Source organism: Hyperoodon ampullatus (genome assembly GCF_949752795.1).
Source record: "Hyperoodon ampullatus genome assembly, chromosome: 1".
Taxonomy (NCBI): Eukaryota; Metazoa; Chordata; class Mammalia; order Artiodactyla; family Ziphiidae; genus Hyperoodon; species Hyperoodon ampullatus.
Genome location: NC_136914.1, coordinates 20,144,505 through 20,721,220, shown reverse-complemented (window position 1 = coordinate 20,721,220; position 576,716 = coordinate 20,144,505). Strand labels below are relative to the sequence as shown.

General features: G+C 38.3%; 2 protein-coding genes and 1 pseudogene across 4 annotated transcripts; 2 read left to right on the top strand and 1 right to left on the bottom strand.

Moving 5' to 3' along the window:
• Window positions 1-18,076: 18,076 nt before the first annotated feature.
• Window positions 18,077-132,075, top strand: BMPR1B (bone morphogenetic protein receptor type 1B; the record flags this gene model as incomplete). The annotated part of the gene is made up of 11 exons (XM_079713971.1): window positions 18,077-18,149; window positions 68,737-68,896; window positions 86,611-86,713; window positions 87,241-87,343; window positions 98,149-98,245; window positions 99,298-99,436; window positions 106,348-106,540; window positions 107,313-107,610; window positions 126,092-126,267; window positions 130,325-130,455; window positions 131,950-132,075. The coding sequence occupies 11 exons, from the start codon at window positions 18,077-18,079 to the stop codon at window positions 132,073-132,075; spliced, it is 1,599 nt and encodes a 532-aa protein (XP_079570097.1).
• A 20,193-nt stretch (window positions 132,076-152,268) lies between these two features.
• Window positions 152,269-557,792, bottom strand: UNC5C (unc-5 netrin receptor C; the record flags this gene model as incomplete). Of its 2 annotated transcripts, XM_079712610.1 has the most annotated exons (17): window positions 152,269-152,434; window positions 153,198-153,376; window positions 158,953-159,117; window positions 161,081-161,230; window positions 175,077-175,310; window positions 179,442-179,610; window positions 190,080-190,167; window positions 193,220-193,564; window positions 194,581-194,772; window positions 196,766-196,822; window positions 212,449-212,613; window positions 215,560-215,727; window positions 221,097-221,277; window positions 266,509-266,612; window positions 291,144-291,287; window positions 318,484-318,705; window positions 557,669-557,792. In XM_079712610.1, the coding sequence occupies 17 exons, from the start codon at window positions 557,790-557,792 to the stop codon at window positions 152,269-152,271; spliced, it is 2,853 nt and encodes a 950-aa protein (XP_079568736.1). The 2 variants fall into 2 exon arrangements, with proteins under 2 accessions (XP_079568736.1, XP_079568737.1); XM_079712611.1 differs by lacking the exon at window positions 196,766-196,822.
• On the top strand, window positions 454,634-456,291 carry LOC307067707 (ubiquitin-conjugating enzyme E2 A-like; annotated as a pseudogene). Its single transcript has 3 exons — window positions 454,634-454,756; window positions 455,491-455,607; window positions 455,901-456,291. The product of its transcript is annotated as a ubiquitin-conjugating enzyme E2 A-like (transcript).
• Window positions 557,793-576,716: the final 18,924 nt, after the last annotated feature.

Sequence of the window (576,716 nt, the reverse complement as noted above, 5' to 3'; positions counted from 1 at the left end):
TATGAACACAGATAATAGAGCTTACTCCATTCATTCCACAACTGTTACTAGTCAGTTGTGCTAGTTGTGTGCCAGGCGCAGTTATAGATGCTTTGGATATTGTAGCGACCATGACAAAGTACCTGCCTCCAAAGTGCTGATGCTTAGGAGGAAACGGGCAATAAATTCAAAAACAAAGATTATCAAACCAGAAATGATCTGAAGAAAATAAAATGAGTTAGAAAAGTTGGTGGTTACTTTTCTTACGATGTTCATGGAACTGAAATCTAAATAATGAGAATAAGAGGAAGAAGTGAAGGGACTGTGAGAGAAAATTAGTGTGGTGTGTTTGAGGGGTAAAGAGAAAACCAGCATTCATGGAACATTTTGGGCAAAGGGGAAAGCGATAGGAGATGAGGTCAAAGAAGCAGGCAGAGGCCAAATCATGTAGGCCACAGTAGCAAGTGTGGTTTTGTTTGTACTGGAAGTTTTAAGCAGGAAAATGATATGTGATTTACACTTTGTGGATGTTTCTTTGGTTGCCGAGTGGAGAACTCCGTCTGTTGCGGGACATATGGAATCAGTATAGGAAAGAGGAAGCTGTTTCACAAGTTTCTGCAAGATCTTAACTTGGTCTAGAGTTTTTGCAGTGGAAGTGCTGAGAAGTGGTTCAGTTTGGGATATATTTTGGATATAGTGCTACCAGGTCTTGATATAATGTATTGGATATGAGACCTGAGAGAAAGAGAGAAGTTAAGAGAGATCTAATGATTTGTGAACAGAAAATATCCCTTGTGAAGGGTTAAAATGGTAACAACTTGGCTGGCTGGCCTGTTTGCATTCATTCATTCATTCATTGTTGTGGAAGTGTGAAGTATCTTGATAGATCAGCGTTTTGCACCTGAATTGTTTCTTAGAAGTTGCTACTTCAGTTGGTTCAAATACACTTATTAGCCAGAAGAAGAGAAAATGAACAGGATAAATTTTGGAGTCCACTCTTAAATTTCTAAGTGATTTTCAGAAACATCATCTTCATTAGGAATCATTTTTGAATACCTGTTTGTAGAACTGTGATCAAAGTGTCAGTTTACTGGAATGGTTTTCTAACATCTCTGATGACCATAGTTTTATTTACCAAGAGAAAGTAAAGAACATTGCTCAGATTTATGCTGTGAATTTGAAAGACTTGATCTGGTACTGATAACCTATTTTAAGATAGCAAATATAATTGTTAAACATTTGTTTAGGTTTTATCATGACTAGCAATAGATTTATGGTTGCATTTTCATGTGTCACAAGTACACTTGACTATATACATCAGGGCCCCTTGTATAATCACTGTGTATAGTACATCTTTGCTCATTTTATAGAACATAATTTTATTATATGGAGGTTGATATTTGAGTCTTTTAATTTATAGCATTTTCATCATACACATCTTCTATTGGATTCTGTAATCTTAGTGAAGAGTTCAACCTCAAATGATAATGTGAGGAACAATTCTAATATTACACAAAGGTATAGACTTCAGAACATTCTTGTAAAGCTGTACCTTCGTAAAGTTATCAAATAACTTTGTGTCCATACTGACTCCATTCACTTTAAGCATGATTTCTCACCATTTCTTATGTCAGGTACTTTATATTTTATGTTCTCCGTTTTGTTACTAGTTTTTTTCATTTTTTGGAAAAAAATTTAATGTTCCTATCATTTCTAGATAACATTAAAAGTTTTCCCCATAATGTCTATATTATTTTAGATAAAAATAATAATTATCAGATTATTCTGGATCTCATTTTTAAAAATATGTGGTGAAGGGAGCTGTAGTTTTATATATATAAATAAAGTCTGTACTTTAAAAAATGAAAGGCAGATTTTTCTTAACTAAGTGCTTAAAGTTATCTATAGTCCAGGTTATTGCTTCTTTCTCTGTGGCCAATTAAAAAAGGAACAGTACTCTTTTAGGGTCAGAAGACCCCTTAGCTTGGTTTGTAAAACAAAATGAAAAGAAATATTTGTTTCCAAACCTAGACAACCTATTTCTCAGTTAACTTATTTTTTTCTCATGTGTTTCACTTTATTAAAAAACCAAAAATAAAATTAGAAGTAGCAATACTAGTTGATTTGTAGATTAATCTCTTGAGGTCTGAAATGTTCAACCAGTTACCTGAAGTTATCTGATTAAAAACATGGAAGGGGGGAAAACCAAAATTTCTCCATTTCTCATGACCAGATCCTACATGCTTTTCCCTCAGTATGTTGTTCTGAGAGGGAAACCCAGCTTGCTTTATTATTCATCTTTCCTTTTGAACTGGATGATAAATGCTGAGCCATCATGTCAAGCCTACTCTGAAGATGTCCACAGTAACAATAAACCCTTTGTGATGAAAAGAGCACAGGGTAGCTATTTACCAAGTTAAAAATCATGAACTTACTACTTATTATCTATATTGCAATGTGCTTTGCACATCAGCAGCCTTCAGCTTATTGACTGGGAAAATATAAGTTAAAATGGATGATCTTAAATAGAATATAATGTTTTTCATTTTCAGTCTTGTACTTTAATCTCCAAATCACTCAGATAATTAAGTTGGTAGATGAGATGCCTACTTTTATGCACATGTCCACATATATTGTCTTATATGTTCTATACTTTTTCTTAAGCGTGCTAATAATTAATGATCTTTTATCTGTGTGTTACTTTCTACTTGGTGATACTTTTTGCTGTTGTCAGATTGTCTTGCAGAAGTAAACTTACCACAGTGGAGGAGCCACCAGAGTAGAGGAAAGCACACTATTACTCAGATGAATTAACTTAATGAAGATGATTTCTTCAGTGAAGGCAGGGCCAGAAGCATTTACCCCAGGAGGTTATATATAGGATGACTGGAGACATTCCTAAAGACAATGAGGCACTGGCATTTGTTTAAGAGAGAGGCTATTTCACTCAGAGGGCTCACGTGGGAATTAACTGGTGACATTTTGAAGGAGGGTTTTGCTAATTGGCATCTCCCAATTGTGTATAATGCCAACACCTTTCTGTATTAATGATTTCCCCTAAGTGTAGCAGTAAAACAGAACTCTTTGCAAATTTATAAAGGTTTAAGAGGAGCTGTTGCAATTTCATTCGTTTCCAAAAGCCCTATGTGAACTGTAACAGTTGGTTGGTATTATTCGTATAATGTTTTGTTGTTTGAAGTTGGAAGCATTATGTTCATGTATTGTGGTGATGGCCTGCTGAGTAATTGCAGGGTTCATTATACTACCAAGACTGTCAAGGGGCATTTATGGATATTCATGTGCAGTGAACCCTTGAACTTGAACTGGTCATTCTTGTCTCCCATGGCTGAAATTGTGTTTACTCTAAATGACAGGAGAAACTTTAATTATGAAACCAGTAAAGAGGCAAAATTACCTAAGTTTAAAGTGATAAATGGGCTATTAAGAAAGGTACCTGCAGTTTTTCCTTCTTACTATAAAAATGTTATAGTGTTGACACATAATTACATGTTAATAAATATATATATTCATATATATTTATACACACACCTCTTGAGTTTTGCTTTTTAAATTTCATATTAATATTTTCAAATTTTTTATTAATTTTGGTTTATACATGGAATTCCTACAGTAAAAATAATGGATTCCTAATTTTTTTTACATTGAAACACACACTTTTGGCACACATTTGCTACCAACAGTGTATCTTTAAAACATTTTATAGCTCAGAATTATGATGAGTTTCCTTGAGAGTATAGATAACCTTTTCACAGTAGAAGGGATATCTTTTTTTTTTTTTTCTTTTTTTGCGGTACGCGGGCCTCTCACTGTTGTGGCCTCTCCCGTTGTGGAGCACAGGCTCCGGACACGCAGGCTCAGCGGCCATGGCTCATGGGCCCAGCCGCTCTGCGGCATGCGGGATCTTCCCGGACCGGGGCACGAACCCGTGTCCGCTGCATCGGCAGGCGGACTCTCAACCACTGCGCCACCAGGGAAGCCCCATAGAAGGGATATCTTTATGAGTGTCCCTCCACTAGACTTTTAAGGTCTTGAGAATAGAAACATTCTATAAATTAATCTATGTGTTCTATCTCCCAATGCTCAATGCATAGTGCATGTTCAATGAAATCTTGTTGAACTTAATTGAAGGGAGCTGAGAGAGAAGTGGGCATATAAGAGAAGATTGCAGTTGGAAATACAGTTACAGCTGGAACATGGAGTACATGGAGATTGGTGGGAATATATGGAATTGGAGAATGAGGCAGGGCAGATGCTTCTGTCTGCAGGTGCTTGGATCACACAGAGAGGATATTACGAAGCCACTGCAGGATTTTAAGCGGCTGATCACTCTTGACAGCATTGTAGAGGATGGGAATGACGCAGGAGTAGGAAATCAACTCTCTGAATCACCCTGGCTGGGATACAGTATCCTGGAAGCCTGGGTTGAACAAAGTTTGTTTTGTTTGCTTGTTTTTTCTCTTAAAAAGAAAAACCTTAAAAAATTAATTCTGGTAAAATACACATGCCATAAAATTTACTATCTTAATCATTTTTACATGTTACAATTCAGTAGTGTTAAGTATGCTTCACATTGTTGGGCAACCAATCTCTAGAACTCTTTTCATCTTTGCAAAGTTGAAACTCAGTAACATAATACATTATACTGAGTGACTTAAACGATCATGGACAATTGTTTTTCACAGTTTTGGAGGCCAGAAAGTCTAAGATCATGATGCCAGAACGTTCAGTTCCTGGTGAGGACCCCCTTCCTGGTGTGTAGATTGCTGTCTTCTTGCTGTCTCCTTACATGGCAGAGAGAGAGAGAGAACACAATGGAGCTAGCTCAGGTCTCTCTTCCTCTTCTTATAAAGACACTAATCCCATTATGGGGGCCTTACCTTTATGACCTCCTCTAATTATTTCCAAAAGGCCCCACCTTCAAATACCATCACATTGAGGGTTATGGCTTCAACATATGAATATAACAGTATTTATCTTTTTGTGACTGGTTTATTTCACTTAGCATAGTGTCTTTAAGGTTCATCCATACTGTAGCATGTGTCAGATTTTCCTTCCTTTTTAAGGCTGAATAATATTTCATCATATGAATATACCACATTTTGCTTATCCATTCATCTACTGTAGAGTTGCTTCTGCCTTTTGTCTGTTGTGAATAATGTTGCTATGCACATGGGTGTTTAAATATCTTCTCAAAATTGTGCTCTCAGTTCATTTGGGTATATATCCAGAAGTAGAATTGTTGGATCATAAAGTAATTCTATTTACAATTTTTTGAGGAGTTATCATATTGTTGTCCATACCAGCTGCACCATTTTACATTCCCATCACCAGTGCACAAGGATTTCAATTTCTTCGCATCCTCCCCAATACTTATTTTGTTTTTTTGATAGTAGCTATCCTGTTGGGTATGAGATGGTATCTCATTGTGGTTTTAATTTACATTTCCTTTGTGATTAGTGATGTTGAGCATCTTTTCCTGTGCTTGTTGGCCATTTATATATCTTCTTTGAAGAAATGTCTATGTAAGTTCTTCACCCATTTTTTAATTGGGTTGTTTGTTGTTGTTGAGTTCTAGTCATTCTTATATATTTCTGGATAATATCCCTTTATCAGATATATGATTTGCATGTCTTCTTCCGTTTCATAGGTTGCCTTTTCATGCTATTGATTGTATGCTTTGATGCACAGAGGTTTTAAATTTTGATGTCCAATTTATCTAGTTTTTAAATTATCTGTTCTTTTGAATCATATCCAAGAAATCATTGCCCAATGCAGTAACGTGAAACTTTTCCCATATGTTTTCTTCTGAGAGTTTTATAGTTTTAGTTCTTATGTTTAGTTCTTTGATGCATTTTGAGTTAGTTTTTGTATATGGTATAAGGTAGGGGTCCAGCTTTACTTTTTGCATGTGGCTATTCAGTTTTCCCAACACCATTCGTTTAAAAGACTGTCCTTTCCCCTTGAATGGTCTTGGAAACCTTGTTGATGCTCTGTGTATACTGCTGGAGCAGAGGGTAAAAAGGGCCTTTAGCACATGGAAATGAGGTAAGGACCTAAGAGACAGAATCTTGGGGAGGCACCAGAGACTTACTAAATAAGTTAATCTTGAAGGTAATTCCAAGAATGGAATGGTGGAACCTTGTCAGATCAGCAACACAGAAAGGAGAGACTTAGGGCAACTTCCTGAGGCAGAAAGACTGTACAAACAATGTTTTGTTTGTTTTTGACAAGGAGGAAGTGTAAAAGGATAAAGATGAATGACAAGCACCTCACCCTAAGGAAATATAAAGTGTTGTGAGGAAGAGAGTAGGCATAAATAGTTATAACACAGGGTAAAACAATAAGATAAATGTCATAGAAGTGATGCCAGTAAAGTGCTATGGAAGTTTGCAAGATGAAACAATTACTTCTACTGAGGGAATCAATTGGGTCTTGCTGGGTATATTCATCAAAATTTCTCAGTTGAAAGCCACAGAAACCAACTATGATTAATTTGCACAGAAAACAAAGTTGTTAAGAGGATATTTGCTAGTTCATAGATTCTCCAGGAGGAAATGAGAACCAGGTTTGGAAGAGACCAAGCCTAGAACAGGACTTAAAATTCCAGCCCAGCATTTATCTTGTAATAAGGACACCATTGTCACCACGGTTTGGCATAGACCCTCCCACTTACCCTGCTCTCATCATCAGTGTGCGATCCAGATGCTGCCCCTAGACCTGGTGCTGCTGCAGCCTGTGGGGAATGAACATAGCTGCTGCTCCCACCAGCACTGGTCAGAATGGATGCCCTGAGGTCTTTGCTAGCTTCGTGTAAAGTCTGGGAGAGGTACATCTGATGTGGAAGATTTCAGTCATGTAGTCATGTCCTACCTGCTGGAGAGGTGGAGAAAGTGAGTCTGTGACTTTTTTTTTTTTTTTTTAACCTTCTGTTTTGGCAGAGTTCTGTCTCAAACAAATGGAAAAGGCCCAAAACATAGGAAGTGAGAAGGACTCTTAAAGCCAGGTGGCTGCAAAGTAGGGTAACATCCACAGAGCTGGGAGAGGTAGAATTTGGAATGCTGTAGGCATAGTAGTAATACTTAGTTGTGCCGTGGTAGTTGGAAATAGCGGGGTGGCGGTTTAGAAAAAAGATTTAGCCTGGTAGTCGAAATGATATTAGCTAAAGCCTGGGCGTTACAAAGGAACACATTTGAGAGAAGAGATCATTGGGAAAGAATCATGCTTATCTATGTTTATATGAACATGAGAGGAAGAAACTTGGATGGGTAAGCCCTCATTATGAAAACCAAAGGAAGAGCTTCTAGCAAGTATTGTATTTGTTCAATTTACTTTTAAATGAATGAGCCTTCTAAAAAGGGACGTAGAGGCAGTGCCTCATGTTGCCCAGGGATGGAAAGGATAAAGACTAAGAAAAATTCGTTGGATTTGTTGAATTTTGAAAGAATTTCATTAAAATGGTGCAGGTAGAATCCAGGGGGCAAGTAGAGATTTATAAGGAAAAAAGTAATTGGGATGAGAGTAAGGCGGCAGTAAGGGTCAGGTACTTTAGGAAGAGAGAGATAAGACTTGTCAAAGGAAATACTTGCAAAAAAAGATATATCGAGCGCCTACTACATAGTCACTGTTTTAAGTGCTTGCAGTATCCAAGCGAACACAATGGACAAAGATCAGTGCCCGTGGGGTCCTTACATTCTGGAGGGGTGAGGGAAGTCAGTTAACAATAAATATAGTAAGTTAATTTAGAGTGGTTAGAGGTGATAAGTAGGGAAAACAAGTAAAGCAGCATAAGAAGAATTTATTGGATTTGTTGACCTTTGAAAGAAGAATTTCATTAGAATGCTGGGAATGGAGGTCCAGTAGGGAGAAGTAGAGATTTGGGGATGGGGGTGGTTGTAGTGATACGAGGAGTGGTAGGATAGGCTTCATCAAAGTGAGAATGGAGCCAAGACTGGAAGGAAGTGATGGAGGAAGCTAAGTAAGTATCTAAGGGAAGAGTGTTTTAGGCAGAGGAAGAGGAGACACAAAGCTCTGAGCTGGAGCACGCAAGGTGCGTTTGGGGAACAGGATGAGGAACAGGGAGAATAGGAGGAGAGGGTGCCCAGTGAGATATTTGGAAGCCACCTCTTATGTGACCTTGTAAACCACCATGAGGACTCATAAGGACATCATAAGCATCTACTCTAGGACTGACAGCTCTTTGATATTTTTTTGTAGCCCACTATGGGGTTAAACTAAAACTTCTTGTACAATTCAAGACTTCAAGCTTGCTTTTCTTTGGCTATTTTTATTTGTAACAACTTCCAGAAAGAGATAATATAAAAACCAATACAGAGAGATAATGTTATGTAACAGATGCAAAGTGAGGCAAGATTCTTTACTGAAGAGGCAGAAGGTAAACTATGATGAATAATTTATATGGTTTTTTTTGCCTTAGAGTGAAGTAAACATTTTCTTGTTCAATTGTCAATTTCTGATTATATACATATCATTTTAATGAAAAATCGAACATCCTTTTTAAACAAGCGTTTCGAAAAGAGCAGCTATTGCTTTTTTTTTTTTTCTTTTTTGTGGTACGCGGGCCTCTCACTGTTGTGGCCTCTCCCGTTGCTGAGCACAGGCTCTGGACGCGCAGGCTCAGCGGCCATGGCTCACGGGCCCAGCCGTTCCGCGGCATGTGGGATCCTCCCGGACCGGGGCACGAACCCGTGTCCCCTGCATCGGCAGGCGGACTCTCAACCACTGCACCACCAGGGAAGCCCCAGCTATTGCGTTTGAACTTCCTCTCTTTCCCTTTTTTCTTTACACATCCTTCAGTGGAGGTGCTAATGAGATATATTGAAGACTCAGAGTGGAGATTTTGGCAACTGTTTAAATCAGATTGGTCATCTTAATGGGCCTTAAATCATCTGGATAAATGCAGGTTTTACTCGTGTTGGTTAAGGTTGAATTTGAATGTTTCATTTGGCATAATCATTAAGATAACTCCCTGCTTGACTAAATTTTTCATTTTTCAGCTGGGTGTTTGATAGTAGTAGACATGACCACACAGAGTGCTGACTAACTATAATAAGCGTAGAGAAAGGTGAACAGGTAAATTAATGCCTATGTAACTAAGGGTTTTGTATTAGAAAAGAGTGGTATTACAATTTCATAGATTTTCATTGGACTAGTAGGGATTTTGTGTCTAAATACGTCACTGGTTTTATCTGATATCGTGATCAGTGAAGCTTGTCCTTTTTACCTCCATAATTTCATGTACATTTCACTGTCATTTCATGTACATTTAGTATCCTCTGATTTTGCTGTAATGCTCTAGATAGAGCACGGAAAGGGTTTCACTGTACTGTGATGAAGTCTGATTTCACTGTACTGTGATGTACTCTGATTGAATAAGGTCTATATGTGGGGTTTCTTTTTATTTATTTTTTACAAACTAATTGTCTAAACATTCAAACCAACCCTCAATCTTGTGAAAATTCTCTATATATAGAGTCTGTTCAAAAGGCTTTAATGAGATTATTAGAAAATGTTACTTTTCATAAAAAAATTCAAAACACTAAGCAGTTGTGCTTTATATCTGGGGACAGGTGAAGGAAGATAAGGGAATTGTGTGTGTGTGTGTGTGTGTGTGTGTGTGTGTGTTTATATGAGATACAATATATTTCAGGCATCCTTTTGGTATCAACCATCTGTCATTAGGAAAATATTTCAGTATACACAGTTGACTTCTGGCTGGTAGAAGACATGAAAAGGTTTAGCTTGAATCTGAACTGAAAATCATGACATCATTACTTCTTCTATTTGAAAATATTTTTGCATGCACATAGATTTTGTGTCACCTTAAATCAAACGTTAGCTTTCTGTAATCTTTGTATTTCTTCTAACATCAATTTTTAAAAGACTACTAAGAGCTAAATCCGTTAAGAAATGTGGAAATCATATACTGGCAGCACTGTTGTTGAAAAAATACTATGGAAAAGCTATTGTATGCTAAATACAAACAAAACTTTTCTCTGTTATGAATATCTTCTCTTTTACTTTAAGCAACTTTTTGTCATGTAATTCCTTAATACATGCTTAGGTATTTTCCAAAGAGTGGAAAACAGATTTTCTAGGAGCTGTCTCCATATAGTGTGTGAACTTAAGCATGGACTCCAAATGTTTAAATAAGGGCTATACTTTAACTCCTTCTACATTTCTTTTATATGTAAACTAAGCTGCACCGTCCTTACTTCTAAATTATGTTCAGAGGGATTTACAAGGAAACATACAAGATAACATTTTATTGATATAATTTAAATATAAATTTAAAATTTCAATTTAATATCAGTTCAAGTTGGATTTGCATGAAATTAATGCACAATTGACTCTAGGACGAAATAAGAATAGAGTGATATTAACCCTCTTTACAAATTGATTTTTAATTTTTTTAAAATAAATTTATTTATTACTTATTTTTGGCTGTGTTGGGTCTTTGTTGCTGTGTGTGGGCTTTCTCTAGTTGCAGTGAGTGGGGGCTACTCTTCGATGTGGTTCCCAGGCTTCTCATTGTGGTGGCTTCTCTTGTTGAGGAGCACGGGCTCTAGGCGCACGGGCTTCAGTAGTTGTGGCTCGTGGGCTCAGTAGTTGTGGCGCACGGGCTTAGTTGCTCTGCGGCATGTGGGATCTTCCCGGCCCAGGGCTCGAACCCGTGTCCCCTGCACTGGCAGGCAGACTCTTAACCACTGTGCCACCAGGGAAGTCCAAGAATTGATTTTTAATGGAAACTGTGTTCAGGTTTTTATAATGGCTAGCAAGAGATGCAGAGAAGTACTAGAGGTTTTGATTTTCTGCTTAGGGGTGCTTTAGCACTAATTTGATAAAGAAGATAATATCCTTTGGAATAGAGCTTCAGGTAAGACAAGTTAGTGGCTTCTGTGGTTCATTATTTTACCTAGTGCATAACTTGAATACTGAAGAGTCCGGGGCCAAAGTATTAAACAACAAAAGCCCTTTTCTCACACAGTTCCTTGTAAGTGGGGCAAAGTAGATCTTCTCAGCAGCCTTCTCATGGTGTGAAGAAGACAGCCTCTTTTGTTAAAACACCCTCAGACTCATCTGGTGGAGAGAGGACTGTGTTACATAGTTCTGGTGACTTCGCTCATCTACTTTTTCTTTCTACTGAGTCCGCAGAGTTGCCTCACTATACCTGCTAAAGCACAGGCCAACTCAAGGGAAACAACTCTTCCCTGAATTCTGAGGCGCTTCACTCACCTTAGTCACTTCACTGGTTGATAATACCTGCATTGAAGGGCTGCTGGAAAGTTTAAAAGATATATACAAGACACTGCTTTAAATGAATGACAATATATATTTTTAAATTATTATTAATGTCCTTTTTTTTTTTTTCCTGCGGTACGTGGGCCTCTCACTGTTGTGGCCTCTCCCGTCGCGGAGCACAGGCTCCAGATGTGCAGGCTCAGCGGCCATGGCTCAGTGGCCATGGCTCACGGGCCCAGCCGCTCCGCGGCATATGGGATCTTCCCGGACCGGGGCACGAACCCATGTCCCCTGCATCGGCAGGCGGACTCTCAACCACTGCGCCACCAGGGAAGCCCTAATATACTTTTTATAAACAACTAATACATGCTAGAGGAAAGTTGCATCTCTTACTGCATCTGAAACCCCTGACCTCTGAATTCACTGCTGTGGCTCCCAGAGTGTCTGTTGTCCCTGTCAGTTGTCCCCCTCCTCTGAATTGACAGGTTTGGGATTGAGGGTATCTCACCCCTCGTTTGCTCCAGCCTCTAGCATTTCTGGCAGTCATGTTCCCTGAGTGAAGCTCATCAGCCCCAGTGTCTCTGAGTGAGTCCTCCGTCTACTGAATGGCTTGTTTCTGCCCCAGTTACTTCTTGCAAAGCAGAAACATATGGGTCCCTAGCTAATGAAGTACTGGTGTCTGATCTTACCTACCCATAACTAGTTCCAGGCCTCCTTGGCTCAGGCATACTCAGTATTCTCATCTGTAAATGGGAATGATACTGCTTGCTGCACATGAGGCAGTGCGGATCCGTGAGGCAGTTTATGTTAGTACACAGCATAGTGCCTACACACCGAAACCAGGTATTACCTGAACAGAATTATGCCTGTATGGGGTTTAGGAGTCCTGGCGCAGTCTGGCAGTTTGTTTTGTTTTGTTTTTCTTTTAACTCTAGAGCTTATCTTAGTAAATGCACTGTTAATTTTCATTGGTAGTTTGTGTAAGTTGCCTTTAATTCTCTTCTACCCTTAGTTGCTTTTTGTGTCTGGTCTTCTTATCTTGTATGCAGTCTATACACATCCTTGTTATGTTCACGGGCTGACATGAGCTTTAAAAAAGAACTCTGCAATCTCTAGGTAAATGATACTGTCTTAGATTTAAGATATTCTGTTAGAAAATTCCATGAAACATCTTGCTCTAATGGGTTTGATTGTGCTGATGATCAGATTATGCGCTCTAAGTACACAGTGTTGCGGCGTTTCAGGAGAATAAAGTTTGGGCTTATTTGTTCTCTCTCAGAAGCTGTCTCAAGTACCTTTAATGAGTTGTGGGGAGTAGCAGTGATAAAAGACCAACATTGAAAGCGTGTATCAGAAGATATTATCATGTCTATTTCATAATATTGGGGCTGTAGCCTATTAATAATAATCATATTTGTATTAGGTAAGAATGGTTTATGCAGTTGATTGGTGTTTAATTTACATTAAGATACGTTCAGAGTACTTCATAACAAATACTCTACTACTTTTACAAATGCCTCAAAAAGGTGATGACGGTTGTTATAAAAATTCATATTTTTAATTTTTTATATATATCCTTATTGAACAGTTATTTGAAAAAAATCAATCTGCTAAAGTCATTACTTTATAAGTAAAGGTTTTGAAATTTTAAAGCTGAAGTGAAATCTGGTCGTCTCTTTTTATTTGTGTGTGAATTTTTTTTGTTGCTAGTGGTAACTATAGAGAATTTTTTTTTCAAATAGCACCCTTTTAATAACAATGGTCTCCCCAAATATACTGTGGCATAGCTTTAAACTTTATTAAGTCTGTCTTGGACTCCCCCTTCCCCTCCCTGAGTAAATGGAAGAAAAGTTTGGCAGGCTCCATGCTGTGCAGTTGATTGATGTCCAGAACATCTGAAGGACTTTTGTGTCCTGCCTGCTCTCTGTGAGTGCATAATGTGTGAATACTTAAAGAAGGTCAGCCCTTATCACATGTAATCTAGGCCTGAGAGCAGATCAACAGTGACAATCATATCCCGTAAGTAAGAACACAAATCATCCTCTACACACTTTAGACAAGTTGTGGGATATTTTTTCTCTCTTTTTACCCCTTCCCACTCATGGGGGACCTTGGCAGAGCAACGAAAGCAGAGAGAAGACGTGCTCAGAATAATGTGTCACTCCTTGGAGGGAGGAAGGGATTGTTTATTTGTAATGATGTGATGGTCTTTCACTGTGCAGCTGAAGGGAGCTTGGGCTGTTAATGACTAGTGATGTGGAAGATTGCAGATGAGAACGGGATGGGGAGGCAGGAGGCAGCCCGAAGCGGCCTGAAGTTGTGGCATTTGTAAACTCCAAGTCAGGAATAAAGCTTTTTGTACACTTGAGTTCTGTTGTTTATTTTTTCTCCGGTAATGGAGTAACTTTTTATATCGTTATGTAAGTGTATAGCTGAAAATGAGAACAACAAAATGGATTAACCTGTACAGTTCTGAACACACTTTTCCTTTGCACAACTAGTATGAAAGTTTGAAAACGATTTTACTGCAAAACTCTATAGGATGGTAGGGACCTAAAATGCTACATATAGCTTCTAATAGGAACAAGGAAATAACAGTTGTTTTTATGTGCCTGTGTTTGAACAGAAGTTTAATTTAAAAGCAAATGTTGCTGCAAACAATATTAGCAGACATCTTCAAGTATTAGAGAAAATAGCACTCACCTTATTTTTCTCATGAAGACTTTTAAGGATATTGTTGCATTTTCTTATATAAAAGGAAGATATTCTTCACCTTATCTCAAAAACTTGACTAGTTTCTTTTGACATGTAATCAGCTTCAAGAAGTCGTTGCAGTCATTTCACACAATGGAAACTGTGCAGACGCCCCCTCCAGAAACCAAGGCATGGCTTCCCATGTATGTAGGATAAAACCCAAATCAAATTAAGAGCTGTAAGGCCCTTCCTTCTCAACGTCTCCCAGTCTGCTTTTCCAACCCAGTTTCTCTGCTCTCCAGGCATATCCGGTATCTCATGTTCTCTGCAAACATTGCTCTTTTTCTTGCTCATAAATGTCTGCACTGTCTGTTCTCTTTGCTCGGGATTCCTTTGCCCTCTCTTCACCCAGTGAATTCCTACTTATCTTTGAAGAGCGAGTTCAAATGCCTCTTCCCCACAAGTCCAGTTCCCATCCCCGGCCAGAATGAATCTTTGTTTATGCCCTGTACTTTCCACATTCCCTCAGCATAGCAGGCCGTCACTGTATTGCCTTGTCATTATTTGATTATATGTTTGTCTTCACCCATTACAGGGTAGGTTTTGTCCTAAAGGCAGGTACTGTTTAATGTTCTTGTATCCCATTCACTAGACACAGTCCCCCAAATACAGTTTAAAAAGCTGTCTATATACATAAAATCATATATGTATGTATAGATGGAGGGTTCTGTGTGGAAATAAGTCACAAATCGAAGTTGTTCAAAAGGTAGTCTCCTACTTTAAAACTGTTTCATATATTTCTGCTTCAATTATATGATAATTTAATCAATGAAATAAAAATAAAGTTATTAAATACATATTTGTCTTTCCGGGTATAATATGAATTTTAAAAATGTGTCCTTGTTTTAGTGATCACATTATTTAGGACAGGAACAATTTAGCAAATGTTACATTAAAGAAGATTATTGTTAATAAGGGTCTTTTGGTCAAGAGGCAGAAGAGTGGTTAGTGAGAGTCGTCAGGAAATTGACCATTTTCTCACGTCCTCCTGTGTTCTGGGCACTGTAGTCAGTAGTTTTCGTTCATTTACTTGTCTAATCCGTGTAACAATTTTAACAGTTAAGTAATGAGCGGATTATAGACCAGAGAGTTTAAATAATTTGCTCAAGATTATACAGATAGCACAAAGAGTCTCTCTCTACTCTGCAGCATGGACTCCGTAAACCTAGAATAAGTGGGTCTGTGTAAGGATTCTACAAATGATATATAGCAATGGCATGTCATACTCATATTGGTAGTACTATCTGTAGTCTTTCTTTTCTCTTTCCTTGCCCCTCTCACGTGTATATGTTCAAATTGAGACCTTTCTTTTAATACTCTCTCAGAGCTTTCTTTGAAGCCTCATTTGGTGTGGACTTTAAGGTGAGTGCGCTAAATCATACGCAAATCTGGATTTTCTTTCTTTTTTTTTTTTGGCTAAGTCAGATTTCTGATCTACATTATAAGATTTTTTTAAAGATCTTTTGAGCCTATTTGTCTGGAATCTAATTATGCATTTTATAGAACATCTCCTTCATTGTTGGCACCCAGCATATGTTAAAGGGAATTAATAGGGTTACCTCTTGAATTTCGTAGTAGTATAAGTGAGAAAAAGAAATGTGTATTACCAAAAAGTTTGACTAAGTGGAAACCTCTCCTCACACTTCTATCAATAATTTTGACTTCTACTCACATAGTTGGAAGTTTAGATTCAGAGACTCATCCTATATTCTGAAATCTTAAACCTTTTTTGAAAAAAAATTCATTAAGCCAGTCCATGCTCAAAAGCCTTTTAGTTATTTATATAATATAGCCTAAACGTTGTAACCTGCATTCGGAGTCTGGCACAATCTGGTTCCACTCCGTCTAGCTTTCTCTCCAGCCATTTACTAATAGGTGCTGTCTGCTCCAGTCAGATCTTTCTTCTCATGCTGTTGCACAAATGAAATACTTAATCCTACCTCTAGTCCTTGCTCACATAATTTCCTCTCTTTTCATCTCCTCTATCTCTGTATAAATTCAGTTCATATTTTAGCATTCAGCTCTGCCTCCAATTTTTGGCCCAGTCTAATCCATCCCTTACTCCGATTTTCTATCTTTATTCCATTTGAAGACACTTCATCTTAAAATAGGTTATGTTTTTTTACTTAGTTCTCTATTACGTATATATTACTTTTTCTGTGGTATTGTAAACTTCTTGAGTGCATTTACTTCAGCTAGCACATGTACAAAATTAGAAATAGTTGCTGATATGAATTGCTTTGAACTGAATTAGGATTCTGGGGAGAGAGAAACTATTCTCTCTTTATGCTGTGAACCATTTATGGATGCCCATATTGGGGAAGTATGAGCAATGAGAGCTGTCCACATTTCAGCTGTCCACATTTCAGCCGTTCACTATTCGCCCTGGAGCTCAAGGCCAGGTTCCAGATCCGGCAGTGGAGCCATGTTGTGATGTGGCCCTGAGCCGAATATAGAAGGTTTGAACAAGAGGTTCAAGCAACAGAGCTTGATTTTTGTCTGCGGTTCACTTCTGTTGCCCCTCTTCTCCTGGTCACTCTTACTCATTTTAGTATGCCTCAGTTTCCCTTCTTAGCTAAAGACTACCTCACTTAGCACCCCCAACTTATATTTTCCTGACAAGTAAGTTTCATGGATTCTGTGAAATGCAAAACGTGTAGTTTAAACTGAGGAGATTCCAAAATTTTCTGTGTGATTAAAAATACTCTATTTCTGTTAAATTCCATCTCATGAAACTGAGTTGAGGGTGTTGGATTGATAGTAGTATTGGTTAAATCCTAAAAAGCAATTGTTGAACTACTCTAAGCTGGAGAATAGATTTGAATGCCACCTACTAGGGTAGTGCTGCGAGGTGCTGGTGTGTGTGTGTGGGGTAGGCGTGTCTCTTAAAAAGGAGAAGAGAGCAGAGATTTTTTTTCCAAGAAAATAATTCTTAAAATTTCAAGTAAACACATTCTCATGCTACCTTAGATATAACCACTGAACTGTGTCTCTGCTCTCATACTCATAAATCCTTTATCATGCAAATGGATTAGGTTTAATAAGTACTTCTGTTTGTATCTGTCTGTGGTGATAGTGTAGTTTCTACACACACTGCCAATTCATTTATATTTCTTGCTGTTCTTTTATTATCGTTAGTTCCCAGAGTAAAACAAATAGCCCTTTAAAATGTTCTTTAGTACTGGAAACAGTCACTCAAAATCTCATGGAAAATTAAAATATTACAAAATGTTCATAGTTTACATTGAGGCACAATTATAATTAACATCTAAAAAATTGAATAACTTACCTTGGTTTTATTCACATAATAAAATTGGTTCAGTTCACAGTACTTTTTTTTCTATATAGGAAACTTCAAACTATAGTCATTTCAAATTAATTAATTTAAGTGAGTAGCCTAACTGAAATATTTCAACTTGAAATATTCATTAAGGATGGCTTTTACAAGTGACCCTTTTTTGTATCTGTGCATTTGATTCAAAGGCATTTGCCTCATTATTTAAATGTTGAGGTCATGTGAGAAAATGCCATAACACTTGGATGTGTTGCAATATTTCTATCATTTTATCAAAGAAAAAAAATTTATTTCTCCTTGTCTGTCTACAATTCCCACGGAATTACAATCCTTAGCAGAGAAAAAAAAACCTTAGCAGAAGAAATAAGTAATTGCATGTCGGCAAAGCATAGGTGTGTGTCGCTCTGGAATCTCTCCACAGCTGCCCGGGAGGTGCGGGGACTTTGGCGTGGCCAGTACAGAGCAAAGTCCCGCCTGTGCTGGCCCTTGTGTGGGCAGCTGGGTTCAGGCTCCTTTCTTAAGAAAACAGTCTGGCTTGGGGTCCTCACCGCCCTTTGTTGTCCTCCCCACGAGGTGATCAGTTGAAGTCTCCGTGGTGACAGAACCAGTTTGTAACAGGCTTGTCTTTCACGGTCCTGTCTAGGGCTTGCTGCAGGCTTGCCGGAAGCTCCGACAAGAGGGGCAGCAGAGGAGTCTCAGTTGAAAGAAGGAAAGGCAAGAAACAGGAGGCTTAAACAGGCGGGTCACATTGACGACTCTCCCGCTGCAATGGGTTGGCTGGACGAACTAAACCGGCAGCTTCACATTGCCTTGCTCCTTCTTCTGTCTATGCACACGAGGGGTAAGAAGACCAGCGCCCCACAGTGCAGTGCTGACAGGGGGCTCCGTTAATGGCTGGTTTCGTGGTTTTTATCACAGAAGGGAAAGTTCAGGGCAGAAGTTCAGTGGCTAAACATTTCCAACCCCCCATCCTCCAACTGCTCTGTAATTTTACTACTTTCTGTATCATGGCAACGCTTTCTCGACAGTGTGTTAGAATAGTTTTAAAAGGGATGCAAAGTTTCTGTGTTCTCTAGCAATTAAGAATTAAGTGCATTCTCGTTTGGAACTTTGAGTATGAAGTTGATTGTCAACATACGGTGACAGTTTATATGTGAAGAATTTAAGAACACAAAAATGCTAATAAACTTGTTTTGATCATTTTAATTTGAATACTGTTAGATTTTTTATGCGTTAGCTAATTAACTTTGAAGTCCATTGTCATTTTTATATGGATGCATTGAGTAAACCTGTAGTTTTATAATGGCAATAATTGTAATTTGTGAATATGTCAGATGTTTATCCATATTTAAGAACAGGGGCTTGCTTAGTGATCATTTTGTCCAGAGGAATTATTCTTGTATAAAGTTGACTAAAGGATGGCAATTTAAAAAAATTATTTTAACTCTAAGAGTAATTATAAAAGTAGGTAAACTATTTTCAAGTTAGAAGAAAGATAACTTAATGAATAGGAAACACTTATCTGTGATAGTGATTTGCAACAAGGGAGTCACAAGGTTGGAAATAAGGAAATAGCGGCTTTATAAAATTAAGCCAGGTGACAAGGGAATATGTGATCAAAATGCATTTACAGTTCACCCTCATATACCTGTGAATGCATTTTATAGAACCAATTTGGCAATACTATTTAATTGGAAGCATGTATTACCAACTGGCATGTATTTTGATTGGCACTTAAAGATGAATGTTTTCATAATCTCAGAGTATTCCATGACACTATTTAGGTATTATATTTTGTGGCTTGGCTCCATGAAAAGTGCTTTTAATTTCTGGTATAGATAAGTGTAACTCAAAAGGAGTTTTGTGTATTGATGTGAAGGAACAACATGTAGTTCATTTACTTGGTTTGCTAGTTTGTTTTCCAAAAATTGTTATAATCTGGTACCTTCTAGAAGAGATAGAAGGACCTCAGGGAAACTTTCTTAAGAATATTCCAGGAAACTCAAACATGATATATATGAGGTGAAATTCTTATTCCTCTGCTCATGCTACTGCTATTTCTTGATTTCCTAAGGGTAATTTTTGATTCTCTTTTAGCATTTTCCTTGAAACATATGAATACCTGAATTAATTATTGAGTTATGTCAGTCAAAAGTGAAAAGGCTGTATGTTACAGACTGAATCTTTGAATCATAAATGGTAGGATTAGATTACACCTTAAAATAGTATTGTGTAGTTGGTTTACTTTTCCAGAGAGAAGGTTGAAGCCCAGAGACAGTCCCCGCTTTCTTCGACCAAGCGTAACCTTTTTAACTCCCTGTCCAGAGCCCTTTCACGTGAGTGCCTGTGTGCGTCTGTGTGTGTCTTACCAGTTTATTCTGTAGCATAGTGGTTAAGGGTATGAACTCCAGACCCAGAATGCCTGAGTCTGAATCTTAGCTCTGCCACTTATTAGATGTGTAAATTCAAATGAGGTGTCTTATAGGTGCCTTGATTTTCTCAACTGTGAAATAGGAATAATAATAATAACTAACCATAGGAATGATTTGATTATTAAATGAGTAAATACACATAAAGCATTTAGAATAGTAACTGGTGCATAGTATTGTCTGAGGTTTTGCTATTAGTATCATTAGTAATAATGTTAATCTCTGCAGGAATAGGAGACAATCAATCTGGAAAGGTAAACTGAGACAAGATTTTAAAAGAATCTCATAGCTCATCTTAGTGTGATTAACATGCTGAATCCCAATTTATATTCCCAGCTTTGTCACTAGTGAAATTTTAACTTTTTTTTTTTTGAGGAATTTCTCTACCTGTAGCCTTATAAAAAATAAGTTTCATGTTTGTTTGTTTTTTATTTTGCCTGGATGAAAACAGAATGTGCTGTAGACAGGGACTGTTAGCTCAACCAAGACTAAGCAACTTTGACTAGAGAAGTTAAATACTCATTGACAACTTGTAATGCTTTATGAATATTAATTCTGCATGTACTTCAGTGAGAATGATTATCACAAAGATAGGTAAATATGAAGCACAGACAAAGGAAGTGGTCATGACTTCTTAAGTGAATGGCAAAGCCAAGATTAATGTACTGAGACCTTAAATACTCATTTAAAGTAAATGTGTTTCAAAATGACAGCTTGAGACATTTGGAGAGTCTGTGCTTCAGGCTAATACAAATATTTAGTTATTTAGGTATATGGGAACCTAAAAGTTCTATATGGAAGGAATATGTACAATATTCCAATTCTACTTTAAATGGTACAAAGCTCTGCAAAGTCACAATAAGTGGAAAGGAGAATGCTTCACACGTGGAACAGAGTAGCTGGGGTGGCCTGTGGCGGGGGTGGGGGGGTGATTCATCAGCCTAAATCTTATCATTGCTTGTATCTTATCTTCATTGTTTTACTTGAAAAGACACAGGCTTAGAAAAAGGGAAGCAAGGGTACATCTTGTTAGGTTTTGAACTTTGTGTTTTTTATATTGGCACATTGTGGTTGCTTCAGGAATGCATTTTTTAAAACTCGGGATCCTGAAGTGTGGAATTGCCTCCTTCTAAAACTGAAAACATGACCTGTAATGGTGAAAATATGTAGTGTTCATTTCTACTTGACATGTAGTATTTTAAAGATTGAGCTATTGATACTACCTTGCCCCTATATTCTCAAAACACAGTGGAGAATTACAGGCAATACTAATGAATATAGTGCAATGTGTAAACAGTATTGAGGCATCATTCTGGTCACTACCATTCTTCTTAAGTTCTGCCAAAGGAATTTAGTGAGGTTATAAAGGTGATAGACTGACAGACCTAAAAACTAAAGGACTCTTTCTGTTTGTTGTTCTAACACATTGGTGGCAACAGTGTGCCCTTCCTGACATGGATGGGCCTCATGCTCTGCCATTTAAAAAGGTGAGATTTTATTTAGCTTCTTGTTAAATGTATGTGTGAAAATTTCCACAGCACCCTGCCCTACTGTAAAATCAAGGTAATAGATTATTAGAGCAATTAGAGTAAAATAAAATTGGCAGGCAACTTTTGTTCTTTAGAAGTAATTCTATATCAACGAAGAGTTCCCGGAAAAAAAGGCGAGATAGGAAGTAGGAATTAGCTCTTTTGAAATACAGGAAAATCCCTAAACCCAGTGAACAAAAGCAGGTCCCAGTCTCCGTGGCCCCTGCAGTTTTATGTAACCCAGATTTTATATCCTGCTTCTTCATTGCTAGGTCATATTCCATAGGTTTCCTATTGTAATATTTGTGTTTGATCTGGTTGACACTAATTTAAAATTTTTTAAAAATCTGTTATTAAGTTTTTTCACTAGAATTAAGGCAGATAGGAAATGCAGTAACAGGAGAATAATCAACATGGCTGTGAATGTGTAGTTTCAAAATTAAAATGGTGATATTGCTCTAGGGTGTCAATTTTTGGTAATTTTTTTTAAAAAAATTATTTATTATATTTATTTTTGGCTGCGTTGGGTCTTCGTTGCCGCGCGCGGGCTTTCTCTAGTTGCGGCGATCGGGGGCTACTCTTTGTGGTGCACGGGTTTCTCATTGTGGTGACTTCTCTTGTTGCGGAGCACAGGCTCTAGGTGTGCAGGCTTCGGTAGTTGTGGCTCGCAGGCTCAGTAGTTGTGGGTCACGGGCTCTAGAGCGCAGGCTCAGTAGTTGTGGCGCGCAGGCTTAGTTGCTCTGCGGCATGTGGGATCTTCCCGGACCAGGGCTCGAACCTGTGTCCCCTGCATTGGCAGGTGGCTTCTTAACCACTGCGCCACCAGGGAAAAGCTTTGGTAATATTTTTAAATGGAAAATGATCCTCATTACCGTATGGCAAAATATAGTGAAAATCTGAACTGTTAGACCGACACAGCTGTTAAATGCATAAATGTGGTTCTGTGTTTAAAATGTTTTCTACTGCAGTTATTATGTGACACTTCCAACAGTTAATCTCTGGCTGTTAATTGGCAGTAACTGTGCATTGTGGTGAGCATCACAGATGTAAGAAATTTGATCTGTGGTAATTTACCTGGAAGGAAACTGACTAAATTATAGCTCTCAACTTAAATTCTGCAGAGTAGATTGGATAACAGACCTTCACGTAACTGTTGAGTGCAAACTCACATTATTTGGTTTTACCTTTTGTTATGAGAAGTTATCCTCTTTTTTTTTTTTTTTTTTTTTTTTTTTTTTGCAGTACGCGGGGCCTCTCACTGTTGTGGCCTCTCCCGTTGCGGAGCACAGGCTCCGGACGCGCAGGCTCAGCAGCCATGGCTCACGGGCCCAGCCGCTCCGCGGCATGTGGGATCCTCCCAGACCGGGGCACGAACCTGTGTCCCCTGCATCGGCAGGCGGACTCTCAACCACTGCGCCACCAGGGAAGCCCCGAGAAGTTATCCTCTTTAAATATGTAGTGGTGGCAACCATGTATGTAAGGCATACGTATCTCTCAATATCTGTGCATAGATAATTTAATCTTTAAATTACAAATACCTGAAGGCTTCTGGAAGAATCATAGTATTAGAAAGATCAGAGTAATTCACATTCATTTTTATTTTTGTTTTTTTTTTGGTCTATGAGTCAATTGCATCTGAAATAACATTTTACAACTCTTCTATTGACTTAGAACTGCCAGGAACAAATTTGTGAATATGTTTTTTCCCCTAACTTTCCAAATGTGGATTTATTTTTAGAACTCATACAGGACATTGGGCAAATCTTTAAGTAAGACAAAGTACTGACAAGTAAAATCAGCTAAATTGTCTATCAAGCTTTCTTATGCTACATTTTAGGTTTAGATGGACCCTTTTGGTCTTGATTATTATACTCTCTTCCATCTGTAAAATAGTCACTCTGCCCATTGTAATCGATGTGTGTGTGCTTGTATGTGTGTGTGTGTGTGTGGAACTATTCATATTAAAATATCTACCTACGATTTTGTGACTATGAGCTCAGAATAACCTTGTTCTTATTTCTAGGCCCCAGCACTTTTCCTGTAACACTGGAGAATCTGGGGCTTTCGGATTAACTGATTTCTTGCTTGATGTCATCTCTGTTGCATTCCTTCCATAATTAGTTAACTTCCATATTAATTCATAATGTGTATAAAATCACATTGTTAGTATTGATATTTTTGGCAAAAGAACAGAAACTTAAGTAGAGGAAGAAGTCGAATGAAGACATAAAGAAAAGCTAAAGGAAACACAGGCCTCGTGGGACCCAGAGGACATTCCCTTCTTCTTCCCTCTGGGTGTCTTTTCCCTTTTCTGTTTAAAGGTCTTTAGCAGACACTCCTTGCATTGTAAAATCCAGACCTTTCTACGGCCTTCCAGGCTTGGCATCAGCGAGGCCCTGGCTCACCTCACTGCTCAGCGGTTATCGAGCCTTTCCTGTCCAGAATGATCCAAACTCCTCTCTCCTCAGGTGTTTCACACATGCTGTTTCCACAGCCTGGAAAGTTCTTTGCTTTCCTACTCGCTTATCCATTTGCTTAAACGTCACTAAGTTAACTTTTCCTTAACAATCCAGATTAAATGAGATCCCCTTCATATAATCCCTCATTGTAAGTTTTATTTCTCTTGTATGGTACATATCATGATGTATCATTATACGTGTCACTCTCCTGCTGGAAGCTCACCTTCTTAGAGGAAAGACCACGTCCATTTTATTTGTTGCTGAATCCCCAGTGCATAGTACAATACTTGGCTATAGAGGAGTCTACCTCCTTAGACATACTCGTTATTTTGCACACGACCCAAAGTAGTGTCTGCATTTCCTGATATTCCAAGACCTTTTTTGCTTAGCTCTCCAGAGTTAACTGATAAATGTTTCACTGTTTCTTATTTTTAACTTTCTGGAGAGAGAATTTGATTGACTGCTGACCCTAACAATGATGGAATGTAACCCAGGTGGGATGTGTAGTCACTCAATACCAAGATGGCCACCAGACAATAACAGATACCGTGGGCAGTGGAAGTTTTTTCTAGAAGAGGTTTTGGGTTAGGTTGATAATCAAAAACGTCTAATATAGCTGCTACTGTCATTAATAATAGCAATATGAATACTTCTAGTATTCCTTTGTTTATAATGAATTCCTGTTGGCTACTAAGTGACTTATTAGCTATATGTGTAGAAAAATTATAAAAAACGCTTAATTTTTACGTGAACTTTGGTATCCAGGAAATGTTACTACCAAAGTTATGGTAATATATTTCTGTAGTTTCTATAGAATTATTTTAATAGTAAATGAAGGGGTATGATTTTTTTGTTGTTGTTCTTTAAAAAAAAGATGCTGAAGAAATTCAAGATATCAAGGTGGTGGCAAAAAATAACATGAAACAAGTAGTGTACTCTCTTGGCAGACTTAATTTTGTCATATTGTTACATACAACTTTTACTCCTTTATTGAAACAGTAGTTGCAAACCTTATGTCTCACAAAGAACATCTCATGAATTTTGCATTATGATCCCTAAAAGGCCACAAGTTTGTGGCTAGCAGTATACATCTTTCATTTGATCAAATTCTGGGAACTTGAGTGTCTGAAACTATGCTTTTGATCCCTTCTGGAGTCCAGAGGAGAATGAATGTACATATCGAATTCACTTTTTAGAAACCTCTTGAGTACACACAGAAAACTGGCTTTGGTGCATAGGTTTTTACTGCCTGACAGTATCCTGTGGTCATAATGTGGGAACATAATGTCCCCATATTTGACTTGGTATCTTCACAATTTTAATGGGAGTTTTACAGGTAAGGAATCAGTTTTGCATCAATTTGGAACTTTTGTGATATGAGAACTGCATTGATAAGATATCAGCCAGGTGTGAGACAATTTAATATAATAAAGCATCTTAATATTTTTAATGGTTATTTCTGTTTTCCTTTAACTATAAACTATGCCAAGGCCAATAGTATACAGCGTCAGAAAATGTGAGGCCAGGTTTGTTTTATAAACTTTGTATGAAATTATCTGGTAAAGACAGTTCATCAATTAACATGTTATTATGTTTGTAGAAATATTCATGATCAAACTGTCTTCGCTAAAATGTTTACCTTTATTTTTATTTCTCTAAAAGAAAACTGAGACAGTATTTTTCAAATCCGAAAAAATAATAACCTGCCAATTGTAATCGTGTGTACTTGAAATGGTGATGCACTTTTTTATGGAGCTAAATCTCAACTGGATGTTTGTCTTGGTTAGAGTTAATATGCTCAGTTGCTTATTGCTTTTGAATTCCATTATGCTTTTCATGTTTCTGTTTTGAAAACAGAAAAAGGTTAATGTCATAAGAGTAACATGCTATATTTGCCCATTAACTATTAGCTCATTTAAGTCAGGGAATGTGCAGGAGTTCATTGGAGGAATATTTGAGTGGCTCTGAGTTTAATTTAGGCTCTGAAATCAGTTGAGTTATTGAGAACTGTGCAGTGACCTGGAAAACAACAGAAAAAGTGTTTCATTGGGCCATGGTAACAGAAGGGTAGATGCCACTTAATTGAGGTTCCTAAACAAATTGCCTTTTTACTTCCATACTTCCTTGTACATATGATACATATCCACACACATGTTTTTTATATGTATGTTTTCATAGGATTATGACAGTTTGTTGAAACTGGAGAATATCACTAAATATTTCCTACTTAATTTCCTACGCCCTGGGTGAAAACATGTTCAAATTGGGGAATGGGTTTAAATGAAAAGGACCCTCATGCTAAATCACATGATTTTACAGACATAAGACATTCTTGGGCATTTTTGGAGATTGTTTTTGGACTGGATTTTAAAAATATACACTAAACAGTTTATTCATAACATGCATTTTAATAGCTATTATGAATATTGTTAATCCACCCTACTTAACCTCTTATAGTGAAAAATATAAAAATTTTCTGTCTTTTTTTGTTAAATAGACTTAATGACAAACATCTTGCAAATTAGATTTTCATATATTTCATCTCTTTCTTATGCTCAATTTAATCTATCAAAGCCACACATTGTAGAAGACATCTGGTATTGAGCTTAAGCAGCTGGGTTTCATTTGTAAAGGTTTTGAGCAAATTTTGGTGCTTGCCAACAATAATATAGCCGTTGGCCAATGTGTTTTCTTTGTGGCAGCTTGGTGCACTGTGGCAGGAGAGACCAGAATTCAGGATCAGTTGATTTTCCGCCTCTTTCTGGCTTGACTAGAGGGACTTGAGGATTTTATGCAGATGTTCCTGTGAGCTAAGTGAGGGTTTGCTGCATTGGCTATTGAATGGGAATCAATGGACGAGCAGTGTGTAATCAGCACTGATCCATCTGAGAAACAAGGAGTCTGCAGTTTTCCCCACAGCATGGTTCAATGTATTTCCTACATCACAGTCACCATAGGTCATTTTAAAGATGCAGTTCCCTATACCCCATCCCAAATCTACTAAACCAAGTATTGGGCAGCTGAGCCCAGAAAGCTGCAGTTGATTAAGCTACCCCAAGGGATTTGGTACACACGGGATTAGAGTTAATAAATTTCAGTTCATTCTTTACCTGCAGACAGAACCTCTAACCCCCTTTTTCTGACCAAAAGAAGAACCCATTTTATTAATGGTATTTAAAAGGAATTGTCAGAAGTTTTTTCTAAAGTAACTTACCCACGTATCTGGTTTGGATGTTCTTTCATAAAATATTACATTAGTATGACCTGTTGTTTAATGAAACAGTTGTCCTAGCATTATTAAAATATTGCCACTAATGATAAAGAAGGGATCGTAAGTCTTAATTTACTTGGAACAATCCAAACCTGGAGGGAAGGGTTTCTTGCAGAGTGAAACAAGAATGTGAATCCCAAATTTCCCAACTCTTTCTCAGGTACATTAATTAAGTAATTTCTGTATCCAGCTTGTCATTGGACACCTGGTAGGCTCTTGGAACTCTTTTCAGAGTTTGGCTCTATCAGCTACCCTCAGAAAGCACCATACTCCTGAGCCCTGCACCCACCTCCAATTATATTCAACATGTTATTCCCAATGCAAGTAGTTTGTCTTTGTAGCTATATAGGCAGTTTTGGTGACTGTTCTGAAATAAACCAAGTCATAACTCTCTTCTTTGCTTCTGCTGGAAAAGTTCTATGCCAGAATTCTTACCTAGTTTGGTATTCTTGTTTTACTGGTTCTGAGTCCAGAACTGAGTTTTCCAGACAAACACTTAATGAGTTCCAGGGGCAATATGGAAACATACCCAGGGAATGTGTGGTTTGAAGTGAGGATTGCCTCTTTGGAAGTTAATAGGGTAGTGACTGTCTGTTGTTGAAATGTCATTAAATGGAAATGTACTTTTTACCTTATCTTGCTTTGGAAATTAGCACTCAAGATAGTCACTTCTTTAGAAAGTTCCTGCATTCCCTCAGGAACTTGATTTAAAATACACACACACACACACACACACACACACACACACACATACACACAGTACTTAATGTAAGCAGGCAACAACCCCAGAAAATATAACATTAAAAGAGGGTAAGAGAAGGAGCAGTCTAAGTGCTTGAGATTGTCTTGTTTCATGATCCATGTCATGCATGGACTACATCTGAAGTTTTTTAAAGTTTCTGGAGGAAGCTCAGCAATGCAGCTGTCTCTAATGTACTGTGAACCTTGAAAAGGAATTTCCTTTCAAGTAAGAGCGGAAGTAGTTTGTGTGTGGGATGATGCAGCGGAGGGTTTTCTTCAACAGAAAATAAAGTGCCATTATATAAACAAACATCTGCACAACCTAAAGTATGCCCAGTAAAAATAAATGCTAGAGGCACCTACACTCCTATTTGAGCAAGACCCAGTTAATTCTAATGATCTGCTTGTGTTTTCTCATTTTCACAAGGGAGGAAACAGGGGCACACAGTTGTTAGGTGACTTATCTAAAGGCTCACTGTTACTTCTAGTGGCAGAACCAGAACTTGGGATTCCAGAGTTTTTGTTCTTGTTCTTTGAAGAATTACATTTAAATTTGACTTGAGGATTGCTATAATATTTAGGCAGAATGTTTGGAAAGCCAGAGTCTTTGCCACATGAACATTTTATTTAAGAGACAGATTACAAAAACACACTACCACCACCACCAGAAATAAGTATTCCAGTGTATGAATAAGCTCAGAGCTGATAACTTTGCTTCGATTTTCCCATTTACTATAATACGTACTGGTTTGTAAAAAAGTACTGTATATTCAACCACATTTAGGCTGTCATAATTTAGTGCTCACGGGAATGCCACTTATATGCAGTTTCTTCTGAGCCACAGTACCTCACCATCTGAGGTGAGGAGAAGGCAAAATCAGGAACACAATTGAGTTATTTTCTAGGGAAAAAAATTACATCTTGCCTTGAGGAATGGAGCATCCTTCCAGTTTTTTCCTCTTCCTGATTTCCTGCAAATGTTAATCTAAAGAGATTACTTGTAAAATATCCTGAGTAGCTATGACTGCAAATGAGAAATGTGATACGCAGCTTTACACCTTGAGAGTGAGTGCTCACACCTCTCCAGATTTATTTCTTAATGTTAAAATTACAAGGTCATTGTTCTTCCCATTGTAGGATATCACTTGTACAGTGATGAATCTAAATCCTTTAGATTTACACATTGTGTTTTATGGTTTTGAGAAGTTGCTGCAGAATATTTTAGAATAATTGATGAACTGTCTTTACCAGGTAAAATTTCTGTGGTGTTTATCCTAATTTTTCTACCTCTCCATTGACTATTTTTTCAGTAACTGTGAATCCATGCTGTGATTTTGCAAACTGAGTGTGAGAATACTTGGTCCTTTGTTTTGGGGCTTTGTTTTGATTTTTGTATTTGCTTTTTAAGGAGTTTGAAATTTCTGCTGAGGATTTCATATCCCCTATTTGTACTTACAAGATAAATGAGCAAAATTACCCATCCCCCCAAAAAAGTTCTATAAGGTTTTACTTCTTAGTCTAGACTTTTTGTTTATTATTCCTGTGGCTTTCAGTGAATCATCACCTTATTATTTACAAAATAATCAAAATAGTCTAGGGGTTAAAAAGAAAGCAGCATTCTTATAGTTACATGAAATACTAGTCATCTAATAGACAATAACGGACGTATTTTGTTTGTGATTTTCTAATTCACAAATCCAAGGATACAAATGTCAGCATTGTTATCCTTTCACTTGTAAATGCCTGCATTTATAGATGTTCAGCACAGAACAAGTTAGGTATACTTGCTCTTCTAGGTATAAAAGCTTACTATGGTTTTACAGTTTAATAGCTATAGTAATTAAAATAGTGTGGTATGGCCTAGGGTAGCTATAGACTTATATGGAACATGGTAGAGAATCATATATATAAGGAAATAATGTGTCAGAGGGGACATTGGAGATCAGTGGGGAAAAGTGGACTGTTTGAAAACCTCACTTCATACCATGTATAAAAATCATCTCCAAGTATATCAGAAAGCTAAAGGTAAAATTCAAAAAGTGAAAGTGTTTAGAGGAAAATAATAATAGCTAATGTTCCATGTATTGTTCTAAACACTTTACTAATTCATTTAAATGCCACACAGCATGAGATAGGTGCTTTTATTCCCCCTATACTATAAATGAGGGAGCAGGTTCAGAGAAGTTAAATAATTTGTTTCAGATTACAAAGTAAAACACGGTAAAATCTAGATTCAAATCAAGACAGCTTGGTTCTTGTATCCCTTCCATTAGTAGCTATATGATACCACATCTCTTAGATTGAATGTTTGTATAGCTTAAAGTTAAAAAATGTTGCAAAAAACACAGATCATAAAGAAATTATTGTAGAATTTCTTAACAGTAAAGTTAATAATAGTTCAACAAAGCAAATAACAAACAAGCAAAAGGATAGCCCACATGCTTGTAAAGCATGTTACAAGACATGTGACTGAGAAATGTTTAATATCAATTATATATAAAGAATGTCTTCAATAATGAGAAAAATACAAAATGTCAGAATACATGAATAGGCCGTTAACAGAGAAGATGGAAATATAGGAAAAGAAACTAAATAAATAGAGAAATGCAAGTTAAAGTAATATGAGCTACCAAGTTATAGTCAAGAAATAGGCAGAATAACTCTGAGGTTATCAAGTCTAGGCAGGGATGTGGAGAAATGGGAACCCTTAACCACTGTTAGTTGGAACCTAAGTTGTTTCTACCATATGAAAATTCATATATGATTTTTACATCTAAATAGTAATTATATAGAAATATTCATAAGGTTAAGCAATAGTTTCTTAGATATGATGCCAAAAGCACAAGCAACAAAATAATAAATAATAAAATGGATCATCAAATAAAAATACATCATCAAGAAAGTGAAAAAAGAGCCCACACAATGGGAGAATACATTTGCAAGTCATATATCCGATAATGGACTTGAATCCAGTTATATAAAGAACTCTTAAAAATCAATAATAAAAAGATAACCCCTTTTAAAAATGGGCAAGCATTTGGACAGACATTTCTCCAAAGAGTATATACAGGTGACCAGTGACCGTACGAAAAGGTGCTCAACATCATTAGCTATCAGTAAAATTCAAATCTAAACCACGAGATACTAGTTCACCCACTAGAATGGCTACAATCAAAAAGATATTAACCAGTGTTGGTAAGGATGTGGGGGAATTGAAACCCTCATACACTACTTCTGGAAATAAGTATAATAATATAATAATATATAAAATAAAATATATATAAAAATAAGCTTCTGGTGTAGCCACTTTGGAAAACAGTCTGGCAGTTCCTAACACTGTCAAGCGTTCAGTTACCATACGCCCCAGAAGTTTCACTCCTGGGTGTCTACCCAAGAGAAATGAGAACCTAATGTCCCCAAAACACTTGCACACACATAGCATTACTCATAATAGCCAATAAGTGGAAAAAACCCAAATGTCCACCAGCTGATGAATGGATAAACAAAATGTTGTATATCTATATAATAGAACATTCTTTGGCAATAAAAAGGAATGAAGGACTGATACTTGCTATAACATGAGAAAACTTTGAAAGCAGTATGCTTCATGAAAGAAGCCAGATGCAAAGACCACATGTCTTATTCCATTTATGTGAAAAGTCTGGAAGGTAAAACTATACAGACAGAAAGCAGATCAGTAGCCCCAAGTTGCCAGGGGTGGGAGGCTGTGGGCAGGAATGGGGAGTGACTACTAGGGTTATGGGGCTTGTTTGGGGGGTTATGAAAATGTTCTGAAATTTCATTATGATATGATTGCAAAACTCTGTACATATACTAAAAAGGATTGAAGTGAACACGTTAAATGGGTCAATTTCATGGCATGTGAATTATATTTCTATAAAGCTCCTAAAATATTAAGAGGAGTAGATAAGTAGCCCATTTAGGAGAGTGGGGAATATGGGAGGAGAAGGGATTGGTCCTCATTTGGCTTCATTCTATAATATTTTGTTCCTTAATGATAAGAAAAAATCCCTTAAGGTTTTATAAAAGAGTTGTGAGAACCTAGTATTCTCTTTTTTTGGTATATTTGTAGAATTGTATATAATACAAGATATAACCCAAAACAAAATTGAGTACATATCCACACCCCTACCCCCCTTTCAGCTAGAAAGCATTATGGGTTTTCCTCTCCTCTAATAATTGAAGACTTTGATTCCAGAAAACATTCTCTACAAATGAAATACTGAATTTGGGCTCCTGTATTGACTGTTACTTGCTTTTTCTGCTATCAACTATAATAGTATTTTACTTCTGAAGTCAGAATTTTAGTGAGGCAGCTTTGTTATTTTATTAGTTGGTTTATGAGAAAAATTCCTTGTGATTAAGGGTTACCACTAGTTCTGGTTAAAGTCAGATCATTTTTCCTTTGTTAAAAATTTAGCAGAGTAGCCCACCTGCAACCCTGCTTGTTCAATTAAAGGGAAAAGATATCTTCTTGGGACAGCTGCTGTCATAATTCTGCATCTGGGCCTTGTGAGAATCTGTTAATTTGCCTATGGATCTTTATCATGAACTCTCCCTACACCGATTAAAAGCTTTTCTTGGGGACAGAGAGCATGGCTACAGGCTAGGAAGGCTCTTTCCTGAATCAGAGGCACCCACTGCTTTTCTACTTGTTATTATAGCAGAAATGCCTTTCCTGTAGAGCAGTTGGGAAATTGCCCGCACTGACAAGCCCTTGTCAGATAGAAGAAGCTCATAGTCATAATAAAAACATTTTTTCCCCAGAATATTGTTCCGTGCTTCTCCCACTCAGGGCCATGGCCATCATCAGGATGGAAAAATGACCCCAGGGCCTTGAGATTTGTACACCAGAGTATGAGTAACAAGTGATGCTAAAGCTGATTCAGGGTCAGCTGGACTGTGGTTGTGACAGCATTCAAATACAGTTGCCCCACAGAGTACAGGTTAAGTAAGAGTTCTTTCATTTAACTCTAGAACCTATAAACATAAAGTGATTGGAGTAGTTCACACAAAATCAGAGGATGAGAAAATGTGTAGAGCCAGAAATTGGTGTGGGGAGCTGAATGGCCCCCCAATGCTAGATTGTTACTAGATAGTGGTTTTCAAATTGTGGTCCTGCATCAGCATGACATGGGAACCTGTTGGAAATATACATTCTTGTGTCCCAACCCAGATCTACTGAATCAAAAACTCCAGGGAGTGAGTCCAGAAAACTGTGTTTTAACAAGCCCTCCAGGTGATACTGGTGTGCGGCTAAAGTTTGAGAACTCTGGACTAAATTACGTTGCTTCGTGAGTAAGTTTGAACTTTATCCCACAGGCACTGGAAATTCATGGAAGATTCATGAGCAGAGTTATGGAATGATTAGTGTTTTAGTTAGATAGTGGAGTCTTCTGCCATATTTTTCTGGTTAAGGAATTTTAGTTTAGGAAAATATAAAAACGCCACCACTTCTAGCTATATGATTTAATCCAGACGTTTCGGAAGTGTATAATAGTTTGTAGTTTCTTATAATTAAATATGAGTTGTTTAAGGACTTAATAGAAATTTGGAAGCTTCAAACTTAAGAGGTTTTTATTCACTATAAATGATAAAATGATGCTTTATTTTGTATGCCATTTTGTTCCCTAAACTTAAAACATTTTGCAATTTTAATAGGACCTAGGTGTACTCCTAAATCCTGAAAATGTTCTCCAAATAATGTTAGAAAATGTCTGAGGGCATTTCCCAGGTCACTTTACTGTGTAACTTTTTCCCCAAGTATGTTTTGCATTTTAAATGTTTTCATTTTTCCTCTTAATCTTGTTATGCATCAGTAACACATGATGTGTTGGCATCTTCTGTAATAGCACATTTGTTCCAAGTGAAAAGGACTAGATTCAGAAAATCTAGTCGGCCAAAAAGTTTACCCGACGGAAACCTATATTGAATCTAAAACTAATGCACTCACATTTTCCATCAGAATTAAAATGGAATGAAGCCAGGAAAGCCCTATGAGAAGTTTGCTGGTCTCTGCCCTGCATGAACAGCATTAACCACCATTTAGTCCTGTAACTAATAGACAACATGTTGAAAAGATCTTTTACTTGTAAGTGTGACATGGGGCTGACTGCACAAATCTGATTATATCACCCCTCTCCTTAAGAGTCTTTTTAAGATTTAGGATTCACTACAATGATTTTACTTCCAGATGGTCTTAGTTTTATGTTAAATGGAATGTTGGTATTAAAATGCAGTAAGATGGGAAGGGGGAAGCAAGGGGGAGGGATAAATTTTAGGATTCACATACACACTACTAATATATAAAACAGATAAACAATACAGACCTACTCTATAGCACAGGGAACTATGTTCAGTATCTTGTAATAACCTATAATGGAAAAGAATCTGAAAAAAGATATATATATATATATGTATGTATGTATGTATATAAAATGAATCACTTTGCTATACACCTGAAACATTGTAAATCAACTATACTTCAGTAAAAAAAAGAAAATGCAGTAAGCATTTTTACTCTTTAATGACCTAATTCTATAAATATCCTAGAGCATATTATACTCAGATCTTGTCCAAGAGTTAACTGTTTGGGAAAAGGCAGGAGCCTTTTCTGATGGGTATCAAAATAATTGAATTTTAATTGTTGCCCTGCCACTAAATACTTATGTGACTTTGGACATAATCGTCAGTGTCTCAGAGGATGAGGTGACATATTGAAATAGTTCGTATGAGAAGTTGGTTTGGGGCACAGATACTGTATTTTTAAAACAAACAGAATGACTTGGAGAAACCATTCATTTATTCCTTAATTTAACATACTTTAATTATACACCTACTACCTTCCAGTGTTGTAATATGCCCTAAGGGTTCACGGAAAATACTCCCTGGTCACATCCTGGGAAGGAGACAGACAAATACAAAGAATACTTTGGGAATAGGTAGGTGTGTATCTGACTTAAAAGGAGGTATCTATTTCTGCTTTGTAAATAAGATGGTCTATACCAGCTTTGTCATTTTCCACATATATGCGTTAATATACGAAATTGGTATAGACCATCTTATTTACAAAGCAGAAATAGAGACACAGACGTAGAGATCAAAGGTATGGATACCAAGGGGAAAGAGGGGGTGGTGGGATGAATTGGGAGATTGGGATTGACATATATACGCTATTGATACTGTGTATAAAATAGATAACTAAGGAGAACCTGCTGTATAGCACAGGGAACTCTCTCTACTCAGTGCTCTGTGGTGACCTAAATGGGAAGGAAATCCAAAAAAGAGGGGATATATGTATACATATAGCTGATTCACTTTGCTGTACAGTAGAAATTAACACAACATTGTAAAGCAACTACGCCGCTAAAAATTTTTTAAAAAGGAGGTGTCAACTGAGTTGGCAATTAAAGGCTGATAAGGAATTATCTGGGCAAATAAACTAGATAGGTCGAGAGACCAACCTGAGAGAGTGTGGTGTAGCCAGAGGACTGAGTTTAGTATAACTGCGGAGTTGGAGGTGAGGGGTAGTGAGTGGCTAATTTGAGATTGTAAGCAGGGGACAGAAGATAACGTTATGTGTGGACCCAGGATGCAGAGATCCATGACTGGCTTTTGGAAGTCACATAATCATATTTCCCACGGTGTTCCCTTTTGGTTAATGGCAGCTCCATCCTTGTACTTGATTAGGACAAAACCCTTGGCATTATCCTTATCTCTTCTTTACCTCTCACGTAGTACATATAGTCCATTAGAGAATTATTCCAACACTGTCTATATTGGGCCCCCATGGACTCCACTTCAGAATCCTCATGGAACCACCCCTCACTGCTGTCACAGGTGCAGCAAACAGTTCCATGAAGACATTGCCCCGCTTTGCGTAGATGGAACTGGATACTCTCTTACCTCTTGGCCTCTTGCCTTGCGGCCTCTTTGATGCATCATGTGGAGCTCTGGCAGGAAGTCTACTCACACACAACTTGCAAGGAAGGGCTAGACATGACCAGTACGGGTTAGGAGCTGAGCCAGGATGGATATCCTGAGGCTCAGGTCATGATACCTCTAGTGGAGTGAGGTAGGTAACTCATTCCTCAAATTGCCACTTTTTTTCTTCCCTGTTTCACAGCCCTGGTCATGTACTCCTGATTCCTGGGATGACATTCCCAGGAAACTACCTGTTTGCAAGCAGTTGTCTTAGGCTCTACTTTCCTGGAAATTCAGGCTATGACAGTCAGTACCTTCAAAACCCATCTTGAATCTGACCACTTCTCGTCACCTCCTCACTGCCCGCCACGTTCCAGCCACAGTCAGTGCCTGCCTCAGTTACCGTAACCATCTGCTAACTGCTCTCTGCTTTTATTTTTGTCCTTTATAGTCTATGCTTGGCACAGCGACCAGAGGAGAAGTTCCCACGAGGCCCTCTGGGATCTGCCCCTCTTTCTTCTCCAACCTCGCCTCCTACCACTGTCCTCTTGCTGGACAAACTGGTGCCTGTTGCTCATCAAGGCCTCCAGGTACACTTTCACCTCAGGACTCCTGCCTGCTCTTTCTTCTGTCTGAACACTTCCATCCCATAGCTCACTCTCTTCACCTTCCCCTTCCCAGAAATGACTTCCGCAGTGAGGGAATTCTGACCTCCTCTTTAAAATAACAGCCACTCCCAACATCTTCTGTCTCCCTTCCTTGTGCTTTATTTCTCTCTATTGCACTTAACATAATTAATATGCTTCCATGTTTATTTTGCTTCTTGTCTCTTTTCTCCAGTAACTGTAAGCTTTGTCAGGCAGGGAATTGTGTCTTTTTCTTTCCACTGCTACATCCTTGGACCTACAACAGGGCCTGGTACCTGGTAGGTGCTCCCAAATAATTTTTTTTTTTTTTTTTTTTTTTTTTGTGGTAAGCGGGCCTCTCGCCGTTGTGGCCTCTCCAGGCTCCGGACGCGCAGGTTCAGTGGCCACGGCTCACGGGCCCAGCCGCTCTGCGGCATGTGGGATCTTCCCGGACCGGGGCACGAACCTGTGTCCCCTGAATCGGCAGGCAGACTCTCAACCACTGTGCCACCAGGGAAGCCCCCAAATAATTTTTGAGTTAAGCAGGTAAATGAACGTGTATTTTAGAAAATGTAATTATGGGTATAGTAAAAGATGGTTGGAGGAAGGTAGGGCTAGAGAGCAGAGATTAGGAGCTTATTGCAGACAACCAGGTAAGAAATGATGAGGGCTACATTTAGCATCTTTTAACAGTATCAGTAGAGAGTTAAGGAATGATTACAGAAAAATCTAGAAGATTAAAATGATTGTGTTGTTGATGGATTGAGTATAATGGATATGAGAGAGGGAGACATCTAGGAAGATTCTCAGGTTTCTCTTTGGCAGCTGGGTAGATGGTGGGTATGTTCATTAGAGAGACACTGAAGACAGGCCAGGTGTAGAAAGAACACAGATAGGCTGGGGAGTCTTCAGGAAGGAGGAGGGAAAACTTCATATTTAAATATGTTGAGTTTGGTGTATCAGCAAGACCTCTTAGCATAAATTGATAGAGACCCCATAGTTAGTTGAATATAGAGGACTAGAGCTCAGAAAAGGGTACTTGGGGGTTGACTAGTGCCTGGTAAGGGAATTGTGCCCTGAAGTAGGCCTTACAAATATCAAACAAGGAAAAATCCATGTATTACTCCATGTTCCCATAGGACCATAGTGATTCTTAACTGTTGCCACTCTTTCTTTCCTGACTCTTTTTTAAAAGTTTGAAAGAGAAAACCTTGAAAAAGAGAAAAGAAAAAACAGTCTGATTCATTTTTGTTGGTACATTTTGAAAGAATGAAAAAGGCATTTATCTTAGGATGAAGTGTCTAAGTACCTCTAGAGTACAAAGAATTTACCTTTAGCTTGCCCTGGCTAGCCTCAAACTCTACATTTTACTTTCACAGCCATCTTCTTTTATTGAAAACATGTTGAAGTACATTTTTTTTCCTTAGTCACCAGAAATGAGTATGTTCTTTAGTAAAACATCCGGAATGCATACAATGAAAAATGTCTCTCTCTATATATATCTGTTTAGTAATATAAATTTTAAGTGATTGTGTTCTCTAGCAACATATTTTTCATGTATTTTGAAGCTTAGATTTTTGCCAATAGCTTTCATACCTCTGGTGATTTTTATTACCTTATTTACTAGAGGAGAATTGAGCATCTTGAACTGGTCTTCAACCTAGACATTTATTTAACAATTTGATTTCTCAAGGGGCAACACTGTTGGAAGAGATTACTATGTACAGATCTCTGAGCCAATAGAGGATAGAGATGGGAAAGACACTGCCAAGGAAATTTATAGAAGCAAAATGAAAATCACTCTTTCTGAGCTGTGATCATCTTGTAGTTGGTGAGTGCACCTTAGCTTTGGATGAAATCTTTGACTTGTTATTTGAATTCAGTCCTTGCTGTTTGATCTCATGTTGGCACTTTACATTTCACTAAGACTATGAATGATCTCATAGTCTTAGCTTGCATTGAGCACAGAGACATTAGGGGCTACACTGCCTGAATTGCCATCAATAGAGCATGGATTCTGAATACATACATGAGATCTAAACTATATTGCTGACGATGAAACTATAACTTTTTATTAGATGGAAGAAATTCTAAAAGCCACAATTCAAGAGCCCAAGATAATTCAGATTTAATTAAAAGAACCTTTTATATTTACTTAAAAGAAGCTTAGGTATTTTAGGCAACTTTGAAAAACGAAGAATAACTGAATTAGGGTTCTCCATAGAAATAGAAGCAATAGGAAATATATGTACACATATCTGTTTTTCATAAGGAACTGGCTCACCTGATTAAGGAGGCTGACAAGTCCTTAGACCTGCAGTCAGCAAGCTGGAGACTCAGTAGAGCGAATGGTGTAGTTCCAGTCCAGAGGTCGGCGGGTTCAAGACCCTGGAAGAGCTGATGTTTCAGTTGGAGTCTGAAGGCAAGAAAAATGTAATGTCCCAGCTTGAAGACATCAGGCAGGAGGAATCCCCTCTTATTTGGGGGAGAGTCAGCCTTTTAGTCCTGTTCAGACCTTCAACTGATTAGATGGGTCCATTTGCATTGGGGAGGGCAGTCTGCTTTATGCAGTCCATCAACAGAAATGCTAAACTCATCCCAGACACCCTCACAGAAATACCAGAATGATGTTTCACCAAATATGTGGGTACCCACAAACCAGTCAAGTTGGCACATAAAATTAATCATCACAATTTTAAAATCAATTCAAATTCACTCAGTTAATAAGCATTTTAGGCATAGCTCTATAGATTTAGCAGAGAGTAAGGCATTTTGAGTATCTAAAGAGGTAGAGAACAGATGTCAGGTAATGCTTAATAAGACCAAAATAAAGTAATATAAAATCAAGAAAAGGGCTTCCCTGGTGGCGCAGTGGTTGAGAGTCCGCCTGCCGATGCAGGGGACACGGGTTCGTGCCCCGATCCAGGAGGATCCCACGTGCCGCGGAGCGGCTGGGCCCGTGAGCCATGGCCGCTGGGCCTGTGCGTCCGGAGCCTGTGCTCCGCAGGGGGAGAGGCCACAGCAGTGAGAGGCCTGCGTACCACAAAAAAAAAAAAAAAAGAAAAAAGAAAAAAATCAAGAAAAAAATACAAGTTTTTAGTGTTTACATCCTTCACCAAGACATTTTTCATGTATATTGTTGCTAGCTACATGGGACTAAAAACTGAGTTTTTTATTCTGAACTTTAAATTATTAAACAGACATTTAGAAAACCATATACTTACTTTTTCATTTTTATTCTTTTTTTAATTTGTTTATATCACAATACATATTCATCTGGAAGGTGGTAGCATAATCATACTGAACCAATAACAACTTAGTCTGTTAAAAAAAATTACTAACAGTATATCTAGTGGATACCACAGGGGAAAATGTTCTTGAGCATTTTTTGCCCCCAAGTTGTATTATTCTATTCCTGCATCATATTTGTGGCCCACTGTTTTGTGTCACGTGTTTCTGAATTCAGGTAGTATAAAATGTTTCTGGGCTTACTGGACATTGGAGGTAAACACAGTTTTGATTTTATTTTTTAATTTGAAAAGAATGAGAGTATTTCTAAACATAGTATATAATTCTTTAGCCACAAAGCACAGCTTATTAAATAGTCATTACAGATGCGTCCCCTCTCCCCGCCTCCCCTGCCCCCCAGTTCAATCCAAACTTTAGGACATGAAAAATACAAAGTACCCGTGGAAAAGGTTTTAAGAATTTAGTAACTATTTGAATTATTTACATATTTTATAGTCAAATACAAAACAAAAATTATCTGATGATTTTTAAATAAAATTTAAAAAAAACATTTAAATGAATTAGGATTCTGTGTTTGGCTCATTTGGGAATTGTTAGAACTAGGGACTCCATTAAATAAGTATATTCGTTTTCTCAATATTTATGTCTCATTTTCTCCAAGTTTAACTGATGTATCTTTTGTTTCTGGTTATGTGATAATGACAAGTTGGTTACTTTCACAGTTGAGAGACTTTTGGGAGGTGTCTTTATAGAACCTTAATACATCTATCTCTCTTGGTTGAAGGGACAAAAGTTTTAAGAGAAAAGGGAAGAAAATCATTGCTGAACATCTGAAAAGAGCAAACATTTTCCCCTGTCTTACAGTTACCTTTCTTCAGACTGATTCAGTTAATCAGATGCGGTGGGTTTTGGAGAGATTTGTTCTCATGGAGTTAATGTTTGACTTGCCAGGCGGTTTGCATTTCCTAGGCTGACCTTGGGAACACCGGCATGGCCATGATATCTTGTGAGCATCTCCCACCTTTGGGCAACAAGGAAATATTTGAGGCTGTGGCTTGGTCAGGAGAAGTCAATCTGTATGATAATATTCCCTGAGAGCTGTGTAGGATAGATGTAAAATGCAATACTTTGGGATTGCTTTCTTTGAAGACTCAAATCCAGTGTGAAAACTTTTTTTTTTTATGAAAAAGGTTTGTGGCACTTTCGTAATAGCTGGGCCTGCCCTGTTAATTTAGATCAAAATCACTTCCTCTCAACATCATAACCATTTTACTGTTCAGTGGTGCAGAAGGCATCATAAAGAGTTAGTGAAATGTTTTGGATCATTTAGAAGTGGATGAGTGATAAAAATGAAAATATCTCCAACAGAGGTGGTACTGTGGAGGACTTCTCATAAAGGCAAAAAGAAAAGTATCTCCGCATTAAGAATTTTCTTAAGTGTTCTAATGATATGAACCATTTGGATAAACATCTAATACAATACTGAACCTTTACAATTCCACTTAGACTTTCATCATGCCTACTCTCCTTTGGAGTCTTAATAACTGTTTTCTCTTTCAGCTTTTAGGGAAAGGAAACACAACTTCTCTTAATGTTTAATGAATATTTATGAAGTCCTTTGACAATTAAGGGCTCATTAAAATTCACTTCAAAAGAAAAGAGATTCAAAACACTTGGAAGCCCCAAGCAGAAAGTGGTGACAAGTAGAAACTCACATCTTTCTCCTTCCTTGTAAGTCAGAAACACTCTGCAAGTGAACTAAGAGTCTTCTAAAAATGATTCCAGGTAGCAGTTTCAATATAATAGATGTATTTGATTATTACATGGTGACTTTAACTTTGCATTGACTGTTGTCTCTGTGAGTGCTTTTTTCTGTAGATACTAGGAAATCCTGCTTTTATATGGCATCCTTGAATGGGAAGGAGATCGGGTGTTGTTTGGAGTCAGACATTGTTTAAATCTCAGTTTCAACTCTGTCTTGTTCTATGACCTTGAGCAAGTTCTCAGTGCCTCAGTTTCTGTATTGTAATATGGGGGGAAATAACACTCTAGGACTCATAAGTTTGTTGGAAGAAGCAACTGAGTTATTGCATGAAAAACACGGAGAAGGGTGCCTGGCACACTGCTTTTCTGTTTTGAGAAATCTTTCCTTTCAGTTTGGAAAGATCTTTGTTTTCCCCTGGCTGAGGTGCTGCAAAGGAACAGTCAGTGACTATGGGTAGCATTTTAGCTCCCCTTTTCATTTCAGTTTCTCTCCAGTCTTTCTCCCCAGGGCCCCAGACCCCTGTGCCCTGCCACTTACAGCTACTTTTGACTGCAGCTGTCTCTTGGTCCAAATATGTCACACAGAATATAGGGATGCATAAATATATATTCAGTCACTTTCAAAAGCTCAGTCTTTTATGAATGAGAAATTGTCAGAGTTAACAAGGTATTTTGAAATGAGAGCAGTTATACCATTGTTGCTGTTATTTCATGTAAATCCTTGTTATTTGGTAATGGAAATAAAGAAATACTTGGACATGAAATCAGATAATGGCCCAGAAAGTTACATGCCTACTCATCATTATTTTTAAATTTGAAATAGAAGTATGTATTGGGATGAGCAGAAAAGTACTAAAGCATCCATCCACATATTTCTCGATCAGTACAAGACTTAACATTTGCAGAAGTAAGCACTGACCTGGAAACCAAAAATTTGTATTCTATTGATAAATGTGTTTGTCTAAAGAACATCTCATTTATTTGTAAGTAATCTACCATCCTGCTTTACCACTATAGGTCCTAAGATTAAATTTGTCTTTGTAAAGTGCTGAGTTGCTGTTATTTAACTCAGACCTTATCTTTAAGACAAGCCTCATAAATTGAATAATAATTAGTCATAGTTTCCATTGGAATTTTTACTGCTTTCACCATCTGCTCTTCTTAGTCTATGAGAAGACCTGTGCAAGATGTTGGATCGATCTTACAGTAACTGAGTAGACTTTCACTTGTAATAATTATTTTCTATTGGAAAAGTGATTGCTATGTTTATGATGTTTGAGAAGTGAAACTGCCAGATTTGGTTGTTGTTAAGTTTGCCTCTATAGTTCTTAGCCATCCAGTCCTCATTTTGGAGTGGAAACTCTCTAAAGAACACACTAAATATTTTTGCTTTTTCCAGATAGGCACTCTGTACGTTACTACTGCTCAATCTGCTTCTCGGTGCATGCTATAATAAGGCTGCTGTCTCCCAGCTCAGTGTGGTCTATAGCTTCCTTCTCCCATAAAGTCACTATTACAACCCTGAGGTAGATGCCAAGAGCTAAGGGATCAAAGTTGTAAAGTTGTCTGATGCAAAGAGAGAAAGAAGAGGAGACCCAGATGTTGAACTGTGAATGTCCTATAACTGTAAAACAGGCTTAATTTTTTTGTATGATTGGCAGAATGTTTAGAAAGCATGCAGAAAAAGAGATCCCAAATTGTATGGAGAAATGGTAAAGTCCCGTGAATAATCTTGCCTCTTCCCAAGAGTCCCACATGGATTTATAACCTTCATTTCACTGTATGTGTAGTAAAATTTCAGGATGAACTGGTGCTTTGCTTGGAGGGATGAGCTTATTTTGTGCTCTGCAGGAATCCATTATGATCATGTGTGTATATTTGCCCTTGTAAAACTACTTAGAAAAGTTATACAATCGTGTTTTTTAAAAAAAATGTTTTTATACTTAAAAACTTAAATGTCTTTCCTTCAAAAATTTACAAATGCTAAAATCAGAGTTGGATGAGGATGTGAGCTAGTTAATATCAAACAATGAATATCTTTGGTCACAAATTTCAGCTATTAATAGTATACAAGTTGTTCACACTTATACGGGGAAAACTCCTTAAGTTACTGCTCTAAATATTTTATACATATGAATGGATAAATCCCGTCGTCCTCCTTTTACAGATGAGGAAATTGAGGTTCATGGGGGCTAAGTAAATTGTCTGAGGTCACACAGCTAATTATTCAAATTAATAGTCAGTTGGGTGACTCACAGGTAAAAAAAACTGTACTACTTGCAATCAGGAGGTGATAGTTGATAGGCCGGAATATGTGTGCAACTAACTGTTCTTCAAGGTAGAGTAAAATGTATAACATGGCAAAGTTTCATGAGAAATCAAAAAAGATGCATATATTTCTGATTGAGAAGTGTAACATAGATGGTAGAAATGGAGGCTGTTATAGGCTGAAAGAATATTATGAGCAAAGGCATGGGAATATGAAAAAAACATGATACGTATGATAAGTATGGACCCAGAGCAGACCATGGTAGGAGATGAAGCTGGAAAAGTAGGTTGGGTCAATTGATGACGTACCTTGAATGCCTTCCTAAGAACTTTAGAATTAGAACTTTTTGTTTATTTTGCTTCAGCTTTTTGGTTTTGCAAGTTTATGCATGTGTGTTGTTATTTTTAGAAGGCACCAGTGAAAATAAAGGATCACAGATGTGGGAGAAAGATCATAGATTTAATTAAAGCAGTTATATGGAGTAGCGAATATCTCAACTCAGTCTTAAGACCTTATACCTGAGCCTCGATCATTTATAAAAATGGGAATAATTGTACCTTCCTTGCTGGCTGTGGTAAGAATTATATGAAAACGTGTGAGAGCTCTTAGAACAGTGTTTCGCCTGTAGTAAGTACTCCGTAGTTTTATTTCATTTGTGGATCATTTCAGCAATTGTTATTTACTTCCCTGAAGCATACAAATCACATTGTGATAGCCTTTGTATACAGTAAAGGGTTAATTGACAAGCCACTTTCTATATGCAATTTTTAGATTGTCTACATACCTTTTAAAATGAGTGGCCATGTTACCTCTATATTCTCTTTTTTTTTTTTTTTTGCAGTACGCCGGCCTCTCACTGTTGTGGTGTCTCCCATTGTGGAGCACAGGCTCCGGACGCGCAGGCCCAGCGGCCATGGCTCACGGGCCCAGCCGCTCCGCGGCATGTGGGATCTTCCCGGACCGGGGCACGAACCCGCGTCCCCTGCCTCGGCAGGCGGACCCTCAGCCACTGCGCCACCAGGGAAGCCCTCTATATTCTCTTAATTGTCTTCTTGTTAAAAACATAAGACATTAGAATCTGGTGAAGTTATATAACTGGCTATATATGATTATATCAGTAGAAGAGCTGAGGTACATGATAAATGTAGGCCAGTTTAAAAATTTCATTAACACTTTATGTGGATGTTATAGAATGCATATGTGTATAATTTCTGAATCTGTTTAACACACACATATATGTTCATATAGCTTGCAAAGTGTAAGATGCCCTGAAGACATAAAATATTGTTACGAAGTAGTAGCTAATGCTATATAGCAGTTGGTAACAACTTTACAGTGAATTGAATATGGCATACAAGGCTTGCTATTTTTAAGATACACTTATGTAGGGCTTCCCTGGTGGCGCAGTGGTTGGGAGTCTGCCTGCCGATGCAGGGGACACGGGTTCGTGCCCCAGTCCGGGAGGATCCCGCGTGCCGTGGAGTGGCTGGGCCCGTGGGCCATGGCCGCTGAGCCTGCGCGTCCGGAGCCTGTGGTCCACAACGGGAGAGACCACAGCAGTGAGAGGCCCGCATACCGCAAAAAAAAAAAAAAAGATACACTTATGTAGAGTGCTCTGAAGGCAAAGTTGATAGGACATAATAAACAACTCTAAATATGAGTAAGTAATATTGGTATACTTCATGTGATGCATAATATTCTGTAGTTTTGTTTCTTTGAACAATGCCACATTTATTTATCAGCACTAGCAGGAGCCATGATAATGGAAATTCCACATGTTTTCTTCCAAATAGTGACATCAGTTTAAAAAACAAATTAGAAAGTGGTTAAAATTGATTGAAAATAGGAAATATGAATTAGTTCCAGTAAGTAGGGAATGCCAGTGATAAATCATAGAAAACAGATGTGTGTGTACATTTTTTCCTTGTCATTCTTTTTCTTTTTTATACATTTTTAAAGGTTACTTTCCATTTACAGTTATTACAAAATATTGGCTATATTCACTGTGTTGTACCTCCTTGAGCCTATCTTATACCCAGTAATTTGTACCTCTCACTCCCCGACCCCTATATTGCCCCTCCCTCCCCTCCCCACTGGTAACCATTGGTTTGTTCTCTGTATCTGTGAGTCTGCTTCGTTTTTGTTATATTCACTAGTTCTGTTTTTTAGATTCCACATATAAGTGATATCATATAGTGTTTGTCTTTCTCTGTGTGACTTATTTCCCTTAGCATAATGCCCCCCAAGTCCATCCATGTTGCTCCAAATGGCAAAATTTTGTTCTTTTTTATGGTTGAGTAGTATTCCATTGCATGTATTATCACATCTTCTTTATCCATTCATCTCTTGATGGACACTTAGGTTGCTTCCATATCTTGGCAATTGTAAATAGTGCTGCTGTGAACATTAGGGTGAATGTATCTTTTCAAATTACTGTTTTTGTTTTTGTTTTTTGGATATATACCCAGGAGTGGAATTGCTGGGTCATGTGATCATTCTATTTTTTAGTTTTTTGAGAAACCTCCATACTGTTCTCCACAGTGACTACACCCATTTACTTTCTCACCGACGGTGTACAAGGGTTCCCTTTTTTCCATATCTTAGCCAACATTTGTTATTTGTGTTCTTTTTGATAGCCATTCTGACAGGTGTGAGGTGATACCTCATTGTGGTTTTGATTTGCATTTCCTTGCTGAGCATCTTTTCACCTGTTGGCCATCTGCATTTCGTCTTTGGAAAAAGGTCTATTCAATTCTTCTGCCCATTTTTTAATTGAATTTTTTTTTTGATGTTGAGTTGTATGAGTTGTTTATGTATGTTGGATATTAATCCCTTATCGGTTATATCATTTGGAAATATTTTCTCCCATTCAGTAAGTTGTCTTTTCGTATTGTCAGTGGTTTCCTTTGCTGTGCAGAAGCTTTTAAGTTTAATTAGGTCCCATTTGTTTATTTTTGCTTTGATTTCCTTTAGGAAACGGATTCAAAAAGTTATTGCCGTGAATTATGTCAAAGAGTGTTTTGCCTATGTTTTCCTCTAGGAGTTTTACAGTATGAGGTCTTACATTTAGGTCTTTAATACATTTAACTGCTCTATATCTTTCAATTGGTTCTGGATTCTGGTAGTCACTTATATAGTTGGAGTGAAAGATGTATCCTTTTGTCTCTTACAAACCTCACAGTCTTTACAATCAAGTTTTAATCCATAGATTTCTGAAAGATGAAGGGAACTAACATTTATTGGGCATTAACTCTATCTCCGTCACAGGGTCTTTGTTAAGTTCTTCATGTAGTACTTCATTTAATCTTAGCAATAACCATGAGACAAGTAGACATGATTATTCTTATTTTCAAAATGGAGAAATGGAAGTTTAGAGAAATGAATGGGTTTTTCCAAAGGCATACAGCTAATTAGCCAAGCAGGTCATGATCTCTAGCCCTGTGCTCCCTTCTGTAAATGCTGTCCAGGTTACATTGGCATTTGAGACAATGTTCAGAACCTTCCTTTTACACCCATGTTGCAATGTTTCAGTCCTTAGTAACCTAAAACATAATTTAATTGAATTGGCTCTGTCAAAGTGGGGTCAAAGTCTATCTATCTTGAGTTTGAAAATTATATGTATAGGGGACAGAAGGAGTGTGAGAAAAATCGAGCTGCGTCTTTGCATTTTGTTTTCAATTTTAAAAAGTGGAGATTTTACCAAATAGCAATCATAGTAGAGCACAGACACACACTCCCGTTTCTGAAATAACATCATAAATCATAGATATATGTGAGATAACATTGTTTGTACCTTCTCTCACATTAGATGATCCTTGAAACCTTCATAATAGGGAAGTTGTTCCACATACCAAATCAACAATTTATGTATGTCTGCCAAGTGCCAGACACTATCCTAGATGCTGAGGTTTGTCATGGTTAACTAAAGAGATATAACTCTTTTTTTTTTTTTTTTTTGCGGTACACAGGCCTCTCACTGCCGTGGCCTCTCCCGTTGCGGAGCACAGGCTCCGGACGCGCAGGCCCAGCGGCCATGGCTCACGGGCCCAGCCGCTCCGCGGCATGTGGGATCCTCCCAGACCGGGGCACGAACCCGTGTCCCCTGCATCGGCAGGCGGACTCTCAACCACTGCGCCACCAGGGAAGCCCAAGAGATACAACAATCTCATGCAGTTTATCCTCTAAATATTCTACATATTTCACCTGAGTGTGAAATAATAGCACATTTAAGACCTCACGTGAGAAAGATGCTCTGCGCTTCCCCATATAATATTTTTGGTGGGAAAAAAGATCTCAGTGTATCCCTTGTTTACAACCCTTGGATGATATAAAATCTGACTTTTCTTAATTCAGAATTGGCTGTTTTCTGTAGCATGAAGGAAAAAGTGCCCTGTGTTTGGAAATCAAGAGACTTAAACTATGTTTAAATCAAGACATAAACATAGTTAAAGTTAGAGAAAAGCTTGTCTCATTATGATCAACCTTTCAGTGCTCAACGTGAAAAAGAAAAAAAAAAAACATAATCATGCAGAAGAAGCAGAAAATATTGCCTATGATAGTTTACAACCAAAATTCAAAGCAAAGCAGACAAAACTCAACCAGGACTAATTAGTACCATATTTAGCAAATTCTTTCTCTTTTTAATTACTTTTCTGAGAATGTGAACTTTGTGTACCTGTTTTACTTTCCTATTAATGAATCATTTCTTCTTTTCTCAAGTGCTTATCAACATTTCATAACTGGCAGCGTCTAAGTGAGTGGTGCTTGCTTAATTAAGGTTTGGTACTTTAATTGTGTCATTTAAAGACCAATTAAAAGCATTAAAACATAAATGTACATTAATAATTGCTTTCACATGTATTTGGCGCAATAATACTTTTGTGGGCAATCTAGTGTTTCTAACTGAAAATCTCTCCTTATATCCCAAAAGGGTTCAATAATATATACATTTTAATCATCTTCCCTTTTTAAAATTATCCCTTATACTCATTCCCTTCTCTTCCACTATTGTTAAAATTTCTTAGCTTATCTTAAAATATACATAAATTTTATATCTCTAGTGACCAGTAGTTGGTCATCTAGTGTGGCAGTTCTCGAAATATGATTCACAAGCATAATCATATGATGTATTATTAACATTTGCACTTATGGTACAAAAAAGAAATAGTGGTTAGAACTGTTGGTAGCACCTGAGCGCAAATCAAGACAGGGTACCAAACCGTACTTGTATTCTTCACTGCCATCACAGTAAAAACAAACCATCAAACAAGCCAACTGACCAAACATCAAACCAGCTAACCAAACACCCACCTACCCAACACCAAACAAAAAGCTACCTTCATTTAATAATATCATGAATGAAACTGTAAAAATTATTGTTTATTAAATTCCAACCTCTGAGTAAATTTCTTTTTAATATTCTGTGTGACAAAATGTTAAGTATACAGAATGAATTTCTTCAGCATATTGAAAATTAATGGTTACCATGAGACTTTTCATGAAAGGCAATTTTTACTAGAAAGAATGACTGACAGACAAACTGTGGTTATTCAGGCATGGGTATTTGCAGACATATTCTCAAAAATGAACAAAGTGAGCCTGTCACTTCAGGGAAAACAACTGACAGTATTTATTGCTAATGATCAAATTCAAACTTTCAAACAAAAATTAGGATTTTGTATCCACAGGATTGATCTGCATAACTGAGTGAACCAAGATTTTTTTCTCCAAATAATCAATCAGTGCCCATTGTTTCATATTCATGCCTGTGTAAAAATCCACTCAAAGTACATGATAGACAGTAGATTTTAATTGATCAGAATATGAAAATTTCATTGATAGGGTTTCACATTCAACATTGCATCTAACTTTGAAGAGACTTCTACTTCTCCAGTGTTCGTGTATCAAATAACCACTATTATGAAAAATGTCTACTAAAATATAGCTCCTTTTCCAACTACATAGTGTGTGACCCTATATTTTTCATATATGTCGAACACAATATATTGCAGTAGATTTAATTCAGAGGCAAATACCCAATTTCTTCTATTAAGTTAGGCCTTAAAGAGATTTGCAAAAATGTAAAACAGTACCACTTTTTTCATTTTTTTTTGACAACATGTTAAAATGGGTTCATTATTATTTGTAAATGAATTATACATACTTAAAAACTGTTCAGTTTTAATTCCTAATATAGTAAATATTGATAGCTGTAATCCACATAACTAAAAAATTTGGTGCCCTTAATAATTTTTAATAATGAAAAGGGATCTTGAGAACAAAACCTTTGCAAACTGCTAGCTAGAGGAATCATTGCTTTTAAAAGTCACAGAGACCAGAGCTTGCCTCCCACTCTTGCCTGCTGCTCACTTGTTTGTTCTCAGGAAAATAACCTCTCCCAGCCCTAGTCCCCTCTTGTATAAAATGAGTATTTTCAGGATTACATTATATGAGATTTCTAAACACATAATTGCAGATAGATAAATGATTTCCTCTTGTTCCTTGAAGACTCCTTGAAATGGAAGTATTGTTACTATGAAGTGTTTCAGGTAAAAAAAAATTAAGAACTGGCCTAAGGTCACACAACTAATAAACAACAGAACTGGGATTCTTACATTTTATTGATATAGTAGTATTCAGTACCCTCTTTTTAGGCTATAGGTACAAAAAAAGAATGTGTATCAGCAAAGTGGAAGTTATGTAGAACCGTAATGTATCTGAAGTAGGAGGGCGGTTAGAGAACATGTTTTCCTACCATCTCCTTTTTACTGATAAGGTACTTCAGGGCACACAAACATACTGTTGTGACCCCTGAATTGCTTTGAATTGGGCAGCATTTTTAACATAACTGTTCTCATCCTTTCTTTGCCTCCCATTTTTCTCTGCTTGGCCAGACGAAAAGAACTCCATTATCTTTGGCAACAACTATACGTACCCGTCCCAACAGATGCCAATGAAAGCAAAAGCACATGAAAACAAATGAGAAAGAGGACAAAACCGTTGTGATAAATAGACATAACCTTCTGTGACTACTGGCTGATTTTATTTTATTTTTTATTTTTATCATAATTTTGATTTTTTTCAAACCTTAGGAATTCAGTACTTGTTGGAAATTTAGCCAAAGTAATTTAAGAAGGGGGTGTTTGGGGAGATGTAACGCTGTCATAAAAAGACAAAAGGGAGTGGCAGTGTTTGGAACAGGAGAGTGCCTATGACAGTCAGGATCAGACACCCCGTCTCCTCAGAGCAGGCTGATAACATGCCTGGATAACACTCTTGGGGTCATTTCTAGAGAGGAGGGCATAGTTCTCTAGTACGCATGATGCTGCTTCCTCTCTTCACCCACAGCCCATGGATACCTTATGGATGATGGGATTAAGCCTTGGTTCCACCACACTATTATGTTTATTCTTTTTTTGTTTCTTCATGATTTGTTCCCATTTTACGATTACTGCATAGAATTAAAAACATGAACTTCGTCAGTTGAGTTAATATGTTGTATCAGAGTAAAATTCGACCTTTATTTAAACATAGATTGTGTAAATAATCAGCTCTAAGGGAAATGAAAGATATTTCCAGGTTACTCTATATGTCAGTTTAATTTTGGAAATTCCCAACTGCTGTTCATTTTTGGCTGTTTGTCCTGTCATTTTTCCCCTTTCTCTAATATAATACAGTCTCTCCTTTCAGCCTATTCAAATTCCTTTTTCTGTAAACCTCATTAATGCAAACCCATGAGCATACATAATTTAATATGTATGTAATATTCCCTAAATATGTAAATACAACATCAGCCTTAAAAATCTGCCTGAAATTAGGCGGGTGAAGTCAGGGATATCCATAGATACATCCATATCTAAGATATAAAGATATGTGTACTTAGTTATGGATGATTCTCTGCGCTTGTAATCAGACAAGCGTGGGTTGATTTTTATCCCTCCTGTCCATCACTAGTTATGATCTCAGGCAGTGGGATGTTAGATGTCCTTTTTCCAAATTGTTTACTGGGTAAGGGTAGAGTTGGAAGTAGTTAGATAGAACATGTTGTAGTGTTTTGGAATATTTGGGTTACCAGGGCAGCCACCACTTCTTTCTGCACAGATTCTCTTCTTTAGAAACACCCACTGGGCTTCCCTTGTGGCGCAGTGGTTGAGAGTCCGCCTGCCGATGCAGGGGACACGGGTTTGTGCCCCGGTCCGGGAGGATCCCACATGCCGCGGAGCGGCTGGGCCCGTGAGCCATGGCCGCTGAGCCTGCGCGTCCGGTGCCTGTGCTCCGCAACGGGAGAGGCCACAGCAGTGACAGGCCCGCGTACTGCAAAAAAAATAAAAAAATAAACAAACAAAAAATAGAAACACCCACTGTCACTGGGAATGTGGTCATGCGAAAAGCAGTCACCGTGTGGCACTGCTGTGTTACAGTGTTGACTCAGGGTCATTTCCTTCACACCGAGTTTCTAATCTAGATAGGTACGTTTGGCTGAGTCTTTTCTAGTGATACAATTCATTCATTGGTATCCCTTCCAAAACATATTCTGAGAACCTATGTTTACTGCCTATGCCTTATCTGGTAAATCATCACCGTGCTGGTTTTCCAATCAAAGTATTCTGGACATTCTGGAGATTTCCAAGTCGGTAGCAGGGCTAGGGCCAGAAATCATGATTCCTACACCTGTTTGGAATCTAATTATCCTGTTCTGCATGTGACTTGGCCTATTGTAAGAGATGGTGCTTGGTTACATGTTTTGTATATAAGTTACTATATTTTGATATAATGGCACAAGCGTAAGCATCTCAAGTTTTCCTTTCAGGGCTCCTTTGCCCTTTCTTCCCAATACACTCATTTTCTCTTTGTCCTAAAATCCTCCTTCAGCTGGGCTGACCTAACCTGGGAAAACTGGTCTTTGTTCATAACCTAGGAAGGAACGTATGAAAGCAAACCATCCTCTGTGAGAAACTGTAGTCTTGGCTGTGCATCCGGGTGTGTGAGAAGAGACGGGGTCCAGCAGACAAGTGACAGGGTAGTTCCCCTGAGAGGGCAAGCGAGGCTGAAAGCTCCCGGTTAGGAGGTGTGTGCCGAGTGGAGGGGGTCAAACAGAGACATTTCACACCTGGTGTTTCCTGTCTTCTCAGTGGGATTGGGAGGGAAGAAAGGAGACATCTGGATCTTCAATAATATTGAAGTTTTTGAGAAACCATTGGGGGTTGGGAGATAAGAAATGAGGAAGGAAGGCAGAAAAGAGTCTCAGATTAAAAAAAAAAAAAGTCCTATTCTGCACATGTACTCGAATAGAGGGCCCCTGCCCTTGTTTTCCCGATGCGTTGTAGAATATTAGTAATGAAGAGCTCAGGGTTTGCTGCTACTGAGAAGAAAAGTAGAGCTGAGAAACTTGACTTGTGTAGATATGAAATATAAAAGCACATTTATGAGCCACTGCCAATATAGCTGCAGAAGAAGTGAGAGTGCCCTGGGCATCCGGCTCTGAGCATCAGCTTGTGTTCTGACACGAGCATTCAGGCACTGGATGATGGACTGAGAAAGAGAAAAAGAAAAATGCTTTAAAAGTTTCAGTTTTTTATTATTACCTGGGGGGGTGGTGTTGTTCAGTAGTGAGACATTTTTGGAGGTTTGGAAAATACTAAGAACATTTGGCAAGAAGAGACAAGTTTGCGGTAATGATTTGTTACTTGCAGGTCCTCATTGTGGACATACTTGTGGGATGTGTGTGTGTGTGTGAGCAGAGGAAGGGTTATATAAATACTAAATCTTTTGAATGAATGTTTATGTGGTTGAAATGATTTTTTAAAGTCTGAATTGATGTGTTTACTTCTAGGTCTTAGTAAACAATCAGAAATCTATGACTATTAGGTCATTTTGCTGGTAGGCAGCATTTTTCTGATCTTGATTGGGAACCTAGTCATTTAATGGCAAGAATTTCCTTCCAGTCACTATTTTTAAAAAATTAAGAACATGTCACATTTAAGTTGCTGTTTGTGCTTAATATAGGTTTTGTAACCAAGTACGGTTTTTTAGCATAAGCACTGGTAATTTCAGAATTGAAATACTACTGTCATCTTTCTGTCTTAGGCTTGGTTTCCTCAATAACAAGTGGCCATTAATGTGAACCAGTTTCTCTTAAGCATTTGTTACTGACATCCTAACACTTGATTTTTTGTGGGTTGTCATAGTTTTCATGATGTGACAAAAACTTATGCATGTTGATATCGAATATTTTATTGTTGTTCAACCTGTTGTATTGTCAATGAAGAAGAACGGTAAAGGTGATATTGAAGAAAGCATTAAAGGTTTGCTAAGAGGTGGCAATGAGTGTGGTGTTACTAGCAGAGATGCTTTTGAACGATACTGCTAGGGAATAGGTCTAATGAGATTTGGGATGTTTTTTTAAAATTAGTCAGCATTAGTGTAATGTTCCTTCAGGGAGCGTTCGTAATGCCTGCAAGAATGTGTCAGTAGAGTGATCAGATTCCAGGCTACCCTTCAGTTGCTTTCAGTAGTTGACATAAAACACACCTGTGTGTTCTCTTCTCTGACATCAAAATTGTTTTGAAAAGCTTTTGACATCTGGAAGTGTGAAAAAGAGCAGATTTTGATTTATTTTCTGACAAGTAGGAAAAATAAATTCTAAATGTAATATATTTTACCTGTATATGGTACTAGCAGGAAGGGCCTTGTTTATCTCATATTCTTCTAATCAACTGTGGAATAAAACCTCTGAGGTTGCATGATAGATTAGTATTTTTCTTGTAGCATTTTAACATGCTAGAGATGGAAATATGTATATATATTTACATAATAAACATAAATATCATTCATTTATGATACAGTTGCACTCAGGTTGTATTTCTTTTTCTTGGAGTCATTTAGAAATTCTCAAAACAGTTAAATTGTTTGTGAATAGGAATAGTGCTGATGAAGAAAACTGACCCAATTCAATTTTACTTTTTACATAGTGATAGGTAAAGCTTTCCTTGATAACATACATTTGCTCAACATCAGTATTACTGTAAATGCTGTCACTTAAGAGAAAATATGTATCAAGTATCAATAAATTTACTTTGAACTCGAGCTAGTCTGCAATAACTTTGGTAACTGAATCAGTTGGCCTTTTAAAAATATATGTTCTATGTTTTATATATTATATTATAAAATAAAGTGTTTAAGGATTTTATGTGCCAGAATCCCTGGAATCCTAGGTGGATTTTTATTCACAGATTTTTCTTTTCAAAATTAAGCTTCACTTGGTTTGGCATCAGCAGCTTATTCTTTGCAATCCGTTTAATTGAGTAGGTTCTGCTGTTTATCCTAAAGTGCAGATAAATGGCTTTCAGCACACTGTTTATAGTTTAATAGTTCCTGAAGTGAGTCAACATTATCTGCTAACGTCTACATGTCATAACTAATGATCTCTCTGCTTATACTTCTTGCTAGTGAGGAGACACTGAACTCTACAAAGCGAAGAGCCCTGAACACTTGGGGGTGGGGGGATTATTTGGGATGATGCCTGTTGGACGAGGCTTGTTTTCCCCTCATTGGTATGAAATGGGAAGAGAAATTTGTCCTTTACTATGATTTCAGCATGCACAAAAGCTGTCACAAAGTGCCGTAGTCTAAGGACTGGGGTGAAAATTTGGGGGGAAATAGCTATTAGAGAGGTTTGTTTTATTCCAGATTCTCTCTCTAATTAATAATTAGCACAGGTTTGATACTTTTCTGGTCAGGCTATTCGTCTTGGTAGTAGAAAAGGGGAGGCACCAGGAAATTTTCATATTACCACCAAATAGTTACTGTGGTTTCAACGATGAAAGCAAATATTTTTTTGTCTGCTGAGAAAGATGAAAAGAAAATAAATAACTTTCCTAGTTAACTAATCATATATCATGAGTGGGGCCTATTCATTCTAAAAGATCCGCATGCTCTTCCCTTAAGGATAAAACAAAAGTCTGTGAGACTTCATTCCTCGTGAGAATCAGCAGGCCTGACTGTAAGAGTTAAAGCTGACAAGTTTTGCCAATCTCTGATTCACTAAATAATGAGTTCTTGCCTCCCACACTGAAGTTTTGGGTTTTTAGGTAGAGATTAGGACATTCTGTAGGTGAACATAGAGAATGGTTTCTTAATAGCTGAAGTACAGACTCTTAAATTCTGGTAAAATATTTGGTTTGATCTCATATATTCTTTGTCAAAGTGGAAAACTTTCTAACTGAAGTGACCATTTAAGGTGTAGCCACTGTCCTTTCCTCCCATATTAATATTATTGTTTGGGAGTACTTTGGTCATTTAAATAGAACATGAGTAAGTATATATTTCATACCTTCTTACTCTGATACTGAAATTTAAAATCATAGCCCCAATTTATCAAAATGTTTCAGGGTGAAAAAACATAACGCACAGGGATATGTCCGCCTTATGTTGGTATGGTTGAAAATAAAGAACCATATGAAGAAAGGGCTTATGAGAGGTAGTTATTTTTCAAGTAGCCTCTTAGCTTCAGGGTTTTTGTTGTTCTTTTTTTTGGTTGTTTCTCATGAGATACCATGTTGATAATTATTTTAAAAAGGAGGAAGGAAATATTTTTACCTTAGAATATAATATGTGGGCAAAAATATTTTTGGCATAAATGAGGAGATACGAATTGAATAAAGAAATATAAAGAAGGAAAATTCAAAGGTAAGATCAGGCTTTTCAAAGGCTGGACCACTGAGTCTACTAGGCTTTATACAATTAAAATTTTTAAAAAATAAGATTGCTTTTGAAGAATGTTTTGAAAACTGAAGCCATTTGTTTATTGAAAGAGGGACAGCTTGAGCAACATCAGGCCAGAATGTTCCAATGTGTGCCATACACAGATTTAAGATAACACAATCATTACAATAACATAGTCTCAATTTGGATCTTTTCTCGGTGTTTCTGCCCAAATGTCAACAAGACTTTTGCCTTTGGCAAATCTTATTCCAATAAATCAAACAAAGGGGGTGGTGGTTCAGAATCTCAGCACTATTTTAATGGCCAGTTAAGTATAATTTCAGAAAAAAATTTTTTTTGTCTAAAAAAATATCAGGGGTCTATATTTTTGCTAGTCATATACGTACCCAGGACCCAATTCAGCCGTCTTATTTTACTTTGGATGCACAGACCAGAGTATAGGAATCGTTAAAATATTAATATAACATTTTGTGGCGTACTGCCTAAATCTTGGTCCTCCTCCAGTTAGCCTCAGAGTGTTATTTGGAACTTTAAATGCAGTATTATCTTTAACACTAATGTCTAAATATAAAGGAAAGCTCTGAGACTTGTCAAATTCTGATGAGGGAGAATGCTTTTATGGACATAAGAATTTCTTTTTACCCTCTTGCTCCTAATATATATCATATGGAATTTTTCTATTTTTTTTAATATACTGCTTTGCTTAGCAGCTAATTAGTATCTAATCAATGAAAACAAAAAATAACTTGAAATTTTAAACATTTTAAAATATATACCTTACATATGTACATTTTGAAATTGATATATTTTCTTCATTTCAGCTCTTTTGGTATATATAATTGAATTTTTTGTTTTTGTTCTTTAACCATCTGCTATTAGGAAAGGGTGTCTGGTTTGGGGGTAAGGTTTTAAATTATTTAAAATGGAATGGATACTGGCCTGGGGGACAGATGGTTTTGTGTTTATATAGAGTGTAAAAGGAAAAAGAGTGAAAGTTTTGGTATGAGTGAATGGTCAGCAGCCCTTTTATGACAAAAGATCAACAATAACAGAAAAAGTAACTTTTATTTACTCTCCCCCATTAGATTTTAAGGTTTGTGAGCATAGTGGAGGTTTCTTCTTCATCTCTGTGAAACCAACATGCTTTGTAGACAGCTTTGTGTATAATAAATATTTCTTAAATCAGTTTGGAGTTGCTAGCAATTTTATGCTGGTTAAAATAAATATTTTATGCTGGCTTAAGCCATATATGATGAATAGGATAGTTGTGTCTCAAATATAAATATTATATCACATATTTTAATGAGTCAAGTCCAATAATATGGTTGACTTAATAAAAAGATAAAATTAATGGTAATCATTTGGTTTCAGTTTTCCCAACATTATAAAAGGAGTTTGATATCTATAATAGGTAAACCTCTTTAAAGAAAGATTTTTAAATGTTTATGTAGCTGATCAATTTGTGAAGTTGTGCTGATTTTAAAATAAACCAAAGAATTGCATGTTGAACTACCATTCTAAAAGTCAAAAGGATAATATCAAAAAATAGATTTCTAGGTACTTAAATGTTGTATATTTTTCTGCCTGTGTATAATCAGAGGCAGCTTTGAACCATCTGGAATTGTTACATAATACACTGTGGTCAGTGACTTTTTTTTCTTTTCTTTTTACTTACTTTTTTTTGATTCTAAGGTTTCCTTTCTCTTTCACCTTTCCACTGTCATATGCCATGTATCTTGAACATAGCTCAGTGCTTGACCAGAATAATCTCTCTTGCCAGCTTATAATCAAAGGGAGTACTGAGAAAAACAGCTGAGCTGTATTAGGCAACCACCGTCTGGACTGCATTTCTTAACTGGTGAATAACACATCACAGGTGCAGGATTAGTGTTGCCTACGGTGCTGTGCTTTTTAGTGGACACCCTTAGCAATTCTGTGTGTCCTCCTCATGTCTCGTCCCAAGGAACCTGGAAACGATCTATCAAGCGTACAGAAATCAAAAGTGAGTAGTGGGAGAAGCTTTATATCTTACAGAGGCTGTTTTTTCCCTCCAGAAATGTAAGCAAGATCAGTTAAGCCAATTCTGGTACACACAAAAGAGATGATAGAACTTAGTCTTTCTTGGCATAGAGGGTTGGGAATAGAACAATTCAGGGGTTCAAAAATTTCGCGCACAGAAATTACACGGCAAGAAAATGCAGTTTAGCTTAAACGTCCCAGCAATGTATAATTACTTTTAAACTACTACAAATGTTGCATATATCATTTTACCTTCTGTGTTGTCTGTGTGTTGGAGTGGGTATGTGTGTTTGCCCCTACACGTTTTCCAATACTGTCATGGTTAAAACCAAGTGTTGTGGCTGTGTAACGTCCTGTGGTAGAGTTTGTAGTTTTTGATATTGTAAATTCTTCTGCTGTCTATGACATATAAGTCTCAATTCATAGATTATAAGTAAAAGTTTCTTTCTTGCAAATATGGTTTGTAAAAAATGCAAAAATATTTTAAAGTATTTTAAATTAATGATTTAAACATTAGAAGAAATGAATGTTTTGAAAATTCAGTTTCTAAGTCATTTAATTTGATCAGGAAGGTTATAAATTGTTTTAAGATAAAGTATACAGTCAGAGAAGCTAAGGCAAGTGTATTTTAGTCATTCATGTCATTTTTGGTATCTAAGAAAACTTTCCTATGAAGCATGACATAACTGTAAACAAAGCTATGTAGATAGCACTGTAGGTTTTGTACAGTTGTTTCTTCAGATTTTATATTTTTTCTCTTAAAACTCTATAATGGCTTTCTAATATTCAGATCATTTTAATTCATTTTGCTGCTGGTTATCATTATTCCATGTTGTTTCATCATAGACCTTTAAACTCATTGGTGATGATAGTAGTTGATAATAGTGCATTGTAAGTTAAGTTTTTAAATATATATATTCGATATATTTTATGCCTCAAATATTTGAACATTTGTAATAGCAATATATTTACATTTTCAAGATCAGTATCCTTTAACAATTATCCAATTAGAGGATCCAGAAAGGATTAGAAACAGAGAGATCCTAAATGCTTTCCAGGTTTTTTCTTTGGGGGAAAAAGAATAGCATGAACCTGGCGATTTGGTTTCTGATGTCTGGCTTCATTGTCACTTCTCTTCTTTACATAGATGTCTGTTCAAAGTAGTTTTACACTTCAAGCTGTCTTGGGAGTGCTTTGCAAAGCTGCGGAGTAAGTTTTGGTGTGGTGGCTAGTTGAACATCCGCTTTGATTAGCTTTAGAACTCTCTGAAGCAGAGCATTGATAGAAAGTCACTGAATAAACCATAGCTCCTGGCTTGGCAGTCTGCCATGTCCTGGTTGATTCTTTGACATTATTGTCAAAGAGGCTGTGGTTCAGTTTCTTTTCCAACAAAGAAAAGAACAGACATATTAAGTATTTTAAAATGCAGAGGTTTTTTTAACTTTTAAAATCATCCTATTAGCTGTGATTATGCTATTTTATGGATATAGATTCAGTTTGATGTTACGCTATGTTTAAACATGGTGGTTACTTGCTTGTAAAGTTTATTATTTCTTATGTTGATACTTTTATTAAGATACTTGTTATCATGTCATGTTTTAGAGTATTTTCAAATATTTTTAATTTATATGAACGTTTTGGTTGAGTTTCTCCAAATGCGAAAGCATATTAAAACCTGTGGGAAAGCTAGCTACTGTTTTACCTTTAAAGAGTATAAATGTGATGTCCAAAGAACTATAAATCATGTTATAATCAATTAAGGTGCTTACTCAGGCTCATAGCTCTGTATTAGTTACCTATAAAACAAACAAATATGAATATATATGTTGTATGTTCACATTTATGTAATATTTCACCTTTTTATGATTTGTTCAACTCGTAATCTAGCATCCCAGAATATAAAACACTTGAATTATTGAAGCTTTCACTTTTTATCCAGGTGTTTTTGGGTCTCTGGGCAGAACTTTTATGATATAAAATGTTGAAAACATGATTATCATACAGAAACTGAGTGATATGGTAATGTGGATGTGTAAGTATGGTAAAAAGAGAAACAATTGCTGGCAAATGGAAACATGTAAAATATTTTATTATAAAAGCTCTGGTTTCTGTAGAGATCCAGCAACTCTTTAACACTGTAAAACTAATGTGTTTTTCTTACCCTATTCAGTAGTGTCAACAATGAACCACTGAAATGAAAAACTGTCAGTATCCCTGGTGCTTATGTTTTCCATAAAATTTATTGGTTGATTACTGTCACCCCTAGTAATCTTCCCTCCTGTGCCTCCTACCTAGGACTTACTTAACATTTGACAATTAGATGTGGCATTATGACTTCTATTTTATTATTTTCAAATACTGTTTTTGGTTTTCCATATGTAGCTGATTTGTCTCACTGTGTTCCACATGCAGTTGATTTGTCTCACCAGCAAGATTGTTATATTACTGAAGGTACTTCAAGTGCTCTGGGCCATTGTGTTACGTAGATGGAATGGATTTAATGATTATTTGCTAAATAAATGAATAATGAATAACAATGTATTATTCAGCTGTGAACAAAGTGTCAATGTTTCATAAACCAAAAAGCTCAATACTTTTATAGACTTTCTGTGCACAGTGATGAACCCAGAAAGACAAAGTTAATGGAAGTAACATGAAGCAAAAGAAAGGGGAATTGAAGAGGAAGAGAGAATCAGGATGAGAGAAAGAGGATGGGGAAAGAAGAAAAGGAAGAGAAGCAGAAACATTTAGGAGATGAAGGAGTAGAGAAAAGGAACAAAAACAACTGAGGGAGGGAAAGAGAAAAATCTGAAGAATGAAAACAAAAAAATTGAATAGTACGCTTCAGCAGCACAGAAAACAACAGTTTACTGTTATTCACTCTTAGTATGTGCAAGGAACTGTGATAGGTGCTTTACTTGGAGTCTCCCATCCAGTTCTCATAGCAAGCCAGTGTGTGCTGCCACTTTCCACATCCTCTGTTAGAGAGGTAAGTGACTTGCTAAGGCAACAGACCATGGCAGTAGCTAAGCTGGGGTTTGAACTGTTTTGTCCGTTTTACGTTATATCCTGGTCAAGTCTGAGTCTACTGCTTGGTGACCACACCTGGTGTTGCTTTCTCACCTGGCATTTCATCCCCCTCTGTAGCATGCTAGCCCCGGAACTTGCCACCTACAGCCTTCCTTGTCCCTCCTCTGACTTCTGAGACTCTTGAAGGAGAAAGAAACTCCTGTGCAGTTCACTTCACTATTAATAATTGAAAGTCTACTCTTTCTTTGTAATGCATGTGATTTTGCTTTGATATTTTTGAATCTAAGTTGTATTTATATATTGTTTTCAAAAGAGTTTAGGCACGTATTTCAACTTTTTATTAACGATTGCGTTTCATGCTGTTTATATATTTTTTTCTAAGTTCTTGTTGCAAACAACATAGAAAAATTGTTTGAAAATGTCTTAGCATAATGAAAGAGGGTTAGGCAATGAAAACTGAGGTCAGGACTTTGGAATTGAATATGCTTATTAGACAGCAAATTAAATTATTAAATTGAATTAAATGATTCAAGGCTTAAGTGATGAAAATAAAAGTTAGTTATCTATTTAAACCCACCATTCAGGATCACTGAAAGTTAGCTTGAAAATTAATATTGTTTTCAAGCTCTGATTCAAGTTTTATTCCTGTGTATTATAGGTTTTGGTTTTTAACCAGTGTACTCTTTAAACCAGTTTTGGTTGAGAAAGGAAATGAGCATTGATTCACATTATTTATTATCATAACAACATGGATAGTGTTAGACTGGATCATTCCCAAAGCATTGCTGGACAGTTCAGTAGTACTTTCAAATTTTCTTCCACTAATCTTTTTACCCAAGATACTTGACGTACAAACTTGTGTGATATGAATTTCAATTTCTCTTCTTGGTCCGGCCTGCCCTCTTGTGAAGATGAGGTAGAACAGAGAAGACACTCAAAATTTTGTTAATGTTTGAGATATTTAGAGAGCTAAAAAGTAAAAAATAAAATGAAGAAAGGAATATAGATTACTAGTAGATCGTGTGGCACAAAATACCAAAAAAAGAGGTGGGGAGTTAGGGGAGGGGGAAGGTAGGAGGGAGGAAGGAAACTGAAAATGGACTGAACTAAAGAGGGTGTAGTATTTATTCCTAAGACATTTCCGGACAGTCTGACTTTCCTCAGTTTTTTTTTCCCTCTTACATTTTTCTGTCAGATTTATTTATAATTCTATTACTAAATATTAAAAAAGCCTTAACAGTCTGGAAAGCTACTGGGAAGAAATAATCAATTTTGTTGAAATTCTTTTCAACCTAAGTAGAAACCATTCACTATTTAGCTTTCCTTGGTGGAAAAAAATTCCTTTTAATTTGCTGATTTAGAAAATATAATGTACTAAATTGTATCGAATGTTTCTTTCATAATTAGTAATCTTGCCATTGTTTTTAATGATTATCTTCTTTTATATAAATTTATCAGAAAGTCAGGCTAAATTCATGCTTTTATGAGATGATTATTAATTTTATATACATGTAATTGCCTTTTTTATGCCTTAGCTGATGTGTTCAATCTTGTTTTTGATCCAAATGCCTAAGCTTGCCTATATGAGGCTGGCTAGATTTGGCGTAAATTCAGAATGACTTTATATGAAAGTGATCCTTTTATAAATCCCTTTTCATAATTATAACAGTAGATAAAACAGTTCAGTTTCTCATTGACCCTTTATTTCAAATGTGGACTAGCTATTAGGAAGATCTTAAGGAAATTGAACCAATAATTTAAAACCTCCCAACAAACAAAGTCTAGTTCCAGATGGCTTTACTGGTCAATTCTATCAAACATTCAAAGAAGAATTAATACCAATCCTTCTCAAACTCTTCCAAAAATAGAAGAGGAAACACTTCCAAAATCATGTTATGAGGCCAGCATTTCCTTGATATCAAAACCAGACAAGGACACCATAAGAAAAGAAAATTACAGACCAATATCCCTGATGAACATATCTAAAAATCCTCAACAAAATATTAACAAACCAAATTCAACAATATATTAAAAGGATCAGGGGCTTCCCTGGTGGCGCAGTGGTTGAGAGTTCGCCTGCCGATGCAGGGGACACGGGTTCGTGCCCTGGTCTGGGAGGATCCCACATGCCGCGGAGCGGCTGGGCCCGTGAGCCGTGGCCGCTGAGCCTGCGTGTCCGGAGCCTGTGTTCCACAATGGGAGAGGCCACAACAGTGAGAGGCCCGCGTACCGAAAAAAAAAAAAAAAAAGGATCATACACCGTGATCAAATGGGATTTATTCCAGGGATGTAAGGGTGTTACAACATCCACAAATCAATCAGTGTGATTTACCACATGAACAAAATGAAGGATGAAAATCTTATCATCTAAATAAATGCAGAAAAAGCATTTGACAAAATTCAGCATCCATTTATGATAAAAACAACAACAACAACAACTCTCAAAACAGGTATAGAAAGAATGTGCTTCAACACAGGAAAGGCTATATATATGACAAGCCCACAGCTAACATCATACTCAACAGTGAAAAGCTGAAAGCTTTTCCTTTAAGATTAGAACCAAGACCAGGATGCTCACTCTGGCCATTTTTATTCAACATAGTATTGGAAATGCTAGCCAGAACAATTAGGCAAAAAAAAAGAATAAAAGGCATCTAAATTGGAAAGGAAGAAGTAAAACTGTCACTATTGGCAGATGACATGATGTTACATATAGAAAACCCTTAAAACTCCACCAAAAACTGTTGGAACTAATAAATCAATTCAGTAAAATTGCAGGATATAAAAGCAGTATAGAGAAATCTGTTGCATTTCTATACACTAATAATGAATGAACTATCAGAAAGAGAAATTAAGAAAACGATTTCCATTTACAATTGCATCAAAAAGAATAGAATACCTAGGAATAAATTTAACCAAGGAGGTGAAAGACCTGTGCACTAAAAACTATCAGACATTGATGAAACAAATTGAAGAAGACAAAAACAAATGGAAAGCTAATCCATGCTCACAGACTGGGAGAATTAATATTGTTAAAATGTCCATATTACCCAAAATAGTCTACAGATTCAATACAATCCCTATCAAAATTCCAACGGCATTTTTCACAGTAATAGAACAAACAACTCTAAAATTTGTATAGAACCACAAAAGACCCTGAATAGCCAAAGCAATCTTGAGAAAGAAGAACAAAGCTCGAGGCATCATGCGTCCAGCTTGCAAACTATATTACAAAGCTGTAGTCACCAAAACAGTATGGTATTGGCAGAAAAACAGACACATAGATCAATGGAATAGAATAGAGAGCCCAGAAATAAACCCACACTCTTATGGTCAGTTAATCTATGACAGAGGAGCCAAGAATATACAATGGTAAAATGATAGTCTCTTCAATAAATGGTGTTGGGAAAACTGGATAGCTACATGCAGTAGAATGAAACTGGACCATTATCTTACACCATACACAAAAAGTAACTCAAAATGTATTAAAGACTTGAATGTAAGAACTGAAAGCATGTAAGTCATCAAAGAAAACGTAGGTTGTAAGCTCTTTGACATAGGTCTTGGTGTTGTTATTTTGGATTTGACACCAGAAATGGGCAGAGGATCTGAATAATATTCATTTTTCCAAAGAAGAAATTTTTCGAAAGAAGACATACAGATGGCCAACAGGTACATGAAAAAATGCTTAACATCACTAATCAATAGGGAAATATGTATCAAAACCTCAGTGAGATATCACCTCACACCTGTTAGAATGGCTGTTCTCAAAAAGACAAGTGGTAACAAATGCTGGTGAGGATGTGGAGAAAAGGAAACCCTTGTACATTGTTGGTGGAAATGTAAATGGGTGCAGCCACTATGGAAAACAGTATGCAGCTCCCTCAAAAAATTAAAAATAGAACTACCATGAGATCCAGCAATTCCAATTCTGGGTATTTATCCAAGGAAACAAAAACACTAACTTGAAAAGATATATGCACCTCTATGTTCATTGCAGCATTATTTACAATGGCCAAGATATGGAACAACCGAAGTGTCCAGCAAGGGATGGATAAAGAAGATGTGGTACATTGTTGTACACCTGAAACTAATATTGTATGGCAACTATACCTCAATTTAGATATCATAATCTTTCTTTTAAACTGTGTGCTTAGCTTTTAAGTTGAGTCTAATCATATTTATTCGTTCTGTTGCTACTGCTTCTCTTCTCCCTTGTCTTCTCTTTTTAGCCTCCAAATTATCACTTAATTATTTTAGTTTAATCTTGTGATTGGAAATGTGAATCATGTGATAATGATTTTCATTTCATAAGGAATTAAACACATATAGATTAATTGACTCCTTAGTAGCAATTACATACTTTTATGGATTACTCCCTTGATTATTTTGGCAAAAGCAAATAAAGAACTCTCCACCTGTCTCAGATTTGCATTTAATTATCCATGTATTTAATGTTAATTAAAAGCAATCATTTATCATCTCACTACTTTTACTTGTTTGGGTCATATTGTATGAAGGCAGCCTTATATGTTCATTCAGTATGTTGTCTGTTAACTCAGTTTATAGAAATGGTGTCTATTATGAGCTAGCTATACTTATCTTTTTGTTCTTATGAATGTGTTTTTGGTAAAATATCATGTATTCTGACTGCATGTTAAAGTGTTAAACATTTTAGAAAGATTATGCAGCAATATTTCATCTTCACAATCTCTATAGAAAGGATGATTTTTACCTTCTGATTACCAAGTTTTTATTGCTAGTGTCTCCTCTGGACCTCTTTTATATTGTTGGGTTTTTTGTTTGTTTTAGCCCCTTTTCTTGTTCATATAGTGGGATTTTGTAATTAAAATGCTCTGTAAACTGCCCTTTTCAACAAAAATTACATTTTAACAGTCTTCCTTGTCAGTAAATATACTTTCACATCTACATTTAATGACTACATAGGAATCTCTTTTAAGAGACCTGACTTATCCCTTCTTGTTGTAAACACGGATTGTTAATCGTAAAGAATCTCCTTCTAACTAAATTTTATATCATTATTTTATTTAAATACATTTAAAATATGAGAAAATCATGAATCCTGTATTAAAATGTTTTTTACAAAATGACATCTTATTTCTAATAGTATAAAGATGTTTCTTTTTATACTGTAGACCATTCTGTGTGAATATTCCATTTAACAACTTTTCCCACCAGGTGGAAAATTCTGTGTATGTTTAGTTCATCCTACTTACCTAGGCTGTGTCTGGAACAAGGTAGGCACCCAGTATGTGTTTGCTAAGTAGACATATGCATAATAAATGAATTTTTATTATTTTGTTTTAAAAACTTCAAAGAGCAGGGGCCTGGTATGGAAGAAAGCAGGATGTAATAAGTTTTAAATATCTTACCTTCATCACTTTGAGTTACTTTGAGGTAATTTAGGTCATAAAGTTAGTAAGACTGAGAACCAGATTTAAAAAGAAGGAAACCAGTATGGCAGGGTGATATATAGGCATACCAATACCCACTGCACCTGGATAGCAAGCGGTGCTAGGGCATTTATGCAGGCTTTAAATACAAGATACTAACATGAACTGTGTTTAACTTCACTTTATTTTGGAATTTAACTTAAGGATGAGCACTGATTTTATAGAAATAATAAACACCTATTGGGATTAATTTTGTGGTTGGATTAAATAAATATTTACTTAATCTAGTCCTAGTTTTCTCAAAGTGGAGTCTGCACATCATCTGTCTCAGTCACCTGGGGTCTTGTGGAATAATGCCTTTCCCTTGGCTCACCTGAGACCTGTGGAATCAGAATCACTGTGGGTGGCCCAGGATTCTGAATATAACAGACTCTTCATATATTACAATTGATATGTCCTCTGCAGAGTAAAATATAAGGAACTGTTTGAGAAAGTTAGGTGCACATCTTACATAAATTTGAAAAATCTAATGAAATATTAGAATTAATGATTGGGGGAAATTCTGGTAAATGGATCTAACATACTTTATTCTTTTTTCCTTTAATTACTACTTTCTAAAAATTCAACTAATTAGCATAACATAGAGAAAGTCAGGATAAATCGTCACAGACCTTTTTCTAAACTCTTCATTCTCTGATATAACCAGTGGTTGGAGGCACTAATTTGTAGTTAAAAAAAAAAACAAAAACAAATGTACACTGTACATATCTATTGTGTATACTGTACTTCTGGTCTAGAATTTCAATTTTTTAACCCAGTATCTTTTAGATAATATTTTTGTTGAAATTGTATTTAACTGTAGGCAAACTGGATGTGTTGTTAGATTTTAGATCAAACATTGCTCAGGGTGACAGTTTATACAGTGACATAGCATGTAGGAGAGCTCTTGCCACAATGCCTGAAACCTGGTGTCAATTAATCTATGCCTCCTTCTGAAGCATCCTTTCTTTCCAAAAGTGGTGGTAAAGAAGAAAACATGAAAACTGTCTCAGTGATATGTCACCCTAGGTTGTGCAACATTGTCTTACTATTTAAAAGGTAAAAAAATTAGGTTTCTCCAATAACATTAGCTAACATTTATCAAGCAATACTATGTAACATACCCACTCTAAGCTCTTGACATGAGGTAGGTGCTTATAATTATCTCCATTTTGATGATAAGAAAATGAAGCACAGTGGGATTATTAGTAAAGCTATTCAATGTCAACTAACTGGTAAACAGTAAAGCCTACTTTAGAACCAGAAAAATCTGTCTCTAAACATCATGTCTACTATCGTATCTTCCATTGAAGATGTAGAATCATTGCTACTGTAATAGGTCGTCACTTTCGCTTGTATATCTTGATAATTAAATTTTTATCTTCCTAATGAATGTTGCAGATTAAATATGTTTAATGATTTCTTTAAAAAATACATGATATACCTAAAGTGAAGAGAACCCTAGAGTAAAGAGACCGGTAGAAAGTTTTAGGGCCCAGATAATCTGGGTGTAAATGCTGGCTTCCTGACTTATTAGCAGGGTGCAGATCACTGAAACTTTGAGTCTTAATTTTCTCATCTGAAAATGGGAATGGTTGTGTTTACTCACAGCATTACCATACAGAGTAGAGATAATCTATATAATAGTGGGTCATTGAACTGCTTGCACTCAATCAAATACAACTATTATAACTTAATGTAGAAACTGCTATTCTGAAAGGATTATGAGAATTTCTAATGAGACATATATATCATATAGAAAGTATAATTTTTAGTGTCAAAACATCAGAATATGTTTTTGGTTTAAATGTTTAACTGTTATGAATACTTCATATTTTGTTTAATATCATCATTCTTTGGACAGAAGACTGTGGCTGGGCTATCCCAAAGATGCTTAAACTCTTACTGTTTCTTCTTTTCAGCAAACTTCCTTGATAACATGCTTTTGCGAAGTTCAGGAAAATTGAACGTGGGCACCAAGAAAGAGGATGGTGAGAGTACAGCCCTCACCCCTCGCCCAAAGATCTTGCGATGTAAATGCCACCACCATTGTCCAGAAGACTCAGTCAACAATATTTGCAGGTTGGTCATATAAATTATTTAACTCTAGTTTTAATAGAAAGCCATCCTTTTTTGACTATAGAATTGTAGGCTAGTGTTTCCAAGAACACATTTTGGGGAATAGGTCCTAAACCCATTAACTCTCAGAGCTGTGCCTGTATGTAGAGAAGTACTGAATCGCACTTTGCCCTGAAATGTTGTTCTGAGGTCATTCTTCCTGCAAACATCACATGTGCACATAAACAGAGAGCACAGATCCCAGGGTCCCTGTCAAGGAGCAAGAACCAATTATTTTCTTTCAAAAGACCTCAGCCCCCAAAATAAATGCAATAGCAGTGGTGTCAAATGTGTTTTTTTGTTTGTTTGTTTGTTCTAACATTTATTATGGTGATGGTGTTAGTAGTTTGGAAAGAACACCTAAACTGTTAGGAATATTTATAAACTGCCTCTGGGAAACAGCGTAGTAATAGAGTTTATGTGAGTCCACCAGAAGTTCAGATTAAGACGCTAAGTACTAGAGAATAAACTCCTTAGTAGCTAATCATGTTTGTATAAATACTTTCTAATATTTGAAACTGGACTGTTTGCCTCTTTCTTCCTTACACATCTTTATGCAGCCACGTCCATTTTTTTGGTCACTGTCCCTGCATTGACGCCCCAGGGTGAGGACAACAGTAAATAAAGAGGCCAGAGTGTGTCCAGGGTGAAGTGGCTGAGATAACAAGACAAGTGTGGGTCTCAGGAGTTAAAATGTCAGAGAAGCAGAGTCTCCCTCAAGGAGGATAATGGACCCAAATAGGAAGATGGGCTGCTGGGTTTGAACTCTGGGCAGAATATCTGGGCATCCATTTGGAACCTCATTCCCCAGGAAGGAGCATGAAGCTGAGTTGAATGCTTTTCTTTTTCATGCTGAGACCTTTTTTTTTTTTTTTTTTTAAGTTTCCTATGAAGTGGGATCTATCTAATATAAGCTCACCAGTGTATCCTGAAATATGTAGCTCAAGAAATATGTATTAACTGAATGACACAAGGAGGAAATTTGGGTGTATTCATAAACATATGTCTCATTTAATCAGCACAACAACTCAGCATGGTAGGGAATGCTTCTTTCTTACCTTTAGACCTAAGGAATTCAGGGCCCAGAGAGGTCTAGTAACTTGGCCCTTCTATGATAGAACAAGGTTGCAATCTCTGAGCCCTTATGCCAAGATGAAATGTCTCCAAAGCTCAGACAGTGTTTCCTGGGAACACTACCTTTTTGCAGTAAACAGAAAAAGTATCAGGAAAATTACAAAGTTTTCTGAAGAAGAGAAAATTAGCAGGATGAAGCATATTAGGGAGATATTTTACTATTTTGTGTGAGTCAGTAGTAATTAAGAGTGAATCTGGGGGCTTCCCTGGTGGCGCAGTGGTTGAGAGTCCGCCTGCCGATGCAGGGGACACGGGTTCGTGCCCCGGTCCGGGAAGATTCCACATGCCGCGGAGTGGCTGAGCCCGTGAGCTGTGGCCGCTGAGCCTGCGCGTCCGGAGCCTGTGCTCCACAACGGGAGAGGCCACAGCGGTGAGAGGCCCGCGTACCGCAAAAAAAAGAGTGAATCCGTGTGTGCCCTTTGAGCTGTAGTTTGGGTGATCGTACGTTCAGGTTTTCCAAAATTACCCCAATTTCAAATATTTTGTACTATTTTCCTCATAAGCCATTGAAGTGTCCTAAGTTGATTTGGAAGAAGGTGTTGAGGCATGGTTAACTGCAATGCAAGTTCTTTGTGGTGGGAAGGAGAAGCTTGGCACGTAGGAGACGTGGTGGGATGTGAGCCTGGAGACAGGGGAAGTTTGTCTGTGTTCTAAAGGGGATGTTTAAGCAGGAGTGGCAGTGGAGATTGATGTGATTTGATTTGCTTTTTAGAAAAACTTTCTCCACTGCAGAGTATTGAGTGTATTAGAGGGAGACAAAAGTAAGTCCAAGAACCACAGCAGCCAAGTAAGAGAAATTGAAAAGTAGATTCAGGAAGGACAGTTTACGTGAGAGAAGATGTTCTCAGATGAGGGTGATACTGGTGCAGGAGAGAGCTGGATGTGTTGGAGAAATATTTAGAAGGAAAGTTTTATGTTGACGCCACGAAGATGAGATGGGACCAAGAGGAGCTTCACAAGTTGGCAGGTGTACACTTAGGTGCATATTGCAGCCTTTTTTTTTGTTTTTTTTTGTGGTACGTGGGCCTCTCACTGTTGTGGCCTCTCCCGTTGTGGAGCACAGGCTCCGGACGCGCAGGTTCAACGGCCATGGCTCACGGGCCCAGCCTCTCCGCGGCATGTGGGATCATCCAGGACCGGGGCACAAACCCGTGTCCCCTGCATCAGCAGGTGGACTCTCAACCACTGCGCCACCAGGGAAGCCCCATATTGTAGCCTTTTGATGAAAGACGACAGAGGAAAATAATCGAGTTTCAATCTAGATATACTAAGTTTAAGGTTTCTGACACATCCAAGTAGAGATCTCTGAGAGTAGGCCTAACAATAGAATATGGATTTGGAGCTCAGATAAGAGATTGGGGAGAGAGTAGAGTAAGTAGAACATTAGTCAGTTTTTTTGTTTTTGTTTTCAATCTCCCAATTCATCACACCACCACCACCCCGCTGCCGCTTTCCCCCCTTGGTGTCCATACGTTTGTTCTCTACATCTGTGTCTCAATTTCTGCTCTGCAAACCGGTTCATCTGTACCATTTTCTAGGTTCCACATATATGCGTTAATATGTAATATTTGTTTTTCTCTTTCTGACTTGCTTCACACTGTATGACAGTCTCTAGATCCATCCACATCTCTACAAATGACCCAATTTCGTTCCTTTTTCTGGCTGAGTAATATTCCATTCTATATATGTACCACATCTTCTTTATCCAGTCATCTGTCGATGGAAAATTAGGTTGCTTCCATGACCTGGCTATTGTAAATAGTGCTGCAATGAACATTGGGGTGCATGTGTCTTTTTGAATTATGGTTTTCTCTGGGTATATGCCTAGTAGTGGGATTGCTGGGTCATGTGGTAGTTCTATTTTTATTTTTTTAAGGAACCTCCACACTGTTCTCCATAGTGGCTGTATCAATTTACATTCCCACCAACAGTGCAAGAGGGTTCCCTTTTCTCCACACCCTCTCCAACATTTGTTGTTTGTAGATTTTCTGATGATGCCCATTCTAACTGGTGTGAGGTGATACCTCATTGTAGTTTTGATTTGTGTTCTCTAATAATTAGTGATGTTGAGCAGCTTTTCATGTGCTTCTTGGCCATCTGTATGTCTTCTGTGGAGAAATGTCTATTTAGGTCTTCTGCCCATTTTTGGATTGGGTTGGTTGTTTTTTTAATATTGAGCTGCATGTGCTGTTTATATATTTTGGAGATTAATCCTTTGTCCGATGATTCATTTGCAAATATTTTCTCCCATTCTGAGTGTTGTCTTATGTCTTATTTATGGTTTCCTTTGCTGTGCAAAAGCTTTGAAGTTTCATTAGGTCCCATTTGTTTATTTTTGTTTTTGTTTCCATTACTCTAGGAGGTGGATCTAAAAAGCTCTTGCTGTGATTTATGTCAAAGAGTGTTCTTCCTATGTTTTCCACTAAGAGTTTTATAGTGCCTGGTCTTACATTTAGGTCTCAAATCCATTTTGAGTTTATTTTTGTGTATGGTGTTAGGGAGTGTTCTAATTTGATTCTTTTACATGTAGCTGTCCAGTTTTCCCAGCACCACTTATTGAAGAGACTGTGCTTTCTCCATTGTATATCCTTCCCTCCTTTGTCATAGAGTAGTTCACCATAGGTACATAGGTTTATCTCTGGGCTTTCTATCCTTTTCCATTGACCTGTATTTCTGTTTTTGTGCCAGTACCATACTGTCTTGATTACTGTAGCTTTGTAGTATAGTCTGAAGTCAGGGAGTCTGATTCCTCCAGCTCTGTTCTTTTCCCCTCAAGACTGCTTTGGCTATTCGGGGTCTTTTATGTCTACATACTAATTTTTAAGATGATTTGTTCTAGTTCTGTAAAAAATGCCATTGGTAATTTGATAGGGATTGCATTGAATCTGTAGATTGCTTTGGGTAGTATAGTCATTTTCACAATATTGATTCTTCCAGTCCAAGAACATGGTATATCTCTTCATCTGTTGGTATCATCTTTAATTTCTTTCATCAGTGTCTTATAGTTTTCTGCATATAGGTCTTTTGTTTCCCTAGGTAGGTTTATTCCTAGGTATTTTATTCTTTTGTTACAATGGTAAATGGGAGTTTCCTTAATTTCTGTTTCAGATGTTTCATCATTAGTGTGTAGGAATGCAGGAGATTTCTGTGCATTAATTTTTTTCCTGCAACTTTACCAAATTCATTGATTAGCTCTAGTAGTTTTCTGGTGGCGTCTTTAAGATTCTCTATGTATAGTATCGTGTCATTGGCAAACAGTGACTGTTTTACTTCTTCTTTTCCAATTTGTATCCCTTTTATTTCTTTTTCTTTTCTGATTGCCATGGCTAGGACTTCCAAACTATGTTGAATAATAGTGGTGAGAGTGGACATCCTTGTCTTGTTCCTGATCTTAGAAGAAATACTTTCAGTGTTTCACCATTGAGAGTGGACATCCTTGTCTTGTTCCTGATTTTAGAGGAAATGCTTTCAGTTTTTCACCATTGAGAATGATGTTTGCTGTGGGTTTGTCATATATGGCCTTTATTATATTGAAGTAGTTTCTCTCTATGACCACTTTCTGGAGAGTTTTTATCATAAATGGGTGTTGAATTTTGTCAGAAGCTTTTTCTGCATCTGTTGAGATGATCATATGGTTTTTATTCTTCAGTTTGTTAATATGATGTATCACATTGATTGATTTGCGTATACTGAAGAATCCTTGCATCTGTGGGATAAATCCCACTTGATCATGGTGTATGATCCTTTTAATGTATTGTTGGATTGTGTTTGCTAGTATTTAGTTGAGGATTTTTGCATCAATGTTCATCAGTGATATTGGTCTGTAATTTTCTTTTTTTGTAGTATCTTTGTCTGGTTTTGGTATCAGGGTGATGGTGGCCTCGTAGAATGAGTTTTGGAGTGTCCCTTCCTCTGCAATTTTTTGGAAGAGTTTGAGAAGAATGGGTGTTAGCTCTTCTCTAAATGTTTGATAGAATTCACCTGTGAAGCCATCTGGTCCTAGACTTTTGTTTGTTGGAACATTTTTAATCAGAGTTTCAATTTAATTACTTGTCATAGGTCTGTTCATATTTTCTATTTCTTCCTGTTTCAGTCTTGGAAGGTTATACCTTTCCAAGAATTTTTCCATTTCTTCCAGGTTGTCCATTTTTTTGGCATAGAGTTGCTTGTAGTAGTCTCTTAGGATACCTTGTATTTCTGCTGTATCTGTTGTAACTTCTCCTTTTTCATTTCTGATTTTATTTGAGTCCTCTCCCTCTTTTTCTTGATGAGTCTGGCTAATGGTTTATCAATTTTGTTTATCTGCTCCAAGAACCAGCTTTTAGTTTTATTGATTTTTGCTATTGTTTTCTTTGTTTGTATTTCAGTAATTTCTTCTCTGATCTTTATGATTTCCTTCCTTCTGCTAACTTTGGGTTTTGTTTGTTCTTTCTGTAGGTCTTTTAGGTGTAACGTTAGATTGTTTATTTGAGATTTTTCTTGTTTCTTGAGGTAGGCTTGTATAGCTATAAACTTCCCTCTTAGAACTGCTTTTGCTGCATCCCATAGGTTTTGGATTGTTGTGTTTCCATTGTCATTCGTCTCTAGGTATTTTTTTGATTTCCTCTTTGATTTCTTCAGTGATCTCTTGGTTATTTAGTAACATACTGTTTAGCCTCCATGTGCTTGTGTTTTTTCCCTATAATTGATTTCTAATCTCATAGCGTTGTGGTCAGAAAAGATGCTTGATATGATTTCAGTTTTCTTAAATTTACTGAGGCTTGATTTGTGACCCAAGATGTGATCTATCCTGGAGTACGTTCTGTGCGCACTTGAGAAGAAAGTGTAATCTGCTGTTTTTGGATGGAATGTCCTATAAATATCAATTAAATCTATCTGGTCTATTGTATCATTTAAAGCTTGTGTTTCCTTATTAGTTTTCTCTTTGGATGATCTGTCCATTGGTGTAAGTGAGGTGTTAAAGTCCCCCACTATTATTTTGTTACTGTCAATTTCCTCTTTTATAGCTGTTAGCAGTTGCCTTCTGTATCGAGGTGCTCCTATGTTGGGTGCATATATATTTATAATTGTTATATCTTCTTCTTGGATTGATCTGTTGATCATTACATAGTGTCCTTCCTTGTCTCTTGTAACATTATTTCAAAGTCGATTTTATCTGATATGAGTATTGCTACTCCAGCTTTCTTTTGATTTCCATTTGCATGGAATATTTTTTTTCATCCCCTCACTTTCAGTCTGTATCTGTCCCTAGGTCTGAAGTGGGTCTCTTGTAGACAGCATATATATGGGTCTTGTTTTTGTATCCATTCAGCAAGCCTGTGTCTTTTGGTTGGAGCATTTAATTCATTTATGTTTAAGGTAATTATTGATATGTATGTTCCTGTGACCATTTTCTTAATTGTTTTGGGTTTGTTTTTGTAGGTCCTTTTCTTCTCTTGTGTTTCCCACTTAGAGAAGTTCCTTTAGCATTTGTTGTAGAGCTGGTTTGGTGGTGCTGAATTCTCTTAGCTCTTGCTTATGTGTAAAGCTTTTGATTTCTCCATCAAATCTGAATGAGATCCTTGCCGGGTAGAGTAATCTTGGTTGTAGGTTCTTCCCTTTCATCACTTTAAGTATATCATGCCACTCCCTTCTGGCTTGTAGAGTTTCTGCTGAGAAATCTGCTGTTAACCTTACAGGAGTTCCCTTGTATATTATTTGTCATTTTCCCCTTGCTGCCTTCAGTAATTTTTCTTTGTCTTTAATTTTTGCCAGTTTGATTATTATGTGTCTCGGCATGTTTCTCCTTTGGTTTATCCTGTATGGGACTCTCTATGCTTCCTGGACCTGGGTTGCTATTTCCTCTCCCATGTTAGGGAAGTTTTCGACTATAATCTCTTCAAATATTTTCTCAGGTCCTTTCTCTCTCTCTTCTCCTTCTGGAACCCCTATAATGCGAATGTTGTTGCATTTATTTAATGTTGTTCCAGAGGTCTCATAGGCTGTCTTCATTTCTTTTCATTCTTTTTTCTTTATTCTGTTCCACAGCAGTGAATTCCACCAATCTGTCTTCCAGGTCACTTATCCGTTCTTCTGCCTCAGTTATTCTGCTATTGGTTCCTTCTAGTGTAGTTTCCATTTCAGTTATTATATTGTTCATCTCTGTTTGTTTGTTCTTTAATCCTTCTAGGTCTTTGTTAAACATTTCTTGAATCTTCTTGATCTTTGCCTCCATTCTTTTTCCGAGGTCCTGGATCATCTTCACTATCATTATTCTGAAATATTTTTCTGGAAGATTGCCTATCTCCATTTCATTTAGTTGTTTTTCTCGGGTTTTACCTTGTTCCCTCATCTGGTACATAGCCCTCTGCCTTTTCATCTTGTCTGTCTTTCTGTGAATGTGGTTTTTGTTCCACAGGCTGCTGGATTGTATTTCTTCTTGTTTCTGCTGTCTGCCCTCTGGTGGATGAGGCTATCTAAGAGGCTTGTGGAAGTTTCCTGCTGGGAGGGACTGGTGGTGGGTGGAGCTGGCTGTTGCTCAGGTGGGCAGAGCTCAGTAAAACTGTAATCTGCTTGTCTGCTTATGGGTGGGGCTGGGTTCCCTCCCTGTTGGTTGTTTGGCCTGAGGAGACCCAACAGTGGAGCCTACCTGGGCTCTTTGCTGGGGCTAATGGCAGACTCTGGGAGGGCTCACGCCAAGGAGTACTTCCCAGAACTTCTGCTGCCATTGTCCTTGTCCCTTTGTGAGCCACAGCCACCCCCCATCTCTGCAGGAGACCCTCCAACACTAGCAGGTAGGTGTGGTTCAGTCTCCTATGGGGTCACTGCTCCTTCCCCTGGGTCCCGATGCGCACACTACTTTGTGTGTTCCCTCCAAGAGTGGAGTCTCTGTTTCCCCCAGTCCTTTTGAAGTCCTGGCAGTCACATTCCGCTAGCCTTCAAAGTCTGATTCTCTAGGAATTCCTCCTCACATTGCCAGACCCCCCAGGTTGGGAAGCCTGACGTGGGGCTCAGAACCTTCACTCCAGTGGGTGGACTTCTGTGGTATAAGTGTCCTCCAGTTTGTGAGTCACCCACCCAGCAGTTATGGGATTTGATTTTACTGTGATTGCGCCCCTCCTACCATCTCATTGTGGATTCTCCTTTGTCTTTGGATGTGGGGTGTCTTTTTTGGTGAGTTCCAGTGTCTTCCTGTCGATGATTTTTCAGCAGTTAGTTGTGATTCCTGTGTTCTCGAAAGAGGGAGTGAGAGCATGTCCTTCTACTCCGCCATCTTGAACCAGTCTCCGTTAGTTAGTTTTTTGCTGTGAAATAAGCATCCTTAAAATCACAGTGATTCTTACCACTGAAGACATTTATTATTTCATTCCTGTGTCTTCCTGTGGGTTGCAACTGTGCTGGGCTCTGCTGGCCTGGGTGGGCTTGGCTTCCGGCCTGCTTCCAACGTTTCTTCATTCTTCTTGGACTGGCAGCTACCAAGTGCATATTGTTTGTTTGTTTTAATAAACAAAAAATTAATTAATTAATTTATGGCTGCATTGGTTCTTTGTTGCTGCACACAGGCTTTCTCTAGTTGCAGTGATTGGCAGCTATTCTTGGTTGCGGTGCACAGGCTTCTCATTGCAGTGGCTTCTCTTATTGCAGAGCATGGGCTCTAGGCACGCGGGCTTCAGTAGGTGTGGCTCGTGGGTTCTAGAGTGCAGGCTCAGTAGTTATGGTGCATGGGCTTAGTTGCTCTGCAGCATGTGGGATCTTCCCGGACCAGGGATCAAACCCGTGTCCCCCGCATTGGCAGGCAGATTCTTAACCACTGCACCACTAGGGAAGCCCCAGAATTCTTTCTCAAATGAGTTTGAGGGAGGAACCTCTTAAAGCTTCTGCTTGTGTCATGTCCTCTAACATTCCATTTACCAAATCAAGTGACATCCTCAAGCTCAAAGTCAAAGGGAAGCCATGGTTAGAGTGTGGCATGAAGAATTGAGAACAATAGTAGAACAATCTAATCTACCAGAGTACAACTGAGCCTTGAGAGTTTAATGCTTCGGTAAAGGAGGCTCTCCCCAGGAAACTCAGAATTAGCAGTGAAGCAGTGAATATAGTGTCACTGAGGCCAAGTTTACTGAGGGAGAAAGAAGGTCAGCCATATTCGATGCTGTTAGGAGAAGAACTGAAATCCAGCCATCAGATTTATTGACCTTGATAACTGCAGTTTAGAAATATTTAATGTGGAAGTAGATATGGAGGGCAGATTGGAATGGGTTGTGAATTGTATGGTTTCCAACCTTTGATTTATAATAGCAAAGAAGAAGAAAACAAAAATACAACAAAGCCAGCAATCAGTAACAATGGAACCCCTCAAAAAACGTTGGTATACCATGATAGAATGCATCAGTTAACTTGTAGAAGTCAACAGAAAACTAATATTTATTGAGCTTTTTTATTACTAGCATGCTTACTTTCACCTATCTTTTTTTTTTGCGGTACACGGGCCTCTCTCTGCTGTGGCTCTCCTGTCACGGAGCACAGGCTCAGGACGCCCAGGCTCAGTGGCCATGGCTCACGGGCCCAGCCGCTCCACGGCATGTGGGATCCTCCTAGACCAGGGCACGAACCCGTGTCCCCTGCATCGGCAGGCGGACTCTCAACCACTGCGCCACCAGGGAAGCCCCACTTTCACCTATCTTTAATCATCACAGCAGTCCTCTAAAGAATGTAGCATTATCTGTACTTCCCAGGTGAGAAATCTGAGGCTCTGAGAGGTTAAGTAATTTTTAGTAGGTCACTCAGTGTTCATGACCAAATGAGTGAAAAGAAATTGTGGCCAAGTTTACAAAGTACTGAATTTTTGACCAACAGCTAACCCCTGACTCTCAAAGGAGCAAAAATATTCACTCTTGAGTAAACTGTACATACATTTGAGGTATTGATTCCAGTTGAGTCTCCTGTGAGCTGAGGTCAGTCATGTCTGAATCACAGGGCTGTTTTTTGTTCCTGTGCCCCTAGACCTAAATAGGTCCAGGCCTTTCTGCCTCCATTCCTATAAGCACTCCAAATCAGCACTCCTCAAGCTATCTTTGGTCAAAGTTTTTTTCCCCAATAAGTTGTGCACTGATACTTTCTAAACTACAATAAAAATGAATTACTAGGGGGGCTTCCCTGGTGGCGCAGTGGTTGAGAGTCCACCTGCCGATGCAGGGGACACAGGTTCGTGACCCCGTCCAGGAAGATCCTGCATGCCGCAGAGCGGCTGGGCCCATGAGCCATGGCCGCTGGGCCTGCGCATCTGGAGCCTGTGCTCTGCAATGGGAGAGGCCACAACAGTGAGAGGCCTGTGTACCGCAAAAAAAAAAAAAAAAAAAGAATTACTAGGATAATTAATTTTAAAATACCTACAAATTTCATGCTTCATTTTTCTATTGTCTTTTAATTAAATTCAACAGAGCTAAATTTATTGCAGTATATACAAGTTTCAATTTCTGTATTAACGTACTCACAGACCAGTAACAAGTAGTTTGTAAGGGAAAACACTTTGAGTAATACTGCACTAAATCTTGCACTTCTAGGTAAAAGAGTTCTAAAGACAATGGTGTGCTTGCTTGGGGCTTAGATAAGGGCTGGTACCAGGCAGATTGTAGCCAAGCTGGATGTCCTAGGTAGATCTCATGCTCATTACCACCCCCACTTTCCTGGAGAGAATAATCCAAAAAGTGGCCCAAATCAAAATTGCATCATACTTAAGAGAGATTCTGAAATCCCACATGATTATTCAGAGAACATATACAAAGTTTAGAGGGTTTTGGTTTTTTTTTAAAAAGCACTTATTTATTTGGTTGTGCCAGGTCTTAGTGGCAGCAGGCAGGCTACTTAATTGCTGCATGCATGTGGGATCTAGTTCCCTGACCAGGAATCGAACCCAGGCCCCCTGCATTGGGAGCACAGAGTCTTACCCACTGCACCACCAGGGAAGTCCCTTTGTTTTTTTTTTTAAACTCTTCATGAGGACCATCAGTCACTTTACCAGCCAGCATTCTTATTGGAATGTTGATCATGTCATTCTTGTCCTTGCTTCCTATCAGGTGCAGATGTGTCTGCTTCCAATATCCATGCCATTTACATTGCCTAATGGCATGCGTATTAGAGGCTGTAGTACAAATCTATCATGCTGAATACAGTATTAGAACCATTTTTTAATATCCATAATTCAAAATAAGAGGCGAAGCCATTGTTCAGTCTCCCTCATTATAATATCTATCTTCTAAATATTTACCTTTCTAGGTGTTACGTTTCATGGTTTATCCTTCTTATTCCATTTCCAGATTCTGTTCCTAGGACCTCAGACTATCACTGCGTGCCTTGAAAGCTGCATAGTCTCCTTAATAATTCTTTGTGTGTGACTTTCAACATGCCAGTGTTTTGTCTTGTTTTCCTGTCGTAACAGGCGTAATCTCAGCCTTGATGATTCTTTTCTGTATAGAATTTTGTCCTACTTTATGTATCCTTCCTTGGTTTACCTGATGTTGTCTGTGACAGTCATTTTTGTCCCTTTCTCACCACCTCCCTCAAGTTCTTCTCTCTCATACAAGTCTATCCAGTTCTAAAAATTTTTTTTACTCTTTTTCAAGGTAATTTTTAAAACTTCCTCATTTATCTTATTGGGTTCTGACCAAAAATTCTCCTACCTGGGTAGTTTTCAGGGTTTGTAGGTGTAATAAATCACATTGGATGATTGCGTGAAGGATGTGCACATGACAGCAGGTGCCTAAATGAGAAAGTTGATAAGTCTCCAACTGTATCCTGAAGAGTCAAAGGCGGCAGAAGGGAAGGCTGAGGGGCTTAATAGGAAGTGAACAATATACGGCTCTTTACAACTATACATAGAGAACCATTGAAGGTTTCTGAACAGGAAGGAAAATGTAAGATTTATCAGGCAATGCTGTACAGAGCCCGCCTACAAAGTTTGTATTAACCCAGAGCTTCTAAACCTCCCGAATGCGGTGGTGTGTGCTTTTCGAGAGGTGCTTCTGACCCAGGTCTCAGAGTGTTTAAAGTGAGCGTTCTTCTCATTTGTTTGTACATCTTCTATTCATCTAGTTTATTCCACGGTTGCCCAGGCCACCTGAACATTGAGCTTTATGATCGTTTTCTTTTTTTCCAGTGGAAGATGTTGAGTTAAAATCATTTCATTTATGAGAATGGTGGGTCCTTCTTTAGAACTTAGAATTCAGTTGGATGAGGATATGGTTTCAAACTCACTTATGAAGTCTTTTATAAGGAATAACTCTGCTTTTGTGGCTCGCAGTTATAAGTGATACTTCAATGGGTCCATTTGCTGTTGGACTTAATAGGAAGTGAACATTGTAGGGCTCTGTACAGTCATACCTAGAGAACCATTGAAGATATTTGAGCAGGAAGGAAAATAAGATTTATCAGGCAGTGCTGTGTGGAATGGGCTAGAGTCTTGAGAGAGAAGAGGGGGCTTCCTGCCTGAAGGCTCTCCGAGCAGTCTAGGTGAGAGGTAGGGAGGCTCTGCACGGGGTGGTGGAGGTGAGAATATGCAAATGCTTGCTTAACATAAAAAGTGAGACAAGTTCAAAAAATCTTGTACCTCCTACGAAAAATGAACAAAAATGAACAAAACGCTCAGTCACTTGGTGTGGCTGCCAGAGAAGGATATATGATAGTTACACTTTCTTGAGGATGAAGTAAAAAGGCCTCTCTCACATTGGAACCTCATCGTTCATGTAGCAACTTCACCTTCCCCCCAGTGCTATGACCTCTCAGAGGAAAAACCAGAGAAGGGAGCAGTGGTAGTCATATCTATTTTACCCTCTTTCCCTCTGTTACTATGGGAACCCACGCACCTAAGATAGGGAAAAAAAAACAAATATAAACCTTAGGGTTCTGTTCCTCTGGTCATTACCTTTGCGTAACATTCTTCTTTGCCTTTTCCCCCCAGTCAGTAGAAAGCACTTGATTAGCTGGTGATTTCGGTCCCTCCTCCTTGAAGTTGAACCACTTTGTTTTTCCTAGGATTGGTTCATAGATGTTGAGCTCCTCGAAAGCAAAGGCTGCATCGTCCCCCACCCTTGCTTCTCACCAGCCAACTCAGTCTGAGGCATAGTATGCTTAATAAATGTTTGTAAAATTACCTATTGTTAACAAAGCTCTAAGCAGCTTTCAGCCGTTTTAGTTAACTAAAATCTACATGATTTAAATAGCAACTCTAAAAGTTGTATGTGTCTTGCAATTTACCTGTGACAGAAACTTTGAAAACTTTGTTTATCCCCTTCAATGTGAAATAGATATTTTAGAAGACAATGTTCTCAAGGACCTATTTATAACTGACCTAAAACAAGCAGCCTTTCAAATAGATTCTGACTGAAACCTAAAAGAAATTTACGAATTCTAGTATTTCTTAACATACTGGAAAAAAAAGTGGAATAAATAATTTGATTCAGTTTGATCGGAATAAATAAGTTGATTGGTATAGAGAACAATTAATCCCTGTGTGCAGATGCACTTGAGCAAGTATCCATTTATTTAATGAGTTTTTGTCAAGAGCAAAATTTTAAACTATTTAATAATTAATAATTTTGGGTTATTTAATAATTTTTAGATTATTTTATTAGTGCTCTAAAATTTCCTATCACCCTGATTGGGTAGATCAGATAAACTCTTTTTAACTAATAGTTTAAAAAATTATTTTATAGTTAAAATAATCTTTATAAAGATCAGAACTAGTTAGAAGAAAACTTCTACAACAGTCCCTTCTCAACTGTGGTGGTTATTGTTTCTGGACAATCCTGGGGTTTACAATAGAGAAGCATAAGATCTTAGTGGAAAAATAGAGTTAAAGGGACCAAAACTTGGGTAAACTTTATAAACCCTGTACTCACTCTACAGTGAATGAGTTGGGGTCCAGAAGGCTGTTTATAAATCCATTTGACCCCAGATGAAAACAGGCAAAACTTTCAGGCTCTGGATGCATGTCCACCTAGAGAGTATTATTTGGTTCCTCAAAGCTTTAAACTAAGTATATCCCTTTCTTACTTGCTAGTAAATGTTCACTTGGGCACACTGAAGATCTCTTGAGGCAGTTTATCCCTGATGATCTCTCAGGATGTTCCAGGCACTCCTTTGCCTTTGGAATATTGGGCAGATTCAAGGAGTCATGAAACTGTAGACCAATCCAAGGGTTGTAACAGAAGTTTTATTATCACTACTTTGACCTCATATGACCTTTTCATTTTCAAATGCTTTGCTTTTTCATGGATTAACATTATGTTGAGAGGCATTCAGTACTGATGACTGGTCATGTTCGTATGCAACTGTTCTGTTTTGTCAATTACTTTTCTTTACCTATAACACGGGGGCAGAATTTTTGAAATTTACATTGTCTTCTTTTTTATTGAAGTATAGTTGATTTACAATATTAGTTTTATGTGTACCACATAATGATTCAATATTCTTATAGATTATACTCCATTTAAAGTTATTAAAAAATAATGGCTAAATTTCCCTGTGCTGTACAATATATCCTTGTGGATTATTTATTTTATACATGGTAGTTTGTACCTCTTATTCGCCTACCCCTATCTTGCCTCTCCCCCCTTGTCAATTGTCTTCTTTTAAAATTCATAATCATTACTGTAATCAAATGGTTCATCATGCATTCATGTATACATCTCACTACTTTCAATTTTGTTTAAAATTATTTCAACTTGTGTTTCCTTCATAATTCTTCATCTCTTCTTGTTACCACTTTCAACACTCTGGGGATGTTGGGGTAATAATCTATATAAAACATTGAAAAACTAAGCTTAAATATGGCAACCAGCAACAGAATGTTCAAATAAGCCCATGGTTAAGAGTTGAATGTCTCTTAGTGATGGGTGACGTTGATCAGCTTCGACTCCAGAGCATAGTTGTGTTTATATTTGTGTTTGCTTGAGAGTTGAAAGTTCTCAAGTAATTTTTAAGCTTCTGTAATTGTACTGCAGGTTTCCAGTTAATGTCCCTTAGTAGCTAGCAATTTCAGTAAGAAGCTTATAAATTATTTTTGCTTTCTTGTCAGTAATATGCACTTGAAATGGTTCTCTCACCTTCTTGCTTGTCCTCCAACTAAATATTTGAGTTCCTATCCAAATTTATGACTTATGGGACACCGACTCTTCTTTCCAGGGTCTCTCTCCCTCTCCATCCCCTCTTTTTTAAATTTATTTTTTATTGAAGTAACATTGGTTTATAACATTATATAAGTTTCATGTGTGCAACATTTTATTTCAACTTCTGTGTACATTACAGCGTACTCGCCACCAAAAATGTAGTTTCCATCCTCTCTTTTTATTTTTAGCTCCCCCCCTCTTCACAGACAAGGGAGTGCCTTTTGTGTGTGTGTGTGTGTGTGTGGTACACGGGCCTCTCACTATTGTGGCCTCTCCCGTTGCAGAGCACAGGCTCCGGACGCACAGGCTCAGCGGCCATGGCTCACGGGCCCAGCCGCTCTGCGGCATGTGGGATATTCCCGGACCGGGGCACGAACCCGCGTCCCCTGCATCAGCAAGCGGACTCTCAACCACTGCGCCACCAGGGAAGCCCAGAGGGAGTGCATTTTTAAAGCTTGAATTTACTCTTCCTGATGTTTCTTTATATTTCCCAGGACATTGTAACAGTGACCTGCCAACAGCTTTACCAGCTTTCTCTCTTCTTTCTTGATTCTTAAAGTGGCCTAACAGTACATTTCTGTATTCTCAGATTTTGATTTAAGGAGGCCTCCTGATTAAGGAGAAATTAGTCTTTTTAGATTTAACATATTGTATCAAACTTTTCTAGCTGCTCTATGATTTCCTAGTGTCAGAAACTTAAACTGACTTTATTCCTAACTCCTGAATTTTACTTTTGATGAGAAGTGTAAGTTACACATATAGTCTAAATGTATAGGAATGGGATAAAAAAAATCACATGGGTATTGTTTGCTTATATTGTTTAAAGTAAATTTCTAAGGGACAGGTCTTTTATTTATTGCCTTTGGCGTTTACATGCTTTAGATTTTCATAGCGATTTCAGTAGATTGGCTAAAAGGCCCCAAAGAATTTAGAGCATGGGCTGTTCCAAGGCAGTCTTTCTCCTACAGCAATATTCATGCATTTGACCTTAGTCTAACAAAGAGATTTATTATCATTGGCCGTTCCTAGCCATTCATTAGTATGTTTGAACTTTGCTGTGCTAGTTCTTATAAACTGAGGCATTTTGGATCGCTTGAGGCTTATAAACAATTCTAAGGGTGTTGATGATAACTGACGCGCTAATGTATGGCAGAATGCCGCTACCACTAACATAAAATAGACCAACACACAAATCACGGCTAACACCATGCTCAGAGCTTTCTTCCCATGACCTTTTAGGACTATGTTGTCACATCTATGTTGGGTTCTGAGCATGCATATATATGAGAGAAAGATAGATATATACTTTAGTACTTTATTTCTTAGACATGCAGTAGTGGTTTATGACTCATATTGGGAGTCTACGGGCGTTTATCACCCGAGCTTGTGAAGACAGTAGTGTCTGTTTATAAATAGTTCTATATATAATAGTCCTTGTTTTTCATTTTTAATCCCTGTGGAAATGAAGCAAGAAGTCCTTGATTCAAGGCTTGATTCTGTAACTGTTTTGTTTTGTGACCTTGTAGAAGTTTGTTAGACTCTCATAAATTTAATTTACCCATTTGTAAAATGGAAATAATATCACTTCTCATTGTTGTTGAGAGGATTAAATGAGATAGAGTAAGTGAAAGTTCTTTTCAATGTAGAAAACCAGACAGAAATGAAAAGTATTGTTTCTTTGGCTTCCATGATCTTGTTAAAAACCCTTCTTTCTGTTGTCCATCCTTACCCCACACCCAAACAAGACAACCACAAAACCTGATGTTTTCATATGCCTGCCCGGAAGCAGAGGGTACCACATGGCAGAATCTTACTCACTTCACTTAGGCTGTGCTGATCCCAACTCCTACCTCTCCTTAGTCTGTGTGCCTCAGTAAGAGAGAAATTTATTTCAGTACCTCAGAGCAAGTAGAACCAGAATAAATGTTCACCTGCACGGGTTCAAACCCCTGCTGTGCCTCTCACTAGCTGTACAGCCTTTGAGAATTACTCAAGGTCTCTGAGCCTCAGTTTCCTCATATAGAAAGTAAGCATAGTACTGCCTTCTTCTTAGAGTGGATTTCTGAAGGTGATACCTGTGAAGGACCAAAATAAGGGTTTAGCGTTTAGTATATATGGTTAGTAATTTATACGTTATATGGAAATTTTGGATCCTTCTTTCTTGCAAGTTTCTGGACAGAGGAGATATTACTAAATATTTTATGACAACTAAGTCAACTTTCATAAAAGGAAGTTTGGGGATTCTTTAAATAGATAGTGACCTGTAATGATAATTGACTTTCTTCTTGTTTGTAATGAAACAAGTGATAAACACCTTCATTTCCTTTACCGTAGACAGACACACACACACACACACACACACACACACACACACACTTACTTTGCCTGTTTGGTCTTTAGCACAGATGGATATTGTTTCACAATGATAGAAGAAGATGATTCTGGGATGCCTGTGGTCACTTCTGGATGTCTAGGACTAGAAGGCTCAGATTTTCAGTGTCGGGTAAGGAAGATAATTTGATTCTACTTTGTAACCTTTCATTGGCTAGATTTCAAACAGCCAAATTTCAAACAAGATATAACAATTGTTTGGGTTTTTTTTTTTTACTATCTTGTTTTCAGTAATTTGGAAAATAATTTGAAAATTCGCATTGGGTCAATTCTTCCTTCATTTAGAAATCAAATATTCATTTTATTTTTGCTATTAACTTCTGGTTTAGTGACTCATTAGATCATCTTGCTCAAATTCCAGTTTGGTTAATTGCATTAAGCCAAACCTTCTTCCTCAGTTTATGCTACACACGTTGGTTATTACAAATAGAGTAGTAATTTTGTTGAAATGCAAAAGTTGCAGTAAGATAGTACATGATGATTTGAAAGAAATTACCTCATACAATACATCAGTTTCACCATGTTTGAATAGAACTATCAGACTTTTAAGTGACTTCTCTAACTAGTGTTAATTTACTAGTTTTGGATGATTTGAAATTTAGGGGAAACCTATTAATAGCCGTTTGGGTTCAATTTTAGGACACTCCCATTCCTCATCAAAGAAGATCAATTGAATGCTGCACAGAACGGAATGAATGTAATAAAGATCTACACCCTACACTGCCTCCACTAAAAAACAGAGGTAAGAGGAGGAAGGCTTCCAGGCTGGAAAATTTTTAGACATAAAGTAAAAACTTGAATTATTCTCTTTTCTAAATGCATCTACCTGCACCATTTTCCACTTCTGGGGCAGAGGACTGAGGCAAGATGACATCATGAAATGGTCATTCAGAGACATGTGCAAGTTCTCAGGAACATAGTTGCATGTGCCTTCACTCTTCAGATTCTTACTTCTTTAACCTGTCCTCATTTCCTTCAGAAAACTACGGTGTCTATAGCTTGGAGTGGGTTTCAGGAGGATAGAGGAGGGAGATAGTGTCTTACATTTACCCCTAAATGTTATTCAGAAGTTACACTTCACTCAAAAACTGCTATTTGGCTACATGCGTTTTAAAAATAAGGACCTTTAAAAGGACTAATTCAGATTATTTGCTGGATGGCATTTCCTTTTATTTATGCTAGAGTAACTACTTTTTAGTCAATTCATATGTATTGGTAAAATGGAGAAAATATCTAGAAAGTTTAATTCTAAGACTATACATTTAGTGTTGCTCATTAAAAAAGACACGTACTGCATCCCCAAAAACTCCTGGTTAAAAACAGCTCCGCTGTTTCCTTTCTTCTTGTTCTCACCATAAAATAAATGATTTGTAATGGTCATAGAGTCCTAAGTCTTATATAAGTAGCTTAAAATGATTTGTCATGATTGATTTTTATTTCTTGAGAGAGAAAATCTTCCCAACAAAATACAATGACATTTCTGGGTTTTGATGATAATATTTTATAACATTTGTTCATACTGTAGCCTAGAAAACTCTGTAAGATTGATTCATAATAATTCACATCAAAAATTCACAGACAGATTTTAATTTTGCCAGTCAACATGCTAGGTGTTATGGGTAACAGAAATGGATGAAGAAAATTCTTGCTCTCAACACATGCACTCTAGGTTATGAGGGAGAAACATGGAAATAATTAAATTATACTCAGGCAGGAAAATCTCAGTAGAGTTAGATTATAAAGTGTATTAAGGACACAGAAGAGTGAGTGGCTCACTTTGGGGTGGGAGGATGTCAAAATAGCTTCATAGAAGTGATACCTGAGCAGACTTTAAGGCGGAACAGAAGTTTGCCAAGTGGATAAGGCAGGAATAAAAAATTTAAAAATGAAAGTGGCTAACATAAGCCAAGAATTATGCTAATAACTGTTACATTAATTCACGCATTTGAGCCTCACAACAGTCCTGTGGGGTACTTAGGCTTATTATTCCCCACTTAAAGGTGAGGAAATTGCAGCACAGAGAGGTTCATTAACTTTCCCAAGGTTGCACACAGCCTGTGAGTAGCCTGTGACTCTAAACAGAGGCAATCTAGTAAGTGCAGAGGTTTAGTTTGTAATATTTGAGAAAGATTTGCAAAATACAGGCATATGAAACAGCATGGCTTGTTGAAGAAAGTCCCCTAATTCAGTTGTCTGAAGCCTCACAGTTCAAAGTGGGCCTGTGGGTCAGCATCGCTTGGAGCTCATTAGAAATGCAGACTCTCAGGCCCCACCCCAGACTACTAAGCCTGCATTTTTAATGAGATTCCCCAAGTGATTTGCATGCACATTAAAGTTTGGGCAACACTTTTGGTAGAAAAAGACCTATACGTGGATATAGCTAGTGCCACCGTGTATCAGCACGTGAGTTCGACAACACCTTGTTCAAACACAATTCCACTGATGTCAGGTTGCTGTAAAATTCTAAATGCTTACTTTCAGTTTTTTGTAGTTATTGCCTTGTGAATCAGTTGCAAAAAGTAGGTGATCTGTAGACAACATTTTGAATAGCATCTGTAGACAACACTAATGTGTTGGGAGTGGGGCAGGAGGTGGGTGAGGAGTGCTGGAAATGAAGGTAGTTGTGCCAGAATCGCTTCGCTCAAGGAGAAAAAGGTTTTATTACCTGTAAGTGGAAGAGATGCGTCTTAGCAGTAGCGGTAGGGTTTAGGAAAACTGACTCAAATGCTGCAGTGCACATACTTTCCTGCAGATGGAGCCAGATTCTACTTAGGACCTGGCAGGCAGGGGAGTATTCTCTGAAGAGGTTGAGTGCTAGGGACTTTTAAAAGCAGAGTAAGTCTCTAGAGAACTCAGTGAAAAGGCTTTGAAAAGAATGGTAGTAGTATTGGGAAGACAAGTCCTTGGTCAGGGCAGTCAGGGAAAGAGGATGTTACTGTGGCTGGTGGATTATGTTGAGGATTATACAAGGTGACGGACTTGGGGGGAGTTTAGTGGCTGTAGGGTTTACCATTTTGAACTCTGAGGATCCCAGGTAGTGCCTGGGTGAGGTCTCTGCAGATTCCACCTCACCATTTTAGGGTCCAGTAAAAGTCACTGCAGGCTGTGGTCTGGGAGCACTGGTCTTTCTTACACAAATATACCACAGAGCTGCTGCCTTTCTTGTTTTTGTCTCTACCATATACACATGGGCAGCAGTTTTTTTGGAAGTGGACTATACATGTTTACTGAATATCAGTAATGCATTGGTCAGAAGCATTTGCGTTGCAGCCATATTGGATATATGTCTTTATATAGTCATATTGGAGATAGGTATATTTATGTTTTGGTATAAAACCCAAAATAAAGAACAGGGATGTTAAAGAGACATGGAACCGTCGTATTTTGATATTTTTAACTTTAGCTGTTGTTTTTATACTTACAACCAACCCTAACTTTTGTGGAGCCGGGGCAGTAGTATAAATGGAAGTCCACATACCATTTACCTAATTATTTAAAACTCATAAACCAATGTAGAAGACTGGTAAATAAACTACTTTCTGTTAACCAAACTTAACAAGAATATTTTCATAGTGATGGGGAACACTCGCTTGGCATTCAGAATGCTTGAACTACTTAGACTTATTCATTCCAGTGTGGGAATGGGAGTGATGGGGAACCCCATTCTTGGTTCTGTCTGGCCCTGGGAGAGGTCTCTCATGCATGCAGCTGGACACCTGTTTTGTGTCTGTCTCAGCCTGTTGGCAGTGATACTGTCGGCTAGGAAAGTCTGAATCACTTACCTGGGTCCATACCACTGTGGCAGCCCCCATAGACATTTCTCTGACTGGAGCTAATGTTGTGGCTAGACTGACCCGTGTGGTTCTTATTATCTAAAATGCACCTCAGTGGCCACTGTCAGAGAAATCTGAAAGAAAAGGTGTATTATTTGCAAGAACCAGAGGGTACACAGCACACCTGAGGTCCACACAGCAAGGTCACAGGTATGGGGTGGGTGGGGACCTGGGGTTCTCCCTTTACTGGGGGCAAAGGTGGGGTGCCTAGGGTTTCACAGTTTCTCTCTTTATTGGCAAATTAATTAACTTTGAAAGTTGAGTTGTGACTGACATATAACATTATATTAGTTTAGGGTGTATAACGTAATGACTTGATATTTGTATATGTTGCAGAAATCATCACCACAGTAAGTCTAGCTAACATTTGTCACCATACATGGTTAAAAAATATTGGCAAGTTTAAAACATAAGAGTGGGAATTAGGGCACGGGAAGGGAAAAACAGAATTATTCAAGCGGTCAGTTATCCAGGGAACTTCACGGACAGGGTGACCTGCTTTCTTATCTAGTTGTTTTACTAGTAGTTGTGTCATACAGCTGGCAATGTGTTTATTTGAGACAGATGTCTTTGAAACAGATGCCTCAGTAATCAGAAGCTTAATGTCAGGCACCCACATTACAACACCCCAGCCCTCTGGTCTATGCTCTGCCCACATGTCTTGCCCCAGACACCCCTTGGCCACTGCTTGGTCACCCCTCAGGCCTTTGGGTAAGTCCACCAGCTCCTTGGTCCGCCCTCAGGGAGACAGGGGGCTTCATAGTTTCCAGACACAGGCCTGGGGCCATTTAGGTAGAATTCCAGACTTTGGGGCAATGGCCAGTGTTTTTAAATGGAGAGCAGGATGGGACAAATTCTGAGTGGACACATGGCCTGTGTTCTGCAGACCCACTGCTCAGTGGGAAGGGGCCCAGTTAAAGGGAGCCAGAGCAGGACCCTCTAAAGCTCAGAGCCTAGGTAACTGTGATATTTGCCAATGTGAATGGAGTGCTTACTTACCGTGGCTCTTTTCTAAGTACTTTTACATATACTGACTCATTTAATCCTCATAACAGCTCAGTGGGGAAAGCACCATTAGCATCACCCCAATTTCTCAGACACGCAGCTAAGGTCAAGTACTGTGTGAAGGTTACACAGCTAAAGTAAGTACTGGAGATGGGAAATCGGCCTATGACCTCATCTCCCTGAATCATCTATAAAAAGCCTTAAATGACGTTCTCAAAAAAAAGAAAAGAGCTTTTATGTATCTAAGAGTTAGAAAACTCTAAGTAAGTAGTGGTTAGCCATGTCACAAAATAATCAATAAACAAGATGATTACTTTGAAGCCTCCTGTTTATTATGTTTGCTTTGCACAATTAGCATTTTCTCCATTCTTAGAATCTGCTGTTAGAGGGTTGTTCCCTCTCTCTCTTGCACACACACTCTCTCTCCGCTCCTCCTCTCTCGTCCTCTTCCTTCTAATTTATCATTTATTAAGGCCCACTTACGTATTAATACCAGGCTAGTGGTTTTCAAACTTAGGTGCATCAGAATCACCTGGGGAGCTTATTAAAACACGGATTCCTGGCCCCCACCTAGAGTTTCTGATTTAGTAGATCTGAGTGGACCCCAATAATTTGCCTTTCTAAGGAGTTTCCAGGTGATGCTGATGATATTGGTGCAGAGACCACACTTTGAGACCCCTGGGCTAGGCGTTGCCTCATAGATTGTTACATATTATTATAGTAGGCTTCCTACAAACCTATGTGTCAAACTAGTATAAAGCAGACACTGTATTATTAAAAGATGAGAGGGTTAAAAAATCCAGCTCACCATTTTTTTGTTGTTGTTCTTTTTTTCTTAATAATCGCTTTTCTAAAAAAGTTAAATGATTAACTTAATTAAAAGTTAAATGATTATCTCAAAACATCTGTATTACTAGGTGCTAAATAATAACGGGCTTAGGTGAGGTTCTGTTATTAGACATCAGAGAAGTACTAAGCGCAGGGGTAAATACCTACAAATAAATTGTCTTATTAAAAAATAAACAAGAAAACCTTTCCTACCGATCCAGAGTTTTTTCACTTCTTTTTTTCCAACTTAGATGCATTTAGCAGGAAATTAGAGATACAAAATCACATCCAACAAATATTTATCAATGTATATTTAGGTCCTTGAAATTTTATTTGTCATCTTCTGTTTCAAAAAAGATGATGAAAGGTGACCAGAAAGCAGTGGAAATTCTTTTATGAATATTAGTTTTCCTTTTGCTTTGCTTGTTCCATTTCAGCACCAGCAAAGCAGAATACCCTGGGACAATATTCTTTCTCCTGAAGGAAGAAATACGAAAAGTAATTAGATCAAATGCAGCACCTTCATTATAAACAATAAAATATGATTCGGGAAGCCCAGTCACACTGCAGCTGGTGCAAAGAGGAGGGAGACATGTCTGTTTTGATGGAGAGGCTTGTAGGGAGAAGTCGTGGTGCCCTGGTGTCTGGCTTCCTGCCTGCAGAATTAGTGACGAAGGGGCACTGAGATGCTGGAAGGGATGATGTATGGTTCCAGCGTCACATGGTTTGACCAAGACATTGTGAGTTAAACGTTCTCTTGAAATGGTGTGTAGGCAAGAGAATTTGATGAGGTTTTTTTCCTCCTCCCAAATTACTTATTATCACTTATTTTTGTTTAATTTTTTTTTTTCAAATGAGCACTTAAAGAAGTGAAAGACTGGTGTTGAAATGAACAGAAGCCCTTGCTTTATTAAATGGGATCCTTAAATTTGGCTTTTACAAGAGCAAATAAAGTTCATATAATTTTTTGGCATAGGTGTAGTTTGTGTGTTTAAATATGGGAATTACTAATATACGCTACATGTATACTTCATGGAAAATGTATCAGAAACAACTGTTTCTGTTTTGAAATAGGGTAATTTCAATGTAGTTTAAGTAAAATTATAATACAGGATTTCCAAAGCTAAACTTTACCTTATTATTTCTTTTCTTACTCAACTAAAAAATATATTCTGAGCAGTTTACAGATTTGTTTAAAAATGCCATTGCTTAGCTTCGGGTAATGCCAATTACAAATTAAACTCAATAGGTAACAGGTATTTAATCAGTGAAACCGTCTCCCGTATTCTCTATAACACAGATAGGTTGAATATATGATAGCATCTAGAATGCAAAGGTCAGTTGCAGAATTTTCCTTCTGACACATATATTATGCTTGTGGCAGTATAAACCGGTACATGAGTCTGAGCTGAATTCTTTGCCAGGGAATAGCTCTTAACATTTCTGGAAATGTGCAGCTTCGGTTAACTTTGTATTTGGGATCGGTGAAAGAAATTTATAAATAATTACACTTTTTCTTTCTCACTGAACACAGTAATCTGGATATAACAATTCTGTCTTAACTTCCTTTGTTACCAGAATATATAATGCTAAATCTTTTTTTCTGCAGGAAAATAAGTAGAATATTATGTCTTTGTTCTTATAGTGAATTTATTTCTAGATGTTACTGTAAGATGACATCCCAGTATATGATGAAGGTAAATTACTTTACAGTATTGTTTGTTGACTAAAATCCTCTGACAAGAATATGCTTTTCAGGCACTTTGTGCTCTATTAATAGAAAGATGTCTCCAATTTATCTGTGGTTATAACATTGAGAGCACATATAAAGATGTCTTTGGGCCATCATATTTCCAAGATTCTTTCTAGTGATATGGTTTTTTATTTCTTATTGCAATTATGAGCTATCTTCTAGCGTTATAGAAACAGTCCTGGCATTTTAAGCAGTTGCAGACCAGTTAATTATCAGAGAGGAGACAAGTAATGACAGAATGCTGTTTTGTTAGGAAACCATTGGTGATTCTTACTTGCCTCAGAGTGAACCAGGCTTCCCTAGAGAGTTCTCCATTCTACTCCCCTGAGCAGTTGGAGTGACAGCCAGGTAGAAATCTGCTGGCCTAGAGAGAACTGTGGGCTCTGTTCTTTTCCTGATATGTATCTGGACGTGTTCGCTTTCCAAGACTCTGGCAGTGACTTGAATGTTTACATTGTTAATGCTCTGAGCACAGGTAATGGCAGATTAAAACATGACAGGCACCACCGAAAGAAACAAAAGGCATATTGATAAGGCTCACTATTTATGACAAAAGACAAGGAGGCAGTAGGGGATAGGTTGATTGGGGCAAAGAAAAGGAAAGTGGGAAGGTAATGCTAGCCTTTCAAAAAAGTGCTTGATGGTAAGGAAACAATCCCTTAGATTCTTTCTGGTCTCATTGCTCTCATAAATCAGAAATCTAATATGATGAGTAATAAATACACTGTTCTTACGGTTCAGAGTGTTCTTCATTTACATGGAAAAGTGAAAGTCGATGAGGCTGATAGTTTTTAGTAAAATTATATCACTTGAACGAAAAAGTATTCTGTATTTGTATACTGAAAATATGTTGTGCATATGTAGTTAGTTACTCTAGTTTTGATAGAGTATCCAGCGTTCTCTCTGATTTTCTGCAAAATCGGGCTTTTTTGCTTTTGTTGTCCTTAAAATTGGAAATAGATTTAAAGCTGTTTGCAGCGACATTATGTGCACCATGGTATTTGTATACATGCATGTGTACAAACGTTGCTAATTGCTCTCTCACTGGCGGAGGTATTGTGCTCATTTTGGGTTATTGTTGACTTTGCCTATAACCCAGAGGAGCGGGCGAGGTATGGAGGGGAATTTTACTAAGAAAATTCATTGTGTAAAATCATAGCCCACGTAATTTTAAGAGCTTACAAATTACTTTCAAGATTTCCTAAGCAACGTTTTTTGGACAACACGTGTGGTGATTATATATGATTCCTGTTGTTGTTAAAGGCTGAATGGCTCTTTGAATGTGTAGATCATGGTCCTGAACTCTTTCTCTGCTCAACTGGCAATGTTTCTGAATTTAATATAAAACTGCTTTTTAGAAAATGGTCTCTCATTTAGTCTTTTCAGATGCAGACAGACTACTTCCATTAATATTTTACAAGTAGTGTAGATCATAAATAGTTATTAAACATATGTTTTAGACTGATGAGTAAAGCATAACATTAACCATCATAAGATTTGGATGAGAAATTAGTATAAAAATCTGTGGATTTTAGTTTATAATAAATAATCCAAACTTTCTTTGATATATTTCACAGTAAGATTTATTTTCATTTCGTATGTTCGTGTTACTTTCCTGATTTTGGTAATTGCATTACCATTTGGTAAGACAATGTCCTTGTTCTTAGGAAGTTCACTCTGAAGTGTTTATGGGTGGAGACATTATGTCTGTAACTTCATATGATCCACAGAGTATACATACATATAAATAAATAAATATGAGTACAAACATGTACATATACATATCTTTATATATAGAGAGGGAGATAGGCACACACATACATACTGAGAGAGCAAGAGAATTATAAAGTAAATATGGTAAAATTTTTAAAATGAAAACTCTCTAAAGGACATATTGGAGTCCTTTATCCTTACAGGTTTTCTATAAGACTGAGATTATTTCGGAATAATTAAGACGTGTTCGCATTGATGGTAAAAAAGAAACTTGTAATCTTTTTTAAAGGGTACTTTGACAACATGTATGAAAAACCTTAAAATATATATCCTTCAAACTAATAATTCTTCTTCAAATCTAGATTAAGAAAATAATCACTGACATGTGCAATGATGTATGTGTAAGAATGTTCATCACAGAATTTTATGTATCACAGCAAAGATGTATTGTAGCAAAATCTTTGCAATCTCCTAAATACACATCATCAGAAGACTGACTTTCTAATTAGGATGTGTCTGTATATGTACTGTGTAATCGTTGAAACTCATTTTGCAGAAAAATGTTTATTGTTTTGGAAAATGTTTACAATATTATAAATGAAAACAATCTAGTTACAAGGCAATTCTAATGATGTTTTTCCCAAATTTTTTATTTGTCGTGAAATATACATAACATAAAGTTTATCATCTTAATCACTTTCAAGTGTACAGTTCAGTGATATTAAATATATTTATAATGTTATACAGCCATAACCACCATCCATCTCTATAGTTCTGTTAATCTTGTAGAACTGAAACTCTTAGCCATTAAATATTAACTTCCCCCATCTCTCCTCCCCCCAACCCCTGGCAACTACCATTCTTCTTTTTGTCTTTATCATTTTGACTTCTCTAAGTATCTCATATAAGTGGAGTGTTTGTCTTTTTGTGACTGCCTTATTTCACTTAGCACAATGTCCTTAAGGTTCATTCATGTTGTAATATATGTCAGAATCTCTTTCCTTTTAAGGCTAAACCACGTCCTATGTATATACCACATTTTGTTTATCCATTCATATGTCAGTGGACACTTGGGTTTATTCCATGTTTTAGCTGTTGTGAATAATACAGCTATGGGCATGTGTGTATACAATGCCTTTTTGTGAACTATTTTGTTCATGAACTTTTTTTGTTCATTGAAATGGTACTGGAAAGGCATACACTAAAACGTTAGCAGTAACTTTTGTAAATAGTGAGGTGGTGGCAATTTTATTTTAGTTAGTTGGTGCTTTTCAGTTTTTCTTCAGGGAACATATAATACTTTTGAATGAAAAAAAGAAATTTACATTTAGTGGGGTAAGGTCCCCAGCCAAAATGTTTAGGTAGCCGTACCATTAAAAGTATACAGCACAGTTGGAAAACATCTTGTTTGTAGGTAACCAAAATCATAAATTACAATACCTTTTAAAATTAAATAGCAGTAATTACTCTCCAAAGGATGTATGGTGCCCTTAATAAGAACGGTGCTAGTTCTATTACTAGGTAAGTGCACCAGGTTTTCAGTCAGTTTCCTCAAAATACGTTCCAGAGACTACCTGCATATAAATCACTTGGGATGGTTGTAAAAAAGAAAATATATACTTTGAATAAAAATCTCTGGGGTTGAAGTCAGTAAATATGCATCTGTATAAAGCTCTCCAGGTTATTCTTATTTTTACAACGTTTGAAAAATCATGCCGTAGTATTATAAATCTTATTTGTCAGGAACTGGAGTTAAAACAGCGTGAATACTGTTTAATAATTTGTTCTTTAAAAGAATCACACAGTAATTCTTTGAGTGGAACATACCCATTCTTTTAAAATAAGATGCCATTTATGAAAAATTAAGCTATGTATTTTTGAAGGGCATCTTTGCTTAAAGTAACGCAAATCATGTATTCTATTTATTTGGCAATATTTGAGGAATTCTGATCCTTTGTATCCATCATAGGATTACTTTGGTTTTTATGTACAATGAATATAGATTTGTTTTTTAATCCAAATTCATGATATAGAGTGCTCCAGAAACCACATGAGAAAAATCTGTAAACACATCAGCTGGATCTGAAATAAAGATGAACAACCTGCTTATATTTTAGGGGTATTGATCCATTTACATTTATTTATATCCTGTGCTTTTATCCTATGTCAAACCTATTCCTTCCAGAGAAGAAGAAATACATGCTCTTGAAGTGAGTGGCTAGATGAATTCATGTTACTCAGACTTATTTAATTTAGAGAGTATATATAGATTTCTTATCAATTAGCAGATTAAAAGAACCTCTCAAATCTTGCACATGGAGCTTAGCAAGCACTTTTAGGAAAGAGTTGCTTCCTAAATTTTAAATGAAAATAATCTCTGTATCATGGTTCTTTTTACTTTCTTTTTAATTTCAGATTTTGTTGATGGACCTGTACACCACAAGGCCTTACTTATATCTGTGACTGTCTGTAGTTTGCTCTTGGTCCTTATCATTTTATTCTGTTACTTCAGGTAAGTTTCTAACATGTAGATATAGAATTTTGAGTTTATAATATCGTTCTCATACTCTTCTCCCTGTTGACATTTTTTACCACAGCTTTCCTTGACCTAATTCGATCTTAGATTTCACTGATAATATGAGTTACTATTGATAAATATTTGTCCTAATGAAGCTATTAATAGATACCTATCTCATTTCTGCTTCAGATATCAAAACCACCCAGAAAAAATTTCATCCCTAGGAAATTTATGGTAGCTAGGAAATTCAGCAACTAGTTGCTACTGAGGTTTGATTCAAAGCAGAGAAATGACCACGGGGAACTTAGAATTGCTTTAGTAATTCCTTATTTTGTGAGTTAACAATATCCCCTTAGCACTGAAAGATTTTAAAGATAATTTATAGATCAATTATTAAAATAAAATATGTTCAGTTATTAAATTACAGTATGGTCATTACAAATTATTTTCAGTCACCTAAGAACTCATTTTCTAGTTTGTGAAATATCAAGGACCTTTAAATTCTTATCATTGGCTTTTTGTAATAGTAATTTAGGTTACTTTTCTATAAGTAGGAGTTAATTCAAATAACATCATTTCTAATTGAAGACATAATTATTGACAAAAGTTTTTAAACTTTCAGTTTATCTCATTTATCTATACATTGCCTTGGATGAGAAAATTGTAATGTCTTTTGTAAACCAAAAATTTGCATCTGTAGTTGATCAGGGACCTTATAAGAAAAGATTTTAGGGAATGAATATTGGAACTGTATAGAAACGTTAATGGAATGTAGCCTGCTTGGATATATGTATTTGATAGGAATAGAGAAGAAAAATCATATGTGGTTGTGAGTGAGTAAAAACATGTAGTTTACTCTAAAAAATAGGTTAGAAGAATAATTATGATTTTGTTCTGGAAATCATAACTAAGGGTAATAAATACTGAGCATCTAATCTTGTATTATGTGCAAAGATAAAACCTGCTGTGGTTACTGTTTTATCTGCATGTTTGCCCCTATCATTGCAATCCAGTGTCTAACATTATCTTTCTCTGTGCATCTTCAGGTATAAAAGACAAGAAACCAGACCCCGGTACAGCATTGGATTAGAACAGGATGAAACTTACATTCCTCCTGGAGAATCCCTGAGAGACTTAATTGAGCAGTCTCAGAGCTCAGGAAGTGGATCAGGCCTCCCTCTGCTGGTATGAGAAGAACATACCTTGAATTTAAAGGAAATGTATTCTGAGAGGAAATGTCAATAACTGCTGGGTTTCATTTTACTGAAACAGATAGGGCAGTGGACAAAGAGAAAGCACTCTGCAGTCAGTCAGACATCAGATCTCAGATACAGGGTTTCCTGATAACATTTTGACATATTGGGGGTGAGGTCATTGTTCTTTAATGTAAGTGTATGGTTGCAATCCAGACCCTCAGATGTTCTGATAAAGAGCAGATTAGAAAACATTCAGCATGGGACCATCTTCCCTCTGTTTTCAGTAAGGATAACATTACTGCACTTTGGCCTGGCTTTTGAAGGCAAAAGTATTACAACCAAATGGGATCTGAGTACTTCTACAAGAGAAGAAGGCTGCATCTCAGCTGGAGGGTTTATGTTTCAGGGTGAAGCTCTGGCTTTTCCATTCAGGAGAGTTTTAATTTTCTGATGGTCAACACTGCCAACTTGGAAGAAAATATATACTGAACCCAAGGCACTTGCTTTAATGAGAAAAGCATTTGGTTACTTTATGGACCACGCAAAAAGATTGTTGGGACTTGGAATGGAAATAACAATTTTAATGAGAAATATTTTCCTTTATAAACTCTTAAGACTGATTTTCCTAATCTTTATTGCCTGGTTCTGACTTTGGATATCTTGTTTACTTGATTCTTTTGGTGACCTTTTATTTAGTACTAAAAAGTAACTGAAAAAAAAATCTCAAGCCAAGAATTTATTTTATAACTCTTTATTTTTAACATCCAAAAAGCTTCTACATTTATAACTTGAAGAGTTTGGAGGTGAGTACACATCTGTGAAGCCATCACCACAATCTAGGCCATGAACATATCCATCACCTCCAAAAGTTTCCTCCTGCCCATTCATTCATTTTTTATTATTATTATTATTATTATTATTATTATTATTATTATTATTATTTTATGATAAGAACACAACATAAGGGACTTCCCTGGTGGTGCAGTGGTTAAGAATCCACCTGCCAATGCAGGGGACATGGGTTTGAGCCCTGGTCCGGGAAGATCCCACATGCCGCGGAGCAACTAAGCCCGTGCGTCACAACTACTGAGCCTGCGCTCTAGAGCCCATGCACCACAACTACTGAAGCCCGTGTGCCTAGAGCCCGTGCTCTGCAACAAGAGAAGCCACCACAATGAGAAGCCCACGCACCACAACGAAGAGTAGCCCCCGCTCACTGCAGCTAGAGAAAGCCCACTCAGCAACGAAGACCCAACGTGGCCAAAAAATAAATAAATAAATTTATTTTAAAAAAACCTCACACAACATAAGATCTAATCTCTTAGCTCTTAGCAAAATTTAAAAAATACATTACACCCATAATAGAGGTGTTAGCTAACACTACTGTGATAATCATATCACAATATATAAATATATCAAATCAACACATTGTATACCTTAAACTTACAAAATGTTATATGTCAATTGTATCTAACTAAAAATAAAGTTAGTGTCAGCTTTTAGCTCTGAACTAGGAAGAAGAGTATACAATACAGTATTGTTAACTGTAGATACTGTGCTGTACAGTAGATCTCTAGGACTTATTCATCTTGCATAACTGAAACTCTGTACTCTTCGACTAATACCTCCCCTGGAGGTAATAAACCAGACAGAAAACCACTTGTGAAGTAGTCACTATGACCAAACCGATGCTACTTAGGATGTAAGTTTTTTTTTTTTAAACTTACATGTAAAAGTTCTTATCAAATTGCTTGCGTTTTCATTCTTAGAATTTAACTCATATATAGCAAATACCATTCTTATATTTAAAAATGTTTTATTACACTTCTTTTTCAAGTACAGATAGTAAAATCCCTTTTGATATTAATCAGTCAGATACGCTGTTAGAATTGAAGACTACCTGTTTTCCTCCTTCTAGCCCATCTTTCTCATTCCTGTGGAGTTCTTTCTCAAATCTTTGACCTTATTAACTCTTTTTTTTTTGCAGTACGCGGGCCTCTCACTGTTGTGGCCTCTCCCGTTGCGGAGCACAGGCTCCGGACGCGCAGGCTCAGCGGCCATGGCTCAAGGGCCCAGCCGCTCCGCGACATGTGGGATCTTCCCAGACTGGAGCACGAACCCGTGTCCCCTGCATCGGCAGGCGGACTCTCAACCACTGCGCCACCAGGGAAGCCCCCTATTAACTCTTTTACTTCCCTGGATAACACATTGTAATATCTAGTAGTGGTTATGGGTCTTCTTTCTTAGCTTGGTGAACACGACATCCCTCTCCTCCCACCTCTTACCCACCTGCTTCTTGAGCTCTAGCATCAGCCTTGAGTAATTGTTTCGAAAATACAATGTGTTTTTAAAATCCATGTCTTTGCAAATGTAATGTCTTTCTGGAGAGTTCCTCAGACTGTGGCTCAAGGCCTACCCCATGTTTTATCCCTGTGACAGATTAGCCCAGACTGAGCCAGTCTATTGAACTTCTGTCCTAACAGTTGGCTTATTGTACCAGTATAACAGTTTAAAATAACACTGTAATTGGTGTTAGTGTACCCGTGTCTTTAGGTAGACTCTCATCTCTTTGGGGTGGAGACTACATTTTTTCACTTTGTATCCTTAGTAGCATACCTGAGTGATTAAAGAGGCTGCTCAATAATTTGTTTTTTCCGCTCCAACTTTTAATATCTGTGAAAATACTATAATATCTTACTTCTGTAATCTAGACACCAAAAAACCCCAGCATTTGACTATTAACTGGTCCAGTCCTGGCCAGACTCTCATCTAACCCTCATAGCAGCTGTGAGGTAGTACTAGAAATGTATCCCTGTGTCACACAGCAGAGCCATAGGCCCCTGACTTGGGCCAACTGGTTAATATGTGGAGAAGCCAGGATTCAAACCCAGATGATCTGCCTCTAGAATCTGTGCTTTTCACGTTTGTGAACCAAATATTAAATAAAACAAAGAATTGTATTTGATAGCAACAGGATGGGAAGAAGGATCCTGTCAAACTCAGTTTAGTGAGGGAAAATTCTCAGTATTACAGATTTAAGATCCTGTTTTAAGATTTAGTTTTTAAGATAAACAATGCAGGGCTTCCCTGGTGGCGCAGTGGTTGAGAGTCTGCCTGCCCATGCAGGGGACATGGGTTCGCGCCCCGGTCTCGGAGGATCCCACGTGCCGCAGAGCGGCTGGGCCCGTGAGCCATGGCCACTGAGCCTGCGCGTCCGGAGCCTGTGCTCCGCAACGGGAGAGGCCACAACAGTGAGAGGCCCGCGTACTGCAAAAAAAAAAAAAAAAAAAGATAAACAATGCAGAAATGCACAATAGTCTCTCTGCATATTCCGATTTGTGGTTTATTTCATTAACGTAAAGGGAAAGTTCATGCCATGTGTATAAACACATACTTGGACCTAATATTTGCCAAGTGACTTTGTATGTAAATCCTTTAAGGGAGGAATATCACAGGGTGGTTGTAAGAATTAAGATAGTTTGCCTGCTATATATATATATAGATAGATAGATAAATAAATATACAGATATATAAATAAACATTTATAAATAAATATACATACACACATATATAAATATACATATATAAACATACATATACATAAATAAACATACATATACATATATAAATAGACATATATATAAATAGACATATATATAAATAAATATACATATAAACATGCCTGGCACATTTAATACATACATAGTATGCACTCAGTAAATAGTAACACTATTATTATTTATTTATACTCTATTTATCTGACCTTGTAAAGGAACAAAAGGTGAAGTAAATTGTCTAACTGAACATCAAACCTCTTAGTTGAGAAATCTTTTGTGAAAAATATTTCCAATATGTATCATTAACACAGCCTTACTAAGCAAAGTATTTTAAACAGTATATTTGTGTGTAGGGGTGTTTGTTTTGTTAATTCAGGGACATGTAGAGAGCACAGAGCATTACTTACAACTACATGGTTTTTAGTGTCCATCGTGTACACGGGCTTAAGGGTTAGACACTATCAGATAGCTGATCACTAGATAAGAGGACATTTCTGAAATAGTGATAACTCCTTATAATCCTTATACAGCTAGTTGTACCCATTTTGCATGAGATAATTCTTCTCTTTTGGGAATCACAATTATAGTGATTATTTTTTATTTATACAATCTGACTTTCAAAATTGATATCTAAGAATGTAATACAGAAGGAAAGTTTAAGTACAGAAAGACCTGAAACATTAACTAAATTAAATAAAAACTCAAATAACATAGTTAAAACATTTTTCAAATTATATTTTCAGGTCCATAGATGTTATAATAAATCTCAAAATATAAGTATATTTTAAATTTCTGAATATAATTTAGTGAGACTTTTTATCTTTGAGATAAGCTGTTCCTATTCTTGTGAGCATTGCCAATTCCAACTATGCTTTCATTAAATTAATTATATATGTTATCATTAGAAAAGAAGTGGATATAAAGCTGTTTGTTAGGAAATGTTCTGTAGATTTACGTAAGTACTGCTTTGTAACATCTATAAATTAGTAATATTTCTTTAATAAATGTAGGAAGTCTCCTCAAGTCAATAATTTAACTACTTACGGATTTGGCTCTCAACTGCTTAGTGCCCTTGATGCTTCTGTTCCCTTATTTAGGAATGGAAATGTGCTGAAGTTTTCCTCACAGATCCTTTTTGACTCCTAAAGGGAGGAAGGCTGCTCTTTATACATACTTGATTCCTCATTTCCTTCAGGCTGAGTGGCTAAATGGCATGTCAGTAATGCTTTTTATTTTTTAATTCTTCTTTCACAGGAAAAGAAAAAAGGACTTTGTCTTGTCCCCAAAAGCTTTCAGTCTGATATTAGTGCTGGTAATGGTTCTGGCAATGGATAGCATTACCTCTTGAATTGATAAAATCATCCATTATGCAAAAACAGAACACATCCCAGCTGATAGACATCTGTGGTAGGCAGAATACTAGCCCCCCCAAAATGTCCATGTCCTAATCCCAGAATCTGTTATTTTACATGGTAAAGGGGAATGAAGCTTGCTCATCAGCTGTCCTTGAAGTGAGATTATTCTGGATTATCTAGGTGGACTCAGTATAATTACATGGCCCTTAAAAGTGCAAACACAGAAAGAAACACTTTGGGTTTAACTGGATGCAAAGCATGTCTCTGTGAAGAGTACATCCCAATTTTCTGACCAGGTCTTATGAGAGTTCTCTGTTAGATTCTTTATATATGTCTCCCAAATTATGTAAATGGTCACCAGTACTTAGCCCCTTCAGTCATGGAGTTCTTAAAACATTTAAGCAGAGGTAGAATGAAGATCATGTATAAAGAGACTTATAACCTTTATGCCGTTTAACCCTCATATTTTCCTCCTCTTTGTCTCTGCTGCACTCTATAATTCTTCAGAGCTCCCTCACAGTTCAACTTTCTCCCCAGCTCTAATCGGCCGTTTTACGTCTCCATTTTACATTTCTTGTTATGACAACTCGTCCACCTCAAAGTATAATTTTCAATAATTTCTTACTGCTTCCTTGTATTTTATTCTGTCTCCTATTTCTTCACACATCTCATGTAGTGTTCTTGGCATTTTGTATCTGAAAATTCCAGTAGCTGTAATCTGAAGGGGTTAAATCTGCTTGGGTTGTTTCTCCTGCCTCTCATTTGCAGTGGCTGTTTCCTTTTGTTTTAAGGTGTTTACTCTGTGGGATCTTCTCTTTCTCTTTCCTTTCTTTCTCTCCCTCCATTTTCTTTTCTTCCTTCTCTCCTTCTCCCCCCAACCCCACCTTGGGGATTTCCTTTATTTCCTTGTGAGCCCAACATGCGTTAACAGTTTTCTGATTCTTATATTTTATCCACGATCTAGGGGGCAAGAGCTCCTTTAGAGCATCTAGTATCTCACCATAGTGGTGGAGTGAAACGTATTCTGCAAATGAGTTCCTCAGGAGAGGATTTGCATTTGCTTTTGCCGGGAGCCATGGTGATGGTGTGCTACCGACCTAGGGAAAATTTGGTACCATTCAGTGGTTCCAGCTTAATGCTAAAGCCCAGGGTTCAGTTTCTCTCATTTTAAAGGGGTCAAAGTTCATATTCTAGATCTCAGTGCTGGTATTATTCTTTGCCCAGACAGCAACCTGGCTATTGAATATGCTGCTGAATGCTTATCTATCCCTGCTCTGGTCTTAACTCTGCCCTTCCTCTTTTCCTCCCTCCCTCCATTCCTCCCTGCTCAGAGATTTCCTTTATTTCTATGTGTGCCCAACAGTGCATTACATTTTTGCTTGGTTGTATTTTTTTTTCTTTTGCGGTACGCGGGCCTCTCACTGTTGTGGGCTCTCCCGTTGCGGAGCACAGGCTCCGGACGCGCAGGCTCAGCGGCCATGGCTCACGGGCCCAGCCACTCCGCGGCATGTGGGATCTTCCAGGACCGGGGCATGAACCCGTGTCCCCTGCATCGGCAGGCGGACTCTCAACCACTGCTCCACCAGGGAAGCCCTGTTTGGTTGTATTTTATCCAAGCATATAGTGACATGATTCCCTTTAGAGTATCTAGTATCCCACTATAGTGGTAGAAGTGAAAAGTATTCTATTCTGCCAATTACTGTGAACCCATTCAGGTTTTTTCTCTGTGAAAATAATAATAGGTAGAATAAAATACTTAATAATTTGGAAGCAATACTTCAAACACTCAAAATCCACATTCAATTTCAAATACATTTAAAAGAGCACAGCATAAATTAATTAATAAATACAAATAAGTTGTCTATGTAAAGAAAAACTACTGGCTAAATATATTTTACATGTGTTTCTTCTCCAGAGGGGAAAAAAAAAAGATTAAACAAATCTGTTGTGCTGTGAATACACTAACAATGTGTTTTGGGATTTAACAGGTCCAGAGGACTATAGCTAAGCAGATTCAGATGGTGAAACAGATTGGAAAAGGGCGCTATGGGGAAGTTTGGATGGGAAAGTGGCGTGGCGAAAAGGTAGCTGTGAAAGTGTTCTTCACCACAGAGGAAGCCAGCTGGTTCCGAGAGACAGAAATATATCAGACAGTGTTGATGAGGCATGAAAACATTTTGGGTGAGTAAAAGTTTGTATAGCAATGTTCAGGGTTTCCTAGCTTTCCTCTCTTTTTCTGTTAGCATCTGCATATTAACTCATCTGTGTAGACCTGTTATGAACTATATAGACATTTTCTTCTTGGCATGAGCCCAAGAACGTCATACGCTTCTACTGGGAGACCTCGCAGGAGGAATGACTAAGGCACTTCTATGAGTGAACGGTGGGCTGGAAATGGAACATGTTCAAAAAGTTTTTTCTTCCGGGACAGGAAATGCAAATGCAATACCAGAGAAGGAGCACATTTTTGTCTAAGTGCTGTGAAAAGTTATGGGAATTTTATCTGCAGGGTTTATTTATATCCAGAGTTTATATTGATAATTGATTTCCTTTTTATTTTCTCAAGTTAGAAATGATCTAGCTGGATCATTCAAGTAGAAAGAGTATAAGCTAATCATGGAGTGTGTGCCTGTTTTGTAAACAGTGTCTTATGTGTAACTCTAATACCAGGAACTATTTACTGTTAACTTCAAGATCATTTAAATATCAACTGCTGATTAGAAAGGGATCCTGTTTTCAGATACAAACTCTTAGTGTTTCTCCACTCCTGCTGTTTTGATGGCCTCTGATTGGTATTAATGATTTAATACTGTCATAGGCACAAGCAGAAAACTGAATGAAATGCCAAACAAAAGACACCTATGACAAAGAGTGATAGCTGAAAAAAAATAATTATCCTGATAATATTCAGAAAACACATAGCTCCAACCCTTTTTGTCTTTTTTCCTTGTAGGGTTCATTGCTGCAGATATCAAAGGGACGGGGTCCTGGACCCAGTTGTACCTAATCACAGATTATCATGAAAATGGTTCCCTCTATGATTACCTGAAGTCCACCACCCTAGATACTAAATCGATGCTGAAGTTAGCCTATTCTTCTGTCAGTGGCCTATGTCACTTACACACCGAAATCTTTAGTACTCAAGGCAAACCAGCAATTGCCCATCGAGATCTGAAAAGTAAGAACATCCTGGTGAAGAAAAATGGAACTTGCTGTATAGCCGATCTGGGCTTGGCTGTTAAATTTATTAGGTTAGTATCAAATGTGAACAACAAATATACTTTTTATGGTTCTTTTCTATCACTTTTTTTAGATGATACATTTTGTAGCTCAGGGCTTTTAGGGTATTTAGTGGAGGAGAAATTTTATTAATTTTGACTTTTCTGTGGAGGGAAGAAGAAGAAACATTTTCTTTACAACAAATAAACAGTGTTTGGGTCAGTCCTGCTGTTTCTAAGCTCATCAGTGACCTGGCTTCAAGACAGTGTTCACATAGGTTTGAGCTGTCATGAAGCTATTTAGAAAAGAGGTAGCTGATGTCCGGGATTGTGTGGTCAGAATTCTGCATAACATTTGTAAGTAGGAAAAGGTTTCAGGAAAGAGCTCCAGATTATATAGTGATAAAGGTGATTTTTATATGATATAAGAAAGATAACTTGGATAGATATTCTATGAGAAATGTTAAAAACTAATAAGCAACACACTGCCAGTGTTCAGCATTATTTTACAATAGCTTCTCTGGGCTGGGGAGGAATGCCCCATGGTTGAGGCTCTATTTTGCTTACCTTTGCTCTATTCATAGCAGCTCCTTTGATCTTGTAGATGATGTAATTAGAAGAAATGGTTCTTCTGCTTTGAAAACAAAACAAAATGAGTTTGCAAACCACAAGGATAGAGGGATCATCATATAACTACCTTTTTAAAATGTCAGTTTAGACTTAGCCTTTATTAAATTGTTGGACCCTCTTATGGCTTTTTTTTCCAAACGACTCTGTAGAATATAGAGAAGGGTTCAAAGGAAACGCCATGGCAAAGAATAAAACTCACAAGAAAGGACTAATGGATTGGTATTTTCACCCAGAATTGAAGACTGAGGAGTGATCAAAATAATAGGTCCCAACTATTTGAAGGTCTTCACCATTTAGAGGATGGCAAATTGAAGTTCTCAGTCTTTAAAAGCAAAGCAGGAGGAAATGCTTCAGACTGTAGATTTAAGTTAGAAATATGAATTGCCTGCCAATAAAGATGATTAAGTTCTCTCTCTTCTGAATTATTTTTTCTGACCTTTTTCAAGTCTCCTCTACCAAAAAAACTTCCCATGATGCTTCTCAAATTACCAGCCTTTCTCCTTTCCTCCCTTGTTAAATTTCTCAAGAGTTCCAAAGAGTAATCTACTTTCACAATCTAGTACTTCATGATATTTTGCAATTTGCCTTCTGCTCTGTTTTCTCCCAAAGCTCCTTTGCTGAGGGACAACCTTGGTTTTGTCACCAGAAGCCTTTCTTCCTGTCATCCCACTCCCCGCAGTACCCATACCTTTCTTCCTCCTGTGTTCCTGATGTACCTTTACTCCAGGTTCTCCTCCTTTCTCTCTATGGGTTCTGCTCTCTGTCTGTTTCTTGACTATTTTCCCCCTTCTCGATGTCCTGCTGCAGATGCTTTTCCTTCCTAGTTCCCAGTTTTGGTCAATCCATCCTAAAATGTGAGGCACCTGGCATTTCCTTTGTTCCCTAAGTTTGTGATGTGCTCAGTTGCATGAATTCTGTGTCCATGATATTCTCACTGGAACTGGGCCAGTTTGGGTCCTCCCAACCATTTTTATAGATTCTGGAGTAGAACATTTTGTAGTTATTTCCGCTTTCCAATTATTTTCTACATGCTGCTGCCAGATTTATTTTCCTGAATCATAATTTTGGACGTCATCATAATTTCATAGTTTCCTATGGCTTTGGGTTAAAATGTAGTTTCTGTTCTGAACACTTTATACTTTCTCACACCTTCAGGTGTTTTTTTTTAACATACTTTTATCTTATTCTGAATACCCAACACCCCCTCTTCTATGTCAATAACTACTGCTTATCTTCAGTTTCTTCCTTTGGGACCCCTATTCTTCTTCCCTTGCAAGCCTGATTTTCAGTGACTTTTCTTATACCTTCTGTGTGACCCTGGCATGCTGTCATGACATTTCTCACACTATTGTATGGTCATCATCGGCTGCTTATGTGTCATTCCTAGTGGAGACTAAGTTCCTTGGAGGTAGATACCGTGTTTTTCTCAAATTAACATGCTTTGTGCCTTTCCTTGGTGCCCATTATTTAGGGGTTGCTTCAGAATTTTGTATAAAGGATAAATGAATGATTCCATATGGACTATAGGATGAAGGGAAAAAGCATTTTTTTCGTAGCTCCAGAGATCTAGCGCTCTCTGGATTAAATCTACCTTTCTAGTTTTATAGCGCACAGATTCTCCAATTGGTATGCTTTCTTTTGCAAGACTGAACCTATTTGTGTTTTCTCCATATATATTCCACGTTTGCTACTGCCTTGCTTTTGACTGAACAGCATCTAGCTTGGAATGCCCTTGCTTCTCCATGTAATGTAATCCAGTCTCAGAGTTGCGTTTATGTCACTTTACTCATCCCCCCAGGTAGGAATAATGACATCATCTATTCTACTCCTGTAGTAATTTCCTGGCCCTTGTCTGCCTGATATTATAATTATTTTAGTACATGCCTCGTCTTGCCCTCCTAGTCCTTGGGCATCTTGAGAGCAGGATCCATGCCACATTAATTAACGTATTTCCCATTTGACATGACATAGTGAGTTACCCATTCTAGGTATTCCAGCATTGTTTTGAATCAATACATGTTGGTAATATCAAAGTAATTAAGAGCTCATGTTCTTTATAGACCCAAAAACAAACAAGGAAAGTATCTGTTATATTTCTGAAACTTCGTTCTGCTTAATGTAACAGGAATGAACTAAATGAACTCTCAAATTTCATGCAAACCCTGATTTAGGAAGTGGAAGGAAGTGCTTTAAGAAATAAATCAGGGATTTATTTGGCGTATACTGACTAATTCATCAAGAGAGGAAGGCTATGAGGATACTGCCTCAGATGTATACCTGCACCTGTCGGGTGCACAGACCTCATATGGCTAAAGAGCAGCTGTGGGACCAGTTGCAATCCTGGGCCTCAGGTTCCTCTACATTAAATGGAGGTTGCATTTGATAATTTGAGGTCCTTTTCCTGTTTTTATTTTATATGTTTCAATAGAACTTTGGTCTTCTCATCTTTTGAGCCTCACTTTTAAACCTTGCTCTATACATTTCTTTGGTTTTCACTCTTTTCCTGACTTCCCTGTTTTGGGGTGTGGTGCATGTGCTCACACAGATATTTACAGCATTTTATTATAAGTGGGGTCAAAGCTAACCCAGTGTTGAGTGCTCAGACTTCATATGTGAACTTCCTGTGAGAACTTAATCTTTACCCTGGTCTCTATGTGGTAAGTGTTCTCTCAGGCTTTTAAATCGTTTCTGGGAGGTTCCCAGGGAAGTTGAGAGCCACAGAGAAAGAAGACTGTGCATTAGAAATTTCCTGCTCATTTAATATTTTTTTATGCTGTATTGGTTTCTTCATGCATGCTCTTGTAAATGATGTAAGTGCTGATGCATTTCCTGCCCACAGAGGTTTAATCCGGGTGATGCCGTGGCAGACATTACCGTTACCCCAAATCTCTCTTGGGAGGAGAAAACAATAACGTGTGAAATCCCTTGAAGGAACTTACAGAGCTTTTCACTTTTCCCTCTGGAGGCTCAAGCAACCCCTCTGGTACTTCAGTGACAGAATGATATATTTTCTTAGGGGGGAAGTAAATCCTGGCTTAGGGCCTCTCAGGTATTAAATTTTAAATAGAAAACCTACAATGAAGACTGGGCTGTAACACACATCTCCCAATTGATGATTATCGAATTGTCCAAGTGCAGAGGACAAGAGGGTACTGAATGTTTTCAGTCTTTCAACGTCATTATTTTTACCACTGCTTCTGGTTTTTATACTTAGTGGTTTTTTTAAAAAGTGACATGGTTAAATCACTGGCCAAAGTCATAGACCAAGCAGTAGTGGCAGAGTCCGCACTCCCAGTCAGGGTTTCTGCTGCCTCATCTATCTTCTGCTGAAGAGTTTTTATGTCAGGGTTCTGTTGCTAAGAAACCCTGAGATTTCTCAGGATTTAGTCATAGGAGTAATGAGTTCTGTTGCAAATTGCTGTAGACAACTCTCCTCCTTGGTTAACATCTGACCGGGCAGAGCTCAGTTCAGCAAATCAGTTCCATGGCTGTTTGCAAGATGCTTCAGGAAACACAAAGGATGTGCACAGCCCCTTCTGAAGGCTCGTGAGAATATTTCATGCTCTGGGAGGTCATCTTAGTCTCTCTAAGAGATAATTCAGTATTCGTTATGTTTCATGTGTAGTTAATTTCAAACATCAGTTGTGAGCCACGAGCAAACCAATGGCCTCCTTCACGTCTGCTGCCTCCTGCCCCCTTTTTTTTTTTTTTTTTTTTGCGGTACGCGGGCCTCTCACTGTTGTGGCTTCTCCCGTTGCGGAGCACAGGCTCCGGATGCGCAGGCTCAGCGGCCATGGCCCAGCCACTCCGCAGCATGTGGGATCTTCCCGGACCGGGGCACGAACCCGTGTCCCCTGCATCGGCAGGTGGACTCTCAACCACTGCGCCACCAGGGAAGCCCCCTCCTGCCCTTTTTTCATTGTTCTTTAAAGTTCAGTTCATAGTTTTTAAAAAGCTTTTTATATTATTAAAGGTGTGCGATGTTTGCTTCTCCTCTTTCTCTGTTACCTTTTTATCTCCCTTCTCCCTCTCTCCCTTTCTCCTCTGTGTAAGGCATCAACAACGTCCAGCAGAAGACCACCCACACGTGCCCAAAGGCTCAGTAAGGTAGAGCCACCTTGCTGGAGCTAACAGCTCGATTCCCGAGCTGGCCTCTGGCCACAGTGGGCTCTGCCTGTGATTCCATGAAACTCCCCCTTCAGTTGATGGGACGCAGGGAGTGTGCACCGTGCTGACACATGCTGTGGCTTTTTCCTCTACGTAACACTTCTTGCAAGAATTCCTGCTATGGATTTATAATTAAAAGCTTAATTAGCATAAAAGTATTTAATATAAAGTAAGGTTAAGATAGATACTATATTTTTAAATATCCCCTTTATCTCCTGCCACCAAAATAATAATCTTCTTCTTGCCCTTCCTCCAGCACATGACAGCCAAGAGTGTAGGGCACACCCTGCTCCCACCGGGTTGTATGGGTGCTCAGATTCATTCTCCGGTCCCCTCAGGATCCTGGTGGGAGGCCCCACTTTCAGCCTTCTGCACCCACGGGAGCTCTTTGATTCTTTCCCTCAGTTACGCTAATGCCTGCAGTGCACACGCTGCTGTAGACACCAGTGCTGGACCGAGGGGGGGACACTACAGGCAGCCGCCTGGGTACGAGCAGTAAGTTTTAGACAATAAAACCAATTAACATTATCACCATGTGCAAAGTTCTAAACAGTGTCAGTGACAAAGTGACATCTCCAGTAGCGTGCATTTCTTCTACTGTCTTCTCCTTAGTATGCCCCTCCCTTGCACCTTCAGAAGAGAAGAGGAAAATCTTAGTTTTGTATCTTTTTATTTTCTCTCTCTCTCTCTCTCTCTGTCTCTCTCTCTCTCTCTCTCTCTCACACACACACACACACACACGCACACACACACAGTATCAAAGTCATCTTTGCTTTCCTTCCCCATTTGGAGCCGTTGCCTTAGGATCGCTCACTTACTTGGTGGCCCCAGGTGAGAGGAGCCACTCAAAGTGTGTGTCCACGTAGGGGGCCCTTTGTCATCAGTGTGGACCTCTTCCTTCACCACGCTGGCATTTTTTTTTTATCCTGCCACTGTCAGTCAAGTGACGTTGGTCAGAAATAGGAACTTGGTTGTCATGACTCTTTATGGAACCCCAGCTGAGGGCACCCTAGGTTTTGAGATTCAAATAAAATTAGGCTTTATTGTCCCTATTCCTCCCTAGTGCAGCAGGGAACTCAGTGTCATTCACAGCACATCTGTGGATCCTAAGGAGCTTGTTTCCCTCTTTGTCACGTCAGCCTGACACCTCTGATACATGTTGTACCTTTTCTACATGATGTAGCTGCTGATTCTTTTCTTCGCCAGACACTGTCAGCTCAAGATTGAACACATCTTTACTGGGGTGTGTTGTAGGGTATTGCATGAAATTTAGTTATTAAAATTCACACTACCAGAACGTTTTTCCCTTTTTTTTTTTCCTACAGGACCTTAGTGTTTTGTCATAACTCTGGGCCTGGGAGAGAACCCCTCTTCTCTCCAGCTGGCTTGCTCCTCACCCCCAACCTCCCAAGTTACCCTCCCTCCCTCCTTTCCTTCCTTCCCTCTATTTATTCATTTATTTATTTATTTACATCTTTATTGAAGTATATAATTGCTTTACAATGCTGTGTTAGTTTCTGCTGTATAACAAAGTGAATCAGCTATACATATACATATAACCCCATATCTTCTCCCTCTTGCATCTCCCTCCTACCCTCCGTATCCCACCCCTCTAGGTGGTCACAAAGCACTGAGCTGATCTCCCTGTGCTATGCGGCTGTTTCCACTAGCTATCTATTTTACGTTTGGTAGTGTATATATGTCCATGCCACTCTCTCACTTCATTGCAGCTTTCCCTTCCCACCCTGTGCCCTCAAGTCTGGTCTCTACATCTGTGTTTTTATTCCTGCCCTGCCATTAGGTTCATCAGTATCATTTTTTTAGATTCCATATATGTGTGTTAGCATACGGTATTTGTCTTTCTCTTTCTGACTTACTTCACTCTGTATGACAGACTCTAGGTCCATCCACCTCGCTACAAATAACTCAATTTCGTTTCTTTTTATCACTGAGTAATATTCCATTGTATATATGTGCCACATCTTCTTTATCCATTCATCTGTTGATGGACACTTAGGTTGCTTCCATCTCCTGGCTATTGTAAATAGAGCTGCAGTGAACATTTTGGTACATGACTCTTTTTGATTATGGTTTTCTCTGGGTATATGCCCAGTAGTGGGATTGATGGGTCATATGGTAGTTCTATTTTTAGTTTTTTAAGGAACCTCCATATTCTCCATAGTGGCTGTATCAATTTACATTCCCACCAACAGTGCAAGAGGGTTCCTTTTTCTCCACACCCTCTCCAGCATTTACAGTTTGTAGATTTTTTGATGATGGCCATTCTGACCAGTGTGAGGTGATACCTCATTGTAGTTTTTTTTTGGTTTTTTTTTTTTCGGTATGTGGGCCTCTCACTGTTGTGGCCTCTTCCGTTGCAGAGCACAGGCTCCGGATGCACAGGCCCAGTGGCCATGGCTCACGGGCCTAGCCGTTCCACGGCATGTGGGATCTTCCCAGACCGGGGCACGAACCCGTTTCCCCTGCATCGGCAGGCGGACTCTCAACCACTGCGCCACCAGGGAAGCCCTTATTGTAGTTTTGATTTGCATTTCTCTAATGATTTGTGATGTTGAGCATTCTTTCATGTGTTTGTTGGCAGTCTGTATATCTTCTTTGGATAAATGTCTATTTAGGTCTTCTGCCCATTTTTGGATTGGTTTGTTTGTTTTTTTGATATTGAGCTGCATGAGCTGCTTGTAAAATTTTGCAGATTAATCCTTTGTCAGTTGCTTCATTTGCAAATATTTTCTTCAATTCTGAGGGTTGTCTTTTTGTCTTGTTTATGTTTTCCTTTGCTGTGCAAAAGCTTTTAAGTTTCATTAGGTCCCAGTTGTTCATTTTTGTTTTTATTTCCACTTCTCTAGGAGGTGGGTCAAAAAGGATCTTGCTGTGATTTGTGTCAGGAAGTGTTCTGCCTATGTTTTCCTCTAAGAGTTTTATAGTGTCTGGCCTTACATTTAGGTCTTTAATCCATTTTGAGTTTATTTTTGTGTATGGTGTTAGGGAGTGTTCTAATTACATTCTTTTACATGTAGCTGTCCAGTTTTCCCAACACCATTTATTGAAGAGGCTGTCTTTTCTCTATTATATATTCTTGCCTCCTTTATCAAAAATAAGGTGACCATATGTGCGTGAGTTTATCTCTGGGCTTTCTGTCCTGTTCCATCGATCTATATTTCTGTTTTTGTGCCAGTACCATACTGTCTTAATTACTGTAGGCTTGTAGTATAGTCTGAAGTCAGGGAGCCTGATTCCTCCAGCTCCGTTTTTCTTTCTCAAGATTGCTTTGGCTCCTCAGGGTCTTTTGTGTTTCCATACCAATTGTGAATTTTTTTGTTCTAGTTCTGTGAAAATTGCCATTGGAAGTTTGATACACATTGCACTGAATCTGTAGATTGCTTTGGGTAGTATAGTCTATTTCACAATGTTGATTCTTCCAATCCAAGAACATGGTATATCTCTCCATTTGTTTGTATCATCTTTAATTTCTTTCATCAGTGTCTTACAGTACTCTGCTTACAGGTCTTTTGTCTCCTTAGGTAGGTTTATTCCTAGATATTTTATTCTTTTTGTTGCAGTGGTAAATGGGAGTGTTTCCTTAATTTCTCTTTCATTTTTCATCATTAGTGTATAGGAATGCAAGACATTTCTGTGCATTAATTCTGTATCCTGCTACATAACCAAATTCTTTGATTAGCTCTAGTAGTTTTCTGATAGCTTCTTTAGGATTCTCTATAGTATCATTTCATCTGCAAACAGTGACAGCTTTGCTTCTTCTTTTCCAATTTAGATTCCTTTTATTTCTTTTTCTTCTCTGATTGCTGTGGCTAAAAGTTCCAGAACTGTGTTGAATAATAGTGGTGAGAGTGGGCAACCTTGTCTTGTTCCTGATCTTAGTGGAAATGGTTTCACTTTTTCACCATTGAGAACGATGCTGGCTGTGTATTTGACATATATGGCCTTTAGTATGTTGAGGTAAGTTCCCTCTGTGCCTACTTTCAGGAGGGTTTTTATCATAAATGGGTGTTGAATTTTGTCAAAAGCTTTTTCTGCATCTATTGAGATGATCATATAGTTTTTCTCCTTTAATTTGTTAATATGGTGTAACACATTGATTGATTTGCATATACTGAAGAATCCTTGCATTCCTGGAATAAACCCCACTTGATCATGGTGTATGATCCTGTAAATGTGCTGTTGGATTCTGTTTGCTAGTATTTAGTTGAGGATTTTTGCATCTATGTTCATAGTGATATTGGCGTGTAGTTTTCTTTTTTTGTGACATCTTTGGTTTTGCTATCAGGGTGATGGTGGCCTTGTTGAAGGAGTTTGGAAGTGTTCCTCCCTCTGCTATATTTTGGAAGAGGTTGAGAAGAATAGATGTTAATGCTTCTCTATGTTTGATAGAATTTGACTGTGAAGCCATCTGGTCCTAGGTTTTTGTTTGTTGAAAGATTTTTAATCACAGTCTCAATTTCATTTCTTGTGGTTGGTCTATTTATATTTTCTATTTCTTCCTTGTTCAGTCTTGGAAGGTTGTGCTTTTGTAAGAATTTGTCCATTTCTTCCAGGTTGTCCATTTTATTGGTATATAGTTGCTTGTAGTAATCTCTCATGATCCTTTGTATTTCTGCAGTGTCAGTTTCTTCTCCTTTTTCATTTCTAATTCTATTGATTTGAGTCTTCTCCCTTTTTTTCTTGATGAGTCTGGCTAATGGTTTATCAATTTTGTTTATCTTCTCAAAGAAGCAGCTCTTAGTTTTATTGATCTTTGCTATCGTTTCCTTCATTTCTTTTTCATTTATTTCTGATCTGATCTTTATGATTTCTTTCCTTCTGCTAACTTTGGAGGTTTTCTGTTCTTCTTTCTCTAATGGCTTTAGGTGTAAGGTTAGGTTGTTTATTTGAGATGTTTCTTGTTTCTTGAGGTAGGATTGTACTGCTATAAACTTCCCTCTTAGAACTGCTTTTGCTGCATCCCATAGGTTTGGGGTCATCGTGTTTTCATTGTCATTTGTTTCTAGATATTTTTTGATTTCCTCTTTGATTTCTTCAGTGATCTGTTATTAAGTAGTGTATTGTTTAGTCTCCATGTGTTTGTATCTTTTACAGATTTTTTCCCTGTAATTGATATATCTAGCCTCATAGAGTTGTGGTTGGAAAAGATACTTGATACAATTTCAATTTTCTTAAATTTACCGAGGCTTGATTTGTGACCCAAGGTATTATCTATCCTGGAGAATGTTCCATGAGCACTTGAGAAGAAAGTATTCTGTTGTTTATGGATAGAATGTCCTATAAATATAAATTAAGTGCATCTTGCTTAATGTGTCATTTAAAGCTTGTGTTTCCTTATTTATTTTCAGTTTGGATGATCTGTCCATTGGTGAAAGTGGGGTGTTAAAGTCCCCTACTACGATTGTGTTACTGTTGATTTCCCCTTTTATGGCTGTTAGCATTTGCCTTATGTATTGAGGTGCTCCTATGTTGGGTGCATAAATATTTACAATTTTTATATCTTCTTCTTGGATTGATCCCTTGATCCTTATGTAGTGTCCTTCTTGGTCTCTTGTAATACTCTTTGTTTTAAAGTCTGTTTTGTGTGATAAGAGAATTGCTACTTCAGCTTTCTTTTTTTTTGTTTTGGCGATACGCGGGCCTCCCACCGCTGCGGCCCCTCCCACTCCGGAGCACAGGCTCTGGATGCACAGGCTCAGCGGCCGTGGCCCACGGGCCCAGCTGCTCCGTGGCATGAGGGATCCTCCCAGACCAGGGCATGTACCCGCATCACCCCATCGGCAGGCAGACCCCGAACCACTGCGCCACCAGGGAAGCCCCAGCTTTCTTTTGATTTCCATTTGCACGGAATATCTTTTTCCATCCCCTCACTTTCAGTCTGTATGTGTCCCTAGGTCTGAAGTGGGTCTCTTGTAGGCAGCATATATACAGGTCTCATTGTTGTATCCATTCAGCCAGTCTATTTCTTTTGGTTGGAGCATTTAATGCATTTACATTTAAGGTAATTATCTATATGTATTTTCCTATTACCATATTCTTAATCGTTTTGGTTTGTTATTGTAAGTCTTTTCCTTCTCTTCTGTTTCCTGCCTAGAGAAGTTCCTTTAGCATTTGTTGTAAAGCTGGTTTGGTGGTGGTGAATCCTCTTAGCTTTCGTTTGTCTGTAAAGGTTTAATTTCTCCATTGAATCTGAATGAGATCCTTGCTGGGTAGAGTAATCTTGGTTGTAGGTTTTTCCCTTTCATCACTTTAAATATGTCCTGCCACTCCCTTCTGGCTTGCAGAGTTTCTGCTGAAAGATCAGCTTTTAACCTTATGGGGATTCCCTTGTATATTATTTGTTGTTTTTTGCTTGCTGATTTTAATACCTTTTCTTTGTATTTAATTTTTTTTTTTTAATAAATTTATTTATTTATTTATGGCTGCGTTGGGTCTTCATCGCTGCAGGCTTTCTCTAGTTGCGGCGAGTGGGAGCTACTCTTCTCACTGGGTGGCTTCTCTTGTTGCGGAGCACAGGCTCTAGGCACGCAGGGTTCAGTAGTTGTGGCTCACGGGCTCTAGAGCACAGACTCTGTAGTTGTGGCTCATAGGCTTAGTTGCTCCGCGGCATGTGGGATCTTCCCGGACCAGGGCTCGAACCCGTCTGTTTCGCCTTCATTGGCAGACGGATTCTTAACCACTGCGCCACCAGGGAAGTCCCTGTATTTAATTTTTGATAGTTTGATTAATATGTGTCTTGGCATGTTTCTCCTTGGATTTATCCTGTATGGGAGTCTCTGTGCTTCCTGGACTTGATTAACTATTTCCTTTCCCATATTAGGGAAGTTTTGAACTGTAATCTCTTCAAATATTTTCTCAGTCCCTTTCTTTTTCTCTTCTTCTTTTGGGACCCCTATAATTCGAATGTTGGTGCATTTAATGTTGTCTCAGAGGTCTCTGAGACTGTCTTCAATTCTTTTCATTCTTTTTTCTTTATTCTGCTCTGCAGTAGTTATTTCCACTATTTTATCTTCCAGGTCTCTTATCGGTTCTTTTCTGCTATTGATTCTTTCTAGAGAATTTTTAATTTAACTTATTGTGTTGTTCATCATTGTTTGCTCTTCAGTTCTTCTAGGTCCTTGTTAAATGTTTCTTGTATTTTCTGCATTCTATTTCCAGGATTTTGGACCATCTTTACTGACATTACTCTGAATTCTTTTTCAGGTAGACTGCCTGTTTCCTCTTCATTTGTTTGGTCTGGTAGGTTTTTACCTTGCTCCTTCATCTGCTGTGTTTCTCTGTCTTCTCGTTTTGCGTAACTTACTGTGTTTGGGGTCTCCTTTTTGCAGGCTGCAGGTTCGTAGTTCCTGTTGTTTTTGGTGTCTGCCCCCAGTTGCTAAGGTTGGTTCAGTGGGTTGTGTAGGCTTCCTGGTGGATGTGAGTAGTGCCTCTGTTCTGGTGGGTGAGGCTGGATCTTGTCTTTCTGACGGGCAGGACCACATCTGGTTGTGTGTTTTGGGGTGCCTGTGACCTTATTATGATTTTATGCAGCCTCTCTGCTAATGGGTGGGTTTGTGTTCCTGTCTTGCTAGTTGTTTGGCATGGGGTGTCCAGCACTGGAGCTTGCTGGTCTTTGAGTGGAGCTGGGTCTTAGCACTGAGATGGAGATCTCTGGGAGAGCTCTTGCTGTTTGATATTATGTGGAGCTGGGAGGTCTCTGGTGGACCAGTGTCCTGAACTCGGGTCTCCCACCTCAGAGGCACAGGCCTGACACCCGGTCAGAGCACCAAGACCCTGTCAGACACATGGCTCAGAAGAAAAGGGAGGAAAAAAAGTAGAAAGGAATAAAGGAATAAAGAAAGAAAGAAAGGAAGGAAGAAGGGAAAGAAAGAAAGAAAGGGAAGAAGGAAGGAAGGAAGGAAGAAAAAGAAAGAAAAAATAAAGTTATTAAAATTAAAAATAATTTAAAAAATTAGAAAGTAATAAAAAAATAAAGAGCAACCAAACCAAAAAACAAATCCATCTATGATAACAAGCACTAAAAACTATACTAAAAAAAGAAAGCAGACAGACAGAACCCTAGGACAAATGGTAAAAGCAAAGCTATACAGACAAAATCACACACAGAAGCATACACATACACACTCACAAAAAGAGAAAAAGGAAAAAAAAAATATCGTTGCTTCCTAAGTTCACTGCCTCAATTTGGGATGATTCGTTGTCTATATTCAGTTATTCCACAAACGCAGGGTACATCAGGTTGACTATGGAGATTTAATCCGCTGCTCCTGAGGCTGCTGGGAGAGATTTCCCTTTCTCTTCTTTGTTCACACAGCTCCCAGGGCTCAGCTTTAGATTTGGACCCGCCTCTGTGTGTAGGTCGCCTGAGGGTGTCTGTTCTGTGCTCAGACAGGACGGGGTTAAAGGAGCAGCTGATTCGGGGGCTCTGGCTCACTGAGGCCGGGGGGAGGGAGGGGCACGTCTGCGGGGCGAGCCTGCGGCGGCAGAGGCCAGCGTGATGTTGCACCAGCCCGAGGCGCGCCGTGCGTTCTCCCGGGGAAGTTGTCCCAGGACCCTGGCAGTGGCGGGCTGCACAGGCTCCCCGGAAGGGATGTGTGGAGAGTGACCTGTGCTCGCACACAGGCTTCTTAGTGGCGCAGCAGCAGCCTTAGCGTCTCATGCCTGTCTCTGGGGTCCGTGCGTGTTAGCTGCGGCTCGCGCCTGTCTCTGGAGCTCCTTTAAGCGGCACTCTTAATCCCCTCTCCTCGCACACCAGGAAACAAAGAGGCAAGAAAAGGTCTCTTGCCTCTTCGGCAGCTCCAGACTTTTTCCCGGACTCCCTCCCGCGTAGCCGTGGCACACTAACCCCCTGCAGGCTGTGTTCACGCCACCAACCCCAGTCCTCTCCCTGCGCTCCGACCGAAGCCTGAGGCTCAGCCCCCAGCCCCGCCCGCCCCGGCGGCCGAGCAGACAAGCCTCTCGGGCTGGTAAGCGCTGGTCAGCACTGATTCTCTGTGCGGGAATCTCTCCGCTTTGCCCTCCGCACCCCTGTTGCTGTGCTCTCCTCAGCAGCTCCAAAGCTTCCCCCCTCCGCCACCCGCAGTCTCCACCTGCGAAGGGGCTCCTAGTGTGTGGAAACCTTTCCTCCTTCACGGCTCCCTCCCACTGGCGAAGGCCCATCCCTATCCTTTTGTCTCTGTTTATTCTTTTTTCTTTTGCCCTACCCAGGTACGTGGGGAGTTTCTTGCCTTTTGGGAGGTCTGAGGTCTTCTGCCAGCGTTCAGTAGGTGTTCTGTAGGAGTTGTTCCACGTGTAGATGTATTTCTGATGTATCTGTGGGAGGGAAGGTGATCTCCGCGTCTTGCTCTTCTGCCATCTTGAAGGTCTCTGACTGTTCATCTCTTACTCAGAAAATTTTAGGTATTTTTATTTTATCCTGTCCCAGCCCTGCTGTCTCTAAAGTTCATAAGAAAAGTACCCATTAAAGTATGATTCTAGCGCAAGGTTTTTTCCTGGAGAGCAATTTACTTGACATCCCTTAATTTATTTTATTCAAATTTTACTTTTTTTTCCTTCCAGTTCCACTTAAATCTGTATCTTAGTGGTACTCACATTAACAGGGACAAAAGCCTTGCTAGATCTAGTAGAAGTATTAATTGTAAAAACATGATTGGGTAACAGTGACCCTGTAATTCTCTAAACCCAGTTCTTTAATCATGACCCTTTTGTGCAAATATTTCCATCCCTTCTCTATGGGAAGGGAAAAGAGAGATCGTGTTTCCTCTACAGTGAGTGCAGCACCCACATTTTGATGGTAGAAATGTATCTTTTCTGTACTTTTGTCCAGTTTATTTAGAGGACTTTTGATCTTCAGAGCCTTGTGCCTCTAACCTGTGCCTTAATCCTTGACATGTATACTCTTCTTGGTCCTCATCCTGCTGAGTTCTTTTTATTTATAAATTTTAAACATACAGAAAATACAAAAAATAATGAGTCACTCATGTAATAATTTAAGAATGATATTAAGAATTTGCCTTATTTTTGTCTGTTCTTTTTAAAAAAAAAAAAGAAATCCAGCGTTAACGAACCCTTTTGTATTCTCCTCCCTGTTTTAGCCTCCCTTTTCCCCCCAGAAGTGACCAGTATCCTGGTTGGCATTTATATTTCCTGTATGTGATTTGACAATTCACACACATATGTGTGCGTGTAGCCACTGCAGCACATGGAACTATGTTGTGGGTTTGGAGTTCTTCTCCGACTCGGCCCCCTTGTGCTCTATCCATCTTTTCTTGCCAACATCGGCTCTCAGCCCTCCCGGCCTCCATGGAAAAGGAAGGCAAGGAAAGCTGAAGGCACCCTGGCCTTTTCTTCTTCCTTCCTTCTGCTTGGCCCTTTCCTTCAGCGACTCCGTACCTCGCCTTAAGGCTCTGCACTGTCTGACTCTCCGTCTCTTTTTCTTCTTTTACTCTTGCTGCCCGAGTGTTAAATCACTCTAATTTCTCTTTTTTGGTCTTGAAGATGAATACAAGTGCCATTTTTCTCTGCCCTTATTTGAAGACAGGTAAGATGATGTGACTGTAGACCTGGGAGAGAAATACAGTATAATCACTTTCAAGTAGAGAAGCCCTCCCGAGGGAAGAAGGGATAGAGCTGTGTGTCTTGGAGGATCTGATACTTTGTAATGTCACATGGGAATTACTTACAGTTAGTATGTTTGTTCTTTACATATAGTGCTAAAGGCATGTGCCATTGGGTTAATGTCACCTGTTAGAAAATTAATTTGCTTAACAAAATTCAGTTTATCTTCCTATATACCTGTAATGTCTCCTTTTATGGTCTACAGAGATTTTTACATATCTCTTTAAATCACCCACAGTGAAGTTTACTATAAAAAGGCCTTTTCCGGGCTTCCCTGGTGGCGCAGTGGTTGAGAGTCCGCCTGCCGATGCAGGGGACACGGGTTCGTGCTCCGATCCGGGAAGATCCCACATGCTGCGGAGCGGCTGGGCCCGTGAGCCATGGCCGCTGAGCCTGCGCGTCCGGAGCCTGTGCTCCGCAACGGGAGAGGCCACAACAGTGAGAGGCCCGCGTACCTCAAAAAAAAAAAAAAAGGCCTTTTCCTTCTTTCATTTAAAGTACATTCTTTATCTGCCGTGTGCGAGGCACACTGTGAATGGAGACGAAGGGTGCTGTGCTCTTTAGGGAAATAGCAAATGATTATGACAGTTATTCAGAGCTCAGAGGAGTTTACTGTCTTAGGGTGGAAGATGGATATTTACTGAGATACTACAAGGGAGAATATTTATTCAGATTCTTCTAGGGGAAGATATTTACTCAGGTACTCCCAGGGGAGATGTTTATTCAGATACTAGTGGGGAAGCCCCTAGGATGGGGAGAGAAAGGTTGAAGAGGCACAGCAGTGCCGAGCACACGTGGCCTGTGTAAGGGACTGGTTTGGGGGCCTTTGATGGGCAAGCAACATCCTTGACTATATGTTTTTTCAGTGTTTGAGGGAATGAGAGTTTAGAGAACTATGTATAGTCTGCCCGTCACAAATCTTAATTCCGTTATCATCGAAACCAGTTACCTCTTAGTTTTCCAGTAGATGTCTTATCATCGAATACCAATTACATCTTAGTTTTCCAATAGATGTCTCCATGTCACAAATTCCATCAGCCCTTCCTGGCCTCCCGAATCCAAATAAAACATTAAGGACCTAAGTGTCAGAATGGAAAGGAATTGCCTAAAATCTTAATCACCTGCGGTCAGAGTATGTCTTTGGCTTAAATGCGCTCCTGTAGGGCCCATGCTAGGACTGTTCTTGGTTGCCTTTCCCAGGACATGTTCTGGAATGTAATTTAGGCCCCTTACTGTCTTCTTTCCATCTGCAAACCCCCATGTTCGTTTCTCTGCATAGAACCCAGAATCCTCTATCCAATCCCAGCACTGTCTTTCTCTAATGATTCAAAATTATAAATTATAACACACACATATAACATATGAATGAAATATCCACCGTGTGTACATGAGAGGTGTCAGTGGGCAGAAGAGGAGAGAAATTGCTTTATACTTGAAGATGGAGCCTTTGTGGCATCTTTTAAATCTAATGGTTATCATTAAGCCTCTTCTCTGCTCAGCGTTCCTTCCTTACTCTGTACTATTTAGGTACACAGGTGACATTTTTCTATTGTATCCTGCTGGTAAATACTCTGATTCACGTTTTAAACTCTTTCTAGTCTTAGAAAAGAGCCCAGAGCACTAAGACCTACGTTTACAGATGTAAGGAGTACCAGCTCGTTAGTTTTTTTTTCATTTTAAAAAATTTCCACTTTAACTTTTATTTTAGGAAAAGAGGCTCCTTCAGAGTTGTTGCTTTTAGAAGATCCCAAGGGGCCTAATGAGTATCCTAGTGACACGTCTGATGAACTAGCTTTAGCTTAAGGATTTTAGCTGGAAGTGAATTTTAAACAGTCGTAAGAATGAAGCTTTATATTTATAAGTGTTAGTAAATGTAAACAGTGTTGAGATATACAGAGTTTTAGAAGACAGAGATTGAGGCGATAAGATCAGGCCCAGAGGTTTTTTCCCAAAAGCCACTAGTGTTTTGCTAAGTTTGCAGTTGTCTGTGACACAGCATGATAAATGTGATATTTGACTTATGCAACTGTTTTCCACGTTGAGGAAAAAGAGCATATACATGCTTGAGAGTCAGTGGAGTGTGATGAAAAGAAAAAGAAAAACTCTTTCTTGAGAATCAGGAGAGAGGAAGGTTTATCCAAGATTTTCCACAAACTTCAGTTTAATTGTGAGTTTTTGTACAAGACCTTTTCTGTCTCGTAGTTTCGTCATCCGTCTAAATGGGGGCTCATCGCTCCTCAGTCCCAGTAATTTCTATTGAGCTGTGGGACTTGTTAGACTTGTGATGTGTGCTCGGTGCTGCACTGGCAGCGATGTTACACGTATCCTCTCATGTAATGGTCAGCCTCTCAAGTCATCATAGTTCAGCAGCTTTGCAACATGGGTTCATAGCTCCGGCTCCAGCTTGCTGTACTGAGGCCATGGTTCCCATGTGCCAGCCTCTAGATTGGTGTTCTTCCATCAGGAATTTCTTCCCCATCTATGGGGAATAATAATGAATGGATCATGTTGTGAAATTTTCCTAAAGCTAAAGATATTATATTCAATTATTTCCTTTTGTTATTAAAAATACATGTTATTCAGTTTATGAGATAATAGTGATAGTAGAAAGCTATTTTATAGGTCTCTGCTTATCAAAGTAAAACATATGCAAATCTTTGTTGGTCCTCTCTTCCCGTCCCTTTTTACTTGTTTGTAGCTATAAAAGCCTCCCAACACTTGGCTTAAGAAATACTGTCTCAAACCAAATTGGCATGTGCACCTGCCAATTTTAAGAGCAAAGCTACTAAAATATGAAGGGAAGGATGATATTTTTTAGATATTTGGCAATAATTTAGAGCTTACATTTGATCTAGTGGCAATGCTATCCTATATTTGGCAGCTTCATTCTGATTGAATATCATCTACATTGGGTTTTTACCTGTGAATATTTAACTTTTGGCAAGAAATATTTTTTAAGGAACCCTGAAAGGATATCCTTTCCCACCTTTCACTAAAGCCCCGGGTCAGGAATCACCTTGACTTGTCATTTGTTGGTCCTCTTCAGTGCTGATAGTGCCTTGCTTTACTTTTTCCTTAGTGATACGAATGAAGTTGACATACCACCCAACACTCGAGTTGGCACCAAACGCTATATGCCTCCAGAAGTGTTGGATGAGAGCTTGAATAGAAATCACTTTCAGTCTTACATCATGGCGGACATGTACAGTTTTGGACTCATCCTGTGGGAGGTTGCTAGGAGATGTGTATCAGGAGGTAAGTGACAGCGATACTGTTGGAGCTACTACAAATCCTTTCTTTCTGATCAGAAATCAGAGTTATCTTGTTTACAGAATCAGGTTTGATTTGATTTTCCCCTTTATTTCTGTTGATGCACTCACAGTCCTCCCAGGAAACAGTATTTAACCTCTTAGAATGATCTTTGACTGCCTCCTTCCCTTCGCCTGCTACTGATGAGTCTCTTCCAGAGTTCCCTCTTGCCTTTTCAGAGATCACCCCCTTCCACCATATGTGTTTTCTCCTTTCTCTCTTGAGCTCTTCCTCCAGCAGTTGCTCCATCAAGTCAGACCCCCCGCTCCTGCCCCTTCCAGCTTCTTCCTACCAACCTCCTGGCTCCACCCCCAACGTCAGTGACGCTTTCCCTGTGGCTTCCTGTGCACAGATGAGGGGAGACACAGAAGTGTAGGGCGGGGCACCCATTGTGGAACCCCTCTACTTCTTGACTTTCTGTAATACTTCCTCATAAAGCAGTTTGAAAACATCAGTTTGTAGCAAAAGGAAGTTAAAGCATAAGAATATCATTATTGTTCATGATAACTTTTCTACAAACGTAAGGATTCCCTAGTAAGACTAAGAAGACATTCTTAAATATTCAGAGGTAATATTGTTGCTTGTAGTATTTTGCTTACTGCTGCATAATCTGTTTTTGAGTAGGTGAGGTGCTGAGTTGCAGGCTCTTCAGTATCAAGCGCCCTGTTTATGCCTCTACTCATAGTCGTGCTCGTTCAGAAACCTTGACACTGCTGCCTTTTCTCATGACGGCTAGTTCCTCCCGTTCTCAAAAACGTGAGCTTGTTCAAGAGTGTGAAAGTGCAGCATGCACTTAACTAGCAGGGGAATTCTTTTTCTTGGACCTGCCCTTTATTATTTGTGAACCTTTGACAGGTTACTAAATTTTTCTTTGTTTCAGTTTTTTTTAATTGTCAGAAAGAGGTGAATTATTGGATCTACCTCAGATGGTTGTGAGGTTTCAATGAGTGTAGAAAGAATTAAAACTGCCTGGCGTATAACTAGCACTCAATACATGTTAGCTGTTATTTTGAATTTTCATTTTGGTTGGCAGAGACTTAACTTATATTTAGATTAATATTTAAATATGAAGGAGAAACAGTAAATCAACAGGCATTCACACTTTTTTAGAAAGATCATCTTCAATGATGTCGTGCCTTCTAATCACTCTGGGAATTCTGTGCCTCTTATGCACATTTTAAAATAGAACACATTCCCTCTAAAGTAAGAGAAGTCTTCAGTCCAAAAGGAAAGTTAATGTATGTAGGAAAATTTTCCTAACTAGATATTCTATAAATCTCCCATCATAATTATGATCTCATGCTTTATTAAGAATAAATGAGCCTATTTTTGAATAATATGCCTACACTTATTTTATTGATAGGTTTATAGAAGTTAAAAGAGTAGTAAAGCACAAGATTACTTTTCTAATTATGTTTTCCTAAACATCTAAAGCGAATAGGGCTACAGGAAGCCTATATTTGAAAACCTGAGGAGGACCGGAATAAAGGAGAAATGATTCTCTGCTTAAAAAAAAAGCCAGCCTTATGTAAACAGCAGGATATTAATTGCCTTGCTAGGGCTGTCTTTGCCTGTGGAGGTTCAAGAGGTACTAAAAAGTTACCTTATCTCTGTATGAGATTGATGTATATTTGTCAGAGATTCCCAGCTCTACCTCATACCAACTGTATGGCCTTGGGCAAGTTACTTAATCCTTCGAAGCCAACTTTCCTCATCTGTAGAGTGTGTATAATAATGCTATCTCATAAATGTGTTTGTGAGAATTTAATAAGATAAATTATATAACATACCTACCTCCATGCCTGGTGGATAGTAGACTTGCAATAAATGAGTTTCTTTTCTCTTCCAGGGAGGCAAAGCACACAAATTCTATTCTCTAACACTTTCCTTTATGAAGATATTGCAAGTTTGGGGGCTCATCTTTCTAGTCCAGGTACTTTTGGGTAAAGTAGACACATCCAGCTGTAGGCCTTTCAAACTTTGGCAGCAAAAGAAAGTTTTGAAGGCAGCAGACATGGAAAATTTTGATAACTTAATTGCATGGTAAAGAGAAAGGAGTAAGGCCTAGAGTTCAATGACAGACTTAGATTAGTTGATAATTTTATGTGGTTGGCTCTGTATCTGTTTTCATATATGCATCTACCCCACCATCCATACATTAGTCCATCCAGATAATGGCACCAACATTAGGCACTGAGGGAAATTTGAGATAAATTAGATTGACATCATCCTTTCTCTCAAGATGTTTCCTGAGCCATTGTCTTGAGAATTAGAAAAGGAGGAAGAAGGGGAATGAAGTGAGCATCTCCTATCCATTAGACCTTGTGCTTTCATGATCTTATATAGAGATGACACACAGTGGAAGGACATAGTAACATAGATAATACATATAATTATGCTCTGTGATCTCAGCAGGGGACAGAATAAATGGTGAGTTGGAATGGTCTGAAAAAACTTTCAAACCTTCTGGTCCTTTATGATTATAAATGGGTTTGAGTTTACAAGAAAGGACATAATACAGACTCCAGATTTTTTTTAGAGTAAACCCTCAGTGAATTTTATGATGTAGTGTATTATCTTCCAACCTAGTGGTATCTGTCGTGGTCCAAACGCAGGTTGGAAAAGAATTTCCAGACACAAGGCAGAATGTAAAGAATATAACATTTCTTAGAGGGAAGGGTCGCTGCCAGAACAGCGCGCTGACTTCCTAGTAGTCTGGGAGAGTCGAGCCTGAACATGTGCTATTGATCAGTTTTTATAGCCAGAAAACAAAGGAATGGTCCGAGGTGAAAATTTCATTTACTGACTGGTAGAGACACATGCACCTTCCCTCTATAGGGTGGGAGTGGGACAGGGCATATGCCTTTCCTTATTTGGGACAGGTCCTCTTGCCCAGGTGGGCTCAGGAATTTTGTAACCATGGCAACATGGTGGGGAGGGCGATTAAGAGTCTGGTAGGGGGTGTAACGCTGAAACTTTTTCAGGCAGGGTTGTCCTTTGTCCTTGAAGCACCATTGTCTTTGGAGCACCACAGTATCATCTTGTTCAGATAAAAAGCAATGAAATTTCTATAAAAGATGATTTAGAATAGGGAGAAAGGGTTCTCCAGAAAGATTGTTCAGAGCAGCATCCTCTGAGGACAGAGGCTGCTTATAATTACTGTGAGGAATTACTCAAATAAGGTCAGAAAGAAGACAGAGGTAGCCTGCTTTTTTAAAGGACAAGAGGAAAAAAGGTAGAAGTTAGGTACTAGGGAAATGAAATGAGATAGAATTTAGCATGATAAGTACCTTTCCTTAAAGATGACATTCTTTTGTATTTCTTAACCGTTCTTTCAGCACTACATATTTTTTTTTCTAATAGTGATATATTTCTTGTAGACAGTTCCGATAGATGCAGGAAATTTAAAGAAGAAAAATCAGACAGTCATTGCACCTAAAAATCATGGTTAATATTTTTAGGTGTGTATAGTTTTCCAAATTTTAAATGTGCAAAAATGCATTCTTATGATTAAGCAGAAAAAATGTAAATCTGACATTTTGTTCAAGTAGGATATACTGCCAAATTTATTATGAGGCTCATAAGCGCATGCTGCAGTAGTAGAAATAGTTACATGTTGTGCAGTATGCATTTGAGGTGTGTCTGGCAAATTTGCAACAAGATTTAATATAGATTTTAAAACGTTTGGCGCACAGTACAAGAGCCTTTATAAAATCAGAAGTAAACTTGAGATGCTTGTTTACTTAGCTTTTGGAAGTTAGAAGAAAGGCTTGAAGGCATATAATATGTTTCATTATGCTTTCTTTTCATTTTTAAAAATTAGATCGTATCATTTGGGCACATTTTTTTCAAGGTTGGTGCTGTTTTTATTTTTGTTTTTGCTGTTTTTCAACCTGAACTTGTCTTTGGTACCGATAGAACTTTCCTTAGAGAATAGTTTATTTGTTAGACTTTTATTTCCTCTTCACAGAAAATAATAACATTAATGAAACCATATTTTCAGGTATAGTGGAAGAATATCAGCTTCCCTATCATGATCTAGTGCCCAGCGACCCCTCTTATGAGGACATGAGAGAGATCGTGTGTATCAAGAAGCTGCGTCCCTCCTTCCCCAACCGGTGGAGCAGTGATGAGGTGAGGCTGTAGGTCACCATGTGGATGTGAACAGTGTCAAAACAGACTTTTCTCCTTTTGCCAAAATTCCAAATATTTATCACAGGAATTCTTTTTCTTTGCTGTGATGGTAAGGGTGCCTCATGGCAGTAATTTATATGGAGCTAAGTGCAGTGTGTTAAATTATCTGTTCCTTTCTCCTGTTTGATTTTGCCACTTCCAAAATACATTGAATGGGTCAGCATTTAGCCTGCATAATCGATAACATTATTTCATTTGTTGGTGATGTCCTGACACTTGCGTAAAGGCCGTTAAATAACTGCACATGTGTTTGTAAAGCATCGTGAATTTTCTCCATGACAAACTCACGTACAGCATTCTCCCGTTTTGATGAGAGAAAAGTACAGCATCTGAAGAATTCGGTTTTCTGTACATGGAAGTGGTACAAGTTGACTTAGTTGAGATGCCCGACTGTGCTGTGGATCTTCGTCAGTAAGGATGGCGCAATGCTGTGGGAAAAATCCACATTTGGCCTGGCTCTGAGCCCGTCCTGGTGAAACCTAACCAGATCTAACAAGGAGCTGCCCAGAGGAAGAAGTGAGCCGGCCAGCCTTGCCTTTCCTGCCCCACCTGCCCTCTGAGCCTCTAAACCTGCCCAGGCCTGGAGAGTCTGGCAGCATTCAGAGGGCTGGAACGTTCAAAGAGGAGGTTGAAGCATCCCCCCAAAAAATGTACCAAAGCCAGTGCAGACAAATGGACAGAACACTGTTTATAAACTAGTTCTTCACTGTTAAATGCATTTAAAAATAACCTTTGGTTCATTGGTTTTGTGGCCAGTTACTGAAATGCTAAATAATACATACATTTTCCAGTGAGCTGTGCAGAAAGCTTTATGAAATGCTGGAGTTTATATTATTTTGAAGGTGGTTATGGGCATTGGTATTACTCAAAATCCCTTCACTGAGGATTTCTAATGAAGTGAAATTATGCTTTTCAGCAGGAAGGCCAATAATTGATGTACCACAGGAGAACACAGGAGAAAGTTGTAGTGAGGCTGTGCACAGGTCATTAATCTTGTTAAATGGTACAGTGTGATGCTATTACTGTAGCAGACAGCTGTGATTTAGGAATAACCATGTTTGTTGGAATAGTATGGAATTAGATAAAAGATTGGAGCTCACCGAGTGTTAGAAACAATCTGGGCGTGTGCAGTGGAATACAGACTCCCTGGGTATTTTTGTACGTGTTTAATCTGACTTCAGAGGCGCTCTTGTACAATCAGCAAAACCACCTGCTTGCTCCTTTCACAAGGAAGCCATGAAAATCTTTTTTCATCACTTAAGTTTTGCATGATGAGAGAAGAATTTTTATGGAATTTTAAGCCTACATGGTTTTAAGAGTATCTTTAAAAAATATATTCAAACTTCAGAAATCCAAAACTAAAAGCCAATACCAAGTGCCAACCTTACAGATAATACATTTCTCTAACTCCAGTTTTCCTTTTCCTTCCCGCAGTGTCTAAGGCAGATGGGGAAACTCATGACAGAATGCTGGGCTCACAATCCTGCTTCAAGACTGACAGCGCTGCGGGTTAAGAAAACACTTGCCAAAATGTCAGAGTCCCAGGACATTAAACTCTGAATTGAGGGCAAAAATAAGCATCTCTGGAGAAAGCCAGTAGATACTCTTCTGTTTGTGGGCAGAGCAAAAGATGTTCCAGAAGCATCCACAGTACAAGCCGTGAACATCATCCTGCTTCCCAGTAAGTTTAGCCCCACCTCTCAGGGAGCAGCTTGGACAAAGAGAAGTTCCCAGAAACACGGATTCATCGTGTCTGTTTGTAGGAGGGAGAAACTGCTTGGGTAACTTGTTCAAGATATGATGCATGTTGCTTTCTAAGAAAGCCCTGTATTTTGGGATTGCCTTTTTTTTTTTTCAAAAGATGCTTTAATTTTGCCAAAATAAAACAAATAATGTAGATGTTTTAGGGTTTATACTATTATAGTTTAAATAATAACAGCAAAGTTCTTCCCAGAAACTCTCCTGGAAGGTAAATTAAAATACGTGTTTCCATTGGTAAAATTTTGTTGCACTCTACCAACCAACAGTCGGTGAAGTTGGAGAACAGAATGGAACTCATCTTCAGAGCCCCTGCGCCCTGTGCCTCTTCAGACCACTGCACTGGGGCGGCCGCAGCAATGTGAATGCACCCGGGTACAAGCACCACCTGTCTGGGACCACGTTTGGGGATTCCTGCAGGTGACCTTTTGCAGCTTTATAGGATAGGGAACAAATGAAGGTTTTATGTGACTCTGTTAGAAGTAAATGTTGACACTGTTCTTCAGAACCGCTTTGTGTTTCTGATTCTGGTAGGCTTTTTCTTTCACGGTAAAGTCCCTTCCTTTTCATTAAACACAAAAAAGCTTTTTTTTTATGGGCAGAGAATTGACCCGTACATGCTTTTGATCTCTCAAATGAAGGATCAATATTAAGTATAAAATTGCCATCAGTTGTGTTGAAGACAAGGCGCTTTAAAATAGAGATACTTTGCTCTTGTGCTGCGAGAAGATCATGTCAGAAAGTCAGGGGATGAGGGTACAGGTGCACATGGCTTGTTTCTTCTGTACGTGGAAGAGCCCTTCACAGAAGCGCAAGGGGAAATGTATGCACAACTTATTATGTACAGACAAAGATGGTTTCTTTTTGTTATTATCTGCCTTTTTCTGTGTCTGAGTTAAGGGAAGGAGAGGAAACATGTGTTAGGTTAATTTAACTAATTTTAATTTTAAAATAGATAAATATAACCTCCAAATGGGACAGCAGAGGAATGCTAGTGGAGGCCACAGAATATTATGGCTGCTGTGATTTATTATTCTAGAATAGATATGGATCGAATATGTATATCTTAATATCTTATGTGATAGCTTCACATCTTAGGAATGCTGACTCAGTTTATTTTATTCTCATAACGTTCAATTCACTTTTTAATTTATTATTTTTTCTTCTCTGTGGCACTTGTGCAAAACATCTTTTCACCTATTCAATTATGTGGTGTTTTAACTTTTGAGCAACATGAGTCAAATCATTGACAGGGCCAGTATTCCTTAGCAACAGGAACCTAATAAAGGTTAAAATTGTACACATCCCTCTCAACTTTATTCATTTACTTCCTGACTGTGCTTTTCTTTTGCTTCTTAGAAATTCTATAGTGTTTAGTAAAGAACTGGAAAGTACCCCCCTGCCCAGCCCTTTAAAAAAAAAAAAAAAAAAAAGATGTTCCTTCCAGAATACTCCAGGGGGCAGTGTTTTATAACACATTTTCATTTCACCACTTGGTGGCTGAAGGATGGAGGGCTTTGAAAATGTGACAGCTGCATTAAAAATGAGAAAACATTTTCCTCACTTCTGAAGTGGGCTTGCACTGGTGACTTGTTCCTCCAGAAAAGCATCCTAGAGCAGAGACCAGCTGTGAGCTGTGCTTACGGTTTGGGAGAAGCATAAGGAGAAACAGTGTTCTGTATTCAGCATTCACTCCCCAGTGCTTCCTAACCACATCTCCTTTGTAACGAAGAAAGAATATTTCCTTAATCCTTGAATATGAAAAAGGTTTCTGCTTTTTTCAAAGATTAAAAACAGTTGGTTCCAAATATAATCAGAATGCTGCTTTTATTGATATTAAGATAACCTCAATAGCAGTGTAAAGGTTCCTTTCTCTTGTGTCAAATCGTATTCTTTGTGATAGCTTAGAAGGAGTCTGTGGCTAGAGCTAAGTGTGATAGTCATCTCAGCCTAGGAGGGAAACTTCAGTGCCTCTCATCAGATTGTCTACGAAACAAATAAGTAAACATTTATGTCAGTTAAGTGGGGACGTGTTCGTGTTTCTTGATTTTCCCTAAATTTAAGCGATGCTGGGCTTATCTCTTAGGTAAAAATGTGTTTTCTTTTAGGTAAGTTCTTATACATGGATAACTTCAAATCAGAATATATTGTGGAGAGGTGGTGATTTCAAAGTAAACTAGATTTCTAGGGAGGTGTTGGTTTCTGTGAAGAATGGGAAGAAAGTAAAATAGTATCCAGATTTCTTCTCTATTATTTGTTTGGTTGCTTTGGAAAAATGAGTAGCTTACTTTCTAATCCCCAACCTGATTTACTCACTATGAACATTTAAAAATTATTCCAGAGATACTTAAAAAGACCCATGTAGTTACCATAGTCTCTCAATGAAACAAGAATTTATTTATGAATAGAGTTTTCTTTGTATCTTACCAAAATCCACCTCGCTTAGGGAATATTAAATTGTTCTTAAAGAGACTCCCTACTCACTTCCAGATAATTCATTTCGATTTTTAAATTTCTGGTAGCTCAGAAGTGAATTTTATTTTTTCGTTTTGTCTTTCAACAGAAGAGTGGGAACCTGGAAATAATGTCGTTGATGCTTACTTTTAGGACTATTTCAAAGCCTAAAATTTTCTTCTAATCTTTTCCCTGCAAAGGAATCCTAAAATACTACTTGTTGGCTAATATAAGTTTTGTATGCTAAGATGTTTGGTTTTATAGTTTATGTATGTTTGTATATATTATATAAATATATATGTATATATAAATACTATGTTCAGTTTGGAGTCTGGCACAACTCCATTATGTGGATTAGAGCATAAAATATTATAGAGGATAAAGTACTAAATGAAACGTAATATTTATTTATAAAAGGTGTAGACTGTTAAATCACAGGCGGCAGTGCTATATGAACGTTGTGTGTGTGAGCAGACCGGCCTTGGACTCCCTGGAAAGCACAGCTCAGAAGTCACTAGTGACCATTCTTTTTATTCTCAAAACAAAGCTTCTCAGAAAACACGCTAAGATTTTATTTACAGGGAATTCTCTGACACATTTCAGTCGCTGTGTAGTCAGGTAGAGCAGGTCCTGAGTAATGACCGCCTTTCACGTTTCTGCAGTCATGCCTATTCATTGGAAGTTAGCGTTTTATGTTGTTGGTCTGTTGTGGTTCTTCTTTGTAGGTGAAAGGCCCTGAAAGAAGTACAGTTTTTGAAAACTTGAATCATTCTGTAGTTATATCTCCTTAGAAAACTTAGTCACACAGCCATGGAAGTGAAAGAAGGCACCAGAAGTGACTCAATTTAGCGGTTATCATTCCTTTTGTAAAACAAAACAAAAAACAATGCCATATTTTTTGGAGAAAAGTTAGAATATATAAGGGATTTTGTTGTCTGTCTGTTTCAAAAGAAGACTCATTTGTGTTCTTTTGGGGAACCAGTGCCTTATTGAATTTGTATATACTGTAATTATTCAGGACTAGGGAACAAACAATTGTATTGTATTTGTTACAAATTGTATATGGCTTTGTTTTAACATTCCCCCGGAATAAAATGGTTTCATTCTCCCCTCGGAAAGAACATGTCTGTTATCTTATAGTTGTGCCTTTTTTCCTCTTTAAAAATTTCACATTGTAGCAGGCGGGAAAGGCAGCCATGGAGAGCGTTGCAGGTAAGTGTGTGCATCTGGTGGCGGGAGAGCAAGATGAATGGTCTGATGTCTCCTGTTTTCTCTACAATTAGGAGGCACGGTCATCTGTTGAGAGTGAGAGGAAAGGTAGAAAAGTTGGTGACAAGGTCTAAAATTGCATCGTAGGATATCACAGCCGGATGGCCACAGGCAACGCCGAGGGCCCTGTTAAGATGGATGATGCTCACTGTGGCTTAATAGCCAAGGTGTGGCCCCTGGACCACCATACAGCCTGCACGTGAACCCAGGCTCCCTCATTCTCTCCACTCTGTGACGGTAGGCATGTTGTGCCCTCTCGAAGACTCAGTTTCTTCCCCTTGAAGGTGGGCATAATATTAATCTCTACTGCATGAAGTGGTTCTGAAGATGAAATGAAATAATCCATGCACCAAGCATGAGGTAAGCCTTCAACTAACACTCAATTACTAACTATTAGCTATTATTACAAGTTCCTTGTGCTACTCTTCTCTGTAATGTTATGATTTTATTTTTCTATCAGCAACCCAATGTAGGCATGGAGACTGCGGCCACTGGATTCATTCAGAGTTACCAGGCATATGCAGCAATGAGTCATGGAAAATCAGAATTATCATCATCAAGGTGACAGCTGATGTGGTCCAGAGGAAGGCAGGGGATTAAAGAGGAGGCGGCTGATAGGCCCAAAGAAACAAGGTCAGAGGACAGGGAACCATGCTGGGGTCGAGATGGTGCAATAGCGGTTACTGAGAAAGGGTCTGTGTTCAGAGAGGGAGCAACAAGATCAAGGACAGGCTGAAGGTGTGATCACAGGGGTGGGCAGATTTATTAGTGGATACGATTATTGGTGATGAAAGAGGAACCCAAAAGCCAGGCCATTGGATCTGTCTCTGGGGATTTTGAAGCCTCCCAGGATGGTGGCAGTCTAGTGACATGAAGACTGTGAGGCAGGGTTCTCCGGGGCTGCAGGGGAACGGGGGGCAGTCAGTGAGGGGCAGAGAGTGGAGACAGAGGCTGGTGGGACCTGATGGCCTGACACACACAGGAGTGGGGTTCCATGCAACGGCAGCAGCCTGGAAGGAGCACAAACCACCGTAGGAGAAAGACTCCATCCTTCTTCCCAACAGTGAGGTACGTGGGGTGTGGAACAACCCAGTTGTTGCTGTTGTTTCTGAGTCAGTGTCCCCTGGAGAGGAGAAAACCCTCTGCAGAGGAAGAGGGGACTCGCTAGGTTGTTTGTCCATGGACTGGGAATCCTGGAGGGCAGAGAGCAAAGTTTGGTTTTGAGGGCATCCCTTGGAGACTGGATTAGGAGAGAGGAAATCCAGAGTTGTTTGGGTGCAGAGACTACAGGCGGGCTTGCATCTCAGTTACCAGGGACACTAAAGTTTTTGTGTGATTGGCTGTGTTTAGCCAGCTGCACTTAGGCCAAGAGAATTCATCCCAGCATTGGGATTCAGATCGATTTTACTGCCATCCCATGGTTTCCACAATCTCAGTTCTGTGGAAGAACATAGTCTGAGCCCCCATCTTCTCCCGTGTAAATTGGGACAAAATTCCCACCTCACAGAGCTCTTAGGAGGAACAAGTGAGGTGAACGTGTGAAGAATGTGATGGCCCCGCACCAGCCGCACAGCAGGTGCTCATAAATACTGCTTTTCCTCGCTGACATTAGTTTTACAGGATGTAAAGATGGCAACGTTTAAAACAAGCCAGAGTTTGCAGAGGTGGGAGTGGGGTGACACCTCTCCCACCCTCTCTGCACCCCACTTCTCTATGCTGTGGGCTTTCCCGGCAATCAAAGGCAGAGAGATAGTAAATCCCAGCTGAGGCGAACAGCATCTTCTCTTGCTCTGCTGCTCACTTTTAAGTTGCAAGCTTGGTGGTTCCCTCTTGTCACAGCAGCAAAGTACAGGTGACCCTGCTCTCAGAAGGACTTCTCTTCCTGCAGAGTAACTTCCACCCCCCACCCCCCCAGGTGGTGGTTGTAACCGGCTACAGGGAGCTCTGGGGCTGATGGGGGTTCTTTGCCCTGGCCGCCCTCCTGAACTCTCCAGTGACTCTACCCCCGAGAGGGGATCGGGCAGCCTCCCACCCGCGACGTGACTTGGAAAATGTGCGCGTGCGTTCTTGAGTGCGGTCTTCCCAACAGGAATGCCGGCCACCAAAGCTCCAGAGCAAGGTTCGAGGGATGGTGGTGGGCTGAGTCTCTGCTGCCATGTGCTTTCTGTGCGCAGTACCGTTTTGTTCTCTACTGAGTTTCCATTCTTTTAATGGAGTTAAATTCTCAGCCACAGGACCCACTTCTCCCTTCTGTTTTAAATTGGTTCCAGTGTACACATCGCCACCACTTGCTCAGCCCTGACCCACAGCTGGTTTTGCGACCCCAGTCTTGGATCAGTCTTAAGTCAGGGGGGCTGTGCCTCAGGGCTGCTCCGGTTGCTCACAAGCTCTTTGGCTCAAGCCTGAGGGATGGGATGGGAGGGAGCCTCCCATCAGAGGCGCTTCTCAGCTCAGCTCCTTCATTAGGAAAGGGCTGCCTCAGAGTTGTCCCCGCACATCCGAGTCTCTCGCTTGCTCATCACCCTGAGGCAGTGGCTGGCTGTGCTCCAGCAGGTTGAGCGGCTCTGCCTGGCATTCGCTGTAGCTCTGGGCATCCTCCCCTTTCATTTCCTACCTACTAGTGCTGCTGTTGGCAGACTTCATTTACTTATCTTTTTAGATTTTATTGAAGTACAGTTGATTGACAATGGTGTGTGAATTTCTGCTGTACAGCAAAGTGACTCAGTTATACATATATTTTTTCATATTCTTTTCCATTATGGTTTATCACAGGGTATATATTTTTTAACATCTTTATTGGAGTATAATTGCTTTACAGTGCTCTGTTAGTTTCTGCTTTATAGCAAAGTGAATCAGCTATACATATACATATATCCCCATATCACCTCCCTCTTGTGTTTCCCTCCCACCCTCCCTATCCCACCCCTCTAGGTGGTCACAAAGCACCAAGCTGATCTCCCTGCGCTATGCTGCTGCTTCCCACTAGCTAACTGTTTTACATTTGGTAGTGTATATATGTCCATGCCACTCTCTCACTTCGTCCCAGCTTACCCTTCCCCCTCCCTGTGTCCTTAAGTTCATTCTCTACATCTGCATATTGATTCCTGTCCTGCCCCTAGGTTCATCAGAACCTTTTTTTTTTGATTCCATATATATGTGTTAGCATGCAGTACTTGTTTTTCTCTTTCTGACTTACTTCACTCTGTATGACAGACCGTAGGTCCATCCACCTCACTACAAATAACTCAATTTCGTTTCTCTTTATGGCTGAGTAATATTCCATTGTATATATGTGCCACATCTTCTTTATCCATTCATCTGTTGATGGACACTTAGGTTGCTTCCATGTCCTGGCTATTGTAAATAGAGCTGCAATGAACATTGTGGTACATGACTCTTTTTGAATTATGGTTTTCTCAGGGTATATGCCCAGTAGTGGGATTGCTGTGTCATATGGCACTTCTATTTGTAGTTTTTAAAGGAACCTCCATACTGTTCTCCATAGTGGAGAACATGTATCAATTTACATTCCCACCAACAGTGCAAGAGGGTTCCCTTTTCTCCACACCCTCCACAGCATTTATTGTTTGTAGACTTTTTTTGTGTGTGTGGTATGCGGGCCTCTCACTGTTGTGGCCTCTCCCGTTGCGGAGCACAGGCTCCGGATGCGCAGGCTCAGTGGCCATGGCTCACGGGCCCAGCCGCTCCACGGCATGTGGGATCCTCCGGGACCGGGGCACGAACCCGTGTCCCCTGCATCGGCAGGCGGACTCTCAACCACTGTGCCACCAGGGAAGCCCGTTTGTAGACTTTCTGATGATGGCCATTCTGACCGGTGTGAGGTGGTACCTCATTGTAGTTTTGATTTGCATTTCTCTAATGATTAGTGATTTGAGCATCCTTTCATGTGTTTGTTGGCAGTCTGTATATCTTCTTTGGAAAAATGTCTGTTTAGGTCTTCTGCCCATACTTGGATTGGGTTGTTTGTTTTTTTGATATTGAGCTGCGTGAGCTGCTTGTAAATTTTGGAAATTAATCCTTTGTCAGTTGCTTCATCAGCAAATATCTTCTCCCATTCTGAGGGTTGTCTTTTCATCTTGCTTATGTTTTCCTTTGCTGTGCAAAAGCTTTTAAGTTTAATTAGGTCCCGTTTGTTTATTTTTGTTTTTATTTCCATTTCTCTAGGAGGTGGGTCAAAAGGGATCTTGCTGTGATTTATGTCATACACTGTTCTACCTATGTTTTCCTCTAAGAGTTTTATAGTGTCTGGCCTTACATTTAGGTCTTTAACCCATTTTGAGTTTATTTTTGTGTATGGTGTTAGGGAGTGTTCTAATTTCATTCTTTTACATGTAGCTGTCCACTTTTGCCAGCACCGCTTATTGAAGAGGCTGTCTTTTCTCCATTGTATATTCTTGCATCCTTTATCAAAGATAAGATGACCAAATGTGTGTGGGTTTATCTCTGGGCTTTCTATCCTGTTCCATTGATGTATATTTCTGTTTTTGTGCCAGTACCATACTGTCTTGATTACTGTAGCTTTGTAATATAGTCTGAAGTCAGGGAGCCTGATTCCTCCAGCTCCGTTTCTTTCCCTCAAGAATGCTTTGGCTATTCGGGGTCTTTTGTGTTTCCATACAAATTGTGAAATTTTTTGTTCTACTTCTGTGAAAAATGCCAGTGGTAGTTTGATAGGGATTGCATTGAATCTGTAGATTGCTTTGGGGAGTATAGTCTTTTCACAATGTTGATTCTTCTAATCCAAGAACATGGTATATCTCTCCATCTGTTTGTATCATCTTTACTTTCTTTCATGAGTGTCCTATAGCTTTCTGCATACAGGTCTTTTGTCTCCCTAGGTAGGTTTATTCCTAGGTATTTTATTCTTTTTGTTGCAATGGTAAATGGGAGTGATTCCTTAATTTCTCTTTCAGATGTTTCATCATTAGTGTATAGGAATGCTAGATATTTCTGTGCATTAATTTTGTATCCTGCTACTTTACTAAATTCATTGATTAGCTCTAGTAGTTTTCTGGTAGCATCTTTAGGATTCTCTATGTATAGTATCATGTCACCTGTAAACAGTGACAGTTTTACTTCTTCTTTTCCAATTTGGATTCCTTTTATTTGTTTGTCTTCTCTGATTGCTGTGGCTAAAACTTCCAAAACTATGTTGAATAAGAGTGGTAAGAGTGGGCAACCTTGTCTTGTTCCTGATCTTAGTGGAAATGGTTTGAGTTTTTCACCATTGAGAATGATGTTGGCTGTATGTTTGTCATGACTCTGCCTACTTTCTGGAGGGTTTTTATCATAAATGGGTGTTGAATTTTGTCAAAAGCTTTTTTGCATCTATTGAGATGATCATATGGTTATTCTCCTTCAGTTTGTTAATATGGTGTATCACATTGATTGATTTGCATGTACTGAAGAATCCTTGCATTCCTGGGATAAACCCCACTTGATCATGGTGTATGATCCTTTTAATGTGCTGTTGGTTTCTGTTTGCTAGTATTTTGTTGAGGATTTTTGTATCTATGTTCGTCAGTGATATTGGCCTGTAGTTTTCTTTTTTCTCTGACATCTTTGTCTGGTTTTGGTATCAGGGTGATGGTGGCCTCATAGAATGAGTTTGGGCGTGTTCTTCCCTCTGCTATATTTTGGAAGAGTTTGAGAAGGATAGGTGTTAGCTCTTCTGTAAATGTTTGATAGAATTCGCCTGTGAAGCTATCTGGTCTTGGGCTTTCGTTTGTTGGAAGTTTTTAAATCACAATTTCAATTTCACTGCTTGTGATTTGTCTGTTTATATTTTCTATTTCTTCCTGATTCAATCTCAGAACGTTGTGCTTTTCTAAGAATTTGTCCATTTCTTATAGGCTGTCCATTTTATTGGCATATAGTTGCTTGTAGTAATCTCTCATGATCCTTTGTATTGCTGTAGTGTCAGTTGTTACTTCTCCTTTTTCTTTTCTAATTCTACTGATTTGAGTCTTCTCCCTTTTTTTCTTGATGAGTCCAGCTAATGGTTTATCAATTTCGTTTATCTTCTCAAAGAACCAGCTTTTAGTGTTACTGACTTTGCTATCGTTTCCTTCTTTTCTTTTTCGTTTATTTCTGATCTGATCTTTCTTTCCTTCTGCTAACTTTGGGGGGTGTTGTTCTTCTTTCTCTAATGGCTTTAGGTGTAAGTTTAGGTTGTTTGAGATGTTCTTGTTTCTTGAGGTAGGATTGTATTGCTATAAACTTCCCTCTTAGAACTGCTTTTGCTGCATCCCATAGGTTTTGGGTCGTCATGTTTTCATTGTCATTCATTTCTAGGTATTTTTTAATTTCCTTTTTGATTTCTTTAGTGATCTCTTGGTTATTTAGTAGCATATTGTTTAGCCTCCATGTGTTTGTATTTTTTAGTTTTTTTCCTGTAATTGCTGTCTAGTCCCATAGCGTTGTTGTCGGAAAAGATACTTGATACGATTTCAATTTTCTTAAATTTACCGAGGCTTGGTTTGTGACCTATGATATGATCTATCCTGGAGAATGTTCCATGAGCACTTGAGAAGAAAGTGTATTCTGTTGTTTTTGGATGGAATGTCCTACAAATACCAATTAAGTCCATCTTGTTTAGTGTATCATTTAAAGCTTGTGTTGCCTTATGTATTTTTATTTTGAATGATCTGTCCATTGGTGAAAGTGGGTTGTTAAAGTTGCCTACTATTATTGTGTTACTGTTGATTTCCCCCTTATGGCTGTTAACATTTGCCTTATATATTGAGGTGCTCCTATTTTGGGTGGCTAAATTGTTATATCTTCTTCTTGGATTGATCCCTTGATCCTTATGTAGTGTCCTCTTTGTCTCCTGTAACAATCTCTGTTTTAAAGTCTATTTTGTCTGATAGGAGAATTGCTACTCCAGTTTTCTTTTGATTTCTATTTCCATGGAATATCTTTTTCTATCCCCTTACTTTCAGTTTGTATGTGTCCCTAGGTCTGAAGAGGGTCTCTTGTAGACAGCATATATATGGGTCTTGTTTTTGTATCCATTCATGCAGTCTATGTCTTTTGGTTGGAGCATTTGATCCATTTACATTTAAGGTAGTTATCTATATGTGTGTTCCTATTACCATTTTCTTAACACTTTTGGGTTTGTTATTGTAGGTCTTTTCCTTCTCTTGTGTTTCCTGCCTGGAGAAGTTCCTTTAGCATTTGTTGTAAAGCTGGTTTGGTGGTGCTGAATTCTCTTAGATTTTGCTTGTCTGTAAAGGTTTTAATTTCTCTGTCGAAACTGAATGAGATCCTTGCTGGGTAGAGTAATCTTGGTTGTAGGTTTTTGCCTTTTATCACTTTAAATATGTCCTGCCACACCCTTCTGACTTGCAGAGTTTCTGCTGAAAGATCAGCTGTTAACCTTATGGGGATTCCCTAGTGTGTTATCTGTTGCTTTTCCCTTGCTGATTTTAATATTTTTTCTTTGTATTTAATTTTTGATAGTTAGATTAATATGTGTCTTGGCGTTTTTCTCCTTGGATTTATCCTGTATGGGACTCTCTGGGTTCCTGGACTTGATTTCCTTTCCCATGTTAGGGAAGTTTTCAACTATAATCTCTTCAAATACTTTCTCAGTCCTTTTCTTTTTCTCTTCTGGTTCTGGGACCTCTAATTCGAATGTTGGTGCATTTAATGTTGTCCCAGAGGTCTCTTAGGCTGTCCTCAATTCTTTTCATTCTTTTTCTTTATTCTGCTTTGTGGTAGTTATTTCCAACCTTGTATCTTCCAGGTCACTTATCCGTTCTTCTGCCTCAGTTACTCTGCTATTGATTCCATCTAGAGAATTTTTATTTCATTTATTGTGTTGTTTATCATTGTTTGTTTGCTGTTTAGTTCTTCCAGGTCCTTGTTATAAACGTTTCTTGTATTTTCTCCATTCTATTTCCAAGATTTGGATCATCTTTACTATCACTACTCCAAATTCTTTTTCAGGTAGACTGCCTATTTCCTCTTCATTTGTTTGGTCTGGTGGGTTTTTACCTTGGTCCTCCATCTGCTGTGTGTTTCTTTTCTCATTTTGCTTAACTTACTGTGTTTGAGGTCTCCTTTTCACAGGCTGCAAGTTCGTAGTTCCCTTTGTTTTAGGTATCTTCCCCCATTAGGTAAGGTTGGTTCAGTGTGTTGTGTAGGCTTCCTGGTTGAGGGGACTGGTGCCTGTGTTCTGGTGGATGAGGCTGGATCTTATCTTTCTGGTGGCCAGGACCACGTCTGGTGGTGTTTTTTGGGGTGTCTGTGAACTTAGTATGATTTTAGGCAGCCTCTCTGCTAGTGGGTGGGGTTGTGTTCCTGTCTTGCTAGTTGTTTGGCATGGGGTGTCTAGCACTGGAGCTTGTTGGTTGTTGAGTGGAGCTGGGTCTTAGTGTTGAGAAGGAGATCTCTTGTCCGTTGATACTATGAGGGTTCGGGAGGTCTGTGGCAGGCTGCACAGGCTCCCGGGAGGGGAGGTGTGGATAGTGACCTGTGCTTGCACACAGGCTTCTTGGTGCTGGCAGCAGCAGCCTTAGCGTCTCGTGCCTGTCTCTGGGGTCCGCGCTGATCGCCGCGGCTCATGTCTGTCTCTGGAGCTCATTTAGGTGGTGCTCTGAATCCCCTCTCCTCGCACACCCCGAAACAATGGTCTCTTGCCTCTTCGGCAGCTCCAGACTTTTTCCCAGACTCCCTCCTGGCTAGCTGTGGCGCACTAGCCCCCTTCAGGCTGGGATGTGTTCACGCCACCAACCCCAGTCCTCTCCCTGGGATCTGACCTCCGAAGCCCGAGCCTCAGCTCCCAGCCCCGCCCGCCCCGGCAGGTGAGCAGACAAGCCTCTGGGGCTGGTGAGTGTAGGTCGGCACCGATCCTCTGTGCGGGAATCTCTCCGCTTTGCCCTCCGCACCCCTGTTGCTGCGCTCTCCTCCGTGGCTCCGAAGCTTTCCCCCTCCGCCACCCGCAGTCTCCGCCTGTGAAGGGGCTTCCTAGTGTGTGGAAACTTTTCCTCCTTCACGGCTCCCTCCCAGAGGTTCAGATCCCGTCCCTATTCTTTTGTCTCTGTTTATTCTTCTTTCTTTTGCCCTACCCAGGTACGTGGGGAGTTTCTTGCCTTTTGGGAGGTCTGAGGTCTTCTGCCAGCGTTCAGTAGGTGTTCTGTAGGAGTTGTCCCACGTGTAGATGTATTTCTGATGTATTTGTGGGGAGGAAGGTGATCTCCACATCTTCCTCTGCCATCCTGAAGGTCCTCCCCATCACGGGATGTTGGATGCAGTCCCCCCTGTGCTATACAGTAGGACCTTGCTGTTTCTCCATCCTGTATAGTGTACCGCTCTGCATCTGCTGATCCCAAACCCCCAGTCCATCCCTCCCCCTCTGCCCCTCCCCCGTGGCAACCACAAGTCCATTTTCTCTGTGCAGACTTCATTTAAAATTGAGTCTCTGAGGGTCTGGCCTCCCACTTGCTTTCTTCCCAACTCCCCAGCGCCTCTGACAGCAGTCCCCAGACCCGGTCCCCCCATAACCGCTAACCTGGGGGCTTAAAACACTCCCAACACCCAGGCCACACCCCAGACCCACGAAGTCAGGTTCTCTGAGGGCGAGATCCAGGCAGTTGTGTTTGGTAAAGCTCCTCCCGTGACTCAAGTGTGTGGAGATGCTTGAGAAGCGCCGTTCTAGAACCTCATACTGGCCCGAGGGACGTTGGGATTACTATCTGTGCAGAATCCAAGAGCTTTTCTGTCCTACTAAGGAAACACCATGTGACTCTTCACACAGAGGGCTTTGCTGTGAAGAAACAAGGGAGGTGGCACTCTCTTGCTTATAAATATAATTTATTACCTGTTTAAAAATTCTTTTACATTTTGTACATGTTGGCTGACAGGATAAATGCAGGCAAATTTACAAACCGAGGGACTGCAGGAAAATGGGGAGAGGCAGCCAGGGAAAGAGGAGAGACGCAGCCAGAGCCGGCATCCCTCGCTTCCAGCACACGGGCAACACGGACAGGACCCCAGAGAGCAAGCCTCCGCAGGGGTTTTCTAGAAAAGGAATTGCATAGAAGATACAGCAAGAGGGAACTCCACAACAACAAAAGGAGTGTTCCGTATCTGAAAAGCCCAAATTGTGTCGTGTTTAAAAAAAAAGAAAGACAACAAAGCACAAAACCTTAATGTGACATTTCTGCAGTTGAACCGTTCGGCAGGGAGTAGCAGGTGGATGACACGGCACTTCACCACAGATTGCTGGGGAGTTTTCTCTGACAAACATTGGTTGTCTTCTTTAGAAAGAGTGAAGAGGAAGGTCACCAGCTTGCGACAGGTCAACATTAAACTCAGTGAACACATACAACACCTTGACACACAACACACACACACACACAGGGATGCCAGTCCCTGCAACTGGGCTAAACGCATCCCATCGGGAAGGTGAGGGTCCCACTACCAACGGGAGGCCTGGGAAAGAGCAAAGGGGAGAATGCAAATCGCACATTCAGCTTGTTCCGATCGCTGTCCAGCATTTTCCACTGGCTGTGGATTTCTTGCTCTTTTATGCTGCCCTAAACAGGTTTAGCATTTAGGACATAGTTCAGGTCATGATTCTTGGATGTTACCTCACGGTAGTGCTGATGTTCAGAGGTCAAGGGCTCATCAATTCTTAGGCTGCCGATCAGCAAAAATTGCCTACGATTCACATTCTGAACTCAATACTGAGGGTTTTTCCACCCTGGGTAGGTGCCATCAGGTTCAGCAGTGGCTGTCATAGTGCCAAGTCCAGTAGACTTCTGGAATTGAAGGTTGGCACGTAGGATTTGAGCATGTTTGTTAAATGAAAGACCCTGAAGTGTTATGGCCTCAGCAACTTAGAATTTTGCTGAGGCACAATCTGAAATGGCATGTTTAGAGGCTGGCATACGGTAGCAAATGCTTTGCCTGGTGGGCAGCTGACCTTATCTCAGGGCCCCTTCCTTGTTTCCTACTCCATAGCTGGTAGGCCAAGACTCTCCTGACGTTCTGCAGGGATACCGGAAGATGTCTGGACAGTTCTCTGCAATACGCAAAAGTGTAAGTATACAGGGGGCTGGGAAGTAGCCTCTTACACCTGCTTGGTTTTGTGTGCTAGTGCATTTGTGGAGTTCCTGTCTGTCCTGGCAACACCGCCCTCGACCATGCTAAAATAGGGCTGGGGGTGTACATTACGTTTTGTTTCATGAGCCCATAAGTATCCTACCTGTGGATCAGTACAGGGAGGTGACAGGGCCACTGAAATAGCTGGGCGCCATGAACTGTCCTGAAGACAGATTTTTAGAGCAGGATTTCCCAAAATGGGAGCAATCACAAGGCTTATAAGACTACAGGATCAGGAAGTTAATTGTTAGTCTGTATCAGAAACCCACCCAGTGACATACAAGGCCATCTCCCTACTTTTCAAAAATAGGAGGTTTCAGGCATGAATTCTGGAGATATTTATGACTCCATTTGGCTTACTTGACCTGTATGAACACAGCCTTAAACGAACAATGCTTACAATGTATGTATTCCCCTCACGCCTATTCCATGGGGGGGAAAAATCATTTGAGAGGCAAAGGAACTATTTCAAAGTCATCATTACAGCCAGAGATTATACAAATAGACTTCTTAACAGAGGCAAAGTTCTAAAGATTTCAGTCAATGTTAGCTCAGTAAGGTTAAAAAAAAAATACAAAAAAAAGAAAAAGCAAAGTGTAACGGTGCTATGAGGCACTCGAAAGGTGAAACAATGTTTGATTACCTTGAGATAATCAATAATAAAAATACTTTCCTTATTGGATCCATAAAATCTAATGCTCATTGACCAGTATCATCTTTACAGGTAATTGGCTTTGAGCAGTGGCATTCTGACTCACAAGAGCTCGCCTGTTCTCAGAGAGGATGGATAAAACCCAATTTCACTTTGGCTGTTTCCAGTCATCCTTGCTTTCCTCGGCCGCGGACCTGGACTGAGGACTGAGGCCTCTGTGCGAGACGGATACCTTGACCAGAGCAACTGCTCAGCGACAGCCAATGCTCCCATTCGACCTGCAGACTGAGAATTCCACAGCTAAACGTTTTCTACCTACTTTACACTCTCTTGCAGGTCAGTATTTTTATTCGCTTGACCTCATGGGGGCAGACCTTGTAGTGGCAAAGGCTGTGAATTCTGAGGAGACAGTGAGCATCTACTGCTCCCTTCCTCAAACATAAGTGACAGAGACAGCGGAGTAAGTGGACCAGGAACACAGCTGCTGTGTCTCCGACAGAGACACACTTACGGACACATAAGCAAGAGCCTTGTCTGCTCTTCTCCAGAAGTTAAAAAAAAAAAAAGAAAGCTCGAGTATACTATTGGAATGTTTAAGATATCCTTCTTACAGGAGAAATACCTCTAAAAAATTATTACTGTGTAGTTTCTCGAGTGTCCTGAACTCAGTCTCCATGACTTCTTCCTAAACAGTGGTTCTACTATTTGAAAGTTGGGAGATTAAAATCTACAAAATAATAGTATATATAAAAATGGCTAATGGTTATGCAGTTTAACAACGGACATCTCACCCCAAATATTGCCCTGCCTTGGAAGAGCTTACATTGCTCGACAATATAGGGGATTTTTCTGGGTAGCTGAGTATCCACACTGGTGTTCATGCTGTTTATGAAAAGGCTACTGGCTGTGAGCATCTCAGTGTTACATGTTTGGCATCACGTTGTGCCCAGTTATCAATTCTGAATCTAACTTCTGTTCCTTCCAGATCACTTAAAGGAAAATTTGAATGGGTCTGGTGAGAGGAAAATGAAAACAGGAGGAAACCTCTGCCTTTAGATCCCCAAATTCAGGAGGCTAATTTCTCCTCCTTGGTTATCAACCCCAGTTTCCACTTCATTAGATGCACTATTTTCATTTGCATATATAAAACTTATTTCTAAGTGGATGCTTCTTACCCCCTCAATAAATACTAGAGAATTAAAAGATTTAAAACATATAAAGCCCAATGAAAAATATAAATATTAAAAATGACAACTCTTCAAAAACTGTTTTGTACAGATTTTTATGTACTTCTATTATTCCTGTAACCAAAACCCAACTTGAGACGTGTCGTGTATGAACTAGTAACAAACGTACTAGGCTCATAAGGACATGTAATTTTTGGTATGGCTAATTTAAGTGAAAAACAATGTGAGGATAAGAAAACTATACTTGAAGTGAATATTTCCCCACGTCTGTTTGTCATAAAGATCCTGCAGACGCTATAGGTATCCATTCCCTTGGTCAAACAACTTTTCCCATTTTCCTATGAGACTCAGGGTAGATTGTGTTATCCGCCACTAGATGGCACCATGCACAAGTGATCAATTTGTTTCCCTTCTGGATGAAGTAAACTGGTCTTTGCTCACAACCTACATAGAAGCCCCTAGGAGTGACAGGCAGGACATGTCACAGGATGGCTGAGAAGGCGGCTCCCTACGTCTGGATCTTCTGAGTTTGGGAGCAGTCTAACAGCGATTACTTCACTCCCCCCAAAGAAGGAAATCAGAATCCGCAGGGAAAATCATTTGATATAAATGTAGATGCTGTGCTGTACATATGGAAGTTGCCATTCACCTGACAGGGCACATAATAGGGTCTAATGACAGACGAATACCTCACTTATAGGGAATCAACCACTCTTCCCGTTTCTGGTGCTGAGGTGTAGAACCGAAAACCACGAAGCACCCGAAGTGAACCCCAAGGGCCCCCCCACTGGGGACCTCAAAAATACAGTTCCTGCTGTGTTCTATAGTTCTGTGTTGATGACTTTTTTTTAGTCAGTTTTGGAATTGATTTATCTGAATACTACATATTTGCTCCTTTCTATTTTTCCTTAGGTATCAGATTTCTAATTCTTGACTTCCATAGATGACAGTCCCCCAAACCAGTAATGGTGAGTAACCTTGAGAAGTTATTTTAAGATGCAGCAGTGGACAACAGCTCTCTTTCCTCCTCCTCCTTTTTAAAAATTATCAAATTTTTTTTATGTAGAATATAATTTTACTATCTTTTGGTCAAAGATGCATTGGTATAAGCATTATCCACTGAACTTGTTAGTGCAATCTTTCCCTTTCACAATAAGTGTAACATATTCTTATATATGGTACAGGGGGTGGTCTGAGAGAGATTATGGACTATGTATCTAAAACAGAAGATAAGAAATAAAAGGCAGGAAAGAAGAGGCTCCCTACAACAGTGTCTCGATGATGAGCATGGAGGAACCTGGGAATATCAAAAAGTTACCGAAATAGTCAGGAGAGGAAATATATGTGGAAAGAAGAGGAAAAGGGTATAAAATTATTTCTAATTCAAATCCAGTCAGCAACCTGGATACCTCCAGCCCAAAAGTTAACCACAGCCATGTTTTGAAAGTTCTGATTCATACGCACGGGTGCTGGTTGCTCAATCTTGGTTTGGCTCCTGGGCTGTTGACTCTTTATTCCCCACCTGCTGAATGAATTGAGTCCCTGTGTTAAAACAAAGAGCCTGTGATGGTCCTAAGGAAATATCATAGTTTACACAAAGTAGTCTGTTGACTGACTATTTTTCAGTTAAAAATTTTTTTAATTAAAAAAATTTTGACCAAGACAATAATAGAACATAATTTGCAACTAGTCAGGAAGGCAACTGGTCCCAAGAGAGGAAAGAAAGTGATAATAAAGGGATGCCATCTCTGGGTGAACAGCATGATGCAATGACACAAAGACAAGACTTGAAAGCATAACAAATATGTTACAGGTTAGAATAATTATCTTCCAAGTCGGAACTATTTGAAAGGCATAATGTAGCCTGGGCGAAAGGCTAGTTGAATCTTTTAAGTGATCCAGGTCAGCGTCCATTGTGGTCTTCATACTGATGAAGGAGACTGGGGGCATCACAGTGGAAGTCGAGCATTTTAGAACCTTGAGCTGATCTAATCCCATCCCTTCAGTTTACAGGTGAGGAAGCTGAGGTCCAGTGAGGGTAAATGACTCTCCCAAGGTAGCACAGCTAGACAGTGACAAACCCAGAATGAGAACCGGTTTCCAGCTCAGAGGCTGTTCCTTCAACCACATTGCCTCCAAGGTAGGCAGAGGACCCACGAGAGGCGTGTGGGGCTGTGTGACCACAATGCTGAGTAAGCCTGAATCAGGACACTTGAAGAACACTTCTCATGACGAGACTCAGAGGACAAAGCCCCTGCCGGAGCAAGCTCAGGGACCAGACTGACAAAGGCAGTAAGCATTTACCTCCTTTCCAGGCTGAATGATGGAAGGAAGATAAAAGGTCAAGGAAGCAATGCCTGTTTAATTAAACTGGTGACCACGCCCACCTTGTTATGAGAAGGTGCCCGGGTCAGGTCAGTACCTAAATACTAACAGTACTGCTAACAAAAACAAGTTAAAAGAAAATCCTTTTACTAGAATACTTGTAAATACTCATCAATAATATGATAATAATAATACCTTTTTTTAAAAAAACCACTTCAAGTTGCATATTACAAACACACATGTTGTGGAAAAAAATGGTTGTTTGTGTGGTTGAACATGAATCCCTGTCTTCCCTGCCACGCTCTAGCTTTATTCCCCAAGGGCATGAGGTGGGTGCCCTCAAGGAATAAGGAAGTCTTAGCTCTCTCTCCTTTATACTTAGATTCTCCACTTCCCTGATACAAACAGTAACACTGGTTCTACAAGTTCTAGAAACAGAACACTGATGGGAGGATTATCTCTGAGACACTTGATGCACATGATTTGTAGGAAAAGTCTGTGATTTCTCTGTAAATTACTAATCTGAGAGAGACACAGCAAACCGTCCACAGCTTCAACTTCAAATGATTTAAACAAAAATAGAACAAGCCATGGACAGTGTCTGCATCCCTGTCCAATTTGATGTAAACAACGTTTGTAGAAACTGGGTTTGTTAAGAAAGTTTATCCATATATCTGGATAGCAATAAAAAGCGTTTCCTAGGAAACTGTAAGATCCTGTACCACACAGCATACAGCCCAACTAAGAGGAAAATTAGGTTGATTTCTAAATTCAAGATACACATTTGTACAATTGTTCTTAACTCCTGTGACGATGTCCAAGTGGAGTGGGCGTGTGTATTGGCAGTTGTGTCTGTTTTCCCTCTCTCTCCCGCTGCAGTCTTGCCTGTGGAGCTCACTGGTCTAGACTGGGTTTCCTCCTCAGCTCTGAGCCCCTGGACGTCCACAGACTCCCTGTGACTCTCAGCCCCAGCCTGGGTCAATACTGCCCTTCTGCTGCTAACGACACTACTGTTTCATGTCTTCCCATTTCCTCCAAGACAGCTGCCAGCACGCTCAGGTTTCCATCTGGGAAGTTCTGCGCTTCCCAGAGATCCAGGATGACGCCAGTTGGACTTGATTTGGTGGCAAAGTAATTCAAGTACCTGTAATTGGTAATGGGAAAATGTGCTGAATGGTGTGATTTACGGATCTATTTTCCTTTCAGTTTTTACTAAAACCTTTTCGTTACTGCATTTCTGTCAGTATAACTGGACCCACTTGGGATACCGTGGCTTGCAGGGAGCCGTTCTGAACGACTAGCCCATACTTAATTAGGTCAGCCCCAGACAGGAGATGCGATGCCTTAACTTTAACCTCAACTCTGAGTAAGATAATTTAAGAGACAAGATGTCTGCGGGTCATATCCTAAACAGGAAACCAAGAGACTTATGTTTTCTTTCCAGCCCAGGCTCTGATCGTCTTTGACAGGTTATGCCATGCTTTTTGTTTGGTAGTGATGGCAACCTTCTACAAAGAAGAGGCTCCTGAGGTCTCTTCATAACTTCCTAGCAGCGCTGTGTTTAGCATGGTCATTACCCATCCAGCATCAGGTCCTGCTGAACAGGAGGTGAGGAACAATTAGTGAATGGATATATCATTTAAGGGGATTTAGCCTGTCAGCTTTGCGAAGTGGATCACAAAACCTGATATTTACAAGTGTCAGATAAGCCCAGGATGTCTCTCAACAAGGTGTTTGCAAGACCATGGTGCAAGATACAAGGTAGGAGGCTTAATATATGTTGTCATAATGAAAAGTGAGTAAATGTACAGATGGGGAAAAACAATGAATGTTGCCCTAAGTCAGCTGTATCAGTCCTGGAGCCTGATGTCTAACAGGAACTAGTTCTGAAGCCTGGCCATACCCACCTGTCCAGGTTTAGCTTATGGGCCAGCATCCTCCAGTCATGACCCCTCGTCTGTGGGGCATCCAGGCTGCTACAGAGCTTCTGCCGGATAGGGGGTGGGATGCTGAAAGCACTGGGTCCCGTCATGGTGGTGATGGTGCCCGCTGGATCCAGCAGAGGCAGCTCGATGCCAGTAGGTTCCTGTAGTTCAGGCACGGGAACAACACAGCATTATTTCTGAAGACAAAAGCAATCCTTATTGAGCCAATTAACATAATGCCCTGCTTTGAACGGTAAGAAGAGAATGAATGTTATTATATTCTCAGTGAGAATGGCTTCTTTCTGGCTGAGAGTTGTGATTCTCTGTAACCTGGCTGAGAGGAAGAGGTACATTTTGAGCTGATTTTTGCAGAGCCTTGGATTTATGGATCTTCTGTAAGGACTGGGCTAGCTGGAAAGCTCGGGTGTAATTCAGTTACAGCTTTTCTAATGGGATTCTCCAGGATGAGCAAGGGAATATCAATACTCCTAAAGGTTTAGATTTCATGGGTGGGGAGAAATGTTCAAAAGGGCAGCTCTTTGAGACTGAACTGATCTGGAGAGCTGAGATTCTAGAGACTGTCTGACCCTGAGGGGAAGCCCTGGGCAAACGCTTGAGTAAATTCTCCCTCTAACCTCTGTAGAAGATGGCTCGGGTCCTGCTTTTGTTGAATGAAATGGAACACAGCTCTCCTCTAAATGACATCAAATTAAGACTATTTAAAAGAAAATGGCAAACACAGTACCTGGCTTTAGGGAAAGCTGCTAACAGAATCCTCCAATTGCTGTACACCCTTATTTGTTTTTAAATCTAATTTTAGTAGAGAAAACCACAGATTGGCTCTTGAGATCGTTTCAGCTCATAAAACAGCACAATTGCAAAACCTGAAATTCATCTGCAGGAGAAACTCTAATCATTTTCTGATCACTTCTGCTGGTTGGAAAAGCAAAAGCAAATGTTGCCTGGGGACTATTAAAGCAATAAAAGAAAATCCACTTAATCTACTTTAAATGTCATCTCTTTTTCAGAGCAGGTAACTCCGTGGTGAACATAATTAGCTGCTGGAGGATAAAACAGCCACACGTAGGTCCAGCTATCAGGAAGTCTCGGGGTCTGTTGGAGGGCTCCGCTCAGATGTCAGTGCCCCCGCCCTCCAGAGCCTCCAGACCCTGCTGTTCCTGCACCTGGGGGCCACTGTCTGTGTTCCACGATCAGCAGCTCAGGCCCACTGCGAGGCTTGTGCAGTCACATGGCACAGGGTCCGTCCGGGGGCTCTGGAGGGCACGTTAGAGCAAAACAAATGTTTTTGCCATAGAACATCAAGTGGTGTTGGCTGTGATCACAAGCCCAAAGCTCAGCAAACGGAGCCTCCGAGGATTCCAGTGGCTCCTTTACGTTAACTCCAGCACACAGCAGGGCTGAAAAGACTGGTATGAAATACGTTGGAGTCCCTGAATCCCAAAGCGCTTTCCCTGCACTGAGCATAGAGCTCTTTTCAAGGGACCACGAGGACAGAGGTCTCCTGACCTCACGGGCATAGGGCTTAAACAAAGGGCACCAGAAGAGAGGACTGAAGGCACATGTTCGTGTTTTTTCAAGAGATTTACGTTGGGAACGTCTGCACCCAAGTGGCCAACACGTCTCTTAGGTATAAAATTGGGAGGGGGGCGGGCAGAGGCATAGAGAAATCACACCTCAATCCACAGCTTAGCGCTACGGCCCACTTGCAAGTCCCGCTTGCTTCTTGTCTGGACCATAACAATGGGGCCTAGAAGGAAACCCATCCTGCCCATCCCTGGCCTGCAGTGGAGGCGGAGTCTGCACGGGGTTGGGGGGTGGTCTGCTTGGTGTAGCGCTGCCTCGTGGCCTCACCAGCTCCCTGCTGCTTCCCTGCGGTCTATCCCTTATGCCAGACTCATCTTCGTAAAGCCCAGCACTGACGTTTCTCCTGCCTTCTCTTAGTAAGTGTTAAATGGCTCTCCCACCACATGAATTCCCAGCTCCTCATCAGGCCATGAGGATCATCTGCAGGACCTGCCTGGTGGGCTGGCCTGAAGCCCCAGGGATGCCTGTAACCTGCAGAGCCAGGCCTGCCATGGAGGAGGGGGTCCCATGCGTTCCCTCCACCTGACAGCCTGGCTCCTGCCTTTCTCAGGCTGCACTGGCATGACTGGACCATGCACTGTTCCTCGCGCCTTCCTTAAGGATGTACCTTTGAGAGTTCTTCCGCCCTTTCCCTTAACCTCTGTCTGGCAAACACCTCAAAATGTGGGCTGAAAAGCATGTTCCCTGAGCAAAGCCGCGCAAAGCCCTCCGCCTGGAGCCCTCCTACAGCTCCTGCCCCCCTCCTACGTCTGCTCTATGCACGCTGGTTGTACTTACGGACGACTTCCTCTGACTTCCCAAAGTTCTTGGAGATGAGTGTATTTTTGCCATCCTCAGAACTTCTGTGACCCTCAGGGCAGTGCCCTGAATGTGGAAGCTACTCCGTTCATATTTGTTGAAAAGAGGAAGGTATGTTTTCTGGTAGGAAGAGGAGGAAGCCAGTTCCTAGCAGAAGCCCACCTCGCAGAGCTGCCTTCCAACTAAATGTGGCTAAAGGGAAGGCTCTCCTCACTGTTCAGTCCTGAAGGTAAAGGCAGGCAGGACTCTCAGGAAGGTCCGCTCACACATACACGCTGTCCCCCTTTTCTTGGTGAATAAAGAACTGTCAGCACTTTACGTGGGCCTTCAAGGCCTGAGTCTCCAACCTCGGCTCTTGTGCCTGTTTATTTCCTTGTGCATGAAACAAGCCCAAAAGGGCATGATTTCTTGTCTCTCCTATCAGATGGCTGACAGCAGCCTTGGCGGTGAAAGAAAAATACATGTATACATTTACATTCAAATTTCATCTAGTAATGTCTGTTGCTGTTAGTTCTTCTTTTACTTCCAGGTATACTCTCACAGAGCACTTATTATAATAATTGTTTACGATATTGGTACCATCTGTCTTTGATGTTATGATTCCCTTGGTTAAACATATGATTTTTCACCATTAACCAAACAGCTGCTATGGCACACATTTTCAACACTCCACAGGAGAAAGGACTTTCCTTTCCTGTATTCTGACTCTTCCTGAAGTCACTTAGAAAAACTAGATTTTCCCAAGGGTCCTTTTTGAACAGGTTATAGAAAACAGAGGAGGTGAATAGACAGGGTGGCTATAGCAGAGTGAGGCTTTGTACACTTTTAATATTGTTCTTTGCGTGCACGGAAGTGCTGTGCATCAATAGTTAACAGGGTTATAACGTCTTTGTCTACACTGTAGTTAAAACTAAAAGTCCTAATGAGACTGAAGGTTCTCTGTCTTCTCTACTTTTTTTCCCTCTTGCTGGTGACGGGCAGCTTCTCCTTTATTACCTCCCCTGTCCCTCTAAGGAAAAACCTTTTATCATCATTTATCCTCGTACTTTTAACTCTTCTAGGCATTTTCATTCTTAAACTTCATCTCTGCGAGACTAAAGGCTTTATCTCTAGGTGAGGAATCTCTGGCCGAGGCACCTAGAGAGGAACAATTGTCCAGCTCTTGACATCACCTCGGTCTATGTCAAGCACAGCCTAGTCTCCCTGGGGGGCAGCAGGCCCTGCGCCTGAACTGCAGAGGCCAAGGGCCGAGGAGCTTTAGAAAGGAGCACTGGTGATGCCTTGAGCAGTGGGTGGCAGGGGGCGGGGGGGAAGCGGCGCATTCCTGGCAAGTCAGCTCATTTTCAGGAGATGGGACGTTGGAACTGCAACCCTGGGCCACCTGCCAGCCTGCTGTGTGACCCCAGGGAGGAGCCCTGTCCAGAAGACAGACACCACCAATGGAGCCTTTTCTCTGGTTGGTTATGGCTTGTCAGCCATGGGGAACCCCTCCTGGAGCTTTTGATGCGGGTCCAGGTCCCGGGGCTCTCCAGAGCCAATTGTTCCCCAGCACACAGCCTGGCTCCCGACATCAGTACCAGCCCAACTCTGCCCGCTCTGCGGGCCACATGCACCGCATTCAAATGCTAACAGCAACGGTGGGACTCGGTGACCCAGAAGGGAAAGCAGCAGAGTGGCCCCTAATCCCCAGAGTCGTCTGACTCGGGTCATTTCTGCCTCCCCCTCCTCCCGTTAAGTGTGCTTGTCTGTCACAGGCCTCTGAGGAGACTAAAGGGTCGGCCTCCCTGAGCTGACTGCCACCAGGCTGCAACAGAAATCATCTTTCCCCTGTGCTGGCACACGAAAGAAAGTCCTTAAACCAACCACTCTATGACGCGACACTGTCTCCTCGGTGATGGGTTGGGGGGGCCCCTGCCCAGCGCGCTTTCACTCGCGGCCACAGCTCATCTGCCTTTTCATCACATCGCTCATGCTGAACAGAAAGCAAGCATCAAAGGAGCAGACCTCCTCGCCCCCCCTCCAAAATTCCGCAGCCTTTGTTGTGGCTGGAGCTGGGTGGGTATTGAGCTTTGCAGACCTGCTGGGCCTGGAAAGTGAAAACACCCCCCGGAGCCAGCAGGGGTGGTGCTGCGGGCCCGGGAGATGGGCCCGTGCACAGAAAGGCCCGGCGGTTGCCATGGCGCCCTGACACCAAGATCATGCCTTATGAATGTCACCGAGGCCTGTGACTAAAGTTGTTTATGAGTCAAAAGTCTCATGAAACGGAGGGAGGAAATGATGACCGCAGCTCGCCAGGCTGTGGGAAAGGAGGAGGTGGCAGCATCAAGGCTGACGTGCTCCCCCCTCGGTTTGCTAAGGAAGACGCTCTTTAAATACGACATGGGGAGTGAGACTCGCCGAACGGTGACGTTTCGTTCGTCACTGTGCATGAGACAGCGAGGAAGGAGGAGTCTTTTAAATCATATACCGTCCGGCTGTAGTTCTAAAATACGACAGTTCTGTGCTGTGGCTCAAAAAGCAGCACCACGCTCAGCTCCACAGGCCCCGGACGCTGCTGCCCGCTTGCTTTCACCCTGTCCTTTGCCTTTGGTCCCTCCAGCCTGAAGCGTTTCCATGGTTCTAACTCCCAGCCCTGGGGTAACCAGTAAGGTCATGAGCACCCCCTCTTTCCACCCAGAGAATGTGAAATAGCAGTGATGACTCTGTATGTCTCTATCTCAGAAATGACACAGTCCCACCTGAAGGAAGTGAGGGTCACAGCGAGGACGGGCGCCGGTGCGGGGGGGAAATGCGTAGATTTTACTTCTAGTTCTGGACTGTCTCTCCTACCTCGGGGAGAAGGGCTTCTCTTCTATTTGGAGGATGATGTGTAAGAGAGCGACGAGACCAAGAGGCTTCTCCGTTCGACATGGAGATGAAAGGGAAGGAGGGGGCAGGGAGTGCACGATCAGGCAAAGGCAGGTGAGTTCCGAGGACAGAACCAGAACAGGAGCAGCGGCGGCGGATGCAAGGAACAGGGGACAGCAGGGATGCTTTGGGAAAGTTCCTCTATGTGTGCGGTATTTAAATTGAACCTTATACTTGAAGTTCAAAAGTTAGGGCAAGATCCTTAAGTTCATGTCACAAAACAGAAAAGTCCTGTTTTTTGAAAAGGATCCTCTATTACACTTTCATATAATTTTAGCTCCCTGTGTTCATTAAATACACTATTCTGTGAACCAGCAGGCCCTCCAGAGAGCTTTTCAGGACTTCCCACACAGAGATCCTTTATGCCCCGCTGGCCCTCCCGGAGGTCGGTCCCTCCTCTGCTCTGAGACCGGTGAGCGCCTCTTACCTCGGACACGGTGCAGTTTAGCTGGAAGATCTGTCCTTCTCCCTCCACCTGCCGCACACAGAGTTTGCAGACCAGCTCCGCTGTGTTCAGGCTGAATCGTTCCAGAGTGAATGTGCAGTGGAGGTTTCTCTGAGACCCACTCCAGATGTGGTAGAAAGGAATCTCCTGAAGCATAGAAAAGGGTGAACCACAAATGAGGGACTAACGCTCAAGGAAGCTATCAGACAGCACGCTGCCGAGTACTCATCTCAGTACTGCACATGTTAATGACCTTATTTAATCCTCAAGATGGGTCCATGCACAAGCACATCCCAACCTCCTTTTCAGGTGAAAAAAAACTGAGGCCCAGAGATGTTAGAGAACTCACCCAAAGTCCCACAGCTAGAAAGTGGCAGAGTTGAGGTCTGAACCCAGGGAATCAGCCCCAGAATCCTTATACCTTACCAGCCTGCCACTTCTCAGTCACTTACAAAAAAACCCCCAAAAAACATCGTAAGTGATTTTTTTTTAAGGTTTAGACAGTTTTCCAAATAAAACCTACACACTCCAGTCATTGCCCATTAAAAGGAATTCCTGCCATGGTACCCTGGAGAAAAGCAAAGTCTAAAGGATGATGCACTGACCCAGTTCCCTTTCATGCCTACGCCCTCCCTCTGCACAGGATGGGGAAAGCCAAAACTCACTACAAGTTGGAAACCGGAGGCTTGATTAGCTGCCACAGAAAAGTTCTTGGCCTAAAAAGCACCAAGCCTCTAACAGACACAATTGTCTATGAGTCTAGATCACCTCACAGAGCCCAAGAATCTTTTTTTCAATAAAGGAAAAAGAAGGATTGATACAAAATGGTAGACCATGTTGGTTAAGAAGAGAGGCTCTGGAGCCAAATCCAGTACAAATAGGATGCCTTCCCCTTGCTTACTTGGTGATTTGGGGCAAGTTACTTAACCTTTCCTCAGTTTCTTCACCTGTGAAAGACTGTACCTAAGCAAGAGAGTACCTGAATGGAGGGGGTTAAATGAGATTAATCAAAGTACAGAGTCTGGCAGATGGTGAGAACTCAGCCAGGCTTAGCTTAAACTAACATCAGGTTGTCATTATTATAAAAACAACTTTCCATTATGGTTGCACAAAAAGAATTGTTCATAAAAGGGGAAGATCTGTGGACTTTTATGGCAGTTGAAAAATCAGAGAAAGAAGAAAGCAAAGGAGGAGATTTAATGAGAAAGTTAAAGCCGATCTTTCAATCAAGTGCTGAGCAGGCACCCCCATCAAAGCTCGAGACTGTAAGCAAACTAGTAAGTTTGTTTCCCACAATTTCTGTGTAAGTACCAGACATCTGAGAGTAAGAATGCAGCTGAAACTCTTCCCTTCATCCCTTCTAGTATGTTCACTGACTTATTACATCAGGAAATCACAACCAGTGCAGCTACAGTGCAGGGTGTGGGATTGGATTTGCATGTGTGTAGACAAGGATTCACTGCTGATCCTAAGGGTGTCGGGCGACTCCTAGGATGGGCCTGAGGCTCGGGATCCCATCACACAGTCTCCTGAGAGCTTGGGCTGGCTGATGGAGGAGGAGGTGAACACCTCTGGAGGGTCTTGTTTTTCCCACACACAGCTACATACAGTGGGACTTGGGACCAGTATTTTTATGCTGTTATTTAATAAAATCCTGACCAGGTTTTATTTTTACTTGCTATCCCAGCTTCCAAACTGAGGTTCCTTCTAAGTCTTCAATGTAAAGGCACTCTCCTAGCCAGGCTGAAGCCTAATTTGTGTCATGTGGGATAACAATGTTCCCTTTCTCCTATGAATGCATTTGAGGCTGGTTTTTACCAATTCAATGTTAACATTACTCTGAGAATGCACAGACATGATGGACCTGGAAATCTTATTTACTAAAAATAAAACATTGATAGTAAAGTTATCTGAAAGAGAATTCAGAAAAAAGCATTTATTCTAGTATGTCTAGAGTATGTTTCAAAAAATCCTAAATATCCCCCAACTACTTTGGACAAACGAGTACTAAGATAGGATTTCTTTCAAGGAAGGGAGTATCTTCTGTGTAAATCATTCTAGTCCTCTTGGAGATTGTCTCCAAGCCTTTAGTTCAGCTTGGGAACCTTACCTGATATTTGGCCAGCAGTTTGCTCTTCCAGAGGGAATGGGCGACATCATGAATGGACAGGCGCAGGTTGTGGGTGCTGCCTTTAAAATGAAGAGCCTTAGGTTCTTCTAGGAGCTGTCCTCCCATCTGTCTTTCGAGCTGCAAGACTTCCTGCGACGACATGTCCCAAACCAAAAGCAAATATGAATGACTGGCATCACTTCCACTGTATGCTCCCTCACTCTGCGCCCAGCCCCAAAACCTAACTGTGCGGCACGTGACCTCCATCCTGCAGCCCCGAGACCCTCCAACTGAGGCCCCGGCCAGTCTGCACGTGACTGGGCCCTACTGGCCATGGACTGTGTCAGCAAGCCACACGACACTGTTGTGCGGTACATTCAGTACAGTCTACACTTCCTGACGAACAAGTGGGGTATTTAATCAAATACAGGGCAACGACCATCAGAACCCAAAATGGGGAGAATCCCCCAAAAAAGAAAAAATCGGTAGAAACGTAGAGAAACAGATACCTAAGTCGATTTTCAATGAACTTTTAGGGAAAGGGGCAAACAGCTAGAAAATGAACCAGATCTTAGATTGGAAACACTAGCGAACAAACGAAAATCTGGAATGTGTTTTGGGCACTTTGTCTATTTTTTTTAGTTTCTTTACCTACAGAAATAAAATGTTTGCTTAAAATTATCCGCTGCACGATTCCCAACTATCAACAAATTAAAATATGCTCATTAAATATTCTAACAGAGCAAAGTACACTGATACAGATTAGGAGGATTTTTCAGCACCAACTATTGATCTAAATAGTCAGAATAAATTTTTTTAAAAACCACCTCATTTTTCAAGAACCATGGCTGATTAAATTTGCTATGTAACTTTACTTATGCTATAAAGATATAACATGAAGATAAATTCTATATCTACTTCCACTCCTCAAGCTAGTTAATGGGAGTTAATGAAGCATTTCCAACTACAGCTGCAATTATCCAAACATCAGCAAACCATAAGTTATCAATGAACAAATATCCTGAGTCTCCTCTGCTGTCTGAACCATCCTTGTGCACTTTGTTCCTCTCGTGTTTTAAAAGTTTTAGTGATAAAACTATGCAGACAGCCTGTGACCTTTTTTCCCAAAGGGGTTCAGGAAAATAACGGATTTTATAACAATATAAAAACAAAATACGATTTTCTTCTTTGGTGAGATTTCAGTCGGAAGCATGGGGTTCAATAACACAGGTGATCACTCAGGCCATTCCACAGGCGTGTACAGGGAACCTACTCCTGCACAGATAGATGGTCACAGTGCAGGACTGTAGTCCAGTAAGTGCAGAGCTTACCAGCATCACTGATTAGATGGAAACAACTCATTTCAAACTGCTCCTTTACTGGTTCTTAGCATCCTCCATCTTTGAGTCGGGCCACTATCCTGCACAACGCAAGCTGCCGTAAGGTCCTATAAGGTGTAGGGAATATGAGGGTAATGTGGTCTCAGGCAGGGACTCCTCTAGTTAGTGTGTAATCAGGCAGGGACTCCTCTAGTTAGTGTGTAATGGAAGAGATGAGGCAGTAGCACACTGATAGAGAGATGGGAGTGGTCCAGCTGCGTGAGAGCACTGACGTTGACAATATTCAACCTCACTGGCTGGTGAGCGGCTGTCACCTGTGACAGGAGACTGAGCACTCAGCCACCCCGACACAGACGTTGTGTCACTGTGCCCTGGCTCTGCTGTGCCCGCAGCTCAGCAGGCTCCCAGGGTTCCCATAGGCCTCTAGATGTACCCAGCACAGAGCCCTCCACGTTCCTCATGAAACTCCCTCCCACAACACTTCACACTCCAGTCCTAGAGGAGAATCTGGCCGTGCGGGAATAAAGACGAATGAGAAAAGCGAGGGTTAATTGCAGTTTCTTCTGCTTCAGCAGGAAGGCGTAATGAGCTTATGTTGATCACGTTCTGTGTCTAGTTAGCATAATAGAGAAAGCTGATGTTCCCCGTGAACCTGGCACCTGACAAATTCTAAAGCTAAAATGATGTTTGTTTATAAGCCATTAGAAGAAAAGAAACATAATTAGAAATCTTTGAGATTACAGTCATGCCAATCAATCAGTTCTAGCTTCTCTCCAGTACACCCTAATTACCTCATCAAGACATCTAAAGAGCAATCGATAGTAATTATCTGATTACTATAGATCTTCATTATGTCCAAATTATCTCCCTGGGATGTCTAAAAGAAGACGCATTGTATTCCGGGAGGTAACTATACCCAACAATGAATAATCCACACCCCATTCCTACAATCAACACGGATTGCCAGAGGAGATGGAGGACATGATCAGTTTTCTTGGCAGGGATGACCACTGAAAAAACCCTAAACTGCCTATTGGCCATGACCTTGAGGTCAAGATAATACAGTACCACATTTTGAGTGCAAAGTCTGCACTCAAAGGCAGCCCAAGAATAAGGCTCAGTCCTTGGCTTCTTCGGCATTGACCTCCAAAAGTCATGGTAAAGAGTTCTCCCGGTGAGGAAGGAAACTGGGTTGGCTCAAGCCCGTTTTTTAGAGAAGGTACCAAGTAAAGTGCCATTTTAAAGAACATGGTGCCGGAGAACACACACTCTCCATATTCTTAATTTCTCCATCTCTCCACTAACCAGGAGTGACACAAAGCTGCTGCACACAGCTGGGAGGAACCTGACTTCTCTGTCCTGTTCAGTTGGACAGGAACCCTGGTGAGAGATGAACTGTCCACCAGGACGCATCCATGCTTGAGCAAGGTCTCTAAACATATCTGACTGCACACGCCATCAATCAAAAAAAAAGTCAAGCCTGCATTTTGTTTCTGTTTCTTTATAAGTTATATACCTACATTAACACATCAATATGTTAATGTTATAAAATATACCTAAGGTTAAAAGTATGCGCTAAGATGAATAGACACAGAAGTCCTTAATAGTGTCTATTTTTACCCCCCAAATCTCATTGGCCTGGGGGTTGTGAAATCCATTTTGGAGACTGCTGGTTGGGGCAGCTGTCCCTCCACTAGGACTTTGGGAGAAATCAGCCAGGAGTAAATGATTCAGTAAGAAGAATCCTTACCACATTTAAACTTAACATTTTTTTTTCTGAAAAGCAGCAACTGGTATCATCGCACCCAGGATGTTCAACTTCAAGGGAACACAACAAAATAAAGGAGAAGACAGTAACCAAAGCACAAATTAAAAACACTGAAGTGTGAATTAAAGATACTACGATCAAAAAATAAAACAACTCCTTGGAAACTAAAATCACCTAGAGCCACACGAGAGGGAGATGACCTGCCACATACAGCAAATCCCATATATAAATTTTACGTCAGAAAACAGAAGAGGCAAGCCCACTTGATAGGCTACTCAGGGTTTTGTTCTATACTGTTATGGTTTAAGTATCATAATTTCAGATATTTTATAGCTGATCCCACTTAAAATTAATGTAACATTTAAAAAAGCTTGATTCTCTGAATTCCTTCTGCATGAAATCATTTTGGTTATTACACATGATACAGAAAACATAAAAATAACAGAAGTGTGGGCTTCCCTGGTGGCGCAGTGGTTGACAGTCCACCTGCCGATGCAGGGGACACGGGTTCGTGCCCCGGTCTGGGAAGATCCCACATGCCGCGGAGCGGCTGGGCCCATGAGCCATGGCCGCTGAGCCTGTGCATCCGGAGCCTGTGCTCCGCAGCGGGAGAGGCCACAGCAGTGAGAGGCCTGCGTACCGCAAAAAAACAAACAAACAAACAGATGGTGAATCAACAAAATATAGCTTTAGAGTTACATGCTTTCCTCCCCTTAATCTTCCTGGGAGCATTCATTCAACACACCCGCCAGGAACCACATCGGGTTCTGGGACGCACAGACAAGTCAGCCTCTGTCCCAGCCTCAAACCACACTCACAAACCTCAGCTGTGGGGAGACCAACATATAAACACGTAACCCCAACACAGTGTGCTCAGCTCTGAGACAGCTGCTTTTGGGTCCCAGAGGTTGGGATATTTCACACGCCTTACGAGAGGACAGGAACAAAATATATTTAAGGTCAAAAGAGTTAGGAAGACTTAAGAAAAATACCGTGACCTTGGAAAGAAATGCCATAACAGGAATTAGGACCATCTAGGCTCTCTGTTCTCAGAAATATAAATGTCGCCTTCCTCTGCAAAGGCTGTCCTCCCTGCTGGAAGCACCCCTGCCTCGGTGCCTTGTTCGGGCTCTGCTTCTAGAGAAGGGGTCCCCTTCTGCCTGCCTTGGTCAGTTCTATCTCCACCCCTCCAGCGTAACTTTGGAAGACTCTTGCAGGGGTCAGTTATCAACAGAAATGTCTCCAGCCCATCCTTCCATGGGAACACACACGTGAACCCCATGCCGCAGGGCGCAGGCCTGTGCATCAGAGCCAGAGCCCGCCGGGATCTGGGCAACCCCGTGGGACGGCCGCTTCCCAGTGTGGTGGCTGCTCGGAGGACGCAGGCTTCCCGGTGGCCCTGAGCACGGGCTGTATGGATTCAAGGAGCCTGTGAGGGACTGTTCGAAAGGCAGGGACGAGGGACTCCACAGGACAAACAAGGAGCATTCACAATAACCAATTAAGCCAAGACATTATCCATGCCAAGCCATTAGCCCTGGTCACTTAAGAGCCACAATAAATGCAAGCTGTTTTAAACGACCGCGCGTACAAAGGGCGCACCTCCGGCCTGTACCCAGCCCTGCCCCCCGGGCACCGCGAAGACAGGATCTGCCCTCATTACGGCGCGCGGGAAGAGCCCTGCGACTCCTTCCCTCCGGCCCCCTAAGCCCACGGCTCTTCACTCCGCGTTACTGCCGGGCCAGCCCCCGCCTGCCTCCGCTGCCACCCCCGTGTTCCTCCACCTCCTCCGGGCCCTTCCCAGCCCGGCCAGGTGTCAGCCTCACAGCTAGCGCACATGAGTGGCCAGGGTGGCGGGGCTGCCTACACTGAGATGCCTGAAGCTCATGTTCAGAACGTGACGAGTCTCCGCCTGGGTGCAAAGCACTGGCTGTGTCCCAGGGCCTGCGTGAGGCGCCGGGCCCCGGCTTTGCCTCTGCACTCCGTGCAAACCCTCGTCCTCCGTCGCCCTCGCCCTGCGCTCGGACCCCCCGGCCCTGCTCGAGGACGCGCCTCCCCTCTCGCACCGTTGCTCCCAGCTGTGCCTTCTTCCTTGAAGGCACTTTTTTTTTTTTTTTTTGCGGTACGCGGGCCTCTCACTGCTGTGGCTTCTCCCGTTGCGGAGCACAGGCTCCGGACGCGCAGGCTCAGCGGCCATGGCTCACGGGCCCAGCCGCTCCGCGGCATGTGGGATCTTCCCAGACCGGGGCACGAACCCGTGTCCCCTGCATCGGCAGGCGGACTCTCAACCACTGCGCCACCAGGGAAGCCCGAAGGCACTTTTTTTAACATCTGGTTTCTCAGGAATACAACCCAATTTGTGGGTTCAACAGCTTTTAGCTTCTCCCTCTCTCTCTGTTTCTCTCGTTTTCCCTCCAACGACTCCTACCGGCTACAGAAAGGAAGACACAAATAATGAAACTTAAATCCCGTATGACACATTCAAATCGCTTCTGGAAGAGAAGGGTGGTGGAGGTGAAGCCAGGGCTTTGCTCCGTTTTCTCTCACTCCTTTCTCGGTGCTGTCTGGACCTGTCCTCGCATTCTTTCCTCTGGACAGAAGCTCAGAGCCCTGGATCGGCTGCATTCACCGCTGCCAGGGAGCCTGGGGGCAGCGCCTGGAGCCTGGGCAGGTGGACGCAGCTCTCGTGGGGACGCCGCTAAGATTTCCCACAGGGCAAGATCACCAAGGGTAGCGAATGGAGCAGCATTGCCCGCCAGGGGTGTTCGCTTTGGTTTGGCCGTGTGGCTCCAGGGGGCGGAGCCCTCACTCCATGCTTGCGCAGGGCAGGCCCTGGACCAAGCACAGAAGGCCAAGTCGTGCGCTTGGAGACTCACGCCCACCTCCACCAAGCCTCTGCCATATGGACTCAGGGCTCTCCAGGCACAAAGAACACACCGGCAGACGCTCAGCATGCCACACAGGTCAGACCTCAAAAGACCAACCCTCAAGGCCTGTGCTGCCTGTTTTAAAAAAAAAAAATCACACCTCCTACCATCAGATTTTATGGAACCTGCTTTGCTCCTGTTCACTCTTTAAACCTGTGTTGGAACCTGCCCTTGACATCTGGGGATGAGGAATGTCTCTCTTTGCCAGAGGCTATCTTATCTCTGCTGTCACTATCACAGCCGTGGGCCGTCCTCTTCCAAAGCAGAGGCCAAAGAGGCAGGGCCACCCTCTCTCCTGCCCCCTGCCAGCTCCCAGCAACACCAAGCTCAGCTCCCTGGGGCTGCACGGCCAGCTGCGGCAACATCTGACCGTCAGCCGGCCTCTTCCACCTGCTTGGGTCATCGTCACAGGCGCCCAGCCTCGCCACGCTTTCTCTTTCCGGGCTCATGCTGGGGTGCTCCGCTCTCCCCCCGAGTTTGTCTACCGTACTCCGTTCCTAATAATAACAAGGGTGGACTTGGGTGACCACATACAAACGTTTCCCATCAAGCCACCTCATGTCTAGGGCTCTGCCTGCTGTTCCCACAGCTGCTGTCACCATGGATGCTTGGTCTGAGCTGCCGCTTCCAGCTGCCCAGTCAGGTCGGTTTGTGACACTTTTAAAGCAAAATGCTGAAGGGTAGCACCCAGGGAAGTGGCCGTGTGGCTTGTCCGTCTCTGGGCTTACTTCTAAGGAAAAGATGGTCTCACACATCTGTGTATTAGGAATAAGACTTTTTAGATTGTTCTAGAAGTTCTGGAGTCACTCTTGTATTCCTTTTCACCCTTGAACATTCATTTTTTAACTTCTATATTAGTTTCCTGTTTCTGCAGTAAGAAATTACCATTAAGTGGGCTTCCCTGGTGGTGCAGTGCTTGAGAATCTGCCTGCCAATGCAGGGGACACAGGTTCGAGCCCTGGTCTGGGAGGATCCCACATGCCACGGAGCAACTAGGCCCGTGAGCCACAACTACTGAGCCTGCGCGTCTGGAGCCTGTGCTCCGCAACAAGAGAGGCCGCGATAGTGAGAGGCCCACGAACCACGATGAAGAGTGGCCCCCGCTTGCCACAACTGGAGAAAGCCCTCACACAGAAACGAAGACCCAACACAGCCATAAATAAATAAATAAATAATTTTTTAAAAAAAGAAATTACCATAAGCTTAAGTGACTTAAATAACACACATTTGTTTCTTGACAGTTCTGTGGGCCAAAAGTCTGACGCAGGTCCCATTGGGCTAAAATCAAGTGGTAGTAAGTCTGCCTTCCTTTCGGGAGGCTCTATGGAAGAATTTGCTTTTTTGTCTTTTCCACCTTCCAGAGTCGCTGACATTCCTTGGCTTATGGTCCCCTTCCTCCCTCTTCAGAGCCAGCAATGGCACATCTCGGATCCTTCTTCCATGGTCATATTTCCCTCTGACCATAGCTGGGAAAGGTTCCCCATTTTTAAGCACAAAGTAATTAGACCCATTCTGACCATCCAGGATAATCTCTCCATCTCAAGGTCTATACTCTCACGTTGGTAAAGTCTCCTTTGCCATGTGAGGTAGCATCTGTGTGCAGGTATCTTTGGGGACTCATTATTTCATCTACCAAAACTTCTATCTCCTCTTCTCTCTTTCCTCCCTCTCTCTCAAAACATGAATTCAGCACTGCAGATCATTTCGAAAATATATGATGGGGCCAGAGCCAAGTCTCATGAGAAGATGATAAAGATGGAGTAAATTTAGAGGCACCAAAAATAACCCTGTCCCTAAATAGCTGACCAACCAGCCTGCTACGGAACCTGACACTCACCCCACAATTAGATCACAATTAGAGTTAAATCTTCACTGAGCCATTATCTGCAAAATGCCATTATAATCTAAATGCCCACCTAGGCACAATTAACATTATGTAGTGACTGTTTTATGCCAGGAAATTTAATAACTTTACTCTCTTTGAATCTTTTAAGGGTCCTGATTCAGGCCAAATGAAGTCCCTAAGAGGTCAAGTTCAATGACCAGGGCCACAGAGCTGATGAGGGGCGGAAGCAATCAAGTCAGCCAGCCTGACTCAGGCTTTCCTTTGACACCACACTTCCTTCCATACACTGAGCAGGGAAAACACACTTGTCACCTTTAACACATTTGTTGTTGTTGCTATCTAATGCATGTGTTACATGTATGAATATATTAATATAATTCCAGAGACCAGGATCCTAAAAATATGAAACATAGGTTATGCTAGTTTTGAGGTGCTTTGAGGGAAGTGAAAGAAAAGATATGGTTAATGGGGCCAATCCAATGGAGGGCCAGCCTTTGTTGGCCCAGAAGAGGCAGGCGTGAGGTGTTCTTGGTTCAGCAGGGTCACAGCTGGCCATGGAGGAGACATCAGAAGGACACGGGTGAGGAAGCACCAGGTTTCAGGATGAAATAGAACTTGTAATGGGCTACCCGTGACTACCTACGACTGTGGCCCAAGAAACTGAGTATCATACAATTCTCAACTAGGATTCCTATTTTCATTTTCAGTGTCTCTTTCATTTTTTTCTTATCTTTTCTCCTAATAACGATTTTTCACAGAGTTACTATGTTACAGCCTAGATTAGGGTATGTGAAAAATGAAGGAATCCAAAGATGACTCTCTCCCATGCCAAGTGACTACATAAAGAAAGCTAGTACACGTCATTTGGTTTGTATCACATATACATTTGTCAGAAATTCAATTAACAACATTGAATGTTAGGATATGTGAGACTGCTCATATTTTATGCAAATCACTCCTCTTTTACGTTCAGAGTTTAGTATAAAACCCTTTATTAGGAAAGGAGAATCTTATAATTGTACCCCTAAGATAGTGGGACAGAAATTACTTATATCAATGCTGATGTATATTTCTCCCTGAAGTGTTTTTAAACTTACCCCAAATATAACCTTGCTCTCTATTAATTTCTGGTCTATTTATATTAGGATTTAAGTCTTTGCAAACAGCAAAAGGAAAAAAACAATACTACTTTAATCACCTGAAGGGGAGGTAACAACGAGAAAAGCTGTGACATACACAACTCAATCTTTTCAATAGACGTGATCTCTTTGAGAATGGAACTGACTCTAAGGTGTTCTCACAATTCACGGCACCTTTATCTCTTTACACGAACTCAACTCACACACTGCTCTCACTGGTCCTTCTAGCACATGCACGGAAAAAAACAAAACAAACAAACAACACCTGAAAGGTATGTAAAAGAATTCCACTGTCTCCTGGCAGCCTTGACTTTTACTCCAGCAGTCACTGCCAGCATTCTAATTCAGCACTAATGCTTCCACGTTGCTAAATACAGCTTTTAAGTTTCAGATGACCATTTTTGCTTCCAGGTTTAACAAAACTCAGGGAAATTGTTACAAAAGCTACCAAACTCAAAGAGGTGGGTGGGAAGATGAAAGAATGCATCAGGGTTGCTGAGACTGACTGATGTGGTATCTTTTTTTTTCCCATCCACATGGACAGTATGATAATAAGTGGGAATTAATATTATCAATATGTTCAGATCCAGACACTGGCCAGTCTTTTTTCTAATAGCTCTCCAGACTGTGTAGTTCTGACCCCCGAGAATGAGTGCTGCACTGAGCTTCCCTTTCTGCCCTCGTCCAACCTTCTGTGAGGGTTTCTGCAATTCAGAAAGAATCCCCAGTCCGCAGCAGTAACTCTAAGCAAACATCAAGTCTGGGAAGGCCCACTTGCAGGCATCACTTGCTAGCTGGAGACAGAGGTGGTGGAGGAGTTAGTTATAAAGCTCAAACAAGGAAGTCGAGCTCCTTTTCATCAGAGCCCAGACTAGGTGAGAAGAGGCTGAAATAAAAGGTTTGAAAGGTAAAGGACAGCAGCTGAGGGAGTGTCCCTTGAGTGGTACCATAGGTGTTAGATCATTGCAACACATGAAGGGGCTGCGGTACCATCAGGGATTTGGGGAGAGTGGGAGAGGCTCGGAAGAAGTGCTGTGTGAAATCTCGTGAGTCAAGGAGAAATACATAAAAGGACTGTGGAGAAGCAGGAGAACCACAGCTTAGGGCAGATGTCTTGAGAGTATATGGACTCAATCAGGAATTTATGATTTTTTTAGAGAAGCTCAACAGGCCGCAAGTAGACATAGAGGGCTTGTTCAGTGGAGGTCATACGTAGCTATGGAAATTAGAAAAGCCTGCAGCAGCTTTAGATGGCAAGAGATTTGTGAGTGGAAGTGAGTTCCCTGTAGATACAGGTAAGAGCAGATGAAGGTCTGTGGACCATGAGACCAGGGACAGTTGATGGAGGTCTTCCTTAAAAAGAAAGAGCATCTTATGTGCACCTTGTGGGAGAGAGATGGAAGGTCAGATGCTTTCACAGGTAGAGACCTTGGCTGGTGGAGATCTTGGTGCAGTTCCTACTGAGGATGCAGTCCATCTACACTAGCGGGTAGATAATGAAGAATGATGTGAAGGTTACTAGAATACATCTGGGCAAAGGAACTGTGAATAAGAGGTGACTTTGAATTTGAGAGGATGAGGGGAATAAAAGGAGGGGCAAGAAAGACCACGAGGCAGGTACTGCTAGGGTGGAGGTTTGTACTAAGGGGACTCTGTGCTGAGGAACTGAAGTGGGTAATGGATCACAGAGTAACAGAATAAAGAAAAACAAACCAAAAGGCCAGCCCAGAAGTAGAGCGATGCCCCAGAAGTGGTCAGGGATGTGAGAAGTATTGGAACTTTTCCTCTTGGCCTTGTGGCTGGTTAGGGGTGTGGTCCTCACTGCAGGGACTGTAAGTGATACATGATAGTTGGGAGATCCAGCTGCAGTTAATGTGAGCAGGTGAAGGAATGGGTGAGAAAATGGTTTGAGGATACAGGAAAGTTTGTCCTAAGTAGGATTAAAGTTCCAAAAAGACCCCTGAAATTGTTTAGTATAATAGATCTTAACCTCGGTTGCACAGCAGAATAACCCAGGCAGTGCTCAAACAAACAAAAAACCAAACCCGATACCTATACCGATCAGATCAGAACCTTTGGGTTGGGACCCTCAAACAAGGCTCTTTTTAAAGCTTCCCAACTGACTCCTATGTGCGCTGGATAGAGAATTATTATTTAGGATTTAGGATGCGCATAAGTGAGGAGTGGGGTGGGCCTGAAGGAGGAGGTATTTGGAGAAGAGACACAAAAGACAGTATTTATGGGTAAATTAGAGGAGCAGGGTGATGGGAGAGAGGCTGGCAGGAACATTAGCAGGCGAGGTGCCAAGAAGGCAGACTTTAGGTATCGAAGGGCCTTTCTGAGTTAATCGGCCCCAAAGTTCCAATTCAAGCGTGGGCATGAGGCAGTTTTGGCTGGACTGAGCTGTCTCTTCGGTATGTTGGTTTACCTATAACTAGGAGTTTGGTATTTCTGCATTATTAAACGATCAGGAGGTACAAGAAAGCCTTATCCATTATTCATGTTTCTTTCAGGCTAAGTGCTGGATCCCCAGATGCTGAGAATTTATATATGTCTATTTGGAAAGCATTGACCATGATCTAAACTGCTCTTGGGTTGTTTTTACTTCTTAAACCTGTTTGTCAGTCTTTCTCATCTCTTTTCACTAACTAACATAATCAAAATTATTTTATGAAATATTACTTTTTTTGCATGGATTGTATGTTGAGAAGAAAGGTCGAGAGCGACTGAGTATAAGAACTATTTGTGTGAATATAAAATGTGTATCAGATATTTCAAATATGATGTAGATCTTCCACAGATGCTTTTTGCAATGATTTTTCTTTGAATTATTAAAAAGATTTGCCTTAATCAGACCCCATGGCTCGCCTACAAATACAGTTTTTCCTAAGAAGGATTTAAGCCTACGATGATTTCTATCCAGACGGTGCCTTAAAAGTATCGCATTTGCAAGGAATACAAAAGAAATAACCTTAAGCTTTACACTAGAGCTGTGTGTTCACATCATTTATTTGACATCAGAAACTCCTACAGGCTCATCCATCAGAAATATACCCAGGGGCCGAATATCATCTCCTCCATGGACACAACCTGCAACACTCAGTTTTCATGACCTAGAACTATTCTCGGGATGGAAACTCCAGAAGGAAATACCCTGAATTTCAGAAAAAAAAAAAATTCTTCTCTTGGCTTCCTAGATGTATCTTTCTCCTACTTCTCCCCTTCCTCCTCTGGGTACTCCTCTTTCTGTAGCTCTCTTGCTGGCTGCCCACCTCCTCCCTTGCAATGGCAGGGCTCCCCTGGTCCCTGTGCTCTAGGGTGTGGCTCTCTGAGCAGCCCACTTTTGGAGCAGAGTCCAGACTGCAGCCAGCTGCCCGGGGAATGAAGCCTGCTTTCTCCACTCAGCAGCTGTGTGGCCTAGAGCAACTTACTTAACCTTTCTGTGCCTTGCACATCTGTAAAATAGGGAGAATGGTGTCCTACAGGTTGTCGTAAAGATTCAATGAGTTAAGAAAAGATACTTAGAATCTTGCCCGGCACAAAAGAAATTCTCGGTGATGTTTATTAGCTTTACTATTATTTTCTCCCTCTACTCTCCCTTGATATTCTCCTCAATCACCACGGAGGACAAATATCAATATTATATAGTTGGTGCCTGAGTCTCTGTCTCAGGAACTGCTCTCTGTTCAAAGAGCCACCCCTATATTTCTAACTGTCCATGGGGCACCTTTGTCCTGATGTCTAATCCATACCTCTAATTCAATATTCCAAAGGCAAAGTCACCATATCCACAGTCCAGAGCTACCTGCCCCTGAGTTTGCTACTGTTACTTAGAGGCAGACTTGATATTCTGCTCCACCCATTCAGGGTTAGTCACCGGGGCCTGCAAGAGTTACTTAATAGGGCCTTTCGTACCTACTCCCTTCCTCTGACTCCTCTGTCTTCACTCCAGCTCTACCATGCTTTTCTTGACTCGAGTCTATCTTTTCACGGACAGCAGACTAGTATTTCTAACGTGTATTTCCAGTCATGTCTATCTTCTAGTTACATCTCTCTAGTGGTTCTCCATTAACTCAAGAAACTGAATCTCCACTCCTCTCTCTGGTTGTCAAGGTCCATCCCAAAAAACCCCCTATCAATCATTCTAGGCTTTCTGGAAATAACATGCCACGTAGAATCTGTATTTACTGTTCCCTTTGCACTTCTTCATGCTGTTCCCTTCACCCAGAAATCCTGTATTTTTTTCCCCATTATTGTTGGTCAAACCCTGCCTTCCTTTAAGGTCAATCTCAAATGTTAGCTCCTTTTCAGATTTTCTCAAAATAATATGATGCCTCCTTCTCCTGAATTCCCACAGAGCTCTGCATTCACCTACGGCATGTATCACACTCTGACTTGCTTCGTAATCCTTTGCATACTTCTTTTATTCCTCTTTCCAGATCATAACTTCTTCAGAGGCACTTACTATCTCCTTTAAAGCTTCAAATGGAAGAAAATGAATGGCAATAATAGCACCAAGAATTAAGCCTATTTATTCTGTAAAGCAGCAGCCTGTTGTCAAATGCTAACCCTCTTCCTCACGGTCCTCATAAAAAGAATGGGAAAGCATATAAGGAAGTTGCACACAAGAGGAACATAGAGTGTGAGCAATTATGCCAGTTCCTTTTATAGGAAGAACACAGCTGAGATAAACAAGGAAGCAGATTACTTACCATCCACAGGTCTCATTGCCAAATTCTTCCACTTCTAAATTTTTCATTAAAAGAAATCAAGGAGGGTAAACAAAAGTAGCCCTTGGGAGGAATCAGCATAATGGAAACAGCTTATTTATCAGCATGGCTTCAAGAAATGTCTAATTGGTTTTTGTAACTGCCATGTTTTGGGGCCAGACGCTTGTGTTCATGCACTTGGGTGCACGTACATAACGCATATCATCTCTAGGTGTGAGGTGGGCGGGTCAGGCTGGAGTCACTTACCTTCAGGGCATCCTGAGTGTCATCCAGACAGTAGACTCGGAGGCTGTACTCCAGAGAGGAGCAGCAGAGTGGCCCGAAGATGGCCAGCTTCAGGCGCTTTGCGGCTGCTTTGGTGATGGACTGCCCAACCAGGGCGTAGGTGCCAAGGCTCTCGGAGAGGAGGTGGCAGGCCTCTGCATCCAGCTGAATGTAGCAGGGGGTGGTGAAGTTTTCCTCTCCGACCACCACCACATCCTGTGGGACGAGAAGGAAGGGGCAGTGACTGAGTCTCCTGGCTGCCATGACGGTGGCCAACAGGGATGCACAGATCAGGACTTCTTCTCCCGAGTTCTGATTATTCCTTTTCCTGCTCTTTTTTTCTTTCTCTGACTTTATTATACTTCTATCAATATTTCCATTCTTAATCATTCTCTTCCTTACTTCCCTTGCCTTTATGCTGATAACATGCTTTATTTAGAAGATCTTCATTTAGTCTTTTTTGATCTTCTAAGAATCTATATGGCTGGAATCTACCTAAAATTCCAAAAGAAATGTATAAGTTATCCTTTTAACTTCAGCATATTTGAATTGATTATCTGATAATATATTCTGATAATTTGCTTTAATCTCTAAATTGCTAATTTCATCCAAAAGTACTATCTTATTTCAATGTTATTTTAGCATAGTATTTTCCCCTGAAAATCTAGGGGTTTGAAAAGAATTTTTAAAAAAGAATTAGGGAAATTAAAGAATTATGCAATACCATTCTACTAAGTTCTTCCAAACTCACCCATCAATTACTTTCCAAAGCAATACACTGCTTTTCCTCATAATCTGGGCTCTTGGACTTTGCTAAAAAGCACAGTATGGCAAACTCTATGCATTTGACACATTATTTTTCTGTTTATTTTTCATGTAAGCCTTTAAGCAGTCTCATGTTTTAGATTGTTAACATTCAGCAAGAAATAAAAATAAGTGAAACTGATGAGTTTTATAAAAATAGTTACTAACTTAACTACGTTTTGATTTAACCAAATGACTCAGGCCACAGAAGAAATCATCTGAAAGACCAAGCACAGAATCCATAAAACAAGGGTCACAATTCCACATGCCTCCCAGGGCAGAAAGGTAGCAGGAATGTGTGAAGCAGGTAGGGCAGAAGATAATAAGGAGTGGTGGAGACTGTGGTGAAGCAGAGTACAAGCCTGTCTAAAGAGCTCAGTCTCCGCTTGGCTTCAGCCATTGCGGCCATGCAGGGATGGGCTCTCAGTACTTTAACTGTAAGCATCTTTGCCGTAGGCATTTTTGCCACATAACTGATTGGCTGTAAAGCAATATTGCTGTAAAAGATGAAACAGCAAAAAATAAAAGAGGGACATTAACAAAAATAATAAAAGATGAAAAATGAATAACAAAAGTAAAAAGACTTTATTATGAACTACAAAATATTTTAAAACATTTGAAATGTGTGTAGATTCATGGCAGTACTGTGCCAACAAATGATTTTATTTTGTGGGTTGTACCTAAGCACTTGTCTTCAAACTCTTTCATTTGTAGTATTATACATATTTTTGCTTGTTGATTCAGCTCATTTGGCATTCCACTTTTCTTTTTTGCTAAAATTTCTTCTTCATTAAGAGAGGTATCAGTTTCCACATACTGGGATGTACATTTATAACTGAGCTTTGTATTATGGTGTGAAAGCCTCTACACTGTTGTTTGTTCTTGGCACATATTGTTACATGTCCCTTGACAGATGTTCCAAAGTTCTATGGGACATGTGGGCTCGACTCTGTGCCTTTTTGGCCGTTGGCCTCTTTCAGATTTATGTAGTATAAAAATGGTAGTACCGTGTCAGTGGAGAGATGAAACCAAGCTGTCAACCAGTTGAAACCAAACTGTCCACCAGTTATTTTATCTTTTACAGCAAAATTGCCTTAAGGCCAGTTATGTGGCAAAAATGCTTGTGGTAAAGATGTCTATGGCGAAGATGCTTACAGTAAAAGTACCAGGCACGGCAGGAATGCAGGACCAGTGAGGACACAGCCTTTAATTTTTCAAGAGAAGCTGTAGGGCTTCCCTGGTGGCGCAGTGGTTGAGAGTCCGCCTGCCGATGCAGGGGACATGGGTTCGTGCCCCGGTCCGGGAGGATCCCACATGCCGTGGAGCGGCTAGGCCCATGAGCCATGGCCGCTGAGCCTGCGCATCCGTAGCCGTTGCTCCGCAATGGGAGAGGCCCACGTACCACAAAAAAAAAAAAAAAAGAGAAGCTGTAAGTTCAGATTATTATGTGAAATCTTCCAACTTTTAACTAATTCAAATTTAAAAGAAAATTTCATTTGGGAGAAATAAAACCCATGTGTGGGCATGACTCAGCCTCTGTATTAGGCTACTTAATCTCTGCAGAGGCAGCAACCATAGCTTCTTTGCTTCATACTGTATCTCAGTGGGCCTGGATCATGATGAACAAATGGTTATTTGTCAAAAACATGAACAAATGTTTCATCATAAATTGAGTCCCTGGGGCTGGACAAAGCTATGAAAGGAGCCACCTCAGGTAGCTGTTTGTTAGTTAGGCCATGCAACATCATCCAAGCTAAAGTAAGGACTGTGTTTTAATAGCATCCATGAAATCATTTCTTCAGCTAAACCTGTACCCAAAGATAAAGCTTAAACTGAACTGGAAAGGAGAAAAAGGAGCTCAGCACCTCCACGTTTATTCCAGCCCCAGAAGGACACCTGGAGAGAGGCTGCTTTCTCCAGCAGGGCAAGGGCAAGGCTCGAGTGTCATTTCCTGATGGCATGTTACAAAAAATCTCCTAGAAGAAATGGTGGAGAATAAAGATGCTCCATGTCCCTGTCACAAATAGAAGAGTGTTTTCATAAGGACTTCCTTCTTCTACTTTTCACATCTTTTTTTTCTTTTCCTCTTATTATTGTTGTTATTGTTGTTATTACTCAAATCCAGAAATAGGGTATTAGAGTAATAGGCAGAGAATTGTGCAAACAATTTAGGATCCCTTGAGATAAAGACTTTGGGATGTTTTTGAGATAAGTCATTTAAACATAAATGGAATTGAAGTTAGATCTGGTAAAGTCCACTCTTAACAAAATGTATAGCCCTAGACTTCAATCCAGGACCTCTGGCAATGAGTGACCCTTCACCTTCATGTGGCCACGAGGAGAGCACATCCATATAGAGAGGATACTCCAGGTAATCCCAGGTATGCCCTGCTATGCTTCTACCTCTACTACTCCTTTTTCCTAAAATATTAGGGGTTTGAGTCTTCATGCATATTTTTTTTTCCTAAAAGAAAAATACTGAGGGACTTCCCTGGTGGCACAGTGGTTAAGAATCCGCCTGCCAATGCGGGGGACATGGGTTCAAGCTCTGGTCCGGGAAGACCCCACATGCCACGGAGCAACTAAGCACATGGGCCACAACTACTGAGCCTGAGCTCTAGAGCCCGCGAGCCACAACTACTGAAGCCCGTGCTCGGCAACAAGAGAAGCCACAGCAATGAGAAGCCTGTGCACCACAACCAAGAGTAGCCCCCACTCTCCGTAACTAGAGAAAGCCCGCATGCAGCGATGAAGACCCAATGCAGCCAAAATAAATAAATAAATAAATAAATTTTAAAAAAGAGAAAAATACTGTAAGTAATCACAAAATATATCTAACATGCATATGGGATAATTCTCTTTATAATGACTACACAAATCATTTTTTTTTAGGTATTAGGTATAAAATCTCCATGGTAAATATAACAAATCCTTTTGCACTTAATTTCAGGTGCTAACTGCAGGGTTCTGATGTAAAGAACAGGATCTGTTTAAGGCACTGTCCTTAAGAAGTTCTGATGGCCGCAGTTACAGAGAGTCAAGTTGCCAAAGACATTCTTCATTGTACTGGAGCTTAGGATACACCCTTCCTGTTTTGCCAGGTTAAGTTCAGACCTATATTCTTGGGACCTGTTAGCAAGTAAGTGCCTAACATTTTCTGACCCAGGTGCAATGTTTCTCTATCTGAAAATTAAAATAATAATAATAAAATATATATATATATAGTTTCCCTTCCCAAGACAGTATGTATATTCAAATAGGTCTTATGTAAGACTCTTAAGTACACTTTCCCTATGAGTTAGCTAATGCTTGACCATCTTTTTCTTTGTGCCTCTCAGTCAGTAGATAAAACACTCAGGAACCAGTGTCTGTCTCTCTCCCGCTCTTCCCTCTTTGTCTTCCTCTCTGTGTTCCTCTCTCTTTCGAGTAGAAGCTAAAATTCCACTCATGTTTTGCTTTAAAAATAAAAGCCTTCCCATAATTGCCCTTGCTTATCTGCATGGGTTGCTCCTGGGTTCTATCTTTATCCCAACAGAAGCTCACCTCCCACTGTCCCTGTGCTGCCTGGTTCTTGAGCTGTATCTTCCAGTCCTCGGTATTGGGATCTGCGCAGTGATGCATAGTGAGGATGACAGGGCGGGTCAGCAGAGCTCCTGGAGGCCCACAGCTCACCACAGGGGTCAAGAGCGTCTGAGAGTCCTCCATGGGTGGCCTAGGAGGAGAGCAGAGATCTGCGTCATGAAAGTTCCATAGTATTTATGTACTACGTACTCACTGAGATTTCAGATCTAAAGTTGCACGAATAGCTTCTTCCTGGAGGTTTTTTTTTTTTCTTTTTTTTCTTTTTTGTCGGGGGCAGGGGGCGGTGGTGGGGTTGAGGCAGAATTAAATGGGAAGACATGCACTTTATACCAAGACTTTGATCTTGCAAGACTTGAGGTCTTTCTAATAATAGTGAATCTGCCTGCTTATCTTTGATCCCTCCCTTCAGACACAGGTCTGCCTTTGCTAATTTCCTCTGAATTCATGTACTGATACTTTCAGGATGGAATGAGAAGGAACAGGGTCCTTATGAACTTACATAAGCATCTGTTCTGATAACACTTGCCAGTTGCTTCAGAGTTTTCCATACTTTCGTGTTTTTAGGACCTAACTTGAAAAACACTTCAAAAACGTCACTTTAGAATAAGGACACCCTAGAGCTAAACTTCTTCCAAATGACTTTCAGGAATAATTCAGGCTAGTATAGCAGATTCATTTTTTTCAAACATGACCAAGAAAGAATGTAGAACTGTATTTCTATAGCAATTTAAAATGATGTTTCTCTATATGTATACTTCATACTCTGAGAATTTGGGTGGAACGAACTTCAAAGATCCAAATTCTTTATTTTTACATGTTTTTTTTAATTGCCTTATTTTTTCCCCCAATAAGATTGTAACCAACAGCCAATGAATAAATTAACCCAAGCTGTCAGTTGATATGTGAGGAAGTAGCCCCAAAGTGTTGAGTGGATTGCCCCAAGTCTCACAACTAACAAGCACTGGTGCTGGGACTAAAACCAATGCCTTTGCAAAAACAATACAACTATGTTGTCAGAATAGTATGAGTTAAGAAATCCTGGACTCACAAAATTTTAGAGGAGGAAAGGCCCTCAGGGCCAACAAGCACAGAGCTTCTCTACAAGATGCTGACATGTGGTTAGTGCTTTAAACTCATCCAAAATTGCAGTCCACTACTACAGAGGGGTCAACTCATCTATTATCAACTCAATACTTAGAATGAATACAATCTGTCTTCCTGACACTTCTCTCCACATATCCTGACCGGCTTTCTCTCCACTTTGGCATGAAAGAGCCTCTCAAGCACTTAAGAGATTATTATGGTATCTCTAAAATGTCATCTTCTTCCAGATGAAAGCTCCTCAATTTTTGCAATTTCAACTAGAAAAGCATGGTTTCTTGATCTCTCCCTATAATTCTATCTTTATTTTCACAGAGATGTCTGTCAGTGTTTCACTGTCTTCCCTAGAGTGAGGCATCTTGAAATGAGTGTAAGACAGTCACCCTTTAGTATCCACATTAGATTGGTTCCAAGGACCCCCCAGCAGACACCAAAATCCCTGGAGGTTCAAGTTCCCTATATAAAAGGGCACAGTATTATATAAAACGGCATACAACCATTATATAAAAATTATATAACCATTATAAAATTTTTATAACCATTTATAACCAAAAAATTATATAACCATTATATAAAATGGAATATAATCTATGCACATCCTCCCACATACTTTAAATCATCTCTAGATTACTTATGATACCTAATACAATGTAAATGCTATGTAAATAGTTGCCAGTGTGCTGCAAATTCAAGTTCTGGTTTTTGGAACTTCCTGGAAAAAACTGTTTTTTCCAAATATTATTGATCCAAGGTTGGTTGAATCTGCAGATATAGAACTCACAGATACAGAAGGCTGACTGTTCTCAGGTATACAGTATAGGGGGACTACTGTTTTCTCTGCTTTGGGATATGTAGTTATACCCATGCCTCACAAAATTGTTGCCTTAGGTTATTCTCAATTATTTAAAAATATTATTTAGCAGAAGTGAGTTAGATGGGAAGATAAGAGATAACATGGTTAAACATGTCCTTTATAAAAGGAGGCAATGAAGCCCCAAGAAGGTTAAGTAATTTGTTAAAGCTAACCACTATGTATTCCTAACATGAAAGGCTCTTAGTCTCTCTTTATAGGTCTGTGGTTGCAATGATGGCTTTTGAACCTATATAGAGAAATTTATATTTAGCCATCTAATTTCACTTTAATTGTTTTAGGAAATTTTTCAGGTCACCTATTGCTTAATGCTATGTCTTTCCTCCACATATTGGCTACCTCTTCTAGTCTTTTATCTTCCATAAATTTGATATGTCTGCCATTTATGTTCTCATTCCAATCACTGATAACACTGTAATACAAGAACAGGGCAGAGACAGAGACCTTTTCAAGGACACTACTTGAAACCTCTCTCTAGTCTGACATCAATACTTTGAGTTTAGTTCAGTCAAACATAAACCCATTAAAATGTACACTGTCCAGTGCATATCTTTCCATTTCATTCACATGGATATTGCAAAGGTCATATCAAATTCCTTTACAATCGCCACAGTCACTTGAAATAGATTTTCCTCTAGTCTTTATCTATGGTTAATATATAAATACTACATAATCTAGAAGTTAGCTTCTATCTATGGCTTACCCTCACTTAACACTCAATGAATGATAGAAGCTGTTATTATTTTTTTAATATTGTTGGAAAACTGTTCTCCACGGATCTCTCATGTTTCTGCATGGTCCCGACTGTCTTTTCAAGACAACTGTATAGCAATCTCCTTGGAAGATAAAAATAGTACTTACCTCTGGAGCAAATGGCAGACATGTCTACTTCCCATTATAAAACCCTCAGGTTCCCTAAACTCAATGGTATATTCCTGGAATGGAACCACTGAGTGTGTAGATGTCCTCTGTCTTTACATCACCCTTTCAGAACTTGGGAAACTGGCACAAAAATGGAAATACTTTGGATAGTGCTATTGCTGTGAGCAATCAAGTATCCTTTGTCTCTGACTCAGGAGTCTTGTGTCATTTATCAGCATCTATAAAACTGTGGCAGCCAACTTGGTAGGTCACAAGTAAGGTCAAATCTTAGAAATTCCTAAGTTCTTGGTGATTATTATCATCAGTTCTAAGAACTCAGTTAAAATTTGGCATATTTTCCCCTTAGTAAAACTTGGCTGTCAGTGCTTCTTCTTTTATTCTAAAATTTCACTAGAATCTCCCAACCTGTGACTTCCTTTTCCTCCTATCTAGAAAAAAAATTTTTTTTAATTATCTCTTTTTAGTCTTTTAATATCATCTCCACTCTCACTGAAGAATAACATAGTTTTATGAAACCTAAAGTTATCAAAGTACTTGGAAGTGTACTTATATGTGGAACTATAAGGTGAGTGGCAGCTTGAGAACCCGTCACTGTCCCCTTTTGGTTTTCATGTTCCCTTAACGCAATTTGTCCTACTTGGTTCCAGTCTGAAATTCATTCTCTTAGAATCTGAGTGACGTCTTGCTTTCACTGTGCCATAGTTGATAGTACACTATCTGCCTTCAACAGTAACTGTACTTTTGTTTAATTCTACTTTTCCTACTGGGGCAAAAAAAGCAATGGCTGCATTTTCCTGAGCGCTACCCTTACCTTTTAGTTACAAGTGTACCTTGAGAGCAAGCATTAAACTTTTAAAGAAAGAGACTAAAGTGGAATACATTTCAAGTGGCCCTTGCAATAGAGTTGGGGATTGGAAACATCTGTCTCTCAGTCTGCTGTGAGCAGCCGGTGCTTGAGGCCAGAGGAGGAGGGATTCTTCTCATCACTGAGTTGGAACAGAAGGGAGAAGACTCCCTGCTGTGCTGGGGTGCTGTCAGACCTGCGCTCCCCTGGCATGCAATATTGATGGGCACCATTCTTGGAGGAGGGTTAGCAAGGGGCAGTAGGTGTCAAAAGAATTTATTAACCCAGTGAGGTGCAAGAATGTAATGAATAGGGAATTGGTGATGTGGAATTCATAACAGGGAATGGAAAACAAAGAAGTAATCATGGTAAGAATCTTTTTGGGTTTTCAAGATGAAAGAAGTAGCACTGAAATTGGAAACATTTCCAAGCATATATGGAAGGAGCCACCTAGGGAAGGTTAAGATTTAACTATGTGAAATCAAAAATCCACATTTCCTTTATTTACATAAAGGGAGGATATTAAAATACATAAAACAAAAATAGTATAAAATAAATATAAAAAATCTGTTTTATGTTTTTGCAGAGAAGGGCTTTACTTCATTATGTCTCACATGTTTTCTAAGATATTTAAGCAAGCATTCTGTAAATATTAATTGCAGATGATATGGAAATAAACTCAAAGCAAAAATTAGCTGCAGGAACAGCAATTAAGTAGAAATCCAGTAATGAACAATGATTAGTTTTAAAGGCTTTTCAAAGTCCAACAAGAATAATATCATGGTAAATGTAGGATGGGTTCTGAGGACTCTAGGACAAAGCCCTCGGAGGGGAGTTTTAGTTTCCTGTCAGATTTTCTTATCCTTTGCTTGCTGTCATCAGCGAGGACAACTCCTCCTACACATAAGTGCACAATTCACAAAACTTTCATAAGAGCTATTGCATTTGCTGCCCAAGGCACACCTGTTAAGGTAGTCAAGATAAGTATTTATATTACGGTTTTTTTTCCCAAAAGAGGAAACTGAAAGCTAGAGAAATTAACACACTTGCCCAAAGCCACAAAGCCAGTCATAGGCAAAGCTAGGATCCAAAAACAAGTCATTTGGTTTCTTTCACACAGTGGTATATTCTGGGTTGCTTATCTAGACTTATGGCCTTGAGAAATTTCTGTGATCTGTTTGCTAGAGCAAGCTCAAAACTGCTTCCTGAAAAGAATCTTTCTCCATCTACCTCTGTGTAGAGATGAGATGATGCCTTCTATTAACACACATGTCTTTTGTCAGGTCCCTCAGGATGACAATCCCACCCTAGGCTCAGCTGCCTTTTAAAGCACACAGTTTCATGTATAACCGGCAACTTGAAATACTTGCACTCTAGGTATCTGACAAGGAATATCTAACTCACTTGCTATCAAAAGATCAATTGAGCAAAAGAAAATATTTATGGAAGCCACTCTGAAGGGCATGCCCCCATTTCCCCAGACAGACCAAAATGTGTCCCTGGATTAAGCTTGAACAGCTTAAATATTGTGCCCTGGACTGAACTGCTGAATCCTTGTGGAATTATTTTACTGAATTTATCCCTGGGCTTTATATTATCTACTCACACTGAGGGATACTAACAGAAGTAGCCCTATGAAGCTCACTGCTATTTTGATCTTTTAAATGTTGTTCACTGTATTAAAAAAAAATTTTTTTTTTCTTTATGAGGAACCGAAGGAGAAATAATTGAGCTTCCTCCAGGCATATTTTTTCCCTTTTGGACACATGGATCTTAAAACCTACCATGTTTCCCTATTGAAAGCTTTGAAATAGTAAATTCATGACCTATTAATAAGAAATATGCTGGGAATTCCACCAAATATTTTATATTCTAACTGCTCACCTGAATTTATCTTATCTTTCTAATCTTATTTTTTCTATTTTCTCATTTTTTAATCCACTTATTTAAAAACAATTTTCCTCCCATTGAAAAGAATCACCTTGAATCATTTCTTTAGAAGTAGGACTTCAATAAATAAACACTGTGGAGAACAGTGAGAGAATAAGATTTAAATATACCTGGATTCCACACCCTTCCGCCCTCTACCTTCAGTCTTTTTATAGCTGTTACTTCAAACAAGAAATTCAGGACTCTACCTAAAAGGATAATATCACTGAGTTTCACTGAGAAATAATAATGTCACCTACTATTATACAAAGTTCCAAACAACACATTAAAATAAATGAAAAGTTTCTGCTATATGATTACATACAAAAGACATTTTGGCCCACTATCCTAACATTTTACTTTATTATTTATATTCAGTAAATATGATGATAGTCTTCATTGCCTCACCACTAACTAACACCTTAAACGCTTCCTACTGGGATTTCATCCTTAAAAAAAAAAATCCTAAAGGCAACCAATGTCCTAAAGTTGACGAATCCAATAATTTTTAAATTATCATTCTCCTTCTTTACAGTTTAGTTTTAGGAATACCTCTGTCAATTACTCCTCCATCTTGAAAGTCTTTTTACCTTTGATTTTTTCCTATTATGATGACAATCATTCAGTCTTTCATTCAAAAATATTCATTGAGAAGCAACTATGTATTAATAAGCACCTCGCGAGATGCCAACTCTATTTATCTGCCTTATCCTTTCATGTTCTATTTAGTTTTGCCCATCGTACCCAAAGCTTAAATAAGAATATTTCCCAAAGGTGTTTCCCCAGTCCTCTTCTTTCTGCCTCTGAACTTTTCCCCTGGAAGATCCACTCACTGGTGACTTCCCATCTGCATCTCCAGCAAGAATCCTACGTCCCCTTTCGCGCACACTGTGCACAGCTAAATCAGAATTTGTCCTTACTCTCCTTGAACCAGTTACTGCTTCTGACCCCTTCGTATTGCTCTCACAATTTTCTCAGTGCCCAGGGCTTGATTCCTAAATACATTCTTTGTGTTTTGCCACACTTCTAATCAGTTGTGAAACACTTTTTCTTCTGAAACATATTTTTCTTTCCATTCTCCAGACTCAGGCCTGGCTCCTTCCCTCTACCCCTCACACCTTGATTATTGCCATGGGCCAACCAGGGGCCCCAGCCTTTGGGGGGGTGTCTTTCTGTTTCCTCTACCAATTCATCCTGCACACCATCACCACATCAATCTTTTAAAAGCACTGTTATTCCTGCAGCACTTGACTGCTCAAAGACCTTGCATGGTTCCCCACAGTTTATATTTGGAATGTCTAAATTGATTTTTTGGCCTTTTGAGAAAACTGCTAGGCAAGTACAGAATACAGAGAAAGAAAAAATTAACGTTCATAACTTCAATTCATTTTTCAATAAGAAATGATGAAAGGCCAAATTTCAGTCTGAGTCAGATTCATTTTTTTAAACTGCTGCTGGAAACAAGGCAAAAAGGTCCATGTTAGTGCTGTTAATTGTGGGAACTTTATCCATGGGGGGGGGCGGTCGGGGGGAGACTTTGCAGCCCTTCCAGGGATGTGTAAAGCAGAAGAAGTAGAAATTACGAGCGCAGCCTCACAGCTCAGATCCCTTTTGGTCAGAGACAGCCTGTCCCGTTTCTGCAGCTCATTCAGGCTGCTCATCTGCCATCCCGTGCTTTCTCTTAGAGCATATTCCCTAATGATAAGGCCCCCTCTTGTCACATTCACTTGCCACATGCAATTAAGTTCACACCTCCCTTTAGACAGTTCACAACACCAGATGACTAGCTGGATACCATCCAGCTGGAAAAACACCCAGTTTTGGATGCAATAAAGGCAATCAGAGAGAGGGAAAATGGAGGAAAACAATAAGAATTTTCCTATAAATGCCTTGAAGTAACATATCTCCTGTTGTCCTCACAGTGTCTTCTCTGAAAGAAGTTCTAAGATCAGGTGAGGCTAGAAAGGGTCTTTGGTGAGCAATGAAAAGAAACTGTGTCCCACAATGCACTGTAATAAGAAGGCAGAGGCTCTGTTTGTGTACTGGGTGCTATGGAGGAGGGATGGCATGTCAGCAGAAGAGCTTTTCGAGGAGATAACCTGGGTGTGAATTCTGCCTTCCCTCAGTTGCTAACTGTGAAACCTTGGCTATGTGACAATTTCCCTGAGCCCTAGTCTTTTCATCTTTAAAGGTGGAGCTCATCATAACTTGCAGAGTTGTAGTGAGGAATAAATGAAATTAAAGTTTATTGTTTTGTTGACTTCCTAGACTTAAGAAAATGTTAACGCAGTTAAAAGTACATTGTGTGTGTAGATGTACATTGTAAATAGCACCAAAAAATTGAGGCAAAGCATATTCTTCCTGTATTCGAAAACTATCATCAGACTATCCAAAGAATTCACTCATGTCATTGACAAACAAGTGAAGTTCCAAGGTATATCTTTTTTGTTTCACTTTGGTCTTAAATGTAAAAGAAAATAACAATGAACATGCAGGTCAGAACTGCCTTTGTTCATCAATAACATAAGAAATTCTTTGCTAAATCAGATAGTAATAAAGCATTTATTCATAGCCTGATTTTGTCAAATTGTGGCTGAATTATACCCATAAAAGAGTTTGGCAAAACTCAGTGAAAGCCTTCTGGGAGAATCAATTGACTATACGAAATTTATAATAAAAAAGTATTGTATATTTTATCATCATTTGTCAAAAAAAAAGTATGCTGACTATATGGTAGCTATGTTTTGTATTATTACTATACCCTAAGACAACATTCTTGTCATTGTGTTTTTATAAGAAAAACGTATCTAGTTCACAACAGAAAATTAGTGGAGAGGACTTTCTGATTTATTTGAGACAATTGTCTTTTGTTTGTTCCTTGTTTCATGGTCTTCTGTGCGTATTTTCTTTTTTTTTTTTTTTTTGCTGTACGCGGGCCTCTCGCTGTTGTGGCCTCTCCCGTTGCGGAGCACAGGCTCCGGACGCGCAGGCTCAGCGGCCATGGCTCATGGGCCCAGCCGCTCCGCGGCATGTGGGATCTTCCCGGATCGGGGCACGAACCCGTGTCTCCTGCATCGGCAGGCGGACTCTCAACCACTGCGCCACCAGGGAAGCCCTGTGCGTATTTTCTTTTGAGATCTTGAGGTTCCTCTAGCTTCATTTTTATAAACAGAACTTCTTTGATGCATACCAAATTTAATAGAGTAATTCTCTCTGCACCTAACTTCAGGTGGTAGGCATAGCAAGAGTGATTTATAGTTTCCTTTTCTTTAAAGTCAAAGGCAGAGGAAACTAAAAGCAGAAGTGTCTGGCTTTATCAATTTCCTGTTTTCTCCCTCCTTCATCCAAAGTGTAAAATTATCCTGGTCAGGGTGCTGACTAAATTGTGGGAAGAAAAATCATATGAGGCACCTGAGTGCCCATGTCTTTCAGTTTCAGCATGCCCTGCAGCAGCCCCTTAAGGCTTGATCTTCAGCTAAAGATAATGGTGATCAGATGAAAAATAAGAGACCATGAACACCTCACTACGTCTCAGCATAAAGCACAAGCCAATACTCATTTCCGCTTAAACAAAATGTCCATGTTGGCAAAAGGCCTTGAGGGATGGATGTACTTAGTTTAGTGCTAACCTTGACTCTGGACAAAAGAAAGAAGTAAACAAAAATATAAAGGGATCTTGGAGTCTGCTAATCTTCATTTCTCCTGCTGCAAAAGAAGGGCACTCTGAGGGCCTGTGAATGTTACTTTGCATTGAGAATGGAAAAATGAATATTTGATGTGAGCAAATATAAGCCTTTTTGTGATTTTCTGTTGCTCAAATTTAAGGCCCATGAATAATGCTCAAGGAATTTTTATTATTTTCTCAGACAGGCTAGCGTTTGTGTAGGTGAAAGTACACCACCTGAAGAAAACAATGTTCTGGCTCCTACAGATTATAAATACCAGCATCTCCACCTGAGAGCACAATGGAAGAGCTTTTCAGCTACTGAAGAACAAGACTAAAAAGAGATGTTTTTCTGAGGATGACAGAGGGGAAGAGAAAAGGTATAATGCCTTACAATGATAACTTAGCTCTACATTTGTCACTCATGCTTTGCATTCAGAGCTCAGGGCAGAGGAACCAATGCCTTTCCCCTTAGGAAAAGTAATGATAATTACATGTAAGGATCTTCATGTCAACATCATCTCTTATTTTAAGATCTCAGGGCACTTTAGAAGCATTCATCAGTCAGGCCTATAAAGCACTATTTAACACACACACTTTATGTGAGAACTAATCAAGAAAGACCAGAAACAATTTGTTAGAAGCCAAACTGAAAATTGAATGTAGGACTCTGAAACTCCTCTTGTTATTTTTACTTAAAGTAACTTCATCTTTACGATTATGACACATTCAAAATAGCCCTTAGATTCAATCTAGTTTTAAACAACCCTAGATCCATTTAGAAATATAGATTTTATACGTGCTAAACATCAGAAGGAGGTCGATAACACTTCAAAGCTAGAAGACAGTCCCAAAAAGAAGAATCTGCAGGTGAGAATAAAGTGCTAGGCTGAGGTGGGGATGGCAAATCAGGGATTAAGGGGTTGTCTAATTCTCTGTGGCCTTTAACCCTATAATGGCAACAGGATGGATTCCTGAACCAGGCCACGTGAAGCTGATGTCTCTTTGCATCTCTTGCACAATCTATGGATCACATTTCTGGCCATTTTTTTTCAGTTAATATGGCCACATTTCCACTTGGGAAAAGATCTCTGGCCTTCTGCCCATATTTAAGATCTACAAAAGTGTCTGGAGCTTCAAAGATAAAGAGAAGTAAAAACTGACCTTTCACAGGGTCTCGGTGAAAAAGGACATGCCAGAAGCAGGGCAATAAAGACAAAAATATGTTGGGTTTATTCTTTCTAATGTACAATTCTCCTCCAAGTCAGACATTGGTAAAGTCAAGTGCACCAGAAAAAGGATATTTACCTCGTATTTTCCTTCCTGTGTACAGTCACATACATTTCGTAGACTCTCCCTTGGGGAATGGCCCCAGCGGGAATCAGCAAGCTTACTCCTGAAGAGCAAAAGAGAAAAGCAGTCACATAAGACCTATGAATCCAAAGGGAACTTCACAGAATGCCTTTGAAGCAAGTGAAAAGGAATGAGGAGATTCTGCAGCCACATAGCCATAATCCTGCTGCTTTTTCTCTAAAGACATGTAAATATTCGTACCTGCCCTGCTTTCCTTCCTTATTGGCCTTATTTGTTACCACAGCCCCCTCTGAACTGTTATGGAATTACTTAAAGGAATGATGTAATTTTTAAACTCCTGTTTTATTTAAGGAATAGACAGATGGTTTCACTGTTGTTTTCCTTGTAAAAGGAGGGGAAAACCAACTGCTCTTAAAATCTCAAACAGCTGTAATGATGTAGCCTTTCTAATTAAAAAAGAAAATCCCCACAAGATTCAAAGTCAGGGAAATGCTAACCTCAACAGTATCAAAAAATGTTTATTTCTGAAGTATCTAGTTAGCATCCATGTTTTCCTGCAACAGAATAATAATTGGTGAAGAACTGCTTTCATCATACATAACTCTAGAGAGTGAACACAACTGCTAGTTTTAGTCACAGCAGGTCGAGCAAGTTTTTACTTAGTTGCTAATTGGTGCATTTTGTAGGACTATTGGATTGAGCTCTAAGTTAACTGTGCTGATAGCAGTGGTTTGCAACTTGGGCTTGCAGCAAAATCACCTGCGGGTTTTGCTAAAGCACAGATTACTGGATCCTACGCCCAGAGTTTCTATTCAGAAGGTCTGGGGAAACTGTAGTTCTAACAAATCACCAGGTGATGGCAATGATGGTGGTCGGTAGACCACACTGTAGGAACCATGGGCTTGCACCGCGGCGGTGTCATCAGAGAGTAATTCACGGTGGGCAGCAACTTGAAGATACTTAGCTCCATGATTTTATTCTAATAAATGCAGTTAATTTCAACTCAATAAAACTTTACAGACATGACTGTGAGGACAGTATTTTGCATGCTGTGAATGCCAAGAAGTAAAAGACAGCATTCTTGTCTTTGAGTAGCTTATTTAATTAGCAAGGCAATGGAATACGCCATATGAGCACAAGACAACAAGGAACCTGCCCAACCACGTTGCAAAGTCTCAAGAGTAAAGGACAGAGAGTTAAAGAGGTATAATTATTCAAAGCCTTTGTATATCTGGTGGAAAGTGTTGAGGCATGGCCTTCTTGAGAAGGAAAGTGACATGAGCCTTGTGGTGCTGTGGGAAGTGGAATGTCACACTCGTGTCAGGATGGTTTGGTGAGGCACAGAGTGGAAGCAGGGAGACCACACATGAGGCACCCAAGCCTCAGTATTTTTATTTTTTCCAATGGGAACAATGAAATGTACCTTTATGTTTGTTACAGGGATGAAACAGACTATGGATGTAAAGTAACAAGAATAAGGCCTGACACATATTAGGTAACTACTGTTACTGTATTAAATAAAATAGTGCATGCAGATCACCGATGCCCAGAACATATTTAAAACATGCTAGCTCCCTCCTTTCCACTTAAGAACCTTTATAATAATTCATATGTGCAAAAGTGACAGATGTAGAAATGCAAAGGAGAGGTAGAATCCAGTGGATATCATGAAAAAATAAAACTGTCTTGGGAATAATATAATGTTTAAACAATGAAAGAACAATAGAGTATATTTTGATCTATTCATTTGGTAGCCTATTAAAAATATATTTAAAATCATGATTTTAAAAGGCATGCAATAGCATGAGAATGAGAAAATTTTGAATAAAAGCACTTTATGTAATGTGTGATCTCAGCTATGTAAAATATATTTTAAAAAAGGAAAAATGGGGGCTTCCCTAGTGGTGCAGTGGTTGAGAGTCCGCCTGCCGATGCAGGGGACACAGGTTCGTGCCCCAGTCCAGGAGGATCCCACATGCCGCGGAGCAGCTGGGCCCGTGAGCCATGGCTGCTGAGCCTGCGCATCTGGAGCCTGTGCTCCACAACAGGAGAGGCCACAGCAGTGAGGGGCCCGCATACCGCAAAAAAAAAAAAAGGAAAAATGATATTCCATTAAATATTTCAATTTATTAAAATATACTTTTAAAGATATGGGGTGAAAAATTGCCAAGGTGCTGAAGTGGGGGATTGAATGAGAGGAAGAGTCAAAGACAAGTTCATATTCAGATGTGAAGACCAACTGGTTCTGTATATTACTTGGCTCTATGGCTGTTTACAAATTATATTCTCTTCTTATGCTACATATAAACCTTAGTTCAAATTGTTTCTTTTTACTGTGTTCACAAAATAATCTGTCTGATCCAAAAGAGCTACTGTACATTTACAAAGGAATCCATTAAACCCTCTCATAACTGATAGTTCCCAGCCCATTGCTACTACTGATTAATGAATACCAAACTTTAATCAAACATTATGAGTCACTAACTTCAGTTCACTATTTAAGAGCATTATGGGGCTTATGCTCTAGAAGCAGATAACTAAACAAACTGAAAGCTGAATAATACTACAAAAAGACAGGTGATGAAGCTGTGATTCTCGGTAGATATATCAGAGGTTGGAGTGAGTACCTTATAAATACTTTGAGCCTGAAGACTGTGTAATAAAGAGTTAAGTTAACAAATGAAGATCTGATGTCTATTATCATGTCCTCTGATCATCTAAAAATTCGTATTCTGAAGTACTGCTTCCTGTAGGAAATTGGAACTGAATCAACTGATATGTTTTCTAATTAATTTGTCCCTTTAAAGTGTGATGACAACAGTGAGGGCTTCTGGCTTAATGTTGCCTTCTGAAGCGCTATTAAAAAGAAGGTCAATGACAGTTCTAAATTATGCCTCAGCAGAAAGCTGTGAGTGTAATATTTCTAGAGGAAGTGTTTTCAGAGTTGGATGGAGAAAGATAAACGGTTTTGCTGATTTTGACTGAGGTAATGTTTGGTTTACACTGAAAGTAGATTTGTGTTAGACAGGATACATTTAACTTTTCAGGCCTCATGAAAACGAGTAATAAAGATTTTGGCACAAGAATAAGTTTTCAAGCTCTGTCTCTGCAATGTAAAGACCTTTAAGAAGTACCTGAATTGGGAATGATAAGGTGACCGCCGAGGGAGTTGAAGGTGCCAAAAGCAGTGCAGGATGGGTCCGTCTGCCTTGCTAGACTCTGATTCTTCAGGTTGAGGGCCTCATTCTCCAACAAGGATTGGGTCATCTGAGGGGACAGCTTTGATGCAAACTCAGAGAGGTCATCTTGGGGTGTGACAGCACCTGAGGTATTGTACACTTTGATTTTCAGGTTAGGCAGTGGATCCAGAATTGGAGAGTTGGTCATTGGGATTTTGTCCGAAACATCATGCAAGGCATAAACGGGTCCTCTGTACATGGCTGCAGCTGACGTGAGGTCTGGGGGTACTGCCAGGAGATCTGAGTCAGAAGGAGAAGGAACGTCCATTTGCATTCTTCATTCAGGCAACCTACACTAGCCAGACGACCCCGACACTTTCTGAGCCAACAGCAAAGCAAGTCAACAAATATTAGCACTGGATAGACTCTAAAATTCTGCTGAGAACAGGGCAATTAGATAACTAGGATCTGTTTTATTATTGGCTACAAATAAACAGACAAGTTCATTCTGTATTTCACCTTGAAGTCTCCTTATTGTGTCTATGGTACTTAGTTATTTCAACAAATTGGATTTGTGATCCTCACTAGCTGACTAGGTAATAGTTTCTCTTGTCTATCCTGGATTTGGGTTCATCTGTAGACCACTGTATTCATAGCAATACAAGATGTCTTGTCAAAAGGAAAAAAAAGGAAACTCAAGAAATCAATCAACCAATCTGTGTACTCTTCAAATAAAAGTTAAAAAGTATGACAGAGAGGGCTTCCCTGGTGGCGCAGTGGTTAAGAATCTGCCTGCAAATGCAGGGGACGCAGGTTCAAGCCCTGGGCCGGGAAGATTCCACATGCCGCAAAGCAACTAAGCCCGTGCACCACAACTACTGAGCCTGCGCTTTAGAGCCCATGAGCCACAACTACTGAAGCCTGCACGCCTAGAGTCAATGCTCCGCAACAAGAGAAGCCACTGTAACGAGAAGCCCGTGCACCGCAAGGAAGAGTAGCCCCCACTCGTCGCAACTAGAGGAAGCCTGCGTGCAGCAACGAAGACCCAATGTGGCCAAAAATAAAATAAAAAAATATATTAAAAAAAAAAAGTATGATAGAGCAACCTGTTAGAGAAGGGAAAAAAAAAGATCTGTGCACCTTGTCAACTCTAATTTGTTATAATCAACAAAACAGACGAAAATCTCTGTCTTCATGGAGTTTACATTCCAGCTGATGTGACTGCATTCCAACCTGGTGATTTCACTGATTTTGAAGACACACAGGGAGGTTGCTTACATGCATAAGTCCAAGTGTGAAGTGCAATGTCAACTGACCTTGCCTTGCTGCCTTGATGTTCACAGGCTGAAAGCCTCCATTGAGTGCAGAAGAGTCAATAATATCAGACTCAAAGTCACGATGATTCTTCCGATACACAAAGAGGGCCACAACTACCGAAATGGCCAGGCAAACTATCACAGCTATCACAATGCCAACATACAGAGCAACATCATCTGAATCAGGAGCAGCTAAAGGGGAGAAGGAAACATTGAATTAAATGGTTAGAGAAATTTCCCACAGTACACATACGTATTGCTATAATTTTTTTAGACATTTATTGCCTTTTTTATAGGTTAATTTCAAAGCTCTATAAAACTGTGGTCTTTCAGGGGGAAATTATCTCTGATTTCTTTCTCTTTCTTTCTCACTCTGCATCTATCCACTCACTAATCTATCTTAAATTGGGCAACATAACAGACCATTTATTACAAGGCGTAAAAAGAAACTGGAGCTAAAACCCTCTCAACCCACAGGAAAAAAAAGTGTATTACTAATTTCAGGTGGAAAAGTTTAGAAGGCAGCTTTGAATTCTCTTATAGTTCTTTATAAACATAAACACTCTATTAGAAACATCTGGCATGTTCTGAATCTGTATATTTATTGAACCAGAATATTTTTCTAAGTATCATTCCAAGTCACAAATTACTTTCCACAGCACTCTTCTCACTTTCCCCTAAATCAATGAAGGGGTGGGTGGGAACCGTGGAACTAAGCAAAGCAAACACTGGGAGCAAACATGTTGGGTTTGAAAGGTGTGCTTTCAGAAGACCCAGATCTGGGGAGCAGAGGTTAATGCTGTTAACTCCAGGCTTTTGCTACAGATTCAGTATTACCTCTGAGAACCCTGAGCTTCTCACGGTTTCTTGTCAGAGATTTACATTTGAGCTACTCATTACTGGAATAAAATACAGCTCTATGGTGTACCCAGTAAGATAAAGGCCTGGTTCAGCGATCAGAAAGGTCAGCCTACTCCCCAAAAAGGCAATTAAGCATTTGATTAACATGGTGTGAGGTCAGCTGGGAGGTCTGTCTCTGGGTAAAGCAAGAAGAAAATCCTATAAATGTTGCATGTTGCCTTAGTGGCATTAGAACATGCTCTGATCCAATGGCAAATGGTGATAAAAGCTGATAATTTAAAGACAACAACCCGATAAAATAAAACCTTTCCTGAATCCCTCAGACATCTTTAAGTCTCTATTTTTAGTTTTCTGTGACCCACAAAAACTGTCAGCAAAATTAACCAAAGCTGTTCCCGTCACTGTGAAAGGTGATTAAACTGGTACTTCAGATGGTCAAGAACCACCTTTTTATGCTCAATTTTATACATGTGCATTTTGCAGGAAGAGGATTTTCAGGTTTGTAGGTCCCATGGCTTCCTAAAAGTCACGGAACCACTACTCTCTCCTAAGACTCACAGCCACGTGGTTTATGCGGTGAAATGACTCCTCATTTTGATTGCCAGCGGCCCACGTGATCACCCACACTCTCATGTCATGTATCTTCAACACACTAACAGTAAAAAAGAATTCCCTATGGGAAATCGCCCCCTCTCTTGTAGGATTTTGTGTTTAAATGTACTGTATGTAAAAGAATCCATTCTGTTTAAACAACTTTCTTTCCCAAAGTTTCTATAATACCTGCTCAAGCATCAATCAAGTCAATATTGACGAATCTTTTCAGGAAACCAGTGACATACCAAGCCCTCCTGGTTGTGTGAGCTGACTTCACTTTGCTGCTGGGTTTTATCTGAGGCCCTACAGCAGCATTCTGAACTCTGGTCAGAAAGTGTATCTAAATCCTTAATGTTTGACTTTACCAGGCTGTAATTACTTATTCAATATTCATGATTTCTAAATCAACAGATGTGCATTTTCTCAACCCTTTTCTTTTTAGCATTCGAACCCTGCCCTTTATTTAGATCCACATATTTCATGATATGGTTTGTCAGCTACTGGGACTTAAGCTTTGAATGGTAGACTGATAGATTTTAAAGCTGGCAGAGGCTTGAAATGACCCTTTCTTCTTTTCAGCAGTGAAAATCTAATTTGTTTTTCATGTTAGAATATATTAGGCGCCTATTTCCTGTGTGCACATCTGTGATCCAAAGAAAGGTAAACTTGAACTGGGGGCAATAACGTCAAACGATTATTCAGCAACACAAAAACCAAACATCAAACTTACAAGAAAATCCATATTCATTCTGGGTTCTCTGCTCAGTTGAAATAGGATAAATGAAACCTTGAAAAGAAACAAAAAAATGAAACAAAAATGGGAACAAAATCAAATTAATGAGGGAAACAAAATGAGAAGCATGAAAAATGGTTTAATTAAAATAAAAGGAGAAGGAACCTGGGTCCTTTAAAATTCTGGTTCAGTACAGAATTATGATTTTGCATCTCCTGTCTGCTCTGGAGCCTCACTAAGAATTACTAAGTAGGCAGATTGAATTTCAGAGCCAAAACTGGTCTCGAGTCACTAACTTTGGAGTGCTTAAAGTCTTCCTTTTATTGAGCATAAACTCTAATGGATCTAATTTATTTCAGACATCAAGGGTCATTAGCATAAGGAAAATCTTTTTTCCTTATCCCTGCCATATGCCTTAATTCCCAGGACATATTCAGTAAAGGTCTAAACAGTTTTTTCCTCTTTTATTTAATCATAACAGCTTGCTCTCGGTCTAATAGAACTAAGGAAGGCCTGTCGTCATTGGTCAAAGGTTAAATACCCATTTACAGAGCTGAGCAAGACCACCTCTCCTCCTTCCATCTCAAATCTACCTTTTGGGTTTTCAGTTGTTTCTTGCCCCTCCATTTAATAGGAATCCAATAGGTTTTGCCCAGGGACTGAGCAGTTTGTCAATGCAATGGAAACTGGATGCTTTTTACTTGAAATCATTCAAAAATCAATAGGGCCTAGAGGTTATAAGTCTGTTTATTTTAGGGCTTCAGAGGAATAGTGTAAATTGGGCAAAATAAAAACCTCATCCCAACAGTAAATGCAGAAATAACACTAGCAGTTTCATTCTTCTTTCTTTTTAGTGTATTCCAAGGAGGAAACTGATGATGATGATGATGACTGATGATAATAACAATAGATAATAGCAATAATGTGAAGTAGAAGATGGGGAGAAAACATTTTTAAAATGCGGAACATAAACTTTTTGAAATGAAAATCTGTGGAAAAATTTAAAGTATCACATAGCTGGCACCCAGAGTTTCCTAATATTTAACATTCTGTAACATATGAATTAATCAAATGACATAGCACCATTTGGATTAATGGAATGAAGATGAATACGAACCATGTGAATTAAACTTTCTGAGTAATACTCAAGGGCAAAAAATGTAAAGAAACTGCAAGAATCACAATTAATTGGTTCAAAATTAAAGGCCTCTAATGCTTTAACACTAAAGGTAACTCTAAATCGTGCCTTATGTAGAGCTTCCGTAATTTGCTGAACACGCAGTTCTTACAAGCTATTTACCTATTTTGGGGAACTAATTCAGGAGAAACATGCAGTGCTACCTTAATGAAAGAGAGGTTTGCTGTAGCACAGACAGGTTTGCTCTCAATTAATTTTTAATGCTTTATTTTAGAGCAATGATTGCAACCTCCTATCAGTTTTATAAATATTATATTCCTTATTCCAGTTGTCTGAGTCCATGTATTAGGTTTGATTTTCATTTTTAAACACTTCTGTCTGGTAATAACCTTTTTCCATCTGTATTCTGTGAACTCAATAAAAGGACATCTGGGACATACACAGGCACAAGGAAAAAGGTTATTTTTGAAACCCAAAGACTTAAGACAATATAATTTCACTGTTAGTACAGGGGACCAGATAAGTGATGTCATTGTTGTAGGGGTGATTTTAAGTGGAAGGATGTCAAAAGATTTTTCTTCTTTTTTTTTTTCTTTGCACGTGAGAGGGCCCAAAAACAAGCGTAAAATAGGGTATTTGGGGATGGTCTGATGTTCACCCTGAAATGTTTGATAAGAATCAGGGTGGGCCTGCTGGAGTAAGCAGAAGAGCTGTATCTTGTAAAACCAGAAGCCTATCTCCAGAGAGATGGGTCTGAAATTTCACCCTGTGAAGCAGTTTTTGGTTTTCCTTGGCTTTCATCTCTACTTCCCAACAGAATCCCTGTTCTTGACAGGCAGACCAAGGAATAATAAAAAGGAAATTTATAATCTCTACTTTCCCATGTTTCTGTAGATCTGGACTGCTCAATAAAAACTTTTGTGCCTTGTGGTACTTTATCTGAGACTTCTATTTCCAGGCACAGAACTGGAATCTATTCATTCATTCATTATTTCACCTAACAAATACTCTTGAACCCTATTACTATATGCTGGGTTCGATTTTAGGCATAGGGGTACAATGACAAACAAGATGGGAAAAGTCACTGCTTTCATTCTTGTTTAACAGAAAATAAACAAGTAAACAAAATTATCAAGGTCATTTCAAATGCCAAAAAAGTCCTCTTGGAAAATAAAAAAAAATGTAATGTGATTGGAGATAAAAGAATGACCAACTTAGGGAATCAGGGAAGAATTTTCGGTTGAAATGAAATTTAAACTGAAGCTTGCACAAGGAGAAAGAATCAGCCAAGTAAAGATCTGGAGGGAACAATGTTCCACGAAGAGGGACAGTGGATGCGAAATTCCTGACACAAAAACGAAGCAGGGCTTCCCTGTAGCTCAGTGGTTGAGAGTCCGCCTGCCGATGCAGGGGACACGGGTTCGTGCCCCGGTCCGGGAAGATCCCACATGCCGCGGAGCGGCTGGGCCGTGAGCCATGGCCGCTGAGCCTGCGCTCCGCAGCGGGAGAGGCCACAACAGTGAGAGGCCCGCGTACCGCAAAAACAACAACAACAACCAAAAAAAAACGAAGCAGTCAGATGGTAGTGAGTGAAAGGAAAGAGGGAGGGGCTAGGCTCAGAGTGGGTAGCAGCCAGATCTTGTAGGCCTGGTGGTCCACCATGAGGAGTTCCAATTTTATTCTAACTGAAATGCAAATCCTGTCATCAGATGTAATGCTGCAAAGATCACTTTGGGCAGCGAAGTGACAGAATTTTATGGATGGTTTCTACAAAACTTGGCCTGGGAGATGTCTATCAATGGGTGTATCAATATATTTAATGAAGTGTCTACATGTGAGGTTCCTCTAAAATTTAAAAAAAAAAAAAGTCTATTAGTTATTTCTCAGAGCTAATAGTGACCAATCTAGCCACACTGTTATTTTCCTACATGGGAAAATTTAAAACAGACAAGCATTAAGTACACTCACCAGTGGTTCCACACCCCAGTTTACTCTGTTAAAGAAACACTGATGAAGAGCTTTGGAAGAGGCAACTCTGGAAAACGTTTTCCATCCTTTTCAAAACCCTTCTGCAACTACACAACTAAAACATCACTTAAGAAGCTGGGCATCAGAATAGAAGGGGATTACTGTTCTATCCCCCAAATGAGGGCAATATAGAATCACTTTCTAGAGTTTGCTTTTATGCTTCTCCATCTGATCCGTCTTTCATGGAACAAAAGGGAACATCTTCTTCAGTTAATGAGGTGATCCTGTTGAGAGCAGTCCTAGCAATAATGAAAACTCGCATCTCTGGCAGAACACAGTGCAAAATAATTGTTTTTAGTGTCACTATCAACACTCTGGTTCATAAGTTAGGGATTTCAGTTAACTTTCCTACTACTTGAAAGGCAGGTCAATTGAAAAAGCACCTCAGTGGTTGGCCAAGGCAGTGAAACTGAGTTTTTCAATCTCATGGACTTCAGGTTTGAATCCTAGCCCTGTCAGTTCCTTAACTATGAGAGCTTGGTCAAACTAAATACTTCATTTCTCTAAGCATCAGTTTTCTAATCTGTGTAAGGGATTATGAATATGCACTTCCATGAAGTTGTGGAAAGGATAAATGAGATTTATAAAGTGCTGGTACATTGAAAGCAATCAATAAGTGACAACCATATCAATATCCTTATGATGCACATTATAAGTACACTAAGACAATGGCTCTTAAGAGCAGTAGAGTTGACACAGCCTATTATTCAATAAAACGAGTAGGAAATTTGTTTGAATTTCAGGATTCCTAGTTATGACAGAGACAAGGAGCCCAGTTTTTTTTTTTTTTTTTTTTTTTTTGTGGTACGCGGGCCTCCCACTGCTGTGGCCTCTCCCGTTGCGGAGCACAGGCTCTGGACGCGCAGGCCCAGCGGCCATGGCTCACGGGCCCAGCTGCTCCGCGGCACGTGGGATCTTCCTGGACCGGGGCACGAACCTGCGTCCCCTGCATCGGCAGGCAGACTCTCAACCACTGCGCCACCAGGGAAGCCCTCACCCTCTCCTTTTAAAGAGGTTTATTCCTGGCCTTTGTGGCTTCTGGCAAAGATACAAGGGCATGTTTCAGAAGCAAATTTCCAAGGCCAGAGAGCAATTTGATACTAAAATGATTTCTCAACCAGAGGTGGTGCCACATCTAAATGGGGTGTTTGGAAATAGGGCAGAAGAGGTGTTTTTGCTTCTCATAATGATTAGGGGGTTGTTTGAGGCATGTGGTGAGTGAGGGCCAAGGGTACTAAATGTCCTGCAATGGGAGGAACAGTCTTGCCATGGAAGAATTGTCTGGAACAAGAGGTACCTCCATGGATAACAACTTTGAAAATCACCTCCCACGGACTGACAGAAGGAGCACAGAGCAACAGTGGGCTGTTCTTAAATAGTTAGTGAAATGCTTCTTATGCTAAGCCATGTCATAAGCGCTCAAAACATCCGTTTAAGAGATTATCTAGTTCAACTGTTTTTCAGACAAGGAGAATCAGTCCCCAAAACGGGAAGTGATATTTTAAAGTTAAGGAAAGTGTTGAGACTCAAATATGGTTTCCGTCCTCCTGTGAGTAAAGCTGGCAATGTGCAGGTTTTGCACTGTCCAGCTCTGGGAGGCCCTGTTCACCGTTGTGTTGACTGTGGATCTGGATTGTTAATGTAACAATGTTGCGGCTGATGGTAGTTAAATGACTTGAGGAAGGAATGACTTTCCTAATTTTCACAAAGTCATCCTTTAGACTAGAGATGGGGTTTGCGCATATTTTCCAGCTGATGTTCAACTGTTATAAAAGATGAGAGCCCATCCCAAGCATCTTAAAAAGGAAAGTGAGCCTTCCTTGGTTTTATACAGCAGCAAGTAATATCAAGTTATCCTTAAGTAAGTACATGGCTCTTAATTGTGTAATGTCTGAATATAGCCTGTTTGGTGGGTTTATATTTGGGAAATCTCAGGAACAACACCAGGAGCTATATGCAAATCTTCATTTCCCTAATAAACACCAACTAGATATTTCTAGTCTTTTAAATTTTCTTTTCATGCAATTCGAATAATGGACAATAATAAAAATAATGATTTTATGACTAAATTTTTAAAAGATAATGCGAACTGTTTTTATGCCATAAGTAGTTTTTTGTTTGTTTTTTTGTGGTACGCGGGCCTCTCACTGTCGTGGCCTCTCCTGTTGCGGAGCACAGGCTCTGGACGCGCAGGATCAGTGGCCATGGCTCACGGGCCCAGCCGCTCCATAAGTAGTGTTTTAATAGAAAAGTTATCAAGCAAATATGCCGATGTGAGAAACATTAGAACTTCCGAGCATCACTAGCCAGGTTTAAATTCCTCAAAACCAAGTCTATGCCCTTACTAACTCGCAAACCCCCAGGGTGTTAGAGTTAAAATAGATCATTTTTAGAATTCCCTCTTCTAACGCCTCTGTACCTGCTGACGGAGGAGCCAGAGCACAGAGCAATGAAGGGACTTGCCTCACATCACAAAGCTGGTGAAACAGCAAAGCGAGGGGCAGCTCCCAGCTCTTAGGCTACAGCCCCGTCATTTTTATACGTATTGTCTAATGAATAGATTTAAATGAGGAGAGACAAGGAAATAATAGAAAAGGGCTTGATATATTCATGGCTTAATTTGCAATTCAGCTATTGAATGAGGTAATGCTAATTATTTAGACTAGAAAATAACCTCTCCATGTGAAATGCTATCATTGATACCCATGAGAAAGTTAAAACAGAGATTTTCGCCCTTAAATAAAACAGCTTCTAAATAGTGTCTTCTGTTGCAAGTGTGGGGTAAGCAAAGAGGTGCACCATATTTGGGCATCTCTACTCTAATGTAATTGACGAGCCATGCTAGAATGATGTAGTTGTTAATGTATGATAATCACTTTGTATTTGGCACAGAACCTACCATAAATGTAAATATTTAAAAGGGAAACATTGTTTCCCTCAAAAATGATGCCAACAGGAAAAAAGGAATAAACATCAAAAATTGCAGGGACACTACACATAAGAAGAAAATCACATTTTAAAGCAATGAAAGCTGATCACCACTTGCTTTCAGCCTCCAAGAGCCCACATGGAAAAAGGCTTATTTCAAAATGAGACAGATGTGGGTTCATATACTGGCTCTTATACTAACTTGTGGATGCTGGTGGGCTCTTTCAATTTTATGCCTCGGTTCCTTCCTTACCAAGACAGAGCTATTATTAGTGGGATATCAAAAGTTCTGTTTGTAAGATTATTTTTTGTACCTTTTGAGTTTTATTAAGTTGAACTCAGGTCAATTTTGTTTCAGTTTCGCCACGTCTAACATAGTAGATTGGAGTTAGAAGCAATTAATGCCAGGGCCTTAAGTCATTATATTAGGTGGAAAGTGAATAAAATTAAAATTACATCTGCAATTCCTTTAAACTAAAATATATATATGATACAGTAATTTTTACACTCTCTAGAGTTTGAGAACCATTGAGCCAGATTTAAGAGAGACATAAAAGGAAAGTCTTTATGTAGCTGTCTTGGAATTAACTGTGTCTTTAGATTAGCTATCAAGTTTGTAGCCAAAAGGAAGATGGGTGGATTTTTTTACGGTGTTCCTGCTTGCCTTCAAGGTTACTCATTATATTTCAATATGGAGCTGTGTCTATGGCCTTAATACATGTAAACAGATTTTATGATATTGTGAGGATTAAATAAAATAGATGATGAATTCATATCTCATATGGGGAGTAGTATATAAATTATGAATATGACATAACTCAATTCTAATTTATAAAAGCATTACGTGTGTTCTGTAAAAGTCCATGTTTTGAAATCATCAAGCTTCTGGTTAGTTTTAGAATATTTATCTATCTGAAGTACAATAGGCCACTTCAGAAGATCTGTCCTCACTTTTATGACCCTAGCATTAGAAGAATCTCTCTTCTCCATGGATTTTCTTCTCTCCTTGACCTGGTTGCTTGGTCTTTCTTTTTGCCGGTGACCTTACACCAAGCCAACATATGTGACTTTTCTCATTCCAATTACATTTCTTCTGATGCAAATGTTCTCATTAAAAACCTCAAGGGCCATTCAAAATAAACATGACCAGATTTTGTTTTTTTTTTTTTTTTTCTTTAAGGTTGGTTCTTATCTAACCAGCCCATCAGGACTGCACTAATGATGTCAAAGGTCAGGTCTATCAAAGACCCTCACAGTCATTTATTATAATTTACCACTCTTCTGAGGGTTTATTTATTGACAAGGGCTTAAGGAACTCCAAATAAATGAATACATAAATCCTAGGACATGACAACAAAAATTGAAAAGAACATTTGCTTATCACTGATGTCAGATATCTAAATTGCCACGGTAATTTGTGCTCCAGCCTTCACAGGACAGTGGGCCATGCTTCACTAACTGACCTACAGCCCTGTTCCTAACATTGACAACCACACCCTTCTGAAAATGAACAGCAGGGAATGGACATCTCAAATATAAAACCCTTATCTTGTGACCCACAGAAGGTGACGAATAAATGTCTGAAATTTAATCCAACAGTTGAGTAAAATCAAACCCACAGATCAGCTGCCCAAGCATTTTCAGTGCAGTATTTTCTATTCTCATCAACACTCCTTCAGAAAAAGGATAAATTATTAAATCCAAAGGCAGTGATAAATAAATCCATAGTATTAAAGACAGCTGATAGAAAAAGTAAAGTGATGAAAAGTCCTGAAGTAAAGAGGCCAATTCCTAGCATACATCACCCTATCTGCTGGGTTTTTAGGCAAAAAGAAAACAAGCAAAAGCGCTGGCCCTGTCCCTATGTGATTTTTTTTTAAAGGTTAAAAAAATATAGCAAATAACTTTAATAAGTAGCATATCAAATTAAGATATTCTTCAACTCTGCCTTATGATTTTTTCAAAAAGGAAGGAGACAGGAGATGAATGAATCTATCTGAAACGGCATAAATGCAAAAATGGGACTAGAAGTTAGCTACAATCAAACGACTTTTATTTGATGTATGCTGGGGCCTAGTACGCATTACACAGTTTCAGACTCAACAATAATAGGGTCTATATAACATCAGATACATTCTTTTTCTTTTGTCTCACTTAGAAGCTAAGTTTGGCCCTATGTGATCTTGAAGGAGTCCTAGCTTTGCTGCAGTTGTGAAAGGTGGTACCTTCCTTAATCCCCTCGGAGTTTACTTTGCATCCTGGAAGCTGAAGACTTTGCATTTGTCCTCTCACACCCATCTGTTTGGGGCTCCCTTAGGTGTTCAGCAGGTTTCTGTGGGCTAAAGTTCCTAACCACATCCCTGCTTTCAAAATCGGGAAAATGTTTTACCAGAAAGGAAGAAATGAACAAGTAAACCACACTCATTATACCGGAGACAGCATAGCACTGTGTTGGGCAGCCAGTCCACGGACAGAATATTTATTTGCCAGCTGGGACACTACGCATATCAAGGACTCTACAAACACAGCTATGACATCAACTTCTTCCAAACTATAGATACAAGCACTCACTGTCTGACACTCACAATTATGCTCTCCTATCAAACTGCTGTGTTGACAAGAATTTCACTGGAAACTGACTAGCGCCTTCTCAAATGCCTACCATGGCGGTGATAAACATATCATGCTCAAGTGAAGAGCAGCCTATTTGTAAAGTAAATTATTTCCTCACATTAAATGCACCTGGGATTCTGGGGGGCCCTGGTATGCAGTGTGTCCCACTACAATTCACACACAGAGTTCTGCCACTTCCTCTGTAAGTGAGAATGAATGGAAGAGCAGGGTGACATGTAAATTTTTTAATGAGTAAAAAGTGCTAAATTTGCAGACTGCATAACATTTTAATTTCCCAAAGTCAGGAAGTTCACTGATGCAGACACAATTCTAGGCAGTTCTTGTTTGTAAATTGCAATTTCTAATTTGTCTACTGTGGCATAAACCCTCTTCAGCAAGGAGTAATTCTAAATTCAGATTTGAACTCTTACATATCTCTATGTGAGACTCCAATCTTCAAATGGGATTAGAAACCAAAGTCTGTAGGAATAGCTGCGGTAACGTAATAATCTACCTGAGGGTATTCATAAGTATATATAATGTACCATTTCTGGACCAAACCACATACATAGTCCTTAGGTTGCTATTTTCAAAAGGAAGAGGTAAGCATGGATTAAACCATTATATGCCAACCATAACAGAGCAGATCTTACTACAAATTCATTATAAAGATTATAAAAGTTAAAAGTTATCAGGTCTTGGTAATACAATCGTATTTCAACATAAATGGTAAATACGCTTATTGGCTTAGCATTTTTGGGGATTGTCTTAAGTGTTTTTTTATTCTCTTGTACCTTTTTCTCTGTCTAGTGTGTCCGCTCTCTTTCTCCCCAAAACCATTTTATGCAAATCCTATTTCAAAACCATATGGCAGGGCTTCCCTGGTGGCGCAGTGGTTGAGAGTCCGCCTGCCGATGCAGGGGACACGGGTTCGTGCCCTGGTCCGGAAAGATCCCACATGCCACGGAGCGGCTGGGCCCGTGAGCCATGGCCGCTAAGCCTGCACGTCTGGAGCCTGTGCTCCGCAACGGGAGAGGCCACAACAGGGAGAGGCCCGTGTACCGCAAAAAAAACACAAAAAAGCCAAAAAACCATATGGCAAGACTTGGAGCTACTTTCATATAATCTTAGAGACGATATAAAGAAACCTAAATGGGTACACAGCACAAGAGACCTTCCGTTACTGCCTTCTGAATAAGATACAGTATTCTATAGTATTGTTAAGTAAAAAACGGTCTTATCTATTATTTTTTTTTTTTTTTTTTTTTTTTTTTTTTTTTGTGGTATGCGGGCCTCTCACTGTTGTGGCCTCTCCCGTTGCGGAGCACAGGCTCCGGATGCGCAGGCTCAGCAGCCATGGCTCACGGGCCCAGCCGCTCCGCGGCATATGGGATCCTCCCAGACCGGGGCACGAACCCGTATCCCCTGCATCGGCAGGCGGACTCTCAACCACTGCGCCACCAGGGAGGCCCAAGAAAGGAGGGACTTTTTCATTTTTTTTTTTTTTTTTTTTTTTTTTTTTTTTTTTTTTTTTTTTTTTTTTTTTTTTTTGCATTACGTGGGCTTCTCACTGCTGTGGCCTCTCCCGTTGCAGAGCACAGGCTCTGGACGCGCAGGCCCAGTAGCCATGGCTCACGGGCCTAGCCGCTCCGCGGCATGTGGGATCCTTCCAGACCGGGGCACGAACCCGCGTCCCCTGCATCGGCAGGCGGACTCTCAACCACTGCGCCACCAGGGAAGCCCTTATCTATTATTAATGTTAACTTTCTCGTATCCGAGATATGAGACATGTGGGCTTATTTTCAGTAGTGGAAAACACTCCAAGTCATCTACCCTTTCTTCTTCAATGCAATCCGTATCTCTTAGCATACCTAAGAACTCCAATATTAAATTTTGTTTTCTAATTAACAATGTGCTTATAAACCAATAATGCCCAACTTCTTTCTGGTATATTAAGTGACTCTTAACAGTTTTGAATGATCCTTTAATAATGCATTCTAGTGAAATTACACCAATTCCTGGAAGTTCTTAATTTGAAAGTGGTGTCTCCAGTGTAAGAACTACTTTTCCAGACCACTGAGGATATACCCAGTGTAATATATACATGATATATGTTATACTTCAATAACTAATGTGTTTGGACAGCTTAAAAATTTAGTGGAGCTTCTGAAATTGCTTAAAGACCATGACCTTTTTTCACAAATGAAATTATATAGCATCACATAATGAATCCAATTTACTGAAGAGTTTAAGTATGGTTGCAAGGACAGAGTGATATGTATATGATAAGCAACTGGGAAATAATGCAAAACTGTAATTCAGCTCCAAATCCCCATGTCTTCACAATCCTTTTGTATATGTACTTGGTTTACTGGCTATAAGTAACTCTTGCCGCCAAGGATTTTATACTAGGATTTTATACAAGTATTTTATGCAAATACTTTTTATGTAACCTAATCTAAATCTAATCTAATTTGAATCAATGTGACCAAATTCCCAGGACAGATCAGTGATATTGCTACATCTCAAATAACGAAATGAGACTCCTGTTTCCAAGATCATGCAGTTGTTCTAGCCAATCCTCAACACTCCTTTTTAAAAAGTCATTTACAATTATAAGTATAATGAAATACTAAATATAAAGAATATTGAGAATAGAAAGCATATTGAAAAAGAAAAAAATTACCTGTAATCTCACTAGCGTAAATAAATAAATTTCATTCATCTTTTTCCTAAGCTTGCTTTTATATAGTTATGACTGAATACATACATAAATCCATATTCTGCTTTTCCATGTTAAACCACCATAAATATTTTAGTGGCTATATGATATTCCACCTTATGGAAATAGCATTTACTACTTAATCATTGCTCTAGTATTGGACTTTTGTGTTTTACATTTTTTACAATAAACTACAAAGAATATGAATGTATTTGGCACATATATTTTAGGTATTCATATGAATTACTTAAAACTTATTCACTGATATAGGATTTCTGGATCAAAGGAGAGGAATAATTTTAAAGCTCTTAACTCATATTGTCAAACTGCTTCCCCAAATAATCATAAAAATTTCTGTTCCCATTTGCAAAATACAAGAGATTCTACTTTAGTGCACATGTGCTAACATTTAGCATTACTGTATCTTTAAAATATTGAATAATTTTGTAAATAAATAACCTCGAAGTCTTTTGGTTAAAAACTTCAGTTGGCATTGAGGAAATATCTGTATTTTTAAGATGTCTTTACACAAAAAATTTGGTAAACAATTTAGAAAACTTTTAATTATCCAACAAAAAATTAAACATTCTAAAAACTATAAAGTCTAAGAAAAAAAGTATCTAAATTAAAACTATGAGCAAAACCAATCTCTAATATGTGTTACTTAGGCAAAATGGGAAATGGAATTTAGAATGGCCCAATTAGATAGTCAAAGCCATTAACTGGACATTTTAAAATAAAGATAGAACTACATTGTAAGTTCCATTTCTTAACTTTCAATCTTTCTCTATAATTGTGATTTAAGTATGTCTCTCATAAACAATATAAAACTGGATTTTTCCTGTAATTTTGAATTTCCTTTAACAGATAAATTTAATCATTTACATCATTATCCTTGATATATGATAATCCCTAATATATACCATCTTATTTGTTTTCATTTAACTATACTTTTTCTTTTTTGCTCCTTTTCTGCCCTTAAAAATCTTATTTTGAATTTATATATTCAACCTTTATGTGTGTAGTCAGTCTTAACATTTTAATTGGAACACCTGAATCAGTAAAACTTAACACAAGTAGTATTACTGTTCTTTTCCTGAACACACAAAAATTAGAACATTTTAACTTAGATTACACCTTCCCATATTCTGTGTTAATGCTGTCTACAGTTTAGTCCCATTTTATTTTTAACTGCCCCTTAACTGGTCCCTCAATTTTTTAAAGAATCGATTTTCATATTTTTAGTAGTTTATTCATTGAGAGTTTGTGAGTAGTAAGCTCTATCTTGATTATCTCAAAAACTTTAAATTTTGTTCTCGTGAATAATAAATGTGGGACTTTTTCATTCTATCTTCCATGTGTTTTAACCTACCTTTTATATAATCACTCATTTTATCTTTCCTCCTTGTATTCTGAAAAGTTTCATGAGATCTACATTCCAGTTTACCAATTTTCTCTTCAGCTTTATCTAAAGCTGTCTCTGACCTGATCTGATGTTTAATTTTCCATTGAGTTCTAACTTTCAATGGACCACATTCCATTTAAGTTTAAACATTTTATCCAATATTTCTACATATTTTGAGTCAAAGATATTTATAATGAGAGAAATGGCTAAGGAAGAAATATGTCTGAATATTATTTTGAACAAATTAGTGAATAAACACGGACAGTAATATTTTCTATATATTTCACATTGTATTGTTCTTAAGTACCAATCTGACTTTTAAAAATATACTACACTGTGTTATCTAGGTAACTCTGAATTCTACTGACATCCATTATGAACTCCAAATTTCTCCTTCCTAGCAGTATATCTACATTTATATCCAAATCATTTGTAGACAATTTTGAGTAGATTCAGAGGTTGTACTGCCTCCCTAGTTCAATGGTAAGTAGGCTAGCTTTACTTTGAGATAAATAGCTCTTTATCAGTATTGCAATATTATCAGTGCATTGAAGACACTAATTTTCCTAAAGTACATAAACATTAAATGATAACTCCTAATTGTCAACTGCAAGTTTCTAGCAGTCTTTTCTACTCCCATTCTTTTTCTTAATGCAGACCATGTCCCTCTTATAAGCTTGGCCCTTACACTATCAGAAAGCCTTTTGTTTTCCAAAATAAGGACCAAGAACATTATCATTTCTTTGCAAAACTTTGTCAGCAATACTATGCCAGAAACACCCAGCTTACTGGTAAACAGAAACTATAGCTTTCACTGTAAAATACTATAATTATTCAGCGCAACAGTATCTGAGATTTTTATCACCGAGGAAATCAATAATAGCACAAACTACAGTTCTCTTTTGCACTAGAGTAGATACAGCAGGGCAGATGAAAGAGTTTATTGACGTAGTAGAGACTGTTACTACAGCAAATCAGAATTATGAAAGGAAACAGCTTTTTAACTAATTAATTCAAACACCCAAATGTTCCAGGCTAATAGGAGACTTGATAAAGAAATAAACAAACAACAAATAACACCTCTTATAGCCTCATTTCCCTTCCTCACACACACACCTCATGCCATCATTATTGGTAAACATCCAATCATTAGAAAAAATTCTATTAATGCTGTAAGAAATCAGCTAGATGCTAAGGGGATGCTATGTCATGAAAGTCTTAACTTGAATATTTCATGCTTGTATTTGACAAATGTCATAATTTATAATGTGTCATTTGTGTAACTAATAAAAGGCCCAATGTTCCATCCTGGAGCATTGTACTCCTTGTTAAATATGTTGCTTTAGGAATTTAAAAATATGCACAATAGAAACAGTAGGCATTAAATCACCCAAAGTTGAAAAGTATAATATTGAGAAAGGGAGTGAGAGAAACTTCAAATATTGCTACTTTCAATCACATGAATCAATTTGCTCAGCACTAAAAGAATACTAAATTATAAAAATGTTAAAAAATAACTTGTGTGTGGTACGTTTTCATTTGAATCCTCAACTCAGACTAACACCAAGAGGAACAAACCCTGGATCTCTGGATAAATGGTTAGTAAAAGAGCTGTATTCTTTTCATTCTGTGTTTCTGATACAAACTTAGAGGCACAGCAGTCGTTCCCAAATCACAACCAGAAGCTATGCTTTACACCCAGCTGCAGTCTGTTCGCAAAGAATACCATGTACAGTGGACAGAAAAATAAGAGGTCCACTGGCTTTTTATTCTGTGTCAGCAATGTAATTACCTATTTGTATGTTAAGTAAGGTTTCTTTTTAAAGGTCCCTGTGTGTATAGACTCTGGAAAGTAAACAGAATTTCATAAATGTGCTGAAAATAAAATATCTGATTCTTAAATGACAAACACAAATACTTCCATACAAATACACTTGGTAGCTTATATTCCACAAGCAATCTGTAATGTGTTACAAGAAACGTCAACAATTGGCTGCCATTGGTTAAGATCCAAAGACAGCACACTGCTTGATCCATTCATCCGTTATAGGTGGGATTTCAGAACAATTCTTAGGACCTTAATGCATGGTCATAAAAGGGATGGTAAATTTTGTACATCTAAGGGCTCCTCAAGAGAGGAGTGAGAGTCTGCAAATATGGAAATCAAACCACCATCTCATTAAGAAAATCTAAGGAAAAAAGCCATGAAAAATGTGGAATACTTAGCTTATAGCACCTATTATATTCCTGAGCCAATCTTCTACACCCATTTTTAAAAATTTGTTTTATAAACATTAGTCCCTTTAGATAAATGTTATAATTTCTAATACAAACCCAGCATTTTCAAGGTGTTGTGAAGATGTTCGCACTGAACACTTGTAAACTAGTAAATCTACTTGCAGAAATGTTTCCTGTCCTTATACATGTATTTTAAATTTCGTGGACACTGGTTCAGTAACAGCCATGAATTAGAAATAAATAGCTTACTTTTTGGAAGTCATGTGACTCTGTGAGGCGTTTAGGGTGCCCTTTTGTGCACTATAATAAAACTGAGTAGCACTTCCCCGCCCTGAAAAGAATGACAGCCCCTCCATGGAAACAACCAAATCCCTTTTTGCTCATGCGAAAGCAATACTGTGTGTGTCATTTGTTAACTGGATACAGTTATTTTTCATTCTGGGTTCTGGGAGATTCATTTTTTTCAATTTTGACAGAGACCCATGATATTGGTATAGTATTGCATTTTTGTTTAAGAAGTTTTTATTTTTTGATATTTCCCTTAAAGAAATCCAAATGGTTAAACCTCAGACCTCCCCAGTGTCTGTCGTTTGCTCAAATAGACTTACTCTGCATGCAGAGACCATCCGTGCAGTTCTTGGATTGCAAGACGAGGCCGTCGCAGTCCTTGCCTCCGTTCTTGGGGGCTGGTGCCGTGCACTCCCTCCTGCGCCAGTGCGTGCACTCGGTCCCACAAGTCGACCACTTGCTCCATGAGGTCCACCTGCCATCCACTGCCACACAAAAACCAGCATAGGGTCAAAGGGAGAAGGAACTTTGTGAGGGCAGAGAGGAGGAGAGCACAAGCAGAAACAAAACACCACCAAACACTGAAGAAAATGCCCCGCCAAAGAACACTGCATTCATTTTAACTGCTGAAGTAGTGCATGCTCTACATACATTGCGTGGGCTCTTCGAACTTCCCTTACGAGGTGTGTGACTATTTCTTCACTGACCAAGCAAACGGAAGCTTAATGGGACACACAGAACCCAAAGCTGTCACCAGGAGCTGCATAAAAGTAAATCCTGGTAGTGACCCTTTTTCTATTAAAGGGGAAACGTCTGGATTTTGGATTGAAAATTAGGGAACCTCTTTTTGGATCCAAGATTCCTTCCTGCATAATGTAATGTGGGTAGTGCAAGTAAACCTCTGTGGGGTTCAGAAGAGGCTGGTAGAGTGTGGAAGAAATCCATCCATCCATCCATCCGTCCATCTACCCACCTACCTGCACCCTTCATCTACATCCTATACACTTTTTATTTTTTCATCCATGCTGCTTGATTCTAATATCTTCTGCAATGACTTCTTGAAAAGACTATATTATTTTCCATTTATTATTTGATGATTTCATTCCATTATTTGATGATATATGTTGCTATTTTTATTTTAAAAATAATATTTAAGCACATTCCTAATTTTTTCCTGTGATTCAGTCATTTAGAATAGATTCACTTTCTTAATTTTTGTGCTTGACTTGTTAGTAAACTTTAGTGATAAAGAGCTAAGATATCTCTATCTTAAAAACACACACTGTAAATACTCTAGTACATTCTTTAAAGGTTCTTACATATATAAGAGGAAAATATTAAAATAAGAGTTAAATTTTTAAAAATTTCCCTGAAATACATAAATAATCATCTAGGATTCAATGTAAGACAATCGCAAACATCATTTACTGAACATGCAATGTACACGTGTTATACCTACATATTGACAGAAATTAGATCAATTTAAATAATCTACATAGTTTGGGAAATCTGTGTGATTTCATATTCAAATTATTGTGTAACTATATGTATTAATGTATAATATGTATAGAGATATAAATATGCCCACATGAAAAAATGATAAAAGTATTAATATTTCAATTGTACAGTTAGCTATATAAGCAACTCCCAGCTACCTGAAGAAAAGACATTTGCTTTGACCTAGACCATCCCAAAGTACACACACAAACACACATTTCTATTTCAACTAAATGCTCAGTGCATTTCTAATTGTGGGAGTCAGTATGCAGACAAAATATAGGAACATACAAGAGAAAATACTGAAATTCTTAGCCTAGCTAAATGTCAAAGTTTGTTCCATAAATAAAAGCTCTCAAAGGGTTCAGTGTGGGATACTGTTTTGATATTCGGAAATGAAAACAGGAATATAAAATTTATATTATGGTTTTCTCTCCAGTTCACTTCTCCAATCCATCTCTGAGAAAGTTCTACTAAAAGGATGAACCTGACAAAAGTTAGGCACAATAAAGGGAAGTAAGTAGTCTTTGTATCTAAATAATGAAAGTGACAATATAATAGCGACCCCAATGGAATACAATAAATTTATGGGTTATTTCAAAATAATGTTAGCTTAATTTTTTTAATATATATATGTATATATATATATATATATATATTTTTTTTTTTTGCGGTACGCGGGCCTCTCACTGTTGTGGCCTCTCCCGTTGCGGAGCACAGGCTCCGGACGCGCAGACTCAGCGGCCATGGCTCACGGGCCCAGCCGCTCCGTGGCATGTGGGATCTTCCGGACCAGGGCACGAACCTGTGTCCCCTGCATTGGCAGGCGGACTCTCAACCACTGCGCCACCAGGGAAGCCCCTCATATATTGTATAATTGGACATTTTAGTGGGTTTTGGTTTTGGCAAATATTAACTTCAATTTACCAAAGGATAAGAGCTTGGGACAACATGAGATAGCACAGAAAGATGTTCAGAGGCAAAGGGATGCAATCTTGCTATAGGTACCACTTCAAATAACTCAAAAATAGGTGACCAACATGTACAGATAATAGATGACTGCACTGTATTTTCAAAATCCATTAGCTCATGTGTCACAAAGCTTAGACTTCCTTTTAATTCATTCCAGATGTTTTATTTGCCTTTGCCCAGAAACTGACACCAAATACCAAGTACTTCACCTAAAACATTTTCTAAATTTCAGTTCCAATTAATTTCCATGGCTTTCTGGAGATCAAGATTGTTATCCTAAATGTGTGGCTTTCAATGCTGCTCAAATGCCTTGAATTACAGGTCCTGCAATCTTGGTTCCAACCGTTTTGTTGAGTAACAGAGAGGGATTATGTTCATGTGTGTTTAATCTCTTGTTTTATACTATTTTGTATGTTAGGGTAATAAAGTTAAGTACTCTTTTGGGGGAAAAGACTTGAGATCCCAGCAATGTAAGCAATGAATGGGATGATGGATTTAAATAATGTTTACCACACACTCCTGTGAAGAATAAGGCTCTGTGGGACTTCCCTGGTGGCGCAGTGATTAAGAATCCGCTTGCCAGTGCAGGGGACATGGGTTCGATCCCTGGTCCGGGAAGATCCCACATGCCGTGGAACAACTAAGCCCGTGCACCACAACTACTGAGCCTGGGCTCTAGAGCCCGTGAGCCACAACTACTGAGCCCGTGTGCTGCAACTACTGAAGCCCGCATGCCTAGAGCCTGTGCTCTGCAACAAGAGAAGCCACCGCAATGAGAAGCCTGTGCACCGCAATGAAGAGTAGCCCCCACTCGTTGCAACTAGAAAAAGCCCGTGAGCAGCAACGAGGACCCAACACAGCCAAAAAAAAAAAAAAAAAAGAATAAAGATTTGTATATATACCCTAAAACTTATTTCTAGAACGGGAGGAGACATTTGGGATGGGAGCGCTGGTTTGTTTACCTGGGCATAACGTGGTGCAGGCTATTTTCTGCACACTCTGCCCTTCACAGAAGGCACCACCATTGAGTGGGGCTGGGTTGGTGCAGGTCCTTGTGCGCTTCTGATACCCTCGTCCACAGCGGCTATTACACACAGACCACTCTGTCCAGGTAGACCAGCCACCATTTACTGGAAAGAGATAAAAAATAAAATGTGAATTAAACATATGTGCATACACACAGAGACACACAAACCACACACAGTACATTATAGTTGTATCCCAAGTGACCATAAAAAAATCGAAAACTTCAAAGCTATAAGAGACCCTGGATATCATTTCACACGTATATACAATGGAATATTACTCAGGCATAAAAAGAAATGAAATTCAGTTATTTGTAGTGAGGTGGATGGACCTAGAGTCTGTCATACAGAGTGAAGTAAGTCAGCAAGAGAAAAACAAATACCATATGCTAACACATATATATGGAATCTAAAAAAAAAAAAAAAAAAGAAAAAGTTCTGAAGAACCTCGGGGCAGGACAGGAATAAAGACTCAGACGTAGAGAATGGACTTGAGGACATGGGGAGCGGGAAGGGTAAGCTGGGACAAAGTGAGAGAGTGGCATGGACAAATATACACTACCAAATGTAAAACAGATAGCTAGTGGGAAGCAGCCACATAGGACAGGGAGATCAGCTCGGTGCTTTGTGTCCCCCTAGAGGGGTGGGATAGGGAGGGTGGGAGGGAGACGCAAGACGGAGGAGATATGGAGATATATGTATATGTATAGCTGGTTCACTTTGTTATAAAGCAGAAACTAACACACCATTGTAAAGCAATTATACTCCAATAAAGATGTTAAAAAAATAAAATTGCATTGCAGAGCTGAAGAATCTAAGCACAGAGATAAATAAAATGAATTATAACATCTATTTACCTATTCAGAAAATAGGACTGTGTTCTCCTCTCCTTAGTCAGTGTTGTTTTAAAAAAAAATCCTCTTACCTAGTAAAGCTCCAAAAATTACTTTTGGCAACTTATCTCAAATAACATATGTTTACATCCTTATATCAAGGCTGTGAGTGACTATGAAGCATGGGAACTGATAAAATCATTTAGCCTTTTCTTTTTTTTTTTTTTTTTTTTTTTTTTTTGTGGTACGCGGGCCTCTCACTGTTGTGGCCTCTCCCGTTGCGGAGCACAGGCTCCGGATGCGCAGGCTCAGCAGCCATGGCTCACGGGCCCAGCCGCTCCGCGGCATATGGGATCCTCCCAGACCGGGGCACGAACCCGTATCCCCTGCATTGGCAGGCGGACTCTCAACCACTGCGCCACCAGGGAGGCCCTAGCCTTTTCTTAATAACAGATGACTGATTATTTTTCTTTAGCATATGTAAACTTTATAACCTTTTAAGGACTTTTAGTTAGTTTCATTAATAAGTGAATCTAGTTTTTAAAGAATTCTTGATAGCTGGATTTTTAACTAATTGAGTATCTATTTGAATGAATTAGCGATTAGTTGATGTAACTGAAATGGACACCTATTTTGTGTATAAAGGGTATTTACAGTGTTTGGTGGAGCTGTCAGTATAGGTGCGATGATAAAATCTACTCCCTGGGACTCCCCTGGTGGCGCAGTGGTTAAGAATCCGCCTGCCAATGCAGGGGACACAGGTTCAAGCCCTGGTCCAGGAAGATCCCACATGCCATGGAGCAACTAAGCCTGTGTGCCGCAACTACTGAGCCTGCGCTCTGGAGTCCGCGAGCCACAACTACTGAAGATTGTGGGCCTAGAGCCGGTGCTCTGCAACAAGAGAAGCCACCGCAATGAGAAGCCCATGCACCACAATGAAGAGTAGCCCCTGCTCGCCAGAGCTAGAGGAAGCCCGCGCATAGCAACGAAGACACAACACAGCCAATAAATAAATAAGTAAATAAATATATTAAACAAAAAAAAACAACCTACTCCCTAACACTATGTTCACTACCTCTGTAGATCTTGCTCTAGAAAATACTCTGACATACTTTTGTATCTCAATATACGAGTCTGTGAAATCATTTTAATTAAGCAATTTCTAACAAAAATTATTTGCTGGTGGTTAAAACACGGCACAACTAGTATATGTATCTGCTTCCTGATGGTAAAGAAGAGTGTTACTCAGATAACACAAACCTTACATGTGAACATCATATGCCCATCATCTCCTTCTCTAGAAACTTATGCAATAGGCAATAATCATGAATGTGTTATACATACAGACATAGACTTCTTCACTGGAGAGTTATTTTTTTATATAAAGATAAACTGAAATCAATTGTGATGTTCAATAATAGGAACATGGTAAACATGTATGTTCGTGAGATTGACTCCTAGGCAGCTATTGAAAATGACTCAGTATACATGCACCCTATGTTCACAGCAGCACTATTCACAATAGCCAAGACATGGAAACAACCTAAATGTCAATCGACAGGTGAATGGATAAAGAAGACATACAGGGACTTCCCTGGTTGTCCAGTGGTACAGAATCCGCCTTCCAAGGCAGGGGACGTGGGTTCGATCCCTTGTGGGGGAACTAAGACCTCACACACCATGGGACAGATAAGTCTGTGTGCTACAACTACTGAGCTCGTGCACCTCAACAAGAGAGCCCACGTGTTGCAAACTACAGAGCGCACATGCTCTGGAGCCCGCACACAACTAGAGAGAGAAAAACCCACATGCCACAACTAGAGAGAAGCCTGCGCGCCACAATGAAGAGCCTGCGTGCCACAACAAAAGATCCCGCATGCCTCAACAAAGATCCCGTGTGCTGCAGCTGAGACCCGATGCAACCAAAAAATAAATAAATAAAGGGGAAAAAAGGGCTAGCCATCACAGCTTTATTTAAAAAAAGATGTGGTACATATACACAATGGAATACTACTTAGCCATAAAAAGGACAAAATAATGTCATGTGCAGCAACATGGATGTACCTAGAGATCATCATACTAAGTGAAATGAGTCAGAAAGAGAAAGATAAATACAATATTACTTATAGGTGGAATCTAAAATATGACACAAATGAACCTATCTATGAAACAGAAACAGAATGAGGGATATAGAGAAGAGACTTATGGTCGCCAAGGGGGAGGGGCGTGGGGGAGGGAGGGATTGGGAGTTTGGGATTAACAGATGCAAACTATTATATAGAGAATGGATAAACCACATGGTTCTACTGTATAGAACAGGGAACTATATTCAATATCCTGTGATAAACCATATGGAAAAGAATATGAAAAAGAATGTGTGTGTATATATATATATGTATGTATAACTGAGTCACTTTGCTGTACAGCAGTAATTAACACAACATTGTAATTTAATTATACTTCAATTAAAAAATAAATTTTAAAAAAATGATGCTGTAGAAGTCTGTTTAATAATACATGGATATTGCAACATTATGTTTTAAGTAAAAAAATATATTTAGAATCCTTATTTTAAAATCCTATTTATGCTAAGAAAATTCCAGTAGTATACATGTCAATCTTTTTTAAAGCTACATCTGGATGACAAAATGACAGGATTATAGGTATTTTTTTCTTTGAACGTTTTTCTGTGTTTCCCAAATTTTCTATAATGAATATATATTTGCAATCTAAAAATGATGCTAACAAAATTAAATATATACAACAGACTCTAAAATGAAATACTGGTTACATATATATGTTTTTCTGTGGACTATTAGTGAGTCCAACCTATGAGCCTTGGACAACTTATTTTACGAGGCCATGAAAAGAAGGACAAGCCGATGTTTGACAGGTAGAGTTGCATTTAGCATTCCAAAAAGCAATTTAAGCCACTCAGCTTCACAAAACTCCAAATGTCATGGAATTGTCAGTATAAATTGCTTACCAACACACTGGCAAGGCAATATCATAAACTTTTAGAGAAAAGACAGGTCTTGAAGATCCTAGGCTTATTCCCTCATTTTACAGAGAAGGAGATACGGGCTCCGAGCATTCTGTTTAAGGGACCAACTGAAAGTCAGCTGGTGATAGACCTAGGCCTAGAACATAAGACTCCTGACCCCTAGTCCCACGATGTTTTCTAAACTCAAAATGCTTTAGTTACTTGTGTTTGATTCTTCCTAAAGACAATGTTCAGCTTGTGCTTATGGATACTGAAAGCATGCCATACACAGGAAGAGAGATCTGCATGTACATGAAACATCCATGTAATACATCTATTTAGAGTCTGCCTTCATTAGTTATTTATGACTGGTACAAGCTATGACGTGCCCCACTTCTCTTTTCCATTTCCAATGCTGTTAATTAAGTCGTTCAGAGAGTTTAGAAAAAGACAAAGTGGGAAACGTTTCACTGTGACTTAAGGAAATTTCACTTCAGAGTATTCAGAGGATTTAAAAAAAATATTAAGCATCTGTCCTGTAATGAAAATGACAGTTTTTAAGCATCACTACATTCAGCCTTTCGAACACATCACAGTGGTTTCTGTTCTCATAACACCCTATAGCATGAGGACACATCCAGCCAAATGGTACTACTTGCAGTAAGCAAGGGCCACGAGCCACATACTCGTGGCTGTCCTTTCTTCGTAGTCATTTAGACAAATCTCCTGGAGTGTCATTTAACACTGAAGCGGCCATGAAAAGCTTCCTTACATTCTAAGTGGTAGCCATGTCATTCCGGAGGTGGCAGAACCTCAAAATATTTCTCAGGGTCATTCAGTTTCCTCTGAGACAATAACTCATCAGGAATATGAAGACCTACTATGTATCTAACACTGTGAGAAATACATAAATGTATAGGGCTGTTCTCTTAGTCTACCAAGGAGCTTAAAAGCTTAGCTGGGGAGATGGAACTACTAGTGAAATGATGAGAAAACCACTGAGTGCTAAAGCAGACAGGCAGATAAAAGCATCACATGCTGCAGCAAAACTGGGGTCAGAATCATTTAGTACTTCTGGAGAAATGATAGGCTTAGAGATGAGATGGATTAGAATAGGGCCAGAGAGTGGAAGAGAAGCTTTCTGAAGAAGTCATCATGTTGAAACTGGCTACAGGGTTACGATTGAGCCCTTGTCTTCACTCTGGATGCCCCTGGTGGAGTGTAAAGCAAGTTCTAGGGAGTTAAAGTTGCTCTGATGTGTTCGGAGAACAGGTCGGCTCCAGTTTACCTGAGGTTTTGCAATCACTCTCCTGAGGCCCACAGAAAGAGCAGCAGGCTGCTTGCAGCATCTTCATCTTGCAACTCCCTCTAGATCTTTGTAGTCCAGGCTATGGAGAGCGGGAGAGACTAGGGAAGCAGGGAACCGTCCTGGTACTTAGGTAGGTTTCCTTCATTTTCCTATAAACTGACTGACAAAGGACCAGGGATTTCTAAGTCTAGTTTTTCTATAAGTATCTAAACCTCACTGTCCATGTGAGAAGCTGGAAGAGAGCCGCAGTGGGGATAGAAAAGGGGCCTCTTCACTTGGTATTTTAAGATTAAAATGAGAAACTGCAGTTTGACCTCAACTAGATTTGAGACCCCAAAAGCTCACTCACCATAGACTATGACAGTTGCGGTTGTGCTTTTCCTCTTGGCGACAATGTTTTTGGCAACACAAGTATAGTTTGCGGTATCTGAGAGGCGGGCCTGCTTGATGATGAGGTTGTGATCAATGGTAATATAGAAATTCCGATCTTCAACGGGATCAATGATGTCTTCATTTTTCAACCATTCCACCTAAAGATGCACGAGAGAAACAGATAAATTCCCAGTATGGATCCCTTGATGGCTGTCTGTCCTAACTTTTGTTTTGCAGTGTGAATAACATTTTCCACGCCATGAACTTCTGCAAACTGGAGAAAGTAACTTTCTGAGGTCACATTAAGTATCACTCACCTGCCAAACATGCTGATTCTGTCTGTACTACATTATTCTCAAATGTCAATGACCCAACTGGGAAATACAGTGTTCAAATTGTTTTCACTTTGCCCTCCAGGCAGGAATTGGGGATGTGCATTGCCAAGTTCAGAACCCAATCAAAAATAATAGGCTAAGCATTTCAAACTGAACTCAAACCTTTTGCTATTTTATTTGTTTACTCTTGGCAACCTACCTGCTGCTTTTCAGTAGAGAATATAAGGACTATTAAAAAAGCTCAAAAGGCATCTTAGACATCGTGTAGCTCTAATAAAACAACATTTGGATGATTTATGTGTAACATATGGATTAAATTCCCCTAAAAGTGCACTTACTTTAAAATATAGCAAACACATATTTAGAGATGTATCTAAGCCAAAATCTTGGGAGGAAAAAAAAAAAGGTTTTCTACTAACTCTCAATATAACCTTTTAGCATATAAATCATAGTCAAATCTCTCTTTTTGTCTATCTCTGGCATCAAATCTTTGGCTCATGGTTTGCTTCTGGAGAACCTGACCTAAGACATGACTGTTCAAAACTATTGAACTATTTTTCCTGTGCAAATATCAGTTTAGCAACAGCAATGTTATCCTTACAGAATGAAAGGAGGGAAATATATCTGTATAAGATGTCCTGATGAAGGATAAACTATTTCTTGTTCCATAAATTGCTTTTTTCCCCTACGCACAGGTTTTTCCATAAAGCAAAACAACATTGATATTTACCACACTTAAACTTTCCTTTTACATTAGTGTGGATACCCATATAAGAAACCTTTAGTGGTAGGGTGTCAATAGTATTGCCATTTTCAAAATCTTAAGGAGCTTCCCTTGCACCACAAGAGGTCTGGAAATTAATCTCTAAATCTGTCAGTGGGCTGGATGTTACACAGCTCTAAATTACATCTAACACAGGGACTCTAAAACAATGCTTCCCTAATCCTTAGAAGAGAGGACAAAATTTAAAGGGAAAAATAAAATACAATCATCTTGAAATAAACATAGGAGGATGTAGACAAGAGTAACAATTTGTAATGACGTAAATTCTGAAATAGCTTAACAGTGTTGATATTTACACTAATGGAAGTGAGAAAGCGTGAAATCCATCTAAAATAGTGGAGCTTTAAAACATGCATTTTGTTTTCAATAAAGACAGCACATTCAGTCCTGTGCTTGGATATATTTGATGAGAGATGCACACTCACTTGACCTGGATTTTCTCAAACTTCGGCCCTACATGTGTGGTAATATGATCTTGCTACAAGTGCAAGAGGAAAGGGAGCAAGATTCAGACTATTAGAAAACTGCTTGATGATCATTGAAAGCTGATGTTAATATCTTCTGAAGCTAATCTTTACACAGATTATCTTTGCCGTTTGAAAGAAAGCTTTCCACTTACAGAAGGTCCTGTTGGGCTCCCCTGATTTGTTCTTAGATCCCTCGTGTGTGTGTGTGTGGGGGGGGCAGGCACGTGCACGTGCAATTTTCTTTCAAGGACCCATACCTTCTACTTTGCTTTGAAGGATGGCCCTCAGGCTCCTAGATGTTCTGCTTCGAAGTACCTAGGGGTTCACAGCTCCCCCACCAACTTTCTCCTTTGCTGTGACCTCACAGGTGTGGAAACAAGCCCTGTGTCCAATCAGGTTGGAACCTGAGTTGCTACTCTCCAGAGCTGCCCTGCAGGGTGCGCGCTGAAGCTACCTCCTTGAGACATCTCCTAAATGTATACTTTCTGGGCTCCTTTTTTTCTCTTTTCCTTCCTGCTTGCTCCACCCACTTACAGGACTCTTCTGGGAGCACTTCTATAACCAACCATTTGCATTCAAACCTCTGCCTCGTGGTTTACTTCTGGAGAACCTGATCTAAGTCAGGACTGTTCGAAACTATGGTTTCTTCTATGTACATAACAGTTAACAACAGTAATGCTATACTGATCGTAAATGATACAAAGATCCCAAGGGATACTGAAAACCACCTGTTTATTTGAAAAGTTTATTACGTGGAAGAAAAAAAGGATTCTGCACTGCTGGCAAAACATTTAAAAAGACTTGCATGATTACTGGGTATATGATCTCTACTTTCTCATACGCGACTCTGTTATTTTCCTCAGGTGTCTCTCGTCTCTCGCTGAGGCAGTAACCCTGGACCCTGTCAGGGACATGGCCCTCCTCCCCTAATTCTGGCTTTCACCCAGGGAAACTCTGCTTCGATTTATTCTCTACACTGGGCTTGCCTGTATGCCTTTGTTTGAAGAAACAATGACATCTACAGAGAGAAAAGAGCTGTAGGAATGAAGAAAGGACCCAAGGACTCGGGCTTTTAGCAAGATGCCCCCCCCTTCCCAGTTCCCTATGCCCCAGAACTCCCAGTCTTGTCACCAAGTCCTGTTTTGAGACCTGATCTCCAGGAGAAGCTCAGGTCTGGACCACAGGTCATCACTCACCTCCTGCACTAGAATCACCATCTTGCTCAGCATGTCTCCATCACCCACCCTCCAAAACTTTTCTTTTTTTGTGGTACGCGGGCCTCTCACTGTTGTGGCCTCTCCCGTTGCGGAGCACAGGCTCCGGACGCGCAGGTTCAGCGGCCACGGCTCACGGGCCCAGCCGCTCCGCAGCATGTGGGATCTTCCCGGACCGGGGCACGAACCCGTGTCCCCTGCATCAGCAGGCGGACTCTCAACCACTGCGCCACCAGGGAAGCCCCCTCCAAAACTTTTGGAACCCTTCCTCACTACCTTGGAACACGGCACCAACATCTTCCAAAATTTCAACCTCTGTTCAGATTGTTTTCTTCGCTTTTCTCTAACTAAATCCTAGCTCTTCATGATGCTGCTGTTTCTTCTAGAGTCCTCTCAAGTGGGGATGTCTGATTTCCCAAACCCAACGTACCACGAGGCCTGGGGATTCAGTAAGCGTCCTCCTTGATCCACACTGTCTGCTCTACCTTCGCATCCTTGCAGTGAAACGTGGCTGTGCAAAGCCATGTTGAGTGGTGTAATCTTACGTTCATGATGACAGAACTCAAGGGGGCCCTAAGTTCTGCCAAAAGATGGTACGATATTTTCATCGTCTGTTCACTGTCCCACACTCCTAGACAGCTATTTCACACCTTCTCCTCTCTGCTTAAACACTACCTCCCCCGCTATCCTCACTTTCGGCCAATGACCAAGATTTCCATGTCACGGAGAAAACTGACAATCACCAGACATCTCCCGAAGCTCCCACTACCCACCTACCACCCCTGTTCTGCACCCTCCCTCTTGTTACTAGGCAGCTCTCTGCTCCTAGGTGTCACCTCTCACTTGGAGTCTGCATCCCATTCCTGTTCTCTTAGTCAAGGGCAAGCCCCAGGAATTCTCCTCTCTTACATCATGAATTTCCCACTACACAGAATCATTTCCACCAGCATACAGACACGTGGTTACTCTTCACAACTTAAAAGAAAATCCCTCCCCACTCATTTCTGCCTTTAGTCGCCCCCACGTTCCTTTGCTCACCTTAAAAGACGCCTTGGAATACCTGTTTGTACTTTCTCTCCAGTTCCTGTCCTCTTCATCTCTACTGAATCCACTCTAATTCACACTGACCTCCATCCACTGTTAGAACTGCTCTCTTTCCAAGGTACCAATTACTTTCACTTTGTTACATGGACTGGTGAGGTTTTAGTACTTGACTTACTTGACTCAGCAGCAGCATTTGACCCCATCGGTTTCTCCCTCCTCCTCGCCTGCTTTCTCCAGACGGGGCACTTTCTTAGTTTTTGTCCCATCTCCCCCCATTCCCCCACAGCTTCCTTGGGTTTAGGTCTGTTCTCCCTGGGTAGCTCTGTCCTTGGACCTCTTCTTTTTTCTATTTTCCATCCATATTCACTTTCTTGGTGAGCTCATCCAGTCTCATGCGGATGACTCCTAAATTTATCTCCAGTCTAGACCCTATCCTTGAACTTCAGACTCATATATCCAACTGCCTTCTTGCAACTCCACTGGGTTGTCTAATAATGATCTCCCGAACTGCCCTCCAAAGCTGTTCCTCCCACAACCTTACCTGTCTCAGTTAAGGCCAACTCCATCCTTCTGGTAACTTAGACAGAAACCTCAGGCTTGGCCTTGACTACTCTCTTCCTCTCCACTCTGCTGATTTGATGTCAGAGCAGCATATCAGAATCTAACCACTTCTTGTCCCCTCAGCACCACTCCCTTCCCCGAGCAGGTCACCATCATTTCTCTCCTGGATTATTGCAACAACTTTCTGTCTATATCTTTACTTTTCCCCTTGGTCCTAACATCTATTCTCAACACAACAGAGCGATCCTTAAAGCCTAAGTCCGATCATGCTATAGCTCATCTCCAAGCCTCCAGTGGCCCCCTATGTTGTTCAGTGTCAACCCCAAAATCCTCACAAGGACCCACAAGGTCCTGCACCACCAGGAACCCTGACCTCTCTGAGATCACCTAGTTTACTCTCTCCCTTTCTCTCATCTTTTTAGATGCTGACTCCTTTGCCGGTTCTTACACACATCAGGGGCGCTCCTGCCTTGGGGATGCTGAGTCTACTGGTGCACCTGCCTGGAATAATCTTTCCCCCAATAAGTCTGCTCTCTTCTCTCCTTCAGGTCTTTACTCAGATGTCACCGTCTCAGTGAGTCACTTCCTAATCAACCTTTAAAACTGCAACATCTCCCTCTGAGTATGCTTGCAATCCCTCACTCTCTTTTATTTTCTTCATCTCACATAGACTGTATTTTACTTGTTAGTTGTCTCCTCTACCAGAATGTAAGCTCCACGGATTTGGGTCTATTTTTTGATCACTGTTATAGTCCCGTGGCCTGGAACTGGCAGATAGTAGGTGCTTAATTAGTATTTGCTAAATGTATGGACAAAACAACACATGTAGTAGGGTCAAGTCTGTTATACATATTTTTAGATCTCCCTAAAGTTGGTGCTTTAACTGTCAAATTTAATAATGAATATATATGGTGAGAGCAATTTTAAACATCCCTTCTAGCTAAGTTCTGCAGGAGATTAAGAACACAAATCTCCACTGCCTAAGGTCAAATCCTACAGAGCTGGCCTGGCCTCCAAGTGGACTCATTGGAGAAATCATGACATAGAAGAGGGCCTCTGGAATGATGCTAGGAGACCTCCAGTGTTTCACTGCCATTTAGAAGTATGAGTCTGAAGTGTCCAGTGGCCAACATGTTTTAACTAAGGCATCTTTGAAAATGGAACTCTCTCTAGCCCACATTATACCTGTATGTCTGCTGCAGAATTTTAAGGTGTTTGAGTAACTATGGTGGAATTTCATCTAGTAAGCACAGAATCTAGGTGATCCCAGGAAACCTGAGACTGTAACACAGCTTCCCAAGAACTTTCAACTTCAATAAACAAAGATGCACCTTGTTATTTCAATTCCATTCCGCAAACACTGAGTATGTACTATGTGTCAAGTGTTGGGGAATAAAGGGAAAAATCAGATAAGTGCTTCCCTTATGCTTATGTAGCATTCGCTACGTAAGAAGACAAACCTATAAACTAGCAATTACAATCTGACAGAGAAACAACACACATGTGCAAGGATGGAAGCAAATCGGGGTTCAAATTACGTGAGGCGAGGACATCTGAACCAGTTTCTCAAGGATGGAGTTAAGCTTGTTGGGAAGGCAAAGGGAAGCATGGGGTGAAGGATGAAGAGGATATTTCAGGAAGAGGAAGCAGCAGGTGCTTCCCACAGGCCTGAATCCTCTTGGGGAGTCTGAGCACTGGACAGTGGTCTTAGCTGCACAGCCAGGGCAAGCAGAACAAGGATGGAGAAGCTGCTTTCAGGAAATCACTGAGGGACTCCCATGCTGTGATCCATTGAAGGGTTTAAAGAGAAGAGGCATTACGATGCTTTGCTTTAAGAATGACTATTTTAGGGGGCAGTGTGGATTACTAGGGAGGCACAGTGGAAGCTGGAAACCAGTTAAAAAGGCTACTGTCGTAGTCCTGGTGAAAGACGATGAAGACTGAATGAAGGAAGGACCAAGGGGACTAGGGAGAAAAGAATGGATACAGAACGTAATCTGAAGGGGCGAGGGATATGGCAGAAGAGTTGCCTGCATGTGGAAAGGAGGGGGCAAGACGAAACCATCTCGTTTCCGGCCTGGGGACCTGTGTGTAGATCAGGGATAAAGGAGGCAGACAAGAGTTAAGGGCTGAAAGGATAATGAGTTGATTTGGCTGATCTTACAAGGAATCCAGATGGTACAGCATGATTCTCTACAATAGCTAAATTGCTCAAAATTCTCCAGTTATTTCCATGAAAAGGGTGATTTTTTTTCCCCTAAAGTTTTGAAATACAAAAAAACCAACAATAAGACCCTCATTAGTTCTGCTTCTCTTAGATCACAGCACTAAGAACAGAACATAGATATTGATTAAAAGGATAAAGCAACATTTATTCCCATTTTGGTTAATTAAAAACTCAGGAGAGGATGTATGGGAGGGAAAACAATGTGTGAGAATAATTCTGTTTATCGTGTAAAGGGTGGTCTGAATCGGCAAGATAAATCAATATAAAAGCCTTACAGATATATTCTTTTATTAAAAATATATATCCTGGGCTTCCCTGGTGACGCAGTGGTTGAGAGTCCGCCTGCCGATGCAGGGGACACGGGTTCGTGCCCCAGTCCGGGAAGATCCCACATGCGGCGGAGCGGTTAGGCCCGTGAGCCATGGCCACTGAGCCTGCGCATCTGGAGCTTGTGCTCCGTAACGGGAGAGGCCACAACAGTGAGAGGCCCGCGTACTGCAAAAAAAAAAATAAATAAAAATAAAATAAATAAATAATATATATATATATATATATATATATATATATATATATATATATATATATATATCCTTTTCATGCAGTATCTCCAGCACTCAACACCATCAAATAAAGTGACACTCTTCCATTTGAAGTAATTTTACAGTGAGTCTCCTTACATAAACTGTATGTAAAATCCCAAGAAACAATACAGTATCTTTTGTAGCACTAGAAATTAATTGTATTGAGTATTTAAGTATTTAATTATACTTTTGCAATGCTACTTATTTGTATGCTAATCTTGGTTAATCAGGAGTCAGTACTTGGGTCTGGCCTCTGAATTCTGTTCATATTTTGTTCATTTCAGTGCTGCTTGTTGACTTTACCCTGAGACTTGGCTTCTTCTCACCCCTCCCATTTAGCAAACCATTTGATTTATACAAGGGAGAAGTCTTTCTGAGCTAGAAGTTATTTTTAGCTATGTATAAAACATTCAGAAAGAGAGAAAAATAGGTTGAAGTTCAGAAAACAATAAAAGGCTTTGCCCATAAACCAGGGTTGTCAGGGTTGCAGTGAGGCAAAGCACCGTTTCTGTCCTTGTGGCTCAGTAACTGCGGTCTTTTCAATAATTTGGAGCATATCTGAAGTAATTTACTGAAGTGTTTATGAAGACATAGGATTCTGTTAACAGGTAATAAAAATAATTATGAGGAAATGTTAGGACATCCTGTTTGCATATTTGATTGCTGTTTGGTATTGATTATCCCATTGTGTGCCACTGAGAATCTTACTGTAAGGAGCAGTTCCTCCTGTACCAGATAAGAGGGCTGCTCTCAGGCCAGACTGCCTGGGGTCAAAACCCATTTCTGTGCCTCTCTTGGGCAAATTTCTTTTCTTCTATGTGCCCCAGAGTCCTTATTTATAACAGGAGGATAATTATAAAATTGATTCCATAAGGTTTTTCAGGATTAAATGAGTTAATACACAAATTACTTAGTGTTTGGCATATAGTCAATATTCTTAAATTATTATTAGTATTACATTAAGAATATTCTAAAGGAGCTGGGACAAAATCCAAACAACTCTACAAAAAAAGAGAGAAGTGGCATTCATCTAAAAACAAAAAGGAAGGGAGAGATCAAAATGGTAGAGTAGGAGCATGTGGAGTTCACCTCCCCCCATGAACACATCAAAAACATATCTACATGTGGAGCAATTCTCACTGAAAACAAACTGGAGACTGGCAGGAAGACTCTTGTGCCGCCAAGGCTATTAGAAAGATCCTCACAGAATCGAGTAAGAGGGGAAGAGAAGCACGATCGGGTCAGGATCTGTGCCCCTGGAAGGGGACATAGAGAAAAAGGAGATTACAAGGAGAAAGATCTGCCCTAGGGAGTGGGCAGTTCAAGCCACATATTGGGTGCCCCAGCCCTAGGGTCCAACAGTGGGAAGACAAGTCCCCTTAGCTGGTTTGAAAATAAGTGGGACAAGCAGGAGGGCTGTAAGGAACCTAAACTCTGCTTGTGAAGACTGTGCACATGCTTCCTTACCCCCAGAAACAAGGCAGAAGAAGCGGGTTGAAACTGCCGGGGCCTTGGCCAGTGTCCTGTGACTGCCCCAGCACATGCCGAAGCCTGAGCCAAGCACCTGCTCTGGCCCCTCCTGCTCCACAGCACAGCTCCACGCTAGGAGGAGGGCCGCAGTGGCCGAGGGGAGCACACACCTATGAAACACAGAGCGGACTGGGACCCAGAACACATCCGAATGGGGCGAGGGCAGCCACTGCTGGTGTTTGCGGAGGCAGCGCATGGGGAGTGGTCCTGGACCCTGCATGGGGCCGGAGCCACCACAGCCTGTGCCCCAACCACACCAAGTACCTACTTCTCTAGTTCCAGCACTGCTCCCCAATGGGGTGAGGGTGCAGGTGCTGGGAGGGGAGAGAGCAAACACTTAGAGGAAATGGAACCAGCTTGGAACTGACCCTCAAGGTTTCTGCTCCAGCAACGTGGGACCTGCCTCTGCCCCTAATAGGGTGGTGTTGGCCACTGAGCAGAGGAGAAACCCCAGCTCACACTTGGCTCTGGCTCTAGCACCTCCATCTCAGCCCCACCTCCTACAAAGGTGAAAGCTGCCATACCCTCAGGGAAGATGTGAGTCATAATCATGTCAGATCCAGCTCTTCCACCAAAGCCACTGGGCACACACATATTGTATAGGGATGCTCCCATACAAGAACACTACTTCAAAACCAGAATAGGTAATTGTTTCACCTAATACCATAGAGACAGAGAAAGTTAAGCAAAATGAGAAGACAGAGAAATTTGTTTCAAATGAAAGAATAAGAGAAAAACCCTGGAAAAGCAAGCAATGAAAACAAATAAATAATTCATCCGATAAAGAGTTCAAAGATTGGTAATGAGAATGTTAACGGAATTAGGGAAAATAACAGATGAACACAATGAGAATTTTAACAAAGAACTAGAAAATAAAGAACCAGTCAGAACGTAAGAATACAATAACTGAAATGAAAAACACACTACAAGGAATTAACAGCAGACTATGTGATACAGAAGAATGCATAAGTGATCTAGAAGACAGAATGGAAATCACCCAATCAGAACAGAAAAAAATTTTTTTAATGAAAGTAATTTAACAGACTTTTGAGACAACAGTGTACCAATACAAGAATCATAGGGGGCCCAGAAGGTGAGGAGAGAGAGAAAAGGACTGAAAATGCATTTGAGGAAATTATTGCTGAACACTTCCTGAACCTGAAGGAAACAGATATTTAGATACAGACAAACCCAAACAGACCCACACCAAGACATGTCATAATTAAAATGGCAAGAGTTAAAGAGAGTTCAAAAGGCAGCAAGACAAAAAAAAGAATCATATACAAGGGAACCTCCACAAGGCTATTAGCTGACTCTCCTGCAGAAACATTGCAGGCCAAAAGGGTGTGGTGTGATATATTTAAAGCGCTGAAAGAGAAAAACCTCCAACTCAGGATACACTATCCAACAAGATTATAATTCAGAATTGAAGGAGAGGTAAAGAACTTCTCAGAAAGCAAGAACTAAGGAGTTCATCAGTGCTAAACCTACCCTAAAAGAAATGTTAAAGGGTCAGTGAAAAGACTAAGACAATTAGTAAGAATCTAAAGGAAAAGAAAAATCCCACGAGTAAAGGCAAACATATAGTAAAGGCTATGGATCAACCACTTAAATAAGCTAGTACAAAGACTAAAAGAAAAAAAAATTTTAAATCAAGTATAACTGCAACAGACACTGAACAGACAAACATAAAGATGTAAAATATGACATCAAAAACATGACATGTGAGAGAGAGGAATAAAAAATGTAGATATTTTGGAATGGTTTTGAACTTAAATGACTACTATTTTAAAACAAGTAGATATAGTTATAGGTCAACATATATGGACCACATGGTTACCACAAATCAAAACCTACAACAAATACACAAAAGCCAGAGAGAAAGGAACACTAGCATACCAATAAAGAAAATCATCAAACCACAAGAGAAGAAACTAAAAGAGAAGAACAGAGAAGAACTACAAAAACAACCAGAAAAGAAGTAACAAGGGTACAGAGACAAAACGGTGGAGTAGAAGGACATGAGCTCCCCTCTTCTTACAAAAACACCAAAATTACAACTAACTGCTGAAAAATCATTGACAAAAAAATGCTGGAAGCTACCAAAAACGATGCCTTACATCCAAAGAAAAGAAGAAGACAGTAGGAGGGGCACAATCGTGATAAAATCAAATCCGATACCTACTGAGTGGGTGACCAACAAACTGGAAGATAATTATACCACAGAAATTCTCCCACAGGAGTGAAAGTTCTGAGCTCCACATCAGGTTCCCCAGCCTTGGGGTCTGGTAACAGGAAGAGGAGTCCCCAGAGAATCTGGCTTTGAGGTTACCAGGGTTTCATCACAGAAATTCCACAGGACTGGGGGAAACGGAAACTCCACTACTGGAGGCCGCAAATAAGGTCTCGTGTGCACCAGGACTCAGGGTAAAAAGCAGTGACCACTGAGACTGGGCCAGACCTACCTGCTAGTATTGGAGGGTCTCCTGTGGACACAGGGGGCGACTATGGCTCACTGAGGGGACAAAGACACAGGCGGTGGTAGTTCTGGGATGTACTCATTGGCGTGAGCCCTCCTGGAGGCTGCCATTTTCTCGCCAGGACCAGACCCCACTCAACAGCATGTGGGCTCCAGTGCTGGGATGCCTCAGGCCAAATGGCTGAAAGGTTGGGAATACATTCCCACCTATCAGCAGGTGGGCTGCTTCGAGTCTTCCTGAGCACACAGATGTCCCCTAAACTACCCCTCACCCCTCAACATGGCCCAACACACCAGAGGGACAAGACCCAGCTCCACCCACAACTGGGGAGGAAACAGTCCTTCCCACCAGGAAACCTGCACAAGCCTCTTGAACAGCCTCATTCACCAGAGGGCAGACAGAAGAAACAAGAACAACTACAACCATGCAGCCTGTGGAACGGAAACCACAATCACAGAAAGTTAGACAAAATGAGATAGCAGAGGATTACGTGCCAGATGAAGGAACAAGATAAAACCCCAGAAGAACAACTAAGTGAAGTGGAGATAGGCAATCTACCTGAAAAAGAATTCAGAGTAATGATAGTTAAGGTGATCCAAGATCTCAGAAAAAGAATGGAGACACAGATCAGGAAGATACAAGAAATGTTTAACAAAGACCTAGAAGAACTAAAGAACAAACATAGATGAACTATACAATAACTGAAATGAAAAATACACTGGAAGGAATCAATAGCAAAATAACTGAGGAAGGATAAGTGAGCTGGAAGACAGAAGAGTAGAAATCACTGCCACAGAACAGAATAAAGAAAAAAGAATGAAAAGAAATGATGACAATCTAAGAGACCTCTGGGACAAAAATAAATGCACCAACATTCAAATATGGGGGTCCCATAAGGAGAAGAGAGAGAGGAAGGACCTAAGAAAATATTTGAAGAGATAATAACCTGAAAACTTCCCTAACATGGGAAAGGAAACAATCACCAAAGCCCAGGAAGCACAGAGTCCCAGGTAGGATAAACCCAAGGAGGAACACACCGAGACACACAGTAATTAAATTGATAAAAAATAAAGACAAAGAAAAAAATTAAAAGCAACAAGGAAAAAGCAACAAATAACATACAAGGGAACTTCCATAAGGTTATCAGCTGACTTCTCAGTAGAAATCTGCAGGCCAGAAAGGAGTGGCATGATATATTTACAGTGATGAAAGGGAAGAACCTACAACCAAGAATAATCTACCTATCAAGGCTCTCATTCAGATTCGACAGATAAATCAAAAACCTTACAGACAAGCAAAAGCTAAGAGAATTCAGCACCACCAGACCAGCTTTGCAACAAATGCTAAAGGAACTTCTCTAGGAGGAATAGAAAAGGCCCCATCTAGAAACAAGAAAATTACGAATGGAAAAGCTCACCAGTAAAGACAAACAGTAAAGGTAGGAAATCATCCACACACAAATATGATATCAAAACAAGCAATTGTGAAGAAGAGGGCACAAATGCAGGATACTGGAAATGCATTTGAAATTAAAAGAACAGCAACTTAAAACAGTCTTATTTATATACACACTGCTATATCATAACCTAATGGTAACCACAAACCAAAAATCTACAATAGATACACACACACAAAAGAAAAAGTAATCCAAACACAACACTAAAGTCATCAAATCACAAGAGAACAAAAGAGGAAAGAAAGAAAAAACTTACAAAAACAAATCCAAAACAATTAACAAAATAGCAATAAGAACATATATATCAATAACTACTTCAAATATAAATGGATTAAATGCTCCAACCAAAAGACATAGATTGACTGAATGGATACAAAAATAAGACCCATATACATGATGTCTACAAGAGACCCACTTCGGACCTAGGGACACATACAGACTGAAAATGAGGGGATGGAAAAAGATATTCCATGCAAATGGAAATCAGAAGAAAGCTGGAGCAGAGATACTCATATCACAAAATAGACTAGAAAATAAAGACTGTTACAAGAGATCAAGAAAGACACTACATAATAATCAAGGGATCAATCTAAGAAGATGTAACAATTGTAAACATATATGCACCCAACATAGGAGCACCTCAATATATAAGGCAAATACAAACAGCCATAAAAGAAGAAATCGAAAGTAACACAGTAATAGTTGAGACTTTAACACCCTACTTTAATCAATGGATAGATCATCCAGACAGAAAATCAATATGAAAACATAGGCCTTAAAGGACAAATTAGACCAGACAGACTTAGGTGATACTTATAGAGCATCCCATCCAAAAGCAGCAGAATACACATTCTTCTCAAGTACATGGGACATCCTCCAGGATGATCACATGCTGGGCCATGAAGTGAGCCTTGGTAAATTTAAGATAATTGAAATCATACCAAGCATCTTTTCCAAGCACAACACTATGAGATTAGAAATCACCTACAAGAAAAAAAAAAAAACTGTAAAACACACAAACACACGGAGACTACAAAATATGCTACTGAACAACCAATGGATCACTGAAGAAATCAAAGAGGAAATCAAAAAATACCTAGAGACAAATGAAAACGAAAGCACAATGATCAAAAACCTATGGGACACGGCAAAAGCGTTCTAAGAGAGAAGTTTAAAGCAATACAATCTTACTTCTAATACAATGTTGGTGCATAGAGACAAATGAAAACGAAAGCACAATGATCCAAAACCTATGGGACATGGCAAAAGCAGTTCTAAGAGAGAAGTTTATAGCAATACAATCTTACTTCAGGAAACAAGAAAAATCACAAAGAACCTATCCTTACACCTAAAGCAACTAGAGAAAGAAGAACAAACAAAACCCAAAGTTAGTAGAAGGAATGAAAGCATAAAAATCAGAGCAGAAATAAATGGAAATAGAAATGAAGAAAACAATAGAAAAGATCAATGAATCTAAAAACTGGTTCTTTGAAAAGATAAAATTGAAAAACCTTTAGCCAGACTCATCAAGAAAAAAAGGAAGAGGACTCAGATCAATAAAATTAGAAATGAAAACAGAGAAGCTACAATGGACACCACAGAAATACAAAGGATCATAAGAGACTACCACAAGTAACTATATACCAATTAAATGGACAAATTGGAAGAAACAGACAAATTCTTAGATAGGTACAATCTCCCAAGCCTGAACCAGGAACAAACAGAAAATACAAACAGACCTATGACAAATACTGAAATTGAAACTGTGATTAAAAAACTTCCAACAAACACAAGTCCAGAACCAGATAGCTTCACAGGTGAACTCTATCAAACATTTTGAGAAGAGTTAACACCTATCCTTCTGAAACTATTCCAGAAAATCGCAGACAAAGGAACACTCCCAAACTCATTCTATGAGACTACAATCACCTTGATACCAAAACCAGACAAAGATATCACACACAAAAAAGAAAATTACAGGCCAATATCACTGACCAACATAGACACAAAAATCCTCAACAAAATACTAGCAATCCAAATCCAATAATACTTTAAAAGGATCATACACCATGATCAAGCGGGATTTATCCCAGGGATGCAAGGAGTTTTCATTATCCCCAAATCAATCAATGTGACACAACACATCAACAAACTGAAGAATGAAAACCATATGATCACCTCATAGGAGAAAACACTTTTGACAAAACCCAACACCCAATTATGATAAAAATTGTCTAGAAAGTGGGCACAGAGAACATACCTCAACATAATAAAGGCTATATATGACAAACCTACAGCTAACATCATACTCAATGGTGAAAATGTAAAAGCATTTCCTCTAAGATCAAGAACAAAACAAGGATGTCCACTCTTGCCACTTTTATTCAACATAGTATTGGACGTTCTAGCCACAGCAATCAGAAAAGAAAAAGAAATAAAAGGAATCCAAACTAGAAAAGAAGAAAAACTCACTGTTTGCAGATGACATAATATTACACATAAAAGTCCTAAAGACACTACCAGAAAACTACTAGAGCTCATCAATTTGGTAAAGTTGCAGGTTACAAAATTAATACACAGAAATCTGTTGCATTTCTATACACTAACAACGAAAGATCAGAAAGAGAAATTCAAGAAACTATCCCATTTACCATCACATCAAAAAGAATAAAATACTTAGGAATCAACTTACCTCATGAGACAACCTGTACTCCGAAAACTATAGGACACTGATGAGAGAAATCGAAGACAACACAAAAAAAATGGAAAGATATACCATGTTCTTGGATTGGAAGAATCAATATTGTCTAAATGATTATACTGCCCAAGGCAATCTAGAGATTTAATGCAATCCCTATCAACTTACCAATGACATTCTTCACAGAACTAGAACCAAAAAAATCTTAAAACTTGGATGAAGACACAAAAGACCCCAAATAGCCAAAGCAATCCTGAGAAAGAAAAATGGAGCTGGAGGAATCAGGCTCCCTGACTTCAGACTATATATACTACAAAGTTACAGTCATCAAAATAGTATGGTACTACCACAAAAACAGAAATATAGATCAATGGAACAGGATAGAAAGCCCAGAAATAAACCCATGCACGTATGCTCAATTAATCTATGACAAAGCAGGCAAAACTATATAATGGAGGAAAGACATACTCTTCAACAAATGATGCTGGGAAAACTGGACACCTGCATGTAACAAAAAAGGAAATTAGAAAACTCTTAAACACCATACATAAAAATAAACTCAAAATGGATTAAAGACCTAAATGTAAGACTGGATACTAAAAAAACTCTTAGAGGAAAACATAGGCAGAACACTTTCTGACATAAATCCCAGAAAGATCTTTTTAGGTACATCTCCTGGAGCAATGGAAATAAAACCAAAAATAAACAAATGGGACCTAATTAAACTGAAAACCTTTTGCACAGCAAAGAAAAACATAAACAAAACAAAAAGACAACCCACAGAATGAACTACAACAAATAATCCTAAATGTTTTATGGAACCACAAAAGGCTCCGAATAGCCAAAGCAATCTTGAGAAAAAAGAACAAACCTGAAGGTATCATGCTCCCTGACTTCAGACTATACAACAAAGCTACAGTAATCAAAACAGTATGGACAAACAATATATGCTGGAGAGGGTGTGGAGAGAAGGGAATCCTCCTATACTGTTGGTGGGAATGTAAATTGGTACAGCCATTATGGAGAACAGTATGGAGGTTACTTAAGAAACTAAAAACAGAGCTACCATATGACCCAACAATCCCACTCCTGGGCATATATCTGGAGAAAAGCATGGTTTGAAAGGATACATGCACCCCAGTGTTCACTGCAGCACTGTTTACAGCAGCCAAGGCATGGAAGCAATCTAAATGTCCATCGAGAGATGAGTGGATAAAGAAGATGTGGTACATATCTGCAATGGAATATTACTCAGCCATAAAAAAGAACAAAATAATGCCATTTGCAGCAACATGGTTTGACCTAGAGATTGTCATACTGTGTGAAGTGAGACAAAGAAAAATATCATATGATACTGCTTTCATGTAGAATCTAAAAAGAGACTACAAGTGAACTTATCTACAAAACTGAAATGGAGTTACAGATGTAGAAAATAAACTTACGGCTACCTGGGGGGGGCTAAAAATTGGAAGACTGGTATTGACACATACACATTACTATATGTAAAACAGATAATTAAGAAAGACCTAGTGTATAGCACAAGGAACTCTACTCAGTACTCTGTAATGGCCTATATGGGGAAAGAATCTAAAATAAGTGTGGATATATGTATTTGTATAACAGAGTCACTTTTCTGTACACCTGAAACTAACAGAACATTGTTAATCAACTATACTCCAATATAAAATAAAAATTAAAAAAAGAAAAGTAACAAAATGGCAATAAGAACATACCTATCAGTAATCACTTTAAATGTCAATGGACCAAAGGCTCCAATCAAAAGACGTAGGGTGGCTGACTGTATATAAAAAACAAGAACCACCGATATGCTATTTAAAAGACACTTCAGAGCTTATCACACACAGATTGAAAGTGAGGGGATGGAAAAAGATATTTCATGCAAATGGAAACAAGAAAGTAGGGGCGGCAATACTCATATCAGGCTACACAGACCTTAAACCAAAGTCTATAACAAAAGTCATAGGCTACTGTATAATGAAAAGGGGATCAATGCAAGAAGAGGATATTATACTCATCATCATATATGCATGTAAGATAGGAGCATGAAAATATACAAAGCAAATATTAACAAACATAAAGGGAGAAACTGACAATAAAACAGTAATTCCCTAAAATTCCCTAAAACAGTAATTGTAGGGAACTTTAACACCCCACCTATATCAATGGACAGATCATCCAGACAGAAAGTCAATAAGGAAACAGCCATCTTAAATGACACAACAGACCAGGTGGACTTAATATGTATCTATGGGATATTCCATACAAAAACAGCAGAATACACATTTTCAAGTGCATGCAGAACATTCTCCAGGAAAGATCACATTGTAGGCCATAAAACAAGTCCCACCAAATTTAAGAGGATAGAAGTTATATCAAGCATTTTTCTGACTACAACAATATGAAACTAGAAATCAACTACAGTAACTACAATGGGAAAAACACAAAAATGTGGAGACTAAACAAAATGCTACTACAAAACCAGTGGGTCAATGAATAAATCACAGAGGAAAACAGAAAATACCTGAGACAAATGAAAACAAAACTTACCAAAACAACTTTCCAAAATCTACAGGATGCAGCAAACACAGTTCTAAAAAGGAAGTTTATAATAATTAAGGCCTTCCTCAAAAAACAAGAAAAACCTCAAATAAACAACCTAATTTACCATCTAAGGAATTAGAAAAAGAACAAATAAAGCCCAAAGTGAGCAGAAAGATATAATAAAGATTAAAGAGGAAATTTTTTTAAATATTGATTAAAAAAAGATAGAAAAGATCAATGAAACCACGAGCTGTTTTTTTCCAAAAGATAAACAAAACTGATAAACCTTTAACCAGGCTCATCAAGAAGGAGTGGGAGGACCCAAACAAAATAAGAAATGAAAAAGGAGAAATAACAACCAATACAACAGAGATACAAAAAGAGTCATAAAAGAACACTATAAACGGTTATATGTCAACACACTGGACAACCCAGAAGTAACAGATAAATTCTAAAAATATACAGTCTTCCAAAACTGAACCAGGAAGAAACAATCTGAACAGATCAATCACTAGCAGTAAAAATGAATTTGTAAAAACAAAACAAAAAAACCTCCCAGCAAACAAAAGTCCAGGACCAGATGCCTTCATAGGGGAATTCTTCCAAACATATAAAGAAGAGCTAATACCTACCCTTCTCAAAGTAGTCCAAAAATCTGAAGAGGTGGAAACACTCCCAAATTCACTGTATGAGGCCACTATGACCCTAATACCAAAACCAGACAAAGACACTACAAGAAATTACAATACCGCTGAGATTATAGATGCAAAAATTCTCAACAAAATATTAGCAAACTGAATTCAACAATATATATAAAGAATCATACACCATGATGAAGAGGGATTTATTCCAGTGATGTAAGGATGATTCAGTACCTGCAAATCAATGTGACACACCACATTAGCAAGAGGAAGGATAAAAATCACATGATCATCTCAACAGACACATAAAAAGCATTTCACAAATTTCAACATCCATTCATGATAAAAACTATCATCAAAATTGGTATGGAAGAAATATATCCCAATATAATAAAGACCATTTATGACAAACCCACAACTAACATCATGCTCAACAGTGAAAACTTGAAAGCTTTTCCTCTAAAATCAGGAACAAGACAAGGATGCCCAACTCTTGACACTTGTACTTAACACAGTATTACAAGTCCTAGCCACAGGAATGAGACACAAAAAAGAAAATGCATCCCAACTGGAGGGGAAGAAGTATTTGCGGATAACATGATACTATATATAGAAAACCCTAAAGTCTCCACCAAAAAACTATTAGGATAAATGAATTCAGTAAAGTTGCAGGAGCCAAGATAATATACAAAAATTTGTTGCTTTTGTATATGCTAATAGTTAACTATCAAAAATAGAAAGCAAGAAAACAATGCCATTTAAAATCACATCGAAAAGAGTAAAATACATAGGAATAAATTTAACCAAGGAGGTGAAAGACCTATACTCTGAAAACTATAAGACACTGATGAAGGAAACTGAAGATGATACAAATAAATGGAACGATATCCCATTTTCATGGAAGGAAGAATTAATATTGCTAAAATGTCCATACTACCCAAGACAAACTACAGATTTAATGCAATTCCAATCAAAACACCCATGACATTTTTTCACAGAACTAGAACAAATAATCCTAAATGTTTTATGGGGCCACAAAAGGCCCTGAAGAGCCAAAGCAGTCTTGAGAAAGAAGAACAAACCTGGAGGTATCATGCTTCCTGACTTCAGACTAGACAACAAATCTACAGTAATCAAAACAGTATGGGCAAACAATATATGCTGGAGAGGGTGTGGAGAGAAGGGAATCCTCCTCCACTGTTGGGGGAATGTAAACTGGTACAGCCATTATGGAGAACAGTATGGAGGTTCCTTAAGAAACTAAAAGAAGAGCTATCATATGATCCAGCAATTCCACTCCTGGGCATATATCTGGAGAAAAACATGGTTCAAAAGGATACTCCAATGTTCACTGCAGTGCTGTTTACAAGAGCCAAGACACGGAAGCAACCTAAATGTCCATCAACAGATGAATGGATAAAGAAGACGTACGTATATATAATGGGATATTACTCAGCCATTAAAAAGCATGAAATAATGCCATTTGCAGCGACATGGATAGATCTGAAGATTATCATCCTACTTGAAGTAAATCTAACAGAGAAAGAAAAATATCATATGATATCGCTTATATGTGGAATCTAAAAAAAAATGATACAAATGAACTTATTTACAAAACAGAAACAGACTCACAGACTTAGAGAATGAATTTATGGCTACCGGGGGGAAGGATGGGGAGGACGGAAAGACTGGGAGCTTGGGATTGACATATACACACTTTTATATTTAAACAGATAACCAAGAAGGATCTACTGTATAGCAGAGGGAACTCTGCTCAATACTCTGCAATAACCTAAATGGGGTGAAAAAAAATGAAATAGAGTAGATACATGTATATGTACAACTGAATCACTTTGCTGTACACCTGAAGCTAACACAACATTGTTAATCAACTGTACTCCAATATAAAATAAAAAAAATTTTTTAATGTAAAAAAACTGGTATGGGAATGGCACAAAAACAGACATATGGATAAATGGAACAGGATAATGACCCTACAAATAAACCCACACACCTATGGTCAATTAATCTATGACAACAATATACAATGGAGTAAAGACAATATCTTCAGTAAGTGGTGCTGGGGAAAATGTACAGCTACATGTAAAACAATCAAATTGGAACATCTTACATTATATACAAAAATATACTCAAAATGGATTAAAAACCGAAATGTAAGACTGGCACCCATAAAATACTAGAAAAAAACGTAGGCAGAACACTCTCAGACATAAATCATAGCAATATTTTTTGGATTTGTCTCCTAAGGCAAAGGAAAAGGATAGCAAAAGTCAACAAATGGGGCAAGTAGGGGTTCAACCTGGAGGTGGAGAAGGCACCCTCTAGTCTCTAATGCGAATCATGACTGTTGGGGGAGGTAATCAAGAGGACGGGCCCACAGCTTGACCTTTGAGCTGGACCTGGGCTACTGGAGGTCCTTCACCCCCTCCTGTTCTTGGAATGTATGCTCCGCTTGCCTTTCTCACACTAGAAGCTGCCCAAGGATGTAGCTTTGAGACAGTAATGTGATGTTGAGACCATCTGGATGGTATACATGACAGAACCCAGTTTAGGCCTCTATATTAATTTTTAAGATTCTGGTGTGCAGTTGTGGAGATCTCATACTGGGGCCATCCAAGACAAGCCTTGTATGTAGGTTTCCTTGCTTATTAAACCTGCCACATACCGATCTAGAGTGACCTCTTTCTTGGGTCTCTTCCTGACCTCCCCCTATGGGGGCCAGTTTCGAATTTCACCCAGGAAGCTCCTGAGCACGTTGCAAACTAATAGTGACCTGGTTGAAGGAGAGTTCAAAAGCAAAGTATTTTCCCTGTGCTATAATTTAGAGAACAGAAAGGGGTGAGAGGGATGGAGCATGTTGGCCTTGAGTGAAAAGGAGGAAAACAGCACTTTGGGGGCATTTCAGGCACCTAGCAGGGTACTCTGTGTACATAACAACCTCTGTTCCTCACAAGAGCTCTGTGAGGCAGGTATTTATACACCTATTTTTCAGGTAAGAAAAATGATGCTCACAGAGAAAAACTTGCACGGGCTTACAAAGCTTGTAAAGCAGTATAGATCTGAATTAAGGACTGACTTGTGCTCTGGGCTCTTTTTTGTCTACTAAGCAAAGAACTCAGAGGAGGCAACTCTAGTGCCACAGACCTCAGCACTGACAGAGTGTGCTCCAGATCATGTGATGGTGGCTGGAAGAAGCTGGGACACCAAAAAACACCTTAGCTACTCCAGGACATGGGCTTGGGCTAGCCTCTGGCTGATGTTCTTCAGGGAGGCAGTGAGAGCCAGTGGAAAGAGACAGAGAATCCACCCTCTGTTATCACCACTACCCTGGCCTGTCTTCAAGGACCAACTGAGACTTACTTTCAGAGCTAACAGTAGGACTAGGTGTACTTCAGGGGTAGCAGGAAAACCTCCTTGCTCTCCAAAACTGTCCCCCGAATTTTTGGCAGTGACTTGGAATGTATTTAAGGGGAGCTGGTTTTTAATTCCACCATTAGAAGGTCCTCTTCACGTGCAAATGACCTGAAGAAATAACATGTTAAACCATATGAAATATTATAAAACATAGTATATAAACAACTAAGGGAAAACCGTTTTCAACTTAAAGAAGAGTTTGAAGGTATGAGGATTTCAAACTGGGATTCAAGTACCCAGCAGCATTCAAGATTTTCTGAGGGTTACATGAGCAAAAATGTATTTAAGGGAATTAATATTAATATTTTTGAACACCCATATGCATCCTAAAACTAACTGCCTTGAGAAGCTGCTCTCTACTTTTCAAAATAAAGGCACTTCTTGTGTATCGCAATCTTACCATGGTGCATAGTGAGGGTGTAAAGAACCCCAGGGTGGCCAAACGAGGAAATAATTAGAAATATTAGCATGGTAGTTGAGAGAGTAAGGGACTATAATGACAGGGAAACAAGCCCTTTTAAAAATCAGTGGTCGGGCTTTCCTGGTGGTGTAGTGATTGAGAGTCCGTCTGCTGATGCAGGGGACATGGGTTCGTGCCCCAGTCCGGGAAGATCCCACATGCCACGGAGCGGCTGGGCCTGTGAGCCATGGCTGCTGAGCCTGCGCGTCCGGAGCCTGTGCTCCGCACCGGGAGAGGCCACGGCAGTGAGAGGCCCACGTACCGCAAAAAAAAAAAAAAAAAAAAAAAAAAAAAAAATCAGTGGTCTACACTTCTTTTGTTTTCATCAAAATTGAAGGAGGACCTAATATGCCAGCAAGTGGGTCACTGAACATAAATTCTGATGATAGATCACTAAGATTTTTGGTGTATAATTCAGAAAATGTGCAAAAAGTTGGGGGACATTGTTACAATATAACTCCATGTATTCTTATTTACTTATTTATGGATGAAAAGAATCTCAGTATTTGAATCAATGACAGAAATAAAATTGATGTTATCCAGTCTCATTTCAGTGGAAAGTAACATTCAAACATGGCTAAATGAGCTAAATGGGGAGGATGACAACCTCATTGCTCCTACTTAAAGATGTAATTCCAATAAAAATTCAGTCTCTGCACTAAATAATTATTTATCAAAATTTGCAATATATTTGAGTTCTTTAGACAAATCATGCACCAATTATAAAAAATGTACTGACAACTTAATCCAAAAGAAATTTAACACTTAGATCTCTATGGTCATAAGAAACAAAATTTATACGCATATTTTTATTATAGAGAAGTATGGAGGAGGACTCAAGATGGCGGAGTAGGAAGATGCGGAGTTCGTGTCTCCTCACAACTAGTGCACCTACCAGTCACTGGTGGGGAACCTCAGACACCTAAGGGATGAGAGAAATCCCCAAGTGGCCGGTCCGGTGGTCGGGCCTGAGCTCCTGTGGTAGGAGCACCGAGTCCAAACCACTGGACTAAGAGAACCTCAGACCACAGGGAATATTAATCAGTGTGAGGTCTCCCGGATATCCTCATTTCAGCACCAAGACCCGGCTCTACCTAACTGCCTGCAAACTCCAGTACTGGATGCCTCAGGACAAACAACCAATAGGACAGGAACACAGACCCAACAATCAGGGGAGAAAAAAAAAAAGAGAGATGGCAAAAAAATACATTACAGATGAAGGAGCAAGGTAGAAACCTACAAGACCAAATAAATGAAGAGGAAATATGCAACCTACCTGAAAAAGAATTCAGAGTAATGATAGTAAAGATGATCCAAAATCTCAAACAGAATGGAGGCATGGATCAAGAAAATACAAGAAATGTTTAACAAGGACCTAAAAGAACTAAGGAACAAACAAACACTGATGAACAACACAATAACTGAAATGAAAAATACACTAGAAGGAATCAATAGCAGAATAACTGAAGCAGAAAAACAAATGAGTGAGTTCAAAGACAGAATTGTGGAAATAACTGTTGAGAACAATGAAGAAAAAAGAATGAAAAGAAACAACGACAGTCTCACAGACCTCTGGGACAACATTAAATGAACCAACATATGAATTGTAGTGATCCCAGAAGAAAAGAGAAAAAGAAAGGGCCTGAGAAAATATTTGAAGAGATTATAGTTGAAAACTTCACTAATACAGGAAAGGAAATAGCCACCCACATCCACGAAGTGCAAAGGGTCCCATACAGGATAAATTCTAGCAGAAACACACCAAGACACATATTAATCAAACTAACAAAACTTAAATTCAAAGAAAAAATATTAAAAGCAGCAAGGGAAAAGCAACAATACACAAGGGAATCCCCATAAGGTTACCATCTGATTTTTCAGCAGATAATCTGAAGGCCAGAAAGGAGTGGCAGGATATATTTAAAGTGATGAGAGCGAAAAACCTACAACCAAGATTATTCTACCCAGCAAGGTTCTCATTCAGATTCAACAGAGAAATCAAAAGCTTTACAGACAAGCAAAAGCTAAGAGAATTCAGCACCAACAAACCAGCTTTACAACAAATGCTAAAGGAACTTCTCTAGGAGGGTAACACAAGAGAGGAAAAAGACCCACAAAAACAAACCCAAAACAATGAAGAAAATGGTAATAGGAACATACATATCGATAACTACCTTAAATGTAAATGGACAAAATGCTCCAACCAAAGACACAGACAGGCTGAATGGATACAAAAACAAGACCCATATATATGCCGCCCACAAGAGACCCATTTCAGACCTAGCAACACATACAGACTGAAAGTGAGGGGATAGAAAAAGATATACCATGCAAATGGAAATCTAAAGAAAGCTGGAGTAGCAATACTCATATCAGATAAAACAGACTTTAAAACATAGACTGTTGGGCTTCCCTGGTGGCGCAGTGGTTGAGAGTCTGCCTGTCAACACAGGGGACACAGGTTAGTGCCCTGGTCCGGGAAGATCCGACATGCTGCGGAGCGGCTAGGCCCATGAGCCATGGCTGCTGAGCCTGTGCGTCCGGAGCCTGTGCTCTGCAACGGGAGAGGCCACAACAGTGAGAGGCCCGCGTACTGCACACACACACACAAATAATAAATAAATAAAATAAAATTTAAAAAAATAGACTGTTACAAGAGATAAGAAAGGGCACTACATACCGATCAAGGATCAATCCAAGAAGAAGATATAATAATTATAAATATTTATGCACCCAACATAGGAGCACCTCAATACAAGGGGCAAATGCTAACAGCCATAAAAAGGGAAATCGACAGTCACACAATCACAGTAGGTGAGTTTAACACCTCACTTACACTAATGGACAGATCATCCACACAGAAAATAAATAAGGAAACACAAGCTTTAAATGACACATTATACAAGATGGATTCAATTGATATTTATAGGACATTCCATCCAAACGCAGCAGAATACTTTTTCTTCTCAAGCGCACATGGAACATTCTCCTAGATAGATCACATCTTGGGTCACAAATCAAGCCTTGGAAAATTTAACAAAATTGAAATCATATCAAGCATCTTTTCTGACCACAACACTGTGAAATTAGAAATCACCTACAAGAAAAAAAAAAACTGTAAAAAAAACCAAACACATGGAGGCTAAACAATACGTTACCAAATAACCAAGAGATGACTGAAAAAAATAAAAGAGGAAATCAAAAAATACCTAGAGACAAATGACAACAAAAACACGACAACCTGTTGGAAGCAGCAAAATCAGTTCTAAGAGGGAAGTTCATAGCAATTCAATCTCACCTCAGGAAACAAAAAAAAAATCTCAAATAAACAATCTAACCTTATACCTAAAAGCAACTAGAGAAAGAAAACCAAAACAATAACAACAACAACAAACCACCCGAAGTTAGTAGAAGGAATGAAATCAAAAAGATCAGAGCAGGAATAAATGAAACTGAAATGAAGAAAACAAGAGCAAAGATCAATAAAACTAAAAGTTGGTTCTTTGAGAAGATAAATAAAATTGATAAACCTTTTGCCAGATTTATCAAGAAAAAAAGGAGATGATTCAAGGAAATTAGAAATGAAAAAGGAGAAATTATAACTGATACCGCAGAAATACAAAGGATCATAAAAGACTACCATAGGCAACTATATGCCAATAAAATGGACAACCTGGCAGAAATAGACAAATTCTTGAAAGGTACAACTTTCCAAGATTGAACCAGGAAGAATTAGAAAATATAAACAGACCAATCACAAGGAATGAGATTGAAACAGTAATTTAAAATCTTCGAGGAAAAAAAGCCCAGGACCAGATGGCTTCACAGGCAAATTCTATCAACATTTAGAGAAGAGCTAACACCCATCCTTCTCAAACTCTTCCAAAATTTCAGAGGGAGGAGCACTCCCAAACTCATTCTATGAGGCCACCATCAAGCTGATCCAAAACCAAAGATATCACAAAAAAAGAAAATTACAGACCAGTATCACTGATGAACATAGAGGCAAAAATCCTCAACAAAATACTAGCAAACAGAATCCAGCAGCACATTAAAAGGATAATACACCAGGATCAAGTGGGATTTACCCCAGGGATGCAAGGATTCTTCAATATATGCAAATCAATCAATGTGATACACCATATTAACAAACTGAAGGAGAAAAACCATATGATCATCTCAATAGACGCAGAAAAAGTTTTTGATAAAATTCAACACCCATTTATGATAAAAACTCTCCAGAAAGTGGGCATACAGGGAACCTACCTCAACCTAATAAAGGCCATATATGACAAACCCACAGCAAACATCATTCTCAATAGTGAAAAACTGAAAGCATTTCCTCTAAGATCAGATCGAATCTCACCACTATTATTCAACATAGTTTTGAAAGTTCTAGCCACAGCAATCAGAAAAGAAATAAAAAGAATACAAATTGGAAAAGAAGAAATAAAACTGTCACTGTTTGCAGATGACATGATACTACACATAGAAAATCCTAAAGATGCCACCAGAAAACTACTAGAGCTAATCAATGAATCTGGTAAAGTTGCTGGATACAAAATTAATGTACAGAAACCTCTTGCAATCATATACACTAACAACCAAAGATCAGAAAGAGAAATTAAGGTAACAATCCCATTTGCCATCACAACAAAAAGAATAAAATAGCCAGGAATAAACCTACCTAAGGAGGCAAAAGAGCTGTATTCAGAAAACTATACAACACTGATGAAAAAATGAGATGATACAAACAGATAGAGAGATATACCATGTTCTTGGATTGGAAGAATCAATATTGTGAAAATGACTATACTACCCAAAGCAATCTACAGATTCAATGTGATCCCTAACAAATTACCAGTGGCATTTTTCACAGAATTAGAACAAAAAATTTTACAATTTGTATGGAAACACAAAAGACCCTGAATAGCCAAAGCAATATTGAGAAAGAAAAACAGAGCTGGAGGAATCAGGCTCCCCAACTTCAGACGATACCACAGTATAGTACTGGCACAAAAAACAGAAATACAAATCAATGGTACAAGATAGGAAGCCCAGAGATAAACCCACGCACATATGGGCACCTAATCTATGACAAAGGAGTCAAGAATATACAATGGAGAAAAGACAGTCTCTTCAATAAGTGGTGCTGGGAAAACTGGACAGCTACATGTAAAAGAATGAAATGAGAACACTACCTAACACCATACACAAAAATAAACTCAAAACTGATTAAAGACCTAAATGTAAGCCGGACACTATCAAACTCTTAAAGGAAAACACTGGAAAAACACTCTTTGACATAAATCACAGCAAGATCTTTTTTGACCTACCTCCTAGAGTAATAGAAATAAAACCAAAAATAAACAAGTGGGACCTAATTAAATTTAAAAACTTTTGCACAGCAAAGAAAACCATAAACAAGATGAAAAGACAATCCTCAGAATGGGAGAAAATACTTGTAAATGAAGCAACTGACAAAGGATTCACCTCCAAAATATACAAATAGCTCATGCAGCTCAATATCAAAAAAAATAAACAACCCACTCAAAAAATGGACAGAAGACCTAAATAGACATTTCTCCAAGAAGACATACAGATTGCCAAGAGGCACATGAAAAGCTGCTCAACATCACTAATTATTAGAGAAATGCAAATCAAAACTACAATGAGGTATCACCTCACACCAGTAAGAATGGCCATCATCAAAAAATCTACAAACAATAAATGCTGGAGAGGGTGTGGAGAAAAGGAAACCCTCTTGCACTGTTGGTGGGAATGTAAATTGATACAACCACTATGGAGAACAGTATGGATGTTCATCAAAAAACTAAAAACAGAACTATCATATGACCCAGCAATCACACTACTGGTCATTTACCCTGAGAAAACCATAATTCAAAAAGAGTAATGTACCACAATGTTCACTGCAGCACTATTTACAATAGCCAGGACATAGAAGCAACCTAAGTGTCCATCGACAGATGAATGGATAAAGAAGATGTGGCACATATATACAATGGAATATTACTCAGCCATAAAAAGGAATGAAACTGGGTCATTTGTAGAGATGTGGATGGACCTAGAGTGTGTCATACAGAGTGAAGTAAGTCAGAAAGAAAAAAACAAATATTGTATATTAACGCAGTGGAATCTAGAAAAATGGTACAGATGAACCTATTTGCAGGGCGGGAACAGACACACAGACGTAGTGAATGGACATGTGGACACAGGGTGGGAAGGGGAGTGTGGGACAAATTGGGAGATTAGGATCGACATGTATACACTTCCATGTGTAAAACAGATAGCTAGTTCAAACCTGCTGTATAGCACAGGGAGCTCAGCTCAGTGCCCTGTGATGACCTAGATGGGTGGGATGGTGGGGGGGAGTGGGAGGGAGCTCCAAGAGGGTGGGGATATATATACACACATATAGCTGATTCACTTGGTTGTACAGTAGAAACTAACAACACTGTAAAGCAACTATACTCCAATAAAAAGATAAATAAATAAATAAATCAGATATACTAAAAAAAAGAGAGAAGTATGGAGTTGTGATTAACAAAAACTTTTATGCATCAAATTATTATCTTAGGGTAAAAAATAATCCGTGGAGGAAGTGGCGTAGAAATAGAAGTTACGATAGAAAAAGGAACACTGTAAATATCTCCTTCTATTAAAGAAGAACTTGTTCTCATATTTTGCCAATGGATGATTTTGGATAAAAAATCATTATGGTGTTTGGTGTGTGCATTTCATTGTATCATCTTAAGTCATCTAACCACTGTATTTAAAGATGCCAAATATTTATAATATACCCAGATATAATCTTTTCCTACTATTTAATTTTATGATGAATATTTCAGATATCAACTTAAAAATGTTAGGGAGATATATAGATACATATTATCTATCCGTCTACTTTTATGCAAGTCTTTTAGAAATATGCTAAAAAAAATTTGAACATCACTACATTAGGGCATGCAAGGATGGTGATTCTGTCATCAAGAAAGGAACTGTACCAGGGGACAATGAACGAGGCTGACAAGCAAGAGGACCAAAGAACAGGATAATAGGAGTGGGAGTTGGGGACCAGTGAACAGAACCCTCTGCGTATTTCTCCTGGGTACTTCTACAGTTATGTATATTGCTTCTCATTTACCTAAGGCCAAGGAGATCTTACCAAAAGATGAACTTGAACTTTAGTTTCAAGTTCGAAGGGCTAGAGTTAAGACCCAGCTATCCCATCCACTAATTGTCTGACTTTAGGCAAGTCACTTAACATCATTAATCTTATTTTTCTATCTCGACATATTAATATCTGTCCTGACTCCTTCATAAAGGTCCTGTGAGATATAAAAAACATAATATATATGAAACTTACCGCTATACAACTTTAAGCTGGTGTTAATATTCCTCTTCTACAGAGTAAATAATCTACTTCTGTTAAAATTAAGTTATAACTTAACTTTTAGTGTCTTTACTAGTTTAAATGACTTTCATAAATTAAGATTTAAGCTTAGTAAACAGGGAACAATAATACCTAATGCAAAATATTTTATTTTATTTTATTATTTTTTTTTGAGGTACGCGGGTCTCTCACTGTTGTGGCCTCTCCCGTTGCGGAGCACAGACTCCGGACGCGCAGGCTCAACGGCCATAGCTCACGGGCCCAGCCGCTCCGCGGCATGTGGGATCCTCCCGGACCGGGGAACAAACCTGTGTCCCCTGCATCGGCAGGCAGACTCTCAACCACTGCGCCACCAGGGAAGCCCTAAAATATTTTTAACGGTCATATTTTTTTACCTAACAGCATTCCACTGAATTGTCCTAAAGACACCTTCTATTTGCACCTATCCAGATTCACCTACATTAAATTTAACTTAATACTCTCTCGTATGTTATTTTCTTAGGCAACGTGGTACATGGCAAGGATGCTGAGCAATGTGATACAGATCTTCACATCGTGAGACAGATCTTCACATTGTGAGACCTTGTTAACATTCAGTCAAGGAAAGACAAATGTAAACAAGATCATCTTAACCTAGCTGAAAAGGAAAAAGATTCAGCTCCGCCTTGCTGAATCTTGCATTCAGATTTGCACTCACTAGTCACTTCCTCCACCTCTTAGGCTTTTTCAGGCCCCAGTCATCAGTGAATTACTCAATATTGTTGTGATCTTCCTTAATCACAGCAGATGATGTATGTGTTTAAAAAACACAAACTCGGGTCTTCCCTGGTGGCGCAGTGGTTGGGAGTCCACCTGCCGATGCAGGGGACACGGGTTCGTGCCCCGGTCTGGGAAGATCCCACGTGCCACGGAGCGGCTGGGCCTGTGAGCCATGCCCGCTGAGCCTGCACGTCCGGAGCCTGTGCTCCGCGGCGGGAGAGGCCACAGCAGTGAGAGGGCCTCGTACCGCAAAAAAAAAAAAAGACACCAACTCCTCTCAAAGTTATTCTTTTCTTCTGTCAGGTCACCCACAAACATGTACATCTCCTCCAGCCCCAAAACAAACCACCAACAAAACTACCCACAACAAGCCCACCCCTTCTCATTTATGCTTCTGCATTCTCCTTCCCTTAGTGGCCGAACTGCTTGAAAGAGAATATTCAGCCTCCAGCTATTCCCCTGCCCATTCACTCTGCTGTCTGGATTCACACTCACCAAACTTCACTTTCAGAGGTGACCAGAGACCTACCCAACTGCCCAGTCCAAAAGCATTTTCTCTCCCTCTGCTGTATTCTTGCCACCTATCTGTTCTTTCTCAAACCTCTTTCACTGGTCCCTTCATTTCATCCACCATTTTTCACATAGTCCTCCCTAGGGATCTCTCTTTGATTTTCTCTCCTTTTAATTTTATAGTAGTGGTTCTCAACTTTGTTGAGAATCCCCAGAATCACATGGGGAGCTGTGAAGACCTGCCCATGCTTGGGCCCACCTGCAGAGGGTCTGATTTAATTGGTCTGACAAAGGGCCCAGGCATCAGTGTTTTTAAAGCTCCTCAGGTGATGATAACGTACAGCCAGTTTTTCAAACAACCAGCCTCTATGCACTGGCTGAGTGATTCCCTCTCATGGCTTCTAACCCTAAACCATTAACTTCAGTCCCAAATTTTGTTAAACTACATTCACATTTCCAATTACTTTCTAGATACTTCCATCTGAACGCTCAACAAATATGAAAAGCCTGAGGCACTAAACTGAATTGGTCTCAGCATCTCCTCACACTGGTCCTCTCCCTATAACCTTGGTCTTCTTAATTCGGTCATTATCCTCCCATTTCTAAACTCAAAGCTTCTAGCAATCCTCACAGCTCTCTTCAAAATCATTCCATTAAGTTATAGGTTCTACTGGAACTTAGCAGAACCCTACAGAGCAGCAGTCCACAACGTTTTGGCACCAGGGACTGGTTTTGTGGAAGACAGTATTTCCACGGACGGCAGGGAGGGGAAGGTTTCAGGATGATTCAAGCACATTATATTTATTGTGCACTTCATTACTATTATTATTACATTGTAATATATAATGAAATAATTATACAACTCAACATAATGCAGAATCAATGGGAGCCCTGAGCTTGTTTTTACTTGCCACCCAGTGACAGGGTTTTGATATGAGTCTGCAAGCAATTGACTTATTATGGTCTCTGTGCAGTCAAACCTCTCTGCTAATGACAATCTGTATTTGTAGCTGCTCCCCAGTAGAGTCAGTGTTTTCCTTTCATGAGCAGCTCTAGCACTCTCTTAAAACCACTTATCATATTGTACTGTAATAATTTATGTAGTTTGTGGACTCCTACCATAAAAGCTCCTGAGAGCACAATTTTACATATATGTATATTATATTTAAAATATGTATTTATAATATATACCTTGTATATGTATATATCATACATACAATATGATACATTTTGAACAATATATTTTGTATGCACACAATCAAGCATAATGCCCTAGCAGAGATGTTCAAAAATGTATTGTTTATCTAATGCATATTTGTTGAACATCTACAATGTGGTCTCACTATTTCTGGTACCTGGGATGCATAAATAAACCAAACAAAGACTGTTCTCAAAGTGATCCTCAAGAGGAAAAAACCAATGTATAAACAAATAAACAATGTATAAACAAATAAACATACTGGATAATTTCAGTGGTCTTAAGGTCTAGAAAAAAATAAATCAGCATTATAGAGTGCTTTAGATCAGGAGTCAGAAAACTTTTTCTGTAAAGGACTATATATATTTAATATTTTAGGCTTTGTGGGCCACATGGTCTCTGAACAAAAACCACAGACAATATGTAAATGAATGAGCATGGTTGTATTCCAATAAATATTTGCTTACAAAAATAGGAAGTGGGCCATATTTGGCGTGTAGACTGTGGTTTGCTAACCTCTGCTTTAGATAACAGGCATGGCTTCTCTGAAGAGGTGACTACACACTAGGACATGAATACCTAGAAAGAGCCAATCCTCACCCAGAATGTTCCAGGTACAGGGAACAGCACTTGCAAAAGCTGTTGTTTGAGAAGCAGAAACAAAGCCTTCATGATGAAGTGTGGTGAAAGAAAGGATGGATGAATATATAAACAGAGGTATGAGTGAATTTTATCCATAAGGAAAATAAAAACTATTATCCTAAGCAATAAATAAGCATTCCCGCAGTTGAGATATGTTGCCACATTCAAAGAGAAGAAACAAAGACATGACTGCACAGGAAAATAAAAGTCAGTAGGATCTACTCAAAATTAGTTTACTCTGAATATCTATGCACCAAGCACTACCGCAGGTGCCAGAAATTAGGCAAAATGTTTAATAATTATGACTTCTAAAGGTTTAGACAATTACAATGCTGGATTCCATTAATTCTTAGCTATATATATATATATTTTGATTTCTAGAAGCTGAAATATTCAGATGACTTCTATGTACTAAGAAGTACTATTTTTTCTTAGTACTATTTATCACAAAACTAAAAGCAGTACTATGACAGACAAAAAAAAAAGTGACCTGTGAACCTATAGTACATACCAACTAATTTCATTTTAGAAAAATATTTTGGAAAAATTCTTGAACATCAAATATGTTTAAAAATCACCGAGATATTCTTTATTAACGGACCTGAAGTTGAGTTTAATTTCTCTTTTACATTGTAAAATTCTAATTATTTTAAGAAGTGTGTGTAAATAGTAACAGTTCAAATAAATGTGAGTACTCCACTTTTGGAAAATCGATGAGATGATATAACACTTTTAAAATAAAGAACTTTTCCCAAAAGATATCTTTGGATATTATATGATTTAATTTATGAAAACTGATCAAATAAGGCGACACACAATTTGTGTCATTTTAATGAACTAAATTTCAAAAACATACAGTCAATAAAACATTTTTTGTTGCAGGGTAAAACATGGGCTTTGGAGTTGGCTAGACCTGGCTCTGTATTCTGGCTCCCCCACCTGCTGAGTCTGCAGCCTTGTAGGCTCTAAGTTCCTAGAATCACAATCCTGACCTGTGCAAAGGGAGAGACCATCCCTCCCAGGGTTGTAGGAGGATTTAATATGGAAGGTAAAGCACTTAGAATTAGGAGACAGTCAATAAATTTAATTTAATTGCCTCTTCCCTAAGTTAATCCCAAACAGAGCTATATCTGCATGAAATGTATTTTAAATGTTGATGATTCAGTGTTCCTCAGTCCTTATTAAGAAGTACATACCTCTATATTCATAATACCAATCAGGAAAAAAAAAACAACTGGGAGAAATCTTTCAATTTTCTACATAGGACTACTGGTATGGGTTTATGAGGCTTCATTCACAAACTTCTCTTGGTGAGGAACGTTCCTCTTTATTTACAAGCTCAATCCCTCCTAGTGTATGTACCAGAAGAGATGTCATATTTCTAGCCATCCTATAAGAGGACTGCTTCCCAGCTCTTATACTGTAAGGACAGTAAGAGGAAAAACTGTTTAGAAATTCCTCCAACAGTGAGGTCTTTCAGTCCTACGGATGCCTTCAGCCTGGCACAGAGTTCTGAAAACCCCAATATGATTTTTTTTAAATTTTTATTGGAGTATAGTTGATTTACAATGTTGTGCCCAATATGATTTTATTAATGAAGATGAGTGAGTCCCAATTTCATTATAAGTTTTAGGACTAGAGTATACTGACCCCATATTGTGTGTTCCCAGAAAAGGTGTGTAAAACTGCCATCCCACCCTGTGTGTGGTGTGATTTAAGGATCAACTTTTTTTTATGGCTCTTACATGCATGGTTTTATAGTTTTACTGTTACTGATATTTTATAAAATTCAGAACTATTGGCTACATAAGGGCTGTCAGGGGAAGAGAAGTTTTGCAGAAAAACATGGAGATCATTTTTCAATGGCTCAGGCTTGCATAATCTCTTCTGAGCAGCTCCTTGAGCATTCAACAACATTCATGTTTCAAAATTTCTATCATCTTTTCCCTGAATACTTTGTTGTTCATTTTAAATTTAATTTTTGATTTATATCATCAGCAAACACAGAGAAAAGTAGATTAACATTCCAGATGGGGTAAATAATCCCCACATTTAATCTTGACTTCCTATACTCACTTTCTCACCTTTATTCACTTTCCTCCTCTCTTTCTGATTAAACATCATAAAACTAGGCTACCTAAAACAGATTCCAAAACTCCCAATGTTAAGAGTACGTAAAGTGGGGGACCCATTTACACAAGACAATTATTTTCCAAAAATTACTTATATCCAGAATTTATTTCTTGGCTTACTACTAAAATTGTTTAAAAGCTACCTCTGTTCATGTTTTACTATTCAAAAATAAAAAACAAATATTGGGGGCAGCATGATGTAATAAAAATAAATCAACAACCACATCCACTTCCTTGTTGCCTCATCCCTTCCAACCCCCTGGGCAAAAGGAACATATCACAGGATGATTCATGTATTAGGGGCTTTCTAGAAATGTCTGGCACTAGTATTAGCAAGCACAACTATTTCCAAATATATTAAATGTCTGCTCAGTTGTTCCTTTGTTTTAAGTGTCACAGTAAGAAAAAAGAATTTATAATCTGAAATTCATTCTTCTTTTCTGGCCAACTGTTTATAAAAAGAACAATAGTGACAATATATTTGGAACCACAATAATATAGACATTATAAAAACAATGATAATATTTTACTTTTAGATGACAAAAGTATATAATTTAATATTATCAAACATTAGAAATGTAAACCATATTTGCTAGAGTGCATATACTTTAAATTCTAAACTAAACAAAAAGCTTTATCCGAAAAGTGGTTAGGATACGTTTTGACTACCTTCAAGAAGGCTAATGTGTTGGTTTCATAAGTCTCTTCTCCACACTGCCAGAGTCAACACAAGAGTACAGGCTTTACTCACATTATGAAATAATTTAGCTACAACTACTTCTCTCTAAACCCCTGCCAAGTATGAACCGCAAATACCAATGGAACAAAAGAAGCAAAATCAATTTTTTTCCATTAATCAGAAAGCTCCAAAGTTAAGACACAGGGAGACATATAAGCAGAAACTGTAAGAAATTATAAATCCAATGGTGATTTACACATGTTTACAATACCTTTGATGTAATCCTATAGGCTCAATTTTGTGATTTCTTTCAGTGTGATCTTTCATATCAATTAAGCTGAATTCTTTTTGAAAGGTGTAAATACTTCTTAAGACCTTGTTTCTTTCTGTAGTTCAAGGTAAATGACAAACCTGCATTTTACTGATGAGGAAATGTAAATTTATTTAAAAAAAAAAAAGGAGAGACAGACCACTTAAATTCTTTGCAGAGATCCCTCAGAGATAGTCAGACTTCCGTCAGGAAATTGCTAACAAGGAGAGGTGCTCAGACCCCCAAGTAGCTACTGTCACCCTTTGCCCTTTTGATACATGAACTTGTTAATCATGTGACTGGCTAAGGAATCTAATCATATATGTCAATAATAAAGAGCAAAGCACCTTGCAGTTTTCTATTCTACTCCCCTGTGAAAGACAGATGTGTTGCATCTAATTATTAACTGATTGGTATCTGGAGAAACATTAACATAATTGGCACATTTGTTCTAATTAACAAAGGGAAATTGCCACATACCACGCAATATGAAAAGTGAGTGCAGCAAGCATTAGCTAGAAAAATCCATGTCAATCAGAAAGGTTACTCTGCTAAACTCAAACTGGAGTCCCTCAAGTCCCAACACTGAGGTTGAAAATGACACAACAGAGTTGAGAAGCACGTGTACACCTAAGAGAATAGAGATTCAGCCTAGAATTGTTGTATGCAGGTACCTTAATCAAATAAATGGGAAAAACAATTATGGGGCAATTATCAAATGCACACTCAGCCAAGCCAAGATTCTAGGAGAAGCATTAGCTAGAAGCTGGGAGTCGGCCAAGTTTTACTGGATGGTTTAGAAGTCACAAGTTTGAAGCTTTTCCTGTATTCGTTTGTTTTAACCTTGCCCTTTAGACCGGTGTTTCTCAAACTTTGTTGCAGTTTAGAATCACCTGCGGAGCTATTAAAAACCTATTAAAAATAGTGATAACACAGGCTGCATAAAATCCTATTAAATCAGTATCTTTAGCGTGGGCTATAAGCATCAGTATTTTCTAATGATTCCCAGGTGATCCCAATGTGCATCCTAGTTTGAACACCGTATTGCAGACTGGTTCTGATAATTTTGCTGAAATGCAGATTCTGATTAAGTGCCCTGGATGGGGCTTGAGATTCTACCTTTCTAAGAAGCTCCCAGGTCAAGTCAGTACAGATAATCTATGCATCGCACCTTGAATAGTAAAGCCTTCACAATGCTAAAAGATACCTCTAGCTAATAAGCCTTCTGTAGACTTTCACCAGGTAGGATTTAGCTCCATTGTTTCAGAGTTCGAAATCACAAAATCATTTTCTGCTGGTGTCTCACACTGACAACAGGTGTCTCAAATGACCAACCAAGAAACTCTTCATTATAGAATGCAAATGAATGTTATTTACCCATTAAACTTGTGGGTGAAAAGTATCTTAAAAGACAAGAATCAAAACGCCATTAAAAAAAAAAGAAAAGTGTACAAAGAAACTCTCCCCGATCCCAGGTCTATTGTGGAGACACTGCTCTAGATGCTGTCTCTTGTCAAGAATAGAAGGCTACTTTGTTTATGCAGCTATTTGCTTCTCAGATTGGCAACAGCCGTAAGACACTCATTCACTTCTGCATTGACCACTGTCCAATATATTTTGTGCCTTTCAGTAGCTTTGTGAAAGTATTTGTATTTTTATACTGTAAAAATTGGACTTCAAGCAAGTTGAAATTATATCTTAAGTCAACTGTACCCCCCCCAAAAAATAGCCAAAGGATAAAAAAAAAAAAAGCAAGTAAAAATGAAACCATGTCCCACAGACTTAACAGAAGCTGATAACTAATAGAAATTCTTGAGCTTATCTTACAGAACCGCAGATACGGCAACAGCTTGTCCAAACCCCTTTGCTTGTAAACTCCTTCACTGATTAAGCCCGTTTTAGTATTTCTTTCTTTTTTCACTTCTTTAATCACATACCTCCCCAGCTTCCACTCAGTCCAGCTGTTCCACAGGAACTTGAAGTCAGCTCTTGACCAGTGCGAGCGGCTAAGGCTGCTTGGGACCCCTGACCCTAAAGCTGGGCCTGAGGCCAGTTTTTCAGGCGATGAGTGTCCTGTAGACTTCAGAAGCCTGGAAACGTACCCTTGGCTCGCGCTGGGAGCCTCCATTGCGAACGGGCAGCAGCGGCGCACGGCGATGCGCCTGCGCAATACACCCATTTCCTCCTCTCTTCCCACCTCCAATCAGCTTTCCCCAGCCTAAGACCGCCTTGGTTATCCCATAAGTATCCCAACCCCCCTGACGTCGGGGAGGCGGAGCTAAGACTTGTTCTCCATCTTCTTAATTGGCTGCCTTGTGAGGAAGCTCTTCTCAGCTGCAAACCTCAGCGTCTCAGAAATTGGTTCACTGCAAGTCTGGCATAGGGACGTGGTTAGTAACCTAACAGAAACTGGAGTGACATTTTGCTCAGTTGTTGCAACTTTTGCAAAGGGAAGGAATTTTTTTAACAAAGGGATGTTGTTTTCCTGCTGGGGAAACACCTCCTTAATTGCACGTATGTCTGGCTCATTGCTTTTGAGAGTTGAATGTGTGCAGACCACGCTGTAGAGGTGAACTTGTATTGAAATCTGAAAACTTAAGATTTCTAAAGCCTTAAATTCAACTATGAGGAGATGAAAGCACGTTGATAAGTGAATTAATAGTGACAACCACCAAAAGAGCCCAAAGTAGAATGACTCAATCTGATAATATCTTACAAGGGAGAAAAATGGCACTGAAATATCCTTAAAATGCTAAATTTTCCAGGGCAAAAGGACTATAAATTGATTAGTCCTGAGATAGTTCCTAACTGGTCTTTACTATAAACTTGTCTTTCAGGTTAAGTAACTCTCAGCATTTCCTCATATTTAGCAATTAAGGGTGTTGGGACTCTTGCTAAATCTGACCGCCTTTACAAAACACTGGCTTTTTGCTCTTTTTGTTATGACTGTCATTTTTCATCCACAATCAGTTTACAATAAATAGTGCCTCTAGGCATATGAAGAATCATTGAAATAAATTTCAAAAGCAAAGAACTTACCCAAGAAAAAAACTTTTTTTTCATGAAATAAAGGCTGTGGAAATAAAAGACCCTCCTGCCCTGCAATTATGTACTCAGGCTAGGTAACTGCCTGTTGCTGAAGCATCACTGAGAGAGAAAGAATGTATCTGAAAACAGTTGAAGTCTATTGACCACTGATTTTAGGCCATCTAAGAAAAGCTCACTACTGGGTTTGCTGACCGTTAGCATGGAAGATTTCACTTTCTTCTGAAGGACCAAATATTTTCTAGATTTTATTCATTTAATAAAATCAGATGTAAAATCCAAGTTCAGAACTTTCTGTTCCCACAGGAATTAAAATATATCCTTTATTTCTCCACCTTCCTCTCTCTCTTCTACTTCTACCCTAAGACCATCAACTATCTTCTCTTTCTTGAAGTAAGGCAAGATCTCCTCAATGGTGTCTCTGTTTCCATTTTTACACTTCTAAAATCTATACTCCCTAGAGCAGCAAGAATGATCTTTGAAATAAATATATATCAGGTCATGACAATTCCTTACTTAAAATCTCCAATGACTCTGCGTATATTCAGAAACAATTCCAAATCCCTTACCATTACCACGTGTTAGTCCCCAAGCTCATCCTAGCCCTTTGACTGAAGGGCTTCCTGCCCTCCTGATGACTCACTGTGTCTCAGAGACACTGGCCTCCTTTTTAAACCATAACCACATTCTGAGGTATTCTGCTCCCCTACCTGGAGCTTCCTGACCTAGATCTTTTCAAGTCTGGCTGTTTCCTGTCATTCAGATCTCAGCTCAAATGTTATTTCTTCAGATATAGATTCTCCTTAAACTTTAAAGTGACTCCTGATCACCAACAACCGTCAACCTCTCAGACATGACCTTGTCTTATTTCTTTTAACTTGCAATTATCTGACAATATCTTGCTCTTTTATTTCTATTCTTGTTTATGGCTTTGTTACCCTTTAGGGACTTTGACTAACATGTATCTCCTTCAACTAGAAGAGTATCCAGCACACGGTGAGTGGACAGTTAATACTCCTTGAATAAATGAATTCATGATTAAAAATAAAAATGGGGGGCTTCCCTGGTGGTGCAGTGGTTGAGAGTCCACCTGCCGATGCAGGGGACGTGGGTTCGTGCCCCGGTCCGGGAGGATCCCACATGCCGCGGTGCGGCTGGGCCTGTGAGCCATGGCCGCTGAGCCTGCACGTCCGGAGCCTGTGCTCCGCAACGGGAGAGGCCACAACAGTGAGAGGCCCGCATACCGCAAAAAATAAAAATAAAAATAAAAACGGGATTTTGTACTGTAGGCTCAAAGGAACCACTGTGTATATGCAGAAGTCAAGCCACAAATCTATTATAAATCAGAGGTTTATTATTTATTCCTGTTTAATTTTATTATAATTTTTAACTTGGTTCACAAAGTTATCTGTGCTTGTGGTGCTCTCTGTGCATAACTATTAGAGGCATATTATTTACATTGGCAGAAAAACATATCAAGTGACCAAAATACAGAGATGACGTTGGCAAATATTGACTGGACCAATGCAAAGCTTGCAAGCTGACTACCAGTCAGGGAACCTGATACTTGTGGCAAACCTGTTTGTAAGGCTGATACTCATCTCATAAGCAAAACCCCTTCTTGTTGCTACACACATGGTAGGAGAAAATTCCAGCAGATATCACCGGGCACTGAAAGCAAGGTCTCCCTCCAAATTAGTATTCAAACTCTTCTTTTCTCTGTAAACCTTTTTTGTCTGCAAGGAATATAAAGCACAGCTTGGGAGAAAATGCACCTGCACGGAAATGCATCGACATGAAGTTCCAGTTATGAGGGAAGGGCCGCAAAACATGCACTCCTCTCATGAAACAAAATGTTCACTGGCCATATTAATAATCAGTTAGATGGAGAGCTACCTGATGCTGTACATCTGGTGAGGCTTCCAGCTGCCAGCAGCTTTTTCCCCTGATAAAGCTGATGCTGCTTTAAAAAAATCTCTTTCCTGTTTAGCAAGACTAAACTCAGCAAAATCATCTATTCTTTTGCACTTCACCCCATATTTTCCCACTGGCTAATTAGAGATGCAAGTGTGGATAAGTAAGATGACGGTTTTTAAGCACAACTGGGTCAATATGTTGAACACTGTGCCCTGTTCCTCCAATTAGACTCCTATGAGAAATAGTTCGATTATAATTAGAGGAGCAATTATCCCCTTGTTTAAGGTGAAACAAATCACAGGTTTGTTTTAGTGAAAAATTCAGCTTTGCTCCTCCTGCGATGCCAACAAATCTTGTATCCACTGATGTTCTGATACCAGCACTCTCCAAAAGAGATAATCTGATGAAATAAAGCATCTCTGAGTATATTTCTGGCTCACCATATGACAGCAACATTTTCCAGGCATAAACTAAAATGAGCAAAGAGGGGTTCATTTCATAGAATGCTGCTGTTATGCCACTGGAGCAACCCAGCACCCATGCACGGGCATATTAATTTTTCTGGCTTCTTTGGGGAGATGGTGGGTCTCTGCCAAAAGGCAGGCAAATGCCTCTCCAGACATGGGAGCAAAGCATTGTATTTTTGGCTTGATCCTAGCAAAAGAGGTATTAAAAATACTGATCAGGGCTTCCCTGGTGGCGCAGTGGTTGAGAGTCTGCCTGCCGATGCAGGGGACGCGGGTTCGTGCCCCGGTCCGGGAAGATCCCACATGCCGCGGAGCAGCTGGGCTCGTGAGCCATGGCCGCTGAGCCTGCGCGTCCGGAGCCTGTGCTCCTCAACGGGAGAGGCCACAACAGTGAGGGGCCCGCATACCGCAAAAAAAAAAAAAGAAAAAAAAATACTGAGCAATACCGTTTTAGAGTATTTCTGGGATTTATTATTCTTTCTTTCACGTAGTCTACTTTTCATTTAAATATAATTATTATTAACCTGTCCTACAGTCCTTGAACTAAAGTAACTCTCAATGGCCTTTTATTCCCATCTAGTGGGTCAGAAGCACTAGACTGATAGATTCCCTTACTCCACCCTCACTGAGTTCTCTCAGTATGAGTCTTCAGAGGTGACAAACATCCTTTCTCTGAGAAGTTCCATTTCCTGAGGGGTGGAGCCTCTGTGTCACATCCAACAGGGACTCTTTATTTCATTTAGTTAAATATACTTAGAGAATCTACTACGCAACCTACAGTCTGCTGGTGTTAGAGAGAAACATGAACAAAAATCCCGTTTTGTTCCTTATTTCATCCCAGTCTAATCAGGTACGACAGTAGTAAACAGATACATTTCAACACAGATAATAGTTGGAGCTGTAAAAAATCAGGGTACCTAGGGGCTGATGTTCAGGCAGTTATACTGGTTCTTTCATACCAGATGTCAAATACTGAATAGTTCTGCATCCGCTACTTAATAACTGACATATTTTTTTTCTTAACCAATGAGTCCTGAGAGTTTTTAGTCAACACTGCTACCACCTGGAGAGATAGCATGTAAGGAATCCTGGGTTGGCCTCTTCCTCCTCTGACACTTTCTTTGTCCCTCTCTTTCCTTTGGCTTGGAAAAGGAGAACTACCAACAGTAGCCCCAGCCCAAATTTCCTCTTTGGGAGAAAATATGAAGTCTGGTCCAATGTCTTGGGTCCATTATGACTAAACGGACAACTTGAAAATTCTGCGTAAGGACAGCAGCACATCAGGACTTGCTGTAGATATTCCCGTTAACAAGTCCTTTGTAAAGTAAATATGTTACATAAATAAGAGAATTTCCTGGTTTTAAAGCTCAAACGTTATCTTCATTTATAGCATTTATGGACTCTAACCAAAGTAACTGGCTAGAAAACACAGGAGGGCATCTTTGTGATTCTTCACAGGGCAGAAGCTTCATCTCTGCATACCCCACAGCGCCCAACAGAGCTGCACTGTGCTCAGTGACCACTCGGAATTCAAGAGGTCGAACTGAGTTTTCTGTGAATCAATAGGTGATATAATAATAGCACTAATAATGCTAGTGAGTGCTTCTACATGGTCTAAGTGATTTGCATATATCTCATTTAACCTTCAGCTACATTCTGGAGAGACACCATTCATTATTATCTCCATTTTGTAATTTAATTGAGGAAACTTAGATACTGAGAGCTGAAATACCTTGCTTAAAGTCCAAGACTTAAAAATGGGGACACTTGAGTTTAAACTTAGAGTTCTGTAAGGAAATTAGTTTAACTTTCTGTAGCAGAAATTAAAGCCAAAATAGGGGAGAAAATTAAATGTTATTTATTACCTCAGATATGCCTGTGCCATTATTTGCACCAAAGGTGATGCTTCTGTAACTTAAGATTAGTAGAACTCTTTGGAAACCTACTGACTTTTATGGGAAGGAAATTATTGTCTCCTGATATTCTGCAAAGAATGAACTTGACTACTTATTCAATGATGCTAGATATATACTTATTAAACAAAGATAAATTGAATCAGTCAACTGTGTATTTGTTGAGCGTTTACTGAGTTTTTCAGATTCATTTGCCTTGCATACAAAAGCATAAATCCTTGTCAGCATGGCCTGATGTCTTAAGGACTGATTTTGTTTATAGTAAAACATGAGAGTTTTACCTGCTGGTTTCCTTTTAAGATCAATATTCCATTTTATGCTATTTTCATGCTTTTAAATTCCTCAAATAAATAAATAAAATATTAAATGATGACTATATATATCATTAAATTAAAATAATCTTATAATCCCTTAACTCACCACGTTACATTTCATCCCTTTCTTCTTTAATTTATCTGCCCCTCTTGAGCAAATGACAGTTGTAACATGTCACGTTAAGGTATTCATTAGGTTTCTGATCTTGGTGATTCTAAGGGTGCTGAAAATAATCAACACAGGAGTTTATTAGCCTGCTCTCAAGCATGTGTGTTTGATCTCTCTCTTGACTTCAAAAAAAAGAAAAAATATTCACATTATAGTTCTGTGCATGTCAAATGTGTATATGATTTTTGAGCTTGCCAAGTGTTAATTGGTCTCTTCCCCAGTGATGATACAGATAAAATTCACAGCCAATTAGTTTGCATTCTTGAATCTTTACTCCTTGACAAAGTGAACCACTTTGCTGAGGAGACCAAAAAAATGAAGAAGTTACAGAATCTCCTCACTGAAAATCTCTGCAGGGATTTGCTCTCTTTAAGAAACATCAAGTCAAGAAGAGTCTATGGATACCTATGTTACTCAGGATATGTTTTGGTCTTCAAGGTAGTTTAATGGTGGAGGTTTGCATTAGAATTTTAGAAATACAGTTAAGGAGACAGATGCACTTATTGTCCTAAGTGAAAGGAAATATTGAATAGAGAAGAGCTGCCTACTTTATAATCATAATAAATCACATTGTGTGTCAGTGTTGGAAGATAAGGTTTTGGAGTGGCTGGATAAAACAGCAATAATCATACAAAGTCTCTGATACAGTGCTAGAAAGTGCCATGGGATGCCAGGAACAAGGCAAAAAACGGCTCTCTTCTTCCAAAGAAAAAAGGAAATTTCATTAAGACTGCCACTTAGAGTCTTTGCATTGATACATTGGAGATATTGATGACCCTGACAGAAAAATGGGCATTTTATTGTTTGGTGCTAATAAAAAGTCATGGTATAAATCTGATTTGTAATATTTCATTAACTATCAATACGCTTTGTTTCACCAAAAACAGAAAATGAAAATAAAGAGCTAATGGAAAGCTTACAGGATGAAACTAACTGACATTCCTCAAACATGTTTTTATTCATGGTGTGTGGCTATGGCTTTTAGGTATGTCCATAAATATATCACAGAGCAGGAAATATATACGTGGAGTGCACAGGCTCACATACACACATACACACACACACACACACACACACACGCCTTTCTTACATTTTTTGCATAGTATCAAGAAAAATAATAAAATTGATGGCACATTATTAAGTCATACCACCTTTCTCAATGATTAGTGCCAGATAAAATAAAACAGTGTTTCTGATTTCTTACAAGACAATGACAAAATTAAACCACGCTGCCTGTGGCTTTGTCCAGTGGGGCATTCTAATTGACTCCAAGTCATTAATCAGTTCCCAATCAATCTATTTTGCCAGTAGCAAGCAGTTAGGACTCCATTACCAACCATTCATCATGCCATACCCTAATTCACTGCACCATTAGCCATGGACTAGGCCTCTGTTAGAATAACTTAAGTGCCAATTGCTAAATGTGAAGAATTTTTGCTACTCACTTCAGCCACTGGGATCCCTTCTGGTGGTCGACACTGGAGCAAGACTTCCTGTTCCAAGGATACTTCCTTTCCCAGGGGTTCCTGCTCAAATGTCTTCCGCAGATCTGGAAAGCACCAGTAATAAAATATAAGAAAAAACTAATTAACATTTATTCATTTATTGGAAGTACAATAAACATTCTGCAGCTTCTTATTTTATGTTTCTTTGTATTTTTTAATCATGTTAGTACTGTACCATAATGTGGGTGATTATATTCTGTGTACTGGAAATTATGAAACTTGGAGGCTATTAACTGTTCCTACTTTAATCTTCACTGGGATGTTTTGGAGATCCTCATTCTAACAATTAGTGAAACTCGTTCGTTGCATTTCCTTACTATTTCTTAATAATCAACTATAGTGATCACATTTTTAATCAAGAGAATCCCATTGTCATGATGCTTATTCATAAAGTCCCTTAGATATATTCTTATTTTTTCTTTCTTCCCAATAGATAACTATTGAAGTTGTAATAACTCTGAGATCTTTTGATAAATAACTCAAAAGCAAGTTTCTGTTCAGAGTGAAAAACAGAATGCTGGAGCCCTGAAAGAATGCATAGAGCTTCTTGAGGTGTCTCAAACACAAGACAGGGAAAAGAGTAACTATTGGGATGAGTCCAGAAATATCTCAATATGTAATTATGTGGCCATTCTGCAATTAGAAGATTAAACAGTCATTTCTGCTCAAATATACCAAGAATCTAATTATGTATTTATATCAGCGGTCCCCAACCTTTTTGGCACCAGGGACCGGTTTCGTGGAAGACAGTTTTTCTACGGACCAGGGTCGGGGGAGGGTTGGCGGGGGAGGGACGGTTCAGGCGGTACTGCAAGCGATGGGGAGCCGCGGATGAAGCTTTGCTCACTCGCTGCCCACCTCCGGCTCTGCGGCCTGGTTCCTAACAGGCCACGGATCAGGGGTTGGCGACCCCTAATTTATATAGTTATAGTTGCTACAGCAATATGCAGTACAATTTTAAAAACTGCTATTGATGGACACGAAAATGTTAGAAACCAGTTTGTCATTTTAAACACCAAAGCTAAAAAGTACATGAGTCAGTCACAGAGCTTTGAAGCAGCATTTTTTTAAAGCAAAGCAAAAAAATTATTTCATATATATACTCTTCAGCTCCTTCCCATTAAAAGTTATTGGAATTTTACCCAGTTGATTTTAGTAAAAAGTTAATGCCTCTTTCCTTTCATCCCATGTCCCCAGCAACGACTTCAGAATCTAAAAGCACCATTTCAGCCTACTGAACTAATGAGTGGAAATCTGAAGACTCTGGAGGTGTGCCTCTAATGTTTTTCAAGGAGCTATTAGAAAGCACCACTTGGAAAATGCAGTGAGAAAAAAATTCATTGTCATATATTTGCCATTTGGTTTAATTTCTTGGCAGAAGAAAACCTTCAAGAGCTTAGGGGTTGTGAAAAGATAACTGGATCTATGTGGGTCTGAAGTAAGACAAGAGACTCTACAAATGGTGACACAATTTCTGTCAGAAGGGCATTTCTAATTTGATTATCAAGAAATTGAGTATGTTGCAGGAATGAACACTTAAAATCCACAGTTATTAGAACTTGAAAGTTATCTAAACCAGGTCCTTATTCTACATATGAGAAACACATTTCTCAAATTACTCAAAGCCTTACAGCAAAATAACTGATGCTGCGTTAGAACCTGCTGATTTAATACATATTTTTCTATCCCACACATCCCTTCACATCTCTTTTGGTTGATTTGTATCCTTTCAACAGAAAGATTAAAACTTCTTCTACTCTTTCTTTTCTCATATAGTAGCTTCTCTTTGTTTTTAATCTGCATTAAGATGAAATTTTGGCAAAACACCAAATATTAATAAAAGCAATAGCAGCAGTGAATAACTTTAATGGGATAAAATGTTCTTGACAGGGTATATCTTGTTGGTGAAAAATGATTCTAAAAAACTCCCATCTGATGCAGGGTAGGGTGAAGACTTAAAGACTGGAATTAGTTCTCAAACCAAATAACATATGACTCTCAGTTAAACTAACCAGCATATCACAAAATAAGGACTGAGAATTAGAAAGAGTGAGGCACATATATATCCAAAGAGTCAAAACAAATTCCTTTAACATTTGTAAATTATCTCCTTAAGGTAGACCCTTTATTAGGTACTTAGGATGAATATATGTAAGATTCAGAATCAAGACTAGAACGGTAAGCTGAGATCTATTTATGAAAAGCCTTCCTGCCATGCTAAGGAATGGCAAACCCTCAAAGGCTTTTAAGCAGAGGAGGGAGATAGGATGTCATATTGCCCTCGGTGTGATTGAGGTGGTGGTGAAGAAGCAGAAGGTAGTTAGGAACCCATTTGAATAGATCAGGAGGGCTGACGGGGTCCTGAACTCAGCTAGTGACAGTGGACAGGAAGGGGAGAAAGCAGATTCTAGTAATAAATAGATCATACGTTGAGGAAGGCCTAGGTATTTGGAGAGTGAGGAGAAGATAATACTATATTCTTAGCTACTGCAGTTGTTAAGTTGATACCATCATTAAATGAAATAATACCAAATTGGGCAGGAAAGTGGTGAGAAAGATAGCAAATTTATCTTGGTACATGTTCAGTTTGGTGCAGCTGTAGGCTATTCAAGTGGAAAAGTCCAGTAGGTCCATATCATGATTTCTCAACCTCAGCACGACTGACATTTGGGACTGGATAATTCTGTTGTGAGGTTGCCCTGTGCACAGTAAGTTGCTTAGCAGCATCCTTGGGCTCTACCCAGCAGATACCAGTAGCACCCTTCCAAGCCATGGCAAAACAAATGCCTTCAGATAATGCCAGATGTCTCCTGACATGAAAAATCACCTCAAGTAGAGAACCACTGGTCTAGAGTTTGGAATGACCATCAGGAGAACTCCTACTCTTCTGCAAGATTTTATGGTGACGGAAGTCAGCAGCACCATTAAGGGAAGATGGGCTCGAATGGAGCAGGCTATAATTCTTCTTAGGATGTGGTACAGTTTTGGGCACAGTTTTCAAACTCCTGCCACATGAAGGCACACCTTTTGAGAATCCTCATTTCCTAACTGAGAATGGTGACCACACATCGGAGTCATGTACTTCAAAAGACAGGTTTAACTGAACCATCACTGAATACCATATAATTCTGTTGTTTTGATGTGATTTAATTTTAAAATCTATGTAAAGTTTATCTAATTTCTAAAATGATTCACATTTAACCCCCCACAAAGGAGTACTTCTTCCTGAAAAATCCTTTTCATTCCTGCCCAAAACCTCTTCTCTAGCTTTCAGCTTATGTAAAGAGCACAGAATATATTGTGCTGTCCAGCATGGCAGCTGCTCCTTTCATATGCCTCCACGGTACTCTGTAAGGGGGTGAGGAGCATTGTAAGCATATCCTTTATCATTCGGAGAGATGTGATAGAAGGCAGGCTGGATGACTTGCAGGCAGAGAGAACCCGAGGGTGACGAATGGATAAGCATGAAAAACGGACACTTGTCAGCTAGGAATTAGATGTAAAACAGAATGTTTTAGAATAATGTGGGCATTCCTGTCAGGAAAAAGATGAATTTTTTGCCCTTGGAAGACCTTTAGGATTCTACATTTCTGTTTTCTTTCCATTAGTTCTAAGGCTGCTACTAAAATAAGTATAAAGTCCTTTCATTATAACCTAGATTACTTTTGCAAAGTAAACTTGGCTTACCTCTGATTTAGTTATTGACTCCATCAATTAAAAGAAAAATCAGCTTTGTCATATGCATGCATTCAGAGAGATGTTTACTTAAGAACATGAATATTGGCTTACTAAATCCATACAGAGAAATCCAATTAGCAGATGTAGAATCAGACCTGAAACTATATGGACTTCTATTTACCATTTACACAGTAATCAAAGAAAGCCTTTTAGAATACACACGTGTGGTGTACATGGCATCTCATTTTTTATGGTAGAATTTTGATGCTGTCAATGAATTTTTTTGCACAATAATACTGTGGTTACAAATTATGTATGATGTGAAACCCACTAATTTCATGGCATTCTACAAACATGGACTCTGCTTTTTGACAATGTGGTCGGCAGAAAAGAAGGCTACCTGGGAGTTTGAAGACTCTGTGGCCTCACCTTCCTCATTTGTAAAATGAAAGTAAATGACGGGATGCTTTTAAAGGTCTCTTTTGTCATAAGGGCCTATGCCTGAGTAGACTAACATTTTAAATATGCATTTTAGGGGAAAACAGCCTATCCTTTGTGAAATAAGATAAGATCTTTAAGGATTTATACCAATTATCAAAGAGAAATAATAGAAGAAATTATTTTTCAATAATCTAGGAGATGAGATGCATCTTTGAAAAGAGCAGCTTATATATTTTCCTCTTATGACAATCTTCATGCAACTTTCGTACAATTCAATATACAGGTATGGGTAAGAGTTAGAAAAATGGGATGATGGACGGATTCCAGAAGATTCCATATTAAAAATATCGGAAAATTATTTGTACAAATCCAAGGGAGCAATATAATATACATCACAAAAGCAGATGAATATTAAAGCTTTGATGAATATCAATGCATTGAGAATTACTTTGACAAAACTAATTTTCTCTATGGAGAGATGGGAAGGAAATGCCTAAACAAAATAGCATGCAAGAAAGCCTGTCACACCAAAGCGCATATTTATGAAAGGGGCCCAAAATCAAGTTTCCTCCACAGTGACCTCCCTCGAGCATCTTTGCCTGACACCATCTGAAAAGGGTGAAAGTGGCCTACAATGGGAAAGTCGAGGCTGGACAGGTGGGAGCTTTGAAGCCCCTGTGAGCCCTGCTGATTAGGGAAGGAAACCAGGAGAAACTACCAGCAAAAGATCTCCCTATGGTGTCTAAGCAGGCAGGTTGCTGATACTATTGTCTTTGAAAAAGAAAATAAACAGGTTCTCACTCCAAGTTAAAAAAAAACAACTTACATTTGTTAAAAATGTTTATTCCCTTAGCAATGCTACTTCATTATGCAGAAAGATTAGAATAAAATATTTTTTAAAAGACAAAATCTAGACAATGTGATAAACTGATATTATGAAGTTAAGAGTTCGCTGATGGGTATACTTCAATAGATTATTCTAATGGAAGTTAAAGTCCTTAAATTCCATTGAGTAATAAGATATAAATGACATAGTATTACCTTATTAAGGTTGGGTGCTTTTTGTTTTAGATCTGATAGGGTTTTGTGAATATTAGATCTCATAGAGTTTTGTGAATATTAAAAGAGATATTGAATCTGAAAAGGTTTTGGAAGATTATGAAGCACAAAACACATGTAATAAATCATTACAACTATTTCTATTACTATTAGAGAGTGCTGGCATGAAAGATGATTACTCATCTGAGTAAATTTCAACATGTCATTCTCTTTCACACTTGGGCCATTTGGTCTATAAACTATAGGATCTAATATTCCTTACTATTCTTATGGAATTTAAGGTTTATTGTTGAGTTTTTCAAACTGTGTGTCATGACCCCTTAGAGGATTATGGATTCAATTTAGGGGATTAAAAACCAGCATTAAAAATATGAAATGGAATAAATAGAAAATGTCAAGTGATCATATATAGTAGTATTATGTATGTTTATATGTACACATACACACCTCTGTGTATTTGTATGTATGAAGAGATGGGTATATGTTTATTTAGTGGATCATGACATAAACATATTTTTTATTATAGGTCACTGTGAAAGAGGTCTGAAAGCTCCTGCAAAGCAAGATAACATTGCAGCCAAGAGCAAGATCTTCAGCATGGACAAACTTGGGTTCCGGTTCTGACTTTACCCCTTGACTAGCTGTGTGCCCTTGAGCACACTGCTTAACCTCTTCTTACTTTAGTTTCTTCAGCTAAGAAATGGGTATGATAATAGTAACTATTTTACAGGGTTTTATAGGAAGAAGCACCTATAAAACTCTAGCATCATGCCTTAAATATAATATGTACTCAAAAGATAGTAATCCCCACACCATTTCCCCCCCCCCAGTATTAGTGAATTTTAGTATGCTATCCAAACATTAGGCATTATCATTGTTAGTCAGAATAATCATAAACAAGTGCGACAAAGTAATTACGAGCATGGGAGACTAATGATTGCAAGTGATGTGTCACAAAGAAAAACTTAGGGATTACCATGCTGTGCTTGAAAAAATGCAGATTTCATAATCAGATTTGGCTCCAGGAATCCACAGTTTTTATTGGCCCCCAAGTGTGTTTCACACAGAGCACTAAAATCTGAGAACTACCGATTGATTGATTGATTATTTATGGAACACCCATGATATGCATGGCACTGTGCTAGACTCTGTAGGCAGAGGGAGAGAGAGGCCTGGGAGGCCGTGAGAACCAAGAAGACCTGCTTCTACACTGTGGCTCTTAAGACAGTGAGTCCTTGTTGGTGTTTCCCCAGTGTCAGTACTTACTTTTGTGCAGGTTGATGGCTGACATTGTCTAACACAGACACTGAAATTTCATATGTGTCTAGCGGACAGGCAGGTAACTTAAATGAAAGAGAGTTAGGCACAAGAATTATTTTTTTCTTAAAACATAGCACCAACCTGAGCTGTCTTAGGTTTTCCAAATTTTAATAGAGACATGGGTACAAAACCAATTCACTTAACTTTTTACTTGCTACTCAGCTCTATGCTGCCATATAGGAATGCAGGTTTGGTGGGCCACAGACCCCATATTTGACAGAAACTAGTAATCAATTCTTTTCATGCTCAATGAACAGAGGTAGTAAAAACATTTTTTAGTTTTTAAAATTCTGTTTTACTGTACTTTCAAAGTGTTCCTCTAGCAAATAAAATAATTCTATGGTCACATATAGTAACAATACTTGTGTTCTTAGAGGGAAAAAATGTGCCTTTCTTCCAATAATGATAAAAGGGGATAATTATGTTGTCATCGTAGAGTATAACTTATGCTTAAATCACCAAATCTGGCTGTTAACAGGAAATAACTGCCATGAACCACCCAGTATAGCATATTTTGGGAAAACTAGATTAGACTTCTGAGCTTTGAGCATTTATTAAAAGTGAAAAAGTCCTGACAATGCTATAGAACCCTAAAAAGTTTGCCATGGTATTCTTTTCCAGGAATAGAGTATCCTTGCTGGAATTAAAAAAAAAAAAAAATCATGAAAAAAAATGTTATATTCAGCAACTCCTAATGTGGTTTTTGAAAGGAAGGGACACAGTATATAAAAAATGTTGGAAGCAGTTTTCTTTTTAACTTGCTTTTTCTTCTCAAATATTGTAAAAGATAAAACAAAACAAAACAAAAATCCACGAACCAACCAACAAAAACATGAAGTTTCCACTATGGTTAGATTGCAAAGTGAACTATCACATTTCTGCAAACCTGTACAATGAATTGGACTGTAAAAAGAAAAGTTTAAAACTCAGATTTACCATTTCCTAAACAAGTGACTAGGGTAAGTTATCTAATATTTCGTTTCCATGCTTCTGTTTCGTTATTTGCAAAATAAGGATAATAACAGATTCTACCGAAAGGATTGCTGGAGGCATCACAAAAGTTAACATGCACAGGGGCTTATAGAATTAGGCATACAGTAAGCATGCCATAAATGTTGGTTACTAGGACACAGGGTTTTTTAAAGACAAAAGAATGAAGATGAAAGATTTTTATTTTGTTCCTATTATTGTTTTGCAACCTCTTTTTACGTTTTAAAAAACTAATGTTTTTGACCAATCTTATGAATTACCACAAACACTTTCATAATATCACAGTTATGGGCAGAGGTTAGAATAATTTGAGCAAATCAGCAGAAAGATTATCTGGCAATGGCTTTAGTTTTGCCAAGGCATGGCTATCCCTTACTGCACCGGGTCATTTAAACAGAAATCCTGAGTAAGCAAAGTCCCTGCAAAGGGAAGTACAATTTCAGCCATTCTTCTTTATTTCTTGGCTTTGGGGCATTTATAGGACAAATATATTGTATTCAGATAGTTTTGCTAAAAGTTTTTTTAAAAAATAAATATTTTACAGCTAGAAATCCAAAGACATCCATTACAGAGAAGAGGAAGAAAAAAAAACATATAAGCTACTCTTCTATTCACATTGCATCTTTATTTTCAGAAAAAATGATTATATGTCATCAAAATATTTTTTAATGTATGTCTTAGGGGTAAATAATAAGAAACATGCCAACTTTATGGATGAGGAACCCGATATGTCAAAAAGTTAAAGCTCTTTTCTCAGAGTACAAAAAAAGAACACAATGATTGCAGACAAGCTTTTTTGCAAATAAGCAGTTTAGCCATAAACTTCCCATTTCATACAGCATAAAACATTACTTTACTGACATATTTTAGTCCAGTGGGTTACCAGCCCTTCCTATAGCACATAGATGGATGATTTTTCCCAAACTATAACTTATGAGACAGTATTTTATCAATTAGATGGCTACCTCTCAGAACAAATATGAGCTATAAATGCCTATGGATTTGTGGAGCCTCCATGAATCTTGAGAACTTCTGTCTAAACACAAAAGCAAATAAGTTTGGAAAAATACAGACTGATGCAATCAAGTATGTGCTATGGTTTTTATTTATTTATTTATTTATTTATGGCTGTGTTGGGTCTTCGTTTCTGCGCGAGGGCTTTCTCTAGTTGCGGCAAGTGGGGGCCACTCTTCATCGCGATGCGCGGGCCTCTCACTATCGCGGCCTCTCTTGTTGCAGAACACAGGCTCCAGACGCGCAGGCTCAGTAGTTATGGCTCACGGGCCTAGTTGCTCCGCGGCATGTGGGATCCTCCCAGACCAGGGCTCGAACCCGTGTCCCCTGCATTAGCAGGCAGATTCTCAACCACTGCGCCACCAGGGAAGCCCCTGTGCTATGGTTTTTAATTTTGAAATAGGAACCACATGATGGACTAATTAACATAACGGTTGAGATTTATACGAAACAAGGAGACATTTATTGTTAAGAATTTTGTCTTGTTATCTAAAAATGTCTAAATTGTGCAATTAATTTCATCTAATTCAAAAACTGGCCTCTGTAACTTAGAGTGGGTTTACTGGGGACTTAAATGGTCATACAGGGGATCAAACCACAGCTCAGAAGTGTACGTTAGTAAACAGGCCATTTATTCTGGTGTGGTGGCAAGCTTGCTGAGCTCTACCAAGACACTGGTGTTAGGCTGCCAGATCCTGTCATGGTATAACCTAAGTCTTTCAGAACACCTGGTTAACGCAGAACACCTGCATTATTTGGTTAAACTGTATTTTTAATTTTGATTATGGCGAGTAGACAGGTAGGAAATGGAAAAGTAACATACAAGGCCACAAATAATGACCTCTGTATATATAAACCAACACAATAATCGACAAGATCACATATATATTTAACTGGAGATACTACTACCCCTGCTATAGAAATATTAGTTCATCCGTTCCTTTAAGATATTTATTGAGTTCCTACACAGTAGGAACTCAGGCATCACTGTAGGCATTCTGAATTCATGAGTGAACAAACCAAACAAGAATCTTTGCCCATGTGGATCTTACTTTCTAAGGGTCTGGGGGAAACAGACCACTAGTCATGAACATAATAAATAAGTATATAGTAGGTTCGAAGTTGATAAGTGCTATGGAGGAAATAAATAAGACAAAAGTGTAATGGGAATTTGAAGTGGGGGGGACACAGGGGCAATCAGTTCAGTCTATCTGATGCCCTCAAATTCCTTGGGTGGTAAAACATTTTTACTGAAACAACAAATCATTGGCATGAAATAGCAGCGTCACTTTGCCTTATTATATGCTGACAATTTAATTCAGTTTCATTCCATTGACTTATGTCTTCAGTTACTTAGCACCAGCCACATCCAAGGCACTGTTTCTAGGCACTGGGGATATAATGATGAAGAAAATAAAGTGCCTGCTCTAGTGAAGCTTATATTCCAGTGGTGGAGCTAGTCAGCCTAAAAGATCATGAATAACGATGAAGCGAAATGCTCTCAAGAAAAATAAAGCAGGCTTGGGGTTAGAAGAGTGAGAGAGTTGGCGACAGTGGGTGTTAGGTAAATTGGTCAGGGTTAATCCCTCTGAAGAGCTGATGTCTCAGCAGAAATCTGAATGAAAGAAGGAGGTGAGCCACTGGTAGAGTTGGGGAAGAATGTTCCAGGTGGGAGGGAAGAGTTATTGCAAATAGCCTGTATCTGGAATGAGTGTATTAAACATTCTAAAAACAAGCTGGTATAGTTGGAGCAGACCAAGCAACAGGAGAGAGGCAGGAGCCCAAGGTTTTCTTTCACTTCTGCATTGTACATAATAGTGAGCCTATATCATTACGCATGTGGAAAATAAGATGTTTTTGTGAACTGCCACCTGACACAAAATCATGGTCACCTCCTCTCTTATTTGTATCCAGTGTGTTGGTTAAAAGCATGGACTCCTTTGCTGGTCTGACCTACTTCTCCATACATGAGCTTTGAACTCAGGCAGCTTTTTAATCTCCCTGTGTCCTCCATTTCCTCATTTGTAAAATGAGGATAATAACACCTGTCACACAGAATTGTTGCAAGTACTGAATGAGCTAATTCATGTAAGTGTTGGTCAAAGCGTACCAACTTTCAGGTACAAGAGGAATAAGTTCTGGGGATATTTTTGTACAGCATGGTTATTATAGTTAGTCATACTGTATTGCATAGTTAAAATTTGCTAAGAGTGTAGAGCCTAAGTCTTTTCACCACACACACACACACACACACACACACAGACACGGTAACTATATGAGGTGAAAAAGTGACTGAAACAGTGTATCTATTATTATTATTCTATAGCCCATCTGTCCAATATGAGCCACACGTGGCTATGGAGCAGTTGACATGTGGCTAGTCTCAACTGAGAAGTACTGCAGTGTAAACACACCAGATCTCAAAGATTATTGGTTATTTTATTGAAGTGATAGTTTAAGTATAGTAGACTAAGTAACATATTATTAAAATTAATTCTGCCCCTTTCTTTTTACTTTTTTAAGAGTGGCTACTAGAAAAGTTGAAATAACGTGTGGCTGGCATTATATTTCCTCGTACACTGTTGTTCTGGACAGCATGCTAGACACTACAGACTCAAAGATGTAAACATGGCTTGGTGCAAACCTACACATGGCTCACAAGGTGGCTCTGATCTCAGGGAAAAGGATGAGTGAGCTATGAGAGGAGGGCAGAGAGGGCCACTCTGATCCTCCTTAATTCCTCCCAGAAACTATCCTATTCCAATCTGTAGTCAGTGGCCTTTGCACACATAAGAAAGAGAAACTCCTTAGGAACTATCCTGACATTCCCAGGAAGATGGATTGTCCGTGCACATAAATCCATTGTAACTACTGAACTGAGGAGAAGGGTGACCGTATACAGGGCTCCTCTAGCCTCAGGCTTAGGGACAAAATTACAGTCTAATTATACTTGAATGGGCAGAGAACTTCAACCTCTAGGACTGACAGCCCAGGCCTGGTACAGGAAGAGGTGAAAGAAGGAAAAACTTTTTAGTTTTTAAAGTTAACTTAGTATTGATAAGCTTCAACATGCACAAATAAAGTTGTATGAATCATTATCTCTGTTGTTATGACATTATTATCATACACTGAGCATTTGCTTTGTGTCTGGCACTATGCCATATGCTTTACAAGTTTATTCTAGTTTAATCTTAAAATAACCCTATCATTTTCATTTCATGGTTGATGGAACTAAGTCTCAGAGGGGTTAAGTCGCTTGACAAAGGTCACACTAGTAAGTGATGGATCCAGGGTTTGGATACATAAGTCCACCTGGACCCAAACGTGTGCTCTAACTACTCCACTCTGCTACTCTTTTCCCATTATACCCACCATCCCCTGACAAAAGCAACCATGAACAGCATCATCAACAATCACAGCCAACATCAGCAATAGCAGCCAAGACATTTCCTGAAGGAAGACAGTGTTTGCTGACATTTTGCCTGAATTACGTTCTCCTACCTTAACACTCAGAATTCTCCCATTGGCCTATAACAAGGGACATTGGAAGAAACAACCCAATGAAACTGGTGGCTGCGTCACCATAAGGGTTCTACTTTGGACAGTCATTATAGTGTCCACTTGAGTCCCCTCAGAAGGAACTCCTCTCTCTGCAATGGAAGCTGCAGCACCCACTAAGGACACCTGACACTGCCCTCTGCTAAATGTGTTCAGTTCTAGAGCAGGCACATCATGTTCTCAGCTCATACCTGGCCGAATCCTAACGTTTTCCGGTTTCCTGTTTTCCCTCCACCCCGATTGTCTCACAAACTTATTTTTGTATTTTGTGTAGTTTGAATGTATAAAATATAAGAAAACTTAAATGAGTGAATAGCTAATATTCATTTCTGCTTTAGAAACTTCTGAAAATAGAGCTTTTTCATGAAAGAACTATGGACCCCTCCACAGAACACATAATGAGTATAGATCGAATTAGGTGAGAGGTAATTGCACTTATTTAACTTTAGCATCATGGTTACCTTTACCTGAGAAAAATTTAAACTTTAATTGCAGTTGATGTGACAGCCATTGGTCAGATATTACTGAGCAAAGCACCACAGCTCACTTGAAACAGAGCAAAACAGAAAATCTGCAACCTTCCTGCAACATTAGCAAGGACTCACTTGGTAGGGATCAGCCCTGATAGAGAGAATTTGAAATTTAACTTTTTTTTCATCATGATGTAAATCTATATGAGTAAATCTTTATATATTGGATGTTGTTCCTTGGCCACACACATATGAGTTCAGTTACTTATGGAAGTACAAGCAAACTTCTCTTCAGTCTTTTTTTTTTTTTTTAATTTTTTTATTTTTTATTAGTTTCTGCTTTATAACAAAGTGAATCAGTCATACATACACATCTGTTCCCACATCCCTTCCCTATTGCGCCTCCCTCCCTCCCACCCTCCCTATCCCACCCCTCCAGGCGGTCACAAAGCACCGAGCTGATCTCCCTGTGCTCTGTGGCTGCTTCCCACTATCTATCTACCTTACGTTTGGTAGTGTATATATGTCCATGCCTCTCTTTCGCTTTGTCACAGCTTACCCTTCACCCTCCCCATATCCTCAAGTCCGTTCTCAAGTAGGTCTGTGTCTTTATTCCAGTTTTACCCCTAGGTTCTTCATGACATTTTTTTTTTTTTTAAATTCCATATATATGTGTTAGCATACGGTATTTGTCTTTCTCTTTCTGACTTACTTCACTCTGTATGACAGACTCTAGGTCTATCCACCTCATTACAAATAGCTCAGTTTCGTTCCTTTTTATGGCTGAGTAATATTCCATTGTATATATGTGCCACATCTTCTTTATCCATTCATCCGATGATGGACACTTAGGTTGTTTCCAGCTCCGGGCTATTGTGAATAGAGCTGCAATGAACATTTTGGTACATGCCTCTTTTTGAATTATGGTTTTCTCAGGGTATATGCCTAGTAGTGGGATTGCTGGGTCATATGGTAGTTCTATTTTTAGTTTTTTAAGGAACCTCCATACTGTTCTCCATAGTGGCTGTACCAATTCACATTCCCACCAGCAGTGCAAGAGTGTTCCCTTTTCTCCACACCCTCTCCAGCATTTATTGTTTCTAGATTTCTTGATGATGGCCATTCTGACTGGTGTGAGATGATATCTCATTGTAGTTTTGATTTGCATTTCTCTAATGATTAATGATGTTGAGCATTCTTTCATGTGTTTGTTGGCAGTCTGTATATCTTCTTTGGAGAAATGCCTATTTAAGTCTTCTGCCCATTTTTGGATTGGGTTGTTTGTTTTTTTGCTATTGAGCTGCCTGAGCTGTTTATCAATTTTGGAGATTAATCCTTTGTCAGTTGCTTCATTTGCAAATATTTTCTCCCATTCTGAGGGTTGTCTTTTGGTCTTGTTTATGGTTTCCTTTGCTGTGCAAAAGCTTTGAAGTTTCATTAGGTCCCATTTGTTTATCTTTGTTTTTAGTTCCATTTCTCTAGGAGGTGGGTCCAAAAGGATCTTGCTGTGATTTATGTCATAGAGTGTTCTACCTATGTTTTCCTCTAAGAGTTTGATAGTTTCTGGCCTTACATTTAGGTCTTTAATCCATTTTGAGCTTATTTTTGTGTATGGTGTTAGGGAATGATCTAATCTCATACTTTTACATGTCCCTGTCCAGTTTTCCCAGCACCACTTATTGAAGAGGCTGTCCTTTCTCCACTGTACATTCCTGCCTCCTTTATCAAAGATAAGTTGGCCATATGTGCGTGGGTTTATCTCTGGGCTTTCTATCCTGATCCACTGATCTATCTTTCTGTTTTTATGCCAGTACCACACTGTCTTAATTACTGTAGCTTTGTAGTATAGTCTGAAGTCAGGCAGCCTGATTCCTCCAGCTCCGTTTTTCGTTCTCAAGATTGCTTTGGCTATTCGGGGTCTTTTGTTTTTCCAAACAAATTTTAAAATTTTTTGTTCTACTTCTGTGAAAAATGCCAGTGGTAGTTTGATAGGGATTGCATTGAATCTGTAGATTGCTTTGGGTAGTAGAGTCATTTTCACAATATTGATTCTTCCAATCCAGGAGCATGGTATATCTCTCCATCTATTTGTATCCTCTTTAATTTCTTTCATCAGTGTCTTATAATTTTCTGCATACAGGTCTTTTGTCTCCTTAGGTAGGTTTATTCCTAGATATTTTATTCTTTTTGTTGCAATGGTAAATGGGAGTGTTTTCTTGATTTCATTTTCAGATTTTTCATCATTAGTGTACAGGAATGCCAGAGATTTCTGTGCATTAATTTTGTATCCTGCTACTTTACCAAATTCATTGATTAGCTCTAGTAGTTTTTCGGTAGCATCTTTAGGATTCTCTATGTATAGTATCATGTCATCTGCAAACAGTGACAGCTTTACTTCTTCTTTTGCAATTTGGATTCCTTTTATTTCCTTTTCTTCTCTGATTGCTGTGGCTAAAACTTCCAAAACTAGGTTGAATAAGAGTGGTGAGAGTGGGCAGCCTTGTCTTGTTCCTGATCTTAGTGGAAATGGTTTCAGTTTTTCACCATTGAGGACAATGTTGGCTGTGGGTTTGTCATATATGGCCTTTATTATGTTGAGGAAAGTTCCCTCTATGCCTACTTTCTGCAGGGTTTTTATCATAAATGGGTGTTGAATTTTGTCGAAAGCTTTCTCTGCATCTATTGAGATGATCATATGGTTTTTCTCCTTCAACTTGTTAATATGGTGTATCACATTGATTGATTTGCGTATACTGAAGAATCCTTGCATTCCTGGAATAAACCCCACTTGATCATGGTGTATGATCCTTTTAATGTGCTGTTGGATTCTGTTTGCTAGTATTTTGTTGAGGATTTTTGCATCTATGTTCATCAGTGATATTGGCCTGTAGTTTTCTTTCTTTGTGACATCCTTGCCTGGTTTTGGTATCAAGGTGATGGTGGCCTCGTAGAATGAGTTTGGGAGTGTTCCTTCCTCTGATATTGTTTGGAAGAGTTTGAGAAGGATGGGTGTTAGCTCTTCTCTAAATGTTTGATAGAATTCGCCTGTGAAGCCATCTGGTCCTGGGCTTTTGTTTGATGGAAGATTTTTAATCACAGTTTCAATTTCAGTGCTTGTGATTGGTCTGTTCATATTTTCTATTTCTTCCTGAGTCAGTCTTGGTAGGTTGTGCATTTCTAAGAATTTGTCCATTTCTTCCAGGTTGTCCATTTTATTGGCATAGAGTTGCTTATAGTAATCTCTCATGATCTTTTGTATTTCTGCAGTGTCAGTTGTTACTTCTCCTTTTTCATTTCTAATTCTATTGATTTGAGTCTTCTCCCTTCTTTTCTTGATGAGTCTGGCTAATGGTTTGTCAATTTTGTTTATCTTCTCAAAGAACCAGCTTTTAGTTTTATTGATCTTTGCTATTGTTTCCTTCATTTCTTTTTCATTTATTTCTGATCTGATCTTTATGATTTCTTTCCTTCTGCTAACTTTGGGGGTTTTTTGTTCTTCTTTCTCTAATTGCTTTACGTGCAGCGTCAGGTTGTTTACTCGAAATGATTCCTGTTTCTTAAGGTGGGATTGTATTGCTATAAACTTCCCCCTTAGAACTGCTTTTGCTGCGTCCCATAGGTTTTGGGTCGTCGTGTCTCCATTGTCATTTGTTTCTAGGTATTTTTTAATTTCCTCTTTGATTTCTTCAGTGATCACTTCGCTATTGAGTAGTGTATTGTTTAGCCTCCATGTGTTTGTATTTTTTACAGATCTTTTCCTGTAATTGATGTCTAGTCTCATAGCATTGTGGTCGGAAAAGATACTTGATACAATTTCAATTTTCTTAAATTTACCAAGGCTTGATTTGTGACCCAAGATATGATCTATCCTGGAGAATGTTCCATGAGCACTTGAGAAAAATGTGTATTCTGTTGTTTTTGGATGGAATGTCCTATAAATATCAACTAAGTCCATCTTGTTTAATGTATCATTTAAAGCTTGTGTTTCCTTATTTATTTTCATTTTGGATGATCTGTCCATAGGTGAAAGTGGGGTGTTAAAGTCCCCTACTATGATTGTGTTACTGTCGATTTCCCCTTTTATGGCTGTTAGTATTTGCCTTATGTATTGAGGTGCTCCTATGTTGGGTGCATAAATATTTACAATTGTTATATCTTCTTCTTGGATCGATCCCTTTATCGTTATGTAGTGTCCTTCTTTGTCTCTTCTAATAGTCTTTATTTTAAAGTCTATTTTGTCTGATATAAGAATTGCTACTCCAGCTTTCTTTTGATTTCCATTTGCATGGAATATCTTTTTCCATCCCCTTACTTTCAATCTGTATGTGTCTCTAGGTCTGAAGTGGGTCTCTTGTAGACAGCATATATATGGGTCTTGTTTTTGTATCCATTCAGCCACTCTGTGTCTTTTGGTGGGAGCATTTAGTCCATTTACATTTAAGGTAATTATTGATATGTATGTTTCTATTCCCATTTCCTTAATGGCTTTGGGTTCGTTATTGTAGGTATATTCCTTCTGTTGTGTTTCTTGCCTAGAGAAGTTCCTTTAGCATTTGTTGTAAAGCTGGTTTGGTGGTGCTGAACTCTCTCAGCTTTTGCTTGTCTGTAAAGGTTTTAATTTCTCCATCAAATCTGAATGAGATCCTTGCTGGGTAGAGTAATCTTGGTTGCAGGTTTCTCTCCTTCATCACTTTAATTATGTCCTGCCACTCCCTTCTGGCTTGTAGAGTTTCTGCTGAGAGATCAGCTGTTAACCTGATGGAGATTCCCTTGTGTGTTATTTGTTGTTTTTCCCTTGCTGCTTTTAATATGATTTCTTTGTGTTTAATTTTTGACAGTTTGATTAATATGTGTCTTGGCGTATTTCTCCTTGGATTTATTCTGTATGGGACTCTCTGTGCCTCCTGGACTTGATTAACTATTTCCTTTCCCATATTAGGGAAGTTTTCAACTATAATCTCTTCAAATATTTTCTCAGTCCCTTTCTTTTTCTCTTTTTCTTCTGGAACCCCTATAATTCGAATGTTGGTGCGTTTAATGTTGTCCCAGAGGTCTCTGAGACTGTCCTCTATTCTTTTCATTCTTTTTTCTTTATTTTGCTCTGCATCAGTTATTTCCACTATTTTATCTTCCACCTCACTTATCCGTTCTTCTGCCTCAGTTATTCTGCTATTGATCCCATCTAGAGTATTTTTCATTTCATTTATTGTGTTTTTAATCGATGCTTGATTCATCTTTAGTTCTTCTAGGTCCTTGTTAACTGTTTCTTGCATATTGTCTATTCTATTTCCAAGATTTTGGATCTGGGAAATAGAATCTTGGATCAGCTTTACTATCATTATTCTGAATTCTTTTTCAGGTAGACTGCCTATTACCTCTTCGTTAGGTCTGGTAGGTTTTTATCTTGCTCCTTCACCTGCTGTGTGTTTTTCTGCTTTCTCATTTTGCTTATGTTACTGTGTTTGGGGTCTCCTTTTTGCAGGCTGCAGATTCGTAGTTCCCGTTGTTTTTGGTGTCTGTCCCCCGTGGCTAAGGTTGTTTCAGTAGGTTGTGTAGGCTTCCTGGTGGGGGGGACTAATGCCTGTGCTCTGGTGGTTGAGGCTCGATCTTGTCTTTCTGGTGGACAGGTCCACGTCTGGTGGTGTGTTTTGGGGTGCCTGTGGCCTTATTATGTTTTTAGGTAGCCTCTCTGCTAATGGGTGGGGTTGTGTTCCTGCCTTGCTAGTTGCTTGGCATAGGGTGACCAGCACTGTAGCTTGCTGGTCGTTGAGTGAAGCTGGGTGCTGGTGTTGAGATGGAGATCCCTAGGAGATTTTCACTGCTTGATATTATGTGGAGCTGGGAGGTCTCTTGTGGACCCATGTCCTGAGGTTGGCTCTCCCACTTCAGAGGCACAGCACTGACTCCTGGCTGCAGCACAAAGAGCCTTTCATCCACCCGGCTCAGAATAACAGTGAGAAAAATTAGAAAGAAAGAATTAGTAGAAGAAAGAAAGAGAGAGGGAAAGAAAGGAAGAAGGGAAGAAAGGAAGGAAGGAAGGAAAAAAGAAAGAAAGGAGGGAGGGAGGGAGGATGGAAAGAAAGAAGGAAAGAAAGGAGGGAGGGAGGGAGGAATGAAAGCAAAAGGAAGAGTGAATGGAAGAAGGGAGGGAGGGAGGGAGGGAGGAAGGAAAGAAAGAAAGAAAGACAGGAGGGAGGGAGGGAGGAAGGAAATAAAAAGAAAGTGGAAAGAAGAAGGGTGGGAGGGAGGGAGGGAGGAAAGAAAAAGAAAGAAGGAAAGGAGGAGCGGAGGGAGGGAGGGAGGAAGGGAAGGTAGGAAAAAAAGAAAGAGCAGGTAAAGTAAAATAGAATAAAGTATGAAATATAGTAGCGTTATTAAAATTAAAAAGTAATTATTGAAAAAAAAAACACGGACCGATAGAACCCTGGGACATATGGTGGAAGCAAAGCTATACAGAGAGAATCTTACTCAGAAGATTACAAACACACATTCACAAAAAGAGAGCAGGGGGAAAAATCAAAAATCTTGCTCTCCAAGTCCACCTCCTCGATTTGGGATAATTCGTTGTAAAAAGAGGAAAAGGGCGAGAAGTCTGAAATCTTGCTAAGTCCACCTCCTTAATTTGGGATAATTCGTTGTAAAAAGGGGGGAAAGTCTTAAATCTTGTCCTCAAAGTCCACTTCCTCAATTTGGGATGATTCGCTGTCCATTCATACACTCCACAGACGCAGGGCACATCAAATGGACCGTGGAGCTTTAATCCACTGCCTCCGAGGCTGCCCAGAGAGATTTCCCTGTCTCTGCTCTCACAACTCCCGGGTCTCAGCCTTGGACCTGGCCCCGCCTCTGCGCGTAGGTCGCCGGAGGGCGTCCGTTCTTCGCTCAGACAGGACGGGTTTAAAGGAGCCGCTGATTCGGGGGCTCTGGCTCACTCAGGCAGAGGGGAGGGAGGGGAATGCCCTCTCCTCGCGCACCAGGCAACAAAAGGGAAAAAAGTCTCTTGCCTCTCCAGTAGCTCCAGACCCTTTCCCCGGACTCCCTCCGGGCTAGCACTAACCCCTTCAGGCTCTCTTCCTGCCGCCAGCCCCAGTCCTCTCCCTGCGCTCCGACTGAAAGCCGATACTGAAAGCCGATACCCGAGCCTCAGCTCCCAGCCCCGCCCGCCCCGGTGGCCGAGCAGACAAGCCTCTCGGGCTGGTGTGTGCCTGAGGGCACCGATCCTCTGTGCCAAAATCTCTCCGCTTTGCCCTCCGCACCCCTGTTGCTGTGCTCTCCTCCGCTACTCCGAAGCTTTCCCCCTCCGCCACCTGCAGTCTCCGCCCACGAAGGGGCTTGTAGTGTGTAGAAACCTTCCCTCCTTCACGGCTCCCTCCCACTGGTGTAGGTCCCGTCCATATCCTATTGTCTCTGTTTATTCTTTTTTTCTTTTGACCTACCCAGGTATGTGGGGAGTTTCTTGCCTTTTGGGGGGTCTGAGGTCTTCTGTCAGCGTTCAGTAGGTGTTCTGTTGGAGTTGTTCCACGTGTAGATGAATTTCTGATGTATCTGTCGGGAGGAAGGTGATCTCCGCGTCTTACTCTTCCGCCATCTTCCTCCGGCTCCTTTTTTTTTTTTTTTTAACAGTCCCTGCCATTGTCTGCCTTTATTTATTTTTTATTTTTTATTTTTATTTTTTACAACTTTATTGGAGTATAATTGCTTCACAATGGTGTATTAGTTTCTGCTTTATAACAAAGTGAATCAGTTATACATATACATCTGTTCCCATATCCCTTCCCTCTTACGTCTCCCTCCCTCCCACCCTCCCTATCCCACCCTTCTCTTCAGTCTTAATACATGAAGACGAAAATGTGCTATGGGCAAATTAATGTCTTACTAGAAGAAGAGTTTGTCTTATTATTTGAAAATGTCAAACTACATATAAAAACTGTGAAGTAAATAGCAAAGTTTATGTAATATGTTGCAAGGAAAGATGAGGTTCTTATGTTTTTAATTTTTAATGTGGTGAATAGGGTTATATAAAGATAATATTATATATGCTATTTTATTAAATACAATATATTGTTTATGTATACATATATAAAATTGGCACCACACAAGAGTCATCATTTGTAACTATGAAGCCCTTAAACTTCAGCTTTTAGGCAAGCCAATTTAGTATAGCGTGTAGATTGGCAATTTTAAATATTCATTATACTTGATACTAATGACCACATAGTAATGCAAGATATAGTTTTATATCATTGTGCCTCTTTTGATTATAAGTAGAAACTAATTTTGAATTCATTTAATTATCTGACCAAAACAGTATGTTTTTTGTTTCTTTTTAAAATGTTTGAAAGTATGTTCAAGATACTTTCATAACATGAAACACAAAATAAAATTAATAACATAAAATCTTCAAGATTCATGGTAGACAACTGTAGTGGATTACATACGTTTTCAGGACTGATCCCACCTGTTGGGAGTGTTGAAGGTGAAGGCTCCCAGCCTCTCCCTCCTGGACTTGCCCTCAGTTGAGAAGAGCTGACTTGACCTAGGTCATACAAGTTGGTGAGGGTGAGGAGAAAAGGATGGGCCCACATCCATTGACTAGTCAATGTTGGGGAGAAAGGTCTGCTCCCCTCCTGTGCCTCAAGGTGGGACAACTCTGAAGGGCCGTCCTAGCTCCAGAGGTCCCTTTGGGGTCATCTTTTGTTGTACCTGTACGGCAGTTCAATTTCTCCCTCTGCCCATTTCTATTCCTCCACAGACGTTTTTCCGGAGAGCCCTCGCTAATACATTGCCCGCGTGCGTGTCTCCATCTCAGAGACTATTTCATGGAGAATCCACATAAGACAAAGAGAAAAATCCCTTTAGACATGCTCAGAGAGGAATGATTAATATAGAGCAAGTCTTTATAATTTTTTTTTTATAAATTTATTTTATTTATTTATTTTTGCCTGCACTGGGTCTTCATTGCTGCTTGCAGGCTTTCTCTAGTTGCAGCAGCGCAGGCCACTCTTCATTGTGGTGCGCAGGCCTCTCATTGCGGTGGCTTCTCTTGTTGCGGAGCATGGGTTCTAGGCACACAGGCTTCTGTAGTTGTGGCACGTGGGCTCAGTAGTTGTGGCTTGCAGGCTCCAGAGTGCAGGCTCAGCAGCTGTGGCGCATGGGCCCAGCTGCTCCGCGGCATGTGGGATCTTCCCGGACCAGGGCTCGAACCAATGTTCCCAGCATTGGCAGGTGGACTCTCAATCACTGAGCCACCAGGGAAGCCCTTTATAATGGTTTTAATTCAACAAAATTTATTAAACATCTTTGATGTTCTAGGTGTTGTGCTAAGTACTGAAGATATACAGTTAAGCAAATCTGAATTAAGCAAAACTGAGCTCAGAGAACTCGCTGGCATGAAACACAGACATTACGACAAGTGAATATAACTCACAGGAGACAAGCCTGTATTAAGAGGATGGACGAACTGCTCTGAAAGGTTTGAGAAAGGAACACCTATCATTCTGGAGACTGATGAGGCAGGAATGACTTCACTAAGGACAACTGAAAGAAATCCTTCCACAGGCTCAGGCCTTTTGAATCATTCTCTCCTTTCTTTGTCTCACATCCCACATCTAACCTCTCAAAGAAAAGCTACTACCTCTGCCTTTAAATATATCTAGAATCCAGGTCTCACTGCGCCACAGCTTCTAATCTATGTACCCTAACATCTCCCACATCCACAGCCTCGTAACTGGTCTCCCTGCTTCTACTCTTGCTTCTCATGGTCTATTCTCAACACAGCATCAGGTGTTCTGCTAAAATGGAAGTCGTGTCATGAATTCCTCTGCTGAAAACATTCCGAAGTTCTCATTTCATACTGTGGACCAAAGGTGGTACACCCACAGGGCCTAGGCCATCTCCACACTGCCCTCCTGTCCATACCTTTCTCAGCTCACCTAGGGGTCTAATCTTGCTCACTCTCTTCCAGCCACTCTGGCTAATTCGATCTTCTTGGTACCCGTCAGCACATTCCTGCCTCAGGGCATCTGTACTTATGCCACTTGCTGTCCCCTCTGCCTGACTTCCTCTCTCCCTTCTTTCAGGTTTCTTCAACTGTCAACTTCTTCTGGAGGCCTTCCCTGACCACCCTCCCCAGCACAACATACCCCCTTTTCCCACTTATCTTTCTTCATAGCACTTAACGTCTGCTCTGTCTCTGTTTATTTATTTCGTATAGAGTGTGCCCTTGCTCACCAGACATAAGCCTCCTGAGGGGAGGGATCATTATATGTTTTGATTCTGGCTCCATACCCAATACCTACAACTGTCCCAAGAACAGAGTAAATGCTTACTAAATATTTGTTGAATAAATGAGTTTTTACAAATAATGAAAGGAAGTAAGAGAAAGGTGAAGCCCCTCAGTATGAACAATAGCTGGAAAGTATAGAAATGGAAGTATTTCTAATCTAGTGTGACTGGATTGGAGACATTCTTTGTGGTCAGAGCTGGAAATTTAGGTTACCTTATGTAAACAATGAAATATGGTTGTTATGGGCTGAAATGTGTACCCCCCACCAAAATTCACATGTTGAAATCCTAGCCCTTAGTACCTCAGAATGTGACTTTATTTGGAGATATGGCCTTTAATAGGTGATTAAGTTAAAATGAGGCCATTAAGGCCATACTGGTAGCCTTAAACAATATGACTGGCATCCTTATGAGAAGAGAGATTTGGATGTGGACAGTTACAGAAGGAAGACAGTATGAAGACATGGAGAAGATGACCATGTACAAGCCAAGGAGAGAGGCCTCAGAAGAAGCCAATACTTCCAGCACCTTGATCTTGGACTTCTAGCTTCCAGAACTGTGAGAAAATAAATTTCTGTTGTTTAAGCCACCAGTCGGTGGAATTTTGTTATGGCAGCCCTAGCAAACTAATACAGTGATATGTACCATTGTTAGAAATTTTGACTTTATCTCACGAGCCACTATAAAAATTTACCAGAGATGGAGGTGAGCTGAGCTGAGACCTGAGTTTTAGGAATCTTCTGAAATCTTGCATTTGTGGTAATATGGAGGAAGGATTAGAAAAGGGAAAAGACTCGAGTCGTGGAGACTAACTGGGAAGTGTTTGCAACGGTTGGGATCTAGATCAAGCAGAAGGGAAGGAAGAGGCGAGAATAGAATTGGGGGAAGCACCAGAGCCAAAATTGTTGGGACTTAGTGACATATTACAGGTAAGGGACATTGACATCAATGCAAATTGAAATTTAGTAAAATACAGACATGCAAAGGAATTCAGATAATAAAATTTACATGGGTTTCAGTGGTCTCATACTTGAGAAAATTTCTCAGTATGGAACCTAAAGACAGATTAAAGCAGCATTCATGCCGCTCAAGGTGTGAATAGTACTCGTTGAGAAAAGGGTCTGCAGAAAGAGCTGCAGACTACATTTCCTCCTTGGGGATAATATGCACATTAGCATATTAAGGAATCTGGAAAGTTTTGCAATGAAGAAACCTCTTTAACTTTGTCCAAAAAAAAAAAGGTATTTCCCACATTTATTGATTAGGGAACCTTTTGTGTGTGTGTGAGGCACCTTTTAACCTCTCCCTCAACACAAATACTCTAGAAATTAACACAGTTTGGAAAATAGTGGTGTATTCTGATGCACTAGAACAGTTCTAAAATAAACAGAGAAACTCTGTCTGGGTAATTTCTATTTCTAATAGCAAAACTAGTCAACACTGTCCTAACAAATTGGCAGAATAAACTCATGAAAGGAATATAGTTGGTTTTCCCATAGCCTAATTACTACCAGATTAAAAAAGAAAATTCAATCTTTTGAAAGTAGCACGAATTCTTTCACACCCATAAAGGAAAATTACTCAGTGCTTGAAACAAAATAAAATGATATTCTGGTGACCTAAAGGGAAAGTGTAGCTCAAATTCAGAAATCTGGGAGCAATTTTTAACCAGGGTTCTTTGACACTAGAGCACTTATGGTCTAAATTTTCCCATTTTCCATCAGTTTCTGGAATCCACAGTGTCCCTGCACTATGACTCACATGCAATGCGCACGTAGGCCTTCCGGCTCTTGGTGGTACCCGCCGAGCTCCAGGCTACACACTGGCACCAGTAATCTTCAGGCCCAAAGAGTTCTTCCACTTGCTGGCGTGAAATCTCAATGCTTACTTCCCGGACAATGAGACCTGCCAAGGCAAAGGAAGATTTAAGTCAGGAGAAGACTTGTATTAACAAAATACAAAACACCATACATATATTTTTCCTCCAGTGATCCTTCTTGATGCCATAGACCAACATCCTAGATATTGCCTCTTATCTCCTCTGATTTTCCTCTGGATCCAGTTACTTGTCCACACTTTTTTCATTCTCTTATTTGCTATTTCAAATCTTCTGGATTCACCAGATAATGAAAGTGGAGTTGGTCTATCACTCCACAGAATTACACCTTTCCCATTACAGCATAACACTGACCCTCCACCAAGGTATCTTCCTCTGTGTATTGAAACAGTAACTTGAATTTAACATCTTCTAAGGATTCTATCTTAATTATACAGGTTGTGAGTAAGATACCCATATGCTGTACACAGCTTTACAGTAACTAAGTCTACCTAAATCTTTACATGAAATGAGAGAATGACCTGAAACTATAATCATAAGTATATAAATTGTCAATATTTATATTTATATGCACAAATATGTGTATCAGTTTTTATTACATGACCTAGTACTTTATAAATATGTGGTGATTTTTTAAAACTAAGTAATTTTAAACAGCTTTGTTTATTATTAAGGCACATTGTTTTTCTTAAAAGAAATACTAGCCTTAGTTAACAAACCTCTGCTGTTCTATCCAAAGAATGTATGACTTTAAGGTTTTCATGAGTAATGTTTTGAAAGCCCAACTGTTTCTCTATAAAACAATGTAACCAAATCCTGTTAAAAATAAAGTGGCTTCTAGTTAAAATGCTCAAATAATTGGAATTTATTTCACAGTATTATGTAATACTAAAATAACAAAAATTGAACTAAGAATCTGGGATTATCATTTTAGGGGTATTCATCCTGCAATATGCCTCTCTGAACAAGCAAGAAGGATTATCTGAACAATATATGTGGGCAACTGCCAGTTCTCTTGCACATACTTCCAGCATGGAGTGTCTATTGAGAGAACTGGCAGGGGCACCATTTAGGGAGTAGGAGAATTTGCTCTGGGTCAAGTATGAGCACAGTAAGAAAAGTTAAATGTATTACTCTGTACTGTTTATTCATTCATTCATCCATTCACCAAGTATCTACTGAGTATCAATTATGTAGAACATATTGCACTAGGTACTTGTGAAACTCTGATGAGTAAAATAGTCATTGCCCTCCATGAACTTTTATTTTTGTGAGGAGGATACATAAAAGGCTCCAACATGAGTCAGGTTGATTAAATCCTATGGGGAGAGGGACAGGGCACATGGGAAGAAGTAGGAAAGGGAAGGAGGAGACTGAGAACCCAGGAGAAGACAACTGAGCACTGGACACAGAGAATACTAGCATGAGATGAAACTAGAGACAAGAAAGGGACCACTTTATATACATTCTTGTAAACCCGCAGTTCTCAAAGTATGGCCCACAAAACAGCTTTATCAACATCACTTAGGAACTTGTTGAAAATGCAAATTCCTGGGCTCCACTCCAGACTCAGTGAACAAGAAAAATTGAGAGTTTGGCCCAGCAATATTTTAACAAGCCCTCCAAGAATTCTGATGCATGCTACAGTTTGAGAACCACTGTTGTACACCATGTTTAGGATCTGGGATTTCTTTCTGAGAACCAAGTGTTTTAAGCAAGAAGATGACATAATCAGATGAGAATTTTAAAATATACATATATAAATATATATACTATATATATGATATAATGATATGTACAAGACATAAAGTTTAACTAGTTCCTAAAAGTTATGATATTTTAAAATGTTTGATCACAACTTCTTGGTATAAGTAACATGAAAGAGGTGTCATCTGGAGAGCCTAAAAAGGGGTATTCCAGTACTTACCCTCAAATCTAGGACATGTTCATATGGGTAAAAGCACTCAGGGAAATTAACAACCACCCAACAATAGTAGGTGCTGACCCATTGGGGGATAAACAATTCTTCCTATCACAAGCTGATGGGAGTTGAGTCACAGAACAACTAAGTCCTTAGGTCCACTTGTGAGTCCCTGAACTGGAATGAAGCCCAGGAAAGTGGGTTTGATAAGCCCAAGGCACGGCAAAATCCTGATGGGGCGACTCTATTTACAAAAGTTTATTAAGTATTATTTTAACATTTTGGAAATTAGTAACGTTTTTATGCTTATAGAATGATCAGTTTAAAAAGAATTTTCAAGTAACTGGCATATCCCAATCCCTCACCCTTCTATGAAAAGATTACTATATTATTTTAGCCAATGTCCAACCAATAAAACAAGTCTCCACAGTAAAAAACCAACTTATTAACAAATAACACTAATTTCCTTCCTTTTTCCTGGTCCTTGCTTGGGCCTTTCATTTTCCTGTCTCATTGTAATTGTTCTCGTTTTTCTGATATCTAGAAATCTGTGCAAAGGTGGGGCAGAGCCTTCCCTCCGCTCCTGCCTCCTTTCTTTTTACTCCACTCTCTGGTGTTTAATACTTTTGTCTGTTTTCCTTGTTTATACCTTCTCTGTTCATGCAGAAAGTCAGTTACTGGAAACGAAACTCTTCCTCTAAAGGTTGCTGCAGCCACCAAAGGGCGGATAAACCTGCAGTATTTCCTTAGCACTATAATGGTTCTTTCCGAAACAGCAGCAATAGCAGCAACAAACGGGCTCAGGGTAGTAAAACCGCATACAAATATTTTGTGTCCCAAGATGATAACTTCAGGTTTCATTCCCCGCCCCCCCACCCCCCGCCACCTTTTACTTAAAGCAATTACAGGAAACCTAATTAAATGCTAGGAGAACTTCATGAGGGCCTCTGTATCCTTTTGCCCTAAGAGGCTCATGGATGTTTCTACTGAGCACAAATCTAAATCCTTTTAAGAAGCCACAGACCCACTTGCTACAGGGATTATTCATCGTCTGAATGTTCTGAATTGTGTGGCCCAGGCTCCCCATGGGCACAGGAGTCAAGCACACATGGATTTTTGTCCTCAGCTTCACAGATGCCCCATCCAGGAGGAGATGGATTAATTACAGCTCTGTACACTGGACATGCCACATGCCCAAAGTTTACACTCCAATGTGTGGTCAACATCACCAGAACCAGAAAAAACTGGAGCATGAAGTTATCTAAACACTTACATTTTAGAATTCTCTAGACTTAGCTGCGTTATTCAGACTCTGAGTTACTCGGTTACATATCATCTTTTCATTACCATAGGTAAGTTCGTTATCTGTGACATTTTGTTCATCAAACCAGAGGCTAGTGGTTTGGCTAAAAGTAGGTAATATCCTTTTTCTTTGAAAGTGCAATTTCCAATCTGCTTGAAGTCTTGAGATGGAAAAAGCAACCTGCCTTGAAATTTGAAATGTCATCAGCATTACTTCCAAGCAGGTTGCTTTGAAGAGCATTTGGGAACTTGAAATTGGTTTCAGGGTATTTAAGGGTGGGGGGAAATGCTTCGGTCTACAGGATTTACTCAAATACAAATGTGTATTTTCCATCCTGTCTGATAACGTCAAAGATTTCCCATCACTGTTCTTCCTTTAAGAGCGGCATCTCAAGGATGCATGCTGTTTGAAGTTTATAGTGATTTGCTTTTATAATAGGAATCGTTGTGGTTTGGGATCCAGAGTGCAGCAAAGTAATTAGCATACTTTACCAAGAAGTCTTATAATGAGCATGAACATGTACTTGTTAATAGGGAGTTTCACATGATTTTAGAAATTCAGATGCAAATGCCACCTTCTGATTGGATCTTTGTGAGGCTATACATGAATTTGGCAATAAAATCTGGTAATTGACATTTATTCCTTATCTTTAGCATAAATTTAACTTCATAATAGTCAAGCACCACAAATAGTGTCTTTCTAGAGATTATTATAATGTGATCAAAAATCCATGATTAATCCTGTTGCATAATTATTTAAAACAATATCCACATTCCCCCAGAAATGTAATCTGCAGTGCTGTCAACAAATATTAGAAGTCCACTAATGTCAAAAATTATGTTGTTCCAGAAATGTAAAGATGTATAAAATATCACATCCAGCCTTGTGCTATTTATTTATCATGTTTATTAGGTGATACTCAAAAATCATGCATTATCTTAAAGATTTTTTAAATATGTTCATCAAATCTGCATCTTCTAATACCCCATGTATGTTTCACTAAAAAGCATCTTCACCTCATGTTAGACTTAAGTATTATGTGTACCTGAGTTTCATTTCTCATTCCTCCCAATTACTTTATCTTTCATACACAAAGGGAAGTTTTGAGACACCATGTTGTGCAGACCTGGCAATTCTATTTCTTCCAGCACTCTCCCTATTGGAAGAAGAGCTGCAAAGGTGACTCTACCAAATCTCATTACAGTATATTCAAAGTTAGTACACAGATTGGTGGGAAATGCACAGAGCTGCAGGGAAGGATGTTCTGGAATATATTACATTTTATTGAATTAGTGTGGTCTCTTTTTCATGCTTTTTTCCAGAACTTAACCCTATTAGTTTTCACTAATATCTAAAATATGAAACATATCAGCTCAAGATGTCTTAATATAAATTTAACCACACAAAATGCTATCATTGTTTAAAAGGATGTCATACCATAAAAAACCTGATTGTTAGTTTAGCAACTTATAACTCTTACTAAGATAATCAAAATATGAAAACTCAAAAGGTAGAACTTTATAATTAAGACATTGTTTTATGTTACATGAAGTCATTTGACAATCTTTAAAGTACATCAGGAAAAGAAGACACTGTAAACGCAAAATTTACCAACTTCTCTCTGAAATGTTTTCCTTGAATTTTTAATATTTAATATATAAACAGTCCATCTAATTAACTAAAATTATTTTGTGTAATTGGGAATTGCAACTTACCAGTGTATTTGATTTATTATGAGTATAATTTTGTTAAAGTTACATTTACTATCTTTGTGATCAAGATGAATTTACCTAAAAGTCAAGGAATAACATGGCTGGGACTGAGTGGTTCAAGAGATTTGCTTGGAAGCATTTCATACCTAGGCCATTGACTTGATTACCTTTTATGTGATAGTTTCTAGTCACTTGGTTCTGGTTTGGCATTCTGTGTCCAATGGGGATTTGTGTTTTGTTTTGTTATATTTTTGTTTTGTCTAGAGCTGAGAAAAAATTATTCATTGGATTATGTATCTGGAGTGGGGAGACATCTAGTGCTTCTAGAAAGCTATATGACAACCATAGATAAATGCAGTCTTCCCCCCTGAAACTTGAAAATTTAATTGCAAGATGATATTAAAATAGAATGACAAATGATACTTACCCTGACAATGCTAACACTGTTTTTCCCTTTTCTTTTTAGGAGTGTCAGGTTTTAGATGTTACAGGAGAACCAGTGCTCCTACTTTTGATTTGACGTTCTAACCCCATCAAACCTAGGGTTGTAAGTATGAAGGATAATTGGAGTGGTGGGTATACGAAATATTTTCTCTTACTTATAGAGTTGTATGAATGAGTTGACAGAAATTAATCTTCCCAGCTTTGGTCCATCATGTAATTCCAATTCTTGACTTTGGTGATGAAAAACCTATTGAATCTCTGTTCCAAGAAGCCTTTCTGAGACCAAAATGGGAACTAAAATGCTTTCTGTAATTAATCTCTTCTCATATGTCAATGTTCTTTAGAATATAAAGAAGCTATTCTGTGAAAACATGATGATGGCAATGTGTTCAGTCTGGAAGGACACAAAGCACATTCCACTGAGAAAGCAAACATATTACTCATCTAAATATTTTTCCTAAAACATCAAACATTATATATATTTGAATGTATATTCCAACATTTCTCTTTAAAAGTATAATTCTTAATCATTATTTAAATCTAACTACATGCATTCCTTTCTGTCCCTATTTCAAGTAATTTGTTAGTAATTTCAATAGAAGTAATTTTAACAAAATTTTTAAAAAAGATTCTTGTCAATAAGGGTGAGGAATAATAACACGTTATTGTAGATTAGTTAACTGTGGACTTATGAATTATAGACCTTACTATTACTTTTGTCCAGTCATTCATTCAATAGGTATTTGTTGAGACTCTACTATGTGCCCCGTACTCTTCTATGTGCTGAGGACACAGTGGTAAAGAAGATAGATAAGGATTCTATCCTCCTATGGGTTACATTCTATTGTGGAGCTTGTTCTTGAGCAACTGTTTCAGGCATAGTAGTTTCCAAGGTGGGCATAGAGATGAAATGCTTATGGATCCCTTTTTCAGAAGTTTACTGTCTGATACTAGAGATAAAAATAGTAGCTTACTGAGTAAAGGGGCTCTGTCATATGCACTGTATATCCATCAGTATAGTAATTGGCACAAATATTTGTCTAGTTAATGTAAGTTAAATGAATGAATGATTTGTTTGTTAGAGCTATAATACAAAGTAGTGTTAAATCCAAGCTACAGGTAAATTTAATTGTAACTCAGAACAGTAAAGGTAACCAGTATTTATTGAACATCTACCATGGGTCTCAGTTAATCTGCATAATAATCCTTGGGATTAATATTGTTACACCTCTAATATAGGTAAGGCGTTGAGGTCAGAATTTAAACAGTTGTTCACACAGCTAATAACTACTGAAATCAGGATTTAGATCCACATTTGTCTGAATCCAGTGTTCCTATTCCTTTCACTACACCAATATTCCTTAAACTGTATCTTTAAAAAGTGGTTTTTGCTCAAATAAGTTCGGGGATTTCTGCTTAATACAACTTTCTCTTAGAAACTCAGAGTGCCCATAATTATACTGAAGGCATTGGTCATAAGTTCTGACATAAAGAAGTAGGTTTAATTCGGACTGCCACCATTCCCCCCAAATTTATTAAACCATAGAACCCTACAGACAACATAAACACAGAGCCCATTTCATCATGGCTTTCAATGTGGTTTTGTTTAGCATTCACCAGATGTTGATCTATTGAATAAAAGTAATCCATTGTTTGGAAAATTCTGAAAACCCCATAAAGAAAGCTATAGTGAAATTGCTTTAGAAGGAGAGATCACGGGAAACCTGGGGAATGGAATATTTGAGTTTTAAGCTGAAGCATGGTTTGGGTTTATAAAAATTTAGAGAGGAATCAAAGACACTTGAGGAGAAGAGAACAGCAAGAAGCCAAAGGGCAGAGATGAAAAAGCATGGTGACCACTGTGCAGAGTAGTTTACATGAATTAAGTAAAGAAATAAGACCATGGAATTAGAAGAGAGGTTCCTGGAGAGCCTTGTATGCAAGTGACAGAAGACTGCATTGTGGAGAAGGGAGCCTGTGAACACTGTACAGTGGTGAAATGACATTTTAAAAAATGACATATCCTTTGGGAAGATTAATATGACTTTACTAGTAAGCAAGACTAATCTGATTTACTTAAATTGAATTTTACTAATTTTAATTTTAATTATCATTATAAATTTCTTTTCAGATCAATGATCTTACAACAAGTCATTAATCATAAGTGTTAAGAGCAATATTCTTGGTGACCCTCTGAAAACAGTCTGATAATAAAAATCAGGTACATATATTCAGAATAATAATTACTCATACTGTCAGGCTTTTATTTTTTTCTTATCCCAAATGATTTAGAAACAAGCATTAAGAGCCATCACTTCTGAAGTGACTGCCACTTACAACAGTTCATATGTAGGACATTGGGGACAGTTACTTGTTTATCTTAAAAGCAATACATTTCATATTCTTTAAAAAATTTTTAAGTCAAACTATAAATGCTCATTTTTAAAAAATTCAAATCATCCAGACAATTATTATGACAACTGAGGGACTAGACAAATACTTGTCTAATACATAGCAACCCACTGATTTATTTAGATAAGAGAATAAATTCCTGCTTTGTATATACTATCTGACTTCTGGAAAGTCTTAAATCCATCAAGCCGTGGTTTCCCACCTTGTAAAATAAAGTTAAGAATTTGTTCGTTCCATTGGTTTGTGAGGAAAGAAATGGAATAACAGCTACAAAAGTTCTTGAAATCTATAAAATTCCTTTTAAATATCCTATAAAATAGTAATTGAGAATAAAACTATATTCTGTTAACAAAATTACCATTGGAGGCACTAACATAGTTTTAAGGGAGGGCAAGTGGGGGAAGAACACCCTGACTGGAAATTGTATTAGTCACATACCCAGATGAGAAAGACATGGCTGGTTTGGGAAATTTTCAACAGAGTTGGGAGAGTTCAGTCTGGGTGGGGACGTGAACTGTCCAGGGCAATGCAGATGTGGCTATGATATTTAGAAATGAAATCTGAACAGCAGGAATAAGTTCTAGTGATTTGCCTTTAAGTTTCCTGTCCTTCAGCCAAATCACCCAGGACTTTACTCATCCCCTACGTCCCTACTATATTAAAGCACAGATAAAGTAAAGCTACCCTGATGGGATGAGTGAAGAGTCTACTGATTTCAGTAAGGAAGAAGCTTGCACAGCTCACCCATTAGGAATTTCTTACATCCCTATCCCAGTTCCCAGGTGAGGCAGGGACACTAAGCAACTGAATAGAAATAACTAACTAGGGTAGTTCTGACTAATTTGGAGCAGAATAAGCAAACTTCCATCGTTTAGAGAAGGTTTAAAATAGATAAACACAATCACGTTTTCTAGAGTCTTTCTTCACTTTCCAACTAGGATGTGAGCTCCATCAGGGTAGAAATTTTTGTGTGTTACCTGATGTTGCAGTGGCCTAGAATAATACCTGGTACATATTGTAGGCATACAATAAATATTTGTTGAATAAATGAAAGAATATTTCCCCCAGGACACTATGAGATACTTATTTAAAAGATATGTGATTGTGTTCCCTTAGATTTTAGAGGAAAGGAACTTTCAGTCATGATGGAAGTTGTACCTCCTATCCTAGCCAGAAAGACATAATCAAACACAGCTCTGATTTAAATTTTGAACATGTTTGGTATTCGCACTAAGAACAGGGAACAAAAAGTGGAGTTATTGTAATGCTTTTTAGAGCCTCCAAAATTGTTGGGCCTCCAGTAATAGCTGAGTGAAAAGAGATCAAATATCACTGAGAAGATCCTTTTTTCTTATCCTTTTAAAAGAGAATTCTAGTATACGAGAATGACTCAATTTACAAGAAGGAAAAAAATTTAACTTGTGAAATTCTAAGTAGAGATGAAAAATATTAGCATTTCATATTTTCAAGCCAGGAGTATGTACTGAACTCCTGCTGAAACAACAATTTTCAATTTTAACTTCATAGAGACTGAGAAATAACTATTTGTTCTGATATTTCCAAAATATTTTATATATTCTGAGATCCCCGCCTCAAATCTTTCTTTTATTATTCCAAAGGGAAAGATGATGTAATAAAATAATGCCAATGAGTATAATGCACTTAAACTTTTTTCCTTTTTTTAAATGCAGAGAATGTCTCTTTGACCTTCTGCCGACTCTAAGTTACATATACTTAGTTTTTGATAAACATAAGGCTTTAGGTAGAATTCCAGAAGACAATACTGCAACATTATTTGCCAGTAAAACCTTATGTTTAATTCATCCTTGGCAATTAACTTGAGAGTATGATCTTTGGAGAAGGACTTGGTTCAAATTCTAGTTCCTCAAATGACTAGATGTATGACCTTGGGAAACTTCCTCGACCTCACTAAATAGCACTTTCCTCAACAAGAAAATAGGAATTAAAATTCCTAACTCAATGGGTTATTTTAAGGATTAAATGAGGTGATACATGTAAAACTCTTAGCAGAATAAGCCCTTAATACGATACTAACTAGCCTAACTAATGTGATTTCAGAAGCTAAAATAGTTTACGCCATGCTGTGTACTACACAATACCCTTCATTTCAGAGCTTTACAAAATTAAAGTCTATGTTTCCATCACAGAAGTCTTCAGGGCAGCTATTTTGTATGAGCTTTCTTAGTAATTCAGGCTACATCTATCTTCAACCTACATCTTCTCAACCATGGCTACCAGGGTCTCCAAGCAAGGAGAAGAGAGCACAGAGAGCTCACACCTGCTCTTAAAAGGCTTGGCTCTGAAGTTCAACATAGCTCACTCATAGCCCATGGGCTAGAAGTAATCACTTGGCCAAGCTGCACAGCAAGGAAGTGGGACTTGTAATATTCCTGTGTGCCCAGGAAGGAGAGAATACGACATAAATATTAGATGGCCTTCTACAATATAATTCAGTTTTCAAATATCCGAACGTGTGATTTTAATATTATGTCCCAAATGCTATAAAACAGTATAATTGGCTTATCATGTAAGAAAAAGATTTTCAAATAGTGCGCTTGCAGTTTTTCAAAATACTATTTCTAAAATAAATGTTGAAGAAATTGATGTGAAAATCTAGGTTATAATGTTTAGTTACTATTATAATTTTCTTTACAGTCCAACATCTTATTTTGATGTTTTCACAAGAGATAGGAAAACTAAAACTTGAAATAATGTAAGAGTGATGCCTGATTCTGAATGTCGTGTGTAACTTGTAATGTCTTCATGTCCATTCTGCACTAGCACCACAAAGAAAAATAAAGAAGGAAAAATGATTGTCTCCCACCATGAGCTCCGATTTCCTAGATATTTGTGTAACTGTATAATACTGCCAACTGAACAAACAGCTTCAATCATGTGTCTGTTCATATCTCCAGGTAAAGTTTTGTTCTTTTCCTTTCTTTTATACATGTATTCCCTTCAAAGGATACATACCCTAGTGGATAAACAATCTCTACGGGAGAACAGGAAAGCTAGCTATTTAATATGTGCAGTTCAGTGTCATAAGGTGTGGAATCACAATAATTAATATTTTGTGATGATACACTAATAAAGATGACACTTGCATGATTAGCCGGGTTTTTAGAAAAAATTAGTAAAATGAAATTAATGGATAGGACTATTCAGTCTGAAGGATAGATACAACATACTGACAAAAAAAACCGGGTTTCAGCATAAAGTGGGTATGTTATATAGGCAGTATACATATGCACCAAATAATACTATGTATATTTACATGCATATCATTCATCTAGTATTTTCTTTTTACTTCCAAGTTGGAATGCATTTACTTCTTACCCTACAAGCCCATTTAGTCACATTTCTGTCAGATCCCACTTGCATATGCAGTGTTGAATAAATCCGTGGTTAATAAATGTCCTTGGAGGACTTCCCTGGTGGGGCAGTGGACACTGCAGGGGACACGGGTTCGAGCCCTGGTCCGGGAAGATCTCACATGCCGGGGAGCAACTAAGCCTGTGTGCCACAACTACTGAGCCCGCGCTCTAGAGCCCGTGAGCCACAACTACGGAAGCCCGCAGGCCTAGAGCCCGTGCTCCGCAACAAGAGAAGCCACTGCAATGAGAAGCCCGTGCACCGCAACGCAGAGTAGCCCCTGCTTGCCGCAACTAGAGAAAGCCCGCGCACAGCAACGAAGACCCAACGCTGCCAGAAATAAAATTAATTAATTAATTAATTAAAATAAATAAATGTCCTTGGAAATATGTTTAGAGATAAATAGTAAACTGCTGTATCTCATCTTAAATGTATATTTTTACTCTCAGAATCTTAAAAGAAAGCTAGCCTGAGTTATTACATACATATATGGAAAAAGGGAAATAATTACAGAACAATCATGTAAAAAGAGCCTGGTTTAATACTCTTGAATGGATATTCTATAGACAAACAAGTAAAATGTTCTCATAACTGTTCACAAAATTTTGCTGCAAAGGAAATACTGAATGAGGATGGAGATTTGTCACGACTCCACGGGCTTAGGGCCCCAGCCCAGCCCCACAGCAGGCAGACCTGCAGGACACTCAGGATTCCAGCCCTCCTAGGCCCGCTCTCCCACAGGTACTGCTCTAGCTGACCACATGCAGGCTTCTAATTTGCAGCGAGATAGTCTGACAAGCAGGCTGGGAGGATAGCAGAGATGGAAACACAGATCAAGTACAGATAAAATGATGTTCACCTTGAAAAACACAAATAAGACTTTTAGGTAATAATGTACAGGGATGTATCTATTGAAAAATGAGAACACAACCACCTCTTTCTCATTAATAATTTTCACTATCCTCTTCTGATTCTACCCCAACGTCTCTCCATAATCCAGTATCGGTACACTTCCTACATCTATACTTAAATAATATAGATTTATGTCCCCTGCACATATCTCATATATCCCCACCCATCCCCCCAAAGCTGGTTTCAGGTTTGTTTTAAAAATATATCATGTGGGTGATCCCTTAGCAATACTTTGAAGTTCCATCCCCGTTAAAAGTGAAGAGGGCTCCAGTGTCCTAAGAAGAGAAATAATGACAGTGCATGGCTGTTATTTCATATGCTTCTGACTGTGAAATAAATATGTGTTTAAAAAAATGAGAACACGTAAGCCAAAGTCAGGCAAAACTACAGTTGAGAAGGTAAAAAGAAACACCTAAAATCTTGCCAAAGGTTCATGTTTTACGTAAAGCTGCGGCTGGGACTTCACAAAGGAAATCTCTGCACTTTTTATTTCTGGTTCAGAGGATTTACATGTTCTTTCTAATGATCTGGGCCTTCAGCACTGGGTAATGTCTCCCAGTCCCCAGCTTAGCACTCATGCAAAATTGAAGCACTTTGGAGGCAGTTTAGTAGCTGCAGATGAATCTCAATGTGCAGGAAAAGGCATAATGGTTGTTTAGCACTTACTAGGAGAAGCTGAGGAAATCAGGGGGAAAAATCTATTGAACTTAAGCCATCTGGGAAGCCAACTGAGAGCAACTGCATTAACAATGTGTTTACATTCCCATTGTGTTGCTAGGCCAAGCAAAAAAGTGTGTGTGTGTGTGTAGAAGAAATTATGAAATGCAGCTCTTTTGGTTGTATTGGCTATTTCGACTTGGTTTTGGCAACTCTGTGGGGCAAGAATTTTCATGAGAAACGTAGCTGTGAGAATTTTTAGGTTTCCATGAGACAGGACAACTGTTAGAGCACGGAGGCTGGCAAGGATGCCGTGGCATGAGAAAAGTGAGTGATATAAGAGCCTGGCTGCGCAGCTCTTTCCCTGCATCTGGCCCACAGTACAATGCAACAGATTGGGAGTGGCTTCAGAAAACTGGTAAAGAACACGAGGAAATGCTTTCATTGCCAGCTACATGTATAGTTAACTTAGAAATACTGACTAAACGAGGAGAAATAGCCAGGTAAGTGCCTTCTCTTTCAGCCCCCAGCAGCCCTACTCATGCCTCCACTATCATGGCCTTTTCTGGTCCTGGTATTTAATAGACTACTACTATTTTTTAGAGCAGTTTTAGGTTCCCAGCAAAATTGAGAGACACGTACAGAAATTTCCCATATACCTACTGCTCCCACACATGCATGGCCTTCCCTATTGTCAACATCTCCCACCAGAGTGGTACATTTTTTTTTAATAATTGATGAGCCTACATTGACACATCATCACCCAAAGTCCATAGTTCACATTAAGGTTCACTCTGGGTATTGTATGTTCTATGGATTTGGACATATGTAATGACACGTATCCACCATTAAGTATGATACAGAGTAGTTTCACTACCCTAAAAATCCTCGTGCTCCACCTGTTCATCCTTCCCTTCCTTGGCAATCACTGATTTTTTTTACTGTCTCCATAGTTTTCCCTTTACCCAAATGTCAAATAGTTGAAATCATACAGTATGTAGCCTTTTCAGATTGATTTCTTTCACTTAGTAATATGCATTTAAGATTCCTCTCTATCTTTCCATGACATGACATTTATTTATTTTTTTTTTTAGCACTGAATAATATTCCCTTGTCTGGATGGACTAAAGCTTATTTATCCATTCACCTACTGAAGGACATCTTGGTTGCTTCCAAGTCTTGGCAATTATGAATAAAGTTGCTATAAACATCCATGTTTTTGTGTGAACATAAGTTTTCAGTTCCTTTGGGTAAATACCAAGGAGTGCAATGGTTGTGTCATATGGTAAGTGTATGTTTTGTTTTGTAAAAAAACGCTAAACTGCCTTCCAAGTGGCTGTACCATTTTGCTTTCCAACCAGAAATAAATGAGAGTTCATGTTGTTCTACATTCTTGCCAGCACTGGTGTTGTCAGTGCTCTGAATTTTGGCCATTTGAATAGATTTGTAGTGGTATTTCATTGTTTCAATTTGCATTTCCCTGATATATGATGTGGAGTATCTTTTCATATGTTTACTTGCCACCTATTTGTCCCCTTGGTGTGGTGTCTGTTAAGGTTTGTTGCCCTTTTGAACTGTCATATTAAGTGACTTCCTCTTGACAGATGTTTGGTGACTATAGTGGGCTAAATGGTGGTCCCTAACAAGATTATGTTCACATATTAATCCCCAGAACAGGTGAATGTTACCTTATTTGGTAAACAGGTTTTGCAGATATAGTTAAATTAAGGATTTTGAGATCTTGAATTATCAAGATGGGCCCTAAATCCAGTGATAAGTGTCTTTATAAGAGACATACAGATAAGACAGACAAAGAAGAGAAAGTGATGTGAAGACAGAGGCAGAGATTGAAGTGATGGGGCCACAAGCCCAGGAATGCCAGGACCCCCACCAGAAGCTAGAAGAGACAAGGAACAGATTTTCCTCCACAGTGCCCAGAAGGAGTGTGACTCTGCTGGATTTCAGACTTCTAGTCTCCAAAACTGTAAGAGAATAAATTTCTGTTGTTTTAAGCTACGAATTTCATAGTAATTTATTGTGGCAGCCCTCAGAAACTAATACAGTGACTAAGGGCATTTACTCTCTGTCTGTACATTCTAAGAGTAGACTCAAGAATCTGACAGAGCAAAAAGGTGAGGAAAAGCTGTCTGCCACGCAGTGTTTTTCTGGTTTCACAAATGCCCCATGGAATGGGTGTGGGGAGGTAGCCTTTTAGTCACTAACGTCATTTCAAACAGAGGGCATCATTGTCTAGAATCATCAGGGCTGTAGCTATAAAAAGAGGCATGTCATTCATTCCCTGCCATTCCTGGAACTGCCTTGTACAGAACATTCCCCTGGGTTTTTCCAGCTAAATTTTAATTCACTCAAGCCCTGGAGTTCCCCCCTCTTCCGTCAGGAGGCTGCTATCTCTCAGCCTGAGAAGTTTAATAGGCAGAGACAGGCGAAAGGATATTGAAGAAAGCAGGGGCTCTCTACCATGTAACTCTATACCATGAAAACATCAAGGGGTTTCACAAATTTATTCTCATAATGAAAGGAGAACCCAAGCAAACAGTAAAGCATACTCTTTTCCACTCTCTCTTTTCCCTCCTCTATTTTGCCCTCTCTAGACTGTTATCTCCTTAAGTGCATCAGGTCTTAGTTTTATCTCTACTTACAGCACCAAGTAAAGTATCTGGGTCATGGTTTTTGAATAGAAAGTCTATGTACTTCCTCTATGCTGCATTTTCACAACAGTGTCTCAACAGTTTTCAAGCCTGGTTGTACCTTAGCATTACTGGTGGGCTTAAAACAAGCAGACAGACAAAGAAAAAGCTATGTCCTGTTCCCAATTAAACCATTCTCTCTGGGGGTGAGGCCAGGACATATGTATTTTCAAAAATCTCCCACTGATGACTGTCAAATGCAGCCAGGGTTGACAGCAAATGCCTTAATATTTCCTTGTTGCTCTTGCTTTCATGTTCTTGGAGATTTCTTCCAAAACAGATTTTAAAAATCAGGTTAAACCCTCAATGAAATTAGGAATGAGTCTAAGACTTCCCTAATCTGAATTGTTTTCCATTGTTAGATATTATACTTCCTACATGCTGTGCTTGCTTTTTTGCCAGACCTTGATATTTTGCTAATTGTAGTTCTCATGTTTTATATGCTGGTTTTGTATCTCCAAATAGTGCTTTTCAGAGGAATTAGCAAGACTGGTTATTTCAACAGGCACCCCTAAGAGGGCTCTGAAAATCCCTAGCTAAGGGATGATTCTGGATTGATGATATTTGGGGGAGAAGACTAAAGAATCCAGAGCAAGTAAAGGCTTCACCCCTCAAGTTTCAGCATTATTCACTGATTGCAATATTTTTTTAACTAAAAATTTATCTGTTCCGTTTTTTAAGATGCCTCAAAAATGTGGGGTGAGGAGAGAAAATTTTGAGCCAAGTATTGGGAGAATATTGAATAGGAAGATTTAGTGATAGATACAGAACCTCAAACAGAATGGGTAACAATTCCTGACATCACAAAATAAGAAGGACAACAACCTGGGTCGTTATTGCATAATTATCAACCAGGTTTATTTATATTTAGCATAATAGATACAGACACCAAAAAAGAACATTTAAATTTGGAGAGAAATCCATGCTCTTTAGGAAGCTAACCTTCTTTTTTTTTTTTTTTTTTTTTTTTTTTGCGGTATGTGGGCCTCTCACTGTTGTGGCCTCTCCCATTGCAGAGCACAGGCTCCGGACGCGCAGGCTCAGCGGCCATGGCTCACGGGCCCAGCCGCTCCACGGCATGTGGGATCTTCCCAGACCGGGGCATGAACCCGTGTCCCCTGCATTGGCAGGTGGACTCTCAACCACTGCACCACCAGGGAAGCCCCTAACCCTCTTTTTTAAGCTGAAATTGTTCTCAAACTTCCTTAAATAAGATGATAAATCCATTTCATATTATAATCTGGAACTCTGTTAAGTATGTTCCTTCCCATGAAAATAAAGAACTCTCTTTAAAACACTTACATATTTTAGCCAAACATTAGATTAAAAATACATTATGGCTTTTAACACTTGTGCTATTCTCACTTTGAAGTGGGCATATTAAAACTCTAAGCCACGGCATATGCATGGTGCTGGGCACATGGCAAAATTGCTATAGCAACACAATCACTAGTTGTGCTCCTGAAATGCCCTATTTGGGTAGCAAGTAATCTAGTGAAGAATGGTTCTTGGACTCCTGTTTTTTATTGTAGTCTGTATGAGCCTAGGGGTGGGTAGCATTTGATCTTCTCTTCTCAAAATTTAGAAAGGCACACACACAAACACACTCACACAAATATACATATGTATGTACTTACATATCAACTTATATGCATATCCTTGATTACACTGTATTAATCAATGCTTTCATCTTAACTGTAGGAAGAAAAAGGAGTAATGCGTTACAAGTAACCTTGCCCTAAGTGTTAACTGGCAGGGGAGAATTCCTTTGTGTTCATTACATTAAAAACTCTCACTGTATATAATTTTAGAAAATTTCTGTTTTCCTCTAATGAAACATAGCTAGCTAAAACTGCATTGAAAGATGTGAGGTGTTCTTGCCTTTACAATCATGTTCTTACTCTACAATCATGTTTAATACAATCATGTATTAAAAAATACATGGTGTTACATTTTTCTATACAGTATGTAATTTAAATCTTAAAAATCTTCCCAATGGGAAAAAGCTGAATTAAAATTATATAGCTCTGTAAATACGGTGTAGTCAGAGTGTTTTTCATTATGTACAGAATCTATAATATTGATGTTTGCAAATATTGGAATTATAAAACACACAACAACAACAATAAAAACTTCATGACAATGACATATTAGAAACAAAAGGAATCCAAATGTGTAGCCCCAAATTTTTCAAGTACTCACTTCTGTTTGTAAGTTAGGAAAAGAATGGAAACAAAAACCAGCTTTATATACAGTGAGAGCCCAAATCACTCAGCTAGACAAGACTATTTTCACGCTAGAATGGAATGAAAGCAACTAAAATCCAAGTTCTGGAACTCCAATCCAACCAACTTTTGTAATTGCAGCTGGGATTATGTTGGCCATGTGAACCCAGGTGTTTAAAGAAAACATCGATGTGAAATTAGGATAAATCAATTGTGAGCACTAAAAAATGAAGAATATGAAAAAGTATATATTTCGGGATAATTAATATTCTGTTATCAGTAACTGGTAACTACTTTCTTTCTTTTTTTTTTTTTTTTGTGGTACGCGGGCCTCTCACTGTTGTGGCCTCTCCCGTTGCGGAAAACAGGCTCCGGACGCGCAGGCTCAGCGGCCATGGCTCACGGGCCCAGCCGCTCCTTGGCATGTGGGATCTCCCTGGACCGGGGCACGAACCCATGTCCCCTGCATCGGCCGGCGGACTCTCAACCACTGCGCCACCAGGGAAGCCCGGTAACTACTTTCTTGACAAGTTACCTGATTAACTCAGTGGAAAAGCCTTAATGTACTACATAGATCCTTGCCAGTTTTCTATTTTTATTTTGGGGCTAGCCTCATACCAAAAAGAAAAATTGTTAGTTTCTAGAATTGAAAGAAGGACCTTTGAGAAGGAAATCAAATAAATAATTGATTTATATTCCAGAATCATTTATCTTCATTGGCAGACAAACATATTACAAATATAAGGCTCTATTCTTGCAAAGGCAATACTCCCACTGAATTACATAACAAAATATGGAACAAAGTTCAAATAGGGCTTCCAAATTTTATGCATCATTTACTAAAATTTAAACAAAGCCCACCTAACTTCCTTTTGAAAATATTAACTCTATTAATGAGAACTAAGTTTACAGTAATTATTTTGCATGGAGAATAACAACTGGTCTGAAAATTGTGTGTATTTAATGTGTAAATAACTACTCTTATAGAAGATTATGCTTTGTTTGTGCATTTCTCAAATTACCTATTCATGAAGTATTCCAAATAAAAACATCATTAGTATGTATCACTACATTTCAGTTACCCAAATTTAGTAGGATGAATGGCTACAATCTCACAAACTTTTATTCATCATCTCTTGTGCTTAATGCCATATGTTATAAACTACAAAAGACAAAGCTTTACAAAACACAGGCCCTACCATACCATTCCAATCTAGTTGAAGAGACAGAGATTTTATATATATCATAAATAACATATCATATTGAATTACAAGACACTGCCATTTTTGTACCTCAAAAATTACTGAATATTGATAACTTCTTATGTATAATACACATATACATTTCACATTTATGAGTATAATGAAAATGGAAGCACAAATAAGTGAAAAGCAGACATGTTTATGCTGTGACTTGGGGTTTTATAGAAGGATTCACCTATGATATTGCTTTTGAGATACTTCTTTAAGAATGAGTAGGATTTTTGGGGCTTCCCTGGTGGCGCAGTGGTTGAGAGTCCGCCTGCCGATGCAGGGGACACGGGTTCGTGCCCCGGTCTGGGAAGATCCCACATGCAGCGGAGCCGCTAGGCCCGTGATCCATGGCCGCTGAGCCTGCGCGTCCGGAGCCTGTGCTCCACAACGGGAAAGGCCACAACAGTGAGAGGTCCGCGTACCGCAAAAAAAGAATGAGTAGGATTTTAACAGAGGTAGGATGGAGGAAAGTATGGTATAAAGAAACATTATTTCATACAACACACGTTTACTGAGCACCTACTAAGAACCCAACACCAGGTTAAGCACGGAACTAGAATAGCAAAAAAGATAGACATAATCCCTGAATTCATGGAGCTTACTCTTCAGCTCATAGTATTTAGACTGAAGAGGAGAGAGAACTTGGGAAAGGAGAAGTGATAACTGTCCCTTTCAAATAACTAAAATTAGGAATAGGCCAGGAGATGACCAGACCTATTTCCTAAAGTTCCATATGACAAAAGTAGCACCATTAAGTCATGATAACAGAAAACTGAGGGCTTCCCTGGTGGCGCAGTGGTTGAGAGTCCACCTGCTGATGCAGGGGACACGGGTTCGTGCCCCGGTCCGGGAAGATCCCACATGCCGTGGAGCGGCTGGGCCCGTGAGCCATGGCTGCTGAGCCTGCGCATCCCGAGCCTGTGCTCCGTGACGGGAGGGGCCACAGCAGTGAGAGGCCCGCGTACCGCAAAAAAAAAAAAAAAAAAAAACAACTGATTATGCTCACTTTAATATAATTTAATGAGAGGCAGGCCAATAATTCATAGAGTTTAAATGACTGTTTCAGTCTCACAGCTTAAACCTTCTAGGATCCTAAGACACAAAAGTGTAGAGTGTTTGCATTCATTTTAATAAAATTTAAACAAATCTTACATAATTTCCCTTTGAAAATGTATGAGCAGCATTTTCTAAATCATGTCTTGGTGTGACATTAAGTTCTCATGATATTTTAACAGAGGTTCTGAGAGAAAGAGTTCAGCTACCAAACAATATGAGGTTAAAAAATATTTTTCCACTTCAGCGCTTTCCTGGGACTTCTACATGCAAATATACTTTATACTTTCTCCAAAAGGGGAATATAATTATTGCAGTGTTTCCAAAATTATTTGACCGCAAAGCTTTTTGTTTGTTTCCTTTTTGTTTTTTTCCCAAATAGCACTTATAAGACACTGGTGGTTCACTGAACACAGTTTAAGAGGAAAAACCAAACTGGCCTAGCATACAGAGAATGCGGTGGGGGGGAAACTATTAAAATAAGGCTAGAAAGTTTGATTAAGAACAGACTGTACTGAAGCTTTTGAATATATGACCAAGGAGGATATGCTTTATTCCATGGACAAAGGAAAGACATATATTTTAAGAAATGGAATGATATAAACACTCGGGTCTGTTCTTTAGGCCTATAACTACCTGGAGAATTAATTGCTGAGGAGAAAGGCTGACACCAAGAAAGTGTAGGAGGCTATTTAAATAATCTAAGAGGTATATAATTAAGGCCTATACTAGGGGAGTAGCAGGAAGAATTAAAAACAGAAGGATGGGGCTTCCCTGGTGGAGCAGTGGTTGAGAGTCCGCCTGCCAATGCAGGGGACACGGGTTCGTGCCCCGGTCCAGGAAGATCCCACATGCCGCGGAGCAGCTGGGCCCGTGAGCCATGGCCGCTGAGCCTGTGCGTCTGGAGCCTGTGCTCCGCAACGGGAGAGGCCACAACAGTGAGAGGCCCGTGTAACGCAAAAAAAAAAAAAAAAAAAAAAAAACAGAAGGATGTTTTATGGGAGAATTCTGAGAAGGAATTAGTAGTATTTGATGATCACTTTGGCTACTGAAAGAAGGGATAAAACTGAGATTTCTGTTTTTGCTGATGGAATGGAATAAAGAGGAATAAAATAAAGAGAATAAAGAGGTAAAACAGGCAGACGAGGACAAAGAATTTCAACTGTGACACCCTTGTAACAAATGGGGATCTGAGTGAGCACAATATATTTTTTAAAAGCTCTGTCTTGAGTAAAGGCAATTTACTTTAATTTGTATCCAAGTATAGTTTCTCTTCATCAATTTCTTTTTTTCTGTTAAGGCTCACCTTTTGCTCACCAATTGAAATTCTTTCCAATTTTGCTATTTGTCCAAATGTTAAATACCTTCACAAATAAAAATAATCAAATCCTAATAAGCACTATCTTAATTATTAAAGAACCACAAAGGGTAACATATGAAAAACTTGACACAAGGCAAGAAGGGAGATGAATAGCATGAAAGATAAATGTTTAGCTGACATTTAGAACCAGATTTTCTTTCCTGAGAAAACGGATAATTGTATTACATAGCTCTTTTTTTAGCTCAATTTAGTTCTGTGTTCAAAGTTATGGCAGAATTTAGGGAGACACTGACTACAGGGCCAAGAGCAGAGGCTTTGGAATCAGAGAACCCTGGGTTCACATCTTGACTCTGTCACCTCCTAGCTATGCAACTGGGGCAAATTAGTTTCTTTATTCTGCTGAGCCTCAGTTTTCTCATTTGCAAAAGGAGAATCCCAAAATTATCTCATAAGATTGCTGTGATGACTAAATGTCATAATACATGACATTCAGTATAAAGCTTGGAACTCTCTGTGTTGTTGTCATGTTGGTCCTATTGATAATATTCTGCTATTGTGAGCAAACAAGATGAAAAGGAAAAACCTAGGGTTTAGTAAAATTTCAAGCCAACGGAGGTTTTCTAAACTCCCTTGCTTCTCCACAGAGGGGAAATATTTACTTTTCAATGGTGAATCTTAGGTACCATGGAAACAAGGGTTGAAAAGGCTTCAAGTAAATAGAAAGCAAGCAACCAAGCCTGAGCTTTTCGTAAAAATGTAACCATAAAATTTTGAGTAGATCTAGATTTCTTTGGAATTCTGAAAGGAACATGGGTACTTATTACTATATTATCAAATCAAGAGCTTCTCAACATTGAAAATTTCTAAACTATCTAATATATGCTGCTTTCCACTTTTCTGTTTCTTAATATTACATGTTTGCAAGAAGTGCAAATGTGATTTAAATGATGGAAAAGCAAACAGTAACAGTAATGAATGATCTTTAATCAGTATATTTTATGATCAATGGAATAGCTTTGCTCAGTGAATATAAATAATCATTTACTTAATACTTCAGAGCAAGAGAGCATATAAAAGGTAAGAATTTTGTGAATTGGAGAGAAACTTTTGTTCTTTTTTGTTTTGTTATTTTGTAGTTTTTTAATTAAAATGTACTTCTGATGGAGATTTTACTGAATGCGGTTGATTTTTCTTAGTTGCAAGGCAATGTACCTGATTGCCACATGCTTCCTGATGTCATTATTCTAAGGTAGAGGGACCTATAAAAACAAACTTGTTTGCAATGACTTCTCTCTGTCCTATCATCTGAGAACCAATTTGATTTTTAAAATGCCAAGAAAATTTCTCTAATTTGTAATATATTTCAAGACAATGTATCCTAACATTTCTTGATATTAAGAATCTCTAAGGCCCATAACAAAACAATACTCAGACTATATTAAATGAAGAGTTGAGCACCAAAGTTGCAGGTGAATCTAACTTCAGAGGAAAAAACCCCCAAACTGAGCAGTTCAATTCTATTCACAGTGTTCTGATCTCACAGGAAAGCAAAGAGCTCTAATATGAGGCCTACAAATCTCCCCACTTCCAGTAGTTGTACAGATTGGAGATTTATGATAACAGGCAAAGAGACGCAATAAAGTAGTTTGGGGCTTTTAAAATTCAGGTTTCATTATCTATCAAGAAAATAAAACATTCACAGGATTGAACAAAAATCAAACAATAAAAGAAGTATCTTACTGCCCCAGATTCTGAGCTGTCAGCTGCTTGTATGTTTCTCAAAAAAATCCCAATGCATAGACAAATACATGTGCATTCTCTTTTTTCCATAATAAGGACATATTGCACACAATGTTCTGTACTTCGGTTTTCATTTCATATTTTATCTGAGAGATTTTTCTACAGCTTCACATATGGAGAAACCTCACTGTTTTACAAAGCAGCACAGTATTCCATCCTAGAGTTGAACAGCCCTTCATATGCTAAGTGCAACAAGGGTGCAATGGACCACCTTTCATACAAGTCTTTGTGCTCATTAGGAATTTTATTCATTCATTCATTCATTCATTCATTTATTTATTTATTTAGCGTTATGCGGGCCTCTCACTGTTGCGGCCTCTCCCGTTGCGGAGCACAGGCTCTGGACGCGCAGGCCTAGCGGCCACGGCCCATGGGCCCAGCTGCTCCGCGGCATGCGGGATCCTCCCGGACGGGGGCATGAACCCGCATCCCCTGCATCGGCAGGTGGACTCTCAACCACTGCGCCACCAGGGAAGCCCAGGAATTTTATTTTTAGATAGTTCCTAAACTTGTAGTTACTGAGTGAAAGAGTGTATACATTTAAGCATTGATAGGTATTTTCAAATTGATCTTCAAAAAGACAACATCAATTTGCAACCTCATCAACAAAGTATGAAATACACCTATCCCACTCCTTCATCAACACTGTATACTAAGAACTGTTCTGATCTTGACAACATTTTCTTAGATGCGTATTTATCATTTACATTTCTTTTCCTATATCTCCATTTCCAAACTCTGCTCAATTTTTTATACTGGGTTGCAGATCTTTTTCTTAAACATATTTTAAGAGCTAGTAATATATTAATTAAATTAGCCCTTTGATAGTATATATCTGTCCCTTGGTTTCTGTAGTTTTCTTGCTTTATTTAAATTTAATAATGCATTTTTTAAAAATAATGTTTTCTTATAAAGCTTCTGGATTTTGTCTTCATTAAAAAAGCTTTGATCACCATTGAAACCAAACAACCAACCAACAAATTGCCAAAATGTTCTCCTAGTGATGATGGTGATGACTACCAATGACAACAATGATGACAGTGACGATGATAATGATGATGATGTTAAGCCCTAACATCTAGAATTTATTTTATTCTAAAGAATGATCTAGAACTCAAGCTTTATTTATTTATTACTTTTCCAACTGCCTACGTTGTGGGTTTAAAAATCATCTTCAACATATTGTAAAATGCCTTACATTTTATTTCCTGGTTTCTATTTTGGTCCATTAATCTGTGTATCTTATTCTTTGCTATGATCAAACTTCTTTAGCCTTATAATACACTTATAAAAAGCTGATATTTCTTTATTATGCTACTATTTTATAATTCTTCCAGCTATTTTCACAAATTATTTTTCATACAATGTTGGTGACTTTATGGATTCATTTACAAATAGCAAACATTTAAAAATATTGTCTTTCTATCTAAGAACAAGATATGTCTTTCTATTTATTCAAGTCATTCTATTTTTTTTGGTCTCTGAGTAGATTTTTATATTCTTCTAAAATTCTACAAATTTCTTGATAGCTTTGTATCTATGTTTTTTACATTGTTATTGTAAATTAGATATTTTATTCCATTATAATTTGAATCAACTGTACTTAGAAAAGTTGATGGGTTATGTATATCTTTTATCAGCCACTTTTCTATATTCTCTTAATGTTTTTTCAATTTTTTCCTATAAAACTGCATAAGTTTTCCAGACCTACAAAATCATATTTGTCCAAATGATAGTTTTCAACTTGCTTTATAATTTTTATGTTTTTCAATTATTTGTCTTGTCTAATTGCATTGGCTAGTGTGTTAAGAACAATACCAAATAATACTAGTATCTGTGGGTATCTCTGTCTTTTTTCTAAATCTAAAGGTAATCATTCTCCTGGAAGCTCACTATCTTGTACAGTTTTGGATCAAAACAAAAGACAACAAAAAAATATGTTGTGTTCCACTCCAAATATGAATACTATGCAAGTATTAGGGCTGATAAATCTTTCCTTAGCTCTAATCTATTCCCTTCTGAGTTTAAAACATGCCATATATTTTCATTTATAGTTGCTTTAAGAAGTATTTTTAATCATGGGTATATGCAATAGTAATTAATTTTATGTGGAAATAGTAAAAAATATAATGCTTTATGGAGAGGAAATGTCTTTTAAAAAGAAAATAAAAATAGAGCTTCCCTGGTGGCGCAGTGGTTGAGAGTCCGCCTGCTGATGCAGGGGACAAGGGTTCGTGCCCCGGTCTGGGAAGATCCCACATGCTGCGGAGTGGCTGGGCCCGTGAGCCATGGCCGCTGAGCCTGTGCATCCGGAGCCTGTGCTCCGCAATGGAGAGGCCACAACAGTGAGAGGCCCGTGTACCGCAAAAAGAAAAGAAAAATACACACACACACAAACACACACACACACACACACACATTACCAAGATAGCATAAAGCTGCTAGAGGTGCTCCATATCAGAGCACTTTTGTCTTTATTTACCATCTTCCTATAAAAGCTCTTTCATTAATCTAGTAAAGACAAGCCTAAGTATGTTTATGACTCTCATTTTAGTTTTGTGATTTCTTTCTTTTCCTCTTACTATTAAAACGTGTGTGTTTGAAACCTTTACAAATAAATGAGCTGAAACAAATAAAACTCAATTCATGAGATTTTGAAGACATCTGGTGGAGTTATTTACTGAGTAATTAGACCAAGAGGTGTAATAGACCAATTCCCTGAAGGAAGAGACCATACAGTTAGATACCCAGTTTTTTCTATAGTCATCAGCTTGCATGCAGTGAGCATACTGATTCACAAATTGACAATTATGTAGAGCTGCCACCTGATTTTCTAAGACCATTTGTGTTACATAAGTATATGTCTCACATGCTTTTTTTTTTTTAAAGATGCCTCTTCTCAGGCCTCTCACAGTCTGTTCTATTTATGCTCCATCACCTAAGAGCTCTTTATTATTAGAGACACTGAAAGCAGATTTCCTTCAAATGCTGGTCACTGCTTGCCCCTCATTAACCAACATTTGGATACAAATATGAATTAATTACAATTGAATTTTGAAAACATGTATCCATTTTGGTACGTAGAGATATTTATGAAAGAAAATGAAGATATTTAAATGCTTTCACTTTTATCATATTTGTCACTATTTAGCTTGGACATATTGATCAATAAAGTCTTAATTTTTAAAATACATGTCAATGTAAAATCACAGACCTAGAAGGGATGTGAAAGTTCAAATTGTGATTCTCCCTACTGGAGACCAAAAACTGCTGAATCACTATAGAAAGATATATATCTTTTAAGTTTAAAATAACTCTAGGGGTTTCCAGAACTATCTTAACTTATCCATTGTGGAATAAAGATTTCCTACCAAGAAAGTTTCCTTTATAGCCAGTGTAAATCCCACCGTTTATTAAGATCTACTTCATCCTCTTTGCCTTTAGTATTTTACTATTAAGAATGATGTTTACAGAGCAATAAAGCCAGGAGTTTTAACAATGCCAGAAGCAAAGATACTCTGATGAAGGCCCACCCAGATGGAGTCTACACCCACAACTTCTCTTTGTGGATCCCACAATATCACTATTCTCAATCACTCTTGATTTAACTTTAGCCAAGAATTAGGTAATTAGGATTCATTTTTAGATGTAAGTTAAAGGTACAGAATATTTTGAGTCTACAATGTTTAAAAATTGTTTAAAAATATATAAGGGGAAACTATGCATGGAAATTAACATTTGACAGTCATGTAAACATCTACCATTTATCCTTAATTGAACATGTTCCTCAATCTCAGGATATTTAGACCTGACACCAGACTTGACGCACAAGTGAAATTCAAGGTCATCTTCTACTGGGGTACTTATTTACCATAATTCAGTCTATTCACTCTCATTATTTATCTTCTTAAGCATGAACCATGCCTTAATTCTATGCAGTCTAACAGGAATCAAGTCAAGATTTATTCATCACATTTTACTTTGCAATGCATGGAAAGAGATCACCAAATCTTAACCAAACTGATTTAAAACGTTTTACCAAAGGATAATAATTCTACTTTCAATTTCAATAACTGAAAGAACAATATGACAACATGCCAAAGTAGTAAGTGAATCCTAAACAGCAGTCAAAATGCAATGGAAAACTCACCAGAGGTTTCGTCTACCCTTTCATCTACTATGTGGTCCTTCTGATGAACCCATTCACTATTGCACTTGAAGTAGATCTGGGTGGCGGGACTGGCTTTACAATACAGGTTCACAGGCTTATTCTTCACAATATAAGCTTCTTCAGGCTCAATAAGGAAATGTGGCAGAGGCTCAGGTGGATCAGATGGAAAGGTTTCTGGGAGTTCATGAAAAAAGTCGTCCTCTGGTAAAACAAGAAGAAAGTGAAAAATGTTCAAAACATTGTAGCCATTTTCCTTTCACTTGCTACTCTTTCAAAAATAATGAAACTGTGGGTAATCATTAGTCAAATCCATTTCACCTGCCTTCATTAATCAAGGTCTACAAGACTTGCATGTCCTCCAAGAGCACCTCGCCTAAACAATAAGATGTTTGCCTGAGTCATTTCCCAGGAACTTGCAGTTAGCTGTGTCTACTCTGCGCTGAGCTGGTTAAAACTGGATAGGACCACTGACCCTTCAACTGGGCACACGTGAGTGTACACTGGGTGATCTTTTGACATCAGAGGGCTGAAAACTCCACCCTCAGATCTTGCAAAGGGCCTTCATTTTTGAGTGAACAGAAGCCTGTGGATGAGTTACACCTGTGTGGAACAACAATTACTGCACCTTTTTCCAATCACCTTTCCCCAGGCTCCCCATGCCGTAGACCACCCTGCTTCTTTATTTTTCCTCATAAATACACCCAAGCCCTTGCCTTTGTGGAGGTGGTTCTGAGACTTGTTCCTCATTACTTGGCTGCCTTGTGAATAAACCCTCTCTTTCCTGCAAACCTAGGCATCTCTGCATTTTGACTTGCTGCGTATTGGGCAAACAAACCTGGTTGGATAACAATAATGATTCATAAATCATCTAGTTACGTAATCTCAGTGCCTGCTATGAACCAGGCAGTATGTTAGGTCTATTGACTGCTTGTTCAATGAAGGATTTAGATGATTATTCTCATTTTTACACATGGCACAACTCAACATCCAGGAGGATACCTGATCCCAGTTCTGCTATTTACTGCCTGAAAACACAGGTGGTAAATAGCTAAACTGGGATCAGAACCCAATTTTGTCTCCCTCGAAAACTGTGATCTTCCCAACATAGCACTGCACCTCCCACTACACCGTGTTAGCCTTGAGAGCTGACAAAAGCAACAGGAACTTCATTAGAAAAATTTATTTGAAAAGGGTAAGGCTCGACCTTCAACATGGCAGAAGAGTAAGACATGAAGATCACCTTCCTCCCCACAGATACATCAGAAATACATCTACACGTGGAACAACTCCTACAGACCACCTACTGAACGCTGGCAGAAGACCTCAGACCTCCCAAAAGGCAAGAAACTCCCCACGTACCTGGGTAGGGCAAGAAAAAAACAGAGACAAAAGGATAGGGACGGGACCTGCGCCAGTGGGAGGGAGCCGTGAAGGAGAAAAGGTTTCCACACACTATGAAGGCCCTTCGCGGGCGGAGACTGCGGGTGGCGGAGGCGGGAAGCTTCGGAGCCCCAGAGGAGAGCGCAGCAACAGGGGTGCGGAGGGCAAAGCGGAGAGATTCCCGCACAGAGGATCGGTGCCGACCTGCACTCACCGGCCCAAGAGGCTTGTCTGTTCACCCGCCAGGGCGGGCGGGGCTGGGAGCTGAGGCTCGGGCTTCGGTCGGGCTTCGGTCGGAGAGCAGGGAGAGGACTGGGGTTGGCTGCGTGAACACAGCCTGAAGGAGTTACTGCACCACGGCTAGCCGGGAGGGAGCCCGGGAAAAAGGGGAAAAAGTCTGGAGCTGCCGAAGAGGCAAGAGACTTTTTCTTCCCTGTTTGTTTCCTGGTGTGCGAGGAGAGGGGATTAAGAGCGCCGCTTAAAGGAGCTCCAGAGACGGGCGCGAGCCGCGGCTAACAGCGCGGACCCCAGAGACGGGCATGAGACGATAAGCCTGCAGCTGCCGCCACCAAGAAGCCTGTGTGCGAGCACAGGTCACTCTCCACACCTCCCCTCCCGGGAGCCTGTGCAGCCCGCCACCGCCAGGGTCCCGTGATCCAGGGACAACTTCCCCGGGAGAAGGCACGGTGCGCCTCGGGCTGGTGCAACGTCACGCCGGTCTCTGCCGCCGCAGGCTTGCCCCGCCTCCGTGCCCCTCCCTCCCTCCCGGCCGGAGTGAGCCAGAGCCCCCGAAGCAGCTGCTACTTTAACCACGTCCTGTCTGAGCGAAGAACAGACGCCCTCAGGCGACCTACCCGCAGAGGCGGGTTCAGATCCAAAGCTGAATCCCAGGAACTGTGTAAACACAGAAGAGAAAGGGAAATCTCTCCCAGCAGCCTCAGGAGCAACGGATTAAATCTCCACAATCAACTTGATGTACCCTGCATCTGTGGAATACCTGAATAGACAACGAATCATCCCAAAATTGAGGCAGTGGACTTGGGGAGCAACACAATATATATATTTTTTTCCTTTTTGTCTTTTTGTGAGTGTGTATGTGTATGCTTCTTTGTGTGATTTGGTCTGTATAGCTCTGTCCTTTTTTTTTTTTTTTTGGTTTGTTTTTGGTTTTGTTTTAGTATATATAGCTTTTAGCACTTGTTACCATGGTGGATTTGGTTTTTGGTTTCATTGCTCTCTTCTTTCTTTCTGTTTTTTCTTTTTTTAAATTACTTAAAAAAATTTTTTTACTTTTAATAACTTTATTTTACTTTGTTTCTTTCTTTCTTTCTTTCTTCCTTTTCTTTTGAGCTGTGTGGCTGACAGGGTCTTGGTGCTCTGGCCGGATGTCACGCCTGTGCCTCTGAGGTGGCAGAGGCAAGTTCAGGACACTGGTCCACCAGATACCTCCCGGCTCCCATGGAATATCAAATGGCGAAAGCTCTCCGAGAGATCTCCATCTCAATTCTAAGACCCAGCTCCATTCAACGACCAGAAAGCTGCAGTGCTGGACACCCCATGCCAAACAACTAGCAAGACAGGAACACAACACCACCCATTAGCAGAGAGGCTGCCTAAAAGCATAATTAGGTCACAGACACCCCAAAACACACCACCGGACGCAGTCCTGTCCACCAGAAAGACAAGATCAAGCCTCATCCACCAGAACACAGGCACTAGTACCCTGCACGACGAAGCCTACAAAACCCATTAACCCAACCATAGCCACTGGGGGCAGACACAAAAAACTACAGGAACTACAAACCTGCAGCCTGTGAAAAGGAGACCCCAAACACAGTAAGTTAAGTAAAATGAGAAGACAGAGAAACACATAGCAGTTGAATAAGCAAGGTAAAAACCCACCAGACTAAACAAATGAAGAGGAAATAGGCAGTCTACCTGAAAAATAATTCAGAGTAGTGATAGTAAAGATGATCCAAAATTCTGGAAATAGAATGGAGAAAATACAAGAAACGTTTAACAAGGACCAAGAAGAACTAATGAGCAAACCATGATGAACAACACAATAAATAAATAAAAAATCCTCTAGAAGGAAACAATAGCAGAAGAACGGATAAGTGACCTGTTAGATAAAATAGTGGAAACGACTACTGCAGAGCAGAATAAAGAAAATAAAGAATTGAGGACAGTTTCAGAGACATCTGGGACAACATTAAATGCACCAACAGTTGAATTATAGGGGTCCCAGAAAAAGAAGACAAAAAGAAAGGGACTGAGAAAATATTTGAAGAGATCATAGTTGAAAACTTCCCTAATATGAGAAAGGAAATAGTCACTCAACTCCAGGAAGCACAGAGAGTCCCATACAGGATAAATCCAAGGAGGAAACACGCTAAGACACTTATTAATCAAACTATCAAAAATTAAATACACAGAAAAAATGTTAAAAGCGGCAAGGGAAAAACAACAAATGACATACAAGGGAATCTCCATAAGGTTAACAGTTGATCTTTCAGCAGAAACGATTCAAGCCAGAAGGGAGTGGCAGGACATATTTAAAGTGATGAAAGAGAAAAACCTAAAACCAAGATCACTCTATGCAGCAGGATCTCACTCAGATTCGACGGAGAAATTAAAACCTTTAGAGAGAAGCAAAAGCTACGAGAATTAAGCACCACCAAACCAGCTTTACACCAAATGCTAAAGTAACTTCTCTAGGCAGGAAACACAAGAGAAGGAAAAGACCTACAATAACAAACCCAAAAACAATTAAGAAAATGGTCATAGGAATATACATATAGATAATTACCTTAAATGTAAATGGATTAAATGCTCCAACCAAAAGACATACACTGGCTGAATGGATACAAAAATAAGACCCGTATATATGCTGTTACAAGAGACCCACTTCAGATCTAGGGACACATACAGATGGAAAATGAGGGGATGGAAAAAGATATTCCATGGAAATGGAAATTAAAAGAACACTGGAGTAGCAATTCTCTATCAGATAAAACAGATTTTAAAATAAAGACTATTACAAGAGACAAAGAAGGACACTACATAATGATCAAGGGATCAATTCAAGAAGAAGATATAACAATTGTAAATATGTAGGCACCCAACATACGAGCACCTCAATACATAAGGCAAATGCTAACAGCCATAAAAGGGGAGATCGACAGTAACACAATCATAGTAGGGGACTTTAACACCCCACTTTCACTACTGGATAGATCATCCAAAATGAAAAGAAATAAGGAAATACAAGCTTTAAATGACACATTAAAAAAGATGGACTTAATTGAGATTTATAGGATATTCCATCCAAAAATAACAGAATACACTTCTTCTCAAGTGTTCATGGAACGTTTTCCAGGATAGACCATATCTTGGGTCACAAATCAAGCCTTGGTAAATTTAAGAAAATTGAAATCATATCAAGTATCCTTTCCGACCACAATGCTATGAGACTAGATACCAATTACAGGAAAAAACCTGTAAAAAATACAAACACACAGAGGTTAAACGATACACTACTTAATAACCAAGAGATCACTGAAGAAATCAAAGAGGAAAAAAAAAGTACCTAGGAACAACTGACAATGAAAACAAGATGATCCAAAATCTATGGGATGCAACAAAAGCAGTTCTAAGGGGGAAGTCTATAGCAATACAATCCTACCTCAAGAAACAAGAAACACCTCAAATAAACAACCTAAACTTAAACCTAAAGCAATTAGAGAAAGAAGAACAAAAAACCCCCAAAGTTAGCAGAAGGAAAGAAATCATGAAGATCAGTTAAGAAATAAATGAAAAAGAACTGAAGGAAACAGCAGCAAAGATCAATAAAACTAAAAGCTGGTTCTTTGAGAAGATAAACAAAATTGATAAACCATTAGCCAGACTTATCAAGAAAAAAAGGGAGAAGACTCAAATCAATAGAATTATAAATGAAAAAGAAGTAACAACTGATACTGCAAAAATACAAAGGATCATAAGAGATTACTACAAGCAACTATAGGCCAATAAAATGGACAACCTGGAAGAAATGGACAAATTCTTAGAAAAGCACAACCTTCCAAGACTGAACCAGGAAGAAATAGAAAATATAAACAGACCAATCACAAGCACTGAAATTGAGACCGATGGCTTCACAGGCGAATTTTCTCAAACATTTAGAGAAGAGGTAACACCTACACTTCTCAAACTCTTCTAAAATATAGCAGAGGGAGGAACACTCCCAAACTCATTCAATGAGGCCACCATCACCCTGTTACCAAAACCAGAAAAAGATGTCACAAAGAAAGAAAACTACATGCCAATATCACTGATGAACATAGATGCAAATATCCTCAACAAAGTACTAGCATTCAGAATCCGACAGCACATTAAAAGGATCATACGCCATGATCAAGTGGGGTTTATCCCAGGAATGCAAGGATTCTTCAATATACGCAAATCAAGCAATTTGATACACCATATTAACAAATTGAAGGAGAAAAACCATATGATTATCTCAACAGATGAAAAAACAAACTTTTGACAAAATTCAATGCGCATTTATGATAAAAAACCCTCCAGAAAGTAGGCATAGAGGGAACTTACCTCAACATAATAAAGGCCATATATGACAAAGCCACAGCCAACGTTGCTCTCAATGGTGAAAAACTGAAACCATTTCCACTAAGATCAGGAACAAGACAAGGCTGCCCAATCTCACCATTATTATTCAACATAGTTTTGGAAGTTTTAGCCACAGCAATCAGAGAAGAAAAAGAAATAAAAGGAACACAAACTGGAAAACAAGAAGTAAAGCTGTCACTTTTTGCAGATGACATGATACTATACATAGAGAATCCTAACGATGCTACCAGAAAACTACTAGAGCTAATCCATGAATTCGGTAAAGTAGCAGGATACAAAATTAATGCACAGAAATCTCTTGCATTTCCATACACTAATGATGAAAAATCTGAAAGAGAAATTAAGGGAACACTCCCATTTACCACTGCAACAAAAAAAATAAAATACCTAGGAATAAACCTACCTAAGGAGACAAATGACCTGCGTGCAGAGAACTATAAGACACTGGTGAAAGAAATTAAAGATGACACAAACAGATGTAGACATATACCATGTTCTTGGATTGGAAGAATCAACATTGTGAAAATGACTATACTACCCAAAGCAATCTACAGATTCAATGAAATCCTTATCAAACTACCAATGGCAATTTTTACATAACTAGAACAAAAAATTTCACAATTTGTATGGAAACACAAAAGACCCCGAATAGCCAAAGCATTCTTGAGAAAGAAAAACGGAGCTGGAAGAATCAGGCTCCCTGACTTCAGACTATACTACAAAGCTATAGTAATCGAGACAGTACGGTACTGGCACAAAAACAGATATATTGATCAATGGAACAGGATAGAGAGCCCAGAGATAAACCCACGCACATATGGTCAACTTATTTTTGATAAAGGAAGCAAGAATATAAAATGGAGAAAAGACAGCCTCTTCAATAAGTGGTGGTGGGAAAACTGGACAGCTACAAGTAAAAGAATGAAATTAGAACACTCCCTAACACCATACAAAAAAATAAGCTCAAAATCGATTAAAGACCTAAATGTAAGGTCTGACACTATAAAACTCTTAGAGGAAAACATAGGCAGAACACTCTATGACATAAATCACAGCAAGAATCCTTTTTGACCCACCTCCTAGGGAAATGGAAATAAAAAGAAAAATAAACAAATGGGACCTAATTAATCTTAAAAGCTTTTGCACAGCAAAGAAAATCATAAACAAGTTGAAAAGACAACCCTCAGAATGGGAGAAAATATTTCTAAATGAAGCAACTGACAAAGGATTAATCTCCAAAATTTATAAGCAGCTCATGCAGTTCAATATCAATAAAACAAACAGCCCAATCCAAAAATGGGCAGAAGACCTAAATAGACATTTCTCTAAAGAAGATATACAGATTGCCAACAAACACGTGAAAGAATGCTCAACATCACTAATCATTAGAGAAATGCTAATCAAAACTACAATAAGGTATCACCTCACACCAGTCAGAATGGCCATCATCAAAAAATCTACAAACCATAAATGCTGGAAAGGATGTGGAGAAAAGGGAACCCTGTTGCACTGTTGGTGGGAATGTAAATTGATACAACCACTATGGAGAACAGTATGGAACTTCCTTAAAAAAGTAAAAATAGAACTACCATATGACCCAACATTCCCACTACTGGGCATATACCCTGAGAAAACGATAATTCAAAAAGAGTCATGTACCACAATGTTCATTGCAGCTCTATGTACAACAGCCAGGACATGGAAGCAACCTAAGTGTCCATCAACAGATGAATGGATAAGAAGATGTGGCACATATATACAATGGAATATTACTCAGCCATAGAAGAAAAACAAAATTGAGCTATTTGTAGTGAGGTGGATGGACCTACAGTCTGTGATACAGAGTGAAGTGAGTCAGAAAGAGAAAAACAAATACTGTATGCTAACACATATATATGGAATCTAAAGAAAACAAAAAATTAAAATTAAAAAAATGGTTATGAAGAACCTAGGGGCAGGACAGGAATAAAGACTCAGACGCAGAGAATGGACTTGAGGAGGGGTGGGGGATGGGTAAGCTGGGACGAAGTAAGAGAGTGGCATGGACATATATACACTACCAAATGGAAGAAAGATAGCCTGTGGGAAGCAGTTGCATAGCACAGGGAGATCAGCTTGGTGCTTTGTGACCACCTAGAGGGGTGGGATAGGGATGGTGGGAAGGAGAGGCAAGAGGGAAGAGATATGGGAACATATGTATATGTATAGCTGATTCACTTTGTTATAAAAGCAGAAACTAACACACCACTGTAAAGCAATTACACTCCAATAAAGATGTTAAAAAAAAAAAAGTATAAGGCTCTTAGGTAACCTTGAATCCTACGCAAGGAGCTGAAAAGAAATACAGAAATATTAATTAAAAATCTTTAAGCTCAGACTCAAATCTGTCGTTATTTTCAAAAGATGCCACTTCACGACATATTCATTCATTCAACCAAACATATTTATTAAGCTCGGAATTATTCTCAACACTGGAAATATAGATGACAGAATCAAGTCAACCATTATTAGTTCCACAGTAGAGCCTAGAGTCTAGAAATGCTGTTTAGTCTTATTTGGAAACTATATCTCAAATTCCATATGTGTTATATGACTAGTCACACCTATTCTCATTAGAATATTAATAATATTAGAGTAATAACATGAAGAACAAAAGTCTCATTTTTTATAGCACTGAAATTTATTAAACATATTTCTCCCACCCTGCTGTCCCAACACCACAGAATAAACAAAATCCCAAAACCATCAGAGATATTTGCCCGCTTTGAGGTATGTTTTCCTGTAACTTGGGTTCTGCATGATTCCAAATAAAAAACAGAAAATAATAAAAGTGCCTTTAAAAACCCTATTATTATATTTCACAAAAGTCAACGGAGTCTAATACACTATACTTAAGTTAGGCCTGATATTTTTCTTCCTATGAGAGAGAGATAGTGGAGAACAAAACTACTATTAATTCCCCAAGTTGATTAAGTACCCTGGGCTAATATATAAGGTCAAAACTCTGAGGCCAAAATTAAAAGTTTCTACAAGTTCTTTAAAAGCACATAGATTCAGCAGCAAATTCAGTTTATGGTGTTGGTAGTTGAAGACTGGTTGCTAAGATGTTATCTTGGAACTCATTGCATTGCTCATTCAGTTGTTGCCCTGCTTGGAGAGATGGCCATTGGTAAAGGGGGCATTTGCTCATGAAGAATCCTGGCCTGGGACCTTTTTCATCTAGGTCACGTGACAGCTGTCAAACAGTAATGACATCTGGTCTCTACCAATCTGTTTTGCAGTCAAAACTGGCTTCACTTGCATCACTGACAGAACTAACTTTCAAAACTGCTCCACAATTATAAATTACTGACCCTACAGTGTAAATGATGTTTCCTGTCCCTAACTTGCTTTCTCACTTTACTTCCTTAATTTACTTTCTTCTGGCAAGGCATCATTTCTGGTTTTTCAATTGTTGAACATCAAGGACCCAAATTGTCAGCTTACTAAAGGATAACCTCATTTCCATCAATTTCAGCTTCTTTAGTCAATATGCAAAGACACTTAAGACTGCTTAAATAAACATAGTTCAGAAAGGCAAAGGAATGGGGAACTGAGGTATTGACAAATCCATCAGCGTGAAGCTGATGTCTTGAAGGCCTTATTCCATTTTTTCTTGTTTTTCTCTTCCAAAGCGCTTACTGTTATATGTAATGACGGACAGTGCTGATAATCAATAAAGTGCCACAAAATATCAGACTCAAATCCTGTAAAACGTTACTGTTGTTTTTAATTTTTATTACTCATGAAGGCAGAGGGTCAACTTGATTTTTTTTTTACTATTGGTGTATATTTATACATACAACAACATGTATGTATTTCATAACAATATGTTTATTCAGGTATGTAAAATATAAAAAGCCTTTCTTTCAGTTATTGTTTTAGAAGGGGAGACTTGTTCCTTTAGAAGGAAGGATGATTGTAAGACACCTTGTTCCTTTAGCAGGAAAGATGATTGTCTACCATCTTACCTTATTCAGTAATGTAGCAAAAGTACTTATATATTCACATCCTATAGAAAGATAGAGAAGCACTAAAAATTGATTACCCTGCCAGGCCAATGCATATATCTCTTCATACTTCACTTCATCCCTGACTTCAGGGAAGTTCAAATGTGGATAAAATGATATGAACTGCTTTCAAAAAAATTTCTTCTGATTATTTTATTGTAAACTATTGGGAAGACTAATGGACGTTGAGAAAAAGTCACACGTGTGTTTTCAAGTCAAACAGGGTTCTGTTAAGTGCTGGGGAAAAAAACAGTAATGATCTGATATATTTAGAAAATGTATAGATAAACTAATTTTGCATTTCCTTAATTTGGAATTTTAAAACAAGAGGATCACTCTAAGGAAAGAGAAGTAATTCTATGTCTTGGTTTGAGACTTCATAAAGTATTGATTTTTCAAGGTATTTGTTAAATGACACTTAATATGTAACTTATTAAGAAAGATTTCTATCATTTGGAATGTTTTCATCATGTCATAAATCCTGTGTTTTGTCAATGTATCATCCTAGTCTCTGTATGAACCCCATCTCTTAAATTTGATCTACAGAGATGCCTTAACCAGCCACAGGATATTAGTTTATTAATATTTCTTGTAATACATATACAGTATATTTAAGTCTATGCCCTAGATTAACTCACATCAGGCAATATGGTATATCACTTCTAGTACTCAAGTCAGATGTAAGAATGACTTTTATAAAGATAATTTTCAAGACCCTGAGTCAGTAAAATATACATAGTGAAACTGACATGACAAAATGCGAATGAACTGATTACCAGTGGGCTCACAGGCTGTTGTGAAATTCTTCCCTTCTTCATTTGCAACAGATGGCCTGGGTACTATGCTCAACCATGGAAACTGGCCCAGATAACAACTCCCCCACCATCATGTTAAGCATGCTAAGAGAATACTTTCTTTGCTCTGGACAAAAAATGGTAAGTGTCAGCATTAATTTCCAGATATAGTGGTATTTCATAAATTTCCTTTTTTTGAAATTTCATCTTCTATTTTTTTCTGAAGTAATTTTTAAAAATCAAACAAGCAAGTCAATTCTCTTCAACCAAAATCTATAAAGGAAAATGGCTGAGTATTTAAGTCTCCAGTATGGTTACATCTACATGTATTTAACAAGGAAAAAGTGATCATCTCCAAGTATGTCTATTTAATAAGGAAAAAATTATTATCTGCAAATGATTACCTACAAATGAACATTTAGCTGTTTTGCACTATAAATTTGCCTCTCACATATGGAGAAATCTACTTTTCAGTTTTGGAAACCAGAGTAATGCAACTCTTCCTGATTTTCAAAAGCCAGAAATACATAACAAATGCTTAACTCTAGTATGAAAGTTCTTTGAAGGCAGGGACTGCTGAGTTTTCATTTTTATTTTCCATAAGTCTAGTATAGTGTCAGGCACTTACAGATCAATAAAATGCTTACACTAAGGGTAACGTTGATCATGCTTAACAGATCCACAAGATATTTTAGAGTTTATAGTGCTTCAAATTCATTTACAAATATAGGGTGTCATAACAATAGTAATATCTACAAACTGGACTGGCTATGAAATTTGTGTAGCCCCGTGCAGAATGACAATTTGGGGATCCTTGTATAAAAATGTATTAAGAATTCTGAGATGGTGAAGATGGCAGTGTGGGAAGACACTGAGTTAGCATCTCCTCACAACTAGGGTGCCTGCCAACCACTGGTGGGGTACCCTGATGCCCAAGGAGATGGGAAGAACCCCCAAGTGAACCGGTAGGACATGGGGGGACTAAAGGGGGAGGAGAATTGGAGGGCAGACAGGATCGGCGCCCCTGAGGACGGGGAGATGAGGAGAGGCAGGCGGGAGGGACGCTCTGGGAAGAGCGGGAAAAGAGCAGAGGGCGATTGCCTGGCCCACTGGGACCGGGCAGCCTGCTGAGCTCTCAGTCAGTCCCCTGCCCTCCAAAGCCCCATGCCAGCTGTGTGGGTCCTGGGGGGCATAGGAGGGAGGCTGGAGAGATCAGGAGAGGCAGGCGGAAGGGGCCCTTTAGGATGGGAGGGGCAGGAGAGGAGAGGAGGGCATTTGCCCTGGCCATTTGAGCCCAGGAAGCTTGCTGGGCTCCCAGGTGAGGTCCCCTGCCCTCTGAGACCAGGGCTGGGGGGAACACCTGGGCCCCTTCTGTTCCTTGAGCCTAAGCCCCACCCCCGACGGCCCCCAGGGCCTTTTCCAGCCCTGTGGGTCCTGAGCATTGGCCCCGCCCACCACCCAAACCTCACCCTGGCTTAGGCCCCGCCCTCCACAGCCAAGGCTTTCCCCACCCCTTTTTTTTCCATTCCTTTTTTCTTTTTTTCTTTTCCCTCCTCCTCTTTTTTTACTATTGTGGCACTGCGGTATCTTCCGGTTGTTGATTTATCTATATTTTTATTTTTATATTCTTTCTAAAATATCTGTTAGTTTCCAAGTCTAATTTTATTATTTACTTTGTTATTGTTTTTTTTGTTTTTTGTTTTTTTTTTTGCCATGCCACATAGCTTGCAGGATCTTGCTTCACAAGCTGGGGGTCGGGCTGAAGCTCCTGCAGTGGGAGCTCTGAGTCCAAACCACTGGACTAACAGAGAAACTCACACCCCAGGGAATATTCATCTGAGTGAGGTGTCATGGAGGTCCTCATCTCAGCACCAAGACCCAGCTCTACCCAACAGCCTACAAACTGCACTGTGGGAAGCCTCAGGACAAACAACCAGTAAGACAGGAACACAGTCTCACTCATTAAAAAAAAAAAAAAAAAGAGACAGCAAAAAAATATGTCACAGATGAAGGAGCAAGGTAAAAACCTACAAGACCAAATAAATGAAGAGGAAATAGGCAATCTGCCTGAAAAAGAATTCAGAGTAATGATAGTAAAGACGATCCAGAATCTCGGAAATAGAATGGAGGCTCAGATTGAGAAAATACAAGTAATGTTAAACAAAGATCTAGAAGAACTAAAGAACAAACAAACAGAGGTGAACAACACAATAACTGAAAAGAAAAATACACTAAAAGGAATCAATAACAGAATAACTGAGGCAGAAGAACAAATAATTGAGCTGGAAGACAAAATGGTGGAAATAACCGCCAAGGAGCAGAATAAAGAAAAAAGAATGAACTCAAGTCAATCTCAGAAACCTCTAGGACAACACTAAATGGACCAACATTCTAATTATAGGGGTCCCAAGAAGAAGAAGAGAAAAAGAAAGGGTCTGAGAAAATATTTGAAGAGATTATAGTGGAAAACTTCTCTAACATGGGAAAGGAAAGAGTCACCGAAGTCCAGGAAGCAGGATAAATCCTAGGAGAAACACACCAAGACACATATTAATCAAACTAACAAAAATTAAAATCAAAGAAAAAATAGTAAGAGCAGCAAGGGAAAAACAAAGAATAACATACAAAGGAATCCCCATAATGTTATCAGCTGATTTTTCAGCAGAAACTCTGCAGGCCAGAAGGGAGTGGCAGGATACACATAAAGTGATGAAAGAGAAAAACCTACAACCAAGATTACTCTACCAGGCAAGGATCTCATTCAGATTTGAGGGAGAAATCAAAGTTTTTCAGGAAAAGCAAAAGCTAAGAGAATTCAGCAACACCAAACCACCTTTAAAACAAATGCTCCATAAACTTCTCTAGGCTGGAAAAACAAGAGAAGAAAAAGACCAACAAAAACAAAAACAAAACAATTAAGAAAATGGTAATAGGAAAATACATATCAATAATAACCTTGAATGTAAATGGATTAAATGCCCCAACCAAAAGACACAGACTGGCTGAATGGATACAAAAACAAGATCCATATATATGCTGTCTACAAGAGACCCACTTCAGACCTTGGGACACATACAGACTGAAAGTGAAGGGATGGAAAAAGATATTCCATTCAGATGGAAATCAAAAGAAAGCTGGAGTAGCAATACTCATATCAGATAAAAAAGACTTTAAAATAAGGACTGTTACAAGAGATAAGGAGGGACACTACATAATGATCAAAGAATCATTCCAAGAAGAAGATATAACAATTATAAATGTTTATGCATGCAACATAGGAGCACCTCAATACATAAGGCAAATGCTAACAACCATGAAAGGGGAAATTGACAGTAACACAATAATAGTAAGAGACTTTAACATGCCACTTACACAAATGGACAGATCATCCCAAAAATAAATAAATAAGGAAACACAAGCTTTAACACAACAGACCAGATAGATTTAATTGACATTTATAGAACATTCCACCTGAAACTGGCAGAATACACTTTCTTCTCAAGTGCACATGGAACATTCTCCAGAATAGACCACATCTTGGGTCATAAATCAAGCCTCGGAAAATTTAAGAAAATTGAAATCGTATCAAGCATCTTTTCTGACCACAACGCTATGAGATTGGAAATCAATTACAGGGGAAAAAATGTAAAAAACATAAACACATGGAGGCTAAACAGTGCGCTACAAAATAACCAAGAGATCACTGAAGAAATCAAAGAAGAAATAAAAAATAATAGAAACAAATGACAATGAAAACACGATGACCCAAAACCTATGGTACGCAGCAAAAGCAGTTCTAAGAGGGAAGTTTATAGCAATTCAATCTCACTTCAAGAAACAAGAAAAATCTCAAATAAACAATCTAACCCTACACTTAAAACAACTAGAGAAAGAAGAGCAAAGAAAACTCAAAGTCAGTAGAAGGAAAGAAATCATGAAGATCAGAGCAGAAATAAATGAAATGGAAATAAATAAAACAATAGCAAAGATTAATAAAACTAAAAGCTGGTTCTCTGAGAAGATAAACAAAATTGATAAACCATTAGCCAGACTCATCAAGAAAAAAAGGGACAGTATGCAAATCAATAAAATTAGAAATGAAAAAGGAGAAATCACAACTGACACTACAGAAATACAAAAGGTTATAAGAGACTACTACAAACAACTATACGGCAATAAAATGGACAACCAAGAAGAAATGGCCAAATTCTTGGAAAGGTACAATTTTCCAAGACTGAACCAGGAAGAATTAGAAAATATAAACAGACTTATCACAAGTAATGAAATTGAAACCATAATTAAAAATCTTCCAACAAACAAAAAGTCCAGGACCAGATGGCTTCACAGGCAAATTCTATCAAACATTTAGAGAAGAGCTAACACCGATACTTCTCAAACTCTTCCAAAATACTGGAGAGGGAGAAACACTCCCAAATTCATTCTAGAAAGCCACCATCACCCTGATACCAAAACCAGAAAAAGACAGCACACAAAAAGAAAACTATAGACCACTATCACTGATTAACATAGATCAATAATCCTGAACAAAATACTAGCAAACAGAATCCCACAGCACATTAAAACGATCATACACCATGATCAAGTGGGATTTATCCCAGGGATGCAAGGATTCTTTCAATACCTGCAAATCAATCAATGTGAAACACCACATTAACAAAATAAGGAATAAAAACCATATGATCATCTCAATAGATGCAGAAAAAGCTTTTGACAAAGTTCAACACCCATTTATGATAAAAATTCTCCAGAAAATGGGCAAAGAGGGAAACTACCTCAACATAATAAAGGCCATATATGGCAAACCCACAGCAAGCATCATACTCAATGGTGTAAAACTGAAAGCATTTCCACTAAGATGAGGAACAAGACAAGGATGTCCACTCTCACCACTATTTTTTTTTTTTTTTTTTTTTTTTTGCAGTACGCGGGCCTCTCACTGTTGTGGCCTCTCCCGTTGTGGAGCACAGGCTCTGGACGCGCAGGCTCAGCAGCCATGGCTCACAGGCCCAGCTGCTCCGCGGCATGTGAGATCTTCCCAGACCGGGGCACGAACCCGTATCCCCTGCATCAGCAGATGGACTCTCAACCACTGCGCCACCAGGGAAGCCCTCACCACTCTTATTCAACATAGTTTTGCAAGTCCTAGCCATGGCAATCAGAGAAGAAAAAGAAATTAAGGGAATACAAATTGGAAAAGAAGAAGTAAAACTGTCACTGTTTGCAGATGACATGAGACTATACATAGAAGATCCTAGAGATGCCACCAGGAAACTACTAGAACTAACCAATGAATTTGGTAAGGTTGCAGGATACAAAATTAATGCACAGAAATCTCTGGCATTCCTATACACCAACAATGAAAAATCAGAAAGAGAAATTAAGGAAACACTTCCATTTATAATTGCAACAAAAAGAATAAAATACCTAGGAATAAACCTGCCTAAGGAGGAGAAAGACTTGTACTCAGAAAACTATAAAACACTGATGAAAGAAATCAAAGATGACATAAACAGATGGAGAAATATACCATGTTCTTGGATTGGAAGAATCAATATTGTGAAAATGACTATATTCCCCAAAGTAATCTACAGATTCAATACAATCCCTATCAAACTACCAATGTCATCTTTCACAGAATTAGAACAAAATATTTTACAATCTGTATGGAAACACAAAAGACCCTGAATAGCCAAAGCAATCTTGAGAAAGAAAAAAGGAGCTGGAGGAATCAGGTTCCCTGACTTCAAAGTATACCACAAAGCTACAGTAATCAAGACAGTATGGTACTGGCACAGGAACAGAAATATAGATCAATGGTACAGAGTAGAATGCACAGAGATAAACCCAAGCACATATGGGCACCTAATTTACGACAATGAGGCAAGAACATACAATGGAGAAAAGACAGCCTCTTCAATAAGTGGTGCTGGGAAAACTGGACAGCTACATGTAAAAGAATGAAATTAGAACACTCCCTAACACCATACACAAAAATAAACTCAAAATGTTTAAAGACCTAAATGTAAGGCCAGACACTATAAAACTCTTAGAGGAAAACATAGGAAGAACACTCTTTGACATAAACCACAGCAAGATCTTTGCTGACCCACCTCCTAGAGTAATGGAAATAAAAGCAAAAATAAACAAATGGGACTTAATTAAACTTAAAAGCTTTTGCACAGCAAAGGAAACCCTAAACAAGCAAAAAGACAATCCTCAGAATGGGAGAAAATATTTGCAAATGAAACAACAGACAAGGGATTAATCTGCAAAATATACAAGCAGCTCATGGAGCTCAAAATAAAAAAACCAAACAATCCACTTAAAAAATGGGCAGAAGGGGCTTCCCTGGTGGCACAGTGGTTGAGAGTCTGCCTGCCGATACAGGGGACACGGGTTCGTGCCCCGGTCTGGGAAAGATCCCACATGCCACGGAGCGGCTGGGCCTGTGAGCCATGGCTGCTGAGCCTGCGCTTCCGGAGCCTGTGCTCCGCAACGGGAGAGTCCACAACAGTGAGAGGCCCGCGTACCGCAAAAAAAAAAAAAAAAGGGGGGCTGAGACCTAAATTGATATTTCACCAAAGAAGAGATACAGATGGCTAAGAGGCACATAAAAAGATGCTCAACATCACTAATTATCAGAGAAATGCAAATCAAAACTACAATGAGGTATCACCTCACACCAGTCAGAATGGCCATTATCAAAAAATCTAGAAACAATAAATGCTGGAAAGGGTGTGGTAAAAAGGGAACCCTCCTGCACTGTTGGTGGGTATGTAAATTGATACAACCACTATGGAGAACAGTATGGAGGTTCCTTAAAAACTAAAAATAGAATTGCCATAGGACCCAGCAATCCCACTACTGGGCATATACCCTGAGAAACCATAATTCAAAAAGAGTCATGTACCACAATGTTCACTGCAGCACTATTTACAATAGCCAGGACATGGAAGCAACCTAATTGTCCATCGACAGATGAATGGATAAAGAAGATGTGGCACATATATACAGTGGGATATTACTCAGCCATAAGAAGAAACAAAATTGAGTTATTTGTAGTGGGATGGACCTACAGTCTGTCATAGAGAGTGAAGTAAGTTAGAAAGAGCAAAACAAATACCATATGCTCATGCATATATATGAAATCTAAAAAAAAAAATGGTATGATGAACCCAGTTGCAGGGCAGCAATAAAGATGTAGACATAGAGCATGGACTTGAGGACAAGGGCTGGGAAAGGGAAACTGAGGCGAAGTGCGAGTAGCATCGACATACATACACTGCCAAATGTAAAATAGATAGCTAGTGGGAAGCAGCCGCAGAGCACAGGGAGATCAGCTCAGTTTTTTGTGACCACCTAGAGGGGTGGGATAGGGAGGGTGGGAGGGAGGCTCAAGAGGAAAGGGATATGTGTATGCATATGGCTGATTCACTTTGTTGTACAAGAGAAACTAACACAGTATTGTGGAGCAATTATACTCCAATAAAGATCTATTAAAAAAAAATTTGAGATGAGACAGCAGAGTATTTAACCAAGCACAGGTCCTGTGTGACAGCACAGGTCACATACCACGAAGCTGGCCCTGTATACAAATGTCATTTAGTTGATTGTCCCACTTCATGTGAAGTCTGAGAACTAATTACATCTTAGTGGATATCCGTTTTAAAACTTGTTTAGTATTTTCTGGCTTCGTACAATGATCAGATGTTTTCTAGAAGATGAAATGGCTTTTCAGACTGAGAGACTCAGCTGCCAATCAATTCTCTAAGCAAGTGTGTTTGCAATGGTGTACAAGGGAAAGGTGTGATTTTATCTGTTCCTGGCTTTCCCTTTGGATATACTCCAGTGCCCATCCAAGGGCCTGATTCAAAACAAGTAAAATTCCTGTCACATGGAAGTTAACTTCTTTAGGGCACTAGAGGGCTGTTTAGTACATAAGAATAATAAAGAAGGTTTGAGATTCTACCTTGAACTGGTGGACTGTTTACTGAGATCATTTCCTACCATGCAATTCATTTTACTACACAAATAAACTAGCTTTTTGATACTATTAAGGTCAAGCTGCAAAACTTGAAGCTATAAAAGAACAATTTGATTTTCCAGCAAGGGAGACCAGTGAGTGCATCCTCTTACACTTTATTTCTTAATATAAATATCCAAATAGCCTCCTGAAGTCTTCGGGGAGATGATAGGAACCCGATTTGTGAATAGCCACTTCAGACTGTGAAGTTATTTCTGACAATGTGCCACAGCTATCCTAAGTTATTACATGTTGTATAAAGGCACATTCCAGATGCTGATATTGCCTGCATTATGCTACTTGGGCAAATTGACTTGATTAATTAAATTGCTAAACAATTTTTCTACATGTAGTTCATTCAAATTAACAAACTAAAAATTCCATAGTTGGTTTTATTCTGTACATTGAATTCAGTATCAACTTAAAGCTACACTGCCTTTTTGATTTAGATGCAACATTGTTATTCATTTGACCCTCCCCTAACACTTGACTTAATTTTCTACTTTTTAGCATTACTCAGTAATGCTATTGCCATTTTTATCTTAATATCAGGTAAATCTGAGCATTTCCTCTTCCGTTATCTCATATAGACTTTTGTTTTTTCATTACATACAAGAAGAGGAAGCTTTGTACCATGTATTATTTTTATAGACTTTCGTTCCACCTAATTCTTGACAGGAAAATATTATGCCATGAACAGACATCTATGAAGCTTTAGGTTTCTGGTTTTATTGCTATATATAAAGCCTTAATTTTCATCAACTTAATACATGTTTCTATATTTCTAAATCATAAGACAAACTATTATTGCTTATATCATAAAATATAGGACTATTATCTCTTTGTCTGAGACCTGAAGCATATTCTTCTGAAATGGAGTTTACTTCCAAATAATTCAAGAGCAATTTAAAATGAATGACTGCAAAGCTAATTTTATCTGCATTTGGCTGCCCATCCATCAGAGAGATAATTCATGATATATTACAACAAAAGGCAACCAGAATTAACTATCTGAATGAGACTCCAGCTTAGTTTTAATATTTTGATTAAAATATCCTTTGAAAGACAAAGACTATGGCTTATATTTCAAGTAACATATTAATGGATTCATCATTTAAATTTAAGTAGCTGAAGATATAACGCCTTAAATGTACTGCACAATTTGAAGGTACTGCATGATTTCTAACTCCAAACGAAAAAACTTTTTTTCTGCTTTTAAAGAAATAATCTCCAAATAATGCCCATACATTAATAGTGACATGAAGTCAGCATGCTATTTGACATGCACTTAGCTGTGAAACAGAGGCACCTCCTTCTGTCCCAGTTTAAGCCTTTATTATTTCTGACTTTTGCTAACATAAAATCCTCCTAAGTGTTTTCCTGCCTGCAATGTCTACTTTTGCCATGTGGTCTATACACCATGCTCCCAGAAAAATTTTTCAAAAATACATTTGCTCCCTTTTTCAAACAATTTAATAAATGCAGTGTAAAGCAAGATAGTAACTTTCTTTTTGTTTATCAGATTCGCTAAAAAAATACTGAATGACTGATGAGGTGTTGAGGAAATGTGCATTTGCATATACTGACTGTAGTATAAATTGGTATCACAGTAGAGAATATTTGACAATAGAAGTAAAAATTAAATCTATGCAAACCTCCAAATAGGTTATCCCACTTCTTGGAATCCATGTTACAGACATATGGCATCAAAATGTAAATGTATACAAAGATGTTCACTGCAGCATTGTTTATTTAAAAAAATAAATGATATACTGCAACAAAAGGCAGCTGTAATTAACTATTTAAATGAGTCTGAGAACAACTTAACAGCAAACTGAGGAATGATTAGATAATTATTTACGATACATCCGTTCAAGAGAACACTTTCACCAATAAAAATAAGGAGACAGATTTGTATGTATTAAACTAGAAGGGCATCCATTATTCAGTAGGCAAATAAAACAAGGTTTCGGTCAATCTGTATAGAGTGATGTTGCTTTTTGTTAAAGAAGAAAGAAAAGGAAAAAAAGGAGGGAGAGAGGGGAGAAAGAAGTGTGTGTGTGTGTGTGTGTGTGTGTGTGTAGATGGCTGCATCAATAAATCACAAGAAGCATAAGGCAAAGCCTAGAACCCAAAGCTCAAAAATAGTAACAGTAATTACTCCTGGGGAGAAGAATTGAAGAGCTTTAGGGAGAACTTTCATCCTCTATTTGGAGTGGGTTTTTCAAATGCTAGATTATGGATGATTTCTATTTTTTAATGTGTTTTTTGAGTTTTTATTTAAATTAAGAGATGGAGACTTTAAATAATCCCATGTGCAACTTATTACTTCAGCCTAGAATAACCACTACAGGTTTCTGCACTAAACTAAACCTTACCGAATCAATGATCCTGACTCCATAAAGCCTTATGTGATGTCTCCACTACAACTTGTGTTCAAAGGCCATATTACTTGTAGCTGTACAGCATTTATTTCATTCTGCCTAGTTTCATATCATTTTTCTCTTATATTCCATTGTTGTAATTTCCTCATCTCTGTGATCTCTGACTTTGAACTAGACTAGTTTACTATCTTTCTCAAAATTCGTTCAAAAATAAATATTGATGGATCATCTTCTATATGCTAGGACTGTCCTAACTGTCATAGCCAAGCTGAACTTTATCTCTCATCCTTTTCTCTTATAAAATGAAATAATGAAATAAAAGATACTAAATTTATGAAAATCCAAATTTATAATAAAAATTGGCCTATTAGTCTGGTTATGTAAGTAACATGTTTATAATTCATTAGTACTTGACTTTCACTTTAAAGTGCTTAATTTTAAGTTTTCAGAAAGGTTTGCTAACACGTATAGAGACTGACACAGTGAATTAAGGAAAAGGTCTACTGTTTTCTTACTCTCTATTAATGGTTAGAGTTACAAATCCTGTACTATTATTTTGAACTTCAGGAATCTAAAGAATAAAACAAGATCACTCAGAAGAATATTAAAGAAATTAAACAATTATTAATAGATAAATAAGACAGCATAAATTTAAAGTTAACCCTTACTTGTTAACTAAAAGAATGATTTATAGTTTAAAAGAATCCAATAAAGATTTGAAAATTCAACACTACATTCACATAGCACATGCTTATCTCTTCCCTGGAAAACTCTTTGTGATGGTCAATTTTTTACGTCAAGTTGCTAGGAATACATTCTTATTCAATCAAACACTAATCTAGATGCTGCTGTGAAAGTATTTTCTGGATGTGATTAAGTACAAAATTAGTTTCCTTGAGTAAGAGAAATTATCCTAGATAATGTGTGTGCCTGATTCCATCAGTTGAAAGGCCTAGTAAGCAGAGCTAAGGCTTCCCTGAGCAGCACCTAGATTAATGTTTGGTTGAATCATGGGGACTGTAGCCTAGCTAAGCTGACACATGAAGCTGGACATCACACTTCCCACAACTTCATCACCAACTGTTTTGTAACTCTTAGTCATTCTTCAGACATCAAACACCCCTTCTTCTGAAGGCCTCCCCAATTCAAAGCCTGGACATAAACCCCTGAGATCATCTCCCATTGCTCTCTACTCTTCTTGTTTATATTTCTTCCCCACTAGAAGGCAAGTTCAAGAGTTAGGAACAGTGTTTATCTCACTCATTTCTGCATAACTGACATCTAGTCCAGTGCCTGGCATGAACTTCAGGGTTATTTTTTCTTTTCCATTTGAATTGTCATTCCTAAAGAAGTTCTATAGGATAGAAGTATATAGGAATTACTCTATTAATAGAAAGCATGAGAAGAAATCCTTGCATGAAATACACCAGGAATATACATATTTGAAAGGTGGTCCTTTAGTGTTTATAAGTACGGATCCAGTTCCTGTATAAAAAATTATATCTATGCTCTAAGCAAGTGTAAGTGTCATATATCATGAGGTGTGCACAGCTTTCGACTAAATACATTCCCTCACTAATCAAAGTTGAATTTAAAACATTTTGTGAGTGAGAAATAATACCATACCTCTGATGACAGTGCCTCTTCAACCTCTTGGCCTCATTTGACACTTGACTTCATTGCACCACTCCGGCCTTTTTGAAACTTCCTCCTCTCTTGGGGATTGTGCATTAGCACTAGATTGCTTCTCATCCTATCTCTTTGACCTCTCTCTTCTTTGCTGCTCGAATAGAGTGAGATACTTAGCAAGTTTCTCTCCTTTAGTCCCTCCCTTGGGCATCTCATCCACAGCTCTGGCTACAATTATCAGATCATGTCACACACACAACCTTCCATTCCATCCCCCGCCCCTGCTTCTTAAAATAAAATCCTTCAATGCCTTTGCATTGACTGAGAATGAAATCAGATTCTTTACCAAGGCCAAGAAGGACCCACATGACCTGATTGCTGCCAGCCTCTATGTCTCCTTTCCAACCCTCCTGTCCTTTCCTCACCATGCTCGAGACAGACAGGCTGGTATTTATATCTCTGAGCACACCAAACTCAGTCCCACCTGAGGTCATTTGCACTTGCACTTGCACCTCATTTCTCTAGGAAAGATCTTCCCTCTCCTTCTTGCCACTTAAGTTTTAGCTCAAGATGCCTTCTGGATAAAGAGATATTCTTGACCCCCCCAATCTCAATCTCTTGATGTCTCTCTCCAAGAACACATCATTCTATTTGATTTCTTCTTATGGTTACTGAGTCCAAGCTCATACTGCTCACCGCACAACAGGACAATAAATCGAGAGATGAGTTGTTGAGGCAAAGAATAGTGACTTTATTTGGAACGCAGGCAGACTGAGAAGATGGTGAAGTCATGTCCCAAAGAACCATCTTGCCTGAGTTAGAATTCAGGCTTCTTTCATACTAAAAGTAGAGGGAGTAAGTCAAACATTTCCTGATTCTGGTCAGCCCCTGGAGGGTATGTGTTAATTTCTTCCTTCCAGCAGTCATTCACAGGTGGGCCTGGTCAGGATGTTTCCTGTGAGCTGAACAAAGGCATTTTACTTTAATGCTCATTACCTGGGAGGCAGGGTTCCTGGAGATGGGCCATTATGTATAATTTAAGCTTATAGGCAACATCCCTTTAGTGATTAACTTGTAATAGAATACAAATGTTCTTCCCTATTACACTATCAGCAATCACTATCTCACATTAGCTTGTTTGCCAAGTTAGTTGTGTATTTTCTTTTCCCCTCCCAGAAAACTCCAAGCTTTGTGAGATCAGAAATTTTACTCATTTTGTTTAACACTCTAGCCTCAGCATCAACCTCAGATAAACTTATCTTCCCTCTAAAACTAGCTTCTTCTTTTGACTCAACTCCTTATTTCTGACTATAATATCCTCAAGTCAAAAGCCTGGAGTCCCATCTCTCCATCAAGTTGAACTCACCTACATGTACAGTGCATAAAATCTGCTCTAAATTGTCTCTCTCACAATCAACTCTTATTCTCCTTTTTCTTCACCAGAACTCAAGCTGAGGTCCTCCCATCTTCACTGAGATTATTACAAGACCCTTGTAACTGATTTGGCTTGCTTCTGACTTTCCTTTCTCAATCCCATCTATATCACATCATTATATTAGCATTTCTAAACAGAAAATGGAATCATAACAGCTTTTACTGGAAACTTTCAGTATTCAACAAAACATGGCCCCAAATTAATTTAATTTTCAGCTTATTTACCACCACTTCACCAAAGCTAAATTTGGTAATTCTGTTTTCCATAAACATAGCTTTAAAATTTTTTCTCACTTCCATACATTTGCTCTGCACATAGTGCCTTATTCCCTATTGACTCTTCAATGCCTATCTCAATACCACCCAAAAATCTATTCTTAATGCTCCAGAGAAAACCATTCTTTGCTGTTCAATTGTAAAAATCCTTTAATGCAATTTGAGAGTCCCAATCATTTTTGTATTCCTTACTGCAGCCTGGCTCAAACATACATCCAGTAGACTCTAAAACTGTTTCTCAATTGAGGTGAACATATCTAAAATTAATTACTTGTTTCAAGAATTATGAAGAAAATTAATGTCATTTCCATAGATAATATATTAGTATAATTCAAATTATCAGAATATAATCTATATCTATCTACTGATCAAAATCTGTATATATTTTTAACTATGATGGAAAATTTCAAGTCTATGCAAAATTATAGAAAAGAACCTCAATTATCCATAGCCTAATTTCAAAGAATTTCAACAGTGTGCTAATTTTGTTTTATATACACACACAAAATTTTTTTAAGCATTTAGAATTCATAAATAAGGGAAACAACATATCAGAGTACTAGGCTGAGATGATGAAGGAGAAATATCACCAAATTAAGAATAAGAATTAAATTCATAATATCAGAAACTATGAAAATAAAATTTATGGTAATACATGGAAAATAAGAATACTTGGTTTATGGGTACAGTGTTCATCCATAAACTAAAGACCTAAAAATAATAATGATCAATGATAGACCACATAGGTTAAAGTATATTTGACAAGACATAACCATTAAAAAACGCTTATCTGAGATTTCCCACACAAATTAGAGACCCTGTTTAGTGACTTTAAGTGAAGAAATTATCCCTTAAATTTAATGAAATAATTAATAATATAGCTGAACAATATAGTAGTCCATAAGTCAATGATGAAGTTCATGAGTATAGGAAACTTCACAATTATGAACTCTCAGTCTTTCCCAAGCCAGAAATCTAAAGAATTGTCATTGAGTCTTTCCTCTCCCTCACTTCCAACATAAAAACAATCAAGTCCTATTAATTTTTCCACCTACATGCTTCTTGAATCTGCTTTTCTCCATTTCTGATTCCACTGCCATCACCATTTCTTGTCAGAACACTTTCACAGCCTCGTAAGTGGTATCCTTTGTTTCCTGTCTATACTTACTTCTCTATTTAAAATCCTAAAGCTCCTCATTTCCTATGAGATAAATCCAAGCTCATCTGCATGGTATGCAAACCCCTTCCTAATCTGAAGCATGACTACCACTGTACCTTCTTCTCTCACCACTCCCTGCCTTGGCCTCTGCATTCCAACAATACGGACCGTCTACCCTGCTCTGGACACAATATGCAGTTTCTACCCTTTCTGTCTTCAGTGACACTCCTCTCCTATTTTACCTGCTCTTCCTCGTCCTCTAAGCCTCAGCTCAGGCATCATTTTTTCCAGGAAGTTTTCTTTGCTTTCCTCACCTCTGCCAGCTTAGAACCTACCTTTCCCCACCCCTACCTTCAACTTTGGTAGGAACATATACTTTTTTTTTTTTTTTTTTTTGCGGTACGCGGGCCTCTCACTGTTGTGGCCTCTCCCGTTGCGGAGCACAGGCTCCGGACGCGCAGGCTCAGTGGCCATGGCTCACGGGCCCAGCTGCTCCGTGGCATGTGGGATCTTCCCGGACCGGGGCACGAACCCATGTCCCCTGCATCGGCAGGCGGACTCTCAACCACCGCACCACCAGGGAAGCCCCACGTATACATATTTTTAGCACTGCATCTTATAATTAACTTTGTACCTAACTAACTGGCTCTTATTCACCTTTGTATACTTGGTGCTTATTATAGTCTTCGGAGCTGAATATACATTTTCTGAATACATGGTTGCAGGGCTGTCTGTATCTAGGGAAGAACCCACAGACTTTGGGTTCTCATAGACTATGAATTGTGTAATTGCCACAAAAATAGAAGCCCCTATTGGGACCCCACAGACTTGGGTTTGAATCTCTGCACCTCTATTTACTATATATGTATGACTTTCGGGGTTTCACCCAATCTCAGCTTACATGGCTATAAAATGGGTAGGTATAGCAATGTGGTGATGGGTGCAGGTTCCATAAAATAAGGTAATAGGAATGACTGAGCATAGAGCTGACTACAGATAAAATCTTCATATCTGGTAACTATTTGTATTATTTTCTTGCTGTAATTGCTACTGTGGATACTAAGCTTCTCTCATTTTCCTAAACACACTTTAGTGCTAGTATTTCTTTAATCCGTTTTCCTGAAATGCCCTTTTCCTCCTGTGCCTAATAAACTCTTCTTTCCAAGTTTACCTTAAGCTTTCTCTCCTCCAGGAAGTCATTCTAGACCCTTCCAGCATGCGTTTGTTGCCCTCCCTCTCTGCCACCAAGGTACAACATGCACTATTATATTGTTGCACTCCTCACACAGTAATATGTCATACTGACCTCTTCTGTTCCCCCACTGCACAGAGGGCTTCTCTGAACAAGATTATGTGTATTTCATTTAAGAAGTTGTAGTACCCAGCCATGTTTGGCACACAGCAGAACCAAAATATAAATAAAAGCTTATGTTTATTGAATGAATTGATGAAGAGATACAGAAATTACTGAAACTATAAGTTATACATTTTTTAAAACGTTAAAGTCAATACTCTTCATTTTTCTACTTTGTAACAAATGAGACTAGATTTTGTGTTATCACTTTCTTAAGAGTCCTTCTTTATTGTGGGTATGTAAAATAGTTTTGTCTTGCCTTAATTCTCTCTTTCAGAAATTTGGACATAATTTATAAATAAAATTTTTGGATTTGCTTTCTCATAATAGTCTCCATACATACAAACTTCAGTTACCATATCACTTCCCAAAATATGTTTATTTTGCTGCTTTGGAGGAGCCAGCAGGAGGTGGTAAAAGAAACACTGTACTGTAAGTTGGGAACCTGGTGCTGGTCCCAGTCACTTCCCAAAGATTTATTGCTTTTTGTAAGTGTGGTTAGGTAGGTTGATAGGAAGGTTTGTACCATGAGAACTAAAATCCAATTCGTGAGAATACCATACATGCAAATAGCAGAGCTTCCAAAAAGTGAGAGTACTCTAGAAGTCCTCTAGTCTAGAAGCCTGTGCTTCCATCACAACTGTGTGTCAGGACTATGTGAGGGAGGCCAGGGTTACAATGGTGGGAGAAAGATGCTAAGGGGATTTTCTCATTTCCTTGTGCCCTATCTCAATGGCTAGGTGGCTGTCACTGAACTGTGGGGTGGAGAAAACATGATGAGTGCTGCTTGCAGTTGTAGAGAAGTAACTTGCTGCATAATTCAATATCTACATAAAATTTCAGAGTAGGCCCATTTTATAGAAGAGGAAACTGAGGCCCAGCACTTTGAGTGCTTTGTCTGAGATTGCTACTAAGTAGCAGAAACAGACCTCCCAGGGCAATATTGAAATTTCACGGCTCTAGTATGTATTTTCTGATTATGTAAACTCTGTGGCACTGTCTCAACACTGCCTTCTAATTCACCTGACAGTTTATTTGCTGTCTTCTTATTTTTGATTTACTCCCTGGACATTGCTTATTTATGCTGTTATTTTTCTTTACTAAAAAGTTATAATACATATAGATTTTAGTTGCTAAAATTCTACAACAAATAACAAAAATGGAAAGTCACTCCTCGAGCTCCATTCCACTCCCCACACCTACCTGCTGTTAACACTAGTGAGTTTTGTTCCAGAACTTTCTCTATTCAGTTATGTGTGTTAATTTGTGTGCCATATATATATATATATGGGTGTGTTATGCCGGTTATGTGTGTTAATTTGTGTGCCATATATATAGATATATATAAATATATATCTATATATATGGCATTAAGGAAATACAAATGGGATCATGCTATACGTGTTGCTCTGTGTTGACTACTGCTTTTTATAGTAGATTCTCTGCCTCACTTGATCCATCACTTGCCAAAGTGAGTGCTATGATATGCCTAATATGTGCCAACCGTTATCCTACTATGTTTAGTATAAGCTAACACCCAGTGTGAAAAAAAACTGTCCATTTAAGGCTTTGGAAGTATTTGCGTGACACCAAAATTTCTGCAGATATTTTATAACAAAAACAAACAAGCATTTATTAATGTCATTGTTATCTTTAGATTTGATAGTTGAATTCTGGATCCATATGTGTCTTTTATTAAAATCATAGTTTCCATGTGGCATGTGATATAAATTCATATTTTATGGATTCTGCTTATTAAGTGAGGGTATTGATTATGTACCAATACATACATTTTTATCCTTTTTGATGGAGCAAATGACATTCTTCCAAAGTTTATTGTTTCGAAAGATAATATACCCAGCATACTAAAGAAGATGGTAAGGGTACGAATCACCACCAGCAGGATACAGGGTTGGTTAATTTTTCACGTTTTCACCTGTTCTGCCACTGGAAATCACAACACTTGACACTAGGTCACAAAATTATTAAACCTTAAAGCAGCAACACTTCCTTCTCTATGTGAGACCTTACTTCTCCTTGACACTTTACTCCTGAAATCCCTTTAGGCTCCTGGCCTTTTCTCCCTGCTTTTAACTCCCATAACTAATTAAATCTGGACAAGTCTTTGGTGAAAATAGTTTTCCTTCAAAGTTATTCAGTCAAAGTTTCCCTTAAGGCATTCTTTGTCACTTTAGCCTAGCCTGCCATCTTTACATGAAGGTGAAAGAGGTGATCTATTTTTATAAAATAAAAAATCTTTCAAAATCAAAATCTACCTTGATGTTTCAGATAAAGAGTATATTTTGATACATGACAAACGCTTCAGCATTTCTAGAAGTTTACAAGTAAACAAAAAGTTCCAAAGACTATGGTCTCACGTAAAAACAGTTAAACTTTTTAAAATGTTTTATTATATTTATAAGGAGTTTAATTGGGGTCTATAATTAAATTCTTCAACAAAAACACAAAAAGATTAACCAACCAGGATAGCTGAACTCACTCCTGATAAGTTTGTTTTGGAAATCATATTGGACTGAAGAATTAAGCAGCACTTTTATTGTTGTTATCTATTTAGAAGACAAAAGTGAAGATCAAATAAAATAAGGGATTAAGATTGATAATATGGCACTGCTTAAGTATTTTCTCTGCTGAGATAAAATTAAAACTTGCCAAGTTGCCAATTACTTTAAATGTATTCCTACGTTTTATAAATAAACAGAAAATATTACTTTAATTTCGTTTTACAACGTAAAGATCAGGCATGTACCATCTGTTGTTGATCCAGGATACTCAGCTCCAGGGCAAAAGATTGAATGAGATTTAATGATGGCTCCACTATCACTTGCTTAAAGCCAGAAACTTTCTAAGAAGAGGTGAAGTTTTCTTCAAGAAACCAATTGTTTCCTATATTATGTAATAACATTATATTGCTGTTTAATTTTTAGCTACCCTATGGGATGTGGCTTTTTAGAATGAGCTCCCTATGTTCTTCTCAGATGAAAACTTGGATTTTGAAATTTTGAATATGTTTCCTAAGATTATCCATCCATTTAATGGAAGAGCTAGGAAAGGAATCCAGGTACTCTTGGCTTGGTAAGCCTGTGTGCTTTATGTGCGATGCTGCCTCCCACAATGTGAAAACTTGTAACTTAGCAAATCACTGACCCCAATTCTCTTACAGTACTACTGTTAACAACAACATAGAAACTATGAAAAACTAACAAATACTTTTAAAGCATTTACAAAATGCCAGGTGGCCCACTAAGTGCTTTAGACTTATACCCTCACTTAATTCACACAACAGCACCATAGGTAATAATAGTTATCTTCACTGTAAAGATGAAAAAACAGAGGCACAGAGAATGAACCTGCCCTAGGTCCACATAGCTAATAAGTAGCAGAAATTTCCTTTGACTGACACTCAACTCACAGACTTAGGGAATCACGTGATGAATAATCAGCTCTGTGGAGTTTCTCACAGAGGTACCAACATCTATTTATTAGTTATAGGTCAAAATGAGATATATAGATGCTACTGTTTCAATACATAATTTTATACCTACTTATCTGCTAGTGTCTTCAGAGATCACAATGATGTGTTCTTATTGCTCTCTTATTTTGTTTACTTTCTAATTTATTCAAACACATTTATAATAATTGCTTTAAATTATCTGTAAAAACTATTGGGTTGGCCAAAAGGTTCATTTGGTTTTTTTCCGTAAGATGGCTCTAGTAGCACTTTGTTGTCTTTAACTTCATTTGAAACAATTTTGTTAGATTGTATATGACAGCTGTCATATCAACATGCATTAAAAAAAGACATCAAAATTGGTGAATTTTTGTGTAGCCACTTTAATATTGAAGATGGAAGAAAAAAAGCATCATTTTTGGCATATTATGCTTTATTATTTCAAAAAAGGCAAAAACACAACTGAAAGGCAAAAAAAGATTTGTGCAGTGTATGGAGAAGTTGCTGTGACTGATCGAATGTGTCAAAAGCGGTTTGTGAATTTTCGTGCTGGAGATTTCTCACTGGACAATGCACCATGGTTGGGTAGACCAGTTGAAGTTGATAGCAATCAAATTGAGCCATTAATTGAGAACAATCAATGTTATACCAGCGGGAGACAGCTGACATACTCGAAATATCCAAATCAAGTGTTGAAAATCATTTGCACCAGCTTGGTTATGTTAATTGCTTTGATGTTTGGGTTCCACATAAGTTAAATGAAAAAAACCTTCTTGACCATATTTCCACACACGATTCTCTACTGAAAGGTAATGAAAATGTTCTGTTTTTAAAACAAATTTTGACGAGTGAAGAAAAGTGGATACTGTACAATAATGTGGAATGGACGAGATCGTGGGGCAAGTGAAATGAACCACCACCAACCACACCAAAGGCCTGTCTTCATCCAAAGAAGGTGATGTTGTGTGTATAGTGAGACTGGAAGGGAGTCCTCTATTATGAGCTCCTTCCAGAAACCAAACGATTAATTCCAACAACTACTGCTCCCAATTAGACCAACTGAAAGTACCACTTGAGGAAAAGCATCCAGAATTAGTCAATAGAAAAAGCATAATCTTCCCAGGATAACGCAAGCCTGCATGTTTCTTTGATGACCAACTTGGCTGGGAAGTTCTGATTCATCTGTAGTATTCACCAGACATTGTACCTTCGGATTTCCATTTATTTTGTTCTTTACAAAATTCTCTTAATGGAAAAAATTTCAATTCCCTGGAAGACTGTAAAAAGCACCTAGAACAATTCTTTGCTCAAAAAGATAAAAAGTTTTGGGAAGATGGAATTATGAAGTTGCCTGAAAAATGGCAGAAGGTAGTGGAACAAAAGGGTGAATACAGTGTTCAATAAAGTTCTTGGTGAAAATGAAAAATGTGTCTTTTATTTTTACTTAAAAACCGAAGGAACATTTTGGCCAATCCAATATAATCTAATTTAAAGGAAAAAAACTTAACAAATCATTGTCCACAATACAGAGAGGAACAATAAAACATAGTGGCACATAATATGTGTAAGAAATTTGAAAATTGTTAACTATTCCTCAGAATAAGGTATTAGCACTGTTAAAATTATTGTCAAACAAGTAATAGCAAGCTAAGATAATTTGCAAAAAGAATATAAGGAAAATATTCTAAGACATGTGGTACAACTCAAATGAAAAATTTGACAACTTTTAGCTGTTATTCTTGAGCCAGAAATCTTAACTTGCATTTTATCCATCTACAAAGTGCCTCTTCAGAATATCTATAATATAAATAATGACTATGAACGCATGTAAATGAGGAAGAGGAGGGAGATTTGTGGAAAGACGGGGCACTGAGGAAACACCTCTGACCTCTTCTGTTACAGGAGGTAGATTTCCTTGAACGGCATCCATTTTCCTTTCACCAAGGCCTCTGTTTTATCAAACCTCCAAAAGAGAAATAGGAGTTGACAATCTTTACAAATATAAAGGAGGCAAACGATTTGTGGAGAGGAAGAATAACAAGGTTACCTCATGCTAAAGAGGTATTTTATCGGAAATGCATTCATGCCTAGAAAATCCAGGTCTTGGAGCACATGTGGTTATTTTCAGGAAGGCTCTGTCTTCCACTTCAGTAAACTCGGGGAGTGAAAAACCATTCTGTGAATGCAGCTAGTTCATTGACATTAGTGGCATATCATTTTCCCAGAGTTTGAGAAAGCAGTGGATTGATTTCAGGGTTCACAGAGGGGCAGGGCAAGACAGCACGGCTCACATGGCTTTCGGAAACAATATAAATTCATAGAGCTATTTCAAGGTTTCAGGAAGATGTGATAAACTACTGGATCGGGTTACATGTTTCCTCCTGCAGGGACTATTTTATCCACTCCTCCTAGATAAGTCAAGCTGATTTGTTGTTTTCATGCTCTGTTTTCCTTCAAATCTACTTAAATAAGCAGGTTGATTTCAGGGCAGACCTCCCGCCCCCAACTCCCTCTTCCTCTGTATGGGTTCAACTCAAGTTCTTGTGAAATCATTATCCTCTTCCTACCTTCCAGACTGACTGCTGCAAGAAGTGAATTAGGAAGTCAACAAAACTAAACTGAAATAAAATGTGGTTATCCAGGATGTGCAGCTCTGTGCAAACGTGGATGCAGAATCATGCAGAATTTATGAAGATGTCTGCTATGCAGTGGGAGCTGCAGACAGCTCGAATGTCTGTGACTCTTTAAAACACACGCAAGTTCCTCAGCCAAAGTGCCACTTCACTCTCACCCAAACCAGAACCACATCCAAAGCAAAGCAAATAAAATCCTTTCAATAGTCAGGAGAGCAGAGAAAGAAAGAAGCTATCCGAACTTGTTTCTGTTGAAATCACTGCCAGTACTTCAGGGACAGCTTTCACTTGTATGATCTGTCAGGAAAATCAAGGTGCCTTTTTCCATAAACTGGGAAATCAGGTTGAATCCTACTGAACCAAAGACTCAAAAAATATTCTCACGTCTCCTATTGTCAATTTACCCAGGCACTACTTCTGATTCTTCAGTATCTCGGAGTACCATGTTGCAGGTCTAAAAAAGTCCTTGCTGTAAATTACCTACAAACATGAATCTTCACAGGAATGACTGAATGAAAGAGAGAAAATGCACAAAACATACTGGACTCAGTGTCAGAAGACCTACACTGTCAAGACACCTATCCTCTCTGAGCCTTAGTTTCATCACCTGTTAATGGAAGATACTGTAGTGGAAACATATTGTTTTTCTTTGCCCATCATCCATTTCCTCTTTTTTTTTTTCTTTGCGACAGAAATGTCTCCTACACTCTCAGGCCATGTGATTCAGTTTCCCATTCACTTCTCCTCCAGCCCATCACAGCATTCCAGTCCTGTGATCACAATTACTGGTGCAAGGTGAGCATGTGACCCAAGGTAGTGTCATCAAAATGAAATCTGGGATTTTGTTGTCATGGAAAGAAAATGATTGCTGAAAGGACTGGCTATTAGTGGCCATCTTGATGTGGGACAGAAAGAGCCAGGTTGAATGGAGCCAACGCAGAGAAAGGCAGAGCTGAAAGCTGTAGGGAGAATGTGTTGAGATCATCACTTGGGTCAATGGACTTGGCTGCAGCTGAAGTCAGATGGGTCCAGTTCTGGGATTTTCTGTTATGTGAACCCCTATATTCATTTTCTTGTTTTGACTTAGACTTGTTTGATTTAGTCTTCTTTCACTTGCATCCTAAAGATTCCTAACTATTACAGTGTGAAGGCTGAGCTGATATACAAATACGAAAAATGTTTTTGCTTAAACACAAAAGTTAAAATCCCTGGCTTTATAAAATATATTTGCACTTTTGTTCAATTAAATGTATAAGCTTTTTAAAAAGTTCCTTATGCCATAGGGACTCTGCCACGGCTTGGCAATATTAAGAATAAAACAAAATTAATCCTGAAGGAGTTTATAGGCAAGTAGGGACACAAATGTGTTAAATAATTACAGGATACTGTTAAAACAGTAAAAACCATGGACAATATAAAATGTAGAACTACCATATTACACAACTCTAGGGGGCACCATTCACACCATAGCTTATGTAAGGGTCATCCCCTGGAGTCATACATAGAAACCCAACTCAACTATACCTCTCTCAGCTGGTAGACTGGGCCAGCCAAACACTTGTACAAGCAAGTATCTTCAATCTCCATAATAGTTCTTGGCTGTTGCATGTTTTAATGAACTATTTATTGCCCACTATATTTGAGTTTTTAAAGAGAGTTTCTGGCAGGCAGCTGGCACCCACAGGTTTACAATTACACAAACGAGACACAAATCTCACTGGTCTTCCTTGGCTGTGCTATCATTTGTTAGTGATCAGCTAGCAGAAGCACCACTAAATCAAGCATCTGCAAACATAAAATGTTGCATCTCAGGATTACAGAGGTCTTTGGGCAGCAGGAGATTCATTGAACATCAGATTAATTATTTGGCAAAACAAGTGGAGCTTTTATGACTCAAAGGTCATTTACAACAACATACTTTCACACTGTTGCCTCAGCAATAGTACTTCATTTTAAGTGGCAAAATCAAACTATAAGTAAATTAGTACCCAAATTAATCCAACAGCTGTGTTTTGATAGTGATTAATGTGCACTGTATAAAAGAGGCTTTGCTTCTCTCTTGTTCTCAGCCACAAAAGAGAGAGAGAGAAAAGAAGTTCTTTGATATAATGCCTCTTCTGAAGCAGTGCCAAGGTAGTTCATTGTTTATTTACAAAAAAATACTCTGAGACCTTCAGGGCGATGCTGCTGCTTTTCTTCTCTGGTGGATTAACAGCCGCAGCTCCCCTGGTAACCTGGGTGAGCCTGCCTGATGCCTCACTCCTGGAGTCAAACTCAGACTAGGCCACCTCTAGTTCACAGGACAAGACAGCTCCAGCCCCTGGGCTTGGATGGTTGCTTTACTTAGATGGTGAATCTAACTCTTTTGGAGGAAGCAATTGTAACCCAGCATTTCAACCATGCTGGCCAAGTTCTTTGGATAAAGTACTGGGATGGCAAATCCATATACATTCACATCTGTATTTATCAACATAGTAAGCTTTGCCACTAGTTTGGCTGCATGTTCAAAATTACCCATTTCCATCATTCCTAGTCCAACCTGCTGCCGTCCTTACCCAGGATGTGAAATTTTCTAAAATACCTTCTGGCCTGCATGCCACAAAATACCACTGGTCTGGAGGCTGCAAGATTTGACTCAGCTGAGCTAGCAAAATACAACTGTGCTCAGCTGGCTTGGACTAATATGCTGCTGTTTAGAGGTATGGATATTTTCAAGAGCTATGTCCCATTATTGATATGGGGCCATAATTTGACTCTTGATATGATTCAATACATGGTGCAGTGAGGTAGTTTCAAATACATCTATAACGTGTTATGACTTTTAATTCCCCGGGATGATTGACATAGTATTCCTATTGACACTATGATTATATTTGCAGTTTTGGTTTAGCTGCTAAAAGTCTTAGAGCCAAATCTGTGGTACCCTGTGGGTAAACCGCATGCTGGGTTTACAGAGAAGGCAGCGGAGCTCAGTGACCCAGAGCCCAGGCTCAAAGGCCAGGTGGCAAGTTTCCAACGTGGGTTCTGCCTCTTTAACTCTGTGGCTTAGAACATGCATCTTAATGTCTCTTCTTCATCTGTAAGATGTTTGACCAGCTAAGGTTACTGTGAGGATTAAATGAGTTTCTACATGAAAAGTGTTCACAACAGGGCCTGGCCTTCAGTACACACGGAATAAACATGTCATCATCATCATAAATTCATTATCATCATAGCCTTGATGATTTTCCTGCCTTACCAACTTCCTCTATGATTTACCTTATTCATTGTGGTTTATGTATTTTTCTAAGCATTGCCAAATTCTTTACTGAGCACAGTTCAGTACAAACAAAATAAAACAACATAATTTATTCTTTCAATTTTCTAACAGAAATAGTACTCCACTTTGCAAGCACATCCTCGTTGAAAATTTTATTTCATAATAAAATTTGAAGATTCTATTTCATAATGCTACTTCTAATGGCTCATACCATATTTAAAACTGGTCTTCTCAACACCCAAATATGTGCTGAAGTGTCAAGTGGTCTTTTCAAACACAGATCAATTTCTAATATTCATAAAATTAAAACTACACATGCTTTAAATGCCAATGCATATGAAAAACTATTGAAAGTAAATAACATAAAAGGTAAGTGAAATAACAGGACCCGGGTTTTCTGAGATGACTTGTCATTTCTAGAGATCTGAGCTCTGGCAGTGGCACTCATCTACAGGGTAGTATCTTCCTTCTAATCCAGGATTTAACTGTTATGTACCAAGTAGCTTTTCCCCCCAGGATTTCTTCACTCTAAGGAATTTCCTGAGAAGTAGTTTTTTTCATATCCAAATTATAAGCAATAATCTATGTCTTTCTTCTATTTGAAGAAAAATTAAATTTGGTTCTGTAGAATATCATGGAGCAAAGATAATGCAAACCCACTGTCTGATCCTGTCAATGAAAGGGCATGGAATTACCTACTTTTCAAAAGAGAAAGGTACAAGCTTACGTTTTTTAAGAAATGAAGTCAAGGTAAGCATTAATTTTATATTAATAAAATACATGTGATGTTGAAAACACTAATCAACTTACAAATTATATTTCACTACAAATTAAGAAATGGATAAGTCACTATATCCTTTTATCTTAAACTTCTTGAGAAATCTAAACTGCCTGGAGTGTTCAACAATAAGAGAGGCAACAGTTAAAACCCCAGTCTTCTTCCTGGATTTTTCTAAGTCTTGAGAAATTGCTTCAGAGTCTAAAATTCCTCATTTAAATAAAAAATTAAATACTAAACTAGACATACAGTTCATTATAAAATGTAACAAGAAGCTATTACTGGTAGGACCTTTGTTAAAGTAAAATGCTAGCTGGAAACCTGATTGTAAAATAATTTGTAAAGTACAGCTGACCCCTGAACAACAGCGGTTTGAACTGTGCAAGTCCACTTACATGCAGATTTTCAAAAGTAAATACTGCAGTATTGCACGATCTGCAGTAGGTTGAATCCATGGATCAGAGGAACCTCAGATACAGAGGACCGATTATAAATTCTCCTCAGATTTTCTACTGTGTGGAGGGCTGACACCCCTCACCCCCATGTTGTTCAAGGGCCAACTATAGTTCCATATTAAAACCTTCTGTGATCTTCTGATTATGTCCAGTCAAACCTAACTTTGTATGTTTTAATTGTTAAACTTATTTTGGTCACACTTGACAGCAGAGCTGAACACTGTTTGTTATTTTAAAATAACTTTTCTTTGTGAGGCAGTTTATGCCAAAACATTTCTATTTGTGCCCAAGTATAATTTGCAATGATATCAGGTCTACAAGCAGCTGAAGAAAGCAGAGGAATATTATAAACCTTTAAAGGAATTTAAGAAGTTAGATAGGTAATAATATCTTGCATTTGATTAGTCATTTAAAGTTCAGAAAGAACCCTTCAAAAACCTACCTCATTTTATCTTCAGTGAGAGCCTGTAAGATCAGGCAGGGAAGTGTTTATTAACCCCCATTTTAATGTAATGATACTGAGGCTCAGAAAGCTTACTAACAAATCCCTAAGTCATACTTCTGATCAATGGTAGGTCAGAACTCAAATCTGGATCTTCTCACTTCTTCTCCAGTACTTTTTAATATTATGTCTTGTGCCACTTTACTTGAATTTAGATATTAGATATTCTAAACATTCTACATATTAAATATCTATACTTATCCTCTAAAATTTTGATCTTCTCTCCTCATAAATCTCATGGTTACTCCAAGAAAACTGGACTATTCTAAGATTGATGATGTTTTCCTTATTATATCCAAATTTTGAACATTACTATATATTATACTAATATTATCTTTCTTTGTTCTCATGTTTAAACTTTTCACATAGATTAATTTGAATGATTCACATAGATTTTAGTTGTTTCAAGGAAATGGTTAGATGGCCTACCATACTTAGCTCATAGCAGGTGTTTAAGAAATTCTTTTTTAATTGACCAGCTTCTATCTAAGGACACGATTATAGATTGTGTTAGCAATGGAATACGTGTTAGCAATAGAACATTCAGAAAATTATTTTGTATTATCTTCCCTAGAAATGGCTGACAAATTCATTCTGATGAAAGACAGATACGGTGCACTGAATAGATGCTTTCACAGAAGCATTGGAGCCCATGAAAATAACCCAGACAGTCTAAATTAGCCTCTGGTGTGCTGACAGCCTGTTCAGCCTCGTGTATGAATACCCCTTTCATGATTTAAAAACATTTTGACATCTAAAATAACATTAAATCTAGTTATCTCTGATGTATGAAATTATAATACATCATAACTGAGCAGTTCGACTGAACACTGAGGTATTTGGCAAAGCAAATTCAATAGCATAATAAGTCTATATTTTTTCCCTCTACCCATAGAATTTAAGTAAAAACTTGTGTTATTATAGTAGCTTTTTTTTGACTGTTAATTTCAAAACACTTTAACAAAATATAGACTTATTACTATATTTCAGGTTGCTTTATGGAATTGGTAAGAATTATTAATTGACTTTAAAAATACGAATACATAAAAAAACCCAGAAACAAAAGACGCAAGAACATTTCACAGAGCAGTATGTTGAAAGCTAGGCCAGCTCTGTTGACTGCTAATGTTTATTTATAATGCACTTCATTAAACCCTTTGACTTTTTCAAGGGGCCACCTATAAACCAGTTATGATTTGTAAATTTCAGGAATGTGTTCTACTCTTAGCCATTATGCTTCAAACCAAGTGTTTGAGACTTTCCCAAAGCTCAGCTAAGTATCAGAACCTAAGCCAGAGCTACCCAATACAAATATAATGCAAACCACATAGGCAAGTTAACATTTTTCAGCAGTCATATTACAAAAAAGTAAAAAGAAACAAATGAAGTTAGTTTTAATAATATTTTACTTAACCTAATATATCAAAAATATTGTCACTGTAGTATACACTCAACATAAAAATTTATTGACATTTTACATTCTTTTCCTTGCACTAAGTCTATGCAATCCAGTGTGTATTATATTTGTAATTCTAGCAATCTTAATTTGAGAGCTAAATTTTCACTAGAAATTTGGTTCTTGTAAAATTTATAGTTCAATTACTATAGTAGATTCACATACACAAAATATTCCAAACGTACTTAAATATTACTAACAATTGACTCCAGTAACAGTTTTAAATTTAAATTAATGAAAATTAAATAAAATGAATTCAATTCCTGTCATATTAGCAACACTTTAAGTCCTCAATCATTCAGTGTAGCTAGGGTTATGTATTAGACAGCACAAACTAAAAAAATTAAACAGAAGTTTCAAGTGGATCAGTATGTAAAATAGGACAAAATATGAAGGATGGCATTCTAGAGGAAGAAAAAAAAATTAGAAATGGTAAATATGGATAAAGCTACCTTTCGTAAGCCAAATTAAAAAAAAAAAAAAACCTGTTTCTAGGATTATTCTAGCATTTTGTGGTTTCCAGGATAATTTTGCCATCTGTCTATGTGCCATCCAGAAGAAAATACAGAACACAGTTTTAAGATTAGAATGGAGCTAATGAGCATCCATTTCAAAACCATTTTATCAATAAGAAAAATTTAGTCTACAGTTGAATTGTCCAATACATTGGCCACTAACCACATGTGGCTACTGCGCACTTGAAACATGGCTAGTCCAAACTGAGAAGTGATGTAAGTATAAAATACACAATGGATTTCAAAGACTTATCACACACCACACAAAAAGGTAAAATGTCTTATTAATAGTGTTTTAAGATGGAATACATGCTAAAATAATCATAGTTTGGATATATTAGACTATATAATTATATTATTAAAGTTAATTTTACTGATTTCTTTTTATTTTTTAACACAGCTACTAGAAATTTAAAGTTTCATATGTGGTCATATTATATTTTTACTGGACAGCACTGTCTAGAGAGAGAGCTTGCATTTGCTTGCATCAGAGAGTTGACTCCTGAGGCTGCATTGCTTGGCTTTTGGTTTACTCTGGGCATGTGTTTTCTGACATTCCCAGAACTCTTCTTTACCAGTATGCTGCCAAGAAAAGGATGCATATTCTAGGCCACAGTGGGGCTTTATGACCTGGTTTCCTGTTGCTGGCTTTCTCAAGCAAAGTAAGGGTGGACTCCAGGGCCTACATGAAAAGGAAGGTTTATCTGTACTCATTTTCAACTAATTGCTGTTTTGTTCTGTTAACCTTCTTTTGCTCACTTATGTTTGGCAGCTTGATGTGTGCTTTTCATCCTTTAGGAGTTGCAAAAGTAACAAACTGCACCACCCATTGTAGGTGACGCCATGCAATTATTGCATGCAGTTTTACATTTTTATCACTGTAGGACAAAGGCATCATAAGAAAAGCACTATGTGAATGATTAGATGAATGAAATGAAATAATGAAAAATCAGGTTTTTCAGAAGAGCATGTAATTAAAAAGAATATGCAGTTCAAAGTGGTCATGCATGCCTTAACAGGCAGGCAGTCTAGAAGGAAAGCTATAGTTTTCTTTAAGCCTCAGTCTTTCCACTGCCTATCTGGTTATCAGATGATCTTTGTAGCATGGTCCTGAGGCTGTCAGGAGAGCTGAAAGGACTTCTCCTGTTGCCCACTCTACTACACCCTCGATGGTCGGGAAGGAGGGGAAAATAGCTTCAACAGTATTATACCAAGGTGCTTAGTGATTGTTTCAGTCTGTGTTGCTTACGTTGTTTATACACAGACTGAAGAAGTGGCCTCTGGGAACTTCAGTTTGGAAAATCTCTAAAAGTGGCCTTTTCACAGCAGGTTTTTGGGCCTTCTTTGATAAGTGATTCAATCACATGTGGCCTCAGCACTCTGTCTTAGCACAGGGCACTGTCACCGATTCCTCAGTGCAAAATGACACAGAGGGTGCTTGCTGATTTTGCTGAGTTGCCAACACCACACCTGATGCTCATTCACCCTTTATGATGTTTCCTGGCACCTATCACGAACATAGATAGAAAGTTTGCTTCCACACCACAGACTCTCTGCATTTGGCCCTAGAAAGGAATTTTGACTGTAGCTCTGGGGTTCTAATACAACACACTCTTGCATGGCCCAGGTAATAAGGAGCAGATCTCTCCCTGCCCTGTAATACTGTGGTGATGTGCCTCTAAGGATCCCATGACGGGGTGCCCTTAGAATATGAAACAGTCAAACCTCGTTAAAAATATACCATTTAACAGCACCATTTACAAGCACAGACTTTCAACAGGAAACATAAACGGACAGAGTCATACAGAATGCCCACTGGAGGTCCATCAACTTCAGTACTTCCTTTTAAAGGGTTGATGAGGTTTTGTGTATGACTGAAACGGAAAATAGCTAATGTAATTCACCTTTTTAAAGGTTAATCTTGCTGGAAGACAAGAAGCTGAAAGGCAGTTTATATAAACACTGACTTTAGCGCCCCATGTGGGTACCTATGTGTATTTCAAATGCATATAACAACACACTCTCTAGTTTTAAGAAATAATTATGTTTCTAATTACTAATTCCAGTGAATTTCTAGAAGAGTCAAGCTGGCATATTAATTACATAATATCTGCCTTTTTCTCTCATAATTATTTACCCGAAATCTCACTTATAAACAGAAGAGGCATATCCTTGGGAACAGAATGTGAAAGGCATGGGATTTTAATACATTTGTGTTTCTAATAAAAATGTAACAAGTGTTGGTAGAGATGGACAAGAAAAGAAGGAATACATTCGGGACCACGCCTAACATTTGTCAATTAATTTATGGCTTGAATAATATATAGCTGACATCATTAAACAGTTTGATATTCTTTCTTTGTTGTTATAGCCACATTTAATTGGGCCTACTTTCTCAGAGAGAATTTCCAAGATTTTGAATTAAATAATATTACATTTGTTGAGAGCCTCCTGTATGCAGGCACAGTACCTGGCACTTAAGTACCTGGCTTTCTTAATCCTTACAACAATCAGCTCAAATATGAGCTTCATGTATAGATGAGGAAACCAAGGGTAAGTGAGAGCAGTTTCTCCAAGGCCACATAACTTGTATGTACAGAATGCAGACAGGATGCCGGTGTGCCTGACTGTAGAGCCTGGGGCTTTCCATTAAGCTACACTGCTACCACGAAAGGAATTATGCAATGATAAATATGAAATTTTAGAGATATGTTACTATTTGTTATCATCAGACAGAGTATTAATCTAGGCTGCAGAGGCCCTCAAGCAGTTGTTCCCTGGTAATAGAAAATAATGTCAAATCTCTCTGGTGATAGACAGAAGTATGTTTCTCAGTTTTCCTTCCCAGAATCGGCAAGATGAAGAATCAAAAATATGATTCCAAGGCTTGAAGCTTGTAATGTCCTTACTTCTATCACTCAACTCAAAGTTATGATTTCTATCACCCATTTCTACTGAGCCAACAGACTGGCTCTTTATGTTGAAAAAATGCACCTGAGATAAAGTTGGGTGACTATTACCTACTAGTATTACTGTAGCAATTATTCAAAAGTGAGTACTGAGGTTGCTTTTTCAAGCTTCGTGATACTATGATTTTTTTTTAATTGCTTGAAATAGCATGTTGATTAAGCTTAGGATTGATTTTAGTGAGCTAATAAAATTTTTGGATTGAATAATGTTCACAGTAACTTTATCAATAAACAGAAGTCACTAATCTCTAAGTCCTTGGCATTACCCTTTGCTTACATAATGTTCTAAATACTGTAGAGATAAATAAAAAATGAACCTATAAAGAAACTACCACATGCTTTTAGTCATATAGAGCACAATATGTCCATATTTTAGTGACACTTAACAAAGCTACAAAATTTTTTGCTCATAACTCACTCTCTAACCCTTAACACTAATTTTAAGCAATTCACATATAGGTTATTCTAGTTATGAAACAGAACAATCTTTAAATCAGTCAGGCAAGAAACAGCACATGGCTGACATTAACCATGGGATCCCTTCAGTCTTTGGTCTGATAACAAATTGAAAGACTGTTCAGTGCATAACCTCCTATCAAATGCTGAATTGTCCAAGTTTATGGCCTTCTAAAGGAAATGTCATAACTCTCCTAGTAATTCATAATTCTATATGTACATGTCTCTATGTATATATGAATTTTTCTGTTACACTCTTCAGGTAGCATGAGGGCATTAAAGGAAAATAAGCCAGCTTTGTTTAAGATTATTAAGTTAAAGTAAGGCAAAGAGTAAACTTAGGTGTTTTGTTTTCTCTGACTCAATTGTTAATTTGAGCCAATCCTGGATGATCTGGAAAAAAAGAAATAAAAAAGTTTTATAATGGAAGCATGTTAAATGCTCAGAACTGTGGAAGGGATACTAGGTGGATAATTTATGATTTTACATATATTTGATAACATAGTACAAACTGTATATTATAGAGTTACCAAGGAAAACTGTTGGAAAGGTTGGTAGGAAAACTTCTTTAATCAAATCAAAGGCTTGAAATTTGAGTTAACGTTTCAATTCTTGCGATTGGCTGAAGATTGTTCTGTTCCTTAAAGTTGACTTCTTTCCCTCTTCTTTCCCTGCATGCTCTTAATTCCCTTCCTTGACTTTCGTTCATAACTCATAAACTATGTCTCTAAACCTCTATGGGTCAAGTGCAAGTTGCCATCTTATTGGACACCTTTACATAAATATGCAACTCACATCGCCAAATCCAACCTGTCCAAGGTAGAGAGAAGGGAGGGTGTAAAAACAACCACGAACGAGGTAATTAATATTTACACAAGTTTTATATGATGTCCCCCAGTCTGATTCTCTTCCTGTGTTCCTTAGCTCAAATCTAGTTAAATTAAAAATACCTTTTCTCTTAAGTCAACAAAGTTAGAAACATGGGAATCAAGTTTTTTTTTTTTTTTTTTTTTTTTTTTGTGGTATGCGGGCCTCTCACTGTTGTGGCCTCTCCCGTTGCGGAGCACAGGCTCCGGATGCGCAGGCTCAGCGGCCATGGCTCACGGGCCCAGCCGCTCCGCGGCATATGGGATCCTCCCAGACCGGGGCACGAACCCGTATCCCCTGCATCGGCAGGCGGACTCTCAACCACTGCGCCACCAGGGAGGCCCCGGGAATCAAGTTTAATTCTTCCCTCTCCCTACTCCTCACAATCACTCCATTTTCAAGTCCTGTCCATTGTACACCTGACAGGTTTCCACATTTCACACCCATTTTCCTTTGCCACCAACTTTTAGTTGGATCCTCCCGGGCTTCACCTGAATGAATTACTACCAGAACCGCCTATCTGTTCTTCTTGCCTTAATGGAAACACCACACTGCCTGTGGTTTTTTGTTTGTTTTTCTAATGCAATCTAATCATATTACTAACTTTCTCCAAAATCCTTTTATGTTCCCTTTTATCTCTGGCATTAAAGTCAAACATATTGTATTTACCTTCAAAGTATTTTATAATACGGCTCTGGTTCACTTTTCAAGCCTCATCTGACACCACCCCACCCTACTTTGGTCTTATAGGACTTTTATTCTTGGCCTTAATCTAAATCCTGGCCTTAATCTTTAATTCTTGGCCTCTAATGTTTATTTTCAATCTTCGTTTAACTTATTATCATTACAACTCTTGTCCCCTATCTAGCACTCTTAATTCCTCTTACTCTGCTCCATCCTTTCCTCCTACAACATCTATCACCTTCTAACCTATCAATGTTTTACTTATTTCTCTATTATTTACTGTTCATTTTTATCTCACTAGAATTCAGGCCTCACTAAAACAGGGATTTTTGTCTGTTTTGCTTACCTATATACTTATCATTGCAAATGACTAGAACAGTATCTAAAATACAGTGAGTATTCAATACATATCTGTTGAATGAATAAATAAATTCCCTGAATGACACTGTTCCTTGCATCTTCTGTTTCCAAGGCACCCTCATCCCTTGCCTAGTTCCCCATCCTTTAGCTGGCAAAAATCTCCCCTATCCTTAAACTCATAAATCTAACATTGCCTTATTTTTGAGGTTTTCCTTGATTCCTTTGGTGTAATTAATCAATACTTATCCTAGGCCTCCATAGCACTTAACCCAGTCTACCTTGGGCTATGCTCCATTATCAAACTGAGCAATGTATCTTCCCATCTGTCCAGGCTTACACACAGTAGGAGCTTAATACATGTTCAGTAAATTGACTTTAAACAGAGGTCTAGATGGGAAATAAACTGAGGAAAATACGACATGGGTTTATCAAATGGAATCATGGTAAGGCTACTATTTTGGTTGAGAAACAGCAAGGACAAAGGGAGACAAGCTGTCATTTCCTAAATCTGTATTCACTCTGCAGGGAGAAAGGACTAGATCGAATGACCTGTATTCAGCCAATAACAGGATATTTGGAGACTCATCATCATTTAATACTTTTAGAACAGCTGATACTAATTTTGGATATACTTAACAGGACAAATGCTATCTATGAAAGCAAGATTTCTAGAGCATTAAAATAGTCCTTAGTGTTTTTGCAACTACCTTTATCTATCACAGGTTAGCTTAAGTGATCTAACAATATCACAGCAATGGAATTTGCTTCAGGCCACTAGTCAATTCTGTGTGCTCTAAGTCTCTACATGGTAAGTCAAATGTTAATTAGACAATGAAATAAACCAGAGTTGGCATTAGAAAATAGGCAAGCATTGATTTTCTTTTCACTTTTTTATTAAAATGTTAAAAAGGAAACAGATAAACTTTCCTGGCTCAGTTTTTATGATCAAAAAGGGAAAAATGCCCTGAGAGACAGACTGTAAAAGAAAGAAACCCCAATAAAGGTGGAGGCCTAAGCTCTCTTTGAACTCCTGTCTTCTGCCTGAGAACATCCGGGTGATTTTCCACGTGGCCCTGCATGGCATACCCTGTTGCACCTCTTCTCTAGTACCTCTGTGTGGCTGACAGGGTCTTGATGCTCTGGCGGGGTGTCAGGCCTGAGACTTTGAGTCAAGAGAGCTGAGTTCAGGACACTGGACCACTAGAAGCCTCCCGGCTCCACGTAATATCAATCGGTGAGAGCTCTCCCAAAGATCTCCATCTCAGCGCTAAGACCCAGTTCCACTCAACGACCAGCAAGCTCCAGTGCTGGACACAACATGCCAAACAACTAGCAAGACAAAAACACAACACCACCCATTAGCAGAGAGGCTGCCTAAAATCATAATAAGTTCACAGACACCCGAAAACACACCATCAGATGAGGTCCTGCCCACCCAAAAGACAAGATCCAGCCTCATCCACCAGAACACAGGCACAAGTCCCCTTCACCAGGAAGCCTACACAACCCACTGAACCAACCTTAGCCACTGGAGGAAGACACCAAAAACAACAGGAATTACAAACATGCAGCCTGCGAAAAGGAGACCCCCAAACACAGTAAGTTAAGCAAAATGAGAAGACAGAAAAATACACAGCAGATGAAGGACCAAAGTAAAAACCCACCAGACCAAACAAATGAAGACGAAATAGGCAGTCTACCTGAAAAAGAACTCAAAGTAATGAGAGTAAGATAATCCAAAATCTTGGAAATAGAATGGAGAAAATACAAGAAACGTTTAAACAGGACCTAGAAGAACTAAAGAGCAGACAAACAATATGAACAACACAATAACTGGAATGAAAATACTCTAGAAGGAATCAATAGCAGAATAACTGAGGCAGAAGAACAGATAAGTGACCTGTCAGATAAATTAATGGAAATAACTACCACAGAGCAGAATAAAGATAAAAGAATGAAAAGAATTGAGGACAGTCTCAGAGACCTCTGGGACAACTTTAAATGCACCAACATTCGAATTATCTTCTTCCCAGAAGAAGAAGATTTAAAAAAAGGGACTGAGAAAATATTTGAAGAGATTATAGTTGAAAGTTTCCCTAATATGGGAAAGGAAATAGTCAATTAAGTCCAGGAAGTGCAGAGAGTCCCATACAGGATATATCAAGGAGAAACACACCAAGACACATATTAATCGAACTACCAAAAATTAAATACAAAGAAAGAATATTAAAAGCAGTAAGGGAAAAGCAAGAAATAACATACAAGGGAATCCCTGTATGGTTAACAGCTGATCTTTCAGCAGAAACTCTGCAGGCCAGAAGGGAGCGGCAGGATATACTTAAAGTGATGAAAGGGAAGAACCTACAATCAACATTACTCTTCCCAACAAGGATCTCATTCAGATTTGACGGAGAAATTAAAACCTTTACAGACAGGCAAAAGCTAAGAGAATTCAGTAGCACCAAACCAGCTTTACAACAAATGCTAAAGGAATGTCTCTAGGCAGGAAAAATAAGAAAAGGAAAAGACCTACAAAAACAAACTCAAAACAATTAAGAAAATGATAATAGGAAAATACATATCGATAATTACCTTAAATATAAATGGATTAAATGCTCCAACCAAAAGACACAGACTGGCTGAATGGAGAGAAAAACAAGACCGGTATATATGCTGTCTACAAGAGACCCACTTCAGACCTAGGGACATGTAGAGACTGAAAGTGAAGAGATGGAAAAAGATAGTCTAGGCAAACGGAAATCAAAAGAAAGCTGGAGTAGCAATTCTCATATCTGACAAACTAGACTTTAAAATAAAGACTATTACAAGAGACAAAGAAGGATACTACATAATGATCAAGGGATCAATCCAAGAAGAAGATATAACAATTGTAAATATTTATGCATCCAACGTAGGAGCACCTCAATACATAAGGCAAATGTTAACAGCCATAAAAGGGGAAACCAACAGTAACACAATCATAGTAGGGGACTTTGACACCCCACTTTCACCAATGGACAGATCATCCAAAATGAAAATAAATAAAGAAACACAAGCTTTAAATGACACATTAAACAAGAAGGACTTAATTGATATTTATATGTCATTCCATCCAAAAACAACAGAATACACTTTCTTCTCAAGTGCTCATGGAACATTCTCTAGGATAGATCATATCTTGGGTCACAAATCAAGCCTTGGTAAATTTAAGAAAAGTGAAACTGTATCAAGTATCTTTCTGACCACAATGCTATGAGACTAGATATGAATTACAGGAAAAAAACTGTAAACAACACAAACACATGGAGGCTAAATATGCTACTAAATAACCAAGAGATCACTGAAGAAATCAAAGAGGAAATCTAAAAATACCTAGAAACAAATGACAATGAAAACACAATGACCCAAAACCTATGGCATGCAGCAAAAGCAGTTCTAAGAGGGAAGTTTACAGCAATACAATCCTACCACAAGAGTTCTCAAATAAATAACCTAACATTACACCTAAAGCAATTAGAGGAAGAAAAACAAAAAAAACCCCCAAAGTTAGCAGAAGCAAAGAAATCATAAAGATCAGATCAGAAATAAATGAAAAAGAAATGAAGGAAACGATAGCAAAGATCAATAAAACTAAAAGCTGGTTCTTTGAGAAGATAAACAAAATTGACAAACCATTAGCCAGAATCATCAAGAAAAAACGGGAGAAGACTCAAATCAACAGAATTAGAAATGAAAAAGGAGAAGTAACAATTGACACTGCAGAAATACAAAAGATCATGAGAGATTACTACAAGCAACTATATGCCAATAAAATGGACAACCTGGAGGAAATGGACAAATTCTTAGAAAAGCACAACCTTCCAAGGCTGAACCAAGAAGAAATAGAAAATATAAACAGAACAATCACAAATACTGAATTTGAATCTGTGATTAAAAATCTTCCAACAAACAAAAGCCCAGGACCAGATGGCTTCATAGGCGAATTCTATCAAACATTTAGAGAAGCGCTAACACCCATCCTTATCAAACTCTTCCAAAATACAGCAGAGGGGGGAACACTCCCAAACTCATTCTATGAGGCCACCATCACCCTTTTTTCCACCCATTTTCCACCAAGGAAAATGGAGCTGGAGGAATCAGGCTCCTGGACTTTAGACTATACTACAAAGCTACAGTAATCAAGACAGTATGGTACTGGCACAAAAACAGAAATATAGATCAATGGAACAGGATAGAAAGCCCAGAGATAAACCAACGCATATATGGTCACCATATCTTTGATAAAGGAGGCAAGAATATACAATGGAGCAAAGACAGTCTCTTCAATAAGTGGTGGTGGGAAAACTGGACAGCTACATGTAAAAGAATGAAATTAGAACACTCCCTAACACCAGACACAAAAATAAACTCAAAATGGATTAAAAAGACCTAAATGAAAGGGCAGACACTATAAAACCCTTAGAGGAAAACATAGGAAAAACACTCTATGACATAAGGAAAAACACTCTATGACATAAATCACAGCAAGATCCTTTTTGACCCACCTCCTAGAGAAAGGGAAACAAAACCAAAAATAAACAAATGGGACCTAATTAAACTTAAAAGCTTTTGCACAGCAAAGGAAACCAGAAACAAGGCAAAAAGACAACCCTCAGAATGGGAGAAAATATTTGCAAATGAAGCAAGTGACAAAGGATTAATCTCCAAAATATACAAGCAGCTCATGTAGCTCAATATCAAAAAAACAAACAACCCAATCCAAAAATGGGCAGAACACCTAAATAGACATGTCTCCAAAGAAGATATCCAGATTGCCAACAAACACATGAAAGGATGCTCAACATCACTAATGATTAGAGAAATGCAAATCAAAACTACAATGAGGTACCATCTCACACCGGTCGGAATGGCCATCATCAAAAAATCTACAAACAATAAATGCTGGAGAAGCTGTGGAGAAAAGGGAACCCTTTTTCACTGCTGGTGGGAATGTAAATTGATACAACCACTATGGAGAACATTATGGAGATTCCTTAAAAAACTAAAAGTAGAACTACCATACAACCCAGCTATCCCAGTACTGGGCATATACCCTGAGAAAACCATAATTCAAAAAGAGTCATGTACCACAATGTTCATTGCAGCACTATTTACAATAGCCAGGACATGGGAAGCAACCTTAATGTCTATCGACAGATGAATGGATAAAGAAGATGTGGCACATATATACAATGGAATATTACTCAGCCATAAAAAGAAATGAAATTGAGTTATTTGTAGTGAGATGGATGGACCTAGAGTCTGTCCTACAGAGTGAAGTAAGTCAGAAAGAGAAAAACAAATACCGTTTGAAAACAGATATATATGGATCTAAAAAAAAGGTTCTGAAGAACCTAGGGACAGGATAGGAATAAAGATGCAGACATAGAGAATAGACTTGAGGACACGGGGAGGGGGAAGGGTAAGCTGGGACGAAGTGAGAGTGGCATTGACATATATACACTACCAAATATAAAATAGATAACTAGTGGGAAGCAGCCGCATAGCACAGGGAGATGAGCTCGGTGCCTTGTGACCACCTAGAGGAGTGGGACAGGGTGGGTGGGAGGGAGATGCAAGAGGGAGGGGATATGGACATATATGTATACATATAGCTGATTCACTTTGTTATACAGCAGAAACTAACACAACATTGTAAAGCAAGCATACTCCAATAAAGATGTTAAAAAAATATTTATGACCTATCTTCCTCTTTTAACTGTGTCTTCATAAAAGCAAGTGTCTTCATAGGCCAATTGAAAGCCTGTCTGTTTTCAAGAATGCTTCGGTTAAGCAGCTTTTTCCCAGCTACAACAGGCTCCTCACCATAGTGCCACTTGGTGGATTATTTTTTCATGGGTTTTATCTTGCAGAAATAGTGTCATAAAATAAGTAAGAAATACAAAAGATAAGAAAATCCAGACTGCTTTTTAAACTGATGCAAACACACTTTGCACAAGGTAGATTTGCCGTTGTGCTTCAGCATTTGCTGAGCTTATAGTTATGACAAGAAAGAAAATAAAAACACTTAAGAGTTTTGTTGTTGTTGCTTTTGGTGAAAGCAGATGGAATTGAGATTAGAATTGGAAAAGATCAAACCCTTTGGTTCCTCTAAAGCATAAGGAAGATGGCAGCATAGTCTGTCTGTTAAGAGCCATGTCTCTGCATGTACATTGCCTGAGCTCACCATCTAATACCTGTGTGAATTTGGGCAAGTTAACTAACCTCTCTGTTCCACATTTTTTCATTTGAGAAATAGGGATAATTTTATTACCAATTTCAAAGCATTGTTATATGGATTAAATGAGTTAATGTGTAAAAGCACTGGGAACACAAGAACTCTGTCAGTGTTTGTTAAGCAAACAGCTTTTCATAGAAGGAAGCAAGCTCAAAACCTTACAGCATATGGCATACATGAGAAGCAATACATCAAAATGGTATTTATTTCCAACTTTATCCAGTATAACATATGTTCCATCCAAATAAAACATTAAAAAGCAATAACCCTTACTAAACTTTGGCAATTTACTTATAAAAACCGTGTTCTACATTTCTTAGTAAAGGTTTTCAAGCTATCTGTCTCCCTGGTTTCTAGATTATAATGCAACTAGCACCAGAGCCCAGAAAATTACAATTACCTATCAGTTACCTCTTCAATGCAATGACTCCTGAAGCCATTTCCTAAAACATGTAACAATCCTATCAAATAATTGTGTAACACCCAAGACACCCATGCTTGTTGTTTAATGCTAATTTCCTTGAGCTTCCTAAGAGGAATTGCTGTTGATGACTTTCATTAGGAAACGACTGACCCTTCTTCAGTGGAGCATCCTGAAAAGAAATTCACTAAATATGCCCATATTTCATCTTTTGAATATCAAGGTGCAACAGGCATGGTTAAGGATATGGTTTATTTAATCCAAAATTAAAATTTTATAGGCTACATTACCTAAGGTAAATTGCTTAATATATTTAGAAGAACAGCTGCTTTCTAAGTGTTTGGCATTCATGTATGTTATTTGAGGCCCAAATTAGATGAACTCAGAGGCACAAGTGCAGACAAAATGGTCTCCACGGTATTTCAGATTCTGTATCTAGTCCTCCCTCCCCAGCCACATACACAAAACTAATTTTCAAACAGGAAGTATTTGCTCTAACAGGCACCACTGATTCCAAAGAGATTTCTTAATCCTTCCTCTTACTTTCTTAGTCTACAAAATTGAGAAATAGTGAAAAACATTTTACGAGGTAAAGCATCCTGATTTTCAATTTCTTCAGCCTCTTTTGGGTAATACTACATTTTTATTAAAAATCAGTGTTCATTCCACATTCAAAAATAGATATACAACATAGGACCTAACGCTGGAACTAATGTGCATTTGCTGGTTTGTGAACACAGAGGAGACTCTCTTGCTCTGCTTCTAAGTAAAGTACCCCAAAATCCTTCTATCACACTCAGAGGATGCAAATATAACAAAAGAGTATGGTCTAGATTTCTGTACAGTTGCGTGTAAGAGATAGTATCAGACTCTAGGCCCTCAGGAAGCTATACTACCACATGAGAGAGAAGAGTGAAAAAAAAAAGAAAGAAAGGTAGCAGGATTCTGCCAACACTCCTTGCAGCTAGAATTAAGAGCTGACTTCTGCAAACCAGATATCCTCAAATTCATTTCTTGCAGCATCCTCTGCTACCAGCAGAGTACAGGCCACCATGATCTTTTGTCTTGTAACTACTATAGGAGCCTCCTTCAGCTCTCCCTACTTTGACGTCAAACTACGAAACACCACTATCTCCCAACAACAAAGTGATATTCTTAAAACATAAATGAACACATGGCACTTAAGACCCCTGATGGCTTCATTTCACCAGGCCTTTGAATGCCCTATATCTACACAACTTGTTACTAGCTTCCCATCCTTTCTACTACTCTCTCCCTCCTCAACTCAGTTCCAGCCACTGGGCTTTTCTGGTGTTCCTCTGACAATTGCCAAACAATCTCCTGCCTCAGGGTTGTTTGTGGTTCTGTCGGTTGGGACATGTCTCCTTCCACTCTGCTCTCTCAACTCATAGAGGATCCCCTTCCCCTTCTCACTTACCCAGAGAAAGCTTCCCTGACTCTTCTCTGTCTCCTTATCTGCTACTTCATTCTTCTTCATGGCCTTATTCTTCACCCAACATTATGACATATGTTGATTTGTTAATATGATTTTCATCTAGTTCCTCCTCTCAAATGTCCTAAAAGTATTTGTTTCACTGCTGTCTCCTCAGCACCAGCACAGAGTCTGGCACATAGTAGATACCAACAGAAGACCATAAGTAAGTGAACCGATCTCCAGTTTACAGGAAATAAATGGCTTAGCTGTTGGACTATGGGATAGAGACTGAAAGACACTGACTCTTTCTACAAATGTGGGAAGATGAGGGAATACATCCATTAACTCCCCTTTGTTCCCTGAAATATGCTAAGCTTCAAGATAAAAGGCAAGAGTAAATACATTGTTTCATCTTGGTTTGAGAAGCAATTCTAAATATAACTGAGTCCTTTTGATGACAATCTCTAATCAAATCACCAGAGATGAGACCAGCTCTCTAGTTGGCCCCCAACTGTCATCTCTCCTTAAGTCTGAAGAATGGGTCTGAGTCAGCCCTTCACTTGTATTGTAAGCTGGTCTGCATCCCAATGCAAACTCGGGAAGTGTGCAGTTTGATGTTAAGAAAAGAGGAAAGTGATGTCAAAGCAACCTCCCTCAGTACAGATGTCAACGAATTAAGAAAATAACCAAGAAAACAAAGGAAAGTAATATTTCAACACAAACTTGTCGCCAACATTTGCAGGACTCAGGACAAGAATACAAATGGAAGCCTGCATACCATATGTCTAAACAGTTTAAAGTTATAAATGAAGCTAACAAACTAATAATAAAATATGTGGTATCTCTGATCTTGACAAATATACCTTCCAGGGATTTACTATATGGCTAAATTCTAAATTATCATTCTTTAAGTGCTCTGATTTCCATGGTGAGTTCCATGGGGCATGGGTAGAAATGATTATTCTCTTTCCACCTGCACATCCCCTGTTGCCATAAGTGGCCTTGCCTTACATGGCCATCCTTGAAATCAAGCTAGAGCCATTTGAGCAAGGAATTCTGGAGTCCTGGGTGCCCACAGCATAATCTAGAAGAGGAGGTGGGTAAGGAGAGGCATAGCTAGAGGAGGACTAGAATGGAGACCCTCTAGAGTGGGAGGCACAGGGCTGCAAGGCCCTCTCATCCAGGCCTGAAGGTGTACGGTCCAGCACCAGTCAAAAGCTTTCTGTACAATAAGGAAAGATGGAAGCAGAAAAGTATGGAAATCAAACACAGTACATAGGTCATATAAAGTAAACACAAAGTTTAGAATCAGATTTTTAATTATAAGGAAGTTTAAAACATCATGGAAGCTAAATTACAATGATATAATAGGTTGAATTGTAATACTGAATATTTAAATCAGCACCTCAAGTATTAAATAATAGAATTGACATGGAAAACAACATAGATTGGAGTAATATACACCAAAAATACTTAACAGAAACTGGGAAGTGAGCATTTTATCCTATTTGTCTTTCCTTCATCTACCTTGTGTAGTGGCTTGTCACAGCTGATTTTCAATTAACATTTGGGTAAGAAGTGGATAAACAAATAGAAAGTTATTAAGAAAAAGGTGAGAGAAGATGACAGACAGAAAGAGTAAATAATCAGGATTCTAAATCAATATAAAGATGAATTAGAACTGGTTATTAAGGACATAATTGAAGAAAATATTTTAAAACTTAGTTTAAATTAACAAGAAAAAAAATTATCAAAACACCTTCCCTTAAGATTTTGTAACTTCAAAGAAAAATAAATTTTCCACATTCCCAAACAGGGTGAAAAAAACAACAATGGATTATTTTAACAGACACCATTATCAAGAAATGTGTAGATATTCTTTCTGCAGTGAAGAAGAAACAACAGTAGAAATGCAAAGGTGATTATTATAAAGAAAATGTGTTAATGTAACATGCTAATTAAACAGCAACCAAAATATCATATAATTAACTAAAGCCAAAAAAGTATTTGATAACTTTTAACACTTATCCCTAATAAAACCACTGAAAATAAGATTAGAAGGACAATTTTCTAAGACCAAAGTGTCTATTTTAAAATTAAAAGCAATATTCTCAATGGCAAAATTCTTAAGAAAGTCCCTTTAAATGCAGGAATGAAATATGACGGCTCACTATTTAACATTATTTTATATTATATTAATTTAAACTACATAATTAGAATATATTATTTAATATTTCTTATACAAAATGCTTTTAAAATAAAGAGAATAAACAAAAATAATATTTGATCCACTAATTCATTTTTTTAATGCCCTTGATATATAAATATATATGTATTTAAAAATTTTTTCCCTTGACATATAGATATATCTCATATACATGTATACAAACACATACATTTTTCAGTGAAATATGCTAGCTCTATATCATGTATTATTGAGCTATAAGGTGATTCACAGTTTCTACTCTAAGAAGCAGGATATATATTAACAAACAGAAGGAAATAGGTTGTTTTTAAATATTAAGATTGTTCCCATTTCTATAAAACAAGTAGATATGAGATGACAGAGAAATATGTCACAGATAATGCAGCAAGGTAAAATCCTACATGACCAAAAAATGAAGAGGAAATAGGTAACTTACCTGAAAAAGAATTCACAGTAATGATAGTAAAGATGATGCAGAATCTCAGAAATAGAATGGAGGCACAGATTGAGAAGATACAAGAAATGTTTAACAAAGATCTAGAAGAACTAAAGAACAAGCAAACAGAGATGAACAACACAATAATTGAAATGAAAAATACACTAGAAGGAATCAATAACAGAATAATGGAGGCAGAAGAACGAATAAGTGAGTTGGAAAACAAAATGGTGGAAATAACTGCTGAGGAGCAGAATAAAGAAAAAAGAATGAAAAGAATTGAAGACAATCTCAGAGACCTCTGGGACAACATTAAACGTACCAACATTCAAATTATAGGGGCCCCAGAAGAAGAAGAGAAAAAGAAAGGGTCTGAGAAAATATCTAAAGAGATTACAGTGGAAAACTTCCCTAACATGGGAAAGGAAATAGTCATCCAAGTCCAGGAAGCATAGAGAGTCCCATACAGGATAAACCATAGGAGAAACACACCAAGACACAAACTCATCAAACTAACAAAAATTAAATTCAAAGAAAAAATATTAAAAGCAGCAAGGGAAAAACAAAAAATCACATACAAAGGAATACCCATAATGTTATCAGCTGATATTTCAGCAGAAACTACAGGCCAGAAGGGAGGGGCAGGATATAATTAAAGTGATGAAAGAGAAAAACCTATAACCAAGATTAATCTACCCAGCAAGGATCTCATTCTGATTCTACAGAGAGATCAAAAGCTTTTCAGACAAGCAAAAGCTAAGAGAATTCAGCACCACCAAACCAGCTCTACAACAAATGCTAAAAGAACTCTTCTAAGTGGGAAACACAAGAGAAGAAAACGACCTACAAAAACAAATCTATAACAAATAAGAAAATGGTAATAGGAACATACATATCGATAATTACCTTACACATAAATGGATTAAATGCTCCAACCAAAAGACACAGGTTCACTAATTGGATACAAAAACAAGACCCATATATATACTGTCTACAAGAGACCCACTTCAGACCTAGGGACACATACTGAAAGTGAAGGGACGGAAAAGGATATTCCATGCAAATGGAAATCAAAAGAAAGCTGGAGTAGCAATACTCATATCTGATAAAATAGACTTTAAAATAAAGAATGTTACAAGAGACAAGGAAGGACACTACACAATGAAAAAGGGATCAATCCAAGAAGATCTAACATTATAAATATTTATGCACCCAACACAGGAGCACCTCAATACATAAGGCAAATGTTAACAACCATGAAACGGGAAATCAACAGTAACACAATAATAGTAGGGGACTTTAACACCCCCCTTACATCAATAGACAGACCATCCAAACAGAAAATAAATAAGGAAACATAAACTTTTAATGACACAACAGACCAGAGAGATTTAATTGATATTTATAGAACATTCCACCCGAAAGTGGCAGAATACACTTTCTTCTCAAGTGCACACAGAACATTCTCCAGGGTAGATCACATCTTGGGTCACAAATCAAGCCTTGGAAAATTTAAGAAAATTGAAATCGTATCAAGCACCTTTTCTGACCACAATGCTGTGAGATTGGAAATCAATTACAGGAAAAAAACTGTAAAAAACACAAATACATGGAGGCTAGACAGTGTGCTACTAAATAACCAAGAGATCACTGAAAAAATCAAAGAAGAAATAAAAAATAAATAGAAACAATTGACAATGAAAACACGATGACCCAAAACCTATAGTACGCAGCAAAAGCAGTTCTAAGAGGGAAGTTTATAGCAATTCAATCTCACCTCAAGCAACAGGAAAAATCTCAAATAAACAATCTAACCCTAAGCCTAAAGAAACTAGAGAAAGAAGAACAAAGAAAACCCAAAGTCAGTGGAAGGAAAGAAGTCATAAAAATCAGAGCAGAAATAAATGAAATAGAAATGAAGAAAACAATAGCAAAGATCAATAAAACTAAAAGCTGATTCTTTGAGAAGATCAACAAAATGTATAAACCCTTAGCCAGACTAATCAAGAAAAAAAGGGAGATACGCAAATTAATGAAATTAGAAATGAAAAAGGAGAAATTACAACTGACACCACAGAAATACAAAGGATTATAAGAGACTACTACAAACAACTATATGCCAATAAAATGGACAACCTGGAAGAAATGGACAAATTCTTAGAAAAGCACAACCTTCCAAGGCTGAACCAGGAAAAAATAGAAAATATAAACAGACCTATCACAAGTAATGAAATTGAAACTGTGATTAAAAGTCTTCCAACAAACACAAGCCCAGGATCAGATGGCTTCACAGTCGAATTCTATCAGACATTTAGAGAAGAGCTAAAACACCTATCCTTCTCAAACTCTTCCAAAATAAAGCAGAGGGAGGAACATTCCGAAACTCATTCTACGAGGCCACCATCACCCTGATACCAAAACCAGACAAAGATGTCACAAAAAAACAAAACTAGAGGCCAATACCACTGATGAACATAGATGCAAAAATCCTGAGCAAAATAGTAGCAAACAGAATCCAACAACACATTAAAAGGATCATATACCATGATTAAGCAGGATTTATGCCAGGGATGCAAGGATTCTTCAATATATGCAAATCAATCAATGTGATACACCATATTAATGAACTAAAGAATAAAAACCATATGATCATCTCAATAGATGCATGAAAAGCTTCTGACAAAATTCAACACCCATTTATGATAAAAACTCTCCAGAAAATGGGCATAGAGGGAGCCTACCTCAACATAATAAAGGCCATAAATGACAAACCCACAGCAAGCATTATACTCAATGGTGAAAAACTGAAAGCATTTCCTCTAAGATCAGGAAAAAGACAAGGATGTCCACTCTCGCCACTCTTATTCAACACAGTTTTGGAAGTCCTAGCCGTGGCAATCAGAGAAGAAAAAGAAATTAAAGGAATACAAATTGGAAAAGAAGTAAAACTCACTGTTTGCAGTTGACATGAGACTATACATAGAAAATCCTAGAGATGCCACCTGAAAACTACTAGAACTAATCAGTGGATTTGGTAAGGTTGCAGGATACAAAATTAATGCACAGAAATCTCTGGCATTCTTATACACCCATAATGAAAAATCAGAAAGAGAAATTAAGGAAACACCCCCATTTACCATTGCAAGAAAAAGAATAAAATACCTAGGAATAAACCTGCCTAAGGAGGCGAAAGACTTGTACTCAGAAAACTATAAAACACCGATGAAAGAAATCAAAGATGACATAAACAGATGAAGAAATATACCATGTTCTTGGATTGGAAGAATCAATATTGCGAACATGACTATACTCCCCAAAGCAATCTACAGATTCTATGCAATCCCTATCGACTACCAATGGCATTCTTCACAGAATTAGTACAAAAAATTTTACAATTCGTATGGAAACACAAAAGACCCTGAATAACCAAAGCAATCTTGAGAAAGAAAAGTGGAGCTGGAGGAATCAGGCTCCCTGACTTCAAAGTATACCACAAAGCTACAGTAATCAAGACAGTATGGTACTGGCACAAAAACAGAAATATAGATCAATGGTACAGGATATAATGCCCAGAGATAAATCCATACACATATGGGCACCTAATTTACAATAAAGGAGGCAAGAACATATAATGGAGAAAAGACAGCCTCTTCAATAAGTGGTGCTGGGAAAACTGGACAGCTACATGTAAAAGAATGAAATTAGAACACTCCCTAACACCATACACAAAAATAAACTCAAATGGATTAAAGACCTAAGTGTAAGACCAGACACTAAAAAATTCTTAGGGGAAAACATAGGAAAAACACTCTTTGACATAAACCACAGCAAGATCTTTTTTGACCCACCTCCTAGAATAATGGAAATAAAAACAAAAATAAACCAATGGGACCTAATGAAACTTAAAAGCTTTTGCACAGCAAAGGAAACCATAAACAAGGCAAAAAGACAACCCTCAGTATAGGAGAAAATATTTGCAGATGAAACAACAGACAAAGGGTTAGTCTCCAAAATAGACAAACACCTTGTGGAGCTCAATATCAAAAAAACAAATAACCCAGTCAAAAAATCGGTGGAAGACCTAAATAGACATTCCTCCAAGAAGACATTCAGATGGTCAAGGGACACATGAAAAGATGCTCACATCACTAATTATTTGAGAAATGCAAATCAAAACTACAATGAGGTATCACCTCACACCTGTCAGAATGGCCATTCTCAAAAAATCTAGAAACAAATGCTGGAGAGGGTGTGGTGAAAAGGGAACCCTCTTGCACTGTTGGTGGGAATGTAAATTGATACAGCCACTATGGAGAGCAGTATGGAGGTTCCTTAAAAAACTAAAAACAGAACTACCATATGACCCAGCAATCCCACTACTTGGCGTATACCCTGAGAAAACTATAATTCAAAAAGAGACATGTACCACAATGTTCATTGCAGCACTATTTACAACAGCCAGGACATGGAAGCAACCTAAGTGTCCATCGACAGATGAATGGATAAAGAAGATGTGGAACATATATACAATGGAATATTACTCAGCCATAAAAAGAAACGAAATTGAGTTATTTGTAGTGAGGTGGATGGACATAGAGTCTGTCACACAGAATGAAGTTAGTCAGAAAGAGAAAAACAAATACCGTATACTAACACATATATATGGAATCTAAAAAAAAAAAAAAAAAAAGGCACTGATGAACTTAGTCGCAGCAAAGGAATAAAGACGTAGACATAGAGAATGGACTTGAGGACGCGTGGGGAGGTGGAAGCTGGGGTGAAGTGAGAGTAGCAGTGACAAATATACACTAGCAAGTGTAAAACAGTTAGCTAGTGGGAAGCAGCTGAACAGCACAGGGAGATCAGCTTGGTGCTTTGCAGACGTGACCTAGAGGGGTGGGATAGGGAAGGTGGGAGGGAGGCTCAAGCGGGATGGGATATGGGGATATATGTATACATAGGGCTGATTCACTTTGTTGTACAACAGAAACTAACACAGTATTGTAAAGCAATTATACTCCAATAAAGATCTATAAATAAATAAATAAACAAACAAATAAATAAACAAATAAATAAAAGCAGGTTATATATTAAAAACTAGAAGGAAATAGGTTGTTTTTAAATATTAAGATTGTTCCCATGTTCTATATGAACAAGTAGATATGCTGTTGTATCAATATTTATGTTGGTTTAAAACAGGGTCAGCTTAAGAATTAGCTATCATGTATACCTTTAGAAGTTTCCTCTTTTTTTAAATACAATATGTTTTTAAAGTTTTTTAGTATGATAACTGAGTTATGAGCTTATTATCCTAAGTCAAATTACAGTCTTTGACATTAGATTAAACTTAACATGAAAAAAGTGTAGGCTGCAATAACATAGGGTTTTCCTTGATTAAGTATTTTCAAACTATTTCAAGACAACGTAATGTTATTGTCCATAACACACCATACATCCATTATTTTATTGTTAAAAATTCAAATTTGACCATTTAAGATGTATGAATTTTTCTTGAAAATATTGTTTCTTCCTACAAATTGAGCTGAGAGTAAGCATAGCCCAAAGGTATCCCCAGAGCCCCTAGACAACAGTTTTGGTTGCCTGCCTTTTCTCTGGTATTTTAAACCCAGTGAAGTGCTAATATCATTCTCTACTCATAGCCCTCAACTCTACAGAATTAGTTAACATTAGACACACTTTGTATAAGCAAATCACTATTCAGTAATATTCAGAGAATGTAATTACTTGCTTGATTATATTTTGGAATGTAATAACACTGAGGGAAAAGAAAATCAAACAGCTATGACAAAAGGAGCAGGTAGGAAGGTTTTATTGTGAGGGGAAAGTTATATTTTAATATTATTATTTTAAAATCACACTTTTCAATTTTCTGCTTTATAAGGAACTACAGCCAATTACTTCCCATCAACACTGATAAAAAGAGCTGTCTAACTGTTCAACATTTGCTCTACTAATTGAATGATCAATTATTGAAATAAATGATTCTCCCTATCAAGCTCCAGGAAAGTCCTGGTCGTTGTTCCAGCCTCCGATATAAAACACAGGGTGGAGCAACAAAGAGACCAAATCCAGATAGAATTCTAAATTGCTAAGAGAAAAATCCCTCTAATTGGGCTAAGATTTATGGCTACCAGAAAGTGCTTTGGCCTCTCATGGATTCTGATCTTTTCTGAGACTGTTAATCTCACCTTCTCACAGTCTATTTTGCTGATTAATTCATTGGCAAGTATCACTGTATTCCTTAAGAACACGCACTTTGTTAGGTAATGGATTTTAATGATTAGTCTAAATGCACTCTTTCCTTGCCAGCCAGGAAAGACCTCTCCCTAAGTTATCTCAGCCCCAAGAGGTTGTGGGGAGTAGAGGCTGAGGTAGTGGCAGGGGAGTTCTCAGCTGACAGATGGCAGATGTGTTCTGCATTCACGTCCTATATTTAGATGGATTAATAGTAGCTGAAGGTCATTCTGTGAATTTGCTCTTTTAAAGTCAAAATAACTTTTAGAAGACTCAGACTGCACGTGTAAGGAGATACTATCCAATCGAATTCAGGATTCCTTCTAAGTAAGTGACAGGCTTTAAATATATCCACACGTATCCACAGCAGGAAGCTCTCACATCAGTGGGGCAGGTTTTTTCCCCATAATTATTTTCACACACAGAGTCTGGACAGAAGTGTTCTGAATGATTTTCCTACATTTTTTCTGTCATTTCTCTGTCTACATCTCAAAGCCACCTAGTTAGACTCAAGATTTAGTAGTTTATGTAGATGATGGCCTAACTTTCATTGGCAGTTCATGCTCTTCCCCAAATTAAGAATATGCTGATGAAAATGAAAATTATAGCTTTTAGAATAGAGATTATTTTGCAAATGAATCATCCATGTCAAAAGAATACAGTAAATGGAAAACATAACCCACTTTCAGAATAGGGACTAAAACTCAGATACCCAGATAGAGATATAATCTATTAATGGAAGGAACATTTTATTAAACTGGCAGAATTTTATCACAAATCAGGTTAAAGTACTGATAAAAACCTACATAACTCTAACAATTTTTATGATACTCTAAGGCTATTATGGTGAATGATCATTTCAGAAGCAAAAAGAAAGTCAAACTTTTTGCATGTTACAAACATGACTTTTATAAATTCCAGTTAGTAATAGCCTCTGGTACCAAGCTTATGAGGAATCACTAGAACATCATTATAATAGTAGGAGACCTTGTTCTACTTTCTATCAGTGCCTGGAACATCAGGTCTCTGTAGATATTTCTTGAATGAATGAACGAATGACTCCAGGTAGCTATGACTATTTTAAACTGTATTTAATTATTCTTTCATAGTAAATTTGAGGGTAAGCATCTAATTTTTAAAATCTTCATTAGATTATATCCCACAATTTCTCTAATTTTGCATTAGGAACTTCCTGTAAATACAAAACACAGTAATTTAGGGTTATTTAAGGTTACTTAAAAGTAGTTGACTTACTTTGTGTTATATTTCTAGAGAAAACACTAAAATTTCTTGGTAAAACTTAGAAGCTACACCTAACATTTTACTAGTATTTTTGTTTTAAGACTTAACCCAATTGGTCACAGGATAATGTTCTTGCTTTGAAAACTTTAGAAATTATTACTTGTTTTGAAAGTAGGAAGTAAATAAATAGTCTTACTGAGGATAACGTATTGGTTCTGGTACACATAATTGAAAAGCTACTGGTGAATAGGGGAAGGAGGATAACTGGGGCCAGGAGAAGAGAGACAATAAAGAAATAGTCTGATCAATAATAAATAGGACACCAAGAAACACCCCAGAGACTCCACGCCTCCAAGTTCACTTAAGTCCTAACATACTTTACATTTCAAATCATATCTTACAGAACTAGTGATAGGATTACACGGCTAAATCCATAAGCATTGATTTTTGTCTCAGTCACAGATGCATGCTGTGCACTATCGGAACATTTGCTAAAATAGGTTTATGCCATACAGTGACTAACACGTAGCAAGCACTGTATCTATAAACTCGATGAAATCTTTAATGAGCAATTATCTAAACTTTAGAAAACATAAACAACATTAAATTATGCAAACATCTCTCTGAACATGCTCATGCATCTTTCCCGTTTCTACCGTTTTTCATTGTTGCAGAGGCTTTCCTATTCCCCAAGCAGAGCATCCTGCTTTCTAAAAAATCACAGCACACATGTGTGAGCTTTCAAAGTGTTTTTAGGAAATATCCCCAGTGGACTCTGGAGAGCTTGCCTTCCGGTCAGAGAAAGAAGAAGCACTCAAATGGGCTATTGTTTTCACTGATAGGTTGACCCCATTCCTTGTGGAATTTTGGATTTAGTTTCACATGATTTAGTTTCACATGGCGGTAGATCAGTGCTCAGCAGCCAACAGAGTAACAAGGACCTGGCACTTCTGAGGCGTGATAAGGAACCTCAGGGAGCATAGGCAGAAGATAAGGAGGTGACAAAATGGCAGCCTTGCCTCCTGTCTTTGTTAGTTCTGTCAACTACTCCTAGGAGAGGGTCCTTAGATGGGGCCAGTAGATGGATAGGAGCCATGAGTAGTCCCTGAAAGACTTGTGGCTTGATGACCAAAAAATATGTATTATTATAGCATTCGTTGCATTTATCACTCTGCTCCTCCTCCATTAGGAAGCTTTCTGAAATATCCTCTTTAAAGTTTCTGATCTGACGATTCTCTTTGTTCCTTACTTTATTTTCGCGCCCTCCATGTTGACTTAACTCTCTTCAATGAAAAGCAATCATATTTTGTCCCATTTTCTCATGCACGAATTTTCATTTGAGCTATAGTTGCATATCTAGTTTCTTTCCAAGTATTTTTAAAGTATTTTTTAAATTACTTTGTTTTTAATAATTAAAACAATATAAAACATTTAAATTTATTTAAAACAAAATCAAAGTTATCAATTTGTATTTTATGGCTCATTAATATGGTCAAATTTGGGCAGAATATAAATAATACATTATAAAGAACACTCAAAATCACTAATATAATTATGATTACAAATTACTTTGTTTCCTGATGTCTAAGACCTTTATATTCCTTATGTAACCATCTTTAAGATAACTTTTTTAAAGTAGCCATTAAGGGGCTTCCCTGGTGGCGCAGTGGTTGAGAGTCTGCCTGCCGATGCAGGGGACACAGGTTCGTGCCCTGGTCCGGGAGGATTCCACGTGCCGTGGAGCGGCTGGGCCTGTGAGCCATGGCCACTGGGCCTGCGCGTCCGGAGCCTGTGCTCCGCAACAGGAGAGGCCACAGCAGTGAGAGGCCCACGTACAGCAAAAAAAAAAAAAGTAGCCATTAAAAAGAAACCCCTGCAAACTAAAGCTCTAGATTTGCTGTGAAGCTATTTTTCTCACCTTTCTTTCTATGTGACAAATGACTCTCTTTTGTGAATATACTGGAGTAAAACCACACTATTTATTCAGAATTCATTAAATGATCATTTCTAATTTCTATGATTAAGCACTTAGCTTCAGATTTTGCATGTAGCTAATAGCACTGAGCCCACTTTAACTAATTTAACCTCATTAAAGAAAGGATCTCTTTCCCAGGGACCATGTGACAAGTGAAATGTAAAAGTTCATATTTTGTTCAATTTTACCAGGCCAATTTTAAATCTTCATTGTTAAATCTTCATACAAATATTTGTTATGTATATAATTTACATGAGAGAGGATTTAACTCAGTACACAAGAAGACTGAAAAACAAGACACTTAGGATTTCAACATCTTTAAATGCTAATATGTAATACCATTATTGCTTATAAATAGATTCTTAATGAGCTTTTAATTTTAGAATCATATGTTTTTTAAAAATTTTACTGCACTATCCTCTAACAAGGCACAACTTGAATTTCTCATAGGCACAGAATGAGATGCATGCTTTGCCTCTGAATATGAACACTCATCATTATTGAGCATAATAGTGCTGCTAAGCGAGTCACTTTGAAGAGCTACATCATGGAGCTGATGTGTCAATTGTATATTTCTGTGAAATTATTCATGAAGGTGCTGAATGGCTTGAAGTTCATAGCAGATCAGCTGTAAAAGGAAAATATGCCTGTGTGGGTGCCATGTTGCTAGAAGAAAATGGAGGTGGAAGGAGTAACTATTCCTATTCTTATGTCTTCTTATTTTATCTTATTTCAAATAAATATGCCTTTCTTAACTTCCCCTCCACCAAAAAAACCAAACAGATAAACACCACACCGCCACCACTATATATCCACACCGCCACCACTATATATCCCCGTCTGTGAGACAGTAACCTTAGTTAGCATTAACTTTAACAAAAAGTAATAAAATTTTGAAGAATACGTCTAAAGCTCAGATATTAGAATATCAAATTAAATTGTACAACTTAATTATTTGATACTTTACGTCTTAATTTTAAGTATGTTACTGTCAATAATGAAGACTTGGAAAATTGTGAAAAATCCTGCATATACACTTACCAACTACCTATATGGCAGCATATGTGCCTAGATATTAAAAAAACCTAAAAAAACCAAAAAAACACCCAAATCCTGCTAAAGCATTAAATGAAAACTATAAATTTACAAAACTATTAAGATATTCAGACATGCTAGTATAGGGTCTTCTCATGATAGTATGCTATCAGTTTAATAGTGATTGGCTGTTAACACAACCCTGAATATAAGTATGAATGTATGTGTGCGGGGTGGGTAGGGGCAGCTGGTCTGTAAGACAGTGTTACTAGAAGAAAAGAGCAAAGCCCACACTCTAGGGCTGCTAAAGCATCCACCCAGAAGCTCAGGAGCTGGAGACAAAGCTGGGTGAGAATCTGGTCTCTAGGTTTCCCAGCCAATCCGGAATTGATGCCAATGAGTGGGTTCAGGTCAACAGTGGCCTATTTCAATGTCCTGTGTCAGCACTTTTTACCAGGATCATCACCTCAGACCTGCAGGAATATGTCCAGGTTTTGTGGCACCTAAGCTTTAAAAGTTTGGGAGGCCCCATTAAGAAGGAGAATCCAGGGCTTCCCTGGTGGCACAGTGGTTGAGAATCCGCCTGCCAGTGCAGGGGACGCGGGTTCGAGCCCTGGTCCGGGAAGATCCCATATGCTGCAGAGCGACTAGGCCCGTGCTCCACAGCTGCTGGGCCTGCACTCTGGGGCCTGCGAGCCACAACTACTGAAGCCCGCGCACCTAGAGCCTGTGCTCCGCAACAAGAGAGGCCACCGCAGTGAGAGGCCCGCGCACTGCAACGAGGATTGGCCCCCGCTCGCCGCAACTAGAGAGGGCCCGCGTGCAGCAGCGAAGACCCAACACAGCCAAATAAACAAATTAAAAAAAAAGAAGAAGAATCCAGAATCATGTATATACATTTACATACAAATTGGATATTTTATTTAGAATGAGAGAAGAAATAATAACAAATTAAAAATCTGAAAAAAATGACATTTTTTTCCTTTTAAGTAACTGTGTATCACACTTCTATAATACTTTTTTTTTTTTTTTTTTTTTTTTGCGGTACGCGAGCCTCTCACTGTTGTGGCCTCTCCCGCTGCGGAGCACAGGCTCCGGACGCGCAGGCCCAGCGGCCATGGCTCACGGGCCCAGCCACTCCGCGGCATGTGGGATCTTCCCGGACCGGGGCACGAACCCGTGTCCCCTGCATCGGCAGGCGGACTCTCAACCACTGCGCCACCAGGGAAGCCCTATAATACTTTTTATTCTTGCTTTTTCTTTTTTTTAACCTGCTCTTTGATGGCTTTTCCATGTAACAAAGGTTTTGTGTTTAGTATATATCAATGTAAGGTCTCCTTTCCTTGGGTTATAATTTCAAGCTTGAAGTCCATTTTCATGTTGGTCTTTGAAACGTTTTTCAATGCTACTTCCTTTTAGCTTCTTATTCCTAAACACACATACTTGGTTCTACTTTTTTTTAAATAACATTTTTATTTAACCAAATAAATCTAAACATTATTATTCAAAATGTAGTCTACATCAGAATGAAGAACAAGGTATATTACATCCTTTTGTTCTTTCTGAGCCTGAAATACACTGTTCTTCGATTATAGCACATCTCAGTTCAAAAGTTAAATTTGATCAGTTATATTTGATTTGTATAAGGATTTCATAAGGTCTACAGTTGTAAGAGAAGATTTTTTTCTTTTTAATTTCTCTAAACATCTTTTTTTTTGTTGTTGTTCTACTTTTGATGGCAGGAGGTCATTGGCCTGGTTAGTACACCTACTTCAGTGAATCACTCTTCTCAGTTACACTGCCCGGCAGATGTGACAATGGGTTTGGTTTCACTGCCACCACTGGCTTTCTCCCTGTGACAGCTTTGCTCTCCCTCCTGACTCCACTGTGACTGGTATCTCTGGCCTTTCCTTATAGCAAGTTGGGATACAGAGTGGGGAACCTGAACCTGAAATCTTTCTTTAAGCAGAAAAGAATAGATGATAACTCTGTGTACTTTGCTTAGTATGATAAAACATAAAAGCTCACATTCAAAGAAGTGCTCTCCCAAATTTGGGAATTGGAAGCATCTTTATTTGCTTTAAATATTTTAACAGTTTTTGGCCCACTATATAAGATAAACTTCCATATAGAAACATAATGTACATATTCTCCAAAGATCTCTTTTCTTTGAAGTCACAAACATCATCTTGCTTATTTGATTACTTCTAGTACACTTGCATGAGAGACAACTCAGAACTATCCTGTGTCATTTTGCATAAGTCAACCTTTTGGGAACAGAAAATAGCTTAGCTTTTAATCGTGCTTATTAATATATGATCAAACTGGCATTCAAAAGGAATTCATAAGGCATAGGTGACCCACCTTCTAATTTGGGTAAGTACATGGTATAGAGTCCCCAGGCAGAGTAATCTACTTAATCTGCTTGTGTCTCCTTTTGGCAATGGGATAAGTAGCCTTGCCATCATTTGCTTCTAAATTGATTCTCCTATTAGCCACTGCTTTATCAATGCTTGGCTGAATGTAAAACTAGAAGTGAGCAACTTCCTCAGGGTGCACTGCTTTTGATGAGTTAGCTGTCAAATGCTCCATTGTCCAAATTACACTGGTACTGTAGATTTCCTGCTAAGAAACAATTTACTGTAGCATTTGGCTATCAGTCTTGTGGGCTGTGTTAGTTTGTGGGTATCTAAATCTGATTAACTTACTGCAGATACACAGCAGTTCCTACTGTTGCTTTTCCCAAATTTCCATTTACTGTATTGTTAGCAGGATACGATAACAGAGGCTCTATACAGGAAGCATCCCTAGAATAAACAGTAAACAATGCTGCCAAAGCTTAATGCAATATCAAAGCTGAAGATAAGTGTGAAAATAACAAATCAAAAGAAGAGGATGAAGAAAAAAAGCTAAATCATCACCACATTCTCATTTTTTCTTCTTCCAAAAAAAGACAAGCAAATTATCTGTGAGATATATATATTTACCTTTAGTTAGACATCTTTTTCAAACTGATAAACAGTTATAAAAGGATAAGTACTATAAACTCTATGAGTATGGATTTTCCTTATTGTTGTTGTTAAATGCATAAAAGTAATGGGATGTTAAATCTCTTTGGGTGATTTAATGTTTTCTCCTTTTAAAAACTATATCCATAATAGTCATCCTCAAGATTTCTGTTTTGGATGTTAAGACTCAGTTATCACTTTACTGATTCAACACAACAACTTAATGATGAGTCTATTTACCTTTTTCTAACTGCTTATTTATATAAATACTAAACAACAGCACACCAGAGAGATTTCTGTGATAAGGAAAACAAGCTGTTTACTCCTTATTCAATATGAGGCAGTTGAGTACTAGACTTAATCACTCATTGCATTCAAGTTAGGACTAAACATCAGTTCTAATATTGCATTTGTGATAATACTGACATTCATGTTTGCTAACTTAATTGAAGCATGACAACTAGCTTTAATATAAACTTCCCAATTTTTAACAAGCTGAGACATGGACATTCTCATTACACTGGCAAATAACTGTACACATAACCTTTTCATCTTAATTCTCAATAAGACCACAGGTTTCCTCTTCACGTCAGGATACTCTAATTTATCTCTTTCATCTTTCATTTTAATAAGAGCACTAGATTCTTTCCAAACATTATTTTACTTTAGTATATTATACACTTTTGTAAATAGCATTAACTAATTTACTTCATAAAGTGTCACTTATTACCAGTAGAGTGTTGAAAAAAAATAATTTACTCTAAAATAAAGTACTAACTAAAACAGTATATTTCAAACCCAAATATTTTACTGTATATAACTATAACTAATTATATATATATCCCAAATACAGATGTAATATATATAGGTATATATGGATATATACTTTTTTTTTCCAATAAGCTTTATATGAAAGCTTATCAAAGGTAAGTTTAAGAACAGAACTGAATATTTTCCCACATCAAGCCCATCTATGGTTACTTTCTTAAATCAACTCATGAGGGAGTTTATTTATATTTATTGAGTAACTATTATGTACCAGGTCCTGTGCTTGGGCTCATATATACAATGTGCTTATGGAAAGTCTTTAAAGAATTCACAGTAAAATGGAAGGAGAGATTGAAAAATAATTAACATTACAGGAATAATAGATAGAAGTATAAAACAAAAGGAAAAAATTGTGCCTACAAGGGAGGAGGTCAGAGGAGATTATGTTTTAGCAGAATCTTGAAAGATGACCTGGTTAGGTCAGCAAGTGGGTAAAGGGCACTCTACACACTTGCCATGTTACAGAAGTAGGGCCAAACAGAGCCATTGTGAAGCAGCACAGGAAATCTGGCAGAGCTGGAACACAGGCCTCATGTGTATGAGTTTGGGTAAAGGCTAGAGAATAGATAAGGGCCTGGCAGGTGGAACCAAGAAACTTGAATGACATTCTGGCAAGAGACCAATAAAGAATTTTCCAGAGGAGAGCGACAGGTTCATATTTCCATTTAAAAATAATTACTCTGGAAGCTGTGTGGAGGAGGGACTGAAAGGGGTGGAAGAGAGAAACAGGGATGAGTAGGCAGGATATTGCAAATCTGGTGAGAGATTATGGAGGCCCCTACCAAAACAGTGGCTTTGAAGAAGATGAGGAAGAAAATTTAAAAGATCCATAAAGGCTGAACTGAGGTGGTTAGATATTCGATTGAATATGGATACTGGAGAAGAGAGATGAAGTGTCCGACTTGGCCCAATAGTGCTACCAATAAATTAGAGAAAGAATGTAAGAAGAACAGAGTTTAAAGAGGGGAGAAGGGAGATGAGTTCCCTCACATTGCATTCATGCCCAGAGGGAGGTCTGGAACCCATTTGGAAGTGGCAGTAGGAGCTCTCCCAGAGTGAAGTGAAATGTCTTCAATCACTAGAAAGATTATGGGTCCCTGTTTATATCATTCATTCACTCAGTGCTTTGTAGACTCTGAATTAAAGAAAGAAAAACTTTTCATGCACATAAAGACTTCATTTTATTTCACACATGCTCTGAAAACAAACTGTGCTGCTCATTCCCTATTGTGTAGATATGTTGAATTGCTCATACTTAGAGAAAGTTGTAGATTACCATTTGCAGGAAGATAGAAGAATATATAATGTTGTACTGCTCAATTTCATTTTGTTCTTATAAAAAATTTATATTTTCATTAAAATTCATTTTTATCATCACTAAACAAGTAAGAACTAAAGCCAAATGATTTTCAGTGATACTTCATAGAACTACAGAACATAGAAAGAGGAATTTTAATAGTATAGTGTATTATTCCAGGGTTCTGCAATTAAAAGTGTCAGAAGTTTCTATTGCTATCAAGTAGACAGTTTTTACATGAAAAAGAAGAGACAAAAAAGTGCTTATAAACTTGCAAATACTTATATTCTTACAACAAAATTATTACTTTTTGCTAATGGCTATACAAACTTTATCTCCAGAGCTGCAGGTCTAGTCCCGTGATAACAAACAACTCCAGTAGGTAACCTACCTGGATGTCCTCCTGGGACCTCAAATTACACATATTTAAGAAATACACCATGTCAGTCTTGTTTTTTATTTAATATCCTTTTGCGCTCTGATATGTCCAGAATTCTTTTCTTTGCCTATATTTTAGTAGTGACCTGAGAAAAATCAGGCTCTATTAGGATGACAATTGTTGCATAATCCCAAGCCAAAAAGTTGGTCAAGGGCTGAATCAGATTTATACAAAGCTGAAACATCAAAAAGCCTCAATTCTCTTCAAAAGACATTTAACATTCTCTACATAAAGAGTCTGTTAATGGTGCCACTGTTACTGCTGGTACCCATTTTGAAACTCATCTTGACTCATTTTAATCATCCATTCATAACTTGCAATGTCTCTCCCTGCAATTTTTCTAATGCTTCTTCCATCTGTTTCTTCTTTCCCCCAGCTTACTCTTGTATTATTACATCCAATTTCTAACTGGTCTCTCTGACACTACCATTATGCCCAGATACTCTGTTTGCATGTACTGCTGGTCAAGCATTCATGTCTCCAGATTTTTTCAGTCTTATCTCCTTCCTCACTATAGCACTCATCTTTTGATGCACTCAAATATTTCTTTCTTCTGAGCACATTTAGCACAGCTGCATAATTTGGACATGAATGCCTTTGATCATTCTGCTGTTCCTCTCTGAAGCCCTCTGTCCTCTATCTAATGCCTGTTTATACTTTGAGATGCAGACGATCTCTCAGTCTCCCTGGTGATGATGTTCTCTTTTAAAAAAATGGACAAACTCTGCAGGGCTGTGACTTGCTAGTCGCTCTTGGGGACAAGAATGTTGATAGCAGGAGACACCATGACCATGCCCTTGCCTTGTTGGGAATGGCAAATGCTGGAGCTGTTCTCACTTCCCACCAAAAATGTCCTTATCTTATGCTCCTCTTATACTTAATTTAATGTAGTATTTTTTTTTCTCTCCATGAAAATCTTCTTGTGGATCTTAATGGACATTCATATGGGTTATAATCCAAGATTAGAAACCTATACAAGATGTCAATGAAATACAAGGTATATTACCAAGGCTTGGACATTTATGATAATATTTAATCTAAACTCTGGTCTTCTAGATACACTCACTTCTCTTTCACTCCTCACACAAATAAAATGTCAAATCTAAAGAATATTAATTCAAATACAGAAGAAAAAACATGTATTCTAACTCAAAGAAATAATATTTAAAAAAATGTGTTCATGTTTTATGCGACTCTGTGCTCTATTTGTTCGAACTCAGTATCTTTTAGGATAAACAGCCATACGTTGAATTAAGTATCCTGACATTTCTAATTTTGTGCATCTTTCTGACTTAGTTCTACTTTTAAAATGTAAAAAAAAAAGTGTTCTGAAGCTCCATCCACATACAAAGCTAACAACTCAATATTTTAAAAATCATGCTGAATAAATTCTAAAACCCTGTTTCTTCCTTTGCTGACCTGACTATGAACTTTTGTAACTAACCCTGTCAAAGAGTGAAGTAAGATTTTTTTTCTGCCCATGATAATGCATCTTAAACATTGGTTCAGTGTAGGTTTTCACTTTAGCTGACAAGGACCCCCTTCCTAAAATATTTTTACTTGTAATAACCTGATTATCTCAAGGATTTTGCTGTTTAGTGGAAAATGCTTAAAATGATTGACTCCTCTCCAAAAGCATGGGAATGATTTCCAAGCTATGTTTTCAAGGCAGTTAGGTAGATAAGCAAAGCCCGTAAGAATTCCGTTCAGCAGATGGATGGTTCTACATTTGTTCCAGGATATTTTTCATAGTCAGTGAGTAAGCAAACTTGTTTTAAACATTGAAAACTACCTAACAGAGATGATCTATTTTTATGCAAACACTATAAACAAAACACATGCCTCATTAATAATAATAATAATACTACTACAGAAAAGAGTTCTGAGACATAGGAGCTGAGGAACATGAAGAATGATGTAAATTAAAACACAACCAACAACAACAATAATAGGACAGCAAAAAAGTACAGTAATTTACCAGTCTGGCACTACATAAAACTAGCAAATGTACTTCATGATGTTTATCTTTGCTATAATTTTCAGAATGTAAAACCATACGTTGATTAAAAGTCTGATCTATTATTCATAGAATCATTTTTGAGAAGTTGTTTATAAAGTCTTGTTTCAAAACAGATGCAAACTAGTCATCTTGGAACAGGTAGGAAAAGCAAAATTTTCACAGTAAAAGTGATGAACAATTCCTTTTGTGTCTTGGGAGAAAGAACTTGCACCCTAATTCAAAAGAAAAACAACAAAAAAAGAAATTGGAGACTCTCCACTTTGACACTCCACTCTTCAGGGTTTATACCCTTTGACTTTCCTTCACCATGGCCATGTATAGCATGTGCTGTTCCTCTTTTTATCCTTTGGAGATGGGTTTAAAGTGTGACAATGCCTATAGTTGTAGCAGTTTTGTAGAGTAATAATTCATATTCTGAGCACTTATTCTGTGCCAGGCAGAGGGCTGAAGATATATTCTCATTTGATTCTCTAACAACCCCGTTAAGTAGATCCAATTCCTGTCTCCATTCTAGAATGAGAAAACTAAGCTTGGAAAGGTGAAGTAACTTTGCACAAATTCATATAATTTATAAGTAGTGGAATCATGATACAAACACAGTCAGCCTGACTCATGAACCATGCTCTTAATTCCTTTGTTATACCATCTCTATACACGGCCCCAGAACACTAATTTTTAAGAAGGTAATGGTAACTCATAAGCCTATATATTATATTAAAAAGTATTTTCTAGAATCTGCCAGTTAAGAAACATTTTTTCTAAAATGATTTGCCAGGTACAGGAAATGCTACAAAAAGCTGCCCTAAAGCATATTCCATGGATCTCCCAGTTGGCAATTTGATAGGTCTGTTATTATTCCAAAACATTTGTCCTTAACCATACTAGAGCAATCAAGTGAAACAAAGCAGGTTACATTGAAAGTACTTATAAAGCAGGGCACACAGTTATACAAACCCACAAAGCATTCAAAGCTGTGGGAGAGGAAATCTGGTCAATTCAAGTACTAACAATCACAGTTAAGGCAATTTCCCAACATTTAGCTTCCCATCAGTTCTTATAATGGATGTTTTACTAGTCAGTATGAAAAGGAAAATCTAAGTATTTACTACAGAAGGTATGGAGAAAGTGTCTGCATAACAAAATAAAGCAATAGTCAATGAAATAAAGTAGATGGATAGATGGATTTTTGACTCTTTTCTTCTCTCACATAAATAGGAATATGCTAAAATAAGAGCATTGCACAGGCTTCTGAAATTTTGCTATCCTATATGGTAGCCACTAGGTACATGTGGCTATTGAGCACTGAAAATCTGGCTAATATAACTGGCAAACTGAATTGATATTTAATTCAGTAATAGGGTTTTTTTTTAAGTATCTTTGGAACAGCTGGAATGTGCAAAGTTATTTTTTTCAAATGCAAATTTTATGAAATCAAATACAGATCAGGCCCTTCCAATGAAAATTTAGCATCTGAATTAAGATGTGTTGTGGATTTCAAAGACATTTAAAAAAGAGAATGTAAAGTATCTCATTGTTTTAAAATGCTGATTACATGTTAAGATGATATTTTAGATATATTGAGTTAAAAATGTTAAAATTAATTTTAACACTGCTTCCTTTTACTTTTTTAGTGTGACTAAAAGAAAATTTTAAATTACATATTCAGTGTGCATTCTAGTTCTACTAGATAGAGCTGTCCTAGAAGGTAAAGTTAAAAGTTCATTGCTTGAACTCCTTAATACCCTTAATACAGTTCTTAATAACCCCAATGGCGTTCTATCTTTTGGGCTACATTCTAAAAGTAGATATAATCAAACAAAACAAATAAACACACAAGTAAACAAATGAGATGGCTCAGTGTATCAACAGGTCTAAATTGAGGTCCAAGTTCAGTGTGCCATGGAGCAAAGATCACTACCGCACTGGCCTGTTCTCTGATTTCCCAAATGGAGACCGGGAGGCTCATTATCTCCAAAGGCTCGTTATAGCTCTTAAAGTGGGTGATTCTGAACGGATTCTAAAAAGCTAACTCTTACAGAATGCTTTCCATTTTTCATAGCACCTTCCATGTTTAATTCACAACAACCTGGTGACAGGCTTTTTAACCCCCTTTTACAGAGGTGAAATCTGAGATGCAAAGTGGCTAAATGTCCTCCAAACTGACACATTTTTAGAAACTAGGGAGCCTGGGACAACAACTAATCTCAATCACTTTCTAGTATATTATACTGATTGTCATTCTCTGACAATTGCATAAATTATGATGAACAGTTACCATATATTAAATTATTTACAAGAGATGAGCTAGACAGTCAGATCTCTGTCATTTCTTTCTCTCAAATATATCTTCCACGCTTTCTTTTTCTTTCACTGTCAACACCACTTATTTTACACGTAAACTATTAGAACTCAGTGAGAATATCTATTAAATATGGATAAAAACTATTTGGTAGACAGTATCATAACTATCTTAATGATGACAAATCTCTTAACTTTTTCAACTACCATGTTACACAAACTATGGTGTGAGCCATGTTCTTTACATGAGGAAAAGCAGTACTTTGTAATAGGCACTCATAATATTTTTTAATGTAGGTTGAAAAATAAATGATTTTTTTTTTACAGAATTATATCTTTGAGACCTAGAAGAACTAAATTGCTTAAAAATTTACCCAATTTTCAACCAAGAACCTCCTCCCCCCAGAAACCAGGTTCATTAATGAGTAATTATACAGTTACTTCTAACATTTTCTGTGAGTCAGTAGAAAATAATTATATAACTGATACCATTTTTAGGCAGGGAGAAAGCATTCCAGTAAATGATTAGTCATTAATTAGTCTAAAACTGGTATAAATTTTGGTAAAATTTAAACAATTGGCAAAGCTGTTTTTAAAAGAGTTTGAATTATCTAAACACTTTTCCAATAAACTATTTTACCATAAAAATCTTATCACTGAAAAGTGATTAAAAGTGTCACAAGACAGAAAATAAGAAAATTTCAATTTATCAGATGTTTTATAAACCAATTCAGCTAAATGTACATTACTTGTTCGGAAGGACTGAGGCCATATTGACTTAATTGTGACTATCTAAAAGTAAAAGTCTCCCAGGAGACTATAAATAAGATATATACATCTCACATTCCCTGGGGAAATTCCTTCAGATCAACATTCATGGTATTAGATGTTCACAAATGCACCCTTTAACCTGGAAACAAAAGAGAAAAGAAACAGAAGGGATCTCCACCCTTGGGGAAACATAGTAATAGTCACAGGCTTAGATTTATTATACTGCTCTTCTATTATGTGTCACTTCATGATGAAATGCAAGGTGGGAGTAGGACAGATGGAGGAATTAGATGGTTCAGAAGGAATCTAACAGTCATGCCTGTTGACTGCAATGTTAACTCCCCCACACCAATATATTAGGAGTTACTATTTTAAGAAGGTCAAAGGATAAAACAAAATATTGAGTGAATGTAAGTAATTTGAATTTTCCAAGATGGAACTTTTGTGACCTGATCCTCCTCCCTGGCTGTAGAACACTGTTGGAGGAATCAAGGGGGGAATATCAAGAAAGGAAGCAGGGACTTCCCTCGTGGCACAGTGGTTAAGAATCCACACTTCCAATGCAGGGGGCTCAGGTTCGATCCCTGCTCAGGGAACTAGATCTCACATGTATGCCGCTACTAAGAGTTCGCATGCCGCAACTAAGGAGCCTGCTTGCTGCAAGTAAGAGACCCAGCATAACCAAATAAATAAATAAGTAAACAAATAAAAGAGAGACACCTAATTCTCTTAAAAAAAAAAAAAGGAAGCAAAAGATTCTTCCTTTAAAATGCTTATAGCAACTATGTGGACTGAAGTGATAACCCCATAGGACACTTCTTATATCTTGGGGTTCTCCTGGAGTATTTTCTAAATTACAGTAACTCCAACTGACATTCTGGACTTGATTAGGAAGTTTCACTAGGCACCATTAACATTTCCAAATATTTAATTTTTTGTTGCTTCTAAATATATATATATATTTTTCTTTGCGGTACGCGGTCCTCTCACTGTTGTGGCCTCTCCTGTTGCGGAGCACAGGCTCCGGACGCGCAGGCTCAGTGGCCATGGCTCACAGGCCCAGCCGCTCCGTGGCATGTGGGATCTTCCCGGACCGGGGCACGAACCCATGTCCCCTACATTGGCAGGCGGACTCTCAACCACTGCGCCACCAGGGAAGCCTGCTTCTAAATATTGAATGAGAATATTATTTCTGTGGTCTAACTGTCCACCTCCCTGAAATATGGACATGAGTGTCATTTTACCATGTTTATGTGGAGAACATTTAGCATGCTGATATTTTCTTCCCATGATTACTTATTCACTTGAAATTAAAAACCTAAAATGGTCATTTTTCTGATGTTTTATTATAATGAGCTATTCCATAAATTATAGATGCTTTAAAAAATAGGATTCAAGAAGCAATTCCTATATGATCTTCTTTTTTAAAGACAGCTTACTATATATGTCTCTTCTGTAGGCATCAACCCTGGGGGACAGTTTTGAATGTAAATAAGATTAAACATGATAATGGCACTCACTTTTGAAAACCTATTATCTGATAGTTTTATTAAGAAATAGAAAAATAAATGAAGATGTATGGCTGAGTGGCTAAGGACATCTTATCTGCAAACCTGTACCAAGTACTGTTAATGCTTTGCCCTTAGTGGTGCTTTGATGGACCGAAGCTCATACTGATACAGTGAAACAAATCCGCTATTCTCTGCAGTATTGCTACTCCATTTGTTTTATTTTAAGAGTTAGCTAAGCTTGACTTCTGTACCCAGCTGCTTTCTAACCATCTAACTGAGACTTCTGTCAACTCCTGAAGCTTTATAAATAATTTGTGAAGGTACCTTCAATCCTACTAACGCAATTTTTGAAAGGCGGTAATGAAATCTCACAAACCAGGAGGAGCTAACTGTGCAGTCAGTCCCTGCTGTACTATGAATAAAATGTTTCTAATTGGAAAATTCCTGTTGGTAAAACAAGGTTTGACCTTTACTTACTCTGACTGCCAAAGGATGAAAACTGGAGTAAATAAACCTTAACAGCAAAAAATATAATGTAATATTTTCCCATTGATTTCCAGAGATAGGCTATGAGTTGGGCTGGAAAAGTTCAGTACTGGGACAAGTACCTCCCAACAGATTTCTCTACATAAATCAGAAGTGATGACAAAAATACACAGTTATAATTCCAAAAAGGTATTTACTATATAAATTTTTCTCATCTGTCCTTATTTGGGGTTATTTTTATCCTTTGTTAGTATTATCCAGCTGTTTTCTAGAAAATACGCTCTACAGAAAGAAGCTGGTTCAAAGCAATTCGACAGCACAAACAGCACTAGAAAAACTGATGAAAAAATGGAGTAAGAACCGAAAAAATAACCTTACTCTCTTCTATTGCTGACACCTAAAACAACAGGCAGTGAAAATGGTTTCATTAAAAAATAACAAGTCCAGGCTCACCAGGGGATAGATCAGGGCAAACTGAATCAAAAAGTCCTCAATCATTGCTCAAGTAGGTCAACTAGAATTAATTCAAAGGGCAAAGATTCACAGTGAGCCCCCCATTTCCCACCAGTTTGCTTCTTCAGCCCTCCTCTCTGCCCAGGAGCTAAATGGTTTGGAGGAGCCCTCCACGGTGGGCAGGTCATTTGGCCAAGTCTCTCTTTACATCAGTGTAAAAGTGGCCCCTTGTACTGTAGACTATTAGTTTGAGCTCTGTGAGTGGTCTACATTGAAAAGCTAACCGACTGCTAACTGGATCCAAAGTTATTTGCCTTTCAGCAATGTACTTCTGTGATTTTTCTTTAGTTACTGCCTTACTTTTCCAATAGAGTCGCTAATTCAGTTGTATGGTTAAATGCTGATCATCACAGTAAAGCAATTTTTCTTCTGCATAGGTTCTAATAAAGCACTATTAACTTTATTCTTATATGTAAAACTATATTCATTATTTTAAAAAATCGGAACAAAGTCCCTTTTTTTTTTTTTTTTTTTTTGCGGTACGCGGGCCTCTCACTGCTGTGGCCTCTCCCGTCGTGGAGCACAGGCTCCGGATGCGCAGGCTCAGCGGCCATGGCTCACGGGCCCAGCCGCTCCGCGGCATGTGGGATCTTCCCGGACCGGGGCAGGAACCCGTGTCCCCTGCATCGGCAGGCAGACTCTCAACCACTGCGCCACAGGGGAAGCCCCAAAGTCCCTTTAAATAGAGTTCGAGAGGAATTAGTCCAGGTTAAATCTATAGAGTTCTAAGTCTTAGTTTCCTCCATGACCTGTCAAAGGGTACAGCTGTCACAGAGCAGGTTTCTTCCTCCTTAGCTGCCATATCAAAGCTAAAGAATCCTCTTTTGAAATAAAATGCAGCATGCTGCTTTAACGAAAATACATTTCTTATCTATAGTACTAATTGAGGGGTTTAATAGTCCTGAGTTTTGCATCTTAGTTCCTTCCATGCAGAGCAGATCTAAAGTTTCCTGAGTACCAAGGGATTTACCACAAAGATCTGCTACTTCATCAGAGGACTGGGCAAATAATTTGTAGGCCAAGAGATCATGAAAATGTGGTATTCCTTACTTGAAAAATACTACAAATTTCAAGATAGCAACGGCAGAGCATTAAATTAATCTTGGGACCCTTTTAAGGGCCACAACCCTTCCAGTGGCACACTCAAGAAGCTGGCCCTGTCTCTGTGTCTCACTGACCTGGCATGAGGATGTGGGCAGCTTTCAGAGCAGCATAGTTTCTCTGACTTCATCCCAAAGCAATTTCTTTATTTTTCTGAATCAGAAAAATATGGTACTTTTATGGTAAGATACCTAGGAAATAACCTGCAGACTATTATAAACAGGTAACTGATAAATAGGGAAAGGAGTTTCAGCTTGAGATAAACTCACAGGATATGACCCTGAGGGTTTGTGCCTTTAGGACGCTGGGAAGCTACAAAGAAAGGAAGAGATTCTGATGAGTAGAAAACATGTGCTGACCCTATAGATATCAGAACACTTGGGTTCAGGATCTGGTGCTCATTAACTAGCTATGTGATCTTGTAAAGATATTCCAGCTCTCTGGAGCTCCTTTTTCTCACTTATAAGGTACAAGTGTCAGATACGTGATTCCAAGGGTCCCTGGAATATTTGCTAAATCTGTGAGATGAGGAAAAAAAGAGAGATGACCTGTATTCACTTTTCTCAAAGAGGGAAACACCTCTACTTTTTTTTTGGGGGGGGGAAATTATAACATTTTGTACAGTATTTTGGTCCACTCTTGGCTTCTTTTTTTCATCCTTTTTTTCCCAATTTTTTTATGTGAAATTCACATCACATAAAATTAATCATTTTAAAGCGAACAATTCAGTAGTATTTTAGTACATTCATAATGTTGTACAACCACTACCTTTATCTAGTTCCAAAACATTTTTATCACCCCAGAAGGAAACCCTGTACTCATTAAGCAGTTCCTCCCCTTTTCTCCTCATCCCTCGACCCCAGCAACCACCATTCTGCTTTCTATCCCTGTGGATTTACCTATTCTGGATATTTCATATAAATGGAATCATATATGACCTTTTATGTCTGGCTTCTTTCACTCAGCATAATGTTTTGAGGTTCATCCATGTTGTGAATCACGTCTTCATCCCTTTTTATGGCTGAATAGTATCCCATTGTATGTATAGACCACAATTTGTTTATCCACGGATGGACCTTTGGGCTGTTTCCACCTTTTGGCTGTTGTCAATAGTGATACTATGAACATGCATGTACATGTATTTGTTTGAATACATGTTTTCAATTCTTTGGGGTATATCCCTAGGAGTGGAATTTCTGGGTGATATGAATATTCTATGTTTAACTTTTTGAGGAGCAGCTCAACCATTTTCCACAATGGCTGAACCATTTTACATTCCTGCCAACAATGTACAAGCATTCCAATTTCTCTACAACTTCACCAACACTTTTTATTTTTCATTATAGCCATCCTAGTGGAACACCTCTACTTTTTTTTTTTTTTTTACATCTTTATTGGAGTATAATTGCTTTACAATGTTGTCTTAGTTTCTGCTTTATAACAAAATGAATCAGCTATACATATACATATATCCCCATATCTCCTCCCTCTTGCGTCTCCCTCCCACCCTCCCTATCCCACCCCTCTAGGTGGACACAAAGCACTGAGCTGATCTCCCTGTGCTATGCGGCTGCTTCCCACTAGCTATCTAGTTTACATTTGGTAGTGTATATACGTCCATGCCACTTTCTCACGTCGTCCCAGCTCACCCTTCCCCCTCCACACACCCCCCACCTCCACCCTGGGTCCTCAAATCCATTCTCTACGTCTGCGTATTTATTCCTGTCCTGCCCCTAGGTTCATCAGAACCATTTTTTCTTTTTTAGATTCCATATATATAACACCTCTACTTTTAATGGGCATTTATGTTTGTAGAAGGGTAATGATGATGATGATAATACTATGTGCCAAGCTTTGTTTAAGTGCTTCACATGTTACATTTAACTAATTTAGTTTATATTTAGCTCATCTAATCTTCATAGATACTTGGCGAGGTAAGTACTATAATTATGCCTGTTTTACAGATAAGGGAGTTGAGGCCCAAAGAGCTTAAAGACCCTGACATTCACCTCCTACGTACTGTGTGCTAGGATTTATGGCAGAGCCCATGGGTTCAGTGCATTCAGAAAGGGAAGCCAGGAGGCTGGGTGCCAGAGAAGCGAGGGGAAGAAGAGGAAAGGTGAGAAATCTACCTGTGCTGTCTGGGTGCCCTGGGGAAGAGCAGAGCACAGAAGGAAAAAGTAGGGGTTTGACAAGTGGGAAGAAAGAATTTTCCCAATGAATATAAAATAAATTTCACTTATGATTCTGAGAAACCCAAGTGCTTTACAAAAAGTAAGAATGTCTACCAAATTCCGAGGTTAATAAATTGATGTATTTATATCTTTGCCAATCAGTATTATTTTCAACTAAACAACCATGGACATGAGAACTCACATTTGTTTTTCTGTTAATCTCATTCCATTAATGATTTTTAAACAGTAACATTAAAGAAAAGTTAGTAAGAAAACACTTAGGCATCTAAAGGATTTACGTAATTATGGTCTCGACAAAGAAACTGATATCTTTATATCCCTCCTGGTTTTTCATTAGACATTACACTAACAATTAGTTTTCAAATAAACACCAAATATAGTCTGCCAAAATAGAAAAAAGTACACTGTACAGGATACACTACAAGTAGAAACTTAAGTAGCTCTTTTGATGGCTTTTGTTTATCTATATCATCCGATGCCTAGGACATGAATGTACACAATGTGCCCAGTAAATTCCTTAAAATTCAGTTCTTTGGACAAATGTCCATCTACTGAAGAAACAATGTATGTGTTTCTACTGTCCTTCAAATTTTTAGACATGGACTTCAGGGAATAAAGCACATTTAAATTAGCTGTGCAAGGCAGAGAGCAGAGATCATCTGATCACACAACATTGAGACAACAATCAAAAACACTTCTTGGAAACTCTCATCTATATTTTAGAGCAGTAGTATTATTAATTGTCTGCATTTTGCTCCATCTTCATAATTCAGTGTGTCTAGTTCTACAGTCTGTTCATAAAATTGGCATCTTTATTGCACCCTTGGGACACAATTTCCCAAGAAGGACTAGCCAAATGTAGCTTTTTTTGCTTCCTATGTAAGATGCTACAGTGGATAATATACATCCCTGCTCCCAAAGGGCAGGAAGAAAATTTATATTTCTAACCATATGCAAATTGAAATAAAGGATTCCATGGTTATAATCAAAACCGTTTACTTGGGACATCAAAATGACTTGGGTAATCAGAAGAAATTATCTCTCCAGAATTTTAATGAAAGGTATTCTGTACTGCTGAGTAATTGAATCTGTTCTGCATTTTACCAAAGTTGCAACCAAGATCACCCCCAATTGTGATACCAGTCCTGCCCAATTTTGGTTGCCAGATTCTGTAAACTGTCTACCAAATTAGTGAGAATAATAGCTGCAAGTCAGAAGTCTAATTTCATTCAACCACTCATTATTCATTCATTCAACAGTTATTTGAGTGTCAGCCTAGGCACAAGGTAGTAAGTGAAATTCTACCATAGCAGAGGATTCTCCCCACTGAGTGTTTATATCATTCTAAACCATTGTTGATTTGCTAAAACTGTCCATCTGAAAATAAAAACTTGCATTTTAATTACTAGTTTAGACAAAGCAATGAATACATACCTCCTATTTCTTGTTTCTGTTGCAAATTATGTATTTCTAGAAGACAATAGGGCATTGATTTTCAGCCGCAAGTAAGCAAGGCATCTGGACTTTGTCTTAATGAGATAAAGTTTAGTCTGTGCTTTCTCAGTGGGATGGTTTTTGCTATTTAATTGGTAGCAAAAAAAACTTCAGCAGCATGTCCTTTTTCTGCCAATGGTGAATTCTATGTGGGAATGAGGTTGCTGCAGAAGGCTTTCAGATATAAATGCAGCTCTGGAATTAATTAGGTAAAAATCACAGGAAAAATACTGTTAATTACTTGAGAGGAAACTAAAAACATTATTTTACTCCATGAATTCCCTGAATAATACTGGAAAAATATAGAACTTAGGTTCTGTGTTTCTCCACTGAAATCTTAGTAAATAAGGTCAATTTACTTTAAACATGCTATCTATATCACAGCTGTTTCTGACATCTTCAACATAATTAGGATAACAGATATGAATAGAAGTATTTCACCTGCAATGCTATGCCCCTAAAATAAAAATGCAATCAGAAGAAAATAAGAAAAAACCCTAGACACAGAAATTATCATGCCAAAAAAGTATTCTAAAAATGTTAAATGAGACATGATTAAGTAGCAATTACTTTAAGTAGGGCCTTCCCTAGAGACTACCGGGGAAACCTTGTCAACAACTTCACAAAAAGACATTGTATTGCATACAACAGGCAAGAATCATTAAGTTATTGAGGATTAAAAAAACATGCAAAATATTTTTTTCCCCATTAGTGTTTTCAAATTGAATCATGTCACTTGCCAGCTGAAAACCCCTTCAGTGGATTCCACCTGCACTCAGGATAAATGTAAAATCCTCATCAAGGACCACAGCCCCTTTTTACCTCCCTATCTTCATCTATATCCACAGTGCGTCTCCTCTAGTTACACTGATCTTTTTCAGTCTCTCAGAGGGGCTTAGTCTTTTCTGCCTCAAGGCCTTTGCACAACTGTTCTTCCAACTTAAAGTTCCCTTTCCTTCCTCTTGAATAACTTCTAGGCATTCTTTAGGTGGTCAGATGACATTTCTTTAAGGAAGCATGCCATGATCACCAAATCCAGAGTACTTTTTGCTTTTTATTCTCTCATAACACCCAAGTGGGTTTCCTTCATTAATCTTCTTCTGAGAACCTTGCTATTTTCCTTCTGAGCACTTACTAGGAACTATAATTATATATGTGAGTAGGATTTTTTGTTTGTCTTTAATATTAGTCTTCCCCATTAGAGTATATGCTCCTCAACTGTAGGGACTGTCTTTATTGTTTACCCTAACCTAGCACAGTGCTTGCATATATTCACTTATATATTTCTTTTTTAAAAAATTTTATTTTGTTTATTTCAGCACATTCTTATTAGTTACATATTTTATACATATTAGTGTATATATGTCAATCAAAATCTCCCAATTCATCACATCACCACCACCTCCCCCCCACGGCTTTTGCCCCTTGGTGTCCATACTTTTGTTCTCTACATCTATGTCTGTATTTCTGCCCAGCAAACTGGTTCATCTGTACCATTTTTCTAGGTTCCACATATATGCGTTAATATACGATATTTGTTTTTCTTTTTCTGACTTAGTTCACTCTGTATGACAGTCTCTAGATCCATCCACGTATCTACAAATGACCCAAATTCGTTCCTTTTTATGGCTGAGTAATATTCCATTGTATATATATATATTCTTCTTAATACATTCATCTGTCGATGCGCATTTAGGTTGCTTCCATGATCTGGCTATTATAAACAATGCTGCAATGAATATTGGGGTGCACGTGTCTTTTTGAATTATGGTTTTCTCTGGGTATATGTCCAGTAGTGGGATTGCTGGGTTGTATGGTAATTCTATTTTTAGTTTTTTAAGGAACCTCCATACTGTTCTCCATAGTGGCTATATCAATTTACATTCCCACCAACAGTGCAAGAGGGTTCCCTTTTCTCCACAACCTCTCCAGCATTTGTTGTTTGTAGATTTCCTGATGATGCCCATTCTAACTGCTGTGAGATGATACCTCATTTTAGTTTTGATTTGCATTTCTCTAATAATTAGTGATGCTGTTCAGCTTTTCATGTGCCTCTTGGCAATCCGTATGTCTTCTTTGGAGAAATGTCTATTTAGGTCTTCTGCCCATTTTTTGACTGTTTGTTTGTTTTTTTAATATTGAGCTGCATGAGCTGTTTATATATTTTGGAGAGTAATTCTTTGTCCATTGATTTGTTTGTGAATATTTTCTCCCATTCTGAGGGTTCTCTTTTCATCTTGTTTCTAGCTTCCTTTGCTTTGCAAAAGCTTTTAAGTTTCATTAGGTCCCTTGTTTTATTTTTGTTTTTATTTCCATTACTCTAGGAGGTGGATCAAAAAAAATCTTGCTGTGATTTATGTCATAGAGTGTTCTTCCTATGTTTTCCTCTAAGAGTTTTATAGTGTCTGGTCTTACATTTAGGTCTCTAATCCATTTTGAGTTTATTTTTGTGTATGGTGTTAGGGAGTGTTCTAATTTCGTTCTTTTACATGTAGCTGTCCAGTTTTCCCAGCACCACTTATTGAAGAGACTGTCTTTTCTCCATTGTATATCCTTGCTTCCTTTATCATAGATTAGTTGACCATAGGTGTGTGGGTTTACCTCTGGGCTTTCTATCCTGTTCCATTGATCTATATTTCTGTTTCTGTGCCAGTACCATATTGTCTTGATTACTGTAGCTTTGTAGTATAGTCTGAAGTCAGGGAGTCTGATTCCTCCAGCTCCGTTTTTTTCTCTCAAGACTGCTTTGGTGATTCAGGGTCTTTTATGTCTCCATACAAATTTTAAGACTTTTTTTCTAGTTCTGTAAAAATGCCACAGGTAATTTGATAGGGATTGCACTGAATCTGTAGATTGCTTTGGGTAGTATAGTCATTTTCACAATATTGATTCTTCCAATCCAAGAACATGGTATATCTCTCCATCTGTTTGTGTCATCTTTGATTTCTTTCAACAGTGTCTTACAGTTTTCTGAGTACAGGTCTTTTACTTCCTTAGGTAGGTTTATTCCTAGATATTTTATTCTTTTTGTTGCAATGGTGAATGGGATTGTTTCCATAATTTCTCTTTCAGATTTTTCATCATTAGTGTATAGGAATGCAAGAGATTCCTGTGCATTAATTCTGTATCCTGCAACTTTACCAAATTCATTGATTAGCTCTAGTAGTTTTCTGGTGGCATCTTTAGGATTCTCTATGTATAGTATCATGTCATTTGCAAACAGTGACAGCTTTACTTCTTCTTTTCCAATTTGTATTCCTTTTATTTCTTTTTCTTGTCTGATTGCTGTGGCTAAAACTTCCAAAACCATGTTGAATAATAGTGGAGAGAGTGGACATCCTTGTCTTTTTCCTGATCTTCGAGGAAATGCTTTCAGTTTTTCAAAACTGAGAACAATGTTTGCTGTGGGTTTGTCGTATATGGCCTTTATTATGTTGGTGTAGTTTCCCTCTATGCCCACTTTCTGGAGAGTTTTTATCATAAATGGGTGTTGAATTTTGTTAAAAGCTTTTGCTGCATCTATTGAGATGATCATATGGTTTTTCTCCTTCAATATGTTAATATGGTGTATCACATTGATTGATTTGTGTATATTGAAGAATCCCTGCATCCCTGGGATATATTCCACTTGATCATGGTGTATGATCCTTTTAATGTCCTGTTGGATTCTGTTTGCTAGTATTTTGTTGAGGATATTTGCATCTATGTTCATCAGTGATACTGGCCTATAGTTTTCTTTCTTTGTGACATCTTTGTCTTGTTTTGGTATCAGGGTGATGGTGGCCTCATAGAATGAGTTTGGGAGTGTTCTTTCCTCTGCAATGTTTTGAAGAATTTGAGAAGGATGGGTGTTAGGTCTTCTCTAAATGTTTGATAGAATTCATCTGTGAAGCCATTTGGTCCTGAACTTTTGTTTGTTGGAAGATTTTTAATCACACTTTCAATTTCATTACTTGTGATTGGTCTGTTAATATTCTCTATTTCTTCCTGGTTCAGTCTTGGAAGGTTATACCTTTCTAAGAGTTTGTCCATTTCTTCCAGGTTGTCCATTTTATTGTATAGAGTTACTTGTAGTAGTCTCTTATGATGCTTTGTATTTCTGCGGTGTCCATTGTAACTTATCCTTTTTCATTTCTAATTCTATTGATTTGAGTTTTCTCCCTCTTTTTCTTGATGAGTCTGGCTAAAGCTTTATCAATTTTGTTCATCTTCTCAAGGAACCAGCTTTTAGTTTTATTGATCTTTGCTATTGTTATCTTTGTTTTTATTTCACTTATTTCTGCTCTGATATTTATGATTTCTTTCCTTCTACTAATTCTGGGTTTTCTTTGTTCTTCCTTCTCTAGTTCCTTTAAGTGTAAGGTTACAGTTTGTCCTTGAGATTTTTCTTGTTTCTTGAGCTATGCTTGTGTTGCTATAAACTTCCCTCCTAGAACTGCTTTTGCTGCATCCCATAGGTTTTGGATCATTGTGTTTTCATTGTAATTTGACTCTACGTATTTTTTTTATTTCCTCTTTGATTTCTTCAGTGATCTCTTGGTTATTTAGTAACATACTGTTTAGCCTCCATGTGTTTGTATACTTTCTTTTCCCCTGTAATTGATTTCTAATCTCATAGCATTGTGGTCAGAAAAGATGCTTGATATGATTTCAATTTTCTTAAATTTACCAAGGCTTGATTTGTGATACAAGATGTGATCTATCCTGGAGAATGTTCAGTGTGCACTTGAGAAGAAAGTGTAATCTGCTGTTTTTGAATGGAATGTCCTATAAATATCAATTAAATCTATCTGGTCTATTGTGTCATTTAAAGCTTGTGTTTCCTTATTAATTTTGTTTGGATGATCTGTCTATTGGTGTAAGTGAAGTGTTAAAGTCTCCCACTATTAACGTGTTACTGTCTATTTCCTCTTTTATAGTTGTTAGCAGTTGCCTTATGTATTGAAGTGCTCCTATGTTGGGTGCATATATATTTATAATTGTTATATCTTCTTCTTGGATTGATCCCTTGATCATTATGTAGTGCCCTTCCTTGTCTCTTGTAACATTCTTTATTTTAAAGTCTATTTTATCTGATATGAGTATTGCTACTCTAGATTTCTTTTGATTTTCATTGGCATTGAATATCTTTTTCCATCCCCTCACTTTCAGTCTGTATGTCTCTGTAGGTTTGAAGTGGGTCTCCTGTAGACAGCATATATATGGGTCTTGTTTTTATAACCATTTAGCGAGCCTGTGTCTTTTGGTTGGAGCTTTTAATCCATTCATGTTTCAGGTAATTATCGATATGTATGTTACTATGACCATTTTTTAAATTGTAATGGGTTTGTTTTTGTAGGTCCTTTTCTTTTCTTGTGTTTCCCACTTAGAGAAGTTCCTTTAGCATTTGTGTAGAGCTGGTTTGGTGGTGCTGAATTCTCTTAGCTTTTGCTTGTCTGTAAAACTTTTGATTTCTCCGCTGAATCTGAATGAGATCCTTGCCAGGTAGAGTAATCTTGGTTGTAGGTTCTTCCCTTTCATCATTTTAAATATATCATGCCACTCCCTTCTGGCTTGTAGAGTTTCTGCTGAGAAATCAGCTGTTAACCTTGGTACTTCCCTTGTATGTTATTTGTCATTTTTCCCTTGTTGCTTTCAATAATTTTTCTTTGTTTTTAATTTTTGTCAGTTTGATTACTATGTGTCTCAGCGTGTTTCTCCTTGGGTTTATCCTGCCTGGGACTCTCTGCACTTCCTGGACTTGGGTGGCTATTTCCTTTCCCATGTTAGGGAAGTTTTCAACTATAATCTCTTCAATCTCTTTCTCTCTCTCTTCTCCTTCTGGGACCCCTATAATGTGAATGTTGGTGTGTTTAATGTTGTCCCAGAGATCTCTTAGGCTGTCTTCATTTCTTTTCATTCTTTTTTCTTTATTCTGTTCCGCGGCAGTGAATTCCACAATTCTGTCTTCCAGGTCACTTATCCGTTCTTCTGCCTCAGTTATTCTGCTATTGATTCCTTCTAGTGTATTTTTCATTTCAGTTATTGTATTGTTCATCCCTGTTTGTTTGTTCTTTAATTCTTCTAGGTCTTTGTTAAACGTTTCTTGCATCTTCTCGATCCTTGCCTCCATTCTTTTCCCGAGGTCCTGGATCATCTTCAGTATCATTATTCTGAATTCTTTTTCTGGAAGTTTGCCTATCTCCACTTCATTTAGTTGTTTTTCTGGGATTTTATCTTGTTCCTTCATCTGGTACAAAGTACTCTGCCTTTTCATTTTGTCTATCTTTCTGTGAATGTGGTTTTCCTTCCACAGGCTGCAGAACTGCAGTTCTTCTTGCTTCTGCTGTCTGCGTATATTTCTTGAAATAATGGTTAACTTCTCAATCATTGGATTTGGTTCCTAAAATTGCTATAGAAAAAGGTAACCAATTTTTGAAATACACACATACACACACACACACACTCTAGTGGACAAAACTCTTGTAGTGGACATATCCTAAACTAATTCCAGTGACTTACATCCTTGTATAATCCCCTTTCCTTGAGTGCAGGAGAAACCTGTGACTTGTTTCTGACCAGCAGAATATAGCAAAGGTGATGGAATGCCTCTCTTATGATTAGGTTACATTATAAAAGATTCTGTCTTAGCAGGTAGAGACTCCTTGTGTTGGTTTTGAAGAAGTAGGCTGCCATGGTCTGAGAGAGGTGGGTGGCAAAGTGCTGTGGGCAGGTGGTAGGAGCTGAGAGCAGACCTCACCAACAGTCAGCAAAGAAATATGGCCCTCAGTCTGATAGCCATAAGGAAAGGAATTATTCCAACAACCTATGGGAGCTGAGAAGTGGACCTTTCTCCCACCCCATGGAGCCTCTGATAAAAACTCCCTTCTGGGGCTTCCCTGGTGGCGCAGAGGTTGAGAGTCCGCCTGCCGATGCAGGGGACGCGGGTTCGTGCCCCGGTCTGGGAGGATCCCACGTGCCGCGGAGCTGCTGGGCCCGTGAGCTATGGCCGCTGAGCCTGCGCGTCCGGAGCCTGTGCTCCGCAACGGGAAAGGCCACGACAGTGAGAGGCCCACATACCACAGAAAAAAAAAAAAAAAAAAAAAAACTCCCTTCTGGCTGACAACTGTGCTATAGTTTGGTAGACACTGAGCAGAGAACCGAGGTAGCCATGCCTAGACTCCTTACCTGCAGACAGTGTGAGACAGAAGATGGGTGCTATTTTAAGCTGCTACTTTTGTGGTATTTTTTTCTGTAGCAGGAAACTAATATAACTGCTAAATTTCATCACCTCCATAGCCAAATAACCATCAACTGTGTTCTTTTTTATTCTGACTTTATCAACTGAGTTTTGGATGGTAGGGCATTTTCCTTTTTTATTTTTTAAGAGAGGATTTTCTCACTAAAAGAAATATTTTTTTTCCTTAAGATATAATCTTAGACGTATTTTTCTTCTCAATATATTTTCTGATTGGGGGGCTTTAACTTGTTAATAATTGAGTGCACTACAGGATGCATAAGTTAGAGTGCACTCTTTTGGGGGGGAGTATTGAAGCTGCTGGAGAAAACACATAATTCAATAATATAAAACAGACTAGAGAGTAATACAAAGAACTCAATCATATATATTTAGTGCCTCTTCATGATATTTTTATTCTAGTCCTCATCCATAAGAGGCTGGGGTGGAGCCCCTGCTGGTATTTGGGGCAGAACAAGTGGTCAAGGGCCTGAGAGATGTGGGGCTAATTAGACCTCAGCATGCAGAACTGTCTGATATGAGTCCTTCTCATATGAGGCCAGGAACGATTTTTTTTTCCACTTGTGTATTCTCCAGATGAGTGTTTGATATTCAGGAAGTACTGATTTTTAACTGAAAGTCTGAGAGATATCAGAGAATGATGGAGCACATCAAGGATAGCATCTTGAAAGTGGTGTCCTAGTTGGTTTTTGAAGATGTGGACAGCAGTTATTAATAGAGAGATTTGAGAAATAGCTCTTCTCCTGTCTTTATGTAATTTCAGGTTATAATTATCTAGTTTTTCCCTAAGAGCTGTTTCTAAAAATGTATCATTTGTAGTTTTATTCATTTGGTGAAATGTAATACTATTAATGCAATATCTTCACTTAATTCCACCTCTACCTCCTGGTAATTTTTTTCAGAATGCTTTCTGATCAATGCTATTATGCAACTTAAAGATATTATCTATGTTTCACTCTGCTGGATATAATTTTTAAATGACTCCTACCCCCTGTGTAGCATCCATCAGCTATGCATTTCCATGTTTCTCTCTTCTGCCTGGGCCTGCTGTCCTGGCACACAGAGACCTTGATGTGGAAGAAAGAGCTCTGGGCATGGACAAAGAAGACCTATGTTTAAATCTAGGCTCTGTGATCAAGCACACTTCTCTCAGGGACTTATTTTGTATAATAGGCATAATCTTTCTCCATTTGTTTATTTCTTGAAGAACTGCTTAGCCTTGAGGGAATAAAAATGCACACAAATGCTTCTCCCTGTTTCTGATGATGTAAGACCAATAGGGGAGAGGAATAAACAGATAATCTCAGATGGCCTTAAAGGGTTATAGTACCTAAGTGTTAACAGGGTGGTATTGAGGACAAAGACAATATATACACAAAAATAATTTACAAACTACAAAAACCCTCTATCACTATATAAATATACTATAACAAGTATTTACTATCTATTTCATGGTTGTACCCTATACTTTCCTCCTCTCCACTTCAGTTCAGGCTAGTTCTTTCAAAACCTATTTGAAATCTTGATTCCTTGGCAGCAATTTCTCTAGAGTCCCTTAGTCTAAATAGATTGCTCCTTTTTTTCTAATGTTATTAAATAATCTAAAGTCTCCTTGGGACATTTCTTCTGTGCTCCTAAGAGTGATCTAAACTCTGAGTTATTTACTTTTTCATGTATTAAATAGCAATTCTTTAAAATACATTGTAAGGTATTTAAGATATCTTTTCAACTTCAGGAGTATAAATTACTTCTATGCTCAGGAGGTCAAGAACTTCACAATCTTAGAGGCAGAGAGAAAGAATTAGACAAGGGCACCAATATTTAATAAGTGGAATGCAAGAGTAAATGCAGTAGGCATTAAAAATAAAAAAGGAGCAATAGATTGCATCTGGTTGGGAGAATCAGGTAAGGCTTCTCAGAGCAAGGTCTTTAAATAAGCCTGTCAGTATTAATGACATTTCAAAAGTAAGAGACAAGGAGTCAGCTGGGAAGAGAACATTTAAGGAAACAGCCTGAGAAAAAATGTGTTGGTAGAGCAACTGAGAGCATGTTCTTGAACATGTCAGTGTGGCTGGGACTCACACTTGGGAAGACGCTCAGTGTGGAGCTGAAAAGAAGGTGTTTAATTTGACAGACAGTGGGAAGCCACTGAAAGCTTCTACTCAGGAAGTCAACAGTGCTCAATAAATATTTCTTAATATTTTTGTTTTATTTCTACTAACTTTCAATGCCTTGCTCCCCCTCAGGAGTCACTGTAAACATTTTAAATATAATACTTTCATTGTTGAAATAAAATAAATATATATATTTCCATACTCATTGTCAGCTGCAGATCAATCTCTATTTCACAAGTTCTTTTCTTCTGGCTGAAGTCCATCTCTTTCCATTTTCCTCAGTGTCTGTGTCACTGCACTGCTCTATGGATCTTTTACAATTACTTGTTTCAAGGATTTCCTTTAGGTCATAATTAAAGAAGGAAACACTGGTATGCTTCCTCAGTAGTGTTTCTTGAGTCATCTTTTAAAGTTCTTTCTTGTAATCAATAGGGGCATATTTCCAAAATAGCCAGTGTGGCTCACAGATGGATCGCTTTCTAGCAATAGAAAGCTACCTTGGGGGAAGGAAACTACTTAGCCTCCTGTGTGGCAAGTACATTAGACATATATAACGCAATAATTAAATTGATGAAGAGTCAATAGACTCTAACAGACTGGCAGGAAAAAATAAAAAAGCACATAAACATTCCCCTCCTCTATTTTTCCTTAAAAGTAACTTATTTTATGTTACTACAAAAACAATGTCATTTTGTCAATATGTCAACTATGAAAACAAATTAATAATGCAACTGTTTACAATTCTGAAGTAATTTACAATGTCTGATAATCTTTCTATGTTCTCCTGGAAGGAGGTCTGATTATACCTGCTCATATTTCATTTATATCTAACCACTGAAGGGAAATGGAACATTTTTGAACAAAACTACCCAAAGGTATGTTAGATAAAAATTAGTAGTCTTGAGTTATTTTTATTAGCTGCTGGTACTGATGAAGCAAATCACATGATTCTTCAAGTGCCTACTTGGCTGAGCCTTGTTTCACTTCTGATTGTGTTGGATGTAAAAAAAATCAGCATCCTGGCATGATCCACACTAAGTTCGACAAGTTTGAGAAAATCATATCACAAGGCCATAACAATATCATATGGAGAGGATCAAAGTGGGCCCAAGGTTCTAGGCCAAAGTCAAGGATCCAAGGAGTTTTTTTGCCTCTAACTGCTAAGCTGTATGATAACGAGCTTCGTTAAGTTTTCTGAGATACTTTAGTTTTCCCATTTATTAAATCAGTATTGACCGGGGAAGTTAGTCTTTATGTTCGCTAAGGGTGCTACCAGCTCTAAAGTTCTATGAAACGAAGTCAGTTTGTTCTTCTATAATTCCTCTGTTCCTTAGTGCAATGCTGTTGATAGTTATCACCAGCTTCTTCATAACTTTTCACTCCTCCCCAGATGCATCAAACTAAAAACAACCTATACGTATATTAAGTGTCAGAAAAAAATCTTTTAAATCACAAAATTTAAGAAATATGACGGGTTTAAAAATAAGAAATCTGGGCCTCCCTGGTGGCGCAGTGGTTGAGAGTCCGCCTGCCGATGCAGGGGACACGGGTTCATGCCCCGGTTCGGGAAGATCCTACATGCCGCGGAGCGGCTGGGCCTGTGAGCCATGGCCGCTGAGCCTGCACGTCCGGAGCCTGTGCTCCACAACGGAAGAGGCCACAACAGTGAGAGGCCCGCGTACTGCAAAAAAAAAAAAAAAAAAAAAAAGAAAAGAAATCTGGTCTGACGCCTCATTTTAGATGGAGAAGTTAGATGGCCTGCCCATGCCATACATTTGCTATGGACAGAACCAAAGTCCAGGCCTCCCATCCTCTCGTCCTGCATTCTAAACCTTAGCTCCATGTTCACAGTTTCTGATATATTTGCTTGTCTTAAACTATTATTTGTGATTTTTGTTTATTGAAATCAATTCATGTTTTTACTTCAGCATATTTATTACAAGAGGATTCTGTATATCATCATTATTAAATGGAAATAGTATCAACTGCCATCAACAGAAGGTTACCATAATATGTAAAATGAACACGAAATAATGCTTCATCATTTAGTAAAATACTTTTGTTTGCCATAAGCCTGGGGCCTATGGCAGACTCTTTTGGTTAAAACCAGAAATTAGCAAATGTTAGGAGATGTCAGCCAAGGAGCAAAAAAGAGAAACTCTTGTCTTAATGAGTTCTGAGAAACAGAAACAACTCTACTTACATGTTAGATCAAGGTATGGTTCCAAGATTACTTGACTTCCCAATATCTTGATTTCTGACTCTACTCCCACATCAATCATTTACTAGTTCTATTTCCCATTTCACTGCTTTCCAATGTTCTGCCCACCTGTAGGAATACATCATCTATATCAATGTTAAGTTGGGTGAGAAGTTGCCTGCCCTCCAGTTAATAGGCTGCAATATATAGCATGAGCTTCTTGGAGACAATGCCATAATCTGCAGGTACTGTGGCAGGCTTTTCAAAGACCTTGAAATCCTCTGAAAAGTTACTGTTTGATTCCATTAGGGCCAGGCCTGATCTCATTTCTCTAAAATGAAACCTGACAACTGTGACTTAGGCATGGCTTATATGTGATGTAACTAGGGCAGACTTGATTCGTAGTCCAAATTTATCAGAATGTGGCAAAAAAATAGGTTATGTAACAAAAAATAGGTCACAACCTTGACTTCTTTTACTCTTAGTCCTTTAAGCCACTCTACTTCATTAACAAAGTATATTCATTCCTTATTTCCAAGTTTAAATTTCTGAGTATAATTTATAAAGCAATTCAAACAATGAGAAATATAGTGATATACTCCTGGAGAATGAAAGTGACATTTAAATCTTAGTGGTTAAAATTGTTAACTAAAAATAATTTTTATATTTTTCAAAAGCTGGTTCACTCCCAACTATATTTTCAGCAATTTAATTATTTAAAAAATATGTCCATTCAAAATTTCAAACATTTGCTTTTAAAATTAAAATAATTCAATGGTTATTGATGGTAAATTCAACAAATATGATGTTAAATGGGCATATTTTAGGGGTTTCATGAAGGAGGAACGACTTATTGATTATAAGTGGATGGTTACACCTCACTACTGAAACTCCTAATTCTAATGAAAAGCTACAAGCATACTAGAAAAAAAGAGAATGGGGAATAGGCCATAGTAGGTGTTGGTTGTAAGAAAAAAAAAAGTAATATGGAAATAAGATGATGAATTATTAAAAGGTAAGGTTTTAGATAATAAACTTCTTATCTAGAAATCTATATACAGCTCAGTACCAACTGACTATCGGAAGAGAATAAAGATGTTTTCATATATACCAAGGACACTGAAATTTAATCTTTCTCATCTTTTTTTTTTTTTTTTTTTGCAGTACGCGGGCCTCTCACTGTTGTGGCCTCTCCCGCTGCGGAGCACAGGCTCCGGACGCGCAGGCTCAGCGGCCATGGCTCACGGGCCCAGCCGCTCCGCGGCATGTGGGATCTTCCCGGACCTGGGCACGAACCCGTGTCCCCTGCATCGGCAGGCGGACTCTCAACCACTGCGCCACCAGGGAAGCCCCTCATCTTTATCTTTTACACATTTACTCTCAGGAAGATGCTAAAGGGTGTATTTCACCAACACTAGAGAGTAAACCAGACAAGAAGAAGTGAGGTATTTCAAGAGGCAGACTGTCCAGTAAAAGCAGAGGGTATTTCTGGGGCAACAGGCAAGGGAATCTTAGGTAGACGGCTGTGTAGCAAGCCTGGAGGGGCACCAAGAACACTGGAGCCGGGACAGAGGGCAGTGGGCTCCAAAACAATTGTTTCCAAGAGACAATAGACAGATTACACGATGCATCTGGCCTTGCTGGGAGGAATTTTAGAATTTGGTGGAAGGCTTTGGGGATACATTAATGTTAGTACTTAGAAATCTAAAGTGAGGGGGTAACAAACAAAGACAGGGAGACAGAGAGAGAGAGAGAGAAATAGAGAGAGAGGTGGAGAGAGAGGCAATTATTATTTCAATAAAAACAAAAAGTTGGACAAGAAAATAAATAAATTAACATGATGATATATACACAATCATGAGGCTGTAAGCAATACTAATTTAACCAAAAAGTGTTTTATAACTAGATGGGGGAGATAAGTGGGCATGTGGGGTGGAAAAGGGAGCTATAATAGAGCTGAACTGCAGTTTGCAATAGTTGAAAGTCAATCACGGATGGCTAAAAATGCTAAGAAATAATAGAACCAACAGTTTATTTAGGAATAAATATGTAAAAACCAGAAGAAACAATTGAAAGTGTCCAAAGTGGTTGGCTCAGAGGTTTGAAAGGGAAAGGTAAGGAATAATTTGACTTCTGAAAATGTTACCTTTCACTATTATTATAAAAATATATTACACATTTATTAATATGTAAATTAAAATAAATGTCTCTGCCTTGTTAAATGTATTGTTAAATACATTTATTGCTAAATACATTGTTAATTTCTATAAATATCTATCCACCTATATATATATAGAAAGAGAGAAAGAGACATTTCTAGCTACTTCAAATATGCCACTTCTTCTGCAGCATTTAAGTAGCCTACATAGTATAACCTCCCCAAAGATTGGAGAGTTGAAGATAATAATCCATCTACTCTTTTGAGCCCATGATCTGACCCACATTCACATCATTAGAGAAACGGACACAGGCTAAAGCAGCTGATGCCAGTATAGTTTCTTGGGACCCTAATCCAAGAAGAGGCAGGTAACGTAGGTAGTTTGACAAATTAGCTTTTTTAACGTTTGAACTGCATTCTAGATTATTAGAATTTCTTATTTCAAGCCACTGCTAATATCTTCATATAATTTGAAATTCTTTGTAAGAACTTTCCTATCTGTCAGATTAGTTCAACTTCACACAGTCATTAGGAGGTTAAATGACAGATGTTATTATCCTCATTCCAATAATGAGGAAACAGACTCAAAAAAGTTAACTGGCTCCTTTGCTCTTTGTTTAGTTTTCGAAAAAGCAGAAAATAGGGCTCAGGTATCCTATCTTCTCCACCCAAATCTTTTTTCACACTGTCAGTGATTTCCAACATACTGTCCTCAAACAAGCCAAGAGACTCAGACTAATTTTAGTGTTCAAATCCTCAGGTCCAAGTGCAATCCTGGCATTACCTTCAGAAGAACCAATAACATATCCTACACACATGTGTACTTTTACTTTTCAAATATACATTGATGTTGCTCTGATGAATAAAATATACATTTGTGCAAAAGTTTTTACTCAATTCACAATAGCCTTTTATCTCTGTGTATTCTCAAATCAATGAAAATTGAAAGTACCACTAATTCTATGGAGGTGGTCACAGTTTTGGATGTTGAAAGGGATGCTATATGAATAAAGTTGGGGAACTTTACACCGTGCTCTCAGAGAGGCCCACCTTGACCAGCCAAACTAAAGTAAGCACCCACTCCATGCACTGTTCTCTAGCTTAGCCCCTTTTTCTCTTCACAGCATTCACCACACTCACAAGCATTCCTTTTACCTTCTGACTTGTTCTGGAGTCCACTTGGATCCATCTCTCACCTGCCACAAAAGGGTGTGATCCATGAGGGCAGAGTCGGTGTTGTGTGCACCCAGGATTGGCCTGGGGCAAAGGATGGGCTTCACCAAGCTCTGCAGACTTCATATGGAAGGAATGTTGCCACACCCATTCTCCCAGCTGGCTCCAGGTTCTATCCTCTTAGAGAGCTGATGATCACAGCGTAAGTAGTAAAACAACTGTGCCAATGAAAATGGTGACTGCTGATAGTTTTGGGGTGCTTAGCACATCGTGTTAGTACCTTACATATGTATTGTATTTGCTTCCTCGTCTGTAAGATGGGTATTACTACCTCTACTTTACAGATGACAAACTGATTCTCAGAGGAGTTAGACACCATACCCTGGACCACACCAGGAAGAGGTACTAATGCACCTCTTAACAACCTCTGCATGTTCCTAAAAACTGTCCTAACCCACTGGGTTATATTGTCCCTGGTACCACTCCAAATACATGGCATCCCACACTAGGTCACAGCCTTTTAATAAAAAAGAGAAGACCAACAGATTCCATTCAAGGGGCTACCTGTCCTCTCCTACTTTTGTGCATTCATTACAAACTCGACTCCTTTAGAATTCAACAGATGTTTCAGCATTAACTAAAATCCCCTATTATTTTTTCAATTCCTGGAGGAGGGGAGAGAAGAGGGAAGAGAGGCAGGATGCTCACAAAGGGAAGTCTGTGATGTTGAATCAGCCTCAGAGTTGAAGCACAGGCAGAGGATGCAGCTACCGCCCAGAGCAAATGAAAGAGGCACTTTGTTAGTAATGGGGGAGAGGGTTAGGGGACACAACATTTAGCTAGAAGAAAGTCAAGCCTCAGGCAGAAATCAGGGCAATTATTGAACAAATCTGGGGCATCGCATTCACTCTGAACACTAAAGAGATGATGGCCTTCTGCTCAAAGGCAAATGACAGCATTCAAATGTGTGTTCCCCCCAAACTCAGCCCCTGCCCCCTTCACCACTGTAAAGAATCAAAGGGAGTTCAGCCTGGCTCTGCCTCAGGGTTGACAAATGTGAGATCGGCCCCTCCTCGTCACCACCTGATCCCCTCTGGACCTTCTAATGGTTCAGAGGGCAAAGGAATAATGCAATTTGTCAGGAAAGGGACGAATGCCGCAATAACAATGTCCACGTAAACTGAGCAAATGCTTAGTTTAATTGTCTCTACAAGTCAACCTCGCAGGAGTTAAGCTGGAAAGCTGATGATCCAAAAGAAATTATTTTCTTATCTTTTATTGAAAATTTCAAGGAAAACACATGTCACAGCCCCTCAGGACAAACCAGAGAATGGCCAGGACAAGGAAGATGGATGTCTTCCAATGTCTTGACACATCTAACTTTAAGATATTGAGGATACTATCATAACTTTCTGCCTTACATGTCCCTATTAGAGAAATAAGATTTATGTTTCTGGTCTAGGGGGCAAAAGAAACTTGGACGTCCATAAAGCGTCCTGTGTCACTCACTCAGCCTACCTGCTTAGGGGCACAGAGGGCAGGATTTTAAAGAGAAAGTTATCTTCCTTTGGGTGGCCAGGTTTCTCTTCCTTGCAATTTGCTTTTATACATTCCCTTGACCTTTCTGGCACATTATATTACTTTTTGGTTTCTGTTAGAAGTTCCTGCAGGAAACAGTAACTCTCTAGTTTCCCGATTTTCAAAAATGAATGTACGCATGTGTTTAACATCAGGCTCCCTCACACCTACTCATAAATCTGCACACGAGAGGAAAAGCACATATATTTTAAATAATTCACATAACACAATATGAGCTTGTATTACACTGAAGGAAATTAGGCAAATGAAAAAGCTGCAATTAAATCGGATCTCTGTCTTTTCTCTTTATTCATAAGTTTTAAATCCTCATAGTTGGCTAAGTGATGTCTAGGAGAATATAGCTGGTTATTAACTTGGAGCTTTTCTGCTGGCTTTCAGCAGAGGCAATCATGGATCCTAAACGAGTCATTATTTTCCCCCAGCAGGTCCCCTCCTGCCTGTGTCCTTATCCTTATCTCATGTTTGACTCAGGCCAAATGACTTGCAATGTGATACGCTCTTGAAGTCTTTTTATGTTCATACATACGTCTCCCCCTTCTCAAGACGCCCCCTCCTCAATTCTGTTCCTTGGGTTCATATCACTACACAAAATTCAGCTCGGATATTACCTTTTCCATGAAGCCTTCTCTGAACACATTCTGTGTGGTGCAACTGTCCCACTGGGGGTTCCCACTGGATCTGCTTTTCTTTTCTCACACTTTATTATAATTTTATGGTAGCCTTTTCCCCCTTTTCTGGACTGTGAGCTCCCTGAAGGAACCAACCTTTATCTTATAGCTGTTTTTCAAGTACCAAAAGTTGTGCCTGATATATATTAGTAGACACTTGATAATGTTTGCTGGATAAATGAATATATTAAGAGTATATTGAGTTGATTGGGTTTCCCTGGTGGCGCAGTGGTTGAGTCCGCCTCCGATGCAGGGGACACGGGTTCGTGCCCCGGTCCGGGAAGATCCCACATGCCACGGAGCGGCTGGGCCCGTGAGCCATGGCCGCTGAGCCTGCACATCCGGAGCCTGTGCTCCGCAACGGGAGAGGCCACAACAGTGAGAGGCCCGCGTACCGCAAAAAAAAAAAAAAAAAAAAGTATATTGAGTTGAAATTCACTGTATTTGGTATAAAATGAGCAGTGAAAAGTCAAATGTCTCCCCCCAAAGTTATACTGATGCCTGAAAATCTATCATTCATGATTTACTCCGTAAATGATTTATTGCCTTTTTCCTGGAAGAGTATGAAAGTGTAAACACTCGTGTGAGAGTTAGCAAAGAAAGTCACCAACTCCTGACCTTGAGTAGTTTTAGGCTCCCACAGTCACCAGAGAGAACTGAGAACATAAGACAGGAGATAAAAGAAAGGGCAGAAAGAGTGAGGCTAAACTGCACACGGAGCAGAGGAGAAGAGGTAAAGTCTTCAGCTTCAGAATTTTCCCCGGCATCAGCTCTTGCTTTCCATCTACAAAGCCAGGATTCTCCCTGACTTCTTTCACTTATGGGAATTGAACAAAAGTGAACAGGGCAATTTTTTTTTGAAGGTACAACAAATCTTGGTAAACAAAGAATGGAGAATCCCATGTGAACCTCTGATAAACCCACCTTCCCTCTTCACCAAACTCAATTCCCCAAACTCATATCCCAATGCCCTTGCCATGCTCCAGCCTCCTGGTCTTACACTTCATTGACTTTTTTGGAGCTACTACTTTAATATACCTGAGGCATATCCTGTTCAATTTTTGGTATGGCCCCTCCTCTGCTTCCAGCATCTCTCATAACATCACTAATGGAAGCCAAGTGGGCTTTTTCTTGTGCTCTCTAGAGATGCCGGCTAGAGACAGCACTGACCCATATTTCCTTGCCTACCTCCTCAGCCCTGCCTTCTCAAGGCCACCCATGGTGGAGCCTGGCCTCCAACATTTTCCCACAGGTTACACTGCTTTCCAGAATTGCCATTCATCTGCCTCATCATTCATTGGGATCTAACATCTAATTATTCTGATTATACCACATTTGTGTGGAGGATCTTATTACCTTCGTACTTTATTGAAGACAATGCAATTCAGAATAATCAACTGAATTCACTCTCCCAGTGGTGGGAATGAAGGTTTTAAAGCTACACAGATTGGAGAAGGTGTTTTGCAGCTCTGTCATATACCTCATTTTTGTTCTTATCACAATAATAATTTCTGCATGTAAAAACATGTTGCTTCCAAAGAGTTGAAAACCTTTCCTCATAATCTATTTGTAAGTCTGTGCAACAGCCAAGGAATCAGAAGATCATACATTTCTCATTCCTGCATTATTAGACTACACAGCTCCCCACGGCAAACCCTGCAAATGTATAGTGTTCAATTAGGTGCAGAATGGTTCCCTGGTTTTTCTTTTAGAACAAGACACACAGCCTGCAAATGGGAAGGATGAGTCCTCACCTTCAGAGAAAAGCTGCTTCTTAATTTGCACTGAGGCCCAAAGACACTGTAAAACTTCTCTGGATCTTATTAAATAGTGGAGGCACAAAGACAAATATGGATTTTTTTTTTACAATCAGATCGAAGTATCACCTTAAATAGCACATGAAGTTAACTTATTGAATCACTCATATGGTTGGTAAAAATTCCGAAATTAAGGAGAGAGTCTTCATTAGTTCTTTATAAACTCTCAAATTTCCTGTTTCAGTTTCCATTTCTTTTTCTTTCCAGAAAGTTACCACCTCTCCAAGAAAAAAGGGCAGATGAAATGAAAATGTAGAAGGTCATACCAACAAAGAAATTAGGCATGCATCTAAAGGTCTACCCTGCCTGCAAAGCTGACTCTGTGCTCCCAGCACCTCCATGATTGCTTATGAGTTTCTCAAGACACAAGCTGAGTGTGGAACTCAATTGGCTTTACTATGAAGATTGTCAGCAATGATCTGAATTCTGTCAGGCAATGGGTGGTATTACCTGAACTTACTGGCACATGATGGCAAAATGCAGAGTATAAAGAAAATACTTAGCAACGAAGGTGCTTAGACACAACTGTTTTGCATTTTGTAATTAGGCAGGTAGAAACTCATAACTTAATATTTTAAGGTAATTTTTTTAGGTTCAGTAATATGCCTTTGAACTTAAACACGTTTTCTTCAAGGAGGTTATATAGTGCAGTGAAGGAGAAAAAATGATCTGGATAATTATGCTGAAAATATAAAGAAAAGAATTTTGGAGATTATTGTGACCTTTCTTTTACAAGTGGGAAATAAAGTCCAAATCTTCAGTACAATAATATTTACTCATCATATTAAATTCATACAACCTTAAGCCTCCTCCTTGATTATAAATCCATCGGAGCCCTGGCCACCACAACTAAAGATTTATTTCTTTCCTTATCTTTTTGATACTCTAGCCTGAGCTGTCACAGACCCTTTTAACTCTTAAAGGGAGTACCAGAAAAATAAATGTGAAAGTACCACATAAATAATTTTTTTAAATACTAGGCATACAAAAGGTTCATTAGCCACTAATACTTGTCTCAACCTAGCCTATTTTTACTTACACCCTACTTCCTTCTTCTAGTCACAACTTCTCAGTTCAAGTTTACAAATACATTAGGACAATGATCCTCAAATGACTTGGCAAAAGGAATCACTGGAATTGTTTCCGTGATTATAGCTTCCTAGCCCTAATTTGACTTTCTGAAACCAAATCTCAGGTGGGGCTGGGGATACAGATGATTCATAGCAAACACCTGGAGTTTGCTCCCAGAACACAGGTTTCTAAGAAAAACAACAAATAAAAAAGCAAATCAATGAAAAATAGAACGAATATGTTAAAATGATTGTTCACTGATTGAGTTGATATTTATTGAGGTTCTTTTATGTGTCAGTTCTTTTCTAGTCCCTGGGCACTATTTACACATTATTCATTAGATTAATTGTCTGGTTTTAACAAGTTCAATGTCTCATTTTCATGAAAGCAATGATGATTTTTAAAATAAGCCTTATTACATGTATCAGAATTCATTTCCTAAATAACCTTGATGATTAACAACCTTGAAAAGTGTCCATGATGAGTCAGTAGAAAGTACAGGATAAACAGGGTGAACTTATTGAGTTCAGGAAATGTAGGTGTTTAAAAGGCAACCTGAACTGTGAACCCATCATTCTGAAAAAAGGCACTTGCTTTAAGACCAGTTTTCAAGTGTTTTGAAAATCGCTTAAAATTGTTGTTTTTTACTCTGGCAATAACTGAAAGATAATAATGTCCCTATGTCCCTCAACCCCAACTTAAAACTTCATCAGATGATGTAAAAACATTGATGGCTGGGCATGTTAAGATTAAAACAGCAGAGAATAAGGGGGAGAAAGGGGGTTTTGTAATAAATTTATTTATGAACGCCCAGAGGTCAGAAATAGAATGGAAGTTAGAAAAAGAATGGTGAATGGAATTTAGAAAGATTTAAGTCAATGTAAGGAAGAACGTTTAAGCACTTATTTCATGGATGGGCTGGCATGTCAGCAGAAACAAGGGTACCATCTCCCAGTGTTTCTGTGGGCACTCGGACTAAGGGTTTTGAAAGATTACTGGCTAAATAAATATGAGTTTTTAGAGTAAGGAAGCACCTGAAACGGTGGTGTGCACTGCAGCTTCCCTAGAGAATTAGAAAGTTTAATTTAAGGAAAGTTCACTCTTCAGTGCATCCTTAAGAATCAAGTGGAACACCAAATAACTAGAGACTATCCTGGGGACAGTGATTGAAACATCAACAAAAAAATGGGGCAATAAAGGGTGTGGATATGATACAAAATCTCTGCTGTCATGTATAAGTGCTACCTTGATTCCCTGGCTCTAGGGGATAGAAAGAAAATTAATGTGTGAAAATTAAGAAGAGATACAATTTGATTCAAGAGAAATTGGATTTGTCGGGCAATTAGAAGTTAGGTCCAGTTCGCTTAAATATATTTTTATCAGCATTACAGAAATATGCTTTCACTTCCAAAACTTCTATGACATCATTATCAAAATGTCTACATACCACTTGCAAGTCACTGGGCAGCAGAACAAAATATATGACATAATTAAATAGCTTGTGCTTCTCAGAAAAATAAGCATTTATAGTATTTAATAAATAGTATTTAAAGCTGTTTGAAAGGACCCAGAAGAATGCCTATCCTGCACAAGGTAAATACTCCATAAAGATGTATGGAATGCATATAGTAGAACTAGATGAGTGCTTGTGATAGCTCAAACTTCTGTTCTAGGAATTCAAGGGGTGTTAAATCTATTCTCTCATTTATTTCTTTAAATAGCCCTATGAGGTAGATTCTATGAAACTCTCCTATTGGTGACAAACTGAGGCCAAGGAGCTTGCCCAAGGTAAGTTAAGTGCTAGAAAGAAGAACTGAACCCAAGTCTGTTCAATAGCCCAAACCACATGCTTACCCACTTGTAAGTCTGGGCTGAGTGATCTTCAGACTCCTCTTGCCCTAGCATATTTTATTTTTATATATTTCAGAAGGAGCCCCATCAGGCCCTCTGTAAGTCTGAGAAACTATAGCTCTAATGGCACACAGAAAAATGAACTGTGTATGAAGATGATTTTGCCAGGTAGAGATTTAATACATCGTTTTACATAACTTAGCACTGTAAGTCCTAAATGTGCATTAAGTTTAATCATTTGTTTTAAACGTGCCTCCCTCCACGACAGAACTCTTTGACCTGTATTTTCATTATTAATAAACTCCAGTGTTTGACATCGTGCACTTGTTGCATAGTGATTTTCACATTTAGTGAGCAGGAAAAATCATCCTCTTGATGACCATTTTGTAATTCTCCTTGAAAATGTGTCCTTGGGATGTTGTTTAGATTGATTAAAACTAATTTAGAGGAGAAAGGAGGCAAGCATCTTCAGTTCCTAAGCTGATTAGCCTAATATAAAGTCTCTGGAATTGACATAACATTTCATAGTTGTATTCCATCATTCATACGGTGATTATTCATGAAGTAGAGCCAAGGCAGGAAGGAAATGAGGGCAGGCACAAAGGGAATGAATAAGTGAACGTGCATGCCGAGGACTGAGGGTATGCCTCTGGCACTATACCAAGTCTGAATAAACACGTCATTGTTACCTGTTGTTCTATCAGAGCCACACCAGTCATTTCCTCTCCCCTGACCTGGTACCAAGCACATTTAAAACTATATACGAAATGCAAAGCACAAGAGAGTCCTTAAAAATCCAAGAATGCTCTGTCAATTTTATGCAAAGAATTTGGATATAATGGAGCTTTGAGATAAGCAATACCTGTTTTCTCTCCCATAATATCAATGGCAAGAGATTAGTGACACACACCCAAGCACTCCCTAAATAAATAAGTACGGTTCATCCAAGGCATTAGCTAAATGCTTTATGAGTCTATTTATATTTTTAGTTTTACTTCTCAAGACGCCTACTTCTCAAAATTGCCTAGGGAAGCCCTAGGCAATTTTTAGAATAAACTTGGTTAGGAATTTTAAGAAACACAAAATTAAGAAAGAATAAAAAGAAAATGTATTGGGCTTCCCTGGTGGCGCAGTGGTTGAGAGTCTGCCTGCCGATGCAGGGGACACGGGTTTGTGCCCCGGTCCAGGAGGATCCCACATGCCACGGAGCGGCTGGGCCCGTGGGCCATGGCTGCTGAGCCTGCGCATCCAGAGCCTGTGCTCTGCAACGGGAGAGGCCACAACAGTGAGAGGCCCGCGTACCAGAAAAAAAAAAAAAAAAGAAAAGAAAAAAAAAAAGAAAATGTATTACAAGTAATCATGCTGCGATCTCAGTCCATCTGCATAGGGATGCCAGCTGGGGATGGAGAGTATGTGCACAACTGTCTTCTGCTACATTAACATGAATATCGTTTATTGAACAAGCACCAGATGCCCATGGCTCTGACTCCTGAGCATTTATACAGAGAAAAGGTAAAACTTGGGACAGTGAGAGGCCAACACCAGGCAAATATCTCAGACTAACTCCACTCCTCCCTAAACCACCGCCCTCCCCACAGGCCAGCCTTCCTGGACTTCAGAATGTTTTTCTGCTGCTCACTTTCTGTGTCATTGACTTGAGTTTGTTTTGGGAGCATCCATTTTCATTAGGTGAGACATAATAATCTTTGATATTTTTGACATCCCTTAATTTTTTTCTCATAGATACTTGGAATTGAGATAATGTAAACAAAAACATAGACTTCCTTAAAGTCAGTATTCTGCCAGCTGAAACATTAGGATACCAAGTTTGTGATAAATGATTGATGGAGATGGAGTAAACTACATCCATGCGGTTTTTTCGTTGGTTTCTAAATATTCCCTCTAGCTCACCTGGTTTTATATCAGGGAAATTCAGATGACAAAATAACCTTGCTATTATGTAAACATATATAAAGTAATTCTTAATTTCCTAAGATGATGAAAACCACAAAAAACTCAAATAATTATCTGAAAACCCAGTACTTTACTCCATTTGCCTTTTTGCCCATAGATTCTTTATGATAATATGAACTCTGTTTTCTAGTAAACCATTTACTAGTGATCAGAATGAAATCATAATTGATCTTTCAACTTGAGTCTTCCCTTTGAGCAGAGGTGAACACTAAAAAGAGGTTGTGTTCCCTCCAACTACAGGGACAATATTCTATGGTTCTCTGCAGCCTAATGCAGCTGGCTGCCAGCAAAGGATTTCTGGTAAATGCTATTTATGCCCACTCAATTAAAGTAAACGGATATTTATTGAGCTGTACAGAAGACAGAATGTTGCAGTAATGTGGTAATGCAGTCACCACCTTCCCACCCTAAAGACCCTCAACTTTTCTTCTTTCAGAGCTCGGCACCCAGGGAATTCATTCCTGGAGTGGTTTTCTGGTACATGTTGAACATTTATAAAATACTAATTACTCCTGATGCTATAATGGATATACTAGATAATAAAAATATGCAAAACAAAGGATTCTTGCCCCATAGGATTCTTGCCTTCTAAAATATAAGCCCAGAATAATTCCATAGTTCTTTTAGAAATGGGTAGCATGATCTTGGTTACAAGATAAATAAAAAGAACTTGATATGCAACACAATATTTCCATAATTTTGATGGTGTTTTTATGAAGAAATGGCATTTTCAACATTTCCACTTGAGAGGGCCTGAGAATAAATACAAAGAATCAAATATAAAAACAAAGCGTTAGTAAACATTTAGAATTTGTTAGTTTATTCTGCACTTACTGTGTGTCTGAAAAAAAGATGGATCAGGTTAAATTAGTCTTATTTGAAAAGTATTACAAATGTCTACCCTCTAAAATATGATGAAAACTCACTGAACAAGTACCAAGTCAGTATCTTTAGGTTCCAATTCCAGCTCTTCTTCCTTGTTACATTCATTGGGGATGTCTGACATAAAATTCAGGCAGATTTAGTCTATTTTGTAAGCAATTTCATTGAGAATGTCAGATATATTTGTATCAAAGAGAACACATAACCAAAAAATTCAATATTTTCATAAGTCTAGAGATTCAACAAATTTAATTTGTTTTAGCTACCAGTACTTCCACACTTTTATTTTTGAAAAGAGGATTGATAAATATTTCCCAGGAAAACTTTATGCAAGTATGTTTTATTGATGCATATGCTAAAACATATGAAATATTTTTTAGAGTTCTGTATTGGTTTAAATTCATTTATTTGTTCATTTTGTTTTCCTTTACTTTAAATGGGAATCTTTTTCAGTTTTTATTACAATGAGCTATAATAATTTAAAAAAATGTAACAAAAATTGCCTTCAACACAGAGGTCCTGCAAACTTAGTAGAAAACATACTCTTTCATGGAGGCATCTATATACTTGTTCTGTGAGTAACTTGGAAAAGATACATGAGACTCAAAGAAGGACCAGAAAAGGGAAATATATATAATCTGGGTTACATTTTTAAAAGAGCTTAAATGAAGAAAATTCTCCAGTAAAGAAAAAAAGCTACTTTGATCAAATTCTATAAATCACATGATGAACACCTGAGATTAGCAAACCAAGGCCATTCCAGAATTTAATTTCAGGTCTACCATGTATTAGATGTTGAGATTTAGGGCCAGTTCTCTGAAAGATCTAACTAACCTCAATCTCTATAATGCTCTAGTTCAGTCTTTCTACTTCATCTGGGCAAATATCAATGTAAGTAACGCTTTTCCCTTTCCCAGTTATCACACATGTACTTTTCACTCATTTCTGTCTAAACAAATTACTCTGCATCCTCAAAACTTCCACATGATCTTTTTGGAACAGACTTTCCTGCCTCTAGTTACTGTAAAAGTCTCTTTCCTATTGAATACCACTTATAACTGTAGAGTATTCTTCATAAAGGTAAAGAAAGACCTAGCAAAATGTGAAGGATAATGTCTGAATCAATGGCTTTGCAGACGGAATGACAGAGAATAGTGGACACCTCAACAAGCCCACTTTTCTCTGTCACTCGTCTCCTTCCTCCATTTCTGGAATTTATTTTTCAACATGGTTAGGGAAGTAAAAATAAATTAAATTCAACATATTTATTGGACATCTATTTGAATGTTTAATCTTATTTCAGGCATTACGGTGATGAAAAAGAAATTTTCTTTTGGTTTCTGCTCTTAAGTAGCATATCTGTTATTAGACACCTGATACAAAACAAGAATCAGAAAGTAAAAATCAAAATTACTTCTCACTCATTTCTACTACACACTCTGTTTTTCATACACACACAATGTTAATTGTTAACTACAATAGTTTTCATCAGAATATGAAATATAATGGTGTTTAGCAAAATGTTTATGAATAATTTAATGTAACTATTTCAGGCCCCCAATGTAATACTCTTTTTACTGTGTTTTCCAAAGCTCTCAGTAAGATAATTATGCTGCACGGAAGAGCCCCTAACATATTCCCTATTATGAATTTTATGGTTCATTTTACTGAAATACTTCTTCCTTTCTTTATTATCTAGACTTGGATGCTTTCTTTCCTCTAATACTTTACTACCAAGACAGGAAATCAAGTTGATAGTGGCCTATGGATCATAACAAGTTCATCTGTTTGCACTGGTGGAAGATCTGTGGTAAACAGCAAGGGCCAGCCGAACACAACATGTCAGACGTGCTGACTGGTCCCAAGACAGCAGGCAACATGCAACAAAAAAGAGAAGTTCAAGACCTCACTGACGACAACAAGCTGCAGCAACAGCTTCCCAGCTGAGTGACACGAAGCCTATGATGGAAACATTACTCGTTTAGGTAGGCACACATGAAATATTAATTTCCTGGATCGTCTGCATTTGCATAGTAATAATAAGTTCGCCTTCTTAGCTTGTTCTGGCCTCAATTAGCAATTCTACTGTCATACCTGCGATTTGGGGAAGGAAAGAGAAGAGAAGGTAGAAAATGTCCCTCTGGAAACAGCAACACTAATGGAGCTTATCACTACCATCATTAATTTAATCAAAAACCTTGAGGCAGAGGACTAGAACAATCTGTTAAGGAAACATTTTCTAAAATGAGAGTGCTTCCCATTTCAATTAGGGTCTTGCTGTTTTTTTGGTTTTGTTTTTTTTCTCTTTGAGATGTTATTTTTCTCTGTTATCTCCCCCTCATCCCTCCCTCATTCCTGGCACTGATCAGATCTGCAACTGGGGGCTGTATTTTTACTAAAAAATGTATTCTTGCAAACTGACAGTTTTGCAAGAACATCCCTCTCCTCTAACCTTCTTAACTGACTTCTTTTTTTAATGACATCTCAATTAGTTCGGACCCACTGTGCCAAAGATAAAGTCCTTGTATCTCAATGAGAGAATACTCTAGAGAGAATGGAGTTTGCTTCATGGTGTGCATGTTAATATGCTATTCTGTTTAATTAGTTTTACAGATAATGGCTGTCAGCGGATGATTCTGCTGCACTTATATGTGTGTTTGTACTCACATGCGTGGTTAGGTGTATTTCCTCTTCCAGATACAAACCAACAACAGAACTATGAGGGAAGTTGCTGAGAACAGAATTCTTGAAAATGGAATTCCAAGGATGACTACAAGCATCATGCATATGAGACAAAAATATCAATCCACAATTTTAGAACTATAAAGTTGCTGATTTTTAAATCTCAGGAACATCATTATTAAATATACATAAAGTAGTGGTGGTCTTGGCTCAACAATGAGATGTCCCCCTGCTACTTCCAGGGAATACCTTTACCAATGCAGATAAATCCTCTGACAAACCCTACTACAATGATGATACTTTCTATATGAAATGACTATGTCTTCTGCTAGAAGAGAATTTCCTGAGCTGAATATCACCTGGGCATCCCAATAGCAGTAGCTCTCTGGGAGTTGGAGGAAACAAAACTGCATCTTGGACCTCTGTGACACTAAGACAACAGTGATTTGGCCATGCTACCCAGAATACAAGGGCATCACCTCCACCTGTGTTCACTGGCAGCTTATCCCAGTGGGTGCTTTTATATGGCAGGAGGAAGCAAGTTGTCTGCTCTCGGTTCACCTTTTCCTATGCAGTTGTGCTTTAAAATTTTAAATACCTGTAAGTAACACCATGGAATTATGAGGTCATGAAATTGCAGGTTAGGGATTCCATCCACAGGCCACTATAAGATCTGAAAAAGCTTTCATAAGAAAATACATCCTCAAGATAGAAAAGAACATTTTTACATTGTCCTTTTCTATAAATTTTCTGTTTTAGCTTTTAATATTTAAAATATGTTTGGAACTTGGGGAAGATAAATCACAAATAAGAGGTATTTTAAAAAGCACTTACGGAGAAATGTCCTTTAAAATAGAGAGTAGACTTCCAAAGCCGTAAGTAATCTCAGTTTTTTCCTTTAAATGTACAGACTCTATGCCCATTCCTGTGTGCCTGAGAGAGAAGTACTGGGACAAGTGAGCATCTGTATTGATGTGATTAAGAGCCAGGCTCTAGTTAACTCTAAAGTAAACATTCCATAACACCTCCATAATCTTCTAAAGTTGAAGACACAAATGGCAGTGAAACAAGCATTTCAATAGAGTTATTATTGTTTCTAGAATGAATAGAAATATGCTCATGGTCTAAGCTAGAAGCTCTCAGCATGGATAACTATACAACAAAATTAGTCAGTTCCATAAACGTTAAACACTAAATCAAAGGAAAGCATGAATTCACACATAAAAAACTGCCATCTTTTTTTTTTTTTCCATGAGGGCAACATAACAGGCTCCACTTTTTCTCTCCCTGATTGATGAAATTTTTCATGAATTTTTAAAATTTTAAATTAAAAATTTTTTTTTTAATTTTTCAAATTTTAAATCTGATTGAGGGATGAGAAACGTGGTAAGAGACTTCTGAAGGTACTAAGATATCATTAAAATAAATAAATAAATAAATAGGAATAACCCTTGACATTCCTCTCCTCCCAAATTGTAATATTAAACTTATCATATATATATATGTATCTTTAATGTATGAAGAATAGGTAATATCGATTGCTCATATATGATAGGAACTCTACTGAGTGCTTTATATATATTATTCAATCCTCTCAGCAATCTCACAAGTAAAATAACCCTTTTAGTTTTACAGATGAGGAAACTGAGGCACAGAGAAGTATAGAAAGTGGAAGTGACTGGACTGGGATCCAAATCCATGCACTTTTAACTACCAAACAATTATTCTGTCTCTACTGGAGGGAAAAGAACTGGAATAGGGCTCAGGAAATTTTAATTAGCTGCTTTCTTTTCCATTATAATGACTCTCTGAACCTCCATCTGCTCACTTCAAAAATATCTAAATAACATGAAGTTGTAGATTTCTATGTCACTTTTCACCTCCAATCTGCATAATCTTTCAAATTGTAAATTGCCCCTGGAAGTTTAGTGCTGAAAGGGCATTTGAGATGCCCAAATCCAGAGTCCCTCTCTCCACTAAGGCAATTAATTCATCTTATATTATCTCTGATTTACTGTGATTTTTCTACATGAATTTTTCCAATGAAGGGCATATAGCCCATAGGACAAGAGACACTGTTAAAAGTTTAATTGTTAGAAATCTCTTCTTCTTATTTACCTTAACTATATCTACCCTTAAGGCTTAAATATTAACTCACTTCTTTTGTTTTTTGTATCCTTTGCTTTTTATATAACTTTCTACAAACATAAAGAAAACAGGATTATTATGTAAAGTTTTGGAAAATACAGGAATACTAAAAATAAATTTTAAAAACTTAAATTTAACCACTCAGAGAAATCCATTAAAAAGGATATTTTAGCAGTTATTTTAATATACATATTTCAACTTTAAGAATTAAATTTGACCTAGTGATCTTTTTACTCAACAGTATAATGTGAACATTTATTCATGCCATTAACTATTGTTGGTGAATATGATTTTTTAAATTGTTTTAGCTTCTTTATATTTAAAAATTTTTTATTATAACTTAATAATTTTTGAGTAAATCAGATAATCCTACTCATAACTCTCAATATTTTCTTTATGGTTTCTTCATTAGTATCATCCATTTCAACTCCAAAAGAAGTTAAATATTTGTTTCTATTTTCTTGTGTAATTTTTATGGTTTCTCAATATTTTCTGTGTTATCTCTTTAATCCATCTGTTATTTATTCTGGCATATATTTATATGGGCTGAGAAACTATAAATTTCTGAAACCCCACAAATGATATTCTTCTATATAACAGGCCTTCAGATATTTGAAATCTATGATCATGCCGATCATTTTTCTTCCATTCAAATCACAAATCGTCTCTGTTAAATACGATCAATTCCTCCTTTTTTTGAATGGGGTTTGGAAAGTAGTCTCCTCTGTATTTCACAGATATGCCAGTTTTATTTGGAAGTGGAATGTTCACAACTGGATACAATTGTTTAACTGCACTATCAGTGTCCATGTATCTTAGGGCAGGAAATTATAATTCCATAAATGCAACTAAGATTAAATAGAGTTGTAGGCTACCACATCATAACCTCGGCACGAATTCAACTGGTACTTAACTAAAGTCCTCAGATCTTTTTCACATGAACCACTACTGTCAAGCCCCATTTTCTGAAAATGCTGGCAATTAATCTACAAGCCTTTCATCTACATAGCAGTAGATGCATATGCATTTGATATACATTGTGCTTTCAAATGGTGATTGCGTTTCTGATTTAAATAAGCTTATGCATTTACCCAGAAACACAGAAGGGGACCCAATGCATGCCTTTGATAGGAGTGATAATGTGGAGTGTACAGATACTGGAGTCCCTATTCAGTAACTTCCTCATAAACACACTCCATCCCACTGCTGCACAGGAAACATGATGGCCATACAGTGAGCAAGACATATCTATGCTATGATAATAGACATTTCAGGGAATTCCTTTAAGGATACCAAGAAACAAACTTAAAACTCCCCTGAATAAAAGAGTTGTTTCAGGAACCAAAAGAACAGAGCAGGCCACTTTTTTGCAAAGCCCTTTGTGATCTTCTTAAGCCCATCTATTCAGACTAAAGGTCAAGTGGGCAAAGCCAGCAATTCTGTTTTCCCACAAAGCTGCTACAGTTTTCTGTCCCCTGACAGCCCCATCTCTAGGAGTCTATTATCTTCCATTCTCCCTCCAGCACCACCCAGATCCTTAACTGGAAATGCACTAAACAGCTCCTTTCTTTCATGGGTTGACTTTCAGTTTTTTGTAATGGCTTCATGTTATACATCTAAAAGCTTTCTTCCCTTGCTCTGTTTATTTAAAGAGGGCAATTTGAGAAAGCAGAACCCACCCTAAACAAGCCTTTCACTATAGTAGGCCAAATGCAAGTAAATTTGCTAATAAAGGCCTTTTCCAGTTCACTAGGTGGCACTTTAAAAGTAGCATCTAGATGACAGGTCTGAAACTGTCTTTAAAAACTGCCTGAAGAATTTAATTTCTACTTGAAGGAATATTTTACATCTTCCTTTAAGTAATACTTAGTGATCCTTTCAGAAAAAAAAAAACCTTGGAGTTTACTGTCTAATCATACAGACTACAGGTTGTGTCTGCGTTCTATCAAGAACTCATAGAGTAAAAGCTTTAGTTTTTCTTGACCCAATACCTGTTTAGATTGGTAGATGTTTCTGTGTTCAGGTCTAAATCCAGATCAAGAAATCAAACACTAGAAAATAAAATCTAGTTGTTTTGAGTTGAGAGCTACTTGGCAGATCAAAAAACCAAATCTCCTACTTTCAAAGTTAAATGGAGAAAAAGGAGAGGAAAAAAAAAAGTTGCTTCCTGCTTGATGTTAACACATCAAGCTTAAATTCAAGGTAGGTGTCTTCTTACTTTTCTTACATTTAGTGCACATTTACTTGCCATTTCTTGACACATAAGTACACATTTAAACACATACATGTCCTTAACCAGGAAAAGAAAACAGGTATGGGTAACTGACTGAAAAACTAATGGCCAAATGACATGAACAAAACATGAAATTTCTTCAGTCTGAAGGTTAATGTGTATCTTAATGTTAATTTGTGAAGCAGGATGGTGATATTTACTTATTTAAATTTCAATATAAAATGTATTCAAAATAAAATATTAAAAAATGTCTTATTTACCTTCTATTACTAAGTAGAAAAGAAATGCACTTAAAAATTCAGGCCATGGACCTAAACGGCAGAATTTTAGATCATTTTTTTCCTTTTCCTTTTGTCACAAGACATTGTTTTGCCATAGTGCTACTGTTCATTTCCTAATATTTACAAACATAGTTAATGAAGAGAGCAGTCTGAATTATTAGGTAAAAGTTATCTGCAAATAAAATATATTCAAAAAGTCATTCTTCTTGCATGTTACATCATGACTTGTTATTTCTGTAGGGTTTCCACCCTTGGAAATTGCAGTACTGTAACTGTACCAAAAGCTACCATCTTCTTAAGACGGTGATAGACCCAAGATTATACGGAGCTTAAGAACATGAACAAGCACAGGAATGTTGGCAAGGGCACCCAGCCTACGGTAGTTGTGATGGCTGGCAGGATGCTGCCCTAAATCCTTGAGTTGGCTACAAGAACTCTGTAATCTGATCTCAAGCCACTTCTCCAACCTCAGCTTTATGTCACGCCTCCTCAACCACTCATATGACATATTTCATCCAGGTAGATCTATTTGTGGACTCTAGAAAGCACCATTTTCTCTCTAGCCCCTAAGTCTTTGCACTTAAATTTATTTCTACCTAAAATACACTCACCTTCTCATTCTTATTAAGCCCACCTTCCTGATTAGGTAACTGTCACTCAACCTTCAGTACTCAACTTGAATCCAGTGCTACCACCTTGTCAATTTAGGTTCCCCTCCTGTGCAGTTTAATGGCACCCCTCACTCACTCCCATAACACTCAAGAGTGAGGGTACAAAGCAGAGGTTTTCAAAATGTGTCCAAATATCATGTGCCTCAGAACCTCCTCAAAGGCTTGTTAAAACACAGCCTTCTGGGTTCCACCACTGTCCTACTGAATCAATATCTCTGGGAATGGAGCTGAGAAAGCTGCACTTTATAAATAAACTTCCCAGATAATACTTACCCATCCTTGCTTCAGAGGCTACATTCTTTGGAGGAGTAAAAGCACAGATTGAAGATACTTTTGCTGTTTTAAAATATCAAGAGAATAAGGGTAATGGCTCAAAAACATACTATTTTAAAAATGGAATCTAGCCTTTACAGGGGGGTAGAACCATACACACATCTGAAAGTCACAATTCTCTACATGATTTCTTTCCTTTTCTAGTCTAGAAAAATGAAATAATACCCTATACATGTCCATTTCATTCTTCCCTGCAAGACACAGAATAATGACTCCTTTAAAGAAGACTGGAGCAAAAATGTGTGTGTGTGTGTGTGTGTGTGTGTGTGTGTGTGTGTGTGTATTCAAGTGAAGTACTTTTAAAAGAGACATTTTAATTAACCCCAATTTAGCAGACAATGCTGAAACACAGGGGACTTAAGACACTTGTGACCTATAGCTTTTTAGTGATAATGATGATGATAAATGAGGCTACATTCTCCAGTCTAAAATAATTGCCACAGGCATGATTTCTGAACAACTTGCCTCCCTCGCTTCTCAATGCCCCATATCAAGTAATAATGATGTCAAGCACAAGAACAGAAAACCAAGGAAACCAAATGAAAAAAGATAGCAGAAATGAGTATAAATGAGGTTATGCAGCCCCTAAGACATTTTTTAAAACTCAAATTCCAATGAAGATAGTTTAGAAATTGGAATGACCCTCAAGGTTGGTTCTAAAATGAGTATTCGTGTTTCCTGAACAATTTTGGTGTTGTTTCTCAGGTTTTAATTAGCAATGGTGTCACCCTAAAAAGATTCTCAGCAATTTCATGTAGACTCCAGGCCATTTGCTCTCATTATGAAAGTCTGTGCTCATCGTTCCTGCAGTATAATTGATCTTAGCGCAGTTGCTAATACCAACAAGCATCTAATTATTTTCTCTGCAACACGGAGAATAAAAATAAGCTCCTCTGTAAAACCTACCACATATTTTACTTTTAAAATGTCTGATGGCTTTTCAGAAAAAAGGAAATAACCATATAGTTTTCTACATGCTACACTATTTCTTTATATGTGACAAAAACATTGATTTTGGCATTTTGCCTACACCAAAAAAATCAGTGCTTTGAAGGCAGTAAGTGACTGACTACTTACACAGAGTCTGTTATAATCTCTCACCCCCTACCTTCTTGGAAAAGCAGAACTCACAGTGGTTGGTCAGAATCCTGTTTGGGGCTGGAATGGGCCAAGATCACTCAGAAGTTTCTAGAGCCAATTAAATACCCCTGATTTACTGATTTAATAAAGAAACTCTGTCTTCTGACCTCAAAGGGTCAATAAGAACAAACATCAATAAAAGAGAAATGTTTTTACTGAAAACACAGGGAGATCAAGCATGAGGTTTCTGATGTGATTCTGTGATGCACTAATTTATCAGTGAAATGCTCATGGTGGGTAAGGAATCGAGGAGAAGAGTAATCTCTGTTCCACAGCCTCAGAATCATGCTACTTAAATTCTCACAGAAAGGTTAGAAGCCAGACACCTAAGTACACCAAGCCTCTCAGGCACACTTTCAAAGAAACAGTAGTTCTTCCTTTTATATCATTTAAGTCAACCACAAAACTAAAAAAAAAAATTTAAAGTAGAATCTTCTGCAGATAGTTGATCACACTAATAGACTCAAGTGTGCTCATTTCCTTTCTACTATACTGGCAGGTACTGGTAGGTGCTGGTGGACAGTTGAGGATTCATGAGTTCTTAGTCTAACAGATTTATTTTTGTACTTACTCAGAGAAATACCTCATCAAAAGATTTGATAGTTTAAGTGAGGTAAATCATGCAAATAATTTAAAATGTTTTTTAAAGCTAGGAGATATGCTTATTACCATGAAAGAGGTACCAATTCCATAAAAATAAAAAATCATAGGAAAAGAATCAAGTGGTCATATGCTAGAATAATCCTTCCTTATGGTTGTAAGATTTTGTGATTATTATGTCTTTCCTTATTATCATTTTGAGCATTCCCTTTCCTTTCCCAACATTTTATTATGAATATTAATACAAACATACAGCAAAGTTGAAGAAACTTTACAGTAAATATCTACATATCCACCACCTATATTTTACTAGTAAAACCTTACACATTTCTATACATCTATCCATTCCTCTGTCTATCAATCAATCTTATATTCTGGATGCACTTCAAAGTAAATTACAGACTCTAGTACACTTCCCTGTAAATATTTAAGAATGCATATCATTATATGTTCAATATTTTTTAGTTTTTTATGTAACATTTACACAAAATAGAATTCACAAATACTAAGACTAAATTCACTTTTTTTTTTCTGAGTAAAAGTTCTTTTTTCTAATTGAAGTATAGTTGATTTACAATACTGTGTTAGTTTCAGGTATACAGCAAAGTGATTCAGTAATATATGTGTGTGTGTGTGTGTATTCTTTTCCAGACTTTTTCATTATAGGTTATTACAAGATATTGAATATAGTTCCCTGTGCTATACAGCAAGGTCCTTGTTGTTTATTTTATACATAGTCGTGTGTAACTGTTAATCCCAAACTATTAAAACTCACTATGTTTTGCCAAATGCATGCAACTCATCTTGATTAAAATCCAAACCCTCTATACCAAGCATGATCTGCCTCCAGGCTGTTTCCCTAACTACAACTCCAGTCCATCATTTCTAGCTCACTCATCTCCAGTTACACCAGCCTTCTTTCTTTTTCTCACGCAAGCTGAGCTCCTGTTACCTTCACAGCCTACACACAGGTTAATCCTTCTTCTTTTTGCCCCTCCGCATTCTTCAATTGTCACTTTTAAATATCACCTCCTTAAAAAAATGCCCTTACTGCCTGCTCATGTAGATTGTCTTCCCAGTGATGCTCTGTAATTGTTCTTATCAAATTTTGAATTACACTTTTGTTTAGGTTTTCTTTATTTAATGTCTGTATACTTCACTAGACTAGAAGCTCCATGACTGCAGGGACTATATATTTCTTTTTTTTTTTTTAACATGCTTATTGGAGTATAATTGCTTTACAATGGTGTGTTAGTTTCTGCTTTATAACAAAGTGAATGAGCTATACATAAACATATATCCCCATATCTCCTACCTCTTCCGTCTCCCTATCGTCCTCCCTATCCTCCCCCCCACCAACCCAGGTGGTCACAAAGCACTGAGCTGATCTCCCTGTGCTATGTGGCTGCTTTCCACTAGCTATCTATTTTACATTTGGTAGTGTATATATGTCCATGTTACTCTTTCATTTCGTCCCAGCTTAACCTTCTCCCTCCATGTGTCCTCAAGTCCATTCTCTATATCTGCCTCTTTATTCCTGTCCTGCCCCTAGGTTCTTCAGAACCATTTTTTTAGATTCTATATATATGTGTTAGCATACAGTATTTGTTTTTCTCTTTATGACTTACTTCACTCTGTAGGACAGACTCTAGGTCCATCCACCTCACTACAAATAACTCAATTTTGTTTCTTTTTATGGATGACTAATATTCCATTGTATATATGTGCCACATCTTCTTTATCCATTCATCTGTCGATAGACTCTTAGGTTGCTTCCATGTCCCGGCTATTGTAAACAGAGCTTCAGTGAACATTGTGGTACATGACTCTTTTTGAATTATGGTTTCCTCAGGGGATATGCCCAGTAGTGGGACACTGGGTCGTATGGTAGTTCTATTTTTAGTTTTTTAAGGAACTCCATACGGTTCTCCATAGAGCCTGTATCAATTTACATTCCCACCAACAGTGCAAGAGGGTTCCCTTTTCTCCACACCCTCTCCAGCATTTATTGTTTGTAGATTTTTTGACGATGGCCATTCTGACTCGTGTGAGGTGATACCTCATTGTAGTTTTGATTTGCATTTCTCTAATGATTAATGATGTTGAGCATCCTTTCATGTGTTTGTTGGCAACCTGTATATGTTCTTTGGAGAAGTGTCTAGGTCTTCTGCCCGTTTTTGGATTGGGTTGTTTGTTTTTTTGATATTTAGCTGCACGAGCTGCTTGTATATTTTGGAGATGAATCCTTTGTCTGTTGTTTCATTTGCAAATATTTTCTCTCATTGTGAGGGTTGTCTTTTTATCGTTTATGGTTTCCTTTGCTGTGCAAAACCTTTTAAGTTTCATTAGGTCCCATTTGTTTATTTTTGTTTTTATTTCCATTTCCCCAGGAGGTGGGTCAAAAAGGATCTTTCTGTGATTTATGTCATGGAGTGTTCTGCCTACGTTTCCCTCTAAGAGTTTGATAGTGTCTGGCCTTGCATTTAGGTCTTTAATCCATTTTGAGTTTATTTTTGTGTATGGTGTTAGGGAGTGTTCTAATTTCATTCTTTTTCATGTAGCTGTCCAGTTTCCCCAGCACCACTTATTGAAGAGACTGTCTTTTCTCCACTGTATATTCTTGCCTCCTTTATCAAAGATATGGTGACCATATGCATGTTGGTTTATCTCTGGGCTTTCTATCCTGTTCCATTGATCTATATTTCTGTTTTTGTGCCAGTACCATACTGTCTTGATTACTGTAGCTTTGTAATATACTCTGAAGTCAGGGAGCCTGATTCCTCCAGCTTTGTTTTTCTTTCTGAAGATTGCTTTGGCTGTTCGGGGTCTTTTGTGTTTGCATACAACTTGTGAAATTTTTTGTTCTAGTTCTGTGGAAAATGTCATTGGTAGTTTGATAGGGATTGCACTGAATCTATAGATTGCTTTGGGTAGTACAGTCATTTTCACAATATTGATTCTTCCAATTCAAGAACATGGTATATGTCTCCATCTGTTGGTATCATCTTTAATTTCTTTCATCAGTGTCTTACAGTTTTCTGCATACAGGTCTTTTTTGTCCATAAGTAGGTTTATTCCTAGGTATTTTATTCTGTTTGTTGCAAGGTAAATGGGAGTGTTTCCTAAATTTCTCTTTCAGATTTTTCATCATTAATGTATAGGAATGCAAGAGATTTCTGTGCAGTAATTTTGTATACTGCTACTTTACCAAATTCATTGATTACCTCTAGTGGTTTTCTGGTAGCATCTTTAGGATTCTCTATGTATAGCATCATGTCATCTGCAAACAGTGACAACTTTACTTCTTTTTTGATTTGGATTCCTTTTATTTCCTTTTCTTCTCTGATTGCTGTGGCTAAAACTTCCAAAACTATGTTGACTAAGAGTGGTGAGAGTGGGCAACCTTGTCTTGTTCCTGATCTTAGTGGAAATGCTTTCAGTTTTTCACCATTGAGGACGATGCTGGCTGTGGGTTTGTCATATATGGCCTTTATTATGTTGAGGAAAGTTCCCTCTATGCCTACTTTCTGGAGGGTTTTTATCATAAATGGGTGCTGAATTTTGTCGAAAGCTTTCTCTGCATCTATTGAGATGATCATATGGTTTTTCTCCTTCAATTTGTTAATATGGTGTATCACATTGATTTATTTGCATATATTGAAGAATCCTTGCATTCCTGAAATAAACCCCACTTGATCATGGTGTATGATCCTTTTAATGTGTTTGTTGGATTCTGTTTGCTAGTACTTTGTTGAGGATTTTTGCATCTATGTTCATCAGTGATATTGGCCTGTAGTTTTCTTTTTTCTCTTTTGTCTGGTTTTGGTATCAGGGTGATGGTGGCCTCGTAGAATGAGTTTGGGAGTGTTCCTCCCTCTGGTATATCTTGGAAGAGTTTGAGAAGGATAGGTCTTAGCTCTTCTCTAAATGTTTGATAGAATTCGACTGTGAAGCCATCTGGTCCTGGGTTTTTGTTTGTTGGAAGATTTTTAATCACAGTTTCAATTTCAGTGCTTGTGATTGGTCTGTTCATATTTTCTATTTCTTCTTGGTTCAGTCTCGAAAGGTTGTGCTTTTCTAAGAATTTGTCCATTTCTTCCAGGTTGTCCATTTTATTGGCCTATAGTTGCTTGTAGGAATCTCTTATGAGTTGTTACTTCTCCTTTTTCATTTCTAATTCTATTGATTTGAGTTTTCTCCCTTTTTTTCTTGATGAGTCTGGCTAATGGTTTATCAATTTTATCTTCTCAAAAAACCAGCTTTTAGTTTTATTGGTCTTTGCTGCTGTCTCCTTCAGTTCTTTTTCATTTATTTCTTATCTGATCTTTATGATTTCTTTCCTTCTGCTAACTTCGGGGTTTTCTGTTCTTCTTTCTCAAATTGCTTTAGATGTAAGGTTAGGTTGTTTATTTGAGATGTTTTTTGTTTCTTTAGGTAGGACTGTATTGCTATAAACTTCCCTCTTAGAACTGCTTTTGTTGCATCCCATAGGTTTGGGGTTGTTGTGCTTTCATTGTCATTTGTTTCTAGGTATGTTTTGATTTCCTCTTTGATTTCTTCAGTGATCTCTTGGTTATTTAGTAGTGTATTGTTTAGCCTCCATGTGTTTGTGGTTTTTACAGATATTTTCCTGTCATTGATATCTAGTCTCATAGCATTGCGGTCGGAAAAGATACTTGATACGATTTCAATTTTCTTAAATTTATCAAGGCTTGATTTGTTACCCAAGATATGATCTATCCTGGAGAATGTTCCATGAGCACTTGAGAAGAAAGTGTATTCTGTTGTTTTTGGATGTAATGTCCTATAAATATCAATTAAGTGCATCTTGTTTAATGTGTCATTTAAAGCTTGTGTTTCCTTATTTATTTTCATTTTGGATGATCTGTCCATTGGTGAAAGTGGGGTGTTAAAGTCCCCTATTATGATTGTGTTACTGTCGATTTCCCTCCCCTTTTATGGCTGTTAGCATTTGCCTTATATATTGAGGTGCTCCTATGTTGGGTGCATAAATATTTACAATTGCTATATCTTCTTCTTGGATTGATCCCTTGATCATTATGTAGTGTCCTTCTTTGTCTCTTGTAATAGTCTTTATTTTAAAGTCTATTTTGTCTGATATGAGAATTGCTACTCCAGCTTTCTTTTGATATCCATTTGTGTGGAATATATTTTTCCGTCCCTTCACTTTCAGTCTGTATGTGTCCCTAGGTCTGAAGTGGGTCTCTTGTAGACAGCATATATACGGGTCTTGTTTCTCTGTCCATTCAGCCAGTCTATGTCTTTTGGTTGAAGCATTTAATTCATTTACATTTAAGGTAGTTATTGATCTGTATGTTCCTATTACCATTTTCTTAATTGTTTTGGGTTCTTATTGCAGATCTTTCCCTTCTCTTGTTTTTCCTACCTAGAGAAGTTCCTTTAGCATTTGTTGTAAAGTTGGTTTGGTGGTACTGAATTCTCTTAGCTTTTGTTTGTCTGTAAAGGTTTTAATTTCTCCGTCGAATCTGAATGAGATCCATGCTTGGTAGAGTAATCTTCGTTGTAGGTTTTTCTTCTTCATCACTTTAAATATGTCCTGCCACTCTCTTCTGGCTTGCAGAGTGTCTGCTGAAACATCAGCTGTTAACCTTATGGGGAGTCCCTTGTATGGTATTTGTTGTTTCTCCCTTGCTGCTTTTAATATTTTTTTCTTTGTATTTAATTTTTGGTAGTTTGATTAATATGTGTCTTGGCGTGTTTCTCTTTGGATTTATCCTGTATGCGACTCTCTGCAGTTCCTGGACTTGACTATTTCCTTTCCCATATTAGGGAAGTTTTCAACTATAATCTCTTCAAATATTTCCTCAGTCCTTTTCTTTTTCTCTTCTTCTTCTGTAACCCATATGATTCGAATGTTGGTGCGTTTAACATTCTCCCAGAGGTCTCTAAGTCTGTGCTCAATTGTTTTCATTCTTTTTTCTTTATTCTGCTCTGTGGTCCTCATTTCCACTATTTTATCTTCCAGGTCACTTATCCATTCTTCTGCCTCAGTTATTCTGCTATTGATTCTTTCTAGAGCATTTTTAATTTCATTTATTGTGTTGTTCATCATGGTTTGTTTGCTCTTTAGTTCTTCAGGTTCTTGTTAAACGTTACTTGTATTTTCTCCATTCTATTTCCAAGATTTTGGATCATCTTTACTATCATTACTCTGAATTCTTTTTCAGGTAGACCACTTATTTCCTCTTCATTTGTTTGGTCTGGTGGGTTTTTACCTTGCTACTTCACATGCTGTGTGTTTCTCTGTCTTCTCATTTTGCTTAACTTACTGTGTTTGGGGTCTCCTTTTCGCAGGCTGCAGGTTCATAGTTCCCATTGCTTTTGGTGTCTTCCCCTAGTGGCTAAGGTTGGTTCACTGGGTTGTGTAGGCTTCCTGGTGGAGGGGACTGGTGCCTGTGTTCTTGTGGATAAGTCTGGATCTTGTCTTTCTGGTGGGTAGGACCACGTCCGGTGGTGTGTTTTGGGGTGTCTGTGACCTTATTATGATTTTAGGCAGCCTCTTTGCTAATGGGTGGGGTTATGTTCCTGTCTTGCTTGTTGTTTGGCATAGGGTTTCCAACACTGTAGCGTGTTGGTCATTGAGTGGAGCTGGGTCTTAGTGTTGCGGTGGAGATCTCTGGGAGAGCTTTCGTCATTTGATATCATGTGGAGCCAGGATTCTCTGGTGGACCAATGTCCTGAACTCAGCTCTCCCACCTCAGAGGCTCAGGCCTGACACCCGGCCTGAGCATTAATACCCTGTGAGCCTCACGGCAGAATTTCTCTTCGACAACATCTTCAAATTTATGTTGACTATAGAATAGACACAAGGGCCAAAAGAAATGGTGGCTTCATTGTTCACTTTCCTTGGCAGCTGTAGGTGAAGAGCATTTCAAATGACAGCAGATGTCTCATCCGAAACCAAGGAGGCCACAAGGAAATGGTGCATCATTTTTCAAGTACTGTGGCTCATTTACTCACTGCAATCTGAAAAATGAACTCCTCTTTCTTTCATGTTCTCTCCTATCCTTCCCCTAGAACCTCAACCTTGGAGGCTGTAACCGGAGGATAGGAGGTCTAGGATACACTGTCCAAACTTGAGCCCAGAGAAGCAGCAGCAGCAGCAGACTACCTTGATGAAGCCAGGCCCAGCCCCTTGGATGAAAACCTTGAGGGCAACAGCAGCGGTCTTGAGCCCGTGCAGCAGCAGGAGGAGCTGGCCCTTCCCAGCCACTGAGGGGCCACAGATTGTAACAAGAAAGCAGTGCCGCTACCATACCGCATTCACCCAGTTTCAGCTGCAGGAGCTGGAGAACATTTTCCACCACACTCAATACCAGGACTGTATATTTCTAATTCACTATGTCATCTAACATGTTGAAACACAGTAGGCATATAGCATATAACTATTAACTGAATGAATTATAGTATCTTTGATTGCTTCTTTCTCAGACACTACTTGTTCATTCTATAATAATGAGCCATATTCTTTCCCAGCCAATTTGTATGTTTATCTTTTCTCTCTTTCTCTAGACAGTAAGCTTTTGAGTTCCAATGCATATTCATTCAAATATGTTTATTAAGCACCTACTCTGCCCCAGACAATTAACTAAACAACTAATAACAGGGGCAATAAATACGGAATGAGACAGAAATGTATCTATTCTCATTCCACAACAGGACACAAGAAACAGAGAAATACACTACTGCCTGAAAAGTGCTTTGGGAATGCAAGAAGGGATACCTATCTTGGATCAGATGGGTAGCAAAGACTTGCCATTGAAAGTGGCCTCCAAGCTGAGGCTTGGAGTAGATCTTAGCCTTACTATCCTTCTTTTACACACTAAAATCAAGACCACCTACTTTCTCATGTGTGGAACTCCCTTTCAGTTTTATCAGCATGGACTGTACAGCACTTTTCCCTATATGGAGAAAGAGTTAGTAATAATAAGGTATCAGAGTAACTTTCATTTGGCTTGTAGCAAGTAAAACCCAGGACAAGTTCAAAGTTAAGACTATGTTATCTTTCTCCCCATTGGTCTCCTTCTTGAATATCCCACAGTGACTATGAAGTTTCAGCTCAAAGAACTTATTATTATTTTACTCTGTGCACTGGAGTCTAGTTCCATAATATGAAAGCACATTTCAAGGGCCACAGAAGCACTGAAGTCTGTCACAGCCCATTCCTTCCAATATTTGTTAAGTTCTCTCATAGTACAGAAATACATCACAGGACATTCTTGTTCTTGCAGAAATAGGATAGGTTGAATAAATTCTGCATTTCCCATACTTTCACTTAGTCCTTTAAATTCATTCATTCATTAAATGAATAGAGAATCCCATGTTTACTTGTACTGACCAGTGTGGGAAGCATAAATTCCAGAGATAAAAGAATTTATCTCTGGATAAAAAGAAAAGAAAGCAGACAAACAAAAGATTTTAAAATGCTACATGAATTCTCAGTAGTCTTCCCAATTCTGATATCTCTTCCAGGTGAGATATCATTTCTCAGTGCAAAACAATTTGAATGAATGAATCAAGTTGGACAGTGAAGCTGAAGTTCAATTCTGCATAACAGTTGAGGGAAAAAATCAAAATGCAGCATACTGATTGTACTGATGGTTTTGACAATATTGAACAGTCACCTCTTTTTACCATAAAGCTCATCATCTTCAGTTAGAAAGCTATTGTGCTTATCTTTTAAATGCATAGTCAATTCTGCTGTAACTCTTGTTTTGAAAATGCAAACTCCCAACAGGAAATAATTGGAGGGTGACACAAATTTCCTATTTGATTATGCATTATTTTGCTTGTGACAGACAATAGAGGAACACAGAAAACTGCATCCAACTGAATTGGTTATATAGGAATCCACAAAATGCAAATGCAGACACACACAACACACACACACAACACACACACAACGGCCCTCAAACATCTACCAGCTACTGCAGTTCATCACATGTGTTAAGAAGCACATCCACCCACACCTGGTGTTAGAGCTTCCTAACAGGTTTCAGATAACCTTCCTTCTACTCCTTCACAATAACTCTCTATGTGCAACTCTTCTATAAGCAAAACTTTAGGTTTCTTTCAAGGTAAAGTCCATATTTATTGTAGCAGTCATGTATTTCTTTAACCATTTACATGTGTTAAACTATGCTACCATTTTTTTATAATAATAATTTTTTTTTAGTTCTTATTTTGAATATCTATTTATTTTACTTATTTTCCTTTTTTTTGGCTGCATCGGGTCTTAATTGCAGTACACAGGGATCTTTGCCGAGGCATGTGGGATCTTTTTCATTACGGCGGGCGGTCTGCTAGGGTTTCTCTCTAGTTGCAGTGCGTGGACTTCTCTCCAGTGGTGGCATGCGGGTTTCCCCTCTCTGGTTGTGGCACCCAGGCTCCAGGGCATGTGGACTCTATTGTGGCACACGGGCTGTCTCTTGAGGCACATGAGCTCAATTGTTGTGGCATGTGGGCTTAGTTGCCCCGGGGCATGTGGGATCTTAGTTCCCCCACCAGGGATCGAACCCACATCTCCTGCATTGGAAGGTGGATTCTTTACCACTGGACCGCCAGGGAAGTCCCTATGCTACCATTTTTATTAGGTTACTGTCTCTGTATGTGTGTGCGCCTAATTCCGATTTTGAGTGTTATGCCCCAACCCCACCTTTCCCATTAAGTGCTTGTGATTTTTAATTTCATGATTTTGCATAGAGAGGTGAATTTTAGGAACATACAAATTATGTTGTAGCAGAACCAATTGTACAATTTCTTATTGTTCTTTGTGTGATTTTTATGAAGACCCTCTCCAAGGTTTAAAAGTGCCTTATGATATTAAATGCAAATTTAACTTAAAATAATTTTATTCTAGGGCTTCCCTGGTGGTGCAGTGGTTGAGAGTCCGCCTGACGATGCAGGGGATGCGGGTTCGTGCACCAGTCCGGGAGGATCCCACATGCCTCGGAGCGGCTGGGCCCGTGAGCCATGGCTGCTGAGCCTGCGCGGCTGGAGCCTATGCTCCGCAATGGGAGAGGCCACAACGGTGAGAGGCCCGTGTACCGCAAAAAAAAAAAAAAAAAAAAAGAATAATTTTATTCTAATAATTTTCTGTGATTATCCATTTGCAGGATTGGTAATAACTAGGGATATAAGAAATTATAATTTCTTTGAAAGAAAAACAATCCAAAGAGAAAATTAGCTGTAGCAATCATTAACTAATGGATTAAAAATAATAACCCATAGTCTATTTCTCTGAAATTGAGAAAATCCTCCTCTATGACACAATAATATCTACTAAAAGTTCATGAATTATTTTCTTGGAAGTGAACTCCAAAACCCTTCTGAAACTAAAACAGATTCCTCAGTATAACAAAGTGGAAAAAAATCACAATTATGAAATTAAAGGAAAATTGTAACTATGGTGATTGTTCAAATATTACACTGAATATTGCAAAGATATACAAATAACTGCAGAAACTGCAATGGATGAACAGTTCTTGTTTGGGCATTTTTGAAGCAGTCATCTTGCTAAAAGTGTGAAAACTGGTCACTCATGACAAAAGGCTCTAGGTTGTTTCTGCTAATTAACTCTAAGAATAACTCAGAATTAAATAAACACTTTCAAGCTACTAGGATAACAGAATATTTTACCAATATATACTAGAATAATGCAAATTGATCTATAGCCAATAGAAATATAGAAATAGTTAGCAAACCAATTAAGGATGGGTATGGGGCAGAGGTGTCCCCATGACATTATGCTCTATTTTTCTAGAACACGGTCAATATTATGATCTTAGAAATAATGATCTTTAACAGAATTTTATGGTTTATGTTTTTTCTCGTGTCTATTTTCTATGAAGGATGTATCATGGGATTTTCATAATGCTTCAATGAAGGCCGGAAGTAATTTTTGAAGTGCTCATAAACTCTGAATAAACTGTTTTTAATCAGGCTTGGATTTTTGCTTGCCTTTTTCTTTTTTGTTAAAGAAAAATAGAGACTTAATATAAAACAGCAGGTCTGCAACTTTCTCACTAAGGAAAAAAACCTGACAGAGCAAATCCAAACCAATTAAGCAGAACAGAAACCATTTTAAAGTGAATAAAAGCATAGCTGAACATCAAATATAGGTTTAATATTGATGTGAATAAATTATGTAGCTCTAATTGTGAAATTTACATAAGTATATCATGTCAATTCTAATATATTCATTATACTTTATTAAAAATATTGTTAAAAATTCATATTTAGATGGCCCTGAATACTTGAACTGGTGGTATTTTATCACCACAGTTCTTTTTGTATAACCTAAAATTCTCAAGGATTCAAGAAATGCAAAAGATTTTAAATAATTAAGTTCGATATTTTTATTTATTGAAGATTCATAAATAATAGAGTCATATAAATGAGAAAATAAAAGTCTGTCTTTATTCTGTGACATATTGTATTAAGAACATGGAACACTAGGGAGAAACTCTAGAATTCTGAAGATGTGCTAAATAATCTTTAATAAACAATATAGTCCTCTCATAAATAGAGATGATAAAGCGAGAAACTATAAAATAAAATACTGAAAAATTTTGATTATCATAGAGATCACCATATTTTGTAGTGGGTAGAGTAGATAATAAGGGCCAGTCCGATGGAGAATTATAATTAGCTTTCCTGCAACATGGCAATTTAGCAAAGAAGTTGAATAAGCTGGATCCAGTCACTGGAATGATACAGCATCAAGATAAGGTCTCATGTGATGCTATACGATTCTGTAATAAAAGCAAAAACCCAACTAAGAAAACTTTGCTAAATTGTTTTGCACCATCAAAAGAAATAAAATTGAGTGGCAGGATCCTTATCAGAGCCTAGGACTTCAGGGTAATTAATTTCACAATTTAGCTGGAGTTTATTTAGGTGTAGAAATAAAGGCAGAGCTGCAGGTAAGCTTTGCACATTCATGCTTCTAAATTCATTAATAATCGTCTGGGTTTTCTTTTCTATTACTATAACAAAACCCATGGCAAAAGAAACTGCCACAAAGGAACTCCATTTACAGATATTGCCACTGTTTCACTAGATCAGAGTTTTGAAGTCTACCAACATAACTAAAAAATAGAATCTGTTCTTCCAGGGATTGCTCTATTTTTAATAAGTCACTCCTCACACAGATGGCCCTAGACCTAAACCTAGAGATTCCATGAGCACTTTAAACTAATACAAGTAAAAATCAAAACCATACCTCTCCTTCCTCTATTAAAACAAAGTTCCCCCAAACCACATATCACTATTTAGCAGTGCAGATAAGAAGAACGAATTCTGGTGGCTTTGGAGTCAAGATGACTGTCTGAGAATAAGTACCCTCTTAGTTAATAATTCAACCATGTAAAAGTCCTTTTAAAAAATATCTGTAAATGAAATGATCTTAAAAATATATTAAAAAGTATAGTATGAGGCAAAAACATATTCCTTATAACAGAAAAACACAATTTGTGAAAAATGCTTTTAACTTTTCACTGATAAATAATAAGAGCAAAAATACAGTTGTCACTCAAACAGTCTTAAGAGACAGATAGGTATTTCTTATTATCTGCATTTTGCATCTAAGGAATCTAAGCACACATTATCTGAGATGTGCTGGAATAGAAAATGCTCAGCACATGTGGAGCTTCCTAAACAGCTGCTTTTACTGATTGATTTATTTGAAAAATTTACAAATAGTAGTTCTAACTTCTGAAAATATTGTTTTCCAGAAATGATCTACAGATATCATCTCCTTTTTACATTATCCATAAACAGTGAGGAAACTCAGCAATAAACTGAGGGCCATTATGTAGTACTAGGTCATCCCTAAATGCTAAATGTCTTTCCTTCTCCCCAAGTGAAGATGATACAAGGTAGCTTTGTTTTTAATCCCTAAAATCCTCAAAAACTCCCATCAGTAATTTCAGTCTCCTTCTGCCCTGTCATGTCGTAAGAAAAACTGCACCTCTGGTGCATATCCAAGTTCACAGGCCAAGTTCAGCTTATTTTTCTCTTACAGGCCCTTGCGATAAGCAGTCCATTATAAACAGTCTTCTTCATCAAGGCTGGCCCCAACACATACAAATAAATAATGAAACATCCTAAGCTTCTAGAATGTAAAAGATTTATAAGCATGGCTGGCATGGATGACATGAAGAAGGATTCAGAGGCCATTCGAACCATAAACTCAAGATGAAAAATCTGAATCGTTTAGCAAAAAGAAGAGTGTTATGTGAGTTTTCACTTTCTTTCTTTCCTCTTTTCCTTTTTATGTTTTAAGACAAAGTTTATTTAACACAACACATATGCATCCCCTTAGTTATCTGATATGGCTAGGGTTATAGATAAGCTTCTGATAGATGAAAGAGAAACGCTTTTAGAAACAAGCATTTTAATTCAAACTTTTTTTGAAGGAAACTTTCTAAAACCATATCACATACTTCCTTGTTTCTGTGGTATGTTGAAAATGTAACTAAAACTTTTTTGATTACTTAAAGCATCATCCCCCCGGGTGCATTCTATGGAACACTAGCTCTAGAAGTAGGATGTTAATGGTGTTTCAGGAAAAAAAAAGTGTCCTGAGGTCAAATAAATTTAGGAGATTCTGACGTCAACTTGGATTTTCTTAAAACAATGAACATTCCCATTTGGCTGGCTAACTGGGTGGGAAACATAAACCCATATGTCAGAGTGTGTAGTGACCCCACAAGCACAAGGAAATGGAATGTCAGTCTTTCTCTTGTCATCTCATAGCACTGCTCCTTCACCCACCCCTTACCAGAGGTTGAAATATTAGAAAGGGAGAGAGAAGGGTGCAGAAGGAGAAGACAAGCCAAAAGCTTCCACACCCATAATACTGATTGTCTGTTTTCTCTCCTTCACATTTCTCTCCTGTCTTCCAGCTCTCTGTGGCCACAGATTTGGCCAATGGTTGCTGTTTCTGCTTTTTATTGGCATTTCTGCCACTTCCATTCTTTGTTTGGCAGGGCAGCTACCTTCAGCAATTTTTGTTTGTGTTACTGTTTGGACATGTAAAAATCACAGATAGGCTCACTGTTGTTCTACATGGACAGAGATGCCAGAAATATATGTAATGAGGTAGATAAATGGAGATACCAGATTACAGATTATTTTCAGTGGGAGGTCACTTATCTGTGTTTGTTGGTCCCCCCCACCACCACCACTAGTATTAGAGAAGGAATGAAAACAAAAAAAGAGATACCCCAGGTGAACCTAGTCACATCTAAAAAAGGTATTTTGCTCTCTAAATGTGAGAAATGTGAGAAACAGACCACTTTTTCATAACTTTCAACAGTTAGTAGTGATCATTCACATCATTTACCATCAAGAGAGGATGTTAAGAGTCTCTCTCAATACTCTCATAATTATTTCAAATATCGGTATGATTTTAATTAATAAATAAAGTCTGAGTAGCAAACTCTACTTATTTCTTTATAGTAAAAAGGCAACAGTACATACACAGCTAATCTCATTTGCATACAATGTTAAAATGTTACATATAGGTTTCTAGGTGTTTATAATGGTGATGGTTAAGAAGAGAAAATTAAAATTCCTGAGACCTGACACTAAAGAAGACAAAACAAACAAAACAAAAAAAGGTGGGAAAGAAAAAGAAGGGAAAGATTCCTGAAGTGCTTGAATAGCATGGCATGCATGCCTCAGTGAACTTTTGAAAGGAGTTCAGGGAAATGAAATTTAAAAAGTGTTCATCAGCAAACTTAGCTCTAACATGGTTTTCTTTAATAAATAAAACTTACACTTAGTGCTTTTATCTCAATTTTCATCTTCGATGTATTTTACAAACATTAAGTAATTTTTATAACACTCCTGAGAAGTAACAATATCTTGCATTTATATAGAGTCACTCATCTGAAGAATATAAAAGGACTTCACAAATATTAAACTTAAGCCATACTCAACTGATTTTAAAAAGAAGAGGAACAAAAACTTTTAAAAAAACTTATCAGGCCATTGGAAATAGACTTAGTATAACATTAGAATTTAGAATTCCTGATATCTAAATTTAGTTTTTGACACAAAAGCATTCCTTCATGGAGGTTGCTTAAATTCAAGAGTGCTTGAGAAATTGGTTCAAAAATGGATACAAAGGGGCTAACTGCAATTTAAAGCCAGCAGACTTCCATTTTTGCATCTTGTTTCTATCCATTTCCTGAAGAGTCAAATACGTCTATCTCCTCATTACCTGGCTTAATGAAAAGAAGCAATGGCACTGCTAATGCAAGACATAATATAAAAATCATTCATAATGGACTTCAAATGAATTTATTACTTTCCTTGTAGTAAATTTAAAACTGTATGTTTCAAAAGACAATACTAAAATTGTTTTACATTTAATGAATGGTGAAAGAGAACTCCTTGGTTTGTGGTAAAAAATCTGTCCAGGGTGCTTTTTTCCTAAATCAATATTTAACAAAGAAATTTCTAAATTACTTTCGCCAGGTATTATTTGTTTAATATGTTAGTACTCAATTTTTATTTATCCAAAATAACTCTACAAATGTTTTAAAGCCCTTATAAAAATACATATAATAACTGTTTTAATTACATAAATTGTTTTATTTAATAAAAAAATAAGTACTGCTATCACTGTTTTATGGGCGAATTAACTGAAACACAGTTGCATAACGTACTTAACTAGGATATTATATCTAGTGAATAGTACAGTCAGGATTCAAACCAGACAGTCTGTTTCTGAAGTCTGGACTCTTAAGCACTGTTTCAGAATAAGTCACTTACATGAAGCCAACTAGTATAGGAAACTACCTAGACCAAGAGATGCCAGGCAGGTAGATCAATGGCTCATCCTGCACAGAGGAAAGAAAGACAGCCTGGATAAGCAGAAAGGATGTTCAACTGACTTCCATTCAGAAGCCCAGTTTGGAGAATGGCTTGTCTAGTTTACCAAACATGTGACCCAGTGCACTATTGTCACCTTTTTGGATCCCATTTACCTTAACTGTACAACAGAGGTGGAGAGAAAGAAACCAAATTACAAAGTCTTGAAGGTCCCTACTATTTTTTAACAATGTATGTTCTCTTCTGCCTCTAACATTTGTACTTGGAAAAATTTTGGTGAGGTAAAATAATAGCTATCCAACAAAGAATAATCAGCAATATATTCTAAATAATTAGTAATATATGTAGATGTGTCCTTTACTTTTTTCATAGAAGTCCCGTGTACATATTCATATAAATATATACTATGTATAGTTTCTTCCTGTACTATTTATCATATTAATAACCCAGGCAGGTGTTTCCTAGGGTTAGGGGACATAATGATGAACAAGACAGTCCTTGCCCTCAAAGAGCTTACATTCTAGTTGGAGGGAACATATAAAGAAGTAAGCTAACTGGAGGGAAAGCAAGTCGGAAGTTGGTGATATTTTAGTGGGACTGGTCAGGAAAGGACTAGATGGTAATAAGGAAGCATTCTGCCCTGAGAATATCCCCAGGAGAGGGAACAGCTAATGCAGAAGGCTTGAACTGGGAACCAGCTTGGATAGGCCAAGAGACATCAGGAGGCCAGTGTGACACAGCAAGAGAATGTTACTGACCAGATTAGACAGGACACAGTCAGGCAGAGGCCACTGAAAGATTACAGAAGGCTCAGAGGCCTTTGCTTGTTTTTGTTGTTATTTTTCAAGTGTAATTAGAAGTTACTAAAGGGCAATAAGCTACCTATTTTTTTCTACTCACAGTATGAATTAGTGTTTGAAATACTCTTTCCTTAAGCCTTACTAACTTTCAAGAGATTCCTGTGAATGATCTAATGCTATCTGCTAACATAAATATACTTAGGTATTATATGAACAATCAAAGCAATTGGCTGGTCCTCTTTCCCCTACCCAGCCTCGGTGGAATCTACAACCTCTGAGAATTTAATAAGTAATTCCTCCTTTTGGAACTTACTGAAAATTTGGTTTTCATCAATATTCCCTTTTGTTATTTTATTCTTTTAAGTTTATACTTTTTCAGAACTACAGTGTGAAAACTGATGTTTCTAAATAGAATTTTACCAGTTTTAAGGGAGGATAGCAAAATTTATTTGGGTTATATATTTGCTGTTGTTTTAAAATATCGTTCTTTATTTGGGTTTCTGTGGGATTATTGAATTTTAAGTCTAAATGCTAATAGGATTTGAACTGTTCCTTCCTGTATGATACAAATACTATATTTTTCACTAAAGATAAACTCAAGCCAAGTTTAGAAAATTTTTAAATTAAATCATGAATGTTTTTTACATATATAATCTTATATTAATCCATTAAGACTCCATCACCCATTCAGAGATGCAGTGTGATTCCTCTGGGCACTTCCCCCTCAGCTCCTTCGGCTTCCTCAGCCTCCCCGGCCACATTACCGCCCGCAGGTACCCCAGATCTCGGTGTATGCCCCACCCCTGACCCCGCTAGAGACGTGTCCACCCCAGCTCCGTATCACCTCATGAGGGACTTCAAGAGGTTACAGGAGGGCTTCCCTGGTGGTGCAGTGGTTGAGAGTCCGCCTGCCGATGCAGGGGACACAGGTTCGTGCCCCGGTCTAGGAGGATCCCACAACATGCCGTGGAGAGGCTGGGCCCGTGAGCCATGGCTGCTGGGCCTGCACATTCGGAGCCAGTGCTCCACAACGGGAGAGGCCGCAACAGTGAGAGACCCGTGTACCGCAAAAAAAAAAAAAAGAGGTTACAGGAGGATCCTCCAGCTGGAGTCGGCAGGACTTCATCTGAGAACAACGTCATGGTTTGGAACACCGTCATTTTTGAGCCTGAAAGGGGACCCTGTTACAATAGAATTCACTGAAGAATATCCGAATAAGCCACCTACGGTTAGATTTGTCTCTGAGATGTTTCATCCAAATGTCTATGCAGATGGTAGTGTATGTCTGGCCATACTTCAGAACCGCTGGAGTCCAACCTATGATGTGTCTTCCATTTTAACATCCATACAGTCTCTACTGGATGAACCCAACAGTCCAGCAAACAGCCAGGCTGCTCAGTTGCACCAGGAGAATATGCAGGAGTATGAAAAACATGTGTCTGCGACAGTAGAACAGAGCTGGTGTGACTGTTGACCCGGGTGCAGGAAGAGAAGAAGCTGGTCATAAGAAAACTATATATTGATGTGTTTATCACCTTCCTATTCTTCAGTGTCATTACACTGGCTTTATTAAAAGTAAAATAGCTGTTGTGCTGTTTTCATCCTCCCTTACCAAGCTTTTCCTACCCCTTCTACCCCCTCCTTAAACATCAGAACACAGCCTCTACGAGATCAAAGGTACTATACCTGGGTTACATGCAAAAATGACTAATGCTTCGTTCCTTTTCTGTTGTATCTCATTTCCAGTTTTAGGGCAGTATTGTGTTACTGTACTTTACACTAAGCTTTCTCTTTTCTTTTGCGGTACGCAGGCCTCTCACTGTTGTGGCCTCTCCCGTTGCGGAGCACAGGCTCCGGACGCGCAGGCTCAGCGGCCATGGCTCACGGGCCCAGCCGCTCCGCGGCATGTGGGATCTTCCCAGACCGGGGCACGAACCCGTGTGCCTTGCATCGGCAGGCGGACTCTCAACCACTGCGCCACCAGGGAAGCCCTACACTAAGCTTTTCAAATGAATTGTTTTACAAGTGGTGCTTATGCATAGCTTGATGACTGGAATGTTATTTTTAACAGAATGATTGCTGAAGCGTTTCTCCCTGGCTTGTCCTTCACTTGTGTTGGATTTAGAAGTGAATTTTTGAAATATGGCCTATAGAAAACAGGGAAACAAATCCATATAAACATCCATTTTAAAAGAGCAATGGAAGCTGAAAAGGCTACGATACTAAGATCTAAACAACAGGAATTTTGTTTTTTACTGGTAGGAAGGAGAATGTTAAAGGACTCAGTCAAAGGAGTGCAGCAATCATAATAACTGACAAATCCTCCCCTTGCAAGGTATTCACTGGACACATCCAAGCTAAGTTTCAGAATACTGAAGTCTTCTGGATTTTCACTTTTTAAAGAGGTGTGGGAACAGAGGACTGGAGCCAATCATTAGTTTTTAAGCTAGGGAAGGTTGGAGATCCTTTAATCTTTTTAAAGGAGCAGTGCTACCTTAGAAAAACAAATTATAATCCCTCCTTGTTTTTTTTAGAGTTTTAATTAACCCAAGGAAGGGAACATATCTGTGGCAAACTGTTTTCCACTCAAATCCTCAGTTAATGCTGCATGCTTTAGTTTCTTCCTCCCTTTCAGTACTATAAGAACCTTACAGTCAATACTTGCAATCTTTCTTTTGATATGTATATTTTTAGATGGACAGTATCTTTAAGTAGCAATGTGGGACAAGGCTTGTAAATGTTTTGTCTGATGGTCCATTGCCACCTTTTGTGCATTTATCACTCTTCTAAATCTAACTTTGCACGAGTAACCCATGCAAAAAATGTACATTTTTCAAAACTTGTAAATAAAAATAACCTTTAAAAAAAAGACTCCATCACCCTTTTTAATTACTTCAGAATGAATTCCTTAGTCTTTTATCATGGTGATGGCTATTAAAATAGTACATCTCCATATATACTGATAGTCTACTGAAAGTTTGAGAGCACAAAAATTTCTTTATACGTTATATTGAAAATGGACGACAAGCAACAGAATTGGGGTTACCCTTGTTAAAAGGGGTTTTTACAGTGAAAACAGCACTGGTTAGATGGAGACCTGCTTCTCATTAACCTCATCTTCCTTTATTCACTACAGGATCTTGGGAAGTTAACTCTGGGCCTCAGCAATCCCATTTATAAAATCTGTTGTCTGACAACAGGTAGCAGGAATGGATTGCCTTGTGAAGTCCTTTAGGAACCTGTACGATTAGCCAAGGGGACATTAAAAGTACCACAGGTTTAAGGAGAATGGTACTCAGGTTGGAGCAGTGGATTAATAATTCTTTCTTCCAGTGGCTACTGGTACTCAGTGCCTCTGGTCTAGCTCTGATATTTATGTGTTTTAGGGGGATCATCACCATTGTGCAAATCCAAGATTTTGTTTCCATTAAAAAATTAACTGAAATATTAGACTCAGTCTTCAAATACATTTAGAAATGTACCAAGAAGCATATAAATAGCGCCTCTTAGTAGAATTATTATAATGGAACTCTCACGGCAGGGTTTAATAACGTTGGAGGAAACTAAACTGACGGTGGTGGAGGCCGAGCTTTGGGTGCTTGGGTCATTCCGGAAGGGAAGTAGAGAGCAAATCCAATTTAACAAAATGACAAAGTTGTCACCTCACTCAACTTATTTTCATTATTATTTGTCTTTTGCTTTTCTCTTTTTGCAACGGAGAGAGTTTACAGACAATTCATATATCAAATATGTATCAAATTGCAGGGGAGGCTTTGCAAACTAAATAAGCAAGGTTTTATGTTCCCTCCTTACATGTAAGTATATATCATTTTCATTCTTACTTTTTACTCCTTAATTCCATCTGTCCCCCCTTCTTTCTTTTCTTAGACACATTAGTTAAAGGAATGGATTCTTTTTTTTTTCTTTTAGGTGAGTAATGGTGAAAAAGGGAGGCGGGTGTAGCTGAATACGGCTTAGGTGTCTGTTGCATTCCATCTGGAATCAGATAGGGCTTTTTTTTATCACCCTGTGACAGCAACAGCCAGAATGTAGGGTTTGTTTTTTAATAGCACCCTGTGATAGACTCAGAACATTAGGTATGCAAATTCAGTAAGAAAATGCTCTCAGTAATGTTGCTTTATACTATCTAATCAATAATAATATCTATAAATATTTATTGGTTTGACAATTGGTTGGTATATCTAGTGCACAGGGAAGCATTTCAGAGAAGAATGTGAAAGTTTTTGGCAATTTGGTTGCTAAGATAAGCCTAAAATTATTATAAAACAGAGTCTGTAATAAAGCAGTAGGTGAGTTTTCTAAACAATCTGAGTTAGAGAAATCAAGATCAATGGAGTCATCCAGATACATTCTTGAAGAGGAAGGAAGTAAGTCTTAAGTAACCTTGGGCAGGATGGGTATTCACTGCTGGCGTGGAAGAGAAGGTACAATTGGGATGTGAATTTATGTTATCATTAAGATAGTACCACCAGGAGTTACTTATCAAGAATATAAAGTTTCTGGAAGATGACAAAGAACCTGCAAAGAAGAGGCTGGTTTTTACAAAAGAAGATTTTATGAAAAGTATTTAAAATGAAAAAAGGACACATGTCTTCTCAAGAGTGACTAAAAGAGACAGGCCCTTGTTCACAGCTTATCTGTTCTTAAGTAACCAACAATTTAACAAGTTATTTAGTCTAATTTACTATTAAGCAAGAGATAAAACATAGTAAATAAGAAGGGCAGAGTGCAGCAAGAGGTAGCCAGAGGGCAAACTGAAAGCAAGTTGTAAAGACAGAAGAAAAAAATCTACAAAATAGAAGATGAGAATCCATAGTTGCCTGAATCAGGGAAAATTAGCACTCTATATGGTGATGATCTGAAGGATCACATAATACAAACTCTTACATATAATAATTACTCAATACTCAATAAGCGATGCTCAAGATGATGACTATTTAAGAAAATCTTACACAATGCTTAATATTATGAGTCAGAGTAAATCTATAATTTTTCAATTAAAAAATCAGTATGTCTTTCATTTTATATATATATATATATATATATATTTTTTTTTTTTTTTTGCGGTACGCGGGCCTCTCACTGTTGTGGCCTCTCCCGCTGCGGAGCACAGGCTCCGGACGCACAGGCTCAGCGGCCATGGCTCATGGGCCCAGCCGCTCCGCGGCATGTGGGATCCTCCCGGACCGGGGCACGAACCCATGTCCCCTGCATCGGCAGGCGGACTCCCAACCACTGCGCCACCAGGGAAGCCCCATTATATTTTTTAAAAAATCACTCTAAGAAATAGTCCAAAACACTTACCATGTGACCCAGCAATCCACTTCTAGGTATTTACCCAAGAGAAATAAAAACTTAAAAAACCTGTCCACAAATGCTTGTAGTGTTTTTACTCATAATTACTAAAAACTGTAGGCAACCTTCAACTGGTGAGTGAATAAACAAACCATGATACATCCATACAATGGAACACTACTTAGGAACGAAAGGAATTAACTACTGACATACACAAAAATTTGGGGAATATCAAATATTGATGCTAAATGAAAGAAACCAGAGAAATAAGCTGCTATATGATTATATTTATATGACATTCTGGTAAAGGCAAAACTGTAGGGACAGGAAACAGCTAAGTATTGCCAGAAGCTGGGAGTAAAGAAAGCGACTGGCAAAAAGTGGACATGAAGCCATATTTTGGATGTGAGGGAAGTAGTCAATGACCAGCAGCCTGAAAATGGCAGATCCAAGAATTAAACTTAGGCCTGCCTATTTCCAGATTCAGTGACAGTGATAAGTGTTGTATATCTTGATTGTGTTGGCTACACAACTGTGATGGTTACATAACTGAATGTGTTTGTCAAATCTCACAGAACTGTAAACTAAAAAGGGGGACTTTGACTCTATGTAAATGATACCACAATTTAAAAATCAGTTCAGGGGCTTCCCTGGTGGCGCAGTGGTTGAGAGTCCGCCTGCCGATGCAGGGGAAACGGGTTCGTGCCCCGGTCTGGGAAGATCCCACATGCCGCGGAGCGGCTGGGCCCGTGAGCCATGGCCGCTGGGCCTGTGCGTCCGGAGCCTGTGCGTCCGGAGCCTGTGCTCCGCAACGGGAGAGGCCACAACAGTGAGAGGCCCACATACCACAAAAAAAAAAAAAAAAAAAAAAAAAAATCAGTTCATTTTCTGGTTTGTAAATAGTGGAGCATTAAATATGTCTCTTTTTTTTTTTTTTTTTTTTTTTGTGGTACGCGGGCCTCTCACTGTTGTGGCCTCTCCCGTTGCGGAGCACAGGCTCCGGATGCGCAAGGCTCAGCGGCCATGGCTCACGGACCCAGCCACTCCGCGGCATGTGGGATCTTCCCAGACCGGGACACGAACCCGTGTCCCCTGCATCGGCAGGCGGACTCTCAACCACTGCGCCACCAGGGAAGCCCAAATATGTCTCTTGACTGAGTATGGCTCGGGCACCACTGCTGAATCTTGGCTATCCATTCACCAGGTGGTCCTTGCTGCATTTCTCTCTCATTCCCTATGCACAGTTCAGTAGACTGAGTGGGGCTTAACATTGTCTATGCTCATCTCTTTCTCTGACCCCAATCAAGAATTAACTCTAGGCTTCCCTGGTGGCACAGTGGTTGAGAGTCCACTTGCCGATGCAGGGGACAGGGGTTCGTGCCCCAGTCTGGGAGGATCCCACATGCCGTGGAGCGGCTGGGCCCATGAGCCATGGCTGCTGAGCCTGCGCGTCTGGAGACTGTGCTCCGCAACGGGAGAGGCCACAACAGTGAGAGGTCCGCGTACCGCAAAAAAAAAAAAAAAAAAGAATTAACTCTATATAAAAATTATTTAAAAATATATTCATAGTACCTTGAACCATGGAATCAAGATAAAAGAGTTCCTATATAGCATGTTGAAAATATTACATTTTATCTAGAAACATTTGCTTAGACCTGAATCTAGTTTGTCCAATAATAGCTGAATAGTTGGAGATTAGATAGATATTCTTTAAAAAAGCCAATATCCAAGTAGTGTGTTAGATTCATAGACAGATGAATATCTGAATTAAACTCTAGTGAGATACAAAGGCCAAAAATAATAATAGCTAGTACTTACTGAGCACTTACTCTGTGTCACACATTTTGCAAAGCTATTTACATGTTTTAAGCTTGAAAACTCGACTATGAAGCAGGTGACCTAATTTATAAACAAGGAAAGTTACACCAGAAAATTTAGCAACTTGCCCAGTGACACACAGCTAATTTAAAGCGGCAGATCTGAGATTAAAATTCAGGCCTGCCTAACTGTAGATTCATTGAGACACAATGATAGAAAACAAAAAAGGTTACCACAAGGCAGCCTGTGAAGAATATTATAACAAAGGAAAAGGAATCTGCAGGAAAAAGGCTCTTCTTCCAGGAAGAAGGGGCTTGGGAGCTGATCCTATAGGATGGATACAGCTTCGATCAGTGAAAGTGAGAAGGAGGACTTTGCCAGTAGAGGAAACAATCACTTCTATGCTCACAATTTTTTAGCTAATGTCCAGTTTAGAGTGTGACTTCTCCTATGGTCAAGACCTTCTCTCACTCAAAAAAGACACCTAAGCCTGATTTCTGGACACTGCACTATAGCTTCTGTGGAAGAACTCTGAGCAAGGGTTTTAGCCCCACAGGCAACATTTGAAAATCTCGTTATCAGGGGCAAACCATACAGACTAGCTGGGCCTTACTTCCCTCATCTGTGGACTATATACGTAACTTACATATATATTAAACATATATAAATAAAATAAATTCTAATGATGCTACACAATGGAGCAATTTATGGATAGACTATAAAAGAGTCTCCATATCCTGCTTTCCTGGCCTGGTTTTACCAGATGTACAGTGCACAGAGCAGCTCTACCTCAGCGTGGAGCTGAGAGAAAATGGTGGCAATGGATGCAGACCTGTTACAAGTCTTCATAATGTTCAGTAGGGTGAGAAAGTGTGAAGTAATGGAATTTTCTACATATTTTCCTTTGATAAATTACAACTACCAAAATGCCTGCAGATTTTTAACACAGAGGTATGGTAATGTAATAACACCTGGGAAATACATTTTTACATAGAAAAGCTGTCAGCAACAGATACACTCTTTTGAGATGAATATTTTCTCATTGTACGATTCAATTACTTAAAAAGGAAAAAAAGACACTTTAAATATTGACACTTTGTTCTAGACCTGGCAAGACCCAGAGGGAGCAACTGTATCTGATAACTAAAGGAAAGACCACTGCTACCTGGCTCACCGCTAAATAGCAAACCAACTAAGCCCCAATTTGTTGAAGAAGTTTTTATCTCTGGAATTCTATTTGTTTACATTCTAGGTACCCAAAAGCAAAGAGAGGACCACTGCCCTGTCATCATTACCAGAACTCCAGATCTTTAATGAAACTGCCCCTTAAAATGTTTACATAGTTATCCTGTTATCATGTCTAGAATTAAATAAAGTAATGCTTTCTCTCATTAACAAATATTTGTTGAGTTTTTATTAATTTCCAGGAACTGGATTAGCTCTCAGGCTAACAGTGCCCAAGGTAACCATCTTTTCCCTCATAAACTTGGAAGCCCCAAAAGACTAATGTCATATAGAGAATATATATAAAAGTGCCTAAAATTTTGCTTGGCATATAACGCTCAATAACTTTGTAGTGATAAAACTGAATGATATTAACTAATAATGATTCCATACAATATAAAGACTTCATTTGTGTCGAAAATATGAGAAATTTATAATCCAAGTAGCTCCTTGAGCATCACTGACAGGGTGTTTGTAGTATTTAGAATTCTCCTTAAATCTCAATCTGGAGTCTTGTTACATTGATCCTGTCAGTGGCAACTAAATCAAATGACACATCTAAATAAACTGATCTACAGAGGCCTTATTCAAAAGGCAGGCATTGCTGATTTAAATGAGGCTTGGAATCCACCATAGCAACTTGAAACTTTTCCTAAGCACAGTTGAGTAAACTGATCTTCATATCCAGAAAAGAAACACTGACAGAAACATATAAGAGACAGTAGGCTGTCATTTCTGAAAAGCAACGGAAGAAACACCCCACCAGGCTTATTCCATCATCTCCAAAGCCTCAAAATGTAAAATCTAGACATATTAATCATCAGGTAACAGTGATATAGTAATGTCACTAATGTACACTCTATTGGTAAAGTAGACAACTTAGAAATCCTTGATATCATAAATATCCATCAAGGAAGTACAGACAGGACTTAACATTTGCTAAATTTCAATAATATTTAGTCTTTTATTATTAAGAAAATCTATTACCTTGATACTTTTGTTTTGTCTGAAATAAGATGGGTGACAAGTAATAAAACACTTATGAAAAGGGCACTGTATTGTGTCTCATCTTAGTCAAGTCAGAAACTACATTTTTCAAGAAAGAATTATTTTAACAAGCATCTCTTCAGTGCTATTATAAGCACTGTAATATACTAAGATAAATGTTAAATTATTAATATGACTGTTTCAGAAACTGTATTTATTTTCTATCTTATATGTCTTAAACATTTAAAAATTCGGATAGAATTTCTGTTTTCAAAATCAATGTGGCAATGACTGCTCTTGAAATTTTATCCTAAGTTGTAAGTCAGAAGAAATATATGTTGGGGGAAAAATGAGAAACAAAACCCCCAAATTTGAAGATAATCTTTTTAGGCAAATATTTATGATGTTTTAGACGTAACACAGCAGTTAAAACAAGGTGGTAATGTATATGGTGCATTATTTTAGAATTGTCAGTTCTAAAACTTTGCTTCAATGTTGGATATACTTTGTTCCCATACTTTAATGTTTCATGCAGAAGTTTTTTTTTTTTCTCTCTCTAAACCTCCAGTGAGAAGTATTGGTTAACACAAAATGAATGTGCTATAATACTTTCTTTGAAACCCTGCAGTCAACCTTTTGCATATAACTTGCTAATAGAAAAAAAAATCCCACATACTTCATTTTCCCTAAAGAGCAGCATGAGATTTCTAATCCTTTGTTTGAGCACATAAAATATTAAGAGCCAATTTTCAGCTGCACCTCTGTCACTTCCATTATCATTCTACACTTCCAGAGGTGATAATGGACTCTGTAAATTGCAGTCTTCCTCTATCCCAGACCACTGAGGGTTTCACCAGGGGACAGTTCCACACAAAGGGTGGCCCAGATGTATGTTAATGGTGCTGAGCAGCAAGAAGCAGACACCCCCAAACACGATAATGTGATGTGTTACCCAGAGGAAAGACAAAATGAGCAGAAAACAATTTCCTTAGGAATTCAGTGAAATCAACAATGACCTATTCTTGCCCATAAATCAGAGGTATCTTCACAGAACCTTGGAAATGGAAGATTAAAATACACTCCTAACGCCCCATCTGTGAAGGAGCGGTCTGTCTAAACCAACACAGAATGAGGGCTCATAGACACTGATGTTTAAAGAATTATGGAAAAGGCTATTATATCCCACTGACTTTTTTCAGACACAACAAACAGATCTGCCAGCATTAGTGGAATTATCCTCAAACATGAAGTGAAAAATAAGGTAAGGTAAAGGAAAATGCTCATCTTAGCCATTGCTGAAATGATATCCACAGCTCTCCATGGCTGGCAATTTGTCTACCCAAAGAGAGCTGCCTTGTAGGAAACGGAATGGGATCGACACTGGGTTTTTTTGTTTGTTTGTTTTTGTTTTTGTTTTTTGCGGTACGTGGGCCTCTCATTGTTGTGGCCTCTCCCGTTGCGGAGCACAGGCTCCGGACGCGCAGGCTCAGCGGCCATGGCTCACGGGCCCAGCCGCTCCGCGGCATGTGGGATCCTCCCAGACTGGGGCACGAACCCGTGTCCCCTGCATTGGCAGACGGACTCTCAACCACTGCGCCACCAGGGAAGCCCGACACTGGGTTTTTAAATGATCGTGTTTCCCACTATCCCATGCAAAATAAAAATCATATTTTAGGGAAATTATACAGAAGGAAGTGACTTAGATCTAGTTTTTCTCCCTTTTTCATAGGCACTATTCTAACTATGTGTCTTTCAATGTAGCACCTAGTGTTCAGTGACTGATCCCACCAGACCGAGTATTAATGCTTTGGGCAAGGGGATGGGGCTGGAGTTGGAAGACAAAGGCTGTACCAAGAGGACAGAACGCCTAAAGAAAGAAAAGAGACAGAACAAAACCAGACTGCGTTGCCCAGATAATTGGTGCTCTGTCACATGTTAGACAGTAATATACATGATCATAATTACTGCCGGTATGCCAATAAAGCTAAATGTTGGATAAATGAAGGTAAGGCCAATTTTAATTCTATAAATACATTTTGGAACCAAGTTTATATTCTTCAAAGTAACTTCTGGAAAACAGACTTCAAAAACAAAACCACACACACACGCACGCACACGCAAGGGAGAGAAAGAAATGAAGAAAGACAAAAAGGAAAGGAAAGGAAAGAGAAGAAAAGAAAAAAGAAAAGAAGAGGGATCCAGTATGATGATTTACTTATTAACTTAGTGCAAAATATTATCAATGAGCTCTATGTCTTCTCTTCACACCTCCCATCCCCTTCAGTAAACAGCAAGCATTCAAATGTATGAAAGCACAGCGCCAAGCACTAGGGCCAAAGTGAAAAAAGTTCAGTGATTTCAGTCTAGAAGAGAAACAGACAAGTAAGGAGATGATTACAATACAGTGCGGTACCCGCTCTGGAAGGGGTATCAGAAGGCTTCTTCTGATGATGTTTTACCACCGTGTCAGATGTTTCATAACTTATTCTTAGGATTTTATATTCTTTTCCTCCCTATCTCTTTCCTCAAGAAAAATGGGGAATAAAATCAATGCATAAACAGATTTTAAAATTTATACATATTTACAATTAGAAACATTGAAATCCAGAATAGGTAAATCCATAGAGACAGGGAACACGTTAGTGGTTGCCAAGGGAAGGGAGGAGAGAGGCCTGGAGAGTGATTACAAGGCCTTCTTCTAGAGGGATGAAAAAGTTCTGAAACTAGAGAGACACACTGTGAATGCACTAAGTGCCACTGAATTGTACAGTTTAAAATGGTTAATTGTATGCTATGTGAGCCTCACCTCAATGAAAAAAACGATCGAAATACTTCACTTGAAATTTTGTGTCACTGTTTGAAACAGTCATTGTGAAATACCACAAAAATTTATAGAATCAGTCAGTCTTCTCTTTGACCTTTCTTACTGTCTAGCAGAAAATAGTGCTATTCTCTTTGAAAAAAATCAGAAACTTTTGATAGAATTGGGTGACGAGAGCAAAGTTAATGTCTTTGAGATAATTTTTAAAGTTCACAAGACTGTAAGAGTACAGTAGCATAACAGGAGGTACTATGATTACATATGTCAGTCTTCTCAAAAAAATCTTTTCTATGAATTTTTAATGATGAAGTAATGTTTCAAGGTCATTGAGAGAGCAAGCAGTTATTCAGACGTTAAATTTGTTCACAGTTTCTTGGCAGCTTTGTAAGAAAACAAGCAACTGGGATTTGTGGAGGAGGGGAAACGGTGTGCTGAGGAAGAGGAGAATTAGAAGTAATATAATAAGTTGCAGATATAGCTGATTCACTTTTTTTTTTTTTTTTGCGGTATGTGGGCCTCTTACTGTTGTGGCCTCTCCCGTTGCGGAGCACAGGCTCCAGACGCGCAGGCTCAGCGGCCATGGCTCACGGGCCCAGCCGCTCTGCAGCATGTGGGATCTTCCCGGACCGGGGCACGAACCCACGTCCCCTGCATCGTCAGGCGGACTCTCAATCACTGCGCCACCAGGGAAGCCCCAGCTGATTCACTTTTTAACCCAGCAGAAAATATCTACTAGGTGTTGTTGAACATAGAATGGGACTTAGAATTAATCATGTTCTGGTTGCAGTTGTGGTTAATAACATATACATATATTTTTTACATATATATATATACATTTTCTGTATATGTAAAACTCATTTTCTAATGATTTGAATATATCAGTACCCAAATATCTGCTGAACATTTCTAATTTTATAATTAAGTCTATGGAAAGGACATTAAGAAATATATACTTACCTATATTTGCAGACCAGAATGAGATATTCCCCCAAACCTGAAAATAGCAATAAAATATTGTCCTCTTAAACTATAAAATGGAAACATAATGGAACAAGAAAGGGCTATGCAAAATGTATACATGTATTAAAAACAGTGTCTCGGGCTTCCCTGGCGGCGCAGTGGTTGAGAATCTGCCTGTCAATGCAGGGGACACGGGTTCGAGCCCTGGTCTGGGAAGATCCCACGTGCCGCGGAGCAGCTGGGCCCGTGAGCCACAATTACTGAGCATGCGCGTCTGGAGCCTATGCTCCGCAATGAGAGGCTGTGATAGTGAGAGGCCCGCGCCCAGCGATGAAGAGTGGCCCCCGCTTGCCACAACTAGAGAAAGTCCTCGCACAGAAACTAAGACCCAACGCAGCCATAAATAAATAAATAAATACTTTAAAAAACAAGAACAACAAGAAAAAAAACTACAGGCCAATATCACTGATGAACATAGATGCAAAAATCCTCAACAAAATACTAGCAAAACAGAGTCCAACAGCACATTAAAAAAAAAAAAAGTGTCTCAATCCCTGGAGAAGGCAGAGGACCATTAATCATCCATAAGATCATATTAAAAGAGGAGTCACAGAGGTCAGTACTCAAAGTATCTTCCAAACTTTGTTCAGGAGAGTATGAGCTTTGGGCAATAAACTTCATGAATTTCTTCCCATTGGCAAAGTCATGTCTAAACTGGAGATAGATGAGGGGCTTGTATTTTTCCCTTTCCACTAGCAAAACCTCCTCTACTGCATTTGGTAGCTCTGTGCAATGGCCCAGAGCCATATGATTTACCTAATTCTCCTTGCCCTGATTCCAAGCAACATTTATTACTTATTTTTCCATGCACATTTGCCTACAGAGACAAAATGCTTTTGTCATACAGACCTTGATAATCTTGTCCTTGAGATATTAGTTCTTATTAGATTTGAATAACTTAGCATTCATTTGACTTCCCACGTGTCTAGACTATGGGGAGAGAATGCACCACTATGGTCCAGGGGAGTACTCCACTCCATATAATGGTTATGTTTTCCATTTTAAATTGGAATTTTGGTTTGATACCTTAGTATACCCACGAGAGAGGACTGAATCCACCGGTGTCTGAAACCACAAGTGTGAGAGCCAGGCCCTAGATGCTAATTTATTTGGTAAGATAATGACTGCTGCCCCTCAAGGCTTGTGGGTGATAGTTAGGGGCTTTGTCCCAGGTTAACAACATACAGCCGCCCCTTACGTAGAGGTATCTCTTCCTCCCAATTTTAATTGCTCTCTATATGATGGTCATGATTATAATAAGGCAACATTAATTCAGAGTATAATATTTTTTTTTTTTTTTTTTTTTTTTTGCGGTATGTGGGCCTCTCACTGTTGTGGCCTCTCCCGTCGCGGAGCACAGGCTCCGGACGCGCAGGCCCAGCAGCCATGGCTCACGGGCCCAGCCGCTCCGCGGCACGTGGGATCCTCCCAGACCGGGGCACGAACCCGCGTCCCCTGCATCGGCAGGCGGACCCCCAACCACCGCGCCACCAGGGAAGCCCCAGAGTATAATATTAACAAATAGAGCAGACCACCAACTATCCAAGAGAGGTTAAAATCACAAAATCAGGAAAAGAAAATCTGCTCAAGTAAAATAAAATTACAGGCTAAGTTAATTTCACATTTAAATTCCACAGGTATGAGGACTGTGCACAAATAGCATAATAGGACTGCAGGAAAGTCAGTTGTAGGCGTAGAGAACTCACTGAGTTGAAGGAACTCAACCACAGCAATAGTAGAAATAAACTAATTTGCTTTGGTAAACTCAACTGTCATAAGTCTATACATTTTCACTGACTGTGTCATTAGAAATTTCTTAATTTTTGGATGCAAGATAGCAATTTGGTGCTGATGTTCAATATAAATCCTGAAAATGAAGTGAATGGCTTTTTTAGACTTGATCTTCAGATAACAGGTATTTTCTGATTAAAAAAAAATATTGGAAGCAAGGCATATAAAGATTACAAATATTCAAGGACTTATCCAAAACTTGGACATTGGAAATTTCAGGTAAGTTGAAGAAGGTAAAGTTATGTACCTAGATATAAACAGAAAGGTTTTCTTTTAAAAATATAATTACATATTTAATAGGTATAACAAATTAATTGACAAGAGATTTTTAAAAATACTATTACAATTATATTTCCTATATAAACATGAAATTATTTAGAAAATTAAAAGCAAATGAGAGTAGTTTCTAAGTCCATAAGTGCTTAAGATCAAAGAAATTTAATAAGAGTAACACAAGCATCTCTAACTTCAATGTTCCCAGAAAATACTATGCATTTTAACATACTTAATAGATACTCCTGAATGAATTACAAATCAGTTGACATAATTTAAAATGTCTTCACCTACATGTTTATGTACACATTTAAAAAATAATCTATGTCACACTATTCAATACTGTTTTTTGAGTTTACTCAACTTGAATTCAGAAACATTAGGAATGCACTTATTTTTTGTTATTTCCTTTTTTCACACCTGCTATTTCACTGATTGTAAGCAAATACGTTTTTTAAAGTATAGAAGGGAACCATTTTCCATATAGAACATTGCTTTGTGAGACACTCTTTTAAGAAATTTGTATCTTGAAATAAACAAACATGAAAAGAGTGACTTGCCTTGTCCTCTTTATGCATTTACCAAATTGTGCTGTCAAAGAATTGAGGTGACCATATCAAATACTCTTACCATCTTTGTCACTTTTCATTTGTCTGGGAAGGGAACTCCAAATAACCAACCAGACAAGAGCACTCACATTTCCTATTTATACATTTAATGTTAATATTTCAGCAACTGCGGTACTAGGGTCAAACTGAAATTTTTATCTATTTAATTCTGAATCTCAGTCATATTGGAGAGAAAGAGATTGAGATTGACAGTGAGTGAGAGGGGAGAGACAGAAAGAGAAAGAGAGATAGAGAGAGAGATTCACTTTTTAAGAACTAACAGTCAGCAAGAAAACAGGGACGTCAGTCTAACAACCACAGGAACTGAATTCTGCCAACAAACAAAGACCCTGGTCAAGGACTTATACCCTAGAAGGCATTGCAGCACAGGTCAGGCTGACACCTTGATTTCTGCCTGAGAAGACTCTGGGCCAAGAATCCTGCTAGCCCATTCCCGGAGTTCTGTCCTACACAACTCAGAAATGTGAACAGCTTTCTTTGTGGTGCTAAACTAGGAGAATCAATCCTTAGAAGTGAGTTCAAAATTTCCAGTCTAAGATCAGTTTGTTTGTTTCATAAGGAATAGGAGAAAAAGTGAACAGCATGTAATATATGATATGGCATCTCGTGTCTAAGAATATTTACTTATTGTGGAAATACTTTCGTGTTTTCATCTACTTTTCCTTTATATTTCTGTTTCTGCCTGAACATGTGGGCTGTGTGTGTGTGTATATGTTACCCTCTTATTTATAATTTTTTATTACATTGTTTCAATGCATTTTATAAAGAAATGAGGCTCCAAACTACACATTATTAATCTAGGGCTGGGATTCTTTTTTAGGGGTTTAGGAGTTTCAAAGTACCAAAAATGGAACCTAGGGCAGGAGTAAGAGAGCCTGCCCCATAAAATTAAATATTTAAATATTAAAATAATATTTAAATAGTATTTGTTGCATTAAATATTACATTTTTACCTCTGTGTTGGCCATGAAATAGGGATCACTGAGATAAAAAAAGATGGTTTAGGAAACAGAACTACCATACAACCCAGCAATCCCACTACTGGGCATATACCCTGAGAAAACCATAATTCAAAAAGAGTCATGTACCACAATGTTCACTGCAGCTCTATTTACAACAGCCAGGACATGGAAGCAATCTAAGTGTCTATCGACAGATGAATGGATAAAGAAGTTGTGGCACATATATACAGTGGAATATTATTCAGCCATAAAAAGAAACGAAATGAGTTATTTGTAGTGAGGTGGATGGACCTAGAGACTGTAATACAGAGTGAACTCAGATAGAGAAAAACAAATACCATATGCTAACACATATATATGGAATCTAAAAAAAAATATGGTTCTGAAGAACCTAGGGGCAGGACAGGAATAAAGACACAGACATAGAGAATGGACTTGAGGACATGGGGAGGGGGAAGGGTAAGCTGGGACGAAGTGAGAGAGTGGCATGGACATATATACACTACCAAATGTAAAACAGATAGCTAGTGGGAAGCAGCTGCATAGCACAGGGAGATCAGCTCGGTACTTTGTGTCCACCTAGAGGGGTAGGATAGGGAGGGTGGGAGGGAGATGCAAGAGGGAGGAGATATGCAGATATATGTATAGGTATAGCTGATTCACTCTGTTATACAGCAGAGACTAACATACCATTGTAAAGCAATTATACTCCAATAAAGATGTTTAAAAAAGAAAAAAGATCGTTTAGAGAATGTCTATACCACATCTTTCTACCAACAGCATTTTTGCTGAATGATTTTTCAGTCAGGTGGAAAACGAACATGAGAATAGAATTTTCTGCCGTCTTCCTTACATACCTGTTTTTCTTTCCACAAAAGCTAACACATAGTTTTAATTTGCTTTTTCCATTTCTTCCTTTTTTTTCCCTAAAGTTATAAAACTTGTCTCTTTTTTCGTTCTCAACCTCAAAATATATAGCCTCCTACCAGAGCTAACTGAAGAAGGAAAGGACTTCAATGAGATCTCTTCTAAAGCCTTTCAAAATTACCATTATTTTTTCAGAGTAGGTTGATTGCAAAAATAGATCTTCTCTGTCAGACAGGTAATTAGTACTCACAAAAGATTTGGTTTAAATAAATAACAATGATTTAATTTTATTGAGTACCTACTCTAGCTTTACACGTTAACTCCTTTAATCCTCATAATGATTGAATGAGTGACTACTATTATTTCTATTATTTAATAGAACACTGAAGTTCACAGTGGCCCCCAAATTTAAATTGTATGGCAGGAATTTATAACCATTAGTTTGTCTTTTACTCCAAGCTTTTATTCATTAATATATAAATCAATGAATGAATGAACTCTAAAATTACAATTTCCTTCGGCTTGCTGTAAAAAGATTTCCAACTTCTCTTACAATTCCAGAAGAGTAATGTGGACATTCCTAGCACCTTCTCATTTAAGCCCAGCTAACTACCTAGGAATTTTCCTGGGTTATTTACTCACTACATCTATTTTAAGAAAAAATTACAGTTAAAAGGAACCCTGTGTTCCATTTGAAAATTATCTTCCATTAGAGGCAAAAGTACTACAATGGTGCAGTGTTTTTCCTGTTCCTTCCAACTCTTGAATTTCCCTTCAAATCCCTAATCCCTTCCTATATTTAGTATAGTGAAATACACCTGGAATTCAATCCAATTCCTTTCATATGGCATTGTAATAGTTACTTTATGTTCCTAAGAACTGACTTTGGTGTGTACCTGAAGATTAAAACAACATCAAAATGCACAGTCATTCAGTAGATTGAAGCTGTATCATTCCAGTAATAAGTGCATTAAAAGTCCCCAAAGGCCCATCAGGGTATCAGACTATACTGGCTCCAGACCTGCCATTGTCTGTTTTGGTTCAATAATGATTAGGCACATATTATTGATTGAGAATATATCAGACCCATAAGTCACATTGTAAATGGACAAAATACAATCAATATATACAAATAGACTATAATTACAACCCAGTTCAATACTACAATGGATTTGATATACTTCTTTATAAGTTATAAATATTCTTACAACCTTGTTAATGTCTCTGCCCACAGTTTTATCAAGGATAACAGAATTAGAGGCAGAGCAGTTAATGTGGGCTCCAACTCCTTTGGAAATAAATGAACAGTCTTGAATGTGGCAATAACTCACATCACGTTGCAATGGTGGTAGATCATGTGACCCCAGGATAGTCTAAAACAATTCCCCCAGAAGACTCTTCATGCAGAACAGCAATCAGTTACTATGATACCGTTTACTGCAATACAGTGTGGTGAACTAGTAACAATGCTGTTCTCAACTTTGCGAGCAACAGCAATCTTATAAATATCTAAGTATTTTCAATAATTTTCTACATAAGTACCATAATTACTTACTCATGGATTAAGAATTTGTATGAACTATAATTCATGTAACATTAAGCATTTTACCAATTATTTTAAACAGTGACTGAAGTTATTTTTCATAATAGCCAATGAGTCAAAATCTACTGACAGGTACTAGATTCAGATTCCATTTCTTTCTTGTGAAAATGAGTTTTTCTTTGGATCAAATACAAGAAATCTGCATTTTAAAAAAAGGGTAAGAGTAACAACTGACCAGAGAGCCCCCTCATGAGGGCTGGCTGTGGGTAAGTACATCTTACAAGCCTGCTTCTGAAACTGTCTGGATGGATGGTATCAAAACTCAAACTTTTGGGGGGCAATTAAGGATAAAGTGTGTTTTTCATATTTCCTTGAAATAAACTTGCTTTTTGAAGAGTTCTATCCATTTATACTTATGCATATGTAAATATTAAATTTAAAATATTATAATTATTTTATATATGTTATATTATTATACATTTATATATAATATATAAATATAATTTATAACATATAAATATATTTTATATATTAATTTAAATAATATTATAATAATTTTTCTTTGTAGAATAACCAAGACAGTTAGCAATCTGCTTGTTTCTCTTTTGTCTAAGTCAATGCAAACTGTTTATGGATCTTTTTTTTTTTTTTTTTGCGGTACTCGGGCCTCTCATTGCTGTGGGCTCTCCCGTTGCGGAGCACAGGCTCCGGACGCGCAGGCCCAGCGGCCATGGCCCACGGGCCCAGCCGCTCCGCGGCATGTGGGATCCTCCCGGACCGGGACACGAACCCGCGTCCCCTGCATCGGCAGGCAGACTCTCAACTACTGCGCCACCAGCGAAGCCCTGTTTATGGATCTTAATTACAGCTACAAAATGTCTTTTGCCAAATAATTTAACATAATCATGGGAGGGACCTCCCATCATTTTTATAGGTCCACCCACACTCAATGGGAGAGGATTCTACAAGGGTGTATATATCAGAGGGAAGTAATCTTGTAGGCCATCTTAGAATTCTATCTACCACATGTAGACAAAAGATTCTTATTATTTACAAAAATTATAAACAGAGTAATATTTTCTACACAGGCACAGCAGATGGTTTAAAATATTTCACATATTTTTTGATATTTTGGCATATTACATTCTGAAAAGTCACATTTTATTATCATAGAAAATATAAGTATTAATTTTAAATTATTGACAGTGACAACTATTCACTTTGTTAAGTACTCTGATGATGTAAACAGGTCCTCTGTTTATTTTTTCAGAAAAACTTGAAGACTTCTTAAAACAAAATATCTCTTCCTCCAAGGACAATGTAAGGCATGAAATTTATAATACCTCACATATTATTAGACTGATTTTCCTGTGAAGTTAAGATGTGACACAGTCCTTTTCCAATTTGGAGCAGAGGCAGAAATTAGTTGAATAGATGTCAGAAGAGAGAAATCAGAGAAAGAAATGTTTGCTCTCTTTGTGATTAAAATACTGTATTATGAACACATTATAAACAAATGACGATATGAAAATATTCTCCTAAGTAAAATTATAAATTATTGTTGGCTCATTCAAAATACAATTAACATCCAGAAGAGAGAGAATCAAGTATTCACATTAATCTAAATAAAATTTCAGTTTTACCTTAGAAATATCTCAAGGTGATAAAATGGGATTAATGATAGTATGAAAACAATACATTCTCATTATTTTCTAGTCAGTTAAGTTGTTTACTTAGTCTTTTTCTAGTAAAAAAAACACCAGCGAAAACACTGGGTCTTTCATTGGGCAAGTCACCTTCAGCTTGCAGTTGCACAGCTCAAACCAAGTGTTTTTCTTAATCCTTTGTTGGTCCCAGTGCCTGCCACACAGGAGGAAGTCTGTCAGAGTTGATGCATGTGATGATACTGATGGTGCTTGTAATGCTGCTGGCAAAATCAGGCTGCTTCCTCCCCTAAGATATTCTTTCATGTGTGGGAATTTGGCCAAATAAGAGGAAACATTTCTTTGCCCCTTTTGATTTTCTCATTTTTATCTTGTGGTTATGTGATTGGCACTTGGAATTACTTATTGACTTTTTATTTATTTACTGATTCCTACAATTCTTCCCTCAATCAACTTGATAGAGCCTTGGGGTTTTTTAGGTGAGGGAATAGAAAGAAGATGATATGCTGTACTACCATAAAATATAACCACATTCAAAAACAGTTAATGCTGCTTTTAAACTGCTATTGAATAAGTAAAATATTTCCTCAATACTTGCTCACTTTCCCTCCCTCTCTCTACATAAATACCTTCTCTTTGACATATGCATGCATAAACAGATTATACCTAAGTGGATACACAGTAAATAATTATAAATTTAGACAACAAAAAATAAAACACTCAAACCAGTCACAGGATAATGGCATAATGTACACTATGGATTTACTTATAAATTTAAGAAATATTTATTGAGTGATAAATATGTTCTTGGTACTATATTAGGCATTAGGGATAAAATCAAAAACAAGACCCCTTCCCTGCCCATAAAGGCCCTTATCAGCCTAAAAACATTCTAGTGGAGAATATAGTCAAGTTAGCCTTGAATATAAAAATGAAATCCTCAGGAGAAATTCCTAGTTCAAGGGTAAGTTCTTGTAATATGGAAACACACAGGAGGTAACTGTCTTAAGGGAAAGTCAGATAAAGCTTTCTGGATATGAGTAAGAATTAAGTCTGTAATGTTTTAGACCTTCCCGAAAAAATACAGTTATTACTAGCAAGCATCCTGGGTTTACGTGACAAATTTAAAAACAACTTATGCAGATGATTTTCTTCCAATGTATTCAAATAATTAATGAATGGCCTTTCTCTCATTGATAAGTGTATTCAAGAAATTTACATGTATATGTAAGTGTGCTCTTTGATTCTCCAGATTACTTGATTAAGGTGGATACTCAAATCGCATACTACAAAGTCACCACATGCATTCAGGCACTTGAACGTGAAATAACACACAGTTGGTGAACATTTAGGGGTCACAAAGGGGTGAAGGCCTTGAGGGGTGAAGGACTTGCTCTGCTAGTCTTCAAATCTTAGAGGGTGGCAGTGTCTTTGATCTGCCTGCTTTTTAAACAGGAAACCTGGAAAAATCTCCAATGATCATTTGATCCGTTTCTGGTGGGGCAGGTAGTCCTCCGGCTGCCACCCTCCAACATGCTGTGGCTCCCCACCGGCTAAACCCTGGGCTTTTACGTTGGAGAAAAACCAGGCTTCCAGTCACATAGAGGGCTAAAGAAAGGGCTGATGAATAAAGTCAGTGATTGGAGTGGCAACCAAGCTGCAGGATCCAGTTACAACCTCTGTCTTGGGACAAGAGGTCACAGGGACGGTGGAGCAGCTAAATGTGTAGAAGCATTGGTAAAAAGTGAGAACAAGAAGCTTCTGCTGCTAAGAGGAAGGGTTCTCAGGAAGCAGTAGGGGCAGGAGAGGTCTCAGCTTAGGAAGACACCAGCCTCTTCTGATTCAAAGGGCAAGAGGCCCAAGTGTGCAATCAGTGGTGGACACAGATGAGGCACAAGCAGAGGCTGATGCTCAGGTGACAAACCATGAAGCAGAAGGATGCACAAACCCACTCTAATGGAAAGCAGGAAAACAGAAGATGGAGTAGAGAGTAGGGCTGGAAGCCTACAGAACCTTAGTACTGCAAACTCCTCCAAGTCAAAACTACAAATAGTCCCCGTGACTTACATGACTTTTGAGACAGAGAGAAACAGTGATGGGGCTTAAGAAAATGGGGGATTATAACTCTTATATCACTGTAAATGTAAATCTTAGGCATAAGTCTTACAGCAACATTTACATCCGTTTAACCATTCATTCACTTGATCAACAGGCCTATGCTGACTCCTTATTTTCAAACCACAGTTTTGGGTACTTCCTACACAAAGATGAATAAGAAGCAGGTTCTGCCCTCTGGGGATAGTCTAGGGAGGGAAAAAAATATGTAAACAAACTGGAGGTTTCTCACCTAAGTATTTTTAAACTCTACAACCATATTATTATTATTATTATTATTATTTTTGCGGTACGCGGGCCTCTCACTGTTGTGGCCTCTCCCGTTGTGGAGCACAGGCTCCGGATGCGCAGGCTCAGCGGCCATGGCTCACGGGCCCAGCCGCTCCGCGGCATGTGGGATCTTCCCGGACCGGGTCACGAACCCGTGTCCCCTGCATCGGCAGGCGGACTCTCAACCACTGCGCCACCAGGGAAGCCCGCTGATGATTATTATAAACGAGCATTCTCAGGAAGTACAAGATGAAATTCATCAATATAAGTACTTTTATGTAAGGTGAAAACATGAGCTTACATAGAGCTTTATTATTCACAAGGTACCATTTTTACCACATCACAGAAAAGCACTGGATATGTGGATGCTAAGAAACATCTCATTTTAGTGACCTAATACAATCGATGTGGAAACTACTGAGAGTGAACTACAGCATAAGGCTCATCTAAAAAGCTCTGTTTAGCTTTTACTTTTAAGGAAAATAGTTGGTGAAGGCTAAGAAGGGCTGCAGGGAGGAGGTGGAAGTCACTGGCAGGCTGCATAATAATGAACTGGTTCCTACCAAAGTGAAATTGTTACTGTTCGTTTTTGTCATTTACAATTGATTCATGTGCTGCATCTGGCATTTTAATCTTAGCATCTGCAAGCCCTTCCATCTTTCTTTAAGACATGAGAATTAGTTAAAGACAGTTAAAAGATGACAAGTATCGAGCACAGCATCATTAAGAAGAGTCTGATTAGAGAAGTTTCTTTCCAAGCCTTAGGAATTACTATTTGACAGTATCCTGTGTGGTACGTGAAAGGCTTTTTTTAAGCTAGAAAAGTAAGAGAATCTAAAATAGTAGTATTTTAAATTCTTTAACTCATGAACATAATATGTGTACTCTCATGCGTTATCTACAGGAAGTATAATTAAATACAGGACACCATTTCACTAATAATACTTCCAAATGTCACAGATGCATTTCTTAAATATAAATAAATTCACATCATTTTGTAACTGAAATGACTTATGGGAATTATTTATTTGAAGTTCTCTTAAAAGTCATTGTCTTACTTTCTTATCATGAACATGAAAAAAATTCCAAATTGGCTTTTGCTTCAACCTGAATCTACTGAAGAGTATCTTCCCACCTATCCTTCCTGTAAGTTGTGAAACGGAAAAAAAAATAATAATGATTTAAAACAATAAATAAAAGAATCATTTTCAGAACTTAGGACATTTATTAGTATTCTGAATAGGGTTAAGCGCTATGCTTTAACTTTGGGAAAAATAAGTGAAGAGTTCTGATGTTCACATGAAATAATATAATCAGGTGTTAAATAATAAAAAAGAAATTCTTTTGGAGCTTTTCACAGAGAGATGCTCCAGGCCGAACATGCATTCCCAGCAATGCATTCCCAGCGTGGTTTGCCTGTTTCACGTGGTTCACCGAGAACCACGTGACTGCCTGACATCCTACTACCATGGCACAGAGACCCAAATGAAACTGTATGGGTCACTTGCAGGCCATGTTAAGTAAATAATAAAAAATCTAAAACAAGTGGCCATAAAGACTTAGGAACACTCATGAGGGGAAGAGGATGAATTATTTTAAATAGACTCCCTATATTATCCATCCCTGTCAGGGGATAGCTTCTCAAGCCATATTGCTGCCTATAACTTCCGTCTCCCAAAAAATGAAGAAATGGGGGCTTCCCTGGTGGCACAGTGGCTGAGAATCTGCCTGCTAATGCAGGGGACACGGGTTCGAGCCCTGGTCTGGAAGGATCCCACATGTCGCGGAGCAACTAGGCCCGTGAGCCACAACTACTGAGCCTGCACGTCTGGAGCCTGTGCTCCGCAACAAGAGAGGCCGTGATAGTGAGAGGCCCGTGCACCGCGATGAAGAGTGGCCCCCGCTTGCCACAACTAGAGAAAGCCCTCGCACAGAAACGAAGACCCAACACAGCAAAAATAAATAAATTAATTAATAAAATTTTTTAAAAAAAGAAGGAATGAAGAGGCTTAACTATGAAAACTGGCATACTGACACACTTTGGAGTAGCCAACTTGGAAGCAGACCCTCCAGCCTTAGTCAAGCTTTCAGATGACTCTGGCCCCTGCTGTTAGCTTGACTGCTTCCTCATGAGAGATTCTGTTAGACCCAACCAACTAAGCTCATCCACGATACCTGATCTTCAGAACCTGTATAAACATATTGTTTATAAATGTTATAAAATGTTTTCGTTTTAAGCTGCTAAATTTTGGGGTAACTTGTTATGCAGCAATAGATAACTAATGCAATAACACTATTTTTGGAGGGTAGAGAAGGCATAGGATTCCAGGAAATGCAATCGATGTGTGTGTGTGTGTGTGTGTGTGTGTGTGTGTGTGTGTATGCGTGCGTAAAGAGAGTCACATAAAGAACAATCATAGATATAAACAGAAGAGGAGAGAGGAGAGAGAGAATAGGAGCTTTGCAATATATATTTATTTTCTTTTCAGATTGTCCCTAGAATTTACAATCATTATTCTGTAGCAACATTCCTATAGTTGACCAAAACCGCTGCATAGATTCTAAAACTGTTTTGAAAAGCCACAAAATTATGTGAAAGTTAAGTGAAGCCCTGTGTCCAAATATTCACTGCATAAAGTACTGTTTCCAGGAGGGCCTCTGAGGAAGGGTCAATATTTTAAAGGGAAGGATAAGTGAGCAATGTAACGTGGATCCATTTATCAGTTTAGCTGGTACTGCCTGGTCAGCAGAGGATGGAACACACCACAAGGACATCACAACACTAGGGAAGATGGGGACTGCACTTTTGAATGAGATACTGCCCTAGAAGGGGGAACCCTCCTTGAGTAGCTCTAGTGTGGGGATAAAGGAAAGCTGATGGATAATAAAGGGCAGAGAGAAGGGCCAGGAAAAAAACTGCAGCAATATGTGATGGCAATAAATTATAAGAGTGAATAAAGTGAGGACTCAAAACAAAGTAAGGCTATTTCATAATAGGTTTTGAGATGGGTCAGATATTTATCAAATGTTATGCTTAACAAACATTTATAACTAGAGCAGGAAAATAAGCAACATTCTGGTTTGATAAATACGTTATAGAGGTGATAAAGAAAACCCATTTCTAGCAAGGCCAAATTACCCTTATGGTCTATTTGCTTAGCTAAGCAGAAATTATTAATTATTCTTTTTAAATTGCAAGAAACTGCCTTGTTTTTTAAAAAATATGAAATATTTAATCTCTTAAGATAGATTAATGGTGCTGAAAAAGTTCTTGCTATGTCGGGAAACAATTTTTTTTTTTAACCTTGTCAAAGAAAAGATACAAAGATGGAAACCATTATCCAAGTAAAATGAAGCCAAATTAGGAAATTTAAAAATACTTTTCATACAACTTCTTAAATTTAAATATAGGAAAAATGGCTGAAACTTAAAACTCTTTATTTCTGAGGGCCAAGAATGAGGGAGGGACATACAGTAAGCCAGTGGTGAGGAGGCTTGAATTTAAAGCAGAAAAAAAGATTTTCCTTGAGAGTATTGATTTTGGTTTGAAATTGGATTAATAAAAATAATATAAATATATTATTATATTTATATTACATTTATATTGTTATAAATATAAATAAATAAAGGCCTCAAACATCTCTGTTAAATCTAAACAAAATCTAGCTCTGCAGATAATGGGAATCAGAGTCAGAGCATATTTTGCATAGTTTCTGTTTATTTCCTTAAGAATAAGGACACAACCTACTTATAAATCTATTCAAAATTTACAGAGACTGAAATTTAAAAGAATTGGTGTATATTAAAATATCTGCTGAAGGAATATTAAGCAAAACTCACCAAAAAGATCAAAATGAAAAATCTTTGGTAGCTTTCATTTTATGGCTTTGCTGTAATAGTCTGTCATCGATATATTATTTAAAGAAAAAATACTTTGCATTCTAAAGTATTTTAATTAATCCACAAAAGTATAAATTAAATTCCTGTGATGAAGGAGTGAGAGGCCTTTCATTTCACATTTCCATCACAAGTTCTACTTTTCTGTTTAAGTTTTCCAAAATATTCTGGTATGAAATAAGTTCTAAAGTTTTTATCTGACTTTTTTTCACAAATATTCCTCCAATATGGGAATCATGAGAGACAAATGACTACTCACTTTTCAACTATATAACTTTTCAACCACTGAGGCAATACTAAGTTGTGATTTTTAGGTAATAGTTTTGTCTCGTTATTCTCCATTTATTTCAATATCATATGTTTCTTTAGTGAGGACATGAAGACTAAAGAATGGAAATCCAGGGCTTCCCTGGTGGCACAGTGGTTGAGAGTCTGCTTGCCAATGCGGGGGATGCGGGTTCGTGCCCCGGTTCGGGAGGATCCCATGTGCTGCGGAGCGGCTGGGCCCATGAGCCATGGCCGCTGGGCCTGCACGTCCAGAGCCTGTGCTCCGCAACGGGAGAGGCCACAACAGTGAGAGACCCGTGTATCGCAAAAAAAAAAAATGGAAACGCAGAATGAATGGTTCATTTTATCCTTTGTAGCATCATTTCACTGCATCATGTTCCCTGTGCTGAGCCCCATGGTACACGTATAAATTCACCTTTCAATCATTTGTGTGGGTTAATGACACTGAGTAATAGCACATTAGCAAAGTGCCATTCCAGACACCAGCCAGGCATGCCAAACAGATAATCTGACAATCGTTTCAGATTTATTTTCCACAAACAGAAACACTGTTCAGGCTTATTAACTGTCAAATCTGCATAAGGCACAGCATACAGCACAGAGCCTCCATTAAAAGCAGCAATCCATCTCATTAATGTAATTTACAAGGATATTTGTCCCATTCTATTGTTTTAAAATATAAAAAAATGCCCCTATTCAACAAAGCTGTCATTTATTTATAGCAAATTCTTATCATGTCCCTTATGCGTCACTGAAATAAAAGGATCATAAATTGGTTAATGACAAAACTGTTACTCAAATATATTTTGCTGCCAACGGTACACAGCATTTGGAATTTAACTTCTATTAGGTTCCTCAAAATATAATCTGATGATAGACTCACCCAATGATAATTAATGATGAAGCCTCTTCTTTTGGTTTTGACTTTCTCCTTACAAGTTGCCTTAAAATTTCCCCTTGGAGGGCTTCCCTGGTGGCGCAGTGGTTGAGAGTCCTCCTGCCGATGCAGGGGACACGGATTCGTGCCCCGGTCTGGGAAGATCCCACATGCCGCGGAGCGGCTGGGCCCGTGAGCCATGGCCGCTGAGCCTGTTCGTCCGGAGCCTGTGCTCCGCAAGGGGAGAGGCCACAACAGTGAGAGGCCCGCGTACCGCCAAAAAAAAAAAAAAAATTTCCCCTTGGAAATTGTGATCAGGGACCTGTTGTACCACAAATACCTAAAACATGATTTTAATAAAGATGTGCTTGCCTAAGATTTCTGCCCTATCCCCATCCAGGGTAACCAGGGTTCTGTTTTAACATCTACGAATGGGAAGCTCACTTGTGAATACTGAAGTTCTCACTACGTGGCTGAGCAAAATATGCCCTTTTTCTCTCTTGAGAGCTTGCTGCTTCTTTGTGCTTTATGAACAGTGTGTTGCATCCTTTCTTCCTTTTGCTGAGAAATGTCCCTGCATTTATCTTTAGATTTCATGATAAGAGAAAATTCCATTTAGAATTCATGTCTTTAACAATGGTTTAATTTTCTTTCATTTTCTCCTGATACAAGTATAACTTTATGTTAAATTGAGGTGACCTGTTCTTAAGTATTCATCTTCAAGAAAGCTATCAAAAGATGAAATGTTACTAGAGATGGTCACATTCAGGCAGATTTTCAAAGTCAGTGACCTATGCTGAAATTACTCCAGAAATATTAAGATCTCCACTCGTCTGTGGCATATTCCAAGTCTAATATCACTTGCATTGAAGACTTCTTCATGGGGGAGACAGTAGCCATTAATGACTTAATTGTGAGAGAGTGAGGTCAATATAGTGTCTCAGAAGGGCAGCATTCTGGAAGGGAAATGTTTGTTAGGATAATAGCTCCCACCTGACAGTCTGTTTCTTTTCGAGGTCAACTCCCTCACATAGATCACAGGGTTTTTCAACCCTGATAGGCTGCAATCACAAAACACATTTTTCCTTGGCCTTCAATGTTTTCTGTGTTGAAGACAATGATATTTCATACAATCAAATTGCTTACTTATATCCCCTAAACCTTCAGCGATAAATTCTTCCTTCAATGGTTCTGTACTTGATATTTTCCTTTCACTTAGAAAGCACTAGTGTTATTATTTTTACCCTCTTATGTTTATATTGCATTCCTCAGAGTTGATTTGTCTTCTGTGACTGGTCCTCAGACACAAAGTTGAGATGCAGTCCAACTGGGCTTGACATAAACACACACACACCCACACACCCACACCCACACACATATATACACACATATATATGCATATATATATATACACAAACATAGACATACATATAAATACATACACACACACACACATTTTTTTGGTCATACATATAGTTAAAAAAAGACATGGAACAACAGGATAAAGAGTAAAGCCTAAGAACCAGAAAATGTAGAAACAAATACATAATTATATACAAACAAAAACATAAAATAAAAATAAATAATAAAAAACACTTAGAAAAATGCACGGATTATAATGTAGAGCTCATTAAATTACATAAATTGAACCCATTTGCCCATACAGCACCAGAGCGAGAAAGAGGAATTTACCAGAATCCCAGAAGTCCCCCTCATGCTGTCTTCAAGTCACTACTCACAACACCCAAGTGTAGTCACTATTTTGACTTCTAACACCACAGATTAGTTTTTCCCGTTTTTGAATTTTCTGTGTTTGCTTTACAATGCCTTGGTTTAATAAACATTGGTTTACCTACAAAACCAAGCACATTCCTGGTGAAGGCGCTTCCACCTTCTTGTCTTCACCACAGCCTGCCCTGCACTCTAACAAGCAGCCGCAGCTGGGAGTCATCCTGGGGTTCTACCTCCTGCTCTGTTCACTCGTATCTGAGGTCAAATGTCTCCGCTTTCCCGAAGACAAAGGCATAATCTAATTTTAAATTAGGAGGTGTCTGTATACTCTGTGCTCTGAAAACTGACTTAAGGATGGTAAGAAACTCCAGGGACCCTGTGGAAAACCCATGATTGAAGAGAAAATATGAGAACATGGAATATGAATCAGAGACCTATTTTGGGTCTTGCTTCAGTCATTCCCTCTTCTTTGCTCCATCTCCCAATCTATAAAGAGGAAGTAATAATGACACCCAATTTGAAGAGTTGCTGAGAGAACTAAATGATGGCATATATTAAAAATACAAGTGGCACTATGAATTTTACATGCCGGGCCCTTTCTCTTCACTTTTGTTCTATGACATTCAGAATATTCAAAAACAAAAACAGCAAGCACAACTTGCTCCTAGGAAACCTCCATGGTTAGTACTAATTTTTCATACGATTAATTCATTAGTTGTTTTAATTCTCTCAATGCTTGACCCTGAATAAAAACTATTACCAGCTTATTCATTCCCTGAATAGGCGGCATGATCACTAGTGATAACAAGAAGGTCCCCACTACACTTCTCAGAGGAATGACGTATTTTTAAAAGTTCATGTAATTATGCCAGGCACATACTATGTTTCCCTGCGTTACTACATACTATTGAGTACAGGCCAAGATTCCCAGTCAGATAAGCAAATACTTTTGATTAAAGATCATATGATGCATTGTAATAATAGGGCCCATTTTATTCACTTGTATTAATATTCACTAACTGAAGTCAGTTTGTCCAACTTCTTACTTCAAATGTATCATTCGATCTCACTCCATTTCTTGGCCTTTCCTTTTAAACACATCCTTTTTAGAATTAGAGAACTTCCCCCTGGGCTCATTGCAGATTTCTCCAGTAATAAGCCCTATTTTCAGCTGTTAGTTATGCTCTCTTGCTTCAGATCTCTGATACATGGATTAGCCTTTCAGTAAATATTTCTGTTTGAAAGCAGTTGGTCTCCAGTCTTTGTAAAGTCTTAAAAAGGCCTGGCATATACCATCTCCACAGGGTATTTTGCAGTTGTAAAAGGAATGGCAGTTTGGAGATGACAGACAGTGAGTTATTTTCTTTGCCCCAGAAAGTAACAGTAGATTACAGATAAAACATTGCACAAATGACATAAAATTTCACATAACCAAGTGAAAAACAATAGAACTTTTTAGAACTGGGGTGTCCGTTAGTTTTGTCAGAGAACATTTCCTTTACCTCTATCATTTTTCCTAAATTTAAAAACACAATTGATATTTTGATATAGTTTCTAAAATGTTATAATTTTTTCATATGCTACAAAGAACCATACATCTCATATTAATCAAAAAAAAAAAAAGAAAAAAAACCCCAAAATATACCAAAAAGTCCTGTATGACATAAAAATTGCACAGGCTGAAAAGCAACTGATGTAATGAGAACAGCCCACACCAGCCCTGAGTTCCAAGTTCATGGCCCTTCCTAGCTATGGGAACTTGGGCAAGTTTCTCACATCCTCATTCATAAAATAAGAACAGGGAGACTTGAATTGCAATTTGGCATGAAGATTTAGCAATGGCTTATTTATCCATTGTTTTACATATATTAAGTTGTGTCTCACAACAAGATTAAGTGCCCAATGAAAGCAGACTATCATTTGTTAGTAATTTGGGAACTTAAAACACTCAGGTGTGTGTATGTGAAAAAGATCCCCAATACATACTGGTTTGGGGTGGAATTTTGTTCAGATCAGATCAAGCCAATGTGATCACGTACGTGGTTGGTACTGTTTGGGAAGAGTTCCCTTTTTATTTATTTATTTATTTTTAAAACAGTATTGCTTTGAAGAGAAGTCATACGACTCTACTAATAAAAACTATACTACATATAAGGTAGATAACCAACAAGGACCTACTGTATAGTGCAGGCAACTCTACTCAACATTCTGTGATAACCTATATGAGAAAAGAATCTAAAAAGAATGAATATATGTATATGCATAACTGAATCACTTTGCTGTACACCTGAAACTAACACAACATTGTAAATTAACTAATCAATTATACTCCAATAAAAAAGTTGGAGATTGAAGTTCTGTAATATTAAGTAATTTGTCTAAGATCACATATTAAATGGTGGAGGTGATATGTGAAAAAAATTATAGTTGTTTAATATTAAATAATACATATTATAGCAGTAAGAATTTTCCATACTTTTTAAAAAATCTTCTTAGCCCTCCAAGGTATATACTATTCTTATCCCAAGTTTACAGAAAAGAAAATCAAGGCTGGTAGCGATAAAGTAGCTCTTCAGGGCCACCCAGAGTCTTTTCATCCAGGTCTGCCTGCCTCCAGAGCTTGTGCTCTTTTCTATAACCTTGTATGGGGAAAAGTAATCTGATACCAAATTCATTCATTTGGACATATCCAGAATCTGAATTACGACAGTTTGTGACCATGTGTATGTGTTCCTGTGCACACACAACAGGCACAAGTATGAGAAAGACAGCCAGCAAAACAGAATATGGATTTTAACTTGAATAAAAATGTCTAAAGCTAACCATTAGGATGATTAAGTCAGACTGCTCACATATTTGGGGAAGGAACAGATGGTATAAGGATGCAGGGAGCCATCTTCCTAAAACACTGGAGAACAATTTTGCCAACTGGTTGTGACACAGATTAGGTACCCTCTTGAGATCCCCTTTTGCCCAGGGATTTTGTTATTCTTTGTATGTTACATACATAGGCAGACTACTAATTTGGAAATAAGATTGCATTTAAGACTTAAAACTATGAGATCAATACAAAAATAGATCACAGGAAAGAAAACTGCGAAATTAAAAAGACTCCTGCTTCCCAGGCCAAAGACTTAAGTGATGACATAACCAAGAAAAGAATATGTCAGTGTAAGGGGGTAAACAATGTGGATCGAAGAAAGGGAAAAAGTCTGAGAAACTGAAGCTGGTGTAACCATGCTAAGAGTACTGTCTGAGGAGAGGGCTCTGTGATCTTCCAGACAGGTATACCCCCACATGAGATGGAGACTCCGAGCTGTCAGAGCTTGCCACCTTCTAACCAAAACTCATTTGTATGCTCCCACTCTGATCCATCCACATTCACCAAACAACCTTCCAAAAGGGTAGACCACGCACCAGCCTTTTTCTTCATCAAGTGTATGTTACATTAGAACTTTCCTAAATTTAGAATAGTACTGTCTTTGCAAAAAGCATGATTTTTGTGAAAAAACTGTCATCTAGACACAACTGCTTTCAGCTGTTTTCATACCTAAGCACACATTCTCATACTTCAGAGCACAGGCTTTGTAGCACAATTACCTGGGCTGGAATCGCAGCCCTAGTGTTCACTAGTCATGTGATCCTGACCAATTATGTAGCCTCAATCTGGGACAAATAATAGTACCTAGTTTATAGACTGATATGAAATTTAAATAAGTTAATATGTGTAAATGCTTAGAATGGTGCATGGAACATAGTGCGCAATACATTTTAACTATTATTGTTGATATTGATACATTTTGTTGATACATTTAAATTTATTGATACATTTAATTAAATTTATTCATATTTTGTTGATATTGATACATTTTAACTATTATTATTATTGATATTGATTGTATTGTTACTAGTCTAGATTTTTTATTTAGCTCAGTTCTACCACTCTCCAAACCCAATACCCAACCTCAACCCTTTATTCAGTCCTTACACCATCCCCTCTCTATACTGACAAGCTCCTACCTTTTGGTTTTGGCTCCCAAAGCTCCTTCCACCACGTCATTCGTTCTCAATCAACATCGCTTCTTTTCTGTAATAACCCTTGCTAACGAAGGGGGGGCCTAGTGCCTCTGTCATCAGTCTTCCTGACTCACAGGACAAGGGTGAGAGATTGTCATTCTTCTTGTTTCTCGCTATCACTTTTCCCAAGGTCACTCACCAGCCTGTCCTCTTTTTTTATTTTTTATTATTATTTTTTTTGTGGTACGCGGGCCTCTCACTGTTGTGACCTCTACCGTTGCGGAGCACAGGCTCCGGACGCGCAGGCTCAGCGGCCATGGCTCACGGGCCCAGCCGCTCCGTGGCATGTGGGATCTTCCCGGACCGGGGCACGAACCTGTGTCCCCTGCATCGGCAGGCGGACTCTCAGCCACTGCGCCACCAGGGAAGCCCCCATCCTCTCCTCTTTTAATATCTGTGCTACCTGACATTTACTTTCCATAATCAGTTAATGATACTCTTCCATGTATTTCAGTGGTTCGGGACTGCTTCACATTCCCTATATATCCCTCCTGTCATCTTTCTGGACAATATTGTTGGCACTGATGATCCTTCTACTATCTGGGTAGTTGTTTCTATTCCACACCCTTGTTGTAAATTAAACTGATGTATATGCTCCCCCACAAACAGTTCAGTTAGTTTAAACTGGCACAAGTGCCTTTTCTTTAACTGATCTGTTTTTTTATTGTTTTATTATTTAGTTCTGTCCATAACAGACACAAGGGTCTATTATGTCCAGAATCTAGGTTTATATTTTATTTGAACATCTACCTTTAAGAACTGTGGTATGCTTTTTATGGTCTATGTGTCCCGGCTCCCCCCAAATTCACACGTTGAAATCCTAATGCCCAAGGTGATGGTATTAGTAGGTGGGGCCTTTGGGAGGTGATGAAGTCATGAGGATGGAACCCTCATGAATGGGATTAATGCCTTACAGAAGAGGATCCAGAGAGACCTCTAGTGTTTCCACCATGTGAAGACACAGTGAGAAGTTGCTAGCTATGAACCAGGAAGTGGCCCTTACTCGACTATGCTGGTGCCTTGATCTTGGACTTCCAGCCCCCAGAACCATGAGAAATAAATTTCTGTTATAAGCTACCACCCAGTCTGTGGTATTTTGTTATAGCAGCATAGATAAATAGCAGCTTTATTCTTATGTCTATTTGTATGCAGACTTACATGAATTTTTATTTTCCAGGTCATTCTTGATTTTAAATAGTCTCCCCCATTATCTTTATATGCACATTCTTTCTTGTCATGTGTCTCTGTTTTTTGGTTGAAAAAAACTTATCACTGTTCCTGTGTGAGCTTATATGATATGGAGTTTTAGGGCCACTGGATAGATCCCTGAGTGTATGACTAAAGATCATGCCAGAAGCAAGAGATACGTTTTGTATTCTGTGATATGGGAAAGAAAGTCAGTCACTCTTAAGATGAATGACTGCTAAGCTCTATAATCAAGGCATAGGACAAAGAAATTAAGGTTTTACAGAGATACTCCTCAGGCTTGTTTTCCAAATGACTGGAGCAAATCTGGAATTTGGAATTTTCCAAATTCCACAGGACTGGAGCAAACTCCTCAAAGAAACCGTTCTCTGCTTCCTGACATTGTCATGCAACACTAGAGTTTTAATCTTCTTTCAGCAGGAGATGGAATCCAAGCCTAATCTGGACTTGGAGGTGCTAAATTTAGAGGTTCCCTGAGTTGTCCAACCATCATGACCTGAGGAGTGTTTAGGGAATAGTCAGCCACTGACAGACTTTGTGAAATAATGATAGAGGTGAGAAACTTTGAAGTACTTGCCAACATAGCCTGTAGGAGCATCTGAGAGCCCAAGAATTGGCATTTATTTGACAAAGTGCAGACATTAGAATCTAAGGAGGTGAAGTGGGACCTCTAGACTACCAGACAATACACACAGCACAGGGCACTACTTAAGCAGAAGGCAACTCACAGTAAAGGGCTGCAACATCAACTCTGGTTTATGGAATTAGGGGATTCCAATCCTGGCTGCCCATTGGAATCACCTGGAGGACTTTTACCAAACATGGATGCCAGGTCTCACCCCAATGAATCCAATTGTTCTGGATGGCAGACCAAGGCTGGGTATTTGTGAAAGCTCCCCTAGATAGTACAAACATGCAGCCAGGATTGAGATCTTGTAGTGTAAACCACCACAGAGGATAGAAACTATGTTATCATTTGAGTGGACAGTATTTTCCCCCTTAGTTACCTAAATGTATATTTGAAACAATATGGTGGTTTAGAATGTAACAACTACAATACCCAGTGGAAGGTCTGAAATGCCAGATGAACTGTATTTAACAGAGATGAGTCCTCATACTCTAAGGAATAGCTTAGTTTATAAGAGACCCAAGAATGTGAATGTATTTTCCACCCAGAAACCTTCCCTCTCCACCAAAAAGTAATTTACCTTTCAAGGATGTGATGGTTAATTTTACGTGTCAATAGATGGGGCAAAAGAGTGCCCAGATATTTGGTTAAATATTATTCTGGGTGTGTCTGTGAGGATGTTGCTGGATGAGATTAACATTTGAATCAGTAGAGGTAGACTTAGTAAAGCAGATTGCCTTCCCCAATGTCAGTGGGCCTTACGGAGCCCTTTGAAGGCCTGAAGAGAACAAAAAGGCTGAGTAAGGGAGAATTAGCTCTCTGCCTATCTCTGAGCTGTGAACATCAGTCTTCTCCTGCCTTTATACTCAGTCTTGAATTGGAGCATATACCATTGACTCTCCTGTTTCTCAAGCCTTCAGTTCAGAATGGGACTTTACTATCAGCTCCCCTCTCTAGCTTGCTGGCTGCAGATCTGGGGACTTCTCAGCCTCCATAATCATGTGAATCAATTCTTTATAAAAATCTTTTTTTATATATTGGTTCTGTTTCTCTGGAGAACCCTTACATACAAAGGAACATCGGTTTATTACTTCTGAGATACTTGTTACTTTAGGAAACAGTTGCCTAAAAATACTAGCTGCCCTGTCCTCAGAAATGGGCAATAAATGCTACCATTTGCATGTATGTATGACGGAATCTGGCTGAGAATCTTCTCAAAGATCACCCCCTGTCAGTTTTCTGCCATTGCACACAGCCTGCTTGTTATGCCTCAGATGGGGAAAAAAAAAAAAAAAAAAAAAAGGCATGTTAAGATGACCACAATGGAATTCGATGGAATAGCATCAGGGAGTTCCAGCAGTTCTCACAAGCCAGCCCTTTATAAGCACCAGTCCATCACTACCTTGTTTTCAAGACCTCCTGCTAATAGTCAATGCCTGGGTTTGGTTCTGGTATATTAGACTGTCCCCTGGCAAAGAACTCAAGTTTCATTCAGGCATAATAAATCATCAGTCTCACACTAGCAAATAATTCACCCAGACTCCCTTCTGTCTTCCCTTCTTTGACAGTTCATCTCCTGTCAAGTGAACTAAAAAGGATATTAACGTTCTTCATTTTGCAACTATTAAAGTCAAATCAGCATTTTTCATATTACCTTTAACCCCTTCTCTTTATAAAATAAAGACGTACTCCTTAACTCTACCAATGTAAATGTGTATATGTACAGGAATGTATATTTCTCTCTACTCGTTATGTTAGTTAGGAACTGCTTACTAGAAATCTTAAACAATTATAATTTTAAGTTGGTGGAATATGACTTTAGTATAAAAAATGGCAGTGAGAAGCTTTTCTTAGTTTAACAATCAGATACAGTCCCATTCTAAGAATAAATGAAATAAAGCTAAGAAAAAGATCCACTTATGGTTCTATATTCTATTAATGATTCTATACGGCTCAGAAGCTACCTTAAAAAAATCACCCCAAATCAGGCCTCTACTGATCTGCAGGTTTGCTCCCCTTGATACAATCTCTGAATAAAGTAAATGTACCCCCAGGTTTTCCTTTGATTTCTCATTTTTACTGTTTTCAACCTGGATCCCATTAAGCATGGGGCAAATCTGTGTATAACTAATTTTAGTGATACCCTCAGAAACAAGGAAAAAAATAAAGGAAAAAATAAAAGAAAATATGTTTCTTGAAGAATAATATATGGGCTTCCCTGGTGGCGCAGTGGTTGAGAGTCCACCTGCCGATGCAGGGGACACGGGTTCGTGCCCCAGTCCAGGAAGATCCCACATGCCGTGGAGCGGCTGGGCCCGTGAGCCGTGGCCGCTAAGCCTGCGCGTCCGGAGCCTGTGCTCTGCAATGGGAGAGGCCACAACAGTGAGAGGCCCGCGTACGGCAAAAAAAAAAAAAAAAAAAAAAAAAAAAAAGAATAATATATGACAAACAAGTTAACTATACAGAGAAAATGAGATTCTCAATACAATTCTTAGGGGCAGCCCATTCATTCATTCATCCATTAATTCATGTTCTAACATGTCAGGCACCATTCTAGGCATTGGGGTGAAGTAAACAGAGTTCTTGCCTTTTTGTCACTTATATTCTAGTAGCAAGAGACAAACAATAAATAGGCAAAACCAACAACCATAGTACATCAAAGAGTGGTAGGTGCCACTGAGAAAAATAAAGAATGGTGATGAAGAAGGGCTTCTCTGACAAGGAGACCTAAAGGAAGTGAGGGAGTGAGCCATGCAGAAGGGTCTATGTTAGGCTTTGTGGTTCACAGTAAGGACACTGGTTTTACCTCTGGGTGAAATAGGGAGCCATTCAATGATTCCAAGCAGAAGAGTGACATGATCTGACACATTAAAATGATCGTTTTACCATTCTATTGAGATTGTCTTGTAGCAAGGAAGGGTTTGATCTGCCAAACAGGTGTAAAGACATTATCCGTGCTCAGGAGTTCCTGGTCCCCTTTTTCTGCCTGGGCATACAAGAAGTAAATTTCCGAGCCCCTCTGCAGTTAGCGGGGCCACAGGACTGGGGTTGGACAATGAGATGGGAGCAGTAGTGGCCTGTGTCACTTTTATGCTCTAGGATTCTCCAGTCTCATCACCTACTGCTTCAGCTGGCGACAGTGAATGGTGCAGCCTCCATCAGCCTGGATCCCTGAATGACTGTAAGAAGTTGTCTCCAGCCCCTTTCATCTTCTCAAAATAAAGTAGACATTTGTGAATAAGATATATGAATTGTATCATAAAATTGTATCCAAAAATCTACAAACAATAAATGCTGGCGAGGGTGTGGAGAAAAGGGAACCCTCCTACACCATTGATGGGAATGTAAATTGGTGCAGCCACTATGGAGAACAGTATGGAGGTTCCTTAAAAAACTAAAAATAGAGCTACCGTATGATCCAGCAATCCCACTCCAGGGATATATCTGGAGAAAACCATAATTCGAAAAGATACATGCACCCCAGTGTTCATTGCAGCATTATTTACTACAGCCAGGACATGGAAGCAATCTAAATGTCCATCAACAGAGGAATGCATAAAGAAGATGTGATATATATATAAACAATGGAATATTACTCAGCCATAAAAAGAATGAAATAATGCCACTGCAGCGACACGGATGGACCTAGAAATTGTCATACTGAGTGAAATAAGTCAGAAAGAGAAAGACAAATATCATATGAGGGATTTCCCTGGTGGTGCAGTGGTTAAGAATCCACCTGTTAATGCAGGGGACACAGGTTCGATCCCTGGTCCAGGAAGATCCCATGTGCCACGAAGCAACAAAGCCCGTGCGCCACAACTACTGAGCCTGCATGCCCTAGAGCCTGCGTGCCACGACTACTGAGCCCACGTGCTGCAACTACTGAAGCCCCCGTGCCTAGAGCCCGTGCTCCACAGCAAGAGAAGCCCACGCACTGCAAAGAAGAGTAGCCCCCGCTTGCTGCAACTAGAGAAAGCCCACGTGCAGAAACAGAGACCCAACGCAGCCAAAAATTAATAAAAACAAACAAATGTGATATGATATTGCTTATATGTGGAATCTAAAAAATGGTACAGGGCTTCCCTGGTGGCGCAGTGGTTGAGAGTCTGCCTGCTGATGCAGGGGACACGGGTTCGTGCCCTGGTCCGGGAGGATCCCACATGCCGCGGAGCGGCTGGGCCCGTGAGCCATGGCTGCTGAGCCTGCGCGTCTGGAGCCTGTGCTCTGCAACGGGAGAGGCCACAGCAGTGAAAGGCCCGCGTACCGCAAAAAAAAAAAAAAAATAATAAAAAAAAAAATTAAAAATGGTACAAATGAACCTATTTACAAAACAGAAATAGAGTCACAGATGTAGAAAACAAACTTATGGTTACCAAGGGGGAAGGGGAAGAGGGATAAATTGGGAGATTGGGATTGACATCTACACACTACTGTGCGTAAAACAGATAACTAATAAGAACCTATTGTATAGCACAGGGAACTCTACTCAATACTCTGTAATGACCTATATGGGAATAGAATATAAAAAAGAGTGGGTATAGGTATACGTATAACTGATTCACTTTGTTGTACAGCAGAAGCTAACAACATTGTAAATCAACTATACTCCAATAAAATGTTTTTAAAAAATATATACGAATTTTTTTGTATTAAGCTAGTGAGGTTTGGAGAGTTGAGAGTCATTGCTGCAAAAGCCTGGTCTATTCCGATGAAATCAACTAGTTAGGAAATATGACTCAGTCCAGCGATGCCAGTAGCTTAGACCAAGGTGAAAGGAGTGGAGGAGAGATTCTGGATAAATTTTGAAGGTAAAACCAAACCTTTTGACAAATTCCTGTTATCTTGATAATAAATTAGTTTTAAACCTGAAAACACTTTCTAAACTTTTGTCCTTGCTTACAAAATATTTAGCAAATGACAAATATAATTCATCCAAGCATATATAATCTCTTTCGGTTGATGCAAGTCCTATAAAGTGGTCTCAAAACAAATGCAGTGATAAATATCTGACATTTATATTCTGCCTTCCTTTCTTTAGTATGAGCATATATTTTGAAAAAAATACATAAATTTCCATTTAACACAACATGGTATGTTATTAATTACATGTTCCAGCAACGATTTCCAATAAAAAGACATTTAATTTAAAAAAACTCACTGCACTAAACTGCATTGGGAATTACTAGATATTTTATGCTGAGACAGAATATGACAATGTCCATTATAGTGATACTAAGTGAGTTATGCTTAAAATTGTGCCTAAAGTTAAATATGATAAGCTATTTATTTAGCAAAAATGTAGTAAGGAAACAATGCTGTGTGAGAATCTATGCTAGGCACATGAGTCATGATCAAATAAAGAAATTATTGAACTTTCTAAGATCAATGCCTACAGCCTGAAGTATGCACTTTATGGTGTTTAGAAAAACACGATGTATAAGGACTTTCATGTGGTCCCAAAGTAAATTAACAGTGTCATAACATTATATAATATAGACTCCCTCCTCACAAGTCAGTGGAATACTCATATTTTCTCTGTGCATTTCACAACATAAGTACTTTTTTTTTTTTTTTTTTTTTGCAGTACGCGGGCCTCTCACTGTTGTGGCCTCTCCCGTTGTGGAGCACAGGCTCCGGACGCGCAGGCTCAGCAGCCATGGCTCACGGGCCTAGACGCTCCGCGGCATGTGGGATCCTCCCAGACCGGGGCACGAACCCGCGTCCCCTGCATCGGCAGGTGGACTGTCAACCACTGCGCCACCAGGGAAGCCCCTGTGGTATACTTTTTAATATTCATACATAAAATCACTCAAAGTAAAACATTGCTTTTTGCCTAATTTATTTTCTTTAGACAAAGAAACCAGACTGGTTAGATTTATGAGATGGTTAAACGTGCTATGTATTGATTTACAGCATTACACTCATGTGCCACCAAAGTTTTCCTTTTTAAGAAAGAAACTACAGGGCTTCCCTGGTGGCGCAGTAGTTGAGGGTCTGCCTGCAGGGGACACGGGTTCGTGCCTCGGTCCGGGAAGATCCCACATGCCGCGGAGCGGCTGGGCCCGTGAGCCATGGCCGCTGAGCCTGCGCGTCCGGAGCCTGTGCTCCGCAACGGGAGAGGCCACAACAGTGAGAGGCCCGCGTACCGCAAAAAGAAAAAAAAGAAAGAAACTACAAATGTTAAATGATATATTAGAGAACTCCTTCCTACCACATCCTAGTTATTTTAAATGGAATCTAAATATGGGGTCTAAATTAAGAGAATACATGTAAGTTTCATGCAGCATAATTTAGAACAGGAAGTTTCCCTGGTAACCATGTATAAGTTGGCAAGCGGCAAAAGAAACTATAGCCCTAGGTTCTTGTAAAGAAATAGTAAGTATACTTTATGACCTTGAATTCTTTATTGGTTAACTCCTTCCTCCTGGTGATTTTAAGTTTGTCTTTTTCATTTAAATTACTTGTTTACAGGTAGGTGGAAGAGAATTTTAGTAAATCCCATCCCATTTTGTTTAAAACTTTTCAGATGTTCTATGATAGCCTTTCTTCTTTCTTCGATTAATACACTGGTCCAATCAATAAAGCAATCTTTAGCTTCCTTCAGTCAAACTACAGTGAGCCCAAAGGACTTTTTAAATACTCTATCCTGGAAATGTTCTGGAAATAATGAAGGCAATAGCAGGAATATTGAAGTTAAACTTATTTCTTTATGTTCACATTAAAGAACTTCAAAAAATACTGTACTACTGAATGCAATATGCTGCTACTATTATTCATAATATTATTATTCATAGTAACAAAGAGAAATATAATGTTCTGAAGAGAATATTCCATTAATTTATTTGATATAAATATAAGAAAAGAAAAAGATAAATGAATTACACTTTATATACTCCCTAACAACAATAATCCAGGTCTTCCTAGCTTTGTTTTAGGAGATTTTTAAAAGAAATTTTTCTTAAGATCAAACAGTGCAATACTTCCATAACTTCTGAAAATTAGTTCTTTGCTAAGAGGCATACTTAATGTGTTTTTGAGTACTGCAACGTCAATCCTTTGGAATCTGTGATTCTTTGCAACCAGTACTCTAATTATTATATATGATTTTTAAGGAGAAAAATGCATGTACAGGCAAATTCTACCATTAACAACAGGAACTCATAACACAAATTAATGGTAGCACACGCTCCTTAGTGGTTAATATAACATTTACAAAAGCTTTTTGTTAACTGTAGCAATATGCTGAAACTCCAGGACCATCTGGAAATAATTCTATTCACAGTCTCAGGAGGAAGCAAGAGTTGTTAGCACAGAATATTTCAAATATTTAGATAACTTTAGATAACGATAATGTTAGGTAAAGTAGTAGCTCACTCTCACATGGATATGCATGCCCTCCAGCTTTCTGTGGTAGCCTCAGAAAAGAAAAGATCAGTTAGAAAAATGAGAATTAGACTAAACCATGCCATTTGGCAGATATTTATTTATTCTCTGCTACATTAAATTGTGTTATGAACAAAGGGGATGAGGGTATAACAATGTAATAAAAATGAGAGAATTCAGGAAAGGAAGAAGGTAAGGGAGGGAGGGAGGAAGGAAATAAGTAAGAAATACACTTTTCAAGATCTAAGAAGTTATGATACAGTAATGCAATAGTGATGCCTGTTAAGAAGGCAGAGGTCAATTTCTGGTGACAGGGAATTGCAGGCAGAAGAACCAAAGGCTCTAGATGGAAAGTACAGTGGCATTTATAAGGAACAGAGTGAAGGCAAGTGGAGCTCAGTGAGAAATGGTGAAGTGCACAGGGAGAAAATGAGGAGCGGGATGGGATGCAGAAGATGAGTGTTGGGGTGAAGGAAGAAGGGAGAGAAATCAAGAATTCTGTCATGGACAGCCTATTCCAGATAGAGGTATCAAATATGCAGTTGACTATATGATTCTGGATTTCAGGCTGAAATTTTGAATTTAGGAGGCATCATCATAGAGTTGAAATTTCAATCCACGGGACTAAATGAGATTACCTAAAAAAGATAATCAGAGTCATGGCACACAACTGAAATAATACATGCGGAAGCCTTAATACACAGATAGAGACCAGAGACGGACTCAGGATGGAGCTCTCAGACCTCAACACTTAAGAGTTGTAAAGAAAAAGGGGAGTCAGAAAAGGAGACTGAAAAAAAGATCTGAATATGATTTCAGAGCAGTCAAAAGAAGTATTTCAAGAAGATGGAAGGGGTTGAAAGGGTCAAATTCAAATACAGCAAGTTACCAAAAGTCTTTATAGAAGTAACTCAAAGGGAAAAAGCCATTAAAATGTGACAATGCTAAATATTTTGAAATTTTCAAGATATTTCTGCCAATAAACATCCTGAAGTTCATAGTGAAATAAGGATTCAACCACATTTTATTGCTTATCTGAATTGCTGATCCCATTGTGAACTATTAATTAATACATAAAAGGAGCCCCTACATTAATTTATTCTAATCCTTATAAAGTAATTAACATCTTGACTATGACTCAGATTCTGAATTTCTATATGTATGAAATAAAGCATAATTAACATTATTATTAGATTCATCATCTGCATTTTAGTGAGTGACCTTATTGCTTCAATAAAACCTTACTGAAAAAAAAAAAGAAAAAAACCTTACTGAAATGTCAGCATAATTACAAATATAAATGGAAAAGAAAATTACCATTCAGTAGTTGTCTGTCAATAATCTTCCTACTAAGAGGAAAATTTTGTTTCTGAATACATGTATCCATTAGTAACACTGATTAAAAGAACATCTAAGGCCTAGTCCATTGTCTCAGTTTTTAATTTGTGCTAAAAAATAAACAAACCACTTTAAAAGATAAAATATTCTGTAAGTATAAAATGCTTTAAACTGAACAACTATTGAATTACATACCCAGGCAGGTCTCATTCCACTGTACTAGATCAATTATAGAATATACTTTATTTCTGTAATTTTTATATATTTCCTCTTTCTCCCACTAGATAAAAGGGTCTTCATGGCAGCAACTAGGTTTATCTAATTCCCCAGTGCTTAGCTCATGGGATAGAGTAGGAACTTAATACATATCTGGTGAAAGAACAAATGAATAGGCAGGTGGTACCACAAAAATAAGAGGGAATATACAAATTGCGTCCTTTCTAAGGTTATAATATTGGCAAATAAAACATTTTTCAATGACTGGCCAAAAAAGTGATATATGTATATTCTATCTATTCTTTCTTTCTACCTACCTATCTATCTATCGATCTATTGGGTTGGCCAAAAAGTTCGTTTGGGTTTTTCATACCATCTTACAGAAAACCCCGAACGAACTTTTTGGCCAACCCAATATCTATCTATCTATTTGCATGAAACAAGGAAAAATGTGAACATAGTAATATTGAACTGGAGACTGACAGAATAATCACAGGCACAAATGCAGTATAGTACTGTATTGCCATTTTAAAGATGGAAAAGGGTCAGTATTTCGTAGAAGTGATCTCAGTCACTCACTGATAGGGAAAAAATATGCAGAATTTAGGATAACAAACATTCAGAGTTTCGGCAAAGAGGCCAAAGATATGTGATTTTAATGAACATTTTGAAGACCTATATGTGGAAAATTGGGCAAGTGAGAAAAAGGCGTTCTATTTCTGAGACAATTCATTCTGTTTACTGTGACGTTGTGATAGAGAGAGAAGACCACTACATAATCACAAAGAACATGTACTCAAATCCAGATTCATTCACTCATCAGTGAACCCGTTTACTAAGCTGTCCAGTGAGAAATGATAATTATCACCTAAGATAGTTTCAGAGATCAAATGAGAAAATTTACATGAAAGTACTCTATAAATTATAAATATTGAAATGTTAGTGTTGAGTTCCAAAGAAAATGATTTTATTTCTGCATTTTGTTTTGTTCCATTTTTTAAATAAGACATTCTTGAGACAGTTACTGATTCGTTCTACTCTCAAACAGAAATTGCCATTTGAATATCAATATGTGTACAAATACTAAAATGTTATTATCCCCGGCACTGTTTAGTTAACATCAAGATTAGCCAGAAAATCTTGGCTTATATCAATATGTGCATATAAAATTAAGGAAATATACTGAAACTCTTGACATTAGTTCATTAGTTATCTAGTTACCATTCATTGTACAAAATTATATAGGAAAGTTTGCTGTGTCTGTGTGTGTGAGGGAGATGGTGTAGTTGTGAGAAGAAGAAAGGAAATGAATGACAGAAATAAATCTCTAATGTAAAATGGGATATATTTCCTATGCTGCTTATATAGTCATAGGGTTTTTGGATGAATTATACTTTTATTTTATGCTTACCCACATTATTTTAATAAAGTACTTTTTTTCTTGCACTATCTGAGTAGCCAAGATTATGATAGCTCAGGACTCTTATGTGTTTGTTTCTATCATGCTTCCACCATTTATTGTTAGTTTTTTTTAAAAAGACTGTTTGCAATACTTTGTTGTATAACTTAAAAAGTTGTTTCTGCATCTTGTTAAAAATAATAGGTAATCAACTTAGCAGAAACTATCCACAGTTATGAGCCTTCCTTTTCCAGCATTAGAAACCTGAATTTTCTGCTTTTTTTTTTTATGATACTCTCAAAACATATACCAGATAGCTTAAAGATTTTGTCTTTAGGTAGCATTGTGCCTTAAACATTTTTAACCCTGTTTAAGATTCAAAAGTATATTTTATTCAATGTAGAAAAAAATAAATTTAATCTTTCATCCATGTTATCATGCAAAAAAAATGTTAACTTCATCTTTAATGCACATTAGTTTACTAGTGGAGAGGCCCATGGTGAAGTTTACTGTTGTTCTAAGATAAATTCATCACATAATGAAATCAGCAGAGTAAATTCCTACAAATGCAATGTTTAACTTAGAACAAGCTTTTCAATTAACTTAGATAAGATTTTTAGGTTTATTTTACTTCATTCTCATTTATGTATTAATTGTCCGAGGATTCCTATTAGGTAGTACTCAGATAGCTAGACATATATATAGTGGTAAACAACTTTATTTCTTTTACATTAATAAATAATTCTGATTTTGACTGATTCATACTACTCTTTTCAACTAGAGAATAGCTCACATATTTATTAAACCGCTATTAAATGTTGGGATATATGTTGGAGAGAATTTATAAGTACATATGGCAATTTACTGGGGGGGCAGCTTTAGAGGTGCATTAATATATGGTAATATAAGCTTAATCCCAAATTAGAACAGAGATAATAACTGCAATATAATTTCAGATAAATGTGAAATGACAATGGGCTGGGGATAGCAGGGATGAGCTGCTCCCAAAGCTAGAATCTGAGACCATAATGGAGTGGAAAGAAGGTACAAAAAATTCCAAACCAGGAGTAAGGACACAGTTTTGAAGGAGGAATTCACAAAACCTCTTTGGAAAACTGTGAGTACAACAATCCAATTACTATGCAGAACTTCATGGTTGGAAAGATGGCAGGAAATGTAAGTTAGAAACAGACTGTTATACACCAAATTTCAAATTAAGGTTCTAGTGTGTACACTCTTTCTAAAGAGGTATTCACTTTGCTGTACACCTGAAACTAACACAACATTGTAAATCAACTACTCCAATAAAAAATTAAAAAAAAAATAAAGAGGGTTTTCTAAACGTCTTTATCCAACAATGCATTTTTTAGTCAGTGGATGAAAACAATAGATGGTGAGTTTTATTAAACTTGAACAGCTTTTTTAATCTGTGAAAAAGCCAATAGTAATATAAATGGTGAAAAATAAACACACTACTTGCTTTTCAATAAATCTTTCTTTTAATTTCCAACATGTACTGTAGGGCAAAAGTTGTCTACATTTTTAAGGCATCTAGTAACTGGGTTAGGAATTTTTAAAATGTTGACAAAACTTGCTGCATATTCCTGCTTGTTTCAGAGATCTTTGCAAACCATTAATTTTTAAATTCAAAGTTAAATATGTCTGGCTGATCAACAATATTCCAACCTGAAGGCCAATCCTGTTATTAATAAGCAATCTAAAAGCAAATGATAGATAGGAAATCTCCACTACCATTCCCAGTTAGTACTCTATTTAAACTACAATGCCATTTTTTAAGTTTTAAAAAATTGAATCTGCCAAAGATGCCAAATATATGGTGTATTTTATGATTAAATCAAAAGTAGGATATCAAAATTCAATAAGGAGATATTAAAACTGCAGGAGTCAGTTATCTTGACTCACTCTAAGGTTCTTAAAAAACGTTCCCCAGATTGAAAAGGGCAAGAAAGAAAAATCACTCATATGATCAGTGAGTAAAAAAAAAAGATGATTGACTAAATAGAGCTTAAATCACTGGATAGGCTTTAGGTACTATTAGGAGAATGTAAAGGCACAAATCAAATGATATTTAAATCTATTTACATTTTATAAAAGATCAAACCATTTATAATTTATGACAGTGTCAAGGTGGGTCTGTATATTCAGATATTCAACTGGCATACAATAATAACCCATAATTCATTCAAAGATTTCAGAAACTGTAAAAAAAAAATTACTATTGATGAGATTTTTCAGATGTTAAAAATTAGACCAAAAAGGGCCCCATAATTTGCTTCGGGCCTTAGAGGTCTTTTTCAGATCTTGTTGCTATTCCCCGCCCCTCCACCTTTATATATAGTTACAAGAATTCAATGCTTTTATCAAATAAAGTGTATGTAATGTACGTCTGTTTAGAATGCTTTCCCACATTAAATGGAATTCTCAAAATTACAGATGTAAAATTTAGATAAGAAAAAGCAAATTTGATGAAGGAAGGAGGGGTGTTTTCTGTTTCAAAAAGACAATGATAAAATTAAAACTTATGAAACTAAATCTTAGCTAAACTTAAAACATTTTAAAATCTAGTTTTAAAATGAAAATGTCATACAATGTATTCATATGCTCTTAAAGTGCAGAACTGATACAATTTTTAAAGTCAGTACCTATTGTGAGTGTCTTCATTAAACTTAGTACCCAGAAGTAACTATTACCTTTCTTTAAAACTGATTGAAAAAAATTGAGGAAAAGTTGATTTCATTAAAAATTAGAGTATTTTATAATAAAACATATGGTTCCCATGTATAGAGCTATTTGGAAATTAGATTTATATAGGATATTTCTCCAAATGTAACAAAAGTGACCCACTTTCATACACTTGTGCATGTCATTTGTACGGGTATTTCTAATTATTTTTAATGGAAATCAGCAAGTCATTAAGCTGGAAAGAAGAAAGTATTGCTTTCTATTTTTCTCTTTCTACATAATACTGTATTTTCCAAGCCAAACTGAAATGAAGGTTGTAACACATTTCCCACTCTCCTCTATTGTGAAAGTTCTTAACAATAGGATATTCCTTTTGGATATCACCTGTAGCTTTGGTCACTTTTAAGACAGACTAATTGTACCAGCATAGAGATCAGGTTCTGCTGGTCTATAGAGGGTGCCCTGAAATTGATAAAGCTATTGTCTCTAACACCAGAAGGGAGGAGTTTGTCAATTTCAAGATTAAATTAAGCATTGACTTTTTTTTTTTTTGGCATTTATAGAACCTCTGAGGAAAAGGGTGGACATTATACGGAGTTGAGATCCACATATTTAAAGTAAAAAAGATAATAATTGATATGTACTTATCATTAAGATAACATTAGTTTCATATATACTATTTCTCTGCACTTTCACAACAATATCAGTGAGTAAATTAAGACACAGGTTATAATTCATATTTTATGGACAGGGAACTAAGACTCCAGCAGATTAAACAGAGGCCCAAGTTTGAATAGTTATTAAATGGCACATCCAGGACTTAAAATCTGGAGTTCTGACTGTAAAGCTCATATACTTTTAGTGGCCAATTCAAGTCATCTTCATTTTTAAATTATGAATCTAGTGGAAATCTCTGTCGACTACAGCAGCAACAACATAAAGGGCCAAAAATAAGAAGCTTTAATGTAAGGATTTATCAAAGTTCAAATGCATGACAAAGGATCTGGATTACAGGCAACACTCTGTAATCTGGAGAAATTAGAAATTATTCAGGGACATAATATTAATATTAATAGCAAGACTTTTCATTTGTATAGGACTTTGTCCTTTCCAAGGTGTCATACATACATTACCCCATTTATATTGCACATAGGAGCAATTCAATAAATGTTAAAGAAATTTTTAAAGTGGAAAACTACTACAAGAAAACTGAAAATCCAAGGCCTGGGATATTACACTATTCTGGAGAAAAACAGTATTGGCCATTCTATACATAAATTAGTTTGCATAAATCCTTACTTATCAACTTAGCAGAGTGGCCTCCTCTGTTGCCTGTGTATGCACAGTACTTACATGCTTTAGCTTTTCCCGATTTTCAACGGAGACATTTAGTGAGCCTCAGAAATTAGGATTTAACCAAATGTGTCTAATGGCCTTTTTCTTTTCTCTTTCAAACTAGTGAATGACCCAGATGGGCCAAGAAAAGGTATATTAGTATCCGATAAGAAATTAAAAGTATTGACTGTATTTCAAACTGTACCATATCTGAATATTGTGGTGTGTTAAATACCTGAAGAATACAGAACTAGAAATAATTATAGGTTGTTTTTATTTTAATTAGGAAACTATAAACTGCACATTTTCAGCCCATTTGTAAGTTTTAACCTAAAATAGTTTCAAGTTTGCTACTAACAAAAGAATCACTTTTGGCCCACTGTAGGTTTAAAATAGAGACATTATTCATATCCAGGATAACTCTAATTTGATCAAGTGGCATAAATATTGGGTGCTAAGTGACGATAGCATTGAAAACAAGTATAACAAGAAATATATATTTATACTTTTTTTGAAATACAAATCCATACTGATATATGTAATGTAAGGCATTTATGAGAGATTATATTCATTAATTCTATGCTTATTCCATGAACTCTGTATTGTTAATGAGCTTTAAGAAAGACCTTTGTTTATTCAACAGTGATTCACCTGGGGTATATTTAGTGAACACTCTAGGCCATGCTGGATCCTGGATCCCACACTCGTGTGGAAATCATTAACGGTTTAATCATTAAGGGGTGTAAACAAATTTTAAGGCTTAATGTAGTGAGTGTAAACTCATGGTACAAAAGGCACACAGGAAACACAAATAATAATTAATATTCTCCACACACTCATTAATCACTCAGCCATTTGATTCACTTATTATTTAAAGATAGGTATTTATGAACAATATAATTATAATGATATTAAGGAAAGTTTAGAAAGTACAGCAAAGAAAAGAAAGCATAATACAGAAAGTACTTTCATCTTACATGTTTTCCCCCAGTCTTTCTAAAAATATGCATTTTATTGTGACCTACATTTTTATTTACACCCTCATAGGCATTTTCTGATAATCTCACATAATTTTATGATAACCTTTTAAGTAGCTACATAATATTTCATTCAGTGATCAGATAAATCATAATCATAGAATAATGCTAAAACCACAATCTCTCAATCTCACGAACCTGGGTTTAGATTTGGTAATTGCTCCACTATCACTTAACTAGACTGTTTTCTTCTCTATAAAATAGGAATGGTAATATATACCTTTCAGGCTTCTCAAACATCAGAGTCTATTAATTTATGAAGCACCTATCGCAGATGCTGAAACTCAGTAAAGAACTAAGAAACAGCAGCTATTACTTATTATTATTCCCTGAATGTTGTAGAATTAGATTACAATATTATAAATAATTATTCCTTTTAGATTGTTTTATTGAGGAACATGCATAATTTTGCCTACCATTTTTATAATCACTGAATTTCTTATTTTCAAACTTCAAATCAGAAATATATTATAGTAGTTATTTTGGCAAAAAGAAAGATCATTCAGGGAGTCATAGGGAAGAAGGACAAGAGTAGCTGTACTTAAAATACAACATTCCTCCCTGACAAGTATTACATAAGAAAAGCATTCTATCTTCTCTAAAGATACCAAATGATACTATTTGTCAAAGTGCTCTAAAAATTTAAATGTGTACACAAGTGTTAGCTAATACTATCATTTAATTGTAGCATTTTTTTCTCCACAGATTGGTTGTAGCTCAAATTTTGAGCCAATCTCTACATATTTGGAATTTTTAAAATCTGTGAAAAAAATCCCTTCTGTTACATAATTGTATTTCTTCCAAAATATTTTCTGATCGGGAAATATAATTTTTTCTGGGGGGTCATGTATCATTATAACCAAGTTCATATTTTACATTTAAATATTTTATTTCAGAGTTGATTTATGTGAAGTGACATGTAAAACTTCATGAAAACTCAGGTGGGGCGAGACAGAGAAATGTTACTTTAACTGATACTTTTCTTTTACTGCCATAAATCTGCTGTCCTTTTCAAATGAAAAAAAGCACTTCTCTATGCTTAGAGAAGAAAAAAAAATGCAAGTTTACAGCCTTCTATATTGATAAAGTGTTTTGCTAATAAAACCTCTTTCCCCTCATGGAAATGGAGGGAAAGGTAAGTTTATCAAGTACAAGGTGAAATGCACTCAAGTGAGGAAAATATTTTCAGACATACAGTTTCAAAACGTACTTCTTATTCTAGGTCAAGTCCCATTCATTATGTTATTTCCAACTTGAAAAAGCACAAATTCCAGTGATCCTCAGAGTTCAAGGTGGGAGGAATATTCTGGATGTAATGGGTGTAGGTTAAAAAGTCAGCTTGATACCCTTAGGCAACTGAGGATCTGGTCAGTGTCTCTTTCAGGAATGTTTTGAAGGCCAGCAAACCACTCGACTGCTGTTTTCCCTTTATAACTGATTCCCACAGGCTATGGAGAAAGGCTGGATGTGGCTTTCAGCTTCCTTGTGGTTACCTGAGTGTTCTCAGGTCCTGCTTCTGCACAAGTAGCCCACACCTCTGTGGGAAACCCCAGTGATCTCAGGGAGGGTGGCAAGGGCAAGTGGCAGGACAGCTCTGTTTCCCTAGAAACCTCACTCCTGTGCACTGTTCATGCAATCAATGAGGAAGGCAAGGTCAACAGACAGCGTTCATTGAACAGATTCACTTAACTACTGACACTGATCTGGGCCAGAGAAGTGAAGCTGTGGGGAGATGGAGGGAGGAGCACAGCAGTTAATCACAGGAAGCCTAAACGCCTGTAAGTCTTGTAAAGAGACTAAACGCACTCCATATGCCCCCTCTCCTCATTCACAGACATTTGCCTAAGCCATTAAGGTGAGTTTACAGTGATGTCCAGTTAGAAGCTGGTATGTGTGTGCACATATGGAAGGTGAAGACGCTGGGGAGGAAAAAGCAGGAGTGAAAGGACAGTCATTCGCTGTGATTAACGTGACCAGACAGGGCTGTGTTTCAGAAAGGTTAACTGGCTACCTCCTAGGCCATTAAGTGCAGACCTGCATGTCAGAAAACAGAAGGCACGTGAGGGTGAATCCTTCCATCCTCCGAACACTTAATACACCTTTAGTGTCTGACTCACTAGTAGCTAAAGTACTTTAAAGGCAGCCTGTAAAGCCAGTTGACATGGAGACAATATAAATTATATAAAATTTGGAGGTTTATTTTGTTTTTGGAGCAGCCAATCCTTTAACCCCTAGTTCACAGAAGTGCTGTAATATTTTCTTTTTAATAGAAAATTAATTTCCATTATGGTTTCATTCTTAGCACTTTGTTATGCTGCAAAGAATATTAGTGAGAGGCTCTCTAGTTTCAAAGGAGTCAAAAGCCTCTACAAGCCTCATCCTACCCATTCAAAGTCCTCCCAGACAATAAATTTCATGAGGACAGGGACTATAAGTGTTTTGCTTACCATGACAGCCCTAGTGCTTATAGCACAATAAATGGCCTACATTAAGTCCTAAATAAATAAGCTGGTTAATGAATAGATGATTTCCCAAGAAACTATGTCTATCATAGCCACATTAGTGTTTTTTTCCTAACTTTTTATTCTTCTTTCATTGGTCATGTATCTGTGGGTTACTTTTGATTGGCCATAGAAATAATAAAATGAGTTCCCTTGATCCAGGGCTCCTCCGCTGGATAAACAACAACTTGCTCTTATTTTGATTAAGGAGAACCATTACATGTTTTTCCTCAAGCTATTAGTCTTCTAGGAACACGCTGTAATTTATAAGCTCTATCAAAACTTTCTCTTTAATGAAATGAATAGGAAATTAATGCAGTCAGGCAGAAAGCTCTTTTAGCTAATAGTTTTTAGCACTTTCTTCTTTGAAATACTAGAGAGTAATTTTCATTTACTGGTTATTTAAGGAGGGAAAATTCAGTCCTATTGATATCACCTTGATTGGGTCTACATACAAGTATGGTATGTTCTTTCCCTTGGGCAAGCCATGTGCTATAACATGGAAACATAAATTTTCCAGCGTTCTAATATTAATAGCTATTACAAATAGAACTACATGACCATTAGTGAACTCCCAGAATAATGCTGTTTCCTATGTGCTAATAAGTATTTGCAGAATTTAGGTAATTTGGGTTAGAGATAAAAAAACCTTATTCACAGACACTAAAAGAGATGTGATTCTAATTCTGCCTTGACACAGAGGGACAAATTAATGTACTTACTTTACTTCTTGGAAAGTGCTTTGTGTTTGAAATACTGAAATAGATAGTACAATTAGATTTTCCTTCTTAAAGATATACATGCAGCTAGTCCTCGGCTCTGTAATGTGCCTGTGCCCTTTAAAAGAAGGACCAGCTCGAGGCAAATTTCACTGGCTCAGCACTGTTAGAATCAGACCATTATATAGGGCTTTTATTGTCAGCAACCATTCTATAAATATGGTATTTACATATAATTTTACTATTTAATTAAGACAAGTTGAAAGGAGTTTGCTTTCTAAGAAGTCTAACCATCTCCACTTGCAACGCATTTTTTGTTACTGGTTAGCTTAACGAACGCTTTCATAGCTGAAATGTCATTTCCAGCCTGTCAAATATTAGTGTTATTACTGATACATACTAAAGACTGTAAAAATCTCAATCACTGTTGTTAAATTAATGAATTCTTTGACTCTTGTTAATACATATATATCTGAAATAAAATAATTTTGAAGTGAAATAGCTTTTAAAATACCACCCTATAACTTGTACAAATATTAAAAAGGCAAATCAGAATCCTAGGAACATGAGTAGGACCAAGGATTCTTTTGTCTATTACAATTCCTTTTTCAGGATTCAGCTTTGAGGCAGTTTTGAATTTCACATCTGATACCACCTTTGACAATATTCTCACAGTGATGAATGACTTCTTCCATATAATACAGTTTTTGAAATATATGTACGTTTAACAAAGCTCCTTTCCTCTTATGTTGGAAATGCTGAAATGTTTATTTCTTGATTGGAAGCCTGTGGTGATGCAGCCACACATAAACCCTACTGTAAGAGGAAAGAGGAGATTTATTTCCTTCAGTTTATAAAAAATGTCAAGTAAATACTACAAATGAATCCTACTCTTATTTTGACAAATTAGGGTTCTAAGAACTGGTCTTTTTTTTAATTCAAAAACTGTGGTTCATTAGTTTGAAGAATACTCATATTTTCAAATTCTTACCATGGTGGTGTATTCAAACTTCATCGCTAATTTTGACACAAGTTAATGAGCACTTGCACTTGATCTTTTACTGACAAATACAATTTTTCCTAGTTTGGTTGGTTGTTTTATTACAGTGGATTTGATTCAGCCCTGATCACCTAGTAAAAACGGGATCAGAAACTCTGCTAGAAATGTAACAAAAATAATTTTCATATAAACATGTTTTTGACTTATACGTAATTGCAAACTGTTACATGACATAATTACAGAACATAATTACATGACAACCTCTAATGTTCAGCACAGGCTTCACTGCCTGTGGACAGCACTCAGTATATACCTGTCACGATTTTTAACATTATTAACAATGGAAGTAGACATTTTCATTACATTAAATGCTTAATAAAATCATCCCCCATAGCTTCCTTTTAGGGTAAAACATAAATTTCAGTCCAGGTTATTTTGAATATTGTAGTGTTATGAAATGTTACCACCAGAATCTTTAAAATTTCCACCCTGCCAAGACTCCACACATCTCCTATCCAAGGTTTTTCAAATGATGTTACGCTGGATTCTAACTAGTTTTACATTTCCTCTTTCTTCATAAAAAAATTCATTTGACCTTTATTAATATTGCCAAAATGTATTCCATATCTTAACTTCCTATTGAGGAAAAAGTTTAATTCATATGTCTTCTATTATCTTCAAATTTGTAATTATTGGACACTACATCTAACTTTTCTCTTTCTGAACATTAATAGGTTGACATTCATTTAGATTCTTATTGTAATTTATTGTCTGCTAGAGTGATTTGACATAATTCTTCTCTTAATGCAATAAATTCAGTTTCTTTTTTTTCTAATAGTGTTTGGCTGCCATCAGGACACAAACCTTCTGAAAGTTATTGAAGAACAGAAGCCAAATGAAATAAAAACTTCAGCAAATTTATGAAGAGGCATTGAAATGACAGAATAGAAGCCATATGATTTATGTACTTTTTATTTTCTTTCTGCTCTTTTCACTTGCAGAATATGCAAAACCATCTAGCCAACTCTTAAAAAGCATAAAATAGCATGCCCCGCCCCCAATCCTCTAAATTCTTTACTGTTGTTTGACACTGAACACTGCTTGTATCCTCTCCAATTTCATTTTGCTTATACTCAGTGGAAATTTTTCACTAGTATCCTTATGTAACTTTAGTTTCCGACCTATGGCATTTTCTTCTCTTTCACCTCAGCCCCTAATTATCACTTCATATCAACCTAAGAGGAACTTCAAATTAACGTTAATCAATCACTGTTATCTAATATCAGTAAGAATCCTGAAAATTTATTTCCTACAGGCTTTACGATATATGATTTTATCCTAACCCCACTCACAATATACAGTAAAGCCAAGACATCTGTTCTTGAAATCTCACTGACATTTTCTATGAAATAATGAACATTCAATGTATGGTAATATAAGATGGCACTTCCCGGTTCTCAGATCCTGGAAAAGTTTCTCCATTTTTCTCTGCCTTTCTACACTAGGACTTCTTCCCCTTTCTTACTGCAAACAGAATTCCCCTCTGAGCAAATTTCCCCACCACTCATTTCTAAATATAGCACAAAATAAACTGAAAATTTTAAGCATTTCTTTAACCTCCTGTCTTTAAATCCCCAGTTGTCCCTTTCGGGCACCTCTCATTTCCTCCCGAGCCCATTACTGTGGCAAATATATATAAAGGACATATACATTTGTTATATGAATCACATCTTTGTGAACCCAACTTCTTAATAGTACTCTTGAAAAAACTAGCATGAATCATAATCATAACCATGGTATTGAATAATTTAGGGAGTATTTCATTACTGATTTCCCCTATTATTTGAAGATGAGTAGAAAAAATGTTTTTAATGGGAGAAAAACACACATTACTTCAAGTCTACACACACAGTATCAAAATCAAGCTGTGGTTTCAAAAGAGATGCTGACACATTAGAATAGGGAATGAAAAGTTAACCCTTATGCCAAAATTTTTAAAAATGTATTTTGCAAAGATATATATGCATATGTGTGTGCAATACACTCACTTATGTGAATAATTGACTAATGTCTGCTTCATGATGTCATATATTTCAGTTTAAATTTGGGGGTGGTCTGTTTTATAATTTTGATGATCTTTTCTTATGATATTTAATTTTCATTTTTTTACAATTACTTTCAATAAAGGATTTCTATATTTTTGAATTATTCAAATTCAAGCAGTCTAAAGCTCAGGGGCTTAGCTTATTTATCCAAATATTCCTGATATTCTCCTTTAAAAAATGAAAATAACAATGCTAGATATGGCAGTGACTCAAAGAGAAAAATCAACAAATATTCACTTCTCAGTTTTGAAATTTTGCTCCCTGCTTCAATTGGTCCATGACTAGAATTTGATTTTAATTATTCGTTAACAGAGAACAATTTATCACTATTTATCGATTAAGAACAGTAGCAAATGAACAACTTAAGGCCCCCAAAGTGTTACCACCCTGGTACAGGTCAACAGAACTAGGCAAACAAGAGGCCAATTCAAGAGTTCCTGCCCAATTTCCTTCCACAACCAGGTCTTTATGAGCAAGCAGTCATGGAAAAGATCCTAGAAAAATAAACTGTGGAAACATTTCAGCAGCTTAATTGAGATTTTGCAAGGCTCTCAAAGCCTGCATTGTTACAGCCCACTCTCATCAAAGACCATGATTCAGCTTTAGAAATGGTGCTATTCAAACCCTGCTGTATTAGCCATATATCTTAGGAATTTACTTCCTAATTATGCAGTATGCCTTAAAAACACTTTTTTTTTCCTGTCATTGGGTGACATAATATTTTAAGCAGGTAAAGAAAATTGGTTTGATCATTATTATGAAAAGTTCCTCCTCAACACATGTCAAATTTAGGTTATGGGAGCACATTGTGTTTGTGTTCTAGAAATTTTAATGATATCCAAATGAATTTATCACTTACTATGCTACTGGGGAAAAATATGTGTCTATATAACCTTATATCTAATGGTGAAACTGCTGTCCCTGTATTTGAAATATAGGGCATGTTGAAAAAGCAACACCATATTTTCTGCAAGAAGTGAGAAACTATGTCTTCTGCAAAGAGGAAGCATTAAGGTCACAACTTTGATTTTATCTCTTTCTCTGAGGAAATCCAAGAGCAGATTCAAAGAACACAAGACTGAACTCATTTCAAGGGTGAAGAGTCACTCTTAAGGGCTTTTTTTCTTGGGAATGCTACGAGAAGACTAGGCTATGTGCTGACCTGGATCCTTTCTCCTAATAGCTGGCAAAAAGAAGAGGACGAAAATCATGTTTCATTTATTTACTTCATTCATCGAATTCGTATTTTCATTATAAATTCATTGTAATCTCAATAACTAGTTAAATTTATTTTTATGGCCTTCCCAAGAAATACAGACAAAGTAAAAACATTCTGTTATATGAAAACAATCAAAAAATAATTTAGAAGCAAAACCATTAGGTACTTGCACGATATTCAACTCTGGGGAACTAACTTCAGAGCAATAATGCTATGAAAGTGTTTGTATTTACGATGTTGCTTTTATCTGCCTCAGATTCAGTAATTATCATAAATGACTACATTTGACTGATGCCCAATAGTGCAGCACATTCCAGTCAAAATATGTCACCAAACCATCAACATTGCATGATGCTTTCTGCCCCTAGGTGATAGTGATATTAACCCTAATACTCAGTAGTAATTTATCCTGTCACTCACACATTTGAAAGTTGCTATTTTGAGTGGTCTTTGGTGTAATAACATATTAGGTGTTACTTATATTTTTTAAAAAACCAGCATGTTGAGTAAAGGCTAATTTGAAAGAAGACCTAACAAAACGACTAGGTAGTTGGTCTACACAGATGGTACATCTGGGGAAAATTAATCAGAAACCATATCACCAATCTGTTTTTTTTTTAAGTTGTACTATATCTATAAGAAGAATGAAATAGAATAAAATGCTTGCTTATGTATATGGCAATGATAATATCCAGGATATATCTCAATTTCTTCCATTCTTATTGTCTTCTACTGTCTTCATTCTTAGATTCTGAGTGCAAGTATATTAATAAATATAATACAAACAAGGTATAATATGAGTGACATAATAAATGGTGTACTTATATAGGTGTATACACAACACATACAAATACACTAAATAAATAGAAATTGTACTCTAACCAATTTTATTTTGAGGTACAGGTTAGGAATTCAATAAAGATGTAAGAGTCCAATAAATGTGTTGCATTTTTCAGTTTTCAAAGTTTTTACTCTCATGAACTTGAGACTATCGAACATACCAAAAAAATAAAGCATTCAATTTCATTTCTTCTCTAATATAATATCATACTGAGCAAATTAACTGACAAAGGAAAGTGATCATCTATTTAAACTGCTTGAAGAAAATGAGCTAATGATACACCATTAGATAATTAGGATAGATAACTGACAGCTGGTAACTCTGGAGTGACTAAGTTCTTTCTAATGACAGCCAAACAGACCAATCAATGAAATGGCTTAACCCTTCCTCCCTCATTCCAGTTCTCTCCCTTTCCACACCCCCGCTTTGTCCTCTTTAACAATGTTGGATGTCGTCACTTTAAATATCCTTTTTCTACGTAACCTCTGCAACATTACATTTTCTGTTTTCTATACATTCTTAGTTTCCTTCTCTGATTTTTCTTCTTCCACAGACTTGTAACACTGAGCAGATCCCAAGACCCATTTCTCTAACCTTGGCTCTTCTCCTTAGCCTTAAAAAAAGCCTCATGCCTCCTGCTGATCTCAATTATCACAATGGTGCTGGTGACTCCAATTCTCTTTGTATAGCCATTTCTCCCTCCCAGTATACAGTCGCATGATTCTAGTATGCTGACATCATTTCCAACTACAGAGCTTTAAAATTCAGAGGCATCATTTTCCCCTATAACTATTTCTTCTGTATGAGTTCCTCAGTTTTGTCAGTGGTTTCATAATCCTTCCCATCGTCTTGTTCAAAAGGCCACAGTCAACTGTAACCGATACGGGGAACTCGTTTATTTCCCTAGATCAATGTGAAGCCGTCAATTAAGTCAAAATATTCAGCATTAATGTTTTCTTCTTAGAATCTCTGAACTTCACCCATTCCTGTACATTTCCACTACGACCATTAGTGAAAAATACTCTGTATTAGGATCTCACACTTGGTTTACTGAAAGAGCCTCTGAACCGACCAATTTTTCTTCGAGTCTACTTCCACTTGGATCCATCCTTCATATGATTCCAGTTTAATCTCCTTATACAACACTGTTTTTGTACCATGGAATAGAGTTTAAGAGCAAAGGTTCTGGAATCACACTGCTTGGGAATGCATGCCAGCTCCAACTTTCACCAGGTTACTAATCTTGTCAAATTTACTTGGTATTTTGTTGCCTTATTTCCTACCTGCCACTTCCTGTTGTTGAGAGAAATACATGGGTTAATACAAGAAAGGCAATTAGAAAAGTTCCTTAGACAAGTGTTCAATAAATGATGACTACTGTTATCATTACTATTATCAATTTCCTCATTAAAAACGTTTAACAGCTTACTGTATACAATGTATAAAGTCCAGATCCCTTAACCTGGCATCAAGGCTCTGGACAGTCTGGCCCCTGTTAATGGTCCATATTCAATGAACAGTATTTGCTAATATGAATCCTCTGGTCCAGTCAGGGTGAACTAATAAAATATATTGGAAATTATATTTTCGTTCTTGCTGTGACTCTGATGTTTCTCTCTTCACTCAACATTTCTTTTTCTGTCCACCTTTACTACTCTTTCTTCAATGCCCTACTTAAGTCTTCTTTGTTCCTAAAGAGGGTGAACCAGATAAGCATTTCTTGTGGCACAAAGTTTCTAGGAAAAGTGTTCCTCAGACTTGGACAGAGCTGTATGTTATAACCCATCTTGGAGTTTAATAATGCACATTACTTAATTAAATATTAATATTATTGTGTTAATAATAATCTGTGAAGTCCTATCGTAAACGGCTTTTATTAAATACAGTGTCCCAAATTTATTTGAAGATGAAACATTTTTTTCCTTCTAGAAACTATTAGAAATCTGGACACGAACATTCAAGAGTCAAGAAAAGAACTGAAAATCTTTAAATTTTTAAACTGTTGTATTCACAGTTTCTCACTATAATTCTAAATTTCAAAAGTGAGTTCAAGTAAATCCTAGAGAATTGAGAATGTGGAAACAATTTTCAATTCAGTAAAAGGGTCAACATATCATATGATACAAATAAAAAGTGTTTAATAACATTTAATTAAGTATACTCCTCACTTATGTTACTATATCAATTAAAAACTTTGGAGGCCCAGAGAAAGATATTTTAAAAGCTTTCTTTTAGTACCCATAAAACTATCTGCCCACATTTTTCAGTGTCATTATTTTGCTGTATCTGATGGCAGTTAGTCAAAGAAATATAATCCAATGTTTATTAAAGTTTTATTCTAAGCTTCCTTATCGATGGATTGATTTCATACAGACTCTTAGTCAATAATTCTATGCTCTTTTGCAGACATTATCCTTCATCCTAATTTCTAGGTATTGCCTTATAGCTAGAAAAAAATCCATCTTTATTTCTATTATATAAGCTATAAACTGAAGCAAAGAAAGAGATTTAATGAAAATTTGAAGACTGACATCCAGTCTTTTAAATAACTGATTCAACCACTGCTGCTGACTAAAAATGTATATACCCTGTTATTAATTCAATTAAAAAATAATTGCAACTGTGTAGGCTGAAGACAATTATTAGACAATCAGAGTTGTTAAGAGAAAAACACATTCTTCATAGTGTAAGTTTTTATGAATGTTCATTTAATTTTATTCTCATTAGATTATTATAGTTGTTAGACTAGAAGGCCATTTTCATCCAAATAATTATTTGCATAATAGTAACCAAACATGAACAATAGAAATAATATTTAAAAAATTAAGTAAGTATTAATCAGCCACACTGGTGCCTAAATTCTCAGTAGTTTTCTAAATATCTATAATCAGAATGTTCCACAAGAAGAGTATGTTTGCATTTCATGTCTATAATTACAATACTGTGTTAGACAGATTTTGTTTTCCACCTGTGAAATACCTGATTGATTCTTGCAAGACATGAAACACAATTTGAAGTCCATCTATATTTTTTGAGGCAAAACAAATTGGAGATATACCTAAAATATAATAATATCAGGTTTAAGATATCAACATCAAACATCAAATATCTGCATCTTTCTAAAGGGAAAAGCCTACCCCCTTTTTTCTTTTTGGTTTCCCAAATTCTCCCTGACATGTTTCACTGCAAAAAATTTAACATTGTCAAAAGAAAATTTTATTAGACATATATTCATTAAAAATTAAAATGACCCTACTATCCGTCTATAAATACTTTATATTATCAAGTAAATGTTCATCTTTTAAAAGCCAGGTTAAAGTTTTATTTTCCTATTTCATTAAAACAGACCACTAGAGGGCAAGCAACACTCTGATCTCAGTTATAAATAAGTAAATGGATAGAGGTCTTTAAAATAACTAGTTATACCTAATGCACACTCTTTCTTTCCTTCTTTTCTTTATTCTTTCATTCAACAACTATTTTTTCAGTGCTTATTGTGTGCCAGGCACTGGGAATCCAGAATTAAAGCAATCAAATATGGCTCTCTCTATCCTTGGGTCTCTCTCTCTCTGCATGTACTTATATGCATATATATATATTTGAAAAATGTTTTTAATACATTCCTTCAGTGTTTTTTTATCCCGTCACAATTTCTTACTTTTAAAATTTTATCATAAATATAGTGTGTGATAGCAAAATCAGAATTCAGACTTAGCAGACAGGTTGTAATAGAGAAACTCGGACGTCACCAATGATGAAAAGCAAAGAACAGCTTTTGGTATCAAGTTTACTAATAAATAAAATCAATAGCCCATAGAACATTCTATAACCCTGTACAAAATTTGTACCTCAGCATTTTCCTAAGTTTGTCCCTTATTTTATTAGGTGGTCCAGAGAGATAAACTGATATACAGAGAGAAAAGAGGTTGAGCTACTGTCAGAGATAACTCAAGGTTTCTTCAGGTCCCCATCAGCCAGTGCCCTGAGAAATAGGGGAAATGATTTCATAATTCCTAGTGAATATAATAGGACACTGATACCCTGGGGATACCGGTCCAGAAAAACAGAAAGAAGAGCTGGAAACTCTTTCAATGATAGAAAAGCTAATGATTTTGTGATTCACTCAAGAGAAACTCCTTACAACCCTTGATAACTGCAAGGCAGACAGTGCCATTGATGACCCTGTCAAATTGGCAGGAGCTAAGAATTCCAGGGTAGAAGCCCAACCCAAATACCGCAAAGGAGAGTTTAGTAATACACACATATTTTTAATTGCGTTCGCATGTGTGTGTTTTCTCTAACAAGAGATTGCCGTTAATTCTTATGCATCTCCGGTTCAGAGCGTTTTCTAACCTCAACACTTTCATGGCACACTAGAATTCCAGACTAGCTCTGCCAAATGACTAAGGAAAATGGAATCTGCCTCTCTTCCACGTGCCAAAAATGAAGCACACAGAACTAATGTTGTAAATGTTAAATATTCAACGTAATTGAATTACCTAGGGAGAAAAAAGCCCAAGATGTAGAAATTGATAGAGAAATGTTTAACCACCAGACAACAATCTACATTTGTTTAGCTAGTGGTTTCTTCACTTAATATTTACATTGATTCATACCTTCAGAAGATAAGTACAGAGCTCCTAGTTAAGCTCTACGGACAGCAGATTTGCTCTCCTGTCTACATCCTAGAGAGAGAACCTGTACGGTCCTCACTAGATGCACAAGATATAAACTGATCAAATGGTCCCTGGTCCCTTCCTTTGAAGGGTTTCCTCGCACGTGTCGGAGAAAGACACAGGGATTCAGAACTATGCAATGGAAAAATTGAGAAAAACAGCAATGTGTACAAACGACTGTGGAATAGAAGTGGTGGGAGTTTTCTTCTGAGGAGTTCAGGGGTGTGGCTGAGGGTAACATTCTGGGCATTGTCTGGAAGATTGTTTTGTCAAGGGGGGGACGAGGGACGGAGATTGCTTTGTCAAGTTCATCCCGTTTGGGAAGAAACTTGAAGGATGAGTGAAGAATAATTTGTTAGACAGGGAGGAAGCAGGATGCCAGGCACTGGGCACCAAGTGGTTGAACAGCATAGCGATACAAGTGGAATATGGAAATAAAAATGGGGCTGGAAAAGAGGGCAGGAGGCAGGACCAGAATGTGAAGGACCTAGCATGCCCCATGACTACAGGGAACTGTGTCTTCATTTAGTTGGTGATAAAGGACCATTTTAAGATTTAAACTAGAGAGTCAAGCTTGAACTTTATGAGGGAACACATGAAAAAAAATAATTACATTTGCATTTCACATACACAAAAAAATACCCTGATGAAAGTATGAAAAACAGATTAGAATCAGGCAGTTCTTCCTATGCTTACAGATCAGGATATTGACAGAGAAATTGGATGGACTGTTTTCAACCAAGCATGGAGAATTTCTCATTCACAGCTAGCAACTGTCTAATCCTCTTCCCCCAGACAATGTAGTGAGGGAAACTGGGCATGCTTTGAAGAATCCAAATATAAAATAAGACAATGAAAGAACTTCACCCTTCATCCTCAAAAATCTTTTGATATTCAAGTCACCCCCCGGGAGGAAACTTTCCTGAATGATTTAAGTACATTTAAATTGATACCTGCTTACACACAAAAATAAGATCTCCTAAAATTTACCATTTCTTACATTTCAATAGGGTTTAAAGATTCTCTACCTGAAATTATATTTGTTTTGTTAACAACTATGATAAATTAGATTTTCAACTTTTTCATGCCAGGTTCATAGAAAACTGCTTGGGTATGTGACACTACCACTTAAAAGTAATTTTGTTTTGTTCTTAAAAATTAGGTTAAAACAAAAATTACCTTTTCAGGTAATAAAAATCATTTCTCAGAAGTGCTGACCCAGAAATCTAGTCAGTATTTTTAAGGACATAAAAATCCTTCACAAATTAATTAATCTACCTTATAGATGCTGTGTGTATATGTTCTTTACTCCCTGGCGAAGGTGCCCCTCTGGAAAAAATTTAAAAACCTATTTTCTTGATAGAGCCTGGTATCGAGCCTCCACAAGTGGTTTGACAGAACTAGTTCTTGTCATGGTGCTAAATATGTAAATCACACTGAATGACCGAGGCTAAAAGCAAAGTGACAGTTGACTGTGACTGCCATTAACCATGGATCACATCCTGGCAGGTAATGCAATTATGTGGCAGGAAACAACTAATGTGGGCTGCTCTGGTGGGAGAAAGGCGAAAATATTGAATTCTTCTTTGTAATCTATTTACATCTTGCAATGGGGGCATTAGTCAGATTAAGGTTCAGAATGCCAGGCGCACACAGACCTGGTGTGCTAAGTGGTGCCTCCATTCATAACGTGATAAGAAGGTAATGGTTAGAGAAACAAATACATTATGATCCAACCGCATCAGGGAGCAATTTTCTCTCACAAACTTCCCTTTCTGTAATACCATCTCAGGATACAGACTGAAATCTTTTAGACACATAAAAATCTGCCAGCATTACTATGTATCAGTACCACTTTTCCTTTTCCTTCACAAGCAGACCCCTCATGTTAAAATTCTAATAGTAATACATATTAATTTCTTCACAAAGTTCAAGCTTATTATATATTTATCCAGACACATGAACCAAACAGTATTGAAATGTTCACCTCAACGATTTTATTTCTATAGCTGAATATATTAGATAGATCACACCGAATTTAAAGGAGAGACAGGCAATGTGGGAAGCAGAATAGGCAATAGCTGTAGAACAGCTTGGCAAATCCCTTTGGAATATTCTGGGAGTTTGAAAATTCAAGCCTCAGGATGTTTTTCTTGGATGCTCAGGCACTGCCAATCATCATGACAAACCTCTTAACTTGTTTCTCCGAGCAGCTTTCTGAGATTAACCAGTTTTGCCAGTCCCAGTACCACTTTTCTCATTTTTCCATGGTCTCTTTCACCAGAAGTTATTGATACAGGAAAATCATTCAAAAATTAGAGAGATCATATAATAACTCAAGATGAAATCTGTTATAGATTAGCTTGATTAGCTAAGGAGTAACTCAACTAACAAAACATGCATTTATATTTAAATGGCTATATACAGTTTGTGTATCTAACTTTTTTTAAAAATGTATTCTCTAAATTAAGTACAAACATAGAATAAATCCAGACTTCAAAAAAATATGCGTGACCTTAGTATGCTTTGACAAATTTATAGAATTTTATAGTAGTTCTACTGGTCCCCGCAGTGGATTGGAATTCCCTGTATGCTGGGTTAATTCTTAGAACTCTTCTAGGGGTCAAAAAGCCTGCTCTCAAAAGTCTTCCTAGGCAGTCTCTACAAGTTATCATATGTTTCTATAATTTACTGTATCTTTCCTTCAAGGCACTTACCACAGTTGCAATTAAATAATTTTCTATACCACTCTTCACTGCTTATTTCTTACATTACCATGAGGGCAGGAACTACACATGTCTTAGTTACAGTGAATCCTTAGATACAAGAAAGGTGCCAGGCAAACAGCAGAGATTCAATAAATATTTATCAAATGAATAAACATATGAATGCTTACTTATTCCTTGATATTTCCCCCATTTTAATAATGTACTCTTTTAAATGTATCTAATTTCTTGTTTCTGAAGGAAGTAATTCTTACATATAGACTGTGTGGTTCAATTTCTTGAGGCATTCCTCAATTTGTAGAGAAAGACAAGAGGACTATTTATATACAGATGACAGGAAAGAAGTCAATTGCTTTACATAAGTAATATGGAAAACTAAGAATAATTCAAAAATAGCATCAAGAATATTTCTCTTATGCAGTATATCTTCTACTGGTATACATGCAATGAATTTACTGATTGTAATCCAATTCCAAGGAATATGCTGCTTTCACATATGTCTTCTCAATAACTTATCACAAGGGTCTTAGGGTAAGGTTTTATGGTTTCTGTTTTACAGATGGACAAACTGAGTCTCCGAATGTTAAGGACCTGCCCAAATTTAAACAACTGGTAAGTGATAATGATGGAATAAAATCTGCACAGCCTATATTCTGATTGAAATCCCAACGACAGAATTTGAAGAGTATTCCATAGTTTGTCCTTAAAATAAGGTATTTGTGCTTAGCCTCTTAGGTTTTCCTCAGTGAGCCAAAGTTTTTGTTAGCTGAATAAAATGGATAATTAAAAGCATCTAAAATTTCCTTTATGACAGAGAAAGAAATGAATGTTAAGAATGAATAATGCAGTTAAGTAGCTCTAATCATCTACTATGCATAGCCAATAGTCAACAGATATTCAACAAAGATCTAAAGGAAAAAACACCTTACATGTCTAATCGGATTTTTAAGAAAACAATGCACCTCAAAAAAAAGGACAATTTTCACCAAAAAATAATAAATTTCAGCAATTCTTATACTTTTAGAGATCACATTTTCCTATTGTAGGGCTGTATCGTGGCTTCAGACAAGTAAAACTTGGCGGTCTTAAGAGTGTATATAGATGTTGCAAAATTTTTATAAATATTAACCAATCTTTAAATAATGTGGCATTGTGCATGTATACATATTCTATAAGTGCATGCATGTGTGCACAAATTAAATTTTTTATCACAACTTATAAACTGTGCCTACATAGGACAACTTAAAATTAAACAACTATAACTGCCTGTGCTTTTGGTCTGGATCACCTGTGCAGAAAAATCTTCATTATGTTTTTCTCAATACTGTAGTAATAATGTTTACCTAAATGTTCAAACCTAATCCTTAAAAATAATTGCCATTGTCAATCACTTTATTTGGACTAGAATAAAATGTAATTAAAATTAGAAATATTTGATACTTGCCTAAAATGTGATGTGATATCACAAATTGACCCCAAAATACAGCTCCTCACAGAAAATCTTTATATATAAATTCTGGACTGGAGGTTCTAAATGTTAAGCAAATGAAAACAGTACTGACAAGGACAGAATATTCTATGGTTTGGAATAGCCTTTATTCATTTAACCAAAACACAGTCAGCAGTGAATGTGCAATGAAAAGTAAAAACACACATGGCCCATACTTTTAGTGAAACTGCTGGAAGTTGGGCCAGTTTTTCAGATTATGAAGATCAAGCACCTTGTTTTCCAAGATTTTCAGGTGGTTGACAGTAAAAGTTTGGGGAGGAGTATGTGTGAACACACAGTGCTGGTCAGCTGCCCTGGTCAGAGTGGGCACATGACCCTTTAGAGTGGAGGAAGTGATGGATTTGCAAAATCTCCCACTGCTCCCAAAGCTTTCCCAAGCACTGCCTCTAAGTCCACCATCCCTGCAATCAAAGTAACATGCTCATCAGCCTGGATAATCATTGTTACATCAATGTCTGCATCTGGTGTTTATCTCTTGGAGAGCCAAGCAACAGAAGGCTTCATTTCAACCACGCATTTTAAAATCTCTACTTGGAATGACACTTCCTGTGTGCCCTAAAGGACATACAGTGAGTGCCAAGTTACTGTGTTTCCCAAGGCACATCCACATGGAGAGCACTAGGTAAAGAGTACTGAAGTCCCCAGCATAGAAGTTTATAGGTCCCATGAAGTAATGAAAGAGTGTAAGAAGGGAAAGGATAAGTACATGGCTCAGTCACTCACTGATCAGTTTCCTCTTCTATAGATTGGAGGATAATACCTATTTTACCTGACTCAAAGATTAATTATGAAGGTTAAATATAATAACATATAGACATTGCTTTATAAATTATAAAGTTAGATAAAAAACTAATAGTGATAAAAATATTAAAGTGTTCTTCAAATGCAAGATATTAGTATCTTATTCCTTAAATCTAACTCAGAAAATTCTTTGAAAGTTGCACCTTCCTCATTCTGTTGTTGATTTATGTTTTAATCTATGAATTAGGGGGTTTCTAAGCTCCAATGACCTTATGTTGGAGTCATGGTTACTACATATAAATATATAACTACCTGATATAGGGTGCCTAGCATATACAATAAAAAGGAAAAAGAGGGTGTTCCATCTGTATCATAAACACACACACACACACACACACACACACACACACACACACCTAAAAACTGAAACAACATAGAAACTTGAAACATAACCAAAAAGGATAACTGTGGTAAAGTGCTCCTAAAAATATCATGACCAAGACAACAATTTTGAAAATTAAAATACTAACTCAACACCACAAATATATACTCTTCCAGGTTGGGATTATGCTATTTCTATCCTTGTACTGGAAAAGAAAAATATTTTATAGTCATGAAAAGTTGGAATTGAGGCACAGTATCGAAAAAGGGATACCATTAAGAAGAGACATCATTTTGGCATGATCACACTTCCGTTAGGGAGTGCAAATACATTCTTTATGAGAATGTGCCATGGATTACATACTCTGCATTTTAGCACTGTTTCTAAACATACTGTAAATTATGTTAAGTAACTCACTGAGTCTCTGATTTAGCTTTTTTTCCCCTAAGCAGAAAGATAATGTTTGGTCCAAAAAAGAAAAAGCCAGTAGACAAATCACATTTATAAACTCTGCAAGTGACGTGAGTGACGTTAAAACATCTGGGAGATGTTAGAGACTGCATTAACTCTAATCATGGATCACATTATGGCAGAATTTTTTTTCCTTAATGAGGAGAAAAGACTGTGATAGTGAATGTGTTACTCAACATAACCCTGAAGTCCTTGTCCAAGAACTGATAAAGCACTAGAAGAAGGCCTTGCCCCACCAGATTTCCAGAACTAAGGCCACACAATCTCCTTTATGTTTGGCCTACCTGTCACTGGTGATGGTGTCTGAAAAAACAAGGCCCACTTTCTTACGGCAAATAAATCATCAGCTACACAGCACCCCATATTTACACTGAACAAGACGATGATCTTTGTTCCCTTTCTTCGAGCAACACTTCATTCATCTGTTAACTGACTAACCTAAAGAAGAGGTCACTACAGACAAGACTCCATATACAATGATAAGATTTAAGCTCTTTATAACGTACACAGAAAAACCTGACTTAGTAATTATGCTACGAAATATAGTTAAAATATTTTAAAATATTGACCTTAAATATGCACATTTATAGAGAAAACTATATGGAGATCCAATGTCAGGTATGTAAATATGGGGGAAGGCCTAGGAAATTAACTACGACTGTAGTAGCTCACTACAGTTGGAAGAACTTTGTCATTTTCAATATGCAAAAGAATAACCATCTCACTTTAAAAAGTGCTTTTCAGCCATTTAGTCTAGAAGAATTATATTTTTATTTCATTTATAAGAAAGTAATTAAATAATATCAGTTTTGTGTAGGGTTTACTTGGTGACTGAGTTCAAAGAATAATTAAGTAAAATATGACCATTCCTTTGATGAAGAGGTTATTTTCCTAAGGTATAAGTCCTTATAAACATATGCAATTTTTTTAAAGGAGGTATAGATGAAACTCTAGTGAGAAATATAATTTAATATTTAAAAATACATGTGCAACACACACAAAATATATTGACTTGGGTGTCTTAGGGATAGAGAATTAGAGAGATTGGTTCAGAGTATTATTTCGGAAAGTGTCTTATTTGAAATTCATTTTGAAGCTGAGAGAGAAAGAATGAAAGAGAGGGAGAGAAAGAAAGAGAGAGGGAGAAGTTTGGCTAGAGAATCAGCTCCTATTTTCTAAGGGTCACACACTTTGGGAAATGTAGCTTCAAGGTTAAACATTTGGGGAATGTTGCTTCAAAGACACAGAAAGAAGGGAGTTAAAGAGAATTTTATGATGCTGCTTGGGTATACTGTTAAGCTGCAAGCAGCTGGTTAAGAAAAAAACATTCTAGGAGAGTGGTAATTGACACCTGAACCCACTGAGAAGTGGGACTGGGTGCTTGGCTTTAGAGCAAGGCCGGAATCCCCCAGAGAATTAAGAATCATTTGGTGGGAGAAACTAGAGATCTCCCTTCAGGCCATAATACCACCTTATCATTCCAGAGTGATTAAATGATTTCTCCCCTTTATAGACCATAAAAAAGACTTAAGATTATTTCATCAACACTACCATCACCATTACTTACACCCAATGACCCAAAACATTGCTTCACTTACTAGTTCAGAAAACTTCAACAGAAAAGCAAAAATAAATACACCCCCCCACACACACACACATTTTCTTTCTTTCTTTCTTTTTTTTAAAAACATCTTTATTGGAGTATAACTGCTTTACAATGGTGTGTTAGTTTCTGCTTTATAACAAAGTGAATCAGCTATACATATACATATATCCCCATATCTCTTCCCTCTTGTGTCTCCCTCCTTTCTTCTTTAACTCTCTCCTCCTTCAAATGATGATTCAGGCAACATTTTGACTGGAATTCACTGGCATAAAGTACAATCAACCTACCTGTCTAATTGCCTTACAGCAAACACTTTCCTATATCAATACAAGTGATGGAATTAATTGTGGAAGCATTCAATAAATGTCTTAATTGTCCAGAATGCATAAGGGAACAGAAAGAGGAGACTTTTATGAATTTCCCATTTCTTCCACTGTCTGCCCTACTTATCTTCAAACCTAAATTGCAAACATAGCTGAAGGTATTTTTGTCTTGCATAGCTCCTAATGCCTGCATCTTTAATAGAAATTATTTATGAAGAGCTTTTGGAGCATGCTGACTTCATAATAAAGAAGCTCTACTCTCAGAGGAGTCATTAACCCAGACATCACCAGTGCCTGAACCACTGGGAACCAGTGGGAAACTATTCTGTTAGTGATGCCAAAATGGATTCTTAGCCTTTCAGACATGCTGAAGTATACAGGGATCTCTATCAACCCCCTAAAACACTGAGATGGGTGAAGAAACTGAGGCCCCAAAAAGGTAAAATGACTTGCCCAAAGTCACAAAGCTTCTCAGGTCTCTAGATACCCAACCTAGAAAGAGATATCTAGATCTCTTTATAGATCACACCACCTCCACATACAGAATATGAAATATATTTGTAGGTGTACTGATGCTTTGTTATGTCATTGTTCTAAGATACTCCAATTAATTCAAGACAAAAAGATAGTTGCTATTTTAAGTAAGGTTTTTTTTTTTTTTTTTTTTTTTTTTTTTTGCGGTACGCGGGCCTCTCACTGCTGTGGCCTCTCCCGTTGCGGAGCACAGGCTCCGGACGCGCCGGCTCAGCGGCCATGGCTCACGGGCCCAGCTGCTCCGCGGCATGTGGGATCCTCCCGGACCGGGGCACGAACCCATGTCCCCTGCATCGGCAGACGGACTCTCAACCACTGCGCCACCAGGGAAGCCCCTTAAGTAAGGTTTAAACCTAAGTCAAGAGTAAAATTCAAGACTTATCCTTTTCATTTTTTATAATTAATTGACTCATTGTATTTGTTCAGGTTATATTAGTTACTAGAACAAACTCCAAAATCCAGAATGGTGAAACGTGATAGAAATTTATACCTGAACTCTGATATAAATAGCTTGATCTAAAGAGATGTTCATTATCTCTTTGGATAAGTGACTAAAAATAGAACATGAAAGTGAGATTTCTTTAGTCATTGAGGAAGCTGCATTTAAAAAACTATTTTCAGAAAAATTTTTAAAAGTAAATGCTGCTTTTTGGTAATTTGGGTATCTTTTACTACGTACCCTTATAAAGCAATAATTCCCCTCTCTGTGTTGGCACCCTAAGTAGAAATATCCACGTGAAAAATGCGAGAAAGGTACGTAGATCTTCATAAATTTCCCAAAATACTTGGTTAAAAATATGAACTCTAGAAAGAAATAATTGTTTATTTTTAAAAGTTCCTACCCATCTTTATATATTACAGAATGCAAGGGAGAACAAAATGAGTAAAATTATGTAAAAGTAAACATAATTCTCTATTTAATTTTATCATTCAATTTGATCTTGGCATGGTGAATGAGAAAACTGGCAGCTACAAATTATGTAATTCAACTTAATGAATATCAAACTGAGAATAACTGTCAGAAATGTGCATTTTTTCCTAAGAAAAAAATGACCAAATTTCTTCTAGTAATTTATTTCTGAAATATTTAATATTACATTCTATATCATATTCAATTTTCCCAGATCATCTACAAATAGTCCCTGGCAGGACCAATGCATGTGAAAAAAGATATTATTTAAGTATTTTATTAAGGTATAGTTTATATATTTGATTTACAGATATTAAATTATATGTAAAACAAGTTTTGTAAAATACCTTTTTATAAAAGAATTAAAAACAAAAATCCCTTAATTATTCATATATTGGTACCTTACAAATGGCCAGAGAATTTAAATAATCATTTTTAAAGTGCAATGGTAATATTTCTTTAAGTAAAAATAAACAAAGCTGGATGAAAGGCATTCTGAAAGAAGGTATGAGAGAGAGTGAAAGGTGTGTATGAAAGGAGGTGAGAGTGGTAGAGGGGGGTAGGAAGGAGGGGAAATGAGAAAGAGGAGGGAGAGAAAGAGATGTTTTATTAAAATTTTAACAATTTCATCATTACTAACAAGTTATTAACATGAAAAACCACTACCAAAAAAACTGTTAATTTTTTTTTTGCCCTTGTAGTAAATAAAGTGTTCTGCATTTTCAACCAATCATTTAAGGTTTAGAGTTGAGAGTCAACATCCAAAATCACAGTGGATTCTGTTATTACCTTCAAAACAAAGGGCTCCTGAAATCCCCAGCAGAATTCTTAAAATCACTTCAGTATTTTCATCTTAACCTTTCTTTTTCTCCTAATAGTGGATTTGTATCTCTATTAGAGACCACACAGCAGAAGAGCCTGTGTTTCAAGCCATATGTTCTCATAATTGTTGTATTCAAATACCCCAAAGTCTTGTATAGTTTCTGATTTTGAACAACACCAGGGACCAGAGTAAAGCACAAGAAATTAAAGGGCCCCTCACTTGTAGGCACATTTTCTAGCAAATTACAGTGTATTTCTACAACACTGATGGGTACCCTTGTGTCTTCTTTACCTGGGTTCCCTCAGAGAAGAGCCTGATACAATGATTCCTGTGCCTTTGATTCACTGAAGGACACTCTCAGAAGAAATGGAGTTGAGGGAGCAGGACAGGGCAGAGGAGGAACTAAGCAAAAATCTGCTCTTAGCTAGAGTCAGGCTTCAGCCTTGCGGACAGGGAGCATGAACTGCCCCACAGTGCTGTTCCCACCTTGAAGAAACCTACAAGGCAAGGCAGCTCCTGCTTCAGCCAATGGAAATTCTTTGGAGAAAGGGACAGCTGTAAGCCTTTAGCCGCCAACATCATAGCAGCTGAGGGATGCGTGCACTGGGCCAGTAAAGAAGATCATGACAGGGAACCAAGATCATCCACTGTGGTGTCCATTCCTCAGAGATCTCCTGTCACCTCTCTTCTGATATAACTGATCATCTCTGCATGTAGCCGAAACAGACGTTAGGACAGATGAAAAGTTAAGACTGTAGTTGAAATGAAATGTGCCTGTGCAATTAATTAGGGATATACGTTGTGAAAGAATGTGTGGCCATGCTTAGAGAGAGAGAGAGAGAGAGAAAGAAGATAATAATAAAAATATTAGAAATAAATTTTTAAATGATTCTACTAGTTCCACTAAACTGACAATGACAGTACTGTATTCAAAGCTGAAAGATCAAAATAATAACAAAATAATTTTTTTAAAACGAGGTGCAATAAAAAAACAAATGTGAACTTAGAGTCAGAGTTCCAACTCCAAATACATAATAAATCAAATGGAAACAATGTTACCTTTAGCAATAAATGTCAAAAGTATCAGTCGCCTAATAAGGTTTTTAAAAGCCTGGATTTCATCTCCATTACATGTATACAAATAATTTATTAATTTTTTTAATATAAGAAATATGTGTCATCCCAGCTAGGACTCAACTTAATAGCCAGTTAGAAATTTATTACACCAGAGATGTGATTTAAATTCTAGAAATTATCACTCTCCATGTTTAAAATAATTATTAGTTTACAAATGTAGCTTGTTCACCAGGCCAAATATCATGCTTTATGCAATGTTACCCAAAATGCTTTTTAGATAGTGATAATTCAATACATGTTTGAAAAGCTGAGATGAAATGGACATTGGAAAACTCTATAGATTCACCAGTAGCTTTAATTCAACCAGTGATGGCTGAACTACCAGGGAGGATGTAGGGTGTGAGAATAAGATTAAAAGCTGTGGATCAGACAAGGCTAGGCTTCAATCCTAGCCCTGCATTTAGCTGTTGGACTTTGGAAAATGATTTCAAACTGTCAGAGCCTCAGTCTCCTCACCTTCAATATTTTCCTGGGATATCGAGAGGATTACAAGACATAATGTACAAATGGTGCCTTGTATGTTTTAAACAACAGGGCCTATTATGACTGCTGTTAGGGAGATGAGAAGCATGCACTGAAATGGAGGTTGCAATCTGCAGGCAGCTGGCAGATGTCCACGGGAGTGCAAGTTTTCTTTGGCCTGTGTGTCCGAGAAATTTCAAATAAAAATTGAGATTTCTGGCTTTTCTTGAAAAACTGGAAGCCGTCACCGTATCAGGCCCACACTCCTTCAGTGAGGACTAGAGCCTTCTGTCAGGCAGGGCGTGTGCTCTCTGGTGTGCCACACTCCCCAGCATTATCTGTCATCCTCCACTCAGCCCACTTACGTAACTTCACTGGTCCCAGTAGGCACTGGAGCCTGTGACTGCTGGATCTGCTGAGGAAGAATAAGACTCAGAGGCATGAAATATAAATCTGCACAGGGGCAGTTGCAGATGCAGTGCTGTATGGTAGAAAGCAGCTGGAACCACAGGAGTCAGGGGACCTGAGCTGTATCCCCCGTCTACATTAACACCTGTGTGAACTCTGGGCTCTATGGGGGTCTGTTTCCTCATCTGTAAAATATATGTTCTGGGTAGGTCAAGTTTCTGAACACAAGGCCAGTCAGTTCCCCATCTGGGTTTCAGCTTCTCATGTGTTCTTTTTTAAAGATGATGCCAAATTAGTGGGTCACTGAAGCCTGGCTGAATTAGAGAAAGCCCTCCCTCCACATGCCCCTGTCAAAAAAAGAAGCATTGCACACCGACTTGATGGAATACATTTGGAAGCTCAAATGCCAAAAGGAAGTATAATATACATAATAGTAGCAATTTTGAGAATGCTCTCCCCTGTGTTGCTGGCCTCATGCATTAGTTTTAACTGAGTAAATATAACTAATTGTTTCCCCACATTTATTCTTCTTCCTAAAATACTAATGAATGCTCAAGTACTAAAGTAATTAGATCAGTTTTATAATTCTTCTTGGGGGAAATTCCAACCTTATCCTCCTATAACTTTGCAGAACAACCTTTTGAAACTTGATGATTGTGTGTGTTTATTTGTGTGTGTTTTTCATTCTAGAAAATTTTAATAAAATGACTATTTAAAAATTTTTAAAAATTTCACAAGATAAAAAGATGTGAAACACATGTAGCTCAAATATGTTTCACCAAAATTTTCATCCAAGATAAGTACTGTTTAAAAAAACAACCTTGGGCTTCCCTGGTGGTGCAGTGGTTGAGAGTCCGCCTGCCGATGCAGGGGACACGGGTTCGTGCCCCGGTCCGGGAGGATCCCACATGCCGCGGAGTGGTTGGGCCCGTGAGCCATGACCACTGAGCCTGTGCATCCGGAGCCTATGCTCCGCAGTGGGAGAGGCCACAACAGTGAGAGGCCCGTGTACCGCAAAAAAAAATAAAAAAAAAATAATAATAAAAAAATAAAAATAAAAAAATAAAAAAACAACCTTGTGCAATTCTCATATCAGTGAGTTAAGACTGGAAGACATAATACAGTATATGGCAAATATATCTTGCCTTTGTCCAAGATACTTGTTTGCAAATATTACTTCTTTTCAGTTCAAAAATGCATTTTGTTCCTTTCAGTTGAGTTTCAATATGCTCTGAAGTAGAAATCAACAAAGACAAATAAACCAACTTAGAGAAGGTTACTGTCAAGGTTTTCTCTGCTTTGTGTTCTGTTGTTGAGTATCTATGGAGCTGCCCTAAATGAACGTGTTGACAGAGCCTCTCAAATCATATGGCCATTTGGTGACAATTCCAAGCAGTAGAATGACAGCTAACAAAAATGGGAGAAAAGGGGGCAAGACCAAACCTGGCAAAGTATCTACTAGGTGTTTTAAAACAAATCTTGATTTTTAATACTTTTTGAAAAATAATCTGTTACTGGAAACAATCTGTTTTACGTCCTACAATACATTTAATAAAACGTTCAAATAGGTTTCATGAAAGTGTGAAGGTGCACACGTAAAGCACACTCTATTATTTGACACAGGCAAGAAAGTAGTTATTCTGGTTATCTATTATTTTCTTCAACATCAAGAAAGGGAAATCACTTCAAAAATAGGGAATAAAGTATTTTTAATTATAAAACCACTATGAATATAAACTAACTTTTTAACCTAGTGATTTAGAAGGTACTGCAGGACCCTGCAGTGTCCTGGTAGGGTAATTATTCATCCTGTTAACCCAGGACAATCCCAGTTTATGCTTGTTTCCAGAAATAATACTTAATAGCTTTCCCATTCATTCACAGAAATGACCTAGTCAGTAATTATGTGGTCTCCCTACCTCCGGATCATTGTAATGAATTTAGTCTTCCATTCAACATGCTGCAGATAGACAGACATGTAGGTTCAGTGATAAAATTGTATCTGATAAAAGAAAATGCTCAATAAAAGAGGTTATGATATAAAATATAAATAAATATACTCCTATACAAATTTTAGTTAAGATATACTTAAATTTAGGTTAGTTTGATAATGAAAATAAAAGTTTTTAATGAAGAATGGTCAGAAATAGTTCAAAATAACTAAACTAGTATGTAATATAAGAACAAATGCATTACTTGCAATATCTATGAAGTTTTAAATTTGCATCTTAAAGTCAAAATTAAAGCCCAAACTATTTAAGTAATCTCCACAAAAGAACTATATTCCAAAAACTGTATAATTAAGTCAAGTTTTTTAAAAAGTTGAATATGTGCCCTAAATGGGCCTCTCATTTTCCAAAGTTGAAATGATATTCTCACAATAAGCCAATTTTGTTCTGTGTTGGGGTCTCTGAAACTGATCATGTGGACTGGAAAATGATCCTAACATATAGTTATATTACCAACATTAGACTAACAATGAAGGTGAAGAAGAATAATTACTTGCATTAATTCCCTCATGAATAAAAGTAGCTGAGAGTTCAATTTTAGTTTTTTTAAAAGAAAATGTAGCACTGAAGAAACCAATAATAGGAACCAAAATATATCTTTAATACAGACATGGTACCACAGCTTTTTAGGATAAAATTTTGAGCCAAGTGACAATATTTAAAATTCAGTATAAAAACTTCTACAAATAAATTCAAATAAACAAAATCAAATGACAAAAATTGACTGAATGTAATGTGGTCAATTTCAATTCCAAATATTTTAACAACAAATGATAAAAACACACACATTAATAAACAAAATATATCTGTATTTTGCATATTTTACACTACTTAGGACTCTTCATATTTTTCCATGCCTTTGACATTGTTTTATACTAACTACTTAATAATTATATTTATTGAAAAATAATAGATTAACTCACTTTTAATCACAAAGATATGCTACAAATTAGGGTTTCTGATCAGTGTTATCAAATTGAGTTAATACTGTTAAATTAATGAAAAACTCCAGATTCTTGTTTGGCAAGCTGTGCAACCCTAGGATTTTTGAAATATTGGAGTAGTTCTCATCCTTCATATCTTTCTTCATAGTCCTGAAGTTGGTATTCTATAGAGCTATCAATATCAATATATATTTTTATGTATATCATTTAACATAGTAAAGCATTTATAATTGCTCTTATGACTGTTATTTTCATATATTTAGGAAAATTGAATTGTCTATTTTCACAGACTGTTTTTCATTAGTGGGGCAGATGAGAAGAACAGCAGTTGTTAAAAATTATGAAGGCTTCATTTGAAAGACTATGAGGTGGTTTTCTTATTAATCTAAAACATGAACTTTCTTGATATGTATTTTTTAATCCAGTTATTTCAGAAACTTTTAATAAGATCCTACCACACACATGGCTGTCACACTATACTGAAAAATCACTTTACAATCATCTCCCACATTCTTCCCACATTTTCGTTTTCACAATTCTAAAACTGGAAAATACCAGAGCTTCAGAAATATTCATTGGCATCCCATATAGTTTACCCTAGCAATACTCTTAGTTTCTCCAAATGACAAAAGGCATATGAAAAAGTTAAAAAGCCTTTAGTAAAGGGAGATCTAAGGAGTAAGACCATTAGAGTTCTAAAAATTATTATACTACCTAATTTAAAATTAATACCTATCAATCTATCTATCTAACCATCTATCTACATTTTCAAACATTTGTGAAAGATGTTAGGTAAGATATTCTTACGTTTTAAATTTTAAATCAAAGTTTCAGAACTGTTCACATAGATCCCTCTGGCCCTTTCAATTTAAATTTACCTGAAGAATTTTAGTTAAGTATAGAAGGCTCTACAATTGACTTTGAAGTAGTTCTTCAGGTTACATATGCTTAACTTTATCCATTTTCCCACCCTGGAGATTCATGCAAAAGATCCTCCTTGCCTTCATATATCCTTTATAGAGAAGGGCAAATATCTGCCATAGCAATCGTCTACCTTCAAGCACTGACATCATTTTATAAACATCAGAGCACCAAGGAGACCATTACTCAAAAGCCAAACAAGTTTTAAAACATGTAAAACTGTATTTAAAAGGAGACAACAAACCTGTGCAACTTGACAAATTCAAACTCTGTTGCTGAGAGATGCGGTAATGTCTGGCCTAAAGTAGCTTGGCTACAGAGTATGTAATAAAACAGCTAAATTTGGATTGGAGACTCACTTTGCAGTGAAGAAGTGTAACGTAGCCCTGGGACAGCAAAGGCAAGAGCTACTCAAGAAATCAGAAACCAGGTCTCTGTAACTCCTCACTTCAAGGCAAAGACAAGTGCTGTTAATAGGAGAAAGCCCGAGGGAAGAATTGCTCTCAAAACTGAAAGGGGAAGAAAATGCGAAGAGGAGAAGAGAGAATAGAATCTTGCACAGCTACAACAAAACATTTCCAGTAGCCTCTAAGTTAAGTGGGAGCAGTACTTATAAAAGGGAATGAGATACGTTGCTTTAATTCCTTTCTTAAAATTGGCTAAGAGTTTATCCCAGCGGAAAGTTCTAGCACCAAATCACAGTTATCTCTCCTTTTATCTCTTTCAAAATATTTTTTATTTGCTATCTTGTAGTTTTGTATATTTTATCTGCAATATTCATCTTCCAAACAAGATTTTTAAGTTTCTTAAAAACGAGTACCACATCTTATTCTATTCTATCTCATTTATCTCTATGGGTTACAGCAATTAATACTTCCTAAATTGAACTGATCTCAGTTGTACTGGAGTTTTTTCTCCATTAAAAAAAAAAAAGGTTAAATGGAACTGTGGTTTGAGAGGATATACTACATGTTAAAATAGCTAGAAATATATTCTGACTTACACATCCACCAGCTCTAACCACATCTTTCTCCTCTATATAAATTTTAAATTTTGTTAGTGAGAATGCAGGTAAGTACTTGGATGCTTTGTTACACCCATATAAAATGAGCCCTACGTCCAGCTTGGTTTAATTTTACTTCACAATCTGAAGGAAAAGAACTCCAGATAAGTCAAAACATGCAGATACATTTCAAGTCATAAAACTATCATTTTCCTTGTTTTTATCCATCCGTTTTTAGGTAATTCTTGAACCTCTCTTCCATATTTGGGGTCCACTTTGAACAAGGACTGACACCCTCTACAACTTACATATATACTTTTAGATGGAGTTATCTTAAGCATAATGCGTCAAGTGTGACTTATGTTTATTTTAATTTAGGTACAGAGATCTTTTCCTTCACATTTTTGAGGGCTGGTCTGTCCTGGTAAATTTCCAGAATAAATCTTATGTCTTCCTTTTAAGTAGGGCAAAATCTCGACCTACAAGTACTGTGGGAGCTCAAGGCATTTCTGGCAAGAGCAGTGAATGACTGACTTCTCCACATGTTTTCACAGTGGTAAATATATGGTTAGCATTAGGCAGGAAAACAAATATTCCCCAAAATACATACTAAGCACATCTGAGAATGAATATGGTCTTACAGAGATATCATGACTCCTCTCAATTAGAAGGTGTTCAGTTCCATTCAGTTCATTCACTCCCACAACATAAAAATAGCCAAAGTGTATGCTTACTTGGAAAAGAAAGAAAAAGCAAAACTCCCCGTTTAAAAAGGTAAAAAGCTACCCAGGCAATTACATTTTGTTGGTTTTCTTTAGTCTGTCTATGCCTCATAGAGTAGAATTTCCTTTAATATAAACCACAGCCTTTGGTCTACAGTTTAAGATGAAAGTAAAATATTGAAATAATAGTGCACTATCAAAACAACTTAGCTAAGTGCATTTCTTAAAGGGGAATTGGCATTATAAACCTACATTTAACATGTTTTATAACTTGATTACAAGTTTTTACTGAATATAGTTTATCATATAGATCTTTATTCCTTCATAGTACCACTCAGAAGGGATGATAATATTTTATTTCTTTTGGAAAAAGGTGAAAATTGAAAAACGTTATCACTGAAGGGTGAAATTCTGTACAACAATTGACAAATGTCTAATAAATTAATATATAGTAAACTAGTAAAATGTATACTAAGGTTTTGGTTCCCATTTAATACTGAGTTTCTTTTGTTTTTATTCTTCAAATTAAAAGTTACAATGGAGAAGATTGTTAACTTATATAATTAAAGTAAAAACTTTTGGTCTTATATGATTATGGAATCAATGATCCAGTGTTCTTTGAAGCCATGAAAATTCATTTTAGAAAAACTAATTTTTCATTCAATTTATTCATGTGATACTTTAAAGAGCAAAGCTTTTGTTTACACCATAAACCTTTTAATAAACAAAAAATGTCTAAAGTTGTTAAATTACCCCTTTTCTGAATATGGAGTCCAGTCCTGTTTCAGACTTCATATCTTGATAATACTTCGGCATATGGAAGAAGGGGTTAATCTGCATAAAGGAATTTATTACATTTTCTTTTGTTTTCAAAGAAGCATTCTTTTAATACTGCTCTCAAGCCAGTTTTTATTTAGATGTCTTTTGGTCTAAATTGCCAGTCTTGAAAGCTTTCCTAAAGTAATATTTGCCTCTTTAAACATCTCTCTGGCATTCCATTATGGGCACCTGCTGCTGATAATTACAGGTCTGTCTCCTAACCACTTCCCCTGCTTTATGTCAAGGCAAGATTCAGGCTTCTTGATCACATACAACTACCAGTTAAACACCACTGCATAGCTCTCTGTGGTAATTACTCAGGGCAAGTTTGGCCTGTGTTTACTGAAGTCTTAACAAAAAGAAGTAGTTACTTGTTATAATTTCCTCTTTGCTGGCAGTGTAGCATAATCCGTAACCTATCTTGGTGACCTTAAAAGTGCCTATGAGGACTTCCCTGGTGGTGCAGTGGTTAAGAATCCGCCTGCCCATGCAGGGGACACAGGTTTGAGCCCTGGTCTGGGAAGATCCCACATGCCGCAGAGCAACTAAGCCCGTGGGCCACAACTACTGAAGGCCATGGGGCCTAGAGCCCGCACTCCGCAACAGGAGAAGCCACCACAATGAGAAAATCACGCAGCGCAACGAAGAGTAGCCCATGCTCACCTCAACTAGAGAAAGCCCACATGTGGCAACAAACTCCCAACGAAGCCAAAAATAAATAAATAAATGTATTAAACAAAAAAGTGCCTATGAGAATATCTGATTCAATAATGCTTTATAATGTTACATTTCACTGTACTATTTCCTAGTCTAAGAAACAAAATATCCTGCCTCAATATAATAGACTGTGGTCCTAGCAAAATAACTTTCAGACAAGAGTCAATTACAGGAAGACAACTGGTTTAATATGCACTGCCAAACAGACTGATTTTTCTTGACTCTGGGCTACTCTTCCCCCTTCCCCTGGCCCTGTCACCTCATATTCATACTGTTGTACTGCCACAGCTCATATGTTTGTGCCTTACCCAAATTTATATGCTGAGTCCTAATCCCCTAAATTGATGGTTTTAGGAGGTGAGGCCTTTGGGAGATACTTAGGTCATGAGGGTGGAGCCTTCATGAATGGGATTAGTGTTCTTACAAAAGAGACCCCACAGAGACCCTATGCCCTACTGCCATGTGAGGACACAGAGAGAAGATGGCTGTCTGTGAACCAGAAAGTGGATCCTTACCCACATGACCATGCTGGTGTCTTGATCTTGGACTCCCAGCCTCCAAAACTGTGAGAAACAAATTTCTGCTGTTTATAAACCATCCAGTCTGCGTTATTTTGTTATAGCAGCCCGAACAGACTAAGACACATACCCTGCAAGAGACTGATTTACTTTGTAGTGAAGAGAAAGAAGAAGAAATACTCAATAGGGCAAGTTTTGACACAACAATAATCCTAATATCAAACAATTTCATCACCCAGTAGAAAGTCTATTTTAACTATATTCCATACGATAGAATTCTACAACTGAATAATCAGAAATGTTCTCTGGGGCATGCTAGGGTGCTGTTTTGACTTGTAGACCTCTTTAACTCCCCATTCTATGTTTAGGCAACTTGACCAAACCGGTTAACGGTCTAGTTGTGCTCACACCGCTTACCCATCAATTGTCTCAGGTTTATTTCCTTCAACTATATGAGAATCCAAGTTCTTCATTACTTAACAGCCCCAAATTATAGGGTAGACGATCTGGATGGATTTCTGAATGGATCAGAATGGATTTCTGAAAGCAGGGTAAGGAGACTGGTCTTTTAGGCACCTAAGAGATGGTGAATTTTCACTCCTGAGACTGTCCTTTCCACCTACAACTTCATAGTCAGCTCACTCTGTCCAGTAGCTCTCCAAGCGGGTGACGGAGGGAACCTGGAAAGTCCCTGCTAACTCCACCACAATGAGTAGTCACCAAAAGCCCTTCTATGACGTGTTATTTATGCATGAACAAATATGCATTCATCCAACATCATTCAAAAGATCTATACTGCATGTCAACTGTTTGTGTGAAGCACGAGTTTACGTGCTAGAGATAGCACAGTGAAATGGTTCCTGCCCTCCCCGTGCTGACAGGCTAGCTGGGGACACAGGGAAAAGGAAACAGTGTTGCCGTTGGGTGTGAAAGGTAGCTTTATGAAGAAATAAAGATCTAAACCAAACATCAAGATGGAACAAAAGTCAGCCAGCAGAAAGTGATAGAATGTGAGGATTGAACACTTGTTCATAGCAAAGGAATGAGTGTAAGCCGCATGCTCACTCACTGCCAGCTTGTTAAAAATACCTGAAGGATGTCCCCTTCTAGGGCAGCACCGGAACAACCTGTGCCAGGTTTGGGTAAGGTGCATGGTCAGAGGAGACTATAACCACAGAGGAGTTCCAGGAATGGAATTAGAGGTATAAGAATAAACATCTCCATCAGCTATGTGAAGAAATTTAGATCTGATTCTAGAGGCAATGGAAAGGCATCAAAGGGTTTTCAGGAAAAGAGCTTTACTGATGATGTTTGCTAGGATTTGCCTCACTTCTGTGTGGGGAGGATAGAGGAGAGTGGGGCAGGACAGGAAGCAGGAAGAACCTTCTTTAGTGATCCAGTTGGGAGAAATGGACATATTCGAAACATGTTTAGGTAATGTATGTCATCGTTGCTAATATAACATCATTAGAGGGTTGAATATGTTTAAATGCAAATCTCTAGATATATGAGACTGAAATAATTGAATTTTTTGTTTGTTTTAACAACTTGGCTTTCGAAATTTCTCCTCTCCTCCCTCAATAAAATAATAACAAATAAAAATACATTCTGGCACCAAATAAATATTGTTCTATCAATTTTTTTAAAACTCCAAAACCTCAGTAATCACATGACAGAACTTCCTAAGACTGTTTAATGTTCAGAAAATTAAAGTTTTGAGAAGTTTGTCTTTATTTAAAAAAAAGCAAATAAACAAAAAAACAGGTATAGCCTAGAAGAAGGGGTTATAAATACAGTCTCATCTTTTTAATGGTTGATTTCCCCTGGAAATCTTCAAAGAAAACTACTACAAACCAAATGCTATATACAGCAGAAAACCCGAAATAAGCAGTTTAATCAATCATTAAAACATTATAGGTTGCTTCTGTTGGGCTTTTTTAACGGACTAAGATTCTATAAAGATAAGAAGTATTCATAGTTACGTAGGAAATAAACCACGCTGTTGATTCCAGAGTTCTTATTAATTTTATCTTTTAAAAGTGGGATGTTTCCTACAGTGCTGGACTTGGGCAAGTGAGGGGGATGTGGGGGGAGGGTTGAAGTTAAAAACTAAGAGTGTTAAACTCTGCTTTTTGGACAAAGAAAAAGGTAACGGGATCAGTGTTCAATGGGCTTTTTAAAGTGCTTCCTGTGTGGGTATCATCTTAGTGTGATGAAGGAGTTATCCATCTTTATTTAGTTAGTTAATGCATCTATTACATTCTGTTTGCTAAGGGTCTGCAATTGCATTATTTTCCGTTATAAATATTTTGGGTTATACTCTTCCTGTCAAGTTGACACATTTTGAGGAAAAAGTTCTCTACGTTTTGTCTTATTTTAATTTTAAAATGAAGCATTTTAAAGAGTATTATAAAGAAGAACAAACAAGATTATTTAATGACACAGTAAACTAAAAAATATAGTACTGAAAATTGTTTATAGCTGAAAGCATTTTCTATGCCCACTGTTTTCAAAATAGTTGTTACTTAAGCAACAGTACACTTTCATTTTATAAATGCACACTAGAAAACTTTTTTCAAGCCAAACTATGATCTGCACTTTTTTCCCCTTTCCCTTATTATATTTCATAATTAATATGTGTATACCTATGAGAAACTATGAGTTCAGCTACAGTTTGTTCATGAACTAATCCATTAGAATAATACTTTATTAAATGTGTCAATCACAACATATATATTTAACAGTCTGGTATCTAATTTCTCTTTTTGCCTATATTATAACATGTCCCTTGCACATATAAGAACTTTAACTTTGCTTGGGAATTTCAGTTTAATAAATCTTGCTTCCACCCTAGAATCAGTAAATGCTTTGTTATATTAAAATTTCATTAAAATAAATGAAGGTTGTTTCCATTCCTCTAGGAAAAGTTTAAATTAGCAAAAAGTAAAGAATTTGCCCCACACACAAAAATAAACTCTAAATGGATTAGAGACCTAAATGTAAGACCAGACGCTATAAAACTCCTAGAGGAAAACGTAGGAAGAACACTCTTTGACATAAATCACAGCAAGTTTTTTTTGATCCACCTCCTACAGTAATGGAAATAAAAACAAAAATAAACAAATGGGACCTAATGAAACTTAAAAGTTTTTGCAAAGCAAAGGAAACTACAAACAAGATGAAAAGACAACCCTCAGAATGGGAGAAAATATTTGCAAACGGATCAATGGACAAAGGGTTAATCTCCAAAATATATAAACAGCTCATGCAGCTCAATATTAAAAAAACAAACAACCCAATCAAAAAATGGGCAGAAGACCTAAATAGACATTTCTCCAAAGAAGACATACAGATTGCCAAGAGGCACATGAAAAGCTGCTCAACATCACTAATTATTAGAGAAATGTAAATCAAAACTACAATGAGGTATCGCCTCACACCAGTTAGAATGGGCATCATCAGAAATCTACAAACAGCAAATGCTGGAGAGGGTATGAGGAAAGGGAACCTTCTTGCACTGTTGGTGGGAATGTAAACTGGTGCAGCCACTATGGAGAACAGTGTGGAGGTTCCTTAATAAACTAAAAATAGTATTACCATATGACCCAGCAATCCCACTACTGGGCATGTACCCAGAGAAAACCATAATTCAAAAAGACACATGCACCCCAGTGTTCATTGCAGCACTATTTACAATAGCCAGGTCATGGAAGCAACCTAAATGCCCATCAACAGACAAATGGATAAAGAAGATGTGGGGGCCTCCCTGGTGGCGCAGTGGTTGAGAGTCCGCCTGCTGATGCAGGGGATACGGGTTCGTGCCCCGGTCTGGGAGGATCCCATATGCCGCGGAGCGGCTGGGCCCGTGAGCCATGGCCGCTGAGCCTGCGCATCCAGAGCCTGTGCTCCGCAACGGGAGAGGCCACAACAGTGAGAGGCCCGCGTACCGCAAAAAAAAAAAAAAAAAAAAAAAAAAAGAAGATGTGGTACATATATACAATGGAATATTACTCAGCCATAAAAAGGAACGAAATTGGGTCATTTGTAGAGACGTGGATGATTTAGAGACTGTCATACAGAGTGAAGTAAGTCAGAAAGAGAAAAACAAGTATCGTATATTAACACATATGTGTGGAACCTAGAAAAATGGTGCAGATGAACCGGTTTGCAGGGCAGAAATAGAGACACAGATGTAGAGAACAAACATATGGACACCAAGGGCAGGGCAGAAAGTGGCAGGGGGGTGGTGGTGGTGGTGGGATGAATTGGGAGATTGGGATTGACATGTATACACTGATGTGTATAAAATAGATAACTAATAAGAACCTGCTGTATAAAAAATAAATTCAATTCAATTCAATTAAAAAAAAGAATTTGCCAATTGTTTTTTCCAGTCTTTGTACTTATATTTGTCTTTATAAGTATAGCCAATGTATAGTAGAGAAAAATATAAACTGATTATTTCCTTAACATTTATTAGATACTAGTTTTAATGGAATATATTCTACCTTCAGAATCAAGCATAGGAAAAAAATCATCTAAAACTTGTCCATAAAACCAAACACACTTGTGTTGAGTTTCCACATAGTTTTAATGCACAACTAAAATCTGATAATTTAACAGGGTATTTTTTTTTTTTTTTTTTTTTTTTTTTTTTTTTTTTTTTTTTTTTTTTGTGGTATGCGGGCCTCTCACTGTTGTGGCCTCTCCCGTTGCGGAGCACAGGCTCCGGATGCGCAGGCTCAGCAGCCATGGCTCACGGGCCCAGCCGCTCCGCGGCATATGGGATCCTCCCAGACCGGGGCACGAACCCGTATCCCCTGCATCGGCAGGCGGACTCTCAACCACTGCGCCACCAGGGAGGCCCTAACAGGGTATTTTTAAATGTGATTTTTAAATCTACCAATTCCTTTTTAAGTATTTCACCTTTGGCAACATGCTTTTGTTGGTTCATGTGATATTTTTCCACCTGATGGTACCCCCAATTGAGTGCAATCCTCTCATTCTTGTGATATATTCAATTATTTTCATAATGGTGCCAAGTGAAAGTTGTTGTACGGTGTATAAACTTACATAATGAAAATACAACAGCAACAGCAATGACAGTCGCTAATGGCATTAAGCGCTTATCTGGTGCCAGGCACTGCTCTCAATTCTTCACTTTTGATAACCCTGTTAATCCTCACAATTCTGTGATGTTAATAGTATTATGATTCTGACATTCTACTTACAAATGTGGAGTGACGCTAAGAGATTTTAAACTTGTACGCAATTTTCAAGCTTAGAGTTTAGCACAGTTTATTCACTTTTACCAAAAGACTTATTTATATAAAGGTTGCATTAGTATTTCCCTAGCATAGTTGCCAAGAATACACTTGATTGTAAACAATTGATTTGATTGATTCATTTTTTTCAATGCATTTTGATTAATTTCCTATACCAGGAAATTATCAGACCCACACATATGTGCATGTATCTAATATGTTTTAATTCCCTAACAGTCAAAGAAATGTTAAACAGAAAAAAAGAAAAAAGAAGTGATCTAAACTATTCACTATTCTAAACACAGCCATAAAATCACAGTAAAGAATAGACATTATTAAAGATTATTTTAAGAAAAGTTTTCCAAGCATAAATGAATGAATTTAGCACCAAACCAAACTATATATTGTGTTCACTCAAAAATTTTTTAAATGTAATTCTTCATCCAAAAAAAGATACATTGCAAAACTTCCAAGAAAGTAACAGTATATTAACATTGCAGGGTAATTTTTTTCTAAAAACTGTTCCAAACTCTAATGTAATAATTGTCTTATTTCAATCAGCCTAGCATCATCTTGTAATTTTCAACATAATTCACTTTCATAACACTCATTCATAGATGCGTACAAATTTACCGTGCGGCCAAATATTATGGCATTCTCTTTTCTTCCTGCAATAGATTTATGCAACAGAAAAGGAAAAACATACGGGAAATAGTCACTTTTAACATATGTCTTAGTTTGAAAAAACTTAAGTCAGTTTAGAATTAAAAATCAAAGCCCACTGGTTGAACTGAGGCATATTTGCATCTGTTATTAATGTTTGAGTTACATACTAAAGACAAGAGTATTCATCAGTCCCTCATACAATATGTTAGTAAATGGGATTTTGGTTAGGAATTTAATTGCATAAAGTCTGTCTCTAGAAGCTTCCAATTTATTCAAAATAAGCCTTTACAGTGGCCTGAACTGAATTAAAACAGTTACCAACACCAAAGAGAACTTCTTGATTTTATTATGAAATGCTTGTATGAAAATCTGTGAACATAAAAGGGAGATCTCTGCCACCACATTGTGATTAAACAGTAGTCTTTTTCTTCTTTTTTCCTTTTCCTTTCTTTTTCTTTTTCCCCCCTTTTCAAGCAACGCAGGGTTATGTGAGGTATTTTTTTAATCATATAAAGAAAACTGAGTTAACTTTAAAATAAAAATAAACAAAAGATGTGATATCTCAGGTTAGACTTATAAATAAATTCTCAGGTTAGAATGATAAAGAATTCTGAGTACTAGAAAGTGTGATGAGAATTCGAGTGACCATTCTGAAAATATGCACGAAGCTTATACCCAAGTGATTAGGGTCATAAGCTTAAGCAGAGCTCCCCACTGTTGCCTGTGCAGGCTTTTACTAATGGTCTGATAATGGGGAGTGGTGGTCAGCATGGAGGTTCTCGTAATACTTTATTGTGGTGTGAGTACGACAGTCACTCATTAATTACTGCCCTCTTGTCAACTCACACACTAGATTACTGAACAACCCTCACTGTCTTCACAGTGGTCTCATAGTTACAGAACACTGTCTTAGAGAATTCTTTAAGAGGAGTTATTCAAAATTCTTGGATTCTACTATAAATTTGCAGTAAAATTTCCTGTCTTTCAGAGGATTAAAATGGAGACTGGGAAATACTCAAAGGATGGAAAAACAGGAGAGGGGAAGAATATCAACAGTTCAACCTCTGATTTCATTGTAGGCAGCATTAATAAATCATACTGCTTAAAATAATAGTACCATAGTAATCACCTTAAAGGTATTAACACACATGAAGTTATATCTCTGTTTTCACTTGTTTTCCTTTTTCAATCCCCTTTTACCGCCTCTCCCCACTTCCCTGCCATTTACACACTTATCAGGGTCTAAGGAGAGGGCTCCCTGCTGTTTCAAAATACACTGAGATACTAAACTCTGAGGCTGACAGTAAAAAGTCACTTCACTTCAAATGAGCATCTCAAAGTAGCGCACATTAATATGCGCTTCTATGGAAACAACTCTTTCTGGATTTCAGCTTAAGCTTCTCCATATGATTTTTCTCAAAGGCTCCCTTTTAAAACCATCACTACCATTTATTATCTTCTTGTTATATAGACTGTTACTTTTGTTTCATCACAAATCTCTGCCTGCTTATTAGCAGCCCTGCCACTACTATCAGATGACATTTGTTTTACTTAATGCATGTAGTTTTAGAAAAAAATTATGGAACTGCTATTACTGCATTATATGAAAAAATTCCAAGGTACATTTAGCTGACACTGCATCAGCTGCTATTTAAACTGGGCTTAGCTAATGGACTTTTAATGTCAGCAGGGTTACGTGCAGTTACTGGCTATTAGCAGAAATGGCTCCTTTCTATAAAAATCACTTTTCCTCAAGTGTGTTGTTTGAACATTCCTTTCCCTAATTTAGTGACTGTCACTGAATGCAAAACAAACTCAAGGACTGTGGAATCCACTCTTATCTTTAAGGCCCTCTTTTTAACCTTGCAATTCAGCATTCAACAGGAAACCTCTCTCATGAGCATTTAGACTTGCAGTCAGAAAACTTTGTGGGACATTATTATTACTTTGCTCTTCTTAACAGAGTATTACATATTTTCTTATGAAAACCCCATATCATCCATGAACATATGATATGTAAGACAGAGAACACAGGAAACAATTCCCTGCACACTAGAATTTATTGCATCTTTTAAAATCCTAGCTCATAAATGCCAAGTGATGTGGAAACATATGGCAATAATTAACATTTACATACTGATGTGTCATGTAAATATATATTAATCTGCATTTAATATAATACTAAAAATAAGCAAGAAAGTACATTACCCATCTATGTGTAATTAAATTTTTTATATTCTTTCATTAGTAACAAACTTTCTCTTCCCCCCTCAACTAACTTTATCATTATTCATTTAAATCAAGGTATCAATGGATGTAATGGAGACATCTGGAAATAAAGCCACCTGTATGGCACCTGAGGGACTCCAAGAAAATTAAACATTCTGTAGCCTGGAAACATAACTCCATTTTATTAACTTCACTTTATTTTTTATAAAAAAATATTATTCAAATCATCACCAAATTCAGGGAAAAACAACACAATTGACTTTGCCTTCAATCAGCCCGATCCTAAGAGGTCACCTCAGGCAGGGTGCTTACCAGGGGAAACTTTGTCTCTCCTGAAGAGGGGGTTCCCACATGTGAATGAAGGACTTTACTCATGCACACAGGATAGCTGACCTCCTTTGGTCAAAAAATTATAGTCTACCGTGCAGGAAAATACAGAAGTTCTTCTCCACGTGTTTGAAATAAGCCAGTGAACGTGGAGATCCCCCAGTCTCTGTCATCTGGAGGACAGGAAGAAATTGTTTCTATCAGATAAGCCACCACACGAATGAGGCAGAGGTATCTCTACTGTACGCTATTGTAAACAACTTAGCTACCGGTCACAACAAGGCACTTTTTGCACAAAAGAATATAATTTTGCAGTTAGAAACCAGTGATGAAACCTGATTCCCTATGCAATGACTACTTATGAATTTTTTTTTAGTAAAAGTTTGTTTTCATTTGTTTGATAGGTTTTGCTATTTTTTAAGGATATTGCCAAGGCTGTTTGAAAATAAACTCTCCTAAATCAAAAATGTTACACACACACACAATTTGTGCAAGCATGTGTGTGTGTGTGTGTGTGTATATATATGTATATATATATATATAGACACATCTATATATATATATGCTCACAGAGAATTACTGAACTATATATGTCTACTTCTTGTAACTCTTTACTCCATTTCTGCCTGGAAATTCCCTGCTAGGAAATAATTCCATAGTTATTTAATTTGATTAAAAAAATATGTAGATCTTTCATGTGATCATCATTTCTAATAAATCCAATAAACTGATTACCCCCATCCCTATTGGGAAAACATATCTATTGTTAAAACTTTTTCTCGCCATCTTTCTTCTCTATTTTTTCATCAGGTTATAGTAAGTAAGCTCTAACTTTCTCCACTGTGGGGGGTGTGTGTGTGTGTGTGTGTGTGTGTGTGTGTATAACAAAAATAAACATATATTTTGATCAATATATAAGAGAAAGATATTGGCAACATTTCCTAAAAATGTAATTATATTAAAGATAAAACTCCATTTAAGCAAATTCTTTTCTGGGACAATTGTCCCTAATGACTCCCATATAATCCTAAGAATGCTTTTCAATTTCTGACGTACAGGTGAGATTTAACCTACAACGCTGACATTACTAATGACACTGTTTAAGAGTAGCTGAGGAAATATCAATGCATTTTATAAAGACCTTTGAAGGATTCTGTGTATCAGTATACCACTGACTTAAGTCTAGATTTCTCAAACAAGTACATCCTGCTCAAACAGGTTCAAGTAAAATCCAAATGTAACTTCTTTCAAAAATACATCTTTTAAATACTTTAGAAACTCTTTTGCTCTGTTAATTGAAGTAGGTGTGTATCAAGACTCTATTTATATAAAGGTTCAAGTCAGAGTGCCCGTTGAATAATATTATGATGAAATACTGATCTTAGGTCTCTATTCCGATAGCACAAGCAATAAATCATTTGAACATGCCTGTTTTTCCTCAGCTTCTGAGAGCAGTTTCTGAAATGGGCTTCTGTTTTCCACCAAGTTGCATGCTCTGTGGGTGATGGCTGTAGTAGGTTGGGAGGAAAATGTCTTAGGCTCTTTCAATCCTTGAATTTGATCCTTAACACATTTTAAAGCTCATACTGTCTCATCGCCTTATGGAGATATACAGAAGGAAGAAGGAATGTTGCTAAAGAAAATGACAGGTAACGTAATTACTGTTTTATTTAGAATGACTCCAAGATTGCTGCTTGCCAAACTTGCCTCTTTCCACTGGGTGGCTACAATGTGGATATTTGGCAACCTCTTTATTCAATGGAAGATAAAATATATCATTTTCCCTTAGCAAAAGCTAAATTCAAATGTCAACATATTTCACACAGACATAATGCTTAAAGTGAAATTACCATTATTTACTATGTCTTTACAATCATAAAGTTTTTGTTGTGGTAGTAATCTGGTTATTTGTTTGGTTTGGATCAGGGATAACACAGGTCTTTGACAATCACGTATAATAAAATAGCAACAGTGCTTTCTTCACTGAATGTCACTTTTTGGTCCTATAAAAGTTAGAGAATACCATTTGTTAAAGTGTAGTCTCTGATCTAGATCTTGAAATAATTTTTTTAGGTTCTTGAAATTCCAAAAAGATATTAGAATCATCTAAAATATTCAATTTGAATACAAAAAATGAACTTGCAAATTCATAGAGACTAGAATAGTCCCAAACTGTTCCCCTTTACTTTTATCTGATACATGAACATATTTCACTACGCCTGTACTTTATAAGAGGATATTATTACACCACATGCCCTATCATATTGCACTAAACTTTTATTGTCTAAGAGAATGTACATATGCACTATTTTAAAAGAATTACTTTTCTGTACAAATGGTATACTTTACTTCTACACTGCTCTTTCATATTTTATATTAGGCCCACTAATTTTCTTGAATTTTTGAATCCATTTCTACTCACAGATATATTTACCCTTATAACTGGGCTCCAGACGCATTTTAATGTGCAAGTACTAATATGTTTTTACTGGAAATGAATGTTCATATATAAGGTTTTTATTCTGAACAGAGAAAAAAAGAGAAGACAATAAATTACATTTGAGTTCAGTCAGTCCATGATTAAATAATCAATTAAGACATTGACTAAAACTGAGAAATGTTAGCATTCATCAACAAACTTGTTAAATGTGCTGAGGGAGTTTCTGTTGTTTAACATCCTTAGTTAGAAGAAGAGATAATACACGTTCACCTACATGAGGCACTTTTATGGCTCTCATAATTGCTGAGAAATGAATCTAGCCACAGGACCCAAATGACAATGATTAATGAAGATAAAACCCTTATCCTCACAACATTTTAAAATAAATAAGACTGGTAACTCTGGAGTTAAATTTGATTAATCAGTATCATCTGTTAACATGATTATTTGGTGCCCTCATATTTTAAGTAAGAACTGTAACAGGCACATCAATGAAATGAAGTCTCACATGTCTCCTCTCTCTCTCTCTCATTCCACTACCACACTGGCAATGAGACATGGTTAGTTATTTAATTAGAAGAGGGTATTCCCCAAACACTGGAGTTTTCAGATATTAGGCTTATACTTTTGCCACACAAAGCACTTTTGAATCACTGTTCACTGCTCATAAAAGGTATACTTACATAAGGACAAATATCTGCATATTTGGCATTTTCAAAGCTACAGCTCACTTTCCAAAATAACTTCAATTTAATGTCACAGTAACTTTAACACTATGTGTAGAAGGCTAGATATGTTTTAAGTACCTGGAGATACTCTTCTGTGTCTTTCAAAACCTCATTATATAAACCTAAGGGAGCAACTTTTTGGGGGGCAGGAATACTCAAAGTGAGAAACCACATTAAAACTTCAACCCCAAACTCGTTTTTAATTATAAAATTATAACAATATTTTCTAACATTTTGTTTACAAAGCGTCCAAATATTTGCAATAGAGTATATTGGGTTGGCCAAAAAGTTCCTTCAGGTTTTTCTGTAAGATGTTACGGAAAACCCAAAGGAACTTTGTGGCCAACCCAATATGTTTTGGGTTATCATGAAAAGGCAGAAAGAGTTCTAATCAGGTAGAGAAGAGAAAAAAAAAGCTACTATTTTTGATCTTGTTAGCTCATAAAATTATTACTATAAAGTTTTTTAAATTAAAATCTCCACAAATTTAGAGATTATAAATATTTAAAATAAGAGAAACTATAAAATTTTAAATTATTGGATTTCTTTTTAAAAACTAGAAAAAAGGAGACAGTAGATCTATTAATATTGCTCAAGGCAAACTTACGGTACTTCAAAAAAGTCACATAAAACACAGCACTGAGTTTCTGTTCTAGTTTAAACATCCTTGAACTAAGTGAGTGATACCGGAACAATATCCAAGGTCTCAGATTCATGGAGCTCTCTTCCACAAATATATAAGCAGTAACAAAACCAAATAAATTCTGAAATCAAAGAAGAGCCCATACATTGCTCTAAGGAGCTAAGTTAAGAAAGAAAAAGAATGAGAAATTTGGGGCTCTGTAACGGCAGACCAGACAGTCCAAAAATAAAAGCAGAATGAAAATACTGTAAGAGAAAGATGTGTCTTAACTCTAAATAACATAAAACCTCCACAAATGTCTAGTTTTATCTTAAATTCTTCTAGAAAACAATATTTATACCAAGCATAAGGGAATTCCCTCACTGTCCAGTGGTTAGGACTCAGTGTTCTCACTGCCAGGGCCCCGAGTTACATCCCCGGTCGGGGAACTAAGATCCTGAAAGCTGCGTAGCTCGACCAAAAAAAAAATAAAAAAAAAAACAAAACACCAAACATGAAAAAAATAGCAATAACCATTAAACAAATAGAAGTAATTAAATGTGACACTTTCAAAATATATATTACCTAGATTATCCATGTTGTTCTAAATTATGATGCTGAAACTTTCTATTGCAAATATAATTTGAATATATGAAAGTCCTGGTGAATTTGCTTTGCCTTCAAGTCAACCTATTTTTTCTATACAGTAAGTCCCCTACATATGAACCTTCAAGCTGAGAACTTTGCAAAGATGCGAACATGCATTAGCATGTCCAATCACATAAGTTATTCACATGCTTGGTGTACACTGTCACGTGCATGCATCCTCTACAAGTGGTTGTGCTTTTGTGTACTTTACTGTATAGAGTACAGTAGTACAATATCCTTATTTCAAGCCCAGGATGCCCGGAAGCAAGCATAAAAGCAGCAGTGATGTAGCTGGTACTACTGTACTTTACAAGGTACCATACTGTAAAAGTAAAAATGTTTTCTTTATTTTTTGTGTTTGTTCATTTTTTTATGTACTATTTGTGTGAAAAGTATTATAAACCTATTATACTACAGTACTATACAGCCTATTATGTTAGTTGGGTACCTCGGCTAACTTGGTTGGACTTGACGACTGCACTCTCGGAACAGAACTCGGTATATAGGAGACATACTCTATTTTTTTGTGTTGTTTTATCATGTGTTGAATTATGCTCGTTAGACACACTTGTGTCTTTTTTTTTTTAAGAAAAACAATCCACATTTGCATAAAGGGCTGGTTTTCTCAAAACTATTATCTGAAAACATGGAACTTGCATGTTTTTTTTTCATAAAAGTGTTTACGGATTTATGCAAAGTTATCTTTCAATATTCATTGTAAAGATAGAAAGTCAAGAGTGGAGGTTGTAGCCAGGACTTAACAGGCTCTGATTTAAAATGGCATTTTTAGAACTGGTGTTAGGTCAATTTTCCCAGATTGTGCAGAAAGGAAGAAATGTGGCTATGAAAAGAGAGAGCTTCCCACAGGCTGTTCAAAGAACCACATCATATCCCAGGAGTTTACAGTACTCTGGAGCATCTCTTCAGACAGCTCCATTTGTTGCTTTGGGGGAAGCAGTGTCTGCAGCAATCCCTCGACTCCGAGTTCAAAATTATTGACCTTTAATTTCTTTAACTTCTAGATTTCTTTGCCCATGGTTTACAGAGTTGGAAGCCAAAAAATTCTGCTCTACATACTTTAGATGTATTAATTCATTCAACCCTAATATGACTTACAGTATATCTTATCCTCATTTTATATCTGAGGAAACTGAGGCACGGAGATGCTAAATAACTCACCAATGGCCACACAGCTAGGAGGTGGTGGAGGCGGCAGTAACCACTAAACTACCAGGGAGGATGGGCACACACCACTAACAGTCTCTAACAGTCTCCCAAAAGCCAGACCGATTATATATTAAACCTAAGTAAGATTTAATAAGACAGTTACAATGCAAACTCAGCTTTAAGAACAACCCACTTCCAACCAAACTGCCACCCTTAAGTTTCTCTGCACAGAAATCATGGAACTCCTGCTACCATTCACACTACAACCCTAGCTAGTCCTATGTTTACTAACATTGGATGCTTAAATCCAGAAGATACTATACCTATTCCCACTGTTATATCTCAGAAAGTAAGTTATAATTATATGCTTGTAAGTCAGTCTTCCTCGAAGGGTGAACTGTCTCCTCAACTCTGTGTCCCTAACAAATAGCATACAGTGTGGGGCATAATAAATGCACAATAATTGTTCAGAACTTTACTTCTAATAGCATATACTATCCAAATGAGCTAATGGATTTCTAATTCGTGGGGATGTGAACAGGTTTGTTTTTAGCCGCCACAAACGACAAAGTCAAACTAAAAAAGATATAGGCTAAAAGAGCAAGGGAAGAGCACTGCCTCAGTCCCCACCCCACAAGCGTCCCCATTATCTCCCTGAAGTGGTTGCAGCCTGTAATTTTAATGTTTCTTCTCAGAGTGACTCCCTCTGCTGCTCCAGCAAAGCCATGACCTAAATCAGAAAAGTGCTAAACGCAGTTAAGGCAGGCACTCTGGCTATTTGCACTAATTGGAGAACCCAGCATACATTAGAGAACAGTTATTTTTTAGTCTCAACAATAATTCTAAGCAAGCTAAGAGTTTGTTTAGGAGAGCTCGGTGCCTCCTTCAGGTCCTTAGGGGGGTTGCTCAAAAAAGGATCAGTATGTATTCTGATCAGGACAACCAGACTACAATGGGAGATGCTCTAGGACCCTGTCTTGTTGAATTTGGAATCCCCAGTATCCAGAACACAGAAGGCCAGGAAGTCAATAAATGTTAACAATTTAATGGTTCCTCATTCTCTGCAAGTACTTGAAAAGTTTGCTCTCTGAAGCCTTTTAAGTATTCCCTAAGCTAGAATACATGAAATTATTGTTCTAATCAAAGGTAAACTAGCCTACTTTTCCTTACTGCAAATTCCAAACGTGAATTTATGAATTTACTCTGCTCCTAAAATAGAAAAATATATGGTATACTTGTCATGAAATTTAATCTTTCATGCCAATTGTCTATTTGTACCACACCAATATGCATAAATGTATGAGAATAATTTTTACTCTTTTCTCAGAAGAAGTATATTGTTTTAAAAACATTACAAATTATCTTACAATAATAGAGAATTATCCCAATATAATTAGAATCTTCAGTAATTTCCTGTTCTGAGTTTGGTGGTGTTAACACTCATAACACTAGTTGGTGCTAGATAAGCGGAATATCAATGCTGTGTAAATCCAGAAATAAAATGCATTTATAAAACAGGAGGGCACTAATTCTGAAGCAAACTGATCAAGTGCACGTGCGTGCACACACATACACCCACCCGCACACACCCACACCCACACCCACACACACACGCTGCCTTTTCCTGGTAAAATCTTTCATTCTTGAAAGTCAAAAACACCACAAATTCCCTGGAGCTAGGAGTTCCCAGCAGTCCTGAACGAAACAATTAGAACATAGCCAGAAAGGAGAAAGCTGTTGCCTAAAGTCTAGAGAATCTCCCAAGGACCTGTTTAAAATGACTGCTGTCTTTCTTCAAACCACAGTTACAAAATGAAGTACACTCACAAATAACACCCATTCTGCTTTTTTATCTTAAACATCTGTTATTTTCTTGGCTCTCTCTGAAGAGACACATATTTCCTAAAACTTCAAATTTTCTAGTATCTTTCCAACAACAGAATAAAAACCTTTTCCACAGTGTAAAGTGCTTAAATTAACTTTCTCATCTTAACTGCATACATACTTCCATCCATAAAAAATAGTTTATTCCCATCTTTAAGTCCTCAGCATAAGGAAATCATACCTTGAGGGAGCAACAGCATCTTTGATTTACCTAGTGACCTAGTCCAAAGAGAGAGGAGAAAGGAGAAGACATTAGAAGGAAAGGAAGGTCTGACTATCAGAGAAATATAGGAGTGTGGCTCTGAGAAGAAAGTGTATGTATGAGTAGTTCAATAGTAAACAGGCTAGGGGAATGGAATAGAGTGATAGTGATAGAAGCTGAAAGTAGGGTTTGGTGCTTTCTACATTGTTGATACCTAACACACAACACAGGAATAGCTGGTATCCTGCAACATGGAGGAAAACAAAGATTAAAGTGGTGGAATAGTGTCTCTCACAGACCACAGACTCAAACATAAATAGTTTGCTCACCAGGAACTGAAAGAAAATAAATATACTAAACGGAGAAGAACAGCAGTGAAATGCACACACCCAAAAGAATGCATTTAATTTTTCCACTTAAGATCAGAAGAGTAGTTTCAGTCCTCAATCTCTGCCTTGCCTGGTCTATAAGATGAAAAAAGTGTAAGTGGCAAACGCTCAGTCTGTCCTGACCGTTTTTTCTTTTCATCCCTTCTCCCTTCTTCTTTCAATATTAATCCACTCACAATCTCCTGTTTGATTATCTTTATTGATCCTTTTTCCTACCCAGTCTTTTTAATTTGGCTGTAAGAAGCTCTCGGCAGGGATCCTACGTCTCCTATTCGGCATCTTTGGGGACTTTAACTTGTCCTTTTCCCAAACAGTTCTCTCACCGCCTGGTCCCCCTCCCACTCGCACCCTATAGCTTAGTCCTTTGTGCGCCCCATAACAGCAGGCGAATTCCACAGGGAGTCATGCGGTTGATTCCACAACAATTCATCAGGTTGCTCCCTTCAACTTCCAAACACCCCCTCTAAGCACCCTCAGCAGCCGTCCTGAGAACTTCTCCCAATTTCAAGAAACCTGCAATAAGTTTATGATTCTCAGGGGAGACTCCTTTGTAAAACGGACAGGCAGATGAGCTTTAGACATATGACTGAGAAAAACCAGGGCCGAACCTCGGGGATGGGAGGCATCTGGCAAGAAGGGAAGGAAGGATTTATGAGCGTGGCTACTTAGCGAGGCAGCAGGACAATTTACTCCCGAAGTAGCTGTGGCTAATCCGCAGAGCCTCGCTGATCACTTACCTCCCGACCCGGAACACACTAGCCTACGCTCAGCGCCCCCCTCCGCCTCCAACGCCCTGGTCCCCAGCGCCTCCGCAGATCTGAGGGGGATGCTGTCGGTAACCTCCGGAGTGTCTGAGCATCTCCGGGGAGTCGAGGCTATCGCCGCACCTCCTCTGCTTTCCAAGTTTGGAGCGAGTGTAACCGATAGGATGGGATGCCTGGATTACCTCCGAACGCTGCAGAAGCTTCCTCCATCCCCCGCCCCCCCCATCCCAAGGAAGAGCTGAGCTCCCTCCCCTGAGCCAGCGACCTCCACAAAACTGGGCGGTAAGACCCAGGTGGGCCCTCGTCTTGTCCAGAAGGTGGCGGGGGCGCTGGGGGCACAGACGACCCGAGAGAGACCCCGGAGAGGGGCGCCTGGGCTCCTTCCTCGCAGTCTCCCTTCCACTCAGCTTCCCAGGCTCGGAAGGCTGGGATTTGCCTCTATCACCTCACCCTCGGAGGGCGAGAAGGAAACTAGGCAACCAGCCCCCGGGCCTCCCCTGCTCCCTTACCCACCCGCAACTCCTGGCCGAGCTTCTCCCCCATCCCGGTTTTGCCCAGAGCCCCGGACACTTATTTTCAAGCTCAGACGCATCAAATTAAAATGTCAGAGTTATAAAGTGGCCGGTTACCCCGGGGAGTTTCGGCTTTGGTTTGAACGACCAGTCCGTTTCCTCTAGAGCCGGGGAGGGAAGTGGGGGGAGTAGGGGGGTTACGTTTCTCCGTCGCCGGCTGGGAGGGAGAGCCGGAGAGGAGAGGGTAGGATGGCGGAGGAGGCGCGCACGCTCCGGGGCCTGCTGCGGGCTGCGGCGCGCGGGTCCGGGGGCGCCGCGAGTCTCCGCAGCGCCCCGAGCAGCAGCCGAGGGCCACCGGCGCCAGCGGGTCCTCGGCCGCCACGGACACGTTTCCGCAGCGGAGCGCCCTTCGGCGTGTGGCGCTCAGAGACTCAGCGAGGATCCGGCAACCCCCGACGTGGCACAGCGCGGGGAAACTCTGCGCGTCACGGGGCCTCTACTGCAGGCCACGCAGCCACCCGCGCCCAGAGTCTCTCCAAACCTCGCTGTGCGCAAGGTACAACAACGTGTGAGCGTGCAGCAGAAAGTGCAAGAGACACGCAAGAGACACATGCCCGGAGACAGACGTGGGTCCGACACCCCGCGCGTCCGGGCCCATCCATGCCCATCTCGGAAGACAGATTCAAAATCATCCTAACCAAAGCTTCTTGACTAGTTGGGAAAGTAGAATTTAAAGTGGTTTCCAGTTGAGGGAGACGAGGCGGGTTAAGGAAGCCAGGGGAAGTGGGGAGGAGGAGAGGAAGAAGCGAAGGGAGGTGGCGCGGAGCTCGGCGGATCCCCTTACCTTGAGCGGCCGAGCCGGTGCCGCTGGCGCTGAGCAGGGCCAGGGCAGGTAGCACGAGCATCTGCAGCACGTATCCCAGCCCCAGTCCGCAGCGGGCCGCTGTCGCCCGCAGACCTTTCCTCATCGTCGACAGAGGTGCGCCGGGGGGAGGCACACACGGAGGAGCGCCGACAGCGGAGAGCCTCACCGGGCAGCAGCGGAATCCGTGCACCGCGAAGCTGTCTGAAGGAGTAACGACGGCCGAGCGCCACACTCCACTTTCTCCAAGGGCAGGGGCCAAAAGGGGGTGGAGAGGAGGCGCTGAGGAGGAGTTTGGAGGTCCCGCTTTCGCTGTGCCTGCTAACAGGCGGCTCCGTGAGCGGCGGCTCTGCCCCCACTTGGGAAGTCCGGGAAGGCGCAGGGCGGCCACCTCGCCGCTCCCCTCAGCAGCGGGAGCAGCCGCAGCTCCGCCGCGCGCCGAGCCCGGACTGTTCCCCGGGTCCCCTCGCCTGTGCCGAACACACACAGGCACGCGGGGCGGGGGGCGGGCGGAGGGAGAGGAAGAGCGAGCAAGAGGAGGAGGGAGCGGAGGGAGGGAGTTGTGCCCAGTGAGGCGCTCCCGTCTCCAGTCTCGGGGTTCTCACGCGGGCGGAGAGACTTCCCGGCTGCGGCTGCGGCTGCTGGGTGGCCGAAGAGGGTCACCTAGTAGTGCGGGGCGCACGGGCGCGCCGAGGGGCTCGCCCAGGAGGCGTGGAGGGCCCAGCCCAACTCCGCTGGGACGTAAGAGGCGGCGGGAGCGCGCCCGCCCGCCCGCATTAGGGAAGCGAGGACTGCGGGAGCGGCGTGCCCGGAGCCGGAGGTGGAGAGCGGCTGTTGGTTTCTCTGAGGAAGCTGAGGCGAGAGCGACCTGAGGAACGAAGCGTATTGGGAGCGTGGGAGCGCGCCGGCCTCACGCCGTGCGCCAGACCCGGACTTCGAGAGCGCAGCGGGCGCGCCCCGCGCCCCTTGGCTGTGTCCAGTGGAGCTCAGTCTGCCTCCTCCCAACTCCTCCACGGCGCCGCCAGAGCCTGAGCCAGACTCCCCGGGACTGGACCCGCTCTACGACTTGGGGTCTTGCGGTTGATTAGGCGGGGGTGGGGTGGGGTGGGGGTGGGGTGGGGTGGGGTGGGGGTGTCGGGCTCGAGCTGAGGTCCTGCGGGGCCGGGAGGAAGGCAGGAAGCTTTTGCAGAGCCCCAGCCCGCGGCAGTCTTGGAGTGGTCAGCGCCACTCAGACTGCTTTATGCTCTGGGTGCCTATGACTCCTCTGTAGTGCAACAGAAACCAAAAGCTCAAGGAAAACTCATTCTTCAACAGAGCTTTATTTTCGTGCACCTTGGTGGCTGGCAAGGTTGAGTATGTAGCGTGGTAAGATGATACCGGAGAAACTCCCAGAAACGATGCACAACAAAATTTGTAGATACTCACTTAAAGTGATGGTGGAACCTGTGACATGTTTTCCAGATTCCTAACGGTGTGTGTGTAAGGACTCAAACTGCAGTGCGTTTTTATTATTTTTTCCTCAGGAAAGAACTGCCTGGGTAGCTAAGTTGTGGATCCCTGTTGTAATGGTGAAGGGGAAATGTAAGAACGGGTGGATAAAATAAAGAAAGGCTGGACAAAAGGAAAGTGGATGGATGGAAAGTCCAATACACATTGGCACACTGACCTTCCAGGAAGAAGAAAACCACTTCCCAAGATTATTACATTTCTAAACTAATATTAAATAATATATCAGAGAAATTTTAAGCTCTTGGTACCAAGGGGGAAATGTGTAAACACACACAGGCAGGAAGCTTGTGGTCTCATCTTGGCTGTGGTCCTAACTCATTCTGTTATCCTGGACAGGTCAGGTGAACTGCATGTCTCAGTTTCTCCATCTGTGAAATATTTTATTAGATAGTTTCAAAGTTAACCTCCATCTAAACCTCTAGCCAATAAGACCTGTCTTGGATGAGTCTGGTAGATCTGAAAAGGTCATTCTTGGCAAAGACATTGACAAATCTGGCCACTTCTTATTTCTGCGGAGGCACAGCCTGCCCTGCTAAAATCACTTCTCCCTCTTCAGCTTCGCTACACCAAGATACCAAGATATTTTGGTAAGAAGATCAGAAGTTCCTGTGTCAGACTGTCTGAGCTTAATTCTTAGCATTTCGTATTACTAGCTGACTGACATTGAAAAATAAAGCTTCAGTTTCTTAATCTGTAAGATGGGTCTATTTGCAGTAGCTATCTTCTAGGTTTTTATGAGAGATAAATGAGTTAAACATACGTGAAGTGCCTGACACATAAAATTGTTAGCTGCTGTTCTTATTTTTGAGGAAAGATTTCCATCACCTGCATGCTAGCTAGACCAGTGCTGTCCAACAGAACATTCTGCAATGAGAAACATATTTGTATCTATGCTTTCCAAAATGGTAGTCATTAGACACATGTGGCTATTGAGCACTTGCAATGTGACTAGTGTGAATTGGGAATTTTTATGTAATTAATTAATTTTAATTGCCACATGGCTAGGGGCTACCATGTTGGACAGTGCAGCTCGGCCACTTATAACATGTCATTTGTTTTGAGGATGGCATCAATAGAAAGGGTTCTGTTTATATTTCATACCTGTCTTTACAATTTTTTCCAAGAAGGACAGCAGCTTAAATACTAAGAAACCCTCACATATAGTCACTCTATTAACATCTAAAATTTGTTTATTCATTTGCAATTTTATTGGTTATTTTTTCCAACTAGAATTTAACTCTTTAAGGCAGAGTCTTTGCCTTGTTCACCACTTCAGCCCCAGCTCTAAACACAGAACCCAATGTAGAGTTAGTGCTCAGTCAGTATTGGTTGATTGATTGCCAGAAAAGCTCAATAGAGAAGAATCCTCAAAGTCTAGTTAGTTAAATAGAATTAAATTGTTACATAATTCTATTTGGGTTATTGAAGTGCCCAATGACAGACACTGCATAAAATTAATGCTTTGAAAGAAAGAGTAAGAGACAAGGGGAAAAGCAGTTCAATCCTGAAATTCAGTCTATAGAGAGCAGGAGAATGGTTTGAGAAATGGTATGTAGAGATGAGGTGGGAAAGAGAGGGAAGAGTTAGTGCACAAGAACAAGGACAGGAAAAGTACCAGCAAACCAATCAGCTTTACCAAACAGGTGACTTTTCTGAAATCTAATTGCAGATGGAACTTGCCTTGTGTATCAACAGCCTGCCTAGTTTTTTCTTTATGGAAGAGAGAATGCAGTGTTGCATAGGCCTCTGAGCTAGAACTGCTAACTTACCTCACTTAGATCTGGGCTCAGGTGTCACTACTTAGAGAGTCCTTCTCTGACCAATTTACCTAAAATAGCACCTACCATATCACCCTCAACTGCATATACCTGCTCTGATTTTCCATATAGTACTTATTTTATAAAAACATATATGCTTATGTTCAAGTATACATAGATGTATGTATGTATATGTATATGTATGTGTATAGGTATATGTATATCTGTTGAATACTCTCCAAAAGAATGTATGCTTCTCAAGGGGAGGAGTTTTTTTCTTAACACTTTCGCTGGTCTATACCCAGAACCTAGAAAACTGCCTGGCTCATGATAGTTGGTCAATAAACATTTCTTGAACATTGAATGGATGAATGAGAGCCAATGGATCTTAAAACTAAGTCCTCGATTAAAACTTCTTTTATTTCCCCCAAGACAAATTTTCAAATTATGAATAGGGTTTTCTAGTCATTGGCTAAAATCATATTGGGGCAAATTTTCACAAAAATGAATTTAACTATGACTTTTTCAAGATTGGAATACTGCAGGTGTTTAAGGAACAGACATGAAATTCATCTCATTTTAAAAAATAAAAAGCTTCATTTAAATCCGTGTACAAGGGCTTCCTTTTTCTCGGCTGCAGTGAGTGGAGAATTAGCTCTGGGATAATAAACACGAGTGACAGGTGCTAATGGGAATTAAACATGCAAATCCCTGCATATCCCTCCAGAAATCTACACCTAGAAAAGTATGCTATTTAGCATGTAGGCTGCTTAGGTATAGTATTATTTACTCTAAACTAGTATGGAAAAAGTTTCCAGCTTAAGGCTTAAGACATAAAAAACAGTGAAAATGTATTTTAATTATAGAAATATTTCATTTTATCTCATATGTTTGATTCCCCACTTTTTGTCTTTATATATTTTTAAAAATAAATCATATCAGAGATATTATTAACTGGCAACACATAAGAAGGAGGATTTTAGTGAATATAAAGAGGATAGTGATGAGGAAACTCACTTAGGAGTTGGGGGTTCATAGGCCTCAGGTAAAATTACTGAGAGACATCAACTGAGGAGAGCCAGATGGTCCAGATTCAATTGATTCAATGCCCATTCTCTGCCTCAGCCCACAGAAGGAAATTTGGCCTGCCATAAACCCATACACTCTGGGGCTTTATGCTTTATATTAATTGTATTAGACAAGACCCTTTAGGTTGCAAGTGAAGGAAACCCAACTCAAATCACCTTAAGCAAAAAAGATAATTTATTGCTGTACATAACTCAAAAGACATAGATAAAAATATCTACGTTAATAATGGCTAGTGTTTATTGGTCACACACTGTGTGTCAGGCACTGTGCTAGGCTTTTTACGTGTCCTATCTCATTTAATCCTCAAAATGAAGATTAAAGTACTATGATTATCTCCATTTTATACATGAGGAAGCAGAGGGCTTAAGTAACTTTGCCCAATCTGATTTCAGGGATCATGTTCTAGATCCAAGAACTTAAATACCACCACTCACAGGACTTAGTCCCTCCCCAGTTCCCCCTAGTCTCTTAGTTCTGCTCTCCTCTGTTTTTACAAACCCATGGTGTCCACACTGGGATGTCTGGTAGCTCCAGGTGTATAGTGTCTTTAGCATTGTCAGTCTCAGCAAAAAGAGCACTCTCATTCCCATCTAGCAGACAAAATACCAGAATCATGACCCTGGCCTATCTTGGGACACATACCCAAACCTGAGCCCATCACCGTGGCCAAGTGATTAGAATATACTGAGTGGCAAGGCCTGGATCATGTGCCAATTTTTGGGACCTGGAAACTTGGATTGACAGCAGGGAGAAGGGGTTCCCCAAGAGGAAAATCAATATACTGAGAAGGAATAATTAATATGAAAGAACAGATACCAAGAAAATGGATGTAGGGCAGACAAAATAACTATGCCTATTCTGTGGTGTGGAAGGGGAGAATGCGTTCTTCTCCAAGCTTGAGTTTTGTGCCATAACACATCACTGCACCAAATGAAGAGCTGAAGGACAGCTCCTAGTAGATTGCTTTTTCCATTAATTGGGAAAATTGAGTACTATTCAATTCAGTTCCATTCGGTTCAAAGCAATTCAATTAAGTTCAAGTCAACTCAATTCAATTCAATTCAGAAAACTTTCACTCAGCCCCTGTTACACTGAGGCTCCATTCCAGGGTCCCTGGCAAAGAATACTCATCAGTAAGTGTCCTTGTGCACCAAGGGTTTACAGTCTAACAGATAATATAGATGAATAAACAAAAGGATTTCACATAAATACAAAAATAAGGTGGAAATATAAAGATATGAGAAAATCTTAACTAGGGGAATCTGAGAAGAAAATTACCCGGAAGGAAGACTTAAGCACTTGTGTATCAGTAATGATAAGCTTAACACAAAAGGTGTATTCATCTCAAACAATAAGAAATCTGGGAGTGGGCACTTCAGGACCACTTTGGACTAAAAGCAGCTCAGTTATGCTCTTTTCATGGCTTGGCTCCGTGTTCCACAATGTGTGACTTACATTCCCACAGTTTCTTGATGGCTTTTCCGCCTCCAGGCATCATGGTCCACTTCCCAGGCAGGAAGAAGAAGGAACAACAGGCCCTAGGGGATACAGCCAGCATAGCTGCCTTCCAAATCACATTTCTGGAACTTCTCAGCCCAAGGAGTTTGCATTTTCTCAATGGCCTGTCAAATGACCCTCCTAGACCAGTCATGTGTAGTGAATAAGGAAAAGGGTGCTGTGAATGCTGGCTGGATCATCTATGTTGGAGACAATTCTATTGGAGAGAAAGGACAAGAGGAAGGCACAAAGAGAAGAACATGAAGACAGAAGATGACAGTTTATTTAGAGAATTGTAAGTAGATGGAAAGTCATTCTTCTGTTTTTAGTTGAGTAAAAGGGAGGAAGTGTTTTCTATCATACTGGGAAATAAAAGGATGAAACAGACTGTATTCTTCAGTCCACTAGAGAGTATTTTTGAAAATTTAGGAGGTGTGTAGCCCTGAGATAGCATCTTCTCCCCAAGGACTTTATAATTGAGGTGTAGAGATAATATTTACAAAAAAGAAGAAATAAAACAAAAAAAGGAAAGATAACACAAAAGATTGAGAAGAGAGAAAGGAGAGAGAGAAAGGAGGAAGTAACGATGCAAGGAACAAAGGAAGGAAGAAAGGCAAAAGGAAAAGTAGAAAGAGAATAAAGACAAGAAATAAAGGAAGAGAAAGAAATTCCAGGGTGATTTCTGCATTTGTGTAGCAGGCTGTAATTGCTATAAGAGGGAGAAAACAATGAAAGACCCAATAAAAATTAGAAGAAAACTAATAGAATATGTAATTTAGAATATTACTGGGGATAGATATTATAACTTCTTGCTGACTAGAGCCCTTCAAATACTTCATTTTATTTTAAATTTATCTGCCAAACTGGACCACAGTTGTTTTTTTTCATGTTACAGATTGAAGAAATAAGATACTTTATGGCATAGTGGGAAGATTCTGAATCAGGAAATATAGATTTAAGTCTCCATTTATCTAAGTTATTTGCTCAGATATTCCTGAAACTTCTTTGCACTTTAATTTCTTTGTTATAAAAAACAGAAACAATATGAACACATAAAGTGTTCATATTGAAGATGAAGATGAAATGTGTGTGAAGGTGCTTGGTAATGTGTCTGTCCTTAGGATATTATTATGATAAGATATGTTCTGTATTGTCCATAGTACTTAATTTGCATAATCATCTAGGGAATAACATCAGTGATGTGGCTCTCCATACATGAATTATACCTTCTAAGTGTAACCTTGGGGCTATTCTCAGTATCTTCCTCACTTTTTCCCACATCACCTATTCCATTACTAAAATCCAGTTTTACTCCTGATAGGTCTTGGAGACCTATCCCATTATCTACAACGCCACAGCCACACAATATATTGGCATGTTTTCAGTGGTCTCTTGTAGTTACTTCCTCAGTAGCTAGTCTGCCCTCACAACCCAATCCATCGTCTCCACACACCCCAGAATGACCTTATAAAATGCCAATCCTGTCATTTGACTGTCCCAAAAACCTGTCCATTGAATCCTCATCATCTTAGGCCCCCTTTCTCAAAGTCCATTACAGGAAGCTCCTGTCCTTAAAAAAGGAGTTCTGGAGTAAGCATATCGTGCTAGATTGCATTATTCCAGATTTTTACTCCTTCTCTGTTAACAGATTTGCCTTTTGCCTTTGAAGTCCCACCCACCACAGTGGGATGGACTTCTCTGCCTCACTGATGGCAGCTTAGCCATGGGACTGCCTTTTGCCAATGAACGTGGGCAGATGCTACAGAGTGCCAGTTCCTTCCGTTGCATACTTCTACTCATTTTGATGTGCTCCTGACACTAGTCATGAGAAGAACATTTCCCAGGTAGCCATGCAGAGTGAATGAAAGACCCATGAAGAGATGTGGAGCCTGGAGCCTGGTGCCTACAGCCAGCCCAGCTTAACTGAGTTGTAGCAGACCCAATGACCCACGAGCAAGAAATTACAAACAAAAACAAAAACAAGCTTGTTGAGTTCAGCTACCAAGTTCTGGGGTGATTTTTTTATGCAGCGTTATCATAGCAAGAAGTATCTGATATGCATAGTGTGAGAAATCATGTCCTCAGATTAAGTTAAAGATAAATCAGATGGTAATCTCTCCCCTGTGGTGCTAATAAGCTAGTAGAAAATAAGACGGAATAGAGAACTAAATAGGGTGACTCTGAGAAGTGCAGCAGGAAGGTATGGAAACATAGGTATGGTAGGTGAGAGGAAGGAGGGCTTCAAATTGAAATGACTTAAATGAGAGCACATTAGGCCTAGGCCTTGAAAAATAAATAGAATTTGTGAAGTCGGAAAGGTTAGCGTTTCAGGCAGAAGAAACCACTGGGGCAAAAGCGGGAAAGAAGAGTAGAGCGTGGATGTCAAATACTGAGTGGCTTTGTTTGGAGTCCAGAAAGCATTATGCTTAATGTAATCACTAATTATCATTTTAAAAAAATTCTTACAGTTAACATTTTTGAACTCTCAGTAGTCTGACATCTTACATATATATTCATTTGATACACACTACAATACTCTATATGAAGTAGGTATTATTAATATCCTCACTTCAAGCATGAATAAGGAAGTCAAGGCTTAGAGGAGTTGAGTAACGAGCATACCTAAATTAGTGTCACATTGGGATCTGAACTTAAGTTTGTCTGGATGCAGACAAATACAGCAAGCTAAATTTGGACAGAAAGGTAGGGTTAATTTTTGAAAGGCTCTTTGTAGTTTGCTAAGTGGTCTATCCTACATCATGCATATACTACAAAGGTACCAAAGGGCTTTGGGCAATGAGATACTATCATGACCAAGTCTTGTATTAATGTGCAAAATGAATTAAAGTGGGAAGAAAAGTCATGGAGTCTTTTCTAATAATTAAGATGAAAAGCAGTGAAAGCCTGAACCTAACAAGTAGCAAACAGAAGAATGGGACATTCAATTGGGATGGTGGGTTACTAATCCAGAACACAGGGTGACAAATTTATATCATTAAATATTCATGATATAATTAAGAATAAACTATGTAATCCCCCAAAGCTACTTGCAACAGTAAACTATCCTCAACTTAATTAAAGGCATTAAAGAATTAGAAATAAGATTTAAGGGGTGAGAGGGTCACATTAATTTCTTTGGACTACTGGGGACTTGAAGTGGTTTGTTCAAGCAATATTGTAATGATTCACTAAGATTTTGATTATATAACAAGAATTTTTTCATAGTCCCTAATACTGTGACTGGCACAGAAAATGTAATTGATAGACATTTAAAGAATAAATGGATAACAATTATAAGAAACTTTAAAAAATTATAAATTAAATCAGTTATTATATACTAGAGATTTTTACTTTCAATTTTTCCCCAAATTTATTTGTGAGTTCACTGTTATAAATGTGTTGTGCTTTATTTTACAGAAACATAACATAAATTATAATCTAGAATTCAGCCCACAAAATCACATTCATCATGCATAATTATATGGAAAACAATGATATTAGAGCATATGCAATTTTACCAAAAAATTTTAAAAATAATTTATAATTAAGTCAGACAAAAAGCAAGACATTTGATCTTTGTGCTTATGGTATAAATAAAGAAGAATGAGGAAAAAAAGGTAAATATTATTGAGATTCCTAAGTTTATTTCATGATATTTCCAACAATGCTCAACAATGAAGCCATTTTTTTCTACTTCATGTTTAATTTCAGTTGGAAATAGGGACATTTTATTTTCTTTAACAGAGATGTTGCATTAGTGTTAACTAGCCTCATGTTGATCATAGTTGTTTTTTGTTTATTTTTTGGTTAACAGTTTTCATTACAAGGAACAAAGAAGGTAAAGAAGGAATACTTTTTTTTCTGATAAAATTGAGGAAAACAAATGAAAAATTCAGGGAAAGAAAGAAGGAGTAAAATAATTAAAGTGAGAATTTTCCAGAAGTATTTTAAACAGAACTGTGTGAAACAGAAGTTAAAAAGACTGAGATGAATAGTGAGGAAGCAAGAATGGTTCAGATGATTACCCACAGGGTCCACCAGATGGCCCCACTGGCCAAGAACAGCCTGGTGGTGTAGAGTAGAATTCACAGGGCAACCTAGCATTAAGATTTATGAGAATATTATAAATAACCACTCTTAAGAAGAAAGGCCTTGCAGCTTATTTGTTGCTTGTTTACATGTGTTAGTTCTCTAGACTTTGAGCTTCTCAAGAAGAATTTTCCCCTCCTGTAATAATATTTGAATCATCAACATCACCTACCCAATGACTAAGTGTTAGAAGACCCTAAGAGTGAACACATAATGAAAAAATAAGTCTAAAAATAAGTAAATGATAGAATAATTTATGTACATTTTAATTTAATCAGTGGTATTTTGTTGTTGTTGTTGCTTGCTATTTTATTTCTTTTTAGGACCAGAAAGATCTTTTGATGATTATTATTCTCAAAGATAAATTTCACCTTACATTTTTGACACTAGTAGATCAAAGAGGACCTCATTCTTCACAGACTTTTTGTTTGTTTGTGAATATATTGCTTTTTAAAAATACAAGGAGACCATTTACAGGCAATGGTTTACTTTTCATTTTATTGACCAGTCCAACCAAAGGCTACCAATTGTACTGGTTTATAGATTGAGGAATCTATTGAGCAAATTTGTGATTGTAGGAGATAGAGCCAAGTAACTTGAAAAAAAAATCTATCTGAATATCTGAGAAGGCTAAAATCTCTCAAGAAATTGAAAATAAGTTATTTGAGGAGGGGTGTTAGCATCTGGATCCTGGTGTGCGAACCATACCTCTGCCTCCATGATTGCCATGGCCAACTTTCATTCTCCCAGGAATCAAGACTTTTGTCTGGTCACAGCCTATAAGCTGGCAAATTGACAGCTTCAAGTCTCTGCATTTTCTCATGACCCTTACTCTACCTGAAATTTCCTTCCTGACAAATAGACCAACGGTTCTTCAAAGTCTTCAAAACCACCAGGTTTATCCCGGGTGGCGCAGTGGTTGGGAGTCCGCCTGCCAATGCAGGGCACACGGGTTTGTTCCCCAGTCTGGGAGGATCCCACATGCCGCAGAGCAGCTGGGCCCGTGAGCCATGGCCGCTGAGCCTGCGCGTCCGGAGCCTGTGCTCCGCAATGGGAGAGGCCACAACAGTAAGAAGCCCGCGTACTGCAAAAAAAAAAAAAAAAAAAAAGTTCTAGTTCAAATGCTAACCCAGGTGTCAAGCTTTCGCTGGGTGCTACAGCTGGAAGTGCTCAGCCCTTCTCTGATGTCCACATGCATTTGTATCACCTTCTATTCATACCTCTACAAATGTATAGTTTCCTTTTACTAATTTATATGGCCCGTATGATTCAAGTTTGGGTCTCAGACACCTTTGGACTCTAACAACAGCTAACTTGTTGGTCGACATATAGTAAATCGATAATAGTTTTATTTAGGTATTAATGGGCTGTTCTCTTTTGCCTTTTCATGAACAGAATAGCCCTCCCTGTCATCTCAAGGCACTCATTGATTTGAGGAAGAGGGGAAAGGTGCAGGAAATGGGCATACTTATGGATAGAGCAGAAATGCATATGGGAAACAATTCATATTTAGTTTCTGAACACCAAGGTAACATTTCTATGTCTGTAGCCAAACAATGGATTTTTAAATTAGCTTCTATAGTGTAGAGAAGATGCTAATTCTAAGTAAGATTGAGGCTATTGAACTTGCTGATTTAGAGGATCTAATACGGGGAAGTAAAAAAACTGGAAATCCAAATCTCACCATGTCTATCTCCAGGTATTGTGGCAAAAAGCAGAAAGAGTAAGGAAGAGCCAGGATGTCAGGTCTTTTTTCCGGTGTCTTTTTTTCATGGTGTCTACATATGAGGGAGAGGAGGATAGAAACCCTACGGATTAAGAAGAGGAGACAACAAGATCACCTTGCGTCAGCATGATGTACCTCGGTGGAAACAAATTTTAAATGGAAACTACTTTGTATTTCAAAGAGAGTTTTGTGTCAGAAAGGCACCCAGAGTGGCCTTAATGAAAAAAAGACACACAGGGTAGCACTGATTTGAAAGCCATGGTAACTTCCACAATACCCACTCTGGGATGCCATGGGCATGAGTGGGAATCAGAGTGGTCTGCAGGGCTAGCAGAGCTCAACCTGAGGATGAGCCCCAGAGCACCAGAGGACCTTGAAAGTCATCAAGCGCTTCAGAGCACAGGCTCTGCAGTGAAAGCGCCTGGGTTCCAATCCCTGCTCTGCCCCTGACTAACCTTGTGACATTAGAAAAATTCCTGGTTTTCATCAGCACTCTGGTCTGTAAATTGGGATACTAACAGTACCTACTTTATAGTACTGTTGTAAGAGTTGAACACATTAATTCACATAAAAACTACTAACCACGCATGGGATTGAATAAACATTAATAAATGTTAGCTATATTTAAAATATTATTACTGAAATTTCAGTAAATATGTATCCATCTGTCAAAGAGTTTCAGAAATCTTTTAGTCATTTCACCAATATAAAAACTTTTTATATCAAATATATTTGTAACATTTTGAATATTTTAATTCCATAAGTACTTTAATGTGTTATCTCCATTCATATGAATATTTTTACTTTCAAAAATGAAGATTATAATTTATGAATAATTAGTTTTAAAAGCTCAACGTATTCCATATTCCAAATATTTGGCAAAAGCATGCTAGAATAAAATGATTCAATTATGTGATTACAACATAAAAATGTGAGCAGCGTATGCGTTTATGTTGGCACCTTATGTTCACAAAGTCAAGATAACGCTTGCAGCAAAGGAGGCCTCAAAGGTCAGTTCCATGGAGAATAGAACAATATCTACCAAGCCTCACAATGTTTTTTAAAGGGAAAAAAAATGCACTCCAGGGAATGTAACACAGTTGTCATAGGAATTTAAGCTATGGGAAACATGTGTATAATAAAAATGGCTTTTAACACTGCTTGTGATATAAAGTTGATGTTACTTACTCGCCATGCTTTTCTAATAGTAGTAGTTGATTTGAGCTGAGTCCGCCACACTTTTTTACTTATTTTTACAAACGCTTGCATTTATGAAAATCTCACAGAATGAAGCCTGAATTCACAGAACATTCCCAGAATGAAGCTTACTGACCTATATGAGTATTTAAAGCAGCAATTTTCATCTCATTAGTACAAGGGGCTCACCGACTGAATATATCACTCAGGAAATATAGACGTATCCATTTTTTAACATGTCAGCATTCGATTGAAAGATTATGTCATTGATGTATGTTTCAGCCCCCCTCCTCCCCCACATGTTAGAGGCTCATGTGCAGAAACCTGCCCTTTTGGAGATAAAAATGCCTATTTGTAAGTGAACAGATGGTGTTGCTCAAGTTCAGAGACACGTCATAGGCAGAATCTCAGGGGGAGGGGGACTGCGGGATGAGGAGGGCTGGTGTAGTTTGAAAAGGCTTCCTGGGTGATTCTGAGAGCCTCCCACCTCGCCCCTACTGTGCAGCACTGATTTAAAGCTTAAAGATACATAAATGTCATGAAGACACTAATTTGAGCTGCAGAGTAAAAAATGAACTCTTTTCCTGGTGGAAACTTGTCTGATTGCATTTCTTTGCATTTATGCCATAATTTTCAAAGCCTGAACCTCCCAAAAATGTCTTAAAATTGACTCATTTTAAAACTTTTGATTAGTTCAAATACTATGTTATTTCCATTTGTATGGTGGCATTAAACGGCAGGTCCCACATGGTCATTCAAAGATAATTTTTATTTTCGATAGGTTTCCATATATATAGGTCACAACAAAATGAATCAAACATGGCATTATAATGTAAGTAACCACATCCACAAGTCTTATTAGCGGAGCCACTGAAGTAGGTTTGAGAATCAGAATAATTAAAATAATTACCTTTCGGTAATTACCAAAATTACCTTTGAAAAATCCTTTGTCATATCATGGTATATATCAAGCATGGTATATGTTTTGTGTGGACAAATTTGCCCAGTAATTCTTATGCATTCTAAAAATCTAAGATCTTGTTAAACTAAAGGATAAGAGGAAAACGTCTATATGCAGATGTTCGAGCATTTAAACCATTATGACTTTCAAGTGATTATTGAATCCAAAGAAGTGAAAGATGCCAGGACGAAGTGCCAGAAAGTTACCCTGGTTTCCATCAGGGGGTAAGTAACCTTTGCTACACCCAAAAGGAGTTGCCTGTGTTCCCTTGGAGGCATCAGCTTTTCCCATTCTTGGGAAGGTAGGAGGATGGGAGGACAACTCCTTTTCTTTTGTTTAGATGGTGTTGTAATCAGATGAATGTGGAATATCTAAAGAGAAGAAATGGTCAGAATTGGATGAGTAAGCTACAGGAAAGATTGTGTTTCAAGTCCTGGTTTGATAAGGCAGTGGATGCAAGAGCCCTTCTAGTCCAGTTCTGAGCTCATCTGTTTTCTGGAGGGGACTGTATATGTAAAGAGAGAAAAGGACTGAAGCCATTGAGAACCATGCCAGAATCCATGACCGTGCTGGGGCATAGAAACTCTAGCTTATCACTGAGGGTACGTCTGTCCTCCAGGCCAAATGACACTTGGCCTGCAATGGTCTCTGCATTTTGTGTTTGCCTTGTAAGGTAACTTGCCCTGATTTTCAAGGTTAGTGATCCATGTGTATGCTGGTGGTGGTGGTGGGGTGAGTGTGTGTACTTATATGTATAGAGGGTACATCAACTAGCTGTTTCTCCTGAGATTCAGACCACATGCCCCTCTATCACCCATTTTCCAGCATTAAGAGGTAATGCTTCAGTAGATCTCTCCCTCTCACACACATGTATATATATTCACAATTTTACCCTCTTGCAACCTAGGACTCCCAGTTCCCTTCTAACATTTTAATTGCTTATACTGTGTCCTTCCACCACCCATTTTACTACTACTTTAGTCTTTCTCTTTCCACATTTCCCCCTTTTCTCTCCATCTGTCTTCTACAGAGCTTCTAAAGAGCCAGAGCTTCTAAAGAGCCAAAGCTTCTAAAGAGCCAAAGCATGACTTAGTTTTCTATCATGATTAGAATATGACCCTAGGAAATGTAATTTCATAGATAAGGAAACCGAGCTTCAGAATGTCAAATTGACTTATCCAAATCAAGATATTTTAATGATAGAATCAGTACCAGTAACCATGTCTTCTGTTTTCTGGTCATATTGGAAAGATCCTAGAATAGAGATTTCTGATATCAGTTCCACTTTTGATATTAGATTTTGATATGATTTTGGGTGAGTTACTTAACCCAACCAAATAAACTTTGGTTCACTTATCTTTAAATAGGGAATGATAAAACCTGAATAAATAGAGTTGTTATCAAGCATCACTGTGTGAATGGATATCAAATGACCTAATACGATGCATGGAATATACTAAGTGCACGATAAATATGATTTTCCTACCAAGTTCAATGCTTTGTCTTTTAGGTCACATCACCTCCTTGCTATCTCCCTTTTTTGGTTCACTCTTTTATCTTCTCAAAAAATTACTCTTATTTTTCTCATTAGTTTACTGTCTTTTCTCTCATTCAATGTCCATGCTCAGACTTCAGAGGCTGGAGGAATCTTTTCCAAATCTCTTAACGACGTCTTGAATGACAGAGCCGTTTCCTGTCTGCAGGCTTGTTTGGAGCTGAGCAGATGGAAAACCATACAGTGACAGGCCTCGCAGAGCGTCCTGCACCTCTGCATGCTGAGGTAGCCCAGAGCTGCAGTGGCTCCCCCTCTTGCAAGTGTTTGCAGTTGCTGAACTCTCTGGAGGACTTGACTTTTACCTATAGCACCATCACAGGGGCGCTGCCTTTCTCTGGCCACTGGCAGAAAACACAAATCTTAGCAAGTAGTCAATAAATATTTATGAAATTCATAAAGGAATAAATGATTGAATAAATATATTAGTCCTTGCTTCTCTCACTAAGCAGAGCGGGGAGGAAGTGTTTTTATGCAGGATTTTACATCTGGTGGTTTACTTGTGGCCCCGTCTGTGTAGGACTTGGATGAAACAGCAGCCTCTCTTAACATCTTAGAAGCAGCTGTTTCTCCAGCCCCTCCTGGTACTGTTAACCTCACAGAAGGGCCAAGATACCAAGGTTTGACAGGTCTCTATAAGGACACTGTCAACTTCAAGGGCAGAGTCAGGGTCATGTTTTGGGGTCATTTCTGAGCACCTACTCCTGAACCTTCCACTCCGCACTCCCAACTCTCACATACAGCTAGAGTCCATTTCATTACGGAGTTTTTTTCTCATGCTGCCGTCTATACCTTCACTTGCATTTTGACCTGAGCCTGGACAGCAGCCTATTTCCCTTAAAACAGGTGAGACAATACGACATTTTCAAAAGTACCTTTGCTACATAATAAGGAAGAACAAAATATAATACAAACAGTAGATAAATAGTCATGTTTCAAAACTGTAGTTTCCTATCCCTTCTGGATGGCGCTGCTTTGCTTTTTTAAGCATCTCCTTTAACTTCATGTTCCCCTGGGTCATAGATGGATTCATTGGATGACATCTTTTCTCCTGACATGCATGGGGACACCTGGACATCTCTTTCCCTTCAAGGTCAAAGGTAGAAGGCTTCATCCCAATTCCTTTATACCTTCTAAATCAGTACAAACCTTCAGTCCCAAATTATGTGCTCCGTAATCTGTGGCTAGGCTGTGGAGTTTGAAGAAATGTGTGATCTTATTCCTCTTCTTCAGATTATCTCTTTAGCCCAGCCCTGCATAATTTCCTGATTTACTTCCTAAGACACTTTTTACCTCACATGAGCAGAAGAGAACTCATTAATGCCCACTTGTTACAGAGTTCCCGGTCAAATTACTGTTCATATGCCAAATCAGCTTAGCTGTCTCTGAAATAATCACTGACCCCTCTGAGAGAGAGAGAGAGAGAGAGAGAAAGAGAGCCACTCCCTTCCCTGGGCATATTATTTGTTTGCATATCTGTGCCTACTTCTTTAATGTGAAGACATTGTGGATACCTTCCATGGTTTTGAGCTTTGTATCCCCAGATGCCAGCACAGCAGAGTGGGGTCCCCCAAAATACTATAGCACTTTATTTGTGTAATAGCTTAGAAATATGCTAATCTTGATACTCATCCATCCAAGGCCTGCACACATAGTAACAGAAAGACCGTGGGCTCCAACTCACCCTGTTTGTATGGCTCTGCTTTTTCAGGTCAGATCTGGATTTGGTGTTAATTCTGGCCTTTCTACTCTCTTGCGTCTCCCCTATAAAAACTACAGTTCTGGTGTGGGACCCCTTCCTTGCCCATGGAGATTTTCCATATCAGACATACTAGCCAATGCTAGCTAGATTACTGGTTCTGAGTTTTGCCAGCCTTCCCATTTCCATAATCTCCCAAGATAAAACTCGAGAGTTACAGGACTGCTATATTTCTCCATATAACTGAGGAATACAATAAAAATGAAGATCTGGCAGAAGGAAACACAGAAGGACATGGAGAGAAGATATAGTTTAAAAAGGACAGGGCAGGACAAATTGTAAAATTAGACTGAGTCAATTAAAAAGATGGCAGTCTTGTAGGTCAGAAATGTTTAAGGCTTGGCAGGGACCTTTCATTTCATTACTGCGACTTCCTGCCCTCCAGTACCTCAGAAGTCATTCATAATTGGCTACCTAAAGAGGGTGCCCACCTCCATCTCCACTCTTCATCACATTTTCTTGTTTACTTCTTTCATCACACTTAACCACCACCAGACCTGTGTTCTCTCACTAAATGAAAGTGTCATGAAGCCATGGATCTTTCTATCGTGTTCCCCACACACTCCATAGTACCTCTCACAGTGCCTGACGCATAGTAGGCACCCAGTAACTACCTGAATTACTAAATGGAAAAGAACCCTTTTCCATTTCCAGAACTTTCTAAGAGTTTGGAATTTTAAATTCTCCATTCACTCTTAGTCTTTCCTGAATTATTAAATATTTATAATTATTAAATATTGGGACATTGACAATAATTTGATATTTCCATTCATTACAAACAATTACTAAAATTAAATACTAGCTTCATTTTGTGAACACTATTAAAGAAAGATGTCATTCGGAGAAGAACATTTTAGGATAGAGTTTTGATAACAGATATCATACAAGGTAAGAGAAGAAAAAAAGTCCTGGTACACTTATTATGATAATGACCATGTTATAGTGTGAGAACTACCCTAAGGGAAATTATGTACTCAGACAATAACAACCTCACTGGACTACACTGAACAGAATACACACCAGTGGCTTAAACGTGCATATGAATGGGGTTTACAGTCCACACATTAATCATCCATGCTTGAATGTTGGCTTAAGTTGATGATGCCCAATACTTAAAATGCCATATTCAAATATATTTTTGTTCAAATGATTAAAACAAAAAAGTTCTAATATTGTCATTAGTATAGAGATGCAGCACATTCTAATTCATTTAATAAAATTAGTATTTTGCTTCCTCATTTTCTGTCAGAAAGACATCTTAAAAGTGAAGAGAGTATTTATTATTTATTTTAAAAGATATTAAAATCAAGACATGATAAATCACCTAGATGTCATACATTAGCAGTGTCCATGTAAAATCAAATCCTAGAGCAGAGAAGAATGCATGTATACACATATACATATATGTATATATATAAACTCTCATATAAACTCTTGTGATAGCTGTTAAATCAATATAAGTGGTAGAGATGACATAAGGCTGAAAAACTGGCAAATGTTACAGTATTTTCCAAAAAAGGAGATAGGTAAATTCTACATATTTCATTTTGGTAAGCTTACATCAATCCATGGAAAAATTCTAGGTCCAATGAGTTGTGAGCTTATATATAAGTTAAAGCTTACTAGTAGTCAGCACGAATCTTTAAGAAACTTTACATTTAAGTAACACCATTTTCTTTTAGGACAGTTGTCTAGATTATCTCAAGGGAATGCCATACATATAGGGCTGGTATTTTTTCTGATGTATGTTTGAACAAAATGATAAAATGTGACCTACGTAATAACTAAAGGGAGTAACTATAATCAGTGTTATTAGTAAAACAAAGTCAATCCACCAAATGTTGTTGAATCTTCAGTGATTGCAGAAATGGATTCTTCTGATATTGAGTGGTGA